The sequence below is a fragment of the Saimiri boliviensis genome, chromosome 11, assembly GCF_048565385.1.
Source record: "Saimiri boliviensis isolate mSaiBol1 chromosome 11, mSaiBol1.pri, whole genome shotgun sequence".
In the NCBI taxonomy this organism is placed as follows: domain Eukaryota; kingdom Metazoa; phylum Chordata; class Mammalia; order Primates; family Cebidae; genus Saimiri; species Saimiri boliviensis.
Window position 1 is genome coordinate 628,644 of NC_133459.1, and position 470,968 is coordinate 1,099,611.

Genomic DNA, 470,968 nt, shown 5'->3' on the forward strand with positions numbered 1-470,968 from the left:
GGCAGGTGGCTTAGCGTGGCGCAGGCTGGGTGGAGGCCAGGCCTCCTGCGCCTTCTCCCGCTGATGGTGAGCCGGAGGGCGGAGGGCCGCAGCTTCCTTGAGGGCCTGAGTCACAGCCAAGAAGACCCGCTCACTTTTTCCAGAAGTGAGGAAACCTTCCCTCTCAGCCCAGCAGGGCAGGCCGAGGTGTGACTGCTGGGCACGGGTGGGGGACAGTGGGCCCCTGGCCGTGTCTACCCAGAGTGGGGGACGGCGGTGGCCAGCTGCTGCCTGACCACCCGGGTGTGCCTCCGCTGGGCCCGCCGCTGGCTCCTGGTCAGACCCCACGTCCTCCCGCTGCCGCAGCCTTGAGTGTCATCTCCAGAGCAGCCCCGTGGACTGGGGGCTGGGGCCTGGCGAGGCCCTTCGGAGTGGCACAACTCGCACTCTGGGAACCCAAAGTCCCCCCTCTGGGCCCAGGCGGAAGCACCAGGCAGTTTCTGGTCCCTGCCAAGGCCTGAGGTCTGTGGAGCTCAGCCAGCACCTCTACTGCCAAGATCCCCGGCAGGGGGGGCGGGGGGCGCCGGCAGGGACACAGCTCTCCCTTGTTCCTGCCGCCAGCTCCTCAGACTCAGCTCCTCAGCCTGCTGCTTCCTTTTTTAGGCAAAGTAGAGCTCTGGCCGGCCGCATGCCCAGGGGTGTCTCACCTGCCTGAAAAGCAGGAAGGAAGGCCGAGGAGCCCCATCCGCTCTCCTGCAGCATCCTCCAGGAGAGGGTGGGGAGGGAGGGGACATCCTGGCAGACACCCCCCATGTCCCCTGCCCCCAGCTCTGAGCCGAGGAGGCCCCGGGAGAGGGCCATGGCTACACTGAGGGAGGGAAGGCTTTGCTTCTTGGGAGGGTCAGGGTGGGGTTCTCCTAGGCCTCAGCTCCTGTGCAAGGGACACCACCAGCCCAGTCCCACCTGAGCAGGGCAAATCTGCCCTGGGGGCCACTGTCCCTCAGTACGCCCCCTGCAGCCAGCCACTTCTAGTCTGGGCCTCGCCAAGACCCCGACACCCAAGAGCTCCTGGCTCACCAGTGGGTCCCTGCAGTCCTGCTGGGATGTGCCCTGGGTCCAGGGTCTGGGCCCCTTGTTGGGTAGGGCATATGGGTCCCAGGCCCAGCCAGGGTGGTCACACTGCACAGGGCCTGAACCAACCATCTCCACCCCCATGCTTCTTCCTCCAAGAAGCCCAGGTGGGGTGAGCTTCTTCTGTCCCCCTCCAAGGCACTGCGTCCTTCTAAGTTCCAGCCCAAGGCCCTTTCCAATCCCTGCTGGTCAGTCCCTGGGACACACGTCCCAGTCCCTGAGATACCTACCCCCCTCCCAACCCTGTGGCCAAGATGAAGCCAGGGCCTGGGCCTTGTAGCGGGAACATGTTTTTTTGGTGCCACTATCAGCTCCTGGGGTTCTCTTGGGCCTGACTGCAGGGACCCCAGCACCCAGAGTCACGGCAGTGGCGGGCATGGGGAGGGCCTAGCTTGGGACCTCCCTGCTAGGCTCCCCTGGCTGGGGGGTCGCAGGGAGTGGAGAGAGCGGGGCCCACAGCCTTGGCCAGGAAGAGGGAGACTGGAGGGTCTGTGCGTGCCCACGCGTGCGTGCCTCGGTCGAATCTCGACTGGTGGTGCGTGTCCCTGCGTGTCGGGATCCGCTCGCGCGCGCTTCTCCGGACTCCGTGCACGTGGCCCTACGCTCGCGCCGGGGGCGTGGGCGTGGCCTCGGCGTGGGCGTGGCCGCTCGGGGCGGGGCCTTCCGGGGGCGGGGCCGGCCTGGTCCGCGCCGCGACGCGCCCTGCAGCCCCGAGCGAGCGAGCTGCCGAGCGCGCCCCGTCCCTCGCGCGCGATGCTCCCCTGGACGGCGCTCGGCCTGGCCCTGAGCTTGCGGCTGGCGCTGGCGCGGAGCGGCGCGGAGCGCGGTGAGTGCGGAGGGCGCGCGGACGGGCCAGGGCGGGGGCTCCTGGTGCCCGCTCCGCGCCGCCGCTGTCCCCGCTGCGGGCGGGCGGGCGGGCAGGCGGGGAGGCTGCGGGAGCCGGGCCGGGGCGCGGGCGGAGCGTCCTGCTCACCTGCGGCGGGCGGCCCAGGTGTTCCGGGCGACACCGCCCGTGAGCGCTGGGGCGTAGGGGCCGGCCTGGCCCGCGTACCTGCGGGATCGCGGGCCTGGCCGGGAAGAGGGAGATGATGTCCGTCCAGGGGGGCTCCCCTGCCTCAGTTTCCCTACCCTTGAGAGGATCCTTAGTGAAGGGATGGTAGGGAGGTTGGAGTCGCCCTATGCACTGGGGAAAACCGCAAAGCCCAGTCTAGAATTGAGGCACGCTGGTGCCCTGGCTCCATGGGGAGGGGGTTGGGAGGGCATCAGCCCCCACACCAGGGGTGCCAGGAAGAAGGGGGAAGCCTGCAAGGGCTTGGTCATGCTTTCGGGCTGCTGGTGGGTGTATCTTGCTGTCTTGAATCCAGATGGGCTGGAGGATGGAGGCCAGGGGAGGGGGCACCATTTGTTAGGTGGGGTCTGGGCTCCAGCCTGGCCATCCCAGGGTGCTCATTGCTCAGCCTCCAATACCCTCCCCTGCTGCCCAGCATGCTTTGCCTGGATGCTGAGCAGTGGCTGAACTCCAGCCTGAGGCCGCTCCTCTGAAAGCCATGCCCAGAGGGAGCAGCGCTGCCACCCAGGCCAGTCCTGAGTCCAGGCCCGGTGTCACCACCTGCTTGCAGGGTGTGAGGAATGGGAAGGTGTGGGGGCTTGGAGCCGGGAGTCACTGTCTCACAGATCAGACACCAGCCCAGAGAGAGCCCTAAGCCCCATGGCCAGTGTGTAGAGTGAAACCCCCAAAAGCACAGGCCTCTTGCTTGGCTCAGAGTTCCTATTTCCCCCAACCTGGGACCTGTGGGTGAGGGCAAGAACTCACTTAAGGAAAGCTGAGGCCCTGGGGGACTCTGCCTTGGCATGGGTCTGTCTGGGGAGCCCACACCTGAGGCTGGGCACTCCTTTTCCCCAGGTCCCCCAGCATCAGCCCCCGGAGGAGACCTGATGTTCCTGCTGGACAGCTCTGCCAGTGTGTCTCACTATGAGTTCTCCCGGGTTCGGGAGTTTGTGGGGCAGCTGGTGGCTCCTCTGCCCCTGGACACCGGGGCCCTGCGTGCCAGCCTGGTGCATGTGGGCAGCCGGCCGTACACTGAGTTCTCCTTCGGCCAGCACAGCTCAGGCAAGGCTGCCCAGGATGCGGTGCTCGCCTCGGCCCAGCGCATGGGCGACACCCACACTGGCCTGGCACTGGCATATGCCAAGGAACAGCTGTTTGCTGAAGCAGCAGGTGCCCGGCCAGGGGTGCCCAAGGTGCTGGTGTGGGTGACCGATGGCGGCTCCAGCGACCTTGTGGGGCCCCCCATGCAGGAGCTCAAGGACCTGGGCGTCACCGTGTTCATAGTCAGCACCGGCCGAGGCAACTTCCTGGAGCTGTCGGCCGCTGCCTCGGCCCCTGCTGAGAAGCATCTCCACTTTGTGGACGTGGATGACCTGCACATCATCCTCCAAGAGCTGAGGGACTCTATTCTCGGTAAGCGGGAGGAGGCAGGGTCCAGGGGGCCCTAGCTGGGAGCCACAGGAGGAGAGGCTGGGTTGAGACTTGGGGAAAATCTCTGGTCTGCAGAGCAGCGGCCAGGGCCTCGGGGCTGTGGTGCCTCTGGGGCGCAGAGCTGAGCGAGCAGCTTCTCTGTGCATGCTCTCCACTGGGTGACCCGGGCGCCCTTCTGAGACGGGGGCAGGCTGGAGTCGCCACCTTGAGGCATAGCTCCCTGCTGACCGGTCCAGCCCCGACCTGGAGGCCCCATGAAGAAGCTCCCAGGCTGGGAACTCTGCAAATGGGGAACACGTGCTCCTGCGCATGTCCAGCGCATCCGGAGCAGGGAGAGCCAGGACGGTTAGACACTGCCCCCAGAGCACAGGGCAGCTCTCCGGGGTGGGGACAGCCACTGAGGGCTTTGAGCTGCTTTGGACTGCAGGCCCACCATGCGGACTTCCTGAGAAGCCACACCAGGGAAGGCCTGAGGCAGGAGCTGAGCAGCTCCATTGGCTTTTTTCTGGACCTCCCTGCCCCAGCGCAGCCCTGAAGGAGGCGGGCTGGAGAGGAAGAACCTGGTGCCCCCCTCGGCCGGCTGTAGCCACCGACAGGCCACTAACCCGGGTTCTCACCAAGTCTCCGCCTGTGGGTTAATCATCCACCCAGAGCCGGAAGGGGTGGGATTGTGGGCTGGAGAGAGGTGGAGGGCCCTCCCCAAGGCTTCCCCAGGGACGTCTGACCCCTAGTGGCCCCCGGGTCACCCAGTGCGGCTGGGCCTGGTGCGAACCAGGACGAAAGGGTGCCTTCAGCAGCAGGGCAGGAAAAGCCAGAGGCTGCAGTGCAGAGGCGCCAGGCAGCAGGTGGGGCTCCTGGAAAAGGGACCTGGTCTGAGGGTGGGTGATGGGAGGAAAGTGGGCCAGGCACTCAGCGCCAAAGAAGGAGGATCCCGATGACTGACCCAGCGCAGACATGGATGAGCCTCGCCACAGCAGGGTCACTCAGGGGTCATGGGGGGCTTAGCGTCCCGCGCCCGGGAGTCTCCCTCCGGAGTACCCCACCCCACACTCTCCTGGAGGCCCCGGGGCAGACAGCGCCTCCAGAACCTCAGGGCCTGCAGCTCAGGGAGCTGGGCTGAGCTCTCACCGGGCCTGGCCGCTTGGGCTGGGGCTGGTCCTCTGCTCTCAGGCACCACCGTTGACCCTGCCATCCGTGAGGACCTTTGTCCTGGGCACTGATCTGGCCACTGCACCTGTCCACAAAGGGCTGGGTTTGGGGCTGAGGGAAGCAGGGGCGCTTCTGACCGGGCCTGAGGGGCCACACCCCTTCCTCCGTCCTCCCCCGGCCAAGGCACATTCTGAGAATCTACAGCACTGGACGAGGGGCCCCACCTTTCGTAGTGGGGCCTCCGGTCTCCAGAACTTCCCCATCAGCCAGGGCCGCCCTCCAGGTGCGGAGGAGGAACTGACTGACCCCTGTCCCCTGACCCCCGGCACCACCCACAGACGCGATGCGGCCGCAGCAGCTCCATGCCACGGAGATCACGTCCAGCGGCTTCCGCCTGGCCTGGCCACCCCTGCTGACCGCAGACGCTGGCTACTACGTGCTGGAGCTGGTGCCCAGTGCCCAGCCGGGGGCCGCGAGACGCCAGCAGCTGCCAGGGAACGCCACGGACTGGACCTGGGCCGGCCTCGACCCGGACACGGACTACGATGCGGCGCTGGTGCCCGAGTCCAACGTGCACCTCCTGAGGCCCCAGCACCTGCGAGTGCGCACGCGGCCCGGTGAGGCGGGGCCGAGGGTCGGGGGTCCGGGGTCGGGGGCGGCGCCGGCCCCCACCCAGCCCGCGGCCCTCCCCGCCCCGGAGGAGGCCGGCCCGGAGCGCATCGTCATCTCCCACGCGCGGCCGCGCAGCCTCCGCGTGAGCTGGGCCCCGGCGCTGGGCGCGGCCGCCGCGCTCGGCTACCACGTGCAGTTCGGGCCGCTGGAGGGCGGCGCGGCGCAGCGCGTGGAGGTGCCCGCGGGCCGCAACTGCACCACGCTGCAGGGCCTGGCGCCGGGCACCGCCTACCTGGTGACCGTGACCGCCGCCTTCCGCTCGGGCCGCGAGAGCGCGCTGTCGGCCAAGGCCTGCACGCCCGACGGCCCGCGCCCGCGCCCACGCCCCGTGCCCCGCGCCCCCACGCTGGGCGCTGCGAGCCGTGAGCCGTGAGCCGGCGTGCCAGCCCCGCCTAGTGCGCCGGCGCCGACCTGAGGGCCCCTGTGTCCCGAACCCAGTGCGGAGGCGCCCAGCGTCGAGGTTTTGCCCGGAGACGACGGGTGCAGGCCCGGCCTTTCCCCACGCGGACTCCGCGCGACCCCGGCCCTCTCTCTCCTCGCCTGGCGCCTGCCCTGCGGGGCTCGGGCCTCGCCTGGAGGGACCCCGCAGCAGCTCCGGCCCATCCCCGCCCAGAGTCCAGCGTGGTGTGGACCCGTGAGTGGTGTTGAGAACATCAGAGATAGGACTGCCCAGGGAGGAGCCCAGTCAGACTCCCACGTGTGATGTAGGCCCGGCCCCAGGTGGCAGGGCTGGCCTGGGGGAAGGCAGCTTGGGCCCTGGGTGTTGGTAAAAGGTGGAGGAGAATCACGGCAGAAGCTGGCCCAGGTCAGGTCCCCAAAGGCTTCTGCAGAGAAGGAAGGGCAGGTAGGAGCACCGGGACGCTGAGGGTGTGGCCAGCATGCTCAGCGGGCCGGAGGGCAGTGCCTGCTGGGGACTGCGGCCCTGCCTTCATTCCCAGGACGCCCGCTGGGTCCAGCTAGCAGCCACTGGGAAGCACAGGAATGGGGCAGAGCCGGGCATTCAGGACCGTGCGGACAGGAGGCGCCGCCCCCACCCCTGCTGGAAGCCTTCCCTGGAGGGGCTGCAGAGAGGATACTGTCCAGGGAGCTGAGGTCTCACCATTCGTGGAGGGCCCAGTGGCCTCTTTTGGCTGTGAGACGTCATACTCACTGCCCTGGGGCCCGAGGGTGAATCGTCCAGGGTGGGGGTGCCTGGCTAGGTGCAGCCCCCCTGCCCCACCCCCAGGACCGCGGCATCATGCAACGCTCACCTCGCCTCTTCCCCACTAACGTCCCAGACTTTACCATCCAGTAAATCAGATGTACACCCAGCCTGCAGTCTCGTTAGGTTGCTTTAATCCTCCACAAACACGCCGGCCATGGGCAGGACAGCGGGTGAAGGTCTCCGCCTCTTGGGGTGTCTGGGGAGAGGAGGTGGAGCCGTCCCCCCCCCCCGCCCCGGGCCAGGCCTCCTTGGTCCCCCTGTGCACCTTCTATTCACAGAGCCTGGGCCCCGTCCTGTGGGGCTTGGCCTGGGGCAGGTGGCGAGAATGCAGAGGACGGGGCTGGGCCCTCTCTGCGGGACGTTGGCGCCGCAGCCCCTGCGGCCACCCACAGCCTGGGCCCAGCCCCACGAGGGCTCCCTCTGCTGGCAAAGCCGCACCCTGCACCGCGTGGCCTCCCCTGCCCCTTTCCCCACGTGGACTCCACCTGACCCCAGGAACTGCAGCATTGAGGTGGTCTCAGTCCCTCTCTCAGGCCTGGTGGGCGTTGTGCCAGGGGCCGCCTTCAGGACATCTGGCCTTGGCACCACATACTCAGAACCCGGCTCTGTGCATCCCCAAACTTTTCACACGGGGCCAGTTCGCTGTCCCTCAGACCGCTGGAGGGCCGCCACATACTGTGCTCCTCTCACTGACCACCAGTGAAAGAGGTGCCCCTTCCTGAAGTGCGGCGGGGGGCTGGATAAATGGCCTCAGGGGGCCGCATGCGGCCCGCGGGCTGTAGTTTGGGGACGCCTGCCGTAGCCCCACCAGACACCCCAGTCTGCGCTGCCCACTGGCTGGGTGTGGTCACCATTCCTGTAGGGCCAGCTGGCATCAGGCTCACCACCCAGGGTTTGCCCTCGTGTGTGATGATGCCCGAGTCATAGGATGCTCCCCTGCCTGTGTGTGCATTGGGTGTGTGTCGGGGAACTCTGGCACATTGGGTTCTCCTGAGCTCCCTCAGCCTCCACGTCAGGCCACGGAGGCCTGAGCGGGACCCGTGGGCTGTGTGTGTTGCTGCTCACAACTGCACTGCTGGTCAGTAGGTGGCCAGGGTTGCAGGCCCGGGACTCGGCCCCACCTCCTCTGGAGGGGTAGAATCTCCTGCATGTTCTCCAGGGTAATGGCAGATCTGAGCCCATGGTTACCCGAGAGGAGATGCCCCCTTGCACTCTGAGCCCAGGCCCAGCTCACAGAGCGCCCTGCGGGTGGCTGGGGAACACTAGGGGCTGGTTCCTGACAGTCAGACTCACGTGACAAGCTCCACCTCCTCAATCCCAAGGGCAGAGCCGGCGGGGGAGGGGGCCGGCCACAACCCTGCTCCCTCATACCCAGCTGGCAGAGGCTCTGGACACCAAGGCCCAGCACAGCACAAGACCTCACGGGGAGGGTGAAAAGGCACTGCCACCTCCACCTCCATGCCAAGGAATGCCCCTTCCAGAAGCCCTTGTCTGAGAAGTGCTGCCCGTTATGTAGCCCCAGGCATTTTACAGTCTTTGAATCTGGGGGTCCAAGTGCGGTGGCTCACGCCTATAATCCCAGCACTTTGGGAGGCTGAGGCAGGAGGATCACCTGAAGTCAGGAGTTCGAGACCAGCTGACCAACATGGAGAAACCCCCTCTCTACTAAAAATACAAAATCAGCTGGGCGTGGTGGCGGCACCTGTAATCCCAGACACTCGGGAGGCTGAGACAGGAGAATCGCTGGAACTCAGGAGGCGGAGGTTGCGGAGAGCCGAGATAGTGCCATTGCACTCCAGCCTGGGCAACAAAAACGAAATTCCGTCTCAAAAAAATACAAACAAACAGGAGACACATAGCTAGTGCACTAGAGCTGGAGCTGATCTTCCTGAACTGTCCCCTCCCCAGCAGAAGGCCGTCATGTGGGCTGTGCTCTGGGAATTGGACTTGGTTTATTATGGTCACTATGGAAACAGGGAGGCAGCATGCTTCCCTGGGTGGGTCCCAGCAGTGTGGCCCACTCTTGGACACCCCAGCTCCCAGAAACCTGCACTCAGACCCCAGGGGTAAGATACCACACCTGGCAAATTTATTTTTAGGGATCGGGGTGTTGCTGTGTTACCCAGGCTGCTCTCGAACTCCTGACCTCAAATGATTCTCTTGCCCTGGCCTCCCGCAGTGCTGGGAGTGCAGACGGGGGCCACAGCACCTGGCCGCCCTGCTGCTTTGGTATGCCTCTCATGAATCAGTGCACTCTGGGGAGCCCTGGCAGGGGTGACGGGTTTCAGGGAGCCCTGCTTTTGGTGGGTGCTGGCGAGAGACCAGCAGCCCAGGGCCCTACGCTGGGCACCGTGGCTCAGGAGGGCCATGCTGGGAGCTTTTCTTGTGGCTGTGCCAGGGCCTGCCCAGTGGGGAAGGAGTCCATGCTGGCTCAGGCTGAGACCAGAACTTGCTGGTCCTTTTGGAAGCTGGAGAGAAAGAATGGGAATGGGACCAGCCCCTCCCTCCTGAAGGCCGGGCCGCCTGGGAAGAATGAGACTGCAGAGTGATGTGGGGGGCTAGCAGTGAGTTCTCAGGTGTAAGAGGGCACGCTTCTGCACGGGCATTGTCCGTGGAAGACACACAGCCGGCTACTACAGCCTGGGTCCTGGGAAGCCCTGGGGCAGGGTCACTGGGGGCCAGAGGCCACACTGGGAGGCCACTGTCCTGGCATACCATGCGGCTCCCTGTCCCCAGAGGTTTGGTCAGATGCAGAGAGCTCAGAAACCCATGCACCGCCTGGATTCTGGGAGCAGAGTGCTTTACCCACTGCCCGGGTGGGGCTGCTCTGGGACTCCAATCCCTGTTCCTGCTGGCCGTGGCTTCCGGCAGCTGCATCGCGGTCTTGGCTCGAGGTCGGGCTGGAGGCCAGGTTTTCCACCTGCATCTTGGATTGCACGGTCAGGCCTCCAGGTCTTCAATGCCGGAAGACTCTCCAGGACAGGAAAACTTTGCTTTCCGGGCAGGGCTGGGTGCTGGGGTGGGTGGGGGAATCCCATCAGCGAGACAGCGCACAGAACCTCATACCTGTGAGGTGAATGTCAAATGCTTTCTTAACTTCCTGTCCTTAGGAAGGGTGTGGGGTGTTGGTTTAAGGAGCAAACAGAAGAGCACCCTTGGCATTCAGCTCCACCGCGAGTCGCCCCCTGGGACCTGCCGCGCCTGGAGGGAGGCACTTCACCTCTCCTCTCTCTGTGTCTCTTTTTCCTTTTAGAGGCAGGTTCTTACTCTGAGCCCAGGCTGACGTGCAGTGGTGTGATAATAGCTCACTGCAGCCTTGGCCTCCCAGGCTCATGTGACCCTTCTGCGTCAGCCTGTCCAGTAGCCGTACCCTACAGGGCCCTAATTAGCCCAGAGGCATGCACCACCATGCCCAACTAATTTAAAAAATTAGTTGTAGACCAGGCGTGGTGGTTCATGCCTGTTATCCCAGCACTTTGGGAGGCTGAGGTGGGCGGATTGCCTGAGCTCAGGAGTTCCTGACCAGCCTGTGCAACACGCAAAAAACCATCTCTACTAAAATACAAAAAACAAATTAGCTGGGCGTGGCGGCGTGCACCTGTAGTCTCAGCTACTCAGGAGACTAAGGCAGGAAAATTGCTTGAACACAGGAGGCGGAGGTTGCAGTGAGCTGAGATCACACCACTACACTTCAGCCGGGGCAATAGAGTGAGACTCTGTCTCAGAAAAAAAAAATTTGTTGGCCGGGCGCGGTGGCTCAAGCCTGTAATCCCAGCACTTTGGGAGGCCGAGGCGGGTGGATCACGAGGTCAAGAGATCGAGACCATCCTGGTCAACATGGTGAAACCCCGTCTCTACTAAAAGTGCAAAAAATTAGCTGGGCATGGTGGCACGTGCCTGTAATCCCAGCTACTCAGGAGGCTGAGGCAGGAGAATTGCCTGAGCCCAGGAGGCGGAGGTTGCGGTGAGCCGAGATCGCGCCATTGCACTCCAGCCTGGGTAACAAGGGCGAAACTCCATCTAAAAAAAAAAAAAAAAAAAAAAAAAAAATTTGTTGTAGAGACTGAACCTTGCTCTGTTGCCCAGGCTGGCCTCAAACTCCTGGCCTCAAGATCCTCCTGTCTCTACAGGCATGAGCTACCAAGCCAGGGCCTCAATTCCTCCTTAAAGGAATTGCATAAATCTTTTTTTTTTTTTTTTTTTTTTTGAGACGGAGTTTCGCCCTTGTTACCCAGGCTGGAGTACAATGGCACGATCCCAGCTCACCGCAACCTCCGCCTCCTGGGTTCAGGCAATTCTCCTGCCTCAGCCTCCTGAGTAGCTGGGATTACAGGCACGCACCACCATGCCCAGCTAATTTTTTTTGTATTTTTAGTAGAGACGGGGTTTCACCATGTTGACCAGGATGGTCTTGATCTCTTGACCTTGTGATCCACCCGCCTCAGCCTCCCAAAGTGCTGGGATTACAGGCTTGAGCCACCGCGCCCGGCGGAATTGCATAAATCTTAAACCAGCAATCAATACTTTGTTTTTAAAATTAAGCCAAGTTAGGCCGGGCATGGCAGTTGACACCTGTAATCGCAGCATTTTAGGAGGCTGAGGCACGCGAATCAGAAGGTCAGGAGATCAAGACCATCCTGGCTAACATGGTGAAACTCTGTCTCTACTAAAAATACAAAGAACGGCCGGGCGCGGTGGCTCACGCCTGTAATCCCAGCGCTTTGGGAGGCCGAGGCGGGCGGATCACGAGGTCGAGAGATCGAGACCATCCTGGTCAACATGGTGAAACCCCGTCTCTACTAAAAATACAAAAAATTAGCTGGGCATGGTGGCGCGTGCCTGTAATCCCAGCTACTCAGGAGGCTGAGGCAGGAGAATTGCCTGAACCCAGGAGGCGGAGGTTGCGGTGAGCCGAGATCGCACCATTGCACTCCAGCCTGGGTAACAAGAGCGGAACTCCGTCTCAAAAAAAAAAAAAAAAGACTGCATCTCAAAATAAATAAATAAAATTAAGCCAAGTTAAATGAAACTGGCTATTAAAACACAGAGATTCAAATGTGGCACATATACACCATGGAATACTATGCAACCATAAAAAATACAGATTCAGAAAAGACACAGGCTTGCTCAATGCCTGCAGGGAAGGAGGCTGGAGGCCGGCCCAGGGCTGTTTATGGAGAAAAAGGATCTCAGTCTCTTACCCCCCGATTTATTATTATTATTTTTTGAGATGGAGTCTCGCACTGTGGCCCAGGCTGGAGTGCAATGGTGCGATCTCAGCTCACTGCAACGTCAGCCTCCCAGATTCAAGCAATTCTCCTGCCTCAACCTCCCACGTAGCTGGGATTGCAGGTGCCCACCGCCATGCCTGGCTAATTTTTTGTATTTTTAGTAGATATTTCACTATGTTGGCCAGGCTGGTCTCGAACTCCTGACCTCATGATTCGCCCACCTTGGTCTCCCAAAGTGCTGGGGTTACAGATGTGAGCCACCGCACCCGGCCACCCCTTTCCTCTTCTTTATCCATCCAGGTCCATCAGGGATGCTTTGCAGCTAGTCCCTAAAAACCTCCATGATGGGGCTGGGTGCAGTGGCTAACAGCTGTAATCCCAGCACTTCGGGAGGCTGAGGCCAGTGGATCACCTGAGGTTGGGAGTTGGAGACACCACCCTGACCAACATGGAGAAAACCGGTCTCTACTAAAAATCCGAAAAGCCGGATGTGGTGGTGCATGTCTGTAGTCCCAGCTACTCGGGGGGCTGAGGCAGGAGAATCGCTTGAACCTAGGAGGCGGAGGTTGTGGTAAGCCAAGATCATGCCATTGCACTCCAGCGTAGGTGACAAGAGTGAAACTTCATCTACTAAAAATATTAGTCAGGTGTGGTGGCCTGAGGCAAAATCCCTTGAATGGGGGAGAGCGGAGGTTGCAGTGAACCAAGATCGAGACACTGCATTCCCACCTGGGCAACAAGAGCAAAACTCTGTCTTAAAAAAAAAAAAAAAAGAAAAAGCCAGGTGCCGTTGCTCACACCTGTAATCCCAGCACTTTGGGAGGCTGGGGCTGGTGGAACCCTTGAGGTCAGGAGTTTGAGACCAGTCTGGCCAACATGGTAAAATCCTGTCTCTACTAAAAATATAAAAATTAGCCCAGTATGGTGGCAGGTGCCTGTAATTTCAGGCACTCAGGAGGCAGAGGCAGGACTTGAACCCGGGAGGCAGAGGTTGCTGTGAGCCGAGACTGTGCCATTGCACTCCAGCCTGGGAAACAAGAGTGAAATTCTGTCTCAAAATAAAGAAAAGAAAGAAAGAAAGAAAATTACCCGGGCCTGGTGGCACGTGCCTGTGGTCCTAGCTTCTTGGCTTGGAGGATGAGGCAGGAGGATCACCTGAGCATGGGAGATGGAGGTTGCAGTGAGCTGAGACTGCACCATTGCACTCCAGCCTCCAGAGCTAGACCCCATCTCTACATAAATAAATGAAATTGGCCAGGCGAGGTGGCTCACACCTGTAATCTCAGCACTCTGGGGGGCCGAGGTGGGTAGATCATCTGACATCAGGAGTTCGAGACCAGCCTGACCAACATGACTCAACATGACTCAAATACCATGACTCACCTTGACTAAAATACAAAAAACAGAGAAGTTAGCTGGGCATGGTGGCAAGCACCTATAATCCCAGCTATTTCGGAGGCTGAGGCAGGAGGATCATTTGCACCTGGGAGGCAGAGGTTGCAGTGAGCCATCGTGCCACTGCACTCCAGCTTGGCAGAGAGTTAGAGATTCCATCTCAAAATAAAATAAAATAAAACCAAAACCTTGATGACGGCTACGTTGGGGGAGGCATCTGGCTTTTGCAGGGGAACTCATTTGGTTTTCTCATTTTTTTTTTCTTGTGGAGATAGGGGTCTCTCTTTGTTGCCTAGGCTGGTCTCCAACTCCTGGGCTCAAGAGATCCTCTTGCCCCGACCTCCCAAAGTGTTGGGATTACAGGTGTGAGCCACCGTGCCCAGCCCCCTTTTTTTTTTTTTTTGGCAACATCTTGCTCCCCCACGCTGGAGTTCAGTGGCATGATCCTGGCTCACTGTAACCTCCACCTCAGGGTTCAGGCAATTCTTGTGCCTCAGCCTCCGGAGTAGCTGGGATTACAGGCGCACGACACCACGCCCAGCTAATTTTTGTATTTTTAGCAGAGACGGGGTTTCACCATGTTGGCCAGGCTGGTCTCAAACTCCTGACCTCAGGTGATCCACCCACCTCGGTCTCTCAAGGTTTTGGGATTACAGACGTGAGCCACTGTGCCAGGCCGGCGTTTTCTGGTTTTCTTTTCTTTTCTTTTTTTTTGTTTGAGAGGAGTTTCGCTCTTGTTACCCAGGCTGGAGTGCAATGGCGCGATCTCGGCTCACCGCAACCTCCGCCTCCTGGGTTCAGGCAATTCTCCTGCCTCAGCCTCCTGAGTAGCTGGGATTACAGGCGCACGCCACCATGCCCAGCTAATTTTTGTATTTTTAGCAGAGACAGGGTTTCACCATGTTGACCAGGATGGTCTCGATCTCTTGACCTCGTGATCCACCCACCTCGGCCTCCCAAAGTGCTGGGATTACAGGCTTGAGCCACCCCGCCCGGCCTTTTTTTTTTTTTTTTCCCAAACATGGAGTTTCACTCTGTTGCTCAGGTTGGAGTGTCGTGGCAATCTCAGGCTCACTGCAACCTCTGCCTCCCGGGTTCAAGTGATTCTCCTGCCTCAGCCCACTGAGGGGCTAGGATTATAAGTGCCTGCCACCATGCCCGGCTAATTTTTTGTATTTTTAGTGGAGACTGGGTTTCACCGTGTTAGCGAGGCTGGTCTCGATCTCCTGACCTCATGATCCGCCCACGTCAGCCTCCAAAAGTGCTGGAATTACAGATTACAGCCGTGAGCCACAGTGCCTGGCCCAGGCCTGGTTTTTTTTTCTCTTCATCTGGTGAAAACAAAATCACAGAATTACTCTAGGATTTTCATTTTTTTTTCCCCCCTATTTTTATTGTTATATGTCAATTTTCGGTGTCGCAAAAGTAGCAGCACTGGAATGTAAATTTGTTTTTGAGAGAGTCTGGCTCTGTCGCCCAGGCTGGAGGGCAACCTCTGCCTCTCAGGTTCAAGCGGTTCTCCCGCCTCCGCCTCCCGAGTAGCTGGGATCGCAGGCGCGCGCCACCGCGCCGGGCTCATTTTTTGTATTTTTAGGAGAGACGCGGTTTCTCCGTGTTGGTCAGGCTGGTCTAGAACTCCCGACCTCAGGTGATGCACCCGCCTCGGCCTCTCAAAGTGCAGGGACTTAAGTGGTTTGGCGGGAAAAACGGACGCGGAACAGGTAACTGGAGGTGACTCGGGTCACACGGGCGGCCGAGCCGGGGCGGAGCGCGTGGGAGCCCCGGGAACCGGCGGGAGGGGCCGCGCCGTGGACCGCGAGGAAACCGACGTTCAAAACGGAGACACGGAGCTGCGCACACCGCCGCACGGTCCTTTGAAAGCCGGTTCAGCGCTCCCTGTATCCGACGTTATTCAGGCTTAAAACCGTTTCCAATCCAGCGGGAAAAGTCCCGCCACCGAACTCTGCGAAGCCAACCGGTCCCGCGGCGGGAAGGGCCGGGCGCCGGGAGCGCGTGGGCCGCGGGCTCCGGGCGGCGCCGCTCGGGCACCCCGTGCCGCCCGCGAGGGTCGGAGCCACCGGGGACGGGAGGCCCAGCTTCTCCTCGGGCGCCTCCCGCGAGCTCCCGGCGCCGAGACCCCGGGGCGCGGCCTCGCCGCGGGAGGGCTCGGCTCCCCGGGCGCCGGCACCCCGCCTCCGGGACCCACCGGGGGCCGCCCGGACCGGAACTCGGGGGCCGCCCGGACCGGAACTCGGGGGCCGCCCGGACCGGAACTCGGGGGCCGCCCGGACCGGAACTCGGGGGCCGCCCGGACCGGAACTCGGGGGCCGCCCGGACCGGAACTCGGGGGCCGCCCGGACCGGAACTCGGGGGCCGCCCGGACCGGAACTCGGGGGCGCCGCCAGCTCCCCACCCGGCGGAACTGACGCTGCCCCTGGTTCGCGCACGCCCCGGGAATTTTGTCCCGGCCTCGCTCCCGTAGCCAGACGCTTCACCTCGCCCCTCACCGGCTCCCGCCCCCCCATTCAGGCCCCCCACGCCCCCAGTTCCCCCCGCCCCCCGGTTCCCCCCGTCCCCCGGTTCCCGCCCTCCAGTTCAGATCCCCCCGGCCCCTCCCCGCCGGTTCTCCCCGGCGCCCGGCTGCCGCCCCCCCCAACTCCCGCCCCTGAGCACGCTCGGCCAGTCCTGGGGTCACGGTCCCCGCGGCCAATCCGAGCGCCGCGCTCTGCGTGTCCCTTACGCGCTTCCGGCGCCGGGCGGAAGGGGTGTGTGCGGCGCCCGCGCAGTTCCGGCCTCCGGCGCCCGGCACGTGGAAGCTGCTCCGCGCCGCGCGCGAGTCCTGCTGGCCTTGGGGTCCCGGCGGCGGGAGCGGCGGCGCGGGTCATGTCTTGGCTCTTCGGCATCAACAAGGGCCCCAAAGGCGAAGGCGCGGGGCCGCCGCTGCCCTTGCCGCCCGCGCAGCCCGGGGCCGAGGGCGGCGGGGACCGCGGCGCGGGAGACCGGCAGGCGCCCAAGGACAAATGGAGCAACTTCGACCCCACCGGCCTGGAGCGCGCCGCCAAGGCAGCGCGCGAGCTGGAGCACTCGCGTGAGTGCGGGGAAGCGGGGGCGCGGGCCGGGCCGGGGACGCGGGAGCCCCTTCGCGGAGCCCCGGCGCCCCCGGGCGTCCGGCCCTTGCTGCGCCTCGCGGCCGTCGGCTGCCGCTTCCCGGGCGGGACCGCGCCCCCGGAGCCCACCCGGCCGCAGCCGTCTCGCGTGCCGGGAGGATCGGACGCTTTCCGTCACCCTTTTGCACCTCTCCGGCCGTCACGAGCGCGTCAGGTGCGGAAAGCGGTGCGGAGGTGGCGCTCGGAGGTTGCCGGGGTCCGGGCTGGGGCCGGCCCTGGTCTTCAGGTGGCGCCGAGTGCGGCGGGTCCTTCTGCCCCTGCTCCCTCCGCGCGGCACAAGCCATGCGTGGCTGGGTTTGCTCGGCGGTGGCTAGCCATTTCCACATAGCAAGGGAAGCATAGTTGGGAGTTCATTGGTTCTTGGCCGGGCGCGGTGGCTCACGCCTGTAGTTCTAGCACTCTGGGGAGGCCGAGGCGGGCGGATCACCTGAGGTCAGGAGTTCGAGACCAGCCTGACCAACACGGTGAAACCCCGTCTTTACTAAAAATAGAACATTAGTCGGGCGTGGTGGCGTGTGCCTGTAATCCTAGCTACTCTGGAGACCGAGGCAGGAGAATCGCTTGAACTTGGAAGGCGGAAGTTGTGGTGAGCTGAGATCACCCCGTTGCACTCCAGCCTTGGGCAACATAAAAAAAGTTTGGTTCCAACGAGAGTGTAGCAGGTTCGCATTTATTGTTGGAAGACGTTAGCGTTTGCACGGCGAGGTCTGTAACGCCACAGGCCAGGCCGCGCTGCCCAGCCTGAGTAAATCCCCGACCCAGGCTCTCAGGTGTGAGTACTGACCACATTCCCAGAGCTCGGGGCTCTTCCCCAGCCTTCCTTTCTCTTGTGGCTTTAACGATTGGAATCACGATGTGGTTTAAACGCCTAGGAGCCTGGAACGTGGAAGGAGTTGAATAAGTATTGATTGAAAGAATACGGGGGTTCCTTTTCAAAAAGAAGATCCTTCAGGGAATACATGATGGGAAGCACTTTGGGTAAAGCAGATAGGAGCAGAGTTCTCCTGTCTATGGAGGGAAGGCCTGGAGGCTTGACACTTGTGGGTCCGTCCAGAGTCCTTCCCCAGGGGGCTATGGGAGCATCCTGAGCAGAGGTCTCTGGGCCCAGCTGGGTTTCATAACCCCAGAGGGACGTTCAGGTTTGGGCCCAGGCCCGGGTCAACATCAATAGCTGTAGCTGGGCACCACTGCCCCTGCGTGTTCTGGTTTTAGGAGGTGGGGGTCTTGCTTTGTTGCCCTGTCTAGTCTTGATCTTGGGTAAAAGTCCTCCAGCTGCCTCAGCCTTCTCAGTAGAGGGGACTGCAGGCTTGCTCTGCCTGGGCCGGAGTGCAGCGGCACCATCTCGGCTCACCGCAGCCTCCGCCTCCTGGGTTCAGGCGATTCTCCTGCCTCAGCCTCCGGAGTAGCTGGAACTACAGGTGCCCGCCACCATGCCCAGCTAATTTTTGTGTTTTTGGTAGAGACGGGGTTTCACCATGTTGGCCAGGCTGGCCTCAAACTCCCAGGCTCAGGTGATTCATCCACCTTGGCTTCCCAAAGTGCTGGGATTACCAACGTGAGCTGCTGCTCCTGGCCTTGCCGGGTAATTTTAATGATCAGGTGAGGAAGAGTCAGTGGCTGCACCTTAGGGCACCTTGGAGGACAGCGGAGTTTGGTGACTGACTTTCTTGTTGCCACCTCATTTGGACGGTTCCTTTCTGTCCTAGTTCTGGGGCTTTTCACCTGCTAACATCACCTAGAGATTGAAACTTCGCCCACTTTCAGAAGCTGTAGCTTGGTTGTCAGCCCCGGCCCCTGCGGTGGCACAGGCCTGTGTGGGCAACCTCGGGCAGCCGTGGGCCTTCCCGTCGTGTGGACCTGTGCGTCTGAGTTGGTCCAGTCCTGGCTGCCCCAGAGCTCCCGACCCGCCATCTCATCTGCCCGGGTTCCCAGGGCCTTGGCCGGCCCTTTCTATGATGGAGTGGGGCCTGTGGCAGGGGCTCCAGGTGCACTGTGGGGAGCCCTGCGTCAGTCTCTGTTTTCTGTGGAATCTTCTAGGAGTGGGTGTTTTCATGTTTACTCTTTTTCTTCTCCTGGCCTCACGCTGGCTGGTGAGAGAGGCTTCTCCATAGTTTGCCTCCCACTCTCCGTCCTGGACCTCTTTTTCCCAGGGCGCTCCCTGCCCTGCCCCTCCGCAGGCCTGTCCCCTCTGGATGCTGCTGGCTTCCTCCGGGCCCCATGCCTGGCAGCAGGGTCGCTGAGATCTGTCCGGAGCCTGTAGCTTTTGCCTTGCTGCTCTCCAGGCGAACGGCGGCTCCTCCGCTTGGACCGGCTGCATCATCTGGCCCTTGAGGCCAGCCCCACGCCGCCTCGTTCCCATGGCCTTCCCCGACCCTCCCTCTGGCCTGTCCTTGGAAGCCAGAGCAGCACGTTGGCCCAGCACTGTCTGTGAGCACCTGCACTCCACAGAGTGGGTGCCTGGAGGAGGCCCTCATGCCCAGTGGGTGCTTAATTCATACGCTGGGGCACCCATACCTGGCACAGGGTAACTCCAAGGTGGTGACTGATTGTTTTTGTTATCATGACTGAGAGGCCACATGGCCCCAGACCTGCTCTTTCTCCTCATCCTCCCCGGAGTCAGTAGGGGTGGGAACTGTCAGCCATTTTTAGGGAGGGAGTGGCCTCATCTTAATCCAGCCAAAGGGAGGAAAGAGGCAGAGCTCCGCACGTGATGCCCACTGCTCAGGGGCAAGACCCCAGGGGCTGTTGCACCCTCCTCACCCTCCGGGTCAGAGAGAGCGGTTGAGGGCCCCGGGTCACTTCAGCCCTTGGCTTCCCGCACTCACCAGCCAAACCCGTTGTTGTCTTGACACCATCTCCCCTGGGAGGCAGGTCCGTGTGTCACCTGTGCTCAGGTCATGGTTGGCTCCCAAGGGCCTTCCCGAAATCGGACGCTGATGCCCGTCAGCCCAGTTCGTGCCTCACAAGCCCAGGCAGACCCACCCCAGACACCAAAGCTTCGCCGCCCATCTCACAACGGTGCCTCACACCTGCGTCAGTTACCACCAGAAACGAACCTGAGCTGCGAACAAACGTTGAGCTCTAATTAATGACGTGTTAGCTGCAGTTTACTCTGAAAGCTGAAAAAAGTAAGATGGGCTGCGGGAGGCAGAGACGGGAACGAAGCCCCAGCCTGGTCGGGGTGTCCCTGCCCCTTCACGGGCCTTTCTGTGTTGGAAGATGTTTGTTTCCACCCTGCCGCCTCACCAGGCTGGAGTGCAGGGGTGCGATCTCTGTAACCTCCATCCGTCTCCCGGGTGCACTTCTGTCCTGGCCTCCCAGGTAGCTGAGATGACAGGCGTGCACTACCATGCTCAGCTGTTTTTCATGTTTTGTTTTTTTTTTTTTAAAAGATGGGGTTTCACCATGTTGCTCAGGCTGGTCTTGAACTCCCGACCTCAGGTGATCCGCCCGCCTTGGCCTCCAGAGTGCTTGGATTACAGGCGTGAGCCACCGCGCCCAGCCTGTGTTTTTAGTGGAAACGGGGTTTCACCATGTCGTCCAGGCTGGAGGCCTTTTTTTTCCTTAAGTCCCACCCTGTCCAGCTGGAGTGCAGTGCTGATCTGGCTTCACTGCAGTCTCTGCCTCTGGGGTTCGAGTGATGCACCCACCTCAGCCTCAGAGCAGCTGGGATTACGGGTGCGCGCCGCCGTATCCAGCTAATTTTTGTATTTTTAGTAGAGGTGGAGTTTCATCTCAAGTGATCGACCCGCTTCAGCCTCCCGAAGTGCTGGGATTACAGGAGTGAGCCACCACGCTGGCCAGAAGTTTGTTTTGTTTTTGTTTTTTGAGATGGAGTCTCGCTCTGTTGCCCAGGCTGGAGTGCAGTGGTGTGATCTCGGCTCACTGCAACCTCCCCTCCTGCGTTCAAGTGATTCTCCTGCTCCAGCCTCCCAAGTAGCTGGGACCACAGGCGCAGGCCGCCATGCCTGTCTGATTTTTGTATTTTTTGGTAGAGACGGGGTTTCACCATATTGGCCAGGCGGGTCTCAAACTCCTGACTTTGTGATCCGTCTGCCTTGGCCTCCCAAAGTGCTGGGATTACAGGCCTGAGCCATCTTGCCTGGCCCAGAAGATTTTTATGGAAAAATTTTGTGATGGGAAGACTGTGTCGTCCTGGGAAGGTTCGAGACCTGCTGCTCAGGCCGCACCAGCTTGGAGAAGGCCGACTTCCGTCTGGAACGCCCGAACGTCGGCCTGCGTCCGTTCCACACTAGAAACGAAATGTAGCTGTGGATGTTCCGGTTTGCTCGCTCTCGTCACCCTGAGCTGGGCTCTGATTCTTACTCATTCCGTGTCTTGCTGCACGTGCTTGGTAGCAGATCAATGACAATAGCTGTTGGAAGCTGAGGAAAAAGTGTGTAACGTGAAAAAGAACACTTCAGCCATCAGCTGACTCTTTGTTGAACGGGGAAATAGCCTCCCCCTGGCCACGTGGGGTGCCTTCCTGATGTGGCTCCCCAAGACCGTCCCTGGGGGGGTAAAGCCCACAAGTGCATCAGGGTGCCTGCTGGGGATGGGACATCACGCATGGTCTGACTGGGAGGGAGGATGGGTGAGGCAGGGCAGGGGGTTTGAGGAGTGGCCGTGGATTCCCGAAAGCCCCTTGGCTCGTGTGCATACCTGCCCGGCGGCACCCACGTATCTTAACACTTGCTCTGTGTGCCCCTGCGCCCGCAGGCCATGCCAAGGACGCCCTCCAGCTGGCGCAGATGCAGGAGCAGACGCTGCAGCTGGAGCAACAGTCCAAACTCAAGGTGAGTGGAGCTGGCATGGACGGGAGGCCGGGGGCACACCTGGGGTTCGGGCGTGGAGGTTGCTGGGGGCCGGTGCTGCTGGGTAGGGCCGGGGTCACGTCCACGGGCAACAGGGGGGCCCAGGGCTGAGCTTGGGCACCTCATTTCACAGAAGGAAACAAGGGAGGTCAGAGACGCCGTGCAGAGCTGCCTGAAGAGGGGCTGGTATTGCGGAGGTTCCCGTCGCCGTGAGGACGGGCGTCTTCCTGACGTTCTCATCTCGTTTCTTTGCACGCAGGAGGATGTGTTTTTTTGTTTTATTGTGTTGCATTGTCTTTATTTTGAAGTGGAGTCTTGCTCTGTTGCCCAGGCTGGAGTGCCATGTTGGGATCTTGGCTCACCGCAGCCTCTGCCTCCCGGGTTCAAGGGGTTCATTTTATTTTTTTTGAGACTGTCACTCTGTTCCCTAGGCTGGTGTGCAGTGGCCTGATCTTGCTCACTGCAGTCTCTACCTCCTGCCTCAGCCTCCTGAGCAGCCAGGAGTGCAGGAGCCCGCCACCACATCTCACTAATTTTTGTTTTTTGGTTTTTTTTTTTTTTTTTTTTTTTGAGACAGAGTTTCACTCTTGTTACCCAGGCTGGAGTGCAATGGCGCGATCTCGGCTCACAGCAACCTCCGCCTCCTGGGTTCAGGCAATTCTCCTTTCTCAGCCTCCTGAGTAGCTGGGATTACAGGCATGCGCCACCATGCCCAGCTAATTTTTTGTATTTTTAGTAGAGACGGGGTTTCACCATGTTGACCAGGATGGTCTCGATCTCTTGACCTCATGATCCACCCGCCTCGGCCTCCCAAAGTGCTGGGATTACAGGCTTGAGCCACCGCGCCCGGCCAATTTTTGTATTTTTAGTGGAGACGGGGTTTCACCATGTTGTCCAGGCTGTTCTGGAACTCCTGACCTCAGGTGATCCACCTGCCTCGGCCTCCCAAAGTGCTGGGATTATAGTGAGAGCCATTGCACGTGGGGCACTCAGCAGAATTCTTACCACAGGCCCGAGCTGTGCTCTCGGCGCAGTCCAGAAGTGGAGCACCTGAACCGAGCTGCCCAGAAACAGTCTTGGGGTTGCGGGTGGCTGGCCTCAATCACCAGGGGCTTTCGAAGGCTTCTGCTGGTGCTTCTCCGACCGTGGGTCTGGATTCCCCCAGGGCCTGTGCCTGGTGCAAATGCAGCCGGGAGCCCCGAGCCCGCTGCACTCAGTACTCTGGGTAGGGAGTCTCTGCTGGGCTGGAGCTGGTGCAGATGCTGGAGGGGCTGTCAGGCATTGCGAGCCCCCAGAATGTGCCAGGCGGTGAGCTCTCTTCTCTGCAGGAGTATGAGGCCGCTGTGGAGCAGCTCAAGAGCGATCAGATCCGGCTGCAGGCCGAGGAGAAGAGGAAGACCCTGAACGAGGAGACGCGACAGCACCAGGCCGTAAGGGAGGCTGCCGGCTCCGGGGCTGGGGCAGGACTGGGAGCTGGGTGGGCCCGGGGCTTTGAGTTCCTGCCCGACCGCTCACTGGAGTCAGCCGTTAGAGCTGCCCCGGAACAGCCTTGCACAGACACCTGAGGCCTGCGAGGTCCCTCCTTGCTGAGCTGGACCGGAGGTCCCCTTGCCTCCGCATGTTTGATGGCGCGTTGGAGGCCCCGGCGCCCGGTCCGGTCAGCCCAGCGGCCGCTCCCGGCTGAGATGTGTCCCCGCTGCCCTTTTCTCTCCAGAGGGCCCAGTATCAGGACAAGCTGGCCCGGCAGCGCTACGAGGACCAGCTGAAGCAGCAGGTGAGCTCAGCCTCCCCTGCGAGGGGCCTGCGTCCCTGAGAACGAAGGTGGCTTTCCGGGACCGGTCAGCGGGTTAGAGACCGTGGGGCAAGAACGCTGGGGTGGCTGATGATGGATGTCAGTGCGGGGGAGACTTCACTCAGACAGACACGCGGCAGCACACGTGGACAGGCACAGGTGCATGGGGACACGCAGGCATTCACGGCGCCCTGCACACGAGCACACACACTCGGGCACACATACACAGACCCCCGCCCATGCTCTGAAAACACACACACACATATCCCTTCACACGTGGGCATGCACACACATACCCCTAAGCACACGGGCACGCACACACCCCCACACATGCATGCAGTCATGCACGCCCTCCTTCCTGCCCCCTGCACACACCTGCGTGGTCTCCACAGCAGAGGCTCTCCAAGTGCGTCTGGCCTCCCTGCCTCCCTCCAGGGGCCCGGCTTGGGACGGCTGGTGAGCAGTGGCGGGTGGGGCCCTGGCCCGTGCGAAAGCTTCGGTGACACCTGCTCCCAGCTTGTTGGGGTTGGTCCCCTTCAGCCCTCAGCTCACATGCAGGGTTCACGTGTTGCCTGCTGCGGGCGTTGTGGGTTTAAACCGCAACCGGCTGAAGACAGAGCTTCCTTCAGCACGGTCTTGAGAGCGCCACGGTGCTGGGTGCCCGCACTGCAGTGGCTTCTGTTAGTGAAGCCACAGTGGATGCTGTTTCTTCAGGGGCCCAAACTAGGGAGTTTGGGCCCCTGAAGCCAGCCCCATAGCATCTGCCGTCTTGGCTGATGTCACCCATGTCTGTGTCAAGGTGTGGCGTCTGCAGGTCCCCAGGTGCCCGGGATGCTCGGAGCCCTCAGGTCCCAGGGAGGCCACAATCTCTGGATTGGTGTTGAGTGTTCCTCTGGTTTTAAAGGCGTTTCTCTTTTTCTGCCGCTTCTTCTCAGCAACTTCTCAATGAGGAGAATTTACGGAAGCAGGAAGAGTCAGTGCAGAAGCAGGAGGCCATGCGGCGAGGTAGGCCGTGCACGCTCCTGGCCAGGGCAGAGGCGGCTGCGCTGTAGACTGCAGTGCCCGGCAGACACTCGCCCAGCGCTCACCGTGAGCCTGAGTTCTGCGCCTGGCCCCTCATAGCTGCGGGTGCCGGGGGCAAGGTGTCCAGGCTCCGTGGGGTGGGGCTTCCTCTTGGAAGACACCTGTGTCTGCAACGGGATGTCAGGGTCTGTGTGGGGAGTACGGGAGCTGCTTCATTTGATGGGAAGAATGTGAGTCTTTTTGTGTTTTGTGGGTTTTCTTGAGATGGGGTCTCTCTGTTGCCCAGGCTGGAGTGCAGTGGCACAATCTTGGCTCACTGCAACCTCTGCCTTCCGGGTTTAGGTGATTCTCCAGCCTCAGCCTCCCAAGTAGCTGGGATTACAGGTGCCGCCACCACACCCAGCTAATTATTTTGCATTTTAAGTAGAAACGGTTCCACTGTGTTGGCCAGGCTGGTCTCGAACTCCTGACCTTGTGATCCGCCTGTCTTGGCCTCCCAAAGTGCTGGGATTACAGGCGTGAGCCACTCGCCCTGCCTGGAATATGGTCTTGGTCCTGGTCTCGGTGGGGATCACGGGTGTTTGGTGATAGACAGCATTTGTTGGTGAGGGCCCCAGGCAGCATTTGTCACTGCCTTTCACCAGGCAGGGGTGGGCTCTTGGCAAGGTGTGCACGTTTCATATGTCATCAGCCGTGGCACGTGGCACGTCACGTGTCCCTGTGGAGTTCTGACCACTGTGTTTCTGCCTAAGAGGGAACTCCACCTTTTGCTCTGTTGCTTTAAACGCATTGCCCTGAGAAGGTGCCTGGGCCTCTGGGTTGGATTTCAGGGGCCCTCGTCCATGGGCAGGGCCAGCCTAGGGTGCTGTCCCTACCCAGGCCTGTGTGTTTCTGTCTGCGGTGTGGGCCCGCTGGCGGGGTGGGCCTGGCTGCGGTGTGGGCCCGTCAGCGTGGTGGGCCTGTCTGGTGTGGGCCCGTCCATGGTGTGGGGAGACGTGGTGCATGCATGGCACTGAGCTTTCTGCCTGTTTCTGGGGCAGCCACCGTGGAGCGGGAGATGGAGCTGCGGCACAAGCAGGACATGCTGCGGGTGGAGGCTGAGGCCCGGGCGCGCGCCAAGGCCGAGCGGGAGAACGCAGACATTGTCCGCGAGCAGATACGCCTGAAGGCGGCCGAGCACCGCCAGACCGTCTTGGAGTCCATCAGGTGAGCGCCTCCCAGGCCCAGGCCGGCTGCAGACACCCCTGCAGGTGGGAGTCACTGGTCCCCGGGTGCTCTCCAGCTCTGCCAGGCCTGGCTGCTATAGGCTGGCTCCTTGGTGGGTGTACTGCTCCTCTGCCCAGCAGGGCTGGGCTGCTTTGTCAGGGCCTCGCCCTCAACGTGCTCTTGCCACGTGGCACAGGTCTTTGTGTCCCTCACGTGGCTGCTTTCCACCGTAGGACGGCTGGCACCTTGTTTGGGGAAGGATTCCGTGCCTTTGTGACAGACTGGGACAAAGTGACAGCCACGGTAAATGCGCGTGTCCTGGGCGGGGCTGGCCTGTGGCGGTGGGTAGCCTTTGAGGCCTCCCGGAGCCAGGTCCCGTCCCCGGCGGCTGTGCGCAGGCCCCGGCGCTCTCCCAGTACAGCGCGTGGCTACCTGGGACCTGCCATGGCTGCTCCTCCCTCCTCTAGCTGGGAGCAGAAAACACAGAAGAAAACCCTCACCCTGGGTCCTTAGTGAGACCCCGTCGCTACAAAAATAACACGTTAGCTGATGTGGTGGTGGCGCCTGTGGTCCTGCTACTCGAGGCTGAGGCAGGAGGATCACCTAAGCCCAGGAGGTTGTGGCTGTGGTGAGCCAAGATTGTACCACTACCCTCCATCCTGGGCAACAGAGAGAGCCTTTGTCTCCAGGAAAAAATGGCTGGGTGTGGTGGCTCATGCCTGTAATCCCAGCACTTTGGGGAGGCCAAGGTGGGCGGATCACAAGGTCTGGAGATGGAGATCATCCTGGCTAACACCGTGAAAGCCCACCTCTACTAAAAAGATAAAATAAATGAGGCGGGCATGGTGGTGCACACCTGTAGTCCCAGGTACTAGGGAGGCTGAGGCAGGAGAATCGCTTAAACCCAGGAGGCAGAGGCTGCAGTGAGCCGAGGTCGCGCCACTGCACTCCAGCCTGGGGAGAGAGGGAAGGTTTGTCCTGGGGCAAAAAAAAAAGGCCATCCTGACTCCGTTTTGCAATTCATAAAACCCAGCGAGTTCCAAGTTGGTAGATTCCTCTCGCGTTTAAAGACGCACTCTCTTCTGTGCGCAGCCTCCGGCCTGCTGTGGCACACCACGTCACTCATGGCCGTGCCGTCTGTCTCCCACTGCCCGGCACACAGTAGGCACCTGGTATGTGTGGGCACTTGCTCTGCCACGCTGCCGTTGCCCAGCGCTGTGACTGCATGGCTTGCTGCTAGCTGCTAGCTAGTCAGTGTGACTGGTAGTGGTGTCAGTGTGGCGTTTGTCAGTGTGGTGGTGAGTATCAGGGTGATGGTGTTAGTGTGACAGTTTCTGTGTGGCAGTGAGTGTCAGTGTGATGGCAGTATCATGGTGAGTGTCACTGACGGTGTCAGTATGACAGAGTCAGTGTGACAGTGAGTGGCTGTCAGTGTCAAGGCAGTGTCAGTGTGACAGCATCAGCGTGACGGTGTCAGCGTGATGAGTGTCAGCGTGATGGTGTCAGCGTGATGAGTGTCTGTGACGGTGTCAGCGTGGCGGTGTCAGTGTGGCATGAGTGTCAGCGTGGTGAGTGTCAGTGTGATGAGTGTCAGCGTGACGGTGTCTTGTCAGTGTGATTAGGTCAGTGTGATGAGTGTCAGCATGACGGTGTCCGCGTGACGGTGTCAGCGTGGTGAGTGTCAGTGTGACGGTGTCAGTGTGATTGTCAGCATGACGGTGTCAGTGTGGCATGAGTGTCGGCATGGCAGTGTCAGCATGATGAGTGTCAGCATGATGGTGTCAGTGTGGCATGAGTCAGCGTGACGGTGTCTATGATGAGGTCAGCGTGATGAGTGTCAGCGTGGCATGAGTGTCAGCGTGACGGTGTCAGTGTGATGAGTGTCAGCATGACGAGTGTCAGTGTGACGATGTCAGCGTGAGGAGTGACAGCGTGATGAGTGTCAGCGTGATGGTGTCAGCGTGAGGAGTGTCAGCGTGACGGTGTCAGCGTGATGAGTGTCAGCGTGACGGTGTCAGTGTGGCATGAGTGTCAGTGTGGCATGAGTGTCAGCGTGGCACAAGTGTCAGCGTGATGAGTGTCAGTGTGACGGCGTCAGTGTGTCATGAGTGTCAGCGTGATGGTGTCAGTGTGGCACGAGTGTCAGCGTGACGGTGTCTTGTCAGTGTGATTAGGTCAGTGTGATGAGTGTCAGCGTGACGGTGTCTGTGATTGTCAGCATGACATGTCAGTGTGGCATGAGTGTCGGCATGGCAGTGTCAGCATGATGAGTGTCAGCATGATGGTGTCAGTGTGGCATGAGTCAGCGTGACGGTGTCAGCATGATGAGTGTCAGCGTGACGGTGTCTATGATGAGGTCAGCGTGATGAGTGTCAGCGTAATGAGTGTCAGCGTGGCATGAGTGTCAGCGTGACGGTGTCAGTGTGATTAGGTTAGTGTGATGAGTGTCAGCATGACAATGTCAGTGTGACGAGTGTTAGTGTGATGATGTCAGCGTGAGGAGTGACAGCGTGATGAGTGTCAGTGTGGCGGTGTCAGCGTGATGAGTGTCAGCGTGACGGTGTCAGTGTGGCATGAGTGTCAGTGTGGCACAAGTGTCAGCGTGATGAGTGTCAGTGTGATGAGGTCAGCGCGCTGAGTGTCAGCATGACATGTCAGTGTGGCATGAGTGTCAGCGTGGCGGTGTCAGTGTGATGAGGTCAGCGTGAGGAGTGTCAGCGTGGTGGTCTCAGCGTGACGGTGTCAGCGTGACGGTGTCAACGTGGCAGTGAGCATCAGCATGATGATGAATGTCACCGGTGGTGTTGCTGCCCGTGTTGGTAGAGGTTGTCACATGAGGACATGAGGGAGCTGCTTAGTGCACCGGGGGCTTTTGTTCGTTGTTAGAAACAGGGTCTTGCTCTGTCACTCATGCTGGAGTGCAGTGGCGCCATCTCAGCTCACTGCAACCTCTGCCTCCCGGGTTCAAGCAATTCTCCTGCCTCAGCATCCTGAGTAGCTGCGAATATATGGTGCCATGCCCGGCTGATTTTTCTATATTTGGTAGCGACGGGTTTTTGCCATGTTGGCCAGGATGGTCTCGAACTCCCGACCTTGGGTTATCCACCTGCCTCACAAAGTGCTAGGATTACAGGCGTGTGCCACCATGGCCGGCCAATTTTTGTATTTTTAGTAGAAACGGGGTTTCTCCATGGTGGTTAGGCCAGTCTTTTTTTTTTTTTTTTTTTTTTTTTTTGAGGCGGAGTTTCGCTCTCGTTACCCAGGCTGGAGTGCAATGGCGCGATCTCGGCTCACCGCAACCTCCGCCTCCTGGGTTCAGGCAATTCTCCTGCCTCAGCCTCCTGAGTAGCTGGGATTACAGGCACACGCCACCATGCCCAGCTGATTTTTTGTATTTTTAGTAGAGACGGGGTTTCACCATGTCGACCAGGATGGTCTCGAACTCTCGACCTCGTGATCCACCCGCCTCGGCCTCCCAAAGTGCTGGGATTACAGGCTTGAGCCACCGCGCCCGGCAGGCCAGTCTTAAACTGTCGACCTCAGGTGATCTGCCCGCCTCAGCCTCCGCAAGTGTTGGGATGACGGGCGTGAGCCACCTCTCCCGGCTGGCCCAATCAATTTCTCAAATGAGTTAGAGATTTCGGGTTAGCCTTGTTTTTCAGGAAGAAAGTACCATTTTTAGCGGCCAAGAAAGTAGCAGAGGGTGTACCCCTGTGACGGATCCAGCTGGGTCTGCCGGGGACGCTGCTCAGCAGCCGCGGCTCTGGAGGATTTGTGCTGCCAGTTGCAGAGAAAATCGCCCTGAGAGAGGGTGCTGTGACAGCCTGCCTGCCTCCTGTAACTGAGTGGCTGTGGGATTCGGGGCCGGGAATTCGGGTTACTGTGGGGCCAGCACACAGCCCGGTGCTTCTCCGGGTGGCAGAGAGGGTGAGGGCAGCTCCATGCGTCTCCCACTCATGAAGGAAGGAGGGCGGGAGGGTGGGGGCAGGCATGTCAGTGCGGTGTCTCTGCTGCAGGTGGCCGGGCTGACGCTGCTGGCCGTCGGGGTCTACTCGGCCAAGAATGCCACGGCTGTCGCCGGCCGCTACATCGAGGCTCGACTGGGGAAGCCGTCCCTGGTGAGAGAGACGTCCCGTGTCACGGTGCTGGAGGCTCTGCGGCACCCCCTCCAGGTAGCGGTACGGGCCTGGCTGCCCCCCAGTGCGGTTCCTGGCTGAGTCCCTTCCGCCCTTAGCACAGCTGTGCACCCCGTCCTGTACTTCCCATTCCCCGACGACGGGCCCCTGCACGCTGCTTTATGTGTGGGTTTTGCTGTCCAGCGCTGGAGCTCAGGGGTCTGCACCTGTGAGACCCTTCCCCTGCCGGCCTGGGTCTCCCCTGCTCTGGGCCCTTGATGGGGCCTGGGTGCCCTTTGGGGCCCTTGCACAGCCCGGGACCTGGGTGTGCCGTCGTCTCTTGGGGAAGCTGCTGCAACCACGGTGTCTGGCGGCCTCCCTGGGGAGCCGAGTCGCTCGCCATCCCCAACGCGCCTGCTCTCCGCACGTGGCGAGGGGTCTCCACAGGTCACTCGGTGGGTGGTGAAGAAAATAAGCCATAAGGAACCGGGCAGTGCCCCTAATTCCAACAGTGGGTGCCTGGTCTGCCGGCAGGCAGGCTTCCAGCTCCTGGCCGGTCCTGGCTGTGCTTTGGGGAGCTCCGTTTCTGCGTGTGAGCGAGAGTTATGTGTCGGGGCTCTGCCGTGGCTGTGGCCGGTGACCCAGTGGTGCTTCCCCTTTCCCGCTGGCAGGTCACCCGGCGGCTCCTCAGTCGGCCCCAGGATGCCCTGGAGGGTGTTGTGCTCAGTGTAAGTCCGCTGGGTGGGGGAGGCGCGGGGAGGGGACCCCGGAGCTGGGCTGGGGTGTGGCCCTTGCTGGCACTTGTGGTGGCACCCAGGAGCTTTTGGTTCTTGAGATGTGACTGCGTGTACCCTGCTGGGAAGAGGCTGCTGCGAGCCGGGCAGGTCCCCGGGAGAGGCTACTGTGAGCTGGGCTGGGTAACTTTCTGGGGAGCACGGTTCGCCGCAGGGCATTTCCGAAGCCCCTGCCCCTGAGGCTTCCATGGGGGCATAGTGTGTCCCTCAAGCCCGTCTTCCCCGGCAGCCCAGCCTGGAAGCACGTGTGCGTGACATCGCCATAGCAACAAGGAACACCAGGAAGAACCAGAGTCTGTACCGGAACGTCCTGATGTACGGGCCGCCAGGCACCGGCAAGACGCTGTTTGCCAAGGTGAGAGGCCTGGCTGCACAGGGCCGGGGCCGCTGGGGTCTCACCTGCCTGCAGGGGTCTGGGGACTCAGCCACCCAGGAGTGGACCCCCCCCTTAGGCCTTTGCCCACCCTTATGGAGGCTCAGGGTGCCCTTGTGGGCATCGGCACCTCCCATCTTCCGGACAGGGGACGTCTCCTGTCTGGCTGGGCGTGGCTTCTGGGCAGGGACGCCGGGTGGAGGGTGCAGGCTTCGCAGAGGCAAAGGGAAGCATCTGTTCGCTCTCCCCCACCCTTCCTGTGCAGAAACTTGCCCTGCACTCAGGGATGGACTACGCCATCATGACAGGCGGGGACGTGGCCCCCATGGGGCGGGAAGGCGTGACCGCTATGCACAAGGTCTTCGACTGGGCCAGTACCAGCCGGCGCGGGTGAGACGTCCCCACAGCACTGACACAGGCCTTCCAGTGCGGCCCGGCAGGATGCCTTCTGGGAACAGGGTCCAGGTGGCTTTCCAGAACCTTGTCTTTCTGAAGCTCTGTCCCTGTGGCCACGCAGGAGGCCCGGTGGAGGGTCCCTCGAAGGGAAAGTCCCCCGAGTGTGGACCCTGGTGGACACAAGGTGGCTGTCAGTGGGATCCTTGGCTCAGGGCTGAAGAGAGGTGGGCGGGGGCGGGGGGAAGGGTCCCTCCCCCAGTGCCGCCCCTCCCTTGAACACACGTGTGGGTGGTGTGGGTACTGGCTCCTTTTCGTAGAACCATCTGAAAGGTAGCTGAAGACAGCATGACATGTGCCCTTCACAAGGTCCCATGGTGACCCCGAGGAGGGCACTGCCTGGCACCCTTATGGCCTCGGCTTTACCCGTTGGCATCATGTGTCTCATGGCTGGCGCCCTCCCCTCTGGCCTTTGACCTTTCACTTTAGAAGGCCCTGCCCTGGCGTGGGCTCTGAGCGGCCACCAGCACTCCATAGGCTGTGAAGTTTGTCAGCCTGTACACGATTGGTTTCCCACGGCCTTCTGAGGCCGGGGCACGGTCAGCTGCCCAGGGGCCGGGTGGATGGAATTCTGTGGGACCCAGGACTGAGGGCTCCTGCTGGGGCAGAGGCTGCACCCCGTGGGGACCTGCCCGCTCGACCTGCTCCTGACGCGGCCGGACACTCCCGTGGGCTGCTCCTGGCGTCACGCGGGCCTCCCTCTCGTTCACAGCCTCCTGCTCTTTGTGGACGAAGCGGATGCCTTTCTTCGGAAGCGAGCCACCGTGAGTGTCCCTAAGCCTCCGTCTGGCCACGGGTGTGCTGGGCGGGCGTCATCCTGGGCCAGGCCACAGCCTGCTCCTCTAGTACTAAATTTTCTCTGTGAGTTTTGTGTGAAAGACCCAGTATTTTTTGGGTCACCTTAAAGTTAAGTTTGGACTTTTGAGGTTTGGTTTTGTTTTCTGAGACAGTCCCACTCTGTTGCTTCAGGCCGGAGTGCAGTGGCACAATCTCGGCTCACTGCAGCCTCCACCTCCTGGGTTCAAGCGATTCTCCTGCCTCGGCCTCCCGGGTAGCCGAGATTATGGGCGCCCGCCACCGCACTCGACTAATTTTTGTATTTTTGGTAGAGATGGGGTTTCACCATGTTGGCCAGGATGGTCTCCATCTTTTGACCTTGTGATCTGCCCACCTCGGCCTCGCAAAGTGCTGAGATTACGGGTGTGAGCCACCATGCTCAGCCTATTTTTGTTTTTATTTTATTTGAGATGAAGTCTTGTTCCATCCTTTAAGCTGGCTTGCAGTGGCATAATCTTGGCTTGCTGCAATTTTTGTCTCCTGGATTCAATTGATTCTCCTGCCTCAGCCTCCTGAATAGCTGGGATTACAGGCACTTGCCACCACACCCAGTTAAGTTTTTTGTATTTTTAGTTGAGACAGGGTTTCACCATGTTGGTTAGGCTGGTCAAGAACTCCTGACCTCAAATGATCCGCCCGCCTCAGCCTCCCAGAATGCTGGAATTACATGGGTGATCCACTATGCCTAGCCATAAAGTTACTATTTTAAGACAGGGTCTCTGTCGTCCAGGCTGGAGTGCGTGGCACGATCTCAGCTCACTACAACCTCCACCTCCCAGGTTTAAGTGATTCTCGTGCCTCGGCTTCCCAAGTGGCTGGGACTACAGGTGCCACCACACCTGGGTAATTTTTGCATTTTTAGTTGAGACAGGGTTTCACCACATTGGCCAGGCTGGTCTCAAACTCCCGGCTTCAGGTGATCTGCCCGCCTCAGCCTCCCAAAATGCTGGGTTACATGGGCGAGCCACCTCGCCTGACCCTGGTCAAGCTTTTGAGTGTAGAGCCATGAAAGTGTCGCTGCATCCCTGCAGTGGAGGCCTGTGGGACTTTCTGCTGTGGCTGTTGATGAGGCTTTGCTCCTGGTGCCTGAGGCTGGAACCTTCTCTCTGCAGGAGAAGATAAGTGAGGACCTCAGAGCCACCCTGAATGCCTTCCTGCACCGCACAGGCCAGCACAGCAGCAAGTGAGGAAGCGCCTCGGGTCCTGGGCCCTTGGGCAGGGCACAGGCCCACCTCAGATGTCCCCTGGGAAGGTCCTAGCTTGGGACAGCACAGGGGTCACTGAGGAACATGGGCCTCCCGGGCAGAGCCCGGGTCCGTCCTGGCCTCGCCTGTGCACCGCCAGCAGGTCTGTCTCCCCTGGGGGTCTGTGGTCCTGCGCCTGCAGGGGAGGTGGTCTGACCGTCTGAGGCCCTGCTGAGTCTCCCTTGGAGGGTGTGGTGCCCTGGGAGATGGTGACATGCTTTCTTCCATGAGAAGATGGGTGGGAGCAGGTCCGGTGTGTTGGGGCGGAGCCTGGGGCCTTGGCCCTGCGCCTGGATGCTGGGCAAGGGTGCACCCTCCAGGCTTGGGGCCTACCCCATCTTTGTGCAGCCTCTGTGGGCTGCTGCCCAGAGGTCACCAGTAGGGTGGTTGCCTACGGCCGGGCTCCCTAGTCCCTCCCAAATCCCCTGATTTTGAGTTTTCTTCGTTTACTGGGCCCCTTGAGCGCCAGCCGCACGTCACACGGAGGATCAGGCCCCACCGCTGGGCCGTGGCTGACTCCGCAGGCATGTTGGGCTCGCTGGCTCAGCTGCTGCCTGGAGTCTGACTCGGGTCCTTCCCAGAGAGGAAGGCTGGGCCCTGCCGAGTCCTGTCTCCCTGTTCCGCTGAGCTGGGCCCCGAGGCCCTGCTCCTGGCTCACGTGGGTGTATTCTCAACACGGACTCTGGGTCCGTCATCCCTGCTCTGAGCGCAGTGGGGCTCAGGCAGCAGGAGGGAGTGGTGTTCCCGGCACCGCCTGTCAGTCTGGGCCAGGGTCAGCGGGGAAGTGAAACATGGGGTGAGAACAGAGCCCCAGAAAGCCAGGCGGCCGGGTGGGTGGGCATTGTGGGGTAGGTGGGCACTCTGGGGTAGGTGGGCAGCTGGGTGCGGTGGGGTGAGCAGGCATCATGTGGGTGGGCATTGGGCAGGCAGGCAGCTGGGTGCTCAGGTGGGTGGGCGCCGTGGGGTGTGCAGGCACCTCGGGGCAGGCAGGTGACCAGGGCTGTGCCCACGTCCTCCTGTGTTGCCCACGCTCACAAGTTACCTCTTCAGCTTCTCCTGGAAAGTCTCCCTGGGGGTGCCGAGGAGCCCCCACCCCCCTCGGGGCGGCCCCAGCGTCCCTGTCTGTGTCCCACAGGTTCATGCTGGTCCTGGCCAGCAACCAGCCTGAGCAGTTCGACTGGGCCATCAACGACCGCATTGATGAGATAGTCAGCTTCGACCTGCCGCGGCAGGAGGAGCGGGAGCGCCTGGTGAGATTGTATTTTGACAAGTATGTTCTTAAGCCAGCCACAGAAGGAAAGCAGTAAGTGTCCTGCCCCCCGGCCCCCCTTGTCCAGGGGCCACCCCACGCCCCACTCTCCAGACGCACCCGCCAGGCCCCTCCCGTGTCCAGGGTGGGCACCACCTCCTTTCCCTGTGGTTTCTCTCAGGCCGAGTCCCCAAGGGTTCTGGGGGCGCCTCCCCCCTTTCCTCATGTCACCTGGAAACAGCCTGGTGGCGTCTTCTCGGGCTTTCGAGGCAGAGTTCACTGTCACTCAGAGACCTTTCCCAGTCTTCTTTTTTGTTTGTTTGTTTTTTTCTGTCTTTATTCTCTGAAGAAACACTGATTGTTGTTTTTTTCAATGGAATCTCGCCATGTCTCCCAAGCTGGAGGACAGTGGTGTGCTCTCAGCTCGCTGCAACCTCCGCCTCCCAGGTTCAGACAATCCTCTTGCCTCAGCCCCCTGAGTAGCTGGGATTCCAGGCAGCCCACAGCATGCCCAGCTGATTTTGTATTTTTAATAGACACAGGGTTTCACCGTGTTGGCCAGGATGGTCTCGATCTCTTGACCTCGTGATCCACCCACCTCGGCCTCCCAAAGTGCTGGGATTACAGGTGTGAGCCACCACGCCCAGCCCTTTTTCGTGTGTTTTTAGTAGAAACGGGGTTTCACTATATTGGCTAGGCTGGTCTCAAATTCCTGACCTCAAGTGATTCACCTGCCTCGACCTCCCAAAGCTCAGGGATCCCAGACATGAGCCACCACACCCAGCCTCGTTTCCACTCCTCTTCGCTAGGCAGAGGGTTTTAAGGAAATCCTGTGCCCAGGCCGCCCCCAGGCCCCGGCAGTGAGGAGAGGTGACGCGGAGTGTTGCTCTGAGAACCCTGCATGGGGACTGGGAGGAGCGGCCCCCTGTGGTTCATTGCTGGGGGCCAGCCTGGCCTCCTTCCAGCCGTACGCCTGGCCCTGGGGCCTCACGGTGTGTGCGAGGCTATGGTGCTGTGCAGGCGCCGTGTGGGCACAGCTCCGGCTGCACATGTGCCTTGAGGCCGTCAGGCTCCCTGTCCCTGGCAGCGAGTGCAGCAGGCACCATGGGCAGAGCCCTCCAGGTGATGAGGGGCCCTGACGCCCGTGCCGGCTGCATCGGGAACTCTCCAGATGAGAAGAGGCTGCTCCACTTCTTGGCGTCTCCAGGGCCCTGGTTTCCGAGTCCTTCTGTGTACCTGACCTATATCCCTGCTGTCCCCAGTGACGACAAAAGCCACTCTGTTCCAAAGAGCCTGGTTCGCCCCTGCCACCCCTCCTGCTCCCTCCACTGCCACCTGCTCTGTGCGAGCTGAGCTGTCCGGGCCTCAGTTTCCCTTTGCCCCTCCCCTGTCCTGTGCTCTCCCACCCCCATGGCTGCTCCTAGCCCTGGCACTATGACCTGGCTTCTGTGGCCCCCAGACAGACACTTTCGCTGGTAGTCAGGGCTCCAGCGCTGCCAGCTTAACAGCCACGTGCCCTGCAGGTGCGGAGTGCACAGGCGTGGGCGGGGCTGGCGCATCTCTAGGCCCTGCAGCCTCCCCCTTCCTGCCCAGTGCCCACCCCCCCCAGGCCTGCAGGGGACGGGGCAGAGCTTGGCTTTCACTGGAAGAGAGCCCCTCCCCAGGGGGCATTTGGCATGGGCCTGCGGCCTGTCTTCCAGCCCCTACCTTGTGTGGGAGCCGCTGCCACGGCGGGCCCACATGGGAACTCCTTCCCCAGGCGCCTGAAGCTGGCCCAGTTTGACTATGGGAGGAAGTGCTCAGAGGTCGCTCGGCTGACAGAGGGCATGTCGGGCCGGGAGATCGCCCAGCTGGCCTTGGCCTGGCAGGTGAGTCAGCTGGGGTGTGCCCACCTGGATGGGAGCCTGGCTGCTGTGGAAAAGCTTGCTTGTGCCAGGCCTGTCCCAGCACCGGTGTCACGCGGGACTTCTCTTGAGGGGATTTCTGTGCACAGACGTGACATGGGCCCCACCTTAATCGGGCCACTCTGTCGGAATGTGTGCCTGCTTCTGCCTTCCGGAGGTTGGTGCCATGTCCACAGCTGAGGGTCACGCAGGGCTCTCTGCTTGGTCCTGCTTGATGGGCTCAGACACGTGGGTGGGAGTGGCCTCTCATTGTCCCCAAGCCAGTTTTTCCTTGGAGGGTCCCCTCCTGCAGCTATGGTGTTCCAGGGCTGATGAGCTGGGACCCACGGGAGTGTGGGTGTGGCCACCCCGAAAGCATTGGTCTTTGGGGGTCGCTGGAAAAGCAAAACCAGGTCTGTGGGGTGGAAGGCACCACAGGCACGCACAGGCATCGCCGCCTCGGGTGTCCGCAGAGGCTGCCCGACAACCTGGTCGCTAAATTGAGTGGTGCTTTCGAAGGAATGTGTGTCAGATTAATGAAGCAGCCAACGACCTCTGTTTGAATGTTGGAGCCCGGGTGTAAGGGGGACTGTATTAGTCAGTCAGGCTGGGTTATGCCACTGTGACAAAGAGCCCAGATCTCAAACCCCATCCTGAGTCAGCCGAGGGCTCTGCTCTAGGCCATCCCCACTCGGGACCAGGTCTGTTTCCACAGCTAAGAAAGCAGAGGCCGGGCGTGGTGGTGGCTGGCGCTTGTATCCCCAGCATTTGGGGAGACCGGATCTGCCAGATGATTTCAAGCCAGGAGTTCAGGACCAGCCTGTAAAACATGCGGAGAACCCATCCATCACTACACAAAATAAAAAAATGAGCTGGACCGGGTGGTGCATGCCTGTAATCCCAGCTGCGTGGGAGGCTGAGGTGGGAGGATCACTTGAGTCCAGGAGGTCGAGGCTGCAGTGAGCTGTGATTGTGCCACTGTACTCCAGCCGGGGCAACAGAGAGAAACCTTGTCTTAAACAATAGTAACAATTTGGGCTGGGCTCAGTGGCTTATGCCTGTAATCCCAGCACAGTGAGATGCCAAGACGAGAGGATCAGATGAGGCCAGGGGTTTGAGACCAGCCTGGCCAACATGGTGAAACCCCATCTCTACTACAACAATTAGCTGGGTGTGGTGGCAGGCACCTGTAGTCCCAGCTGTTCAGGAGGCTGAGGCAGGAGAGTCGCTGGAACCCGGGAGGCAGAGGTTGCGGTGAGCCGAGATTGTGTCACTACATTCCAGTCTGGGCAACAGAGTGAGACTCTGTCTCAAAGAAAATGAATAAAATGATAATTTGGGCCGGGCACAGTGGCTCTCACCTGTAATCCTAGCACTTTGGGAGGCTGGGGTGGGTGGATCACCTGAGGTCAGGAGTTCTGGAGCAGTCTGGCCAACATGATGAAACCCTGTTTCTACTAAAAATACAAAGAATTGGTCAGTCGCAGTGGCTCACACCTGTAATGTCAGCACTTTGTGAGGCCGAGGCGGGCAGATCACCTGAGGTCAGTTGTTTAAGACCAGCCTGACCAACATGGAGAAACCCTGTCTCTATTAAAAATACAAAATTAGGCCGGGCGCGGTGGCTCAAGCCTGTAATCCCAGCACTTTGGGAGGCCGAGGCGGGCGGATCACGAGGTCGAGAGATCGAGACCATCCTGGTCAACATGGTGAAACCCCGTCTCTACTAAAAATACAAAAAATTAGCTGGGCATGGTGGCGCGTGCCTGTAATCCCAGCTACTCAGGAGACTGAGGCAGGAGAATTGTCTGAACCCGGGAGGCGGAGGTTGCGGTGAGCCGAGATCGCACCATTGCACTCCAGCCTGGGTAACAAGAGCGAAACTCCGTCTCAAAAAAAAAAAAAAAACACACACACAAAATTAGCCAGGTGTGGTGGTGCAATCCTGTAGTCCCAACCACTTGGGAGGCTGAGGCACGAGGATTGCTGGAACCCGGGAGGCGGAGGTTGCAGTGAACTGAGATTGTGCCACTGCACTCCAGCCTGGGCGACAGAGTGAGACTCCTCAAAAAAAAAAAAAAAAAAAAAAAAAAAAAGTTTTTGTTTTTGTTTTGGCTATTTGGGATCCCTTGGGATTCCATATCAATTTTAGGAATGGTTTTTCTATTTCTGTAGAAAGTAATTGGTGTTCTTACAGGGATTGCATTCACTGTATTGCCTTGATGTCTCAGCAATGTGTGATTTTATTTTTTTTCTTTATTTTTCTGAGGCGGAGTCTTGCTCTGTTGCCAGGCTGGAGCGCAGTGGCGCAATCTCAGCTCACTGCAGCTGCCGCCTCCTGGGTTCAAGCGATTCTTCCACCTCAGCCTCCCGTGTAGCTGGGACCACAGGCTCATGCCACCACACCTGGCTAATTTTTGTATTTTTAGTAGAGACGGGGTTTCCCCATGGCCAGGATGGTCTCGATCGCTTGACTTCGTGATCTGCCCACCTCAGCCTCCCAAAGTGCTGGGATCACAGGTGTGAGCCACCACACCCGGCCGGTTTTCTTTTTTTTTTTTAATTCTTCTTGAGATGGAGTCTCCCTCTTGCCCAGGTTGGAGTGCAGTAGCGTGATCTCAGCTCACTGCAACCTCCGCCTCCCCAATTCAAGTGATTCTCCTGACAGCCTCCCAAGTAGCTGGGATTACAGGTGCATGCCACCATGCCTAGCTATTTTTTTAAGTAGAGACAGGGTTTGACCATGTTGGCCAGACTGATCTTGAACTCCTGACGTCAGGTGACCCTCCTGCCTCAGGCTCCCAGAGTGTCGGGGTTACAGGCCTGAGCTGCCACACCCGGCCAGTTTTCCTTGTATAAGTCTTTCACTTTTTTTGGTTAAGTGAATTGCCAAGTATTTTATTTATTTATTTTTTATTTTTTTGAGACGGGGTCTTGCTCTGTTGCCCAGGCTGGAGCGCAGTGGCTTAATCTCAGGTCTCTGAAGCCTCTTCCTCCTGGGTTCCAGCAGTTCTCCTGCCTCAGCCTCCTTGGTAGCTTGGATTATAGGCACTCGCCACCACACCCAGCTAATTTTTTTTTTTTTTTGTATTTTTAGTAGAGACGGAGTTTCACCATGTTGGCCAGGCTGGTCTTGAACTCCCAACCTCAGATGATCCACTCGCCTTTGCCTCTCAAAGTGCTGGGATTATGGGCGTGACTCATTGCACCTGGCCATATTTTATTCTTTCGGATGCTATTGTAAATAGATATGGTTTCATAATTTCCTTTTCAGATTCTTCATTGTTCATATATAGAGTTTCTGCTTCTTTTGCTGTTTTGTATCCTGTAACTTTGTTAATGTCATGGTTTTTTTTTTTTTTTTTTTTTAATATGGACTCCAGGATTTTCTACATAAAAGATTATGTCATCTGAGAACAGGTGATTTTACCTCTCCCTTTTCAGTTTGGATGACTTTTCTTCTTGTCTAATTGCTCTGGCCAGAACTTCCAGTGTGTGATACGGACGTGACAAAGGCGTGCTTGCTTGGTTCCTGACTTCAGAGGAAACGCCTTTAGTTTTCACCACTGAGTATATTAGCTGTGGGCTTGATATATGGTGTTCATTGAGTTTAGGGAGTTTACTTCAATTCCTCGTTTGTTTAATTTTTTTTGTTTTTGATGAAGTCTCAATTTTGTTGCCCAGGCTGGAGTGCAGTGGCTCAGTATCGGCTCACTGCAGCCTCAGCCTCCTGGGTTCAAGCGATTCTCCTGCCTCAGCCTCCCAAGTAGCTGGAACTACAGGCACACACCACCACGCCCAAATAATACTTGTATTTTTAGTAGAGACGGGGTTTCACCGTGTTGGACATGCTGGTCTTGAACTCCTTGACCTCAAGTGATCTGTGCACCTTGGCCTCCCAAAGTCCTGGGATTACAGGTGTGAAACACCACACCTGGCCTGTTGAATGTTTTTTATCATAAAAGGGTTTTGTTTTTATTTACTTTTTTTTTTTTTTTGAGACGAAGTTTCATTCTTGTCACCCAGGCTGGAGTGCAATGGCGCGATCTCAGCTCACCGCAACCTCCGCCTCCTGGGTTCAGGCAATTCTCCTGCCTCAGCCTCCTGAGTAGCTGGGATTACAGGCACGCGCCACCATGCCCAGCTAATTTTTTGTATTTTTAGTAGAGACGGGGTTTCACCATGTTGACCAGGATGGTCTCGATCTCTCGACCTCGTGATCCACCCGCCTCGGCCTCCCAAAGTGCTGGGATTACAGGCTTGAGCCACCGCGCCCGGCCCATAAAAGGGTTTTGAATGCTCTTCCTGCATCAGTCGAGAGGGTCATGTAGTTTCCTCCACTCTGCTAATACTGAATTTTCTATGTTGAACATTTTGTATGCTGAACATAGTTTGACTTCTGTATGTTAAACCATCCTTGCATTCCAGGAGTAAATCCTGTTTCGTTAGGGTGTATAATCCTCTTAGTATACTGCTGAATTAAGTTTTGCTGGCATTTTATTGAGGACTTTGCCAACGAAGCTCATCAGGGATGTTGGCCTGTCAGTCATAGCTCGTCAGCCCCTCTCCTCCGTTGGGCACTGCCTGAGGTGCAGCCACTCAGGTGGGCCCTGAGCATTCCTGTACCCGTTTGCTCTCTCTTGGGTTGGCTCAAGACGAAAAATGATGTCAAGCTCTCCTGGGCCCCCGACCGACAGTGGTGGTCCGGCTCCGGTCAGTGTCTGCACCACACAGTGGCTCTTGGCAAGGGCTGGGCACTGCCACAGGGGACAAGCACCATGTGGTCTTGGCCCTGGCAGGTTCTGTTGTGGTGGCGGTGTGGGAGGATGGTGTGCTTCCTCCAGGCATCCTGGTGAATTCCTGAGCACGGCACCCAGTGGGATCCCCACACCCTGGCCCTCAGCCATGGGTGCTTCCCCTTAGGGCTCCATGTCCTTTGCTGGCACTGGGATGGAGAGCGACTAGTCCATGGCAGAAGGGCTGGACCTGAGGCGGCCTGAGGCCACACCGAGGGCCACAGCCCCAGCAGCTCTGGCCTCTGTGTGCTGGATGCCAACCCCTATGCCCAGGTGGACAGGAGGTGGGGTTGGGGGTGGTCTCAGTGCCACCACCCAGTGCCCCGATGTGGGCTGTGGCTGCCTCTGCCCTGCAGGCCTGTGGGGGTCAGGGTCTGAGGGTCTGAGGTGCAGTGTGACCCAGGGGCGCTACCTGGCCACAGCTCAGACTCAGTGGGTCTGTGTTTCCCACCCCACCTCTCGGGAGCTGCCCTGCGTGGCAGTTGGCGGGGCTCGGCCTTGGACTTCCTATTTTTAGAAAGTCATTGGGAAACAGCAGGGCTGTGGGCACTGCGGGGCTGCTCCAGGTGCCCACGCCATGCTGGACTCTGCTGTGGTGCGGGATGCCTGGCTTTCACACTGAGGCCCTGCTGGTGCCCCTGGTTTGGCCCCTCCCCACCTCTGGGCCCTGGTGTGCGTTGGGGTCGGGGGTTCCTGTGGCGGCCTCCCTCAGCTCCCTCTCTCCCTGCAGGCCATGGCATATGCCTCTGAGGATGGGGTCCTCACTGAGGCCATGATGGACGCCCGCGTGCAGGACGCTGTCCAGCAGCACCAGCAGAAGATGTCCTGGCTGAAGGCAGAGGGGCCTGGGCCGGGGGCTGAGCGCCCTCCATCCTGAGGCCACAGTGACCCACACCTCACGGAGCCTGGCAGCGGACCCCTCCCACTCCTGCCTCTCCAGCCCCTGTGCCTTGAGGAAGTGCTCCTGGGGGGGCCAGGGCTGCATGCAGGGCCTCTGTGCACCAGGACATCTTGTGGGGGTCAGCCATTCCGCCAGGACGCCCCTTGTTGTGGGCATTGGCTGGGGAGGGGCAGGTCTCCTTCCTGTCCCCCAAGACACTTTGAGATGCATTTTCTGTCTGGCTCAGATTGGGAGGGGGAGGCTTTGCACCCGAGCCCCTGCAGAGGCCACTGGGAGGGTAGGTGCTGGGCAGAGTCCCAGGGGCCAGCAGGAATGGGTTGAGTGGGGTCTTTGTTCTCAGCTCCCACAGCAGAGCCAGGTGTCAGCCCCGCACCCCAACCCTGCACACACATGTGGCCCTGAAAAACTCCAGGCCATGGCTGGGAGGCAGGGAGACTGGCAGGGGTGTCTGAGGCCACACCCAGCTGGCCGGTGCACACCTGTGGCTGGAGCGGGGGTCTGTTAATCTAATAAAGTCCCACAGGTGCCTCACCACTGTGTCTGTCTGTCTGCTGACACGGGACGGGGTTTTAGGGCCGCCAAGAGTCCCCCTGGGGTCAAAGGTGATAGAAGAGGCGGAGGCTGGAGCTTTCTGGAGAATTTACTGACCACAGAGGGGTGGGCTTCACATGAGGTGCCTGACACAGCGGGGCCAGGGGCCTGTGTCCCACCCTGCAGCCGTGCACACACGGACGCCCCTCGCCTCCCTCCCCTCTGCCGGGCTGGCTTGGTCCAGACAGATGGTGGACGCAGAGCACGGGAAACAGCGGCTTCAAACAGATGCTGCCCCAGGCCGTGCACCTGGCTGTCCCCACCTGCCCCCCAGGACCATCCCTGTCCCCCAGCACCTCTGGGGCCCTCGTGCCCTGCCCAGCCAGGGGCCCAGGGTCCAGCCCCCTGAGGCCCTGCAGTCGCCCTCACCCCAGCCCCCACCCCAACCCCCTTTATAAAAAGAAGAGGAGACAGCACCTTCCACTGGACTCTCCCGGCCGGCCACAGCCCCGGATACCCCGGGCCCAGGGCTGCTGTCCAGTCCCGCCGGCCCGGGTGTCCACGAGGTCCCTTTTACATCTGTACAGCAGCCAGTGGCTCGGTAGCCCCGGCAAGTCCCCTCGCGGCTCACAGGTGCCGCGGGCTGGGGTGCCCGTTGTGGTAGAGTTTCTGCTTCACGTGCACCATGTTCCCCGCGGCCTCCTCGAAGGGCCTGTGCGGCCGCCGGCCCAGCTCCCGCAGGCTGCACAGCTTGGGCAGCCAGGTCCATGAGCCATCTGCAGGGGGACAGGGGCGGTCAGGCTGCCAGGCCGGCCGGGATGGTGGGCGCGGGGTGCCGGGCGCGAGGCACTCACCGTAGCGCCGGCCGGCCCTCCAGGCGCGCACGGCGCAGTGCAGGACGCCGTCCATCCACACCAGGAACCAGCTGATGCAGAAGCCCAGGAGCAGCCCCAGCATCAGGTCGATCTCCTGCTTGGTCACATTGTCCGTCACAAAGTAGTTCTCCGAGGCGTCCACCACCGACTGGTCCCCGTCGTACGGGATCACGTAGTGGATGTGGTTCCTGGGGGCGGCAGGGCGGGCTGGCACCTCTCCCGCCGCCCCCGGCCTGGCCTTACCCCAGGGGCCTACCCCGTCCATGGTGGGGGTGTGACCACTTAGGGCCGCCCAGGGGGTTCTCTGAAGCAGCCTCCTGGGCGGACTGGTCAGGAGGGGGCAACGGACCCAACCAGGCCCAGGCCACAGGCTGTGGCAGTGGGAGTTCTGTGGCCGTGGGCTGTGCAGGCCGAGCGTGGAGTCCAGGCAGACGGTGGGACCAGCAGCCGGCAGGTGTCTGCCCTCACCCGGCACCTCCTCCCTTAGGCCTGGAGGTGGAGGGGAGGTTCTGCGGGTGGAAGAGGCCTCTCGGGAGGGGCTCAGGACGGTGGTCCACGGCCAGGGTCACAGCTCACCCACTCAGCTCGGGGCTGCTGGACTGCGGGTGACCGCTGGCCCCTCCCGTGCACCCTTACCGGCCTGCGGGGCCCCTTTCTCCACGGCGGCCGCCCTGAGGACCGGTGCCCCTGCCTCTCGGATTCCTTCTGCTCCTCTATCCCTGGGAGGTGCGGTCAGAGGCCACGGGGACTCTGCCCCTCTTCCTTTCCTGGGGGATGCCCCCTTGCCTGTGCCTGGCAGAGACCTGCCCCGCTGCTCCCAGGACAGAGGGCGTCCAGGCTCCAGGGCCCTGTAGTCCTCAAGGCCCAGGCACCTCCGTGTCCCTTGACCTCCCCTCCCTGGGCTCCTGGGGGACTGCCCAGGCTCAGGCCACCACAGCCTCAGGCCTCCTCTCACTGCTGGGGCAACACTGAAGTTCCCCATGGGGCTCACTCCGGCGGCCCGCCCCGTCCCAGGAAGGCCTCTGGGCCCCAAGATCTTGGGTGGGTTGGCTCTGCCAACTGACCTGCACCCAAGACAGCTGACTCCGGGATCCCTAGGCCAATGGGAAGAGGCCACAGGCCCCAGGCGCCCAGGACGCCTTGGGATCCACCCTCCTGGCTGCCTCCCACGTCTGCTGAGCTCCAGCTGCTTGTGTCTCCACGTGGGATCCACAGACACCTTCAACTTGGGCATAAAAATAGCTCCTCTCTCCCCAAACCTGCTCCCCCACCTTCCCCTCGGTGAGGTATCAGCGTTGGCCTGCTTTTCAGCCGAGACCCTGAGACCACCCCACGCTCCACACCCACCCAAGGGCACTTCCCACACTGAAAGCCCAGCCTGTATGTCCAACCCAGGCCACCTGCACCCCGCGGGGGCCACACAGGCGGCTTCCCACAGCGGGATGTGGGGTTCTTGGAGCGGGAGCCCAGGCGCAGGGAGGAGGTGGCCCTGCCCCAGGCTCTCCTTGGAGCCCTCCTGCTCTTCTGGGGACCCCGGAGGTCAGACCCCTCAGCATAACGGGAACACAGACCACACCCACCAAGCAGGGCTCCTGGTGAGGAGTGACCGTGGCTGATCGCTGGTGGCCACCAATCACCTGGTGACGAGCCTGTCCACAGCCATCGTCCATCGCCAGCGATGAATGTGCAGCTGCCAGAGGCCCTCAGGGGAGGAAGTGCTTCCTGACCCCTTGGTGAGTCCCCAGCCACCCTAGGGGCTCAGGAACTTCGAGGGTCAGAGGTCACAGCCTGTGCCCCCATGGCTGGCCTGGGTTCCTGCAGCTCCCCTGACCCTGCACCTGGCCCTCCTCCTGGGGGGCTCAGGTCTCCCCAGTGAAAGCAGAATGAGCCAGGCCTCGGCAGAGATGTGCTGTCTGCACACGTATGTCAGTGACATGTACATACATGTGTCCTTCCTGAGCCGCACATGCTGTGTGTCCACCGAGGGCCAATCATGTCGAGTATGCACACCGCCACATGCAGGGACAGGGTGTGATACTGCAGACATGGGCCGGGTGCTCCACAGCCCACGCCGCACAGCGGGCGCCACACATGGGGGCAGTTTGCTTGGCGTTGCGAGCAGACACCCTCTCCAGGGCCGCCACACCACGTGCGTGGACTTAGGCCGCATTTGGACGCTGCCTGGCAACACGCCGAAGTCTACGTACGGGCACATACGAGGCCTGTGCGTGGACACACACTCGCTCTGCACAGCAGCGTGCACACACGGAGCCTCTGACGGCAGAGCACGGACATGGCGTATACGCAGATGCCCATGTGCAAAACTTGTCTGCACACACGGCGCCCCCACACGGAGACGTTCTGACATGTCCCTGAGCACACGGCACTGTATATTGTGACATACATGTATGTTGCATACACATATATGTTGCCAATATACAAGAGCATTTTGTACGCAGAATGTACATACCCTGTATGTGGAGAAGTGAACAGAGCACAGATACACAGACACACGCGGCAATACCATCTACAGCAGGCTGTGGCCGTTTCCCACACACGCCGCCTTCAGCGCACTCTGAGTCCACGCATAGTCTGGGTGCTGCTCCGTGAGATGCACCTACACCCCCTGTGCAACACTCAGCGTGCCCTCCACCTGCCCTGCCACGCCCTCACTGCACTGCCACGGCCCACGCCCACGAGGGCTGCACCCTTCTGATGCTCCGGAGCCAGGGTCTGAGCCCAGCCTCTGGGAAGAGGCCTGGAGCGGACCTCAGGCCTTGGCTTAGCGGTCGGACCTGCCGGACAGGAGCACGCGGCCACCCCGCAAGCTCTTACTCCACACCCTGTGCCCAGCACACACGAGGGTCACAAACGCCTCGATCTCTACCTTCTCTTAACACCCGTGTTCTTCATCCACACGCCGGCTCCACTCACAGGCAGGTAACACGCTTAGCAAGACATGCAGCTGTCCTGAACACACATACCCTGCACCCACACGTATGCACAGAGACCCCAGAGCAGGAGGCGGCAGAGATGAAGAACACGGGTTTGTCCTTCACTAGCTGTGTGACCTTGGGCAGCTGTGTCCTCTACGGCCTCCGTTCACTTCCTGGTCTAGCAGGGTTAACAGCGGCCACTGAGTGAGGGCGTCCTGAGGGAGTGCATGCGTGCGCGGGCGCTGTGTGTACGCACATGTATATGCACAGACGCTACACACATGCGCGTCTCATGAGAAGATGTTTATTTCGTACATGGACATACAGACATGCATGGCCAGGAAGATTCCATCACTACACGTGCACAGGGGTTCACACGGTGGGTGTGGGGGGTCTGGGCGCTCCCCTCAATCTGAGTGACCTTCAGGAAGTCCCGCCTCCCCACTGATCACCCCCAGCCCACCCCTCAGCTCCTCCTGACCAGCCAAGGGCTTCAGCCCAGTGCCCCTCCAGGCAGGCCCCTCCCTCCCGCCGTGACCCCATTCTCCTGCCCTGGGCCTCACTGCAGGGCCCAGCCCTGTGCCAGCAGGCGCCTCCTGCCCCAGCTTTGACGAGGCTGGCTTGGGTCTCCACTGTGGACACCAGACTGGGCTGTGGCTTCCCGGCCTGCAGGCTGGACCAGGAGGCCCCGTGACCCATTCCATCACCACCATGGAGGCCTCTAAAGGCATTCCAGGATAGTGTCCTAAAGCCATGCGCCCCCAGGAGACCCCGGCGAGACAGCTCCTCCCCTTGCGCACCTGGCAGCCCTCAGGGTGGAAGGCGGCTCGCGGCCCGCGTGGGGCTGGCTCCCCTGCGCCCCGAGTGGGCCCCGCCGCACATGTGCGCTCACGCGTATCGAGCCGGCATCGGTTGCGGACTCACCGGCCACAGTTGCAGTGGCAGACGCGGTCCTCGCCCCGCAAGTGCGGGAGGATGTAGTTGTGGAATCGGTCCAGCAGCGCGTTCATGTCCATCAAGCACGCGATGGCCTGGAAGAGCCCATGACCGGTCAGCGCCAGGGAGCGGGCGGGACGAACGCGGGCTGGGGGTGGGGAGCGCAGGGCAGGTGGGGGCAGCGCAGGCCGGAGTTGGGGGAGCGTAGGCCTTAATAGGGGGAGCGCAGGGGTTGTGGGGATCGCAGGCTGGGGAGGAGAGCGCAGGCCGGGGTTGGGGGAGCGCAGGCCGGGGAGCAGGGAACGCAGGCCGGGGATGGGGGAGCGCAGGCCGGGGAGGGGGGAGCGCAGGCCGGGGAGGGAGGGGAGCGCAGGCCGCACGGGCGGTAAACAGGGAGCGGGAGGTGGGGGCAGGCGGCGCGCGCGGGCGGGGAGCAGGGGGCGCGCGCGGGAAGCCCCTCCGCTCACCATCACGACCGACGCCCCCAGAATCATGAAGATCATGGTGTTCGCGCTCATGGACATCGGGCGGGGCCGGGCCGGGCCGGAGCGCCGCCCCCCGGCCCCGGCGCCCCCCCGGCCCCGGCCCGATGCTGAGCCCCCGCCGCCTCCGCAGAGGTCAGCGCTTCCCAGGATCGGCCGCCGCCTGTCGCGGCAACCCCGGCGCCGACCGGGGGGAGGAGGCACGGGGGGGCCGCGGAGGGACGTGGGGCCTCTCGGGGGTCGCTCGGCCCGGCCCGCCGCGCTCCGCTCCGCCCTCGGGTCCTCCCTGCGCTCCGCTGCGCTCGGCTCGGCTCGGCTCCGCTCGGCTCCGGCCCCCTCCCTGCCTCCTCCTCCCTCCTCCCTCCCGCCGCCTTCCTCCGCCTCCCGGGAGGGACCGCGCCGCCCGCGGGCCGCTCCGTGCCAGCGCCGGCGCCGGGAGGGGGGCGCCGCCCCCAGGACGCCGGCCGAGACCCCCCCCCCGGGAACCTCCACTTCTTGTCCCGCCTCAGTCTGGTCAGACCCAGCCCCCGTCGCCTGCCCAGGGTCCCAGGACGCCAGTCCCCACCCGATCTGGCCCGAGGGGCGCCGAGACCCGTTCCGCCCCCCTGCTCCGCCCTCAGCCCTCGTCTCCCCGGGCGGCCAGGTGCGGGGCTGCACGTGCCTCCAGGGTGCATGGAACCATGGGGCGGGGGGCGGCCACAGGGAAGGGAAGGGGTGACCCCTGGAATCCTCGAGGGAGGGAGGTGGCGCAGGTGTGGGCATGGCCGCCCTGCACAGGCTCACTTATGGAGGGGACAGGGGAGTCACCTGCCACTCAGAGGCCCAGGTGGCCACCACTCTGCTGTGGGACCAAACTCTCATCCAGAACGAGTGACCACGTCTCAGATACAGGAGCCCCCGCCACCTTCCAGCAGGAAATTAGGGGGAAGCAGTGCTATCCAGGCTCACTGCAGCTCTGACTCCCGGCTCAGCCTCTCCGGCGGGTGGCCTGGGGGACAGCCGACCGCGGCGGGGGGTTGGGGAGGGCGAGTTTCCACATGGCTCCCCCACAGGCAGCAGTGCTGGTGGGTGCAGCCGGCTTCTGCTCCAGGCAGCACAGGGCGGAGTCGGCCCAGGCTCCAGCAGCACCCCCGGTCTGAGCTACACACCCCAGCGTGGGGAGGGCCAGGGTCGGGCCAGGAATTCACGACCAAGCACAGGTGACAGCAGCATCTATTTATTGGACAATTCCAGGTCATCGAACACCTCGTGGGTGGGAAGGGAGGAGGGAGCAAGCGCACGGGGACACTGGGGCGGGGGAGTGAACACAAAACCAACCGCTGTCTTGTCTTTTCGGTTAAAGGAAAAAACTATAATCAATATCCCGTTTGTAAGTAAAAGTGGGAAGGAAAAAACTTGATTGCTTTAATGTGGCATTTAGACATCTCCTCCCGTGTCATATGCACGGTTTATTTGGGTAATGCTACCGTCACCAGCAGAACACCTGTAAGTAAAAACAAACGTCAGGAAGGAAAAAGTATGAACAAAAGGAAGCTGGAGCGGGCGGCCGGGCCCGGGCTCAGTAGAAGCAGACGGTGTGCAGGAAGGTGCGGCCGCTCTTCTCCTCGAACTCCTGCAGCAGCTCGTCAATCTCGTTCTCCATGTCCTCGGTGTGTTGGATCTGCAAGGACGGGACCGCCGTCAGGGCCTCGCCCGCCCCGCCCCTCTGCTCCCAACAAGGAAACCCCCGCCTGGGTCAGGCCCCCACCTTCACCACTGCTGCTGCCTCACAAGAAAGGCTGGAGGCTGCAAGGGCAGAGGTTCCTGGGAAGCTCCAGACCCCACCTCCCCACTGGCCCCCACGGAGACGGAAGCTGGGAGCGGGGAGCTGGATTCGGAGAGCGGACTGGGAGGCCCGGGGCCCAGGCACACTCATGTACAGCATGGCTGGCCAGCCTCACAGCAGCGCTTCCCAAATGCCAGCAAGCAAGGACCCCGACCCGTGCCCTGCGGTGGGGGCAGCATCCTGCTCTCCACCTGCCAGAGGCCCTGGCGGAGGCCTGCTGCCTGGAGTGAGCAGCTCGGGCTCCTGAGCACACGGGCCTCGGCCCCGGCTTCGTGTCATTCGCCATTGCCAATGTCCCCTGGTCCCCAACCTTGGGCAGCACACAGTGCCTCTAAGCGAGGAGTGGCCTGCCTGTGACTCAGCTCTGGCCAACGTGACCCGAGCGGGAATCAAGCAGCCACTTCTGGGATGAGACTTTCCCAGTGGCCTACCCTCCTACCAGGCGGTCACCAGCCCCATCCTTGGCGCTCCAGCCACACTGGACCGTGAGGATGTGGGGACCAGAAACTGTGCTGGGTGGGCAGGCAGGAGTCTACGGCCATGCAGCAGCCTCTCCCAGCGCAGGTGGCCTGGCTGGGGGCCTCCCCCTGCACCGAGACCTCTCTCGATCAGGCTGTTTGCCTTTTCCGTCTTTGACAGTTGATCCCAATCACAGATCCCAGAGGCAGAGGCGGGTCGGTGCGTGGGGCCCTCCCATCATACCCCAGCACCTCAGCAAGGCAGCAGCAGGGCTGCAGAAGCCCTTGGGGTGCCCCCTGGCCCCTCAGTGCAGGGGGAACACAGGGTGCCTTGGGGAAAACAGGCATGCGAAAGGCTGAGTCCAGGGGTGGACTGCGAACACACAGCCCTTGGCGGCCTCCAGGCTCACGTGGGGCACACCTCCGCCCGAACAACACCCAGGAGCGCCACGTGCCCTGCTGGCTGAGGTGCGGCTGTGTCCCCCCCAGGGAAGAGGCGGTGCCAGGCCCTCCCTGGAGCCCCATATCCCGGGAGAGGGCCCAAGCTTGTGTTGGGCAGGTCACTGCACTGCGTCTGTCAGCTGAGCAGAGGGCAAGGGGGGCGCTCCTACTCCAAAGCCGGGGGCAGCTCTCTCTCAGCCGCCAGCAGGCACCCCAACACAGGTCAGCTGAGCTGGATACCCCGCCCCAATGGCAGGGCCAGCCTCAGGCCTCACTGTCCCAGCACAGCCTCCGCCCAGCGCGGTGCCACGCCCGGTACTCACACACTGGCAGAGCTCACAGATGAGAAATGCTCCCAGGGTGGCCTCCTCATGGTTGTCCTGGATGTCCACGTTGACCACGTGCACTGGCTGGCAGGTCTCCTGTTCTCTGGAATTCAGATCTGATTGAGACAAGGTGACACAGAAGTCAGAGGCTCCAGAACCAGGGAACAGGCAGTCACTGTGTCCCAGTCCCCAGCTCTGCCAGCCCCTGGCCCAGCCCTGGCGGTTTCTGGACTCTGTGGTTTGGGAGCCGGGTGAGGACTGAGCCTCAAACCTCAGCACAAGTTGGCCTGTGCTTCCCCGCCCTCGCTGACCACAGGCCCAGCTCCGCACAGGGTCACTCGTGAATGTGGACCTGGGGCTTGGCTTAGTGGCTCATGCCCATGATCCCAGCACCTTGGGAGGCCAAGGTGGGTGGATCACCTGAGGTCAGGACTTCAAGACCAGCCTGGCCAATACGGTGAAACCCCATCTCTACCAAGACTACAATAAATTAGCAAAGTGTGGTGGCAGGTGTCTATAATCTCAGCTACTCAGGAGGCTGAGGCAGGACAATCGCTTCAACCTCTGAGGCAGAGGTTGGAGTGAGCCGAGACTGTACCACTGCACTCCAGCCTGGGCGACAGAGATAAACTCTGTCTCAAAAAAACAAAAACAAACAAGAACCAGACCCCTGGAGCCCATGAGAGGCTGCAACCAGCACACAATGGTTCCGCTCCGACAGGCCTCACAAGCAGAAAGCCCGCAACCTGCGGCCGGGCCTGCCTTGCGCGTGCCTGCACTCCAGCCTGACCCACACTCCAGACGGGACGTGCCAGCCAGCGTGGGACGTGCAGGCGTCCCGGACCCGTGTGAGCCGCAGGGCTGGCCTCCTCACCTTCCACTACCTGGTCGTACACTCTCTCTTCACAAGTGAGGATCAGATCAAACAGGTCTTTGCAGTTCTGGAACCTTTCCGGCCGGGGCTTGATTCTCTTATTTCTGTCCAGCATGTGCAAAATGCCATTTTGCGTATAGCTACACATGGAAGTTAAGGAACGTCAAGAGAAAAATCACCGTGTATGAAGCCTGGAAGTGCCTGTGTCCTGGGCACCTGGCCCCTTCCCGGTTCCACAGCAGGGGCACTGGGGACGCAGGCCTGGACAGCTGTCAGGGGTGGGCCCTGGTCCGCAGAGTCCCGCAGGTCCCACAGAAAACAAAGTGGGGGATGGGAGGCACCTGCTCCCCACCGAGCCCCAACTCTGCGAGAAGACCCAAGGCCTGCAGGACCCTGCCAGCATGACACCTTCTGCCTGGACCTCTCCGTCTGCCCCGGCCTCAGGCGCGGTCTCCACAGCCGCACCCTCCCTCTGCTCCCGTGCGGTGCCTGCTTGCCGTCAAACCTGAGTCCTTCAGCAGAGACAAAGCCAACCTGAAAGCCAATCCCAAGTCCAGCTCAGCTCCAACAGTCAAGAACACCGGAAGACCCAAAGGCAACGTCAGCGGCACAAGGCTGAAAAACGCTGCCACGAAAGCCAGCAGGGCCAGACCGCTGAGCACAGACAGCCCCATGGACGATCGACAGCGGAGCACAGAGGATGCCTGAATGCGTCCGGCCCACCTGAAAGGAGGCGCTGGGGTGGGCGCTGACTCAGGCCCCAGCGGTTGCAGGAAGGGGCCACTAGGGTCCTGGGCAGGAGGTACCCTCCCCACATTCACAGTGGCCACGCCTGGCCTCAGGGGTTCCCCAGGAAGGGGCTCACGTCCCCAAAGAGAGATAGAGACTGAATCCCCACATGAGCTCCCTGGTCTGCGGGAGCTCATTTGAGTCACTCCAGCTGGTCGGGGACATGTAACTGCTTAATTCTACCTCAGAGAAACAGCCTGGCTGACTCAGGAATTCTGAGTGGCACATTCAACTTTCAGTTCTGTCAATTTATTTAAATAGGCTCAGATTACCTAAAATATACCTTCCTGGGTAGCAAAAATCACTTTCGTAATACATTGAGTGGTTGATCTAAGGTTTAACTTGAAAAGACATCTGACCCTGAGCTGCCAGGCATCCTTGGTTCCTGTGACAGCAGCATCTAAGTCACCTACCCCCTCCGATGTGCCTCTTCCCACACACGCGGGATCCCACTTGTGTCCCTGAGGCCCCTGGAAGTAGCTACGACACCCACGTCATCTTTGAGGAGCTTAGTCCATCAGCTGCTCAGAATCAAAGTCCTGCAGAAAGAAGAGCTCACGGCCGGGCGGTGGCTCACCAGGTGGGCGGGTCACCTGAGGTCAGGAGATCGAGACCAGCCTGGCCAACATGGCTAAACCCCCCGTCTCTACCAAAATGCAAAAATTAGCCAGGCGTGGTGGTGCACCTGTAGTCCCAGATACTCAGGAGGCCAAGGCGGGAGAATCGCTGGAACCCAGGAGGCAGAGATTGCAGTGAGCAAAGACCACACCACTGCACTCCAGCCTGGGTGACAGAGTCAGACTCCATCTCAGAAAATAAATAAGTAAATAATTAGCTAGTGTGGTGCCATAAGCCTGTAACACCAGCTAACAGGGAGGCTGAGATGGGAAAGTCGCTTGTGCCTAAGAGGTTGAGATTACAGAGCAGAGATGGCAGCACTGCATGGCAGCCTGGGCAACAGAGTAAGACCCTAACTCAAAAAGAAGGCTGCAGCTGGGCGCAGTGGCTCACACCTGTAATCCCAGCGCTGTGGGAGGCCGAGGTGAGCGGACCACCTGTGGCTGGGGGTTCAAGACCAGCTTAACCAACATGGGAAAACCCCGTCTCTACTAAAAATGCAAAATTAGCTTGGTGTGGTGGCGCAGGCCTGTAATCTCAGCTACTCAGGAGGCTGAGGTAGGAGAATCTCTTAAACTCGGGGGGCAGAGGTTGCGGTGAGCTGAGATCACACCACAGCACTCCAGCCTGGGAAACAAGAGCAAAACTCGGGCTTAAAAAAACAAAACAAAACAAACAAACAAACAAAAAAAACCCATCGCATCCAAGACAAGTGGACACGCCACCCAACCTGCAGGCAGCCCGGCAGGGGCCACTCTTCAGGACTCTTCACATCACGTTATTCTGAACGTCAGCTCTCTTCTTTAGCGTGGAGGCGCAAGTGTTCGGTTCTAATTCAAGGCCACTTTCAGCTGACATCAGTTTAACCCTAACTGATTTTCTCGGTGAAGCCTAATGCTTTTGATCCCAGAGTGACTCCCAGACACCGGTGGACACCACAGGCCCTTTGCCAGTGCTCAGAGAATCGCTGCCTGGGCCCCGAAATGCTGTCCGTGCCTCTCCCCACACCCCGCAGGGCTCTGGGCCGCAGGCTGCTGGCTCCAGTCGCATGCCTGCCAGGGATGGTCCTGGGCCCAGGGAGTCAGGTCAGCACAAGGCAGAGCCTTAGCACCGTTCCGTCATGGAAGGAAGACGGAGGGAGGGGAGAGGTTTAGCAAAGCATCACACCAGGGAGGACAAGCCTGCCGCGGCCAGGGACGGTGACGGGAGGGCCGGAAGCAGCACCACAGGCCAGCACTGGCCGGAGGCCTCGCGATTCCATCATCGGGAAGGCTGCACACCCGAGTCACTCCACGGAGCCGTCACCCACTACGTGCCCGCCCCTCGCTGGTGGGCCTGGGAGGTATACAGACCCCTGGGAGCATCTCGCTGCCTGGGGCCTTCTCTTAAGCTGAACCGCTCACATCTGCCCCACTACCACCCCCAAGACAGCTCCATCCTGCCAGCACCCCCCACCTGCCTGCACCCTCACCAATCCCTGCGGGGCAGAGCAGGCCTGGCTGCTTCCCTAGGCCAGCGGCACCAGGACCTTCCATGTGGGTCAAATGTCCACACGCCAGGCAAAGCCTAAAGCGCTCACGGATGTGGACACACACCTGCTCACTGCAGTCAGAAACGAGACTGCGTCCGCGCAGAGCAGCCGCATGTGCCTTCCAGACACTGCAGGAAGTATAAACAGCACCATTCGCAGGAATGAAACGCAGCATTGAAAGCTAGAAAGATGAGACCCCCAGGGAAGACACTCCATGCCTGGCCACAGCTCTCCAGTCTGCTGGGCACGGGAGGACCCAGAGGCCGCACAGGGAACGGCAGCGGGGCGAGCCCCTAAGCAGCCGTGCCGGGCAGGTTCTCCCCAGATCACAACTAACACCCAAGGTGCTTCTGTTGGGCTAAAATCAGCAAAAAAACGAATTGAAAAGTACAAAGGAAATTTCACCTGCAATCAAATTCTGTCTAGGTGCCAGCTGCACCAAAACGCTACCTCAGCTTTCCTAGCACCCATCCCCACTAGTCAGGGACAGGGCACCCGACAGCAGCGGAGCTGGGAGCAGCTTCTCCAGCTCCCATCCTCTCACCAGACTGCCCTTCTCAGCCAGGGCACCCGTGGACAGACGCCAACGCCACAGCCTGTCTCAGCCCGACTCCATGTGGGACGCAGCACCCGTGTCCAGGGACATCCTGAAGATTCTGCCCATCCTTATGCAAATGTCCCATTGCCCTGAGGGGGGCGTAGTGGGGCCCTCGGCCTGGGCTCACCCCACACGTGCAGCGGCACCCACCACCTTTCTCAACAATGGCCCCATGTGGGCACAGCCCAGTGACTCAGCTCTTGTCCACCAGGTGGCAAAGCACAGCGGTCAGCCCCAAACTCATCCCCAAGTGGGGACCCCCAGGTGCAGGGCCGAGCAGCATCCTGACCCAGCACTCTGCCACCCCCGTGCAGTAGCAGATGCGCTGGAGGGCGCCGGCTGCGCCTGGACCCGTGATCACTTCAAGCAGCCCTAAAGGAAACAGCTCCCCGAAGACTGTCATTTCCCGAAGCGGGGCTCTGCAGCTTCTGTGATGGTCCCTGCGCTGCCTCCTCCACAGGGACCAAGAGGTGCTGCCAGTGAGGTCAGAGGCCAGGGAGCAGGACCCTGCCTGGGACCCCCTTCGATGCTGGAGTCTCCTGACAAATGGTCCAGGGTGATTCACAGCACCCCCGTGACAGGGTCTTGGTGCCTGAGCTATGCCCCACGCTCCGAGGCCGAGCTGCAGGGCAGGGCCATCCGACGCGTCTCCTTCCTGAGTGCTTTCCGTCAGCCTGAAGAGCAAGCCCAACAAGAAGGCAAGATGGCTTCTGCAAATGGTCCGGCATCACCACATGCTCTCTAATCCGACTGAGGGCTACTATACTTTGAGATAAAAATGGTGGGCTGGTTGGCGTGGTGCTCATGCCTGTAATCCCAGAACGGTGGGAGGCCGAGGCAGGCGGATCACCTGAGGTCAGGAGTTCGGGACCAGCCGGGCCAACACAGTGAAACCCCTTCTCTACTAAAAATACAAGTATTGGCCGGGCGCAGTGGCTCAAGCCTGTAATCTCAGCACTTTGGGAGGCCGAGGCGGGTGGATCACGAGGTCAAGAGATCGAGACCATCCTGGTCAACATGGTGAAACCCCGTCTCTACTAAAAGACAAAAAAAATTAGCTGGGCATGGTGGCACGTGCCTGTAATCCCAGCTACTAGGAGGCTGAGGCAGGAGAATTGCCTGAACCCAGGAGGTGGAGGTTGCGGTGAGCCGAGATCGTGCCATTGGCCACTGCACTCCAGCCTGGGTAACCAAGAGCGAAACTCCGTCTCAAAAAAAAAAAAAAAAAAAAAAAAAAAAAAAAAAAAAAACAAGTATTAGCCGGGTGTGGTGGTGTAATCCCAGCTACTCAGGAGGCTGAGGCAGGAGAATCGCATGAACCCAGGAGGCAGAAGTTGCAGTGAGCCGAGATTGCACCACTGCACTCCAGCCTGGGAGACATTGAGACTCTCCAAAAAAAAAAAAAAAAAATTTACTTAAAAGTTTTCAAGAAAAAGGCCTCAAATTGTGAATTAGTCTGCAACACAAAACCAGACTAAATCCGAAACATTCCACACTTGGAGGAAAGCAGGTGTGGGCATGGTGGCCCGTGGGGTCTGCGGCTCTGCTCTGGGCAGAAACACTGGCACTTGATTCCATGGCTTCACCCTCCACACGGATGCCAGCTGAAAAGGGTCTCCGGCTCAGCCCCTGTGCTCCCACTACAGGAAGAACGTAAGGGATTGCTTCTCTCCCCACCCCATGACATTCCAGTTATTTAGTGATTGGAAAACATAATAATGCTGTAGCAGTTTTACCAGGAAATTGAGGTCTGGAAGACAACCTTAAAAATAAAGTCTTCACAGAACGGAAAGACTGAACAGCACCCAGGCTGATGAGCAAGCTGGAGGGTTCCCCGTGTGTAAATGTCACCAGGGCGACGTTTACTTTACAGTGCAGCTGAACCGTCTACTCAAAGAAGGGAGGATGAAGAACTCATCCAGAGGAGGCCAGTGGTCACTGTATACAGACCGTCCCCTGCAGGGTCCTCCTGAGACTACCAAGCTGTGTCCGTGGTGAGAACTTAACAGGTCTGGGGGACATGAGGTGGCCACGGAAGCCACGTGTCAGCAGCCAGGGCCTTTAAAGAGAAACCAGGAGGACTGCAGCCCCCGGGGAGAGGAACAGCTCTGAGATTGGCCTTCAGCAAAAAGCAAAGCTGAGCAAGAGGCAGGTCGGGACCAGAGGGGTCCCCACAAGCCCTCGCCGCCCACCCACACCCACATGATGTGGTTACTCTTGGGATAAACCACCCAGGGCCCCAAGGTGACAGGACACAGCAGGAAACCCCCCAGAGCAGCTCAGCAGAGCATTCACCTCCCAAGGTTTTCTACACTTGCTCCTCAGGGGCCTCGCTGAGCCCAGGGCATTCCGGGGAGTGAAAATGAGCGTGGCTGCCTCCAGTGGCCCATCACACAGGAGAGCTGAGAACAGACTAGGACCACACTGCCCTGCTGTGAGTGAGGCCCCTCTCGAGTCACGAGGGACTTGAAAGAGCACCCACAGGCACCGCCACGCTGGTGTGGCTGGCACCAGGGAACGCACTGTCCCACCACAGCCTGGGGAAAAGCCATGCCAGGTGCAGGGCACTGGCCACAGGCACCAGGCCATCAGAGCAACATCCGTGGGTGGCCCAGCACCATCTGGGGCCTCCGCTGCCAGTGCCAGCCCCCTGCACCCCAACCACCGCCGCTCCCGGCCCTCGCCTCTCTGCAAACTGTGGCTGGTGGCAGAGCCTTCCTGACGTCAAGTCTGAAGGCGTTCCCTGCTCCGTGGAAGTCTCGGTCCTTCCTGGGAAGGCCACACCATCTCCCCTGCAGATACCGCTCAGCCCAGAGCCTCTGCCCTGACGGACACACCCACGAGGAGGGCCCGCTACCACCTTATTGGCCAGATTGTCCCGGGAACTGAGTGAGTGACGGGACACACACGCCTCAGACACAGGAGACTCCCCACATCAGAGGGGAGGTCACAGGTCTCAAAGGTCAGCTTAGAGCTGGGTCAAGTCGTTGTGACGGGAAAACACAGCAGCGACACAGGATGCTCCGGCATCTGTGCTCCCGGCCGGTGGCGGGATGAGGCGGCCTCGGCGGAGCCTGGCTCCAGCCAGCACAGCGCGGCTCGGCACAGGGACCGCCCGGGGCGCTGACCGGGACCCCGACAGCCTCAGCAGCGACACCGTGGCCGAAAAGGGAAGAGCCAGTGCCGCAGGCGCCAGGCCGCAGCTGTGGGAGGCCCACCTGGTGGGGGCGTTGTGCACGCCGGCGACAAGAACCCGTGTGTGCCTCACAGGCCCGGACGGCAGCTCCACCCTCAGGAGAGGGTGACAGGGAGAGATGACACTAACCACAACTGCACAGCGCCAGGCTCTGGGCTTCTGGGATGGATTGGGACCCACTCACCACGCTACGCCACAAGCCTGACAACCACCACATCAACGCATCCAGAAGCACATTTGGGCCGGCCGCAGTGGCTCACGCCTGTAATCCCAGCACTTTGGGAGGCCACAGCAGGAGGACTGCTCAGATCAGAAGTTCAAGACCAGCCTGGGCAACATGGCCAAACCCCATTTTTATTAAGAATTTAAACAAGGCCGGGTGTGGTGGCTCACTCCTGTAATCCCAGCACTTTGGGAGGCCGTGGCGGGTGGATCACAAGGTCGAGAGATCGAGACCATCCTGGTCAACATGGTGAAATCCCGTCTCTACTAAAAATACAAAAAATTAGCTGGGCATGGTGGCGCGTGCCTGTAATCCCAGCTACTCAGGAGGCGGAGGCAGGAGAATTGCCTGAACCCAGGAGGCGGAGGTTGCGGTGAGCCGAGATCGCGCCACTGCACTCCAGCCTGGGTAACAAGAGCGAAACTTCGTCTCCAAAAAAAAAGAAAAAAGAAAAAAAAATTGTAAACAAAATGAGACCGGGTGTGGTGGCTCACGCCTACTATCCCAGCGAGGGCTGAGGTGAGAGGACTGTCTGAGCCCAGGGGCACGTGGCTACAAGCAGCTGGGATACAGCCGCCACCCTCCAGCCTCAATAAATTAACTCACTTTGAGGCAGGCACGGTGGCTCACACCTGTAATCCCAGCACTTTGGGAGTCCGAGGCAGATGAATCACTTGAGGCCAGGAGTTTGAGTGAGATCAGCCTGGCCAACAAGGCGAAACTCTGTCTCTCCTAAAAATACAAAAAATTACCTGGGCACGGTGACGCACACCTTTAATTCTAGTTTCTCAGGAGGCCAAGACACCAGAATCACTTGAATCTCGGGAGGTGGAGGCTGCAGTGAGTTGAGCTCAAAAAAGAAAAGAATTTGGCCTGGGGCGATGGCTCACACCTGTAATCCCAGCACTTTGGAAGTCGAGTTGGGTGGATCACCTGATATCAGGAGTTGAAGACCACCCTGGCCAACATAGTAAAACCCCATCTCTACTAAAAATACAAAACAATTAAATGGGTGTGGTGGCACATGCCTGTAATTCCAGCTACTCAGAAAGCTGAGGGAAGAGAATTGCTTGAACACAGGAGGCAGAGGTTGCAGTGAGCTGAGATTGCGCCACTGGACTCCAGCCTGGGCAACAAGGGCAAAACTCCATGTCAAAAAAAAAAAAAAAAAATCATTTTTGATAAGGAATGCTTTTTGGCAAAGCACAGAGGCTATACAAACAGAACTCAGGAATCCCCTGGAGGTCTTATGGCCAGCTCTGGAGCTGCTGGGCACCCAACTGTAACCATGGCCTCACCACAGAACTGCACAGGGCTCAGGCCAGCTCTGGGGGGTCCCTTGGCCTCCCGTCACTTGGAAATGCAGGCACCGCAAAACCGATTTGCACACGCCATCTCACCTGCCACAGATCAGGAGAAAACTCAGGCTACAGGCCCTGACCCTGAGCTAGCTCTTGAAGGATCAGTCAGCATAGCTCCATTCCGTCCAGACCCTCAAGTGGCCACCAGCTCTTCAGCCAATCAGCTCCGTTCTACCTGTAGTCTCAGATGAGCAAAGAGCAGGCCACCATCTCTGGCGTTGCATGAAATACCTAAAGGCCGTAATTTACACTGCGGGCATGAATGCTTTTCTAAAACCCAAGATCATGGTTTCCCTGGGAACTGGTGTCTGGTTTAGGAAAATATTCATTCGTTTGAGAAATACCATTAGCAAAAACTAACTGTAAAACACAGATGGCTGGGCACAGTGCCTCATGCCTGTAATCCCAGCACTTTGGGAGGCTGAGGCGGGCGGATCACAAGGTCAAATGATCGAGACCATCCTGGCCAACATGAAGAAACCTCGTCTCTACTAAAAATAGAAAAATTAGCTGGATGTGGTGGCACGCTCCCATAGTCCCAGCTACTTGAGAGGCTGAGGAAGGAGAATCGCTTGAAACCGGGAGGCAGTTTGCAGTGACGAGATGGCACCACTGCACTCCAGCCTGGCAACAGGGTGAGACTCTGTCTCAAACAAACAATAAAAAAAACACAGCCGGGCGCGGTGGCTCAAGCCTGTAATCCCAGCACTTTGGGAGGCTGAGGCGGGTGGATCACGAGGTCAAGAGATCGAGACCATCCTGGTCAACATAGTGAAACGCCGTCTCTACTAAAGATACAAAAAATTAGCTGGGCATGGTGGCACGTGCCTGTTAATTCCAGCTACTCAGGAGGCTGAGGCAGGAGAATTGCTTGAACCCAGGAGGCGGAGGTTGCGGTGAGCCGAGATCGTGCCATTGCACTCCAGCCTGGGTAACGAGCGAAACTTCTGTCTCAAAAGTGCCACTCCCCTTTGCTTTTTTGGTAAAGCAAAAAATAAATAAAAATAAAAAAGTTTCTGGGCCGGAAAGAAAAGTAATTACATAGAAACCACATTCCCCATGTGTTCCAATTAATCTAGCGGGTTTACTTAAAAAATAATAGCCGGGCGCGGTGGCTCAAGCCTGTAATCCCAGCACTTTGGGAGGCCGAGGCGGGTGGATCAGGAGGTCGAGAGATCGAGACCATCCTGGTCAACATGGTGAAACCCCGTCTCTACTAAAAGTGCAAAAAATTAGCTGGGCATGGTGGCACGTGCCTGTAATCCCAGCTACTCAGGAGGCTGAGGCAGGAGAATTGCCTGAGCCCAGGAGGCGGAGGTTGCGGTGAGCCGAGATCGCGCCATTGCACTCCAGCCTGGGTAACAAGAGCGAAACTCCGTCTCAAAAAAAAAAAAAAAAAAAAATTTCACAACATTTCCATTTTGGGAATTATACTATTTATCTGAATTAGCATGGGGCTGGACACAGTGGCTCACGCCTATAATCTCAATACTTTTGGAGGCTGGACCACCTAAGATCAGGAGTTTGAGACCAGCCTGGCCAACATGGTGAAACCCTGTCTCTACTAAAACAACCAAAACTAGCCGGGCGTGGTGGCATGTGCCTGTAGTCCCAGCTACCAGAGAGGCTGACACAGAATGGCTTGAATCTGGAAGGTGGAGGGTACAGGACCACGCTGCTGTAATACAGCACCGGCTTAATTAAAAAGGTCAGGTGTGGTGGCTCCTGTCTTTAATCCCAGCACTTTGGGAGGCCAAGGCGGGCGGATAACAAAGTTAGGAGCTGGAGACCAGCCTGACCAACATGGTGAAACCCAGTCTCTACTAAAAATGCAAAGAATAAGGAGGCTGAGACAGGAGAATTGCCTGAACCCAGGAGGCGGAGGTTGCAGTGAGCCGAGATCGCGCCATTGCACTCCAGCCTGGGTAACGAGCGAAACTCCGTCACAAACAAACAAAAAAAAATGCAAAGAATAGCTGGGTGTAATGGTGCGTGCCTGTAATCCCAGCTACTCAGGAGGCTGAGGCAGGAGAATTGCCTGAACCCAGGAGGCGGAGGTTGCGGTGAGCCGAGATCGCGCCATTGCACTCCAGCCTGGGTAACAAGAGCGAAACTCCGTCTCAAAAAAAAAAAAAAAAAAAAAAAAGGCAAAGAAAACATAGCCAAGTGTGGTGGGACGCACCTGTAATCCCGGCTACTGAGGAGGCTGAGAAAGAGGAATTGCTTTAACCAGGGAGGTAGAGGTTGCAGTAAGCCAAGATCACGCCAGTGTACTCTAGCCTGGGTGACAGAGTGAGACTCTGTCTCTTAAAAAAATTAATTAAAATAAACGAAACAAAAAAAAAGGCTGGGCGCAGTGTTTCACGCCTGTAATCCCAGCACTTTGGGAGGCTGAGCTGGGAGGATCATTCGAGGTCAGGAGTTGGAGACCAGCGTGGCCAACATGGAGAAACCTCATCTCTACTAAAAGTACAAAAATTAGCTGGGCACAGTGGTGCGTGCCCACTCCAGAGACTGAGACAGGAAAATTGCTTGGACAGGGGGTTGTGGGGGCTGGGGCGGGCAGAGGTTGCAGTGAGCTGAGATCACGCCACTGCACTCAGGCCTCGGCAACCAAGTGAGACTGTCTCAAAAAAGAAAAAAAAACAACAAACCTGGGCACGGTATGGGGCGGTGGTCTCAGCTACTGGGGAGGGTGCCGTGGAAGGATCACCCACTTGGGTCTGGGACAACCAGGCTGCAGAGAGCCACGATGGCATCACGGCACTCCAGCCTGGGCGACAGAGACACACCCTGTCTCAAAACCAAGTAACAGTAACAGTGATAACAAAAATCCAAACCCCAAAGGTAATTACAAAAAAAATCCATGAGAAGCACGAACACTATACCAGACAGAGGCTTGGCCTCTGGCTGCAGTCAGACAAGACCCAGGGAAGTGTTAAATGCATTTGTATTTCACGGGAAAACAGTCACATTAATATTCACTTGCTTTTGAAGACGAGTGGTTCTGCAGTTCCTCACACCAGCTAGTAAACCTTCACTAACTTCAATGCATAAAGGATGACCTTGCTGTGGATCCTGTGAGAATCCCAGACACCCTCTGTGGCTGAATGTGCTGTCCTGGAGGGGGTGACACTGTCCAGGCCGTATCAGCCACCCCGGCCCTCCTTTCAGAACGGCCCCTCCCTCCTTCTCCACCCTCTGGGCCAGTGGCTGCCTGGACCCCCTCACTGGGCTGAGTGACACTTCCTTAGGTCAGACTGCCCATGAACTAACTCAGAAACAGAAGTAGCTTGTCTGCTCCCCAAAGGCACTCCAAGCAAGCTTAGGATGGCTTAACCAGACTCCTGTCAATAAAAAGTGAAAAAGTCCTGCAGGAAAGCTCAACTATAGAAAGTATCTCAAGTGTAAAATTAAAAAAACAGAAAAGCCTCTGCATGTGACCCTGGGAGCGAGGCTGCAGCCCAGGCGGCAGGACGCCAGGCGCAAAGCTGCTCCACTCCACGTGCCTCGAAGGCAGAGCGAGGAAAGTCTACGAAAGATACAAAGAGCTCCACACATGCTTGGTGAAGGAACGCAAGGCTGTACATGTGCCGGACGGGGAGGAATGGCTGACTCTGTGCAGCGGCAAGCAGTGGGTGGGGAATGGGCAGCAGCAGCTACAGGCCTTGGGAGACAAAAGTGTTTTTTTGAGAGGGAGCCTAGCTCGGTAGCCCAGGCGGGAGAGCAGGGCAGTCTTGCCTCACTGCAATCTCTGCCTCCCAGATTCTGGTTAAAGCAATTCTCCTGCCTCAACCTCCTGAGTAGCTGGGATTATGGGTGTGCACCACCATGCCCTGCCAGGTTTTATATTTTTAGTAGAGATGGAGTTTCACTACATTTGCCATGCTGGTCTTGAACTCCTGACCTTGTGATCCGCCCACCTCAGCCTCTCAAAAGTGCTGGGATTACAGATGTGAGCCACCACCCCTGGCGAAGAGTCCCAAAACCAATTGTCCTGATGGCTGCCAAACTCTGAGAATGTAAAAGCCAAAGCACTGGACATCCAGCTCGGGCAAATGCTTGATTTGTGAATTTTATCTCAATAGAACAATTGTGGATAAAATGGTCCTCTCACTAAGAGACCCTGCACAGCAGAGTTCCCATCTGTCTACAGAAGTCAGGGAAACTTAGACTTCCGCCCCAGTCCATGGATACTATTATTATTATATTTAATAATATAATACTATTTTTATATTTTTATAAAATATACTATTATTATAATTATTTGAGGCGGAGTCTCGCTCTGTTCCGCTGGCTGGAGTGCAGGGGCGCGATCTCAGCTCACTGCAGACTGTGCCACCTGGGTGGAAGTGATCCTCCTGCCTCGGCTTCCCAAGTAGCTGGAATTACAAGTGCGAGCTATCACACCCAGCTACTTCTGGTATTTATTTTTACCACAGACAGGGTTTCACCTTGTTGGCCAAGCTGGTCTCAAACTCCTGACCTTAAGTGATCCACCTGCCACAGCCTCCCAAAGTGTTGGGATTACAGGCCTAAGCCACTGCATTTGGCCCCACATATAGATATAATATTAATTCCCAAAAGAAAATGCCGATATAAATTTTTTTTTTTTTTTTTGACACAGAGTTTCACTCTTGTTACCCAGGCTGGAGTGCAATGGCACGATCTTGGCTCACTGCAACCTCCGCCTCCTGGGTTCAGGCAATTCTCCTGCCTCAGCCTCCCGAGTAGCTGGGATTACAGGCACGCGCCACCATGCCCAGCTAATTTTTTGTATTTTTAGTAGAGACGGGGTTTCACCATGTTGACCAGGATGGTCTCGATCTCTTGACCTCGTGATCCACCTGCCTCGGCCTCCCAAAGTGCTGGGATTACAGGCTTGAGCCACCGCGCCTGGCCTTAAAATTTTTTTAATAAGAGTCTTGCTCTGTCGCCAGGCTGGAGTGCAGTGGCGTGATCTCAGCTCACTGCAGCCTCCAGCTACCAAGTTCAACTGATTCTTCTGCCTCAGCCCCCGAGTAGCCTATACTATAGGCACGTGCCACCATGCCCAGCTAATTTTTTTGTATTTTTAGTGGAAACTGGGTTTCTCCGATTTGGCCAAGATGGTTTTTATCTCTTGACCTCATCATTTACCTCCTACTCCTCCTTAAGTGCTGGGATTACAGGCATGAGCCATCACGTCTGGCCATTTTTTTTTTTTTTTTGAGACGGAGTATCGCTCTGTTGCCCAGGATGGACTGCAGTGGTGTTACCTTGGCTCACTGCAACCTCCGCCTTCCAGGTTCAAGCAATTCTCCTGCCTTGGCCTCCAAAGTAACTGGGATTACAGGCACCCACAATCACGCCTGGCTAATTTTTATATTTTCAGTACAGGCAGCGTTTCACCATTGGCCATGCTGGTCTTGAACTCCTGACCTGGGGATCCGCATGCCTCAGCCACCCAAACTGCTAGATTACAGATGTGAGACACCATGCCCAGCTGATACAAAAATATTAGCCAGGCATGGTGGTGGACGCCTGTAATCCCATCTACTCGGGAGGCTGAGGCAGGAGAAACGCTTGAACCCAGAAGGCAGAGGTTGCAGTGAGCCAGGACCGCACCTTTGCACTCCAGACTGGGCAACGAGCGAAACTCACTCAGGAGAAAAAAAAAAAAGAAAATGAAAATGAAAAAAGGAGATCAACAACATCATGACAGCCGAGATCGCACCACTGCACTCCAGCCTGGGTGACAGCGAGACTTTGTCTTAAAAAAAAAAAAGACTTGCTCTCTTGCTCAGGCTGGAGTACAACGGTGCAATCACAGCTCAATGAGGCCTCCCGGGCTCAAGTGATCCTCCTGCCTTGGAGGAGTAGCTGAGACCACAGAAGTGCGCCACCACACCCAGCGAATCTACGTTTTGGAGAGGTGGAGCCTCGCTATGTTGCCCAGGCTGGCCTCTGACTCCTGGGCTCAAGTGATCCTCTGGCCTCGGCCTCCCCCTTGGGATTGCAGGCGTGGCCCCCACACCCGGCCTGGTTTAAGCTTTGAAACCCAACACTGCAAACCTACGCAGACTGTCATCAGCAATCCCCAAGGGAGGTTTCACGGGCAGAGAGTTTCTCAATCCCCAAGACTCACTTCTGGCTTCTGGCGAAAAAAATCAAAATCAGCCATCTATAGACTAATATGGACAGTCTCTAACTTATGATGGCTCAATGAGGGACTTTTTTAGAATGGGTTTACCAGCAGATAACCTCATGAAAAGTCAAGGAGAATTTGTATTTTTTTTTTTTAAGATGGGTTTTCACCATGATGGCCAGGCTGGTCTTGAACTCCTGACCTCAGGTGATCCACCCACCTCGGCCTCCCAAAGTGCTAGGATTACAGGCGTGAGCCATCGCGCCCGGCCAGAGAATTTGTATTTAAGAAATTAAAGAGGCCGGGCACGGTGGCTCAAGCCTGTAATCCCAGCACTTTGGGAGGCCGAGGCGGGTGGATCACAAGGTCGAGAGATTGAGACCATCCTGGTCAACATGGTGAAACCCCGTCTCTACTAAAAATACTAAAAATTAGCTGGGCATGGTGGTGCGTGCCTGTAATCCCAGCTACTCAGGAGGCTGAGGCAGGAGAATTGCCTGAACCCAGGAGGCGGAGGTTGCGGTGAGCCGAGATCACGCCATTGCACTCCCGCCTGGGTAACAAGAACGAAACTCCGTCTCAAAAAAAAAAAAAGAAAAAGAAATTAAAGCAGCCAGGCCTGGTGGCTCACGCCTGCAATCTGAGCACGTTGGCAGGCCAAGGCAGGCGATCAAAAGGTCAAGATGGAGACCATCCCGGCCAACAAGGTGAAATGCCATCTCTACCAAAAATACAAAAATTAGCGGGGTGTGGTGATGCATGCCTGTAATCCCAGCTACCTGGGAGGCTGAGGCAGGGGAACTGCTTCAACTCAGGAGTGGAAGTTGCCGTGAGCCGAGATTGCACCACTGCACTCCAGCCTGGGTGACAGAACAAGACTCCCGTCTCAACCAAAAAAAATAAAAATAAAGCTGGGAACAGTGGCTCATGCCTATAATCCAATTACTTTAGAAGGTAAGGTAGGGAGGACCACTTGGGGCCAGGAATTTGAGACAAATTAAAAAATAAAAAAGGTCCGGGTACGGTGGCTCTAGCCTGTAATCCCAGCACTTTGGGAGGCCGAGGCGGGTGGATCACAAGGTCAAGAGATCGAGACCGTCCTGGTCAACACGGTGAAACCCCGTCTCTACTAAAAATACAAAAAATTAGCTGGGCATGGTGGCGTGTGCCTGTAATCCCAGCTACTCGGGAGGCTGAGGCAGAATTGCCTGGACCCAGGAGGCGGAGGTTGCGGTGAGCCAAGATCGCGCCATTGCACTCCAGCCTGGGTAACGAGAGTGAAACTCCGTCTCAAAAAAAAGGAAATTAAATATTTCAATACTAACAGGACAATGGGCCAAAATTTATTGAGGGCTTTAAAAACACTAGGTTTCAGGCTCAGTGTTTGCATGTTCTAATTTATTTATCAGAAATTCTGTGAGGTGGGTACGCATAGAAAAACCTAGGCCCTGGCCACGGATGGCAGAGTAGGTGGGGTCCCCTGAACCCTGGCTCTGCCTCTGAATAAGCAGCATCTTCCTCCCAAGTCACATCGGCCTTTCCCTTGAAATTTTAAATACTTTACCAAATGCTGCATTTTATCTCTGCCTAACATCTTAAAATACCCTTCCTGCTTTCCACTGCAGTGTACAGCCGTCCCTTGTGCAGACACACCGGCTGCCGTGACAGATTCGGTTTCGGGCTCTCATTTGCATGAGTCACCTCACGCAGGCTCCCTGCCCCACCAACCAGGTAACATTATCGGGGTCCCCCGACCTGCACCTCGAACACTTCCGGGAGGGCCGACCCCACCTTCCTCACCTCGATCCCTGCTTAGGGAACATGCCAGCGTCCATAGGGAACTACCAGGGACTTTGCTCCTTTCCAGGCAAGGGCGGCACCTGCAAGAGCCTCGCCAAGTGGCAGGCACACTGTTCTGTCCCTGTGCCCAACGCAGGGGGCAGAGATCCCCCCACATAAAATAAGCAAGGCCATGAAGGCACCCTCCTCCCAGCGCCTCCTGTGGGGCCACCACAGGCGATGCCTTTCCCACACGAGGTCTCCAGGGCAGAGCCTGTGGGTGACACGCAGCACCCATGCTGCCACCCTTCCCCACCATGCCTGAGCGCACGCCAGGCACACAGGGCTCTTCTGGGTGGGACGCTTCCTGGGAGACTACTGACCCCTGTGGTCCCTCTACACAGGCTCACCCTCTCCCTACACCAAGTCCTTCCGGATGAGACCGCGGAAGCTGGACTCAGTCCCACATCAGAGCCTGGGAAGCCACAGTGGGTGATACGAAGGGGCTGCGCCTGCGCTAATCCAGTGTGAGCTTGTGCATTCCGAACTTTTCTTTCTCTTACTGGATACAAGAATTTAAAAAGGAACAGTGCTAACTGAAGAGTAATTTTCAAAAACGGGATCTCAGGATAAGCTTCATGGCACAGTTTAATATGAACAATGAGATGAGACCAAAGCCTTCTCCAGGGCAATGGGAAGCACCCAGCCCCTAAAGGAGACTCTTGGAAGAGGCTCTGTGGTCGGGGTGAAGACACAGCTCGGACAAAGGCCTATCAGAAGGGCCCCCTTTCTGAGGCATGACCCCACCGTCCCGGTCCTTCTCAGCCCATGGCGGAAGCAACCACATCTGAGCCATGTGTAACACGGGCGGACCAGGACATGGCCTACTGAGCCCCTCAGAGATTCTCAGGGAGGTTTTTCCAGACGCAGGTTACCAGGGCTTCTGCGGAGAGGGGCAGCAGGATGTGCTGATGATTCCCCGGGACGCAGAGTAACCCACAGGGAGAGCCCGCCTGCCGTCTGGACGCCCTCCACCCCAGCAGGACCATACCCTCTGCTGCAGCAGGCAGGCGGGCTGGGAGCTGACAGGAGACGCCTGGGACTCTGCCCAGCGTACTCATCTACTCAACCTTTTAACGGTAACTGGCAGAAGAGACAGCGTGGGGGGGGGGACAGAAGGTGGTGTCATGCAGGACCCAATTCTAGGTTTTGCTAGAAAGACCTTCAGGGTCCATTTCCAGCTACCCCAATTAATCTGTGTACAAATTTTTTTTTTTAGCTTATTAAAAATTGCAACAGTAGGGCTGGGCACGGTGGATAACCTGAGGTCAGGAGTTCGAGACCAGCCTGGCCAACATGGTAAAACCCCGTCTCTACTACCAAAAATACAAAAATTAGCCAGGTATGGTGGCGCGCACCTGTAATCCCAGCTACCCGGGAGACTGAGGCAGGAGAATGGCTGCAACCTGGGAGGCGGAGGCTGCGGTGAGCCGAGATCTCACCACTGCACTCCAGCCTGGGCAACAGGGTGAGACTCCATCTCAAAAAAAAAAAAAAAAAAAAAAAAAAATTACAAGAGTTGTCGGGCATGGTGACTTATGCTAATAATCCCTATATCCCCATACTGGGAGGCCGAGGCAGGAGGATCGTTTGAGCCCATAGGAGGCCAGCCTGGGCAACACAGAGAGACTTGCATCTACTTTAAAGAAAAAGAAACACGGTGGCTCACACCTGTAGTCCCAGCACTTTGGGAGGCCGAGGAGGGTGAATCATGAGGTCAAGAGATCGAGACCATCCTGGCCAACATGGTGAAACCCCCGTCTCTACTAAAAATACAAAAAAATTAGCTGGGCCTGGTGGCGCACACCTGTAATCCCAGATATCCAGGAGGCTGAGGTAGGAGAATTGCTTGAACCCGGGAGGCGGAGGTTGCAGTGAGCCGAGATTGCGCCACTGCACTCCAGCCTGGAGCCTGGCAACAGAGCAAGACTGTCTCAAAAAAAAAATAAAGAAAGAAAGAAAAGAAAAGAAAAAGAAAGCCTGGTGTTTGGGTGTGCACCCAGAGTCCCAGCTCCTCGAGAGGCTAAGGCGCAAGGACCATTTGGACCAGGAGGTCGAGGCTGTGATGGAGTGTGTCCCTGCACTCCAGCGTGGGGACAGGGTGAGAGTCTGCTAGGGGGCGAGGGCAGGGATGGCCAGAGGGCCAATATGAAGACAAAAGCATTCCCACTGGATGCCTATCTTCCTTCCCTTTGGAATACGTTTGGCCTCTGTTCTGAGAAGTACAAATCACTCACTGTAACAAAAGATGTAGAAACTACCCTTTAGTGTGGGGTGACCACAAAATGCCTGGTCAAAAACCTGGGCACTGATTATCGTAACCAATGTGCAACTGGTGTTTCATCCGTCAGAATCTACCTTAAGAATATTCTTCTAGGCCAGCACGGTGGCTCACGCCTGTAATCCCAACAGTCTGGATGGCCGAGGCGGGCAGATAACGAGATCAAGAGATCGAGACCATCCTGGCCAACATGATGAAACCCCATCTCTACTAAAAATACAAAAATTAGCGGGCTGTGGTGGCAGGCGCCTTTAGTCCCAGGTACTCGGGAGGCTGAAGCAGGAGAATCACTTGAACCCAGGAGATGGTGATTGTAGTGAGCTGAGATCACACCATTGCACTCCAGCTTGAGCAACAAGAATGAAACTCCGTCTCAAAAAAAAAAAAAGAAAAAAGAATACCGTTCTCCTTATAGGAGCCTTAGCGGTAGACCACTCTGCTCTGTGTCCTCCTGAAAGGAAGGAACAGTCCCTCCCATTATTTGCTTCTAATAGCCTGGATAGAAAAATTGGCCCTCTAAGGACATCAGATGTGTGAAGCAGCCCGGGGCCATGTGTACCACATGGGCATGTACACACACGCACACACGCGCGCACACACATACACGCACGCACGCACCCCTACCTGGCAAAGGAAAGAACAGGGCAGAACTGCAGTGTGAAAAGCAACGGGACTTTGTGGGTTCTGCTTCCTCACCTAAGCACCCCTGGTTTACACCATGTCAGGACCCCTCACACCGTGCGCGCCTCACAACGCCTAAGGCCATGGCTGGCACTGGGACTAACCCGTGGATGATCCGATGTGCGCCAGGACTAGCAACCAAGCTCTCGCAAGACAGAGGAGGAGCCAGTGTGTGCACTGCCCAGGTGACAGCCTCCCGTGCCCGAGCCACACGTTACACCTTCCAGGGAGGACCACCCTGGGGGTTTGAAAGGGCAACCCGCTGGGATACAGTTCTTTGTCTTTCCTAAGAAGGTCATTGTACATCTGGTCATATGTGGTTTTGAAATCATAAACATTGGGCTTGTCCGGAGCTGGTCCTGGAAGCTTCACGTGAGTCCCTGTTCCAAAGGATCGGACACTGAATCCCCGTTTGCTGAAAGACAAAAGCAGACAAAGAATCACAGTCAGACTAAGACACAAAATTCCAAAAGCAAGGAACATGAAATAGCCAAGAAACAAAATGAGTAATTTCATTGGCTGATACTAGAGAACAGGTCTTAATATTTTTAATCTAGGACAGGTGAGGTGGCTCCCGCCTGTAATCACAGGACTTTGGGGGGCTGAGGAGGGCGGATCACAAGGCCAGGAGATGGAGACCAGCCTGGTCAACATGGTGAAATCTGGTCTCTACTAAAAATACAATATTAGGTAGGTGTAGTGGCGGGCACCTATAATCCCAGCTACTCAGCAGGGCTGAGGCAGGAGAATCACTTGAACCCAGGAGGCAGAGGCTGTAGTGAGCCAAGTTCACGCCACTGTGCTCCAGCCTGGGCAACAGAGCGAGACTCTATCTCAAAAATAAAATAATAATAATTCTAATTAAATATTTTAGGCCAGGCATGGTGACTCACACCTGTAATCCCAGTACTTGAGGAGGCTGAGGTGGAACCAGTGCTGGAGCCCAGGTGGGCTGCAGTGGGCTGAGATCACACCAATGCACTGCAGCCTGGAAGACAGAGCAAGACCTTGTCTCAAATACACATAAAAACTCCAGAGTAAGTTACACAAAAGCAAGGTAAAAGCAATCAAAAGGGAACTGACCACTGCCAGGCTACATCTGAATGAACATCGCAACTTGTTTTAAGGCTGTTACTTTAAACAGAAAAGCACTGACTGACATGGACTTGGGGAGGGGTTCATGAGAACATTTCAGTCATTGATCAGTGTCCCTGCTTTGCAGGACCCAAGTCCACAGGATTCCTAAGGGACCTGGAAAGGTCAAACTGCCCGCTCACTGAGCCTGGCCCCTTTCCTGTATCTTATTATTATTATTTTTTTTGAGACAGAGTTTTGCTCTTGTTACCCAGGCTGGAGTGCAATGGCGCGATCTCGGCTCACCGCAACCTCCGCCTCCTGGGTTCAGGCAATTCTCCTGCCTCAGCCTCCTGAGTAGCTGGGATTACAGGCACATGCCACCATGCCCAGCTAATTTTATGTATTTTTAGTAGAGACGGGGTTTCACCATGTTGACCAGGATGGTCTCGATCTCTTGACCTCGTGATCCACCCGCCTCGGCCTCCCAAAGTGCTGGGATTGCAGGCTTGAGCCACCGCGCCCGGCTCCTGTATTTTTTAATTACAACTTGGGATGTGTGGCAATGTCTGGAAACCACTGTGGCTGTGAAACGTGGGGGTGCTACTAATATCTAGAGGCTTGGGACGCCACTAACCATCCTCAGCCACACGGGACAGCCACAAGAACAGCCCCTACAGTGAAGAAATCCCGCCCCACACAGTGCCAAGTACGGAACTTCGACGTGCACAGAGGGCTCCTGTAAGTGGCCAGGCACGCTGGCTCACGCCTGTAATCCCAGCAGTCTGCGAGGCCGATGTGGCAGACCGCTTGAGCTCAGGAGTTTGAGGACAGCCGGGCCAACAGGGTCAAACCCCGTCTCTACTAAAAATACAAAAATTAAACGAGTGTGGTGGTGTGCCGGTAGTCCCAGCTACTTGGGAGGCTGAGCCAGGAGAGCTACTTGACCCTGGGAGGCGGAGGTTGCAGTGAGCAGAGATTGCACCACTGCACTCCAGCCTGGTGACAGAGAGTACGTCTCAAAAAAAAAGAGAAGAAATGTGGCATGACAGCAGCGATTTATGACTACAAACCTATGTCCAGGGCCACCCACACTGTGAAATAGATCTGAAATTGCTAAAATTAAAAATTTGCGACATTCAGTCATAACCACAGAGCTTGACAGAACATGAGGCTAAAGGAATGAAGTCAACTTGCTTGTGACTGAGAGGGTGAAGGGCCCAGACGCGGGCACACGACAGGCAGCACACCTGAGAGGGAGCAAGCACTTTCCACCCTAAGCCTAAAACAACTTCCTTACCAATTCAGATAACATATGATAAAGTACTTTCCATCAAAGCACAAGCAAGGGCCCGACACAGAGGCTCACACCTGCAACCCCAGCACTTAGGGAAGCCGAGGCGGGTGGATCACTTAAGTGAGGAGCTGGAGACCAGCCTGGCCAAAATGGTGAAACCCTGTCTCTACTAAAAACACAAAAATTAGTCAGGCGTGGTGGCATAATCCCAGCTACTCAGAAGGCTGAGGCAGGATAATCTCTTGAACCCTGGAGGCAGAGGTTGCAGAGCTCAGACTGCGCCACTGCACTCCAGCCTGGGTGACAGGGCAAGACTCCGTTTCAGGAAAAAAAAAAAAAAAAAAAAAAAAAAACCCAGAAAAGCTCATACTAATGTGATCACAGCAGCCAAGGGAAACAGCCTGTCCGCAGCACCAACAGGAACCACCACCTGCTGGGCCCCTTTAAGCAAGCCTATTTAAACACAGAATACACTGTTTCCCTGCCACACAATGTTCACGAATGGCAAAAAGTCTATACAGCAACAGAAGCGCTATTTTGCCTAAACTGATAGACAGGGCAGCCAGCTTGGGCTTCAACAGCGTTTCCTGCAGAAAAGCAAGGAGAGCTGGGAAAGCAGCCCTGACGCCAGCAGGCTTCGCTTAAAGGGCCAATGACTTTGCAGACGCATCTTCCAGACAAGTATTTGTCTGGTTTCTCAAACAACTGTCTTTACAGGTATCAAAAGGCCTGTCATCTCAGCACTTTGGGAGGCCAAGCGGGTGGATCACTTCAGGTCAGGCGTTTGAGACCAGCCTGGCCAACATGGTGAAACCTTGTCTCTACTTTATTTACCCAGGCTGGAGTGCAATGGCGCGATCTCAGCTCATTGCAACCTCCGCCTCCTGGGTTCAGGTAATTCTCCTGCCTCAGCCTCCTGAGAAGCTGAGATTACAGGCACGTGCCACCATGCCCAGCTAATGTTTTGTATTTTTAGTAGAGACGGGGTTTCGCCATGTTGACCAGGATGGTCTCGATCTCTTGACCTCGTGATCCGCCCACCTCGGCCTCCCAAAGTGCTGGGATTACAGGCTTGAGCCACCGCGCCCGGCCTGTCTCTACTTTAAAAAGAAAAAAAAAATCCAAGCATGGTGGTGTGCGCCTCTCATCCCAGCTACCTGGGAGGCTGGGCCTGGTGACTCACTTGAACCCAGGAGGCTGAGGTTATGGTGAGCTGAGATCGCGCCATTGCACTCCAGCCTGGGTGTGAAACTGCATCTCAAAAAAAAAAAAAAAAGAAGCTATCAGGCATGGTGGCTCATGCCTATAATAATCCCAGCACTCTGAGAGGCCAAGGTGGGAGGATCACTTGAGGCCAGGAGTTCAATATCAGCCTGGGCAACATGGTGAGACCCTGTCTGTAAAAATAAATAAATAAAATGAAAATAGTAAAAATTAAAAAAAATTAGCAGGGCATGGTGACAAATGCCTGTAGTCCCATCTGCTACTCAGGAGGCTGAGGCAGGAGGATCACTTAAGACTGGAAGTTCGAGGCTGCGGTGAGCTGTGATCGTGCCACTGCACTCCCGCTTGGACAACAGAGCGAGATCCTGTCTCAAAAAAAGAGAAAACAACAAAATCAGCTTCAATGCCAATCAGCCTGACTTTGAGCTACACAATGACCTCGTGTTTACAGAGCCAAAATAAATGGCTCATGGGCTATCACCATTTAAATCTGAGACTTGGAAAGAAAAAACAAAAACTCGTCTGAAATGGTCACATCTCCTGAAAATGTATGCCGTCATTAGTGAGATTTGGGACCTAAACGTATTTCAGTACGTTTCATACATACGCACGCACACACCCCCCCACGTATACATATATATACACGCGTACGCGTGCACACACACACACACACACACACATACACACACGCCTTCTTTTTTTTTTTGAGACAGAGTTTCACTCTTGTTACCCAGGCTGGAGTGCAATGGCACCATCTCGGCTCACCGCAACCTCCGCCTCCTGGGTTCAGGCAATTCTCCTGCCTCAGCCTCCTGAGTAGCTGGGATTACAGGCACGCGCCACCACGCCCAGCTAATTTTTTGTATTTTTAGTAGAGACGGGGTTTCACCATGTTGACCAGGATGGTCTCGATCTCTTGACCTCGTGATCCACCCACCTCGGCCTCCCAAAGTCCTGGGATTACAGGCTTGAGCCACTGTACCCGGCCCACACACATCTTCTATTAGGGTCAAGGAAGAAACCATAAGAAAATCATCTTCAAAGCAAAGACAAATGCTCCCTCCTCCATGGGGACAAATCCCCTTTCCCACTGGCCCCTGTCAGCACCTCTGCCTTCACTGAGCACCCCCCAAAGCGAGGAGCGGTGGGGCCTCAGGTGACTCTACCGTTTCTCCCACACCCTGGGTCCCTCGAGTGCGAGCCTCGCCTCTGTTCGTCTGTCAGTTCCATCATGGCCAGAGACCCTGGGGCCGAGAGCGTCACCATCACTCCTAAGCCCTGGCTCCCAGCTGTAGGTTTTCTCTTCTCAGGTGCCATGAGTAGATATCCTACAAAGGCGGTGAGGACTGCAACAATGCCTCTGAGAGGGGCCTCTACAGCCCTGTGTCGCCCACCCTGGGACCCCTGGGGCCACTATGCTCATCTTTCCAGAAATCACACCGCCCGGGTAAGTTATGACTGAAAACTGACAGAATTCAGTCCAGTACTTTCTGAAAGTCTCTTACAACAACTTGTTTAGAGTTGCTACAATTAAAAACACAGCTTCCAAAATCTAACACATGCCGTAACATCTAGAAGACAGTCCAATATTAAAAAAATAGCCGAGCGCGGCGGCTCATGCCTGCAATCCCAGCACTGTGGAAGGCCAAGGTGGGCGCATCACGAGGTCAGGACTAACCTGACCAACATTAATGAAACCCCATCTCTACTAAAAATACAAAAATTAGCCGGGCGTGGTGGTGGGTGCTTATAATCCCAGCTACTTGGGAGGCTGAGGCAGGCGGATCGCCTTAACCCAGGAGGCGGAGGCTGCAGTGAGCCGAGATCATGCCACTGCACTCCAGCCTGGGAAACAGAGTGAGACTCCGTCTCAAAAAACAAAAAAAAAAACCCCACAAACCTAAGTGGTTCCCAGGGGACACGTGAATCCTCGGAGCACGAAGCACAGGAGGCGCTGTGGAAATGCACAGCAGAGCCTCCTGGCATCCCCCAAAACGTAAGGCATCCCCCAAAACGTAAGGCCTCCCAGGACTGGGATTTGAAATAAGTGAGCCTCAAATATCAAAGATGATCACCCCAGAGGGCGCTATGATGTCAACAGTAATCATCACTTGAATCTGTCAGGAAAATGCAGGCCAAGCTCATTTTGTTTTGTTTTGTATTTTTGTGACGAAGTCTCACTCTCACCCAGGCTGGAGTGCAGTGGTATGATCTTCGCTCACTACAACCTCAGCCTCCCGGGTTCCAGCGATTCTCCTACCTCGGTCTCCCAAGTAGCTGGGACAACGGGCGCCCACCACCATGACAGGCGACTTTTTGTATTTTTAGTAGAGACAGGGTTTGGTCATGTTGACCAGAATGGTCTGAATCTCTTCACCTTTTGATCCGCCTGCCTCGGCCTCTCAAAGTGCTGGGATTACAGGCGTGAGCCACCATGCCCAGCCGCTAATTTTCAATAGGGTAAAATTTTTATTATTTTTCTGTTTTTATAGACAGGGACTTGCTCTGTCGTCCCGGCGGTTCAGTGGTGCAATCACAGCTCACTGCAACCTCAACCTCTTGGGCTCACGTGATCTTGAAGTCCCGTCTCCCAACCTGGAACTATAGGCATATGCAAGCACATGTGGCCAATTTTTTAAGTTTGTAATAATGGTGGGGGTGGGGGTGGCTCCCTGTGTTGCCCAGGGCTAAAACTTGTGGACTCAAAGATTCCTCCTTCCTCAGCCTCCCAAAGTGCTAAGACTATAGATGGAAGAGCCACCTTGCCAGACCCAACATTTTTATTTTTTTATTTTTATTTTTGAGACGGAGTTTCGCTCTTGTCACCCAGGCTGGAGTGCAATGGCGTGATCTCGGCTCACCGCAACCTCCGCCTCCTGGGTTCAGGCAATTCTCCTGCCTCAGCCTCCTGAGTAGCTGGGATTACAGCCACGCGCCACCATGCCCAGCTCATTTTTTTGTATTTTTAGTAGAGACGGGGTTTCACCATGTTGACCAGGATGGTCTCGATCTCTTGACCTCGTGATCCACCCGCCTCGGCCTCCCAAAGTGCTGGGATTACAGGCGTGAGCCACCGCACCCGGCTCAGACCCAACATTTTTAAAAGGGGTGAATCACTGATCAACTAGCTACAGTTCCTTGTGACAATGTCACTGCAGCTTCCTGTAGTTTCATGTAACCATACCCAAATGCATATACACTTTTCCTGCTTTTTTCACTTATCACAAGCATTTTCTATGCTTTTCACAAACATCATTCAGGCCTAAAAGTCTCTAAATCTGACTTTCGCAAGCTTTCCGAGCTTATAAAAGAAAAACACTAATACACAGATTTCTTAAATAAGTTTTAAAACCCTCTAAATAAACCCAAACAAATAGACAAAGCACATACATAGATAATTTTCAAAAGCAAAAGTAGTCTGGGTACCCTGCCTTACGCCTGTAATCCAAATACTTTGGGAGGCTGAGGCAAGAGGATCGTTTCAGCCCAGATATTCAAGAGTGAAGTGATGAGCTATAATCGTGCCTTACCCTGGCCCGAAAACAAACAAAAAGATGTGAAAATAACAACATATACAAATTCCAACATCAATAGGCCAAACTAAAGACAACAGAGACATGAAAGAACACCCAGCTGTCCAGAGACCACTGAGCAGGAGAAGCGGAGTGACGTTTTCTAAGAGGCTGGAGTACTTCCTGCCCCCGTCAGCATCCAGACATGCGTCATGATGTGGAGGAAGAACCACCCACAAGATGGACACCAGCCACAAGCTTCCCCGTGAACCCCAGCACTCTGTGCTGATGCCACAAGCTGTGCTGTGAACCCAGGCAGTATGCACGGATGCCACTGGCCTGTGGGTCTCTGCAGGAACCCTCCAGTCCCCAAACTGGGCTGCTAAAGTCTCCCGTTTGCCCCAGGGTGTTATAGAAAATTATCTGTAAGAATAATGAAAATAAAACACACCTCGTCGCAATAAAAAGACAGCTGATGGGCTGGGCGTGGTGGCTCACGCCTGTAATCCCAGCACTCTGGGAGGCTGAGGTGGGTGGATCACAAGGTCAGGAGTTTGAGACCAGCCTGACCAACATGGAGAAACCCTGTCTCTACGAAAACTAAAAAAATTAGGCACGGTGGTGCCTGTAATCCCAGCTACTCAGGAGGCTGAGGCAGGAGAATTGTTTGAACCTGGGAGGTGGAGGTTGCAGTGAGCCGAAGATCATGCCACTGCACTACAGCCTGGGTGACAGAGCGAGGCTCTGTCTCCAAAAAACAAAAACAAAGACAAAAACAAAAACCTTCATACTAATTTGTTAAGTTCAAAGCATATAGTCTACTAAAATAAATAAATAAATAACGAGGCAAATAATGTGGACAATGTAGACATAAGAATTAAAAACAACATCAGCAGATTATGAACACCTGACAGTTTTTTGTATTTGTGAGACAATCTCACTGTGTCGCCCAGGCTGGAGTGCAATGACATGATCTCGGTTCACTGTAACTTCTGCTTCCAGGGTTCAAGCGATTCTGCGGCCTCAGCCTCCTCAGTAGCTGGGATTACAGGCACGCCTCACCACACCCAGCTAAAATTTGCATTTTCAGTACAGAAGGGGTTAACCCATGTTGGCCACACCCGGCCGGGCTTCACCAAGTTGGCCAGGCTGGTCTCCAACTCCAGATGTCGGGTGATCTGCCCGCCTCGGCCTCCCAAAGTGCTGGGTAACAGGCGTGAACCAAAGAGAGGGATGCTAATTTCCCCACATTACTCAGGAAAGTTAAAGTTGGACTGTGATAAGAGAAGCGAGATGGTGTTTTCCTTTAAAGTTGACGTAGGCAACACTGGGGGGGGGAAGCCGTTTCAATTTTCTCTTACTATCAAAGCTGACACGTATCCCAAATTCTAACTGTAACTCAGGTGGTAAGTTTCTGGTTTTGCTCTGTGACTGAACGAAAAACTCGTATCAAACAGGAATAAGCCTTCATCAGACATAGGCTTCGCAAGCGTCACAGAAGGCCAGTTAGCAGCGAATTTAAACTCGCAGAGCCAAACCGAATCCACGTGGTATTCCAGAAACTACCGGTTGGAGGCCTTCCCGGGAGGAAGAGGATCTTTTGCAAAAGAAAACAAGGAGTAGCAAACACACAAATCCACGGCATTATCAAAGCGGACCGCTTTGTTATTTCCAACACCGTTCTATGCCGAGGTGATGTTGTGCGCATTTCCAGCAAAGGTGACCAACGCCGCACACGAAATCCCACGATCGGCCGCCGACGCGCGGCCCCTCACCTCCGTCGCTACCCTGGCTCCCGGGCCGGCCTCGGGGAGCTCGGAGGACCCCGGCTGCGGGCGCCTCTTCGCGGAACCTGCCTTCCCTGCGCTGCCCGCCCGCGTGTGGGCGCCGCGCGCCGCCGTCCCGCTGCCATCCCCGCCAGCCGACCCCCGAGCGCGGCCAGGCCCAGCTTCCTCCCGGGGCGCCCGGCGCGGGCCAGGGGGAACCGGGGAGGGCGGGCCGGTCGCCGGAGCTGAGCGCGCGAGGCCAGGGCGGGGCCCAACTACCTGAGGATGTTGTGCGCCTCCATGCTCCGGTTCTGGTTGCTCGAGCACACCACCGCCACCCGCAGCGGGGACGACGGCATGGCGGAGGCCGCACAGCCCGCGGGGTCCCGCTCGGGCTCCCACCCCACCGCGGCGCTTCCGCGCGAGCAAAATGGCGGCCGCGGCGGCCGGAAGCCTGCGACGCGGAAGCGGCGGTGCCGGCGGCGTAGCGTGCGGCGTCTGCGCGGCGGCCTCCCCGCCCAGCCCGAGCGCCGGGCCGCGGACTGCGGGCAGGCGCCGGCCTGCGGGCGCGCTACACTCGGCGAGGCCGGGGGCGGCCCAGGGCGCGCCGGCCCCCGGCGTCCGCAGCAGAGACCCGCACTCCGGAGGGCGCGGCCGAGCGTCCCGGCGCCCCGCGCCGGCGCGGAGTGTGACGCAGGCGCAGTGTGACGCAAGTTGCGCGCCGGCGCGTAGTGTGACGCAAGCGCAGTGTGACGCAAGCGGCGCGGCGAACGCCGGGGACGCCGCAGGGCGTCGCCGCCGCAGCCGCTGGGGAAGACGCGGAGCGCTCGGCGTCCGGCCTCCTGGGACGGTGCGGACGAAGCGGCGCGTCCCCTCGGTCCCCTGGCGCCCGTCGTTCTCGCTCCTGCCGCCCCTCGAGTCGTCGCGCTTGAGTAGACCCGCTCCCTCCGCTGTCCCCGAGGTCGCTCCCGCCCCGGCTCACGGCGCTCTTCGGTGAAAGCCGCTCGGCGCTGACCGTCTCCGGGAGAGGCCGGCCTGCGGCAGGCCTGCCTGGGAGTGCGCGCCCACGACGGCCTCCCTCGCCTCGGGCTTCCTGGGAGAGCCCGCCGGCTGGCCGGACGTTTGGGTGAAGTTACCGAAAATCGCGAGTCGACGCGCCGGGTGACTCCCCAGCTGCGCCTGTCGCCCCGGAGGCAGCCTTGCAGCAGCGGGCGGTGGGTTGGCGTGACTGTGGGGGCGCAACAGAGGGCGGAGGAATGATGACTGTCCGCCTAGGGCAGAGGGGCTAACTGAAGACCGTGTTTATTTGGGAATAGGGCGCTGGCGAATATGCGTGCCGTAATAGTCAACGATTTGCGCATTCTGGAAAGTAAAGAAAGACGATGTTTCGTTTTGTTTTTTTCAGAGACGGGGTTTCACAATATTGGTCAGGCTGGTCTCGAACTCCTGACCTCAGGTGATCCACCTGCCTCGGCCTCCCGAAGTGCTGGGATTACAAGCGTGAGCCACCACGCCCAGCCCGAAAGATGATTTTTGAAGGAAAAATGAAGAGGAAGACAATGGTTTGGAAATAACCTTGCAACAAAGACCAGTACCAGGCAGTTCCTGGGCAGACGTCCTTGCCGAAGTGTCTTTTGTGTAAGGTTGCCTTCCTGCGAGGTTGTGGTTTGTGCAGAATCTCGTGACAGTTTTTCTTATTATTTATTCATGAGGACGCTCCCTTCCTGACCTTTTCCCAGCTGTATTTGTCAGAGTACTTTAAATAAGTGAGTCCACTTTTGACAACTTGGATATTTTCCCCTTTTAATTGAGGTCTTTCTCCAAATGCATCACTGGTCAGTCATCCTGTAGTTAGGTTTTGAAAGTCCCGTGCTGGGATGAACTCGTCCCAGGTAGCTGGCCTGGTCCCACGCTGGAGAGAGAGGCTGCTGGCAGTGATTGGCAAAACCCTTTTTACCATATTTGAGCAGCAAAGGAGGTTCGAGACTCTGGCTGTCAGGCTGAGTCTACCAGAGTCCATTTTTTTTTTTTTTTTTTGAGACGGAGTTTCGCTCTTGTTACCCAGGCTGGAGTGCAATGGCGCGATCTCAGCTCACCGCAACCTCTGCCTCCTGGGTTCAGGCAATTCTCCTGCCTCAGCCTCCTGAGTAGCTGGGATTACAGGCACGCGCCACCATGCCCAGCTAATTTCTTGTATTTTTAGTAGAGACGGGTTTCACCATGTTGACCAGGATGGTCTCGATCTTCTGACCTCGTGATCCACCCACCTCGACCTCCCAAAGTGCTGGGATTACAGGCTTGAGCCACCGCGCCTGGCCTGAGTCCATTATTAACTTCAATTTTTGTCACTTCTGTAGTCTTCTATCATCTCAAAGTGCTGTGTCACCATTATTCTGTTAGAAATTGTACTTTTGCAAAACGTTGCAATGAACAAGTTTAAAGGGGAAAATAATTAATAGGAACATGTTATCCCAGTTTGCATATTGGTTTTGACCCATGAACCTAGGCTTAAAGGAAAGCAAAATAATGATGATTAGAAAACAAAAAAAGGTTAAAGGCAGGGCAGGGTGGCTCATTCCTGGAATCTCACACTTTTGGAGGCTGAGGTGGGCAGATCATGCAAGGTTAGGAGTTCAAGACCAGCCTGGCTAACATGGTGAAACCCCGTTCTTACTAAAAATACAAAAAACTAACTGGGCATGGTGGCAGGTGCCTGTAGTCCCATCTACTTGGGAGGCTGAGGCAGGAGAATCACTTGAACCCAGGAGGAGGAGGCTGCAGTGAGCCAAGGTTGCACCACTGTACTCCAGCCTGGGAAATGTGCCAAACTTGGTCTCAAAAATAAATAAATAAAAGATTAAAAAAAATAGAAATGGCCGGGCGCGGTGGCTCAAGCCTGTAATCCCAGCACTTTGGGAGGCCGAGGCGGGTGGATCACGAGGTCAAGAGATCGAGACCATCCTGGTCAACATGGTGAAACCCCGTCTCTACCAAAAATACAAAAAATTAGCTGGGCATGGTAGCGCGTGCCTGTAATCCCAGCTACTCAGGAGGCTGAGGCAGGAGAATTGCCTGAACCCAGGAGGCAGAGGTTGCGGTGAGCCGAGATCGCGCCATTGCACTCCAGCCTGGGTAACAAGAGCGAAACTCCGTCTCATAAAAAAAAAAAAAAAAAAAAAAAAAAAGAGAAATTTGTCAGGGTGCGGTGGCTAACTCCAGTAATTCCAGCACTTTGGGAGGATGAGACGGGTGGATCACAAGGTCAGGAGTTCAAGAGCAGCCTAGCCAAAATGCTGAAACCCCATCTATAGTAAAAGTACAAAAATTGGTTAGGTGTAGTGGCAGGCATCTGTAATCTCAGCTTCTTGGGAGGCTGAACAGGAGAATTGCTTGAATCCGGGAGGTGGAGGTTGCAGTGAGCCAAGATCACACCACTGCACTCCAGCCTGGGTGACAGAGCAAGACTCTGTCTCAAAAAAAAAAAACTACAAAAATAAGCTGGATGTGGTAGCACGCATCTATAGTCCCAGCTACTCAGGAGGCTGAGGCAGGAGCATCGCCTGAACCTCAGAGGCAGAGGTAATCCCAGCATTTTGGGAGAGATCGAGCCACTGCACTTCAGCCTGGTGACAGAGTGAGACTGTCAAAAAAAAAAAAAAAAAATTAGCCGGGCGTGGTGGCACATGCCTGTAGTCCCAGCTACTCGGGAGGTTGAGACAGTAGAATTGCCTGACCCTGGGCAGTGGAGGTTGCCGTGAGCCGAGTTCACACCACTGCCCAGCAACCTGGGTGACAGCAAGACTCCATCTCAGAAAAAGAAGATTGGAAATGAAAGGAAACCAGCTGAATAAATGAAGCGGCCATAGGGAATTAGGCGAGATTTGTAACCACGTGCCCGTTTTCTTTTTTTATTTTGTTTTTGAGACGGAGTCTCACTCCATCACCAGGCTGAGGGGCAGGGGCATGATCTCAGCTCACCGCAACCTACGTCTCCCAGGTTGAAGTGATTCCCCTGCCTCAGCCTCCCAAGTAGCTGGAACTACAGACGTGCGCCACCAAACCCAGCTAACTTTTTTTGTGTGTTTTAGTAGAGATGGGGTTTTACTATGTTGGCCAGGATGGTCCTTAGCTCCTGGCCTCGTGATCCACCCACCTCGGGCTCCCACGGTTCTGGGATTACAGGCATAAGCTACTGCGCCTGGCCCATGTGCCTGTTTTCTTATTCTGTGTAAATGGGTTTCAGTGTTCCCAGAGGAACTTATCCATGTACGGCGTATAGTATCGACAGACTTATTTAGTACCTTATTTAACTAATAGGTACAAGAGCAAAAAACTCCATCTCAAAAAAAAAAAAAACTAAAATGCATGTAGGTGAATTTATATTGTACATGAGCACTAAGCAAATCTGAGCAGACGTTCTGAAGTGCTTTCTGTCCACATGGAGACACAACATACGTGCTCATGTGCATCAACACCTGAACACAAATATGCAGAGATCTCTGCTTCCATTTTATTCTTTTTTTATGCAGAGATCTCTGCTTCCATTTTATTCTTTTATTCTTTTTTTATGCAGAGATCTCTGCTTCCATTTTATTCTTTTTATTTATTTTTTTTTGAGATGGAGTCTGTCACTCAGGCTGGAGTGCAGTGGCGCTATGTCAGTTCACTGCAACCTCCACCTCCCAGGTTCAAGCAATTCTCCTGCCTCAGCCTCCTGAGAAGCTGGGATCACAGGCACATGCCACCATGCCCAGCTAATTCATTTTTTATTTTTAGTAGAGGCGGGGTTGCACCATGTTGGTCAGGCTGGTCTTGAACTCCTGACCTCATGATCCGCCCACTTTGACCTCCCAAAGTGCTGGGATTACAGGCTCGAGCCACCACGCCCGCCAACTGCTTCCATTTTAGAATTTTAGTCATTATAGGCTGGGCGCGGTGGCTCGCACCTGTAATCCCAGTAATTTGGGAGGCCAAGATGGGTGGATCACCTGAGGTCAGGAGCGAGACCAGCCTGACCAACATGGTGACACTCCATCTCTTTTCTTTTTTTCTTTTTTTTTTTTTTTGAGACAGAGTTTCACTCTTGTTACCCAGGCTGGAGTGCAATGGTGCGATCTCAGCTCACCACAACCTCCGCCTCCCGGGTTCAGGCAATTCTCCTGCCTCAGCCTCCTGAGTAGCTGGCATTACAGGCACACACCACCATGCCCAGCTAATTTTTTTGTATTTTTAGTAGAGACGGGGTTTCACCATGTTGGCCAGGATGGTCTCGATCTCTTGACCTTGTGATCCACCCGCCTCGGCCTCCCAAAGTGCTGGGATTACAGGCTTGAGCCACCATGCCTGGCCTCTTCTTTTTTTTTTTTTTTTTTTTTTTTTTTTTTAATAAAGACAGGGTTTCACCATGTTGGTCAGGCTGGTCTCTTGAACTCCCTACTTCAGGTGATCCGCCCGCCTTGGCCTCCAAAGTGCTTGGATTACAGGCGTGAGCCTAACACTCTATCTCTATTTAAAAAAAAAAAAATTTAGTCATTATGTAATAATACAAACCTACTATCTTATAAAGACAGTTGGGGCCAGGTCTGGTGGCTCATACCTGTAATTCCAGCACTTTTGGAGGCTGAGGCAGGAGGATCACTTGAGGTCAGGAGTTTGTGGCAACCTGGCCAACATGGTGAAACCTGTCTTTACTAAAAATACAAAAATTAGGCATGGTAGCATGTGCCTGTGATCCCAGCTACTCAGGAGGCTGAGGCAGGAGAATTGCTTCAACCCGGGAGGTGGAGGTTGCAGTGAGCCAAGATCATACACTGCACTCTAGCCTGGGTGACAGAGCAAGACATCTTAAAGTTCAAAAAAAAAAAAAAAAAAAGATAGTTGGATCCCAATTAAATTCTGAGAAAATGGGACACATTCACATGGCCAAATATTTGCCCAAATAGGTAATCTAATGAAGGACACAGACCAGACCAAAATTTGGGGAAAGCAGTTTGTATAGCAGGTTTATTATTTTTCTTAAAATCCTCCTTTTACCATTTTTCCCATTTCAAATGTGTTTGGGGTTGTGTATACATATGTTTCTTCACCACTCCCTTTCCCCCAGGAGTCCTGGTTTACAGAAGCCCCTCCAGAACGTCCCAGCCACTAAAACCCCATCACCAGTGCAGAAAACGAGGTGCCCCTACTATAGTGGATCCAGCCTTGGAGAGGTCTCTCCCTGCCTCAACACCTCTTCCCCCAGACCCTGAGGGCCAGGACAATGCCTTTTTGCCTTCAGACTATGCAGAGCAAGGCCCCATAAGAGAGAGAGAAATATGACCGGGCATGGTGGCTCACGCCTATGACCCCAGTACTTTAAGAGGCCACAGCGGGCGGATTGCCTGACCTCAGGAGTTCAAGACCAGCCTGGGCATGTGGTTTTAGTTTAGATTGTGAGGTCTGGCTCCAGCCAGCGGAGATCAGACACAGCAGTGAGGACGACCCCAAATGCGTAAAGGATAAATTGGTGTGTTTTCCTTTGTTCATCGTACTCTGACGGCAAGATGGCTAGCGAGAGCACCTTCCTGCAGTCCCGGAAGTAAAAGTTGCATTGCTCAAAGATCCTTTGTCTCGGTGCTGATTTTTCTTTGCAGCATGAGCATGTTTCCAACACAGTAGGTGCCACACGGGGAATGCCACTCCAAGTCTGGTGTGGATGCCCGCCGCCGGGACCCCCTTAGGTCCGAGAGGGTGGACTGGACAAGCTTGGCCAGAATGGCTCTTGCTGGAGCTGCTGGTAGGCTCGTCCAGTGACAGCCCCCAAAGGAGTAGAAGCAGTCCCACCCTGGGCCCCTTTGACCCAGAGGACATGGATGAGGCATGCCGCCTGCGTCTCCAGGACCATGTCCCCACGGCTCTGCACCTTGGCTGGACCCAGCATGGATGGCACCGCCACAGGAGCAGCTCAGTGGCACACTGTGCACCAGAAGTCCAGAATGAGCGGACGCTCCCGCCCTGCCCACCACTGCAGGGCTGGGACTCAGGGTGCCCGGCCCACATTCAGCCCACCCCATGCTCCTGCACACAGCCCCATCGCCACTGCCACTGCCCCAAAGCAAAACTTTTATGATAGAGACACCTGTCTGACATAGAATTACTCTGAGCTCAAGATTGTGACCGGTTTAATCTGAAAGCCTACCCTTTTTTTTTTTTTTTTCTGATAAAGGGTCCCCCACAATCACCCAGGCTGGAGTGCAGTGGCACAGTCACAGCTCCCTGCAACCTCTGCCTCCCAGGTTCAAGCCCCTCCCACCTCAGCCTTGTGAGCCACCACACCTGGCCAACTATTGCATTTTTTGTAGAGACGGTCTTAGCGTGTTGCCCAGGCTGGCCTCAAACTCCCGGGCTTGAGGGATCTGCTTGCCTCAGCCTCTGAGAGTGTTGGGATTACAAGCCTCGGCCACTACACTTGGACAAACTTTTTGTTTTTGTTTTTGTTTTTGTTTTTGAGATACGATCTGGCTTCCTTGCTCAGATTGGAGTGCAGTTCCATGATCATGACTTATAGTGGCCTCCAATTCCTGGGCTCAAGCAGTCCCTACGACATCAGCCTCCTCAGGGGCCAGGACCACTGGCGTAAGCCACCAGGCCCAGCCTGGAGCCTAACTTTATTTATTTAGAGACAGTGATCTCACTCTGCTGCCCAGGCTGGAGTGCAGTGGCATGATCTTGGCCCACTGCAACCTCGCCTCCGCGGGTCAAGAAATTCTCCCGCCTTAGCCTCCCAAGTAGCTGGGACTACAGGCATGTGCCACCATGCCTAGCTAACTTTGGCATTTTTAGTAGAGATGGGGTTTCACCATATTTGCCAGGATGGTCTCAAACTCCTGACTTCAAGTGATCCTCCAGCCTCAAAGCCTCCCAAAGTGCTGGGATTACAGGCGTGAAATCACTGCTCCTGGCAGAGCCTACCTTTAATAAATATTTCTCTAGTTCCTTTTCTTCCGGTATTTCAATTCTTCAGTTAACTGTCCTATCACCACAAGCCATTGACAGCCAAACTTAAATTTACATTTCCAAAATGTGTCTAGGGTTTTGGTTGCCACAGAGCTATTGTAATTTGTAAATCCAGTAATTTGAAAGCTCCTTGAATTTTTTTTTAATCTTGGCTAGAATGCCATAGCAGTGAGCTTTATCTCAACACAAGCAGAAACGGCAGCTCATTCACAGTAGGCAGGAAAAAGCAGGCAAGGACTGGGAAAGCTCTACACGCAAATTCTACAGCTGCAGGTTTTCTTGGAGAGGAGGGACAGTGGCCACAGGAGCTCTGAATTCTCCTTCCTGGGATCTGCCCACCAGTTGTTTCGTTTTGCTTTTTGTTTTTGAGATGGAGTTTTTGCTTGTCTCTCTCCCAGGCTGGAGTGCAGTAGTGTAATCTCGGCTCACTGCAACCTCTGCCTCCCGCGTTCAAACGTCTCCTGCCTCAGCCTCCCAAGTAGCTGGGATTACAGGTGCCCGCCACCACACCCAGCTAATTTTTGTATTTTTAGTAGAGAGGGGTTTCTCCATCTTGGCCAGGCTGGTCTCGAACTCCTGAGCTCAAGCTATCTGCTCACCTTGGCCTCCCAAAGTGCTGGGATTACAGGCGTGAGCCTCTGTGCCCGGACACTTAATTTTTTAAAAAAATTTTGGGCTTTGGGTCTAAAGGACTGAGGGTCCTTTAGAGTTCTCACCTCTACCTGGCCAGTCTGTGAGGCGGGTGCTCCTACTGTTTCCACTCCACACGGGAACAAGGAAACGGGGCGCCGAAAGGCTCGTGCCTTCTGAAGGGCAGGCACAGCTGAGCCAGGATGAAGCAGATCCCTTCTGCTCCACACAGGGAAAGTGTCAGCTCCAATTATACCTCCAGGCACCAGTGAGAAGGTCAGATGGAGCCGTCCACCCTCCAGCTCCATGGCATATGGCGGGTGCGACACTGAGAGCCACAGTCCACCCGCCTCCGCCACCCCAGCCTGAGCCACCAAGTCGGAACAGCAGACGGCCACAGTCCAGAAAGAGCAGAGTGGGGAGAGACAGAGAAACAGACACCCACTCCCAGAAGCGTGGCCAGCTGGGAACGAGCAGTCTGTGGGAGTGACCATGAGCTCAGATGCAGTCACCCCAGCAAGGACACCTGCTCCCAGGCCAAGGCTTGTCCCCTGGGCCCTGCAGGCTGCTCGTCCACCTCTGCAAACCCTCAGCTGGACTCCAGGCCTCTGAGATGCCCTCAGAACTGAGAGGACAGGCCTGTGGCTGTAGCTGGTGTGAGCCCAAGCTCACAAACAAGCCAGAATCCCACCGCAGGCCGGGGAGCCCCAGAACTTCCCCGCCGCTCCTCAAGGAGCCATGTGGCTCCAGCTCCCTGGGCGCTGCCTTTGCTGGGAGAAGACATGGAAACACCCTTGCAGGTGGCCTGGGCCCCCAGGACAAAGTGGCCGGAAGGAGCCCCCACTCCCGCCAGGCTGTCTAGACACAGGGCTGCACCCCCCTCCGGGGATGAGTCATCCTAAGAGCTGGGCTCCTCCTCCCCCTTCCCCGCCTGTTTTTGCGTCCTCAGGGTCACCCCTCTCTGCAGGTGACTCAAGGACAGCCTGGGAGACACTGTGGGGGAGGGAGAGTGGCATTCAGCACAGATACACACGGGAGCCCCAGGCTGTCCTCTGCTCACCAACCCCTGTCCCAGCTCTAGCTCTGCACAGGGAGGCCCAGGCGGGGAGGGGGCCCTCTGGAGAGCCTAATTGCTGCTGTCACAGCTCAAGTGGGTCGCAGTGGGAATGTGTGATTTCTAAACACGGCACGTACCACCTCCCCCACCCCCGCAGACACAGCTGGCCCAGGACAAGAAGGTGCAGAGACAAGCCCGTCCTGCCAGGAGCTGCAGCCACCCAGGCCAGGAGAGGGTTCTGGGCCAGCCACCCACCGGTATCCGAGAGCCCCAGGGGAGCTGGCAGAAGGGGAGTCCATCTTTTTCCTCCGGCCCACTGCCCAAGTAAACACACAGACAGCACTGTTGGTCTGAGGATGATGGACATTTAGACACTGGCACCAGGTTTGTGCCTGACCAGCGCCACGCAGGGGTGGGTGGAGCAACAGAGGTGGGCTGCAGGTGTCACGGGGCACCAGCCAGGGCCAGGGGTGGCTGGGGTGAGAGTGGGTGTTTGGCCACAGTGACCAGGAGGGGCCGGGTCAAGTCCAGGTGGTCAGAGCCAGGAGCTCCAGGAGGGGGGAGGGCAGTGCCATACCCCTCACAGTGTCCAACGTCACCAGGCGGGCGTCACAGAAAGCAACCTCGGCCAGGGACACGGGTCTGCAGCAGGTGGGCAGGGTCAGCTTTGCTTCCATGTGGGCGGCATTGCAGGGGCCAGATCCTGGCTCTCGACCCCTGGGCGTGCAAAGGCTGGGCGTGGTGCTGTAGGTCACACCATGGCCACCGCGCTGCCTGGGTCAGCTGAGGCTTCGGATCCAGGCAGCGCTGGAAGGCCGCGCTGCTCGAGGCTGGTATGTAACCTTCTGCAATGGGACCTGTGCTGAGGGCGGCCATCCATCCCCATTCCCGCAGGAAGCCCTAGTCAGACGCCGCACGCGTAAAAGGAAAGGGGCGCCCGGCCCTGAAGAACCACCAGCCGCCCCCGGTCAGAGGACACTCACCCCGGGGAACGTGGGCCCGGTCTCCCACGCCATGGCTCCCGGCTCGTCGAACACCCTCAACGGGACAGAGCGCTGCAGGCCCTCACCTCATGCTTCCGCAACACTGGAAGCGGGGTGTCTCCGAGGGGACGCTGGCCAGATGCATGGAGGGGCCAGCCAATCTCAGGGCCACAGACCCCCTTGGGCAACAGGAGGTGTTGGCTCCTGCGGTGGGCCCGAGATACTAAGGCACGAAGCTAACCTAAGCCCAGTGGGGTGGGGCGGGGAGCACAGGCTCCGAGGGCTGCGCCCCAGGCCTGCAAAGCACACAGTGACCGAGCAATGGCGACGCTCCGTCTTGGAGAATTTGGCACAGGATGGAGGTGCGGGGTGATCCGGAGTATCCATGGCTCTTGCTGGAAGGGGCGCCATGCCCTGGCCGCCTCTATGAAGGCCTCTGCATGCGGCCGGCACCGCAGCGCAGGCCCACGGGCCAATCCGGAGCCGGAGTCTGGGAGTCCGACGCCCGGCTGGGAGGGGCGTGCGATGATGCCAAGGTGTCGTGGTCGTCGCCGGCAGACCCTCCTCTGCAGGGATCTCAAGGAGGCAGCAGGAACGAGGACGGGAGAGCGGGCGGAGAACCTGGGAGCCCCGGCGCGCTCGGGCAGGCGGCCTCGCGCTTCAGGGGTGTCTGCGCAGGCCGGGGCGCGCGAGGGCCGGACGCATGAGGTTCTCGGTGATGTAGGCCACCAGCAGGCAGATGACCACCAGCATGACGCAGATGGAGCCGCCCACCGCCGTCATGGCCACCACGATGTGCCGCATGCCGGCCGGCTCGGCGGTGAACTCCACGCACTCGGCGGGCTCGGCGGGCTCGGGGGGCTCCGGCGCGGGGGCGGCGGGCCCGGCGCGCAGCGGCAGCGGCTGCAGGCACAGGCGGTAGAGGACGCCGTCGTGCACGTCGGGCAGCAGGTAGTCGCGGCAGGAGGCCCCAAGCAGCACGCGCTCGCACGGGAAGCGCGTGTAGGCGCCGCGCCACGAGCAGTTGAGCGCGAAGGCGCGCACGCGGCGCGCGGCGGCCGGGGCCAGGCGCCACTGCAGGAGGACGCTGTGGTTGCGCAGGACGCTGGCGCGCAGGGAGCGGCCGGCCGGGGCGTGCAGCGCGCAGCCCGGGGCCTGGCAGCGGAAGCCGCGCGCGGGGCTGCGGAAGCACAGGCGCCCGCCGCCCGCCTCGGGGCCCTCGGGCAGCACCTTGTAGGGGCACCAGGGCGCGTCGGCCGCCGGCTCCCAGCCCGGAGGCGTCGGGGCGGCGGCGGAGCAGGGCGGCGGCGCGCAGGCGGCCAGCAGCAGCAGCAGCGGCGGGGCGCGCATCCTGCGGCTGGGCCGGGCGCGGCGGGGCCCGGGGCGCGGCGCTGGGTCACGCGGGCCGCGCCGCCGCCGCCGTCCCCGCTGCCCGCTCCCCGCGCTCGCCGGCGCGCCGCGCCCGCACCGCCGCCGCCTGTTCCGACCCGCCCCCGCGCCCCGTGCGCGCTCGGACCCGGCGCGGCGGCGGAGGCGGGGCCGCCCCTCGCCCCGCCCCCCTTAACCCTCGCCGGGCCGCGGCCTGCGGGTGTCGTGGACGCGGGTTGGGGGCGCGCGGCGAGGCGGCCGGGGGTGCGCTCCCCACGCTTCCCGCCTAGCGAGCGTACCTCGGACCCCCGCCGTTCGCTCGCCTCCGCGGGGCTCCCCCGAGCCTTTCTCCCGGGCCGCGGCCGGCTTCGTTTCGCGTCGTGCAGCTCCGCAACCGCCCGTGGCCGCACCAGTCGGGGCTTCCTGCTTGGCGCGGGGGGCGCGGCGGCCTGGAGCGCGCCGGACCCCGGGCCTTGCTCCCCAACGTCGGCCGCCCCGGACCCGCACAACCAGGGTGCTGCCCGTACCGATGGGGTGGAGACCCGCAGGGAACGTTTCCTTCGCCCCGCGGCTTTTGCTCCTTTCGGGATGGACAGCGCCCGCCGGGGAAAAGCCCAGGCTTCGCGTGGTGACAACTCCCTTCGCTCCGCACGCAGCGCGGGCAGCTCCAGGTGCGGACCTTCGCTGCCTCATCGCTCCCCTCCTGCGGCAGAGGCGCTGCGGGGGGGCCCTCCCGACGGCTGCGGGAAGGTCAGGACTGGACAAATGGAATCCAAAAAGCCCACCGTGTGCAGTGGGCAGCTGGACGCACCCCAAGACCTTGGCCCCCTCAGTCTCACCCCTGTGTAGATCACCCAGCAACTAGGACACCCCTCCAGGGCCAGGGTGACAGCCAGGGACTGTGGATGCGGACTTGGCCCGGCCTGCCCTAACTGGAAACGGAGCCAAGCCACGCACCCAACGGTGACCCGGCACCTCTGCTGAGCCAGCTCTGGGCCTGCAGGGGTGGGGAGGGGTCTCTGGCAACTGGACCCTGAGCTCCTGCGACCCTTCCTGTGCTCGCCTCACCCCTGCGGGGACGGCAAGGAGAGACTGTCTATTCTGCTAATGGTGTCCTTCGTCCTTGACCCTTGGATGGCCATGTCCTTGTCCCCCACGGAGTCCCCAGCCAGCCTCACGAACTCTTGGTCATCGTGAAAAACCCAGGGCAGCACAGGATCTCAGGGGCTCCAGCCAGAGCCCAGACCCAGCGGGCAGGCCCTACCCCTGCAGTCACGGTGTACCTCCATCCCGACATGGAGGGCTCTGACCCCACACCACCTCTCCTGGATGTTGGGCCCCTGCCAGGTGCCGGGTCTGCCTGGCAGGGAGAGGTTGGGGGCAGAGACCTTGAGAGCAGCACTCCCTGCCCCCAGCTCCCACCTCTGCTTAGGCCGGGCAGACCCTGGGCTCTGACACCTGCCCCAGCATCATGAGGTGACTCGGGGGCTGCCCCAGGGAAACCCTTGTCCTTGCCCAGAACTCCCCGGGGTTTCACCTGGCCTGCTGCCACCAGTTTCCAGTGGAAGCCCCTCTGCCCCCAGGTGAGAGGGCATGGGCAGTGGGGCAGGGCAGGGGCCTACATGATGGTGTGTGGGGTAGGGGACACCCAGCTACCTTGCATCTTGGCCTGAGGGCAGCTGGGGCCTTTGCCATGTGCCATGATCTTTCCAGCTTCTTGTAGTAGCACCTCTGTTTCTCTCTGGGCAGCCCCCTTTATCCGTTCTCAGGCCATGGGAAGCTTGAGTGGGGATGACCCTCCCCCGCCTAGGAGTTGGCAGGTGACCTAGGCCTGGCCAGCCGGACTAGACCTCTTTTTTTTTTTTTTTTTTTCCGAGACGGAGTTTCGCTCTTGTTACCCAGGCTGGAGTGCAATGGCGCAATCTCGGCTCACCGCAACCTCTGCCTCCTGGGCTCAGGCAATTCTCCTGCCTCAGCCTCCTGAGTAGCTGGGATTACAGGCATGTGCCACCACGCCCAGCTAGTTTTGTTTTTTTTTTGTATTTTTAGTAGAGACGGGGTTTCACTATGTTGACCAGGATGGTCTCGATCTCTCGACCTCGTGATCCACCCGCCTCGGCCTCCCAAAGTGCTGGGATTACAGGCTTGAGCCACCGCGCCCGGCCTGGACTAGACCTCTTTAGCCTCAAGGCCTTTGCTGACAGGTGTTGGATTCCAGCTGCAGTGACCCTGAAGGTGGGTCGTGGGAAGAGTGGGAGAATGAAGCCAGCCCAGCCCACCTGCTTCCAGCACCTGGATCCTGCACTGCAGAGTGACTGTCAACACGGAAACACGGGGTTTCTGACCATTGCATCTGAGGGTTCTGGGGTGTCGTGGCTGCTGACCCTGCAGACCCTGCCCACCTTGCATTGGGCCTCCAGCCCAGGTCTGCGGAGTCAGTCCTGGGACTGAGCTTCTGGTGAGAGGCCCGAGGCGAGGAAAAGAGGGGACCAGCAAAAAAAGGAGTGGCCCCTCGGGCTTCGAGCAGAGTGGCGAGGCGGAAACCGATTCTGCGAGAGGAAAGCTTTGTTTCCTGGTCTCCGGCTGAGCCATGGGGACTGGGTACCAGGGAGTCCAGCTGGAGCCAGCTCTAAGGAAGGAAGGAGGGAAGCGGACAGGGAGGGGCCGGGAGGAGGGGGAGGGGGTGACCTCTGCTCAGGGCCTGCCCGGTGGCCTTTCACGTGCACTCACTTCCCATGCTGATCGTATGCACACAGCATCCTGACAGTCACTAAACGTTTTCTTTAAATGAGCTCGTTTTTCACCTGGTGTGCTTTCTAAAAGCAGACTTCGTATCATGATCATGAATAGAAGGTGTCAGAAAAATAACTATCAGACGTTCTTGGCTGCTTTTCTTGCTCAGACGGACTCTGAATGAATCCCTCTAATCCCCAGCATGAGCCCCACCCAGCAGGTCCCTGTTTCAGGAAGTGCTGCCCTGTTCTTTCAGGCCCTTCTTCTGTCCGTGGAGGGGTGTCTGTCCAGGGGACCCCTCAGAGGTCACACCCAGCCACTCCCGATCTCCTCACCACACCAGTGACTGTGCTTAGGGCTCAGTCCTCCCGGTAGTAGGGAAGGTGCCGGCCCTCTAGGCAGGCCGACCTCCGGGGACCCCACTTCCCTCCGCTGCCCCAGCTCTAGGACAGGTGTGAAATGCTTTTGCTTGGCAGGGAAGGTGGAAGTCGCCAGCAACGGTGGAGACTTGGAGTCTGGGGAGCTTCCGGATGAAGTGTTCTCCTGGCCACGGCCTCTGGGGGGCCTTGCGGCTGGCACGGGCCTGCTGGGACCTGAGCATGTGGCCCTGGGGGCCTGGGGAACGGCGCCGATGCTTATGAGCCCTAGGGCAGCAGCCACCACTTCTCATGCCCGGCCCCCTCTCCGGCCCGCAGCACCTTCACCCTGGGAGCTGGGTGCCAGTTTCAGCATCCAGGCGCCCTGGCACACGTCTCCTTTAGGGCTCCTGGGAACTGCCCTTTCCTGCTCCTGTGGATCCCCCATTTCTCCAGCAGCAGTGACTGATTTCTCTTCCAGAAACGTGTGGCCCCCAAGAGCCCTTCACGACCTCCGGTCATGCCTCCAAAAGTCCAGGGAGGGGACAGAGCCCCTGCGGAGAGGTGGGCGGCCCCTGCTGGCTCTGCGCTGGTGTCGGGAGGAGTGGTCTTTAGTGGGTGCCCATTCTCACCAGGTCCTGGGCATGCAGCCCAGGCCCCCGCTGACCTCAGTGGGATCAGAACCTGAAAGCCCCTCTCGGGGGCGACTTGTCTCAAGTGCTGTCGTCTCAGCCTCCTGGTCGGGGGGCCGGTCCCCGCGGGTGCCTCAGCCCAACCAATCAACCAAACGGTGTGGCAGCCTCGGCATCTCTGTGGCCCGAGCTGGGGGAGGAGGTGATCTCCTGGGACTCACCCCAAGAGCATCCACAGCCAGTGATGGGGTGAAGCTGAGGGGCCCCACAGGTCCCAAGCCCAGGGCTTGGTGGGCTGGAAGAGCTGGGAGGAGCCCCATCCTCCAGGGCCGTCAGGGAGGGCAGAGAGGTCACCGTTTCTCGCAGTGTGGCTGCTTGTTGCAGTGAGAGTGACAGGTGCCCCAGAGCTGAGCTTGTGCCTTCAGAGCCTTCGTCCAACAAACCCCCATCCTTTGGGCCTTTCTTTTCTATGTTTTTTTTTTTTTTTTTTTTTTTTTGAGGCAGAGTCACTCTGTCACCCAGGCTGGAGTGCAATGATGCAATCTTGGCTCACTGCAACCTCCGTCTCCCGGGCTCAGGCAAGTCTTCTGCCTCAGCTGTGATTACAGGCGTTTGACACCATGCCTGGCTAATTTTTGTATTTTTAATAGAGACAGGGTTTTACCATGTTGGCCAGGCTTGGTCTTGAACTCCTGACCTCAGGTGATCCACCCGCCTCAGCCTCCCAAAGTGCTGTGATCACAGGTGTGAGCCTGGCCTTCAGCACTTTGAAGCATGTCTCTACGGCAGGGGGTCAGCAGGCCAGAAGCCATGGCCCCAGCACCCAGGCCTCTGTTTTCTCCCTGGTGGAACAGCGATGGAGCAGCCCCGGCTTCCAGGGTCCCCTTGAGGAGGCCCAGCCCACCCAGTTCTGAGCAGTGGGGATCGGGCAGTTTCTTCAGGTCCAGTGGTTTCATTAGACCCAAGTGGGCTGGAGCACAGTGGGCCCTCGGGGCTCACGGTGGGCCCTCGGGTGTTCAGATACTTTCCACTTAGGAAAGGAGCTGTGGCTCGTGGTGGCCACACAGGAGGGGAACCCGGCCTGGAACCGCCCCTTGACCACCTGACTCCGAGTGCAGACACCTGCGAGTCAGCCGGTGAAGGGCAGCAGCCAGGCCCAAAGGGCCACTTGCCCACTGCTGCCCCCAGTGCAGAGAGGAAAGCTGAGGCTCAGAGGGTCCATGAGGCCAGGAAGTAGAGCCAGGGCCCACCAGGGGCGTCTGCTGCCCCAAGACCCTGTGGAGGGAACCTGGAAGTGGAGGGAACCTGGAAGTGGAGGGACCTATCACCCCCGTGTCCCCTAGGGGCTCGCCATCTTTCTGCCCGCCAGTGCCCCTGAGGGTGAGCCTTGGCAAGATGGCAGCATTTGCCTAAAATGCATCAAACTGATTAGAAGGAGTGATGAGCAGAGTAGAATCTGCTTTTTTCTGAGGATCAGCGAGATCAGTGAGAAGGCACAGGTGACATTCACCCAGCTATTCTTTGTCTTGTTTCTGCTCCATACAAAGACACCATATGGAGCCAGTGACAACCAGAGCCCATGGGGAAGGCAGGATGAGGACTGGACCAGGCTGCTTCGCACAGGATCAGCGGGCTGGCCTAGGGCGGGCTGGCTAGGTGCGGGGCGGGCTGGTCAGGTGCGGGGTGGGCTGGTCAGGTGAGGGGCGGGCTGGTCAGGTGTGGGGTGGGGTGGTCAGGTCCATCTCTCTAGAAAGTTAACAGAAACTTCCAGCCTCCAGCCTACTTAGTGACCAGCTGCTGGGGACAGTGAGCGGCCCCTGCCTTCTGCACCTCCTCGGGAGTCACTGAGCACACTCACAGGGTCCCCTTCTCCACCTGCAGCTGAGAATTCAGAGGAACCTGTCTGGCTCTCTTTTCTGATGTTGTAAAACTACATTTGGCCAAATAATACACTCCCAGGCACTTTGGGAGGCTGAAGCAGGCAGATCACCTGAGGTCAGCAGTTGAGGCCAGCCTGACAAACATGGTGAAATCCCATCTCTACCAAAAGTACAAAATTAGCTGGGCATGGTGGTGGGTGCCTGTAACCCCAGCTACTTGGGAGGCTAAGGCAGGAGAATCACTTGAACCCAGGATGCAGAGGTTGCAATGAGCCGAGATCGTGCTGTTGCACTCCAGCCTAGGCAATGAGCGAAACTCTGCCTCAAAAAAAAGGAAACATCATGACAGTTAGTGTAACTTTGCACCAAAGGAGAAGGGGACGTTCCAGAACTTTCTTCTGGCTTCACAAAGAAGTCACAACAGCCTTTCAGGAGAGAGGTCGAATTGGACATGTTCAGGACGGGGTGTCGCCAGTGGCAGAGACCGCTCAGAGTGCTGCAGTCAGCGTGTGGCAGGCCCCACCTCAGAAGTCCAGCTGTGTAGAAAGCTCCTTTGAGAAGGGCTGGGCAAGGTGGCTCACGCCTGTAATCACAGCACTTTGGGAGGCCAGGGCGGGCGGAACACGAGGTCAAGAGGTGGAGACCATGCTGGCCAACACGGTGAAACCCCGTCTCTACTAAAATGCGAAAATCAGCTGGGCATGGTGGCACACGCCTGTAGTCCCAGCTACTCGGGAGGCTGAGGCAAGAGAATCGCTTCAACCCTGGAGGCGGAGGTTGCAGCAAGCCGAGATCGCGCCACTGCAGTCCAGCCTGGCATGTGGCGACAGAGCTCGAGACTCTGTCTCAAAAAAAAATAAATAAATAAAAAGGCCAGGCGTGGTGGCTCAAGCCTGTAATCCCAGCACTTTGGGAGGCCGAGGCGGGTGGATCACAAGGTCGAGAGATCGAGAACATCCTGGTCAACGTGGTGAAACCCCGTCTCTACTAAAAATACAAAAAATTAGCTGGGCATGGTGGCGCGTGCCTGTAATCCCAGCTACTCGGGAGGCTGAGGCAGGAGAATTGCCTGAGCCCAGGAGGCGGAGGTTGCTGTGAGCCGAGATCGCGCCATTGCACTCCAGCCTGGGTAACAAGAGCAAAACTCCGTCTCAAAAAAAAAAAAAAAAAAAAAATTTATCTGGGGTCCATCCCCTCGGCCAAGAGAGGATCTGTTCGGTTGGTGGAGGGCTAGCTGGACACAGTGGCTCACACCTACAATCCCAATACTTTGGTTTTTTCTTTTTCTTTCTTTTTTTTTTTTTTTTTGAGACGGAGTTTGAGCCACTGCGCCCGGCCTGGTTTTTTCTTTTTCTTTGTTGAGACGGAGTCTTGTTGTCACCAGGCTGCAGTGCAGCGGCAAGATCTCGGCTCACTGCAACCTCTGCTTCCCAGGTTCAAGCGATTCTCTTGCCTCAGCCTCCTGAGTAGCTGGGACTACAGGTGCATACCACCACACCTGGCTAATTTTTTTTTTTTTTTTTTGGTAGAGACGGGGTTTCGCCATGTTGGCCAGGCTGGTCACGAATTCCTGATCTCAAGAGATCTGCTGCCTCAGCCTCGCAAAGTGCTGAAATTACATGCGTGGGCCACCACGCTCAGCTAATCCCAGCCCTTTGGAAGGTGGAGGTGAGCAGATTGCTTAGCCCAGGAGTTTGAGACCAGCCTGGGCAACATGGGGACACCCCATCTCTACTAAAAATTTAAAAATAACTGGCATGGTGGGGGCATATCTGTGGTCCTACTTACTCAGGCGGCTTATGTGGGAGGATCACTTGAGTTCAAGAAGCAGAGGAGGCTGCAATGAACCGAGATCGTGCCACTGCACTCCTGCCTGGGCAACAGGGCAAGACCCTGTCTCGAATGCAAAACAAAACAAAAAACAGTTGGTAGAGGGCTTAGGATTTTATTTTTTGTTTACATAGGGAACCTAAGAAAGGGGAGAGGTGAGGCGAGTCTCAAGGATGAGGGCAGAGAAAGGCCTGAGATGAGGCCTGGGCCGCAGTCAGGAAGCGATGGGACCGGGTTGGAACAGGAGGGTCGGTTAGACACAACGGATGTGTGTGGCCTTTGGAAAATGTTAGGCATGTGGCAAAAATGTTGGGGCACTTGAAAAAAAAACTGGCCGTGGGTTAGTAAAAAGCTACGTATGTGAAAATACTAGGTAACTGTTAACTCAAAGAAAAAAAGATCAGGCTGGGCACAGTGGCTCAAGCCTGTAATGCCAGCAGTTTGGGAGGCCGAGGAGGGTGGATAACCTGAGGTCAGGAGTTCAAGACCAGCCTGGACAATCTGGTGAAACCCTGTCTCTACTAAAAATACAAAGATTAGCCAGGTGTGGTGGCAGGCACCTGTAATCCCAGCTACTTGGGAGGCTGAGGCAGGAGAATCACTTGAACCTGGGAGGTGGAGGTTGCAGTGGGCTGAGATCATGCCATTGCACTCCAGCCTGGGTGACAGAGTGAGACTCTGCCTCAAAAAAAAAAAAAAAAAAAAAGATTGTACAGGAATGGTGGCCTGGTTTGCACGGCAGCGTCGAACAGCAGGTGCTCAGTCACGAAGAGGTGAGCCTGATTTCATTACAGCTGTGAAAGTTGCAGGTTCCAAAATGGAACGACTTCTGTGAATCCCTAACCAAACAGTCGGGTGGCCACGAAGGGGAGCCCTTGTGAAGGAATGCCCGCAGCAGGCCTCCTCACCAGACGCTCCTGCCCGTCCTGCAGGCTGCCCGCGGCGAGGCCCTCTCCAACAACCAGCTAACGCCCACTCCTGCGCTAAGCGCCCACGGCCAGTGGCTTTGAATCGGGGGCCGGCGAGAAACAAACCTCTCCCACACCGAACTGAGGATGGGTGTGGCCTTGCAGTCCGCCGGGAGCTGTGCCCGCTACAGCCTCATTCGCCGAGCTCCCCAGAAGCAGCTTCTCTCCTCTTTTATCGGCTGACAAGGCTGCAGGGGAAACTGAGGCGAAACTGTCAGTGTCCATTTGCTGGATGTCCCACCTTCCATCTTTTGGCTTCATCGATTCGCTAGTTCATGTAGAGCGTGAGCAGGGACCGCGGGGCGAGGGGGTCACAGAGACAACACCGAGGCAGCGAGCTGTTAGTTGGCAGAGGCGTTTCCAGGAGGGAGCCTGGGCCGTGCAGACTGGGGGGACTCAGGGCCACGCTCCAGCCGCCAGGGACAGCATGCGTGTACAACAGCTTCAAGGCTTACAGGTAGCAGAGCCCTGCCAGCTGAGCACCGAGTCATCTCCCCAGCCCTTTGCTACGTTTTTTGTTTTTCCCTCTCCTTCCCATCTGGAGGGGAGTGAAGGGAGGAGGTGGAGACCCGGAAACGGAAGGAGGGGAGGGGCTCTCCCTCTCAGGTTTTGTTACAAAAAAAACATTTGTAGGCCGGGGGCGCGGTGGCTCAAGCCTGTAATCCGAGCACTTTGGGAGGCTGAGGCGGGTGGATCAAGATCAAGAGATCGAGACCATCCTGGTCAACATGGTGAAACCCCGTCTCTACTAAAAATACAAAAACTTAGCTGGGCATGGTGGCGCGTGCCTGTAATCCCAGCTACTCAGGAGGCTGAGGCAGGAGAATTGCCTGAACCCAGGAGGCGGAGGTTGCGGTGAGCCGAGATCGCGCCATTGCACTCCAGCCTGGGTAACAAGAGCGAAACTCCGTCTCAAAAAAAAAAAATAAATAAATAAAAAAATTTGTGATCTCGTCTGTGTTCCCTCTTGCCCTGGTCCCCCCTCCCCCTCCCCCTCAGGTAGAGTGATGATCAGTCCTTACATGAATAGGCCAGGCTGCAACCCCCTGCCATTCCCAGATGAACCCACTTGTCCTGGAGAGCCTGCCTCTGGGTTTCCTTTCAGGGTGACAGTTTGGGAGCTCAGAGGACCCCTGGGGAGTGCTCCAAGGAAGGACAGCCAGGTTCTCAGGGACCTTCTCTGGAAGTATGCCGTGTCTACAGTTAAGAAATGGGGGCCGGGTGCGGTGGCTCAAGCCTGTAATCCCAGCACTCTGGGAGGCCGAGGCGGGTGGATCACGAGGTCAAGAGATCGAGACCATCCTGGTCAACACAGTGAAACCCCGTCTCTACTAAAAATACAAAAAATTAGCTGGGCATGGTGGCGCGTGCCTGTAATCCCAGCTACTCAGGAGGCTGAGGCAGGAGAATTGCCTGAACCCAGGAGGCAGAGGTTGCAGTGAGCCGAGATCGCGCCATTGCACTCCAGCCTGGGTAACAAGAGCAAAACTCCGTCTCCCCCAAAAAAAAAAAAAAGAAAGAAATGGGGCTGGGCAAGGTGGCTCATGCCTGCAATCCCAGCACTTTGGGAGGCTGAGCGGGGGCGGATCACGAGGTCAGGAGATTGAGAACAGCCTGGCCAACATGGTGAAACCCCGTCTCTACTAAAAATGCAAAAATTAGCCGGGCGTGGTGGTGCATGCCTGTAATCCCAGCTACTCAGAAGGCTGAGGCAGGAGAATCATTTGAACCCGGGAGGTGGAGGTTGCAGTGAGTGGAGATCATGCCCTTACACTCCAGCCTGGGTGACAAGAGTGAGACTGTCTCAAAATAAAAAAAGAAATAAGAAAACAGCAGTGCATTGTTTAGAAATTCAGAGACTTCCCTCAGCACGGGTCTGCATCTGGGTGCAGGACCAGGGCGGGAGGACAGGCCAGGACTGCCGAGTCCCACTGTGTCCAGGTCTGTGCTGGAAACCGGCGTAGACAGAAGAAACCCGCACTTAGACAGGAACTTCCTCAGCAAGGCGCCTTCACTCCCACGGAACGGAGCGGCTTGCGCCTGTTACAGTCACATAAGCACGTGGAACAATGGAGGGGCGGAATTTTGATCCTCACAGGTGGGTTTTGTGTCCTTCCCCTGTTGCGGGGAGTCGCACCACACAATCTAACTGATCCCGATTGGCTAAGACTTAAACTTTTCCAAATGGGGTGAACGCGAGATTTAAGATTTGCGGTAAGGAGAGGGGTCAGGATTGATTTACAACTTTTACTACTGATGGCGGGAAAGCAGAACCTTCCAAGAGGACATTAGGAGTCCCCTCAATTCCCCTCTTCAGTGGGATAGTTCTTCCTCTTCAAATTCCTTCAGTGGGATTTGGCTTTGTGGTTCTTCCTGAGTATCTAGGAAGAGCTTATCTGAGTACAGAGGAGGAGAGTGAGGGAGGTGTTTTGTTGTTTGAGACGCAGTCTCGCTCTGTCACCAGGCTGGAGTGTAATGGCGTGATCTCAGCTCACTGCAACCTCTGCCCCCCTCCACCGGGTTCAAGTGATTCTTCTGCCTCAGCCTCCTGAGTAGCTGGGATTACAGGCGCCCACCACCACGTCTGGCTCATTTTTGTATTTTTAGTAGAGACAGGGTTTCACCATATCGGCCAGGCTGCTCTTGATTTCTTGACCTCGTGATCCGCCCGCCTGGGCCTCCCAAAGTGCTGGGATGACACAGGCTCTGAGGGCTGCATCCACACAGCTTGTGCAGCTGGGACAGCGTTTTCTTCCATCTGTAAGCACCCACTTCCTCTTGGGCGCTCCTTAGCTTGTTTTCTTTAGTTTCTCTTAGTCTAGGCCAGGCAAGGTGGCTCACAACTGTAATCACAGCACTTTGGGAGGCCGAGGCGGGCGGATCACGAGGTCAGGAGTTCAAGACCAGCCTGACCAACATGGTGAAACCCCGTCTGTTAAAAACAGAAAAAGAAAAAAGGAAAGTTTCTCTTGGTCTGCATGGGAGATGAGGATCGCAGCTGGGGGGATGACAGGGGGTTAGCTGGAGAATGGGTGCCCCTCTGGAGGAGGCAGCTTCCCTGGCTCGTGGTCTGTGCGGTGATTTCCCCGGCTTCCAGAAGCCGGGTTCCTTTGGTGTCCTGGGACTTGGACAAGCACCGTCTCTCCTGCAGCTGAAGGTTTTCTAGTACTTGCAAAACTAAGTCCTTGTGGACCACATTTTGGCCCTTACTATTGAGGAGGCCTCATTCTGTCCAGATCTTTCCAAAGATACGGACTACTCTGCAGGCACACTTGGTCAGTGTAAACAGTTCCTTCCTGATTCTGCAGGGACTTTAAGGCTTGGTTTAACGCAGAGTCCACGTTTGGGCAGACCGGCCATTTGGCGGTCTTCCTGACTCTTACCCGTGTGAGGGGTTCCCCGTCCACTATGGAAGGCCCGTTGTGCCTTTTTCTTCGGGGACCTGGGAGGAGCCGTCTAGAAAGCGATGGCGCCGTTTGGAAGACGGCTTTGCTCAGATCCACTCTGACTCTAGTTTGACAAGTGACCAGATCTAAGCATTTATGCTCAGGTTCTTCCTGGTTTGGATTTTCCATCAGAAAGCCGCAGGGCTGAGTGAACTGTCAGTGGTTAGTATTCAGCTGTCCCTCTCTAATAAGAAAGCTTCGAATTTTAAAATTCTGGAGTCAGTGAGCCATCTCTCCGCCTTCTGATTCAGAGTGGCTCTGACCTCATGCAGGGCACTTGCTTCCCCCGAAGCTGATTTTCCTGTTTTCTTCTGTTAGCAAGGCAGTTGCTGCTACAGAATGGACACATTTGGGCCATCCACGGGTTACTGGGTCAAGGACTTTGGACAGAGAGGCGATGGGCTGCTGCTGGCGCCCGTTTTTGGGTGAGCACCCCTAGGCCCACTCCTTTGCTTACGTTAATGAGAAGGCGGAATGGCTCTTCTGAGAGGACAAGGCTCAAGCAGGGCAGTAACAAGTAGGTGTTTTAGGGCTGGGCGCGGTGGCTCACACCTGTAATCCCAGCACTTTGGGAGGCCGAGGCGGGTGGATCACGAGGTCGAGAGATCGAGACCATCCCGGTCAACATGGTAAAACCCCGTCTCTACTGAAAATACAAAAAATTAGCTGGGCATGGTGGCACGTGCCTGTAATCCCAGCTACTAGGAGGCTGAGGCAGGAGAATTGCCTGAACCCAGGAGGCGGAGGTTGCGGTGAGCCGAGATCGCGCCGTTGCACTCCAGCCTGGGTAACAAGAGCGAAACTCCGTCTCAAAACAAAACAAAAAAACCAAAATACAAGTAGGTGTTTTAATTCTTTTGTTTGTTTGTTTTTTGTTTTTGTTTTTGAGACGGAGTTTCGCTCTTGTTACCCAGGCTGGAGTGCAATGGCGCGATCTCGACTCACCGCAACCTCCGCCTCCCGGGTTCAAGCAATTCTCCTGCCTCAGCCTCCTGAGTAGCTGGGATTACAAGCAAGCGCCACCATGCCCAGCTAATTTTTTGTGTTTTTAGTAGAGACGGGGTTTCACCATGTTGACCGGGATGGTCTCGATCTCTCGACCTCGTGATCCACCCACCTCGGCCTCCCAAAGTGCTGGGATGACAGGCTTGAGCCACTGCGCCCGGCTGGGGGAGACTTCTTTGAGGAAGAGCGGAAAGGAGAGTTCTGAACGTCCCTTTGGCATTGTTCTATCTCCCCCTGGTGCGATCCTAAGGAAGGGGTATGTCCAGGGGGCTGTCCAGTGGGAGTGTGGGGTGTTAAGGTCCACGGGGCAGGGTTATATGGGGAAGGGACTGAGTTTTCAGCTTGGGGCAGAGGGGTAGGTGGGGGAAGGGCTGCATGTTCAGTTTGGGGTGGAGGGGTAGGTGGGGGAAGGTGGTCTCCGGGGGTTTTGAGTTTGGCTTTGCTTTTACCCCCTCAGTTCCTTTAGGGGCTAGAGGACAGGCCCCTTGTCCCCACCACGGAGCGCACTCTCTCTCCTCTTGAGAAACTGGACTTTCATTACTGACGTGCTGGGTCAGGAGGGGGCATTTTCTGTCCTCGTCCGACCCCACTTTGGCCAAAAGACCGAAGGTCAGAGGATGGGTTCCTCAGTCCAAATAACACAGCAATACTCCTACCTGCCGAGGGCTCCATACGGTGTTGTTCTGGATTCCCATCATAACTTAAAGGGAAACTTTCACAATGTCCGGAGCCCTTGATGTCCTGCAAATGAAGGAGGAGGATGTCCTTAAGTTCCTGGCAGCAGGAACCCATTTAGGTGGCACCAACCTTGGCTTCCAGATGGAACAGTCTATCTATAAAAGGAAAAGTGGTGGCATCTACGCCACGAATCTGAAGAGGACCTGGGAGAAGCTGCTTTCGGCAGCTCGTGCCATTGTTGCCATTGAAAACCCTGCTGATGTCAGTGTTACATCCCCCAGGAATACTGGCCAGAGGGCTGTGTTGGAGTTTGCTGCTGCCACTGGAGCCACTCCAACTGCTGCCACTTCACTCCTGGAACCTTCACCAACCAGGTCCAGGCAGCCTTCCGGGAGCCACGGCTGCTTGCCACTGACCCCAGGGCTGACCACCAGCCTCTCACAGAGGCACCTTATGTTAACCTCCCTACCATTGCTCTGTGTCACACAGATTCTCCTCTGCAATGTGTGGACATTGCCATCCCACGTAACAAGAAGGGAGCTCACTCGGTGGGTGTGACGTGGTGGATGCTGGCTCGGGAAGTTTTGCGCATGCGTGGCACCATTTCCTGTGAACACCCATGGGAGATTGTGCCTGATCTCTACGTCTACAGAGATCCTGAAGAGACTGAAAAAGAAGAGCAGGCAGCTGCTGAAAAGGCTGCGACCAAGGAGGAATTTCAGGGCGAATGGACCGCTCCGGCTCCTGAGTTCACTGCCACTCAGCCTGAGGCTGCCGACTGCTCTGAAGGCGTGCCGGTGCCCTCTGTGCCCATCCAGCAGTTCCCTACTGAAGACTGGAGCGCCCAGCCTGCCACGGAAGACTGGTCTGCAGCTCCCACTGCTCAGGCCACTGAATAGGTAGGAGCGGCCACTGAATGGTCCTAAGCTGTTCTTGTGTGGGCTCTTAAACAACATATAAGATTCACGGAAAATAAACATCGAGTTTCTGAAAAAAAAAAAAAAAAAAAAAAAAAAAAACAGCAATACTGCAACACTTCATCATTTGAAGTCTGTTCCCGTGTCTGGCCCTTTCATCATCCTTCCAGTATTTTACCATAAGGCCTAGGGAAATCATGTCAGGGAATTTTATTTTCTGCTTGTCCTTTTAGAGTCCCTATCTTACTTGGGGTATTTCCTGTCTTGGAGGCTGGTGAGGCTCTATCCCTCAAGTTAGTGGTTTCTTGGACTCCTGTGTCCTAGAGGCTCAACCTCCCCTTTTCCCACTGCTGGATTCTTGCACTCTCGTGAGCACTCACTTTGTCCTCACTGGCCGCTTCCCTCGCAGGAATTTGAGGCCCCCTTAGCACTGGCGGGCGCATAATCCCCCGAATGGAAAACCACCCTAAGCCATAGGGGGTGACCACGGAACCAAGTCTGGACTCCACACTGGCTTCCTGCCCAACGGTGCATCTCACACACTTTCAACTTCCAGAGACCCTGACCACCAAAGAATACTTTGTCGCCCCAATAGCGACGTTTCTTACCTTGATCTGTGCACAGTTATCTCGTCTCCTCGGAATTTTTTTTTTTTTTTTGTTAAAGATGGGGTTTCACCATGATGGCCAGGCTGGTCTCGAACTCCTGACCTCAGGTGATCCATCCACCTCGGCCTCCCAAAGTGCTAGGATTACAGGCGTGAGCCACCGCGCCCGGCCTCCTCGGAATTTTTTTTTTTTTTTTGAGACGGAGTTTCGCTCTTGTTACCCAGGCTGGAGTGCAATGGCGCGATCTCGGCTCACCGCAACCTCCGCCTCCTGGGTTCAGGCAATTCTCCTGCCTCAGCCTCCCGAGTAGCTGGGATTACAGGCACGCGCCACCATGCCCAGCTAATTTTTTGTATTTTTAGTAGAGATGGGGTTTCGCCATGTTGGCCAGGATGGTCTCGATCTCTTGACCTCGCGATCCACCCGCCTCAGCCTCCCTAAGTGCTGGGGTTACAGGCCTAAGCCACCGCGCCCGGCCCCTTCTCGGAATTCTTAAGGAGCCTCCCTACTGCCCGCGTGGCTGAGTCTGGAGTTATTCCTCACTTCCTCCGCTCCTGGGGCCACCCCAACGAGGCAGTGGGGAGCACCTCCCGAAGGAGAATGGGATTCCAGAGAAACCCCAAGAAACAAATGCTCGGTGTAGACAAAAGCAAGCCGCACTTAGGAAATTCCTCAGCAAGGCGCCTTTTCCTCCGCAGCAGGGAGCGGCTGGCGCCTGCTACAATCCCAGGAGCACATGGACCAAAGGAGGGCCGGGTTTCCATCCGAGCCGGTGCCGTTTCCGCGTCCTTCTCCCGCGGCGGGGAGTCGCACCGCACAACCTAACCGATCCCTCCCAGCTGAGACCAACTTTCCCAAACGGGGGGAACGCGCGACTTGCGGGGAGAAGAGGGAGCGGGATTGATTTACAGCGTTTACGACTTATCACAGGACAGCTGAGTCTTCCAAGAGGAAATCAGGCGTCCGAAATCTGCGGGACCCAAAACCCCGAACCGGCACCGCTCGGGTGGCGTCGGAAAGCGGTGGCGGCGGCGCTGGCAGTCGCTCCCGAGCCCCGTCTCTACGGCAACCCAGGGCGTCTCCGGGACCGCCACTGCGCAGGCGCCCGGGGGCGAAGCCGCTTGGAACCCAGCCGCGCCACGCAGGGCAGGCGACGCCGCGGCGCTCGCGCTAACGCACTTCCGGTGCCTGCCCCGCCCCTTCCCGCGGCGGGGGCGTGGCCGCGGCGCCCGGGGCTGCCGCCGTCGGTGTCTCCACCGTCTCCAGCCGCTGCCCTCTTCAGTACTCGGTGGCCCAGGAAGGCCTGGGAGCCTGAAGCCGTCCCTGAGTCGCTCCCGGGTCACCGGCACCATGCGAGCCATTCTCTCGGCTCACGGTGCGTGCGGGCGACGAGCTGCTCCCCTGCTTCTCTCCACCATCCACGAGTTCTGCTCCACTCTGTCAGAACGCAGCACCGCGCCGGACGGGTGGGGGCTGCGCGCGCAGCGCCGCCGCGGGGCCTCCTGGGAGTTGTGGTCCGGCCGTCCGCGCGGGACTCTAGCTCCCGGCAGACCTCGCGCGGCCTGAAGTCCGCGGCGCTGGGGTCGGCGCCGGGGTCGCCGTCGGGGTCGCGGTCTGGGCCGGGTGGGCTGCGGCGCGCGCGGCGGGCGCTCTGGCCTAGCCTGGCCCGGCCTGGCCGCCGCTGATCAGTCGAGGCTGGTCGGCGGCCTGGCACGCCCGGACAGACCAAGACCGACTGGCCCGCAGCCCCGCGCCCCCGCTTGGAGCGGGCGGGACGGAAACTTCCGGGCAAGTAGGGGTCGGCTGGGACTGCGCGGCCCTGGCAAGGTCTGGCAGCGGACGGGGCTGGGCGGCCTCCGCGAGCCACGGGCACGAATGGCAGGGGGCGGGGCGCGCTCCGGGTGGTGGTGCCCGCCGTGCCCGCCCCCGGCCCGCCCGTTCCCCTGCGCCGCCGCCCGTGCGCCTCCCGGAGCCTCGGCTGGGCCCTGACGTCTGCGAGCCGCGGCCGGTGGACCCCGGGCGCACGCGGTTACGGGCCTGGCGCTGGCGTCGCCCGCGCGCCCCACACCCCAGTGATCCCATCCGCGCAGGCGGCGGCCCTGGCGTCGCGGCCGTGGCCTGAGTGGACGTGGAGCCGGCGGGCAGCCCCGGGGGCAGACAGGCGACCGAGCCGCGGGCGGAGGTGCTAACTACATCTTGGCGTCTCCCCTCGGCCACAGGGTTGGAAGCCCGGCGAGGCTAGAGGCCAGTCCCAAAGTCTCCAGGCATCAGGCCTGCAGCCCAAGAGTCTCAAGGCGGCCGGGCGGGCGACTGGACGGCCGGACAGGTGAGCTCTCGACCGTCCGCGGCCTGATCGTTTGCACGTGGTGCTTCCACCCTGGGGCTCCGCGCAAGCCACGTCAGAGGGGCTGTGTCTGTGTCTGAGCATGCATGTGAGTGGAGGGCAGTGGTGAGTATCCCGCGTCTCCCCTCTGAGTTCGGAACCCACGGAGGAAATGAACAGAGGTGCCAGACAGGCCCCTGATAGGCACTTGCAGGCCTGGGGCAGAGCGGCCGCGGCGATCCTGGCCCTTTCCGAAAGTCCCCCTCTCCCGTTTCCACCCTGGCCTGTTGCTTCACATGCAACAGGTGTCTGAATGTGGCTCTCTGCTGGCCGAGGGCAGCCCTGGGCACTGAGTGGGGATGACACCCCAGCCTGCAAGGATGCCTGCGTGTCTCCACCGCGATGGGCAAGATTGGAGGTGGCCGCAGCGCTCCTGGGCGTTCCCCCAGTAGGTGTCTCCATGCCGGCCTCCGGTCTCAGGGCTGCATCCCGCTCCTCCGTGGCCTGGACTCCCTGGGGCACCCGGGATGTCCACGTGCATTAGCTGGAGCTACTCCATGGCCTGTGAAGTGCCACACGCCGGCATTTTGGGGCCATCAGGCACTGCTGGAGGTGCCAGGAGGGCAGCCTCATGTCCAGTCCCAGCTCCACGTCACTTTTTTCTTCTGAATAAAGGCAATTTGCTAACTTCCTTGCTAAATAGATTTTGGTTTTTATGGCTTTTAAAGCTTTTCCAGTAAAATATCTGCAATAAGGGAATACTCTTCTGCTACACAGACCCCAGACCCTCGGGTTGGGGCCCTGATTGATGGTTCGGAAATCCTCCTGTCCTCTGAGAGCTGGCAGTTTCTTCTGAAAAAGAGAAACCAAAAGCAACAGAACAGACCCGGTGGCCACCTGTGTGGTCAAGATGGTAAACGGGCCGGGCGCGGTGGCTCACGCCTGTAATCCCAGCACTTTGGGAGGCCGAGGGGGGCAAATCATGAGGTCAGGAATTCAAGACCAGCCTGACCAACATGGAGAAACCCCATCTCTACTAAAAATACAAAAACTAGCCGGGCATGGTGGCTCATGCCTGTAATCCCAGTTATTCAGGAGGCTGAGGCAGGAGAATCGCTTGAACCTGGGAGGCAGAGGTTGCAGTGAGCCAAGACCACACCACTGCACTCCAGCCTGGGTGACAAGAGTGAGACTCCATCAAAAAAAAAAAAAAAAAAAGACAGTAAGTGCTAAGTGTTGAAACTGCCTTTGAAAAACCCTTTTTCTGCAGACGGGCTTGCTGGCTGCCTGTGGGTTTGCTGTATTGTGTTGGTGGTAGCTTCTGGTTTCCAGCAGGAGAGCTTGGTAGCTGAGGGAGTCTGTGACCCAGGAAGTAGCAATTAAATGCCTGGGATGCTGGCTTGAGGCTGGGGTGTGCTCTAAGGTAAGTTCTGATTTGCCAAAGCACATCTTTTGCCAGAGTCTTCACGCCCTGACTGCCTCTGTCATTTTAAACATCGGGAGCAGTTGCCGGGGGTGGAGGTTCAGATGCCAGTGGGGGGCATGGCCTACGAACTCTGGGTAGATGGCAGAGTCCAGCATTTTTGGCAGAGGAAAAACATTTGGTAACTCTGGGTCAGTTTCTTACTGAGGTGATGACGTCCCTTGTGAGGCAGCACCCGGGAGCGGAGCCTGGGCTGTGTTTACAAGAGGAAGGGCAGGAGCGTTGCAAGCACGTCCACAGCCACGCACACCCGGGGCCGCACGGCCGCCGCGCTCTGCTCTGTTGGGCAGGGCTGCACTCCCTGGAGCCTGTCCACCAGTGCTGGGCTGTGGCCGGGTGTCTCTGGTTCATCTTTCTGGAGAGCCTGGGCTGGGTCGGCATGAGGGCAGGGCTAGCCTTGGGCATCTGCACTTTCCAGAGCAGCCTCTGGCCCAGAGCTGACCTGCTGTGGGCAAGTCCCCTCCTCTGTGCCTGGAGCCTTGTGAGTTTAGAGCAGAGAAACAGAAGTGGGCAGCCTAGAGGCTGCCTGCTCTCCAGGACGGGATGGATGCTGGGCAAGTCCCAGGTGCAGCAGAGGGAGTGAGGGGCCCTGGGGGAACGTGTCCCAGAGGGCTTGGTCTCCAGGACTGCCCACCCCATTCCTATCCCTAATCTGGCCTTCCTCACGCGTGCACCTCCGGGAAGTCCTCGCCTGGTCTGCAGCGGGCGCGGCAAGGGCTGTCCCTAGATCCAGGCTGCTCCCAGGCTTTCCCAGAGGATGGGGCCTGTGATCAGTGCCCTCTTAGCTGGCTTGACCCAGCCCCATCTCAGATCTGGGAGCGCTGGTCCCATGGCCTGAGGAGCACAGGATGGTCAGGGAAGCCCCGGGGATGAGCCCTGTTGTACACAAGCTTCCTCCTGAGATGGCCAGGCTGCCTGTGCGACCCCAAAGCCCCGTGAACAATGGGCATGGGGCAAACTTCTCGCTGGTGGACAGGATCTTCTAGCCCCTTAGCAGGTTTGCTCTGTCCCCTGTGAGAAGGGACCTCCCAGATGGAGGGGCACAACTGCTGGGTCCTGGCTGGGGTACTCCTCCTCCCTGGCTGTCGGGGGTCTCAACACTGCCTCCTAACCCTGCTGTACACACACCCAGGGAGGTCTTTAGAGGCAGGTACTGAGCCCGGGGGCCTGGGTGCCAGGAGCTGGGAGCCAGATGGCAGGTGGTCTTGGGTGACTGCTGGCACTGGGTGATAGTGAGGAAGGCAGGTGGGCAGCTGCAGGAAGGAGCTGAGGGGAGAAGCTGCTACCCCTGCCCCCCCCCCACCACCGAGGGTCTGGGATGCTGAGCTCCTGAGCCTGGGAGCCGCCTACGTGTGGGCTGCCTCCATAGTGGCACCGCAGAAGGGTTGGCAGGCAGGCACAGCTGGAGGCCCCACTCAGATGAGGCGGCCATGCCAGGGCAGTGCCATGCTGGATGAAGGGGCTGTGTTGGAAGCAGGGGACATACCCCAGACCCTCAGGTTGGGTCCCTGCGGAGTGGGCACTGGGGCTGCAGGCCCTGTGCTCACATCCAGCGCCAGGGGAGAGTGTGGAGTAGGCGGGAACAGCCAGCTCCCTGCAGGCTCCTTCCTGCTCCTCCCCTTGGGGGACAGCCCTTGGCAAGTTGGGGGCTGGTTCCAGGCACAAGAAATGAAGCCAGGGAGGAAGCCCTGCCCGTGTCTGGCCCAATTGTGTCCCAACTCTGGTGGGCTCCCATGAGGGCAGCCTCTGGGAGGGTGGCACTTGGTGAGCTGGGGCTGGAGAGCTGCCTGGCTGTGCTAAAAATACAGGCTGGACTGCGGACAGGTGCTGTCTGGGCACCAGCCACCATCCCAGGCTGATGGCCTTGGCAACCTACCCTGCTACCCCCTGACGCGGGGGCCCACTGAGTCTTGGTCTTGATTCCCAGAGGCCCCACCAGCGACCCACCCCCAGATATCTGTTCCCTGCCCATCCCCCCAAGGGCAAGGCTGGGCACAGGGTACACTGGCTCGTCTTGTTGGAAAGGTCCAGCAGCATACGGCAGCAGTGAATCGGCCAGTGGGTTGCGCAGATGTGGCCACCGGCCTGGGCTGGGCTGGCTGTGGCTGAGAGCCTGGGCTCAGAGACAGAGGGCACCTCCATCACTTCCCGACGCAGAGGGATCACAGTGTCAGAGACAGAGGGCACCTCCACCACCCCCGACGCAGAGGGATCGCAGTGTCAGAGACAGCCCCCACCCCCACAGCAGGAGGATGACAACGTTGGCTTGTGGCATTGGCTTTTCCTGCCCCAAGTCCTTCATCTCAGTTGCCAGGCCCATCTCGGGGCTCGGCAGGTGGGTGGCCCCTGCTAGCAGAGACCTCCAGTCGGTTCTGCGGCTGCCTGTGGTGAGCCCACCTCTGGCTAAAGAGAGGGAGGAGGCTCCAGCCAGCATGACCCCGGCTGTGGCCAAGTGTGGTGGGCTCCTGGCAGGGAGGAGGCTGTGTGTGGATCTGGTGGAGGTGGACAGCTTGGCAGGGGGTGGGGCCTGCACCCCTAAGGAGCAGTGCCACGCCTATCCCCCCGCCTGTGCCATTCTGTGGGAGGGAGGGCCCTGTGCAGAGGAGGCTGGAGTTGGGGAAGCTCAGCCAGGCCAGGCTTCGGCCCTCTTGGGCGTGCCATGGGCAGAAGCTGAGGTCCGTGCATGGATCCTGGGAGCCACAGCCCCACAGAGCCTCCCCTGGCTGGTGGCAGAGCAGGCAGTGGGAAGCTGCTGGGGCAGGAGGGGTGACCTCCCTCCAGGGTAGCCCCCAGTGGGGATGGGAGGGGCTGCAGAGGTCTGGAGAGTCAAGGGTCACGACCAAGGTGGAACTGTGACCACCTGGACATGCTCTGGGTGAGGTGCAGTCGGCGCTGGGCTGGCTTCTGCTGAGTGGGTCCTCTGGACACGGGGCTGCTGCCGTCACGGGAGCCTGGCACAGATTCTCTCGGCTTCCTGCGTTTCATTTACTCACTCAGCCATTCAGTCAAAGCTGAAGCCGGCGGGGGCCGGGCCCAGCACAGGAAGTGGCAGAGCACAGGCTGGGGCTGCCCTCAGAGGCCCCGCTGAGGGGAATGGTGCCACAGGGGCCCATGGGAGGGCCTGGGTCACCCTGGGTGGTGGCTGGGCTCCTGGCTCTTCGGGGCCTCCGAGGGCAGGGTGGGGCTGCTCTCTGCCACCTGTGGCAGCTGATGATGTGGAGGCCCAGCCAGGAGGCTGCAGGGGAGGGCAGAGCCAGCCACTTTCCCTGATGGCATGGAGACGCTCATAGGACCCCTCCCCTTGTCTGGGGCTCACTGGTGACATAGGCAAAAGAAACCCCCACTGCTGGAGCCTGCCCCAGCCCAGGCTTGGTGCACACCTTGAGAAGGTCTCAGAGGCTCCAGGTGAGGGTGGCAGTGTTGCCCAACAGGTGAGGCCTCTGGACACATAAGGCCATGTGGGGTTTCCCTGAAGCAGCAGAGCCCGGCTGCAGGGTGGGCTCCTCTTAGTCACTGACGGGGACAGCTGTGCTTTTATTCCATTTTCTTTTTTTTTTTTTTTGAGACAGAGTTTCACTCTCGTTACCCAGGCTGGAGTGCAATGGCGCGATCTCGGCTCACCGCAACCTCCGCCTCCTGGGTTCAGGCGATTCTCCTGCCTCAGCCTCCTGAGTAGCTGGGATTACAGGCACGCGCCACCATGCCCAGTTAATTTTTTTTTTGTATTTTTAGTAGAGATGGGGTTTCACCATGTTGACCAGGATGGTCTCGATCTCTTGACCTCGTGATCCATCCGCCTCGGCCTCCCAAAGTGCTGGGATTACAGGCGTGAGCCACCGCGCCCGGCCTATTCCCTGTTTTCTGTTTGAGACGGAGTCTCGCTCTGTTTCCCAGGCTGGAGTGCAGTGTCTCAATCTCGGACCACTGCAGCCTCTGCCTCCAAGGTTCAAGTGGTTCTCCTGCCTCAGCCTCCGAGTAGCTGGGACTGCAGGCGTGCACCACCAAAACACAGCTAATTTTTTGTATTTTTACTAGAGATGGAGTTTTGCCATGTTGGCCAGGTTGATCTTGAACTCCTGACCTCAGGTGATCTACTCGCCTCGGCCTCCTAAAGTGCTGGGATTACAGGTGTGAGCCACCATGCGCGGCCGGGGAAAGCTGTGCTTTTAAAACATCACCCACTCCTGTGGAAGCGTTAGCGGTCCTGGGCAGACGCCAAGCTGGCCAGGTTTGTACCCCTGAGAATCAGTAGTCCTGCCTGTGATCCAACTCACAGCTGGGCACGGATGGGAAGCGCAGCCCTGCAGGCAGAGCCCTTGCGCTGGACTCAGTCTCTGGAGTGGGTCTGGGCTCCCCCCGGCCCCACTCGGGGGACCCCCTGGGGGGCTCAGGGCCCTGAACCAGAGCAGCAGTGGGGGCTTTGCTGTGGCCCCTCCTGCAGGCTCCCCTGGGCCAGGGTGCTTCCTGAACTGGCTGGGCCTGAGATGGAAGGTGCTGGACTGCATTTTGGCCCAGGTGGAGGGCTGGCGTGTGGGCCCGGGCAGCGGGGGATGTCAGCCACACCCAGCCAGCCTGAGGTGCCCCTCCAGTCTCCCAGGGCTGTGGTGTCTCCACCTTTGCCTCAGACAGTGCCCTTGGGCTGCCTCCTTTCCTGGCCGTGGGGTCCTAGTGGTTCAATGAGAAATGAGTGATGGTGGCCTTCCCCTCCCCCATCAGACAGGGCCTCACTCTGCTAGCGAGGCTGGAGTGCGGTGGGGTGATCACGGCCAGCCGCAGTCTCCACCTCCTGATTTTCCCTCTTAACTTCACGTCTACTCTTGTTAACGAGACTGTGCTGCAGGCCGGCACGCTGGAGAGCAGCAGCCCATGGTGACTCGTGTCTGCAGCGTAAGCCCTCGGGGTCCGCGCCCAGCCTGGGGATGAGCAGTCCTGGGCCTTGAGCCCCACGGCTTTGCCCCCGACTCCAGCAGCTTGGATTGGCACCTTTTATAACTGGAGCCACCTGGCTGCATTCCTCCCCATCTGTCGGGGCGCTCCGGCCTGCGCTGTGTGGCGGGTGCGTCTGCTTGGTTGGGACTCAGCCCCGGTTCAGGACCCAGTGGCCCCTGAGGACCCAGGAACCTGCCTCTGCTCGAGTGTCTGGCCTGTTGTGAGTGCCTGGCATGGCCGGGCCACTTTTCCAGAGAAGCTCCGTGGTACTTTGTGACTCGCTGTACTGTCCCTGATATTCAGGACCAAAGCGGGTGGCCCCCGGGAGCGTCTGGGAGAGATACGCCTGCTGGTCTTGCATGGCGCCTGCCCTGTTTGCCATTTCTCTGTTGCACCGTCCGATGTTTTCATGTGGGTCAGAAGAGCTCCTCACCCTGTGAGGGACATAAGCCACGGTGCCCGCTCACATGCTGCTGCCCATCTAGCTGTGTGAGTGCCTTGGGGGACAGCAGCTCTTACTTTAGTGAAGTCCAACATGTTAATTGGCTGCAGGAAGAGATGGTGGTTTTCTTCCGAAAGCTTTATTTGTGTATCTGGTGTGTACAATCCAAATCCATAACATTTTACACAAATACCTATTGACGGCCACTGGGTGCCAACCAGAGCAGACATTCAGGGGAGCCCCAGGGTCGGGCTCCCTGATCCCCTGGGGCCAGACTGCCCTGCGGGTCCTGTGCCAGGTTGGCACAGTGCCCACCTTCCCCATGGCCTCCTCGCCGTCTTCCTGGGCCCTAGGGCTTGCAGCAGTCCGCCTGCCCCCTGGGGCCTCTTCTCCACTCTCCTGCGCAGCACGCTGTTACCGGGAGAGTGCCCTGTGGTGGTGGAGGCCTGAGAGTGCCCTCTGCCCACAGGTCTCGAGCAGCCCCGCCCACCATGGACCCAGACCCCCAGGCGGGCGTGCAGGTCGGCATGCGCGTGGTGCGCGGCGTGGACTGGAAGTGGGGCCAGCAGGACGGCGGTGAGGGCGGCGTGGGCACGGTGGTGGAGCTCGGCCGGCACGGCAGCCCCTCCACACCCGACCGCACGGTGGTCGTGCAGTGGGACCAGGGCACGCGTACCAACTACCGCGCCGGCTACCAGGGCGCGCACGACCTGCTGCTGTACGACAACGCCCAGATCGGTGCGTGCCGCGGGAGGTGCGGCGGGCGGGGCCCGGGGGCGGGGCCACCCCTCTGACCCCGTCCCGCCCGCAGGCGTCCGGCACCCCAACATCATCTGTGACTGCTGCAAGAAGCACGGGCTGCGGGGCATGCGCTGGAAGTGCCGCGTCTGCCTGGACTACGACCTCTGCACGCAGTGTTACATGCACAACAAGCACGAGCTCGCCCACGCCTTCGACCGCTACGAGACGGCCCACTCGCGCCCGTGAGTCCCAGGCCCGGCCCCCGCGGCGGGCACCAGGCCTCGGACACCCACCTGGGCCTCAGCCTCCAGGGAGGGTGCCATCTCCTACCCACTCCCAGGCCATGGCCTTAAGCAGTGGTGCCATAGACAGGCCCAGCGAGCCAGGCGCAGGCGGGGCACTGAGGGTGGCCAGCGTGTGGCTCTGCAGGGAGCAGTGGCCATCAGGCAGCCAACGTCCCCCACAGAGGCACGAGACCTCCAGCAGGACAGCAGGACAGCCCATGCTTGGAGCAGCCCCTGGGCTGGCTTGGAGGCTGCTGTGCTGTGGTCCAAGGGCATCGGCCGGGGAGAGCCTGGCCTGGGTGGGGCAAAGGCAGCCAGAGGTGCCTCTCCATCAGCTGCCCTGCCACCCTCTTCTTCGGAGGGAGCTGTGGTCTGGATCCCGGCTGCCTGCAGGGCCTCTGTGGGGAGTGCAGGTGGCCAGACCTTCTTTCCACATGCCTCCCTTCCCATATGCTGAGCCCACTCAAGAGTTCTTGCTGAGGGTGGGCCTGGCCACCTTCCCAGCCTGGCATTAGGGAGTCCCTGGACGAATATGGTCTGCAGGTTCACTCCGGGCTCCTGAGCCCAGGGGCATTCCCTCGAAGCCTGTGGAGGGCGATGACCGGCTGGGGCTGGGAGCTGGGACCCGTCTTATGGAGCCTAGCAGGCTGTGGGCAGGGGCCTGCTTCACTGTGCCATGCTCTCAGGGGGCTCAGGACCTGCTCTCTTGCAGTGTCACACTGAGTCCCCGCCAGGGCCTCCCAAGGATCCCACTCAGGGGCATCTTCCAGGGAGCAAAGGTGGTACGAGGCCCCGACTGGGAATGGGGCTCACAGGATGGTGAGTAGAGGCAGAGGGGACAGGGAGGTAGGGGCTGGGCTGTGGCTGGCTATCGCTCAGCCTCAAGGCACAGCCTTAGCCTGCCAGTGGGGACTCTTTCCCCAGGAGGAGAAGGGAAGCCAGGCCGTGTGGTGGACATCCGTGGCTGGGATGTGGAGACAGGCCGGAGTGTGGCCAGTGTGACGTGGGCTGACGGTACCACCAACGTGTACCGTGTGGGCCACAAGGGCAAGGTGGACCTCAAGTGTGTGGGCGAGGCGGCGGGCGGCTTCTACTACAAGGACCACCTCCCCAGGCTCGGTATGGGGCTACCTCACTGACCCCATCCGCCCTCCTGCCGTGGCTGAAGTCCCGGAGGGGAGGGGCTGTTGCCTGAGGCCCGGCCCACCACCCTCCCCCAGGCAAGCCGGCCGAGCTGCAGCGCAGGGTGAGTGCCGACGGCCAGCCCTTCCAGCACGGGGACAAGGTCAAGTGTCTGCTGGACACTGACGTCCTACGGGAGATGCAGGAAGGCCACGGCGGCTGGAACCCCCGGATGGCAGAGGTGAGCCGCCCCGCCGTGGAGCCCTGTGTGCCCCGCCTGCCCAGCCCTCTAGCCCCCAGCCCCTTCCTCCCCAAGTGTCCAGCCCGACCCAGCCACAGCTCCATGACCCGCCGCAGTTCATCGGACAGACCGGCACCGTGCACCGCATCACAGACCGCGGGGACGTGCGCGTGCAGTTCAACCAGGAGACCCGCTGGACCTTCCACCCTGGGGCGCTCACCAAGGTGCCTGGGGGGCCGGGCTGCGCCCCGTCTGTTCGCTTCTGTAACCCCTTCCACACACCCACTTGGCCTTGGGGGGACAGGAAGGGGTAGGGTGCCAGCCACACCCATGAGTCCTCAGCCCTGAAGGCCGGGGAGGAACTGGTGGGTGGAGTCCAGGAGGAGCCAGAGGAGGGTGTGTCTGGGAGCTGGTGCGGTTGAGTGGGCGGGGCAGGGCCTCCCTCGGTTCCTGGGCACCGGGAAGGCAGCACAGCTTCGTTGGTGGGAGGGAGGCAGCTGGGCTGCCTAAGGTGCCCCGTTTGGTGCCATCAGGGAGCTGATGGGGGTGGCTGGTTAGGACAGGGAGGTGGATGCTTGGCCGAGGGTGGAGATGGTGAGGGCCACTTGGGAAGCAGGATGGCAGGGCGGGGGCTGGAGGTGGCAGTGGTGGCATCTTGGATGGCCCTGGGAGGGCAGGCCTGGGGTCGGAGCTCAGTCTGGGGTCTAGGACATACGGGCACCTTCGAGGAGGAGCCGAGGGGACTCACAAGACAGGCTTGTAGAGTGGGTTCCCCGCAGAGGGGGCTCAGGTGGGGCGGAGCCTGTCCTGCACCCCGAGTCCTGGGGCCCCGGGCCCACGCTGCTCACGGGTCCTGGCCATGCTGCCCACTGTTGGCCAGCGTACAGCTCCCCAGGGCCAGCGCCTCGGCCTCACACCGGCCCGGAGCTTCTGTCTGCCGGGATGCTACTCCCGTGGCTCTGGACCTTGGGCACCTGGGGCTCATCCAGCCGGAGCCTCTGGGGGTGCTTGGGGTCGGACCTGGGGCCGAGTCAGGCCTGCCTGCCTCGTGGAGCTCTGAGGGTTGCCCTCCTGCTCTGAGCCTGGCCAGCCACACACAGCTGGGGGGCCCCTCACGCCCCTCTCTGTCGCTCAGCACCACTCTTTCTGGGTGGGCGACGTGGTCCGGGTCATCGACGACCTTGACACAGTGAAGCAACTGCAGGCTGGCCACGGCGAGTGGACGGACGACATGGCCCCCGTGAGTACCCCGCCGCCCCCGCCGCTAGGCCGCTGCCCCCCACACCTGCAACCTTCTGTGACCCCCCACCTCTGCCCCCAGGCCCTGGGCCGCGTCGGGAAAGTGGTGAAAGTGTTTGGAGACGGGAACCTGCGTGTGGCGGTCGGCGGTCAGCGGTGGACCTTCAGCCCCTCCTGCCTCGTGGCCTACCGGCCGGAGGAAGATGCCAACCTGGACGTGGCCGAGCGTGCCCGGGAGAACAAAAGTGCGGCCCAGCTCGCGGCTGGCGGGAGGTGGGGCCGCCCTGGCCACCACTAACATCAGCCCTGCCCCCAGGCTCACTGAGCGTGGCCCTGGACAAGCTTCGGGCCCAGAAGAGTGACCCGGAGCACCCGGGAAGGCTGGTGGTGGAGGTGGCGCTGGGGAACGCAGCCCGGGCTCTGGACCTGCTGCGGAGGCGCCCAGAGCAGGCAAGCTCCCGCCCCATCCTCCCGCCCCAGCCAGTCCGCGGTCGAGGGCCGAGGGCCAGGGACTCACCTGCTGGCTCTCCTGGCAGGTGGACGCCAAGAACCAAGGCAGGACTGCCCTGCAGGTGGCCGCCTACCTGGGCCAGGTGGACTTGGTGCGGCTGCTGCTACAAGCCAGGGCGGGCGTGGACCTGCCGGACGAGGACGGCAGCACAGCGCTGCACTACGCGGCCCTGGGGTGAGGCCTGGGAGGGGTCTGGGGGGGCTGTGCCTGGGTGTCTGGCCGGGGGGCACAGCGCCCTCCCCCGCTCACTTCCTCTCCCCCAGGAACCAGCCTGAGGCCGCCAGGGTGCTCCTGAACGCTGGGTGCCGGGTGGATGCCATCAACAGCACCCAGAGCACAGCGCTGCACGTGGCTGTGCAGAGGGGCTTCCTGGAGGTGGTGCGGACCCTGTGCGAGCGCGGCTGTGACGTCAACCTGCCTGTGAGTGCCAGCCCCTGCATACCCTGGCCCTTGACCCAAACAGAAGTTGACCGGTGACTCCACCCCGGCAGGACGCCCACTCAGACACGCCCCTGCACTCTGCCATCTCGGCGGGCACTGGCGCCAGTGGCATTGTCGAAGTCCTCACGGAGATGCCCAGCATCGACGTCACCGCCACCAACAGCCAGGGCTTCACCCTGCTGCATCACGCCTCCCTCAAGGGCCACGTACTGTGAGTGTGGGCCGGCACGCAGCTGGCGCCCGCCTCCCGCCGTGCTGCCCCGGGACAGCGCCAGGTCTCAGACCGACCTTCCTGCTCCCACAGAGCCGTCAGGAAGATTCTGGCTCGGGCGCGGCAGCTGGTGGACGCCAAGAAGGAGGATGGCTTCACGGCGCTGCACCTGGCAGCCCTCAACAACCACCGCGAGGTGGCCCAGATCCTCATCCGGGAGGTGCGCGGCGCGGGCCGGCCCAAGGTGGGAGCAGGAGGCCCACAGGTCCCTGGGCTGAGCCGGTGCCCACCCCTCCCCAGGGCCGCTGCGACGTGAATGTGCGCAACCGGAAGCTGCAGTCCCCCCTGCACCTGGCGGTGCAGCAGGCCCACGTGGGGCTGGTGGCGCTGCTGGTGGACGCCGGTTGCAGTGTCAACGCCGAGGACGAGGAGGGGGACACAGCCCTGCACGTGGCGCTGCAGCGTCAGCAGCTGCTACCCCTGGTGGCCGATGGGGCCGGGGGGGACCCAGGGCCCTTGCAGCTGCTGTCCAGGGTGAGGAAGTGCGACGCGGGGCGCTGGAGAGGCTGCCGTGGCGCTGGCTGCAGGCTGGGGGCGGGGCCTGAGCCACTGTCCACCTTCCTCTCCAGCGGTGGCCCAGGGAGCCGGGCGTTCCAGGGGTGGAGCGGACAGCAAGTCCTCTGTGATCCTTCAGCCTGCACCCCGGAGCAGCCTGGGAAGCGGGGTGGTGCTCCTGGGGTGGGGAGAGGACGGGGTTAGGGTCTCAGCTCACCCTGCAGGGCGCCCCTCCTGCCTGTTCCACCCGGGTTCCCTGAACGGGTGCCCCTGCCTTCTATTTGCCGGGGCTGCCGGGTGCGGGAAAACGCCTCCCTCCGGCCTTTTTGGCGCCCGCCCTCACCGGCGTCTGTTCTGCCGCGCAGCTACAGGCCTCGGGCCTCCCGGGCAGCACGGAGCTGACGGTGGGCGCGGCGGTCGCCTGCTTCCTGGCGCTGGAGGGCGCCGACGTGAGCTACACCAACCACCGCGGCCGGAGCCCGCTGGACCTGGCCGCGGAGGGCCGCGTGCTCAAGGCCCTGCAGGGCTGCGCCCAGCGCTTCCGGTGAGCCCGCGGGCGGCGGGAGACGGGGGCCAAACGGGGGCCCCTGCGACCTCCGGGTCCCGCTCGAGCCGCCTCCTCCCCCTGCAGGGAGCGGCAGGCGGGAGGGGGCGCGGCCCCGGGCACCAGGCACGCGCTTGGGACCCCCAACACCGTGACGAACCTGCACGTGGGCGCCGCGCCTGGACCCGAGGCCGCCGAGTGCCTGGTGTGCTCCGAGCTAGCGCTGCTGGTGCTCTTCTCCCCGTGCCAGCACCGCACCGTGTGCGAGGGTGAGTGGAGGGTGGAGAGTGGAGGGTACGGGGTCGGGGGTCGGGGGTCGGGGCAGTGCGGCCCTCGCCCACCCCGCGCTCCCTTCTGCAGAGTGCGCGCGCAGGATGAAGAAGTGCATCCGGTGCCAGGTGGTCGTCAGCAAGAAACTGCGCCCAGGTGGGTGAGGCCCGGTGCCCCAAAGGCGCCTCCTGCTCCTGCTGGCGACCCGGGTCCTCTCCAGCCCCGGCCCCACCCATATTTCCACTTACGGCCCTTCCCCAGGCCACGCCCCACCCTCCGAAGACACCCCCCCCGCCCCCAGCCCCACCCAGGCTGATACCTCACCGGCCCACATCACACCCCGCCCACAGCGCCACCTCCAGGTGACACCCTACTCCCCGGGCCACACCCCAGCCCCGCTGGTTATCAGTCCCTCCCAGGTCACACTCCCACAGCACCGCCTCCGTATCACACCGGCCCCAGGTCACACCCACCTGCAGCCCTGACTCCGCCCCGCCACCTCAAGCCCCAGACCCGGGATTCACATCCAGCCCGCAGCGGCCCCAGCGCTGCCTCCGGGTCACACCCACCTGCAGATCACAACCCGTCCCAGATGACACTCCGCCCCAGGTCCCCGCTGCCCCAGGGCGCCCGGGGCTCCCAGCTCACACCCGCCCCCACCCCGCAGACGGCTCCGAGGTGGTGAGCGCAGCCCCCGCCCCCGGCCCGCCGCGCCAGCTGGTGGAGGAGCTGCAGAGCCGCTACCGGCAGATGGAGGAGCGCATCACCTGCCCCATCTGCATCGACAGCCACATCCGCCTCGTGTTCCAGTGCGGACACGGCGCATGCGCCCCCTGCGGCGCCGCGCTCAGCGCGTGCCCGATCTGCCGCCAGCCCATCCGCGACCGCATCCAGATCTTCGTGTGAGCCGCGCGCCGCGCCCGAGCTGCCTCCGCGAGCCCCCGCCCTGTGTTTTATAAAAAGATTCTCGGACGCTGCCTCGTTGTCTGCCTGGGGGGCCGGGCGCCTCTGGGGTCCTCCCCTGGGGGACACGCGGGCGGGCCTCGGGGTCCGCCCCGCCCGCCCCCGGCTCTCAGATCCAGACTCCTTCGCAGACTGCGGCCTTAAGGCCGGGACTCCCCCGGGCCCCCCCTCTCGCGTCTTGGGGGCGGCTGCGGGGACTCGCCCTGTGGCCCAGGGACCCCAGCGCTCCCCAGGACACCAAATCTCTGTGGGGTCCTGGCCCAGGAGGGATTTGGGGTCGTCCCAGGCAGTCTGGGAGTCGGGAGCCCGGAAGGGCGCCCGCAGGCGGGGGCGTGGGGGGAGGCGTGGGGCGAGCGGGGCGGGGCGTGGGGCGAGCGGGGCGGGGCGCGGGGCGAGCGGGGCGGGGCGCGGGGGCGGAGTCGGAGCGAACACCCGGCCGGGCCCAGCGGCTCGCGCTTTCCAAGAACCGCCCGCGGCCGCCGCCAGCTGCTTGGCGCTGACCCCGCTGGCGCGGCCGCCGCCGTCACCCTGGGCCCGAGGCCGGCGCGGAAAACGGGGAGGGACGGGACCCAGGCCTGTCTGGCTCGGAACCTCCTGCTCCTCTGCCCTGGCCTCTGCCCCCGCCCCGCGGGACGGCGGTGCCAGGCCTGGGTTCCCGGTCCAGAGCCGCTCGCGCCTGGACGCCGGCCGCCCCGTCGAGCCTTCGGGCCGCTGCGCACCCGCTCCCCGCCCGCGCCCCAGTCAGAACGGTCCAGACCTCCACGCCCGGCGCCTGGCTCGGCTTCCTGTCCCCCTCCCGTCTCCCTCTCCCCTTTGCTGGGGCCTAGCGTTGTGGGGGGGGGATTCAGGAGCCGCACACCCTCCACCTCCCGTGCTGCCCCCCACGGGGGTTCCCGAGCCAGGGCCCGCCCCTTCCCGGACCTCCGGGAGACCCCGCAGCCTGGCACCCTCTGCGGCCCTTCCCCACCCACGCACCCCCTCTCCGCCCCCCTCCGCCGCCCCGTACTCACTGCCACGTCCCCATCCTGCCGTCCCCTCCCATCTCCCAGGGACACTGTCAGGCGGGCGGCGCGTCCCCTGCGGCCCCGCTCAGTGGCCTGGGCCGGGATGGAGACTCCGCTCATGGAGGGCTCAGGGGATTGTTGGGGAATCCGTTCGGGAAAAAGCCACCAGGCCATTCAGTGCCCAGCCGGCTTGGGGACCCCCACTGGCTGCCCTTTCGGAAGCGGGAGCTCTGGCGCTGCCCTTCCCTGGCTGTCTGGGGCCCTCTTCGCCCCCCACTCCCAGGACCCCGCCCCGCAGCCCATGCCCAGGCCTCTGCCCCTGGCCATGGGACTCAGGTCCCCATGCCCCCGGCTAGAGGCAGCGGGCGGCTGGGCCAGCGGACGGGCCAGCTGGTTCCCTTCAGGGGCAGCCTTACCCCCTCTCCCGCCCCATCTCCCCCCCCCACGGGGCTGTAACCCGAGCCGCCCAGCCGCCGCTTCCCCTCCGGATCCTCCCCGGCGGCTCTACGGCCCCGGGTCCCCGCGCGGTGCTGCCCCATGCAGCCCTGAGCCCCACAGCAAGTCCACCATGGGCCGCGGGGGCCGTGTCCCCTCGGAGGCCACGGAGGCGGGCGTCGAGAGCCGCCGGCTCGGAGCCGCGCTGGCCGCGCTGTGCCTCTTCCCCGCGCTGGTGCTGCTGGCCCGGCTGGGGGCCCCGGCGGTGCCGGCCGCGAGCGCAGCGCAGGTGAGCGGCCCGGGGAGGCCAGGTTTCGGGTTGGGCTCGCCGTCTAAGTGTCTGGTCTATTCAGGCGCCTGCAGGACGTGTGCGGGGTCTGTGGGGTGTTTGAGGGTCCAGATGTGCGTCCCGAGGTCGGAGGGCCGCTGCGTCCAGTTGTTGGGAGGGGTGGGAGGCCGCGCCCTCCTGTTCAGCCCCTTCCACTCCACTGGGCCGCGTTCCCAGGGACGGGCAACGGGCGCTCGGGATAGGAGACCCCAAAACGCAGGCAGACAGGACCCGCCACGCCCGCTCCTAGCCCTGGGCACCCCCACCCCCGTTTCTTTCCAGTCCGTTTTGCAGGGCAGTTTTTGGCTCTGGGGACCGTCCCCGATGCCTCCCACTCACGCCTTCTTCCCTGAAGGGAGACGCCGCTGCGCTGGGCCTCTCGGGGGTCCCCCCCACCCGCGTCCCGGGCTCACTGCCCCCCCGCAGACGCCGCTACACGCTGACCCCAGCCAGGCTGCGCTGGGACCACTTTAATCTCACGTACAGGTGCGCCGTGGCCTGGCCCTGGGGGAGGGGCGCGGCCGGCCCCCCACTAAGCCCACCTTCCCGGCAGGATCCTCTCCTTCCCGCGGAACCTGCTGAGCCCGCGGGAGACCCGGCGGGCCCTGGCTGCCGCCTTCCGCATGTGGAGCGACGTGTCCCCCTTCAGCTTTCGCGAGGTGGCCCCCGAGCAGCCCAGCGACCTCCGGATAGGTGGGCGCCCGCCCCCAGCCCGGCCCGGCTGTGCGCGCCCGGCCTCTCAGCCCGGTGCTCCCCGCAGGTTTCTACCCGATCAACCACACGGACTGCCTGGTCTCCACGCTGCACCACTGCTTCGACGGCCCCACCGGGGAGCTGGCCCACGCCTTCTTCCCCCCGCACGGCGGCATCCACTTCGACGACAGCGAGTACTGGGTCCTGGGCCCCACGCGCTACAGCTGGAAGAAAGGTGACCCTCCAGGCTGGCCTCCGGGGGCCTCTCCCCCGCAGCACGGGGGGCTGCAGCGGGCGGGCGGGCTTTGGGGCCTACGGCAGGAGGGACTTTCCGGGGTGGTGGCTGCTCCTGGGGTCAAGCAGGCAAGGAGGAGAGCCCGTGGGAGCCCCTAGTCCCGGCAGCCCCGAACTCCCCTTCCCATCCCCCTGCGCTGCTGGAGCGGTAGCTGGAGCTGCATTCCTGGGGGCCGAGCTCACCGCCTGGGCCCAGAACATTCTTATCTTTCCGTGGCTGCGGCCGAGGGTGGCTCCGCGGCTGCGCTCCAGCAGACGTGCCGGGCCTCGGGGAGCCGGCCCACGGGCGGCGGGGCTGGGCTTGGGGCTCCCAGGCGCTGACCGGCGGGGGCCCGCAGGCGTGTGGCTCACTGACCTGGTGCACGTGGCGGCCCACGAGATCGGCCACGCGCTGGGCCTGATGCACTCACAGCACGGCCGGGCGCTCATGCACCTGAACGCCACGCTGCGCGGCTGGAAGGCGCTGTCGCAGGACGAGCTGTGGGGGCTGCACCGGCTCTATGGTGAGTCCCTTTGTCGGGCGGGAGGGGGGGACCGGGCGGTCCTGAGCCAGGCCGAGCTCCCCACGCTCCCGACAGGATGCCTGGACCGGCTGTTCGTGTGCACGTCCTGGGCGCGGAGGGGCTTCTGCGACGCTCGCCGGCGGCTCATGAAGAGGCTCTGCCCCAGCAGCTGCGACTTCTGCTACGGTGATGCCCAAGGCCGGGACAGGGCTGCGTGGTCTTGGCCATGGCCTGGGCTGGGGGGACGCTGACGGGGCTCTTCCCCCAACCCGAGCAGAATTCCCCTTCCCCACGGTGGCCGCCACCCCACCGCCCCCCAGGACCAAAACCAGGTTGGTGCCTGAGGGCAGGAACGTGACCTTCCGCTGTGGCCAGAAGATTCTCCACAAGAAGGGGAAAGTGTAGTGAGTGGGGAGCCTGGTGGTCCTTGGGGTGGGGGCCCAGGCAGCAGCGGGGGCTGAGCCTACAGGGGCACCCCCCTCCCTCAGCTGGTACAAGGACCAGGAGCCACTGGAGTTCTCCTACCCCGGCTACCTGGCCCTGGGCGAGGCGCACCTGAGCATCATTGCCAACGCCGTCAACGAGGGCACCTACACCTGTGTGGTCCGCAGGCAGCAGCGCGTGCTGAGCACCTACTCCTGGCGAGTCCGAGTGCGGGGCTGAGCCCACGTGGAGCACGGCTGATAAAGCACTTTCTCCCTGATGTCTCCTGCTCTTTCTTGGGAGGGTGGTGGCAGCCAGTCTGGGCAGGTGGACACACCCTGGCCCCTGACCCTCCGGAGGTGGGCGTCCTCAGGACCAGAGACCCCCTGCTTCCGCACATAGCAGACAACAGGTACAGCCCAGGATGGCATGGGCTTTGCCGAGGTGGCTCCTGGGAAAGTGGGACGAGCGAAGGCCCCAGTGCCAGGGGCAGCTCATGGGGTAGCCCAGGAAGCCTGGGTCTGTCTAGGACTTGCTCAGAGACGGGGGCGGGAGGCAACGGGGGCTTCCTGAAGGAGGCGAGATGGGCCTCCGGGATCCTCTGCAAGTGGGTATGGCTGGGGTTGGTAGGACTGGCACAGGCTGCCAGGGCAAGTAGGGGCCAGGGGACCACCTTGCTGGAGCAGAGGCCCTGAGAGGTAGGAGCGCCCCTCGTGTCCCGCTAGAGCCCGGGGGGCCTGCGACTCCCCTCCCAGACATGGTCCCAGGCCACTGAAAGGACACAGCAGCTTTCCTCCAAGAATCCTTTTAATACATTTTAACACTTGTAACCACCTCGTATAAAAACCTGCTGAAGCTGCCGGCGCACCTGGGCTGGGGCTGGGGCTGGGGCCAGGGCCTGCGTGGACGGCTGGTCTGGACACCCGAGTCGGGGCAGGAAGACACTGCTCATCCCAACACGGACACGGGTCTCCAGCTCCGAAGATTCCACAACTGACCCTGCCCCCACCAGCACCGTCAAAACCACGGCCCAGAGAGCCCGATGTGTGTCGAGAGTGGGAGACGGTATAGTGGGGGACCCTCAGACGTGCCCCCGCTCCTCCCTGGGTGCAAGTCAAGTAGACCTGAAAACACAGCTCTTTCCTCCACAACAAGGAAAATGATTTAATTCTACAAATTTACAAACCAAAATAAAACACGGAACACACAGTAAGATGAAGTCCTGAGACTCATGGCAGCTCCAGCTGCAGAAGCTGTGCTTGTGGTCCCCGCTGAGTTCTCCCCATGACTTGGGGTCCACTCTGACCCTCAGAACTTGAGGCTGAAGCCAGGGCCCGCGGCCGAGGCCCCCTGGTTCGTGGTGGTAAGGTGGAAGCCTGTCTCCTTCAGGTCATCGTCGCCCTGGACATGAGTCGGCTACCGTGAGGACCGTGCCCAAGCCAGCACCCCCGTGGGCACGCCCCACCCGCCAGACCCCTCACCAGCTGGCTGTAGCCCAGGCCTCCCTCAGGGGGCCTCGGGCTGGTGCCCCGCTTCACACGCTGCTGCTCACTCTTGGCGGGCCACGTGGGGAACATGGAGGGGTCGATGGGGAGGGGGGTCTCTCGGAAATACTCGTGCTTCAGGCCGTCCTCGGCGCTGATCCTCCTCCCCGGGAAGTAGGTCAGGAACCTGTGGGGAGAGGGCCAGAGGCCCGGGAGGTGCTCATGTGCCCCGCTGGGTTCCCCAAAGATGGGCTGTGTGGGATGGGCTCAGGGCATGGGGGGCCAAGCACCAGACAGTTCTGGAAGGCGGCGAGCCAGCAGGTGGGCTTGGGACCGGGAAGCCAGTGCTGTGGCTCGTGGCCTCTGTGGCCACCCGGCTACACAGGGACTCACTTGTTCATGAGGTCAAAGCCCTGGTCAGACAGCAGGGCCCCGAAGCGTTTGCGGAGGTTGTTGTAAGGGTACTCGCTGAAGGTCATCTTCTTCACTGCCGGGAGGTCGTTGTAGCCGGGCCAGATTTTCTCACTGGGGGTTCCCAGGTCCTAAAAGACAGAAGCGTTTCAACGGCCACACCAAGTGACCCACGGTGTTGGCACCCGTGTCCTGGCAGAGAAGACAAGCCACCAGGACACCTCTCGGTGGCCCCCTAGTGGCATTCCCACGGCTCCTCCACAACCCCGCAGGGCGCCTGCAGCAGGGGACCTGTGCCACAGAGACCGTGCCGGCCCCAGGCCCACCTTGAACACTTTGTTGATCTGGTCGATTTCCGACTTCCCAGGGAACAGCGGCTTCTGCGTCAGCAGCTCCCCGAAGATGCAGCCCACCGACCACATGTCCACGGCCGTGGAGTATTCCTACGGGCCGAGGAGAGGCTCAGGAGGGCCAGGGCCTGCCAAGCCAGGAGGCTGTCGGGGGGGAGGGAGACGCTCAGACGCCCCCGACTCACCTTTGCACCCAGCAGCAGCTCCGGCGCACGGTACCACAGGGTCACCACCACCGGGGTGTACGCCTTCAGCGGGGATCCGTACTCCCGTGCCAGCCCGAAGTCCCCTACCTGCGAGGACAGAAGGGTGGCTGTGAGCGGGCCCGGCAGGTGGCCCTGGGCAGCGCCCGGGCGGGGCTCACCTTGAGGATGCCGGCGTGGCTGAGCAGCAGGTTGGACGTCTTGAGGTCGCGGTGCAGGATCCAGTTGTCGTGCAGGTGCTTCACCCCCCGCAGCAGCTGGATCATCAGGGTCTTCACCTCCCCTGGGGGGACAGCCACGCGTGTGGACCTGGCCGCCCCGCCTGGGGCCCTCGGGGTGGCTGGCTCACTTGCCTCAGCAGCAACAGAGGCCTGGCACGCACCGTGCAGCAGCGTCGCCGAGGGGCGACCGGGACCCCGCTCCGCCCGTGCGCCGAGAGCCCCGGCGCGGCCGTACCTGGCAGGAAGGGCTGCTTCATGGTCTCCATCAGGCTCTTGAGGTCGTGCTCCACGTAGTTCATCACGATGTAGATTTTGTCCATGTTGCTGCCCACCACGATCTCCTGCAGGGCACGGCTCTGAGTGTGCTGGGCGCCGCCAGGCCCCACCCACCCCACCGCCACCTGAACCCGGATGCAGATGCTGGGGGACAGTAAGGACCTCCGGTGCCACCGGGAGGCGAATGCCGGCTTCTGTGTGGTCTGTGAAGGACTCTGCTAAGCACAGGGGAGCCCCTCAGAACAGGACGGCCCTGGCCCCTTGGAACAGCCTCCACCCGGGGCCGGCGCGGCGGGGCCCTGCTCACTCTAACGGTGACGATGTTGGGGTGCTGGGCCTTGAGGATGGTGTTGATCTCCCTCAGCGACGTGATAGGGAAACCCTCCTTCTCCTTCTCCATTTTTAGCCGCTTTAGAGCCACAATTTCGTCTGTGAAGAACACACAGATGGCACTGACGGGTGTTCTCAAAATCACAGTACCAACAGCAGCCTCATTCAGCGGGGACTGCAGGCCGTGCCCAAAGCGCTAGCATTACACGGAGGAAGGGCTGGTTCTGGACAGGGGCAGGCAGGCACCAGAATGCCCCAGCCAGGGTCTTGGCAGCACCTATGACACGCTTCCCCACTCTCCACACACCACAGACATCCACAGCCACTTGGGAGCCACGCAGCTTCGCCAACGGAGCCAGCCTCAGGTGCTGGGGAGTCCCCGGCTCACACCCCTGCTCGGGCGGGACACTGGGAACATGAACAGGCACAAGGCAGAGAACCCTTCAGACCCGCGCTGGCACAGACCGCTCCCCGGCCTTGGCTTCGGCCCTGTGGGGCGGGCCACCGGCTATTGCCAAGGAGCAGCAGGGTCCCAGGGCCAGGCTGACCTCTGGCTTCTAGAGGTGCTGAAGGGTCTGACCTCAAGCAGCTGCTCAGATGAGGCGAGACCTGGTGCAGCCTGCAGGTCCTGGGACAGCCAGGCCCTGCCCCACTTCCCCTTGCCCTGGTGGGGTGAGCCGGGACTCTGCCCACCTGTTTTCTTGTCTTTTGCTCTGTAGACCACTCCATAGGTGCCCTCCTCAATCCTGTTCAAGCACTGGAACTCCTCCACGCTCCGGCAGCCCTGGGGAGGAAGCACCTATGTGAGGTCTCAGTGGCCTTGTCAGCTGGAGAGAGGGAGGCCGTGTCCACGGGCACAGCACACCTGGCACAGGGTGGGTGCAAGGCATAGCCTTGGGAAGGGCGGGGGTGGGGCCGGCAGCAGCTCAGTTCTTTCAATGTTTGTTTCAAGACCATGTGGCCTTTTATTATGAAACAAAATCAGTGTGAACAAAAGGCCATCTGGCTGGGTGTGAGGGCTCAGGCCTGTAATCCCAGCACTTTGGGAGGCCCAGGAGTTCAAGACCAGCCTGACCAACATGGTAAGACACTGTTTTCTGCAAAACAAAATAAAATTAGCCAAGCATGGTGGCTTGAGCCTATAGTTCCAGCTACTCAGAAGGCTAAGATGAGAGCACTGTGTGAGCCTGGGAAGTTGAGGCTGCAGTGAGCCACGATCCAGCCACTTCACCTCAGCCGGCGATAGAGCCAGACGCTGTCTCCAAATAAAGCCCGTCCCGAGTCTCTCTGTCAAACTGGGTGTGTACCTGCTTGTCCCAGGAGGACACAGGACGGGCACTACTTGCCACAGCACAGCACGATGCCCCACGTCATGGCATTTCCCCTGGGTGGACTTTGGGGCTGCCGACCAGGGCTGGACCTCGTGGCCTGTGCTCAGGGGCAGTACGGGCGAGGCGCTCACAGGCGTTGGGCAGTAGACGGGCTACACATGCCAGAGGGAACCTCTCCACCCACAGGCGCCAAGGAAGAGACCAAGCCCCCGCACGCCTCCCAGGCCGCCGAGGCCACCGGCACCCTCTCAGGCCTGTCCCTTCCAAATCACTCCCAGCAGTATCTTGCCCTTACCGATACTTGCCCAAACGAAAAGCTTATGGCTACATATATCTACACTGACTCCAGCAGCTGCCACCAATCCCTCATTACGCCAGTAACGAGGCCTTGGTGCCCATGTAACTCACCCACGCAGGGGCCAAGAGGAGAGCACTGGTCTCCACCGCAGAGGCGGCAGCAGCAGTGACAGCAGAGTGGCTCTAGGCCCAGGCTGTCTCCTTCCGCTTCCACACCCCAGAGCAGCCCTGCAGCACCTCGCTGCCCACCCAGTGCCGTCCAGCAAGAGGAGGAGGCAGGACTGGGAGGCATAGGGGTCTGGCAGCCATGCCTGACCCTCTCTCCCCAGGTGGGTCCAGCCACCTTGAGGCAACAGATGCCAATGCGGGGGCCAGGTTTTGCTCAGCCTGTGCTAATAAGCAGCAGACAGAGCCTGCCTGTGCTAACTCCGACTGCCAATGCGGATAGCGGCCCAGTGGCTTTGGGAGGGCCTGACCTGCAGGGGTGGGGGAGGGCCTGATCTGCAGGGGTGAGGGAGGGCCTGATCTGCAGGGGTAGGGGAGGGCCTGATCTGCAGGGGTGAGGGAGGGCCTGACCTGCAGGGTTGAGGGAGTGCCTGACCTACAGGGGTGGGGGAGGGCCTGACCTGCAGGGGTGAGGGAGGGCCTGACCTGCAGGGCCGGCAGGTACTTGGGCAGCTCCTGCTTGAGCTCAATGGGTGACAGGGCGGGGGAGTCCGGCACGTAGTCACCCTCTGTCAGTGCACTGCTTTGCGGCGTCCCCTCGCCCACTTCTTCTTCTGCTTCTTCACTTTCTCCGGAATCTCGGTCAAACCGTGACTCTGGAACTGGAAAAGTTGAACCTAATTACAAAGCTAGTAACAAGCAAGGACCACAAACGTCCTCCTGCCCTGGGGGTACCAAGCTCTTGGCAGGGCTGCCCCGCGGCCTGATGGGAGGTGCTGGTGCTGGGTTGCCCCGCGGCCTGATGGGAGGTGCTGGTGCCGGGCTCTCCCACCATGGACACAGGGCACCGAGTCCTCACAGGCTTGGCTGAGACAGCCCAGATGCTGAGCTGGGAGGAGGTGTATAGTGCCACATGGGGGACATGCCTGGATCCATGTCCCCCAGGCTGAGGACACGGCCCTCACTGCCTGACTGGCCTTCCCTGTGGGCACTGGGCCCAGGGGGTGCGTCCCAGTTCCTTCTCCCTGCTGGGCACTCAGGATGCCGCTGGTCAGCACTGTGCCCCACTGAGGGATGCTGGCCCCACCAGCACAGACTGTAGTGGCCACAAATGAGGTGGCCTCCCAGCTGGTCAGCTCCTGGCATGCCCCACGCCTTGCAGGACAGGCTGACTTAAGAGCGGGCTGTGCGCTTGCAGACAGACAAGGAGGCCTCTTACCAAGCACAAGGTGGTTTTCATTTTCTCGTTCCTCATCCTCACTCATTTCTTCCTCACTCACTTCTTCTGCAAAAGAAAAGAGGCATCTGCTCAGATCGGCTCTGGGTCAAGTGGTGCGAGACTCTGCCATAAGCAGGATGCGGGCTCCGCTTCACCTAAGCTGTGGATAACACCCCCCGGGGCACCGAAGAAGGAGAACTGTGCAGACCCCATGCAGTTACTGCCAGAAGCATAACTCACTGCTTACTATATAGTAGCTTATATATATAATTATATTTAGTCCCACGTAATCTTTCTATATAATCATACAGGTATTGTAGTCGGAGCTGTACCGACACATTTAGTGCTGATTTATAGAATCCTCCTATATAACCATATCGTCGTCTGTAGTAGGAGGAATGCCCAGAGCAGTCCCAGAGCAGAAGCAGTACATGGGAAAACAGCCAGACCAGGACGAGAACCAAAGACCCAGGCGGCAGCGGCCCTGCCTGAAAGGGCACACGCTGTACGGCAGGCTTGGAGCAGGAGCCTCTCCTCCTGAGAAAGGAGCTGTAGCACCTTGCATCCAGTTCCTGTGGAAAGTCGGCCTCAGGCCTGAGATCCTGGAAGTAACGGAGGGAGAAGAACCCTCTGGTGTGACCAGTCACGGCGGCCGGACACCCTGTCAGTCTTTTCTCGCTTCTGTGCTAGCTCAAATCATCCTCCCATAAATATCTTAAGAGAAGAGCGCACGTCTGTCAGCCCCCACTGCACTGGCTTACAGCATCCTTCTATTAGAAACCCTTTGAAGCCTCCAGCCCCCAGGTAAGAAGTGTCGCGCACGACACCTGCTGCACACAGCCCACCTCCTTGCCTCGGTGACCTAATGGGGCTGGACCCCTTTTCTGTACACGACCATCTACTACTGTGCAAGGCACAGCCACCTACTGCGCACAGCCCACCTCTCTGCCCAGGTGACACAATGGGGTGGACCCCTCGCTTGTGACTCGTGATTATGGATGCCCTATTACTGAGCCTACAGATGATGACCTCACTCACGGCCCTGCCCACCGCTTATACCTAATAAATACAGAAAATACAGATGCTTCTGGGCATTTGGGGCTCTTGCTCATCTCCGCTCACAGGTGGCGTGGCCCCCAGAGTCCAGATGCTCTTCTCCAGTTCTTCAGTGTCCTGTCTCTTTACTTCTCGGATCCTGCACCTCGGCACAGCATAAGGGACACCCCACGACCCTGTGGGGCCCAACAGCCTTACATAAGCAACAATTGTTCTTAATAATAAATGTGGGGGCCAGGCGCAGTGGCTCACGCCTGTAATCCCAGTACTTTGGGAGGCCCAGGCAGGTGGATCACCTGAGGTCAGCAGTTCAAGACCAGCCTGGCTAACATGGTGAAACCCTGTTTCTACTAAAAATACAAAAATTATGCAGGTTGTGGTGGCACGTGCCTGTAATCCCAGCCACTTGGGAGGCTGAGGTGGGAGGATCACTTGAACCCAGGAGGCAGAGGTTGCAGTGAGCTGAGATCATGCCTCCATACTCCAGTCTGGGCAACAGAGCAAGATTCCATCTCAAAAAAAAAAAAAAAAAAAAAAGAATCGATGTGGAGGTCTCCTGAGTCCCAGATAGAAGGGAGTTTCAAGGCCTCCCCTGCCAGGCTGCGTCTCTGCAGTTTCTAACACTACGGTCCAGTCACAGCACCTCACACAGTCATCACGCGCCTCACCGGCAGACTGCTCTGAAGCCTCCTCAGAGTTGCTGCCCGTCTCCTCCTCCTCCTCCTCCTCCTCCTCCTCTTCCTCCTCCTCCTCCTCGGATTCTTCACTGGTGCTCCCTTCCTCCTCCTCCTCTTCCTCCTCCTCTTCTTCCTCTTCAGAACCTGACCCTGATTCCGCTGGAGAAAGATGGCGGAGCGGAGGGTGAACCTGGGCCCTCCTGGGTGGCAGCGGTCAAGGCCTAAGCCAGGTGGGTCCAGGTACCTGAGGAGGACTCGGCAGAGCTGGTCTTCCTCTCGCTGTCACTGATGTCCTGTAAGTCGGACAGCAGGTCTCTTTCTTCCATTTTCTCTTCTTTTACTTATGAAATAAACCATTAAAGGTGAACTGGGGCAATGTTTTTAAACAAACAAGCTAACACCACCCCAAAACTAGTGTCTTTTGCATAATGATTAACTTCGCTTGGTATGAAAACCAGCTCATCCGGCTGGGTGCAGTAATCCCAGGACTTTGGGAGGCCAAGGCAGGCGGATCACCTGAGGTTGGGAGTTTGAGACCAGCCTGACCAACATGGATAAATCTCTACTAAAAATACAAAATTAGCCAAGCGTGGTGGCGCATGCCTGTAATCCCAGCCACTTGGGAGGCTGAGGCAGGAGAGCCGCTTCGACCTGGGAGGCACAGAGGCTGCGGTGAGCTGAGATCATGCCATTGCACTCCAGCCTAGCAACAAGAGCAACACTCCGTCTAAACAAAAACAAAAACAAAAAACACAACACAAGAAAAAAATTGAAAGTCTGACTCAAAAAAAAAAAAAAAAAGAAAAGAAAAGAAAAAGCCAGCTCATCCACAGATGCTAGGAGAGCCACTCTTCCAGTGGGGCTGTCACGAGTATCCGGTCGGAAAACCGCACGACCTGGCTGCACACACGCACTCTCCGTCCCTCTCACTACACGAGAGTACTGCAGCCGGCACATCTATCATTTTCTTCAGAAGAAAAAATCACTTAGCTGGGCTTTCCTTAAATGAATCTTACACATTTATGACAAACAACCCCAGAAAAGACTCACACGGTGCTGGCTTCTGCGCAGGCGCCGGCCTGGCCTCACCTGGCTTCCGGCTGTCTCCCAGCTCGAACCGCTCCCGAGGCGGCCGGGGCGGGCTGCGACTCCAGTGGCCGGCTTTCACTTTGTCACTGTAGTCCTCTCTCATCGTTCGGTGATGTGCAGACACTGGCATGCGGGGCAGGGAGGGAGACGGCACTAGCAACACTGCCTACCCCAAAAGGCCCCACCCAGGCACAACTGCCTCATCTTCCACACCCACACCTGGCGGACACACTCGTGATGTGCACACGGCACCAACAGAGTCAGGGTCAGAGTCCAAGAAGCCCAGGGAGAAAAAGCTCCAACCTGGGGGCCGTGAGCCCGAGGACTCAGGTGGACCTTCCAGACTCATCTTCACTGGCCAAAAAGGAAGGGTGGGAGAAGATTCTGGAAAGATGGAGTAGGAAGCACCGGGAATCAGTCTCCCCACCTAGACAACAACTGCATCGGCAGGACCAGTCTCGTGCACTGCTGAGGGGCTCTGGGGTCGACAGAAGGTTTGCAACTTCAGGGGAAATCTTGGAGAGTGAACTGTGGTTAATTTTGGTCAACGTCCCTGCTTAGCACATGAGCAGCTCCCAAGCCCACTGCCCCCAAACCCCTGGCACGAAGCAGCCGGCACGACGCAGCCAGACCCAGGTTGCAGGTGGGTAGATGGAGCCATTATCCACACCCTAGAGGTCTGTTCGAAGCCTGCACGTCCTACCCCAGAGGCACAAAGAGGCAGCAACTGCGGCTGCCCCCAGGGTGAAGGCGTTTCAGGCATGAGTACCAGGCTCCTCTGTCCCCACTTCATTTCTCTCTTTTCCCCCTTTGGGAGGCAGACATTTCAGGACTAGAACATTAAAAAACAACTGTATCTACGGGAAAATTATAATGTGATTGCACATGACCAGGGAAAGGCGCAAGCTGGGAAAAGACCCCTGAAGTCCTCATCTTACACAACAGGCCGATCCCCCCACAGCCCCGACAATCAGAACAACTGCGAAACCTTGGGCATCAGGAAGAATCACAATATGAGAGTCAAATGTCTATTTTGGACTAAGAAAAACACAAGAGAAACAAAGAAACAGGAGAGTATGTCCCATTCAGAGAGGAAAAAAAAACCCAACAGATGCAGTCCCTGAAAATCACTTGATGGTAGATGTCCTAGACAAAGACTTAGATGTGGACAAAGTCTAGAAAGTGATATGTGAACACGATGGGAATATCCATAGAGTCAGAAGCTCTGAAAAGAAACCAGAGAGAAATTCCAGAGCAAAAAGCGCATGTTCACAACGGAAACTCAAAGGCAGAAGTGGGCAGGCGGAAGACATCCTCGGCGAGCCTGAAAACACAGTAAGAAGATGACTTTCCGGCCGGGCGCGGTGGCTCAAGCCTGTAATCCCAGCACTCTGGGAGGCCGAGGCGGGTGGATCACGAGGTCAAGAGATTGAGACCATCCTGGTCAACATGGTGAAACCCCGTCTCTACTAAAAATACGAAAAATTAGCTGGGCATGGTGGCACGTGCCTGTAATCCCAGCTACTCAGGAGGCTGAGGCAGGAGAATTGCCTGAACCCAGGAGGCGGAGGTTGCGGTGAGCCGAGATCGCACCATTGCACTCCAGCCTGGGCAACAAGAGCGAAACTCCGTCTCAAAAAAAAAAAAAAAAAAAGAAGATGATGACTTTCCTTCCAAGGTGAGGGAGAACTGAGGGCGCTCCCAGATGCGCAGAAGTGGAGGCAGCTCCTCACCGCGAGACCTAGACCTGCTCTGGAGAATACGCTCCTGTGAGTTCTGTGGGGTGCAACGGAAGGACACCAAAAAGAAACCTGAAGTTGGATGAAGAAAGATCCATGAAGGGCATCTTTAAGTGTGTTAAGAGTAACACATTTAAAAAGCAGAAATTAGCCGGGCGCGGTGGCTCACGCCTGTAATCTCAGCACTTCGGGAGGCCGAGGCGGGCGGATCATGAGGTCAAGAGACCGAGACCATCCTGGACAACATGGTAAAACCCCATCTCTACTAAAAATACAAAAAATTAGCTGGGCGTGGTGGCTCTTGCCTGTAGTCCCAGCTACTCGGAAGGCTGAGGCAGGAGCACTGCTTGAACTTGGGAGGCAGAGGTTGCGGTGAGCCGAGATTGCACCACCGCACTCCAGCCTGGAGCCTGGCGACGGAGCAAGACTCTTGTCTAAAAAAAAAAAAAAGCGCCGGGCGCGGTGGCTCAAGCCTGTAATCCCAGCACTTTGGGAGGCCGAGGTGGGTGGATCACGAAGTTGAGAGATCGAGACCATCCTGGCCAATGTGGTGAAACCCCATCTCCACTAAAAATACAAAAAATCAGCTGGGCATGGTGGTGCGTGCCTGTAATCCCAGCTACTCAGGAGGCTGAGGCAGGAGAATTGCCTGAACCCAGGAGGCGGAGGTTGCGGTGAGCCGAGATCGCGCCATTGCACTCCAGCCTGGGTAACAAGAGCGAAACTCTGTCTCAAAAAAAAAAAACAAAAAAAGAAACGCAACAATCAGATACAGAAGACTTCTTATGCTCAGCACCAACAAGTCCGCCAAATCCGGAAGAAGATGATGGAAATCATGACCCGAGAGGTGCAGACAAATGACTTGAAAGAAGTGGTCAATAAACTGATTCCAGACAGCATTGGAAAAGACATAGAAAAGGCTTGCCAATCTATCCCCTCCGTGATGTCTTCGTTAGAAAAGTAAAAATGCTGAAGAAGCCCAAGTTTGAACTGGGAAAACTCATGGAGCTTCATGGTGAAGGCAGTAGCTCTGGAAAAGCCGCTGGAGATGAGACGGGGCTAAAGTTGAATGAGCTGATGGATATGAACCACCAGTCCAAGAATCTGTTTAAAGTTCAGCCTTACAATAGTGGCAAATAAAAAGTTATTTGTGAAAAAAAAAAAAACAAAAACAATGACTTTTAATCCTGCCTTTTGTTTTCCACATAGTTTAATAGGCTAACGCATTTAGAAATTGATTCTGTTTAGCCGGGCGCGGTGGCTCAAGCCTGTAATCCCAGCACTTTGGGAGGCCGAGTCGGGTGGATCACAAGGTCAAGAGATCAAGACCAACCTGGTCGACATGGTGAAACCCCGTCTCTATTAAAAATACAAAAAATTAGCTGGGCATGGTGGCGCGTGCCTGTAATCCCAGCTACTCAGGAGGCTGAGGCGGGAGAATTGCCTGAACCCAGGAGGCGGAGGTTGCGGTGAGCCGAGATGCGCCATTGCACTCCAGCCTGGGTAACAAGAGCGAAACTCCGTCTCAAAGAAAAAAAAAAGAAATTGATTCTGTTTATGGACAATTCATAAAGCTGTCGTCATTTATGGACAATAAATGATGTGAGTTAGTGATGTCAGCGGAAAGAAGCGGGGGTGGAACGCTAAAGGAGCAGTTTGCTTTCTGTTTTCTTTGCTGTGTTATTTCAAAGGACTGCAGCCTGAGAGCACAGATTTAAGTTGCCCTGAATATACACTCCCGAGCCAAGTGTCGCAGGTTACTGCGGTTAACCTGGCATAATGCAAACTCACGCTTTGTAACTGCAGGATGTCCAGTGTCATCGCCGCTGGAATCACAAAGTCCAGAGATAGAATATAAATCAAAGGAGAGAGGAATTCAAACATTTCTCTACCAAAAAATCAACTGAACACAAGACAGTAACGTGGAGAATGGGGGAGGCAGTGAGGCCGAGAGGAAGCAGCACGGCGAGCCGGCCGGTGCTCCTCCTCCTCCATCACCCGGACCCCACCACGGCTCGACACCCCCGAGGAATCTGCTGAGTGAGTAAGCCAGTCACAAGAAGACGACGACTGTGTGATTCCACTCACAGGAGGCGCCCCAGCAGCCAAGTCCAGAGACAGAAAGTGGGATGGAGGGTGTGGGGCGGAGGGTAAGCTGCTGCTGCCGGGATAGTGTTGGTTTCATGAGAGGAAGAGGATTCTGTGGCTGGGTGGTCGCACAACAGTGTGAACACGTTCACACCACCCAACGCCAGAAATGCTTAAGATGGGAAATTTTACTATCTCTCTCTCTATAGTCTACCACGGTTTCTAAATATTGGGAAAATGAAAAGGAAAGGCTGACCGGCCACGGTGGCTCATACATGTAATCCCAGCACTTTGGGAGGCCAAGGCGAGTGGATCACCTGAGGTCAGGAGTTCAAGATCAGCCTGGCCAATGTGGCGAAACCCCGTCTCTACTAAAAATACAAAAATTACCCAGGTGTGGTGGAGGGCACCTGTAGTCCCAGCTACTCTGCAGGCTAAGGCAGGAGGATCACTTGGACCCGGGAGGTGGAGGTTGCAGTGAGCCCAAACCTCGCCATTGCACTCCAGCCTCGGTGACAGAGCGAAACTCTGTGTATATATAAAAAACAAACAAACAAACAAACAAACAAAAAACGGCCAGGCACGGTGGCTCAAGCCTGTATCCCAGCACTTTGGGAGGCCGAGGCGGGTGGATCACGAGGTCAAGAGATTGAGACCATCCTGGTCAACATGGTGAAACCCCGTCTCTACTAAAAATACAAAAAAAAAATTAGCTGGACATGGTGGCGCATGCCTGTAATCCCAGCTACTCAGGAGGCTGAGGCAGGAGAATTGCCTGAACCCAGGAGGCAGAGGTTGCGCTGAGCCGAGATCGCGCCATTGCACTCCAGCCTGGGCAACAAGAGCGAAACTCCGTCTCAAAAAATAAAAATATAAAAAGGCAGGGGCTGGGTGTAGTGGCTCACACCTGTAATACCAGCACTTTGGGAGGCCGAGGTGGATGGGTCACAAGGTCAAGAGATCAAGATCATCCTGGCCAACATGGTGAAACCCCATCTCTACTAAAAATACAAAAATTAGCTGGGCATGATGGCGCGCGCCTGTAGTCCCAGCTACCAGGGAGGCTGAGGCAGGAGAATTGCTTGAATCCGAGAGTTGGAGACTGCAGTGGGCAGAGATTTCCTGTCACTGCACTTCAGCCTGGGTGAGAGTGAGACTCCGGCTCAAAAAAAAAAAAAAGCAAAAACCAAGAACCCGCCTGTGAAAGCAAGTGCCCAACACCAGGGGCCGGCAGACACGCGTCCCGCCTGCGCAGCCGCCCGCCCGCCTACCTTCCCTGCGGGCCTCCCGCTCCTTGCGCCGCTCCTCCGCCCGCCGCTCGCGCTCCTTCTGCTCCCGCTGCTCCTTCTGCTGCTCCCGCATCTTGCGCTCGCGCTCCCGCTTCCGTTCCAACTGCTCCAGACGGTCCCTGGAAGAGGTACCTGCCGTCATTCCTCCTAAACAGAAAGCTTGCTTATCGCGTGCTTTTTGCCCAAATTCGTTTTTTTTTTTTTTTTGAGACGGAGTTTCACTCTTGTCGCCCAGGCTGGAGTGCAATGGCATGATCTCGGCTCACCGCAACCTCCGCCTCCTGGGTTCAGGCAATTCTCCTGCCTCAGCCTCCTGAGTAGCTGGGATTACAGGCACCCGCCACCACGCCCAGCTAATTTTTTGTATTTTTAGTAGAGACGGGGTTTCACCATGTTGACCAGGATGGTCTCGATCTCTGGACCTCGTGATCCACCCGCCTCGGCCTCCCAAAGTGCTGGGATTACAGGCGTGAGCCACTGCGCCTGGCCCTGCCCAAATTTGTAAATGCGCTTTCCATGTAATTTAATTCACAAAGAGCTTTTCTTTTCTTTTTTGAGACAAAGTCTCACTCTGTCGCCAGGCTGGAGTGCAGTGGCATGATCTTGGCTCACTGCAACCTCCATCTCCCAGGTTCAAGTTATTCTCCTGCCTCAACCTCCCCAGTAGCTGGGACTACAGGTGTGTGTCACCATGCCGGCTAACTTTTTGTATTTTAGTAGAGATGGGGTTTCACCACGTTGGCCAGGCTGGTCTCGATCTCCTGACCTGGTGATCCACCCGCCTCGGCCTCCAAAAGTGCTGGGATTACAGGTGTGAGCCACCCCGCCTAGCTGCTTTTTCTTTCTTTTTTTTTTTTTTTGGAAACAGATTCTCCCTCTGTCGTTCAGGCTGGAGTGTGGTAGCACAATCTTGGCTCACTGCAGCCTCCACCTCCTGGGTTCAAATTCTCATGTCTTGGCGGGGCGTGGTGGCTCAAGCCTGTAATCTCAGCACTTTGGGAGGCCGAGGCAGGTGGATCACGAGGTCAAGAGATCGAGACCATCCTGGTCAACATGGTGAAACCCTGTCTCTACTAAAAATACAAAACATTAGCTGGGCATGGTGGTGCGTGCCTGTAATCCCAGCTACTCAGGAGGCTGAGGCAGGAGAATTGCCTGAACTCAGGAGGCGGAGGTTGCGGTGAGCCGAGATCGCGCCATTGCACTCCAGCCTGGGTAACAAGAGCGAAACTCCGTCTCAAAACAAACAAACAAACAAACAAAAAAACCCCCAAATTCTCATGTCTTATCCACCCAAGTTGATGGGATTACAGGTGTAATTTTTAGTAGAGATGGGTTCTTGAACTCCAGGTCTCAAGTGATCCTCCCGCCTCAGCCTCCCAAAGTGCTGGGATTACAGGTGTGAGCCACTATGCCAGCCAAGATATACATTCTGAGAGCCCAGTTATTCATCAGCCACATGACTAGTTTGGGAGACACAGGGAGACCCCATCTCGACAAAAACTTAGAAAATTAGCTGGGCATGGTGGTGAGCACCGTGGTCCAAACTACTCTGTTGGCCGAGGTGAGAAGACTGCTTGGCTAGAGAGAGAGACAGCAGTAGTCAAGCATTTCCCTAAGTAAACATGGCATTTCTATTCAGCAGCTCCACTAAAACATGAGAATTTCCTTAAGTATGTATGAGAACCAACTTTAAACCCAAATTAATTATAAGATAAATCTGTACAGGCTAAAAAGACAGGCGTAAAAGCCTGCTGGGTAATGTTGGGAAAAGGCCGCAGACTCAGGCGGAGCCCCGATGCTGACCGTGACTCAGTGAATTGTCTGGACACACAGACCCCACCATTTCCCACCTATGTGGACACAAATATGATAAGGGAGAGGCAGGGCAAGCTCCCTGAAAAGAAGATGTCATCGGGAATGCAGGAACTATGAGGGACGGAAATACGTGTGCTTGGCTGCCTCATCGAGTGGCCAAATAGCTAACATGGATCCGTGAGAGTTAATCAATTTTTCATGTTCTTCTAAAGTCCAAATACAATGAGAAAAATACGCTTTTAAGCCGGGCTTGGTGGCTCAAGCCTGTAAACCCAGCACTTTGGGAGGCTGAGGCGGGTGGATCACGAGGTCGAGAGATCGAGACCATCCTGGGCAACATGGTGAAACCCCGTCTCTACTAAAAATACAAAAAATTAGCTGGGCATGGTGGTGCGTGCCTGTAATCCCAGCTACTCAGGAGGCTGAGGCAGGAGAATTGCCTGAACCCAGGAGGCGGAGGTTGCGATGAGCCGAGATCGTGCCATTGCACTCCAGCCTGGGTAACAAGAGTGAAACTCCGTCTCAAAAAAAAAAAAAAAAAAAAAAAAAAAAAAAAAAAAAAAGAAAAATACGCTTTTAAAAAAAGTATCAGGCCGGGCGTGGTGGCTGAAGTCTGTAATCCCAGCACTTTGGGAGGATCACGAGGTCAAGAGATCGAGACCATCCTGGTCAACATGGTGAAACCCCGTCTCTACTAAAAATACAAAAAATTAGCTGGGCATGGTGGTGCGTGCCTGTAGTCCCAGCTACTCAGGAGGCTGAGAAAGGAGAATTGCCTGAACCCAGGAGGCGGAGGCTGCGGTGAGCCGAGATCGCGCCATTGCACTCCAGCCTGGGTAACAAGAGCGAAACTCCGTCTCAAAAAAAAAAAAAAAAAAAAAAAAGTATCAAGATACACACAGGGAAATGAACACATGTGAAAAATGGCAAAAGGCCTATGGTCTAGCAGTGACCCGCACTGGACCAATGCTGGTCCACATCAGATCACACCTCGGGAGGAGGCTGAAGCCTCCACAGTTCCAGGTACTACTTTCAAATTCCTGGGAATCCTAACCCACTTCAAAACAAAAGTTGAGGTACAGCTAACTCATAAAGTTCAACCACTGAGTCCAATGATTTCTAGGAAATTGATGAAGTTCGGCAACCATCAATCACCACGAGCCAGTTTTAAGCACCGCCATGACCTGGTGCTGCTCCTTGTGGGCACCTGCCATCCAGGACCCAGCGCTCCAGGTGACTGCCCTGCCGCTTTCCTTCCTTCGGTCTCTTCAGGTGAAGAAAGCCTTGGTTTGTGACCTGACAGCCTCCTTTTCTCATGGAAGTGCCTTCTCTAAGCACTGCTGTAGCTGCATCTCTCAATTTTGACACAATGTTTTCCATTTTTACTTAGTTCAAAACATTTTCTATTTTTCTTATAATAATAATTGTTTTTTTTTTTTTTTTTTTTTTTTTTTTTTTTTTTTTTTTTTGAGACGGAGTTTCGCTCTTGTTGCCCAGGCTGGAGTGCAATGGCATGATCTCGGCTCACCGCAACCTCCGCCTCCTGGGTTCAGGCAATTCTCCTGCCTCAGCCTCCTGAGTAGCTGGGATTACAGGCACACGCCACCATGCCCAGCTAATTTTTAGTATTTTTAGTAGAGACGGGGTTTCACCATGTTGACCAGGATGGTCTCGATCTCTTGACCTCGTGATCCACCCACCTCGGCCTCCCAAAGTGCTGGGATTACAGGCTTGAGCCACCGCGCCCGGCCAATAATAATTGTTTTTTGAGGCAGTTTCGCTCTTGTTGCCCAGGCTGGAGTGCAGTGGCGTGATCTCAGCTCACTGCAACCTCTGCCTCCCAGGTTCAAGTGATTCTCCCTTCTCAGACTCCCAAGTAGCTAGGATTACAGACATGCACTACCACGCCCAACTAATTTTGGTATTTTTAGTAGAGACAGGGTTTCTTCATGTTGCTCAGGCTGGTCTCAAACTCCCAACCTCAGGTGATCCGCCCTCCTCGGCCTCCCAAAGTGCTGGGATTACAGGCTTGAGCTACCGCGCCCGGCAGGGTCCAAGTGCTTCTAACAATACCTCAGCCTCCCGAGTAGCTGGGAGTACAGGCGTGTGCCACCATGCCCAGCTGATTTTTTTATTTTAGTAGACAGGCTTTCACCATGTTGGCCAGGCTGGTTTCTAATATTTCTTTCTTTTTTTTTTTTTTTTGTGAGACAGACTCTTGCTCTGTTGCCAGGGTGGAGTGTGGTGGCGTGATCTCAGCTCACTGCAACCTCCACCTCCTGGGTTCAAGCAGTTCTTTTGCCTCAGCCTCCCTGAGTAGCTGGGATTACAGGCACACGACACCATGCCCAGCTAATTTTTGTATTTTAGTAGAGACGGGGTTTCATCATGTTAGCCAGGATGGTCTCAAATCCCTTGACCTTGTGATCCACCCGCCTCGGCCTCCCAAAGTGCTAGGATTACAGGTGTGAGCCTCTGCCCCCGGCCTCTAATGGTTCTTACATCTGTTTTGTCTGGTCTTCCTGTCACCATTCAGGCTCTCCTATGAGAGCTGGTGTTTGTATGCTGTGTCTTTTCCCGTCCTCTCAAGAGACGGCACACAGCTGGATCTTGTTTTTCTGTCTGATAATCTGTCCCTCCTGTTGGGGCACAGAGACCTTTCGCATCTAATATAATTCCATGTATGGCTGGACTGACTTTTTTGCTTTGCTCTGTGTTTTTTTTTTTTCTTCCCTCTTTTCTTTGGTTTTCAATTACATACGTTTAGCGTACCATTTCAATTCAGTATTTGTACTTTTTAAAAAGCTGTTTTCTTGGTGGTTGCTCTAGGGATCACAACATGCCTCACGATCTTGGCTCAATTCTAGTAAAATATGAAACCTGTAACACAGCCTTCTTCCCTCTCTTCTCTGTGCAGTCCATTTGTGTTCTATATCCCATGACGGCACAGTGTAATTATTTTATACAATCGCAGTTCCTGTAAAACCTAAGATGTGAGAAGAAAGAGATTTCCAGGATGATTTAAGTCAACCTACATTTGCTGTCTGCATGCAAGCTACCGTCTGGCATCACCTCCACTCAGCTTGAAGGTCGTCCTTCAGTATTTCTTTTAAGGCAGGTCTTGCCAACAGCGACTCCCCAGTCTTCGTTTCTCAAGGGATGTCTTCAGTTCCCTTTCCCTTGTGTAGAACAGTTTTGATTCCTGGCTGACGGGTTTTTCTCTGTTAGCAGTTTGAGTATGCCATTCCACTGCCTTCTGGCCTCCACTGTTTCTAAGAAGTCAGCTGGCAGTGGTAGCAAAGCTTCCCTTTCATGGGATGGGTCATTCTTCCCTGAGCCTTTCAACATTTTCTCTTTGGCTTTCCCAGTTTGACTATGATGTGACTTTGTATTTATTCTAGTTCAAATTTCTCACACTTCTTGAATGTCCACTTTTAAAAAAATTAAAATTTGGCAAGTTTTTAACCATTATTGTAAAAAAAATCTTTATCTCTCTCCTCGGACTCCCATTATATGTATTTTGGCACAAAAGATGTTGTACCACGGGTCTCTGAGGCTCTGTTCATTTTTCTTGTTTTTCTCTCTGTTCTTCAGAATAGGTAATTTCTACTGTTCCTGCCACAAGTTCTTTGTTTCCAAGTCTTCACGAAATTCAACATCTGGAACACTCAGAGAGTTTCTACTGATGTTTTTCCTCAATATGGGTCATACTGCCATACTTAAATTTTAGGTCATGAATTTGCAGCAATTCTGGATTCTAGGGTTTCCCCTCACTTATTGCCATATGTTTCATGGCCTGTCTGAAGTCTGCGAAATCCATCCCCTTACAGCTTATCGACACCCTGTTCTTTCCTATATGCCTATTTTAACTTTCAACCTTGGCTTCCTAGGGGATCACCACTGTGTCTGCATGGCTTAGCAATTAGCCAACACTGGAAGAGGCTGGGCTCAAATACCTGAAGCCACAGCAAGGCCTCCTTGGCCCATGGCTGTTGTGTGGACAGGGAGCACACTGAAGTGCAAGTTGTACTGGCATCATTTTCACACAGGCTGGTGTGACATCATTTTCACTCAGGGCTGGTCAGGACAGGTGGTAGCTCAAGCTCTCTCCAGTCTCTGCTGCACATCTCTGGCTAGATCACGGTGGCTCCCAACCACGCTGCACTTCATTCCAGCACTGCTGCACCTCTCTGGCTAGATCACGGCGGCTCCCAACCACGCTGCACTTCATTCTAGCTCTGCTGCACATCTCTGGCTAGATCACGGCGGCTCCCAACCACGCTGCACTTCATTCTAGCAGACCTCTTGGCCTTTCCTTCTTCCCTCCACTGAGGATGCTGGTGGGCGAGGGCACTGCCCACTGCTCTGAACTGAGTAACCCCTCCCAAGACAGCAAGGGCGCTGCAGGTCCTGTGGCCGCGCTTCCAACAGAACCTTTGTGCTCCACAAGCACAGGAGGCGGCAGTAAAGGGAGCAGCTCTCAGGCCAGAAGGTCAGGTTCTTACTGCTTTTACCCACAGCTCAGCAGTTTTTCAAGCATTAGTGCTTTTCGGATTCTCTTTAATCAGTTTTTCTTGTCAGTGACAAGGTCTCCCAATGTTGCCCCGGCGGCCTTGTGTGGTCCTCCGAGTTTAGCCTCACAAGTAGCATATGCCACTGTGGCCATTTCTGGATGGGATGCTCTTCATTGGCCCCAGCCAGAAGTCGGACCCCAACACTTTTTGCTCACTCTCCCATCTTTACCTTCTGGGAAATAAATATGGCAGCCCAAATTTCATCTACCAACCTTCACTTCTATCCCAAGTTCCACTCTCGGGGAGACCAGGCACATTTGGTATCTGGCACACGGCTAGGCATACATGGATGCTTCATACATTAACAAGAATTTGGTCACTAGTGTGGGTAACCCCCGCCATGGGCACCGAGGAAGGAGAGCTGTGCAAACCCCAGGCACAACTGGTGCCTGAAGAATATCTTAGTTTATAGTGTTATTGCTCAGCTATTTCCTTTATATAATCCTTTACATATAATCATGTATTAGTTTACAGTCGGAAAAATTAGTGCCTGAGACATAACTTACTGCTTACATATATCTAGCTTATATAATCTTAATACTTGTATCTACTTAGTTCTATATAATCTTTCTATATAATCATATAGGTATTGTAGTCGGAGCTGTACCGACACATTTAGTGCTGATTTATAGAATCCTCCTATATAACCATATCGTCGTCTGTAGTAGGAGGAATGCCCAGAGCAGTCCCAGAGCAGAAGCAGTACATGGGAAAACAGCCAGACCAGGACGAGAACCAAAGACCCAGGCGGCGGCGGCCCCGCCTGAAAGGGCACACGCTGTACGGCAGGCTTGGAGCAGGAGCCTCTCCTCCTGAGAAAGGAGCTGTAGCACCTTGCATCCAGTTCCTGTGGAAAGTCGGCCTCAGGCCTGAGATCCTGGAAGTAACGGAGGGAGAAGAACCCCTCTGGTTTGACCAGTCACGGCGGCTGGACACCCTGTCAATCTTTTCTCACTTCTGTGCTAGCTCAAATCATCCTCCCATAAATATCTTTTTTTTTTTTTTGAGGAGGAGTTTCGCTCTTGTTACCCAGGCTGGAGTGCAATGGCGCGATCTCCGTTCACCGCAACCTCCGCCTCCCAGGTTCAGGCAATTCTCCTGCCTCAGCCTCCCGAGTAGCTGGGATTACAGGCACGAGCCACCATGCCCAGCTAATTTTTTTTTATTTTTAGTAGAGACGGGGTTTCACCATGTTGACCAGGATGGTCTGGATCTCTTGACCTCATGATCCACCCGCCTCGGCCTCCCGAAGTGCTGGGATTACAGGCGTGAGCCACCGCGCCTGGCCTCGTAAATATCTTAAGAGAAGAGCACTCGTCTATCAGCCCCCACTGCACTGGTTTAGCACATCCTTCTGTAAGAACCCTTTGAAGTCTCCAGCCCCCCCCACCTTGCCTCGGTGACCTAATGGGGGTGGACCCCTTTTCTGCACACGACCCTCTACTACTGCGCATGGCCCACCTCTCTGCCCAGGTGACCCAATGGGGTGGCCCCATCGCTTGCTACTCACGTGATTACGTATGCCCTATTACTCAGCCTATAGATGATGACGTAACTTACGACCCTTCCCCCTGCCTTGTACCTAATAAATACAGACAGCTGTGGACGTTCGGGGTCCCGCCTGTCTCCGCTCATAAGTGGTGTGGCTCCTGAGCCCAGCTGTCTTTTCCAGTCCTTCTGTGTCCTGTCTCTTTACTTCTCAGATCCTGCGCCTCAGCACAGCAATAGGGGATACCCCACGACCCCATAGGGCTGTGGCTCTACAACTTGAAACGCCACTCACCCCCCAGTGGTCTGAGACCATGATCTCTGGGCCTCAGTGTCTCCCACACTCTTAGGCATCAACAAGAACCAGCGCTCCTCTCATAATCTCTCTTTTGTTTTTTCTTTGCAATGGAGTCTCGCTCTATCGCCAGGCTGGAGTGCAGTGGCATGATTCTGGCCCACTGCAATATCCGTTTTCTGGTTTCATGCACTACCACGCCCAGCTAATTTTCTGTATTTTTTTAAAGATGGGATTTCACCACGTTGCCCAGGATGGTCTGGATCTCTTGACCTCGTGGTCCACCCACCCCAGCCTCCCAAAGTGCTGGGATTACAGGTGTGAGCCACCGCCCCGGCCTCCTCTCATAATCTTTACATGCTGTACACCCAACCCTGGCTGCAGCCTGCTGGCAACCATCACTGCCCCACGCCCTTCCACTTCCAACTCCTCCCTTCCCTGCAGCAGGCCGGCTCGCAGGCTTTCTCTGGACTCAGCCTCAATGCAGAGGTGGGCCCACTCGCACCTGGCCTGTAGCCTTTCTCCTGGTACACAGAACAGATCTGGGGCCACAGCAATGTTCTTTTTTGGGAATCTGAGCTTACAAAGGAGAACATATAGACTAATGGCCAGGAGTCCTAAGAGTCCAGTATCTCTATTTCCAGACTGTTTCAAGGTTTTTGGGATCTCCCTTCTCTCTTTTTTCCTTCTCTTTTTCCATCAAGTTACCTGTTTTCTTCTCTAAGAGCTCTCCCTTCTTCTCTTTGAGACAGTCTTACTCTTTTGACCATGCTGGAGTGCACTGGTGCAATCTCAGCTCACTGCAGCCTTGACCTTCCAGGCTCAAGGGATCCTCCCACCTCAGCCTCCTAAAGTGCTGGGATTACAGGTGTGAACCTGTAATCTCCTTTCTTATTGTTCTTTTTGCTGTTGTTTGAAAGGACCAGAGCCTATTTCTGGTGTGACTGAGCGAACCCCTAAGCAGTCCGCTTCCCTCGCCTTCTTGTCCTGGAGACCTCAGAATGGAGCAGATGCTCAGCACCTCCTGAATGAACAGGTGAAGAGTCAGCTGCACCAAAGACAGTTATCGACAGCATTCGCTGTGGGAACTCATGGACATGGCCTGGCTGGTGCTCTCTGAGACGACTCCACTCTGGACTAAACAGCTTAAAAACACTTCTGAACACACGTGCCAAGTGTCACCTTTTTTGCAGAGGAACCCTCTTTCCATCCCATCCTGATGCTCCATACCCAGAATCCCTTACAGCTCCACCCCTCCTTGCCTGGTGCCAGCCGTCAGGTCTGGGCAGCTCCTCCCTGCCCACTGTGCTCTCCTTTCCACCTCCCCCGTTGTGTGCCTGGCCTCAGCCTTCACTGCATCACGCGCAGATTCTAACTCTGAGCTCCAGCTTCCTCCTGCTCGACTGCCACCGGCCTGAGGACTCCAGCAGAGTCAGGCCCTGCTCAGGGCAGCTCCTTATCTCCCTTGCCCAACCTCCCTCGGGAGGAATCAGATGCACAAATTAGTTTTTTTTTTTTTTCCCCCCACACTGAATCTTGCTCTCTCACCTAGGATGGAGTCCAGTGGCTCAATCTGAGCTCATTGCAACCTCTGTCTCCCAGGTTCAAGCAATTCTCATTCTTAGCCTACCGAGTAGCTGGGGTTACAGGTACCCACCACCACGCCTGGCTGATTTTTGTATTTTTAGTAGAGATGGGGTTTCACCATGTTGGTCAGGCTGGGTCTCGAACTCCTGACCTCAGATGATCCACATGCCTCAGCCTCCGGGGTTTGAGCCACCTCGCCCGGCCAGACGTGCCGATTTCTGATCCCTTTATTGTCTTCCCTCAATCAAATCACACACGTTTGTGACTCCAGACGCAGTAACAAGCCCCTCCCGAGGGACGGCTCTCTTGGTCAGCCTCGTCCAGCGTTCACTGTGCTATTTCCACGCCTACCACTTCTACACCAATGTGCCCTCTATTACCAAATTCTTCTTCTTTCATACCGTGACAGGACACAGCATGACAAGCCCTTCATTAGGAGAGTCCTGAGCGGAGCGCCGGCCCCTCACCTCTCTCTCCTGGAATGCTCCCTCGCCATCTCCCTCCTCTTCTGCCTTTCCCATTCCCGGCGAGCTTTATCCTGCTCCTCTCGATGGCGTTTCCGACGTTCGTGCTCTCTCTCTTTTTCTTTCACTCTAGCGTGCTTCCCTAATGAGAAATAAAGTGTCATGCAAAGAAGCCTCACTGCAAAAATTTCGTGAGTCTGGATGCGGTGGCTCACGCCTGTGATTCCAACACTGGGAGGCCAAGGCAGGCAGATTACCTGAGATCAGGAGTTCAAGACCAAGCCTGGTCAACATGGTGAAACCACATCTCTACTAAAAATACAAAAATTAGCTGGGCATGGTGGTGGGTGCCCGTAATCCTAGCTACTCTGGAGGCTGAGGCAGGAGACTCGCTTGAACTGGGGAGACGGAGGTTGCAGTGAGCCAAGATTTTGCCACCGAACTCCAGCCTGGGCGACCAAAGCAAAGCTCTTTCTCAACAAGAAAAAAATAAAAAAGGTCTGGGCATGGTGGCTGGTGCCTGTAATCTCAGCACTTTGGGAGGCAGAGGCAGGTAGATCACCTGAGGTCAAGAGTTCGAGACCAGCCTGGCCAACGTGGTGAAACCTCATCTCTACTAAAAATACAAAAATCAGCCGAGTGTGATGGCGGATGCCTGTAATCCCAGCTACTCAGAGAATGATGCAGGAGAATTGCCTGAACCCGGGAGGTGGATGTTGCAGTGAGCCGAGTTCACACCACTGCACTCCAGCCTCAGCGACAGGAGTGAGACTCCATCTCAAAAAACAAAACAAAAACAAAACAATACAAAAAAACCTACATGAAAATGATATTCAATGAAGTAAAGAACATCATATATTTAAATAATGATGTTAAATAATCCTGATTTTTTTTTTAAATAGACAGGATCTCAGTATATTGGCCAGGTTGGTCTTTAACTCCTGGGCTCAAGTGAGCCTCCATCTTCGTCCTCCCAAAAGCGCTGGGATTACAGGCATGGACCACCGCACCCAGTTGAATCATCATCATTTTATGTTTAATAAAAAACTTTGAAAATAGAAAACTACCTGCAGTGAGCATCTAATCATAAAGAAAGAAGAAAAAAACACAATTCTGCTATCACTAAAGAGCAAAACTGTAATACTTGTCTTTTAAACACTTTCTATTCTGAATAAACTGTAATTAAAATATTAGTTTTATAATTTTAAAAGAACACTATTCATAAAGACTACAGAACAAAGCTTTGCTACGAGTGGGCTTCTACACTGTGTAACGAAGCCATGTTAATCGACTCTATGTATAAAATGAGATTTCAATCAGGATGCAGGTCCAATTGGCCTAACACCCATAAGAACCTCCTGTTACCGGGCACGGTGGCTCAAGCCTGTAATCCCAGCACTTTGGGAGGCCGAGGCAGGCGGATCACAAGGTCGAGAGACCGAGACCAACCTGGTCAACATGGTGAAACCCGTCTCTACTAAAAATACAAAAAACTAGCTGGGCATGGTGGCGCGTGCCTGTAATCCCAGCTACTCAGGAGGCTGAGGCAGGAGAATTGCCTGAACCCAGGAGGCGGAGGTTGCGGTGAGCCGAGATCGTGCCATTGCACTCCAGCCTGGGCAACAAGAGCGAAACTCCGTCTCAAAAAAAAAAAAAAAAAAAAAAAGAACCTCCTGTTGTTGGAATGAGACCAAACTGATGAAGCCAAATCAATATTTGGACTTGACCAAATACCCATTTTGGTGTGTTTTCTCCCGTACTTGTGGAATTAAGGTCATTTTAAATGTAAACAAACTGCTCCAAAACACTGTATTGGGGAGAAAACATTAGAGCGGAAATGGAACAGCCTTCCGAACAGTCTGGAACACATGGACGCTTTTAGCTAGAACTTTCTCTCACTTCTTTTTCAGTGGTGCTCTGGGGAAGGCAGAAGAGTAGGAATAGAAAGAAACCCCACTTGAATACGACGTCAAGGAGAATAAAGGCGTCTGTACCCCCTTCTGCTGAATGGCTACGATGCCTACGTTTCTCTTTTCTCTTTTCATCTTTTCTGTGATGAGCTTTTTCTTTTCGAGACATTTGCTGGGGTGGTTTGATGGCCAAAGAATCATCTTCTTCTCCTCTGAAATAAAACACAACAGCACCACATCATGCTTGAGAAAGTGGTAAGAAGCATCAGGTTTCTCCAACCCAGAAAAATGCAAGATTCAGCTAAGAATGAAGCTGAAACGTCATTTAAAAAGTTACATGAAGCCAGGTGAGATGGCTCACGTCTGTAATCCCTATGCTTCGGAAGGCTGAGGCAGGCGGATCACGAGGTCAGGGATTCGAGACCAGCCTGACCAACACGGTGAAACCCGGTCTCTACCTAAAAATACAAAAATTAGCCAGGCGAGGTGGCGCACACCTGTAATCCCAGCTGCTTGGGAAGCTGAGGCAGGAGAATTCCTTGAACCTGGGAGGCAAAGGTTGCGGTGAGCCAAGAGCACGCCATTGCACTCCAGCCCGGGCAACAGAGCGAAACTCCATCTCAAAAAAAAAAGAAAAGAAAAAAGAAAAAATTACATGAATTCCCAAACTTTAGGTGTTTTAAGATTCAGATAAAAAGTCTAAGAAATCGACATTGTGTGGAGAGAGAAGGAAATGCCTCTTAGATGACCTGTAGGGGATGAGGGCAGGTTCATTCGCTTGACTGTGGTGATAGTTTCATGGGCATGTGTGTACATATATATATAATATTTATTTTTTTGTCACCCTAGGCAACACAATTAATTAAATAATTAATTTATTTATTTTTCTGTCGCCCAGGCTGGAGTGTAATGGTGCAATCTCGGCTCACTGCACTCTCCATCTCCCAGGTTCAAGTGATTCTCCTGCCACAGCCTCCCGAGCATCTAGGACAACAGGCACCCACCACAACACCCAGCTAATTTTTGTATTTTTAGTAGAGATGGGGTTTCACCATGTTAGTCAGGCTGTTCTCGAACTCCTCACCTTGTGATCTGCCTGCCTCGGCCTCCCAAAGGGCTGGGATTAAAGGCATGAGCCACTGTGTCCAACCTTTTTTTTATTTTTTTGAAATGGAGTGTCACTCTGTTGCCCAGGCGGGAATATAGTGGCACAATCTTGGCTCACTGCAACCTCTGCCGCCCAGGTTCAAGCAATTCTCCTGCCTCAGCCTCCCTACAGGTATGTACCACCATGCCAGGCTAATTTATATATATATATATATATATATTTTTTTTTTTTTGAGACGGAGTTTCACTCTTGTTACCCAGGCTGGAGTGCAATGGCACGATCTCGGCTCACCGCAACCTCCGCCTCCTGGGCTCAGGCAATTCTCCTGCCTCAGCCTCCTAAGTAGCTGGGATTACAGGCACGAGCCACCACGCCCAGCTAGTTTTTTGTATTTTTAGTAGAGACGGGGTTTCACCTTGTTGACCAGGATGGTCTCGATCTCTCGACCTCGTGATTCACCCGCCTCGGCCTCCCAAAGTGCTGGGATTACAGGCTTGAGCCACCGCGCCCGGCCGTTAATTTATATATTTATAGTGGAGACGGGGTTTCACCATGTTGGCCAGGCTGATGTTGAACTCCTGACCTCAGGAGATCTGCCTGCCTCGGCATCCCAAAGTGCTGGGATTACAGGCATGAGCCACCGCTCCCAGCCATTCACACCACATTTAAACGTGGTCAGCTCATTTTATGTTATTTATTCCTTAATAAAGCTGTTGAAAGATTCTACACTTTTGGCAGGGTGTGGTGGCTCATGCCAGTAATCCCGGCATTTTGGGAGGGTGAAACGGGCAAAGTACCTGAGGTTAGAAGTTTAAGACTAGCCTGACCACAGCGTCAAACCCGGTGTCTACTAAAAATACAAAAAAAAAAAAATTTAGCTGGGCATGGTGGCACTTGCTTGTAATACCAGCTACTCAGGAGGCTACGCAGGAGAATCGCTTCAATCCCAAAGGCAGAGGCACGTAGTACATTCTAAGTCCTTGTACTTTAACCAAGACACCTGTGCTGAACATGACCCCAGGCATATCACAGCTCGCCACTGCTTTCACCTGTTTAAAAAAGTTTTAAGGCCAGGCATGGTGGCTCCCGCCTGCAATCCTGGTACTTTGGGAGGACGAGGTGGGCGGATCACGAGGTCAAGAGATCGAGACCATCCTAACCAACATGGTGAAACCCCATCTTTACTAAAAATACAAAAATTAGCTGGGCATGGTGGCACATCCCTGTAGTCCCAGCTACTCAGGAGGCTGAGGAAGGAGAATTGCTTAAACCTGGTAGGCGGAGGTTGCGGTGAGCCGAGGTCATGCCACTGCACTCCAGCCTGGTGACAGAGCAAGACTCTATCTCAAAAATAAAATAAAAAAAAGTTTTTTTTTTTTTTTTTTTTCTGAGACGGGGTTTTGCTCTTGTTACCCAGGCTGGAGTGCAATGGCGCGATCTCTGCTCACCGCAACCTCCGCCTCCTGGGTTCAGGTAATTCTCCTGCCTCAGCCTCCTGAGTAGCTGGGATTACAGGCACGCGCCACCATGCCCAGCTAATTTTTTGTATTTTTAGTAGAGACGGGGTTTCACCATGTTGACCAGGATGGTCTTGATCTCTTGACCTCGTGATCCACCCGCCTCGGCCTCCTAAAGTGCTGGGATTACAGGCATGAGCCACTGCGCCCAGCCCAAAAAATCAAGTTTTAAGTTGTTAGCCAATTGGGTTTTAGTTTAAATTGTGAGGTATGGCTCCAGCAAATGGAAATCAGACACAGCAGCAAGGACAACCCAAAATGCATAAGGGATAAATATGTCTGCTTTTCCTTTGTTTGTTGTACTCCCGTGGCAAGACGGTTAGTGAGGGTACCCTTCCCGTAGTCGAGAAAGTAAAAACTGCTTTACTGAGATATCTGCCGTCTCAGTGCTGACTTTTCTTTGTGGCCCCTACCACCTGTTTCCAACAATGACCATGAGTGGCACCTGGCTATGGCAGGGAAACTCATTTGGTTTTTCTCATCTTCCTTTTTTGTTTTGTGTAGAGGCAAGGTCTCCCTATGTTGCTCAGGCTGATCTCAAATTCCTGAGGCTCAAGCGATCTGCCTGCCTTGGCCTCCCAAAGTGCTGGGATTACAGGCATGAGCTACCACACCCGGCTAGTATGAACATTGCTGATTGGCGACCCCCAGGTATCTTTCAGCATTCTACTTTATTTGCGCAAAATCTTTTCCTTGCCGGGCGCGGTGGCTCAAGCCTGTAATCCCAGCACTTTGGGAGGCTGAGGCGGGTGGATCACAAGGTCAAGAGATCGAGACCATCCTGGTCAACATGGTGAAACCCCGTCTCTACTAAAAATACAAAAAATTAGCTGTGCATGGTGGCGTGTGCCTGTAATCCCAGCTACTCAGGAGGCTGAGGCAGGAGAATTGCCTGAACCCAGGAGGCGGAGGTTGCGGTGAGCCGAGATCGCGCCATTGCACTCCAGGCTGGGTAGCAAGAGCGAAACTCCGTCTCAAAAAAAAAAAAAAAAAAAAAAAAAATCTTTTCCTTTTCTTTTAAGATGGGGTTTCACCATGTTGGCCAGACTGGTCTCGAATTCCTGACCTCAGGTGATCCGTCTGCCTTGGCCTCCCAAAGTGCAGGGATTACAGGCGTGAGTCAACGGGCCCAGCCTGTGCAAAATCTTACATAGTAAACTTCATTAAGCATTTTAACACATGGCAAACTTCTTTACAGGCAGAAAGGGCAAGGGCATGAGGTGACAACGCATACTACATGAGAGTCAGTCACAAGGGTGATGTAAACCTCAAGTTACAACAACACACCGTCACAGTAACCCTAGGAAAGATGGGCCAGGCCACGGCTGTGGACAGTGCTCAGTGTCTTCTGCTGCCAGTAGCCCTTGTGCTTCTGCACAGCCGCTCACCTGTCTTCCATAGAGTCTTCTCTTCTGTACGGGGAGTTCCTTATCGTGATCTCCATGCGGTGGTCTCTCAGCTCCCCCTCCTCAAGGGAATCCCGCTTGGAATCCCGGTCATCGGACTAAGAAGCAAAGAGAAAGTTAATCATTTTCTTTATAGGTCAATTCTTTTTTATTTGTAGATACAGGTATTTTTAATGATAATCAAACCTGGCCAATATCCAAAAACAAACCTTCACATATACTCTGAATGTTTTTTTTTTTTTTTTAGACAGAGTTTCGCTCTTGTTACCCAGGCTGGAGTGCAATGGCGCGATCTCGGCTCACCGCAACCTCCGCCTCCTGGGTTCAGGCAATTCTCCTGCCTCAGCCTCCTGAGTAGCTGGGATTACAGGCACGCGCCACCATGCCCAGCTAATTTTTTTTTTGTATTTTTGGTAGAGACGGGGTTTCACTATGTTGACCGGGATGGTCTCGATCTCTTAACCTTATGATCCACCCGTCTCAGCCTCCCAAAGTGCTGGGATTACAGGCTTGAGCCACCGCGCCCGGCCTTACTCTGAATGTTACAACATATAAAAAGCTTTCATTCAAATCCCATGACATAAACGTTACAATCCCCTGTAATTGAAAACCTGAGATCAGAAATCAAAAAACAGCACGTATGACAAAGGACATCAGATTCTATGCCGAGTATGTTAACTGCTTATATGAACCCAAAGTGAGTCCTAAGGAGTACTTTACAAACCAAATACTTGGTGATACCTCAAACGGTACAGGCATACCTTGGAGATATTTTAGGCTTGGCTCCAGTACACCACAATAAAGTGAGTCGCACAAGTGTTTTGGTTTCCCAGTGCATATGAAAGTTGGTTTAGGCTGGGCCTGGTGGCTCATGCCTGCAATCCCAGCACTTTAGGAGTCCGAGGCCGGTGGATCACCAAAAGTCAGAGTTTGAGACCAGCCTGACCCACAGGGTGAAACTCCGTCTCTACTAAAAATACAAAAATTAGCTGGGCATGGTGGCAAGCATCTGTAATCCCAGCTACTTAGGAGGCTGAGACAGGAGAATTGTTTGAACCCGGGAGGCAGAAGTTGCAGTGAGCCGAGATTATGCCAATGCACTGCAGCCTGGGCAACGGAGCAAGACTTAAAAAAAAAAAAAAAAAAAAAAAGCTAACAAAGTGAGCACATGCTATTGGAAAAATGCTCAATGCAGAGTAGCTACAAACTTTTAATTTGGAAAAATTACAGTATCTGTGAAGCGAAGTGCAATAAAACAAGGTATGCCTGTACTCGCAAACATCCCAGAATGACGTTAGGAATCTTACTGAAAGAGGACTTTGCCAACCTCTTACCCAATTATTAAAAAGCTTTTCTGAATACACTTATGCTAACCAAGAAGGGTGTAAAACATTTCCATTAATTTCAAGGCAAGTTCCCACTATATTAAAAATACTTGGAAATAGTATTATGAATACACTAATAACGAAATGATAAAAATTAGCCCAATTTTCCTAATGACTTAACATTCAAAACATTTTATTCTCCACGTATGCCCAATATAGATACAGCTTTAGTGTATTAACAATCTGCCTTGATAACTGAATATCTTGAATATTTTTGGTAATTTTTAGAATAGATTTTGGGCTCACCTGCGACATTTGGAAGTACAAAAGAACTTCACCGAAGAAGCGTTGTTCTAATGGAAAAATGAGGGCAAAGAAATTAAATCTCCTTTAAGAAAACCACTTACTTAAAAAACATGGCTTACATTTTTTAAGCGTTTTATCTCTGCTTTCTCCTCTTGTTCCTTCCTTCGTTTCTTTTCCTGAAGAATTTCATCTAAAGTTTTCACTTTCCAAGAGTCCTTTTCATCACCCATTTGAGTTAAAACACTGCAAAAAGAAAAATAATTCAGCCTGCATCAGGACACAGCAAGCTATGGTTAGATGCCCCGTTGTTTCTGAACACTTGAACTTAGTCACTTTTGGATTCAGAATAAATCCTCGTTAAGAATGAGACGTTTTGGCCAGGCACAGTGGCTCAAGACGGTAATCCTAGCACTTTTAGAGGCCAAAGGATTGCCTGAACAAATGAGTTGAAGAGCAGCCTGGGCAACATGGCAAAACCCCCAATCAGCCAAGTGTGTTGGCGTGCGCCTGTATTCCTGGCTACTTAGGGGGTTGAGGCAAGAGGATCACTTGAATCGGAGAACTCAAAGCTGCAGTGAGCCAAGATTGCCACTGCACTCCAGCCTGGATGACAAAGACTCAGACCATTAAAAAAAAAAAAAAAAAAAGGTTAAGTTGTAGGCTGAAGCAGGTGGACCTCAAGGTCAGGAGCTGAAGACCAGCCTGGCTAACACAGCGGAAGCCTGTCTCTAGTAAAAATACAAGAATTAGCTGGGCGTCTGTGAGCCCAGCTACTCGGGAGGCTGACGCAGGAGAATCGCTTGAACCCAAAAGGCGGAGGTTGCAGTGAGCCGAGATTGTGTCACTGCACCCCCCAGCATGGGCTACAGAGCAGACCTTGTCTCAAAAAAAAAAAAAAAGGACAAGTTGTGAGCCCCGCAAAGTGGCGGGCTGTGTACTTGTAGGGACTCTGCAAGCTGAGACAGGAAGGCCGCTGGAGCCCGGGAGGTCCCGTGTGCTCACAAACAGCCGCAGCGCTGTAGCAGGGCGACAGAAAGCGAGGTGGGTTCCGAAAGACGGCTGCTTGAAATCCAGTCTCTTCTCCGTCATTCCTGAATGCTCTTGGGACACGCAATTCCCTTCATTTTAGTCTTCTGCACAACCAGAGTAACACCACCTACGTGACGGTACCGACCGCGGATGAAAGATCCATTTAAAGGCTCTTAGCTCGGGACCGGCCACTCAGCACACACTGCTTTTACTCAGAATCCGCTAGAAAGGCCACTGGGGCTCCGCGAAGCCACCAGCACACTGGACAGCGCCGAGGCCGCGCTGAAAGGCGCTCCGAGACGTGCTCGCGAACCAGGCCACCTGACCCGGGCGCGGGGCTCCGTCCTGGGGCTCCGCCACGCGCGCCTGAGGTCCAGGCTGGCAGGCGCCGGCTCCAGGGAGCGTTCGGGCCCGCCGCCGCCACCACCCGAAGTTCCGCGCGGGATGAGACTGGCCGGGGAAGCGAGGGTGCCGCTCGCCCCCGGCCCCGCGTCCGCCCAGCTCCGAGTCCTGCCGGGATGGGAGAGCACTGTGCGCAGTTCTCGGCGCGCTCCCACATCTAGTCCGCCCGATCGCCACTCACCCCTACGTCGCCGCCGCTGCCGCCGCCGCCGCTGCCGCCACCGGTCCAGGAGCCTGAGAAGAAACAGCGAACAGCGACCGGGGCGCGCCAGGAGTGTCGTCACTTCCTGCGTTGGCGCCTAATGATGACGTAGGCCGGCCTCCGCCACAAAACTCGAGACCGAGACTGGGGCTCGCCCCGAGCGGCACTTCCTGTATCGGCGCGGATTGATAAGACAGCGCTTGCTCAGGTCCGGGACTCCGGAAGAATGAGCGCCTTGAGCCGCACTTCCGACTTCGGCGCGGGCAGGTGACGCACGAATCCGGGCGCCGAGCCGAGCGACGCCTGCTTTGGGAGCAGTTTGCGCCTGCGCGGAACGCGTGGCCGGTCGCCGGAATCCGACTGCGACCCTTCCGGCAGCCATGCCCGCGCCGGCCGCGAGGCTTGGGACTCCGCGTTAGAACCCCTTGACCCCTGAGGACCCCGGTCTGGCGGGCGGGTGGAGCCCGCCCCGTTTACCTGCTGGTTACGTCGTGAAATGCGTCTTGTAAAGGCCCATCCCGGAGTTTAACTCTGAGCCTTATGCAAAAACAGGGCAGGAAGAGCTTTTACGATGTGATTTTATTTATTTGCGTATTTACAGTCGGAGTCTCGCTCTGTCGCCCAGGCTGCAGTGCAATGCCGCGATCTCGGCTCACCGCAATCTCCGCCTCCTGGGTTCAGGCAATTCTCCTGCCTCAGCCTCCTGAGTAGCTGGGATTACAGGCACGCGCCGCCATGCCCAGCTAATGTTTTGTATTTTTAGTAGAGACGGGGTTTCACCATGTTGACCACGATGGTCTTGATCTCTTGACCTCGTGACCCACCCGCCTCAGCTTCCCAAAGTGCTGGGATTACAGGCGTGAGACACCGCGCCTGGCACCTGGCCTAATTTTTCTATTTTTGGTAGAGACAGGTTTCTCCATGTTGGCCAGGCTGGTCTCGAACTCCTGACCTCAGGTGGTTCGCCCTTGTTGGCCTGCTAAAGTGCTGGGATTACAGGCGTGAGCCACCGCGCTTGGCCTTATACAATGTAATTTTTATTTATTTTTTTGAGAGGGAATCTCACTCTGTCGCCCAGGCTGGAGTGCAGTGGCCCAATCTTGGCTTACCGCAACCTCCGCCTCCCGGGCTCAAGCTATTCTCCTGCCTCAGTCTCTTAAGTAGCTGGGATTACTGGCATGCCCCACCATGCCCAGCTGATATTTGTGTTTTTAGTGGAGACAGGGTTTCCGTATTGGTCAGGCTGGTCTCGAACTCCTGACCTCGTGATCCGCCCACCTTGGCCTCCCAAAGTTTTGGGATTACAGGCGTGAGCCACCATGCCTGGCCTTTTACCATGTGATTTTAAAGCTGACAGTGCTTGTGCAGACAAACTGGGTAAGGTGCCAACCCCTAACTCCCAGGGCCCCACTCCAAACCTATGGAATTAGAACCTTCCAGGAGAGGTGGACAAAACGACTAATTCCCTTTTCATATGTCAGGTTATCTTCTTGACTTGAAAAGTCACATCCTGAATCTCAGGACGGAGACCATGGGAGAGACACATCTGTATTCACTGGGCCTGAAATGGGAAAATGTAAAATGGGAGAAGAAATTGACTAGGGCACAAGAAGGGCGATGGGTATGGGAATTTTTTTCATCCTGGAAGGAAATGCTTGTTTTGTGTATCCAAGCTCTCATGTTGCTTCCTGAGTTCTCAGTAATTGGGGAAATCTATTATTTATTTATTTATTTATTTATTTATTTATTTATTTATTTTTTTTGAGACGGAGTTTCGCTCTTGTTACCCAGGCTGGAGTGCAATGGCGCGGTCTCGGCTCACCGCAACCTCCGCCTCCTGGGTTCAGGCAATTCTCCTGCCTCAGCCTCCTAAGTAGCTGGGATTACAGGCACGCGCCACCACGCCCAGCTAGTTTTTTGTATTTTTAGTAGAGACGGGGTTTCACCATGTTGACCAAGATGGTCTCGATCTCTCGACCTCGTGATCCACCCGCCTCGGCCTCCCAAAGTGCTGGGATTACAGGCTTGAGCCACCGCGCCCGGCCTATTTATTTATTTATTTATTTATTTATTTATTTTTATTTTTTTTTTTTTTGAGACGGAGTTTTGCTCTTGTTACCCAGGCTGGAGTGCAATGGCGCGATCTCGGCTCACCGCAACCTCCGCCTCCTGGGTTCAGGCAATCCTCCTGCCTCAGCCTCCTGAGTAGCTGGGATTACAGGCACGTGCCACCATGCCCAGCTATTTTTTTGTATTTTTAGTAGAGACGGGGTTTCACCATTTTGACCAGGATGGTCTCGATCTCTCGACCTCGTGATCCACCCGCCTCGGCCTCCCAAAGTGCTGGGATTACAGGCTTGAGCCACTGCGCCCGGCCCTATTTATTTATTTTTAAAGAGAAGTCTTGTTCTGTCACCCAGGCTGGAGTACAGTGGCATGATATCAGGTAACTGTAACCTCCGCCTCCCAGGTTCAAGCGAATCTCCTGCCTCAGTCTCCCTAGTAGCTGGGACTACAGGCATGCACCACCACACCTGGCTAATTTTTGTATTTTCAGTAGAGATGGGGTTTCAAGATGTTGGGCACGCTGGTCTTGAACTCCTGACCTCAGGTGATCTTCCTGCCGGTCTCCCAAATTTTTGGAATTACAATCATGAGCCACTGCACCCGGTTGAAACTCTCCATTTTACCCTTCCTTTGTGAAATCTGTGAGCACCCAAATGCAGCCATTTATGTCAAACCCTAAGAAAATCGACGCTGGAGGCCAGGAGGAGGGGGTGGCCTTGCACTTTTAATGGGAGCTGCCACAAAGGCCTTTCCCAACCAGAAGTTTGGGTTAAGCCTTCTGTGAAGACCCTCCGTGAGCAACAGCCAGCCCCACCAGTTAGCAGAGGCCACCACCGCACAGGCTCCTGTTGCCGCTGATGTCTGTGTCAGGACAGCTAACGCAGACTTCCTTCTGCCTGCAGAAGGCTGCCCTTGTCCCAGCCCCTGAGACGAGCCTGTGGATGAACCCTGGATTGCAATCCTTTGCTGTTCGCAAACAGCGTCTTGTTTTTGCGAATTGGTTTCTCTTGCTCATTTTAGGTTGCTAGAAGCTGGTGTAGGCAATAAGAAGCCAGCCTTCATCATTTCAGTAGCATAAACACCAGAGTCACAGAAGGAAGAAAACAAAGCAGTCCGTATTTAACATTTATTTTACTTTGCTGAGGAAAAATCATAGCGGCTACCATGGCTGCTTAGACAAAAATAACGAGGCATCCACAGGATTAGTTACACAGTATCAACCCATCACCACAGCAGAATTAACCAGTGACTCCCTAAGCTAACAGAACCATTTGCTAGAAAGCACTAGTCCAGTAATAGAAATACCGAAATGGGTCACATACAAAACACAATAAACATATGATGTACTTTTAGTTCTCCATAGTTTGGAATAAAGGAAATAGAATTTCGCTCTGACATAGAAGATTGTTAACGAATTTTCAAGTTTTCCCATGTGGGGAACGTTGCCCTGACTGTCCCTTTTCAGGGTGGCGCCTCCCAACACCACGTGGGCAGGTCAAAACTCTCACATCTGCAGTCAGTCTGAAAAAGCAAGTCAGCTGAATGCCACTTTTAGCTGAAACACAAATGAAATGTGACAGAAAAGGGGACTTTGCTAGTTGGAACAGTTTCCAACTGAGTTTCCACGAACAAGGATCCAGCAGTCATCAAACTGACATAGACGGCGCACAGGGAAAATGGAAGAAATACTTCAGCAAAGCTGCAGGTTTCTGGGCTCTGAGAGTAGATGACCCACTCTTGCACCCTTAGCCAGGACACGAAGAACTAGCCAGATTTATCAGGGAGCTGGGACACTCTCCTTCTATGAAGTAAGGCCCCTAGCAGTGTGTGTATGTATGTTGGGAAAGAATAATGCCCCTAGTACAATGTTGGTCAAGGCAAAAGAGAAGTCTATCTGTAATGACGTTCTCCCTGCTTCCAACAGTGAAATACTTTCAGGCCTCAGGACATCATTTCGACAGATGGCAAAAGCTGTCTTGTTCCTGTTACTCCCACTGACCCACCTAAGTGATCCTCTGGGAGCGTGGCAGCAGCAAGCAGAGCTCACTGGTTTTGTGGCAAGGATTTTATTTATTATTATTATTATTTTTTGAGACAGAGTTTCACTTTTGTTGCCCAGGCTGGAGTGCAATGGCGCGATCTCGGCTCACCGCAACCTCCGTCTCCTGGGTTCAGGCGATTCTCCTGCCTCAGCCTCCCGAGTAGCTGGGGTTACAGGCACGCGCCACCATGCCCAGCTAATTTTTTGTATTTTTAGTAGAGATGGGGTTTCACCATGTTGACCAGGATGGTCTGGATCTCTTGACCTCGTGATCCACCCGCCTCGGCCTCCCAAAGTGCTGGGATTACAGGCTTGAGCCACCGCGCCCGGCCTGTGGCAAGGATTTTAAAGGCACACTACAAAGCAAAAAAGAAAAGGAATGTACAAAGCAGAGTTCTATTTGGCTGATACTCTCTGTACAGCTTTCTAAGATGACCACCTCTGACTCAGCATGTTAATTTTTCACAAATTACACATTTTGGGTTGTGCAAGTGTTCTCCTGTTTCCAAGCCGGCAGGTTATTTTAATACTGTTATGCTGGCTGGGCGCGGCAGCTCACGCCTGTAATCCCAGCACTTTGGGAGGCCGAGGCGGGCGGATCACCTGAAGTCAGGAGTTCAAGACCAGCCTAAGTAACATGGTGAAACCCTGTCTCAAAAAACAAACAAACAAACAAACAAACTGTTATACAGGGAATTGTGACTGTCGGATTTTCAAAATCTTTTTATGCCATTCAGTAGGGGAAGTTTCCTTGAAAGCCAGAGAGCTGCACATCTGTAAGTATCGATGCAGGTAAGCAGATGACCCAGTCCAGGAGGTGGTTCAAGAGTTGTGTGTGTTTACAAAGGCACGGACAGTGACCATGGACACACGCAATGGCAGTCACGACATGCAGTGCCAGTGTTTCTGTTAAGCACGTCTGTGACCATTCAACAAGAACTTACTATTCTATAAAAGTATTAGACAAAGTGATTTAAAAACTGTGTCTGTACAGTCATGAATATGGCCCAGCCAGGCCTCGGGTTTTGCCTCTGGTGCTGGGCCGTTCTGGGAATGTCTTGAAGACTGGTGAGTGGAGAGTGACTTGGGCGTGGAGAGGCAGGGGACGGTGCGCCTGGGTAAGGGCGTAGTGCTGGCCACCGCACGGGCTCCAGGCTCCTTCTGCCAGGATGAGGAAGAGGCCCCAGACCAGCGTTACACAGGAAATCACCCTATTTGTTAATCATTTGGAAAAACATTTGGTCCACAAACAGAAAATCAAAACGGGCTGGAAGCTCCCTGTGAGGGTGGAGGGGTGATGTATTTAGTTCTCCATAGTTTGGAATAAAGGAAGATTTATTCCAAAATAGAAGAAAATAGAAGATTGTTAATGAATTTTCAAGTTTTCCCGTGTGGGGAAATGTGTGCCGGAAACTCCAAAGGTGCTCAGAACCAGGTGCCCCTGCACCTCTCCTCACACCAGACCCGCACTCCAAGAGGCCAGTGGGAAACCTAGCAGCCACATTCTCTACCGGGGACAGGGCCACCCTGGGGGTTGCTTTCAATTCTGGTGCTCACAGATCACCAACCCCACCCATGCCACCTCCAGGGCATTTTCTTTCCATTAGCTTTTGAGGAAAGAGAAAAAAGAGAAATGGAATCCCAGGGAAAGTCACATGAGACAATGTCTTCAGGGTGCAGTGGGTACACACCAGCCTGTCCTCCAGACCCAGGTCAGTGGTTTTATAAATGTGGCTGGAGGCAGATGCAGTGGTACATGTCTGTATTCCCAACACTATGGGAGGCTGAGTCGGAAAGAGTGCTTGAGCCCAGTTCAAGACCAGCCTGAGCAGTGAGATCCCCATCTACAAAAAAATTAAAAAATTAGCCAGGCACGGTGGCATGTGCCCGTGGTTCCACCTACATGAGACTGAAGTGGCAGGACCGCTTGGGCCTAGGAGGTCGAGGCTGCATTGAGCCAAGATCATGCCACTATACTCCAGCCTCGGTGACAGAGCACGACTGTCTCAAAAAAATAAAAAGGTTGCTTGTGGGTTAAAAAGACCCATCATCACGGCAGACTTTGAGTAGGTAGAAGTTATGAGTCATCATTATTGCTCTGTTTCTGGACGATTTTATCTTCAAGAGGGGCTCTTTATATTTTCCAGGTGAGAAGCCAAATGGAAAACCAGTGAAGTGACCATGGGTGCCAGAGACCTGAAAAGCAGGGCAGGGAAGTGACCACGGGTGCCAGAGAGCTGAGGAGCAGGGCAGGAAAGTGAGACGTGGGGCCACTGACAAGCCCTGGAGCTGGCTGGCAGCAGACTGCACCAGCTGAGAAACGCGCCGGGCGCGAGATGAGGGTGAAGAGCTCAGGCAAGGTCCGAAGCCTCTGCCTGATACGCGGCTCCTCCTGTGCCCTTGGGGCACGTGACGCTGTGGAGGAAGGAGGAGCCCAGCTGGCTGCTAGCCGGCCTTGCAGGGCCGCGGTCCCTCGGGGAGAGTGGGCTGGGGGGTGGGCACTTGACACACAATGTGCCCAGAAACATTCAGTGAGGACCCAGTCTGTGTAAACGCCACACAGCCCAAACCATCAACACGGCCACGTCCTGGCCAAGTGCTCACGTGGGAACTGAACAGGGACTCGAGGACGAGGCTGGGAGCAGGGGGCTCCCAGAGAGGCCAGGCACACCCCACAGGGACCTCAGAACAGCCTGCCTGATACCGAGTCCAAAAAAGAAAAGGAATGTACACATCTCCTCCCCTAAACACGAGGGGTTTGTCCTCAATCTCAGGGCTGAAAACCACCACAGGTAGGAGAGCACGACGCCCTGGGGCGGGGGGGGGGCTCACACAGCCCAGGGTGTGGAAGGTGATGGGCAGGGCGCCCTGGGGCAGGGGGGGGCTCACACAGCCCAGGGTGTGGAAGGTGATGGGCAGGGCGCCCCAAAGGAGGGGGTCTCATGCAGCCCAGGGTGTGGAAGGTGATGGGCACGACGCCCTGGGGCGGGGGGGTGCTCACACAGCCCAGGGTGTGGAAGGGGTAGAGGACTTTCCTCTTCACAAAGTAACTGAAAGGCCTCCTTGGTCATGGCCCTTGAGTCCCATCATAGCCTGGGGCTGCGACGCCAGAGCCTGGGGCTTGCGATGCCTCTGGGACAGTCTGAGCCAAGTGGGGTGAAGCTCTGAGCACCTGCGGTGGCAGCAGGAGACCCTTCTGTCCGATCCCGTCAGCCCTGCTCTGTGCCCTCGTGCCCAGAGCCAGTCTGCAGCCAGTCCAGGGCCTCAGGGCCTTTGAAGGCTGGTGGGGAAGCTGAGTGCTCTCTCGGCTCTGGCAGAAAGCGGCTCTTGTTGGCACTGGACCCAGCTCTGGTTCCCGGTGGACCCTGGGTGCTGCCCACAGAGGACATGGGCACCGTGCCCAGCATGGGAGCCGCAGAGGCTGTTTCACATTACACGGGTATGGGCTTGGCTGGCGCGGGCTCTGCTTTCCACTCCAGGAAGCTGATACCTGGAAGCTCATTTGCATTTCTGCTGGTCTCCATCGGAAAACCGAGAAAGGAGCAGTAAAGGCCCAACCCAGCTCCCCGTGTCCTGCAGCAGGGCCGTGGAAGAGGGCGTCCCCGCCCGTTGCCAGGGATGCGGCGTCCTGCACTCAGGGGTGCTGCCTGGGGTCCTGCGTAAGCAGCGGCTCCCCGGGGTCCTCGGACGCCCGGCCGGTGGCTGCAGCCAGGCTCTGCAGTGCCTCCTGCTGGTGCTGCCTGGCCTTGTTGTAGAGCAGGACCCCAACCGTCACCAGGGCTGTGCCGACGGCCGACAAGCTGGTGATCTTGTTGCCGAAAACGATCACGCTGAGCCAAATGGACAGGGCATGCTTCACGGTGCTGGCGACGCTGCAGAGACGGGGGGGGGGGCGGCCGGGGAGCTCAAGGTCAGGGCTACCTTGGCTGGCAGCCAGCAGCTTGGCTGAGCCTGGGTCTAGAGGCTGGGGTGCTCTGGGGGCCCTGGGTGGTGGTGAGCTCTGCCCAGGGGGTTTGGGAACTTTGAGGGGGGCTTGCCTGCTCCCTCGTCCCTTTTTTTGCGGGGTACTTTTCATTACTAAAAAAGTCAGAGGAAGAAAAACCTGAGGAATAGCCAAGTCCCATGATCTAGATGCAGGAGTCCATAACATCCGCCTCATCAGCTTCATCCAATTGAGGTGGGTCTCACTATGCTGCCCAGGCTGGTCATGAACTCCTGGGCTCAAGGGAACTTCTCACCTTGGCCACCCACAGTGCTGGGATCACAGGTGTGAGGCACTGCACCCGGATGAAATTTTTTTTTTTTTTTTTTTTTTTGAGACAGAGTTTCGTTCTTGTTACCTAGGCTGGAGTGCAATGGCGCGATCTGGGCTCACCGCAACCTCCACCTCCTGGGTTCAGGCAATTCTCCTGCCTCAGCCTCCCGAGTAGCTGGGATTACAGGCACGTGCCACCATGCCCAGCTAATTTTTTGTATTTTTAGTAGAGACGGGGTTTCACCATTTGACCAGATGGTCTTGATCTCTCGACCTCGTGATCCGCCCGCCTCGGCCTCCCAAAGTGCTGGGATTACAGGCTTGAGCCACCGCGCCCGGCCCCGGATGAAATATTTTTTTTTTTTTTTTTGAGACGGAGTTTCGCTCTTGTTACCCAGGCCGGAGTGCAATGGTGCGATCTCGGCTCACCGCAACCTCCGCCTCCTGGGTTCAGGCAATTCTCCTGCCTCAGCCTCCTGAGTAGCTGGGATTACAGGCATGCACCACCATGCCCAGCTATTTTTTTTGTATTTTTAGTAGAGACGGGGTTTCACCATGTTGACCAGGATGGTCTCGATCTCTTGACCTTGTGATCCACCCGCCTCGGCCTCCCAAAGTGCTGGGATTACAGGCTTGAGCCACCGCGCCCGGCCGGATGAAATATTTTTAAGTAATTTACAGATATTGTGACATTTCACCCCAGTGCTTCAGCCTGCTTGCTAAAGAACAAGAAAAAGATACTGGCTGAGCGCGGTGGCGCACACCTGTAATCCTAGCACTTTGGGAGGTCGAGGTGGGTGGATCACAAGGTCAGGAGTTCAAGATCAGCCTAGCCAACGTGGTGAAACCCCATCTCTACTAAAACTACTAAAAAATTAGTTGGGTGTGGTAGCACGCACCTGTAGTCCCAGCTACTCAGGAGGCTCTGTCAGAGGAACTGCTTGAACCCGGGAGGTAGAGGTTGCAGTAAGCCGAGATCATGCCACTACACTCCAGCCTGAACTACAAAGCGAGACTCTCTCAAAAAAAAAAAAAAGAAAGAAAAGAAAAGAAAAGAAAAAGATATCGTGGCATTTTACCCTGAGTACTGCAGCCAGCTTTCTTAAGAACGAGAACATCTGCCACACACCCGCAGCGCCTTTGCAGCCCCGGGAACATCAATCCCCTGACATCACCAGTTAGGTGAAAAAGGGGACCACATAGAGAATATTAGGGTTGTGCAAAAATAAAGGTGCCGTGAAACACCCTTCGCAGACTTTCCATAATAAGCACTTGTGGCTCTCACAGTGTGAACTTAGATAAAACAAAAAAATACTACTGAAAAATAATTGGGCTGGGTGTGGTGGCTCATACCTGTCGTCCCAGCACTTTGGGAGGCCAAAGGTGGGTGGATCACTAGAGGCCAGGAGTCCAAGACCAGCCTGAACAACATAGCAAGATCCCACCTCTCAAAAAAAAATTTACAAGAATTAGCCTGGTGTGGTGGCAGACATCTGTTATCCCAGCTACTCAGGAGTCTGAGGCGGGAGGATCACTTGGCCAGGAGACAGAGGTTACAGTGAGCCGAGATGGCGCCACCGCATTCCAGCCTGGGTGACAAAGCAAGACCCTATCTCAAAAAAGTTTTCTTATTTTGAACCATCGCTAACAATCACTAATGTTCATTAAAACACTAGGTTTCGGCCGGGCGCAGTGGCTCAAGCCTGTAATCCCAGCGCTTTCGGAGGCTGAGGCGGGTGGATCACGAGGTCAAGAGATCGAGACCATCCTGGTCAACATGGTGAAACCCCGTCTCTACTAAAAATACAAAACATTAGCTGGGCATGGTGGCACGTGCCTGTAATCTCAGCTACTCAGGAGGCTGAGGCAGGAGAATTGCCTGAGCCCAGGAGGTGGAGGTTGCAGTGAGCCGAGATCGCGCCATTGCACTCCAGCCTGGGTAACAAGAGTGAAACTCCGTCTCAAAAACAAAAAAAACACTAGGTTTCAGGAGCATTTGGAAATAATACCTGAGCCCCAGAAGAAACAAGCTGGTGAGAGACAGTGACCAAGCCCAGGAGACCACCACGAGTTCCAGAACAACTCAGAAAGCACAGCCATTCTTCCTATCTCTGAGATGCATCCTGCGGAGGACTCAGGAAGCATGTGGCAAGGCAGTGCCATGGATGAGGTGACCTGGTGTGGGGCCTGCGGGGCCTGCCAGTGAGGAGGGGCACGCTCCTCAGCCATGGAACACCGCATGTGCCGCGCACAGCTACGACCTCGGATGGGTATCTGCGAATTTACCGCATTGACTTGGACCAGATAGAAAGCAGAGAAGAGGGAGAGCCACACCTGAGTGCTCCCACCCCACCAGCCCTGACGTCTGCTTTCCCCTTTACATTTGGGGACAATTCTGCCTCCTCATGACAGATGAGAAGTTTCAGAAAAAAGGTCCACTGACTTCCACAATAGGATATGAGGGGGCAGCTGCTGACTCCAGCTGCTTGGATTTCTACAACTGCTGGTGACATAAGCTCATTCCTTTTTATTTGCTACCAAAGTTTCCCACCTTATTGTTTTTTTGAGACAGAGTCTCACTCTGTAGCCCAGGCTGGAGTGCAGTGGCGTGATCTTGGCTCACTGCAACCTCCGCCTCATGGGTTCAAGCAATTATCTCACCTCAGCCTCCCAAGCAGCTGGGACTATAGGTGCCCGCCACCACGCCGGGCTAATTTTTTGTATTTTAGTGAAGACAGGGTTTCACCATGTTGCCCAGGGTGGTCTTAACTCCAAGTTCAGCCCATCTGCCCGCCTTGGCCTCCCAAAGTACTGGGATTATAGGGGTGAGCCACTGCACCTGGACTCCCAGCTACTTGGGAGGCTGAGGCGGGAGAATCACCTGAACCTGGGAGGCAGAGGTTGCAGTGAGACAAGATCACACTGTTGCACTCCAGCTCTGGGAGACAGAGCAAGACTCCATCTCAGAAAAAAATAAAAAATAAAACAATAAATTAAAGAAAAATGGCACCTTCATTCAACCTGTCCAGTCAGAAGTGGAAAGAAGTCGAAGGCCCCATGCCCTGAGTTTCTACAGCTGCACTCTGTGAAACAGGAGCCAGTGGCCACAGGCGTCTGTTCAAGCTCAAACTAAAACACTCGGCTAGAATTAAGAATTTGGAGGCCAGGCGCGGTGGCTCAAGCCTGTAAATCCCAGCACTTTGGGAGGCCAAGGCGGGTGGATCACGAGGTCAAGAGATCGAGACCATCCTGGTCAACATGGTGAAACCCCGTCTCTACTAAAAACACAAAAAGTTAGCTGGGCATGGTGGCGCGTGCCTGTAATCCCAGCTACTCAGGAGGCTGAGGCAGGAGAATTGCCTGAACCCAGGAGGCGGAGGTTGCGGTGAGCCGAGATCGCGCCATTGCACTCCAGCCTGGGTAACAAGAGTGAAACTCTGTCTCAAAAAAAAAAAAAAAAAAAAAAAAAAAAAAAAAACCTGGACACACTTGAGGGAATGTGCTCTCTTTCCAGGTTCGCCAGAGGACTTTAAGGTCAAGAACTTCTCGGTGCCACGCCCCCTCCCACCTCTCTCCGTCTGGGAGATTTAACAGTTTATATTTGAATTTCGCCAGTGCAGGAGGAAACTAAGAGTCACTCACTCCGGCAGAAGTTCTAAGGAACTCCTTTAATTGGCCCAGGGTCTTAGAGAAGGTGGGGGTTCCTCCCAGGTTAAAAGTCCCCCGATTCCACAGCCCTTCAGACTCCATGTTTGGGTCCCCTTCCACCAACACTCCCTTCGTGAAGCCGTCTTTCCCTCTCCTGGACTTCCCCTCTGGGGTCCCCTTCCACACTCTCTCGTGGAAGCCTGTCTTCCCTCCTAAACTCCATCTCCCTCTGTGGTTTGTTCCACTCAGTGTGGAAGCTGCTTTCCCCTGCCGGATTCCATCCTTCCGGATTCTCTCACTCAGCCTGAGAGGAGCTTTCCCCCTCTGGGAACCCTTCCCACTCAGTGTGAGAGTTAGCTGTCTCTTTCTCCTTCTCCTTTTTCTCTCTCTGCTTTAAAATAAATCACTTTCCATACACACTTTCGAGTCTGGCATTTACTGTGCACTGCGCCGTGGCCCCTCTCTCATTCTTGAGAGGGCAGGAGGCCAGGAACCCGGGGCAACGTCCTCTCAGGGGAGCTGAGGGCACCCTGAACCCCAGTATTACACACCAACCTCCCGGCAAGTTCCTCAGCTCACCTGAAAGTCACAGGGGAGATCTTCCCCATGAGGGCGTAGGCGGTGACACTCTGAAGGTGGAACAGGACTCCGTCTGTCAGAAGCAGTAGCACGACGTCCTGGTTGTAGCTGAAGCTCTTCCCACTCCTCCCGATCGCCGGGACGTCCTGTGTGGGAAACAAAAGGACACTCTATTGGGGTGTGTTCTCCACGTGCCCATCATCCACGAACACCAGCGTTGCTCCCGCGCGGTCACCGTGCAGAGCTGCCGACACCAGGGGCAGCTCTGGAAACGCCTCTGGGGATGGCTGAACTGCGCGCTCACCCGTTGGCTGTTTCTTTCTGTTTTTATTTTTTGCACTGATAAGTTTTCAACATGTGGTTGTAAATGGCCAACAAGCACACGAAAGAGACAGAACGTCACCCGTCACAGGAAAATGCAAACAGAAACCACGGTGAGGGGCCGGGCGCAGGGCTCACACCGGCAATCCCCGCACTGTGGGAAGCAGAGGTGGGCAAATGACAGAGGTCGCAAGGCTTCAACGAGCCGGGCCACGGGAAACCCCGTCTACTAAAAATACACAAGTTGGCCGGGCGTGGTGCGCACACCTGTAATCCCAGCTACTCAGGAGGCTGCGGCAGGAGAATCCCTTGAACTCAGGAGGCAGAGGCTGCAGTGAGCCAAGATGAAATCACTGCACGTGGGCTTGGGCAACAAGAGTGAAATTCCGTCTCAAAAAAGGAAAAAAAACAAAAATCTACATATACTTTCATATCTTGTTAGCAGTTGCTGCCGATACCTTGAAATACCGTTTGCCCTCATCACTACATCAAATTAACATAGATACTAGGCTTACTGCTAGACCTGGTTATTATTATTATTTTTATTTATTATTTATTGATTTATTTATTGTTTCTTTTGAGACGGAGTTTCGCTCTTGTTACCCAGGCTGGAGTGCAATGGCACGATCTCGGCTCACCGCAACCTCCGCCTCCTGGGCTCAGGCAATTCTCCTGCCTCAGCCTCCCTAGTAGCTGGGACTACAGGCACATGCCCAGCTAATGGTTTGTATTTTTAGTAGAGACGGGGTTTCACCATGTTGACCAGGATGGTCTCGATCTCTTGACCTCATGATCCACCCGCCTTGGCCTTCCAAAGTGCTGGGATTACAGGCGTGAGCCACCGCGCCCGGCGACCTGGTTATTATTTTTAAAAATTTTTAATTGTTTAGAGACGGAGTTTCACTCTTGTTGTCCAGGCTGGAGTGCAATGGCGCGATCTTGGCTCACCGTAACCTCTGCCTCTCGGGTTCCAGCATATCTCCTGCCTCAACCTCCCAGGTACCTGGGATTACAGGTGTCCACCACCACGCCCGGCTAATTTTTGTATTTTTAGTAGAGATGCTGTTTCTTCATGTTGGCCAGGCTGGTCTCGAACTCCTGACCTCAGATGATCTGGCTGCCTCGGTCTCCCAAAGTGCTGGGATTACAGGTGCCCGGCCCTAGGTCTGGTTATTTCATGAGTTAATAAAGAGGTACCTATTTTTTTTTTTTTTTGAGACGGAGTTTCGCTCTTGTTACCCAGGCTGGAGTGCAATGGCGCGATATCGGCTCACCGCAACCTCCGCCTCCTGGGTTCAGGCAATTCTCCTGCCTCAGCCTCCTGAGTAGCTGGGATTACAGGCACGCGCCACCATGCCCAGCTAATTTTTTGTATTTTTTAGTAGAGATGGGGTTTCACCATGTTGACCAGGTTGGTCTCGATCTCTCGACCTTGTGATCCACCAGCCTCGGCCTCCCAAAGTGCTGGGATTACAGGCTTGAGCCACCGCACCCGGCCAAGAGGTACCTATTATTAAAAGTTGATACTAAAAAACAGAATTGAAAGCAGGGTCTCAAAGGGTATTTGCATATCCATGTTCACTACAGAATTATTCAAACAGCCAAAGGCAGAAAGAACCCACAATGGATGGATGAAGAAAAGAATGTGGTCTTACCCATACAGTGGAGTATTATTCAGCCTTAAAAAGGAAAGAAGGCTGAACAAAGGGGCTCACACCTGTAATCTGAAGAGTGAGCCACCGTTGAGAAGCCGAAGCCAAAAGACTGCTTGAGCCCAGGAGTTTGAGACCAGCCTGGGCAATACAGTAAGACCCTGCCAATACAGAAAATGAAAAAACTTGGCCAGGCACAGTGGCTCACGCCTGTAATCCCAATACTCTATAAGGCTGACGTGGAAGGATCATGAAGTCAGGAGATTGAGACCACCCTGGCTAACATAGTGAAACTCCACCTCTACTAAAGTACAAAATCATTAGCCGGACGTGGTGGCGGCACCTGCAATCCCAGCTACTCGGGAGGCTGAGGCAGGAGAATCGCTTGAACCCGGGAGGTGGAGGTTGCAGTGAGCTGAGATTGTGCCATTGCACTCCAACCTGGGTGACAGAGCAAGACTCCGTCTCAAAAAAGGAAATGCGCCGGGCGCGGTGGCTCAAGCCTGTAATCCCAGCACTTTGGGAGGCCGAGGTGGGTGGGTCACGAGGTCAAGAGATCGAGACCATCCTGGTCAACATGGTGAAACCCCGTCTCTACTAAAAATACAAAAATTAGCTGGGCATGGTGGCGCGTGCCTGTAATCCCAGCTACTCAGGAGGCTGAGGCAGGAGAATTGCCTGAACCCAGGAGGCGGAGGTTGCGGTGAGCCGAGATCGTGCCATTGCACTCCAGCCTGGGTAACAAGAGCGAAAACTCCGTCTCAAAAGAAAAAAAAAAAAAAAAAAGGAAATGCATATAAGATAAAAAGGAAGGAAACTCTGATACATGCTACAACATGCATAAACCTCGAAAACGCATGCTACGTGAAACAAGCCAGACACGGGACAGACATGATTCCGCTTGTATCATGTCCTTAGAGTCGTCAAATTCAGAGATAGAAAGTGGAATGGTGGTGCCAGGGCTGGGGGACGAGAATCGGGAGTATTTAATGAGTACAGTGGTTCAGTTTTGCAAAATGAAGAGAGTTCTGGACACGAGCGGCCAGTGATGGCCACACACAGTATTAACATGCTTAATGTCACTCAGCTACAGCGAAAAATAGTTAAAATGGTGGCCAGGTGCGGAGGCTCACGCCTATTATCCCAGCATCTTGGGAGGCTGAGGTGGGTGGAACGAGAGGTCAGGAGTTCGAGACCAGTCTGGCCAACATAGTAAAACCCCATCTCTACTAAAAATACAAAAAATTAGCCGAGCATGGTGGCGGCACCTGTAATCCCAGCTACTTGGGAGGCTGAGGCAGTAGAATGGCTTCAATCCAGGAGGCAGAGGATGCAGTGAGCCGAGATCATGCCACTGGACTCCAGCCTGGGTGACAGACTGAGACTCTGTCTCAAAAAAAAAAGCTAAAATGATCCATTATATGTTTCACTGCCTTAAGAATATTTAAACACGCAGAGTCTCTCAGTCAACCATTCCAATCCCAAGAACATACCCCAGAGAAATACCCTCATCTGCAAAAGAGGAGGACACAGGAAGCTCTTCATTTTGTGGCCAGCAGTGAAAAGGGAAATCGAGTCGACGTCTGTCCACAGGGAGGGGACAGCAGCAGCGGGAGCAGAAGTACACTCCACACGTGGTCCTGCAGCCAGGGCCAGGTTCCCTGGTGTGGAGAAAAACGAGGTCTGCGAGACGCACACACATCCCTCAGCGAAAGCTCCACGCCGCGTGTGGACAGACGCGCGTGTTCAGATCCACAGACCAGCCGGACTCGAGGCTTTGCTTCACTGACATCTGCTCTGTCGGCTATTCGACAGTGGGCACAGGATGTTTCCAATCAAGAGAAGCCGGGTGCAGTGGCTCACGCCTGGAATCCCAGCATCTTGGGAGGCCCAGCCGGCGGATCACCTGAGGCCAAGAGTTTGAGACCAGCCTGGCCAACATGGCGAAACCCCGTTTCTACTAAAAACACAAAAAATTAGCCAGGCATGGTGGTGCATGCCTGTAATCCCAGCTACTTGGGAGGCTGAGGCGGGAGAACAGCTTGAGCCTTGGAGGTGGAGGCTGCAGTGAGCAGAGACTGCACCTTTGCACTCCAGCCTAGGAGACAAAAACAGACTCTATTTAAAAACAAAAACGTTTTTCTAAGAAAAACAGAAATTAAGCTAACCTAAAAGTTCTCTCAAGTTGAATCATGAAGACTCAAAACAAACAACACACAAAAATCTGAGGTGCAAACCCTGAGCAGCTCCCTGGCAACTCGCCCGTGGCGGAGCGGGCGCGACCAGCCGGTGCACAGCCTGGGAAGGGAATTCAGTCTACTCCTGAACTGCCAGGTAAGGCAGCCAGGCGTGCAAGGATGAAACCCACCGTGAAGAAGACCCGGGCCGGGACGAGGATGGCCACTGCGGCGGCGCTGGTGTAGAACTGCAGCTCCGGGGCCCTGTGGTGACAGAACACACGGGGTCCTGCCGTGTCCGGACCACAGGCAACAGAACACGCTGGGTCCCCACTGCGTCCAGACCGGTGGCAAGAGAACACGCCCACTGCGTCCGGAGAGGCCGGGTTCCCACACAGCTCCCTCACAGCAGGACCACACCCAGGCAACCCGGCCCACGGCACGTTCACGCTCTCCCGAGCTGACAAGGGCCACTGCAGCTTCCCAGAAATGAAAAGGCAAACGAGCACCAGGCTGGCTGAGGGGCGGCAGGGAGCAGCTGCGAACCAGGTGGGTCCCTCCAGAGCTTAGAGCGGGAGGGAGTCAGGTCTGAGGGGTGTCCTGATTCTTAAAGTGGGCAGGAAGTCCTCTCTATGACTTGAAGATTTCAGCCATGAGTAATACTTACGAGAACCTGTATTTGTCCCCGCTGAGAAGCTTTTTTGAAAAAACATTTTGCAAACTAGAATAAAGAAAAGAAGAAGGTAAGCATCAACACTAGCCCTTGGCACAGAGCACGGGGGACGAGGCGTCTGTGCTCACACGAGCGGTGGGACAGCCAGATCTTAGTGGGCGGCTGCTGAACTGCTGAGCCGGCACCTGGCCGGGGGTGTCTAGGCAGAGCACATAGGGAGGTTTACCCCGTAGAGGTGGGTAAACCGAGGCATTCAGAGAGTGGGTGATTTGCCTGAGGCTACCCATCGCTTAGCTGTCAAAGGACCCCAAAGGCCCTGCCTGCCAGCACTTCACAGAACCCTTTTTTGAATAAAGAGCTCCTGTAAATTAGCCAGGCACTTGGGGATTCCCAAGGTGTGTGCACGACAGAAAAAACGAGGAAGACCCCAGCAGAAAAACACGCAAAAGGCTCAAAATCAGGACACACAAACCACAGGGAAAGCAGATGGCAATGGAGAAGACAAGACACGCAGGTGCACGGGCGGCCAGACCCGAGCCCGGAGGGCAACACGCTGCCTGTGGGTGTGAAACGGAGGTGGGGTGAGCCTTTTCAGAGACATTTTAATTCATTAGCATATTCATTTTAGAGGCGGGGTCTCACTCTGTCCCCAGGCTGGAGTGCACAAGCGTCATCATGGCTCACCGCAGCCTCCTCCTCCTGGGCTGAACTGATCCTCCCACCTCAGCCTCCCAAATAGCTGGGACTACAGGTACGTGCCAACGTGTCCAGCTAATTTTTCAACTGGAAAGGCTCACTTTTTAAATTTATTTTTATTTCTTTTTTTTTTTTCTTTTTTTTTTTTTTGGAGACGGAGTTTCGCTCTTGTTACCCAGTCTCAAAAAAAAAAAAAAAAATAATAATAATAGAGATGGCCGGGCGCGGTGGCTCAAGCCTGTAATCCCAGCACTTTGGGAGGCTGAGGCGGGTGGATCACGAGGTCAACAGATCGAGACCATCCCGGTCAACACGGTGAAACCCCATCTCTACTAAAAATACGAAAAAATCAGCTGGGCATGGTGGCGCGTGCCTGTAATCCCAGCTGCTCAGGAGGCTGAGGCAGGAGAATTGCCTGAACCCAGGAAGCGGAGGTTGCGGTGAGCCGAGATCGTGCCATTGCACTCCAGCCTGGGTAACAAAAGTAAAACTCCGTCTCAAAAAAAATTAAAAAAAAAAATAATAAAAAAAGAATAATAGAGACAAGGTCTTGCTGTGTTGTCCAGGCTGGTCTGAAACTCCTGACCTCAGGTGATCTGCCCGCCTTGGCCTCCCAAGCTGTGGGATTATGGGCATGAACCACCGCGCCGGGCTCTAGTGGAAAACCTGAGCTGAGGACAAGGTCAGCCGGGCAGTGCGGCGTGCAGGACTGTGAACCAGGCCCCATTCCACAATCTGACAAGACAGCAAGGGCTCTGCTGCAGGCCTTCTTGGACTCTGCCCTGCAGGGTACACAGGCATTTACATAGATTCTGGAAAAAGATGTTCCCTGCAGATTTACCTATCAATACAAAGAGGCAGAGGCAGTTTGGCAACATGAGAATCGTGAGGTCATAGCTCAAGTAGGTGAAGCCGTCACAGAAACCAGGCTTGCGGAGAGTGAAGGACACCAGGCCCACGGAATGGCACAGACAGGACCCACGCCGTGCTCCCAAGAACCACCCACACAGAGAGGAGACGCTGGAGGGAAAGGCATTGAGATGTTAAAAGAAAGATTTTTTATAATTTTTACTTTTTTGGAGACGGAGTCTCACTCTGTTGCTCCAGCTGCAGTGCAGTGGCGCGATCTCGGCTCACTGCAACTCCGCCTCCCAGGTTCAGGCAATTCTCCTGTCCCAGCCTCCCAAGTAGCTGGCACTACAGGTGCCCACCACAATGCCCGACTTTTAGTAGAAATGGGGTTTCACCATGTTGACCAGGCTGGTCTTGAACTCCTGACCTCAGGTGATCTGCCTGCCTCAGCCTCCCAAAGTGCTGAGATCATAGGCGTGAGCAACCACGCCCAGCAAATTATTATTTTTACTTAGCTACATTATTCAAAATCTCCCCACGAACCTGCTTTGCTTATTAGTAATAATAATGATAAACTCTCGGACACTGTTGGTGGGGTGTTTCTTTTTTCAAAAGCAGGAGAAGCCCGGGAGCAGGAGAAGCCCGGCAGCCGTCGGTCATTCTGAAAGGGCAGGTTTTGCCAGGGCTGGAGTGTGGCTATTAACAGCACGGCAGAGATGCAGATGCTCAATTCTGGGTGAATCTGAATAGCCCCCAAGTGCAGCATCCAGCCCTCTTCTCTGCTGTGACAAGGACGCAAGTAACAGGCCCTCTCCTCTGGGACCCTGCCACGTGCCGTCCTTACCACAGGAGTCAGCTTCTCATCCTGCCATCGTGACACCAGGACTCAGATGGCCACCAAGGAAGCAGAGGATCCGCCTGACCCGGAGGCCATGCAGCTCCCAAAGCAGGAACAGTTGCCGCAGGGATCGTCCCTGCTGTGGCCGTGAGGCGGCTGCGTGAAGACACAGGTGGCCACACTGTGTGAGACGCACTGCTGAGCGCACGCCGGCCCGTCAGCGTTTACCAGCTGTGTCTCCATGGTCAGCATTTTATGTATCAAGGCTGTGCAGCCTGAAATTTTGGCTTGTTTCTCAGAAACAGTTACCTTACGAGGACACCTAGCATTTTGCTCTGTGGGAAAAGGCAGAATTGAATGGACCAGCTTTGACTGACAGGAGAAATCTCCGCTCATCTGCACTCACACATCTGCATGCCCAGTGCAGGGAAGCGAACTGGCTCTCACCCCCCCCCACCCCCGCCCCCGTGCGCTGTGACTCACCAGTCCACGATGTTGGTGGACATTGCGGCCGAGAACCCCAGGACATTGAAGCTGATCTCGGTGGCCGTGCACAGCGCCAGCCCGCCCATGACCGGGATGAGGGACAGGTTGACCAGCAGCCCTGGAGAGAGGACAGCACCCATGAGCAGCAGAAGCTCCCTCCCCTGAGCCGGGCTGTTCCCATCACCTCTTAGGAAAGGAACGGATGCTCCATTCAAAACCAATACTCGTCAGGTTCTTCACACTGGAAGATAAAGTAGATGAAAGCCCAAGTCTGCAAACAAGCCCCGTCCCCCGCAAAGGTGGTGCCTTCACGCTGCAGGAGATGGTCTCGGAGAGGCTGGGCCCCAGTCACAGGCGGGAGAGCCACGGAATCCTTCCTGGTTCTGTGAATGCTCGTGTGTGAAGTGATGAGTGTGAAGGAGACTCGTATGTCCCCACGGGCAGTGCACAAGAAAGGGGGACCGGGGGGTGAAACCTAAAGCCTCCATACGCACCCAGGATGAGCTCATTCCTGTTTCCTTCCGAAATTTGACAGGACACTTTTACGTGAAGGATCTTTAAAAAATCCAAGGAACGTGGCTCACATGTGTAATCCCAGCACTTTGGAGGCTTAGGCAGGAGATCGCTTGAGCCCAGCGGTTCGAGAACAGGGCTGAGCAACACAATGAGACTCCACCTCTACAAACAATACAGAAATTAGCTGGCGTGGCGGCACATGGCCTGTGCTCCCAGCTCTCGGGGAGGCTGAGGCGGGAGAATCTCCTGCATGGGGGAGGTGGAGGCTGCAGTGAGCTGTGATCACACCACTGCACTCCCGCCTGGGTGACAGAGCAAAACCTTGCCTCAGAAGAAGAAACAGAAACCTCTGAGATGAGAGAAGGTGGGAAGCCTACCGATGTGGCCTGGACGAGACCCTGGCGCAGCAGAGGGACCTGGGCCCACGTGGACGGCTCCAGCCACAGGAACGTCCTCTCGTGTGCCATCACCTGGTCCCGTCCTCTGCCAGAAACTCTCGTTGAATCACGGAAAACGCTCATGACAAAGAGAGAGAACTGGAAACTGTGAATGCCGTTTCGCCCTTCAGGGAGGACTCGGTTCTGCCGCGGATGTGCAGCTGGGGTGTCACAGACGCCTCTATCCAGCACCAGATTCCCATCCCCGCTCAAGGTCTGGAGTCTGGGGGTCCCCTTGGTGGGCGCCCATTCCAGCTTGTGTCCCTCTAGCCCCAGGAGACTGCTCTGCTCAGAAACCATCAGCGAATGCAACGGGGAGGGCGGTGCTCAAGATGGGGTCACTTCCCCGGGCTACCTGAGGCTCCGGAAGCTGTGTGCCTCAGGACCCAGCATCTCCATTGCTCTCTAACGCCCGGTGGATTTCTTTTTGCTAAACGATATCAAGATTTTCTCACGGTTGTCAGCAGGAGCTTGTTTTCTAACATCTCATCCACCATAGCTGGAGGTCGAATTGACAAGTTAAAGTTGCTGGAAATAAACAGCTCCTTTCTGCATGGCTCGAAGGGCAGTAAGGTTCCTCTGTGTCATTCAGTTCATGATTTTTAGGACTGCTTTTTAAAGCCAGGCGCGGTGCTGGCTCACGCCTGTAATCCCAACACTTTAGGAGGCTGAGGCAGGTGGATCACCTGAGGTCAGGAGTTCGAGACCAGCCTGGCCAACATGGTGAAACTCTGTATCTACTAAAAAATATAAAAATTAGCTAGGTGTGGCAGCGGGCACCTGTAATCCCAGCTACTCATGAGGCTGAGGTAGGAGAATCGCTTGAACCCGGGAGGTGGAGGCTGCAGAGAGCTGAGATCAAGCCACTGCACTCCAGCCTGGGCCACAGAGCGAGACTCCATTTCTTTTTTCTTCACATATCCTATGCTTAAAGAAAGACTCCACCTCAAAGAAAAGAAAGCTATGATAATCTTTGTTCTTGTTCCGCCACTGAAATCATTCCAGAAAATCCAAGTTTGGCTAGTGCTTGAATTGGAGGAAAAGGTCGTTGGGAAGCATGTTGTCTTCATTGCTTTGAGGAGGAGCCTGCCTTCGCCAACTCAAAAAAGGTGCACAGAAAATAAGCAAACACTCGCCAGGAGCTGTGCTCAGAGCACGCACAATGCAATTCACGAGGACCTGGTCTTCCCAAGTGAAACTGTGGGCAGGAGAACCCGTGAAATGGACAGTGGCACCCACAAAGGTCCGTCTGGACAAAGCCCAGCAGAGCAGCGTGGAACTCATGTGAGGCTGGAACCTTTTCTGGTGTCGATAAGAAGCTCATAGGCAACACTGCTAATTCTGAATTCCCAGAGTTTCAATTGTTTAAAAAAAAAAAAAAAAAAAAAAAAAAGACTAAAGTATATTCACAGTAAAACACACACACACACACACACACACACACACACACACACACACAAAATACAAAATTAGCTGGGCGTGGTAGCGCACACCTGATGTCCCAGCTACTGAACAGGCTGAGATGGGAGGATCGCCTGAGCCAGGGAGGCACAGGCTGCAGTGAGTCATGATCTCACCACTGCACGGCAGCCTGGACAACACAGCGAGACGCTGTCCCAAAAACACAAACTAAAAGACAAAAACGGAGCTGGTTTTTGGCTTTGATTTTCTTATAATCACCTAAACATTAGTGCGGCTCTCAAGCATACACGGGACCAGCTCCGCCTGCCTTGGACTGTCGGCTCCTCCTGCCCCCGAAGGCAGACGCCTGCCTTGGCCTTAAGATCTTGTTTTCTCAAACAAGTGAACATTTGTGCACACCCACACACCCTCCCCCACCGCCGCCCCTCTGTGCAAGATGCTGGACGCTGTGGGCGCCTCTGCCCCCGGCTTCTTTCATGCACCACGCTAGGTATGCAGCACGCGGATGCTGGAAATCGCCCTCGAGTGACAGAGACATGGGGGAGAGAAGGGGGAGAGGTGGCAGAGAGGAGGGGGACACAAGGGGGAGAGGAGGGCGAGCGGTGGGGGAGGCGAAGGGGAGAGGAGGGGAGAGGTGGGGGAGGGGAGGGGAGATGAGGGGGAGAGGAGGGCGAGCGGTGGGGGAGGCAGGAGCCGAGGTTGTGGTTGAGGTCAAGGGCTGGGCCCATGAGAGGCCGTGGCAGCGGGTGCCGGGGGAGGCTGTGGGGTGCTGGCACAGGTGAGCCCACGGACCCAGGAGCCGCAGCCATCTGTGCGGCATCTTCAGTGATCTTGTTTGCCATGAATCTGCCCAGTCCCCACCTGTCTCCCTGCCCAGTTAGGGTCACAAGGCACAACCCTGCCCTAACCTCCGCATGCCAGCATGAGAGCACCTGTGGGTGGCAAGTTCCATGATACCCCCGAGAATGGGACCAGGCGGAGAACGTTTCAGGAGAGAAGTGAAGGCACCGTCAGTGTAAGCACCGCCCGCTCCAAGTGGCCTCCTGCACAGAGCCCCACGGGAGATGGCAAAGAAGGGCACTGCAGAGTGAGGCCCTGGACGGCGGGGCACAGGTGCAGGCGGGCGGTGGGGTGCAGGCGGGGGCAGGGCCCAGGGGCCCTCACCTGTGTACTCCCCCAGAATCATCCGAGACATGATCACCGTGAAGATGGGGGCCGAGCTCTTCACCGTCTCAGCAAACGAAACCGCCACATTTTTCAGGCTGACCAAGCCCAAAACCACAGTTGCAAACCTAAAAATAAGGAAAAAGCACTATTAGATTAGAGCAAGTCCGTCTACTTCCAACCACAGGACAGGCTCTCCGAGGAGCTCCCTCGGCCGGTGGGCACCTCCAGCCCCTGCCCCGCCCACCTCGTCCCCAGCGTGGTCCCTGGACCCACTTCCGCCTTGCATTAGGTCAAACCCCCAGGAAATCGCACTGCACCTGGTGTGAAGTGACTTCCACCGCCCCTTATAAACGCCCCAGAGACAAGCAGGAGCCCTGCCCTGAGACCAGCCCGGAGAGAAGCTGACAAGCACACGTGGCCGAGAGGTCCACGAAGCCACACTCATCTGGTGTCTCGACAGCCTGACACTTTTACGAAGTCTGCACTGAAAACTCAGCAGCCCACTGCATTCCCCACTCTAGGAACTGGAGAGGGATTTTACACGGAACGAGACACTCAACCACAAAGAAGCCATGCTCTACCTCATCAGACCCACAAACAGCATGGTCATGAGGAAGTTGGGTGGGTAAGAAAGCCGCGCCTTGTGCTGATGTAAACAGCAAGGAACGAGGGTCTTCACACACCCGATGACCGTGGTGGACAGCATCTGCACTGCGCCTGCAGGGAGGGAGGCGGTCGGAGCTGAGGGGGAATCAGCCCTCCCAGTGCCTGCGCGCTCCCCATTCGTGGGCTCACCTGGGAGAGGCTGGGGTCCCATCCCAGCCGGGCTTCCCCGCCCCGCCCCGCCCTGCCCTCCCCCGGGTGGCCACTGGCCGCTCCCCCAGCTGCCCCCGTCCCGTGGGCCGCCACCTACCGAGCATGCTGGGCTCGCCTCCCAGCAGAGACAGGATGTACTTGTTGAGGAAGAGCGTGCAGAAGCTGAAGAAGAACCACAGAGTGAGGTAGAGCAGCGCCCGTGAGCTCCACACGCCCAGGTCGGACTCGATGACTGTGGTCTCCGTGATGGTGACGGTCAGTACATTCTCATCCGCGCCCCCGTCACTCTTGGCAAAAACAATCTTCTCACTTCGGTGACCAAAAAGAGAGCCCCAGCTGAGAGGCCACCTGCCCTTCGGCTTCTCCTCGGAGCCAGGAACGAGCTCTCCCAGCGCCGGGGTCTTCACTGAGGGCGACATGCTGGAACCACCGCCACACAGGACGACTCTGCCTCCGAGCTGGGCCGCATGGGCCACCGAGACTGCCCAGGGACTCCGGGCGGCAGAACAAGGCCACTAGGGCCTCTCCCCGGCAAAGCACAGAAGCAGACGCTACAATGCTAGGAAAAGGAAACACGTTACCCGTTTTGAACATTTAATGTCCTCAAAGGACATTTTAACCACCAACTGAAAATCACTTAAAAATGCAATCGTTTGGCCGGGCGCCATGACTCACGCCTGTAATTCCAGCACTTTGGGAGGCCAAGGCGGGCGGATCACGAGGTCAAGAGATCGAGACCATTCTGGTCAACATGGTGAAACCCTGTCTCTACTAAAAATACAAAAATTGGCCGGGCATGGTGGCGCGCGCCTGTGGTCTCAGCTACTCGGCAGGCTGAGGCAGCAGAATCACTTGAACCAGAGGAGGAGGTTCAAGTGAGATTTCGCCACTGCACTCCAGCCTGGCGACAGAGCAAGACTCCATCTCAAAAAAAAAAAAAAAAAAAAAAAAAAATACAATCATTCACGGCTCAGAGATTTTTAGCAATGGAGTCCCGTTTTCTCCTCGTGCTGGCGGATCCTTGCTCTTGGAAGATGGTCTCCTGGCACATTTGACCGTCTTCCTGGCAGACCTGGGGCTGGAGGTCCTTCAAGCCCTGGCCGGCAGCTGCGCCTTTGCGAGGGGTGTTGTGGCTGCCTCTGCCGTGTGCCCCAGGTCTAACTCCGTGCTACTTTCTGGACAGACCCTGTGGCACAAAACCACACTGACACCCGCCTCACGCTCAGTGACTGTGGCTTCTCAAGCGAGACACCCCTTCCTTTCCCACGAGCTCTGGCCAGGTCAGAACAGCCACTTCCTCCTGAGCACCAGAAGGCATGTTCCCTCCAGCTCAGGGTCTGCGCAGGCGCCACCTCCCTCGGGTCTCAACCCGGCACTCAGGCAGCCCATTTCCTGCTTCTCACACCTGGGTTTCTCTTCCTGCTTTGGGGGGTGGCTGTGTCTCTGAAAGGTTGCCCACTGTGTCTCCCCACCTCGCTCCCAGCATGTGTGGTGTGGGCTGTGCTGCCCGACCCGGGGCCACTCCAGCTCTCGCTTCTTTCGCCCCCAGGAAGCTGGGGTTCCCATCTCACCCACGATCTCCTTCTATGTTTACGTACGTGCGTGCGTGCTACGCCAGATATATTCTGTTTACGCTGAGGGACGCACGCCGCCCCCTCCCTGGCCGAGACCTCTCCCAGGTGCTCATGCCGGCCTTCCCGCCAGCTCCCGGCTCACCTACCCAGCAGTGCCCAGAGGTGCCTGAATCTCGGCCTCCCCACACCTGGGAACTGGTGCTCCCCAGTGGTAGCAAGGCCAGGGCCCCTGCGGCCAACCCCTCCCCTCCCCTCCCTCTACTCTGTGTGTCTATGTACCCAGGGCTCCCTGTCTGCCAATCACACCACCTGCTCAGTGCCACCCAGACGCTCCCAAGCCACCCACGTGTGCCCTGACCCCTCGGTGCACCAGGATAGCTGCCTCCAGGGCACCGCAGACATCAGTGGGGATGAGGCTGTCCCCTCCTCCAGTTCCCATAGTCCCAGAGTGACAAAGGGCTCCTCCACTCCTCTGGCCAATTACGGTACCAGATCTCCACAAAGACACCATTTCCTTTCTCCTTTTCAGCAGCACACGCCCACTGCCTAGCGTGGGGTGACAAGGAGCTGGGAGCAAAGCCTCCCTGGAGCTAGGACAGGCCAGGCCCTGAGCCAGGGAGGTAGGAGACTTTGTGCCCATTTCCCAAGGGGCCCTGGCTGCGGGTGGAACAGCCACCTGGCTTAGGTGAGAATCCAAGAACAAAGGGCTCTGCAGGGCGGCAGAATAAAAGGCCGGAACACCCGGGCCTCAGGCTGCCCTGCAGGAGCTGATCCCGTGGGGCCCAGGGTGCAGGCCTCCATCTCACACCCCCTCACCTCACTAGACCAGCTCGCCCTCTCCCTCCCACCTGGAAGGCTGCCGCTGCACCAGGGCCTCCCTAGCTGGGGTAGCTGCCATAGCACCTGCTACATAGACTCTGCGGCCACCGGTGAGTTTCTCAAAGCAAATTCACTCATGTGGCAAGGAGCTGACGCTCAAGAAACTGCCCCCAGGATCAGTGATCAGCAGCACGTGGGCTCGGGCGTGGGCAGACGAGGCCAGTCATGTCGCACTGATGGGGAGGTGGACCTTGAGTTCAAGCACAAGTGTCTTCCAGCTCACATGTGGCTGGCCAAGCACCGCTCTCTGCCAGAACAGTCTGTCTACTTAGTTTCCATCTGAGAAACTCACAGCATTCCAGGCAAAACTGCTTCCTGCAGTGAGGGCCCCAGTCCCCTCTCTGCCAACGTGCTCCCACCAAGAAGCCCATAGGCCTCGCACAAGCAGCCCAGTCCCCACCCCAATGTTCGCTCACAATTAGTGGAGACACAAAAACATAGAAATCGCGCTTCACCAATGCTGCTGTTCTCTGTGCATCAAGAACTTAAGGGTCTGGCCGGGCGCAGTGGCTCACACCTGGAATCCCAGCACTCTGGGAGGCCGAGGTGGGCACATCACAAGGTCAGGAGTTCAAGACCAGCCTGGCCAACATGGTGAAACACCATCTCTACTAAAGATACAAAAAACGCTAGCCAGGAGTGGCAGCGTGCACTTGTAACCCCAGGTACTCGGGAGGCTAAGGCAGGAGAATCACTTGAACCTGGGAGGCAGAGGTTGCAGTGAGCTGATATTGTGCCACTGCACTCCAGCCTGGGCGACACAACAAGACTCTGTCTCAAAAAAAAAAAAAAAAAAAGAAGAGCTTAAGGGTCTGGCGTGGTAGCTGACGCCTGTAATCCCTGTACTTTGGGAAGCCAAGGCAAGAGGATCACCTGAGGTCAGGAGTTTGAGACCAGACTCACTAACACGGAAAAGCCCTGTCTCTATGAAAAATACAAAATTCGCTAGGCGTGGTGGTGCATGCCTATAATCCCAGCTACTTGGGAGGCTGAGGCAGGAGAATCACTTGAACCTGGGGGCGGAGGTTGCAGTCATCCGAGAAAACACCACTGCACTCCAGCCTGGACAACAGCAAAACTCTGTCTCAAAAAAAAAAAAGAAACAAAAATTTGAAAAGTAGCTGGGCATGGTGGTGCGTGTCTGTAGTCCTAATTACTTAGGAGGCTGGCGTGGAGGCTGCTGAGCAAGGGGGGCCAAGTCTGCAGTGAGCCCTGTTATGTCCCACTGAACTCCAGACTGGGCAACAGAGCAAGAACCTGCCTATAAACATTTTTTAAAAGTTAAAAAAAAAAAAAAAAAGGGCTAAACAGGAATCTGATTGCAAACAAAGGCCCGTCCACGCTGCTACCCGGGGATGCAGGTTCTCTGTTGGCTCACTGCCCAGCACCCCGCCGGACAGATGGACCCATTCTGCCAAGAAGCACGTGGGTTAGGCTACTAGGAGCACCCTCGTTCACGTCTACGTGCAGGAGTGGAACTGCCCAGTCCAGGGACGCGTGCGCTGAGCCCCGGCCGTCACACCAACCCACGTCCCCATGGCCCTGCCTCAACTTGACTCGGTCTGGGTGACTGTCCGGTCCCTCTATTCCCTCCCCTCCCACAGGACTTTACTACCATGGACCGTCCTGGCCGGCAGCATCCCTGTCCCCACAGCTCTAGGGCCGCAGGAGGAGGCAACAGCTCCTCTTCCTCCCACAAAAACACCCATGCCTGCATCAGCGGCTGTGGTTCCTGATGCTAGCCACTTACTCTTCTCTTCTTTGTTGAGAAGGAGTCTCACTCTTGCTGCCCAGGCTGGAGTGCAGTGACGCGATCTCGGCTCACTGTAACTTCTGCCTCCCAGATTCAAGCGATTCTCCTGCCTCAGCCTTCTGAGTAGCTAGGATTATGGGCACCCGCCACCATGCCTGGCTAATGTTTGTACTGTTAGTAGAGACGGGGTTTTGCCGTGTTGGCCAGGCTGGTCTCGAAGTCTTGACCTTGTGATCTGCCCTCCGCAGCCTCTCACAGTGCTGGGATGACAGGCGTCCGCCACCGTGCCTGACTGGGTGCGACCTTTCAAAGGTCATGCAGGTGACAGGGAGCAACAAAAAACAAGAAAATTAATAAAGCACGTCACTGAGGCTGAGCTGGGCCAAGTCTCTTCACAGCTTCTCATAACGTTCTTAGAGGTGGGTGTTCAATGCAGCATTTTTTTGTTAGTAGCAAAACAAGACAAAGCAAACACCGAAAGAATTACGACCTACGTGCCTGTCAACAAGAGAAACAAATATAATTTATTCACAGAGCTGAAGCTACGACAGAAACGAAGGGACAGGGTGGACCCCAAGCCCACCGGAGCAGGGGAAAAGTGCTGGCAGGTGTGCGGGAAGCACGTCATCTCATGTAGAAAAACACATTTGAAAGTGCTTGAGAGTGAAAGGCGGTCATTCGAGCACCCGGATCCCTCATCTCGGGGATGGGCCCCAGGGGAAAAGCCGTATCACCTTCAGGTGCCGGAACCCAGACGAGAAGGCCCAGGGTCCTTCCTAAGTTGTTCTGAGAGCTCAATATTTTACACGGGGTGGGGGAAAAGAATCCCACCTAAGTGCTGTGAATGGCCGGGTGTGATGGTCACGCCTGTAATCCCAGCACTTCGGGAGGCAGAGGCGGAGGCAGGTGGGTTATGAAGTCAAGAGTTCGTGACCATCCTGGCCAACACGGTGACACCCCGTCTCTACTACAAATACAAAAATTACCTGAGTGTGGTGGCGCGCGCCCGTAGTCCCAGCTACTCGAGAGGCTGAGGCAGCAGAATCGCTTGAACCCAGGAGGCAGAGGTTTCAGTGAGCCGAAATCACTCCACTGCACTCCAGCCTGGTGACAGAGCAAGACTCTCGTCTTAAAAAAAAAAAATTTGTATTTGGTCAGGGGCCATGGTCCACACCTAGAATCCCACCACTTTGGGAGGCCGAGGAGGGAGAATTGCTTGCTGTCCACTCACATTCGGAGCAGGGCCCAGGAGACCCACGGGCAGCAGGGTGGGCACTCAGCCGTCGTGAGACGCTTGCCCCAGTGCACCGTGTTTTCAAGGCCACTGATGTCTCCACAGACAGCCCCCCACTGTCCTCTGGCACTTAATGTGCCCTGTCCACCTTCGCGTGCCGACACTCACATCGGTGACACTTGGGCGAAGCCACCTAACGCAGTCTGGCTATAAGCAGGCCAAACGGCTTGTGGAATTCAGACAACCCCACCGGAAGTGAGAGAGAGGACAACTGTGAGCTCAGAGCTCAGGGAGAGAGAGGACGGCTGTGAGCTCAGATCAGAGAGAGAGAGAGAGAGGACGGCTGTGAGCTCAGAGCTCAGGGAGAGAGAGAGGACGGCTGTGAGCTCAGATCAGAGAGAGAGAGAGAGGACGGCTGTGAGCTCAGATCAGAGAGAGAGAGAGAGAGGACGGCTGTGAGCTCAGGGCAGCGTTTTTGCTGAACACATTCAGCTTTCCTACCATGATAAAGTCAGAAAATCACAACTCATCCACAGTAAGTGGGGACCAGCCGCACCCAAGTGGGCCTTGAAAATCACTAACAGGACAGCAGAAGCAAAACCTCACCAGGGCCTCCTGCCTCGCGGAGGGCAGGCAGGCGGCTCCACGGAAGCTCCAATTCAATCCAGCCGGACCCTGGACGGCGCAGCTGTGAGAGACGTAGGGAGGCTCCCAGGACCACCCTCCCAAAAGGAAGAGAGGGGAGCTGGAGGTGGGGCTGGGCCACCCAGCCTGGGGTGGCCAGGCAGATCCAGAGGCCCGTAGGGGACCCAGCTGTGGGCAGACAGGGAAACAAGTCCTCTCTGGGCAGAAACTTCCACAAGTCAGGCCTGAGAACGTTTACAGATGAATATCAATAATGAAGACCGAAGATCAAAGGTCACCAGTCTGGGTGGTGGCAGTGGGGGAGGAGCAGTGACCTGGAAGCTCCCAGGAGGCCGCCAGCCCTGGGCAGAGGCTCTCAGGCAGAAGCAACACATCTAGTAGACAGAAAAGTCATGAAACCAGCAGAACAGCCCCGCAGGTGTGGACAAAACCAGACAGGAACAGCCCCTGCGGCATGCACAAAACCAAACATACGTCCAGAGAGGGTACAGGACCTGCCGTGAAACTTGAGGATGGCTGTGGGTCCTCCCCAGTGACTGCCCCGCAAGATGTTGGCTGATTACGAAGGCGGAAGGTGTAACTTCACTGTGGAGACACCGGCAGACGCTGCCTTCGCCAGGGCCAAAGTCACCAGACAGGAGACACAGCAACTTCCTGCTCTCACTGGCCTGCTGCTGGAGAAGCTCCAGCACCACTGAGCCTTTCTTGCCCCAAGTGTGTAACTGCACATCGAATCGTGAGAAGACGCCAGGCAAATCCAAAAGTATGCGGGCCATGAAAGCCAGGACTAGAGCCCAAGGCGCAGGACAGCTGGATGCCACGTGGGACCCCGGGCGGCTCACACCACAGAGGGGTGGGAGCAGACTGGCCCTGAACGCTGCCTGTGGATCATCGCCAGGGCCGTGTGACGCCAGCGGGTGGAGCCGAGGCTCTGTGAGGTCCTAGCATCAGGGAAAGCAGAGAGAAGGGCCTATGGGTAAGCTTCCGAAGCTCTTCTGTAAGTCTAAAAGGTTTCTCAAAACAAAAAATCCGAACTTTTTTTGGCCGGATGGGGTGGTTCACGCTAGTAGTCCCAACAATTTGGGAGGCCGAGGCAGGAGGACTGCTTGAGCCCAAGAGTTTGATACCAGCCTGAGTAACAAGATAGAACCTCATCTATCCAAAAAAAAAAAAAAAAAGACAAAAATTAGGCCTGGGCGTGGCGCGTGGCGGTGTGCCCAGGACCCCTGGTCCAGCTGAAGGGGGAGGACTGCTCGGGTCTGAGACGATGGGGCTGCAATGAGCCATGAACTCACCACTGCACTCCAGCCTGGGTGACACAGCCAGACCCTGCCTCAGAAAAAAAAAAAAAAAGAAAAGAAACACGGAAGGATACACCTAGGAATAAGGAGACTCTTCAGTGATGGGGGGAGGGGCTCGGCAGGAGTGGACTGAGGCAGTCGGCTGCAGGTCTGATTTCTGGAACCATGAATGCATGTCACTTGCAATAATTAAATCAACTAGGGTCTCTGAAATGGAACACAAACAGGAATGCATGGGCCACACCGCAGGTCAAATGAACAACACACTCACACTGAGGGGAGCAGCAGAACAAGCCTGGAAGACTCAGGTGCATGGACGCTGAACGTGGGTGCACAGGTGACAAGACACAAGTGCTCCAGACACACACGGAGCCCCAGACACAAGGGATCCAGACACACACGGAGCCCCAGACACAAGGGATCCAGACACACACGGAGCCCCAGACACAAGGGACCCAGACACACACGGAGCCCCAGACACACACGGAGCCCCAGACACAAGTGCTCCAGACACACATGGAGCCCCACACACAAGGGATCCAGACACACACAGAGCGCCAGACACACACGGAGCCCCAGACACAAGCGCTCCAGACACACACGGAGCCCCAGACACAAGGGATCCAGACACACACGGAGCCCCAGACACACACGGAGCCCAAGACACACGGAATCCAGACACACACGGAGCCCCAGACACAAGGAATCCAGACACACACGGAGCCCCAGAGACACATGGAGCCCCAGACACAAGGGATCCAGACACACACGAAGCCCCAGACACACACACAGCCCCAGACACACATGGAGCCCCAGACACAAGGGATCCAGACACGCACGAAGCCTCAGACACAAGGGATCCAGACATACACGGAGCCCCAGACACAAGGGATCCAGACACGCACGAAGCCCCAGACACAAGGGATCCAGACACACACGGAGCCCCAGACGCAAGGGATCCAGACACACACGGAGCCCCAGACACAAGGGATCCAGACATACACGGAGCCCCAGAGACACATGGAGCCCCAGACACAAGGGATCCAGACACACACGAAGCCCCAGACACACACACAGCCCCAGACACACATGGAGCCCCAGACACAAGGGATCCAGACACGCACGAAGCCCCAGACACAAGGGATCCAGACATACACGGAGCCCCAGACACAAGGGATCCAGACACGCACGAAGCCCCAGACACAAGGGATCCAGACACACACGGAGCCCCAGACGCAAGGGATCCAGACACACACGGAGCCCCAGACACAAGGGATCCAGACATACACGGAGCCCCAGACACAAGGGATCCAGACACAGACGGAGCCCCAGACACAAGGGATCCAGACACACATGGCGTCCCAGTCACACATGGAGCCCCAGACACACATGGAGCTCCAGACACATACAGAGCTACAGTTACACACGAAGCCCCAGACACACATGGAGCCCCAGACACAAGGGATCCAGATACACACGGAGCCCCAGACACAAGGGATCCAGACACACACGGAGCCCCAGACACACACAGAGCCCCAGACACACACGGAGCCCCAGACACAAGTCCTCCAGACACACACAGAGCTTCAGACTCAAGGGCTCTCTGCAGAGACACCGGGCTCCAGAAACACACACGGAGCCCTAGACACAAGGGATCCACACATACACAGAGCTTCAGGCACAAGGGCTCCAGAGACACACAGAGCTGCAGACACACACACACACACAGCTGCACACACCTGGACCACCAGAACCAAGGGCTCCAGACACACATGGGCTCCATACACACACAAGGAGCTCCAGACGCACTGGGGCTCCACACACAGACACGGAGTTGTAGACACACACGGAGCCCCAGACACAAGGGCTCCAGATACACACTGAACTCTAAGCACGCTTTTCCCTTTTGGTTTTTTTTTTAAAGGGAGTCTCATTCTGTCAGCTAGAGCTACGTGGATTACCTGAGCTCAGGATTGTAGTGGCTTGATCTTAGCTCAATGCAGCCTCCGTCTCCAGGGTTCAAGTGATTCTCCTGCCTCAGCCTCCTGAGTAACTGGAATTACAGGCATGCGCCACTATGTGCAGCTCATTTCGTATTTTTAGTCAGGACGGGGTTTCGTCATGTTGGCTAGGTTGGTCTTAAACTCCCAACCTCCGGTGATGATACACTTACCTTAGCCTCCCAAAGAGCTGGGATTACAGGCGTGAGCCATCACGCCCAGCTAATTTTTGTATTTTTAGTAGAGATGAGGTTTCATCATCTTGGTCAGGCTGGTCTCGAACTCCTGGACTCCCAAAGTTCTGGAGATACAGGTGTGAGCTTCCACGACTGGCCTCCCTTTTATTTTTTTGCTGAGTCATAGGTTAGGAATTCCGGATTGAGCAAATACATACATATTTTGTAGATGACGGGAGCCAGATTTCATATTGCAAGTAAAGACAGATGCAAATAGGGAAGAAACCCTTCAAAGCCACCTTGCAGTGAAAACATAAAAATGAAAAGCAGCAGCTGGATGCGGTGGCTCATGTCTGTCATCCCAGCACTTTGGGAGGCTGAAGTGGGTGGATCACCTGAGGTCAGGAGTTCAAGACCAGCAGGGCCAACATGGAGAACCCCAATCCCTGCTAAAAATACAAAAACTAGCCAGGTGCAATGGTGTGCATCTGTAGTACAGCTACTGGGGAGGCTGAAGCAAAAGCAGCACTTGAACCCAGGAGGCAGAGGTTGCAGTGAGCCAAGATCGTGCCACTACACTTCAGCCTGGGCAATAGAGACTCTCTCTCCTAAAAAAAAAAAAAAAAAAGAGCCGGGCGCGGTGGCTCAAGCCTGTAATCCCAGCACTTTGGGAGGCCGAGGCAGGTGGATCACGAGGTCAAGAGATCGAGACCATCCTGGTCAACATGGTGAAACCCCGTCTCTACTAAAAATACAAAACATTAGCTGGACATGGTGGCGCGTGCCTGTAATCCCAGCTACTCAGGAGGCTGAGGCAGGAGAATTGCCTGAACCCAGGAGGCGGAGGTTGCGGTGAGCCGAGATCGTGCCATTGCACTCCAGCCTGGGTAACAAGAGCGAAACTCCGTCTCAAAAAAAAAAAAAAGAAAGGAGGAGGGATGGGATGGTCCTGTGGTGCTGGCCTGTGACGGTGCTACTGGGCCAGAGCGCACGGGCTTTAACACATCTGCCCCGAGACGGCGACAGCTGGACGGCGCCCACAGTGCCCTCACCTTGGTTTCTAAATGTCATTCTCCACTAAAGGGGCTGGGCGCAGTGACCCACACCTGTAATCCCAGCACTTTGGGAGGATAAGGCAGGTGAATTACCTGAGCTCAGGAGTTCAAGACTAGCCTGGGCAACATGGCGAAACCCCATCTCTACTAAAAACACAAAAATTACCTGGGTGTCGTGAAAAGGTACCTGTAATCCCGGCCACTCAGGACGGTGAGACATGAGAATCGCTTGAACCCAGGAGGCGGAGGTTGCAGTGAGCCGAGACTGTGCCATTGCACTCCAGCCTGGGCAAAGGGCGAGACTCTGTCTAAAAAATAAAACAAAACAAAAAATGACAACAACAAATCTCTTTCTCCACTAAAGTCAACCATGCTCCTTAGAGAAAGGACGATTCTAGGGCTGGGGTGGGAACAATACCAGGTGAGCCCGTCACGTCAGCTGGGCCAGCAAGTCTGCTCCAGGAATGGACTGGGCACCGGCCGAGGGCAGGCTCACGCACTTGGAAAAGCAGAGTAAAAGACACGGTAAACAATCCAAACCCCTACAAAAACAAGAGCCCACAGGGCCACGCTGAGGAACCAATGGCAAAGGAGGGGAAGTTCATCAGAGGAGGGACGGGATTAGAAGCCACCCTCTGGCGACCATCGCAACAATCCTAATAATCACAACCGAGTCACCAATGGACACTACAGCTACTGAGTCAAAGCTAAGAGAGCAGCTATGGGAGTCTCAAGACAGATCCAGCCCTATGAGGCATGTATCAATTACAGAGGGAAAACTATGCGCACACGAAGGATAAAAGACAGACGCGTCCTGAGAGGAGACGGGGACGTGGGGAGGGAGCGGCAGCATCCTCCCAAGACCTGAGGACTTGTACTTCAGTCTGAGAACTTGACGCAGGGATGGGCAAATAAAGAAATGGAAAAGAATAAGGGCCTCTGGCCGGGCGCGGTAGCTCAAGCCTGTAATCCCAGCACTTTGGGAGGCCGAGGCGGGTGGATCACGAGGTCGAGAGATCGCGACCATCCTGGTCAACATGGTGAAACCCCGTCTCTACTAAAAATACTAAAAATTAGCTGGGCATGGTGGCACATGCCTATAATCCCAGCTACTCAGGAGGCTGAGGCAGGAGAATTGCCTGAACCCAGGAGGCGGAGGTTGCGGTGAGCCAAGATCGCGCCATTGCTCTCCAGCCTGGGTAACAAGAGCGAAACTCCATCTCAAAAAAATAAAAAATAAAAAAAAAATAAGGGCCTCTAAGGCCAGGCGCAGTGGCTCACAGCTGTAATCCCAGCACTCTGGGAGGCTGAGGCGGGTAGGTCATGAGGTCAGGAGTTCAAGACCAGCCTAACATGGAGAAACCCCATCTCTACTAAAGATACAAAATTAGCCAGGCGTGATGGCGAATGCCTGTAATCCCAGCTACTCAGGAGGCTGAGGAAGGAGAACTGCTTTAACCCAGGAGGCAGAGGTTGTGGTGAGCTGAGATCACGCCATTGCACTCCATCCTGGGCAATAAGAGCGAAACTCTGTCTCAATAAAAGAAGAAAAGAAAAAAAGAATAAGGGCCTTGAAACAGGTCTACATACATAGGCCGCGCACGGTAGCCTCACGCCTGTAATCCCAGCACTTTTTGGGAGGCTAAGGCGGGAGAATCACCCGAGGTCAAAAGTTTAAGACCAGCCTGGCCAACATGGAAAAACCCTACTAAATACAAAACTCAGCTTCACGTTGTGGCGGGTGCTGGTATGCCAGCAACTTGTGAGGCTAAGGCAGGAGAATCGCTTCAATTTGGGAGACGGAGGCTTCAATGAGCCGAGACTGCACCACTGCACTCCCGCCTGAGTGACAGAGCAAGACTGTCTCAATAAAACAAAAACAGAGCCGGGCGCGGTGGCTCACGCCTGTAATCCCAGCACTTTGGGAGGCCGAGGCGGGTGGATCACGAGGTCGAGAGATCGAGACCATCCTGATCAACATGGTGAAACCCCGTCTCTACTAAAAATACAAAAAATTAGCTGGGCATGGTGGCGCGTGCCTGTAATCCCAGCTACTCAGGAGGCTGAGGCAGGAGAATTGCCTGAGCCCAGGAGGCGGAGGTTGCGGTGAGCCGTGATCGCGCCATTGCACTCCAGCCTGGGTAACAAGAGTGAAACTCCGTTTCAAAAAAAAAACCAACAACAACAAAAAAAACAAAAAACAAAAACAGGACTAGCACACGCACAATTCTGACCCACACAGGCGGTGCCACGAATTGTTGACGAAGGAAGCGTGTTCAGTCGACGATACCATGCCGCAGAAGAGAGAAACTGGATTTTGATTCCGTATCAGTTGACGATGATGATTAGTAACACTGACACAGCCCTCACTGTGGCGCTGGAGGAGGCCTCAGCACTCTGCACAGCAGTGAGTCCCCAAAACAGCCCATTGGGAACGGCGAGGTCATCGCCCATGCGAGACGAACAAAGTAAAGATGCGGCTTCATAGCAGCAGTGCCAAGATTTGAACCCCGGCAGCCTGCTCATATGTGAAACTCGTATGTGTAAAACCCTATGATCAGGAAAATATGTAAGAGAATGTCTTCCCGACCCTTTTTAGGGGAGGACCAGAATATCTCCAACCAGACCCCAAAAGCATGACCCATTAAAAAAAAAAAGGTCAGAATGACTAAATTTGCTAAATGAAGAATTTTGTTTCACCAAAGTATACCACAAAGTCGGCCGGGCGCAGTGGCTCACACCTGTAATCCCAGCACCTTTGGAGGCCAAGGTGGGTGGATCACTTGAGGTCAGGAGTTCAAGACCAGCCTAACCAACATGGAAAAACCTTGTCTCAACTAAAAATATAAAAATTAGCTGAGTGTGGTGGTGTGTACCTGTAATCCCAGCTACTCAGGTGGCTGAGACAGAGAACTGCTTGAATCCTGGAGGCAGAGGTTGCAGTGAGCTGAGATTGTAACACTGCACTCCAGCCTGGGTGACAGAGAAAGACTGCCTCAAAAAAAGAAAAAAAAAAAAGCACGCCTATAATCCCAGCACTTTGGAATTTAGGCAGATCACCTGAGGTTGGGAGTTTGAGACCAGCCTGCCCAACATGGTAAAACCCCTTAAAAATGCAAAAAATTAGCTGGGTGCGGTGGCTCAAGCCTGTAATCCCAGCACTTTGGGAGGCTGAGGTGGGCGGATCACGAGGTCAAGAGATCGAGACCATCCTGGTCAACATGGTGAAACCCCGTCTCTACTAAAAATGCAAAAAATTAGCTGGGCATGGTGGCGCATGCCTGTAATCCCAGCCACTCAGGAGGCTGAGGCAGGAGAATTGCCTGAACCCAGGAGGCGGAGGTTGCGGTGAGCCGAGATCGTGCCATTGCACTCCAGCCTGGGTAACAAGAGCGAAACTCCGTCTCAAAAAAAAAAAAAAAAAAAAATGCAAAAAATTAGCCAGGTGTGGTAGTGGGCTCCTGTAATCCCAGCCACTTGGGAGGCTGAGGCAGGAGAATCTCTTGAACCCAGGATGCAGAGGTTGCAGTGAGCTGAGATCTCGCCACTGCACTCCATCCAGCCTGGGCGACAAGAGGGAGACACTGTTTCAAAAAAAAAAAAAAAAAAGGAGGAAGGTGCATGTTCCTTCTCTACTGACCTGTAACAGTCACCCCAGCTCAAAACAACACTTACCAGGTCAAAACAAGTGCTTTTGATCTTGGCTCCAGTGAGAGGAATCTGGGGGAAGCTTAGCCAAGTAGCTTGGGTTTACGGTCCCTCTTGAAGCTGCAGTCATAGCATGGACCAGGGCTGTGGCCTCATCTGGAGGCTTGGCTGGGGCTGGGCTCTGCCTCTGGGCTCACTCACACGGGCTGGCATGCAAGGCTGAGTTCCGTGCTGGCTGTAGGTGGAAATCCCCCCAGTTTCCGGCCAGGTGAGCTTCTCCACAGAATGGCCACAGCCTGGCAGGGGCTTTCATCACAGCAAGCTCGCCAGGGAGTAGGAGAGAGCACCCAGGACAGGTGCCCCAGCCTTTCTCAACCTCGTCTCAGACGTGACATCTTTCCCTTCCACTGTCTGGGTGCCGGTCTCCAGGTGGAGCTCTGGGACTAAAAGGAAAAGAAAACCTCAATTTAACATGAGATAAAGCCGCGGGAGCTGCCAGTCCCACCACGGCAATTTCAGCGCTAGGTTACTGACCAAGCTCACTTTCCACCCCGTCCAACTGTGCAGATCTCCCCTGCCCAGGCCCCTGTACCAGAGGTTAAGAATCCGAGCCCCAGTCAGGAAGTCCAGGTGGCTTCAAACAGCCAGAAGGGCATTTCAGGCAAAATGTGTCCCAAATCTCCAAACCATGCCCAGAACTCAAACCTCCCCGGGGGAGGTCATCCCGAGGAAACCACCTGGCAGCAGCTCAGGCTGCGGGGCAGATGCCACTTCCAAAACCCAGAAGCTGGAGACCACACAAGCACCTAGCACCAAAGGCGCCAGCGGAGGGATGCCCTGCGCCCCAGCCAGGTACCCCGCTGCACCCTACACATTTCACCAGGAAACATCTGTGATAGATGTAGACTAAGCCAGCCTGGACTCCCAAATCCGCTCATTTTATTTCCCCTCCATGTTCTGACTTGCTACACTGAAAACACGTGAGTGGAGTGGAAAGCCTTCCTATTCCTCTCTCAGCAACCCCTTTTCTTTTTTTTCTGAGATGGAGTCTTGCTCTGTCTCCCCGGTTGGAGGGCACTAGTACAATCTCCGCCTCCCAGGATCAAGCAATTCTCCTGCCTCAGCCTCCTGAGTAGCCGAGATGACAGGCGCGCGCCACCACGCCTGGCTAAGTTTTGTATTTTTGGTAGAGACTGGGTTTCACCATGTTGGTCAGGCTGGTCTCGAACTCCTGACCTTGTGATCGTCTGCCTCGGCCTCCCAAAGTGCGGGGACTATAGGCGTGAGCCACCGCGCCCGGCCGACACTTATTAAAACAGTCTCGTTTGGCCTTAAAGTGGGATTTGTAGGCTTCCTGGGTTAAGTAGGTTGCACTCCACTAAAAAAATAAAAATAAAAAAAACTAAAAAAATAAGAAGCCACCAAGCGGGGCCTCGGCTCTCAGGAGTTTTGGTGTCTTTTTCTTTCTTTTCTGTGGACGGGCCGCACAGCGTTCCCGGGCTTCAGGGCGTGAGGGTCGCCGCGGACCCTCGGACGGGAAAATGTGCAAACGCGTTTGCGAAACGCCACCGGCTCCCGGGCGGAAGCTGAGGGGTACGAATCCAGGGACACCCGCGTTTCCGCAGCGTTTTCCGCGCAAACCGCCGGCCACAGGAGAGGACCCCCAGGAGCGAATCTGGGCCGGGGAACCCCGGGCGCCCGCGCACTCTGCACCGAGCACCCGGCACGCAGCACCGAGCTCGCAGCACGCAGCACCCACCGACAGCCGGACGCGGTCTCCGCTGCGGGCATGGCGCTCGGCCTCCGCGCCTTCGCAACAAAGAGACGCCGGCGGGCGGGGCCCGAGAGGCGCGCGGCGGAGGCAGCTCCGAGCACAGGCCTGGCGGACCCAGGTGGGCTTCACGGGGCGCCCGCGGGGCCGGAAGTGACGCGTACAACCCGTCACCCGGCTCCTCGCCGCCCCCCGGGCGTGGCCGCGGAAAAGCGCCCCAGCCCACAACGTCCCCGCGGCTGCGCGTTGGTTCCGCGCGGGCCGTTCCACTGAAGGTAAATGAGGGGGAGAACACGGCGAGATTTTTAGTGTTCCCCCGCGGCCGCCCGTTGGTACCGCCCGGGCCTTTCCATTGCAGACGGACGGGGGGGCACCCCCGCGGCCCGTCCTTTGGTTCCGTCCGGGCCGTTCCACTGAAGGCAAATGAGAGGGAGAACACGGCGAGATTTTTAGTGTTCCCCCGCGGCCCCCGTTGGCACCGCCCGGGCCTTTCCATTGCTGAGGGACGGGGGGGGGCATGACGCGCTCAGCCCACCCCCGCGGCCCGTCCGTTGGTTCCGCCCGGGCCGTTCCACCGCTGGCACTTCAGGGCGGGATGGGACACTCTATGGAGACAGCGGCCTCGGAGGGTTTGCCGCCCAGGTCTGGGTTCCAGGAATAGGAAACCCATCGGGTAGGCTTAACTTGGAAGACTCAAGGGCGTCTCCTGGCGGAAGTGGCCACGCTCCACCCAGCCCGAGGGGAAGCGTCGGGAGCAAGCTGCGCTCGGAGCTGCAGGGGGCGGCGCCGCCGCGCCGCCGAGGACCCGCCCCAGGGCGCTGATTGGCTTGTGGCGCGCTCCGGGGCGGGGCCTCCGCTGCCAGGCGGGCGCGGGGGCTGCTGGGGGGACGTCCGGGGCAGACACACCTGCGGCCCCGGGGAGCCGCGGCCGTCCGTCGAACGTTTTCCTCGCCTTACTTTCCCGCATTATTTTCAGGAACGAACTTTCGGCCGAAGGGATCTTTAGAGATGATTTTTGACGCGGTGCAGCGGCTCCCACCTGTAATCCCAGCACTCTGGGAGGCCGAGGTGGGCGGATCGCCTGAGGTCAGGAGTTCGAGACCAGCCTGGCCAACATGGCGAAATCCCGTCTCTACTAAAAATACAAAAATTAGCCGGGCGTGATGTTTTTGAGACGGAGTCTAGCTCTGTTGCCCAGGCTGGAGTGCAGTGGCACGATCTCGGCTCACTGCAACCTCTGCCTTCCGGGTTCAAGCAATTCTGCCTCAGCCTCCTGAGTAGCTGGGATTACAGGTGCCCGCAGCCATGCCCCGCTATTTTTTTTTTTCGTACTTTTTAGTAGAGTTGGGGTTTCACCATATTGGATTGGCCAGGCTGGTCTCAAACTTCTGACCTTATGCCCCGCTCGCCTCGGCCTCCCAAAGTGGCGTGAGCACCGCGCCTGGCGACAGTTTTTCTCTAATGTTTGTGTGAATGACGTGAGCTGTATCTGTACGAAGAACACGGACCTGTTGTATCGCTGCAGATGTCTTCCTAGCTTGCGTGTCCTCTTCTGTTTATGATGCATATTGATGAATTTCTGTTCACAGGACGTGGAATCAATTAGGAATCGGGAGGCTCTGGCTGTGAGTGAGACTGATAGGTCCAGGCACGGTTCAAACCCCGCCCCCGAAGCGTGTCCCTGGCCCCCCGGGATCCTCCAGAATCTGCTGCTGCTTCGACACAGCCTGTGCAGAGCCCTCCACAGCCTTCCTCGGCCTGGCGGCTGTCTGCTGACCTCAGGAAAGGCTCTTCCCAGGGTGAGGGGCCCTTGGGATTCCTTTCCTCTGCCTTCAGGGCCTGGGTGATCTTCTAGAAGGCGGGAAGGAAAGCAGTCATGGCTAGTTCTGCGCCACCCCCGTGGGGTCCCCCCGGCCCACGGACTCCTGTGTCCCCCAGCCAGGCTCGGTCTAGTTCTGGGCTCCCTCTGGGTAGGGAGCGTGAGTCCTGCCCTCCTAGAGGAGCTGAAGCTCCCCAAGTGATGTTGAGGACGGCAGGGAGGCGTGGACAGACGCCCCAGAGAGTGGGGTCCGTGTTAGGGTCTGGCAGGCGTGGGGGAAGAGCAGAGGGTCCCTGCCTGGAGACCCAGCCTGCAGGCCACTCGGCCACCTGCCGGTGGGTGGGGAGCAGCAGCCACTCACGCCTCTGCAATGTGTCCTCATCAGCAGGTGGGGAAACTGAGGCCGGGGAGTTTTGCAAGCCAGGGTCACTCGTGGGCAGGTTCCCTTGGCCTGCAGACCTTCCAGGCTCGGGCCGGTCGTGCTTTCCTGTGCCATCCTGTTTCCCAGAGCACACCGCTGTGTGTCTCTGAGGGTGTGTGTCCACGGCATCCATGTGTATTTTTCTGTGTCTGAGTCTGTGTGGTGTGTGTGTTATCTGTGTGTCTCTGAGTGTGTGGTGCCTGTGTGTGTGTCTTAGTCGCATCCATGCGTATTTGTGTGTGTGTGTGTATGTGTGTGTGAGTCTGTGTGGTGTCTGTGTGTCTCAGTGGTGTCCATGTGTATTTTTCAGTGTGTTTGTGTCTGTGAGTCTGTGTCTCTGTGTGTGTGAATCTTTGTGTCTGTGTCTCTGTATGTGTATCTCTGTGTATGTGAATCTGTGTTTGTGTATGTGTGTGGAATCTGTGTCTGTGAATCTGTGTCTGTGTCTCTGTATGTGAATGTATGTTTGTATGTTTGTGTCTCTGTGTGTGTGTCTTTGTGAATCTGTGTGTCTGTATGTGAATCTGTGTGTGTGTCTTTGTATGTGAGTCTCTGTTTGTATGTCTGTGTCTCTGTATGTGGGTTTGTGTGTCTTTGTGTGGAATCTGTGTGTGCCTGTAGGTTTGTGTGTGTCTGTTAATCTGAGTCTGTGTCTCCGTGTATGTGAATCTGTGTGTGTGTCTGTGTACATCTGTGACTCAGTGTGTCTCTGTGTGTGTGAATCTGTATGTGTATTTGTCCATCTTTCTGTCTGGCTTCCTGTCCCTCTGCACAGAGCAGCGGAGTGGGGATCTTGGTCCTGGGGGCTTCTCAGCAGGATGTGGGCCTGGGCAGCCATGGGTGAGGCCTGAGCACAGGCCCACATGCCTACTGCGTGGGGGTGGCCGAGCCAGCTCCTCTGTGGCTCTCGGGTCCCCACACCACCCCTCCCTGGGCGCTGCCTGTCCTGGCCACCCCTCCTGTCCACCCTGCTTCCTCAGGGACCACCTTCCTCTCTCAGGTGCATGCCCTGGTGGTGGGGCCTCCTGGGGAGGCTGTGGCCTCTGTTTACCCGGTCTTGGCTTTTTGGTGTTGCCAGACCCTGCAGGCAGCCCAGGCCCTGGCCAAGGTCCTTCTGGGGTGGGATGTGCTGGAAGCGGCTGATCCACAGGGACCAACTAGCCCCTGCCTTCCCCTACGTCCCAGCACTGCCAACCTTCCCGGGCACCCTGTACCCATCCACCCGGCTCTCTCAGATCCTGCCACTCACCTCCAGCCAGACTTCCAGTTCCAGGGTCCAGGCTGCCTGGGCTCCCAGCGGGACAGGCCTTGCCCAGACCCCGCAGGTGCCATGGGACTTGGGCTGGGTCTTTGAGCCTGGCTGCCGCCCCTTTGGGCCTGGCCTGAGGAGACTCCATGGCTGAGGGAGGCAGGGTGGGGGTGCCCGGCCCAGCATAGAGGTACCCAGGGTGCAGGTAGGGACCCTGATGCCACCGCTTCAGGCTGGAAAAGGTTTCCAAGGCCCTGAGCCTGCGGCCGGCAGCCTTGTGCAGCCACACCCATGGAGTGGGGCCCGAGGATGTCTTGGGGCCTCTGTGCTCCTTAAAGCCAGGAAGGTAAGGCATGATTGACAGCCTCTTCCAGGCGGAGGGAGGCAGGGAGGCTCCAGGGCTGATCCTCAAGAGCCAGTAGGGAGGGGCCCACAGCCCAGGCTTTCACGTCCCCAAAACGGGCAGGGTGCCAGGGGCACAGGTGCCCACAGGGTGGTCGTTTTGCGTTTTGGTCTCTCTTGGCCTTGCACGTGTGTAGCGCAGACTGGCGCCTGGCAAAGCCTTGTGCCACATTCATTTGGGGTCTTGTTAGGAGAACAGGGATGGGGGGCTGGGGGATGGCACAAGGACCTGGTCATGGCACATGACGTCTCCGGAGGGAAGAGGGAAGCCGACGTCAGTGCCTACGCTGGGCCGCAGGGCCAGGGGTCCTCACCTGGCTTGTGGCTGCGCCTGACATAGGCAGCCTGGATGGAGGGGCCCTTCCAACTCTGCTGGCCCCGGGGACGCAGGGACTCAAGTCCCCTCTGGTCTGTGGCCCTTCTGGGAGCAACACAGCCTGCCCAAGTCGACTGGCCCCTCAGCTTCGCCCCTTCTGTCGAGGGCTGGGCTCCGCGGACCCCCCAGGGCAGCACTCCCCCTCCCGCCCAAAAGAGGCGGCAGCACCCCCAGCCCTGGGGACACCACACAGCCCCTTGGGAAGGTCACCCCGCCGGCCATGTGTCGTTAAGGGATGGGCATTTCTGGGCTGGGATTTAATGGGGTGACCCTGCGCAACCCCTCTACGTTGGTTACAAGGTGTCAGAAGAAAGCTGTTATTAACGCAACTTCTTTTTTACAAGTCTTGTTTATTGAAAGGATCTGAAAATTGTAGTAAGGCTTTCAATGACATTTAATAAATTTTCAAGAAATTAATATGAAACATTAAAATGTACTTAAAAAACAAAGTTTTCTAGATCATTCCCGTCTCAGGCTGCTTCAGAGCTCAGTTCACGCCCTTTTTGTTCAATGAGTGACTGGAATTCCGAACGTGGCTGTCTTCTGGCCCTAACGCCAGGCACTGGTCCCTCTCTCCTCCTGTGCCCGTGGCTGGGTGGGCGGGGGCTTCACCTGTGCTCAGGGTCGTGGCTGACGTACAGCCAGGCCCACTGCCCAGAATCACACTCGGGGATTTTGGACGCTCAAGTTCGCAGATGTTGAGGTGCCCAGATGGGGGTGAGCAGGGCAGGCACGTGCGTTGGAGAAGGAGCCTGGGCTGGGCCAGGTGGCTGCGGGCAGCACCTCTCCAAACTTCCTGTTCTTACAATCCAGCAGATGAGCAGGTACTCAAAAATAGACGCCTGGGCAGCAGCGACCAGGACCCCAGGCCCTGACCACGACCTCCACACACCTGTGTCTGCTGTGCCTGTGGAAGACATGGGCACCAGGGCACGCAGCAGCCACATGCAGGCCGGAGGCTCATGGGAGAGGCAGGAGGAAAATCAGTGTGTTGAGTCCTTCGCTTGGGTTAGTCTCAAGATTCTCATGACAGTTGCAAAACAAAAGGGATCACCATCAGTAGCCCGGAAACCCCCCTCTCCCGGACTCTGGACCCTCAGGATCGCACTGAACAGAATGGTCCCCGAATGGTCCCTGAGGACGGTGTCTTGCAAAGCAGGAACGTAAACATTTAACGGCAGGACGACTCGCTTCCCCTTGAAATCTTCACAAAAGTGTGTACAAGAAAATATGTACATAAGCACTTCAGAATGTTTCAAACAGCCTCTAAAAAGCATGTACACGATTTAAACCCCCTGCCTGGGAGCAGAAGCTACTTGAGGAAGGCGTGGGTGGTGGAGATGCCAGCCCCTCCTGCTGTGGGTCCCACACTCAGGGCCGGCCTCGAGCGGGAGGGGTGAAGGAAGCACCCAGCCCTCTCCAGAAACTGAGCAGGACAAAACCACCTTGCAGCCACCAGCAAGCCCATGCTTTCAATGGCGCCTTGCTTGGGGATTTCCCTGCAGAGGTTTTAGGGAGGAGGCTCAGGCCAAGAGCAAAAGCTTTGCCGCCGAGGAAGGCTTCTGGGTGAGACATCTACTGTCAACATGGAAGGACAGGTCGAGTCACTCTGACCCCTCTGAATTTCAGTTGACTGATCTGGTGTGGAAGTCCGGCAGCTGGAGGCCGGCTCCGGGGACCCACAGGGGTGCGGGGAGGGGTCTGGAGTCAGCAGGACAAAAGAGCTCCCAGCCCATTTCTCACCTTGCTTCTTTAGAAATGCAAAAAAAAGTCAGATTTAAAACGTTAAAAAAACAGCTGATCTGGACACAAGGCAGGCCCAGGTTCTAACCCGGCTACAGAAAGGAAGTGGTCGTGCCATTTAGAAAGGGGTGTTCACAGACACACACAGGTTGGTCTGTCCCCAGAGGGTTCGTGGAGGGCAGAAAAACAGACAGCGGAAGGATTCGGGCCTGCGAGGCCTCGACCTAGCCCTCCTCCTCCTCCTCCTCCTCCTCCTCCTCCTCAAAGTGGGCTTGCTTCTTCCGGACGTTCCAGTGCAGGCACTGGGCGAGGCTCTCAAACCAGTCGCTCACGGGGTCCCGCACGCAGATGGAGGGCAGTGGGTAGCATGAGGTAGTGATGCTGATGCTGAGGCGGAGACCAGCGGAGGCTGAGCTGGGGCTTCCAGGAGGGCTCCCCAGACCCTCCCTCCCCAGGGGCTCCCCCCAGACCCTCCCTCCCCAGCAGCTCCCCAGACCCTCCTCCCCAGGGGCTCTCCGGACCTCGCTCCCCAGGGCTCCCCCTAGACCGACCCTCTCCAGGGCTCCCCACAGACCCTCCCTCCCCAGGGCTCCCCACAGACCCTCCTTCCCCAGGGGTCCTCCAGACCTCCCTCCCCAGGGCTCCCCAGACACTCCTCCCCAGGGGCTCCCGCCCAGACTCTCCCTCCCTAGGGGCTCCCGCCCAGACTCTCCCTCCCTAGGGGCTCCCTGCCAACACCCTCCCTCCCCAGGAATGGCTGGCTCTGTCCCTTCCCAAGGCAGGCTCTAGGGGTGCCCCATGGGTGCTGGGAATAACCACCCCAGGTCCTGGAGGGGGATGGCGCAGGAAGCTGACAGACTGCCCTGGGACCCTCAGGGGTGAGGTCCCAGGAGGAGGGGGCAGGCAGCTGTGCCAGAGGAGACACCCTAGGGCCTCTGCTGGGACCAGGCCTGCATGTGCCACTGTAGGTGTGAACCCGGGTCGCCCAACTGTAATGCTCCGAGGCACGGGACTCGAGCCCTATGGCGCTCTAGGGGGACAAGCTGTGCCCCCAGGCCAACCCCAAGAGGGTGGGCACTGCCTGGCCCGGGGAGGTCGGCCCCAGTGCCCAGCCGGCCTGTAGCCCACACCTGTCTCCGTGGCGGATCTCTTGTCTCTTTCGTCCGTCAAAGGACACCCATGCCGTGTTCCTTGCTTCAGGTGACAGCATGATCTGAGGGTCAAGCAGGGAGAGGCGTGGGCACCCAGCTGTGGGGAGGATGCTTCTTGGCGCCCACCCCTGGGTGCTTGGCCGAGGCCAAAGTTTGGGCAGTGGCGACCTTGCCTTGCGGATGGCGGCCTGAACGTCCGATAGGTGCCGGCCCAGCTCTGTACTGCCAGAGGCCAGCGATGGCAGGAAGCCCTTTCAGACCCAGGCCCCGGGCACCTCGGTGGACAGAGCTTGGGCCCCAAGCAAGGCAGGGCTTGCATCTGAGGGGGCAAGGGACGGCTGCAGGATGCCGAGGCCACGTCTGAGGCTGGAGCCAGCGCGGCAGGGCTGGGGGCTAGGTCCCGGCTTTGCGTTGCACGGGATCAAATGACTCACAAACCGGAAAAGGAGGAGCGTCGCTGGCTCTGACCTTCAGCTCGACCCCTGCGGGGACCACGATGGGCCGGAAGGACAGCGAGTGGGGACAGATGGGCGTGATCATGATGGCCGGCACGTTGGGGTGGATCATGGAGGCCCCGGCCGCGGCCGCATACGCTGTGCTGCCCGTCGGGGTGGACACGATCACTCCTGACAGGGACAGGCGCAGGCGTCACTCCCGCCCCAGGACGCTCGGGGCCCCAGGACAGCGCCGCGGGCCTTACCGTCGCCCTGCACCGTGGTGATGAGGTGTCCGTCCAGGTAGACGTCCACGTTAGACAGGTAGGAGGAGGGGCCTCTGTCGATCACCACCTCGTTCAGGACCTGGAGGGCAGCAGCGCGCATGCTCAGGGTGGGGGCGCCGTGCACCTCACAGACACCCCCGTCTCGCCCAGGCTCTCCGCAAGGTCCCCCCACCCGGGGCCCTCGTGGAGGCCAGGACCACCCACCCACCTGGTACTGCATGGCCTGCTTCTCAACATCCATGTCCAGACCCACAGGCTGCGAGCCGTTCTCACCCAGCCCGTTGTGCACGGCCGTCTTCTTTTCCCGGAGCTCCTTCAGCACCCTGACCTTCAGCCGGCTCCGCAGGACAACAGCTGCGTTCCCTGAAGTCCGGCGGGGTCAGAGGGCATGGATCCATCAGGGAGGCTGGCGGGGTCAGGGGGCCCAGCCCAGGGAGACCAGCACCAGCAGGGTGAGGGGCTGTTTCTTCTCCTAAGTTGACACTTCTGTGCTGTGCCTTTTTTTTTTTTTTTTTTTGGAGACAGTCTCACGCTGTTACCAAGCTGGAGTGCAGTGGTGTCTCACTGCAACCTCCACCTCCCAGGTTCAAGCGATGCCCCTACCTCAGCCTCCCAAGCAGCTGGGACTGCAGGCGTGCACGACCACGCCCGGCTAAGTTCTGCATTTTCAGTAGAGACGGGGTTTCACCATGTTGGCCAGGATAGTCTCAATCTCTTGACCTCGTGATCCACCCGCCTCAGCCTCCCACCGCGCCCGGTCAACACTTGTACGCCTTCATAGAGTGAGGACCTGCTCACTTCTAGCCAACAGACACGGCAGCTTGAACCCGTGATCTGCTGAAACTTCTCAGTGTTACTACCAAAGGTTTGACCCACTCGATTTAGAAATCCCTGAATCTGGAAACCTTTAAGTGTTGCCCTTATGCATCATTAAATAAAAACAACCGCCCCCCAACCAAGCAAGATGGCATGATCAGAGCTGCTTATGGGTTCCAGAACATTCCAACTCACCCTCTATCACCTGAGTAACTTGGGACTGAAAGTTCTCAAAGCTGAACGGGGTCAGGAAGCCCAGGGAGCCCAGGTGGAAGGCCATGACCGGAGGCACACTGCCCTGTGAGTCAGCGGAGAGGCACTCAGCGCCCATACACCCAGCTTGCCACCAGCACCTCAGGAGGAACCCAGCTCTGGGGACAGCACCCTGACCATGACAGCAGGAGAGGCTGGCCATGTGGACAGAGTGGAGGGGGACATCCCAGGCCAGGGTGGGCAGGGCCACCAGGGCCGAGGTCAGTGGGGGGAGCTGGTGAGAAGCAAAGGCAGCAGGTGGAGCAGACCCTGGGGCGTGGAGGGCTGGGGAAGCGGCCTCGGGGTCAGAGCCGCGAGTCCCACAGGTGCGAATGAGGAGAGCCAGGTGGGCCACAGGTACTTCCAGATGGCATAGACAAGCAGTGGGCCAAGGGCAGAGCCAGGGTCCCCCACACGGGGTGGCCCTGCAGCCCCGGGGAAGAGCCGTGCAGCTGAGAAACCAGGAGGCGCTCCAGGGAGGCCCGGGGGGGATGGGCCAGCAGGGCAGGGCTGTTCCCTGGTACCCACTGCCTGCACCCCTCACTCTGTCCCGGGCGGGCTCTGGCCACCCCCAGCTGTAGCTGGCTCTGCCGTCGCGCCCCACTGTCGTGCCCCACCGTGCTAGGCTGCTCTAGGCGACTGCTCTCGTAAAGCTACGGGAGTGAAGGCAGTGAAGCCGTGCGCTGAGCCGCCCTTCACATGGCATGACCAGAACCTGGTGCACGCAAGGAACGCCAACGCCTCACCTGGAAGAGTGAGGAAGCGTACAGCAGCGTCCCGTCTCCCCCAAGGCAGATGATGAAGTCTATCCGATTGGAGATGTCATCATAATCTAGGAAACACAAAACCCAGGTGTCACACAGGAGCCCCTCCCTGTGCAGTGCCGGCAGCTCCCCTCAGGGTGGGGAGCCGTGCCGGAGAAGCCGAGGGCAGAGCGGCCGGCAGCGCACCTTCTCGGAAGGTGCAGAACTTCTTCTTCACCGCCCCAAAGCTTTCGTCGCTGGCGATGGCAGGGTCTTCTAGCACTTTCTTTTCCACATACACGATCATGTTGTTCTCCTGGAAGCAAAGTGCCCACCTGCTCATTCCACGTGCAGACCCTGCCCTCCGCCGGGAGGAACCAGAGACCTGGCACCATGGCCTGCATGCCTGCTCCTCCCAAGCTCACACTGAAACGTAAGCGCCAACGTGCCGGGATTAAGATGTGAGACCTTTACGGGACAGTTGGGTGGCGGAGGCTCCCCTCTCAGGAATCTACTAACGCTGTGATTTCAGGAGTGGGCTTCCCAGCTCTGACCCCTGACCCCCAAAGCCTGCTCCTCTGCAGAGAAGACACGGCAGGAAGGCCTCGGAGGAACTCACGCTGTTATACACCATGGTTCCAGGAGCGGGCTTCCCGGCTCTGGTCTCCCTCCCCATGCCTGCTCTTCTGCCCTCTCCAGATGCGGCCCCTTGATCTTGGACTTCCCGGCCTCCAGGGCTGTGAGCGCCCTGGGTCAGTTGGCCTCCCAGTCTGGCGCTTGTCACGGCAGCCCACACAAACCCAGATACCTGGGCAGACCCCGCTCGGTCCCAGTTCCACACAAGCAGCTGTTTCCCAGCAGCTGAGACGGTTCCCATGGTCTCATGGGTGGTGATGTGGACGGAGGCCCCCCCAGCTCCGTGTGCACCCCAGGAACCCTCTCCCGCCAGGGCCCCACCACCAGCCCGCGTGCCTCCATGAGGTATGTGCAGAGCTCCTTGAATGGCTGTAGCAGGCTGGCATCTCTCATCTTCTTGATGACAAGGACGCTCTTCGGAGCCTTGTTCCACGTCAGCCGCTGGCTTGCGGGGTCCTGAATGTGCCTTGGGGAGAAAGAGTTCACACGGGCAGTGATTTCCCCCTTGCAGAGAAGGTGCAGGGCTTAGAAAAGAAAAAAAATCCGCCGGGCGCGGTGGCTCAAGCCTGTAATCCCAGCACTTTGGGAGGCCGAGGCGGGTGGATCACGAGGTCAAGAGATCGAGACCATCCTGGTCAACATGGTGAAACCCCGTCTCTACTAAAAATACTAAAAATTAGCTGGGCATGGTGGCGTGTGCCTGTAATCTCAGCTACTCAGGAGGCTGAGGCAGGAGAATTGCCTGAACCCAGGAGGCGGAGGTTGCGGTGAGCAGAGATCGCGCCATTGCACTCCAGCCTGGGCAACAAGAGCAAAACTCCTTCTCAAAAAAAAAAAAAAAAAAAAAAAAAAAAAAAGAAAAGAAAAAAAATCCTTAAAAAGGTGTTTTCGACTCCCGAGGAAATGCACTCAATGGTGGCCACGGCCAGGGCTAAGGGTCACACCGGCACCCCCGGCCACCTGGTGCTGGAGCCTGGCCACAGAGACAGGTTGAGGGCAGCAGGGTGCAGAGTGACCGTCTCTCCACTGCCCGGCCCATCGCACGCAGGCTCAGGCCCACACGCCCTGCCTGGGCACTATGCTGACCCACCTGCACGCACCGCTGCCCTTCACAACCCCCAGCCGCCTGCCGGCCTGGCTGCGCAGTGACAGTCTCAGGGTGGAAATGACCACAGAAGCCCACGGCAGGGCCACTCTTTGCTTGGTGCCCTCCTCAGGCCCCCCGAGAAAGCCCAAACCAGCTGATGTGGAGCCTCTGCCCCTAGGATCCCCTGCACACAACCCCAGGTGAGTCCCAGGACCCTCAAGGGCGGGCTTCCCGCCCTGCAGGCAGCTCACTACACCCCTGCATGAACGGACTTCAACCTCACTCACTCTCCCTCACGTGGCTGCCTGTGCTGTGCCAGCTCCGACCTGACCACTGCTTGGTGTTTCTCCACAGGCAGGGCCTGCCCCGGTGGATTCCCATTACCGCATTAGTCACAGAAAACACCCCAGCCCAGCCCAGAACTGGGCACACACACCAAGGAGCCCACTCCTGCTCCAGAAGCCAAGGGAGGGTGCGGCGCGGACAGCCATCAGTCAGCGCTCACTGCCCATCCTCGGTCCCACAGGGCAAGTTCTTACAGCAGAGCCCCGGCCAGCTGGTTCAAGTTCCCCAATTGAGAAAGCCGGTGCCTGCCCTGCCGCTTCCCAGCAGTGACTTCTCCAAGAGCCTGACTGTCCCCCTAACAACCCCCAGAACCCCAACACCAACGCCGACAGGGCCGCAGACCACAGCCCATTGCTTCTGACCTTTGGAAGACAGTCAGCACTCACCCTGTGCAGGCACTGCTGGGGGGTGCAAGGTCACTCATGCCATCTCCTATGAGCTCGGCGCCTGCCCCGGGTCACACACGTGGCACAAAAGGTGGTTCCTGCCTGCTGGGAGCCGGCCGGCGCGTCCACAGCATCTGGGCCACGCTTGGCGAACATGCGGCCTCTCCGGTGGCATGTCCCTGACTGCGCTCACACTAGAATCCTATGTTCTGCATACTCAAAGCTGAGCAAAACACAACTGTGATGTGACTTGGTAAAGCTGCTGTAAAAACAACTAAGTCAAAAGAGCTTCCCAAACTTTAAAAAAATCAAACAAAACAAAACATAGTTTCCTCATTGGTCACGTGTCCTCTTGCCTAATCCCTACTGAAAAAAAGTCCTCAGAATCACGTTTAGCAGCAGAGGCCACACTTCGGCTCCCTGGTCCTCACTGAGCCGGGCGGGACCGAGCCCTCTGTTCCTGTGTCCTTAGACCTCCTGGCCCAGACTCCAGCCTCTTCCCAGCCCTGGGCCAGCCCCGCTCAGCCCTGTGGAACCGGCTCTGCCCCAGGGAAGGCGTCCTCAGGCCACGGTCAGGTGGAAGGGCGTTCACGCCCAGCCCAGCCCAGCCCTTGCGACACTCTGCTTGGCTCGGCCCGGCCCGAGGGTGTGCAGGTGGTTCACAGTCCTCTGGCCGGGTCAGCCAGCACAGCCCCGCCCTGCACACGGCTCACCCTGCTCTCTTGCCCTCTGTCACCACTGACCCGGCGGCCCAGCCTGCACCCATTCCAGCCTGAGGCTCAGCCAAACCCAGAGAGCGCCACCGGCAGCAGCGTCCCGCACAGGCCTAGGCACGCACCGTGTGTGACCACAAATCAGCACGACTTTCTCCTGGGTCACCTGCAAAGCGGGATGCCAACCCTTGCAGGCACACATGGCTGTGGATACTGGATGGGGAGGGCAGAAGGTGGCGTGAAGCCAGCACGGCCACAGCCGGGCCAGCTCTGACTCCGACTGCATCACCCGTGGCTGGCCCACAAACACAGGCACTCAGGCACCTCCACGACACACGCCCCCCTCCATGCCACACGCCCTCTGCCACACGCGCCCCTCCACGCAACAAGCCCTCCATGCGACAGGCCCTCCACCATAAGCTCCCCCAACCACATGCGCCCCGGCCACACGTCCCCTCCACAACACGCGCCCCTCCACAAGCCCTCTGCCATACGCGCCCCCCGCCACACGTGCCTGCCGGTTCCCTGGACAGTAGGACAGGAAGCAGGCCTTCTCACCAGCCCCATAGGGTCCTACTTTGGACTATCAGGAAATGCCACAGGCTGAAATGCGTGCAAGGCCCTGCCCTCCATAGCAGCCTTGGGACAACAACGTGAATGCGTCCCCAGTTTACGATCCCAGACACACAGAGCCCAAGGGGGCCATGTCCCCGCAGGAGCCGAGGAAGTGGCATGCTCTCAGCACTGCTGGGCTGTCTGGCCTTGAGCAGCTAGGGACCACCCAGTGCGTCCCGGTCTCAGGGCTGAGGCAGAATGTGCCCCTTTGGCGGCCCTGGCCCGGCCCGAGTGACTGACGGCTGATGAAGGCAGTGGTCGAGATGCCAGTGATGAAGGAGCAGGTCTGCCAGGACCAGTAAGTGCAGGGAGGGCCCCGGGCAACGGGGGAGAGGCCCGGTGGCCGCCAGGGACAGAGTGAGCGCAGGACAGCAGGACAGGCCCACAGCAGGGCCGGGGGGACAGTGGAGCGCTCTGGGTCACCCACGTGGCTGCTGAGTAGGGGAGGGCTAGGCCACAGCAGGTGGTCCTGACCATCTGCCGTGGTCGTTTCCTCCTGCCGCCGTCACTGTCACTGAGGAGCCAGGCAGGTCAGTGGCTGGGGGCCATGAAGGGCAGCGGCGTGTGCAGGTGGGGTGACAGTCAGGACCCACACAGCAGCAGCAGCCAGGTAACATTGCAGGGGAGCTCCTTGTGTATTTTACTGTCAAAGTACAGATGGACTGGACGGGGGAAGTAAACGGGACAGGCCTCGCCTGGGGCATTCGGCAGCAGTGACGGGTCAGAGACACCCCTCGCCAGAGTGACTTCCGCCCCAAGGCGCTGCCCTGAGCATCTGGAGGCGGCAAGGCCGGTCACCTTCGTGACTAGGACTCACGCACCGCCCTGCTCACAGTGTAAACAGCAGCTCCTCGATGACGCAGAGGCAGCTGTGCAGGCGCTGTGGCCTCCCCGGACCTGACTCAGTGACGGCCCAGGAGGCTACAGAACAGGCTCCACCAGACCTGACCTTCAGTGGCAGCCCAGGGCTGGGGACTTGTTCCCCGGTGCATCACCAGCCTTCACGGTGCGGGCGCCTGCCTGTCAGCAAATGGCCGAGCGGCGGCTGCCCCACTTCACAGGGCCACGTTGCACTTTCTGGCAAGTCGCCCAGCAGCCCTCACACAGCAGCACCGGGCCCTTCCGCACGGGCCTCCCATGCAGAGAGTGGTGTCCACGACTCCCTGAGGGAGGAGGCACAGAGGCCTCAACCCCTCCAGTGCTGGGATTACAGGCATGAGCCACCGCACCCAGCCAATGTTCCTATTTTTCGTAGAGATAGGCTTTCACCATGCTGCCCAGGCTGGTCTCAAACTCATGGGCCCAAGTGATCTGCTGCCTCGGCCTCCCACAGTACTGGAAATATAGGTGCGAGCCACTGTGCCCTGCCAGGATTCTAATTCATCACACAAAATCCACAGATGTCAGGCTGATCACTGTTGTGTTTTTCCTGTAAGACACTATGCTGGGCCTTTACGCAGAACGTGTTGACAAACAAAACTGTCAAACAAGGGCCGGGCGCGGTGGCTCAAGCCTGTAATCCCAGCACTTTGGGAGGCCGAGGCGGGTGGATCACGAGGTCGAGAGATTGAGACCATCCTGGTCAACATGGTGAAACCCCTTCTCTACTAAAAATACAAAAAATCAGCTGGGCATGGTGGTGCTTGCCTGTAGTCCCAGCTACTCAGGAGGCTGAGGCAGGAGAATTGCTTGAACCCAGGAGGCGGAGGTTGCGGTGAGCCGAGATCGCGCCATTGCACTCCAGCCTGGGTAACAAGAGCGAAACCCCGTCTCAAAAAAAAAAAAAAAGAAAAAAAAGAATTACGCCGGGCGCAGTGGCTCAAGCCTGTAATCCCAGCACTTTGGGAGGCCGAGGCGGGTGGATCACGAGGTCAAGAGATCGAGACCATCCTGGTCAACATGGTGAAACCCCGTCTCTACTAAAAATACAAAAAATTAGCTGGGCATGGTGGCGCGTGCCTGTAATCCCAGCTACTCAGGAGGCTGAGGCAGGAGAATTGCCTGAACCCAGGAGGCGGAGGTTGCGGTGAGCCGAGATCGCGCCATTGCACTCCAGCCTGGGTAACAAGAGAGAAACTCCGTCTCCAAAAAAAAAAAAAAAAAGAATTACAAAACTGTCAAACAGCAACACAGCCCACCCTAGAGCTCTTACTCTTAGAAACTAAAAAGCAGCCGCGAGTGTCTTATGTTGATGGCCACTGATGCCACCATGCCCATGGGCTGTGACCCGGTCTCCAGGCTGCCTGGTGTCCACTGCTCAAGATCCTGGCTTGCCTGCCGTCCATGCTCTCAAAGCCATCAGAGAAGCCATGGCTGGGGAGCTTTCACTCAGATTCCTGCACTCAGGGGGTTCAGGACAATGTCCATGTGGCTTTTTGTTCAAATGACCTAAAACACGTACTTCTCATGTGAAGGGTGAGAATCTGCCTCAACACAGCGATCCTACAACTCTGCACACATCCCAATGACTCCCACCATCCATGGCCCCGGCACTCACACAATGGTCTGCGGGTCTCCCCTCCCAAGGACCCCCCTCCTGGGACCCAGCACTCACATGATGGTCTGTGGGTTCTGCAGCACGCAGGCCTTTGGTCCAAAAGTGGTCACCGGGCATGGCCCATGGAGAGAGCGTGTCCTCCTATAGCAAGAGGACAGTATCAGAGCCACCAGGGCCTGAAACCAGACACACAGGGACAGCCACAGATACAGAGGACGGTACATGCTAAGGCATACATGCAACTCTAATGACACCAACTCCATCTGCCCAGTAGCCACACAGCAGCCCTGGAAGATTCTGCCCCGGTCTGTGGCTGCCTGGAGCGGCCGTGAGGAGCACGCATACTGCCACGCCCCTCAGATCATGAGCCAAGCTGGGGAGAGAGACACCCCGAGCATGGGAAACGCCACCGCCAGGGCCAGCCTGGGGCTCAGAACTCCTGTGGTGTCTCCCCGGGACCACTCTCTAGGCCTGCATCTGGGACTCAAAACCTTAGATGACACCTCTGAAGAGTCTAGACTACAATCCTAACAAGGTGCTGAGGTTGCAGACGTGAGCCGCTGCGCCTGCCCAGGAAACGTGCCCTACAGAAGTCGCTGGGGTGTGAGGGGACCGCCCTCTGGGCTCTGCTCCTCTTGGGAGGCGAACAGACGGAGGCTGGGGTGTCTGCACGGTGACGCGGGGCTGGTCACGAGGGAGGCCCAGTCACGAGCGTGGCCGTGGGTGGCCCAGCCCTCTCGGCCCCACGTGTTGGGCAAGCGGGTCCCTCCTGTGCCCAGTTTCCACAGCTGACACAGGCGTGGCCATTGGTAGCTCATGCCTGTAATCCCAGCACTCTGGGAGGCTGAGGCGGGCGTATCAGGAGGTCAGGAGCTGGAGACCAGCCTGGCTAACACGGTGAAACCCCATCTCTACTAAAATTACAAAAATTAGCCAGGTGCGGTAGTGGGCGCCTGTAGTCCCCGCTTCTTGTGAGGCTGAGGTAGGAGACTCGCTTGAACCCAGGAGGGGGGACATTGCAGTGAGCTGAGATCGCACCACTGCACTCCAGCCTGAGCAACAGAGAAAAACTCCGTCTCAAAAAAAACCAAGTACAGTACGTTACCAAGTAAGAACGTGACCTGCTTAGGAACTTAAAAGAGGACTGGGGAAAACAGTGTTTTTCTAAGTGGGTGTCGGGATTTAGTGTTTGCTTCCCAAGGACAGGCTGTGCTTGCCGATCAGCCACCTCCTCTCCCATCTCACCCTGAAGGCGCCTGTCACTCATGACGGAGGCGGCCTCTGACCCACTGCTGCTGTTATCAGGTTCAGAGTGAAACAGAAGTGGTGCGTTATGCCAAAGAACCCGCAGGAAAAAAAGCAAAAGCGAGTCTGTCAAGAGCGTGCAGTCTCTGCACCGGCGTGGCCTGGAGGTGGAGACGGTGAACCACGCAGACAGCGACGCCTCTGGGGAGAGCTGAGTGATGCAGCACTGCAGGGTGCAGTTGGCCACCAGCCCTCACAGTGACTCCGCAGACAGAAAACGTGGTAGCAGCCTGTTTCCCATTGCTGCCGCCAAGCGGACGCCCTGCAGCCTCCCCCATCTCATGGGGAAACACCACGCACTTTCTGAGGCTCCTTTCACCAAAACGTGCTGCGTGCATTTGATAGTCATGATCCTTGTGGTGGACGCAGCGCTGGCTCTGGCCAGCTTCTCGCTGAAACTCACATTTACTGTCACCAAAACCCAGAGCAACATCCCCAGGCACTGTCACGCTGCGCCCGTCCTGCGAGGCCTGGGGCGTTGTTGCTCAAGCAGCACGGTGTGACAGCAGGCGCTGTGGGCGCTCCAGGTGCAGGAGGGACCCGCCTGCCCAACACATGGGGCCGAGAGGGCTGGGCCGCCCACGGCCACGCTCACGACTGGGCCTCCCTCATGACCAGCCCGGCGGCACCATGCAGACACCCCAGCCTTTGCCTATTCACCTCCCAAGACAAGCAGAGCCCGGATGGAGGTCCCCTCACACCCCAGTGACTTCTGTAGCGCAAAGGTTTCCTGGCTGGGCACGGTGGCTCACGCCGGTAATCCCAGTGCTTTGGGAGGCTGAGTCAAGTGGATCACCTGAGGTCAGGAGTTGAAGATCAGCCCGGCCAACATGGTGAAACCCTGTCGCTACAAAAAATACAAAAATTAGCCGGGCATGAGGGTGGGTGCCTGTAGTCCCAGTTACTAAGGAGGCTGAGGCAGGAGAATCGCTTGAACCCGGGAGATGGAGGCTGCAGTGAGCTAGAATTGCGCCACTGCACTCCAGCCTGGGTGAGAGAGCAAGACCGTCTCAAAAAAGAAAACAAGTTTCCTCTCCGAGTTTGCTTCAGTCTACCACCCAGGGTCAGCGTGGGCTCCAGCTAGATGGTTCCGTGCTGAATCAGACAGATAAAGCAGCACGCTGACAGACAAAGCCCGGAGCCTGCGCTGACGTCCCCGGGCCACACGCCTTCCTCACCGGGCATGGCTTCACCTGGGCAAGGACCAGCCCCACCACCGGATGCCTTGACACAGACTGCTCAGGAGAAGTCTATGAAATCAGAGAGACTGGAAGAGGAAGCAGCCCTCCTGGCTGTACCTGAACTCCCTGGTGCTCCCCAGGGCGGGCGAGGCGGACAGGCTCCGAGACTTGGCGCGGCCCCGGATGGGGTGGCTGTAACTCCAGGTCTCGTCGCCGTGGCAGGCCGAGCAGCCGTACGCCGCCGCGCCGGAACTCAGCGCCTTATTCATGGTCATGTTTTCCTGTTCCATTTCCACAGGAACTTCGGCCAGAGAAACACCGATGCCTTAATTCAATAAAATAAGTAACATAAGCAAAGTAAATGTATGTAAAACAATAGTGATTTACACATACATATGTTCCATTTCATCAAGGGGAAAAAATGGCTGAGGTCCAATTTACCACAGTACTTTGAAAATAGAGTCTCCACCACAGAGATATTTAAAATCTATTTCTGGTCCTGGCTGGGCGTGGTGGCTGATGCCTGTAATCCCAGCACTTTGGGAGGCAGAGGTGACAGACAACCTAAGGCCAGGAGTACAAGACCAGCCTAAACTGACCAATACGGTGAAACCCCCTCTCTAATAAAAATACAAAAATGAACTGGGCGTGGTGGCGGGCGCCTGTAGTCTCAGCTACTCGGGAGACTGAGGCAGGAGAATCACTTGAACCTGAGAGACTGAGGCTGCAGTGAGCTGAGATCACACCACTGCACTCTAGCCTGGGCAAGGAGCAAAACTTCATCTCAATAAAAAAAATTTTTTTGCCGGGCGCGGTGGCTCAAGCCTGTAATCCCAGCACTTTGGGAGGCCGAGGTGGGTGGATCACAAGGTCAAGAGATCGAGACCAACCTGGTCAACATGGTGAAACCCCATCTCTACTAAAAATACAAAAAATTAGCTGGGCATGGTGGCGCGTGCCTGTAATCCCAGCTACTCAGGAGGCTGAGGCAGGAGAATTGCCTGAACCCAGGAGGCGGAGGTTGCGGTGAGCCGAGATCGCGCCATTGCACTCCAGCCTGGGTAACAAGAGCAAAACTCCGTCTCAAAAAAAAAAAAAAAAAAAAAAAAATTTTTTAAAAAACATTATAAAAAAAAAGTGTTTGGCTGAGTGTGGTGGCTTACGCCTGTAATCCCAGCACTTTGGGAGGCCAAGGAGGGCGGATCACATGAGGTCAGGAGATCAAGACTAGCCTGCCCAACATGGGAAACCACGTCTCTGCTAAAAAATATATATATACAAAACTTAGCTGGGCATGTTGACAGGAGGCTGAGGCAGGAGAAGTGCTTGAACCCAGGAGGCGGAGGTTGCAGTGAGCTGAGATCGTGCCACTGCATTCCAGCCTGGGCGACAGAGTGAGACTCCATCTCAGAAAAAAAAAAAATTGTTTAAAAAAAGAACAAAATAGAAAGTCACACTGTGCGGCAAGGTGTGGCGGCTCATGTCTGCAATGTCAGCACTTCGGCAGGCTGGGGAGAGACGATCACTTGAGGCCAGGAGTTCAAGACCAGTCTGGGCAACACAGAACTCTTCTCTATCAAAAACCATTAGCCAGGCATGGTGGCCCATGAGGAAGACCCTGTCTCTAGAAACGAAAGACAGACTCTTTCTTGTAAACAATATGGCACATTAATGAGAGAAAAAGTGTGCAATTTCAAGTACCTTAGTCCAGAAAAGCTGACAAATCAGTCAAATGGAACTGGCAGATACGCTGTGAACGCCATGCCCTGCAAACCGTCTGCATCATAAATTCAGTGCCAACAAAGCATTTACCAAATTGACCAATATTAACCCTCAAAGAAAACTAGCAAGGATAGAAAACCTCTTTTTTTTTTTTTAAAAGACAGGATCCCACCTCAGCCTCCCAAGTAGCTGAGACTACAGGCGTGCAGTGCCACGTCCAGCTGCTGTTTTCTTCCTCGGTAGAGACAGGGTCTTGCGATGTGGCCCAGGCTGGTCTCCACTGCTGGCCTCCAGTGGTCCTCTCCCTTCAGCCTCCCAGCACGGTGGGAGGACTACAGGCGTCAGATACTGTGCCTGGCCTAGAACCTCATCTTTTTTTTTTTTTTTTGAGATGGAGTATGCTCTTGTTACTCAGGCTAGAGTGCAATGGCACAGTCTCGGCTCACGGCAACCTCTGCCTTCCAGGTTCAGGCGATTGTCCTGCCTCAGCCTCCCTAGAAGCTGGGACTACAAGCGTGTGCCACTATGCCCAGCTAATTTTTTTTGTATTTTTAGTAGATAAGGGGTTTCACCATGTTGGCCAGGCTGGTCTCGAACTCCTGACCTCAAATGATCCTCCCGCCTGGGTCTCCAAAGGGCTGGGATTACAGGCCTGAGCCACCACGCCCAGCCTAGAACCTCATCTTCTTATCACAATACAATAAAAGCAGGAAAAGATAAAAGTTGAAACAAAGAAAAGCCCTGAGCCACTCGGAAGTTTTCCAACTTTCTCTTTACCAACTCAGGGATCAAAATGAAGGTCAGACCCACACCTGGAACACCCAGAAGGTGAGAGTGACATAAACATGGAGCCAGGGGCCGTTCAGTCCCATCAAAGCTGGGCCACAACCCCTGAGAAGTATCAACTAAGCATTCATCTGAATAAAGCCAGAAATAGAATAAAACAAGCTTCAGAAGATCAGAAGAGGGGCCGTGCTTGGAAACGATAGAAATCACTCAGTAGAGCCAAACCCATGTAACAAAGCCAAACACGCCATCTCATTCAAGACGATGACTCTCAGTAAACTCAGGACAAGGCGGATCCTGGCATTAAAAATGATCAATGTGGCACTTACGGACTGAGTGTGCCCTGCCCAAATTTATCTATTTTTTCTTTTGAGACGGAGTCTCGCTTTGCGACCCAGGCAGGAGTGCAGTGACGCAACATCAGCTCGCTGCAACCTGTGCCTCCTGGGGTTCAAGCGATGCTCCTGCCCCAGCCTCCCAAGTCGCTGGGATTACAGGTGCCGGCCACCATGCCCGACTAATGTTTGTGTTTTTAGTAGAGACGGGGTTTCACCACCTTGGGCAGGATGGTCTTGAAGTCCTGACCTTGTGATCCACCTGCCTCAGCCTCCCAAAGTGTTGGGATTACAGGCGTGAGCCATCAAGCCCGGCCGTGCAAATTTATTTTTTTATTTTTATTTTGTAGAGATAGGGTCTCTGTGTTGCCTAGGCCTCACAAAGTGCTTGGTATGAGCCACTGCACCAAGCAATTCCCCCAAATTCCTACGTTGAAGCCCTAACTTCCAGTGTGGCTGAATATGGAGGTGGGCCTCTAAGAAAGCAGTTAAATGAGGTCAGCCGGGTGTGGTGGCTCACACCTGCAATCCCAACACTTTGGGAGGCTGAGGCGGGTAGATCATCTGAGGTCAGGAGATTTGAGATCAGCCTGGCCAACATGGTGAAACCCCATCTCTACTAAAAATACAACAATTAGCCAGGCATGGGGGCAGGTGCCTGTAATCCCAGCTACTCAGGAGGCTGAGGCAGGAGAAATGCTTGAACCTGGGAGGTTGCAGTGAGCTGAGATTGCACTATTGCACTCCAGCCTGGGTGACAAGAGTGAAACTCCGTCTCAAAAAAAAAAAAAAAAAAAAAGGCCGGGCGCGGTGGCTCAAGCCTGTAATCCCAGCACTTTGGGAGGCCGAGGCGGGTGGATCACGAGGTCAAGAGATCGAGACCATCCTGGTCAACATGGTGAAACCCCGTCTCTACTAAAAATACAAAAAATTAGCTGGGCATGGTGGCGCGTGCCTGTAATCCCAGCTACTCAGGAGGCTGAGGCAGGAGAATTGCCTGAACCCAGGAGGCAGAGGTTGCGGTGAGCCGAGATCGCGCCATTGCACTCCAGCCTGGGTAACAAGAGCGAAACTCCGTCTCAAAAAAAAAAAAAAAAAAAAAAAAAAATTGAGGTTCTAAGTGTGGGGTCTGATCAGATCAAATTAGCATTGTGGCCGGGCGCAGTGGCTCATGCCTATAATCCCAGCACTTTGGGAGGCTGAGGCGGATGGATCAACTCAGGTCAGGAGTTCATGATCAGCCTGACTAACATCGTGAAACCCCGTATGTACTAGAAATACAAAAATTAGCCAGCCATAGTGGCAAGCACCTGTAATCCCAGCTACTCAGGAGGCCGAAGCAGGAGAATCACTTGAACCTGGGAAGCAGAGGTTGCAGTGAGCTGAAATCACACCACTACACTCTGGCCTGGGCAACACAGCAAGACCCTGTTTCAAAAATAAATAAAACTAATTAATTAAATATTTTAAAAATTAGCATCCTTCTAAGAAGAGATACCAGACTAAGCATCATGTCTCATTCCTGTAATCCCACGGCTTTGGGAGGCTGAAGAAAGAGGATCACTTGAGGCCAAGGGTTCAGAAACAGGCTGTGCAATATAACAAGATTCTGCCTCTAAAAAATAAAAAAAAAAAAGTTGGACGCAGTGGTACATGCCTATAGTCCCAGGTACTTGGAGGCTGCGGCCAGAGGATCACTTGAGCCCAGGAGTTTGAGGCTGCAGTGAACTGTGATTGGTCGCTGCACTCCAGCCTAGGCAACAGAAAAAAAAAAAGACACCAGAGAGCTTTCTCCGAACCCGTTCGCAACCCCCTGAGCACAACAGTGAAGCCCTGCGAGGACACAGACGGCGGCCTCTGCAGCGAGGAGGGCCTCAGGAAGAACCAAATCAGCTGGTCCCTGACCTTGACCTTGGACTCAGCCTCCAGAAGGGAGAGAACACACATTTCTGTTGTCTGTCCCGCCGCCCCATGCCTGTGGTACTTGGTTACAGCAGCTCAAATGTGACGAGGAGGATGTGCGAGAGGATGGCCAGGTGGGCGGGAGGAAGGTTCAGGAACTACGGACCAGAGTGTGGGCGGACGCCAAGGTCAAAGTCAAGGAGCTCTCTGAATACCCAAAAAGCCGTGGTTCTCACTCTGGCTGCTTTCCACAATCACCTCGGGATCCACAATCACCTCAGGAGCTTCAAAAAACACTAACTCCTACGTGCGCCCTCCAGACTGAACGAATCGGAACCTGAAGGTACAAGCCAGGCACTGATACTTTAAAGAGCTCCTGGATATTCTCATGTTTAGCCAGAACTGACAGCACTGCCCCAGTGGGTCAGTATCTTCCTAGCTTAAGACAAACCAGGCTGGACACACTGGGATCACACCTGTAATCCCAGCACTTTAGGAGGCTGAGGTGGACAGGTCACTTGAAGTCAAGAATTTGAGACCAGCCTGGCCAACATGATGAAACCCTGTGTCTACTAAAAATACAAAAAAGCTGGGCATGGTGGCACATGCCTGTAATTCCAGCTGCTGGAGAGGCTGAGGCATGAGAATTGCTGCAACCTGGGAGGCAGAGGTTGCAGTGAGCCGAGATCACGCCACTGCACTCTAGCCTCAGTAACAAAGCAAGATTCCAACAAAAAGAAAAAAAAAAAAAAACACACATCAATGTTTTAACCAAATACACGAAAAATTCAGCCAGGCATGGCAGTGCACACCCGTAATCCCAGCACTTTGGGAGGACGAGGTGGGTGGATCATTTGAGGTCAGGAGTTCGAGACCAGCATGACCAACATGGTGAGACTCCGTCTCTATTTAAACCACAAAAAAAATCAGCCCAGTGTGGTGGTGGGCACCTGTAGTCCCAGCTACTCGGGAGGCTGAGGGAGAAATGCTTGAACCCAGGAGGCAGACACTGCAGTGAGCCAAGATGGCACCACTGCACTCCAGCCTGGGTGACAGAGTCAGACTCCGTTTAAAAAAAAAAAAAACAACAACAAAACACAGGCTGGGCGAGGTGGCACACGCCTGTAATCCCAGCACTTTGGGAGGCCGAGACAGGCCGATCACAAGGTCAAGAGATCGAGAACATCCTGGCCAACACAGCAAAACTCTATCTATACTAAAAATACGAAAAAATTAGCTGGGTGTGGTGGCACGCGTCTGTGGTCCCAGCTACTCGGGAGGCTTAGGCGGAAGAATCACTTGAACCCAGGAGGTGGAGGTTGCAGTGAGCTGAGATTGCACCACTGCACTCCAGCCTGGAAACAGAGCAAGACTCCGCCTCAAAAAAAAAAAAAAAAAATCAAATACGTGAAAAATTCTATGAAAACCAGAACCGACAAAAACATGTCTGGTATAATTACTCCTACTTAAAACTCTACTAGAGGCCACAGCCAGTGCAATAATGTAAGAGAAAAATAAAAAGTACAATGACAGAAAAGGCTTGGCATGGAATGTGGGTCTGTTAAAATAAGAAAATGAGCAGGTGAGGCTGTATTTGTAGATGGCATTTCTGTGCAGAAAATCATAAAGAAGTAACTACCAAGTGAGTGAGTTTTTAGCAAGGTTTCAGGAGGGAAATTCAATACACAAAAATAATCTATATTTCTATATCCTAGCAATGGACAATAGGAAATTGAGATTTAAAAATATAATTTGGCCAGGTGCAGTGGCTCATGCCTGTTAATCCCAGCACTTTGGGAGGCAGAGGTGGGTGGATCACCTGAGGTCAGGAGTTCGAGACCAGCCTGGCCAATATGGCGAAACTCCGTCTCTACTAAAAATATAAACATTAGCCAGGCATGGTGGCATGTGCCTGTAATCTCAGCTACTCAGGAGGCTGAGGGAGAAGGATCACTTGAACCTGAGAGATGGAGGTTGCAGTGAGCCAAGATTGTACCACTATATTCCAGCGTTGGTAACAATAGCAAAACTTCATCTCCAAAAAAAAAAAAAAAAAAAAAAAAAAAAAAAAGCCGGGCGCGGTGGCTCAAGCCTGTAATCCCAGCACTTTGGGAGGCCGAGGTGGGTGGATCACAAGGTCAAGAGATCGAGACCATCCTGGTCAACATGGTGAAACCCCGTCTCTACTAAAAATACAAAAAATTAGCTGGGCATGGTGGCGTGTGCCTGTAATCCCAGCTACTCAGGAGGCTGAGGCAGGAGAATTGCCTGAACCCAGGAGGCGGAGGTTGCGGTGAGCCGAGATCGCGCCATTGCACTCCAGCCTGGGCAACAAGAGCGAAACTCCGTCTCAAAAAAAAAAAAAAAAAAAAAAAAATATATATATATATATATATATATACACACACACACACACACACAATTCATATTAGCATTACAAATGTAAAATATATAGGGATATATTTGGCAAAAGACATAAGAACTACATACTGAAAACTATAATCTATTGCTGATAGAGATGAAAGGAAATCTAAATAAATGGAGAGACATACCATGTTCGTGGATTGGAGGACTCAATATTAGAATTTTAGTTCTCATCAAACTGATCTGCAAATGTTACCCAAACCCAACCATCAAAATCCAAGCAGCCTTTTCTTTTTTTTTCTTTTTTTTTTTTTTTGAGACGGAGTTTCGCTCGTTACCCAGGCTGGAGTGCAATGGCGCGATCTCGGCTCACCGCAACCTCCGCCTCCTGGGTTCAGGCAATTCTCCTGCCTCAGCCTCCTGAGTAGCTGGGATTACAGGCACATGCCACCATGCCCAGCTAATTTTTTGTATTTTTTTAGTAGAGACGGGGTTTCACCATGTTGGCCAGGATGGTCTCGATCTCTTGACCTCGTGATCCACCCGCCTCGGCCTCCCAAAGTGCTGGGATTACAGGCTTGAGCCACCGCGCCCAGCCCCAAGCAGCCTTTTCTAAAGGAATGAACAAGCTGATAAAATTCACATGAATATTTTATCTAGACTAGCTAAAAATACTTTCAAAAAGAACAAACATGGAGGGCTAACACTACTGAGTTAATAACCTGTTGTAAAACTATGGGAACTGGACAGTGTGTTACATCAAGGCTGACATACAGATCAAGGAAACAGAACAGGCAGCCCAGAGTAGATGCCACAGACCCCCCCACACACAGTCCATGAATTTCTGACAGAGGTTCTGAGGTGATTCAACAGGGAGAGGATAATCTTTTCACCCAATCGTTCTAGAACAACTGGACAGCCATGTCTAAAAGAATGAAGCCCAATCACATCCTCATACTAAATGCAAACATTAACTCAAAATGGATTATAGACCTAAATGTAAGAACCAAAGCTATAAAACTCTTTAGAAGAAAGCATTCGACATTTTTTCCTTTTCTTTTCTCATCTCCTTTTGTAAGACAGGGTCTCCCCCATTGCCCAGGCTGGAGTACAGTGGCTCACCTGAACCTCGGCTCACTTGAACCTCTCGGGTTCAAGCCATTCTCCTGCCTCAGCCTCCTGAGTAGCTGAGATTACAGGCACTGCCTGGCTAATGTTTGTATTTTTATTAGAGATGGGGTTTTGCCATGTTGGCCAGGCTGTTGTCAAACTCCTGACCTCAGGTGATCTGCCCTCCCAAAGTGCTGGGATTATAAGCATGAGCCACTGCACCCAGCCTAGAAGCTCTGTTCATATTTACTTGCAAAGATTAGTTTGATTACTAAGCAGTAAACTAATTTATAAAACAATATTAAATATTAAAACCAACTTTAAAAAATTATCTTCCTAGCCACTCAGGAGGCTGATGCAGGAGAACTGCTTGAACCCAAGAGGCAGAAGTTGCAGTGAGATGAGATCGTGCCACTGCACTCCAGCATGAGCAACAGAGGGAGACTCCATCAAAAAACAAACAACCAAACAAAACCCTCTATATTAGGAAGCTTTTTTTTTTTTTTTTTTTTGAGACGGAGTTTTGCTCGTTACCCAGGCTGGAGTGCAATGGCGCAATCTTGGCTCACCGCAACCTCCGCCTCCTGGGTTCAAGCAATTCTCCTGCCTCAGCCTCCCGAGTAGCTGGGATTACAGGCACGCGCCACCATGCCCAGCTAATGTTTTGCATTTTTAGTAGAGATGGAGTTTCACCATGTTGACCAGGATGGTCTCGATCTCTTGACCTTGTGATCCACCCACCTCGGCCTCCCAAAGTGCTGGGATTACAGGCTTGAGCCACCACGCCCGGCCTATATTAGGAAGTTTTATTTGAAAAAAGTACTAGGGGCCAGGTGCAGTGGCTCACTCCTGTAATCCCAGCACTTTGGGATGCCAAGGCAGGCGGATCACAAGGTCAAGAGATCCAGACAATCCTGGCCAACATGATGCAACTCCATCCCTACTAAAAATATAAAAATTAGCTGGGTGTGGTGGCCCGCCCCTGTAGTCCCAGCTGCTTGGGAGGCTGAGGCAGGAGCATCGCTTGAACCTGGGAGTTGGAGGTTGCAGTGAGCCGAGATCATGCCACTGCACTCCAGCCTGGCAACAGAGGGAAACTCTGTCTCTTTTTCTTTTCTTTTTTTTTTTTTTTGAGACGGAGTTTCGCTCTTGTTACCCAGGCTGGAGTGCAATGGCGCAATCTCGGCTCACCGCAACCTCTGCCTCCTGGGTTCAGGCAATTCTCCTGCCTCAGCCTCCTGAGTAGCTGGGATTACAGGCACGCGCCACCATGCCCAGCTAATCTTTTGTATTTTTAGTAGAGACGGGGTTTCACCATGTTGACCAGGATGGTCTCGATCTCTTGACCTCGTGATCCGCCCGCCTCAGCCTCCCAAAGTGCTGGGATTACAGGCGTGAGCCACCATGCCCGGCTGAAACTCTGTCTCAAAAAAAAAAAAAAAAAAGAAAAGAAAGAAAGAAAAAGGGGCAAGGAAAACATTAAGATGACAATAAATACACGTACAAAGGGCATGAACAAAACTCATATGCATAAATGCAAACATAAAACACAGGAGCTCCCATGTGAGACCTCGATCAGTATTTGCTGAAACACTGAATGCAAAATTTATTTCATGACAGAAACGGGGACACATTCAGCCTCAGTTAACCCTGAGTTGGAAAAAACTTACTCCCCATTCAGTTACCCACCTCGTCTCCTCCCAGTAAATAATGCCTAGGGCTGGCACGCACACTGGCAGTACATACACTGAGAAAGACTTTCTAGAAAATGCTATGGCCATGTGACCACAGGGCTTGACCCTGTGACCTCGTTAAACCCAAGCAGATGGCACGTCTGAAGGAGGCTTTCTTCAGAGGTCGCTCCACCTTCTCGGGCAGAGGAGGGAAAGGAAGGTCTGTGCAGCTCCGAAGGGTGAGGCAGGAGTCACCCCACTTTTCAGGTGCACAAAGTGTGCGTGGCATCCCCACATACCACCTGGCTCACTGCTGCTTTTTCTCTGAACACTTTTCACCACCTGTCTGAAGAACACGAACGCTTCTTTTTAACTTAGCTATTCCCATGTATCAACGTTAGGACTTTGGCAACTGTGGGCCAGGAGAGACTGCAAAGGATGAGCCACCAGCAGAGAGTGGACATGAAATCTGGGGTGACGAGCTAAAGCCTTACTAAGACACCCACCTGTCCAGAAGGGCTGAAGCCGATGGCGACTATCAGCAGGTACAGACTGACTCTAAGGGGAGCTGCCGAGATACAAACCACCACCTGCCTCTCAATTCTCCAAGTCAGACCTACGTTTTCTCAAGTGTGAGGCTCAGTAAAATCAAACGGATTGTTTTCTGTCTCCATCACAAGCGCCACTTCCCTGTTTGTTCACCACCTCCGCTCCACAGGCACTGCTCTTGACTGTCTGGGCCAGCTGTCTGGGAGATCCTCACTCTGAGAATCTATGACTCAAACAGGATTTTGTGCTAGCCTGCAAACCTGACTTCTTACAGTAGTTGTTTCAAGGGGAAAATGCTGTTTTGGAACCAAACAGCAGGCTGCCAACTGACTTAAACAACGTAAACCCACCTCTGAGTTCAAAGGAAAAAAGAAAGACTGGTCGCACTTTGGGAAGCAGAAGCAGAAGGATCTCTTGAGGCCAGGAGTTTGAGACCAGCCTGGACAGCACAGTGAGACTCTATCTCTACAAAATATTGTACCGATCAGCTAGGTGTGGTGGCACAGGGCTGTAATTCCAGCAACTCAGGGAGCTGAGGTGGGAAGCTCAGCTGAGCCCAGTAATTTAAGGTTACAGGGAGCTATCTATAATCATGTCACTATACACACACCTGGGGACAGAGTGAGGCCCTGTTCTAACACACACACGGAAACCTCGGGAGAGGACACCTCCAAATGATGACGCTGTTGTCCCGAGTACTGCAGTGGCACCTGTGATCCCTCACGTTGCTTAGAATCAACGTGCTAACACCATGAAGTGGCTGCAAAGTCACAGTGAAGCCCCTGCAGAGAACAGGCCATACATAGACGTTCCAAGGGGGTGGAAGACCTCCAGAGACTTGAGGGGACAATGTTCAGGAATAAGCTCTTGAAGGGAGTTATCTAACAAGATGTGAAAGTAACTTACTTCTTAGACAAGGCAGCAGATGGGAAAAAAAAAAAAAAAAAAAAAAAAAAAACCTTACGGCCGGGCGTGGTGACTCACGTCTGTAATCGCAGCACTCTGGGAGGCCGAGGCGGGCAGATCACAAGGTTAAGGGATCAAGACCAGCCTGGCCAACATGGTGAAACCCCGTTTCTACTAAAAATGCAAGAATTTACTGGGCGTTGTGGTGCGCGCCTGTAGTCCCAGCTGCTTGGGAGGCTGAGGCAGGAGAATCGTTTGAACCCGGGAGGTGGAGCTTGCAGTGAGCCGAGATTTCGCCACTGCACTCCAGCCTGGGAGACAGAGAAGATTCGATCTCAAAAAAGTAAAAAAGAAAAACAAAAAACAAAAAAAAAACTCCTTACTTATCAAGGCAAACATGTTAGTTTCAGGCCAACTAAGGTCAGAGAGACATGGAACAAATGAAGAGTTCTGAAATGTATTCCCACCAAGAGCCAAGAAAAATGAAGTTTTGAATGTACGACTTAAGCGTGTTCCAAAACAAGAAAGGAAAAATAACTTGTTACTCGGAATCGAAGCCAAAAGGAATCCCATGGCCTGGGGAGGAGGAACGGGAGGATGGGGGTGGTCCTTGGCCTGGGAAGGAAAACTCCACCGGGCCTTCGGAGCTGGGCGCGCCCTGTTCCCACAATTAGGAAAGAAAACGACCTAGCGCTCAAGGCCGGCACTGACATCTGGGCTATAGAAACATCAGCACAGACTACTGGAATTTTCTGGCAACTACTGCGCGCTGAATCAAAGAAGTGTTTTTAGAGAATTCCACGCCGATCCTGCTGTGCGGAATCCTTTATTCACTGCTTCCCCACGAGGTGTGGGCCCGTCTCAGCTTTCACCAGTCAGAAGACCCCTCCTGCTCACTGAACCCACCCGCGGAAGCCCGGACACCGCGGGCCCGGCCGCCCACGCAGAGGTGCCCGAGCCAGCGCAGGCCGGGCCGGGCCGGGCCGCCCCACCCTCCCCGCCCCGGAGCGCCACCGGACCGCGGCCTCCCTCAGACCCGTCCCCCAGGCCGTGCAGGCGCCCAGTTCCGGGCGGAGCGGCGTCCCCCGCAGGGCAGGCGGCCAGGGCCGGCCCGCTGTCTCCCCGCCTGGCCGCGCGCTCCCGGGCAGCGAGGACCCCAGGCGGCGGGCGACCGCGGGCGGGCGGCGGGCCGGGGCCGCTCACTCACCGTTCGCTGCCGCGGGCGCCTGCGCGGGCGTCTACATGCCGGGCCGAGCCCGCAGGCCCCGCCGCCGCCAGCCGTCGCTACCTGACCCTCGGCGCCCCGGCCGCCCGCCGCCCCATGGCCGCCCGGACCCCGGCGCCGGCGCCGCCGAGCAGCAATGCGCCGCGGCCGCCCAGTGCGCACGCGCACTCGCCACGCATGCGCCCCGCCGCGCCGCCGCGCACGTGGGCCGCCCAGCGGAGCTGCCGGGTCCGACGGGCGCCGGGAGGTCCCGCGCGGGGCGGGGACGACGGCCGCGGCGGGAAAGAGGCGGGCGGTGCGGAGGAGGGGCGGCCCGGGAGTGGAGGCGGGCGGCGGGAGAGGGGCGCGCGTCCCTGACGCGGGTAGCCAGCGGTCGGCGCCCCGAGGCGGGCTCCGGTCCCCACTCACCTGCCGCGTCCGGAGCGCGCCTCCTGGTCCGCCCGCCACGTCTACGCCTCGGCGCACCCGGCCTTTTGACCCCAGCTTCTGCCCGGCGTCCCGCCCCAACTCACCGCCACCGCAGGCGGGACCTCCCGGACCACGTGGGCCGGCTCGGGGGAGCGCTGGTGCCCGGCGAGAGGTGGCCCCTCCCGCCGCTGATTCCCTAATTACCGGGTTGTGACACGGGGTGGACCGTGCCGGATTTGGGAACCGAAACCTGGCGGAGCAGCTGCGGCGGCGCTGCGCTCCCTCGGGGCTGTCCGGCTGGGAGGGCGGCCCTGCGCCTTGGGGAACCGCGCTTGGCCTCACGCCCACCTCCAGCGTCCCAGTGCGCCTTGCACGCTCACCGCGGCCTCAGGGTTCTGCGCCTGGGATCCCAAGGCTGGGAGTAGAGGGAGGACCTGGTGGTCCGGGCCTCCTCGAGGGGGACAGGGAGCGGTGTTTTGCGCACCCCACAGGCTGGAGGACCCGGGAAGTTGGAGGCGGCGGCCAAAGCCACAGGAGCGGTCTTCGGAGTGTTTGTTGGAACTGCGGGCCCCACCCAGCCCGCACTCGCTAAACTGGTGGCTGCTCACCACTAGCGCCTTCAGGCCTCAGATGTCCCAACAATGTGCCCTGTGCGCAGTTCTCAGCTCTTGGGTAACTGTCGAGTAAACTGGCAGTGCACGAGCAGCTGCTGTAACCTGCTGCCCCCCCCCCCCGTGCCAGCCACTGTTTTGTTTTTCTGAGATAGGCTCTCATTCCGTGGCCCAGGCCGGAGTCCAGTGGCAGGATCACGGCTCACTGCAGCCTTGACCTCCCAAATGGAAGCCATCCTCCCCCTCCTCAGCTTTGGAGTAGCTGGGACTACAGGTGGGTGCCGCCACACTCGGCAGATATATATATATGTGTGTGTGCGTGTGTGTGTGTGTGTGTGTGTATATATACATATATATATATATATATATATATATATATATATATATATATTTTTTTTTTTTTTTTTTAGTAGAGATGAGGTTTTGCCATTTTGCCCTGGCCGGGTCTCAAACGCCACCCGCCTCAGCCTCCCAAAATATTAGGATTACAGGCGTAAGCCACTGCACCTGGCCCAGCCATTGTTTTCTGAGGTTCCTTTTCTGTCTATACTTCCTGTGTGGATCACCTGGCCAGGGCTTGGTATGGACCTGAGTCCTCTGCAGGCCTTCCCCAAATCCACATACCTGCTATGGTCGGGCTGCCGTCCAGTCAGGACTCCTGGGGCCCAGTACCCAGAGTCCAGGAACACGGACCAGCCGAGTCTTCCTGGAACACACAGGTCTCCAGTCCAGGACCTCAGTGTAAGTGCAGGGCAGCAAGGGCTACTGGAAAAGGAAGCAATGACTGTGGGAACTTGAGGGGATTTCTTAAGCTCTGTAATTCCTCCTGGGCTTATTTTGCATACCCAACTGTTTTGAAGTGACCACCAGCCACACCCACAGAAGCGGCTGTGAGCTGCCCAGTGTTTTTCCTGGTGGGGAAGTAAGATTATTAGCATAATAACGCTTGAGCTGAGTTTTTGGATATGAGTATTAGCATAATAATGCTTGATCTAGATGGAGCACAAATGAGCCAGGCACTGAGCCAGGCCTCTGTAGAATCTTCTAGAGTGGAGGCAGTCGCCCGCTTCTGCAAGGCCTCCAGTGACTGTTGAAGGCCCCAGGTCACACAGCAGGGGCCTTCGTGTGTCCCACTGTGTAGGGACCTCCAGCAGCTGCCCCAGTCTGTGCCGTGGAAGCCCTTTGTCTACCCTGGGCCTGGGGACTGCCTCCAGGAGAGAAAACAAAACCAGGGCTGTGGCTTCCTTCAGCTGACAGGGTTGTGCAATTTCTCAGGGCAGGCCCCAGATATGACCTTGAAGATTCAGGGGCCAAGATCTCATACCCACACCTCACCTCAGGTCTGACTGGCAGTAACTAAGGCCAGAGCTGGGAAGGGCACCTGGAATGGGCTTAGAGGCGGTTTTGCTTGGGCTGAGACCAAAGGGAAGGGACTCCCAGCAGCAGGAACAGAAGGGTCCAAGGCTGTCATGAGGACTGGGGCGGAAGTAGAGGGTCCCTGCCTATCGTGCACCGGAGGAAGGTCTGCCTTCAAGGGACTTGGGGTCAGGAAAAGCTCCTTCCTACCTGACCAGGTCCTGGGAAGGGCACCCCTTGCCGAGACCTTCATCAGCCCCAGGGCTGCCATTGCTCAAGGCGGCAGTGGACTCTTCGCATAATTGAGCATTGTTTTTTGTATTCTTTAAGGATGGCTACCTTGTTGACTTCAGAACCCCAACAACCTGGACCCACCCTCTTCTGGGGGCCAGCAGGGATGGGGTGGGTGGAGGGAGAAGGGGGAGCTGAGGCCATGATGGGTGGAGCAGGATGGGGTGGGCTGGAGTATGGGTTGCTCCTGGGGAGGCTGAGAGGGAAGGGAAGTTGACTTCAGGTGGCCTGGCTTCAGTGAACCTGGTGAACAAAGTCTACCCAGAACCCACAAGGGGGAAGTGGCTGTGAGCCTGGGGGAAGGGTGGCTGGGAGGGACTGAGGCTCCCAGCGAAGGACGTCAGTGTGGCAGGCTATCTGGTAGCTCATCCAGCCTCCAACCAGCACCTGGCACAGGTCCTGCCCAGGCTGACAGCCAGGACGGGGGTATCTGCAGGAGCCAGTGTCTGGAACTGCCCACATGATAGCCTCCTGTTTGGACTGGTTTGGGGCGAGGGACAACCTCCCTCCCAGGACGACAGCCATGTGCCAGGCACCCTGAGGATTCAACAGTGGAAACCAAAGTCCATTAGGTGTTCACCTTCCAGTGGGGCAGACGGACAAGAAACAGAATTGGTGGGGCAGGCAAGGGTTGGGGTACAGTTTTGACCAGAGGTACTCAGGGACAAGTGTTTCTCTCCCAGAGGGAGTAGCAGGCCCAGGGTCCTGAGGCCGTGTTAGCCTAGGGTGGGCGGGGAGCATCAACAGTAACCACCTGGCACGATTGGGACTCCCTCTGTCCTCACAAGATCCTTACCAAGCAGCTTGGTACTTGTATTGTCCACATTTTTCACTCTGGAGTCAGAGGAACAGAAAGGCCAACGAAGTTGTTCAAGATCACCCAGCGAGGAAAGAAAGGGAGCTGGGGGGGCGAGGGGTAGGGGGACAGGGAGGGGCCGGAGTAGTGGGAGGGGCCGGGGCGGCCTTTCCTGGGAGCGCTCGGCCCTGGGCCAGCCCTTTTATTGGCCCCTGTTGCTTGGGCAGGTTGGGGGCGGGGCGCCGCGCCCGGCCGCGTGTCTCCGATTCCCGTGGGCAGAGCGCACTTCCTCGCATCCTGCTGAGGGTCAGGCTCTGCTAGGTGCGTGACACGCAGGGGACAGAACGGAAACCCTGCCCTCCCCTGCTCAAGTGTGGACGTGCGTGCCACGTGCTGGAGGCAAATTGAGGTGGGGACCTTCATCTCCGGACACGGAGCAGAGTGGGGCGGCCCCGAGCCGCTTGGTGAGAGGGCCTAGGCCCCGCAGTTAGCAGTCAACAGCCGGGGCGAGCCGCAGGTCACTCCACTGCCTGTTTGCACCTGCGACAGGTGTGCCCGCGCAGGGGCCGAGTCAGGCGACACGGACACGGGGAGGCGCGCCTTGGGCCCCCAGACGGCGGGGCCGCTGGCGGCAAAGGGCTCTGCTCCTGCCGTGGCCGGGCGAATGCGATCTACGAACTAGTTTTGTGCTTAAAGTTTGAAAATAATTGCAGTTCACTCAAACAGTGTGGAATCACCATCCTCTTTCCACACTGCCTCAGCCAGTGCTGTCCAAACGCACGTTGTTGGCACCCATTTTCATTTCCTGTTTTGCTAAAAAATCGGGGCAGTGGCCCCCATGCCCGCCAAGGGACAGGCAGGCTACCCTAGAGAGGGGCCCTCCTCAGCTCTGGCTCTTGCAGGCCAAGGGGAAGGGGCGTCAGGCCAGCGGGTCCCAGTTCCGTCACTATGCTGGGTGCCAGGCTAGGATACAGAAGCCAGCAGGAATTCCCAAAGGCAGGAAGTGGGGTGGGAGGCGCGGCGGCCCTGCTAGGATGCTCAGCCTTTAAGAACTCTGTGCAGGGACCATGCCTCCGGGCTGCTGGAGCCCCTCCGTTCCAGGAACTGCCAGCTGGAGAAGCACCTCAGGTACTCTCTAGCATTTAATTAAAAAAAATTTTTTTTTCTTTTGACGCCTCCAAGACAAGTTCAACTCTCTAGCATTTAAAGTGGTGCTTTTGTAAGACAGCTGGCAGGGTTAGGGCTTGCGAAGAACTTGCATGTCTATGAAAAAGAACCATTTATTTCAGGGAGAAGTGGGGGATGAGGATGAAGCCAGGCAAACCCACCCCGTTCAGCCTGCCAGTCACACCCACTTCAGCAGCCTAAAACAGCACCAGGGTGCCCCACCAGGGAGATGGCGCCATATTGTCGCTGCAGCGGTTGCAGATGGGCACCCATGGTTGCGTCAGACATACCAAGCACCCTGCCTGGAGCAACAGAGAGTGAATTGAAACCCCGTCTCTACTAAGAATACAAAAATTAGCCAGGCGTCGTGGCATGCGCCTGTAGTCCCAGCTACTCCAGAGGCTGAGGCAGGCGAATTGCTTGAACCCATAAGGCAGAGGCTGCAGTGAGCCAGGATCATGCCACTGCACTCCAGCCTGGGCTACAGAGCCAGACCACCTCAAAACACAGAAAACAAAACAAAACAGTTCCAGCCTCTGGAGCTGCAGGAATTACAAAGTTACTTTTGATAACCTTACAAAATTTAAGACTGTATCTTTTCTATTGAGACAGAGTTTTACTCGTTGCCCAGGCTGGAGTGCAAAGGCCTGATCTTGGCTCACCTCAGCCTCCTGAGTAGCTGGAATTACAGGAGAGCAAATTTTGTTTTTGTTTTTTTTTTTTTTGTTTTTTGAGACGGAGTTTCGCTCTTGTTACCCAGGCTGGAGTGCAATGGCGCGATCTCGGCTCACCGCAACCTCCGCCTCCTGGGTTCAGGCAATTCTCCTGCCTCAGCCTCCTGAGTAGCTGGGATTACAGGCACGTGCCACCATGCCCAGCTGATTTTTTGGTATTTTTAGTAGAGACGGGGTTTCACCACGTTGACCAGGATGGTCTCGATCTCTTGACCTCATGATCCACCCGCCTCGGCCTCCCAGAGTGCTGGGATTACGGGCTTGAGCCACCGCGCCCGGCCCCAAATTTTGTATTTTTAGTAGAGATGAGAGTGTCTCCATATTGGTCAGACTGGTCTCAATCTCCTGTCCTCAGGTAATCCACCCACTCTGGCTTCCCAAAGTGCTGGGGTTACAGGTATGAGCCACTGTGCTCAGTGTTTTTTTTTTGTTTGTTTGTTTGTTTTGTTTTTTCTCACTTTCATCCAGGCTAGAATGCAATCTCTGCTTACCGCAAACGCCACCTCCCTGGTGCAAGTGATTCTCCTGCCTCAGCCTCCCAAGTAGCTGGGATTACAGGCACCCACCATCATGCCCAGCTAATTTTTTGTCATTCTAGTAGAGACGGGCTTTCACTATGCTGGTCAGGCTGGTCTCAAACTCCTGACCTCGTGATCCACCCGCCTTGGCCCCCTGAAGTGCTGGGATTACAGGCATGAGCCACCACGCCTGCCCCCCCCCAACCTTTTTTTAAAATTTAAGTAAAATAGTGATGATGTTTTACCACATTGCCCAGGCTGGTCCTGAACTGCTGAGCTCAAGCCATCTGCCTGCCTCAGCCTCCCAAAGTGCTGTGATTACAGGAAAGAACCACTACACGCGCCTATTTAAGATTTTAAAAATTTATTTTTGAGATGGGAGTTTTGCTCTTACTGCCCAGGCTAGAGTGCAATAGCGCAATCTTGGCTCACCACAGCCTGTGTACCTCCCAGGTTCAAGTGATTCTCCTGCCTCAGCCTCCCAAATAGCTGAGATTACAGGCATGCGCCACCATGCCCAGCTAATTTTGTATTGCCTGTTGAAGATTTTAAAACATCACCAGCTTGGCAGGGCATGGTGGCTCACACCTATAATCCCAGCACTTTGGGGGGGCCAAGGTGGGTGGATCATTGAGGTCAGGAGTTTGAGACCAGCCTGACCAAAATGGTAAAACCCTGTCTCTACTAAAAATACAAAAATTAGCCATGCTTGGTGTCAGGCGCCTGTAATCCCAGCTATTCGAGAGGCTGAGGCAGGAGAATCTCTTGAAGCTGGGAGGGGGAGGCTGCAGTGAGCTGACATCGTGCCATTGTACTCTAGCCTAAGCAACAGAGCAAGACTGTCTCCAAAAAAATCACCAGCTTGGAAAGCAGGGAAGTGGATGGTTCCCGGGCCTGGAGTGGCTATATTTGGGACACACACAGCACAAAGCCGTGGTTTTCCACACTCCCATGACCAGTGCTCATTTTCTTCTTACTAGACATAGTTCTTTTTATTCAGACTAAGAGGAACGCTCTTTAGTCCCAAAGAAAGCTAGTCTCTGGAGAAACACCACCTCAGATATTCTAGGGGAGGGAAATGGCAGAAGAGAAAGGCAGGGCAGCTGCCTGTGGAGACTCCCATGGTGCTGTGGGCAAGGCCTGTGCCTGGGGAGGGGGTCTGGCGGGTAGCAGGTGGGCCTCACTGCTCTGCAGGACTGCAGGGTGCAGCCTCTCAGGAACCCCTCCAAGGAGCCAATGTGCCACTCATGGGTTCTGTGATGTGGGCGGGCAAGGCACTGGCATGACCACATCCGTCAGACCTCACGGCTGCAGGGGCAGCCTAGGGAGGGGGAGTGCGTCCATCAACTGAAAGTGGACCCATAAATAATCACCACACCAAAGTCCCTCATGTCAAACTGCTTTATTACATCTTAAATAACAGTACAGTTTAATATAGTATCTATCTTGCATCCAGCTTCCTTGCAGTACACTGACTTTAAAATTAAATACAAAAGGTGGAAAGGGGAAGGGTGCAGAGAGCTCTACAGAGTTGTTTGATGGAGAGAGAAAGAAGGGGTTTCATTTGTATTCTCTTTGCCAAATCCAGGCCTACCGCAAAGTCACAGCACAGTTTTGTATAGAATGTTGCAGAAAACAGGATGGAGAAGCCACTACTGCTGCTATGAAGGAGTGCAGGGGGCAGGGCGGGGGTCCCACAGAACCTGCTTTCCAAACGCTGCTGCTGAACACTGGCCTTGAAACGAACACCAAGACAATCTGTGCGTGATGGGAACGAGCCGCCTTGGACGCTTAGGGCCCTTTAGAATCCATAAAGGAGGGCAGGCTCTTCACTCCCCTCCCTCCTTCCCTCCCTCCCTCCCTCCCTCCCTCCCCACCCTCAGAATCCAACAGCAGCCGTTTGCAACAGAATTTTGTTTTTTAAAAGAAAGAAAGAAAACAGTGACTTATCCCGCTACCCAAGCGTGTAGAGCCGCGCGCTGTACTGCTTCCGACGTGTGCCACAGAGCAGCAACGAGAAGGGAACAGAGCCGCAGTGGTTACAACTGTTAAGAGGTTACTTCTCAAAAGAAAAAGAACACCTAAGGACTGAGTCCTATATGCACTTTTGAGCATTTCTACAGCATGCGATTCTAAGAGTAAACCCACCCAATATGGCAAACAATCAAAATTTTTAAAATTTAACTTAGAAAGTCTGAGATCATTATTTTCAAAACATTGATTTGTACATTGTTTCATACACAAATAACTGACTGACTATCCAAGCACAGGACAGGCATCGCTCTTGAAAACAGAGGTTCCTCCTTGTTGGGGGTGGGGTAGTGTTAGGCTATTATAAACTTCCCTCCAACTTCACAAGGAAACCCAAAGTGAGATTAAAAACTCAACTCGGAAGACAGACAGGATGGGTCAGGAGGAAAGTGATGCTGGATCTGAGCTCATTTTTCAGCCAAGGCGAAGGACTCTCTGATCACGCACTGGAGACCATCCCCGCATGGGCTTGGTCCCACGGCTTCTGAACATGTTCTTTCCTATGCCATGTTTGTGTGCAACAATCATCTGTGACACTAAACAGAAAATTAAAAACCAGGGACTGAATTCACATCATTGACAATGCCAGAGAGGCTGCCCTAGACTCTCTGGTTTTGAGTAACTGCTGAACACAAAGGAATATATTTTAAAAAGGAAATATGAATGCTTCCAAAATCTTCCCACGAACATGACTCAAGTTTGGACACGAATGACCAGATGAACAAAGCCCTCAGCTTGTTTTGTGTGAATGTCACAAAACAGGGTCACTGGTCTAAAATTCAAATAAACTCGTGGAAAGGTGTGTCTGTCTCACAATCACACTCAAGTTTTTACCTTCTGGTTAACATTTTTATTATATATTTCCTTTTAAAATTCATTCAAGACAAAAAAGAAAACAAAGACGACGGCCCCGGAAGGAATGCGCGATTCGTTTCACTTTACAGCACAGAGATCCTTCTCTTAATGGGAGTTGTGCTCTTGGTTTCAGCAATAAGTGAAGGAAAAAAGATCTTGCCCTTTTGAAGTTCTGAGGGGAGGCGTAGGGTGTCCACGTTAGTACGGTTGGATAGGATATGCTCTCATGGTAACGCGTCAAAGTTGGAATGGTCTTCCAGTCTCCATGGCATCCACATGCTGTTTTAAACAGAGGTGAAAGAAAAGTGAAAAGAGGCCGAGTATCTAAGTGCAGACGCAAGTCAGGTCACTGCTCTTCCCACCGCTGCATGAGTGTCTGCAGCTGAGGGCACATGACTTCAGATTTCTGTGTTTCCCAACACAATTGCAAATCAATCCTACATCAACATTTGTCTAGAAACCATTAATCACAACTTCGTACGTTCTATGAAAAACACGCACAGTTCTCCTCAGACAAGGGCATTTGGGTGCTGCATTACCTACTGGCATTAGTTCCAGATCTTCAGGAAGCTATCCCAGGATCCCGTGGCCACAGCCATGCCATCGTCAGTCACCCCCAGGCAGCTGACGCGGTTGTCGTGCCCAGCCAAGACACCTGGGAGCAAACAACAGCAGAATCACGCCAAAGCCCAGAGGCATCAACCTCACCTGTGTGCCATGTTGTGATGAGGGCGGATGGCACGTCTCTTATGGGACAAGTCCCAGAGTCCCCAACGGCCAGAAAGGGAGAGAAAGTTGCATCAACGTGGGAATTAAACTGAAGCATATGGCCAACCTTGTTAAAATTCAAAGGCACATGCACACACATAGTAATAAACCCAGAGCCCTCTGCACTGACTTCTTGGCACTCACTCACAAAGCTAAAAAAAGAAGCAAAGACCACAATCAAAAAAATCAAAACCACCCAATCTCAAAGCAATCTGTAACATGGGAGCTCAGGGCATGAGCTGCTTTTCCTTTGTCTGTGATCCCTAGAGCCTTGCACAAGACCCAGAACACAGGCGCAGTGATGGTGGCTGAGACAACTGGCACTGTCACATGGTCAGGGAGCCTCCTGTCGACACTCCCAACGGCCTGGGCTTGGATCATCACCGGCAAGGAACCCCACTTCCTCCCAGGAGGATCGGACGGCCCATTTCAGCCACCCTCCTCCAGTTCCTGCAGCCAGCACGCGGCTGAGCACAGGGGTCAGCGTATGCTCTGCCAAGGCCTGGGCTGGCCTCTACCACCCCTCCACAGCACTGGGACTATGGGACTCGGTCGGAAGGGCTCCACTCTGGTCCCCCCAGGCCGAGGAGAAAAAAGACGGGTGTTTAACCAGGAGGTGGGAGTGGCACCCATCCAGAAGAAGCAGGAATCCCTAGTATCAGCCATGACCTGTAGCCATGCTCCCTCCTTCCATCTTCCCAGGTAATGAGACAAATGAGGCTCAAAGATTCTGTCAGTCTCAACAATTCTCAAACTCAAACACCTGAATGTTCATTGTTAGTAAGGAAGCCTCATTTTGTATACATCTACTGTTTTATTTTTTTTTTGATTTTTTACCATTTTTTTTTTTCAAAGCTACTGAAAATCAAACATGTAGTGTTTTAATACACCTGGCAATAACATGCCTGCTTTTGATATGGCTGACCCTCTCCTGCACCCTCCCCAGCTCGTGTGGGAAGATCTGCTGATGCTCCTTGGAGTCCACTTGCTTTGGAGGCCAAAGCTGGGACGTCAGCTTGCGACTACCACTCCTGCTATGCCACACGACAGTCCCACTGACACTAAAACGCTGCAGTTTATGCAACCACCCTGTGTCCACCCTAAAGATACCATGTGAACATCCAGGAGACACAGAAAGGCCCCATGGCCACCTACCTGCCCGGTCAGCTTTGAGTGCGTCCCAGACGTTGCAGTTGAAGTCATCGTACCCAGCAAGGAGGAGGCGCCCGCTCTTGGAGAAGGAGACAGAGGTGATCCCACAGATGATGTTGTCGTGGGAGTAAGTCATGAGCTCCTGGTCGGCACGAAGGTCAAACAGCCTGCAGGTGGCATCGTCTGAGCCAGTGGCAAATGCATTGCCATTTGGAAAGAACTGGAAAGAAAAAGCAAATCAAGACATCATGTAAGCACTTAGAAAGAAATACTGAGAATATGGACTGCTCAATGGTAGGGCTGCAGAGTACATAGCAGGCAAAGACCAGAAGACTGTGTTCTGGTAAGAACAGAGGGATGGTACCACAGGGGCCCAGAGCTACAGGGGACTGGGGCTGGGAGGGGACCTGCACTGGGGAAACACACACACACTGTGATCAGCTTTGCGCAGTGGCAGTATCGTAGCCAATGAGGTGTATCCGACGTGTGATTATTGCTAATTGAAAACTTTTCCCAGCTACTCAGGAGGCTGAAGCAGGAGAATTGCCTGAACCCAGGAGGCGGAGGTTGCAGTGAGCCGAGATCGTGCCATTGCACTCCAGCCTGGGTAACAAGAGCGAAATTCCATCTCAAAAAAAAAAAAGAAAGAAAGAAAACTTTTCCCAATACCCCGGTGTGACGACTTGAAATATAGTTGGCATCAGTTATTTTTGACAGTCACTCTACAGACACTGAATTTAAAAAAACGAATACAAAACACTATGATCTTGGACACTGTGATTATGGTCCCCAAAGAGTACAATTTATTCCAAAGGAATAGTGACAAAGTAGTCATCACTGACAAACATGCATGTTACTACAGCTGCCAGACATCAGGGCTTATCTCAGGCAAGAAGGAGAGGAGACGGGCTAACCAGGACAGTGGTTGGGACTGCAGCAGAGCTCTGTCCAACCAACAGATACATCCATCCAAGTCTCTTCACAAGGCCAGGGGCTGGAAACTGCCCAGCTATCTGGGTGCTAAAGAGGAGGGCAGGTTCCCCGGTCAGCTATGCCCCTGACCAGTAAGGATCTATATAACCAGTGACTGGTGGCCTGAGGTATCTCACTGTCACTCCCCTCCAGGATCCCAACCACTGCTCAGCTGTAGAGGTGGGAACAGGAACTGGCACACAACAGACACACTGTGAATATCTGTGAGACAAACGGTCAACACAGACAAGATTTCCAAAGGGAGCTTTCTATATACCCATCTGTAAATAAGGTTGTGTAAGAATCAGATAGGAGGCCAGGAACAGTGGCTCATGCCTGTAACCCCAGCATTTGGGAGGCCAAGGCGGGCAGATCACCTGAGGTCAGGAGTTGGAAACCAGATTGGCCAACATGGTAAAACCCCATCTACACTAAAAACACAAAATCAGCCAGGCATGGGGGTGGGCGCCTGTAATCCCAGCTACTTGGGAGGCTAAGGCAGGAGAATCGCTTGAACCCGGGGGGTAGAAGTTGCAGTGAGCCGAGATCATGCCGCTGTACTCCAGCCTGGGTGACAGAGCCAAGACTCCATCTCAAAAACAAAAACAAAATTAAAAAAAAAAAAAAAAGGAGAGCGTCTAGTCCAGAAAAGTTGAACACTTAGCAATCCGAACAGCTAGCAGAGCTGGCAGAGGCCCCAGCCTCACATCTTCACCCAGACTCACGCAAATGGCGTTGATGTCAGACTCGTGGCCGGTGAAGGTCTGTCGGCACATGCCTTCTCGCACATCCCAGAGTTTGGCTGAAGCGTCGCAAGCACCAGAGACGAACAGTCTGGTGTCAGGAGCAAGAGACAGGCTCATGACGTCCCCAGTGTGTCCGGTAAATGTGGTCGTCTGCTGGCCGGTCTCGATGTCCCACAGGGCACTGGAGCAGGAGCAAATGACAAGTGGACATCAGCCTCACCTTCCTGGGTGGCTAGTCATGTGACAAACTGTGCTTCAAACCACCCAGGACCACAGCAAGCCTCTGCACTGTTATTTAAAAAATGTAAATTGTTTCAAGACAAATTCAAATGCAATACAAGTTTGGAAGGGAAACAAAGCAGAGCAAGCAAAATTATCCGGAGCGCAGCACAGGGCCTGGGCTTCAGGACAGGGTCGCCGCCTCACCTCCAACACCAGCAAGCAAGGAGCCGGGGCATTTTTCAAACAGAAACGCCGAGGCTGTGCCACACTCTTAGGTCATGGATGGGCATGGCGGGGGCAGCAGGAAGCTATGGGGAACCCGTGCATGGTGGAGGGACACTCCTCCACCTGTGGTTGCTCGCTCTGTGCCTGCCCCCTGCCCCCCTTCACAAGGTCTTAGAAAGACAGGCAGGACGGCCGGGCGCGGTGGCTCAAGCCTGTAATCCCAGCACTTTGGGAGGCCGAGGCGGGTGGATCACGAGGTCGAGAGATCGAGACCATCCTGGTCAACATGGTGAAACTCCGTCTCTACTAAAAATACAAAAAACTAGCTGGGCATGGTGGCGCGTGCCTGTAATCCCAGCTACTCAGGAGGCTGAGGCAGGAGAATTGCCTGAGCCCAGGAGGCGGAGGTTGCGGTGAGCCGAGATCACGCCATTGCACTCCAGCCTGGGTAGCGAAACTCCGTCTCAAAAAAAAAAAAAAAAAAAAAGAAAGACAGGCAGGAGAAGGCAACGCCAGGTAAACAGAATTGCTTGGAGCCCTTTCCTGGAATCACTAACAGGAGAGCAGCTGAGTTCTCAGTGGTCATAGTATTCTACTGTTTCTACTTAACGGCTGTCAAAAGGTGGGATGCTGACAGTGCCCTGCACAGAGCAGAAGCCTGGTGGCGTCAGGACAGCTCTGAGGACCACATGCCGGCCCACGTGTTGTTCCTGCGCCTTGACCCCATGGAAAGCAACACCAGTGAGCACTGTCCGTTCCTGTCAGCCTCAGAAGAAAGCCTAGCTGGGCCTGGCAATGCAAATCCAATCAGCCAATCTTGACAGAAACCGCACAGGGAGTCTCCTCTCTCAGGCTTGAGGGACTGCAGAAAAGGAAGATACTAAGAGTCTGAAAAAAAATGATTAATGAACAGAAGTGCTTTAAAAATATTTTCCAATAAATAATAAATCTTCCCAAGATTTGACAATCTAGATGACAAATCTTTTGTAAATCTATGAAATGTATACAACAAGGACACCTTGTAATACCACGTGGAAATGCTTTGCTGACAAATTGGTTAAGGGCCCATGTCTCAGTGAACCCCACCGACTGTGTGACTAGGGGTCTGGTGCCCTGGCCTGGGCACAGCTCCTGCCACCAAATCAAGCCTCAGAAAACCAGAAAAACCCGAAAGGCCACCTGAAATCCAAAATGACTCATAATTCTCTGGTCATTTAATTTATGTACTTTGATGCCACAAATGAAAATACTCTAGGGTTTATTTAAGTGGGCTTCCGTTTACCTGTTTAAGGTGAAAACTCTATACAGTAAGTCTGATACAATTCACCTGAATTATGGTATCTTATTTTTAGGCTGCGCTCACTGTTTACAGTAACATGGTGCTATCAGAAAGGGACAATCGAACCTTACCCTCCTCTCACCTAACGTCACCCAAGGAAGTACAAATATACACAGAAAAAAACAAGAAGAGCAGGCACTTAGAGCCTGACTGTACTTAAAATACCTCTATTTCAGTTCTTAGCTGCTGAAAACCGAACTTTGAAATCTATTAAAAGTATAATGAGGCTGAGTGCGGTGGCTCACGCCTGTAATCCCATCACTTTGGGAGGCCAGGGTGGGCAGATCACCTGAGGTCAAGAGTCCGAGACCAGCCTTGCCAACATGGTGAAACCCCATCTCTACTAAAAATTCAAAAATTAGCCAGGCACGGTAGCTGGTGCCTATAATCCCAGCTGCTCAGGAGGCTGAGGCAGGAGAATCATTTGAACCCAGGAGGCAGAGGTTGCAGTGAGCCAAGATTGAACCATTGCACTCCAGCCTGGCTGGCAAGAGCAAAACTCCATCTCAAAAAATAAAATGAAAATGATATAATGAATTCACACGTTGCTACTGTGTGTTTTCAATCTTTTTTTTTTTTTTTTTTGAGACGGAGTTTCGCTCTTGTTACCCAGGCTGGAGTGCAATGGTGCGATCTCAGCTCACCGCAACCTCCGCCTCCTGGGCTCAGGCAATTCTCCTGCCTCAGCCTCCTGAGTAGCTGGGATTACAGGCACGTGCTACCGTGCCAAGCTAACTTTTTTTGTATTTTTAGTAGAGAAGGGGTTTCACCATGTTGACCAGGATGGTTTCGATCTCTTGAGCTCGTGATCCACCCTCCTCGGCCTCCCAAAGTGCTGGGATTACAGGCGTGAGCCACCGCGCCCGGCCCCTGTTTTAAAGCTTAAGGTCACTTAAATTAAAGATGGCCTAATGATTCATGTCAAGAGCCTTATTTCCTACACGTTCACAGAGGAATGTGCCAGGGGCTGCGGGGTTCTCAAGGCACTGCCTGCCCCAGGTCAGGTACTTACCATGTGGTGTCTCCAGAGCTGGTGACGATCTGATTGTCATCCAGGAATCGGCAGCAGGACAGGTAACCTGGCAAAGAACAGGTCTGAATGATGACCTGAATCCAGCAGGCCCTGCATCCAGTCTCATACACAGAGAAACCCGCTGGCCAGGTGAAAGCTCTATGTCTAAGGTAAGACCAGAACTCTTACCTTACCTAAAAAGTGACCTTTTGTTCCCGTCTGCACAGAGCAGAAGGTCCACACACACTGCAGGTGAGGGCAAGACCCTGGCCGGGCAGGACAGAGCATCCCACAGAAACACACAGCTCCATGACGGGGGCAGGAGCAGAAACCATACCCATGAAACACACATCTTTCATCTGCTTTACTGTTTGACAGACACATTAAAGGCTGGGGATCCCTCGTCTATTTACTCATTTTGGGGAGCTGACCCCAGTGCCCAGGAGGGCGACCCTCTAGACACCTGGAACACAGCCTTAACAAAACAGACACCTCCTGCTCCCCAACAGCCCATGCTCCAGCGGGGACAGAGAATGAGAATCACTGAAAGAACACATCAGAAAATGAGTGCTAAGGGAAGGAAGAGGGCAAGGTGGGGCCTCACAAGACGGGAGCCAGGAGAGGAGGGCGGACGAGAGTGGACGAGGGAAGAAGGATGCAAACGGAGGGCCCGGCCAGGGCAGGAGGCGGCAAGGCCACAGGGTCAGGGTGGTAAGGGCCCGTGGGTTACAGAAGGGACAATGAGGGCAGCAGGAAAGGGGCATGGCAGCACCACCTCAGACATGGGGGTGCTCGAGTATGTGTGAATTTTTCTTGGGGACAGCGGCTGTAACACCCCCCATCAGCGTGGGCACAATGCTGTGTCTCTGAGTATTCCCACCCACTCCCACTAGGAAAGGAAGGGTCAGAGGCTAGAGAGCGCGGATATGGTGGGGACACACCGAGACGTCCCCTCCTAAACAACTTCCGAAATAATCTAATATTTCTAGTATCTGCAATATCCACACATGATGGTTGCATATTCATAACCTCTGGTTACCATTATTTCTTCTGTGCACTGATCACAGTTCTAGTATTTACTGTGGAACTAAAAGTATAGTGTGTGTGCCCAGGGCTGGTGACAGCCTGGCCCTAATCTGAAGATTCAGAGGTCCCAGTGGCTCTGAGGATTCTCAAGATACCCGTTTCAATCTGGGTGTTAACTGAAATGCTTTCCTCCTGACTACACCCCAGGGAGTCACGAGACACTGCGTGAATCAGCAAACAAAAATAAAAAGCACACAAAGAAGAAACCCATTGAGGGTTTTAATGTGGAAAGTATAAGATTACAGATAAAACAAAGCATTTATTTAACAAACATTATTTACTTATTTTTTGAGATGGAGTCTCACTCTGTCACCCAGGCTGGAGTGCAGTGGCATGATCTTGGCTCACTACAACCTCCACCTCCTGGGTTCAAGCAAGTCTCCTGCCTCAGCCTCCCGAGTAGCTAGGACGGGGTTTCACCATGTTGACCAGGATGGTCTCGATCTCTTGACCTCGTGATCCACCCGCCTCGGCCTCCCAAAGTGCTGGGATTACAGGCTTGAGCCACTGCACCGGGCCTAATTTTTGTATTTTTAGTAGAGATGGGGTTTCACCATGTTGGCCAAGACGGCCTCAATCTCTTGACCTCGTGATCTGCCTGCTTTGGCCTCCCAAAGTGCTGGATTACAGGGGTAAGCCACCGTGCCCAGCCAACAAACATTATTAAACTGGTTCTGACAGAAAAAAATACACACAGATGACAGAGTTCAAAATATCAACGACATGCCTAAAAAGGCAACTACATATCAGCTACATGGTCAGATACTTCCTGGAGGTCACAGCACAGGGACACAAGGGACCACAAAAGTGAACCCAAGCCCAGCTCAGGACAGCCCTGCGCACCCCGGCGCTCCAGGTAGTGTCCTGCAGCTTGTCCTCAGGCTCCAGGGTCTCCACCCGAGCCGCCCTCCACTGGCTCCCTAGTTCACACTCACTCTTGCTTCAAGTAAGCACCCCACCCCATCAGGTGCTTCAGGGAGAGGTCCGGACTGTGCCCGGAGCCTTGTAGCACTTAGTCTGTTGAATGTGAGCACAGAGGACAGGAAAGAAGAGTCATGGAGACCTAAGCACAGCCTGCATCTTACACAGGGTACCAGGCGGAGGCACTCTCGGGTTTACTGCATCAAAAAAATCATGACCTTGGCTGGGCGTGGAGGCTCATGCCTATAATCCCAGTACACTGGGAGACCAAGGCGGACAGATCACCTGAGGTCAGGAGTTCGAGACCAGCCTGATCAACATGGTGAAACCCCATCTATACTAAAAATACAAAAATTATCCAGGTATGGTGGTGGGTGCCTGTAATCCCAGCTACTAGGGAGGCTAAGGCAGGAGAATTGCTTGAATCCGGGCGGCAGAGGTTGCAGTGAGCAGAGATCACACCAGTGCACTCCAGCTTGGGTGACAGAACAAAACTCCACCACAAAATAAAAATAAAAATAAAAATAAATCAATGATCTCAAAGGTGACCTCACCATCCCACCCTGTGCAGGCTGTAGTGAAGCTACACAGAACCCATCGGCTTGAACCCTAAAGTCACACCTCTCAGGCGCTGATTAAATGATCTGGACAAGCATCAGCTTACAGGAACTATGAAGGACGGGGGGAATCAGCACATGCAAAGCCACACATGGTCCCGACTTACAGTTTTGTGACTTTATGATGGTTTGAAAGACCATGCATTTAGTAGGAACCGTGCTCCAAGTACTCATTAAAACTGTTGCATGTTTTCATTTTCAGGAGTGTCCAATAATTTACACGAGATGTTTGACTTTTTATAAGATATGCACTGTGTTAGATGATTCTGCCCAACCAGAGGCTACTCTAAGTAAGTGTCTGAGCATGTTTAGGCTGGTGAGCTAAAGCCATGATGCTCAGGGGGTGAAGTGTGCCCAAGGCAGCCTGGAGAGTGGGATGGGTGGTGTAGTGCCCAGGGTGCCAAGCACACTCTGTGAGGTGCAGTGTGCACAGAGACCAGGCCTAACCCCTTCTTCCAGGCAAACCTCACAGGGCCTTCTGGCCAAGAGGCCATGAGTGGTGAAAACTGCAGACTCTGAAATCAGAAAGACCTGGGCTCCACTGTCAGCATGGCAGCTAAGTAGCCGTGGAAAGTTCATGTAAGTTCTTTTAGGGTCCCAGCCTCCCCATGGAACTGGGAACTGATGGGAGGAGCAGAGCTGTCTGTGCACCTAAGAAGTTCTCAGTAAACGGAGGCAGTTACTATTTCTGTTATTGAATTTGAACTAATTCCCTGGGTATGTGTGGGGGGACACTTGAGGTGAAAACATGCCCCTCCTCCCCTGGTGCGGGGGCCTGTGCTGCCACCCTCTGGAAGCCTGCAGTGGGGCAGGAAAACAGATCCTCAACAAAAGTGTGCACCCAGTGCAGAGGTGCAAGGGTATGAAGGTTGCACCAAGTGCCTCAGGGAGAGGCTGAAACGCAGCCTGGGGACCTCGCAGTGGTCTGGTCCTACGGGCAGTGTGAAGGGCTGCCCTGCGTCTCACAGGGACCACTGACTGTAGGGATGAGGTTGTGAAGGTCCAGGAGAGAGGGGGTGGCTTGGTGTGAGGCAGGGCAGATAGTGGAAGTATAGGAGAAAGACGGGCTCCTGGGCGTGGGTTGTTAGCAGAGGTGCCTCAAGGACAGAGCAAGTCTAGAGTCTAGAAAGGAGCAGGTCACCAGGCTCCGGGAAGAGCATGGCGTGGGTACACATACTGCTCTACCCTGCATGTCTGCCGACCCCAAGACAGCAAAACCTTAGAAGGACACAACAAGCATGGTCAGACGCAGCCCTGGGAGGAAACGAACCCGGGACAGGGTGATGGGCTTGAGAAATCATCCATCTATAAGGGTGCTGTTTACTGCAGCAATGTTTATAACAAATTGTGGGAAACTGGGCACTGCCTGAATGTCTGACAGTGCACCACACCATGAAACTCTCTACAGCTCCCAGGTTATAGAACGACAGTATAAGACTATAGTTGTATAATACGACTGCATAACTAGTGTATCATCTGTAATTCTGGGTGGAATTATAGGTCCAGCCAACATAAAAGAAGATTATTCAAAGTTGTTTTCCAAATTTCTTTTTTTTGAGATGCAGTGTAGCTCTGCACCCAGGCTGGAGTGCAAAGGTGTGATCTCTGCTGACTGTAACCTCAGCCTACCTGGTTCAGAAATTCTCCTGCCACAGCCTCCTAAGTAGCTCGGATTACAGGCATCCACCACCACACCTGGCTAATTTTTGTATTTTTAGCAGACATGGGGTTTCGCCATGTTGGCCAGGCTGGTCTTGAACTCTCAATCTCAGATGATCTACCGCCACAGCCTCCCAAAGTGCTAGGACTACAGGCATGAGCCACCATGCCCAGCCCTCTTTTCAAATTTCTACAATGAACACACACTCTGAAAGTTTCAGTTCTCCTGCCTGTACCCGGGACAATAACCCTGTTGGGGAGCAGGGGAGAAGGAGACTGCACCCAAGGGAGAGGCATAGGACATGTCAAAGGCAGGCAGGCAAATGCCAAGAAGTTGGCCATGGCCCTGCCCAGTCCCTCACTGACACGTGGTTTCAGGAGCAGCTGTGCCACTCCAGGATCGACTTCAAGGAGCAAAAACAACACAGTGACAGGGAGGGACAGGCTCAGCCTTAGACCTGGAGGGAAAGGTGCCCAGCCCTGCACCAAGGTGTGCACAGGAGCTGGAGAGCAGAGGCCTTTCTTCAGTAAAAAGGAAAATGAAAGGGATGAGGAAGTAACTGGAAGATGTCAAAGTGAGGCTCAGAGGAGCGCACAGAAGAGTGCACGGGCACCACAAGCACCTCCATAGTGGTGTGTGGCTGTGAGGCCAACCAGTGCAGCTGAGATGCCAGGGCTGATGACAGGGTGCCTCAAATGGGCATCCCAGTCACCAGATGCCCTGCTGTGGCTCCTGAAGCTAATGCCAAGAAGTCAGCCATGACCATGCCCATGCCAGTCCCTCACTAGTCCCTCACTGACAGGTGGTTTCAGGAACACCTGTGCCACCTGAACTGCCAGACAACATATAACCCCTTCTGTGTCCAAGGTCCTGAGGCCTGTCAGAAAAAAGTCCACTATTTTCATCAATATAGAAAATGTTCTGCTTCTCACTATATAAACATACTGTGCCTAAAAATCCCAAGTTTTAACCACCACAGTGGGTTCTGTCACCAACAGCTGTGCACGCTGTATCATGAAGGCCTTGGGCTGGACTTCTGATGAATGCTTGTGTATCTGTAGCCATCTCAATCAGAATGATCCAGGCAAGGGGCCACCGGGTCTCTACCCCTCGAGAGGTTTGCAAAGAACAAAGCTCTAAGAGCAAGCGTTGAAGTCTCCCTGCATTGTCCCTTAGGGATCTGCTTTGATAAAAATCTGAGACTGGGTCAGAGAGCTGGAAATAAGCTTTTTTTTTTTTTTTTTTTTTTTTTTTGAGATGAGTTTCGTTCTTGTTGCCCAGGCTGGAGTGCAGTGGTACGATCTCAGCTCACTGCAACCTCCCCCTCCTGGGTTCAAGCGATTCTCCTGCCTCAGCCTCCAGATTAGGTGGGATTACAGGCATGTACCACCACGCCCAGCTAATTTTTGTATTTTTAGTAGAGATGGGGTTTCACCATCTTGGCCAGGCTGGTCTCAAATTCCTGACCTCTAGTGATCTACCTGCCTAGGCCTCCCAAAGTGCTGGGATTATAGGCGTGAGCCACCGTTCCTGGCCTGGAAATGAGATTTTAAGGAATTAATAGTTTTTCAAATGTCATCTAATGCATTTGTAATTACTGTCACCAAAACAGAATGCAGAACATTTATTCTATCTATAATTTTTTAAAAATACAATACACATTCCATCCCAATCACTGCGAATTCATTCTATCAGCTATTTCCAGATGACATCCTTTGTTAAGGAAGAATCTTAAAACGCAAAATACCAAGACAGAAAGCCACCGAATGTTTCCCTCTGAGATATTGCTCAAGAGCTTCCAAAGCATGGGTGGCAGGACTGGGGGCTAAAAGATCCTGTCTGTCCCATGCAGTCCCTCATCTTTTATGGAAACAATTGCGACACACCACTGATTAACAAGAGCCTTATTCAGAAAGCTGCAAATGATTCCTGCCCTCACACTGTTCAATGATTAGTAAGGACTGGGAAGAGCCTGCAAGTGTTTTCTGTGCAACTGAGTTCAAATTTTTTTTTTTTTTTTTTTTTTTTTTTTTTTTTTTTTGCAGGGGCGGGTGGGGAGTTGGATCGAGTTCTAAGATTCTTTAAGAAAATTCCTCACAACTATGGCTTAACAAAGAAATCTAATCATAGAGGTCAAATGTACAGGTTCAGGAGAAGACGGCACAAGTGATGAACACTGAAGTAATCAAAGGTATCCTTCAAAGGATTGAAACAAGACAACAGTGGCAAATTCTCAGAGACGTCCCTACTGATGGCCGTGCCTGTGCCTCTGACTACAGGGAGACACTACTGAAAGAATATAAAAAAAATTTTTTTGAGACAGTTTTGTTCTTGTCACCCAGGCTGGAGTGCAGTGGCACGATCTCAGCTCACTGCAACCTCTGCCTCCCAGGTTCAAGCAATTCTCCTGTGTCACCCTCCTGAGTAGCTGGGATCACAGGCACACACCACCATGCCTGGCTAATTTTTGATTTTTGGTAGAGACGGCGTTTCACCACGTTGGCCAGTCTGGCCTTCAACACCTGACCTCAGGTGATCCGCCCACCTTGGCCTCCCAAAGTGCTGGGATTACAGGTGTGAGCCACCAAGCATGGCCTCAAATTTTAACCTTCACTGATTTGAATCTGAATCAAGACTGAAGAAAGTTACAAATACTCTTTTTTTGGGGGGTGGGGGGTGGTAGTCAGGCTCTCAATCTGTCTCCCAGGCTGGAATGCAGTGGCACAACCATGGCTCACTGCAGCCCTGATCTCCCAGGCTCAAAGGAACCTGCCGCCACAGCCTCTTGAGTATCTGGGACCGCAAGCTTGAGTCGCACCTGGCTAATTTTTGTATTTTTTGTAGAGATGGGATGTCCCTATGTTACCCAGACTCACCAACACTCTTAAGAGGCCAAAATTTTTTTTTTTAAATAACACACTCCTTAGAAGTAAAATTTCATGAAATAGGAAGGAAATAAAATTTCTAAAATACTCCTACTAATACCAGGTTACTGTTTTCTTGGGTATTATTGGCTTTTCTTTTTTGGTTTCAAACACACATACACAGTCAGTGTTAACAAATCCAGGAATCTCTGATGATCAATGGAAGCAGATGCACTGACTTTGAGGGTCATGGGAAGGGACTGCTGAACATAAGAACACCTTTCCAAAAAGGGCACTGCATCGACAGGGCTATGTGGTTGGCAGGGTCGCTGAGCAGCCCGGCTGGACTCCCAGCAACGGCCAGTGGCTCCTATCCACCAGCATTACCTTCTCACAGGAACAAGTACGAGCCCTGGATGAAATACAAAACCAAAGACCTGAAGGCACTGAAAACAAGAGCAGGCAGGAACTGGAGGAGCTCATCCCAGAGAAAAGAAAGGCAGTGTGTGGTTTGTTTTTAAGGAGCTTTCCCTGAGGTAAGGCTTGTCTGTGACAACTCTGGGGCTAAGGCCTCATACACAAGACCTGTGGCCAAGGTCTTCAGGTGCCAGTAGACAGACTCATGGGCAACCACAGCCAGAAAGTGAGAGGATAAAAACTAGAAAGAAGAAAGCCACAGAAAGGGAGCCCCAAACCACACACATGGCTGACCAGATACCCGACACCTGAAGCGCACAGGCGTGCAGCCCAACTAGGGCAGAAAAGCTGAACCCGGTTTCTGCTGCTGCCACACAAGAATGAGATACAGACTGCCTGAAACACAAAACTCAACAGCAGTTATTTGTGGAGAATTGTAATCAGATCCAAAGTCTCTATGACACAACGTTTACAATGTCCAGAATACAATTTGAAATTATTACATGTACTAAATAATAGCAAAATGTCACTGAGACTCCAGAGAAGAGATCCACAAGGACCAGCCTCAGGAAGATGAGATGAGAGGCTGGGATCAGAGACAAGAACTCTAAAGGCAGTGATAGGACTCTACTTTTGGAAACAAAATAAAACATGCTATTATACAAGGACAGGGAATCTCAGCAGGAAAATAAAAAGAATTCTTAAATAAAAGCAATAGAATAAAGGCAATATAAATTCTAGAACTGCAGAAGGAAGGCCTGACAAAAAAAATTCTCCTGGACAGCCTTATTTAATCAGAGATAACAAGTACATGAGCCTGAGTGGAAATAAAAAGGTTAAAGCAAGTAAGCAGGGCTAACAACAAAAGGAACAAATCTGAAGAAGTGGAAAGTGATGAACAAGCCCAGCCCCTGGACTGCAGGCTCAGCACAGATGTGTGTGCATTGCAGTGCAGAGCGAGGGGGACTAAAGACAGAGGATGCATTTGAAGACATCGTCTAAAACTTCCCAAATTTGGTGAAAGACAAATTGACAGATTCAAGATGCCAAAACACAATAAATGCAAAGAAAAATCACACCAAGGCACGTCATGTGTAAACTGCTAAAAACCAAATCTTTAGATTGCTAAAAAAATAAATTTTAAAAAGTTCAACCTAAAAAAAAAAAAAAAAGAAAAAAGTTCAACCCATAATTCTTTTTTTAAAAAAAACTCGTACTTCTATATATCCAGAAAAAATATCCTTCAAGAATAAAGGTCAGGCCAGGCGTGGTGGCTCAAACCTATAATCCCAGCACTTTGGGAGGCCAAGGCAGGTGGATCACTTGAGGTCAAGAGTTCAAGACCAGCCTGACCAACATGGCAAAACCCAGTCTCTACTAAAAATACAAAAATTGGCCGGATGTGGTGGCGCAAGCCTGTAATCTCAGCTACTCGGGAGGCTGAGGCAGGAGAATCACTTGAACCCAGTGGGCAAATGTTTCAGTGAGCTGAGATCATACCACTCCAGCCTGGATAACAGAGACAGACTCCATTTTATTTAAAAAAAAGGCCGGGCACGGTGGCTCAAGCCTGTAATCCCAGCACTTTGGGAGGCCGAGGTGGGTGGATCACGAGGTCAAGAGATTGAGACCATCCTGGTCAACATGGTGAAACCCTGTCTCTACTAAAAATACTAAAAAAAATTAGCTGGGCATGGTAGTGTGTGCCTGTAATCCCAGCTACTCAGGAGGCTGAGGCAGGAGAATTGCTTGAACCCAGGAGGCGGTGAGCTGAGATCGCGCCATTGCACTCCAGCCTGGGTAACAAGAGCGAAACCCCGTCTCAAAAAAAAAAAAAGAAAAAAAAAAGACATTAAAAAAATGTGTGTGATGCAGCTAAAGCCATGCTTAGAGGGAAATTTAAAACTTTTTAAGTTATTATATTTGAAAAGGAAAAAGGGTCTAAAACCAGTGGCCTACAGATCTACTTTAAGCAGCTGGAAAATTAAGAAAGCAACTCCAAAGTAAGCAGAAGGCAGGAAAGAACACAGAACAGAAATCAACAAAAACAGGCAGCATATCTTCCAAAGGACAAGGATAACTGTAATCTGGCCAATGTTAACTTATTTAACAGACTGCTTAATGGGTGTCAAAAGCAGTACTAGTGACTCCATGAATGGATTTCTTTGGTTGCAAGTGAAGTGAGTGAGCCTGGTGAAGCGTTACTAAAAGGTACCGGGGCATAAAATTTCTTGGAACAGATAATACAGCCAGAGAGGTAAAATATTAGGATAGGATGTCCTCTTTCAGCAACTGTATTTTTTTCGTGATGAATTAGTGTCACAAGCAAACAAAATCTTGGTGAGATAACAGACTACCCAGCACTTACAGCCACAGAGCTCTCATCTGCCTCATTTGCAGAAACAGGGTCTCACTCTGGCCCAGACTGGAGTGCAGTTGCACAATCACAGTTCCCTGCAGCCTCAACCACCCAGGTTCAAGGGATCCTCCAGAGGAGCTGGGGACCATAGGCGTGCACCACTGCGCCTGGCTAAGTTTTTCATTTTTTGTAGAGACAGGGTCTAGCTTTGTTGCCCCAGCTGGTCTCAAACTTCTGGCTCCAACCTATCCTCCTGCCCTGGCCTCCCAGGATGTTGTAATTACAGGCATGAGCTACCATGACCAGCACAAAGCCACAGGTTTCTTACTGGTAAGGGCGTATCAGGCCTGTTTTCAGTTTCATTTTCAGAAAACTTCTGGCCATTACTCTAACTTTTATTTGAACCAGTCTCATTACTAATGATTAATAAGGCTGGGCGTCATGGCTCACTCCCGTAATTCCAGCACTTTGGGAAGCCGAGGCGAGCAGACCACAAGGTCAGGAGTTCAAGACCAGCCTAGCCAACATAGTGAAATCCCATCTCTACTAAAACTATAAAAATTAGCCAGGCATGGTGGTGGGTGCCTGTAGTCCCAGCTACTTGGGAGGCTGAGGCAGGAGAATTGCTTGAACCTGAGAGTCGGAGATTGCAGTGAGCCGAGATCATGCCACTCCACTCCAGCCTGATGACACGCCTGATGACACACCAAGACTCTGTCCCCTCCCAAAAAATTTAAAAATCTGTAATTGATAAAAGCTGAGTATCCAAAGCATATAATGTACACCAGGTAAACAGCGTATGTCACTTGAAGGTTACGAATAAGGATGGGTACCTGTGTGTCCTGCCAGCTCACGACTCACGCGCACGTTCCCTTCACGAGTTTTCAGATTGTAAATGGAGCAAATGTTATCCAGGCCACCGCAGGCCACATAGTTCCCAGAAGGGGCATATGCACAGGTCATGACCCAGGAGGAGCGCAGAGGGATGGCGTGGACCTAATGACAGAAACACAGGTGATGTAAAAACCTCTATGTTCAAAAACAGTAACACTGAGTCTCTTCTTCGACTTTCATTTAGGTAACACGACAAAATAAAAGCCAAAATTATCTAGAGAGTAATTCCCATGTGTGGTCACCCAGGTGAAGCAATACTTAATGAGAAGTCCAGTGCTGCACATGGGAATGCAAATTCAATCCACACAATCCACAATTCTACTAAAGTCACAACTTATGATTAGGTGGGGACTTAACAATAGTACTGCCAACTCATCATAACTGCATTATTAGGCTGGGCGCAGTCACTCACGCCTGTAATCCCAGCACCTTGGGAGGCTGAGGCAGGCAGATCACCTGAGGTCAGGTGTTTGAGACCAGCCTGGCCAACATAGCAAAACCCCATTATCTACTAAATATACCAAAATCAGGAGGCGTGGTGGCACATATGCCTACAGTCCTGGCTACTCGAGAGGCTGAGGCAGGAGAATCACAGAGGCTGCAGTGAGCTGAGATCATGCCACTGTACTCTAGCCTGGGCAACAGAGCGAGACTCCGTCTCAAAAGAAAATAAAACAGTTCAGGCGCGGTGGCTCCACCTATAATCCCAGCACACTGGGAGGCTGAGGCAGGCAGATCACCTGAGGTCAGAAGTCCGAGACCAGCCTGGCCAACATGGTGAAACCCCATCTGCAATAAAATACAAGAATTAGCCAGGTGTGGTGGTGGGCGCCTGTAATCCCAGCTACTGGGGAGGCTGAGGCAAGAGAACCACTGGAACCCAGGAGGCAGAGGTTGCAGTGAGACGATATCACACCATGGCACTCGAGCCAGGGCACAAGAGCAAAACTCCATCTCAACAAAACTGAACCAAAAAACTCCTATAATATTGGAAGAAAACACTGCATTACCCTGTCAAACGGCTATAAACTGATTTGAAAACAAATTTTCTTTTTTTTTGAGACAGAGTCTTGCTCTGTCACTCACCCAGGCTGGAGTGCGATAATGTGATTTCGACTCACTGCAACCTCCACCTCCCAGGTTCAAGTGATTCTCCTCCTTCAGCCTCCTGAGTAGCTGAGATTACAGGCGCCTGCCACCATGCCTGGCTCATTTTTTGTATTTTTAGTACAGACAACAGGGTTTCGCCATGTTGGCCAGGCTGGTCCTGAACTCCTGACCCCAGGTGATCCACCCGCTTCTGCCTCCCAAAGTGCTAGGATTACAGGCATGAGCCACCATGCCCAGCCAAAACCAAAATATTTCTATGGAATAACCAAAATGGACATTCCTGCATCCACCTTGCCACTTCTCCAGTGTTTTAGATCTGCTGTAATTAGTGCGACCATTTATACACATTTAGTATCCTTTAGTAAAATATAACTGAATTACATTTTTTACATATGTTTGAACCAGTGACAATACTTTTTATTCAGAACAGTACAATTTGGATTAAGTCTTGAAAATAACAGAAGTTACACTTCCAAATAAGATGCCTTTCAGATGATGTCTTCTAAAAACTTGTAATAGAATGAAAAGCAGTATTTCTGCACTCTACAAACAAAACATGAATCTTCCCAGACTCTGCTAAAACTGGCACAGAGTTCTCCTGGACACACAGAAGGTCCTTAGCTCCCACCGACTTGGTAAGGAGACGACGGCACGACTGTGCCTGGTCTGCAGGAAGAGACCACCGCAGGTGCCAGCACGATTCAGTGTCTATCTCACCTGCACAACTTCACCACTAACAAACAGAGCTTGCTGCTACTGCCTTCACTATTCTGTCTTACGTGATTTCACAAAAATGAATCCAGAGTTTAAAACCCTGTTTCCTGGGTCAGTTTTCAAAGGAAGGGAATTTTGCGGTCCGTACCTTGTTGGTGGTATAGCTGTCCCAGATGATAAGTTTACCATCCTGCGAGGCACTGACGAGAAGCCTGGAGGACAGACAAAAGCAAACCTATCAGTACCACACAACAAAGAAAGTGTTCAAGGGCAACAGACTAAAACCCAGTTTGGTGACTTACATGTTCCCATGCTATATCTGCTTCAAACAAAGTCACTTATTTATAAGCAAAAAAAAAAAAAAAAAGCTCTGGCCGGGCATGGTGGCTCATGTCTGTAATCCCAGTACTCCAGTACTTTGGGAGGCTGAGGCAGGCATATCATGTGAGAACAGGAATGTGAGATCAGCCTGGCCAACATCTTGAAACTCTGTCTCTACTAAAAATATAAAAATTAGCCAGGTGTGGTGGTACACGCATGTAATCCCAGCTACTCAGGAGGCTGAAGCAAAAGAATTGCTTGAACCCAAAAGGCAGAGGTTACAGTGAGCGGAGATCACGTCACTGGGCTCAGTCTGGGCAACAGAGCCTCTGTCGGTCTCAGACCAAATTTAAAAGCATGAACAAAAACACTATTATGCACCACAGTTGAGACTGGAGAGTACATGGCCCTGACAGAATGCAGGCCATATCACTCCTGGCATTCATTCTCTCTGTCAGATGAGATAGGTTCATGTCATCTAATAAGTGCTTCTGCTTGATTTCCTTATAAATCAAATTAGAGGCTCATGTCTTTAATCCCAACACTTTGGGAGGCCAAAGTGGGTGGATCACAGGAGTTCAAGAGCAGCATGGCCAGCATGGCAAAACCCTGTCTCAACTAGAAAAATTAAAAAAAAAAAAAAAAAAAAAAAAAAAAAAAAAAAAAAAAATAGCTGGGTGTGGTGGCACATGCCTGTAATCCCAGCTATTAAGGACGCTGAGGTGAGAGAAATGCTTGAACCCAGGAGGTGGAGGTTGCAGTGAGCCAAGACTGAGCCACTGCACTCCAGCCTGGGTAACAGAGCAAGACTCTGTATAAAAAAGATAAAAAAAACCCCACCACTTTTAGACATTCTGAATTCATGAAACATTTCTCACCCAAAATACCCCATGAAATTTCCCAGACTGAGCTAAACTGGAAATCAAGGTCTCCTAGAAACCAAAGGAAGCGCTCACCCCTCACCTGCTTGGTAAACAACAGCACTACTGTGCTTGGCCCAGGAGCAGAGACCAGTAACTGTCATGAATTTTTTCATAACTACTTCCTTGCTCTGGCAACTGTGCTGAGCTTGGAATCGTGAGTTAAAAAGAAGTTCCATACTACAAAGGAAAATATGAATAAGGAGCAAAAGAATTTCACCTTAGCAGGCAAGTAAGGTAGGTGAAAGTAACTTAAATCCTGGGAAACACAGTTGCTCATAAAAGGTCCTAAGAACTCTGTAGCATAGAATGTGCTGTTTTCAAGGAAAAGTAAGAGGTCTACTGTTTGATGCAGAGATAGCTGTCAGTAGGGTAAATGATACGAGAATTTTTAATTTTAAGGATTTTATCCAACGCAGGGTTTTGGTTTTTTTTTTGTTGTTGTTTTTTAGACATAGTCTTGCTCTGTCACCAGGCTGGAGTGCAGTGGTGTGACCTCAGTTTACTGCAACCTCCACCTCCCGGGTTCAAGTGATTCTTATGCCTCAGCCTCACGAGTAGCTGGGATTACAGACACGCGCCACCACACCTGCCTAATTTTTGTACTTTTAGTAGAGACAGGGTTTTACCAGGTAACCCAGGCTGGTCTCCAACTCCTGGCGTCAAGTGATCTGCTCACCTTAGCCTCACAAAGTGTTAGGATTACAGGTGTAAGCCACAATTTCTCAAAAATACAAGTTTTAACTATTTCAGCTGTGAGCATATGTGGATTCTTAAAGCTGACTCAGATGAGCACAGTGGCTAACGCCTGTAATCTTAGCACTTTGTGAGGCCAAAGTGGGTGGATTACGAGGTCAGGAGTTCGAGACCAGCCTGGCCAACATAGTGAAACCCCATCTCTACTAAAAATTATGGTAAGCCGAGATCGGTTATGGTGAGCTGAGATCCTGCCATTGCACTCCAACCTGGGTAACACAGCAAGACTCTGCCTCAAAGCTGGAGTAATGCTCTCTAAAGTTTTGTTAATAACTTTGACACTTTTAATATCAAACTAGATGTTTCGATACACTAAGCACAAACTTCCTTTACAAAGGTGTCAACGAGTTTAACAACAAATAGAAATCTTTTCATCGGCACTTTAATACAAAATTTATCGCAGAACTAAAAAATCTAAGTGCATGCTCCAATCCTATTATTTTTCAGATGCATTTTTTTCTTTGAGTCTCCCTTTGTCACTCAGGCTAGAGAGAAATGACACAATCTCAGCTCACACCAACCTCTGTCTCCCAGGTTTAAGCAATTCTTGTACCTCAGCCTCTCCAGTAGCTGGGATTATGTGCACCACCATGCCGCGGGGCTCCTTTTTTTATTTTTAGTACAGACAAGGTTTTGCCATGTTGCTCATGCTAGTCTCGAACTCCTAAGCTCAGACAAACTGCCCTCCTGCACTGGGATTAGAGGTGTGAGCCACCGCACCCAGCCTTCAGGTACAATTCTTAAAGCAAACCTCTCAACTAGGTTCAGTCATCAACACTTAAAACTATTTGTAGCGGCCGGGCGCAGTGGCTCAAGCCTGTAATCCCAGCACTTTGGGAGGCCGAGGCGGGTGGATCACGAGGTCAAGAGATCGAGACCATCCTGGTCAACATGGTGAAACCCCGTCTCTACTAAAAATACAAAAAAAATTAGCTGGGCGTGGTGGCACGTGCCTGTAATCCCAGCTACTCAGGAGGCTGAGGCAGGAGAATTGCCTGAACCCAGGAGGCGGAGGTTGCGGTGAGCCGAGATTGCGCCATTGCACTCCAGCCTGGGTAACAAGAGCAAAACTCCGTCTAAAAAAAAAAAAAAACTATTTCTACATAATGGTACAAGGTTCCCTCTCAAGCTCTATTTCTGCCCAGCCATCCTGAGATTTTCTGTTGAGTATCAGAGCTGATCTAAAGCAGCTCATCCTCCTGGATTAGAAGGATCACCTTTACACAGGTCTCCCGGTCAGAGAGCTTAATAACTGCTGACTTGCAGAGGGATTAGGGACACGTAAGCTATGCACTGATCCTCCAGAAGGTGAGAGAAGACATGCCTCCTAGTCCTGGGTCAAGGCGCTGTTGGAGAGCTGGGTTCTCACTGCCTGCTAGTGCCTTTACCTACTCAAAAATCAATTATCTGAGGTGCCACCCACCCAGAACATAGAGGCAAGAGCCAGGAAGCAAGATAACGGGCCCCAGGACCCTAAAAGCAGCTGTCAAATAATCAAAACACCTAACTCCCTTCATTTTACTCAAAGGAGGGAGGGTAGTGGCGCATGCGTGCAATCCCAGCACTTCAGAAGGCTGAGGTGAGAGGATGGGTTAAATCCAGGAGTTGGAGCCCAACATGGGACAACAAGGAGACCCTGTCTCTACAAAAACCATCTAAAAAATTAACTGGGCACGGTGATGTGCACCGGTGGTACCAGCTACTCAGGAGGCTAAGGCAGGAAGATGGCTTGACCACAGAAATTCAAGGCTGCAGAGAGCTAGGGTCTCACCCATCGCATTTCAGCCTAGGTGACAGAGACCTAGATTCAAAAAAAGATCGCTGTTCAGTACAAACAAATACATTGATAAATATATTATGAATGTATAAATTTGCTACTTAGGCCGGGCGCGGTGGCTCAAGCCTGTAATCCCAGCACTTTGGGAGGCCGAGGCGGGTGGAACACGAGGTCGAGAAATCGAGACCATCCTGGTCAACATGGTGAAACCCCGTCTCTACTAAAAATACGAAAAATTAGCTGGGCATGGTGGCACGTGCCTGTAATCCCAGCTACTCAGGAGGCTGAGGCAGGAGAATTGCCTGAACTCAGGAGGCGGAGGTTGCGGTGAGCCGAGATCGCGCCATTGCACTCCAGCCTGGGTAACAAGAGTGAAACTCCGTCTCAGAAAAAAAAAAAAAAAAAAAAAAAAATTGCTACTTAATGATACATAACAAACATATATATCTGTTACATTAATGCATACGTAACAAGTACTCATTGTGGGCCTCTCATCTTGGCTCACGGCAACCTCTGCCTTCAGGGGTTCAAAGTGATTCTCCTGCCTCAGCCTCCAGAGTAGCTGGAACTACAGGCATGTACACCATGCCCAGATAGTATTTGTATTTTTTAGTAGAGACAGGGTTTCACCACGTTGGCTAGCCTAGTCCTGAACTCCTGACCTCAAGCAATCCACCTGCCTTGGCCTCCCAAAGTGCTGAATTACAGGTGTGAGCCGTCACGCCTTTGAAAGCTTCGTGTAGCTTTCAAAGACAAACTGGTAGTCATTTCTACAGTTTGAGAGTGTCCATAAATCAAACGAACACAGTGAAAAAACAGGTATTCACAAATTACGGCTTTCAGTCAGAAAAAATCTTAAGTAGTAACATTTGTTTATAAAGGAAATATGGAGAATAAATAAAATATATACCTTCTCTCCAAAAAACCTCTTTTGGACCTCAAAGAGCCAACCATTGGCCTATCCTGAAAAAATGGCTATTAGAACAAGCAGTCTCTAGAAGCCTCTGGAAAGCAGAGGTTCTCCTTAACATCATTTTGGTTTCCTCATGACTGTGAAATTATACAACAAAGGCCATGCACCTGCCACCCTGTCCAAGAATGAGGACAAACGTGGCACCACAGTCTCTCACAGACCTCACTGAAGACAGCATTGCTCACAGGGTGGCCACGACTCTCAACTTGGTTCTGCTTTGTCAGCCCTTGCTTTTCTTCCTTCTGATCCTGGGGCTTTCAAGGCACTCAGTATATTTGAGACAGATGGAACATAAAGCCTCCCATCCAGTAATTTGGCACCCACCCCACCAGCCCTGAGCCCCCAGCCGCACCTCCACTGCTCAGGCCACATACCCATCTCGTAGGTCCCCGAACACACCTGCATGCAGATCACTCTCCTCTCTTCTAGACTACCCAGTGCAGAGCCCAGCTGGTGAAGGAGACACGTTACTCAGCAGTGCAGTGCTGTGAGTACCCCAACACTTCTCAGCAACAGCACCGTCTACTCTCTTGACATGCCTAACCTGGACATCAACACACCCACACACGGAGGAAAGGCCCCCAAGGTAACATACTGTTTTGTTTCTCATCTACTTTTGACAATAAATTCTAGAAAAGACTACTAACAACATTTTCTTTTTTTTTTTTTTGAGACAGAGTCTTGCTCTGTCGCCCAGGCTGGAGTTCAGTGGAGCAATTTTGGCTCACCGCAACCTCCGCGTGCCTCAGCCTCCCAAGTAGCTGGGACTAGTGCCACCATGCCCGGCTGATTTTTATATTTTTAGTAGAGACGGGGTTTCCCCACGTTGGCCAGGCTATCTCAAACTCCTGACCTCAGGTGATCCGCCCGCCTCAGCCTCCCAAAGTGTTGGGATTATAGGTGTGAGCCACTTCGCCTGGCCAGAACATTTTCTTTTTTTATTCTTCTTTACCTTTTTAAAGACAACTTTGAATTCACAAAGTACATACTTACTTATTTACTTATTTATATAGAGACAGGGTCTCACTGTCACACAGGCTGAAACACAGTGCCATGATCTCAGCTCACTGCAAGTTCTGCTTCTTGCCTCCTGGGTTCAAGTGATCCTCCCACCTCAGCCTCCTGAGTAGCTGGGACTATAGGTGCGCACTACCACACCTAACTAATTTTTGTATTTTTTGTAGCGAAGGGGTCTCGCCAGGTGGCCCGGGCTGGTCTTCAACTCCTGGTCTCAAGCCATTGCCCTGCTTCAGCCTCCCAAAGTGCTGGAATGACAGGTCATGAGCCAACGTACCTGGTTACTTATTTATTTTGAATATTTAAAAGAATTTTTGACAAATAATTATTTACAGAGTACAATGTGGTGTTTTAATATATATCCACATTGTGAAATGAAAGAAGCTTATCAGCCGGGTGCAGTGGCTCACGCCAGTAATCCCAGCACTTTGGGAGGCTGAGGTGGGTAGATCACGAGGTCAAGAGATCGAGACCATCCTGGTCAACATGGTGAAATCCCATCTCTACTAAAAACACAAAAAATTAGCTGGGCATGGTGGCGCGTGCCTGTAATCCCAGCTACTCAGGAGGCTGAGGCAGGAGAATTGCCTGAACCCAGGAGGTGGAGGTTGTGGTGAGCCGAGATCACGCCATTGCACTCCAGCCTGGGTAACAAGAGCGAAACTCCGTCTCAAAAAAAAAAAAAAAAAAAGCTAATCAACATACCATCACTAACCATTGTGTGTGTGTGTGTGTGTGTGTGTGTGTGTGTGTGTGTGTGTGTGTGTTAAGAACATTTAAAATTGACTTTACTAACAATTTTGAAATATACGTTATTATTAACTAGAGTCTCTGTGCTAGGCTACAGATTTCTAGAATTTATTCCGAACTAAAACTCTGTACCCACAGAACATCACCTTCCCCGCCCCCACTCCCCTTCCCATTTTTATTCTGACTCCTCCCGCATTGGAAAAGCACTCATTTGCATATGGAATTGTATGGGATACAATATAGAACAAACTAAAGATAGAATCTTTTGTTCTCTAGCTGTTTGTGCTCTAAAGCAGACAATTTCACAAACAAAGAAAAAGCCAAGCAGAAAATTCCATGCTAACAACTGAATACAAAGAAATACTACTCAACGAAGGGAATGTTAAAAACCGATTTGTCAGGTGCTTGGAAGAGCATGTCATGGTTACACAAATCAAATAGTACTTTATTAAATTACTTGGATAGAACAGGCAGCAAGTAAGACTTTGTAATAGCCTCTAAATGAGAGGAACACACAGAGTGTGGGATGGCAGAGGTAAGGCGCCTGGCGGAAAAGAAAGGAGTATAATTTAAAGTGTAAAAAACAGGCTAGAAATGGTGGTGGCTCACACCTGTAATCTTAGCCCTTTGGGAGGCTGAGATGGAAGGATCACTTGGGGGCCAGGGGTTTAAGACTGGCCTCAGCAACAAAGAGGGATCCTGTCTCTACAAAAAAAAAAAAAAATATATATATATATATATATATATATATTAGCAAAGTGTGGTGGCACGTGCCTATGGTCTCAGCCACTTGGGAGGCTGAGTAGGAAGGGTTGCTGGAGCCTAGGAGGTAGAAGCTGCAGTGAGACATGATCCTACCACTGCACTCCAGCATGACTGACAGAGTGAGACTCCCGTCTCAGAAAAAAAAAAAAAAAAAAAGGACAAGACAAGACAAGAAAAAATTGGAACCCATGAAGGGAATTATCTTTTGAGATGGTAAACAAAAGGAAGGCAGGGCAGACAGGCGAGGTGAGAGAAGAGTGAGGGCGGCTCACAGTGCATTTCCGAGTGTCTGCTGCTGAAAGCCAAAAGCAAACCACATACAACACGATGCTGTTCTAAGGCTCAGTACGCTTCATCCCTCAGGATTCTCGGGTCAGGTTCTGTGATTTCTGGAGCCTGGGCACTGAAATCACAGAAGGATGAGGGCCGACCAACCCTGAGAAACAGGCACAGAGAGGTCACTTTCTCAAGTTCCCGTAAGTAGGATGCAGTAGAACCAGGAGGACAGAGTTCAAGAAACTCAAAGAGTCGTGAGAAGGGAGAAAGAAAAATCACAACTTGTATTGATGTGACTCAGACAGTGAAGAAATGGCAGTGTCCTCTTCTTATTTTTTTAAATAGAGACAGGGCTCACTTCACCATCTTGCCCAGGCTGTTGTCAATGTTCTGACCTCAGGTATCTTATTATTTAAAAAAAAAAGTAAGATAAAAATAAGTAACTAACCACTAAATATATAAATAAATAAATGCAAGCCGGACTGCCTGCCTCTAAGTAAATAATTAAGTAAATAAATAAAGTCCAGGCGCCATGACTCACGCCTGTACTCCCAGCACTTTGGGAGGCCAAGACAGGCCAATCACAAGGTCAAGAGATCGAGATCATCCTGGCCAACGTGGTGAAACCCCATCTCTAATAAAAATACAGAAATATCAGCCAGGTGTGGTGGCACACGCCTGTGGTCCCAGCTACTCAGGAGCCTCAGGTGGAAGAATCACTTGAACCCAGGAGGCAGAGGTTGCGGTAAGCCAAGATTGGGCCACTGCACTCCAGCCTGGTGACAGAGCAAGACATTGTCTAAAATAAACAAACAATTAATTAATTAATTAAACACTAGCCTACATCTAAGTAAATAAGTGCAAGCCTGCCTCTAACTCCGTGTACAGATAGTTAAGAAAATGAGTAAATTCAAGCCTGCACACAAATACATAAGAATATAAATAAATGTTGCAAGCTGGGTCTGATGAAATAACTAAATGTGAGCCTGCCTCCAAATAACTAGATAGCTAGATAGATAAATATATAAATCCAAGCCTGCCTCCAAAAAAAAAACCACAAGGAATGGCAGCGTCCTTTCAGTGCGGGTGAAGTGGAAAACAGGACAGGGAGCAAGCCTCTGTGAATGCTGCGTGTGGTGTGCCCAGGCTTCTGATTCAACTTCCTCATTTTTTCGCTGTAAAACACAGCAAATGGGTTCGGGTTGTTTTCCCCTAGGAAAACAGAGCTGCCTGGAACATGGCAAGCAGTGTCCTGCTCACGCCCACACCTACCTGGAGTCTGTGCCCCAGTGCATGGCGTAGATCTTGGCCAGGTGCCCCCGTAGTGTCCTCCTCGTGCGCATTTGGATTCTTCCCACCGGGTCGATGTTGTTTGTGATCTTGAAAATAAAAATGTTTCTATGAATTAACATCTGTGATTAAACGACTCTCCTCCTCTCCCTTCCCGGTCACGGCTGCTAGCTCGCCCACTGTGCCCGCCTCTTCCCAGCCCTCCCCACAGTTCTCCAGTGGCGCCCACTGTGCCATTGTGCACTGAACCCCTTCCACACTTCTCGTCAAGTCTGTCTGTCGGTCATCAGGAACGAGTTTGGCCTCCCCTCCAAGCACAAGAACGCGGCCAGCCTTGAAGCACTCGCTGCTCCTTTCCTGCCTCCTGCCTCCTCTTCCTGTCCATCCAGGACCAGCTCCTCCTAGGTCTCTCAGTCCTTTGAGATCTCGCTACTTTTCCTCCTCACACCTGACAGATGTCCAACGCCACATGTGTGAGCCTGGATGACACCTGCTTCTGCACAACTATCACTCGTAGCACAAGCTGTACACACACCTGCCAAGACAATCCTACATACAGATACCTGTTGGCCAGGATGGTCTCGAACTCCTGACCTCCAGTGATCCACCCATCTTGGCCTCCCAAAGTGCTAGGATGGACTTGCAACCACTGCCAGCATCTTGTTCCAAAACATCTTCATCATCCCAAAAGGAGAGCTGACATTCATTTGCGGTCAGTCCCTGTCCCTCAACTTCTCCCCTCTCTCCCCTAATACCCCTGCTGGACACTAGTTCACTCTGTCTCAACACATTTTTCTATTCTAGGTATTTCACAGAAACAATCACAAAACATAGCCACTTCTGTTTCGCTTCTTTCACGTATTGTAATATTTATGGAGCTTATTCCTAGCGTAGCCTCTGACTGTACTGAGGTCCATTCAAAGGCTGGTAATACTCCAGGGGAATTTAAGAGACACCACATTTGTTGATCCACTCACTTACTTATGCGTATTTTGGTTGTTTCTACATTTTGCCTATTGTAAATGGTGCTGCTACAAACATCCACGTACATGTGTTTGTTAGAAAACCCGTGTTCAGTTTTGTTGGGCATATATGTAACGGTAGAACTGCTGAGTCACACAGTAATTCTAGGTCCAACTTTTTGAAGTATTGCCAAATTGGGTATTAGAAATCGAAGTTCTGAGGCAGATTCTGTTAAGGAGAGGAACTTCAAACTACCTTAAGAGAGTAGCAATATTTTACAACTATTACCTGTGTAACAAGAAGATAATTATTTAATAATTATCTTGATATATCTCGTTTTCATCTCAAAAAGCCCTTCTACTTCCTATGCCTATCATCAGAACGACTTCTTTTTTTTTTTTTGAGACGGAGTTTCGCTCTTGTTACCCAGGCTGGAGTGCAATGGCGCGATCTCGGCTCACCACAACCTCCGCCTCCTGGGTTCAGGCAATTCTCCTGCCTCAGCCTCCTGAGCAGCTGGGATTACAGGCAAGTGCCACCATGCCCAGCTAATTTTTTGTGTTTTTAGCAGAGACGGGGTTTCACGATGTTGACCAGGATGGTCTCGATCTCTTGACCTCGTGATCCACCCACCTCGGCCTCCCAAAGTGCTGGGATTATAGGCAGAACGACTTCTTAATAAAAACACTCCACGCAGTGGCTTGGCATCCTCACTGTGGAGGAAAGAACGCGAGCAGAGCCCTCCCGAGGCTCCAGGTGTGGGCACCCATGCCAGCCTCCTCACAGGTAGATGGTTCTGCATGACTCGGTAGGCTCTTACCTGAGAGAGAGTTGCATCTGCACATGCTTTCCTGGCATCCTGGGAAACAAAGACAGTGAGAAATTAGCAACGTTTCAGATATATTCAATCTTAGGTGCACACACACCCAAGTTTCACAAAGAGTTTTCATACGCTGTGAGGAGCGCAAGTGGAACGTGAAGAATGGCGCACTCACTTCTTGCCTCTCAACACCCCATGATCTACTGCAACCTGTGGACTGTCCAGGCCACGCTGAACAGAGAACCGGTAACATCAAAATCTGTCTGAGACCTGCACACAATATTTTTGAAGCCCACAGCTGTGGCCAGCACTGAGGAGACCACACTGCAAGCTGGGGCAGCACCCAAGCACTCCGGGACCTGATGCTGCCTGTACCCTCACTTCTGCACGGGCTGGCACATAGACGTCTTGCTCTTTTTACAAAGCCCATGTAGGGTCAGGAAAACTGTGGCCCAAAGAAAGAGTCTAAAAAAGACCAGATATCCAGCCCAAAAAACTTTTCTTGAGCTTGCATTAACTAAGTACTTTGTTTTCAAGAGAAACAGTAACTAATTCTAAATTCTACAGAGGGCGCAGTCGCTCACATCTATAATCCTACCACTTTCAGAAGCTGAAGCAGGAGGATCTCCAGAGCCCAGGAGTTCAAGACCAGTCTGTGCAACAAAGTGAAACCTCATCTCTACTAAAAATAAAATTTTAAAATTTAAGGAAAATAGGTCAGGCGCAGTGGCTCTTGCCTGTAATCCCAGCACTTTGGGAGGCCAAGGTTGATGGGTCACCTGAGGTTAGGAGTCTGAGACCAGCCCGGTCAACATGGCAAAACCCCATCTCTACTAAAATTATAAAAATTAGCCGGGTGTGGTGGGGTGTGCCTGTAATCCCAGCTACTCAGGAGGCTGAGGCAGGAGAATCACTTGAACCTGGGATGCAGAGGTTGCAGTGAGCCAAGACCACACCACTGCACTCCTGCCTCAACCTGAGTGACAGACCAACACTCCGTTTAAAAAAAAAAAAAAAAGGAAAATAAAGAAAAATAAATAATTTCTATGGAAAAAGAGCAAGGGACCTGGAGTCAGACAATCAGACTCACATGAGCCCCTCTGGCTGCTGTTCTCATTTCTCATCTATAAATGACCTTCGGAAGCAGGTAAGCACTGTGAAGGGATCTACCAGTACTAACTCAAATGTCTTCATTACTAAGAGATCAAAGTTACTAGAAAATAGACCTGGACATCTCAAAAGAGAATGTATGTTTATAAACAGAAAGGTAGATATCATAAAGGAAAATAAAACAATGGCTTTAATTAAAAGGTTAAAAATTTGAGTGTAGCTATAATTTTAAAGAAAAATCACAATTTTTTTCTTTTTCTTTTTTGAGACAGAGTCTCGCTCTGTCTTACCCAGAATGGAGTGCAGTGGCACGATCTAGACTCACTGCAGCCTCCGCCTCCCGGGTTCAAGTGATTCTCTGTCTCAGCCTCTCAAGTAGCTGCGACTACAGATGTGTGCCACCGCACCTGGCTAATTTTGTATATTTTGTAGAAAAGAGGTTTCACCATGTTGGCCAGGCTGGTCTTGAACTCCTGACCTCAGGTGATCCGCCCACCTCAGCCTCCCAGAGTGATGGGATACAGACATCAGCCACTGAGCCCGATCTCTCTCTCTCTCTCTTTTTTTTTTTTGAGACAAGTTTCGCTCTAGTTGCCCAGGTGGGGGTACAGTGATTATCATCACATCTCACTGTGGCCTCGACCTCCTGGGCTCAGGTGACCCTCCCATCTCAGCCTCCTGAATAGCTAGGCTACAATCATGCACCACCGTGCGCAGCTAGAGTGAGTGAGTGTGTGTGTGTGTGTGTGTGTCTGTGTGTCTGTGTGTTTTGGTAGAGATGGGGGATTTCAACACATTGCCTGTGGCTGATCTTGAATTTCAGGGCTCAAATGATCCTTCCACCTTGGCCTCCCAAAGTGCTGGGATTATAGGCGAGAGCTACCTTGCCTGGCTGACAATTTCTAGTAAGAAAAATGTGTTTATATGCTGTCATCTGACCACCTACTTTCAAAATGGCAAATGGCAGGTGCAGCCCTTACAGTCCTGTATCCAAAGGCCCCCACGTTGGGGAGGTGGAAGAGGAATTCCTGGTGGCTCAGGCTTTCAGGGCAAACTGCTCACTGCAAATGATTTCTATTTTAGGAAGCTTGTGGGAGTATTTATAAACTGATAATATGGGAATATATTGGCCACGCACGGTAGTTCATGCCTGTAATCCCAACACTTTGAGGGGCCAAGGTGAGTGGATCACCTGAGGTCAGGAGTACAAGACCAGCCTGGCCAATATAGTGAAACTCCATCTCTACTAAAAATACAAAAAATAACCAGGTATGGTGGCTGGCACCTGTAACCCCAGCTACTCAGGAAGGTTGGGGCAGGAGAATGGCTTGAACCCAGAAGGCAGAGGTTGCAGTGAGCAGAGATGTGACTGCATTCCAGCTTGGGCAACACAGCGAGACTCTATCTCAAAAAAATAGAGAGAGAGAGAGAGAGAGAGAGAGAGAGATAGGTAGATAACTAAAAATACACCAAATTTATAGATTCCAAATTTATCGTTAGTTAAACTATTATTGGTCATTCTGCTTTATAATTAAAACACAAAAAAACTACGTAACTGAGTATGTATATGCAAGCAGTAACATATGGAGAAAGAGAGATGAAGAATACTTGGAGTAGCAAAGGCCTTTTTGTCAATGAATTTTTACCTGGCAAGTACTGAGTTTAATATTTATTTCTGAATACTATGCTTGTTGACATTATAGCCTTTGATTTTAAAATGGTCATAAGGAAACTTAAAATGGAAAAAATAAAACATGAGATGTAAGCAACTTCACCCTGGTTAGTATCCGAAGACTAAAATTAATTTCTTAAGGTGTAGTGTTAAGAGACTGTGGTGACACTACTGATAAACAGAGGGAAAAGCTACTGCAAGAACGAAACACACAACTTCAATTCAGTCTTCATTTTAGCAAACAAGCAGCTTATGTAACAGAGTGCAGCACGCTGCAGAACAGACACCTTCAACTTTCAAGACTGCAGGAGGAAGTCCTTTCATGGAAACAAGCTCTGTAACTGCTTAACGAAGAATAAAAGCTTCAAGTTCAGATTAACTTCCAGTTTAATGGACTCCTGCAGATACTCGACCTAAATCAGAGATGAACATGTCCAAGCCATTAATCGGCTGATTCCTCATCCTTTTTGGATCTGTGTCAAATGACACAGCAACACACTTGCTTTAGGCTTCATCCTAAATTAAAGCCTGGGCCCTGCTCAGCGTGCAGCCGCCGACTGTAATGGACCAGGCATGCAGTACTGCTGCCTCTCACACGAATGGACCCTGGCTCCCTTGCACTGGTGGCACGCCGCTCCAGAACACACCTACACCTACGGGTCCCGTGGAACTTTCTTACTCCATCAGCTACTTTGTATTTTAAGGCACACCATGTTTTAATCAGCATCTCTTTGAGAGCCTGTTTCCTCAATAATAATGAAAAGGAAGATGCAAGATCCTTTAAGGGTCTTTTGGCTGAAAAACAAATCTAAGAAAGAAAAAACACCTTTCAGAATCATCTACAATTTCTTGTTTGATTCACCAAGCTCTGCATTCTTTAACAAGTGTGTATTCCTTAGGCAATCAGGAAAAAATGTTCTACATTTTAAAAATAAACCTTCTTAGGCCAGGCGCGGTGGCTCAAGCCTGTAATCCCAGCACTTTGGGAGGCCGAGGCGGGTGGATCACGAGGTCAAGAGATCGAGACCATCCTGGTCAACATGGTGAAACCCCGTCTCTACTAAAAACACAAAAAATTAGCTGGGCATGGTGGCACTTGCCTGTAATCCCAGCTGCTCAGGAGGCTGAGGCAGGAGAATTGCCTGAACCCAGGAGGCGGAGGCTGCGGTGAGCCGAGATCCCGCCATTGCACTCTAGCCTGGGTGAAAAAAGCGAAACTCCGTCTCAAAAAAAATAAAATAAAATAAAATAAAATAAACCTTCCTTTCCCATTTGGGGTAAAAGGACTTAAACAGCTTTTGCTGTCCCTGTCTCATGCAGAGGAGCTAACACGGCAGAGTCCCTGTGACTTTGGAGATAAAGCAGCTGGGCGCCTCACCTAGTGAACGTCCCTCTATGGGGCCACAAGCTACACGTCGCTCCTGCGCACAGGAAAGGGAGCCAGGAGACTTGGGACAAAAACAGTGTCAAGTATCTCAATTAAAACCTATTAATTACTTGCCTACAGTCACCATGTTTTGTGGTAAAGTAAAAAAATAAATAAAATGTATTAATTACATATTGAATAATAATATTTTAGCTATATTGCCTTAGATAAAATTTGTAGGGCCAGGTGTAGTGGTTCACACCTGTAAAACCCAGCACTTTGGGAGGCTGAGGCAGGAAGATCGCTTGAGCCCAGGAGTTTAAGACCTGCCTGGGCAACATGCTGAACTGTGTCTCTACAAAACTGAAAAAAATCAGCAGGTATGGCAGTGCGCTCCTGTAGGTCTAACTACTCAGGAGGCTGCAGTGGGCTGCGATGCTGTGATCGCACCACTCTCCAGCTTGGGCGACTGAGCGAGACCTTGTCTCAAAACACGCAAACTAAAAACTGAAAAAACCTTACCAGGATTAATTTTATCTGTTTCGTTCTTTTTATTCTTTTTAAAGAGAGGGGGTCTTCCTTCATTACACAGGCTGGTATCAAACTTTTGGGTTCAAGCAATCCTCCCGCCTTGGTCTCCTGAAGTGTTGGGTTTACAGGCAGGAGCCATGGTACCCGGCCCTATCTCTTTTTACAATTTTTATGTGGCAACAAGAGCATGTTTGGAAGTGTCATGTGCTACTGGTATCAGCCCAAGAGGGAGCCCCCTGTGCAAGAAGGCCCTGGGGAATTTACAACATGACAGGGCTCAAACCTCGGGAGGAGGTGCAACAGCTCCTTTGGGCCTTAATTTTTTAAATTTGCGTCTCTTTTACCTATGTTGTACAAGCTCTTTTCATCTGCTATGAATACATCCAGGTCCACTATTTGTGAGCAACATATAGCTCACAAATAGAAAAACAAAATGTTGGCCGGGCGCGGTGGCTCACGCCTGTAATCCCAGCATTTTGGGAGGCCGAGGCGGGTGGATCACAAGGTCAAGAGATCGAGACCATCCTGGTCAACAAGGTGAAACCCCGTCTCTACTAAAAATACAAAAAATTAGCTGGACATGGTGGCGTGTGCCTGTAATCCCAGCTACTCAGGAGGCTGAGGCAGGAGAATTGCCTGAACCCAGGAGGCGGAGGTTGTGGTGAGCCGAGATCACGCCATTGCACTCCAGCCTGGGTATTAAGAGCGAAACTCCGTCTCAAAAAAAAAAAGAAAGAAAAACAAAATGTCTTAAAATAGGCCAAATCACACTACTGTCTAAGACATTTTCAGGGTAAACTTAATACAGGATATTTGATTTTCTCTGACTGTAAATCTCAGGTAATTCCATTATTTTTCTGCAAGTTGAGGAACTAGCTGCCTAAAATGATGCTGGTGTTTCTTTCTCCAATTCCTGGTGGGCTTTCTAAACACATAATGGGCCATTTAAAAGGAAATAATTAGGCTTCATCCTTGCACTGAGTCAGAAAAATAAACTGTTTTTATTTCATTTTGAGGAGTCTCATGTTGTCACCTAGGCTGCAGTGCAGTGGTGTGAACACAGCTCACTAAACAGCCTCGACCCCCTGAGCTCAAGTGATCCTGCTGAGTAGCTGGGACTACAGGTGCGTACCACCAAGCCCAGCTTATAAACTGTCACTCAGACATGTATTAAATGTTGCCAGCTTTCTGTACAGTGATACTCTGAAGGACAACTAAAGCTTGACAGAGCAAACAAGAGTAAGCTCTTAAATCAGATAGATAAAACCTAAAATCATAGTGAAGACTTAGTTTTTCCTGAGAAGTCTGCCTCTTTTTCTCTTCCTCTTCATATCAGCAGTTTCAGAACAGAAACATCCACTGGCATGAAGTATTTCTCTATGAAATACTTACTAGAAGTGCTAGTTCACAAAAGCGGAAGGAGCAGAACAAACTCCGTCTAGACCTACTGATCCTTCCTTTTCAAAAAGTTTATGGGGATGGAAGCAGTGGCTCACACCTGTAATCTCAGCACTTTGGGAGGCCAAGGGGGGTGGATCACTTGAGGCCAGGAGTTCGAGACCAGCCTGGCCAACATGGTGAAACCCCATCTCTACTAAAAATAGAAAAATTAGCCAGGCATGGTAGCAGGAGCCTATAATCCCAACTACTCGGGAGGCTGCCCCACGAGAATTGCTTGAACCCCGGAGGCAGAGGTTGCAGTGAGACAAGACCTCACTACTGCACTCAAGCCTAGGAGAGCGAGACTCTCTCTCTCAAAACAAAACAAAAAAAGCTGGGCACAGTGGCTCACGCCTGTAATTCCAGCACTTTGGGAGGCTGAGGCAGGCAGATAATGAGGTCAGGAGATCGAGACCATCCGGGTCATGGTGAAACCCTGTCTCTACTAAAATACAAAAAATTAGCCAGGCGTGGTGGCACACCCCTGAGTCCCAGCTACTCAGGAGGTTGAGGCAGGGTAATCGCTTGAATCTGGGAGATGGAAGTTGCAGTCAGCCAAGATCATGCCAGTGCACTCCAGCCTGGTGAAAGAGCAAGACTCCGTATCAAAAAAAAAAAAAAAAGTTTATGAACTGTGGAATCTAACATCGTGTATCAGTCACAGACTGGAACTGAATGTTTTAGAATTCTGTGAAAGGTATTCTTTCTACAATGCAGTTTATTTTCATACGGTTGTTTTTATTTTTATTTTTCAGGGTCTCACTCTGATGCCCAGTTGCACTATCTCAACACACTGGAACCTCCGCCTCCTGGGTTCAAGTGATCCTCTGACCTCAGCCTCCTGAGTAGCTGGGACTACAGAGACACACAACAATATCCAGCTAATTTTTACATTTTTTATAGAAATGGGGTTTCACTATGTTGGCTTGGCTGGTCTTGAACTCCTGACCTCAAGTCATCTGCTCACCATGGCCTCCCAAACTGCTAGGATTCCAGGAGTGAGCCCAGTGCGACTGGCCACTATCTTGGATTTTGATATATCTGCTCCATCTAGCAGTCTATCAAAAGCTGTAGATTCCAATCATCACCACTAGGGAAGATCCCCTTTCAAAATTAGGAAAAAATACATCAGGTACACCTGAAATACTTTTTTGTTTTTATTTATTTATTTTTTGAGACGAAGTTTCGCTCTTGTTACCCAGGCTAGACTGCAATGGTGCAATTGCACAGCTCACCACAACCTCCGCCTCCTGGGTTCAGGCAATTCTCCTGCCTCAGCCTCCTGAGTAGCTGGGATTACAGGCACGCGCCACCATGCCCAGCTAATTTTTGTATTTTTAGTAGAGACGGGGTTTCACCATGTTGACCAGGATGGTCTTGATGTCTTGACCTCGTGATCCACCCGTCTCGGCCTCCCAAAGTGCTGGGATTACAGGTGTGAGCCACCGCGCCTGGCCTAATACTTTTTTATTTTTGAGCCAGAGTCCTGCTCTGTTATCAGGCTGGAGTGCAGTGGTGTGATCTTGACTCACTGCAACGTGCGCCTCCCAGGTTCAAGTGATTCTCCTGCCTCAGCCTCCCGAGTAGCTGGGACTACAGACATGCACCACCATACCCGGCTGATTTTTGTATTTTTAGTAGAGACAGGGTTTCACCATACTGGCCAGCATGGTCTCGATCTCTTGACCTCGTGATCCACTCACCTCGGCCTCCCAAAGTGCTGGGATTACAGGTGTGAGCAACCACCCAGCCCTGAAAACTTTTTTGTGTTGTTAATACTCTTGTTATTAAGCAAGTTTTTTGCTGTCAATTTAATAGTCCCAAAATTGAGGGGAGGAAGGCAGATATCACAGTCTAATAAGTGGCCCAGAATATCACAAGCAAACTTTCAAGGTTATGATAAAGACTGCAAAAGACACTTGAAAATTCTATGGAGACATCTCGTGTATAGTCAAATAACAAATTATATGTAGTAAACAAAATCCCGAAAACAATCTACTAGGCCAAGTATCTAGATCTATATTTAGGACATCCTAGGCCAACTAAGATTCCATTTCAATATAAAACACAGAAGTCATTCCGTAACTCATTTTTCCTAAAACAAATAACATCTAACTTGAAATTCAAATGATTAACAAAACCAAGCGCACACAACTACGTACTCGAATCTGGTTCTTAAGCTGCTCGGCCTCCTGCCGTAACTGGTCAAGCTCACTCATCTTCCGAGTTCAGTGCTCTTCAATGCCACTTCAGAGATGTAAGATCTGAAACAGAAAGATAAGCATAACAATCAACAACTGTGGAATAATGTGATGAAGCGGGTGAGAAAAGTAAATTGAAAATCTGAGAACTACGGTCTCTTAGAAATCAGAGAACTCTTCTTCAGCATTCATCAGAACTTATAAAAGTCTATGCAGGGCGAGGTAAATAAAAGATCATTATGATTATTTACTGGCTTTACATAATATTACAATGTCTAAAATACTACTCAACATATGGTGGTGGGTTATAAAAAGAAAAATCTGTTAAGAAGCACTTTTCATGAAAATATCTGGGTCTCCCTACCAATCCAAGAACATAAGACGGACATTTAGGCCAGGCATGGTGGCTCACACCTGTAATTCCAGCACTTTCAGAGACTAAGGCAGGTGGATCACTTGAGGTCAGGAGTTGAGACCAGCCTGGCCAACATGGTGAAACCCTGTCTCTATTAAAAACACAAAAATTAGCTAGCTGAGTGTGGTGGCAAGCACCTGTAATCCCAGCTACTCGGGAGGCTGAGATAGCAGAATTGTTTGAACCCAAGAGGCAGAGGTTGCAGTGAGCTGAGATGGGGCCACTGCATTTCAGCCTGGGTGACAGACCAAGACTCCGTCTCAAAAAAAAAAAAAAAAAAAAAAAAAGGACCCTAACCAGAAATTTAAGATCGCGATCACAAGAAGACCTAGGGGGAAGCTACTTCAGCGAATAAGGGTCAGTGGCAACCTGGCAACCAGAATTATCAAACACATCTCAGTAACCATGAACCGCTACTGGTGAAAAAGCTGTCAGGATGCTCACACGACAATCCTAAGAGCACACAGGGTGGTGTCTAGTAGTTTTTTTTTTTTTTTGGATCAGGGACAACCCACTCTCCCTCCCAAGTGAGCCCTGGGATCCCAGCAGGCTCAGAAACGACACCTTAATCCTTACAGGCACAGGCTCAATTAGGCTCAGCACCAGCCACCCTGCACACTCACCCTAGCCACATTAGACAATATTCCTGAAATACGAGTAAAAACGAAATCACCTTGTGAAACAAAAGACTTATTTTCCCAAGAGAAAGTCATAAATGGAGGCTGCATTTCTGACCAAGATCGTGGCTGTTAATTTCAAGTATGACTGAAGTATAAAAAAGCTGAGGATACAGTTGCTGACGTCTTTAATCACTCAAGAATATAATCAGCTTCAATATGCAAGCACAGCTTAGGCAAGGACTTCAATTTCCTACATAAATTACAGAGGATCAATTTTACCATTAAAACTTGTGTAAAAGTCAAATGGTTAATATAATATACATCAAAATCTAATCCATAGCAGTTATCTTCTTGAGGTTAAAACCCATCTGTGGGAAATTACCTCATGACCCAAGAAGCTCAGTTGTTACAGTTTCTAGCCCAAACCTTCCTAGTCTGTATAAAGGAATTCAAATGATCTATAGATTGATGTAAACGGTCCACAGAACAACAAAGACCTGCAAGGCACAGACCATGACATGAGTGCGCAGACCCAGCAACCTGCTGCCGCTGCTCTCTGGGGAGGCAGGGTGCATGGCAACACCGTCAGAAAGATTTCTGACCAAATAGTGGTTGCTAAAAGCATTACCTGAAAGCAACGTTTTAATCACGAGGAAAGCCTCCTGCACACACAGAGCATCACTGCAAGTAGGTATGGACAAGGCCACACCTCAAGGGCAGTGTACTCTTAAGAGGTAAGACTGGTTAGTCTTTTCTCTGGTTTTCACATGTAAATTTTAAGGACTGCAGTTGACGAATGTTAATGTGTGAAACAGTAAGAATGCCAGTACAATAGGAAGTAATGACTCACATGGAAGCTGTTTCGATGCCTTCTATCCTGCATTCTTTCTGTATGCCCTGACACTACTCACTTGTATTTCACATGTGATCAAATTATGTACACAATTGTGCAGAGTTGGGGACAGTTGTATTTCACTAGCACCCCCACGCCTAAGAGAATTGTTCTTAGTCTGTAAAGCTACCTTAATCCTTCCAAAATCAACATGAAGAAAACAAGTTAATGTTATGAGATACCATGAATTAAATTGTTTTAGTTAACAAACACAGTTTCTGATCCTAACTTAAACACTAAAAAGTTAAGCTAGTTTTATGGGACTAAAATCAACAAATTCCTGGGATCTGGGTGAAGAGAAAGCGTGTTCTGGGATGCCTCAAATGTGATGCTCTGGCCAGATGTGGTGGCGCACACCTATAAACCCAGCACTGTGGGAGGCTGAGGAGGGCAGATCACCTGAGGTCAAGAGTTTGAGACCAGCATGGCAAAACCTCGTCTCTACTAAAAATACGGAAATTAGCTAGGTGTGGTAGCGCATGCCTGTAATCCCAGCTACTCAGGAGGCTGAGGCAGGAGAATCGACTGAACCCAGGAGGTGGAGGTTGCAGTGAGCCGAGATCGCACCTTTGCACTTCGGCCTGGGCAACAACATCAAAACTCTGTCTCAAAACAAACAAACAAAAAAGATCCTTGTGGCTAGAAGGCAGTGGGTGTGGGTATAAAGGCACAAATTCCATTATTAGGTGCAATAACTTCCAAAATCTTAAATATCGCTTTTAATTAGATATTCTTTTCACATATTACACAAGAACATGTACACGACAATCACCCAGCTGTACTGCTTGAGACTAAAGAAACATATTTACCAAAAATCTAAGTATCTTTAAAATGAGCCCAACATAACTTAGTGACCTCACAAAATTTCAGAAGTAGTAACACCAAAACTTGCTAACTTTAATCTTTAACCATATGCAAAGAGAACAAAACCAGATAGACTTCTTTTTCATTAGTTAGAAGCAGAAATTATGGTAGCTGTCTACTGTGCCAACATTTGGGTCTCAATTAAGAGACTCAAAACCTATGTTTGTCAATTTCTTTAAAAAAGAGTATTCCTGGCCGAGAGTGGTGGACTGTGATCCCAACACTTCAGGAGGTTATGTCAGGAGCATTGCTTGAAAACCAGGAGTTTGCAACTGGCCTGGGCAATATGGCAAAATGCTGTGTGTACACACACACACACACACACACACACTCTCTCTCTCTCTCTCTCTCTCTCTCTTTCTCTCTCCCCCCCCCACCCCATTTTTATTAGCAATGACAATAAATTTCCTGGTAAGACCCTCTTTGATCCATACATAGAAGTGATAAGAGAAATCTGTCAGGCATTTCAGTGTTTTAAAATTACATTCCCTAGTCTCCAGGTTAAAGATGGTTTTTTTTCCTTTTCTTTTTTTGAGACGGAGTTTTGCTGTTGTCCTCTAGGCTGGGGTGCAATGGCGCGATCTCTGCTCACTGCAATCTCTTCTGCCTCCCAGGTTCAAGGGATTCTCCTGCCTCAGCCTCCCAAGCAGCTGGGATTACAGGTGTGCGCCACCACACCCAGCTAATTTTTGTATTTTTAGTAGAGACGAGGTTTTACCACATTGGCCAGGCTGGTAAGGAACTCCTGACCTCAGGTGATTCACCTGCCCTGGCCTCTGAAATGCTAGGATTACAGGCGTGAGCTACCATGCCCAGACTAAAAATGTATTTTCTAAAATCAAATTAAAAAAATTTTTGGAGATAAACTCTTAATGATCAGTACCATCTTTGTGTAATGTGGACATACATCACAGACACCCTGTGCAACAGTTCAGACAGAGTGAACTGGCTGACGGGATGAGGCAGGACAGACGAGACAATGTGGCCACCACATTCCCCATAAACTACGAGGGCACCAGGTGCCAGGAAGGGCTGAACTTAAAGGAAGCAAACAACCTTCTGAGTCAAGTGATTCTCCTGCCTCAGCTTCCCGAGTACCTGGGTTTACAGGCACCACTACCATGCCCAGCTAATTTTTTTATTTTTATAGAGACAGGCTTTTGCCACGTTGGTCAGGCTGGTCTTGAACTCCTGCCCGCAAGTGCTCTGCCTGCCTTGGCCTCCCAACGTGTTGGGTTTACAGGTGTGAACCACCGCGCCCGGCCACATGTAGTAATTTTAGTTGCTTTATTAGAATTAAAATAGGTCTGGGCATGGTGGTTCATGCCTATAGTTCCAGCACTTTGGAAGGCTGAGGCTGGCAGACAGCTTGAGCCCAGGAGTTCAAGACCAGACTGGGAAACAACATGGCAAAAACCCAGTCCCTATTAAAAATGCAAAATATTAGCTGGCATAGTGGTACCCGCCTGTAGTCCCAGCTACTTGGGAGGCTGAGGTGAGAGAATCCACCTGAGCCTGGAAAATCAAGACCCTGTCTTAAAAGAAAAAAAAAAGAAAAATATACTTCAATTTTTTTTTTGTGACAACAATCAGTATTTTCCATCCAGTAACAAGAAATATACTTACTTTAAAGAAAGACAGTTAAAAAGCCTATTAATAGCATTATTATTATATGTTTTTCTACTCTACTTCCAAATATTGAAGCAGCTTCCTTTGGAAAATTAAAAAATAAACATAAATTTTGAAAGTCTTACTTACATGTAATCAATCACCTTTGCTTTTCTCTTCACTATACTTGGTCCCCCCAGACCTTCCACAACATGCACCATCAGGTTTACCTGGCCTGGGCCCCTCTCCTCCAGTGCCAATGTCATGGCTAAGCTCTGGCTGTGCTGACTGCAGGAACTTGCCTGCCTAATCCACTAAGACAGGGTCTGCTGAGGTCTCATGTCTATTCTTCCTGATGACCCACATCTGCCATTGGCTTTTATTTAGAATTTCAGTTTTTGAAATAATTTTGGGACAGAGATTTAAATAACTTAAAACCAAGCAGGTAAAGGGATCTGCCCCTACTTTAGAACCAACATCTTTGTGAGTCAAGCGTTAGCGTAATTTTTAAAGTCAGAATATTTCATATTTGCAATGTGACGTGCTCCGTGTTGCGCCTCTGCCCTTCATGGCAATGCAGCAGCCCAGGCCTCTCATCCAGACCCTGAGAGTCTAAGGGGGCACTTTGGAGGTACACTCAGGACCCCACAGTTATTACAGTCACCAACAACGACATTCAGGTTGCAAGTTTGCCAATGACAAAATACGGTACAGGTACTGAAAAATAAATTCCAGTTCTGGTTCTGCAACACAGAAAGAAGAATGCTTTCACTAAATCGTTTTTTACTCTGGTCTAGTTAATGCAAAATGGGAATGGTGTTACCTACATGACAGAGATAAAATGAAAATTAAATCAGACAAGCAATCTGAAAGTGCTCTGTCAGCCTTATAGAGATTCAATTATGATGTGTACCTTTGACTAGAACAACCTCAAAAACACGAGGCACCATGGTCGCCAAACTGCACACATGGAGTCCCACCACCAAGCATCTGCAGGTCAGTCCTGAGTCACCTGCTCACCAGCCAGCCAGCACACCTTTGAGCCTCCTGGGCAGCACTGCACGGACAGGTGGTGCATCTCTGAAACTTCTTAAGTCCAAGCCGGCTCCACTGAGGCCCCGGTGTCTTACACAGGGGCAGAAATTTGCTAACTTCATCCGCGACACAAGGATCACAGCTCACCCCCAAGATGAAGCAGCATTTTGAAAGAGAGGAGTCTGCATGAGGAATTTAAACCAGTTTCCTCCACTTTTCCATTTTCCTTTCATTCCCAAGTCCAGGTCAATCCCCAAAATTAATACTGTGCGAATTCAAAGGGCAACAAAGTCCTCAGGCCCTGCTTCCTTTATGCACCGTTCCTATAAGGGGAGCAGGGCACCAGTGCAACTGAAAAGGACAAGACCACTAACACCATTGCAGAGCGACGCACGCGCAGACCCTCCCTCCAAAACGACAGGCAGGTAGAGCCTCCACACGTGCTGAGCAGCATGAACCAGGCTGGATTCTAGTTTGAGAGAGACAGATAATAAACAGGTAAACCACGTGGAGTCACAGAGGCTGGGAGCGTACACAGGTACTGAACGGGTGAAGTGTGCCAAAGAGGGCAAGGAGGATGCTGCTTTGCATGGCTGTTGGACATGACCTTGCTAGGGGGCCAACACATTCCAGCGGCAGGCAGATGGGTAAAAATAACATGACTGTCCTTGTTTGAGATGCTATTTTTTCCGGTGGTAACAATAATTAAAATCATAACTTTAGGATTTTGCCTGTGCCTATAATCTTACCAAATCTTACCAAAAAAGTGAATCTGACCAAAGCTCTACAACTAGAAGACACATGTTCAATGACCCCCCATCCCCCCCCATCCCCCCCCCCCCCCCGCCCTCCGCCCAGAGGCAGTGGCAGTACACAAAGCCTGGGAAACATTCCAGGACAGACGACCAGGCAGGTCGGTTAGTCTGTCTTTAACAAATAAACTTCAAGGGAAAAAAACAGAAAGCTATCAATGGAGGGAGGATTTCTGGACTAAGTTAAGTGACTCCCTAGGATCATCTCCTTTGTGTCCCCGTCACAAGTCAGCTCACTCACCCACCAGACGCTGGCAACTGCGGGAATAGCAGGAATTACAGTGTGTGGTCACAAAACCCTCAGAAAGCGATTCTCCAGAGAGTGGGTCTAATAGCCAGGGATGAGCCAGTGAGACAAAGCTGCTAAGAGCTTACCTCTGACCCCTGGAACTCTGAAATCCCAGCAAGTGCTACTGACTCTCCCAAAGCCTTATTACATCTCATGGATCAAAAACACTCTGGCCTCCCGTTTTCCTCTCCCTTTTCTAACCTTGTTAGCCTAGGGCCTCTTTTGCTTTTAGAGTAGAGCACAAAATCTAGCACATACTAGGTCAATTGAAAATCATTGAATAGATACATATCTTCAAACATGTTGAGGCCAAACAGGAAGTCCTACTTGGATGATTTCAAAGCCAAACTTTATGCATAACTTTAATCGTAAGACATATAATGGAGTCTTATGAAATGAATGGCATCCATCCAGAAGGCAGATCTACCAGGGGAAGGTGGTGGGAAAGTGAAAATCATGTAGCACACACAACAGAAGAGGCTAAACTCCAAGCACCTTTTGTAATGGGCCTGGAAATCCTCAGGTTTGGGGAAAGACTCTGCTGTGTGCCATGCCATTTGCACTCCAATATATAAAAATAATTTTTGTTTTTACATTTACCACTGCCAAGTACAACGAGTACTATTTGCCCTCCCAACAGCAAAGCAGGGGTAGGGGTTAGAATTCTGTTACTAGAAAAACTTTAGTGTTTTTATTGCCATTTGCATGTCCAGCCCACTGAAGCAGGACCAGTGACGTCTGACAGCCCTGACAGCTGGAGGCGGTATAAGGCTTTCTGGTGGGAAAGCTGGAAGCCCCAGGCTCTAACCCAGACTCTATCTCTTATCACCAGGTGGCCTCCAGTACGTTTCCTAACTCCTCTCTGCCTACGTTTTTTTGTCTGAAAGTGGGGACAGTAATAGTACCCACAGCTCATGCTATGACAATTCCAATAGAATCCAGGCAAGTCCCTTAGAACCATGACGAACACAGTAAATGCTTACTAAGCATGACTTGCTGTGAAAGCAGGTATAACATTGTCCTGAAAAATATTTAAGTAATGGCCAGAAAACTACCTCTTGCCTCATCTGCCACACTTTCTATCCAGTCAGTGAAGTAGGCCCTTTTATAGAGATCAAAAATATGGGGCGCAGTGGCAACCAGCGTAATGGAGGAGTTAATCAGACAGATGTGATATTCTGAAATCCGTGCATCTTGCTGCATGTGCCAAGTCTTTATGAGAACATCTGCTTTCATTTCTCTTGGGCGGACTCCTAGGAGTAGAATAAATGGCTGGATCACACTACAGGTGTGTGTTGAACATTTCAAGAAAATGCCAGGCCAGGTGCAGTGGTACATGACTATAATCTGGGCACTTTGGGAGGCCAAGGCAGGAGGATCACTTGGGCCCAGGAATTGAAGACCAGCCTGGACAACATAGTGAGACCCCATCGCTACAGAAACAAACAAACAAATTAGCCAGGCGTGGTGCTGCATGCCTGTAGTCCCAACTGCTTAGGAGGCTGAGGCCAGAGGATCACTGGAGCCCAGGAGGTCAAGGAGGCAGTGAGCTATGATCATCACACCACTGTACTCTAGCCTAAGCAACAGAGTGAGACCCTATTTGAAGAAAAAAAAAACTGTTTTCAAAATGATTATGCTGGGTCACATTCCCGACATCCTACCAGCAATGTGGAGAGTCCCAGCTCCTTACACCCCACAACGCTGGGTATCACAGCCAATCAAATGTGGGCTTTGGCTGCGGTTCTGCATTTCCCAGATGGCTTAATTATGTTGACCAACTTTTCAGGTAGTTGATTGCTGTCTATACATTCTCTGGTAAAGTGTCTGTTCAAGTCACTTGCCTGTTTTTTATTGGATTCCCTGTTTTCTTAATTTTTTTTTTTTTTTTTTTTTTTTTTTTTTTTGGAGACAGGGTCTTGCTCTGTTGTCCAGGCTAGAGCACAGTGGCCAGTGGCGTGATCATGACTCATTGCAGCCTCAACCACCCAGGCTCAAGTGATCCTCCCACCTCAGCCTCCCAAGTAGCTGGTACTACAGACACGCACCACCATGCCTGATATATTTTTTTTTTGAGATAGTCTCACTCTGTTACCCATGCTGCAGTGCAGTGGCATAATCTCACTCCAACCTTCAATTCCAGGGTTCAAGCAATTCTCATGCCTCAGCCTCCTTAATGGCTGGAATTACAGGCATGAGCCAGTATGCCTGGCTAATTTTTGTATTTTTAGTAGAGATGGGATTTTGCCATGTTGGCCAGGTTGGTCTTTAACTCCTAACCTCAGTTGATCCACCTGCCTCAGCCTCCCAAAGTGCTGAGATTACCTCGTGAGCCACCACACCTGGTCGCTAATTTTTTTTTTTTTTTTTTAAGGAGACAGTGTCTCGATTTATTGCCCAGGATAGTATTGAAGGCATAGCTTCAAACAATCCTCTTCCCAAAGTGCTGAGATTACAGGTATGAGCCATGGTACCCAGCCAAAATTGAGTTTTGAGAGTTCTTTACATATTCTAAATAAAAGTCAGCTAAAAGACATTTGCTAATATTTTATACCAGTCTATGGTTTGTCTTTCATTCTCTGTGTTTTCCAGGAAACAAGTTTTAAATTTCGATAAAGTTCAATTTACAAATGTTTTCTTTTATGGATTGTATCTTTGATGTCATATCTAAAAAAGGTTTGCTTAATTCAAAATCTCAACTTTTCTAATTTTATGTTTAGGTATATGATCCATTTTGAGTTAATTTTTTTTTTTCTTGAGATAGAGTTTCATTCTGTCATCAGGCTGGAGTGCAGTGGTATGATCTCCACTCACCACAACCTCTGCCTCCCAGGTTGAAGTGACTCCCCTGCCTCAGCCTCCCGAGTAGCTGGGACTACAAGCGTCTGCCACCACACCTGGCTAATTTTTTTGTATTTTAGTGGAGACAGGATTTTACCATGTTGGCCAGGATGGTCTTGACCTCCTGACCCTAGGTGATCTACTTGCCTCAGCCTCTGAACTGCTAGGATTATAGGCGTGAGCCACCGCACCTGGTCTGTGTTATATGGTGTCAAGTTTTCCTTTTGCTTAGGAATATCCAATTGTGGCCTGGCACAGTGGCTCACGCCTATAATCCCAGCACTTTCAGAGGCTGGGGTGGGTGGATCACCAGAGGTCAGAAGTTAAAGGCCAGCCTGACCAACACGGAGAAACCTCGTCTCTATTAAAAATACAAAAATTAGCCAGGTGTGGTGGTGGGTGCCTGAAATCCCAGCTATTCAGGAGGCTGAGATAGAACTGCTTGAACCCGGGAGGAGGAAGTTGCAGTGAGCTGAGACTGCGCCACCGCACTCCAACCTGGACAACAGAGCAAAACGCCATCTCAAATAAATAAATAAATCCTATTGTTCTCAACTCTAATTGTTACTCAATTTAATTTTGCTTTTTAATTTAAAATTATTTCAAACTTCAAAGAGTTGCAAGAATAATACAAAAAAACTGTACCCTCACCCAGACTCACTAACTACAAACATGGTTTCATTGCTCCCACTTTATACAAACAAAAAGAGATTTTTTTTTTCTGAATAATGTTCCCCTTACTTTTTTTCTGTATCGTATATTGTTATTTCAACTAAGATTTTATTTGAAAAAAGGGCTCTCCTGTCTTCTAATGAAAAAAGCTGGAGAAGTACTACCCTTGTTCAGAAGGTAAATCCTCATCACTGGGACCCTAAGCCTTCTTGTTTAACGATAAATGGAAGCTTTTTTTGAGGATCAATTTGTTTTGAAAACCAACTTTGGATTAAAAGAGATAGAAAAAACTAACAAAACCCAGGGTATTGGCCAGGCATGACAGTATGTATCTATAGCCTCAGCTACTCAAAAGGCTGAAGTGAGAGAACCCCTTCTGTGGAGACAGCCCAAATATCCACTGCGCATAACCCCAGGAGTCAAAATCCAGCCTGTGCAACATGGCAAAACCATATCTCTTTAAAACAAACAAACCCACCAGGGTATTTAAAAAACAAACTCTGAAGAAATTTATAAAGCTGGTTAAGAATCAAAATATCAAAATTACCTTAATTCAGAAGAGCTTCTGGTCTGGTCTCCAAAACATGTAAACCTGTCTGAAACAAACAGAAAAGGCTCTATTTGTATTGCACTCAGGTTGTGAATATTACATTTTCCTAGTAGTTGTATTTTACACAAGAAAATGTAACTACTAGCAACGCATAAATCTACCCCTTCTCTATTACTATTTCTCCCCTACAACTGCTTTATTTATTTACTTTTTTTTGAGACGGGAGTTTCACTCTTGTTACCCAGGCTGGAGTGCAATGGGGTGATCTCGGCTCACTGCAACCTCCGCCTCCAGGGGTTCAGGCAATTCTCCTGCCACAGCCTCCTAAGTAGCTGGGATTACAGGCATGCGCCGCCATGCCCAGCTAATTTTTTGTATTTTTAGTAGAGATGGGGTTTCACCATGTTGACCAGGATGGTCTCGATCTCTTGACCTCGTGATCCATCCGACTTGGCCTGCTAAAGTACTGGGATTACAGGTGTGAGCCACCACGCCCGGCCCCTACATTGCTTTATTTAGTACTACTGTCATATTTTGTTTCTTGGTGTGGGAACAAAATAAGAAATCTGATTTCAATTTCATTTTTTTTTTGAAACAGGGATGGGGGGTGGGGGAAGGGACTGATTTCAATTTCTTTAAGAATCATTAGAAATACCCCAGGGAAAATATACTGAATTAAACTGAAAAGTATGGGGATAGAGATTAGAATCCTGTTACTAGAAAAATTAAAGTAACAATTTAAAAACTAATGCAGGCCGGGCCCAGTGGCTCACCCTGTAATCCCAGCACTTTGGTAAGCTAAGGTAGGCAAATCACCTGAGGTCAGGAGTTCAAGACCAGCATGGCAAACATGGTGAAACCCCATCGCCATTAAAAATCCAAAAAAATTAGCCAGGTGTTGTATCACATGCCTATAATCCCAGCTACCTGGGAAGCTGAGACAGAACTGCTTGAAGCCAGGAGGGGGAGGTTGCAATGAGTCGAGATCAATGCCACTACACTCCAACCTGGGCAACAGAGCAAGACTCTGTCTCAAAAACACAAAACAAGCTGAGTGTGGTGGCTCACAGCTGTAATTCCAGCCTTTGGGAAGCCAAGGCAGGCACATCACCTGAGGTCAAGAGTTCGAGACCTGCCTGGCCAAGATGGTGAAACCCTGTCTCTACTTAAAATTTAAAAAATTAGCCAGGGTGATGGCAGGCACCTAAAATATTAGCCAGGGTGATAGCAGGCACCTGTAATCCCAGCTACCCCAGGGGCTGAGGCAGGAGAATCACTTGAACTCAGGAGGCAGAGGTTACAGTAAGCAGAGATCATGTCACTGCACTCCAGTCTAGGTGACAGAGCAAGACTCTGTCTCAATAAACAAGTAAAATACACAAACACATACACACTCACACTCACACACACACACACACACACACACACACTCTCTCTCTCTCTCACTCATGCAATTCAACAAACATCGAAGATTAATGTTTGGCATGACAGTGGAGAGCATTTCATGGGAATCTCAAAGAAGCCACTAGATAACTACTTTCTGAGTCCTGGCAAGTCTATGTCGGAACACTGCCAGTCCCTACCTGTCCCTCTCCTGCTGACATGGTCCTATCCAGTGCCTGGCCCTGGTACCCAGGAAGGGGGCTACAATGGTGGCAGAGATCAGAAAGATTTCTGACTCCTCTTGACACACTTCAGGTGGAATGAAAATATGTCCAATTCTAGATTTCTTCTGATTTCAGAACATTTATTTGTTTTGAGACAGAGTCTCACTCTGTCACCCAGGCTGGAATGCAGTAGCATGATCTCAGCTCAATGCAACCTCTGCCTCCCAGGTTCCAGAAATTCTCCTGCTTCAGCCTCCAAGTAGCTGTGATTACAGGTGGTCACCACCACGCCCAGCTAATTTTTTTTTTAATTTTTAGTAGAGATGGGGGTTTCACCATCTCGGCCAGACTGGTCTCAAACTCTCGACCTCAGGTGATCTGCCCGCCTTGGCCTCTCAAAGTGCTGAGATTACAGGCGTGAGCCACTATGCCTGGCCTGACTTCAGAACATTTAAAGATGTTCTTGTAATCACTCCCTCAAATTAAGCTATGTGAAAAGACCACTTGTGGAGGTTTCACAGGTCACCACTGCCCATTTATTAATTCAGTGTCTTGCGAGTCTGCAAACTCACATGCACACCTCTAGTCTGGTGTCAGGAGATGAATCAACAAGCTGAAACATGTCCCCGTTGAACTGTGAATTCTAATGCATTTACTTCAAGTAGTTTCATTTTGCAATTATGTTGCCTATGTACAAGCAAGCACAAGCCTTTCTCGCAGTAAAAGTGGGTGTTGAAGGAAACAGTTTGGCAGTTCCTCAAAAATTTACACAAAGAACTACTTCATAACCCAGCAATTCTACTCCTAGTATATTCCCAAAAGAACTGAAAGCAGGGACTCAATGCATGTACACATTATGTTCTTAGGAGCAGTACTCAGTAGCCAGAAGAAGGTGGAGACAGCCGAAATAGCCACGGTACATGAATGGATAAGCAAAATGTGGTCTATCCAAACAATGGACTATTATTCAGCTGTAAAGATAAAGGAGGCCAGGCATGGTGGGTCACGCCTGTAATCCCAGCACTTTGGGAGACTGAGGTGGGTAGATCACCTGAGGTCAGAAGTTTGAGACCAACCTGGTCAACATGACAACACCCCGTCTCTCTTAAAAATACAAAAACTAGCTGGGCATGGTGGTATGTACCTGTAATCACAGCTACTGGGGAGGCTGAACCAGGAGAACTGCCTGAAAAGGGAGGCAGAAGTTGCAGTGAGCCTAGATTGTGCCACTGCACTCCAGCCTGAACAACAAAGACTGTCTGGAAAAAAAAAAAAAAAAAAAAAAGAAAGAAAGAAAGAAAGGAAGCCCTGGTCCTATCTCTGTTGTGACATGGACAAACCTGACCAACTATGATATGTGACCGATGCCATACACAAAAGGCCACATAGATACAACCTTATTTATGTGAAATATTCACAACACACAAATCCAAAGAGACAGAATACAGGGGTTACTGGGGCTCCATGTGTGTGCATATGTGCACATGTGTGTGCAGTGGACAGTTATTTAATGGGTACAGGGTTTACTTCTGGGATGATGAAAATGTGGAATTAGGTAGAGACAGTGGTTGCAAAACATTGTAAATGTACTAAATGGCACTGAACTGTTCACTTTAAAAAGGTTTAATTTTATGGTATGTGAATTTCACCTCAGGAAAAAAGTTGGGTGTGAAAGCTGGTGAACAAAGGAGTTAAACAGTGAATGCAAACTACCCAGATTTCATGAAGCATCACTCCAGGTCAGGGTCCTATAAGCACACCCAAAAGATGCCATTGAATCATCATGTTTCAAAGCATGGGTCTCAACTTCAGTACAACAAACATTTTAGGCAGCGGTGTGTTTGTATGTCCCCAAAGTTGTGTGTGTGTGTCCCCAGGGGTGTGTCCCACCAGAGGTATGTGTGTCTTCAGTGGTGTGTCCCTAGGGATGTGTGTCCCCAGGGGTGTGTGTGTCCTCAATGATGTGTGTCCCCAGGGGTATGTGTGTATGTGTGTCTGTGTGTGTATGTGTGTGTGTGTGTGTGTCCCCAGGGGTGTGTATGTGTCCTCAGCGGTGTGTCCCCAGGGATATGTGTGTGTCCTCAGCGATGTGTGTCCCTAGGGGTATGTGTGTGTCCTCAGGCATGTGTGTGTCCCCAGGGGTGTGTGTGTGTGTCCTCAGCGATGTGTGTCGCCAGTGGTGTGTGTCCCCACGGGTGTGTGTCCTCAGCAATGTGTGTCCCCCCAGGGGTGTGTGTCCTCAGTGGTGTGTGTGTCCCCAGGGGTATGTGTGTGTCCTCAGCGATGTGTGTGTCCCCAGGGGGGTGTGTGTGTCCTCAGCGATGTGTGTGTCCCCAGGGGTATGTGTGTGTCCCCAGGCATGTGTGTGTCCTCAGCGATGTGTGTCACCAGGGGTGTGTGTCCCCAGGCATGTGTGTGTGTCCTCAGCAATGTGTGTGTCCCCAGGGGTGTGTGTCCTCAGTGGTGTGTGTGTCCCCAGGAGTGTGTGTGTGTCCTCAGCGATGTGTGTCTCCCCAGGGGTGTGTGTCCCCAGGCATGTGTGTGTGTCCTCAGCAATGTGTGTCCCCCCAGGGGTGTGTGTCCTCAGTGGTGTGTGTGTCCCCAGGGGTGTGTGTGTGTCCTCAGCGATGTGTGTCCCCAGGGGGGTGTGTGTGTGTCCTCAGCAATGTGTGTCCCCTGTAGGATATATGGCATGCCAGTAGCGCTCCTTTCCCCAGCTTTACCAGTCACCAGGCGTCCCCTGAGAGGCAATACTGACCCCGGTAGAGAACTGCTTAACTGTCAAAATTATCTCAATCACTAAATATAAATCTTTCCAAGTATTTTCCATATCAAGGGACAGGTAAGAAAAGAAATACTACTCAGAAAAAAATATACATAGTCTGCTCTATTCTGTCATTATTAATTATTTTTTTGAGACAGGGTCACCCTCTGTCAGTCAGGCTGGAGTGCAGTGGCGCAATCATGGCTCACTGTGGCTTCGATTTCCGGGGCTTGAGTGATCCTCCTGCCTCAGCCTCCTGAGTAGCTGGGACCACAGGCATGCACCACCATGCCCAGCTGACTAAAACAAACAAACAATTATTTGTAGACATGGGGTCTTGCCATGTTGCACAGGCTGGTCTTGAACTCCTGGGCTCAAACGATCCTTGCGGCTCGGCCTTCCAAGGTGCTGGGATTGCAGGCATGAGCCATCGAACCCAGCTGCTCTATTTCAGTGCCTAGATTGCCCTGTGGCTCAAATCACGACTCATGCTTGGAGTAAGGATGATAAAAGTGCTATCAAACCACCTTAGCCCAGACTCACATGGAGAGCTGTCTGGACCCATTTCTGACTAAAAACAAGATGACCCAAATGTGTGCTCTTTTTCTGACTATCCAGCTCATAGAACCCCACACTAAGGACAAGACTACTGGTCCCATAATAATGTAAACCTAAACCAGTACCACCACCCTTAAAGAAAATCAGGAGCTGGGCTCACACCTGTAATCCCAATGCTTTAGGGGGCTGAGGCAGGAATTCTGATGAGGCCAGGAGTCCAGGACCTACCCAGGCCACATAGTGAGATCCAGTCTCTATTTAAAAGCTTAAGGCAAGGGCTGGGTGCGGTGGCTAATGCCTGTAAATCCAGCACTTTGGGAGGCCGAGGCGGGTGGATCATGAGGTCAAGAGATCGAGACCATCCTGGCCAACATGGTGAAACCCTGTCTCTAATAAAAATACAAAAAAAATTAGGTGGATGTGGTGGCGTGTGCCTATAATCCCAGCTAGCTACTTGGGAGGCTGAGGCAGGAGAATCACTTGAAGCCAGGAGGCGGAGGTTGCAGTGAGCCGAGATCGCGCCACTGCACTCCAGCCTGGTGCCTGGTGACAAAGTGAGACTCTGTCTCAAAAAAAAAAAAAAAAAAAAGAGGCCGGGCGCGGTGGCTCAAGCCTGTAATCCCAGCACTTTGGGAGGCCGAGGCGGGTGGATCACGAGGTCAGGAGATCAAGACCATCCTGGTCAATATGGTGAAACCCCGTCTCTACTGAAAATACAAAAAATTAGCTGGGCATGGTGGCACATGCCTGTAATCCGAGCTACTCAGGAGGCTGAGGCAGGAGAATTGCCTGAACCCAGGAGGCGGAGGTTGCGGTGAGCCGAGATCGCGCCATTGCACTCCAGCCTGGGCAACAAGAGCGAAACTCCGTCTCAAAAAAAAAAAAAAAAGAAAGAAAAGAAAAAAACCTTAAGAAAAAAAACCCCATCTTTACTAAAAATACAGAAATTAGCCATGCGTGATGGCACTCGCCTGTAATTCCAGCTACTTGGGAAGCTCAGGCAGGAGAACTGCGTGAACCTGGGCAGCAGAGGTTGCAGTAAGCCGAGACTGCACCACTGTAACTCCAGCCTGGGTGAAAGAGCAAGACTCCATTTAAACAAACAAACAAACAAAACACCTTAAAAACCAGCCCGGCATGTTAGTCCCAGCTACTTGGGAGGCTGAGGCAGGAGGATGACTTGAGCCCAGAAGTTAGAGACTACAATAAACCATGACTGCACCACTGCATTCCAGCCTGGGCAACAGAGCTAATCCTGCCTCTAAAAACAAAATCAACAAAAAACAAAAAGTTTAACAGGAGAAATAAATTCTTGTGTTCTATTATAAACAGTAGGGTAACTATAATTAGTAATAATGTATTGTGTATTTTAAGATAGTGAAAAGGGAGAACTTGGAATGTGATCAGCAAAAAGAAATGATAAATGTTTAAGTGAATAGATACACTAATTACCCTGACTGATTGGATCATTATGTAATATATACATGCAGTGAAATATTACACTGTACTTCATAAATGTATAAATTATTATGTGTCAATTTTAAATAAAATACATCTTAAAAGGAAAAAATAGACTGGGCGCAGTGGCTCACACCCATAATCCCAGCACTTTGGGAGGCCAAGGCGGGCAGATCACAAGGTCAGGCGATCAAGATCATCCCGGCTAACATGGTGAAACCCCATCTCTACTAAAAATACAAAAATTAGCTGGGCATGGTGGCTTGCACCTATAGTTCCAGCTACTTGGGAGGCTGGGTCAGGAGAATCGCTTGACCCCAGGAAGCAGAGGTCGCAGTGAGCGGAGATCACACCAATGCACTCCAGCCTGGGCGTCAGAGCAAGACTCCACCTCCCAAAAAATAAAAATAAAAAAAGGAAAAAATAAAATAATTCAGATCACTGGTTTACAAGAGTAAATACAAATATATCATCAATTTAACAAGCAAACTAAGTTACATATAGAATTTTTTAAATGCTGAAATAAACCCACCCCACAACATAGCTTTTAGGCCCTCTGGCCCAGCAGTGGCCTGGTCTGGTGTGAGCCCTGCTGTCCTGTCTTCTGTGGGCAAATCAGCCTATACACACCAGACCATTCCTTCCTGTGAAGGGGAAGGACCCGCACCACAGGCCACCAAACCATTTCAGGTGCCTCCAGGCTACATCTCGAACTCTAGTCTTTAAAGTCTAATACCTTAGCTTTATTTGAAAGCCGTTTATGGGTCAAAGCCCCTCAATACCCATGCAGTCAACCTATACTTTTGAGTGCCTATATCTTAAGATCATATGCCAGATGCTGAAGACACAAGTCTACAAAACAGACTCTGTTAGCTACCCACCTGAATCTTACATTCAGCGTAGACAGTGTGAAAATTTCTATAATGTGAAGAGGGGAACAAAGAGATACTCCACCAATGCAAATTAAACTAATAAAAAACAAGGAGGACTATTCTCATGTGGTTCTATGTGATTCGTGCAAAACCCTGGAACTACATCAGAATGGCTCTCAGACTCAGACCTGGGAAGAGAGCTGAAGCGCAGTGTACAGGCTGGGTCCGATGAGACCACGTTCTCTGAAGATCAGAGCAAAGTGAAGAGGCAGTGTGGGTTCCATCAGGTCCTGCCTCCCAGTCCAGAGCAGCAAAGCCACTTACCCAAGGAAGGATCAGTGTGCAGATGGATAAAATTTTTTTTAGGTGATGCTGCGGTGGATACGGAGCCATTCTCAGTGACTGTGAGCGCCCTGGCTCACTTAGCCAAGCACCCAGCAGTAGGTGGCCTATTTTCATGGTTGCATTAGGTTAAAATCCTCAGGGGATTTCCGAAGATGGAATTACTGTGTTAAAGATTCGGTACTCTTGTCCAGGCACGGTGGCTCATGCCTGTAAGCCCAGAACTTTTAGAGGCCAAGGCGAGCCGACCTTGGGAAGCGGAGGCAGGGGGTCAGGAGTTTGAGACCAGCCTGGCCAGTATGGTAAAACCCTATTTCTGCTAAAAATGCAAAAATTAGCCAGGCGGGTGGCTGGTACCTGTAATCTCAGTTACTCGGGAAGCTGAGACAGGAGAATTACTTGAACCCAGGAGACATAGGTTGCAGAGAGCCTGAGCCGAGATCACGCCACTGCACTCCAGCCTGGGCGACAGAACGAGACTCCATCTCTAAATAAATCAGAGTCTGTCAACCAAGTGGGTGACAGCCTTGAACAGCTCACTGCAGCTTCAAACTCCTGGGCATAAGCCACCCTCTTGCCTCAGCCCCCTAAATAGCAAGGATTAAGACACATGCCATACCTGTACCTGACTAAATTTTTTTGTTTCTTTGTTTATGGAGAAACAAAAAAACAGTATGTCTCAAGCTATCCTCCTGCCTTGGCTTCCCAAAGTGCTCAGATTCTAGGCATGAGCCACCAGTTCCAGCTGAAAGTGAAGGACTTAAAAGCTAGAGAATTTAATGACAGCAAAGGGTGGCTTACCAGTTTAGAAAGAGGGTTGGCTTAAAAAAACGCTAAGATTATAGAGAAGCTGTTTCTGCCAACCAAGAGGCACCAGAGTTCCCAGATGCCATGAAGAAGATCATTGAGGAAAAGAAAATCTGCCTGAATAGGTTTTTAATGCAGACAAAAGTGCCCTATTCTGGAAAAACTGCCACAAAAGATACTTATTAGTAAGGAAGAGAAGCGAGCCCCAGCATTGAAGACAGGTAGGGAGAGGCCAACTCTACTGTTTTGTGCAAATGCAGTCAGGTTTATGATCAGGAGTGCTCTTATCGATAAAGCTGCTAACCCCTGAACCTTGAAGGGTAAAAGATAAACACCAGCTGCCAGTCTCTTGGTTGTGCAATGAGACTGGGACAACAAAATCCCTTTTTCTGGATTGGTTCGATCAATGTTCTTCATCTGTGCTCAGCAAGTACCTTGCCAGTAACGGACTGCCTTTTAAAGTTCTTCTGATATTGGACAATGCCCCTGGCCACTCAGAACCCCATGAGTTCAATACCGAAGGCACTGAAGTGGTCTGCTTACCCCCAAACACAGCACTTCTCCCTCGGCCTCTACATTAGGGGGTCACAGGACCTTTAAGGCTCATGACACACAGTACTCTATGGAAAGAATTGTCAGTGATATGAAAGAGAATCCCAATAGACAGAACATACTCTAAGAACAACGGAAAGATTATAGCACTGAAGATGCCAAGGTTGTTACAGAAAAGGCTGTGAAGGCCACGAAGCCTGAAACAATCATTTCCTGCTGGAGAGGAGGACTATGTCCAGATGCTGCGCCTGACCTCCCAGGATTTCTGAGAGTCAATCAAGGAAATCATGAAAAGATTATGGATATGCTTTTAAAAGGTTAGGGGTAAGGACTGTGACATACGGACCTTGGAGAAATTCAAGAGCTGTTATACACCACACCAGAGGAATTAACAGAGGACAACTTGACAGATGTCCATGCTTCCAAAGCGGTGCCAGATGAGGAGGAAGCAGCAGTGCCAAAAACACGTAGACACACGGCAATCTGGCAGCGGGTCCCCATTACCCAAGACTCCCCATTACCTTGACTTCTTTAGGACACAGACCTTTCACAATACAGGAACTAAAACTAAAGCGTACATTAGAAAGGTGGTACCATACGGAAACTTTTTAGATAAATGAAAAAGCAGAAAAGTCAGAAATTATGTACTTCAGTAAAGTTCCACCAAGTATGCCTGCCTCGCCTACCTCCCCTCCCACCTCCTCCACCCAAGACAGCAAGACCAACCCCATCTCTTCCTCCTCCTCAGCCTCTACCTTGATGACGAGGAACATCTTCACAAGGGGTCCACTTCTATTAAATAAATAGCAAATATATTTTCTGTTCCTTAGGATTTTCTTAATGTTTTCTCTGGCTTGCTTTATCACAATATATAATATACAAAACAAAACCTATCTGTTGACTGCTATAGTAAGGCGTCCAGTCAACAGCAGGCCATCAGTAGTTAAGGTTTTGGGAGGCAAGTGATACAAGAATTCTGACTGCACACCCGATGGGCACCCTAATCCCTGTGTGGTTTAAGGCTCATGATATTTCTTCCCTTCCACCCTTTGTAACACAATTATCTAGCATTTTATTTCTACATGGTTTCTGAAGACTCCATCTGGTCTTTGTGCCTACTTCTAAGAAGGAACTTCAAAAACTATGGGATGTTCCAGAGTGAGAGGCATCTCTTTGTTATTCATGAGCTTCCATGTTTTGACTAAGAGATGAACTGACTCAAGCTAGAGGCTAGTTACCAGAAAGACCAACCATGAGATTAGACAGTTGGGGTTTGAAACCATTCTGATTGGGGTGGAAGACGGGCTAGAGACTATGTTCAATCAACTGTGCCCAAGTAACAAAGCCCCATTAAAAAGGCTCAACACCGGCCAGGCGCGGTGGCTCAAGCCTGTAATCCCAGCACTTTGGGAGGCCGAGGCGGGTGGATCACAAGGTCAAGATATCGAGACCATCCTGGTCAACATGGTGAAACCCCGTCTCTACTGAAAATACAAAAATGAGCTGGGCATGGTGGCGCATGCCTGTAATCCCAGCTACTCGGGAGGCTGAGGCAGGAGAATTGCCTGAACCCAGGAGGCGGAGGTTGCGGTGAGCCGAGATTGCACCATTGCACTCCAGCCTGGGTAACAAGAGCGAAACTCCGTCTCAAAAATAAAAAATAAAAATAAAAATAAAAATAAAAAAAGGCTCAACACCAAGGCTCAGGGGAGCTTCCTGGTTAGCGGCTCACTGAGCATGATTTGTCAGGAGAGTGACTCCATGGGGAGGAGGCTTGGAGGATCTGTGTTTTCCTAGTCCTTGCTATATGCTTCTCTTCGTTTGGCTGGTCTGATTTATATGAAACTAGATAGCACCAGAAGAGAACTGCAGTGTGATGGGATCCATTTCTGCTTGAAGAACTTCCTCCATCTCACAGGGCAGATCTACTGGCAATGAACTCCACAGCTTTGGTCTAAAAAAAGTTATTTGTGGGCCAGGCATGGTGGCTAGCACTTGTAATCCAAGCACTTTGGAGGCCAAGGCAGGTGGATCATCTGAGGTCGGGAGTTCAAGACCAGCCTGCCCAACATGGTGAAACCTCATCTTTAAAAAAAAAAAAGAGCCGGGCGCGGTGGCTCAAGCCTGTAATCCCAGCACTTTGGGAGGCCGAGGCGGGTGGATCACAAGGTCGAGAGATCGAGACCATCCTGGTCAACATAGTGAAACCCCGTCTCTACTAAAAATACAAAAAACTAGCTGGGCGTGGTGGCGCGTGCCTGTAATCCCAGCTACTCAGGAGGCTGAGGCAGGAGAATTGCCTGAACCCAGGAGGTGGAGGTTGCGGTAAGCCGAGATGGCGCCATTGCACTCCAGCCTGGGTAACAAGAGCAAAACTCCGTCTCAAAAAAAAAAAGAAAGTCTTTTGTGGCACTAGATCTCGCTCTGTCACCCAGGCCACATACAGTGGCACAATCTTGGTTCACTGCAGCTTCAACCTCCCATGCTCAAGCGATCCTCGCACTTCAGTCTCCTGAGTAGCTCAGACCATAGGCACGGGCAGAACACCTAGGGCTGATTGTTTTTTTTTTTCTTTTTTTTTTGTAGAGATGAAGTCTCGCTATGTTGCCCAAGCTGCTCTCAAATTCCTGGGCTCAAGTGAGTCTCCCACCTCAGTCTCCCAAAGTGCTGGGATCACAGGTGTGAACCACAATGTTGGCCAGGAAGGTCTCAAACTCTTGACCTCGGGTGATCCACCTGCCTCAGCCTCCCAAAGTGTTGGGATTACAGGTGTGAGCCACTGTGCATGGTCTAAACACTGTCTTTGCTTTGGTTTATTTATTTCTGCTTGTTTTATTTTGGATTTCTATTGACCTGTTTCACTGATTTCTTTATTCAGCTGTGCTAAGCCAATCTGCTGATAAAACTCACTGAACAAATTATTCATCTATGAGGTTTTAAAAAATCTTTAACATTTCTATTTAACTTTTTCTAGAGTTTCTGCCTCTTGAAATTCTCAATCTTTCCATGAATGATGCATGCTGTACACCTTTCTCACTCAATCTTTTACCCCATCAATCGCAGTCATTTAAAGTCTCTGGCAGTTCCAACATCTGGGTCATCTCTGAGTTGGCTTCCCTTTATCTCTCTCTTAAGAAGAAATCATTTTTGTGCATCTCACAATTTTTTTATTGAATATTAGAGGATAGCAACAGAAAACTAAATTAAGCAGTACCTGTACCCAGAATTGTGTATACCTCTTTTTCTGCTGAGCCACTAGTGTGTGGGGATAAGTGGTTAATTAAATGTAGTCTTCAGTTGGGTTTGGATTTGGTTATCCTCAGGGGAAGGCTGCCTTAAATTTCATGGCACCATAGTATTTTTCTCAAAAAATACTGCCCAAAGAGGAAAAATCACTAACTCACACCTAGTGGAGGACAGGACAAAGCCATACAACTTCTTAAAGCAGAGATTCGTATGAAGATACAACAGTCTTGCAGCCTGCCATAAGGACAAGCCTTCACTTTATTTTGGCAGTAGGGTGAAAGTCTGTTAAAGAGACATTCACTTTACTGGGAAAAAAAAATAAACATACTGTGATTGAATATATAAAAAGAGATGCCAAATGTCTCACGCTCATAATCCCAGGGCTTTGGGAGGCCAAAGCGGGCAGATCATGAGGTCAAGACATTGAGACTATCCTGTCCAACATGGTAAAACCCCGTCTCTACTAAAACTACAAAAATTAGCTGGGTGTGGTAGCGAGTACCTGTAGTCCCAGTTAACTTGAGACACTGAGGCAGGAAAATTGCTTGAACCCTGGAGGCGGAGGTTGCACTGGGCCGAGATGGCACCACTGCACTCCAGCCTGGTGACAGAGCAAGACGCCACCTCTAAGAAAAAAACAGATGCCAAACATTAGGAGCCAGGCGTGGTAGCTCATGCCAATAATCCCAGGGGAGGATCACTTGAGGTCAGGAGTTTGAGACTAGCGTGGGAAACAGAGAAAGATTCCGTCTCAAAATTTTTTTTAAAAAAATTAGGCATGCTGGTGCATACCTGTAGTCCTAGCTACTCCAGAGACTAAGACAGGAGGACTGGCTGAACTCAGGAATTCACAGCAGCAGCAAGCCACTGCATGTCAGCCTAGGCAACAGAGTAAGACTCTTTTTTTTTTTTTTTTTTTTTTTTTTGAGATGGAGTCTTGCCCTGTCACCAGGCTGGAGTGCAGTGTCATGATCTCAGCTCACTGCAACCTCCACCTCCCGGATTCAAGCAATTCTCCTGCCTCAGCCTCCCTAGCAGCTGGGATTACAGGCGCCTGCCACCACACCCAGTTCATTTTTGTATGTCTTTATTTTTTTTTTCAGTACAGGCAGGGTTTCACCACGTTGGTCAGGCTGGTCTTGAACTCCTGACATTGTGATCTGCACGCCTCAGCCTCCCAAAGTGCTGGGATTACAGAGGTGAGCCACCGCACCCAGCCGACACATCTCTTAAAAAAAAAAAAGTGACCGTCTTGTGTGCCTTGCTATGTACTCAGGCTCTCAGTCCATTGCAAGTGGAGTGCTACTGACAGGCCTACCACCCACTCAGGGGCCAGCAACAGCAGCCCCTCATCCTGCTCTCACCAACCCGGCTCCACACCCAGCTTCACATCTGCCACACCCAGTCACACCCCCTTCTGAACCCTCCACTGGTTCTTTTGTGGTCCTTCTACCAACTCGAGGATCTACTCTTTACTCTCTTTCCCTGAATGCACTCCAGTTCCTAGAAAGCTCTACATGCTGCAGTGCTCTGAGGGTTCAATCCTTTCAGATTCCACCAGTGTAAAGTGAGCCTCAGTAGCCCTCTCCTTTCCAAACCCACCGCAGCCCCTCCCAGCTCTCCTGCAGCAGACTCAAGCCCCGCTTCCATCCCTTTCCCTCCGGCCCCGGGCTCCACCCCCACTGCTGCAGTCTCCTGCCGGCTCACCATCTTTGCTTGGCCCATTACTAATCTGCTTCTCTATCCCACCTCTTTTCCACTTCAATCCATCTTAAACAGCACTGCCTGATTTATCCTTCTGAAGGACAGCTCTGACATGTGACTCCTCCGCTCAGAAGTCTTCAAATATTCCTCCTACGGAAAAAAATCAAACTTTTTAGCCTGGCCTAATTTAAAGCTCTTACCAACTGTATTCCCAGGTACTCATCCCCAGGGAGTCAAGTAAGCCTAGAGAGAGCAAACACATGGGCACGAACAGCCCAGGGGACTGTGGTAGTCTCTGCCAAACTCTGACCGCTAGTCTCTTAAAGAGAAATCCTAGAAACACGAACATATTTTTGCATTACAGAATGAGAGCCAATCTTTAAAGGGAAAATATCTCCCCACCAGGCAAGAAAAGAGACATGCTTCTAGGCTGGGCACAATGGCTCACACCTGTAATCCCAACACGTTGGGAGGCCAAGGTGGGCTGACCACTGGAAGTGGTCAGGAGTTCAAGACCAGTCTGACGAGCATGTTGAAACCCTGTCTCTACTGAAAATACAAAAGTTAGTTGGGTGTGGTGGCTCTTGCCTGTAATCCCAGCTACTTCGGAGGCTGAGGCAGGAGGACTGCTTGAACCTGGAAAGTGGAGGGTGCAGTGAGTTGAGATCATGCCACTGTACTACAGCCTGGGTGGCAGAGTAAACTCCATCTTAAAAATAAAACTAACAGGAGGCTGAGGCAGGAGAATTGCCTGAGCCCGGGAGGCGGAGGTTGCGGTGAGCCAAGATCGCGCCATTGCACTCCAGCCTGGGTAACGAGAGCGAAACTCCGTCTCAAAAAAAAAAATAAATAAAACTAAAAAGACCTGCTTCCAAAACTTAGCTTATTTCCTGTAAAAAAAAAAAAAAAAAAAAAAAAAAAAAAAAAAAAACTGCAAAACACAGAAAGTACTCTGAGTTGGAAATACTTTTATAACCCATATTCTAAATCATCTATGATTCAGAAAGAGAACTGGAAGGAAACAGGAGTAAGAGAAACTATGTCTTCAGGCCATTTAGAATAACACAGTGCTCTGTAAAGCTCAGCTAACATCTTGGTTTGTTAATGTGGTCACTGTGAGAAAAGTATTCTGTGAGACTACTCTGGTGCCAGGCGCCAGTTTAAGCCAGAGTAAAGTAAGCACAAATATTTACTTGGAGTCTAAGTACATATATAGCCATATTATATAACAACATGAAAATAGGATGAAAGTTTCAATTGTTGATAAAACATTTAACAATAAAGTGGCCTCAAGATCTGGGTTTGTATTTGTATGGTTGCATTCATTCACTCAACAACGACCTGCCCATCTCCAATCATGTGCCAGGCACCACAGCTCAGGGGAGTCCGTAGGAAACAAGACACAGCACTTGCTGTTCCGGAGCTGGCTTGTGGGTCGAGGAAGACATTAAGCCAACAGTGCATGTCTCTATTTTGATACATGGACTGCTATCCATTGCTAAGGAAACATGAAACTGGGTAAGAAGGGGAGACAGGTGAGATGGGGAGGTCTTTCTTAGAAGGTGGCCAGAGAAGGCCACTCTGATGTGGAGAAATCTGAACAGAGTCCCAAGGAGAGGATGAGCAGGTGTAAAGTCCCTGAGATTCTGACTTATTCCTACTAGTCAAGACTTCTTACCTGCGGAAACACTGACAAAGCTTCCACTTCTATCTCTGGACGTGAGAAGCAAATTAACTTTATTGTCTCCATCCTGGAATGTTTAGTCCAACTGCTATCCCTTTTTTTTTTTTTTTTTTCTGAGACGGAGTTTCACTCTTGTTACCCAGGCTGGAGTGCAATGGCGCGATCTCGGCTCACCGCAACCTCCGCCTCCTGGGTTCAGGCAATTCTCCTGCCTCAGCCTCCTGAGTAGCTGGGATTACAGGCACGCGCCACCATGCCCAGCTAATTTTTTTTGTATTTTTAGTAGAGACGGGGTTTCACCATGTTGACCAGGATGGTCTCAATCTCTTAACCTTGTGATCCACCCGCCTCGGCCTCCCAAAGTGCTGGGATTACAGGCTTGAGCCACCGTGCCCGGCTATCCCTCTCTTAAACTGACAATACAAACAAGCTCAGTCATAAGAAAAGGCAGAGGAAGGGGACCTTACTGAATCAGCAGAAACACAGCAAGAGGCACTCACTACAAAACCTGTTTTAAGGACGACAGATACATCTCCTGTTGGTCCCAGACTTTCCCTCCTAAGTAAGCTTTTAAGCTGGGCACATTGGCTCCGACCTATAATCCCAACTACTTGGGAGGGCTGAGGCAGGAAGATTGCTTAAGCTCATGAGTTGGAGGCCAGCCTGGACAATATAGTAAGATGTCATGTGTTTAAAAAAAAAAAAATTTGTTTTAAAGTGCAGTGGTTCACACCTATCATCCCAGCACTTTGGAAGGCTGAGTCAGCGGATCACCTGAAGCCAAGGGTTCCAGACCAGCCTGGCCAACATGGTGAAACCCCATCTCTACTAAAAATTAAAAAAGTGCAGGCCGGGCGCGGTGGCTCAAGCCTGTAATCCCAGCACTTTGGGAGGCCGAGGCGGGTGGATCACGAGATCAAGAGATCGAGATCATCCTGGTCAACATGGTGAAACTCCGTCTCTACTGAAAATACAAAAAAGGAGCTGGGCATGGTGGCGCATGCCTGTAATCCCAGCTACTCAGGAGGCTGAGGCAGGAGAATTGCCTGAACCCAGGAGGCGGAGGTTGCGGTGAGCCGAGATCGCGCCATTGCACTCCAGCCTGTGTAACAAGAGCGAAACTCCATCTCAAAAAAAAAAAAAAAAAAGAAAAAAGAAAATTAGCTGGGTGTGGTGGCGAGCGCCTATAATCCCAGTTACTCAGGAGGCTGAGGTGGAAGAATTTCTTGAATCTGGGAGGTGGAAGCTGCAGTGAGCTGAGATAATGCCGACTGCACCCCAGCCCAGGCAACACAGCAAGACTCCATCTCAAAAAAAAACAACCCTTAATTCCATCCAAGTTCATGAGCAATGACTAAAAAGCAAGCAAAACCGTAACCTCCATAACAGGAATAATAAATACTAGGTCAGTTTTCAAGTGAGGAAAGTACATCAGAGTAACCTGGGGAAAGAGAGACACCTGGTGTTTGCTTCCTTGGCAATTTCAAGGAGGCGGCAGCTATACAGGGTCTACAGAACTAGACGCTATGACATTCTTAACCTAAGAATGAAGTGACAGTTCTGATTTGAGGAAGAGGAGAACCAGGAAGCTCAGGGCAGAGCCCTCTCACTTTTCACCACTATGTTTCTCAGGACTTATGGTGTAAAGCAGCTTCCCAAATATTTTTAATCAATGGACTTTCTTCTTCTCCTTTTTATAGTTTTTTTAAGATACAGGGTCTTGCTGTGTCACCCAGGATAGAGTGCAGTGGCACCATCATAGCTCACTGCAGCCTCAAACTCCTGGACACAAGCAGGATCTCATCTAAGCTTCCTGAGTAGCTGGGACTACAGGGCACATGCCATCACGTCTGGCTAATTTTTATATTTCCAGAGATGGGTCTCATTATATGTTGCCCAGGCTGTTTTCAAACTCTCAGCCTCAAGTGATCCTCCTGCCTCAACTTCCTGAGTAGGACTTCCTTTTTTTTTTTTGGAGACGGAGTTTCGCTCTTGTTACCCAGGCTAGAGTGCAATGGCGCGATCTCGGCTCACCGCAACCTCCGCCTCCTGGGTTCAGGCAATTCTCCTGCCTCAGCCTCCTGAGTAGCTGGGATTACAGGCACGCGCCACCATGCCCAGCTAATGTTTTGTATTTTTAGTAGAGACGGGGTTTCACCATGTTGACCAGGATGGTCTCGATCTCCTGACCTCGTGATCCACCCGCCTGGGCCTCCCAAAGTGCTAGGATTACAGGCTTGAGCCACCGCGCCCGGCTGGACTTTCTTTTTTAAAAATTTTTAATTAGAGATGGTATCTTGCTATGTTGCCCAGGCAGATCTCCAACTCGGAGCTCAAGTGATCCTTCCACTTTGGTCTCCCAAAGTGCTGGGATTATAGGCATGAGCTACTGCACTGGGCTGGAATTTTGTGGTGGTTGTTTTTTTTTGACATGAAGTCTCCCTCTGTCCCCAGGCTGGAGTGGTGCAGTGGCGAGATCTTGGCTCACTGCAACCTCCACCTCCTGGGTTCAAGCGATTCTCCTGCCTCAGCCTCCCGAGTAACTAGCTGGGATTATAGGTACACACTATGACATCCAGCTAATTTTTGTCTTTTTAGTAGAGACATGGTTTCACCATGTTGGCCAAGATGGTCTCGATCTCTTGACCTCATGATCTGCCCGCCTCAGCCTCCCAAAGTGCTGGGATTACAGGTGTGAGCCACCACGCCCAGCCAGGAATTTCCTAATTAATGTTTCCCTCTTCCCCTCCACAGTCCCACCTAATGCAGCAATTAACAGTTTGGTAATACACTGGGACAACCGAGAACTGTAATTTCTGACAAGGGTTATTTCATTTAAAACCAAAAATATTAATTCAGAAAGCCCAAGAAAAAGGCTTATGTACTGTTCACTCTTCTGGGGGAAGTACCCTAGAAAACAGTCTAATACAGTAAAGACATTCAGGAGAGCCTGGGTACATGGAGAGCCTATTGATTTTAATCACTTCAGGTATCTTCACCAGGTAATTAAATTCACTATCTCAAAATCCTACTTACTAATGAGAAATCCTTTTTTTTTTTTTTTTAATTAATGAGAAATCTTAATGGGAAAAGAAACTTGGTATTAACTACATTTTTGAGGAATTGTTAATTCTAGAAATAGAATATTAAAACTACTCCTGACTTTCCTTTACCCCCTCCTTCAAAAGTACACCTAGTCTAACCAAGGTTCTCAGTGGAAAGTGGGAGAGGAGGAATGTGAGAGGCCCCAGGGAAAATGAACTAGAAACAAGAAAGCAGAAAGAGGAACCAAGAGCCCAGTCTGGGATGGCTCTTGGTGCTGGCTGGCTCCTCTCTCTCTCCTTCTGGAGCGCTTTCTGTGCCCTTCTGCTAACTGCTCTCTTAACCAACCACTGTCATCTTGCACACGGCCCAACGAAGCCTAGGGTTCTACATCACAGCAATCATCAAATGTCAGCCATGGGTCGTGTCCAGAGAGTCCTCTGCACCAACTCACTCACTCACTGTCTGCAGGCCAGGTGGCTGGTGCACTCTGGAACTGGGGAGGATACATCAAGTCCTGTGGGCAGCTGCCCTTTCCACAAGGACTATGGGAGAGGTGTCTGAGAAGGGAACATGGGTAGGTCAAGCAAAGATGATGTCTTTAACATGGGAACAAACTTCTCTACATGTGCACTTACAGCAGTATCCCCATACCTGATAAAGGACATGCTCCAAGTACCCACACTTTATACAGACCACATTTTTTCCTTTACACTGCATATTTTCCTATACAAATGACAGGAACTTAATCCTATGAAAAAGTTTTATTTATAAATTAGGCACAGTAAGAGATTAACAATAATCATCAAGTAGAACCACCCTAACAACATACTGTAATGAAAGTTAAGGGAATGTGGTCTCTCTCCTACTGTACCGTGGTATCTCGCAGTGCCATACCTCAAAAGACAAGGCCACGGGTATGGAGGCTGATGCAGTTCTTCACTCTGGCACTGCCCTGGTGAGGAGGACATGCCACAAAGCAGCACATGTGGATCCGCAATGTAGAATCCAGAACAATTCTGCTCCCCGAAACACAGAATAAAAACACAAATGCACAGTCTCTGGTGTCTTTTCTTTCCTTTAAAAGCATTCAAAACTATTCCCACTGTCTTATCTGCCTACTGTGTCAAAAACAGGAGAGGCGGCCATGGCCAGAATCACAGTCTAACAAAGACAGTCACTTGTTATTTCAACAAGTCATTTGTTTTCAGTTCACCTGTCACATCTGTCAAGAAAAACACAGGCTGTCTTCTAAAAGTCTGTTTTTAACCATTTTTTTGAATGACAAATTCCACTTGTACCATATAGGCCACATTATGCACGCTGGTGAGGCCCCTTTGTGGTCCCCCATCCATGAGTTCTTCCTGGGCATCCTATGGCCTCCATTAGGGTGACAGGCAGCACCCCAAAGACTTAATTTTGATTCTTAAAAAGGGACAGATCCCTCCTTTCACCCTTGTTCAGGTACTTCCAGAGGGTGGGTCCCTTCTCATGAGAACACACCACCGCACTCATCAGACCACAGTGGCAAATCTAGCCCAGACTGTGAACCATGAAAGCTTCAGCTTCCAAAACAAAGGACAAGATGCCAGGGACACTGCAGCCAGCTCACAGGACATGGAAAGACATTTTAAAGCTGAGGGAAGCAGAGCAAAACAGCAGCTGCTGGAAACCAAAGGAGCCACAGCTCGAAGGGGTTCGTCTCCAACAGCAGATGGCGCTACACCCTTCCTGATGACGTCACATCCTCACAAGGCCGGGCTTGCAGTGGCTGCTTTGACAAAAAAGCAAGCACTGCATGAAATCAACATGGAACAGGAAACAAGGGGTGGGGCAGGGCGGTGTCCAAGCTGATTCTGAAGCTAGAGAAGCTGTACAACCCAATAGTAATTGTGGCTACTTAAGAATAAAATACAGTTGGCCGGGCGCGGTGGCTCAAGCCTGTAATCCCAGCACTTTGGGAGGCCGAGGCGGGTGGATCACGAGGTCGAGAGATCGAGACCATCCTGGTCGACAAGGTGAAACCCCGTCTCTACTAAAAATACAAAAAGTTAGCTGGGCATGGTGGTGCGTGCCTGTAATCCCAGCTACTTAGGAGGCTGAGGCAGGAGAATTGCCTGAACCCAGGAGGCGGAGGTTGCGGTGAGCCGAGATCGCGCCATTACACTCCAGCCTGGGTAACAAGAGCGAAACTCCATCTCAAAAAAAAAAAAAAAAAAAAGAATAAAATACAGTTTCCTTCAATTTACAGGTATTAGTTTCCTTTTTTTTTTTTTTTTCTTTTGGAGGCAGAGTTTTGCTCCTTGCCCAGGCTGGAGTGCAATGGCGCCATCTCAACTCACTGCAACCTCCAACTCCAGGTTCAAGCAATTCTTCCTCTGCCTCCCGAGTAGCCAGGATTAGAGGTGTGTACCACCACATCTGGCTAATTTTTGCATTATTATTAGAGATGGGGTTTCACCATGTTGGCCAGGCTGGTCTCGAACTCCTGACCTCAGGGGATCCACATGCCTTGGCCTCCCAAACTGCAGGGATTCCAGGAGTGAGCCACCGTGCCCAGCTGAGTTTTGGTTTTCAAATAGCTACCAAAGGGCTAACCTAACATTCCTAGGACATAGTTATGCTGTTTAGATCCAAAGATTCAATAAATGGCTCCAGCATGGTGGTTCACACCCACAATCCCAGCACTTTGAGACCAGCCTGGCCAACACAGGGAGACCTTGCCTCTTAAAAAAGATTCAATAAAGGGAGTTTTAGATACGCATCATGGCCTAAGGGTACTGTGGACACCCTGAGACATAAAGGTGGCATGAATTTGGGAGCCTCTGCATTAAAACTCCAATCTTGGCCTCAGGGATGAGACGTCAACAGCGACTGACTGGCAGAGGTTGGGGAGGGAAGAAAATGGAAAGGAAGAGGGAGCAGGGCAAACTGAGGGAGAGAAAAGGAGGGAAGAGGAAGGAAGGAGAAGTGGTGTAGGGCAAGAGAGGTGGGAAAGAAGAGGGAGGCAGAGTCCCCACAAACCGACCAGACTGCAGCTCAGCTCTAAATCCACCCAAAAAGCCTCCCTTACTACTCTGACCCTCCGTATTGCTGTAGGCTGTAACATGCTACAATCTCATCAAGAATGGGAACTGATACTTTGGGAGGCCAAGCAGGGTGGATTACTTGAGGTCAGGAGTTCCAGACCCGCCTGACCAACATTGCTAAACCCAGTCTCTACTAAAAATACAAAAAATTAGCTGGGTGTGGTGGCAGGTGCCTGCATACCCAGCTACTCAGGAGGCTGAGGCAGGAAAATCGCTTGATCCCGGGAGGTGGAGTTTGCAGTGAGCTGAGATTCCGTCATTGCACTCCAGCCTGGTCACCAGAACAAGACTCCATCTCACGAGAAAAACAAACAAAAAAAGGGAACTGACTTCCTAATCTTTGTGTCTCAGAACAAAACCCAGCAGGGCCAGGCACAGTGGCTCACAGGCCTATAATCCCAACACAGTGGGAGGCTGAGGCAGGGAGACTGCTGGAAGCCAGGACCTGAAGCCCAGCCTGGGCAACACAGAGACCTCATCACTATCAAAAACAAAATTTTAAAAAATTAACGGGGCATGGCAGTGCGTATCTGTAGCTGAGGTAGGAAGATCACTGAGTCTCGGTGGTCAAGGCTGAAGCATGCTGTGACTCCACCTCTGCACTCCAGCCTGAATAAGAGAGCGAGACCCTGTGTATTGTCTTAAAAAAAAAAAAAAAATCAGCAAGAACTCAGTAATTGCTTATTCAAAGGCATCCCCCAAGGGAAGCAGGATTGGCAAGCAGCCCTGAGGACGGATGCATCTCCCAGACTTTACATACTCAAGAGGGTTGGGGATTGGGGAGGAGGGAGCAAGGGGTAGGAAAGGATATAAGAAAACAGGCCAATCCTGGAAGCAGCCCTGAAGGAGGCTTCAATCTGTGGCTACAGCTGGTGCTAAGGCTCTTGTAAGGCTCAAACTAGATCTTCCAAGCAACACAGACAACACTGGAAACATTCACCAGAGAAGCTCCAGGACATATCGCTGCGGTATGCAGCCCAACATGCAAGACCTGAATCCTCCCAATGAGGCAGCCACCAGACCCAAAGTGAGCACTGTCCTACAGGGTAACTGGCCTGTATTCTTTAAAACCTCAAGGGAGGCGGAGCACAGTGGCTCACACCTGTAATCCCAGCACTTTGGGAAGCCAAGGTGGGCAGATCACCTGAGGCTATTAGGAGTTCCTCACCAGTCTGGCCAACATGGTGAAACCTAATCTCTACTAAAAGTACAATAGCCCAGACACAGTGGCTCACACCTGTAATCACAGCCCTTTGGGAGGCTGAGGAGGGCAGATCACTTGAAGGCAGGAGTTCAAGACCAGCCTGGCCAACATGGGGAAACTGCCTCCACCAAAAACACAAAAATTAGCTGGGCATGGTGGTGCACGCCTGTAATTCCAGCTACTTGGGAGGCTGAAGCAGAAGAATTGCTTGAACCCAGGAGACGGAGGTTGCAGTGAGCCAAGATCACACCACTGCACTCCAGCCTGGGTGACAGAGGGAGACTGTCTCAAAAAAAAAAAAAAAAAAAAAAAAAAAAAAAAAAAAAAAAAACTCAAGGGCAAAAAAGACAGTATCTGTTCCAAATGAAAGGAAAACAGACATGGTATCTAAATGCAACATGTGATCCTGGACTGACTGGACCCTGGACTGGAGGAACAGCTGTAAAACCCATCATAGGATAATTAATAGCATGCAGATAAGAAAACAGCTCAGGGTCAGGCGCAGTGGCTCACACGTGCAATCTCAGTACTTTGGGAGGCCACATAATGCCAGGAGTTTGAGACCAATCTGGTCAACATGGTAAAACCCCGTCTCCCCTAAAAACTTAGCCAGGTGTGGTGGCACATGCCTGTAATCTCAGCTACTTGGGAGGCTGAGGGATGAGAACTGCTTGAGCCTGGGAGGCAGAGACTGCAATGAGCCAAGATCATACCACTGCACTCCAGCCTGGGTGACACAGACTGTCTCAAAAAAAAAAAAAAAAAGAACAACTCAGGTCAGTGTGAAATTTCCTGATTTTGACAACTGAATTATGATTATATAAAAACAGGTCCATGTTCTCAAAAAAATAAACACTGAAAAAATACACATTCAAATTTTTAGTGGTAAAGGGGAAAAATTAATGTGATTTTTTCATCATATTTGATAATATAGTTATATTTGTTTTAAAATAAAAAACCAGGAGTGGTGGCTCATGCCTGTAATCACAGCACTTTGGGAGGCCAAGGAGGGAAGATTGCTTGAGCCCAAGAGTTTGAGACCAGCCTGGGCAATACAGTGAGACTTTGTCCCTACAAAAAATATTTTAGGGCGGGGCGCAGTGCCTCACGCCTGTAACCCCAGCACTTTGGGAGGCCGAGGTGGGTGGATCACGAGGTCAAGAGATCGAGACCATCCTGGTCAACACTGTGAAACCCCATCGCTACTAAAAATACAAAAAATTAGCTGGGCGTGGCCGGGCGTGGTGGCTCAAGCCTGTAATCCCAGCACTTTGGGAGGCTGAGGTGGGTGGATCACGAGGTCAAGAGATGGAGACCAGGAGGCTGGGCGCGGTGGCTCACGCCTGTAATCCCAGCACTTTGGGAGGCCGAGGTGGGTGGATCACAAGGTCGAGAGATCGAGACCATCCTGGTCAACATGGTGAAACCCCATCTCTACTAAAAATACAAAAAATTAGCTGGGCATGGTGGCGCGTGCCTGTAATCCCAGCTACTTAGGAGGCTGAGGCAGGAGAATTGCTTGAACCCAGGAGGCGGAGGTTGCGGTGAGCCAAGATTGCGCCATCGCACTCGAGCCTGGGTAACAAGAGCTAAACTCTGTCTCAAAAAAAAAAAAAAAAAAAAAAAGAGATCGAGACCATCCTGGTCAACATGGTGAAACCCCGTCGCTACTAAAAATACAAAAAATCAGCTGGGCATGGTGGCACGTGCCTGTAATCCCAGCTACTTAGGAGGCTGAGGCAGGAGAATTGCCTGAACCCAGGAGGCGGAGGTTGCGGTGAGCCGAGACTGCGCCATTGCACTCCAGCCTGGGTGACAAAGCAAGACTCCATCTCAAAAAAAAAAAAAACATTAGCTGGGCATGGTGGCAGTTGCCTGTAATCCCAGCTACTCAGGAGGCTGAGGCAGGAGAATTGCCTGAACCCAGGAGGCGGAGGTTGCGGTGAGCCGAGATCGCGCCATTGCACTCCAGCCTAGGCAACAAGAGCGAAACTCCATCTCAAAAAAGAAAAAAAGGCCAGGCGTGGTGGCTCAAGCCTGTAATCCCAGCACTTTGGGAGGCCGAGACGGGTGGATCATGAGGTCAAGAGATCGAGACCATCCTGGTCAACATGGTGAAACCCCGTCTCTACTAAAAATACTAAAAATTAGCTGGGCATGGTGGCGCGTGCCTGTAATCCCAGCTACTCAGGAGGCTGAGGCAGGAGAATTGCCTGAACCCAGGAGGCGGAGGTTGCGGTGAGCCGAGATCGTGCCATTGCACTCCAGCCTGGGCAACAAGAGCGAAACTCCGTCTCAAAAAAAAAAAAAAAAAAAAAAATTAAAAATAAGCTGAGCACAGTGGTGCATGCCTGTAATTCCAGCTACTTGAGAGGCTGAGGCAGGAGAATCACTTGAACCCAGGAGGTTGCGGTGAGCCGAGATCGCGCCATTGCACTCCAGCCTGGGCAACAACAGCGAAACTCCGTCTCAAAAAAAAAAAAAAAAAAAAAACATACATATATATATATATATATATATGTATTTTTAAATCAGTCAGAGGTGGTGGCAAGTCCTTCAAGAGTCTGAAGTGGGAGGATCGCTTGAGCCCAGGAGGTGAAGGCTACAGTCAGTTAGCCACGATTGCACCATTACACTCCAGCCTGGGTAACAGAGCGAAACCTTGTCAAATAAATAAATAAGTAAAGTGTGTGTTAGGAGAGCAACCTGGACGTCTCACGTACAAGAACTGGAGGGCGAAGAGCCACTAAGTAACTCCTGGGAACTCCTCTTCCGAGGCCTGGGAGGGTTGTCAGGTCAATTAGATGACTGTGATCATCCAAGTGAGGAGTAGTTTACCCATTAACTTCTTCCCACAGAGTGAGCCACACAGTTTCCTAAGTTTATTACCCGGTGGTGGAAAGTACTTCTTATTTATTTTGGTGACAGGGTCTTGTTCTAGCCCAGGCTAGAGTAGAGTGACACAATTACGGCTCACTGCAGAGCTGACCTCCAGGGCTCAAGCAATCCTCCCACCTTAGCATCCCAAGTAGCTGGGACTAGAAGCACGCACTCTGACGCCCAGCTAATTTTTGTATTTTTTGTAGAGACAGGGTCTCCCTATGTTGCCTAGGCTGGTCTCCAACTCCTGGGCTCAAGCAATCTGCCTGCCTAGACCTCCCAAAGCCTTGGGACTACAAGCACGATCCACTGCACCTGGCCAGTACTTTATTTTTATAGAAGTGGAACCAATAAACCCAGCAGAAAGGTAAGGAAGCTAAGCAGAGCTCCTTGAGTATAAGGAATTATACGTAGCCATCACCCTTTGAGACTCTTAGAAAACATCACAGAGGGGACGAGGTGGCTGAATTTGAACTGCAGTGGTCCAACACAAATAATTGCCATACACACACACGAGGGAAAACGAACCCTTGTTCAGCTCCCCTGGGGCCACATCCTTCTACCTAAAAGCACAGTACCAAACCCCAGGCTTAATGTGAGTCTGACCCTCAGCACTGTGGACAATGGGGTCATCCTGGATGTTGTAGGGTGCTGAACAGCATCCCTGGCATCTGTCCATCAGATGCCAGTAGCACCCCCATGTTATGATAACCACAAATGTCTCCAGGAAGTGCCAAATGTCCCTGAGAACTTGGTCACTGGCCCTCTTCAGCCATCAGTGTGTGAATGGGTGATAGAAGTTTTCCAACCAATCAAATGAGTAACAGAGGTTCAGATGGGCAAGCTGTGGGGTGGTACGGGCTAGAAATGGAAGCAGTGAGGGCCACAGAGAAACAAAGAAAAGAAAAGGGCCGGGCGCGGTGGCTCAAGCCTGTAATCCCAGCACTTTGGGAGGCCGAGGCGGGTGGATCACGAGGTCGAGAGATCGAGACCATCCTGGTCAACATGGTGAAACCCCGTCTCTACTAAAAATACAAAAAATTAGCTGGGCATGGTGGCGCGTGCCTGTAATCCGAGCTACTCAGGAGGCTGAGGCAGGAGAATTGCCTGAGCCCAGGAGGCGGAGGTTGCGGTGAGCCGAGATCGCGCCATTGCACTCCAGCCTGGGCAACAAGAGCGAAACTCCGTCTCAAAAAAAAAAAAAAAGAAAAGAAAAGAAATGACTATACCCAACCATTTAAGTTATACAATAATTTATAGCCAACCTGAGTAATAGCTGAGGTGATCTGACTGATTTTAGAGCCTCATCTCTCAAGGAAACCAGGCCAATTCAGAAAAGCACACTGTCCCTTGCTCACAGTGGCTGCTGACACTGGAGGGAGTTGGGAGTGGGGCAAACACACCCGAGACATGTTCAAAGCATCTACAAGGCCCTTCTCTGAAATGTCTGCTTAGGAGACCTAACTGCCTTTCTACGGCTAACCCTACGGTGTTCAGGTTCCGCCGCCTTCCATATGCTGTCACTCAGTTAACTATAAGACAACATAAACATAAAAACCCACAGGACTCACTCTTCATCCTCAAAGAGCTCATTTTGAGATCCTCTTCTGCTACTACCAGAGGAATTCTCTTTCCAAAGTTCTTTTAGTAAGCAAACAGTCAAATTCCAGATATCACACATAGTAAGATTCCAAAGAAGATTTAAGTTGGAAAAATTCAGAAAACCTACCTAAGCTTGAGTACAGAATCCCCACTATCAGAGCAGTACATGATAGCACATCATTGATAAGAACTTTTTTTTTTTTAAGACAGAGTTTCACTCTTTTACCCAGGCTGAAGTAAAGTGTCGCGATCTCGGCTCACCGCAACCACCGCCTCCCAGGTTCAAGCGATTTTCCTGCCTCAGCCTCCCGAGCAGCTGGGATTACAGGCCCCCACCATCATGCCAGGCTAATTTTTCGTATTTTTAGTAGAGACAGGGTTTCACCACGTTGGCCAGGCTGGTCTCGAACTCCTGACCTCAGGCAATCCACCCGCCTTGGCCTCTCAAAGTGTTAGGATTACAGGTTTGAGCCACTGCACCCGGCCAGAAATGTTTTTATTTTTTTTTGAGACGGAGTTTCGCTCTTGTTGCCCAGGCTGGAGTGCAAAGGCGTGATCTCGGCTCACCGCAACCTCCGCCTCCTGGGTTCAGGCAATTCTCCTGCCTCAGCCTCCTGAGTAGCTGGGATTACAGGCACGCGCCACCATGCCCAGCTAATTTTTTGTATTTTTAGTAGAGACGGGGTTTCACCATGTTGACCAGGATGGTCTCGATCTCTTGACCTCATGATCTACCCACCTCGGCCTCCCAAAGTTCTGGGATTACAGGCCTCAGCCACTGCGCCCGGCCAGAAGTTTTTAAAGAAAAAATAGGATACAGCAATGTTTCTGTGGGAGGTTGTGTTGCAAGAGGGTCTGGGCCAGGTACAGTAGCTACTGCCTGTAATCCTAGATCTTCGGAAGGTCAAGGTGGGTGGACCCAATTTGGGCAACACAGTGGAACCCTGTCTCTACAAAACAAAACGTTTCAAAAACTAGCCAAGCGGACACGTGGATGGCTCACACCTGTAATCCCAGCACTTTGGAAGGCCGAGGCAGGTGGATCATGAGGGCAGTAGTTCAAGACCAACCTGGCCAAGATGGTGAACTGCTGTCTCTACTAAAAACACAAAAAAATTAGTCGGCTATGGTGGTAGGCACCTGTGCTGACATGGTGAAACCCCATCTCTACTAAAAATACAAAACATTACCTGAGTGCGGTGGCACACACCTGTAAGTCCCAGCTACCCAGGAGGCTGAGGCAGAAGAATCATTTGAATCCGAGAGGTGGAGGTTGCAGTGAGCTGAGACAGCACCACTGCACTCCAGCCTGGAGCAACAGAGTGAGACTCCATCTCAGGGGAAAAAAAAAAAAAAAAAAAGCTACCAGATTACAGTTATGTTGACAGTAACAGCATCCAAAAACCAATAAGAGGATGCAGAAAGAAACAGGACTACAAGGTCTGCGAGGCAGATTACAGTACCAATACACATCTTTTACCTTAAAGGCAGACTTAAAACTACTAAATTCCCGTAATGTGTTCATTCAGTCATGCTAACTTTGAAAAACCTCTTAAAGCTTTTAAATATAAATAATTCACTTTTATACTTCTTCCAAAATGAAAAATGCCTCCTTTTTGCTGTCACTGACTTTGGCAAATTTTCCAACAGATAAAGGAGACAGTTTTTTCTTTTTTTCTTTGGAGACAGAGTTTCACTCTTGTTATCCAGGCTAAACAGCGTGATTTTGGTTCACTGCAACCTCCACCTCCCAGGTTCAAGTGATTATCCTGCCTCAGCCTTCTAAGTAGCTGGGATTACAGGCATGCACCACCACACCCAGCTAATTTTCTGTATTTAGTAGAGACAGGGTTTCACCATCTTGGTGAGGCAGGTCTCAAACTCCTGACCTTAGGTGATCCACCCGCCTCAGCCTCTCAAAGTGCTGGGATTACAGGCGTAGAAAACACCATCTTAATAAAGTATGTTCCTTTCCCCCATTCACCCCCATGAGGTACCACAGGGATGTATATTTCTTCCAGACTTTGAAACATACGTGCATAATTTTTCCACAAATCAATCAAATGATATCATATTTCCCAAACTATGCATATTCGAAATTCCCCTGACCATTTACTGTATTGTGGTCATCTCTTCATGCCAATAAAGACAGGCTAACTTAAATCTTCTTAACCACTCTCCACAGTATGCCATTCCAAATCTGCCTTAATTTAACCAATCCCTACTGATGGGCATTTAGATTCATCCAGGGGTGTCCAATCTTTTGGCTTCCCTGGACCACTTTGGAAGAATTTTCTTGAGCCACACGTAAAACACAGTAACACTAACTAGCAATAGCTGATGAGCTAAAAAAAAAAAAAAAAAAAGAGGCCGGGCACGGTGGCTCATGCCTGTAATTCCAGCACTTTGGGAGGCCAAGGCAGGCAGATCACAAGGTCAGGAGTTAAAGACCAGCCTGACCAACATGGTGAAACCCTGTCTGGGAAAAAAAAAGGGTAGAAACAGTGAATTGAGCCTATGGAATTTACGGAAAATCATCAAGCAAACCAATGTGTGCTTTATGGAAATCTCAGTAGAATAAAGGAGAGAAAGAGACAGAAATAGTATTTAGAGAAACAATGGCTGAAAACTTTTCACATTTAGGGAGAGAAATTAACATCCATATTCATGCAGACAAATATTTAAAACTCAAATAAGTAAACACCTATTTAATTATAATTAAATTGTCAAATGTCACAGACAGAATTTGGGGATTCGGAGGTTTTTTAAATGATTCTCTTTCCTTTAAGCGTTCATATCCCTCTGTGAATGAGTAATAAATATGTATTTGGAAACAAAATTGTATATATTAAAAAAAATAAACAATGAAAATAATGAACACACAAAATGTTGATAATCAGAAGCTATGGAAAACAGCCCATAGAAATGATATTTAAGATTTTTTGAATAAACATAGAAATTGACCCCCCTGGTTCCTAAAAAAAAAGAAAAAAAATCACTAAAAATCTCAATGTTAGTCACGAATGTAATCCGAGCCCTTTGGGATACTAAGGTGGGTGGATTGCCTGAGGTCAGGAGTTTGAGACCAGTCTGGCCAACATGGTGAAACCCCGTCTCTACTAACAATACAAAAATTAGGCCAAGTCCAGTGGTTCACACCTGTAATCCCAGCACTTTGAGAGGCTGAGGTGGGCGGATCACGAGGTCAGGAGATTGAGACCATCCTGGCCAACATGGTGAAATCCCATACTAAAATAGAAAAACTTAGCCGGTCCCAGCTACTCAGGAGGCTAAGGCAGGAGAATCACTTGAAACCAGGAGGCAGAGGTTGCAGTAAGCCAAGATTGCTCCACTGCACTCCAGCCTGGGTGACAGAGTGAGTCTATCTAAAAAAAAAAAAAAAAAGAAAGAAAAAAAAAAAGAAAAAGTAGTTTAAGGCCTAACAAACATGAAACAAATAGCACTGGTCTATTTGCCTAAGAACTCAAAAAATCTTCTAAAGTTAATTTCTAGAATAAGTCATTCACAAAACAGTAAATTTACAAAGACCAGAGGCTCTGGTCAGTCCACTGCTCCTTTATGTTATCTGACCACTCATCATCTCAGATACTCATTACTGACTTCTATAATAATCTTAAAAACAGAATTTCACTAGAAGGTGACAGTGTGATTCAGCTAACCACTGATGCCCAAGAGCTTCATCACAGGATGGACCTCAGCCCCCACCTTAGTGTCTCTACGGTGAGTGGGATGAAGTGAGAGAAAAGGTGCAGCAGCAACAGCAACACAGGTGCAGAGCATTTCCTATCGTCCCTGCCTCCTCCGACGGGAACCCTAACAATCACAGCCACAGAAACAATAAGCAGGGAAAAAACGAGGCAGTGGCAGTGCACAAGCCTATTTGTCTTATCACAGTTGCTCATCATGTAGCTGGTTCCTCTTTTCTGCCTCTTCCTTCCAGATGACCCAATTACCTTCAAACTCCCCTCCCAACCCCGAAAGAATGTCTCTGATTTTGCAATAGGTCAATATGTACAAAAACTTCAGAGCTATTTGTATTCAGTTCATCAAGGACTATCTGTGCTAACACGCAATTTGTAATGCTGCTTCGTTGTATCTTCAGATTCAAAGACAAAGACTTTCTTTTGGAAACAGTGTCTCACTCTGTTGCCCAGGCTGGAGTGCAGTGGTGCATTCTAGGCTCACTGCAAACTCCAATTCATGGGTTCAAGTGATTTTCCTGCCTCAGCCTCCCAAGTAGCTGGGATTACAGGCACCCACCACCATGCTCAGCTAATTTTTATATTTTTAGTAGAGACGGGGGTTTCGCCTTGTTGGCCGGGCTGGTCTTAAACCCTTGACCTCAAGTGATCTGCCTGCCTTGGCCTCCCAAAGTGCTGGGATTACAGGTGAGGCATCAGAACTGGCCCAAAGAGAATCTTTTTTGTTTGTAGGGTTTTGTTTTTGCTCTTTTGAGACAAGGTCTCACTCTGGCACCCAGACTGGAGTACAGTGGCGTGATCATAGCTCACTGTAACCTCAAACACCTTCTACCTCAGCCTTCCCAGTAGCTAGGACCACAGGCACTATGCCCAGCTATTTTTTTTTTTTTTTTAACTTTTTGAAGAGACAGGGTCTTGCTACATTGTCCAGGCTGGTCTCAAATTCCTGGCTTCAAGGGATCCTCCCAACTCAGCCTCCTGAAATGCTGAGATTACAGGGATTATAGGTACAAACCACTGCAACCAGCCTGTCCTGTTTAAAATCAAATCCCTCCCCATTAAACTCAGCTTTATTTTTTGCCCTTTTTTTTTTTTTTTGAGATGGAGTCTCCCTCTATCCCCCAGGCTGGAGTACAGTGGCTTGATCTCGGCTCACTGCAACCTCCGCCTCCGCCTCCGCCTCCGCCTCCGCCTCCGCCTCCGCCTCCGCCTCCGCCTCCGCCTCCGCCTCCTGGGTTCAAGATTCATCTGCCTCAGCCTCCTGAGCAGCTGGGATTACAGGCCAGAGCCACCACACCTAGCTAATTTTTGTATTTTTAATAGAGACAGGGTTTCACCTTATTGGTCAGGATGGTCTCAAAATCCTAACCCCGTGATCCACCCACCTCAGCCTCCGAAACAGCTGGGATTACAGGCGTGACCCACTGCACCCGGCCAAATTCAGCTTTCTTAATCATACCCTGACTCTTCTAAAACCTAATATTCTTAGCTTAGCAAACACTTTTTTATGCACAGTTATGCATGTTAGTGTCACTGGAATTAGAGTAAGATATAATCATCTGCTAAAAGCCACTTCAACCCATTTCTGATATAAAAAGCAATTTTAGACCAGGTGGTGGCTCATGCCTGTAATCCCAGCACTTTGGGAGGCCAAGGCAGGTGGATCGCCTGAGGTCAGGAGTTCGAGACCAGCCTGAACAACGTAGAGAAACCCCATCTCTACTAAAAATACAAAAATTAGCCAGACATGGTGGCACATGCCTGTAGTCTCAGCTACTCGGGAGGCTGAGGCAGGAGAATCACTTGAACCCAGGAGGCGGAGGTTGCAGTGAGCCAAGATAGCATAGCACCACTGCACTTCAGCCTGGGTGATGCAGCAAGACTCCGTCTCAATTAGTAATTTAAGAAAAGCAATTTTATGCTAATTCAAACTGTAGTTTAACCTCACAAGAGTTAACAAAGATAGGCCGCAAGAAAAAAAAAAGGAAAAAATGTTTTCTCATAGAACCAAGAAAGAATAAAAAGAAAAAAGAAAAGAAAAAAAAAAGGTCTATCATGTGTTTCATGTCACAGCTAAATTGCTAACTGGACAGAGCTGCGAACTGAGGAGAACACATGTTTAAGCCATGAATATTGGCTAACAGAAAAGGTCACGTGACCATTTTAATTTAATCCTAATAACTGGAACCAATGATGAGCCAGGCCCATAAGCAGAAAGATATATTAGAGAGAACTCCCAAGCCATCCACTTCCTCCACCAGCTGATTCCCACCCACATCAACCACTCTTGGTCTCACCCTGCGGCCATGGAACAGCAACAAGCAGCAGCACCTGCGAATTCCTTAGAAAAAAGGCTGGCCCCACTCCACTGACTGAGTCAGAAGCTCATCTAACAGGATCCTTGGGGGATTTTTATGCAGTCAAGTTTTGAGACACACCCAAATAAACATATGGTTTACAATCTCCATATTTAAAAAACAGAACTCGCCCGGGCACAGTGGCTCACACCAGTAATCCCAACACATTGGGACGCTGAGGCAGGCAGATCAGAAAGTCAGGAGTTTGAAACCAGCCTGGCCAACATGGTGAAAACGTCTCTACCTAAAATACAAAAATTAGCTGGGCGTGGTGGCAGCTGCCGGTAATCCCAGCTACTCAGGAAGCTGAAGCAGGAGAATCGCTTGAACCTGGGAGGCGGAGGTTGCACTGAGCAGAGATTGTGCCACTGCACTCCAGCCCGAGTGACAGAGCAAGACTCCATCTAAAAGAAAAAAAAAAAAAAAAAAAAGATAGCCGGGCATGGTGGTGCACGCCTGTAATCCCAGCTATTCAGGAGGCTAAGGCAGGAGAATCACTTGAACTCAGGAGGTGGAGGTTGCAGTGAGCCAAGACTGTACCACTGCACTTCAGTCTGGGCTACAGAGCAAGACTCCGTCTCAAAAAAAAAAAAAAAAAAAAAAAAAAAACAGAACTCTTCACTGTTCTCCACATCACCCTCCAACTATTGGAGCCCGTTTTCTGTGCCCTCTAGGCAACCTTCTTGAAGTCATATCTATATGGGTGGTCTCCCCTTCCATCTCCTATGCTTCAATTGACTCCAATCTGGCTTTCACTCCCTACCGTGACACCAAAAGGGCTGACCACCTAGTACCTGTGGTCCTTAAATTTAAGGAAACCTTGGCCGGGTTCGGTGGCTCACACCTGTAATCCCAGCAATATGGCTAACAGTAAGGCCGAGGCAGGTGGATCACTTAAGGCCAGGAGTTCGAGACCAGCCTGAACCTATCTCTATTAATAATACAAAATTAGCTGGGTGTGGTGGGACACACCTGTAATCTTAGCCACTGAGGAGGCTAAGGCAGGAGAATCACTTGAACCCAGGAGACGGAGGTTGCAGTGAGCCCAATTGCACTACTACACTCCAGCCAAGGTGAGAATCTCAAAAAAAAAAAAAAAAAAGGGCCGGGCGCGGTGGCTCACGCCTGTAATCCCAGCACTTTGGGAGGCTGAGGCGGGTGGATCACGAGGTCGAGAGATCGAGACCAACCTGGTCAACATGGTGAAACCCCGTCTCTACTAAAAATACAAAAAATTAGCTGGGCATGGTGGCGCGTGCCTATAATCCCAGCTACTCGGGAGGCTGAGGCAGGAGAATTGCCTGAACCCAGGAGGCGGAGGTTGCGGTGAGCCGAGATCGCGCCATTGCACTCCAGCCTGGGTAACATGAGCGAAACTCCGTCTCAAAAAAAAAAAAAAAAAAAATTAAGGAACTCTTTCCCCATCCCCTGTTCACCTGACTTCTCAGCTGGACCCTAGACTGTAACATCCCACCTCTCCGTGCCTACTCGATCTAACCTCTAATAGCTGGGCATCCCGCCTCCCCCCTTAATAAACCCTCCAGGCCAGGCACGGTGGCTCACACCTGTAATCCCAGCACTCTGGGAGGCCATGGCAGGCGAACCACAAGGTCAACATGATGAAACCTGGTTTCTACTAAAAATACAAAAATTAGCTGAGTGTGGTGGCGGCACACGTCTATAATCTCACCAACTCGGGAGACTGAGGCAAGAGAACTGCTTGAACCAGGGAGTTGGAGGTTGCAGTGAGCCAAGATCACACCACTGCACTCCAGCCTGGAGAACAAAGCGAGACTTTGTCTCAAAAATAAAAAAAATTTTAGGCCGGGCATGATGGCTCAAGCCTGTAATCCCAGCACTTTGGGAGGCCGAGGCGGGTGGATCACGTGGTCAAGAGATCGAGACCATCCTGGTCAACATGGTGAAACCCCGTCTCTACTAAAAATACAAAAAAATTAGCTGGGCATGGTGGCGCGTGCCTGTAATCCCAGCTACTCAGGAGGCTGAGGCAGGAGAATTGCCTGAACCCAGGAGGCGGAGGTTGCGGTGAGCCGAGATCGCGCCATTGCACTCCAGCCTGGGTAACAAGAGTAAAACTCCGTCTCCAAAAAAAAAAAAAAAAATTTAAAAGCCCTCCACCCAGCTGAGCACAGTCACTCACGCCTGTAATCCAAGCACGTTGGGAGGCCAAGGCAGGTGGATCAGGTCAAGAGATCAAGACCAACCTGGCTAACATGGTGAAACCCCATTTCTACTAAAATACAAAAAACTAGCCGTGTGTGGTCACTTGCCTGCAGTCTCAGCTGCTCAGGAGGCTGAGGCAGGAGAATCGCTTGAACCCAGTAGGCAGAAGTTGCAACGAGGCGAGATCATGCCACCGAACTCCAGCCTGGTAACACAGTGAAACCCCGTCTTAAAATAAAATTAAATACAGTAAAATAACCCCTCCACCCCATGCACAGATGACAGCGACCATCACAAGAACAGAAAGACTAGGACTTCCAGACTGGACTCCAGGCCAACCAGCTGTTAGGCAGCACTTGGCACTTAGTTGCCCTATGCCCACTTTGACCTTCAGATGTTCAAGGCGTGGCTCTGCACAGCCAACAGACTCGCATCCTTAGTGCTCAACGTCCTCACCTTTAAATGTGCAAAGCAAACACAGGAACCATCCTGGCTTCCTTCCTTTCCCTTCTCCCCGACATCCAGGTCCATCAGCAACCTGGCTGACTCTACCACCCATTTCTTCTCATTTCCTCAGTCACCATCCTCAGCCAAATCACGTCACTTCTCATCAACAGTCTCCTTAAAATGACCTCTGTCAGCCGGGCGCGGTGGCTCATGCCTGTAAAACCAGCACTTTGGGAGGCTGAGACGGATCACCTGAAGGGTCAGGCGTTCGAGATCAGCCTGGCCAACATGGTGAAACCCCATCTCTACTAAAAATTAAAAATTAGGCCGGGCGCGGTGGCTCAAGCCTGTAATCCCAGCACTTTGGGAGGCCGAGGCGGGTGGATCACGAGATCAAGAGATCGAGACCATCCTGGTCAACATGGTGAAACCCCATCTCTACTAAAAATACAAAAAATTAGCTGGGCATGGTGGCGCGTGCCTGTAATCCCAGCTACTCAGGAGGCTGAGGCAGGAGAATTGCCTGAACCCAGGAGGCGGAGGTTGCGGTGAGCCGAGATCGCGCCATTGCACTCCAGCCTGGGTAACAAGAGCGAAACTCCGTCTCAAAAAAAAAAAAAAAAAAAAAAAAAAATTAAAAATAAGGAGGCTGAGGCAGGAGAATTGCCTGAACCCAGGAGGCGGAGGTTGCGGTGAGCCGAGATCGCGCCATTGCACTCCAGCCTGGGTAACAAGAGCGAAACTCCGTCTCAAAAAAAAAAAAAAAAAAAAAAAAAAAAAAAAAAAAAATAAGCTGAGCACAGTGGTGCATGCCTGTAATTCCAGCTACTTGAGAGGCTGAGGCAGGAGAATCACTTGAACCCAGGAGGTTGCTGTGAGCCGAGATAGTGCTACTGCACTCCAGCCTGTGCAACAAGAGCGAGACTCCATCTCCAAAAAAATTTAAAAATACAAAAATTAGCCAGGCGTGGTGGCAGGTGCCTGTAATCCCAGCTACTCAGGAGGCTTAGATAGGAAAATCACTTGAACCCAGGAGGTGGCAATTGCATTGAGTGCAGTGACTCACGCCTGTAATCCCAGCACTTTGGGATTAGATCCAAAGTATAATCCCACTTTGGGATCACACCACTGCACTCCAGCCTGAACAACAAAGAGCAAAACTCCTTCTCAAAAAAAAAAAAAAGACCTCTGGTTCAATTTGTGCCTCGAACAATACATTCTTCATTTGGCAACCTGAACAATCTTTTTTCTTCCTTTTTTAAAATAGGTCTCCCTTTGTTGCCCAGGCTGGAGTTCATTTGTGTTATTATAGCTCACTGCAAACTCCAACTCCTGGGTTCAAGCAATGCTCCCTCAGCCTCTCCAGCAGCTGGAACTACAGGTGCATGTCACCATACCCAGCTAATTTATTTATTTATTTTTTTTTTTTAAGGAGAGACAGGGTCTTGAACTTCTGGGCTCAAGCCGTCTTCCTGCCTCAACCTCCCTAAGTGTTAGGATTATAGGCATGAGCCACCACACCCAGCCTTAACAATCTTTTAAAATTCACCTTTTGTCACTCCATGCTTAAAATCTTTCAACAGCTTCCCACTGCATCAAGGAAAACATCCAAACTCTTTTTCCAGTGTGGAAACCGTAGAGAATGCATCACCCACACCAGGACACTGACCTGGTATAAATCAAGACTGTCCTGGGCAAACTGGCCCTCCAGCACCTGCCTATGAGGCTGTGTGGCCGAGGCCTGGCTTCTGCCCTTACCTCTGCCCTACAGCTTTGCTCCTGTGTGCTGAGCTTCAGCCTCCTATCCCTCCCGCGGGGCCGCTGCAATCACTGTGCTCCCCACCTGAAGCAGACGCTCCGTGCCCACCTGGCTCCTTCTCACCTTCCAGGCCTCCCCTAACCACTCTGAACCAAGTCTCGTCTCCACCCAACAGCTCACAGGACCTACCATAAGCCTGAACTTCGCTTCTTTAAGTTCGCCATCTCCCCAGAGAATGAACCACCAGTTCCAATTTCTCAGTACTCAGTCATCACCAAGCACAGTGTCTTGTAAGTACCTGCTCAATATTTGCTAAAGAGTTCCCTCCATCCCACAGATATCATATTATTAACTGGGCATCCTAAAGCAGGCAGTTCTCCAGGTCACACAGTACAGAAAAGGCTGTGATGGATGAAAAATGGCCACGGTCTCTGCAGGTCCCACCATCAAGGACCAGAGCCTATCTCCTACTCTCCAAGTCTGTGCTGAGCCTTTTCTTTTCTTTTTTTTTTTTTTTTGTAGAGGTGGAGCCTCATAATGTTGCCCAGGATGGTTACAAACGCCTGGCCTCAAGCCATCCTCCTACCTCGGCCTCCCTAAGTGCTGGGATTACAGGAATGAGCCAGCACCACTGGCCTGCGCCTGGCCTTTAACTTGCATTAAGCAACAGAATGCGGCACAGGTGACACTGGGACTTCTACGCATGTACTCAAGTAGCCTGTCAAACTCTGCTCCTGCCCTCTTGGGATTCGGCCACTATGGGAAGAAACCTGAGCTAGACTGCTGGAGGGGCAGGCCGAGGCGATCAGAGAAACGGTGGCTGAAGTCCACATGGGTGAGGCCAATGGGAAGCACAGCCCAGCCTACCTGCCAACCAACTAAATGCCCATGTGAGCACGGCCAGCACAGCCGAACAGAGAGGAGCCCTGCCCACACCCATACCCCTAAATGACAACAAAGAATTACTGCTTTAAGTCACTTCATTTTGGGGTAGTTTGTCACCCAGCAATACATAACTGATATAAAGCCATGGCAATACGATCTTTTTAAACTTGGCACCGAGACTCGACACAGTGGCTCATGCCTATAATCCTAGCACTTTGGGAGGCTGAGGTGGGTGGATCATCTGAGGTAGGAGTTTGAGACCAGCCTAGCCAACATGGTGAAACCCTATCTTTACTAAAAACACAAAAATTACCGGGGTGTGGTGGTGCATGCCTGTAATCCCAGCTACTAGGGAAGCTGAGGCAGGAGAATCGCTTGAACCCAGGAGGCGGACATTAAGATGAGCTGGGATGGTGCCACTGCATTCCAGCCAGGGTAACAGAGCAAGACTCCATTTTAAATAAACTTGGCACCAAGAGTACTAGACTGGATAATCCTCCATGGCAGAGCAACATCCCTATGGCACACCCCAGCTGTGACAACCACCAATATATCCAGGCAGGCAGCACAGGGACTAAATGCTAGAGGGACGCATACCTGCCTCTAGAGGACTCAGCACTTCACAGGGGAAGGAAAGATTCCCTGCTTTGGAGGCATTATGTCTTCTTACTGACTTCTGATCTAAGTTGCTGGTCCCCAAAGGACAGTCAGTGGGACAAACACTGGCAGCAGCCTCTATCCATCCCTGTGGAAGCTATCAATAAGGACAACACTCTTCAGTTCCCACCAAAGAAAGATGACTTGCAAAGCATGAACACAAAGTGCCTCCTGGCCAGGCTTGGGGGCTCACACCTGTAATCCCAGCACTCTGGGGGAGAGGCAGGCGGATCACATGAGGCCAGGAATCTGAGAGTAGCCTGGCCAACACGGCAAAATGCTGTCTCTACTAAAAATAGAAAAATTAGGCCAGGTGCAGTGGCTCACACCTATAATCCTATCATTTTGGGAGCCTGAGGCAGGCAGATTGCCTGAGCTCAGGAGTTCGAGATCAGCCTGGGCAAAATGGTGAAACTTCATCTCTACTAAAATACAAAAATATTAGGCAGGCATGGTGGTGTGTGTCTGTAGTCTCAGCTACTCAGGAGGCTGGGACAGGAGAACTGCTTGAACCCAGGAGGCAGAGGTTGCAGTGAGCAGAGATCGTACCACTGCACTCCAGTCTGGGCAACGGAGTTAAGACTCCATCTCCTAAAAAAAAAAAACAAAAATTAGACTGGGCATGTTGGCGCATGCCTAGGTGACAGAATGAGATCCTGTGTCTAAAAAAAAAAGTACCTCCTGAGCTTCATTCTGTAAAGCCTCAGGAATCCTTATAGCTGCAGTCCCAACCTTTTTGACACCAGGGGCTGGTTTTGTGAAAGACTTTTTTTGAGATGGAGTTTCGCTCTTGTTGCCCAGGCTGAAGCAATGGTGCAATCTGGGTTCCCTGCAACCTCCACCTTGCAGGTTCAAGCAATCCGCCAGCCTCAGCCTCCGAGTAGCTAGGATTACAGGCATGCGCTACCACGCCCAGCTAATTTTGTATTTTTCTTAGAGATGGGGTTTCTCCATGTTGGTTAGGCTGGTCTGAATTCCCAACCTCAGGTGATCTGCCCACTTCAACCTCCCAAAGTGCTGGGATTACAGGCGTGAGCCATCGCACCTGGCCATGAAAGACATTTTTTCGGCAGACGACGGGGGGGATGGTTTCTGGATGAAACTGTTCCATCTCAGTCTTTAGATTCTCCTAAGGAGGGCACAGCCTACATCTCTCACTTGTGCAGTTCATAACGGCGTTCACACTCCTAAGACAATCTAATGCCACTGCCAATCTGACAGGAGGTGGGGCTCAGGCGGAATGCTCGCTCGCCCACCTCTCCCCTGCTGTGCAGCCCAGTTCCTAACAGACCACGGACTGTTACCAGTCCACAGCCCAGGAGTTGGGGACCCATGCTTTTAAGACACTTTACCTTTTTCTTTGTGTTTGTTTGTAGACAGAGTTTTGCGCTGTCTCCCAGGCTGGAGTGCAGTGGTGTGACCTCAACTCACTGTAACCTCCACCTCTCCGGTTCAAGTGATTCTCATGCCTCAGCCTCCTGAGTAGCTAGGTCTATAGGTGAGCGCCACCACATCTTGCTTTTTTTTTTTTTTTTTTTTTTTTTTTTTTTTTTGAGACAGAATCTCACTCTATTGCCCAGGCTGGAGTGCAGTGGAATGATCTCAGCTCACTGCAACCTCTGCCACCCGGGTTCAAGCAATTCTCCTGCCTCAGCCTCTCCAGTAGCTGGGATTACAGGCGTCTGCCACCATGCCTGGCTAATTTTTGGTTTTTTGTTTTTTTTTTGAGACGGAGTTTCGCTCTTGTTGCCCAGGCTGGAGTGCAATGGCGCGATCTCGGCTCACCGCCACCTCCGCCTCCTGGGTTCAGGCAATTCTCCTGCCTCAGCCTCCCAAGTAGCTGGGATTACAGGCACGCACCACCATGCCCAGCTAATTTTTTGTATTTTTAGGAGAGACGGGGTTTCACCATGTTGACCAGGATGGTCTCGATCTCTTGACCTCGTGATCCACCCACCTCGACCTCCCAAAGTGCTGGGATTACAGGCTTGAGCCACCGCGCCCGGCTAATTTTTGTATTTTTAGTAGAAACAGGGTTTCACCGTCTTGGCCAGGCTTGTCTTGAACTTCTGACCTCATGATCCACCCACCTCGGCCTCCCAAAGTGCTGGGATTACAGGCGTGAGCCACTGTGCCCGGCCATCTTTTCTATTTTTAGCAGAGATGGGGTTTTGGTATGTTGTCCAGGCTGGTCTCAATCTTTTGACCTTGTGCTCCACCTGCCTTGGCCTCCCAAAGTGCTGGAATTACAGGCATGAGCCATCACACCTGGCCAAGACATTTTACCTTTCTCTATTTTGTTTTTAGAGGCAGGCTCTTGCTCTCTTGCCCAGGCTGGAGAGCAGTGGCGTAATCATAACTCATTGCAGCCTTGAACTCCTGGGCTCAAGTGATCTTCTCATCTCAACCTCGCAAAGTGCTGAGATTACAGGTGTGAGCCACCACATTCAGCCCTTTTTCTATTTAAAGTCTTTTACTAGTTTCTTCAACCTGCAACAGAGACTTCATTTCACAAGCCTGGCAACAGGGGAAGCTGAAGACAAGGGAGACAGGGAGCTAGGGAGCTAAAAACGCAAGGGGCTAAGGATGAAGCTCTAGGTTAACTGTAGCGGGTTCAATAGTGTCCTCCCCAAAATTCATGTCTACTTGGAACCTGTGAATTTGATTTATTTGGAACGTCTCTGCAGGTATGATCAGTTAAGTTAAAATGAGGTCATGCTGAGTTAGGGTGGCCCTAATCCAATGAAGATGTCCTTATAAGGAGAGGAGAGACACAGAGAAAAGCCCACGTGAAACAGAGGTAGAGTGTGACTCCTCTAAAGCCACACTGCTGGCACCACCAGAAGCCAGAAGAGGTAAGGAAAGGTCTTCCCCTGGAGCCTTTGGAACCAGGAGGCCCTGCCAACACCTTGCTTTCAGACTTCTGTCCTCCACAACTCAAGAGAATCAATTCATTTTGAGCCATCCAACTTGTGATGATTTACTAAAGCAGCCACAGGACACTAACACTGTCATTTCTGAAGACCTTTACTAAACCAGAACCACAGGAGTAGAAATTAAGTGCACAGATCAGCTGAGAGGAGGATTTTTTTCTTTTTCTTTTAATAGAGACAGGGCTGGAGTGCAGTGGTACAATCAGTTCACTTCAGTCTTGAACTCCTGGGTTCAAGCAATCCTCCCACCTTAGCCTTCTGGATATAGCTGGGACTACAGGTGTGTATCATCAGGCCCAGCTAAGAAAGAGTGCAGGGAATCACTATGCTGCCTAGGCTGGTCTCAATCTTCCCACCTCGGCCTCCCAAAGTGTTAGGGTCATCGGCATGAGCCGCCACACCCAGTCAATGGAGAAGCACTTCAAGAATGAAGGCAAGGAGTCAAACACCATCAGTAGTAGTGGTACTGAAAGCTAACACTTTGAGGTCTTGCTAGACATGAAGCTGAGAATTTTATTTATACCATGTCATTCAGTCCTCACAACAATCCTGTAAGACAAGAAAAATGAGGTAGAGACAGATGTTCAATAACTTGCTCCAGACCTCAAATCTGAATTGGCAGAACCAGGATGTCCAGCATATGGATACAGGTACAAGAAATACCATTGATACCTACAGAATTACTAATCATGTTTCCCAAAATGAATGACATTTGGAAACAATTACAAAGTAGAAAAATCAGAATTTTAAAAATTTATATATACAGGTGGGGCATGGTGGCTCACGCCTGTAATCCAGCACTTTGGGAGGCCATGGTGGGTGGATTATGAGGTCAGGAGTTGAGACCAGCCTGGCCAACATGGTGAAACCATTTCTACTAAAATACAAAATAAGCTGGATGTGGTGGCATATGCCTGTAATCCCAGCCTCAGGAGGCTGAGGCAGGAGATCTCCTGGGCAACAAAGACTGTGACTCAAAAGTAAGTGTGTGTGTGTGTGTGTGTGTGTGTGCGCGCGCGCGCGTGCGCATGCATGTTTGTGTCTGTGTGGTGCAACCCCCCGAATCTGAGGAAAAACATCTCTACATACACATGCATGAGAAATATAAAACGCTAGAAAAAATATAATAATCTTATGTGGTTATTTCCTGATTGAGAGATCATGGATTTTTGCTGCATGTTCCTAATTTCCGTTTTTTATAAATTTTTATTTATTTTTTAAAAAAGTACAGACAGGTCAATCTTAACCATCACCACCAAAAAAAAAAAAAAAAAATAGAAACAGGGTAGGCCGGGCACAGTGGCTCATGCCTGCAATTCCAGCACTTTAGGAGGCCAAGGCAGGTCGATGACCTTAAGTCGGGAGTTCTAGACCAGCCTGACCAACACAGAGAAACCCTGTCTCTACTGAAATTACAAAATTAGCCAGGCATGGTGGCGTATGCCTGTAATCCCAGCTACTTGGGAGGCTGAGGCAAGGAGAACTGCTTGAATCGCTTCAACCTGGGAGGCAGAGGTTGTGGTGAGCCAGTATCATACCATTGCACTCCAGCCTGGGCAACAAGAGCAAAACATCATCTCACGGGGAAAAAAAAAAATAGAGACAGGGTCTAGCTGTGTTGCCCAGGCTGGTCTCAAACTTCTGGCCTCAAGTGATTCTCCTGCCTCAGCCTCCCAAAGTACTAAAATTACAGGCACATGCCACCATGCCCAGACCCTAATTTCCTACAATAAACATTTTAGATTTTTTTAATGCAAAAGTTGAAAATAAATATGAGACAACAGGAACAAGATCTCCAGAGAATGAAGATAGGATAGATGGTGGCGGCAATGGAAACAAATCACCTATTGAAGAGTTTAAAAAGAGAAAAACAAGAGTGGCTGGAACAGATACCAAGATGAACTGGTTGCTGAGTTATATAAGATTTAGGCATGTTAGAAGGTGTAACAGAAGGAGCCCCTGACAAGATAAAACTGTTGGTAACTGTTTTCTAGCGGGAGAATGTTTCTTTAACTAACAGAGGAAGAGGCAATTGCAGAGACAACAGTCTTCTCAGATCAATGAGGAGAAAAACGATCTTCCACCTCATGCCAGCAGGTCTATAATGCACAGGATCCAGAGGCAATGACTCAAGAACCGAGTTCAAGCATGGGTTCCACTGTCACCATGGCCAACTGCCTAATCTCCCCATAGATCCAGTCGTCTCTAAGACAGAGCTATTAACAGTACATCTTAGAGCTGATATAAGACCATGCAGTAATAGCATAGTTCTCAGCATGGTGCCTCGAACAAGGAAGGTATCCAACAAACACGAGCTAATGGCAGTGGCATCTTCAACAGGGCAAAACGCAAGTGCACCAACTACCATGGGAGTGTGAGGCACAGGGACTGGAGGGCCAAGGTTGCAAGAAATTTATTTGAACAAGAAAACTTTCAAGTGCCTCTCCCAACGCACTTTACATAATATGTATGCCAAGCGGGGATTAACCAATTTTCCAGGGCTTGTTTCAATTCCAAGTCCAAGCATAGCCGTGACTTGGGGCTTCTCCTGCCTAGAACCCCGTTTCCCAGATGTCTGTCTGGTTTGCCCTCTCACTTCCTCCTACTCTCTCCTCAAATGTTTTGACCATCCTCTTCAACGTGCAAGCACCAGCAATGCCTAGAGCCCTACGGCAGACTCGGCTGCCATCTTTTTCAGCATACGGCCTTTTCCATCGTCTCACAGGTCAGACGTTCCTCTCACCAAGGCAAGTTGGCATCTCTTATTCACTGCCCATCCCTTGCCCCTCCTTGGCACAGCTTCAGCCCTGAATATGCATTTTACCAAAGATCTCTGACTTCTTCCCCTTTATGGGCTCCGCCTGTCAGTACTCCCATCTAAAATCAGTGCAGAGCATTCCCCCAGTCCCAAACCTGTCTCTCCTTACCCCACTGGAACTCACTGGCCCTCAGCAATTTCTACCACTGACGGGTCCATCAGCCACTATGGACCGTTCCCTCTGCTCTCAGACTTTCTGTGAGCTATGCAACACTAGTGCTGAGAGCCTCCCAACTTCTGGTCATTCCCTTGAGTTTCTCTTCCTCTGCACATTCTTAACACAAGGGCCTCTTCTGAAGCTACACCAACAGACCTTTACCTCTGAAAAATCACTGAGTTCTCCTCCCCATGAAAAGGCACAATCCTACAGTGCTGCAAACGTGGGCAGGGAAAGGGTGCCTGTCTCCAGCTGAGGCCTTCTTTTCTGGTCCCACAGGCGCTCTGGGCCTGGCCCACTCTCTAAAACAGCACTACTCAGACATTTCAGCTCAGGCCCTCCCCTCTACATCCTCAACTATTAAGGACCCCAGGGGCTTTTGTTTGAGGGTTCCATCTATAAATGTTTACTATGCTATAAATCAAAACTGAGATGATCTAAAAATGTTTATTAAATCATTTAAAAACAGTAAGTCCATTACATGTTACCATACATAACATTTTCATAAAGCATAACTATTTTCTAAGAAAAATAATCTGGTGAAAAGTTGTATTTTACATTTCCGTATTGTCTGCCTCAATGGGAGCAATTCCTCACATCTGTGCCTGCTCTCAGCCTGCTGGATTACACAGTTTTAGCTGAAATCTATCAGGAAAATCCGGTCTCACATACATATGCAGTTGGAAAAAGAGCTTTTTTTCTTTTTTAGAAACAGTGTTTCACTGTGTCATCCAGGCTAAAGCGCCATGGTGCAATCACAGCTCACTGCAACCTCAACCTCCCAGGCTCAATAAATCCTCCTGCCTCAGCCTCCCTAGTAGATGGGACCAAAGGCATGCACCACCATCCCTGGCTAGTTTTGAAATTTTGTGTAGAGATGGGGTCTCACTACGTATCCAGGCTGGTTTCAGACTCTTGGCCTCAAGCAATCCTCCTGCCTCAGCTGTGTGCTACCACACCCAGCCAAGAACAGTATTTCTTTTTTTTTTTTTTTTTTGAGACAGAGTCTCGCTCTGTTGCCTAGGCTGGAGTGCAATGGCGTGATCTTGGCACACCGCAACTTCCACCTTCCAGGTCCAAGTGATTCTCCCACCTCAGCCTCCCAAGCAGCTGGGATTGTAGACATGTGCCACCATGCCCAGTTAATTTCTGTATTTTTGTAGAGACAGAGTTTCACTATGTTGACCAGGCTGGTCCTGAGCTCCTGACCTCACATGATCTGCCCACCTCGGCCTCCCAGGGTGCTGGGATTACAGGTGTGAGCCACCGCACCTGGCCAGAAACACTATTTCTACAGCCTTTGCTTTGTGTGTGTGTGTGTGTGTGTGTGTGTGTGTGTGTGTGTGTGAGAGAGAGAGAGAGAGAGAGAGAGAGAGAGAGAGACACAGACTCACTCTGTCACCCAGGCTGGAGTGGAATGTCACAATCTTGGCTCACTGCAACCTCTGCCTTCCCAGTTCAAGTGACTCTCCTGCCTCGGCCTCCTTAGTAGCTGGGATTACAGGTACTCACCACCTCGGCCAGCTAGTTTTTTTTGTATTTCTAGTATAGACAAGGTTTCACCATGTTGGCCAGGCTGGTTTTGAACTCCTGACCTCCAGTGATCCACCAGCCTCGGTCTCCCAAAGTGCTGAAATTACAGACAGGCACTGAGCCACTGCACCCAGCCTTCTACAGCCTTTTCAAATAAATGTGGATAGTCTTCTTTCATACTACAGCAAAACTCAATAAGCAGTAATTTTCCTGAAGAGTCTTTCTGCCGGGCACAGTGGCTCAGGCCTGTAATCCTAGCACTTTGGGAGGCTGAGGTGGGTGGATCACCTGAGGTCAGGAACTCAAGACCAGCCTGGCCATCATGGTGAAACCCCATCTCAAAAAAAAAAAAAAGTCTTTCTGATGTGCAATCTGAAACTTTTTTCACAGTTACATTAAACTTTATTGGTTTTAATCAGTTCTTATGCTTTGAAGGAATCTTGTCCCCATCTGTGAACTTGTAGCATCACGCACAGGCCAATTGGAAAATGCAGATTCACTGAATAACGCAGATCTTCCAAATGCCGATACATTTTATTACATATTTTAAAAATTTCATTAGCATCATCACCTAGATTATAAGAAAAGTCTATATAAATACTGGGAAGCACATGGTCGAAGAACAAAGTTTTCAAAAATGTTCCTTTGAAAGCTCAAATTTTATTACTGCCAACAATAGTGTCAGTTATTTTCCTTGAAATATCTCATTCACTTCATTCATTTTCAAGATAGTATCTGCCAAATACATCCAATCTAAACAGCCAGTGTTTTCAGTCTACCATTCCTTCAACTCAATTACAAAACTCCTTGTCCTGGAGACAGCTATTACATTTCAGTGTGCTTTATGCCTAATTTCCCATTTTACCACACAAAATATTAAAAAGATGGGTTTTCAAAGGGTAAGGTTTAATAAAGTCAATTTTCATTGTTTCACCAAGGACATTAGATTAATTGGGCTTTCTTTCACTGCAGGTTCTTGGCGGTGAACAGCACTGTGAGTGCCATGACAGTGGCTGCTGAGACTAGTTTTGTACCACAGCCTTGAGTTGTGCTAAGGAGCCAGCCGCTTTACCCTCCACTGCTTCTGTAGCATCAATGAAATGTCAACACAATGAAAAGTCAAATAACATCTTTTTTTTTTTTTTTTTTTTTTGAGACTGAGTTTCACTCTCGTTACCCAGACTGGAGTGCAATGGCGCGATCTCGGCTCACAGCAACCTCCGCCTCCTGGGTTCAGGCAATTCTCCTGCCTCAGCCTCCTGAGTAGCTGGGATTACAGGCACGCGCCACCATGCCCAGCTAATTTTTTGTATTTTTAGTAGAGACGGGGTTTCACCATGTTGACCAGGATGGTCTCGATCTCTTGACCTTGTGATCCACCCGTCTCGGCCTCCCAAAGTGCTGGGATTACAGGCTTGAGCCACCGCGCCCGGCCCAAATAACATCTTAATATGAGTATGAAAATAGTTCTGACCAAATGAATTCCTGAAACGGTCTCAGGAGCCCCCAGGGGCCCACAATCACACTTTGACAACCACTGCTCTAAGTGACCACAGCTCCCAAGACTTCTATCATCAACCAAATGTTGATAACTCCCAAAGGTCTACCTCCATTCAGACCCATTCTCCAGTGCTCTCCATTCACAGGCACAGGAGTCACTAAGTCAACAAACATTTACTGTGTACCGTTTTAGGGGTTGGTCTGCAGTGAACCAAAGTGCCTGTGTCCACGGAGCTTAGAACAAGTGGGAAGTGCAGTATCAGGCTATGAAGACAGAGTGGGGTAAAGCAACAGAGATCAATGAGATCAGAGCATACCCTCTGAGGAAGGGATGTATCAACAAGGCCTGAATTGGAGGGAGGGAGTAAACTGTGCAAACACACAGCCAGGAGGTGAGTTTTCTGAGGAGGAGGAGGAGGAGGACTGCTGTACCTTTGATGCAAAACATGGGAATGCCTCAGAGATTCCCAAACCCGACACACACAAACTAAACTCACTGTACTCCACAGCCACCTAGAAGGCAGACAGAAACGTGTAGTCACTGACATCTTTCTCACCACTCTTGCCTTCCCTTTGGTCACCAGGTCTTCTCAATCATCACCCTGGCCCAGACCCCTTTCCTTTCTGTACTAGCTTCCCATCTGATTTCCCTGATGAGAGGCTCCCCGAGCACTCTAGGCTCGACTACCAAGTAATGATCCCCATCAGATCAATCTCCTTAAAACTTTTCCAAGGCCTGTTGGAGCTCTTGAGACAAAAGTTTTTTTTTTTTCTTTTTTGAGTCTCACTCTGTTACCCAGACTGGGGGTGATCTTAGCTCACTGCTACCTCCACCTCCCAAATTCAAGCGATCCTTGTGCCTCAACTTCCTGAGTAGCTGAGATTACAGGCGTGCACCACCATGCCTGGCCAATCTTTTCTCTTTTTTTTTTTTGAGATGGAGTCACTCCTGTCGCACAGGCTGGAATGCAGTGGCGCGACCTCCACTCACTGCAACCCAAATTCCCTGAGCTCAGGAGTTTGAGACTGGCCTGGGCAACAGGTCTCTACTAAAACTAAAAAAAACAAATTAGCAGGGTATGGCGCTGTGTGCCTGTAATCCCAGCTACTTGGGAGGCTGAGGCAGGAGAATCGTTTGACCCCAGGAGGTGGAGGTTGCAGTGAGCCGAGACTGTGGCATTGTACTCCAGCCTGGAAGACAGAGCAAAACTCCATCTCAAAAACAAACAAAAAAAGAGAAAGTGCTAAGTCAACACCTGTTAAACAAATCACCATGTGTTTATAAATAAGTGGAAAATATTTAATTATTGTCCCTAGTCAGCAAATCAAAGAAGGTCAACAAATTTTGGTGAAACTCAAAAGAATCCAGCTTCATAAATGTGGAAAGGAGAACTCTCTAAGAAATGAACATAAACTTTATCAGTTTTCAAAATGAAGCATAGTTCAAAATTATTCTATAAAGGTAAAGGAAAGCCTTTAAGACCAGGGTGTTGTGGCTCACACCTATAATCCCAACACTTTGGGAGGCTAAGGCAGGAGGATCATGTTGAGCCAGGAGTTGGAGACCAGCCTGGGTAAAACAGTGAGACCCTGTCTCTACAAACAATAAAAAAAATTAGCTGGGCATGGTGACGTGTGCCTGTAGTCCCAGCTATTTGTGAGGCTGAGGCAGGAAGAGCATATAAGCCCAGGAGGTCAAGGCTGCAGTGAGCCATGATCATACCACCACACTCCACACTCCAGCCTGGGTGGAAGAGCAGAACCCTGTCTCAAAAGAATTAAAAGAAGAAAAGAAAAAGAAAACCTTTCAAGAAAAAACAAGAACGTGAGAGAAGATTCAGCAGAAACTGAGGCAGTAAGTGGTAGGATTTGCAAAGATAGCTAATACATATGTCTCACACCCTGAATTAATGTTCTTCCAGAACCATGGAGAAAGAAAAATCTTAACTGGTCATCTTACAACATTATTTAACATTGTCATAAAAGAAATTTTTACAAAGCAAGGGCATCAGCAGCAGAAATGGCTAACCCCTGCCCAGAGCTCTGTTCTAAGTGCCTGTATCGGGACTCATTTAATCCTCACAATGACCCCTCGAAGGAGGCTCTAGGATGCCTGTCTCACAGACAGGGATAGACACGTAAGTCCTAACACTGCAGGTGCCCTAAATTAAGGCAGGCTCAGAGAGGACAGAAAGCTCCTGTGGAGTGGAAGGGCAGAAGCTGGCTTGATCTTGATTTTCAGTGTGAATAAAAGTCCTAACACTGCCAAATCAGCCAGTGAGGCAACAAAGCTGAGCTGGGTTCTAACTCAGACAGTGCCAATCCTTTTGGCAACTATTGAATTTCTCTCCCTCCCTAGAATTTAGAAATTATTTTAAAATTTCTATAACAAATTTTCTGAAACCTATTGTAGACTCTTTTGACATGTTCATCTCATTAAAAAGTGTCCAGAATATTTTTAAGCTTCATTAACTACAACTCTCAACAGGAAGTTGGGTATCTATAATCCACATAGGTAATACAGTTTATAAGTGCCACAGGACTTCACACAGACATGCATGGAGACATGATTACCCCCACTAAACAGGAATACATTCCACTTATACCCTTAGTATTCCAATTCTAACAGGTGAATAAGTCCCCTCTTGATAAAACGCATTAGTAAGCTTTGAGCAACTAATTATTAAGTCATAAAAATATTTTATCAATGGCAAAACAGGTTCAACAGAATAAACTTAAGAATTACCTCAAAAAAAAAAAAAAAAAAAAAAAAAGAAGCAGCAGAAAGTTTTCTACCACTGAAAGCCAGGAGGAATTTCCACTGATTACCATGGCACCCAATGCACTGCAACAAGAACAAGAAGCTAAAAGCTTTCAGCATTCCGGCAGGGCAAAGTGGCTCACACCTGTAATCCTAGCACTTTGGGAGGTTGAGGCAGGTGGATCATCTGAGGTCAGGAGTTCAAGATTAGCCCAGCCAACATGGTGAAACCCATCTCTGCTAAAATGCAAAACAAATTAGCCAGGCATGATGGCGAGTGCCTATAATCCCAGCTACTCAGAAGCCTGAGACGGGACAATAGCTTGAACCCAGGAGATGGTGGCTGCAGTGAGCCGAGAATGCGCCACTACACTCTAGTCTGGGCGACTGAGCGAGGCTCTGGCTCTAAAAAAAAAAAAAAAAAACTTTCGGCATTCCACTAATCCACTGGCCAACTCAAACATCAAACATCTATAGATTGTCTACATTTCTTCAAAGTTCTGGAACAAAATGCATAGCTTTGAAAGAGGTGGTGTTCCATTCCTCTTCCAGAACAGCTGATGATTGTTGCATTTCTCTCTCTCTCTATACACACACTCCTACATACCTTTGAATTGCTTTTTCTTTCAATAATGTTGAACACTGAAGTTTCAAAAATTATTTTTGATCATTTCCATTTTAAATTCATTTTATCTCCTCATTCTATGTTCACTAAACCACTTAACTGAATTGTCTACTTCATAATCTTTCCAACCAGTTTTAACAAATGCAAACCTGAAATCAGAATTTAAACCAGTTCAAAATTTTCTAGAAATTTTTATTCCATGTCTTATGAGACTTAAACTAAATAGGGGTTTCAAAATAACATGGCCTGCCATATGGTCAAGCCAGATTTAAAAATTGAGAATATCTATTACCAATCCACTAATGCTAAAGCCAAAGTCACAGACAGTAAGAATTTAATCCAATTTAGAGACCAACATGAGCCAAATCTTTTGGGCAGAGAAAAACAATCCAACGACAAAACTATAATAAATGCCAACACTGCACTTCTAAAATAAAATCAATGTTATTCATTAAAATATAAGCTACAAAAAGTCAACTGATGGTAGATGAGTCTAAAGATACCCTGAAGACCGTTTCTATGCTTTTATCAAAGCTGTTTTTAGCTACAAAGCTACAACTTTTCTAATGGTCCAACACACACAAAAAATAAACCAAAAAACACGGGAATTTTTAGCAAAGCAAAAGGGAAAGAACAAAGCTCTGTTACTTTTGCAGGATGGTACACCACTTCCTTTGAGAAATAAATTAACTCCTCAAAATTCTATTTCTCAAGTGGTCAATATAAATCTACATAGATGATACAAGCTTTGAAATCAAAATCATTACACATCAAAAGGGTTTAAAGAGGTTTCACTCTTTGTTTTTTTTTTTTTTTTGAGATGGAGTTTCGCTCTTGTTACCCAGGCTGGAGTGCAATGGCGCGATCTCGGCTCACCGCAACCTCCGCCTCCTGGGTTCAGGCAATTCTCCTGCCTCAGCCTCCAGAGTAGCTGGGATTATAGGCACGTGCCACCATGCCCAGCTAATTTTTTGTATTTTTTTTAGTAGAGACGGTGTTTCACCATGTTGACCAGGATGGTCTCGATCTCTTGACCTCGTGATCCACCCGCCTCGGCCTCCCAAAGTGCTGGGATTACAGGCTTGAGCCACCGCGCCCGGCCGAGGTTTCACTCTTTTGAGACAGAGTCTTGCTCTGTCACCCAGGCTGGACAGGAGTGCAGTGGTGCAATCTCTGCTCACCACAACCTCCGCCTCCCGGGTTCAAGAGATTCCCGTGCCTAACCTTCCAAGTAGCTGGGATTACATGTGCCTGCCACCACACCCGGCAGATTTTTATATTTTTAGTAGAGAAAGGGTTTCTCCATGTTGGCCAGACTGGTCTCAAACTCCTGTCCTCATGTGATCCTCCCGCCTCTGCCTCCCAAAGTGCTGGGATTACAGGCGTGAGCCACCAAAGCCAGTGGGTTTCACTCTTAAAAACAAAAGCCGGGCACAGTGGCTCACACCTGTAGTAATCCCAGCACTTTGGGAGGCCAAGGCGGCAGGATCACAAGGTCAAGCGACTGAAACCATCCTGGCCAACATGGTGAAACCCATCTCTATTTAAACAAACAAACAAACAACAACAAAAAAAAAAAAAACCAAGAAAATAAACACACTATTCAGCAGTCTCTTGAATATTCTGAGATTAAACTTAAATCCGAGAAAATTTACTTCAACTCTCCCACCTCCTCCACAAAAAACAGAATTAACTGGATATGGAAGAAAAGTATTTTAAAGGTATCACTAAAGAGCACTGTCAGAACATATGTCTGATGAGAACTACGGCTATGTCATAAATTCAGATTATACAAGAGAAACAGCTTTTGTCCAGTAATGTGCTCTTTTCAGAAAGTCAATTCTGAGCTGAAATTTCATGTTGGAACAGTTTCCTCTATAAGATTTATCTTGAAAGGTTCCAGCAGAAGATGAAATGTCATCTTCACACTGGGCCTGGGCAGTGGGCACTTAACTGGGAGGGGGCACAGGCACCTCAGAGCCCAACTGGGTTTCCAAACTCTCAAATTCTAAAAAAAAAAAAAAAAAAGAAAAAGAAAAGAAAAACGTGTAGCACTTTCAGTGTCGATGAAATCAAAAGCTCGTAATGTGGGACCACCGCACAACACCTGCAGCCCAGCCTGCCCCCGGACCGACAGGATCAGCCTCTGCACCCTGCAGCTGCAGTTCTTTTCAGCACAGCTCAGCTTGTTAGAAAGTTCTGCCTTACCAGAAACCAGGCCAAAATCCACCACTCAGTCCTACCCTGGGAAGGCTCTCAGACCGGTCTCCATGTCTGTGGTGCCAGCTCCATCCCCAGGAACGTACCCAGCACCCAGCGTTAGCAAAGAAGGAACCGCCTAGTCATTTTCTTTCTGCAATATATACCTTCCCAAAGAATCTAGAATATATCTCTCAATGGCATAAAAATTAAAACCTTACTTTCAATAAAGAGCTCCTCCCTCTCCCAAGACAGTACAGGTTCAGATTAGAAAATGTATGCAGAAACCTTACCGATAATAATGCTTGCTCCAATGGCATTATTTAGTATGCACAGTTCACTGTAACTTTTCACAAAATGTCAATTAATCATGAAAAATAATCTTCATATTTTCTTAATCTCACCTGCAACTGCTTAATCACCTATTATTTGAGATTACTGCTATCAGATAGATAGCAACATGAAAATACAAATGAACCAATACTCCCCAAAGGGAAACCATAGGTTAAGGTTTCTACACTATTTACCTTCAGTCCAGTACTGTACACCCTAACTGTAAATGTATACACCAACTCCCTTTTCAAAATACAAATTTTAACATAGGCATTTTCCTTCAGTAAATGCATTTCACAATCATAACTAAAAAGCTTCCATGAAGACAGGCTGGGCGCGGTGGCTCACACCTCTAATCCCAGCACTTTGGGAGGCCGAGGCTGGAGGATCGCTTGAGCCCGAGTTCAAGACCAGCCTGGGTAACACAATGAGACCCCATCTCTATAAGAAAGCCTTCCATGAAGATGAATTAAGCAAACAAAACTGATACTGCTTCTGCATGCTAACCATGTAATTTAAAGGACACGAGAAATGTTAAACCATTTGAACCAAGTATGTATTCACAGAGAAAATACAGGAGGTTCTTAAAAACTCAAAGCCTCAGCCGGCAGCCCTGTGGAATTCTCAGCGGCGCTCCCCACCCCCACCCCCACCCCGCTTCCAGCCGAGAGGCCGATCCCGGCAGGAGGAAGACACCCAGCCTCTGTGCTATTTCCTGTCCTCTCCCCCACCTTCGGGCCTTCGGAATATCGCAAACCGGGCACCGACACTCGGCGCGGCGGCGGCCGCCCCACAAAGGCAGCGCCGGGAGCGCCATCTTGGCGCGGCCACCGGGCCCATTCATTCTCGGGGCCGGGCCGGGGTCCGCGCCGCCCGGGGGCCGACACCCGCGGGGCGCCGGCGCAGGACAGACCCGGGCCCGGGCAGGAGAAGCGCGAGGCCGCAGCGCGGCCGCCTCCGCCGCCCCGCACGGCCCCAGGGCCCGAACCGTTATTTTCCCGTTTCCCGACGCCGCGCCCGGCTTCCGCTTTAAATCCCCACTCCGCCCGCGGCGCGCGGCCCGGCTTCCCCATTTCATTGTTCCCCGTCCCCGCGCTCGCCCCCCGCGGCCGCCCGGCCCTCAAAGTCACCCCGACAGGCCGCCCGCGCGGGGCCCCGGCCGCCGACACCGCCCCGTCCGCAGGCCCGCCCGGCCTTTGTTCTCGCGCCGCGGGCCCGAGCGCCACGTCCCGCTCCCCACGCAGGGCCCGGCCCCGCCCGACCCGCGTCCCCGGGCCCCGGCCGCCGCCGAGGGAAGCGCGCACGGCGCCGCACGCCGCGGCCGCACCTGGGTGCCCGCGCCCCGGGCCTCGGATCCCGGCTCCCCTCCGCAGCGCCCGCCCCCGGCCCCGACCCCGCACCCCGAACCTCGGACCCCAGCTCCCGGCCCCCGCCTCCGGACGCCGCCCGCCGCACCCGGGCGGGGCAGGAAGACGCGGCCCCGGCCGGCGGGGGGGTGGGGGCGGGGCGGGCGGCCCCCCGGGCGGGCGGACGGGTGGAGGCGGGGGCCGGGGCCGGGGCCGGGGCCGGGGGCGGCCGCGCTCACCTCGGCGCCCTCGTCGCGGCCTGACGCGCCCACACCGCCGCCTCGGCCGCCGCTCGGGAGGTCGTCGCGCTCGGGCCGCGCTGCGCGCTCCGCGGCCGCTGCGGGCAGGTGCGCGCCGGCGAGGCTCGGTCCAGTTCCGCCGCGGCGGCTGCTCCACTCCCGGCCCCGCTCCCCACTCGCCGCCCGCGCCCGCTCCCGCTCCCGCCGCCGCCGCCGCCGCCGCCGCCTCCGTCCGCCCCTCAGACGCCTCCAGCCATCGGGATGGGCGCGGCGGGCCCCTGCCCGCAGCCTCGAGAAACCCCACGCTCCCGCGTCACCACGCACGCCGCGCGTTGCGCGCGCACGCCGGGTCCGACGGGCACGCGCACGCCGGCGCGCTTCCAGGCCGCCTCGGGCCCGTGCGCGTGTCCGAGCGGCTTAAAGGGGCCGTGCTGCTGCCCTGGGGACCGCTTCTCCGGGCGGTCCGGAGACCCCCGGCGGCCCGGCCCTCCGGGGACCGGGCGGGATGGGGACCGGGACGGTGGGCCCTCGGAGACGGGGCGGGACGCGGGCGTGGAGCCCTCCGGGGACAGGATAACGTCGGGTGACCGCGGGCGGGGGCGGGGGGCGGCACCGCGGGAAGCGCCGGGCCCCGCGAGCGCATCGGGGTCCCTGGCGGGCGTAGGCGCCCCGGCCTCCCGGGCAGAGCCCCGCGCGTGGCTCGGTGCGTGCGAGGCGGGCCCGGGCTGCGGAGAAGGCCCGCGCCCCGTGGCACCTCGCGCTGCCGCAGGGAGGGCGGCCTGGCGGGGGTGTCGGGAGGGCCGCGGACGGGGACGGCGGGGACTGGAGACCCCAGGGTGAGGAGGGGAACCGAGGCACGAGGGCGCGGGCTCCCGGGCGTGGTGTCCTCGGCCCCGGCGCCCACCGCCCCCTGTGTCCTCAGCCGAGCTGGCCGCCCGCGGCCCGGGCCCCTCACTCCGCTGTCCCCGCGCGCCCTGCCCCGGGCCCCGCACCACCTCCCAGCCGCCCGGGCCTTCCTCCCCTCCGAGCTGCCCCTCCACGGTGAGCCTGGCGTCCCTCTTCCTCCAGCCCTGCACCAGCAAAGCTGAAGACGGCTGGGGAAAGACCCAGCCTCATCCGTGGGCCCCTCAGCCAGGGCCGCGGCTGCCAGGGGCCGGGCCACCCCCAACGCCTGCCTCCCACCACCTTCTCTGACACCCTGGGACGGCCCTGCCTCTCTCACTGACGTTTTTCTTCTCGTTTTGTGTGCCTGGTGCTTGTGTGAGAAACGGGACACACAGCAAGTGTGGCTTCCAGATGCAGCTGCCACCTGCCTCCCTGCCACCCGCTTCCCCTTCATGGGGCAGCCTCCACGAGACAGGGAACCCAGGCCTTCTCACCTCATGCGTGAGCGTCATTCCTGGAGCCCTTTCTTTCTGGCACGAGATGCTCCAGGGCCCTCCTGTACTCTCCCTACCCAGGGAGAACCCAGCTATTTCTGCTGGCAGCCTGGGTCACTGTGGTGGCAAATGGCGGGCAGAGCCCGGGAGCGGGCTCCAGGTGTGCTCCTTGCTACGGGGGTATCATTCCAGCTGGCGGAGCGAGGGAACACGTCTGTGTCCGTGCCCACGTGCATGTGCATGCATACACACAGTTTCACGGCGTTTCTATGTTTTTGTTGGGTACATGAGTTACTCTGATACCACACCAACGCTGCAGGGTTCATCCTGTTCCGAGTGAGGTGCCTCTTGCTTCAGGAGTGAGGAACCGGCTCTGCGTCCCATCTCACTTTTCATTCCACCATATGCCACCCCTCCTCACCCTGCACTCTGTGTGGCCTCTGACTTCCCCGGGGCCACCAAGGCCCCACCCAACAGGGGCACCTGCCTGCCTAGCACAGTTAAGCAAGCACTGAATTGCCAATGAATTTTTTTTTGGGGGGGGGAGGGACCAGAGTCTCACTCTGTCACCAGGCTGGAGTGCAGTGACTCGGTCTCAGCTCACTGCAACCTCCACCTCCCGGGTTCTCCTGCCTCAGCCTCCCAAGTAACTGGGACTACAGGCATGTGCCACCATGCCCAGCTAATTTTTGTGTTTTTTATTAGAGATGGTGTTTCACCAGGTTGGCCAGGATGGTCTCAATCTCTTGACCTCGTGATCCGCCCGCCTCAACCTCCCAAAGTGCTGGGAATACAGGTGTGAGCCACCGAGTCCGGCCTGAATTTTTTTTTTTAATTTTCATTTTATTTATTTCGGGGTGCTTTTTTTGTTTTTTTGTTTTTGTTTTTTTGAGATGGGGTCTCCCTGTGTTGCCCAGGCTGGTCTCAAACTCCTGGGTTCAAGCGATCCTCCCACCTGAGCCTGCCAAAGTGCTGGGATTACAGGTGTGAGCCACTGCGTGCACAACCTGAATTGTTAATCATGTCACTCCTATGCCTGAAACCCTTGACAGTTCCCATCACCCGCCTTCTCCCCAGCGTCCAAGCCCCTCTTCCCCTCTTCCCTGTCCAGACACTGGCTCCTCTCTGCTCCCTGATGCCACTGAATTCCGTGCTCCAGCCTTTGACCCAGTGGCTCCATCTGCCTGGGAGTATCTCCTCATAACCCCGTGTAGTTCAGGCCTTTGCGGGTGTCACCTCCATGGAGATGTCCTGCTGACCCTGACTATCCCTCCCACAAGCCTTGCTGGTTTCTTTTCTGCTGTGGTTTCTTCCCGGCTGCCTGTTCCGGGCCCTCCCGCTATTGCAGTGTGAGGCCCACCCTCACCCACTGCTCCACCAGCCAAGCCACACCGGGCCATGGAGGAGCAGCTGCTGTGGCTGATGCCCTGTGTTCTGAGCGAGGAAGACGCAACCCAGTACGGGGACCAGTGCCCAGAGTAGGCGTCAGGAGGGGCAAAACCGTCACCTGGGCCGGGACAAGGGCAGCAGCCCAAAGCGCTCGAGTGGCCAGACGTCCGGGAGCGCCATGGGTACCGGGCTCCCGCAGGAAGGCTTTTCTGTTCGGATACTCGAGGGTCGGGGTGGAGTGTGGGGGCACATCCAGAGCCAAGGCATGATGCAAGTCGGGGGACGGGTGTTCTGTGCATTGGCAGTGAGGGGTCAGAGGCAGCCCTCAGAATCCAGCAGGCCTAATGCCAGCCTTCAGTGCCCACCTAAGTCCAGGATGTAAAAGTGGAAATGAGAAGGAGCTGGGAGAGGAGGCTGAGGCAGCAGCAGGGAAGCCCAAAGTGACAGTGGGCCATTTATCACCAGAGACTCTCCAGCAGCTGTGGGATGGGAGGCGCCCCGGAAGGTCCCTGCAAGCCTGGCCCAGGGCCACGGAGGAGCCTCAGGAGGGATGGGGACTATACTGTGGGCCAGCCTGGGCAGTGACAGGGCTGTGCTCGGAGGCTCCCTTGTCCCACAGGCCACCATCAGCCTGCTGGCCCTCCCATGACAGCCGGGGCCATGGAGAAAGGCCACACATAAGGATAGCAGGCCACTGCCTGCCCTGGCCATATCCAAGGGGCAGGGCGTGGCCCCAGCGCCTGCAGCTAATCTGTAGGTCATCGAGGTGAAGCAGGGCTGTTCCTGGAACTCGCCCTGTGGCCCAGGCAGAAATCCTCTTTTATGGGTTTATGGAGGGCAAAGTTGCGGGAAGGAGGGAGGGAAGGAGCAGGGTCCCGGGTCCTTGCTCCCAGGTCCCCACTGCAGCCTTGGGCTGCCCTCCGAAATACACAGTCCCCGGGAGGCAGGGGCCTGTACCCTGAGGATGACGGTGCGAACCCACAGGCGCTTCTTGCCTCCAGCCAGAGACAGACTAGCCCTTCGTGGCCCAGGGGGTCTCAGGCCTCAGACCCGCCCTCCCTGCCCCGCCTCCATTCCTGGCAGCCCAGGCCTCTGGTATCTTTTGGCCCTCACCTACTGCCCTGCCCTCTCCCTGGTGGAGCAGGCGCTTCCCAGCAACACTCCCTAACACTCCCTTCTCTGAGATCCTTCTCTGCAAGTATCTCAGAGATCAGCCTGGGTCCCCAAGTCCAGAGCCACACCCCGTCAGCTTGGGGTCCCCGAGCCCAGAGCCACACCCCGTCAGTGGTGCCCAGCCCAAGGCAGGACTGAGCTGGGCCCCGGGGTGGAGGCGGCTGCCTCCATACTGGCTCCACACCAGGCCTTCTTTAAAACCCCTGGGAGAGGGAGGTACTATTCAGATGCCCCGTCTCTACCTGCTCCGCAGCAGGTGAAAGTAGGTCTTTAAAACCTGAATTATTCAATCTCTGCACGTGACAGAACCCGCAGCTCCATCTCCACACGCCCCGGGCGCCGCGCCCCAGCCGGGCTTTGAAGAGGCTTGGAGCTGCAGGGGACGTTTCTAGAGTTCCAGCTCTGGCCGTTTCTAGAGTTCCAGCTCTGGCCGGAAAGGTCCCTTTGTGTTGCCCTGGGCTTGGGGCTCCCGAAGGGTGACTGTCCTCCTCCTGTCAGCACTGCGAGGTTCCCCAGCACACAGTCCACCTTGTCTTCACTTCCAGTGAGATCCAGACCCCAAATGACAGAGAATAGGGAGGGAGGGAGAGACAAGGGCATCGTGAAGGTGCCCAGGGGGTGCAGAATGTAGGTGAACAAGAAGAAAGCCCTAATTAGGTCCTGCAGCTTCCAAAGGCAGGGCTGGTGGAGGGATGGGGCCGCGGCACCTCTCCAGTGCACACCTGCTGAGGCCCACTGGGTGCCAACCCAGGTTGGCATCAGGCCCTGGCCCTGAGGCCAAAGAAGGGCAGCTCTGCTGGAGGGGTTGAGTAGGGATCTGGTGCCCGGATTCATGGGGAGCAGCCGGTAAGGAGGTGGGCGGGAAGCGAGGGCAGACTGCTGTAGCTGGTTGAATGAGTGGCTGGCAGAGCTGGGAGGGTCACTACCCAGCAAGGTCACAGACATCATGGCCCAGGAGGCCAGTGTGGCAGGCAGAGCAAATGTGGGGCCTTGGGGGCCTCTGGTAGGAAGCTGCTGTGGCCCCTGGACCCCCTCTTGCAGTGGAGGGAATTGGCCTCTGTCCCTGACTGGGGTTCACCCCTTGTCCTGAAGCTCCTCAACATGCTTCTCACCCCCAACCCTCCTGGTCACCCACTGTGGTCACAAATTACACATCCTTCTTGGGCACACATGTGCATGCACACCCAAGCTGAGTATACATGCATGTGCAGAAACACAGGAGCTGCACATAGACACATGTACACATGGACTCAGTGGGGAATCAGTGCCTGGTGGGTGGAGGAGGTGATGGTGAGCAGCTCCCCTGTAAGTGAGCAGATGCATTTGGGGGGTGAGGCATGATTCCCCTCCCTGCTAGAGTTGGAACAGAATTTCCAGGGAAAGCTCAGGTGGCCTCCTGTCACTCTGGCGAGCTGTGTCTGGCACCCAGGTGCGCTGACACCTGCAGTGGTAGGTGCATAGCTTAGATCAACAGCTCCAGTAAATGCTGGGCAAGACCCAGCCCCTGCCTCCCCTGCAGGCAATGGAAGAATCCACCTTCCTCCTCAGGGTCCCTTATCATGGGACCATCTGGCCTCACTGCAGAGTCCTGGAACTGCGTACACAGACATAGAAGTCCTGGTTCTGTCTGGTAGCCCTGAGTGCCACAGATGAACCTAAACGAGGGTTTTTGTTTGTTTTGAGACAGAGTCTCGCTCTGTCACCCAGGCTGGAGTGCAGTGGCATGATCCCCTCGGCTCACTGCAACCTCCACCTCCCGGGTTCAAGCGATTCTCCTGCCTCAGCCTCCCGAGTAGATGGGACTACAGGCACCTGCCACCATGCCCGGCTAATTTTGGTATTTTTACTAGCAATAGGTTTCACCATGCTGGCCAGGCTGGTCTCGAACTTCTGACCTCATGATCCGCCCTCCTCTTCCTCCCAAAGTGCTGGGATTACAGGCATGAGCCACCTTGCCAGGCCAACAAGGGTCTTTTCAATGTCATCCCCATTCAAGAAGTGACAGACCTTTGGTTTGAAATACAAACCTCTTGGCCGGGTGCAGAGGCTCACGCCTGTAATCCCAGCTGTTTAGGAGGCTGAGGCCAGAGGGTCACTTCAGCCCAGGAGTTTGAGACCAACATAGTGAGACCTTCAGCTCTGCTAAAAATAAAAATAAAAAAATTAGCCAGGCCTGTGGTACCAGATACTCAGGAGGCTGAGGTGGGAGGATCACTTGGGCCCAGCAGCTTGGGGCCACAATGAGCCATCATTGCACCAGTGCACTCAAGCCTGGGTGACAGAGTGAGACCTTGTCTCAAAAACAAACCAACGTCCCTAACCGTGAAAGACACAACCAGGAATGGAAAGAGCATTGTCCCCCACCGGTAGACCCAGAAGCTGTGCACAGATGGGTATGCGTGCATGTGCACATACATTCACAATCTGGGCATCTATGCACATGCGTGCCCATGGGAGCTGGGTATGTGTGCATGTGTGCACACCCAGGCTGGGTATACATGCATGTGCTCAAACACACGAGCTGGGTATACATATGTACATACACGAGCTGGCTGTATACACACACTCAAGCTGTATATACCTGCGTGTGTGTGCACACCCAAGGTGGGTATATACACACGTGCACGCACATGTGAGCTGGGCATACGTGCATGTGCATGCTCATCAGCAAGTGTACACGCATGTGCACACGCAAGAGCTGGGTATGCCCACGTGTACACGCACGCACCCAAACTGGGTATGCATGCATGTACCTTCACAGCAGATGGTATACATGCTTGTGTGCAAACACACTGTAGCTGGTCAGTGTGCATGTGCACACACATGAGCTGGATATACACACGTACATGCACACGTGAGCTGGGTGTACATGCACACAGATGTCATACATGCATGTGCACAGACACAGCTGGGTATACATGCATTTATATACATACATGAGCTGGGTATGCATGTACGCCCAAGCTGGGTATACACACACATGCACGCACTCAAACTGGGTATACACGCATATGTGTATGTACACATACACACGTATGTGTATACCAAGCTCATGTGTGTGCTCATGCATGCATACTAGCTGGTGTGTTCGCATGCACACCAGCTTGCAAGAAAAGAGGCAATTGACTGGCTTAGTGAATAGGAGTCATGAACAGGTAACTGAGTGTCAGGCCTGGCTGGATCCAGGTGAGGCCACCCACCCACGGCTCTGTGTCCCCATGTGTGGCGCCTTCTCCTCTCCCTGCTGTGTGGGCCCCTGCTGCCCAGTCACCCCCAGCTCAGCAGTCGGAGCGCTCAGAAGACCTGGCTATCTCCCTGCTGTGTCAGGCTCCCGCTGTCCCATTACCCCCAGCTCAGCTCAGAAGACTTGGCTATCTGGGTGCTGACCCCAGGAAGACTCAAAGGCTTCACTCAGATTCTGTGTGGCTCCAACTGTAGTTAGTGGCTCTCAACACAAAGGCAGGGCTGTCACCAGGGGGAGTGGAGGCTGCTGGGCATGGGGAGAACACACGGGTGTCCCCCTCTGCCTCCTGGCTAAAAACCAGCAGCTGAGCAACGGCTGGGCTTATACCCAAAGCCTCTGTTGGTTGGTGAGGTTGAGGACATTGGATGGTTGGTTGGGCCCATGGTGAGGTCAAGGACATCAGATGGTTGGATGGACCTGTGGTGAGGTCAAGCGTAGTGGATGGATGGTTGGGCCCGTGGTGAGGTCAAGGACATGAGATGGCGGGCTGGGCCCCATGCTGCAGCTCTGGCTGTAGTTCAGGGAGCCCTGGGCCTGACCCCATGGGTGAGGGTGTGATGTGGGCAGGGCCAGCCTGGGCAGCTCTAGGAGAGTGGCTCCTCAAAGTCCCCAGTCTACCCTGGGGAGGGACAGGTGACCCCTCGATGAGTCAGGCGGCCCCACCCTTCACCTGACCTAGCCTGAAACCAAAGGCTGAGGGCAGAGCCCCGAGGTGGAGCAGGCTCAGGCCCCCCTCTCCCCCTGCCCCCATGGCATGCTCCAGGGCATCTTTTGGGGCGAGGGCATCACAGGAGCCTCACGCCGCCATCTGCAAGTCCTTGGCGACTCGGAGGGATAGTAAGTGCTCCCAACCACCCAGCCCCCAGCCCCATTTCCTGTAGGGGCCTGGGTGGCACCCTCAGCAGGAAGGCTACAGCTGTTCTCTGGGGCCTCTTCGGCCTCCCACTGGCCACCAGCATCCTGGCTGAGAGTGTGGCTGGTATGATGTCCTGCACACATCCTAGTGAGACGTGGGGTGGGAGAAGCTGGTGCAGTGACCCAGAGTGGCCCACACCCAGCCCCGACACCTGCACACAGATGCGAGAGCAAGGTGCCTAGATGGGCACTGGTGGCATGAGTGGACAGAAACGGGGGGGCAAGACCCTCAGTGCCCAGAGAGCGGGGACCTAAGAGAGGGAGCCCAGCGAGCGGGGTGTGGGGTGAGGAGGGCTGGCTCAGCGGCAGCCACCCCAGCAGGGCCTTGGGGTTCTGAACCCTCGAGACCCCTTCTGCGTGGCTCATTCTGTAATCCCAGTGCCTTGGGAGGCAGAGGTGGGCAGATGTCTTGAGTCCAGGAGTTTGAAACCAGCCTGGGCAATACAGTGAAACTCTGTCTCTACAAAAAACACATTTTTTTTTCTTTCAAGACCGAGTTTTACTCTTGTTGCCCAGGCTGGAGAGCAGCGGCACGATCTCTGCTCACTGCAATCTTTGCCTCCCAGGTTCAAGTGATTCTCCTGCCTCAGCCTCCCAAGCAGCTGGGACTGTCACCACCACGCCCGGCTAATTTTTGTATCTTTAGTAGAGACGGGGTTTCATCATGTTGGCCAGACTGGTCCTGAACTCCTGACCTTAGGTGACCTGCCCACCTCAGCCTTCCAAAGTGTTGGGATTACAGGCATGAGCCAGCATGCCCAGCAAAACATATAAAAATTAGCTGGGCATGGTGGCATGTGCCTGTAGTCCCAGCTACTCAGGAGGCTGAGGTGGGAGGATTGCATGAGCCCAGGAAGTTGCGGAGGCTGCCGTGAGCCGTGACTGAGCTGCATTCCAGCCTGGGTGACAGAGCCAGACCTTGTCTCAAAGAAGAAAGGAAGGAAGAGTGGGAGGGAGGAAGAGAAGGAGGGAGGGAGGAAGGAGGAAGGGAGGGAAGAAGGAAGGGAAGGGGGAGGGAGGGAGGAGGGAAGGGAAGGGGGAGGGAGGGAGGAGGGAAGGGAAGGGGGAGGGAGGGAGGAGGGAGGGAGGGGGGAGGGAAGGCAGGCTCATTCTTGGTCCCTCCGTGTCCTCCTCCCTGGCCTGGCCAAGCCTCCTGGCCTGAGGTGTCGCCCACCTGCCTAGATGTGCTTGGGATGGGATCCCTGGGGCTGGGGAGTGGGAAGACATGCAACACCGGTGGCCACACTGGCTTGGCGGGCCACAGGCCAGTGCAGGGTGACGGAGGCTCTCACCCCATTCCAGTGCCCGGCGTGGGAGCAGAGGTGAGCGGGTGGGGACCCAGGGGTTCAGGGGAATTCGGGGCTGCTGGACCAGTGCTGGCCTCCAGCTCCCTTTGCCTCCCTTGCAAGGGCCCTGCTCTGGGAGTCATCTTCCCAGGGGCGGCACCGGGCTGGGCTCCTCCTACAGGGGCCAGGGGAAGAGTTCGCACCTGAGGCCTCAGCCGGAGGGTGGCCGGTCCAGCCACCAAGGTTTCTGTGAAAGCGAGGACCCTAGACGTGCCCCCTAAGTGGCTGCAGGGGGGCTGTGGAGGGCAGAGCCTTCCTGATCCCCCTGCCCGCTGCCCTCTTGGGCCCTGCCATGTAACGGGCAGCCCAGAGGTGGACCCAGAGTCCAGCCTGCATGTCCTGGAGCTGCTCTTCTGTCCCAAGGAAGCAGCTAGAGGTCACCGACAGGCAGGCACCAGCAGGGCCCTTTCCAGCAGTGGGCGGCCATGAAGCCAGGGGCCTGGTCACACAGAGGGGAAGGGACATGGGTCTTCCCAGGCCGGCGTGGCCCTCCCACTGTGTGGCCACTCACTCTGCACCACGCCACACCGGGCTGCACCAGGTCACCGCAGTGCCTCGGGGTCCGTCCTCTCTCACAGGAGACCCCACCGCACTGACCCTCCCTGTGAAGAGGTCAGGGACTCCCGCTTTCCCTCTGGGTGCCAGGGTCCCACCGGCCGTCCCCACCCCCACGCAGCTCAGGTCCCAGAGGTCTGCACAGGGACACCCTCCACGAGCCCCACGCCCTTGGTGGGGATGGGGTGGGGACTCCTGATGGCTTCCCCACTGACCCTGGCAAGGTCTCCTCCTCCTGACGACTTCCTGGCTCCCCGACGTCGGGTTCTGCCTCATGAGCTACTGTAAAAGAAGCACGTGGTGAAAAACACACAAAATGTATCATTTTAACTATTTTTCTCTTTTCTTTTCTTTGATATGGGGTCTCACTGGGTTGCCCACACTGGACTCAAACTCCTGGGCTGGAGGGATCCTTCCGCTTTGGCCTCCCAAGTAGCTTTGACTACAGGTGTGTGACCAGGCCCGGGTCCTGTAACCACGTTCACGTGTACAGTGTGTGGCATTTCGCGCACTCACAGAGCTGTGCGGCCATCACCACCACGTGCTTCGGAACACGTTCGCTGCCCCGTGCCCCTCACGGTCACGCCACACTCCTCCCCACCCTGCCCCGATAACCACGGCTCCACCTTCTGCTGTGAATCTGGCTGTTCTAGGTGCCCCCTGCCAGGGGAACACACAGCCTGTGACCTTTCGTGTCTGGCTTCTTTCACCTAGCACAGTTCTCCACGTTCATCTGTATTACAGCACGTATCAGTATTTCCTTCCTTTTTATGGTAGAATAATATTCCGTTTTATGGATACACCGTATTTTCCTCATATATTCGTGAATGGATATTTGGGTTGTTTCCTACTTTTGGCTTTTTTTTTTTTTTTTTTTTTTTTTGTGAGATGGAGTCTTGCTCTGTCACCTAGGCTGGAGTGCAGTGGTGTGATCTCAGCTCATTGCAATCTCCGCCTCCCAGGCTCAAGAAGTTCTCTGCCTCCGCCTCCTGAGTAGCTGGGATTACAGGCGGGAGCCACCACACTTGGCTAATTTTTGTATTTTTAGTAGAGACAAGGTTTCACCATATTGGCCAGGCTGGTCTTGAACTCCTGACCTCAGGTGATCCACCCATCTCAGCCTACCGGAGTGCTGGGGTTACACATGTGAGCTGCCATGCCTGGCCTTTTTTTTTTTTTTTTTTTTTTTTAATAGAGACAGAGGCCAGGCATAGTGGCTCAGTGCCTATAATCCCAGTACTTTGGGAGGCTGAGGCGGGTAGATCACCTGAGGTCAGAAGTTTGAGACCAGCCTGGTCAACATGGTGAAACCCTGCCTCTGCTAAAAATACAAAAATTAGCCAGATGTGGTGGCACACACCTGTAATCCCAGCTACTCGGGAGGCTGAGGTAGGAGAATTGCTTGAACCTGGGAGGCGGAGGTTGAAGTGAGCTGAGATCACACCACTGCACTCCAGCCTAGGTAACAGAGCAAGACTCCATCTCAAAAAAAAAAAAAAAAAATTATCCAAGTGTGGTGGCAGGTGCCTATAATCCCAGCTACTTAGGAGGCTGACATAGGAGAATTGCTTGAACCTGGAGGTAGAGGTTGCAGTGAGCTAAGACCACACCATTACACTCCAGCCTGGGCGAGAAGAGAAACTCCATCTCAAAAAAATAAAATAAATAGCCGGGCATGATGGCTTACGCCTGTAATCTCAGCTCTTTGAAAGGCTGTGGCAGGTGGATCACGAGGTCAGGAGTTCGAGACCAGCCTGACCAACATGGTGAAACCCTGTCTCTACTAAAAATAAAAAAATTATCTGGGTGTAGTGGTACACACCTGTAATTCCAGCTACTCAGGAGGGTGAGGCAGGAGAATCACTTGAACCCAGGAGGTGGAGGTTGCAGCAAGCTGAGATAGCACCACTGCACTCCAGCCTGGGTGACAGAGCGAGACTCTGTCTCAAAGTAAAATAAAATAAAATAAAACAAAATAAAAATATAAAATAAGTAAATAAATAGAGGCAGGGTCTTGCTCTGTTGTCCCGGTTGGAGTGCAGTGATGCAATCATGGCTTGCTGCAGCCTCCACCTCCTTGACTTAAGTGATCCTCCTGCCTCAGCCTCCCAAGTAGCTGGGAATAGAGCTGCCTGCCACCATGCCTGGCTAATTAAAACAATTTCTTTTTTCTTTTTTTTTTTGTAGAGATGGGGTCTCACCCTATTGCCCAGGCTGGCCTTTGAATTATTATAAACAATGCTGTTATCCACACGCCTTGTTTTCCAGTCTCACTCTGCTGCCCAGGCTGGAGTGCAGTGGTGCCATCTCCGCTCGCTGCAACCTCCGCCTCCCAGGTACAAGTGATTCTCCTGCCTCAGCCTCCTGAGGTGTTGGTATTACAGGTGTCCACCACCCCGCCTGGCTGGTTTTTGTATTTTTAGTAGAGATAGGGGTTTCACCATGTTGGTCAGGCTGGTCTCGAACTCCTGGGCTCAAGAGATCCTCCCACTTCGACCTCCCACCATGGTGAAATGACAGGAGCAAGCCACCGTGCCTGGTCTTGTTCTTCATTTTCAGGATTGTCCTGGTTATTCAGGACTCTTGCAATTAATTCCATGTTAATTTGAGGATCAATTTTTCCATTCCCACCAAAAAGCCCACTGGCCTTCATCTGTTGTTTGAAGGTTGGGCGCAGTGGCTCAAGCCTGTAATCCCAGCACTTTGGGAGGCCGAGGCGGGTGGATCACGAGGTCAAGAGATCGAGACCATCCTGGTCAACAAGGTGAAACCCGTCTCTACTAAAAATACAAAAAATTAGCTGGGCATGGTGGCGTGTGCCTGTAATCCCAGCTACTCAGGAGGCTGAGGCAGGAGAATTGCCTGAACCCAGGAGGCGGAGGTTGCGGTGAGCCGAGATCGCGCCATTGCACTCCAGCCTGGGTAACAAGAGCGAAACTCCGGTGGCGCGTGCCTGTAATCCCAGCTACTCAGGAGGCTGAGGCAGGAGAATTGCCTGAACCCAGGAGGCGGAGGTTGCGGTGAGCCGAGATCGCGCCATTGCACTCCAGCCTGGGTAACAAGAGTGAAACTCCATCTCAAAAAAAAAAAAAAAATCTGTTGTTTGAAAACATGAATTCAGAGGGGGGGCCACCGTGTGGCGCCTAGATGTTGGGGTGCTGTCCCAGTCCTTCCAGCCTAACTCGCTGACCAGTGGGGGTCCACTCACCTACGGCATGCGACAGGCGTGCTCTGAGCAGGGACATGACAGCCTCTGGCGGCTGAGAGAACGTCCTGGAGGGCCAGGGTGACCAGAGGGCATACAGATGGGCTGTGGAGGCTGGGCAGGGCTGGGCACTCCTGATTTGCTGGTGGTACAGGGACCAGACAGTGAGGAGTTGAGGCTGACCCAGGTGTTTGTCTAAGCAACCAGGCAGCAGAGCTGGGGTTGGCTGTTATGGTCAGAGCGGGTGGAGAACGTGCTGCTTCTGGACCTTTCTAGCCTGAGATGCTTCTAAATGTCTGGGTGGAGAAACAGACATGGGGAGGGTGTCCATAGGCTGGCAGGGCACATGGTGGGGGCATGTGTAGCTGACAACCGTCCTGGGGCTCCCAATGTCCCTGCAGGAGGGGCTCCTGGGAGTGCTGGCCTGGGCGTGGGGAGATGGCAGTGTGTACCCAGGCCAGCTGGGCCAGGCCCTGGGAGCAACTGCAGCTCTCTGGGGGTGGGCGTGAGGCTGCATGTTGCCTCCAGGCCTGGCTCTACTCGTCCCCACCTCCAAGGCCTTGGCCTCGTGGAGTCCAGAGTGTACAATGTCGGCCCAGCCCACCAGGGTGGAGGCATACCCCTGGGACTCATGACTAGGACCCAAGTGCTGCCCTAGCACCTTCTGAGGGGAGGCGGCACCACAGCACGTGTCCTGGGGCAGGAGGGGCAGCTGCGGTCCTTCAGCACGGCCATCCAGGTCCAGTGCCCCAGTCACAACCCCCCGGTCTCGGCCCCTTGACTCCTAGGCAGAACTCATCCCGAAGGCCCGGCCCTCTCCTGGGCCTGCCCCTGGGGCCTGAGGCTGTTTGTCTAGAATGCTGTCCCGAGGCTCTAGCGTGTGTGCCCTGGGAGCTGATGCAAGGTTTGCTTGGAGGAGGCAATGAGGGGTGGGGTGTGGCATGGGGACAGGGAGGTCCTGGAGGGGAGAGGGTGGTGGTCTTCCCGGCCTGAGGGCCTGGGGGCTGCCCAGGGTTAGAAGAGGGCCCCAAGTAGCAGGGATTTGGGTGGAACCAAGCGTCCTCCAGCAGGGGTGCTGCCCTTGGAGAGGCTGGGCCTGCAAGTGCTGGGTGTTTGGGAAACCAGCGGGTGTGGCCAGGCTCGTGGCCTCTGGAGCCTGTGGCTGACGTAGGTCTGAGACTGGCTGGGCACCGATGTACACCTCCCCCAGAGCTCTGCCCAGGCCTGCCCTGGGGCCCCTGAGGTAGGCCCAGCCTGTCCGTCACACGTTCGTTCTTTCTTTTTTTCCTCTTCAGAAGCCAGGCTCTGACTGGCGTAGCCCCGAGAGAGTCCAGACTTTCTTTCTCTCCTCTCCCTCCCTCCCTCCCTCCCTCCCTCCTTCCCTCCCTTCTTTCTTTCTTTTTTTTTTTTTTTTGAGACGGAGTTTCGCTCTTGTTGCCCAGGCTGGAGTGCAATGGCGCGATCTCGGCTCACCGCAACCTCCGCCTCCTGGGCTCAGGCGATTCTCCTGCCTCAGCCTCCTGAGTAGCTGGGATTACAGGCACGCGCCACCACGCCCAGCTAATTTTTAGTATTTTTAGTAGAGACGGGGTTTCACCATGTTGACCAGGATGGTCTCGATCTCTTGACCTCGTGATCCACCCGCCTCGGCCTCCCAAAGTGCTGGGATTACAGGCGTGAGCCACCGCGCCCGGCGTGTTTTTTTTTTTTTTTTTTTTTTTTTTTTGAGAAGAAGTCTCCCTGTGTCCCTCAGGCTAAAGTGCAGTGTCCGCAACAGGCTGCAACCTCGCCTCCCAGTCGCCTCAAGCAATTCTCCTTCCTCAGCCTCCTAAATTACTGGGATTACAGGCGTGAGCCACCATGGCCGGCTAATTTTTGTATTTTTTTTGTAGAGCTAGGGGTTCACCATGTTGGCCAGGCCGGTCTCTATCTCCTCAAGTGATACCCCTGCCTCTGACTTCTAAGGGTGTGTCTGCCTTGCCCTGTGGCCCTCCAGCAGCCCCTGGGGACCAGGGATTCGGGCCTTGGTTGGGCACCGAGCTGGGACCTCTGGGGGTGACCGTGGGGAGAAAGCCGCCATCCCTGCAGAGGGTGGCAGCAGCGAGGGGTGAGTCGGCCCTGACTCCTGGGGCCCTGCGGAGGCCAGGTCCATGCCGCCCGCCGAGTGCTGCCCCAGGCCCGGGCTCCGCCAGTAGCCCCAGCTGTGGTCCCCTCTGGGAGCTGGAAGAAGGCGGGACAGGGCGGCTGGGGGCTTCGAGGGCTCCTGGGCTACGGGGCGAGCGGGGGCCCGGGCTGCAGGGAGGATCTGGGGCTCCTGGAACGTTTGGACACGACCCAGCTGTTGTCACACTCGAACGAGACTGAAGAGGCCGCGGACGGAGGAGTCCCCGGAAACCGGCTGCCGCTGCGGCCCCAGATGGAGCAGGGAGCCCGGCCGGGCACCCCGCGGGGCCGCAGCGGCGCCTCCGTTCGTCCCCGGCGACCGCGGGAGCCCGGAAGGGAAACTCACAGGGCCGGGTGTGGACGAGGACGGAGGGCGGAGGGCGCGGGCGGCGCCGGGTTCGCAGCGCCCGAAATCCCCACGCCCAGGCCAGCCCCGCTGCCAGTCCCGGCGGGGACCGCCCGACTCCACGCGGCCTCCGAGCGCCCTCTAGTGGGAAAGCGCCGCGCTAACGCTGGGGGGCGGGGCTTCCGGGTGGGGCGGGGCAGAGACAGGGCGGGGCGGGCGCCGAGGCGGGCCTTGGGGGGCGTGGTCGGATGATGGGGCGTGGCCGGATGACGGGGCTGGGCCAGGTGATGGGGAGGGGCCAGGTGATGGGCAGGGGCTGGGTGACGGGGCGGAGCCGGGTGATGGGCAGGGGCCGGGTGACGGGGCGGGGCCGAATGACGGGGCGGGGCCGCGTGCCGGGGCTCCGCCCGCTTTTCCCCACAGCAGCCCCGCGTGGTGCTGGCGAGCTCAGGCTCCCACAGGCTGTTTGTGAAGCAAGAAGCGAGTAGCAGCCGCGCTCGGTGGCTCACGCCTGTAATCTCAGAACTTTGGGAGGCCATGGCTGGCGGATCGCCTGAGGTCAGGAGTTCGAGACCAGCCTGGCCAACATGGCGACACCCTGTCTCTGCTAAAAATACAGTAATTAGCCGGGCGCGGTGGCTCAAGCCTGTAATCCCAGCACTTTGGGAGGCCGAGGCGGGTGGATCACGAGGTCGAGAGATCGAGACCATCCTGGTCAACATGGTGAAACCCCATCTCTACTAAAAATACAAAAAATTAGCTGGGCGTGGTGGCACGTGCCTGTAATCCCAGCTACTCAGGAGGCTGAGGCAGGAAAATTGCCTGAACCCAGGAGGCGGAGGTTGCGGTGAGCCGAGACCGCGCCATTGCACTCCAGCCTGGGTAACAAGAGCGAAACTCTGTCTCAAAAAACAAACAAACAAACAAACAAAAAACCAATAATTAGCCGGGTGTGGTGGCGGGCACTTGTAATCCCTTCTGCTGGAGAGGCTGAGCCAGGAGAATGGCTTGAAGTTGGGAGGTTGCAGAGAGCTGAGACTGCACCATTGTACTCCAGTCTGGGTGACAGACTGAGACTACGTCTCAAAAAAACAAAAACAAACAAACAAACAAAAAACTGTAGGGTCGCAGCCCTACAGGGATGTGGGTATCCCCTATTGCTGTGCTGAGGCGCAGGATCCGAGAAATAAAGGGACAAGACACAGAAGGACAAAGAAAGCGCAGCTGGGCTGGGGGGGGCATGCCACCCATGAGCCGAGACAGGTGAGGCCCCTAACGTCCAGAAGCGTCTGTATTTATTGGGCATAGGTTAGGGGGCAGGGTGGTGAGTGAGGTCATCTTAAGGATAGTGAGAAGGTCAAGACAATCACATGAGCAATAAACAACGGGTCCACCCCCATTAGGTCACTGGGGCTAGGAGGTGGGCCGTGTTCAGTGAAGAGGATGTGGTGTTCAATATCTCTTATCTAGGGGCAGGCTAATTCTTTAAATAAATAAATAAATATGTGTATATATATATATATATATATATATATATATATATTTTACTGCACTTTAGGTTCTGGGGTACATGTGCAGAACACGCAGCATTTTTGCATAGGTGCACACATGGCAGTGTGGTTTGCTGCCTCCATCCCCATTTCTCCGTCACCTGTATCTGGCATTTCTCCCCATGTTGTCCCTCCCCAATCTCCCTACCTCCCGCTGTCCCTCCCCTATTCCCCCCAAACAGGTCCCAGTGTGTGCTGCTCCCCTCCCTGTGTCCATGTGTTCTCATTGTTCAACACTCGCCTATGAGTGAGAACATGTGGTGCTTGAATTTCTGTTCTTGTGTCAGTTTGCTGAGAATGATGGTTTCCAGATTCATCCATGTTCCTACAAAGGACACAAACTCATCATTTTTTATGGCTGCATAGTATTCCATGGTGTATATGTGCCACATTTTCGTTGTCCAGTCTATCAGTGACGGGCAGGGTACTTCTATAGGAGGATGCTTTGAGCAGCCACAGAGCTGACAAGGTCCACAGCCACCTGCTGCCGGCTTCCAAGATTTCTATAGGAGGATGCTCTGAGCAGCACAGTAGCTATAGAATTGACAAGTTATACAGTCACCAAGGCGTAATTATACCGGAGGGGTTTTAAGCCCTCGGATGCTTGCGGGATTGCGGGTCTGAGGGCAGCCTTCCACAAGAACTGGTCACAAGGCACTACAACTCCTTTATCAGGAGGAGTGGCTCTTGCTCCAAGCCTGCCATACAGCGGGTGCCTTTGCGATACCGAACGCTGCCACCTGGGCCATGGATTCTTGTCCTGGTATAATTGCTGCAAGATATGTTTATATATGTGTAGCTGTTGATCCCTTAGTTCATGCTCTGTACGTGGTCTGCTCTAGGCATTCCCTTGACTATGAACTAAGACATGAATATATATATATGGAAATAACTGAGTAGTAAGATATTCTTCAGGCACTAATTCAGTAAACTAATATATGATGATATATAAGGGATAAAAGGAAAGAGCTGGGTAGTAACACTGTAAACTAAGATATTCTTCAGGCACTAATGGTGCCGGGAATCTGCTTTGCTCTCCTTCCTCTGGGCCCAGGTGGGGGGTTACCCACAAAAACAAAACAAAACAAAATAGAGAACCCTCGAGTGCAGCGTGAGGCCCCACCTCGGTGTGGGCTGGACTTCGTGCCTCCTCCCCACCTCGCAGAGGGAAACTGAGGCACAGCCTGGCTCTACTGAACCCGGCTAGTGTGCAGGAGCGGCCGTGGGAAACAGATCTCTCGGACACTGAATATTGGAGGAAGCAGTTTATTCGGCCGGGAGCCAGGTGGCATATTTGCCTAATATCCAAGCTCCCCTAACAAAAGAAGGTTCCTTCTTTATATAGGCTTATACTTTAGATGTTACTCCTGGAAGAATCTTAGGTTCATAGCTTAACATATGAAAAGGGTTTCAGTTTACAATCTTAGGAATTACATATGAAAAGGGTCTCAGTTTGCCGGGCGCGGTGGCTGAAGTCTGTAATCCCAGCACTTTGGGAGGCCGAGGCGGGTGGATCACGAGGTCGAGAGATCGAGACCATCCTGGTCAACATGGTGAAACCCCGTCTCTACTAAAAATACAGAAAATTAGCTGGGCATGGTGGCGCGTGCCTGTAATCCCAGCTACTCAGGAGGCTGAGGCAGGAGAATTGCCTGAACCCAGGAGGCGGAGGTTGCGGTGAGCCGAGATCGCGCCATTGCACTCCAGCCTGGGTAACAAGAGCGAAACTCCGTCTCAAAAAAAAAAAAAAAAAGAAAAGGGTCTCAGTTTACAGTGTGAGGAATTACATATGAAAAGGTTTCTGTTTACAGTCCTAGGAATTACATATGAAAAGGTTTCTGTTTACAGTCCTAGGAATTACATATGAAAAGGCTTCTGTTGGCCGGGCGCGGTGGCTCAAGCCTGTAATCCCAGCACTTTGGGAGGCCGAGGCGGGTGGATCACAAGGTCGAGAGATCGAGACCATCCTGGTCAACATGGTGAAACCCCGTCTCTACTAAAAATACAAAAAATTAGCTGGGCATGGTGGCGCGTGCCTGTAATCCCAGCTACTCAGGAGGCTGAGGCAGGAGAATTGCCTGAACCCAGGAGGCGGAGGTTGCGGTGAGCCGAGATCGCGCCATTGCACTCCAGCCTGGGTAACAAGAGCAAAACTCCGTCTCAAAAAAAAAAAAAAAAAAAAAAGGCTTCTGTTTACAGTCCTAGGAATTACATATGAAAAGGGCTTCGGTTTACAGTCTTAGGAATGAAAAGGGGAAGTTTACAGTCTTAGGAAAAGGGAAGTTGATCTGAGATGCCTGGGTCTCCCTCTTCACTAGGACCGCAGATTCTCCCATCTGCCCTCACTCCTGGTCCTGCTGCTGGCTGCTTTGTGTGGCCTTTGTTTCAAGACAGCTTGCATTTATTTTCCAAAACAATCCCTGGTTTTCAGGGCTGGTAACCTGCAGCCTCTCCACTGCTGGCCCTTCCCCAGCAACAACCACTTTCAACTCTTTGAGCTGTTTCCTTTGTTGTTTTTTTTGTTGTTGTTGTTTTGACAGAGTTTCGCTCTTGTCGCCCAGGCTGGAGTGCAGTGGCACCGCCTCGGCTCACTGCAACCTTCGCCTCCCAGGTTCAAGCAATTCTCCTGCCTCAGCCTCCCGAGTAGCTGGGACTACAGGCGCCCGCCACCATGCCTGGCTAATTTTGTATTTTTAGTAGAGACAGGGCTTCTCCATGGTGGTCAGGGTGGTCTCGAACTCCCGACCTCAGGTGATCTGCCGCCCTTGGTCTCTCAAAGTGCTGGGAATACAGGCGTGAGCCACCGCACCAGGACTTGGCTGCTGTTTGTCTTTGAGACAGGGTCTGGCTCTGTCACAGAGGCCGGACTCCAGTGACAAAATCATCGTTCATTGCAGCCTCAACCTCCCTAGCTCAAGCGATCTTCCCACCTCAGCCTCCTGAGTAGCTGGGACCGCTGACCTCATGCCACCATGCCCAGTTGATTTTTTTTGTATTTTCTTAGAGACAGGGTTTTGCTATGTTGCCCAGGCTGGTCTCGAACTCCTGGGCTCAAGCTGTCCTCCCACCTCGGCCTCCCGGGGTGCTGGGATTACAGGTGTGAGCCACCGGGCGTGACCCTGAGAGTACTTTTATAATGTGACTTCTTTCTCTGTGTGCTGCCTTCTCCCGTCCTGTGTTCTGTTAGATTTATTACATTTTCCTCTGCAGGTGTGGAGGTTACACGAGCGGCTTTGGTCCTATCAATGGCTAACTTAGAGGTTTCGCATTGTGTTTTTAAGCCCAAGGCATCGTCTCTAGCCATCTCCTGCGCAGTGCTGGGAGTTCGGGGCCCCTCGCCTCCCCTCCCCTCCTCCTTGCGTGGTCCGCAGGTCCAGAGTTTGTGTTTCACTTTGTTTTTTCACCCTTGTCTCTGCTGGGGGCCCGCAAGCAGATCCTGAGACGAGGACTTGGAGGGACGGCATTTCTTGGGGAATTCCAGGAAGCTGGAGGCGAGGAGGGTGGGCAGGGGCCGGCCCGGGGCTGCGGCTCAGGTGTTCGCCCCGACACCGACACCGTGGCCTGCCCTGTGCGCTGCCGAGGTCTCAGGCAGAAGCTGCAGAGGGAAGGGAAAGGCGGGAGAAGCCGGCGCTCCAGGCCAGGGGAGCCCCCAGCTGCTGTGGCAGCACCTCGCCCACTTGTTGCAGGGCCCAGCCCTACAGGGTCGTGGGGTGTCCCCTATCACTGTGCTGAGGCACTAGATCCGAGAAACAAAGAGACAAGACACCAAAGGACTAGAAAAGACAGCTGAGGCCGGGCTCGGTGGCTCAAGCCTGTAATCCCAGCACTTTGGGAGGCCGAGGCGGGTGGATCACGAGGTCAAGAGATCGAGACCATCCTGGTCAACATGGTGAAACCCCGTCTCTACTAAAAATACAAAAAAAAAATTAACTGGGCATGGTGGCGCGTGCCTGTAATCCCAGCTACTCAGGAGGCTGAGGCAGGAGAATTGCCTGAACCCGGGAGGCGGAGGTTGCGGTGAGCCGAGATCGCGCCATTGCACTCCAGCCTGGGTAACAGGAGTGAAACTCCGTCTCAAAAAACAAAACAAAACAAAACAAAACAAAAACAAAAAAAAAACTCTTGTCCTGGTCTAACTGTTTTTCCCTTAAATCATACTCTGCACTGTGTCTGCTCGAGACATTCCTCCGACTATACAATCACATGTATATCTGTATATGGAAATGACTGAGTAGTAAGAATATTCTTCAGGCACTGATTGTTCCGACTACAGATAATATGTGATTATACATAAAGGATGATATAAAGGAAACGGCTGAGGAGTAGCACTATAAACTAAGGTATTCTTCAGGCACTGACTGTGTGGGGGGTCTGCTTAGCTCTCCCTCCTCCCTGCCCAGAAAGGGGGTTACCCACACTCGTCTGCAGCTGGGTCCTGCTGCCAACCTCAGCCCTCAGTGCCAACCTCATGCCAGTGGGGCATGTGGGGCTCGGGGAGCCGATGTTCCCTCCGGTTTGGATCTTCCAGCCTGGGGTGGAGGTATCAGCCCCTCCTCAGGAGCGGTGAGCAAACGTGCAGACGCGGAAACTTCAGAGCAATGGAGATCAAACTTCAGGGGCCGCCTGCCTGGATGTCCCCACCAGGGCTCTGCCTGCTCTGATGTAAGTCCTGGGCTTGGGCCTCCGAGTCACTGCCCTCCCGCTGCAGAGTGGAGAGCAGAGATGCTGCCTGGAACCGCAGAGGGCCCTGATGCCACGCCGGGTTCAGCTCTGCCTTCCAACTGCCCCCTTCTCTCCTCCGCCACTTGTAGCCTCGATCGGTGGCAGCTACCTGGTTCGCCCCTCTTCTCTTCCAACTCACCACCATGAGTGTAACAGGTGACACGCAGGGACGGGTGTCTTCACCTCCCGCTGGTGCCTTGTTGCAGCTTGGCAGCGGGGGGCCACCGCCCACATGTCATCATGTCACAGGTTGTGCCCCCCAGAAGGAGTTTGTGATAGGAGCTCCCTGTTAGGGGTCAGCCCCTGCCACAGGAAAGGGTCAGCAGAACTGGGCAAAAGGGGCCCCAGCCCCCACAGGGGCCATCTGAGTCCTGCCCGTGGTCACAGGGACCACGCTGTGCCCGTGTGCCTCAGCCGACATGGGCTTGCAGTGAAGGCTGCTGCCCCAGAGTGTGGGGGTCTCCGTCTTCTCACTGCAGAGCCCCAGTGGCAGTGGTGATATCTGCGGTGGCCCTCGGTGGTCTTTGGGTTCTCCAGAGAAGCAAGAGGGTATGTGTGTGTGTCTGTATACATAACGGCACAAGAGAGATTCTGAGGAACTGGCCCGTGTGGGCAGGTTCGACAGGGAAGCTGCAGGGAAGAGCTGATGTCGCAGCTCCAGGCTGAGGCCGTCTCGGGGCAGAATTCTTTCTTCCTTGGAGGATGGGTCTTTTCTCTGAAGGCCCTCAACTAACTGGATGAGGCCCCCCTACATTCTGGAGGGTCATGTGCTTTTCCCCAAGTCTACTGATTTAAATACTAATCACATCTATGAAACACCTTCGTCCAGACAATAAAATAGTACTCAGCCTGTTTTTTTTTTGAGGCGGAGTTTCGCTCTTGTTACCCAGGCTGGAGTGCAATGGCGCGATCTCGGCTCACCGCAACCTCCGCCTCCTGGGTTCAGGCAATTCTCCTGCCTCAGCCTCCTGAGTAGCTGGGATTACAGGCACGTGCCACCATGCCCAGCTAATTTTTAGTATTTTTAGTAGAGACGGGGTTTCACCATGTTGACCAGGATGGTCTCGATCTCTTGACCTTGTGATCCACCTGCCTCGGCCTCCCAAAGTGCTGGGATTACAGGCTTGAGCCACCACGCCCGGCCTAGTACTCAGCCTTTAAAAAGAAGCCTACCCTGGGCCAGGCGCAGTGGCTCACGCCTGTAATCCCAGCACTTTGGGAAGCTGAGGCAGGAGAATTGCTTGAGCCTGGGAGGTGGAGGTTGCAGTGAGCCAAGATCTAACCACTGCACTCTAGCTTGGGCGACAGAGCAAGACTCGGTCTCAAAAAAAAAAAAAAAAAAAAAAAGGGAAAAAAAGCTGCGTATTTCTATCACACGCTCCACTGTGGATGAAGCTCAAGGACATTAATCCAGCCACAGAAAGACAGTGTATGATTCCACTCCCAGGAGGTCTACGTAGTTGAATTCTTAGGAACAGAAAATAGAATAGTGATTGCCACAGGCGGGGGCAGGTAGAAGGGGGACCTGCTGTTTAAGGGGTGCAGAGAGTGAGTTTCAAAGGCTCTGGAGCTCTGCTGCGTGGCCAGGTGTGGCCGTGAACACCACTGCACCTGCACCCGAATGAGGCTGAGGCGTGTTCTGATTGTTCCAGGGTTTTAGATGTTTTCTTGTGGAGAATACCCCTTCAGTGATCAGTAGACACAGAAGAAGGAAAATAAAGACTGGATGCCTCTCAGGTCCCAGTGGCACAGGGCGTGTCCAAAGGCCACACAGAGGCCAGTCAGCACAAGGAGAGGGGGATACAGGGCAAGGGCCCCGACTGCTGCTTTCACTGCCTCGTGGGTCAGGGCAGAAGGCAGGTGGAGAGCAGAGGGGTTGACGGTGGCCGTGGCCGGTGTTGCCTTCGCCAGGCCCCGGGAGAGGGTGGGGGGTGTCGCCGCCGCTTTAAATTGGGCTCTAGGGGGGTCACAGCTTTGAGTTTAAGTCGTCAGGCCACCGGGATGTCTGGAACCTTCAGGGCTTAGCCCAGGAATGCCGGAAGCTAGAGGTCTGGAACAGGGGAGGCAGAGCCTGCTGTCTACCGGCTGTGGGAGTCGTTGGGGTTGGCGCTGGCCCAGGGCCACGAGGTCCGTGCAGGCCCCTGTGTCTCTGGACCTGGCTGGCCTGCACCTGGAGACCCGGAGCCAGGAACGCAGGGTGGGCTCTGGCCGGGGTCTGCTGCTCCTTCCATCCTGTGCCCCTGGTGGAAGGTGCTCAGTGCGTGAATTGTCCCCTGCCCCAGCCAGGGGGAATCTGAGGCCAGGGAGCAACCAGGATGAAGGGCAGGGCCTCCCTGGGTGCCACCGGACCCCAGGCCGCCTGTCCTCCAGCCCCGGCCCGTTTGGCTGGAGGTGCCCTGGGCTGCTGGCCTGCCCTCCTTAGCATCAGTCTTGCAGTCTCAGCAGCTGGCCTGCGTCTCGGTGGGAGGCATCCTGTGGCTTCAGGTTTTCTGGCAGGCAGAGGCTGGGCTGGCGGGGGACACTGGCCGTCAAGGGGCCAGCTGGGGGCAGGTGTGAGTGTGACCCCGAGTGCGGCCTGCACCTGCAAACCTCACACCCCTGCCTGGGTGGGGTGGGGTGGAGCTGGACCCTGGCTTTGGGAGCCTGGTGGGAATTAGACCCAGGGTGGGCCTGAGGAGGAAACACATGTGCAGGCGTGAGTGCCACCGTGGCATGGCCTTACTGACCAGCCCGGGCACCAGGCCCCCTCGGGAGCCAGCTTTGCTGTTCCGAGTGGAAGGGAGGTCAGGTTTCCCTGAGAAACCCCAAAATAGCCCCCAACTGTGCCTGGCCTCCGGCGGGCAGCCCAGCCCCCAGGCCACGTCTCAGTTGCCGCCTCCCCCCAACAGCCCCAGCCCAGGGCCTGCTGTATCCTGGGGGAATGGTGGTCCCCCAGCCCCTCCTGTATAGGGAGGCCAAGGGGTGCCTGATGTTCGTTCAGCCTGTCCTTAGAGTTTGTGACGTGCTGGCCCGTCCTGTGCTCCCACCAGGATGGTAGGAGGGTGGTCGGCTCTGAGCCACTGGGCACCATCTGGCCAGGTGGGCCTTCAGCAAGAAATCTCACTGGCAAGGGATGACAGCCCGGGAGCAGGGTCCCGTGAAGACTTGCCGGAGGGCCCAACCTCTGGGGAGGTGACTCAGAGGTTGGTCCGGCGAAGAGGGAACAGCGAGGGGAACAGCGTGTGTGAGGCCCCCACGGCTCAGCCCTTTCCTGCCTTTCAGGGTCAGGTAAGCCAGGCCAAAGCGGGCTGGGAAGGGGCCCTGTGGATGAGGCCAAGAGCCTGTCCCCAAATAGGGCCAGCAGGATTTCCCACCATAAAAGGCTCTTGGAATCTGGACCCCAGGGACCCCAGGCAGCTAGGCCCAGCTAAAACTCAGCTGCCATCACTGGCCCAGCGCTCTGCTCATAGCAGCTGTGGGGCCACCACCCTGCAGGGTCCGGTCACACAGCCACCGCCATGGTAAGGTTGCTCCCTGTGCTCCACAGAGCCTCTGGTGGGCGGGCTGGGTGGGTTGAGCTGGAGCCTGGAGGTGTGAGGATCTGCCCGGGAGTCTGGGCAGGAAGGGGCTGAGGGGGAAGAGGGGGCCACACCCTGCTGCCACCAACACAGCCTTGTTCTGGGGCCAGGGCGGAGCAGCCGTCTCTGGAAGCTGGGTCCCAGGCGGGAGGCAGCAGTGGTGGCAGGCAGGTGTGGCTGGTGCTGGACTCTCCTTCCAGAATGTCACACAGCTGAGCCGGGGGCTCCGATTCCTGGGCTGTATTAGTTCGGGGCTGGAAGCCTTTCCCAGGCGGGGGCTGGGCTCCTCCCCACACTGCTCTCAGCTTCCTACACCTGCCTCACCTGGTGTCCACTGCCAGGCTCCAGGGCTGCAGACTTGCCTGCCTGGCCCTGCAGCTCCCACTGTTCCCTCACATGCTGGCCCCTGCCTGGCTGGCCCTTGCCCCTTTGAGCTGCCTGGCGGAGCCCTGCTGGCCTGAAAACCCCTGGCATGCGGCCCCTTGTCTGGGAAGCCTGCGCTGAGCTGGGGCCTCGTCTCCACCACTCCCCTGGCAAGGCTGTCTATGGAGGAATGCGGGCAGGGGGCACCTTCAACCCTTCCCTGGACACGGGCAGAAGGGGCTCCGGGTGAGGCCGGCGTGGGTGTCCCCTGCAGGCGGAGCGCCTGTCGGCTGAGCAGATCAAGGAGTACAAGGGCGTCTTTGAGATGTTTGACGAGGAGGGCAACGGGCAGGTGAAGACCGGGGAGCTGGAGCGGCTCATGAGCCTGCTGGGCATCAACCCCACCAAGAGCGAGCTGGCCTCCATGGCCAAGGACGTGGACAAAGACAGTGAGCCTGCACTGGCGGGGGGCGGGCAGCCTCGGGGTGCGGTCCTGAGTCAGGTCTCAGTGCCCATGAGGGGAAGAGGCAGAGCCCATGGGCAGTGCTGCGCCCCACCACCCCTTGAGCCCCAGCTGTGCTCCCTGCAGACAAAGGGTTCTTCAACTGTGATGGCTTCCTGGCACTAATGGGAGTTTACCACGAGAAGGCCCAGAACCAGGAGAGTGAGCTGAGGGCGGCGTTCCGCGTCTTTGACAAGGAGGGCAAGGGATACATCGACTGGAACACACTCAAGTAGGGCCCGGGTGGGCGGTGGGCGGCAGGCGGACACGGGCAGGGCCAAGGCAGTGGCTGAGCGCCAGGTCCCGCAGGTATGTGCTCATGAACGCAGGGGAGCCCCTCAACGAGGTGGAGGCGGAGCAGATGATGAAGGAGGCCGACAAGGATGGGGACGGGACCATTGACTACGAGGGTGAGTGGGCTCCAGCTCCGGGGGCTGCTGGCTGGGCCGGGGCAAGCTGCTGACCTGCCCCTCTGACCCCAGAGTTCGTGGCCATGATGACCGGAGAGTCCTTCAAGCTGGTCCAGTAGGTGCAGCTGCTGCAGCCGTGGGAGGCCTGCCCGGGAAGGCCACCGCCCCTGCCGCCTGTCCACCGGCTCCCCCAGCTCTGTGTAAAATAAATGTTCCAGCCCGACCTGTGTGCCTCACTGTCTCAGCCTGGGGTGGGGGGGCAACGGGCAAAGGCATGAGGAGAAGTTTTCCTGGCCCGGCCACGGGAACACAGCCCCAGTCACTTCTGCCACGACACCTGACACCACTCATTGCCCAGCTCAGGGCTAGGAATGGCAGGCTGAAGGCTGGACGGGGTACAGGTCAGAAACCACACGCTCGCCCTGCCTGCTGGCACTGGGGGTTGGCTGCCCAAGGGTTCCTCCCAGAGCTCTGGAGTCCCAGAGTCTTTCCCACATAGGCAGAGCCCACTTAAATACAAACTTTATTCTCTCTCCATTCTTGGAGAGATGCAGATGTCACAGCTGGCCCTGAGCTCCCACCCCAGGCTCAGGCCCAGGGGGCTTCCTCCAGGCTGAGAGCCTGCCGGGGCTGGGCCAGGGGCCGAGGCTGAAAGCGGCAGCCTGCCTCGGGGGTGATGCCACAGGCCGGCTGGGCTGGCTGGCGGTGTAACACGGTACCAAGGCTGGGCCACAGCAACGATCTGGATGGTGGCGTGAGCTCCAAGTGCCAGTCCTCCGAGCTCTGGTCTGTTCTACTACCTCCTTCAAGGGGCACCAGGGCTACAGGGTGGGTGTTGGGTATTGGGGCCTGATTCCTGGGGCATTGGAGTGGTCTCTAAGCCTGAGGCCCCAAGGGGAGGCCTGGGTTTCCGGGAGGGTGCCGGCCCTTCCTCTCTGAGCTTGGCCATCTTGACAGCTTCATCGTAGGAGGGTGGAGGCTCCGGGGCGTACAGGCTGTAGGCAGGAGGAGCCATGGAGTCGGGGTCCAGCTCCCCGAAGGGCGGGGGCAGCTGCGTGCCCAGTGGGTACTGCATGGAGCTGTAGGCTGCAGGGAACCAGAGTGGGTTTGTGGAGGCGGGCTTGGCATTTACCCTGATATCTCTACCCCCACCAGGCGGGCCCCCAGGCACTCACAGGTCACAGTGCTGTGTACAGGGCTGTCACTGTCCATAGGGATGACCGCCAGGTCACAGGGCTGTCGTGCTGCTGGCAGATGTGGCCGGGCCTGCACCTGCTTCCGGAGGCAGCAGAAGCGGACACAGCCAGCTGTGACCCCGCACAGCAGCAGCAGGAGGACTGTCAGCAGGACCAGCCTAGGACAGCAAGTCCCCACCACTGGACTGACCCTCGGCCACCGGGCACCTGCATCCTGGGGAATGTCATGGCACAACCACCCAAGACAGGTTAACAGGATAAAAAGCAGAGAAGGTCTCTCCACATCGGAGGCCGCTGTGGCCAGAGCCTGGCCTCTGGCTGCTGGGCCTGCCCTGGCTGTCTCTCCCAGGCTGGGCAGGGATGGCCTTGGGCTCACTCCCAGGGCGTGCTGCCCTCAGCGGCTGCCCCACTGCTGACCGGGATCGCGGGGGCTTCCCGTGGAAGCCAGGCGGGAGGCGTGGGAGGTAAGTCCTGCTTGCTCGAGGCCAGTTCCCGCCAGTGGCCGGGAATGGGTGACAGCGGAGGGAGGTGGCCTCTTGAGGTAAGGGCTTGGCGGGCGTGGCCTCGGTGACCCCCGCCCCAGAACCGTCGGACGCACGGCTCAGCCGCGGCCTCCACTTACCCCACGTGCCACAGGCTGCTCCAGCGGGCTTGGGGCGGGCACCTGCGGAGACGGCGGCACCTGGAGCAGGCGGGCACGGGCTTGCCGACCACGCCGCCCGCGCCTCCCCAAGGGTGGGGCCTGGCCCCGGCTCCCTCCCGCCCTGACTTACTGGTCCGAGGGGTCGCAGCTGCCGTTCGCGAAGCCCAGAGCCACCTGTGGGGACAAGGGTGAGCCCGGGAGGGGCGTGGTCCGAGTACGGACCCGCCCCACGGTGGCCGAACCGAGAGAGGGCGCGGCCCGACCCACCTGCGGCAGCGGCAGGAGCAGCAGCAGCAGCCGGAGCCCGCGGGCAGCCAGCGGCCCTCCAGCCATGCTCTGCGGAGGTTGGAGCAGAGCCCGGCGGCGAGGCTTTATGGGGCCCCGCCCACCACAGGCCACACCCACCACAGAACACGCCCACAGGACGCCCCCTCAGCGCAAACCCCGCCCACCGGGCCTCGCTCGCTGCAGGCCCCGCCCACAGGAGAGCACGCCTACTGGACGCCCCACGCGGCGTAAACCCCGCCCACCAGACCTCGCTCAGTGTGAGCCCCTTCGCCGCAGGCCCCGCCCACAGGAGGCGTCGCCCGCAAGACGCCTCCACTCGCTGGGCCTCCTCTCAACGCAAACCCCGCCCACTGGCTCGCGCCCACCACGCCCCGCCCAATGCAAGCCCCTCCCACTGGGCCACGCCCAGCGTGTTGCGAGGGCTCCTAGGTCGCAAGCCCAACTCCGCAGCTCCACCCGCGAGGCCATGGTGGGCGGGGTTCGCCCTCAGCCCGGGCACGGCGCCCGCACCCCGGCCGAGCTCGGCCTGCTTTGCCGCTGGTCTGGGCGTGGCCCGGGGGCCCGCAGGAGTTGGCCTAGAAAGTCGTGGCTCCCTTGGGTGTGGTTCCTGGGGTCCAGTCTCGCAGGCAGGCTCCAGGTGAACCGGAGGGTCTCGCCACCAGGACGCTGGGCGTCCCGAACGCGGTGATTGGACACTGATTGTGCACCTGCGCTGCAGGCACTGCCTGGGGGCTGACCCTCGAGGCTGGAGCCTGGCCCTGGCGGCGCTGGGTGCAGACCACTTTCCCACAGCACTTGGCCTTGGGGACCATGCCCCACCTGGGGAATGTGGCCTCCATTCCCATTCCCTCAGCCTGCAATGCCTGCTGCTCACTGTGCCAGGGGCCATTTCTTTCAGGGGACCCTTATCCCTCTGCTGCCAGGCCAGGGCCCCTGTTAGGCTCTTGCTGCTCTCTGCTCCCTTTGGGACTAGCAGCACACCATCTGTCTGGTAGTCAGGCTAAGGGAGATGGTCAGCACAGTAAGGGGTAGGGTCCATCTTACTGCAGGAGGAGCACCCACCCCTTACTCAGAACACGTTCCATGTGTGGGCGCTGCTCAGTGTCCCCACCCCGACAAGGGCAGTGACCCTGGAGGGCAGGGCCTCCTCCGAGTGGATCTTCTGCCCACACCTGCCCTTCACCGCCTCGCTCCCTCCACTGCTGGGCTCTGCCCGAAGCTGCCTTGCACCTCCCAGGGCCTGTGCCACGGCCCCCAAGGGCCCTTCCTGCCTGCCCAGTGTGGGTAACCTCCCATATAGACACCAAGGAATGAGAGCTAAGCAGAACCCTGGCACAGTTAGGGCTTGAAGAATATCTCACTTTATAGTGTTACTACTCAGCTATTTCCTTTTATATAATCCTTTATATAATCATAGTTTATACATTTAGGGCTTGGGTGCCGGTTGTGGTGGCTCATGCCTGTAATCCAAGCACTTTGGAGGCCAAGGCAGGTGGATCACCTGAGGTTGGGAGTTCAAGACCAGCCTGACCAATATGGTGAAACCACATCTTAAAAAAAGAAAAAAGTAAAAAAAAAAAAAAAAAAAAAAAGGAATTAGGGCTTGAAGAATCCCTTTATATAATCCTCTCTATATAATCATATAATAGTTGATAGTATGAGTGCCTAAAGAATATTTCCCTACATATGTATAATTATATCTTAGTTCATAATCGGAGGAATGCCTAGAGTGGACACAGTACAGAGCATGAATTAAGGAATAAGCAGCTTATAATCGGAGGAATGCCCAGAGCAGACACAGTGCAGAGCATGATTTAAGGGAAAACAGTTACACCAGGACAAGATTCCATGACCCAGGCGGCAGCATTCAGTATCGTAAAGATACCCGCTGTGTGGCAGGCTTGGGGCGAGAGCCACTCCTCCTGATAAAGGAGTTGTAGGACCCTGCTCCAGTTCTCGTGGAAGGCTGCCCTCAGACCCGCAATCCACCTTGGTGACTGTGAACTTTATCAGCTCTTGCTACTGTGCTGCTCGAAAAGCATCTTCCCATAGAAGCCACTGGAAGCTGCCAGAAGGTGGCGGTAACCCTGATAGCTCTGTCACTGCTGTGTGACTTAAAGCATCCTCCTATGAATCTTCTTAGAAGTAGTTTTCCCGGGCCGGGTGCGGTGGCTCAAGCCTGTAATCCCAGCACTTTGGGAGGCCGAGGCGGGTGGATCACGAGGTCAAGAGATCGAGACCATCCTGGTCAACATGGTGAAACCCCGTCTCTACTAAAAATACAAAACATTAGCTGGGCATGGTGGCATGTGCCTGTAATCCCAGCTACTTAGGAGACTGAGGCAGGAGAATTGCCTGAGCCCAGGAGGCGGAGGTTGCGGTGAGCCGAGATCGCAGCGTTGCACTCCAGCCTGGGTAACAAGAGCGAAACTCCGTCTCAAAAAAAAAAAAAAGTAGTTTTTCCACAGACAGAAGTATCGCACACTGCACCCTCTTCACTGCGCACGGCCCACCTTCTAGCCTTGGTGACCTAATGGGTGTGGATCCCTTACTGCACACGGCCCTTGCCTTCATGGGAACGGGCTCCTGGCCTAGGTGACCTAATGGGGGTGGACCCCAAGTTTTATTGCTCACGATCCTATCACTATCCTTAAAGATGATTTCACTCACTGCCCTGCTCCCAACCTATACACAATAAATACTCAGGCTTCTGGACATTCGGGGCCTCGCCTGACTCTGCTTATAGGTGGCGTGGCCCCCACCGAGCCCAGCTGCGTTTTCCTTGTACTTCTGCGTCCTGTCTCTTTATATCTCGGATCCTGCGCCTCAGCACAGCATAAGCCTCACCCCACGACCCTGTGGGCCCTCAGCCCTGCAGCCCAGCTCCCCACGATCCTGGCTGAGTGCGTGCGGCCCCTGGCCATTCTTCCTGCTGGTTGTGGAGGCCCAGCTCGGGAGGGGTCAGGGGAGAGCATGTGCACAGGCGCATACTGAGGCCACAGCCCGGAGTTCTGGAAGGTGAATACTTGGCTCCCACGAGGGACCCTACAGAGGTCCCCCACGCAGGATCCCCATGCGGGACCTCATCACTCAGTACTGGGGCCTGGCAGCAGGAGAGTCGGGTCAGGGTTTAGAAGAGAGGGGTCTGGCCGGGCGCGGTGGCTCAAGCCTGTAATCCCAGCACTTTGGGAGGCCGAGGCGGGTGGATCACGAGGTCGAGAGATCGAGACCATCCTGGTCAACATGGTGAAACCCCGTCTCTACTAAAAATACAAAAAATTAGCTGGGCATGGTGGTGCGTGCCTGTAATCCCAGCTACTCAGGAGGCTGAGGCAGGAGAATTGCCTGAACCCAGGAGGCGGAGGTTGCGGTGAGCCGAGATCGCGCCATTGCACTCCAGCCTGGGTAACAAGAGCGAAACTCTGTCTCAAAAAAAAAAAAAAAGAAGAGAGGGGTCTGCCCAGGAAACAGTATCCCCCAGGTAGCACGTCCTCCTGAGGCCTGGGCCTGGCCTGGACCTGGCAGAGCCGGCCTTCCCCTCCCATCTGGTGTGGCACAAGCTTGAGCCATGGCGGGTCAGCCCCAGGAAGGGCAGTGAAGGACCCATTGGACAGAAATCCTGCAAAATGCCACCAAAGGGTCGATGTCGCAGGCTTGAAGTTTGGGGCAGAGGTAGATTCCTAGGCACCATGGGCCCTGGGGGGCTGGGGTGAGGGCAGGCAGCTTGAGTCCGGTGCCCCTGAGGACTGTGCCCAGTGAAGCTCCCAGAAGCACCACCTGCTCTCCCCTGCCAGTCCAGGGAAGGCTTCGTATGCTCTCCTGGTGGCTGCCAGTTGGGTAGCAAAGTGTGTGTGCTGCACTGTGACAGGAGGGCCAGGCTGGGGGGGCTCTCTGGGTCGGTACCCGGCAAGCCATGCTCCAGAGGCAGGGTTGGGGTGCAGGTGCCACCCTGAGCTGCAGGAGCATCTCCCGGGCTGGGAGGGGTCTTCTCTGTTGAAGGGTGGGTCAGAGCCCAGAAAGCTGAGCCCAGACTTAAGACAAGTGGGAACATAAAGGCAGGAGCTGGGCCTCACCTGACCCCTGCTGGGCTGCGGTCAGGGCATGGCTGGGCCGGGTCTCCGCTGTCTGCTCACCCTTGCTTGGGGTCATCATCTGGGGTCCTGCAACTTGGGAGGAGTCTGGCGGTTCCCGGGCCTGCCCTCCCCACCACCCGGGGCCTCCTGGCTCTGGGTCAGTCTCAGCTCCGGCTGCACCCTGGTCCCCTGGGCTGCCTGCTGCTGCTCAGGGTGCCAGGCTTGGGGGCTCTCCTTGAATTTGTGCCAGGGTGGCCTCCCCACAGGTGTCCTGCAGGATGGCCCTGCTCCAGGAGGCCCTAGCCAGGCAGAGCGGGTTTCATGGCTGTGAGGGGAGGGGCTGCTTCCCCAGGGCGCTGTCCCCACCTCCCCAGGTGCACTCACCCCAGGGAATAACCCACCGTCACCCACACCGCAGGCTGCATGTGTGACCTACAGAAAGTTTATTGACAGGCTGTTGGGGGGGGGCTCTCCTTGGGGGCAGGGGGCAGGGGGCTCTGAGGGGCTCTGGCTAGGACGGCTGTGGGCTGGCCTGGCCTTATCGCTGGTTCTGAGTGTGGGGTCTCGGGAGGGGGTGCTCCTGGATGTCCCTGGGCTTGTTGGGTCTAGGGCAGCAGGAAGTGGCCATGGCGGCGCCAGGTGGAGGGCAGCCCATGGGCATGTGCCCGGCGGGGGATGTCCAGGTCCAGGCTCCAGGGTAGTATGGCCTGGCCCTCAGCCTGGGGAGGGCTTTGAGGGTGGGCGGGGGGCCCGAGGGTGCTCCGTGCAGAGGCTTAGGTCACCACCTGGGCTACAAAGATGACCTTGTAGACCTCCTTCACATCCCCCCTTAGCTGCAGCAGGGCTGACACCATGAGCGGGTGGTCGGGCTGGAACAGGAGGGGCCGGGAGAAGGGGCCCTCAGCCATGGGCACCCAGGGAGGATCTGCTGTCTTCCCACTGTCTGGCCCACCTCACTCCCCTGGGCCCTCCACGGCCACCTCTTCCCCTGGGAGGGTGTCAGCCCACCCAGCCTCGGGTGTTCCCAGGGCTCCCTGGCCTGCAGCCCGAAGGCACCTACGTCAAAGTCCGCAGGCGGCACCCAGGAGATGCTGATGGTCTTGGTCTGGCCACGCTCCACGGAGCCCCTGGAAGGCTCAATGGAGAAGCCCTTGTGCTGCAGGGACGCGGCGCTGTCCAGGCTGAACTCCACGGTCTGTGGGGCATGGGGTCCTGTGGGCTGGCGAGCACCATGGCTGCCAGCAGCAGTGGGAGGAGCAGCGAGAGTGCCCAGCTCCACGCCCCCTCCCAGCTCCCAGCAGCAGGCTGCCCAGCCCACAGCTGACACCGGAAGCCCCGGACAAGCCAGCTGTGGGGACAAGCCCCGTGAGCTTGTCAGCTTCCTGTGGTCAGTGCCTGCTTCCTGTGGCAGGGCCAGGAGGGTCAGGGCTGCCCAGGGCAGGGGAGGCCAAGGAGGCTGCCTGGTATCCCCAGGGCCAGTGCTGTGGTCACCTTCTTGGGAGACAGCTGGCTGGTCCGGATACAGCCCACCTGCAGCTCTCGGGTGGCTGGGGGGGGCGGCGTATCCGTGTCAAACTGCATGTAGTCCAGAGTCACCAGGATGGGCCTCAGCTCCTCGGCTTCTGGAGAGGGGCCTGGCCGGGAGCTGGCTGGAGGGGTGTGGCCAGGGGAGCGCTTCAGGGTCAGGCTGAGGCCCGGAGGAGGTTGCAGCTGGACTCCTGAACTCTGGTTAGCAGGGGCTGTCCTGCCTGGCTCTGGGCTAGAAGGCTGGAATCCCTGCCCTGCTCCCCCTTCTACCAGTGATGGGCCCTGGGAGGCCCTCTGTCTGTTCCCTCCCTGGAGAGGCACTCACCCTCTCTGTGCTTGGGGTCAAGTATGGGGATCGCTGTCAGAGACTCCACAGGCACGTCCAGGGGGTCTCCGCCCTCCACGAACATCATGTGCTCACGGGCAGCACCCTTCAGCAGGATCTGGTGGGAGATTTTCTGGGGACAAGAAGTGAGGTGGCCTTGTCCCCGAAGGTCCGAGGCAGGGGCCCTGCTGGTAAGAGCTGGGCTGGCTCAGGGGAAGGAGGCAGGGATGGGCTGGGGACTCCGTGGGTCCCTGGACTCTGGTGTCTCCACCGACGACCTTTGACGTGGCCCTGGGTCCCCCAGGCATGGTGCCCTTGGACCTCCACAGTGGGCAGTGCAGGGAAAGGTCAGGCCCTGGGTGGGGCAGGGGCTGGGCTTGCAGCCAGAGCCGCACCTTTTCAAAGAGTACCACCTGGAGCCGGTCGGAGAAGTAGAGGCTCTCGTGGTCCGGGCTGAAGGTGACAGTGAAGTCCTGCGTCTTCCCGGGGTCCATGACGCCCTTGACTGGGGCCACACTGAACACGCTCTGGCCACTGAGGTTCTGCGTCCCTGTGGGTGGGGGGTGCAGTTCGGCCTTTCCCACCTGCAGTCCCTGTCTGTCCCCAGGCCCTGCTCCACGGAGCTCTGTGCCCTGCCCGTCCCCCACAGTGCCCCAGCCCGCCCGGTGCCCCCAACAGCCCTGCGCCCCCTCCTCCTCCCATAGACCCAATCTCTCCTGCCCACCCCCAGCTCACCGATCACCTCCGTCCTCTGGGAGGAAGAGCTGAGGAACTGTGGCAGCTGCTGCTGGTCCTCGGCCCGGGTCCTGGAGAGGCTGTCCAGTTGCATGGAGAAGGTGACGGGGAGCACGGAGTTGTTCTGCAGCTGCAGAGAGCAGGATGTGGTCACCGCCCGCCAGCCTGGCCCAGCAGCAGGGCTACGCCCCCTTCCTGTGGTCAGTGCCCAGGACTTGGCTGCTGCCCACCCACGTGGGGACCCAGGTGACCGACGCCGCCAGCACACACGGTGGTTACTGAGCTGTGTGCCGATGGCCGGTCGTCCAGCCTCTCATCAGCCTTCAGCAGGCCAGGACTCGGCGTCCCTGCCCGGGACGCGCGGGCGGCTCTGCGGTGCCACGTGCCCTCCAGTGCACCCGAATCTCACGTAGGTGGGATGAGTCCCCGCCGCTGTGCCCCCTGCCCGCACCCCCTCGCCCCCTCTCTGGAGGGCACCCTTCCTCCTTGCAAACCCCTGTCGCGCTGTGCCTCCAGGACCCTCACTGAGCCAGGCAGAGAAGCAGGCGTCCCTCGGATGGGATGAAGGTATGAGAGCCCGTGGGGCAGTGTGGCTTGCTGCAGAGGTCGCCAAACCCTCGCCCCTGGGTGGCCGAGTTGATCTCCAAAGGAGTGAGAGTTCAAGCAGCAGGGCAAGGGGTCGGGGGAGGCTCTGTGCAGGGGCCAAGGAGGAGGGCCAAGGAGCACCAAGGAGGACAGGGAGGTGGGGGCGACGAGGGACATCTACAGCTTTCCGAGAAATAGGCCCGTGTTCCCCGCATGAGAGGGCGGCAGAGGCAGCAGCCGTGGGTTGGGGGGGGCGGAGAGGGCAGCCAGTGTCCCTACGGGCTCCTCGACCCACTGGTCGCTCTGACAGGTGGCCTGAGACCTGCCTGGTGGAAGCCCCTACTGGGAGGCCGCAGGCGGCACCAGGGCCCTCACGTGCCTCACCTTGAAGCTGGAGGACACAGACTCTCGGGCAATCACGTAGCCCATGTTGAGGACATCGCCTTCGATGGAGCACGTGACCATGGACGCCACCCCAGTGCCCAGGAGGGTGAGGGTGAGCGTGCCTCTCTTGGTGATGATGTCCAGTGTTTCTTGAGCCTAAAGAGACCACCTCCATCAGCCAGGAGCAGACGTCTGCTGGAGGCACGAGGGGAGCTCTGCCTCGGTGGCAGTGGGTTCTCGGTGCTGGAGCTGAGACAGCGTGGGGCGGGGGCGGGGGCGGGGGGAGGCTCCGTCAGCTCCGCTCACTCGATGGCTCTTGCCGGGGCCTGAGGGCCAGGCTGCTTGCAGACCTAGACTCGGTCAGTGCCTTTGTCCTGCAGCGTGGGGAGCCATGGGCCGCAGCGTGGCCGGGGTGGGCCGCGGACTCACCAGGATGCTCTCGTGGGGAGAGAAGGACAGCACCAGGGTCTGGGTCTCGCCCGCGCGCAGCCGGCTGGAAGGGTTCAGCAGGACGAAGGGGCCGCTGGGGTTCAGCAGTGAGAAGTCCAGCTGAGGGTCCCCGTCAAGGAAGGGACACGGGTCTGCGGGCTCCGCCACGCCCTCCCCAGCCCCCGCTCCCACCCCGCAGGCCGCCTGAGCCACGTCGACAAGGACACAGCCAGGTCCTCGGGAGAGACGTTCTGGATGGAGACCTTCTGGACGCTGCGGTGCCCTGAAATGGGGCGGGGAGCATCACGCCACAGCCCCAGGCCCCCGGGAGCACCCGTGTCCGGGGGCAGGGCGTGGGGCCGGGGAAGGCGTGGGCGTGTTTGGCCCTGGGGAGGAGGTGTGCGTGGGGCCCGGTGTCTCACCCACGGCGACGTCGCCGAAGTTAAAGATGGTTTTGCCCTTGTGGGATGTCACGGCGACCGACGGCGCCACGCTCGGGCACCACAGCTCCAGGTAGAGGGTGTTGTGGGGGCTGGGGCGGGAAGGGCACGCTGAGGGCAGGGTGGTCGGCCCCCTGCCTGCCCAGGCCCCAGCGCTGGGCAGTGGCAGAGAGCGGCTGCAGCAGCACATTTGTGGCCGACCACACCCCCTTCCGGGCAGAGCACCCCGCACCTGAAGCTCAGGGGCTCCGACCCCTTTTTGTCGTTGATGTAGCCACTGGCAACAACACAGGGAACCACAAATGTGTCAAACTTCGCCTGGAACGCTCTGGCCAGGGTGGCTCGGGCGGCCTGGTACTCGTCGGAACTGGAAGGAAGCCAGCAGTGTGCACTCCGGCCCTGCCCCCACCCTGCCCACAAGCGGCCTCCGTCCGACCCCTGAGGCTCTGCCTCAGCCTCCCAGGCTGTGGCTGTCCCACTCGTGTCTGACAAGCTGGCTTTTCCACGCTTCCCTGGCTCCTGTGGGGGACTTGTCACTCACTCCAGGTCCTTGTCAGCTGGGTGCTTGGGGACTGGGGTTTGGGGCAGTTCCTTTGGCCTGTGGCTACAGAGCCATGTTCCCTCCTGGGGCCACGGGCACCCATCAGAGCTTTCCCAGGGCTCATTCTGCACCCAGGAAGGCTGAGTGGGGGGCGCTGGCTTTGCTCCCCACCCGTGGAGTGAGACAGTGTGCATGGGTGCCAGGCCTGGGGGCATGGGGTAGGCAGATCCCAGGAGGGCAGCGCCTGGATCCAGCTGTGTCTGAAGCCATCAGTCCTTCCAGCCACATGGGTCATTCCGAGCAGTCTTGGGGGGGAACTGTCCACAGGGGCCGCACTGGGTCCCACCAGAGGGGCCTGGAGGGAAGGAGATGGGCAGCCCCTCCTAGACACACCTGGGCTTCAGCTCCCGCTTCTGCAGCTCCAGGACGTGGGGGACGGAGACCCTGAACAGCTTGTCGCGATTCTGCACTCGCAGAAGGGAGAGTGACAGTCTCTGCAGGCCCTTCCTCTGGGCAGCCAGGTCCTTTCGGAACTGTTGGGGAGCGGCTGGCTGTGGGGCTGTGCAGGGCCCTGAAGGCACCCCAGCCGTGCCCTGTGGCTCCTCCACAGCCTGTGCAGGAACCGTGGGAGCCGTAGTTTGGATTGAACGGGTACCCAAAAACCGACTGGGTGCCCAGGAAGACAGTAGCCAGTGCGGAGGGGCTCATGGGGACTGGCACACAGACCCCCACAGAGGGGCTCACAGACAGCAGAGCCCGCCTTCTCCAGAGGATAAACCGAGGCACAAAGGAGTGAAGAGGCGGCCAGAACCGGGGTCCCTGCCCTGGTGCCTTCCCCCGTCTTCACCGCAGAAGGCCAAAGGGAACCCTGCCCGTCACGTGCACACTGGGAGGAACCTGGGATGGGAGGGGCCTCTGGAGAGAGGCAGGAGCCCCCTCGGCCACCTCTGGGGCTGGTGCTGGCGGCACTGTGGGGCGGACCCTGCAGAATACTCCCCTGCAGCCTCCTGGGGCTCCAGGTTGTGGGAGAGGCCCCTGGGTCGAAGACCCTGCTGACCCCACCTCCTGAGCCCACCCTTTCCTGCTCCCGCCAGGCGGTGACTTCCAGAGAGGAGAAAAGGTCTTGGTGAACAAGCTTTTTAACCTCTCGGATACAGCCTGACACACGTAGCGCTTGGACAAAGTCTCCCCTGCGCGCCTGGCACGCAGCCTGGGCCCCCAGGGACTTGGAGACGGTGGCGTTTGCTCCTGCAACAGGCGGCAAAGTCCCCCCCATGCTGCCCACAAGGCCTTCCCTTCCCCGACCCACACCCCTCCTCTCCCAGGCCCCACGCACGAATTTGGGCTCCATTTCTTTGTTCAGGAGCGGGAGAGCTTCCTGGCGGATCAGCTTCTCGGGCAGCACGGGCCGAAAGGCCACCTGGACCAGGCACCTCTGAGGAGAGAAGAGCATGGCACGGGGCTGCTACCTCCCTCCGCCCCGGGAGCCCCTGCTGGCACGCTGCCTTCCTCAGCCCCGGGATCCCCGCAAGGTCACAGCCTCCTTGAGATTTCAGGCTGCATGCCTTTGGGAAGGCCTTCCCTGACGTCTGTCCCCCAGGAAGGTGGGCGGGCTGCAGGCCTGAGCGCCAAGCCTTTTGGCCATGCCGGGCGTGGGTCCCATGGGCGGCAGTGACGGCTGAGCCTGCCTTTTCCTCACTGATTTTCTGGGGCGAGTCCCGCACCCTAACTTGGCCCCTGTGCACACCAGCCTTTGCAGCGCGCCTCCGTTTTGGAAATGGCTCCCCACGGAAGGATCCCACTATGACACAGCCCACAGACGGTGTGCAGTGGGGGGTGGGGGAGAGGAAGGGAGGGAGGGAAGAGGATGGGGGAGGGGGAGAGTGGGGGGAGAACAGTGGGGAGGGGAAGGGGTTGGGGGGAGGGAGAACTGCATGTGGGGTGAGAGCCACGTGCCCTTCCTCACTAGACCCCTGGCAGCCCTCAGGGTCACCCGAAGGCCCTGCCAGGCCCAGGGCTTTGTGCTCTGCAGGAAGGTGGAGTGTGGCTGGGAGTGGCTGACCCCTCTGCTCCTCATCTGCCTGTGAGGTCCCCTGGTCCAAGGGGCTGCACAGCCTTTCCCAGTCTCAACCTGGGAGCCCCGCATGGGTGCCGGCCAGGCCAGCAGCCTGGGGAGCTCCTGCCTCTTGGGGTCAGGCTGGCCAAGGGCACTGTGGCCTCCTCCCACGTGGGCAGCCCGGACCCCATGCATGGAGGCCACAGAGGCTCCCTGGGCCCTGCTTGGGTCTGATGAGGGTCAGAACTCCCACCGCTGCTCGCCAGGTTGAAACCCTGTGGTTAAGGGTGGGCAGAGCCAGACACCGTGGGGGCAAATGCAGGTGTTGTGGAGCCCCCGGCTCCCAGCCTTTGTGTGGGGCCCACACCCACCTTTCCTGGCCACACGGTCCCCACTGAGGGTGAGATGGTGATGGGCGAGTCTGGGGGCAGCAGGAACTCGAAAGACGTGGGCCCCACGGGAGAGGCGTCCTCCGAGCCAATGCGGGGCTTGGAGTGGGTCACCGAACTCATGCTGACGTGGGAGTTGATGACGTACAGCTTGGCCACAGAGGTGTCATACAGGGCCGTGGCCGCAAACTTGATCTGGTAGTGGGACAGCTCCAGGGGTGGGTGGACACCCACAGCCCGGCAAGACAGCTTGAAGCACCTGCAAACACCAGTGAGGGAAGCCCTCAGCCTCGTGGCGGGGGCGGGGTGGGTCCTTCTGCATCGGGAGCAGGGGCTGCCAGGTGGAGGACAGGCCCTGAGTGAGGCTCACAGGGACGGGCACGTTCCCACTGCCCGTGGGGTCACTGCCCTGTTAACACATTTTGAAAATACAGCATGTCCCTGTGCACATTTTAGGTGGGTAGCTAAACATTTTTAAATGTATTCATTCATTTATAAAGAGAGATGGGGGTCTCGCTCTGTTGCCCAGGCTGGAGTGCAGTGGTGCCATCACAGTTCACTGCAGCCTCCAACTCCTGGGCTCAAGGGGTCCTCCTGCCTCAGCCTCCCGAGTAGCTGGGACTACCGATGCGTGCCACTGTGTCCTGGGTAGCTAAAAACTTAATCATAAGTTTAGATAGTTGCAAAGGAAGTTGAAAAAGAAATTTCAAGTTTTTTTTTTTTTTTTTGAGATGAAATCTCACTCTGTCGCCCAGGCTGGAGTGCAGTGGCGTGATCTTGGCTCACCGCAACCTCCACCTCCCAGGTTCAGGTATTTCTCCTGCCTCAGCCTCCTGAGTAGCTGGGATTACCGGTGTGTGCCACCACGCCCAGCTAATTTTTGTATTCTTAGTGGAGATGAGGTTTTATCATGTTGGTCAGGCTGGTCTCAAACTCCTGACTTTGTGATCCATCCGCCTCGGCCTCCCAAAGTGCTGGGATTACAGGTGTGAGCCACCATGCCTGGCCTCTAGCTTATTTTGTTAAATATTTAAAAATAGGTATCTCTAAATGTGAGCACAGGTGTCTCTGATGCCTCTTTTGAGCAAGTTGATCCCTGCCACTATCCATTAAAAAAAGACCAGGTAGGCCGGGCGCGGTGGCTCAAGCCTGTAATCCCAGCACTTTGGGAGGCCGAGGCGGGTGAATCACGAGGTCAAGAGATCGAGACCATCCTGGTCAACATGGTGAAACCCCGTCTCTGCTAAAAATACAAAAAATTAGCTGGGCGTGGTGGTGCGTGCCTGTAATCCCAGCTACTCAGGAGGCTGAGGCAGGAGAATTGCCTGAACCCAGGAGGCGGAGGTTGCGGTGAGCCGAGATCGCGCCATTGCACTCCAGCCTGGGTAACAAGAGCAAAACTCCGTCTCATTAAAAAAAAAAAAAAAAAAAGGAAAAAGAAAAAAATGTAGTTGATGGGGTGTTGCCCAGGTGGATCTCAAATTCCTGGATTCAGCTGATCCTCCCGCTTCAGCCTCTCAAAGTGCTGGGATTGCGGGTGTGAGCTATGGCGCCTGTTGGTCACTAAAATTATTTTTGAGTGGAGATACCGTTGGTTATTATTGGTACTCAATTTTTTTTTTTTTTTTTTTTTTTGAGACAGAACCTCGCTCTGTCGCCCAGGCTGGAGTGCAGTGGCTCAATCTCAGCTCACTACAACCTCTGCCTCCAGGTTCAAGCAATTCTCCTGCTTCAGCTTCCCAAGTAGCTGGGATTACAGGTGCCCTCCACCATATCTGGCTAATTTTTTGTATTTTTAGTAGAGATGGGTTTTTGCCACATTGGCCAGGATGGTCTTAAACTCCTGACCTCAGGTGAGCCACCCACCTTGGCCTCCCCAGGTGCTGGGATGACAGGCGTGAGCCACTGTGCCCGGACCCTGTGGAAGATTTGTGTAAGAGCACCATTATTTTTTTCTTTAAATGTTTGGAATAACTCATCGGTGAAACCAGCTATTTTCTTTGTGGGAAGGTTTTAGATTTTAGATTCTATTTCCTGAATAGTTTGAATATTCAGATTTTTCTCTTTTCTTTTTCTTTTTTTTTTTTTTTTTGAGATGGTGTCTTGCTCTGGTGCCCAGGCTGGAGTACAGTGGCGCAATCTCGGCTCACTGCAAACTTTGCCTCCTGGGTTCAAGCAATGCTCCTGCCTCAGCCTCCCGAGTAGCTGGGATTACAGGTGTGTGCCACGATGCCCAGCTAATTTTTGTATTTTTAGTAGAGACGGGGTTTTGCCATGTTGGCCAGGCAGGTCTCAAACTCCTGACCTCAGGTGACCCACCCACCTTGGCCTCCCCAAGTGCTGGGATGACAGCGTGAGCCACCGCGCCCGACCTGACTACTCAGATTTTTCTATATTTTTCTTGTGTGCATTACGTATTTTGAGGAATTTGTCCATTTCCTTGAATTGTCCACTCGTCATGTTCTTTTCTGACCGTTTTGATATTTCTAGGACCTGCAGGGATGTTCCCTTTTGCTCCTGATACTGATGGTTTATGGTTTCTCTCTTTTTACCCTGATTGGTCTTGCTGGGGTAATGGGTTGTATCAATTGCACAAGGAAGACGTCTAGTTTGCTGTTTTTCTCTGTGAACTCCATTTCACTGACTTCTTACCCTTATTATGTCTTCCCTTCTACTTTCTTTGGGTTTAATTTCCCGCGTTCTTTTCCTAGTTCTTGAAAAGGAGGCTCAGCTGGATTTTCCAAAACTCTTTTCTAATATCTGCATTTAGCGCTAGAATGAGGTGCTGCTCTGATGGCCACAGGCCTCAAACCTAATGGGTCCTACGTGGAACCCACTGTGGTGGCCACAAGGGTCAGTCACAGAAGCACCCAGGCTGAGGGGAAACAGGCAAAATCCAGACCAGCAGCTGGGGTCCGATGCCACTGACGTGGGTTCCCCGTCTGCGTGGGGCTCTCCTGGTCTCGGCACTCAAAGTCCGCCGGCCTGGGAGACCCTTCGGTGCTAGGCACACTGCATGGTGGTCACCCGACATCTGTGCAAGTGCAGAAGTGTGCACACTTGCACACGTGTGTGCCAGGGTATAGTACACAGATACGTAGTGCGACCCTTGGCATTCCTGACAGTGATGGACTCCGGAGAGGGAGGGAGAAGAAACCCAGCTCCAACCCAAGGGAGAACGTTTCTGTAACACAGACATCGCAGGCAAGTGTGAGAGAGGTCTAAGGTCTGCATTCCGGGTGGAGGGTACATGATGCTGGCTTTCTGAGTGTGTAGATTCTCTGAAAATGGAGGGAGGAAGAGAGCAGAGGACGCAGAGCTGAGAAAGTTGGGGCCTTATTTTCTTATTGGCACTTCACGCACACACAGGACCTGCAGAGGGGGCTCTGGAGCCAACGAGCTAGAGAAACTCTCTAAACTGGGCTCCTTTCTGAGTGTGCAGAGGAGAGCTGAGCGCCGTGGTTCACGCCTGTCATCCCAGCACGCTGGGAGGCTGAAGCGGGAGGTTTGCTTGAGGCTGTGAGTTCAAGACCAGCTTGGGCAACATAGTGAGACCCCCGTCTCTATCAAAAATATAAGAATTAGCCAGGCAGTGAGGCGTGTTCCTGTGGCCCTAGCAATACTCGAGGCTGCAGTGGGAGGATCGCTTGAACCCAGGAGACTGAGGCTGCAGTAAGCCACGATGGCACCACCGCACTCCAGCCCGGTGACAGAGCAAGACCCTCTCTCAAAAAATTACACTAAATTGTAAAAGTTCAGAAAAAGTAATTACATGTGAAAATGAGCAGTAGGAAAAGGTCAAATCACAGGTGACGCTGTTATGGGATGAGAGAGAATAAGGAATTTGTGCAAACAGTGAAGCAAAGCGGAAGCCGTGCTGCGAGGGAATGAAACGCTGGAGCGTGACGACGCGGCACGCACAGAGTTCAGAGGGTGGCACAGGCCTGGAGACTGTGGCAGAGGCGGGAGGAGTCACAGGGCTGTGATCGCAGATGGAACGTATGGATCGCAGAGCGCCGAAGGCGGCCGAGGAGAGATGCTGGGCGTGAAAGCGCCGGGGAAGGAGTCAGCATGGCTTTGGAAGCCGTCTTGCTGCCAATGGATGCACGGCACGGAACAGAGGAACATGTTAACTGACGCCACGGGGCAAGATCTGGCCTGTGGGTAACTCCACAGAGCAAATCCACCTGGTTTCTGCAATAAGTACATTTCCAGGACCCAGAGAGATGGAGGGAGGCCCAGATGGCCCAGGCCAGGGGGACCCAAATGTGGGCAATTGTTTGATAAAGGCACAAAGGAATTCAGGGGAGAATGGAATCTTCCCAACAACGAGGCTGGAGTGATTGGAAACCTCTGTGCAAAGAAACGATCTTCAGCTCGGCTCACATCTTTTTTTTTTTGAGACAGAGTTTCGCTCTTGTTACCCAGGCTGGAGTGCAATGGCGTGACCTTGGCTCACCGCAACCTCCGCCTCCTGGGTTCACGCAATTCTCCTGCCTCAGCCTCCTGAGCAGCTGGGATTACAGGCACGCGCCACCATGCCCAGCTAATTTTTGTATTTTTAGTAGAGACGGGGTTTCACCATGTTGGCCAGGATCGTCTCGATTTCTTGATCTCGTGATCCACCCGCCTCGGCCTCCCAAAGTGCTGGGATTATAGGTGTGAGCCACCGCGCCCGGCCTTCGGCTCACATCTTAAACAAAAGTGATCCAAACGGACTGCAGACCCAGCTGTGACTGCCCCAAGTGTCGGCCTTGGTCCCAGAACACATCCCTGGAGGCTGATGGTCCCAGCAGCAAGAACCCACCCAGGACCACCAGCCACCGGCCACCACTTCAGGTCCAGCTTCACCTCTTCCTCTCCAGCTCCTCCTTATCCCACTCACAGGCTCAGGGAGGTGCAGAGACTGGCTCGTCACACAGCACCTCAGAGCACACAGGGCTCACACCAGCTCTACCTGTGTCTAGACGGGTGCCCTGCACAGCACACATGTACACACACAATCTCATGTAAAACCAGTCACGCACGCACGCACGCTCACATGCACTCACACACAGGCACACAGTCTCATATACAACCACTCACACACACACGCTCACATGCACTCACACACAGGCACACAGTCTCACGTAAGAGCATCACATGCACGCTCACATGCACTCACACAGGCACACAGTCTCACGTAAGAGCACTCACATGCACGCTCACATGCACTCACACACAGGCACACAGTCTCACGTAAGAGCACTCACATGCACGCTCACATGCACTCACACACAGGCGCACAGTCTCACGTAAGAGCACTCACATGCACACTCACATGCACTCACAGGCACACAGTCTCACGTAAGAGCACTCACATGCACGCTCACATGCACTCACACACAGGCACACACAGTCTCACGTAAGAGCACTCACACGCACACTCATGCACTCACACACAGACACACAGTCTCACGTAAGAGCACTCACATGCACGCTCACATGCACTCACACACAGGCACACAGTCTCACGTAAGAGCACTCACATGCACACTCATGCACTCACACACAGGCACAGTCTCATGTAAGAGCACTCACATGCACACTCATGCACTCACACGCACATAGTCTCACGTAAGAGCACTCACATGCATGCTCACATGCACTCACACACAGGCACACAGTCTCACGTAAGAGCACTCACATGCACACTCATGCACTCACACACAGGCACACAGTCTCACATAAGAGCACTCACACACGCACGTTCACATGCACTCACACACAGGCACATGTGGGCACTCAGTCATGTAAAAGCACTCACATGCACATTCACACGCATGCTCACACAGGCAGTCTCACACAAAAGCACACATGCACGCTCACGTGCACTCACACACACGCATGGGCACTCACACAGTCTCATGTAAAAGCACTCCTGCACATTCATATACACTCACACATGCTCACACACAGGCACTCACACAGCACAGTCTCATGTAAGAGCACTAACACACATGCACGCTCACATGCCCTCACACATGCTCACACACAGGCACTCACACAGTCTCATGTGAGAGCACTAACACACATGCACGCTCACATGCCCTCACACATGCTCACACACAGGCACTCACACAGTCTCACGTGAGAGCACTAACACACATGCACGCGCACATGCCCTCACACATGCTCACACAGGCACACAGTCTCACGTAAAAGCACTCATGCACATTCATATACACACACATGCTCACACACAGGCACTCACACACAGTCTCATGTAAGAGCACTAACACACATGCACGCTCACATGCCTTCACACATGCTCACACACAGGCACTCACACAGTCTCACGTGAGAGCACTCACATGCACGCTCACATGCCCTCACACATGCTCACACACAGGCACTCACACAGTCTCACGTGAGAGCACTAACATGCACGCTCACATGCCCTCACACATGCTCACACACAGGCACTCACCCCCCATACACTCACATGCCTGTGTGTGTGAATGAGCTCACATGCATGCCCACACTCACATACATGCACTCACACATTCACACAAGCACATATGTCCACACACGCACACTCCCACAGGCTCACACACACATGCACTTACACTGACCCACCCATATGCACTCACACCTACTCTTAGTGATACACCTGTATGCACACACACGTTCATAAGCTTACACACACAGGCACACTCACCTGCTCTCACGCACATGCTTATAGAGAGGCATACTCATGACACATACATGCATGCTGTCACACTCAGATAAACACACACACACACACAAGGCTGAGCTGGCCCAGAATGCAAGCTACATGTCTGCACCCTGGTTTGAGCTTCATGCTGGCCCACAGTGCTGCCCAGTCCAGCCCTGTGGTCAGCCAGACAGGTGGGGTCCGGAGGCTGGGATGCGGTGGTGCTGGGAAACATGGTCCCTTCTGCACAGGCTCTCCGGGCCCGCTACACCCCGCTCCCTGGCAGGCTCACCGGTTGATCTCAGACTTGCAGATGAGCTCGAAGCTGTATTCCTTGGCCTTGGTGGGCTGGAAGATCACATCAAACTGCAGCGTTTCCAGGGGCAGGATCGCCCCAAACCCGTCGTTAGGCTGGATGTCCACAAACTGAAAAGGGAAGAGTGGTCTGAGGGGAGTGTCACGGGGAGATCACGTGGACACACATGTGGCAGGGCTGTGAGATTAGTATAATCATGTGTGGGTAAATGTGAGGAGTGTGAGGAGTGTGCAAATGAGTGTGAATGTGAGCGCATGTGTGTGAATGCATGATTGTGAGCATATGCACATGTGTGAGCGTGAGTACGTGATTGAGTGCATCTGTGAGTGCGTGAGCGATTGTGAGCATGTGCGTGTGAATGTGAGCATGTGTGTGATTGCATGTGTATGAATGTGAATGTGTGAGCAATTGTGAGCATGTGCACGTGAGAATGAGTGTGTGCACACATGTGTAGATGTGTGAGCACATGTGAGTGCATGAGCAGTTGTGAGCATGTGCATGTGTGTGAATGTGTAAGAGCATGTGTCTGTGAGCATGTGCACCTATGTGTGAATGTGTGAATGCATGTATGAATGCATAAGCAATTGTGAGCATGTACAAGTGTGAGCATGTGTGTGAGCACGTGTACGAATGCATGATTGTGAGCATGTTCATGTGTGTGTATGTGTGAATGCATGTATGAATGCATGAGCAATTGTGAGCATGTGCACGTGTGTGTGTGCATGTGTATCAGTGTGATTGTGAGCATGTGCATGTGTTTAAGTGTGAGTGCATGTTAGCATGTGCACGTAACATGAGTGTGAATGTGAGCATGAGTGTGTGACTGTCAGCATGTGCACTTGTGTGGGCACGTGTTTGTGAGCAATTGTGAGCACGTGCACATGCAAATGTGTAAGCACATGTATGAGTGCGATTGTGAGCATGTTCACGTGTGAGCACATGTGAGTGCATGAACTATTCTGAGCATGTTCACGTGTGAATGTGTGAGCACGTGATTGTGAGCATTGCACATGTGAGTGTGACTATGTGAGCACCTGTGTATGAGTGCATGATTGTGAGCATGTGCACATGTGTGAGCACTGGTGTGGATATGAACGCATATGTGAGTACATGAGCAATTATGAGCAGGTGCACGTGTGTGTGAATGTATAAGTGTATGTATATGATTGTGAGCAACTGTCAGCATGTGCACATGTGTGTGAGTGCTTGTGTATGAGTGTGTGAGCAATCGTGAACATGTGCACGTGTGTGAGCGTGTGTGCATTGTGTGTGATACAAGGAGCGAGAGAGGATGACGGTGTTGAGGTGTCAGCCGTGGGGCGGCCCAGGGAAGGGTGAGGGGTGCTCAGGCTTGGGCCTCATCCTGGCTGCCTTGTATGGCTGTCCTACCGTGACAGGGGAAAGTTCTGGAAGGAAGAACAGGGATCTGGAGCACAGCGGGTGCAAGGGACTGAGGGTGGGGGTGCAGGTGACAGGCTGAGGTTGGGCCGCAGTGCCCAGGGCTGGGTTGCAGGGTGGGGCGGCCTGGGCATGGGGGCCTTGGAGCAGCGGCCGTTGTATCCTGTCCCTAGGGCTTCCCAGCCTTGCCCCTCTGGCTCCGGGCCTGGCTGCAAGAGGTACCTTGGGAAGCCTGACGAACCCGAACTCCTGGGGCAGGAGTGAGTGGTTGTGGAGGCGGATTTCCGTCCTGATGGCCTCGTAGATGGTGCAGTAGCCAAAATCCACCTCCGCAGGGTCGAGCTCCAGGTCCGAGGTGGTGACGATGGCGTGCACGGTGAACTCCACGGGCTTGTTCTGAGGCACAAAGGGCACAGAGGCCCTCGCAGTGGCTCAGAGACCAGGTGCTCCCTGAACTCCGAGGCATGACCACTGCTGCTCGTGGTCACAGGCCACGGTTTCCAGAACGTGACGAGTCCGTCTTGATAAAACCCGCTTCCCTGTGACTGCTCCCTGACATGGGTGGGGAGGCACTGTGGGTGGGTGGCCGCTGAGGGCTAGCTAGGCATGGCAGTGGGGAGCGTGTGTCTCCATGTATGGCACACGTGGGCATGTAGATGTGTGCACCTGAGTGTCTGGGGCACCCCTCGTGTGCACACGTGGAAGCTGGCGGCTGGGACAGACCTTGGAGACTTCTTTCTGGCCCACGAGCACCCTCCTAGGGGGCAAGCCCCACCCCTCTGGCTGCTAGACACCCGTGGGAAAGCATGTGAGTCTGGGCTCTGACACCGGGGCCCTGGCCTTTCGGGGCCCTCGGTCGGGTGCCGAGCCTACCTCCCAGGAAAGCCCCTGCTCCCCAGGCGCTCCCGGCATCCCTGGGAGATGCCCAACACAGACCTGGTCCGCCACCCATATGGTCATCGGGGCCTCCAGGACTCGGGTCTCCTTGTCAAAATACTTCCCCGCGTCCTCTGGGAGGGAGTGTCTGAAAGAGGCAGACAACGCTCTTTCCACTTTGTGAAATGACATTAAGACCCTCTCAGTGGTGCTTCTGGATCTGCGAGAGCCACATCTCTGAACATGAGCGCTGAGGCACGTGGCGCCGCCCTCCTGCTCTCACACAGAGCCCACAGGCGCGTGGCCCAGTGGCCCTGGGGAGGGCTCTGGCGAGTCTGAGTCTGAGCAGCCGGTCACCCTCGGGAACACCACCTGTGCCTGTGACTCAAAAGCTGTGTTTAAATAAACAGAAATAAATTCCATAGTCATGTTTCAAATTAATAAGGAGTTTGCAGGGCGCGGTGGCTCACGCCTGTAATCCCAGCACTTTGGGAGGCCGAGGCGGGTGGATCACAAGGTCGAGAGATCGAGACCAACCTGGTCAACATGGTGAAACCCCATCTCTACTAAAAATACAAAAAATTAGCTGGGCATGGTGGCGCGTGCCTGTAATCCCAGCTACTCAGGAGGCTGAGGAAGGAGAATTGCCTGAACCCAGGAGGCGGAGGTTGCGGTGAGCCGAGATTGCGCCATTGCACTCCAGCCTGGGTAACAAGAGCGAAACTCCGTCTCAAAAAAAAAAAAAAAAAAAAAAAAAGGAGTTTGTATCATAAAGGAATCCTAAAAAGCCCTTTGAAAATGCATTTTCATTTTAATCAGAGTTTGATCTCTGATTACAGAAGGAAGTTGATGTTGTTACAGAAATATCAGGAAAAGCACAAATAAGAAGGAAAAAAATCAGCCTCCCCATGAGGGAGGCCGGCCAGGAAGTTCCGTCCTGTTCCCCTCCCAGCCCCACGGGGTCCGTGCCTGCTGCGCCCACCTCGCCCACCTCCCCTGCCAAGCTCCATCGAGCATCCTCTGTTTGGACCCAGGTCCTAGCCCAGATGCCGAGGGCGGCTCTGGCAGCCAGGATCAGACACAGGACGTCCAGCCTCCAAAGCACAATGAATGCTGAAGTGCAGAAACCAAAATCTGCCTGGCAAAAGCAGAGATCAGGGGATACACCCAGGAGGCCTGGGAAGAGCCCTGGGTTGGAGAGGGCGAGGGACGGCCAGGTGACAGGGACACCCTAAAACACAGGTCAAGGGGCAAACACTGGTGTGCACCGAGCCTGAAACAGAACCCCAGGAGTTACGGGGAAAGGAATGAAGACGGTGTGGAGGGCAGCAGGGTGCCCGCCGCCAGCCACAGCCTTATCCAGGGCCACCTTATCCCAGCAGGTAGCAGACCCACAGTGGCGGTGAGAGCCGCAGGCCATGCGTGGGGGACGCACAGCCTCCCGATCTTTTCAACAACGAGGCTGCAATAATTGGAAACATTTGTGCAAAAAACCGAACTTCATCTTGGCTCACAAAACAAAAGCAATCCAAATGGATTGCAGACCCTGCTGTGACTGCCCCCCCGCCCTGGTGTTTAGCCCCTGTCCCCCCCCCCCGCCCTGGTGTTTGGCCCCTGTCCCCCCCCCGCCCTGGTGTTTGGCCCCTGTCCCCCCCCCCGCCCTGGTGTTTGGCCCCTGTCCCACCCCCGCCCTGGTGTTTGGCCTCTGTCCACCCCAACTGCTCTTGTGTTTGGCCTCTGTCCCCTCCCTCTGCCCTGGTGTTTGGCCTCTGTCCCAAAACACATCCCCAGAGGCTGATGACCCCGGCAGCAATAAGAATAGAGTGGCCAGTGGCGAGGGGCGCTGGAGCCCATACCCTCCCATGCCCGCCCACGCCCGCCCACACCCGCCCACGCCCTCCTGCCCTGGCCCCAGGGTCCCAGCACCTACCGGGGCAGGAACTTGAGCTGCACGGAGTAGGAGGACCGCGCCTGGATGTAGCCCGTCTCAGGGAGGAGCTCCAGGTGGGCCCTCAGCTCCCTGCACACCTCGAACCTCAGGCGCAGAGCCGCTTTCGATCTGTGGACGTACCACAGGGCACTGGGTCAGGTGCCACAGCCGGGACTGTGCCTGCTCAATGCTTGGAGTTATGAAAACATTCCTAATACCCAAGCCCCGACAGGTGCCCAGAGCCCCCCCACAAGCCACACACGTGCTCCTCGACAATCAGTCTTCAAAGCCCTGCTTTGTAAGGGCTATTTTTTCTGAAATGAAATCTGATGAGGAATTCTTAAAAATAACCACAGTGAAACGGAAGCGTGGCCCTAATCGGCTCTCAGGAGCTGGAGTGCTTTCCGGGGAGAGCACCTGCCAGGCAGCCCCTGGGGGCAGGGCCCTGGAGGGCACATGAGGGTTGCCACCGCCTCCCTCAGGGCTCTGCCCGCCTCCTGCCAGGGCATCCCCACAGCCTGCAGCTCAAGCGTGGGGCACGTGGGGGCCTGCGACGGCCACAGGCCTCAGTCATGATGGCGGCCTCCGAGTCAAGAGCAGCCCATGAGAGCGGAGGTGCCCTCCAGTCACCAGCAGGCCCTGCATCTGGTCTCCGCCTCTGGCTCTCTCAAGCCAACAGCCTCTTCAGGACCACCTGGACCTCCCTGTTCCCACAGTGAAGGCCCACCCCTCCCTGTCTTTGAGCCTTTGCTAGACACAGTGGTGTGGCCACCCCACCACAGCCACCCCAGGCAATCCACGAGGGAGGATGTGGAGGGTGCGGCAGCGGAAATCTCTCTTCTCTCTTATGCTTCAACGTGACAGCCACCCATGCTGCGGTAGCCCTGTATCCATCTACCTCAGACCTGCCTCTGACCTCGGGCCACTAACCAGAGGCACTCACAGTGTGTCCCAGCACACAGACCACTGCACCCTTACTGCTGGGGTCCCATGCGAGGCGGGTGCCCAGGTGCTCAGAGACCCTGCCCTCCCTGTTCAGCATATACTGCTCTGCCTTCCAGTTCCCTTGCAGGGCTAGTCTGTGTAAACCAGCACGTGGCTAAGCTGAGGTCATGAAACCACAGCCGGAGACCACTCACAGAGCCACAACCACAGCACCAGAGGCCACCCACAGAGCCACAGCCCCAGCCCCAGAGGCCACCCACAGAGCTGTAACCACAGCCCCAGAGGCCACCCACAGAACCACAACCACAACCCCGGAGTCCACCCACAGAGCCATAACCACAGCCCCAGAGGCCACCCACAGAGCCGCAGCCACAGTTCCAGAGGCAACCCACAGAGCCACAACCACAGCCCCGCAGAGCACCCACAGAGCCACAACCACAGCCCCAGAGAGCCCCCACAGAGCCACAACCACAGCCCTGGAGAGCCCCCACAGAGCCACAACCACAGCCCCAGAGGCCACACCCCCAGAGGCCACCACAGAGCTGCAACCACAGCCCCAGAGGCCACCCACAGAGCCAAAGCCCCAACCCCGGAGGCCACCCACAGAGCCACAGTCACAGCCCCAGAGGCCACCCACAGAGCCACAGCCACAACCCTGGAAGGCACCCACAGAGCCACAACCACAGCCCCAGAGGACACAGCCCCAGAGGTCACCACAGAGCCACAACCACAGCCCCAGAGGTCACCCACAGAGCCATAGCCCCAATCCCAGAGGCCACCCACAGAGCCACAGTCACAGCACCAGAGGCCACAGCCCCAGAGGCTGCCCACAGAGCCACAACCACAGCCCTAGAGGCCACCCACAGAGCTGCAGCCACAGCCCCAGAGGCCACCCACAGAACCACAACCACAGCCCGGAGGCCACCCATAGAGCCACAATCATAGCCCCAGAGGCCACAGCCCTGGAGGCCTGCCACAGAGCTGCAACCACAGACCCAGAGGCCAACCAGAGACCCAGAGGCCACCCACAGAGCCACAGCCCCAACCCCAGAGGCCACCCACAGAGCCACAGCCACAGCCCCAGAGGCCACCCACAGAGCCACAACCACAGCCCTGGAGACCACCCACAGAGCCACAGCCACAGCCAGAGACCACCCACAGAGCTGGACCCCACCCAGCGCCCAGTGCCCGACAGATACACCAGGGCCCTTTCTGTCATATTTCCAAGGCCGAGAGGCTGTGGCAGGACAGATGCCAGAGGTGATCAGACTTCACAGCAGCCATGACGCTGACACCTGTGCTGGCTCCCGGGCCACCTGCAGTCTGCACATTCCCGGCCTGTGGGGGGGCCCACGGGAGTCAGACGGCAGGAGGGAGGAGCTGCGGGAGCCGTTCCTACCCAGGTCACCCTCAGCAGTGGCTGCGCCTGGGGCCGGGGCCGGGCCGGGGGCCTCCGCATCTGTGCCCTGCTCCTGGTGCTAGCACTCAGGGGCTCCGTCTTGGAGACCCCGCAAGCCCAGCCTCGCCTCCGTCTGCCTTTCCCGCCGGCGTGGCTCCTCAGGGCAGGCTGCTTGCTCTGGTGTCTGGAGCCCTCGCCATACTCTGCACGTGGAAGCTTCCTCCTCTGGCTCTGGGTCTCCTGCGGCCGCTCGCCCTGCCTGTGTGCACCAGGGGCCGAGGACGCTGGCCGGGCTGCTGAGAGGACTTGCCCCGGTGGAGGACCCCACACCAAAGAGGCGCATTCCTTCTCTCTGCATCCTGGAGGTCAGAGGCCAAGATGGAGCCCGAAGAGCTAAGGCCCAGCTGTGGGCAGCGCTGTGCCTTCTGTGGCTCTGGGGAGAGGCTGTTTCTGTCCTTTCACAGCCTCTAGAAGCTGCAGTGTCCTGGCCTTGGGGCCCTTCCGCTGTCTTGGAAGCGAGCCATGTGGTGTCTCCACATCTGCCTGACTCTGACCCTCCTGCCCACCCCCATGACGGCCCCCATGATGACACTGGCACCTCCTGGGTGATCCTGGGTCACCCCCACCAAGGTCACTCTGCCCAACCACGTCCGCTGAGCACCGCCTTGCTACAGAGGGTGACATTCAGGGCCTGGGCAGCAGCCGTGGCCGCCCCGGGCGCTGTGTCCCTGCTGGCTGCTGGGGGGCTCAGGGCTTGTACACGGTGGGCAGGAGGCTCACCCTCTGTGCACAGGTGGGCAGTGGCTCACCGCGTGTGCGGGGGCGGGCGGGGGCTCACCGTGTGTGCACGAGCACGGAGTCCTGGTAGAGCCGGTCATACATGCAGATCTTTAGGTCCACGCTGGGCCTTGGCACCCAAACTGGCACATCGATGGCCATGCCCATGACCCTAAAATGCAGCTGAATGTGGACACATGAGCTCAGCAACAGGTAGTTCCTTGGGCAAAGCAGGCAGCGTCGGTGAGCCCTGATGCAGCTCCCGGCAGGAAGCTTTCATGGGCTTGAGCTTCTCTGACTCCTTGGGCTGCCGTGGCACTTTTCATACCATTTAAAATGTTCTTTTTTTTTTGAGACAGTCTTGCTCTGTCGCCCAGCTGGAGTGCAGTGGCGTGATCTTGGCTCACTGCACCTCCACTTCCCAGGTTCAAGTGATTCCCCTGCCTCAGCCTCCCGAGTAGCTGGGACTACAGGTTCGCGCCACCACACCCAGTTAATTTTTTGGTATTTTAGTAGAGACAGGATTTCACCATGTTGGCCAGGATGGTCTCCATCTCCTGACCTCGTGATGTGCCTTCCTCGGCCTCTCAAAGTGCTGGGATTACAGATGTGAGCCACCGTTCCTGGCCTCTTTTTATTTTCAAAATATTCAAATATTACTAGAACAGAATACTGGATCACCAAGTACCTACCACTCAGCTTCATACTCATTAGCATGTTTAGGTGTTTAGAAAAAACCTTTTTCTGACTGAGCACGGTGGCTCACACTTGTAATTCCGCACTTTGGGAGGCCAAGGTGGGAGGACTGCTTGAGCCCAGGAGTTCAAGACCAGCCTGGGCAGCATGGCAAGACCCCCATCTCTAAAAACAATACAAAAAGTAGCCAGGCATGGTGGCGTGTGCTTGTGGTCCCAACTACATGGAACGCTGAGGCCCGAGAACCGCGTGAACCCAGGAGGCAGAGGTCGCAGTCAGCCGAGATCGTGAGCTCTGCTTCTCCCCAAGCACTGACCCCTGGGGCCTCGGGAGGTTGGAGAGGATGAGTGAGGCTCCGGGAGGGCCGCCAAGCCCGGGCCGGGGAAGCGCGGGGGCCCAGCAGGAAGCCGCCTACACAGCAGTGCTGTCCTGGTGCTGTGGGGTGAGCCGAGGACTCTGAACACTTTCAAGGATGCCAGAAGCCTCCGCCTGGGACAGGCGACCACCGCAGCCCAGGGGCAGAGGGGATACGTAGGGGGTGCAGAAGAATTTTTAAACATAGAAAGTTGTCGCTATGGCTAGGCACAGTGGCTCATGCCTGTAATCCTAACACTTTGGGAGGCCAAGGCAGGTGGATCACTTGAGGTCGGGAGTTCGAGACCAGCCTGGTCAACATGGCAAAATCCAGTCTCTACTAAAAACACAAAAGTTAGCCAGGCACGGTGGCATACATCTGTAATCTCAGCTACTTGGGAGGCTGAGGCAGGAGGATCACTTGAGCTCTGGAGTTAGAGGTGAAGTGAGCTGTCATCCTGCCACTGCACTCCAGGCTGGGTGACAGAATGAGACCCTGACTCAGAAATGTGTGTGTAAGGTCTCCGTGTGTGTGCATGTGCACATGTGTGTGTAAGGGCTCTGTGTACATGTGAGTATGTAAGGGCTCTGTGTGTGCGTGTGTGTGTAAGGACTCTGTGAGTGCCCGTGTCTAACATGCATGTTTTTGGATGGACATGTGTGTCTGTGTCCCCGTGCCTACATGTGTATGCCAGCGTGCATGTGTGCACACTGTGTGTGTGTTGTGAACTGTGGTGCCAGCCATCCGTGCCACCAACTGGCCATCCAAGCATGGGCAAATGGTGATCTTGCAGCCAAGGGCAGCCACTGCACCAGGCTGTGGAGGGAGGGGCCCCCTGGCATGCTGGGGTGAGGCGTGTGGCGTGGCATACTCACCGTTGGGCACTGGTGGTTCTTAAACGTGACCTTGAAACTGGCTTGGACGCCTCCTGGGACCATTGGGGTGAAGATGATGGGCACCCTGATGGAGCCGAAGGGGCCGATTTCCCCCTGTGTTATCTGCATGGGAGATGCCAAGGGGTCAGCCAGGCTTCATGGCTTTCAGGACCCCCTCCCAGCCTTCACAATGGCGCGCAGCTGTAAGGCTGGAAGGTGGTGGGACCCGGGTCCCTGAGGGCCACTTGGCCACACAGGTCTTGGCCCTGGCCCAGCCCTTGGAGGACTTACTGTTGTGGGGTCTCAGCCAGGGGAGCTGGAGGCAGTCTGAACTTCCCCCACACCCTCCCCTGCTTAGGAGCTCATGTGCCCCAGCCGGGGAGGCCACTGCCAGTGTCTACCCCATTTCACCCAGTGCCCCACACCCGGGAAACACTCTGTGGCTCTGTTACTGCACTGCCCGGCTCGGGGAGGGGGTGGCCCCATGCCAGCTGACAGTACAAGACGCCTGGGGTCTGCAAGTCCCCAGTGGGCGGAGCCCGGCCTGTCTCTGGTCAGATGGAAAGGCCACCCGGGGGTGAGGGCCAGTGGGTTGGGGTGCCGCTGGGGCTGGGGGAAGGCGGGCGGTGTCTCGGCTTGCGGCAGGTATATTAAGGCCTGAGCACGCTGGGCCGGCTGACCTCCCCCAGTGTGATCTCCGTCTGTTCTTCGCTGGGAGGCATCGTCGTGGTTACTCTCTCTGGTTCTGGAAGAGAAGGGGCATCCAGAGGCAGGGGTTGGCGGGGGAGGCAGCGCAGCCCAGGCCCCTTTGGGATGTGGTCACCACCCCCAGACCCATATCCTGGGCTCTGTCCTTCCTGAACACGGTGGAACCGTCCATGTGGTCCCTTGGGGGACCAAGGCCCAGACAGGGTGCAGCCAGCCCCCAGCGTGCCAGGAGGGCTCAGGAAGCCCTCTCCCAAAGAGCTCCATTTCCTCACGACCCGGCAGCCCCAAGGCGAGGGTACTAGAGGCTGGAGTGGGAAGGACAGCTAAGTCCAAATAATTCTAACGATATCCTCTTTCGGGGATTTTTATTCTCTCATGATCGTATCTGGTCACCTAAGTTCCCACAGCTGCAGGTGTGTGTTCACTACAGGCACGAGCTGCTGGCATGTCCGATCAGCGCTTCCCCATGGCGGGCTCCTGGTCACCACGTGCCACTGGGTTCTGGGGGCACCAGCCTGGTTTCTGCTGCTGGGTTCTGGGGGCACCAGCCTGGTTTCTGCTGCTGGGTTCTGGGGGCACCAGCCTGGTTTCTGCTGCTGGGTTCTGGGGGCACCAGCCTGGTTTCTGCCACTGGGTTCTGGGGGCACCCGCCTGGTTTCTGCCGCTGGGTTCTGGGGGCACCCGCCTGGTTTCTGCCGCTGGGTTCTGGGGGCACCAGCATGGTTTCTGCCGCTGGGTTCTGGGGGCACCAGCATGGTTTCTGCCGCTGGGTTCTGGGGGCACCCGCCTGGTTTCTGCCGCTGGGTTTTGGGGGCACCAGCCTGGTTTCTGCCACTGGGTTCTGGGGGCACCAGCCTGGTTTCTGCCGCTGGGTTCTGGGGGCACCCGCCTGGTTTCTGCCGCTGGGTTCTGGGGGCACCGGCTGGCAGTTGGTCAGCAAGGCCCCGGGTAGCAGAGCAGCTCCCTTGCAAGTCTGAATAGCACTTTTTGCTGACTTTGCTCCTGAACAGACGCCATTCGAGAGGCCACGTGCAGGTGGGCGTTCTCCTTTGCCGTCTGTTGTGCTGCCAGGTGGGGTCAGAGCAGCTGGGCTGCTGGCCAGGCCAGGTCACCTTGGAGAGCCCCGGTGGGCATGCCAGAGCAGGTCCTGGGCTTATGGTACGGATGGCAGGGCTCTTCAGGCGCAGACGATGACTCTGAAGCAGGCATCACTGCTGGGATCTGGAGCTGTAAAGGCCGCAGGGCCCCCAGCTCTTTCTTTCTTTATTTTGAGACGGAGTCTCGTCCTGTCCCCCAGGCTGGAGTGCAATGTGCGATCTTGGCGCACCGCAACCTCCGCCTCCCGGGTTCAAGTGATTCTGCCTCGGCCTCCAGAGTGTCCAGGATCACAGGCACCCACCACCATGCCCAGCTAATTTTTGTACTTTTAGTAGAGATGGGGTTTCACTATGTTGGCCAGGCTGGTCTCAAACTCCTGACCTCAAGTGATCTGCCTGCCTTGGCCTCCCGAAGCGCTGTGATTACAGGTGTGAGCCACCGCGCCCGGCCAACGGCCCCCTGTTCTGACTGTGGAAGGGGCGTGGCTGCCTCAGGAGCCACCATGGCCCAGGTGATCAGACTCTGGGGCCAGCAGCTTTTTTGTTTTTAGAGACGAGGCCTCACGCTGTTGCCCAGGCTGAAGGGCAGCGGTGCAATCACTGCTCCCTGTAGTTTCGACCGCCTGGTTTCAAGTGACTAGAGGTGCATACCAGCATGCTTGGCTAATTAATTTTTTTTGTTTCTGTTTTTGCAGAGACAGGGTCTTACTACGTTGCTTAGGCTGATCCCAAACATCTGGCTCAAGCAATGCTCCTGCCTTGGCCTTCCAAAGTGTTGGGATTACAGGCGTGGGCTGCCACAGCCTGGCCTCCTTTTCTAGTGTTTTCTTTTCTTTCTTCCTTTTTTCTTTTGGCAGGATCTCACTGTTACCAAGGCTACCACGCAGTGGCGTGATCATAGCTCAGTGCAGCCTCAACTTCCCAGGCTCAACTGATCCTCCCAGCTCAGCCTCCTGAGCAGCTGGGACTACGCATGCACATCACCATGACTGGCTAGTTTTTTTTTGTAGAGATGGGGTCTCACCATGTAGTCTTTTTCAATGTATTAAGCACGCTTGTTTGATTTTTGATGTCTGATAATACCTGTATCTGAATCACGCAAGACTGCAATACTTTGTTTTTTGTTTTTTTTTGAGACAGAGTCTTCCTCCCTCGCCAAGGCTGGAGCACAGTGGCATGATCTTGGCTCGCCACAACCTCCGCCTCCCAGGTTCAAGCGATTCAAGTGCCTCAGCCTTCCAAGTAGCTGGGATTACAGGTGCATGCCATCACGTCTGGCAAATTTTCTGTATTTTTAGTAGAGATGGGGTTTTGCCATGTTGGCCAGGCTGATCTCCAACTCCTGACCCCAAGGGATCCGTGTGACCTCCCACAGTGGCATGAGCCACTGTGCCTGGCCAACTGTAGTACTTTCTGTTTTTTCTGTGTGAGTGTTTTCTTTTTCTTTTTCTTTTTAAGGAATAAGTTGCATATAGTAAAACGGACTCTTCTGAGTGTAACTTTCTGCAAGTTTCGACAAATGCACGTGCTTGTACAGGCATCACAGCAATCAAGACACTGAGCAGTCCCCTCCCCCCGCGTCTCCCGGGCCCCCTTCTAGTCAGCCTCTCCCCCTGCCCCAGCAACCAGTCATCTTTGTTTTTCTTTTTTTTTAGACGGAGTTTCGCTCTTGTTGCCCAGGCTGGAGTGCAATGGCGCGATCTCGGCTCACTGCAACCTCCGCCTCCTGGGTTCAGGCAATTCTCCTGCCTCAGCCTCCTGAGTAGCTGGGATTACAGGCAAGTGCCACCATGCCCAGCTAATGTTTTGTATTTTTAGTAGAGACGGGGTTTCACCATGTTGACCAGGATGGTCTCGATCTCTTGACCTCGTGATCCACCCGCCTCGGCCTCCCAAAGTGCTGGGATTACAGGCGTGAGCCACCGCGCCCGGCCTATTTTTTTTTTTAAAGACAGGGTTTCACCATGTTGGTCGGGCTGGTCCTGAACTCCCAACCTCAGGTGATCTGCCCGCCTTGGCCTCCAATGTGCTTGCATTACAGGCGTGAGCCACCACTCCCGGCCCGGTCATCTATTTTCTGTCTCTATAGTGTTCCCTTTTTTAGGCAAAATATTTATTTTCCCGAATGTCACAAAGATGGAGTCACAGAGCTTGCAGTCTTTTGCGTCTGAGTTCCTTCCCTTCGCAGGACGCGCTGGAGACTGGGGCACACCACCGCCGCCCTCAGAGGTCCACGCCTGTTTGCTGCTCAGCGGCTCTGCGTGGCAGGGACCCCACAGTGTCTCTGTCCAGGTGTGGGATATTACGGTCTTCGGTTTTCGCCGATTGCAGATAAGCCCGCTGCAAACATTCACATTCAGGTTTTCATGTGAATCTAAGTTTTTGCTTCTCTTGCTGGATACCGAGGAGCGGGCTTGCTGGGTGTCCGGCTCTGCTGCTGAATGTTTCCCGTTCTGCGTTCCAGGGGGTGGCATTAGGGTTCCAGCTGCTCCTCACCAGCGCTTGCTAGCGTCAGGCTTTTCGCTTTATAAAATCCTCAGCTCTCATGAGAATCCACTCACTAGCACGAGACCAGCATGGTGGAAGCAGCTCCCACAATTCAACCACTTTCCTCCCTCGACACCTGAGCATTACAGAGCCCTCACTCCACGCGTGGGGTTACAGTTTGAGATGGAATCTGGGTGGCGACACAGAGCCAGGCTGCATCAGGGGACTTATGCTTCTCCAACTGCCATGGTCTCACTTGTTGAAGACTGTTCTTTCTCCAAGCAATTACCTTTGCCCCTCTGTCCAAAACCAGGCAGCTAACTCTGTGTGTCTATTTTTGGGCTCTCTTGTTCCATTGGGTCTCTCTGTCTAGCACCACATTGCTCGTCACTGTACTTTATAGTAACCTCGAAATCAGGTAGTGCAAGTCCTTGACATGTTTTTCTTTTAAGCCAGAGTCTCGCTTGGTGCCAGGCTGGAGGGCAGTGGCGCGATCTCGGCTCACTGCAGCCTCCGACTTCCTGGTTCAAGTGATTCTCCTGCCTCTGTCTCCTGAGCAGCTAAATTTTGTATTTTTAGTAGCGATGGGGTTTCACTATGTTGGCCAGGATGGTCTTGATCTCTTGACCTCGTGATCCACCCACCTCGGCCTCCCTAAGTGCTGGGATTACAGGTGTGGAAATTTTTTTTTTCCTCAAAGTTGTTTTGGTCACTTTAGGTCCGTTGGATTTCCGTATAAATGTTACAATAAGCTTGTCAATTTCTGTTAAAAAATCTTCCTGGAATTTTGGTTGGAATTGCATTGATCCATAGTTAGTTTTGGGAGACTCCACATTTTAATGAAGTCTTCCAATGGTTAGTTCCCACAGTTCAGAAAATCTGCTTGATGGCCAGGTGCGGTGGCTCATGCCTGTAATCCTAGCACTTTGGGAGGCCGAGGCAGGGGTATCGTCTGAGGTCAGGAGTTTGAGACCAGCCTGGTCAACAAAGAACTTGGTGGGCTGGATGAGGTGGCTCACGCCTGTAATCCAGCACTTTGGGAGGCTGAGGTGGGCAGACAGCATGAGTTCAGGAGTTCAAGACCAGTCTGGAAGACATGGTGAAACCCTGTCTCTACAAAAAATATAAAAACTAGCTAGGTATGGTGGCGTTGCCTGTCGTCTCAGGCACTCAGGAGCTGAGGCAGGAGGATTGCTTGAGCCCGTCAGGTCAAGGCTGCAGTGAGCTGTGACTGCACCACTGCACTCCAGCCTGGGTGGCACAGTGAGACCCTGTCTCAATAAAACAGATAGAAAAAGAACTCGCTTTGATATTAGTTAGTGCCAGCGAGGCTGGCTACGCCCTGTGATGCAGGTGGGAAACCCCAGCACATGTCCCGTGGGAACTCACACACTTCGGGGACTCACACTGTGAACTCACACACCACGGGAACTCACACACCACGGGAACTCACACACCATGGGAATTCACACACCGTGGGAACTCACACACCACAGGAACTCACACTGTGAACTCACACCACGGGAACTCACACACCGTGGGAACTCACACCACGGGAACTCACACTGTGAACTCACACACCGTGGGAACTCACACACTGTGGGAACTCACACACCATGGGAACTCACACACCATGGGAACTCACACTGTGAACTCACACACCATGGGAACTCACACACCACGGGAACTCACACTGTGAACTCACACACCATGGGAACTCACACACCACAGGAACTCACACACCATGGGAATTCACACACCGTGGGAACTCACACACCACAGAAACTCACACTGTGAACTCACACACCATGGGAACTCACACACTGTGGGAACTCACACACCACGGGAACTCACACACCGTGGGAACTCACATACCATGGGAACTCACACACCACGGGAACTCACACTGTGAACTCACACACCATGGGAACTCACACACCGTGGGAACTCACACACCACGGGAATTCACACACCATGAGAACTCACACACCACGGGAACTCACACACCATGAAAACTCACACACCACGGGAACTCACACTGTGAACTCACACACTGTGGGAACTCACACACTGTGGGAACTCATACACCGTGGGAACTCACACACCATGGGAACTCACACTGTGAACTCACACACCGTGGGAACTCACACACTGTGGGAACTCACACACCACGGGAACTCACACACTACGGGAACTCACACACCGTGGGAATTCACACACCACGGGAACTCACACACCACAGGAACCCACACTGTGAACTCACACCATGGGAACTCACACACCGTGGGAACTCACACACCACGGGAACTCACACACCGTGGGAACTCACCACGGGAACTCACACTGTGAACTCACACACCATGGAACTCACACACCGTGGGAACTCACATACCACAGGAATTCACACACCATGAGAACTCGCACACCACGGGAACTCACACACCGTTAAAACACACACACCACAGGAACTCACACACCACGGGAACTCACACTGTGAACTCACACACTGTGGGAACTCACACACTGTGGGAACTCACACACCATGGGAACTCACACACCATGGGAACTCACACACCCCGGGAACTCACACTGTGAACTCACACACCGTGGGAACTCACACACTGTGGGAACTCACACACCATGGGAACTCACACACCACGGGAACTCACACTGTGAACTCACACACCATGGGAACTCACACACCACGGGAACTCACACTGTGAACTCACACACCATGGGAACTCACACACCGTGAAAACTCACACACCACGGGAACTCACACTGTGACCTCACACACCACGGGAACTCACACACTGTGGGAACTCACACACCACGGGAACTCACACACCATGGGAACTCACACACCACGGGAACTCACACTGTGAACTCACACACCATGGGAACTCACACACCACGGGAACTCACACTGTGAACTCACACACCATGGGAACTCACACTGTGAACTCACACACCATGGGAACTCACACACCACGGGAACTCACACACGGGTTGGAGCGGGGTGCAGTGTGGCCACGTACGCAGCAGTGTGCACCACAAATGCTCCCAAGTGTGCGCTGGAGGGAGGAGGATCTTGAACCTGAGGCTTGCTCAGGAAAGGAAACACCGCATGCATGGGGTGAGGACAGGAAGGGCGGCTGGCACACGCCGCAGTGAACCAGCCAGCTCCAGGGCGTGGAACACTCAGGCCACGAATACACACAGGAGGAGCCGGCGGTTCCCAGATCTCCACTTATGTGGGAAATCTTTCCAGAGAATCGAGGAGGAGATGCGAGTGCTTCCCGGTGGTGGAGGGGTGGAGGGGTGGAGGGTGGGAGGCACAGGGAGGGCAGGGTCCTCCTGTATCTGGGCGCCCCTTCCCGCTGGTGCGAATCTAACACAGCTGCAGAGGTGGACAGAGGCCCCCGAAGTGCAGCCCGTCCAGAGAGCACCAAGGAGCCTCTTCCCACCCGCGGGCCGCCTGCGGGGCCAGTGCTGGAGGCTGCCTTCGAGCCTTCTGTTAGCGTCAACGCGAGTGCACATTTCAATCTGCTCCAAAACAACACTTAGTGGCACATACGAGTGTTTTCTTGCTTGACTGTCACTTATCATTGAAGGCCTGGGAAGGTTCTCTGCTTTCCAGCCCTCCCCTGGCCCCTCGGGGCCCTGGAATGCTGACCCGGGGCCCCCACTGCCGGCTCACCTTCGGGCTCTGCCTCCTCCTGCAACTGGTCCAGCTTCTCCGCCCCCCTCCGGCTCTGCAGGTCCACCTGGGAGAACTCGTTGCCCTCCAGAGGCTGCTCAGAGATGCTGGTGGCGGCTTTGTCGTACACACTTTTATCTTCGTAGGTCAGGAGGCTGCTCTAGAGAGGAAAATGCAGCATCCAGCTTCGATGTTTCCCACCTCCTTTTCCTGTTCAGCGGCCAGGACTCCTGGGACAGGCATGGGGGGCTGGGGTCTGGCTCCAGCGTGGCCCCTCAGCTGCCTCCTTGCTGCCCCCACCCCGTCTCACCCTTCCTGGTTGTGGGTCACAGTAGCAGCTCGCTCAGGGTCACCCCTCAGCCTCCCTCCCTCTAGGCCAGGTGGGCAGGGTTGTGCTGCCCCAGCCTGGAGTGTGGAGCCATGTCTTCCTCTGGGTCCGACCCGCCTTCCTCCTTGGCTGGCTGGAGGCTGAGCCTTCCCTCTGCCTGAGCCCTGGGCCACCCTGCTTGTGACAGGACAAGACACACTCACATTTGGAACAGGTGCACTGTGGCCATGGAGTGCACCTGTCCAGCCCTCCCAGCCCCACACCTGGGGCTTCAGAGACCTATCAGGGGGAGGCTGGGTCTCCTAGGGCCCTTGGGCCTGGAGCTGCTGGCCAGCACCCCTGCCGCCGCATGCCTGAGAAAGGGGGTGTCCTGCTGCCACCGCCCCTGAGGCCAGGTGATGGCAGGTGTCCTACGGAAGCTTGCCTCTCCTACTTAGGCCGATTTGAGGAGGCCTGGCACTTCCCTTGTCCTCCCAGGCCCACTGCAGACACCCTCATATTGTCATCCCCGTTCACCCACATGGGACTACATTTGGGGGATGGTGCCCCACACTCCCCCTTGGCCGAGTGCACACTTACTAATTTCAGGATGGACTGGGAGTCGTCCGCCTCGCATGGCTCTGAAGCTGGCAGGATCTTGAAACTCGTGCCCAAGCCCCCAACGTTGGTCAGCGTGATGGTCCGAGACGTGGTCTCTCCCACCACGTAGCTGCCAAAGTCGATAAGCTCCTTGTCGAGGGACAGCTGCCAGAGGACACAGAGTGAGCCCAGGGCCACATGCCAGGCCACAGGGTGCCCTGCATGAGGCCAGCATGTGGCTCCAGGCAGGGCTGCAGCCAGCGTTTGCGGGCACTGGGCACTGCACAGCCCGGTGCGCGGTTCAGTCCGTGAACCTCGGAGAAGTTCAGACGTGTCGCTCGTGACCAGGTGCACACGCAAGCCTGGTTTTAAGAACATCAAGCCGGAACCCCCTTCCGAGAGTGACCGGGTTCACTGGGAGGACGCAGGGCCCGGACAAGGAGATTGGGCATAGGGCTTTGGAGGTCCTGAGCAACGGTGTCACTCCTGGGCGAGATCAGCCACGCTCGGGATGCATGTACCCAGGGCACGTCCTTCCAGAACGGGAGCACGCCCTTCGTGGCGGTGCCTCACTACGCCCGCCGTGGGCCACGGGCCACAGAAGCGTGGGCCGCTGGCTAAGGACGCAGGCCAGGGCTGAACCTTGGCTCTGCCCAAGGGCCCCTCCTTGGGAGGCTTTTCTGGGCTCTGAGTTTGGGGGTCTGGGGACTCCCCACTCCGTGTTCCTGCTCCAGAAGCAGGACTGGGGGCCACTGATGCAAATGGACGTGGTTGGCAGAGAGTGGCCAGGATCCAGCCAAAGGAGGCTGCCTCCTTCCCTCGCCCGCCGCCTGGGTCCTGTTTGCTCCTTGCTCAGACGGGGGTTTTACTGTTTTGTTTTTGTTTTGTTTGTTTGTTTGTTTGAGACAGGGTCTCGCTCTGTGGCCCAGGCTGGAGTGCAGTGGTGTGATCTTAGCTCACTGCAACCTCCGCCTCCTGGGTTCAAGTGATTCTCCTGCCTCAGCCCCCGAGTAGCTGGGACTACAGGTGCCCGCCACTATGCCCGATTAATTTTTTTTCCCCTATTTTTAGTAGAGTTGGGGTTTCACCATGTTGACCGGGATGGTCTCAATTTCGTAACCTCTTGGTCCACCTGCCCCGGCCTTCCAAAGTGCTGGGATTCCAGGCGTGAGCCACCTCGCCTGGCGGGTTTTTACAGCCCCTGGCCAGGATACTCCCCTGGAGAAGCAAGGCCTTGCACAGGGGAGCCGAAGGGTCAGGAGAGGCCGGGCTGCTCGGCCGGACACCTGGGGCCATGCCACACACATGCTCCTTGACGCGGATCCGGAGCGGAACTGGCCAGCACCAGGCTCCTGCCGTGCTCCCAGGCCGAGCGGGAGGGAGCCGAGGCCCGGTTGTCCGCGGGGCAGGACTCCTTGGTGCCTCTGGCCCTGGTGCTCCACATCCTGGGCCTGAGTCTTGACTCACCACCAGCCTGCACAGCGGAGTGCCGCCCCTCGCCGACCGCCACGGCTCGGAGGAGAAGGCGGAGGCCACGGGGCAAGGGGCTGCTCAGGCGCCCCAGGACGGTGGCAGTCCCTGCAGGAGCCCAGGCGGGGCCGCAGCTGCCAGGGCCATGGCGAGCCCACTTGAATGTGAAGAGGAAGGAACACGGAAGCGACTGGAACACACCAAACACGTAAGCATCAGCGGATCCACGAAGAAACAGAGAGAAAAAGGCCACCGACAGTGACTCTCATCCCCGCCCCGCCCCACAGCAACACGCAGTCAAGAGGGAAGATGGAGACAGTGACTCGGGTGCTCATCAAAGGCGGCTCGGGGGCAGCGTGGCCGGATCTCGGGTGACCGTGACGGCGTCCGCTGAGCTTTCGGGGCGGACACAGAGCTCGGCCTCTGCCCTTCCCCTGCCCTGCTTGTTCCTCTTTCCCTGCTCCCCCGTGTTGCAGGCCCTGGCTGTAGGACCTGCCTTAGCCCATGAATTCTTAGGCTCTGTGATGTCCCCACCGGCCTCGGGGAGATGCTTGTGCTGCCGAAGCCGCCGCCCTGGAGTCTAGCCTGGATGGGGTCGGCCGCAGGGCCTCACGCTCACAGCTGAGCCAGGAGCCGCTGGCCGTGTGGCAGTTCCGGTGCGAGCTCATTACTCGGGAGGGACAATGATGAGTGGGTCCCTGGTTTACTGGAGATGCATGCTGACGTTTCTAAGGGTGGAGCGTTGAATACTAAGATTTTTTTTTTTTTTTTTTTTTTTTTTTTAGACGGAATTTCGCTCTTGTTACCCAGTCTGGAGTGCAATGGCGCGATCTCGGCTCATTGCAACCTCTGCCTCCTGGGTTCAAGCAATTCTCCTGCCTCAGCCTCCTGAGTAGCTGGGATTACAGGCACGTGCCACCATGCCCAGCTAATTTTTTGTATTTTTAGTAGAGACGGGGTTTCACCTTGTTGACCAGGATGGTCTTGATCTCTTGACCTCGTGATCCACCCGCCTCGGCCTCCCAAAGTGCTGGGATTACAGTCTTGAGCCACCGCGCCCGGCCGATTTTTTTTTTTTTTTGAGATGGAGTCTCACTCTGTCACCAGGCCAGAGTGCAGTGGCACAATCTTGGCTCACTGCAACCTCCGCCTCCTGGGTTCAAGCAATTCTCCTGCCTCAGCCTCCTGAGTAGCTGGGACTACAGGCACCCGCCGCCATACCCAGCTAACTTTTGTATTTTTAGTAGAGATGGGGTTTCACCATGTTGGCCAGGCTGGTCTCGATCTTCTGACCTCATGATCTGCCCACCTCGGCCTCCCAAAGTGCTGGATTCCAGGTGTGAAGTCACCGTGCTCGGCTGAGTGTTACGATTTTACTAACGTACTTTGAAGTGGATCAGCCACAACAGATAGAGCAGTGGGTGGACAAAGCCGACGATGGGGGTCCGCGTGGCAGGTGTGTGGAGCCTCAGTGTGCTGTTCTGTCTGTTTCCCACTAGGCTTCAAAGTTTCCTTAATTCAAAAGAATGAATGGGGGCCCCCAAGAGCTGCAGGCAGGGCCTGCGCCTTCTCATGTTGTGGAAAATAGACAGGTTCCTTTTAAAAGTTTCTTTTCTTGTTAAAGAATAAATGTGCTAATAACTCTTTGTTAAGCCCTGTCCTTTGTGGCCGTTAGACACGCCATGCTTACAGGCACATGGTACATTCTGTGTCCTTGTACTTTAACCAAGATATCTGTGCTCACAGGCATGTCCCAGCCCTCCATTGCTTTTACCTACTTAGAAAAGTTTTGGCTGGGCACAGTGGCTCATGCCTGTAATTCAAGCACTTTGGGAGGCAGGGGTGGGTGGATCACAAGGTCAGGTGATTGAGGTCAACTGACTGACATAAAGAAAAATAAATTTAAAAATTAAAATAAATAAATAAATAAATGAAATAAAAAGTTTTAAGTTGTTAGCCAGTCGGGTTTTAGTTTAGATTGTGAGGTCTGGCTCCAGCCAGCGGAGATCAGACACAGCAGTGAGGACGACCCCAAATGCATGAGGGATAAACGTGTGTGTTTTCCTTTGTTCTTTGTGCTCTCGTGGGGCTAATGTGGGTCCCCTTCCTGCAGTCCAGGAAGTAAAAACTGTGCAGCTGAAAGATCCTTTGTCTTTGCGGCATGGAGCATCTGTTTCCAACACGCACGAACGTGGCGGCTCCCTCCGAGCCACGGGCCTGCAGGCGGGGCTCCTCGCCGAGCAGGGTTTGTCTGGCTTTCCCAGTGCTGGTCCGAGCGCCCCACATTCGAGACCCCCACCCAAGGCCCAGCTCAGGCCCACCTGCGCTGCTGCTGGACGGAGGGGCTCCAGCCCCTGGTGGAGATGGGAGCCCCCCGCTAGCCCCTGCCTCCCAGGAGATGCCGTCCCCCACTGGGGCTCCCAGCCAGGAAGCCCCGGGCAGTGCCGGCTCCGAGATCCTCGAACTCACCGAACACTTCTTTGTTGAACATTTCAGTGGAACTGAAAACTCGCCTGTCTGAGCCAAAAATGAGACGTTTCCTTCTAGGTCTTTGTTTATCTAAGAAAATAAAACCACCCCAACTACCATAAACTTCTGTAACTTTTTTTTTTTTTTTTTGGACAGGGTCTGGCTCTGTTGGCCAGGCCGGGGTGCAGCGGCACCTTCCCGGCTCACTGCAACCTCCCTCCACCCACCCCCACCTGGGGTCCAGCGATCCCCCCACTTTAGCCTCTCCAGTAGCTGGGATTACAGACATGTGCTACCACACCTGGCTAATTGTATTTTTTTGTAGAGACGGGGTGTTATTATGTTGCCCAGGCTGGTCTTGAACTCCTGGGCTCAAGCAACCCTCCTGCCTTGGCCTCCCAAAGTGCCAGGATGACAGGTATGAGCCACCACGCCCAGCCTTTCTGTAACCTTAGCCCGTTACACAGGCCATGGCTGCCTCAACGCTGCCTGGGCCGAGGCCGCCTGCCACCAGCCAGGCTTGGGAGATCCCTGGGGAGGGAGTTGGCCCAGGGTGCCCAGGAGGGCCACACATCCGCAGCTTCCTGGAACATCCCAGCCTCCCGACTCAGACCCGAGAGTGCGCACCCTCAGCCACTAACTCAGGGGAGCTGCGCTGTGGTTCTGCCGGACTGAAGGAATATGTTGGCTGTCTTTTTGGAAATAAAACAGCAAAACCGGGACCCGAGTGACGCTCACGGAGAGGCCAAGAGCATCGTCCCTCCACCACGGAGCAGCAGGCTCCACCCATCACCACCTCTCCTTCGAGGGAACTGACGGCCCCTTTGACTCACTCACCATGGGCTTGAAGGTGACAAGCACTTCGCAGGACATTCCGGCTGACAGGGGGCCAGGGGGGTCAAAGCTGCAGGACATGACCCATAGCACACGGGGTCAGAGCTGCAGAGGGCGAACGCCTGCCTCCCCACCCGCCCAGAGCACAGTCAGGACGAGACCCATAGCACATGGGGTCAGAGTGGCAGAGGACCCGGAGTGCAGTCAGGCTGGAGCTCCCGGGCTCCTCCCCTTCCTGGCTCTGCACCCCTGCCCAGCTGCCGTCCCCCTGGGGAGCGCTGGGTCTGCTTTGTCCCCTGCTGACCCCAGTACCCGGCAGGTGGGGGACACTCCAGGACCCTCTCAGCCCCTTCCAGGGAAAGAACCAGAAAAATGGCCCCTACTGCTCAGGGCACTGGAGGGAGCTGGTCTGTCTTGGCCTGGGGCTGGGTAAGGGAGCTCTCCCCAGGAACTCCTGACGCCAGGCCTATCTCACAAGGCTGGATTTTACCCAACATGCTTGCTTTAGAAATGCCCAAGGTAAAATTTCAAACAAGAGTGTGTCCTTGGCTGGCAATGTTCCCATGGCACCAGCAGGAGGAAACCCAAAGCTCCTCCAGTCGATCGGGAGGGAAGGGCGTTGGGGCGGAGCCCGCAAGTCAACCCGCACAGTAGAGTGCGGGGCGAGCTCCAAACCCTTCAGATGACGGACGTGTGGAGCAGAGATGTGAGAGGAGAGCAGGATGGGGAGAGATGGAAGGAGAGAATTCCAGACGTGAGGACAGAACGAGACACTCGAGAAATGGCTGACTCATCTGAAACAGACATTTTCAGAAACGGGAGCCAGGGCAGCGAGGAGGAAGCTCAGCGAGCAATTCCAGCCGTTGATTAGAAACAGTGAAGGAGGCAAGTGGCCGCCCAACGTGGAAGAGAGACGAGAGAGTCCCAGTCGCACGGGGAGCTTTCAGAGGAGGCACAGGAGGACAGAGCAGGAGACTGTGCCGGGGAGGGGCCGCGCCTGGAGAGCTGCGGCTGGGGAGGTCCCAGAACTGTTCAAAGAGCTGAATATTCAGATTCACGAGCACAGTGAAGTCTAAGAAAAATCAGCCACACCAGGCCGGGCATGGTGGCTCATACCTGTAATCCCAGCACTTTGGGAGGCCGAGGCGGGCGGATCATGAGGTCAAGAGATCGAAACCAACCTGGCCAACATGGTGAAGCCCGGCCTCTACTAAAAATATAAAAATTAGCTGGGTATGGTAGCAAGCGCCTGTAATCCCACCTACTTGGGAGGCTGAGGCAGGGGAATCGCTTGAGCCCGGGAGGTGGAGGTTGCAGTGAGCTGAGATCATGCCGCTGCACTCCAGCCTCTCAAAAGAGTGAGACTCTGTCTAAAAAAAAAAAAGAAAGAAAGAAAAAGCCACACCAGACGCACTGTGGAACTGTGGGATGTCAAGGAAGAGAGAATGTTGGAGCGAGCAGGCGGGAAGCTACGAATCCTCCAAAAAACCAATCCCTGGACTGAGGCCACCTCCCACTACAGCAATAGAGACGGAAGGCAGGAGAGTGGTGGCCTCAGCCTGTGGAGAGAAGGTAACTGTCCGCAAGAAATGCTCCTCCCAGTGTGGGGAGGGGTGCCTCAGCAGCCGAGAGCGCCGTGGCCGCCTAAACGCACGTCTGCACACGCCCTCTGGAAACCACATGGATCCATAAGAGACACAGGCGAGCCGCAGAAATCCATGCTGTCAGCCCGACTCGAAGACAGAGAACCCCCCAGACTTAAAATTAACCACAAGGCGAAAAATAAACACCAATCTCCAGCATGCTTTCTCCACACCCGCCTTCACAGGGAGCTACGAGGGTCTGAAAAGCTGCAGGGAAGAGAGGAAGGAGAGGGGCACAGAGAGCTTAGCCAGACCTGAAACCGCTCCCCAAAGAAACGTCACGCAGCCTCCATGGGAAAATACCAAGTCCCAGTTGGTTCAGGTCTCAGGGAGAGGCCATCAGAGCCCACGCGCCCATGGGGGCAGCCTCAGGAAGACAGCTGGCGGGAGAAGGGGAGGCCCCTCTGGAGCCTGGGCAGCAAGGGGGCGGGGACTTAGGGTCCTGCCCTTCCTGAGCCTCATTTCGGAAGCTGCATTTCACAGTGCTGGTGGAAGTGGAAACCCCTAAACTGGGAATCTGAAACCCATCCTGGACCTATAAACCCATCCACGCACAGAAAACTGGCAGGGAGCAGGAAGTAGAGGAGAAAGAACTTTCTTAAAAATAAAGTAAGTTCACGCCTGTAATCCCAGCACTTTGGGAGGTCGAGGCAAGTGGATCACCTGAGGTCAGGAGTTCGAGACCAGCCTGGCAAACATGGTGTAATCTCCTCTGTACTAAAAATACAAAAAATTAGCTGGACGTGGTGGCAGGCACCTGTAGTCCCAGCTACTCAGGAGGGTGAGGCAAGAGAATCACTTGAACCCGGGGGGTGGAGGTTGCAGTGAGCTGAGAGGGCACCACTGCACTCCAGCCTGGGTGACAGAGTGAGACTCCATTTCAAAAAATAAAACAAACAAAACCAAAAAAAAAAAAAAAAAAAAAAAAAAAAAGGAAAGAAAGCAAAAGCAAGCAGAAAGCATTGAAGGCAATCAGAAGGAAAACAGCAGACAAGAAAGACCAGCAAAGAGGATCCGACATACACATAAGTGGAGTCTGCAGGGGAAAAACGGGGTTGTTGTTACAGAGTAAAAGCAGACACCCATAATTCAAGGAAGAGTAACGACGTGAAGACAGCTTTAACCCCGACACCGAATAGACTAGCTAATTTCCAGGGAAAGTTATCAGAATGGTCGACCTCAAAACATAACAATACAAAAGGAAGCTGGCCGGTGCTGTGGCTCATGCCTGTAATCCCAGCACTTTCTGGGAGGCCAAGACAGGTGGATCACCTTAGGTTAGGAGTTTGAGACCCGCCTGGGCAACATGGCAAAACCCTGTGTCTACTAAAAATACAAAATTGGCTGGGAGTAGTGGTGTGTGCCAATAACCCCAGCAACTGGGGAGGCTGAGGCAGGAGGATCTTTTGAACCCGGGAGGTAGAGGTTGCAATGAGCTGAGGTCACACCATTGCACTCCAGCCTGGTGACAGAGCCAGACTCCGTCTCAGACAACAACAAAACAAACAAAGACAAAAGGAAACTCGGGCAGCCGGGCAAAAAGCGTCAGCCATTCGTAAGGGAAATGGGGCTGGTATGGATGACTCTGACACAAGAAGACAGAGGAGCCCCCTCTACAAAATCCTGGTGAAAGTCAGTCCTGAGGGCTTGTGCCCAGACAGAGCCTGTTCTGACCGTTCTGAACCTGAAGGGAGCTCAGGACCCACCCCCGCCCCGCGCCCGCTATCCCCGCCCCGCGGGCCTCCCTGTCGGAGCCGGCCTCTCACTCGACGTGGATGAAGTCCTGGAGGTGATCCTCCACGCCCACCAGCTTGCAGTAGTTGATTGTGTAGGTGGTGTTCACCAGCGTGATCTTTTTCTTGTACACTTTGCCAACATCGAAGTCCTGGGGAAAGGCCAAGGCAGCAGCTTCAGAGCGGGTCAGAGGGGCCCGTGTGGTGAGCACCGGGAGGCTTTGTCTCAGGGTAACCACTGGTGAGGGTTTGCCAGCCCAGGAGAGGCTCCCAGGAGACAGTTCCTGAAGATTTTCCCCAGAATCGGGGAGGCCCCTGGGATGCATGAAGAACTGGGTGTGGGAACCTGTCTCGGGAGAGCCTTTGCCACTTGAGGCAGGATGGTCCTTGCTGGGGCCGTGTGGGTGACAGTGAGAGGCAAGGCTCCAACATGGTGGCTCCAGGGTGGGCCCCTGACTCCATGGATGGGCCTGAGCTGGGGTAAAACACCGGAGCTCATGGGCCACTCTGTCTTGCAGAGTTTGTCGGAGGCATCGAGGCACCAACCTCAGCCTCACGTGTCCCCACCCTGCCCCACTACATGCTGTCCCAAGTGGCACAGGCCTTTCGGGGCCACAGCACCCCCATTGCCCAGGATTTACCCTCGGACTGGCATCCAGGCCTCCACAGAGACGGGACCCTCTCCCTCCGCCTCCTCGGAGAGAAGGGCCAGGATTGGCCTGCACCTTCTGAGGAAGCCCCTGGGTTTTCCAGGGTGAAAAAGCAGAAGATGCCAGGGGCGAGGCCGGGGCTCCCTTGCTGACGTGCCCTGCTGCCTGGCCCTGTCGCGGGCTCACCTTGAAGTGGAGGAGCTCTGGCTTGCTGTTGAAGGGGCGTCCTTGGAACTCATGCCCCAATACCACCTGCTTCTGGACCACCCTGCCCCGCAGCCGCGCCACTGTGCGCGCCAAGATGTCCTTGTCCATCTTCGTCCCCCCCACGGGCTTTCGGTCCACGTCCTCCTTGGGCACCTGGGGTCACAGAGACGGAGGCTGGGCTGTCAGCGGCTCCACCTGGGCAGTGCTGGCGGCAGTCCGCAGAGCAGACAGCCCAGCCGCGCCAGCTGCCGGCAGCTGGGAGCTGGGAACAGCCCACGGCCCGGGGAGTTGCTCAGGCAGGCCCCGAGGGACCAACTGACTTTCTGCTCCATTGACAAGGCGGGGAGCCCTCACTTCAACAGGGAAACCAAGCAAAGCAGACCCCTCCGGGTTCAGGCGGGTATCTGGGAAATGACATGGAGCGGGAGCTTTCCAGATGGCTTTTTTTTTTTTTTTTTTTGAGACGGGTCTCGCTCTGCTGCAAGGCTGGAGTGTAGCAGCGTCATCTCGGCTCACTATACTCTCCGCCTCCCAGGTTCAAGTGATTCTCCTGCCTCAGCCTCCTGAGTAGCTGGGACTACAGGCACACGCCACCACCACAGCCGGCTAATTTTTTGTATTTTTAGTACAGACGATGTTTCACCATGTTGGCCAGGATGGTCTCGATCTCTTGACCTCATGATCCGCCCACCTCGGCCTCCCAAAGTGCTGGGATCACAGGTGTGAGCCACCGCGCCAGCCTCCAGGTCGTTAAATCAGGACAACGAAGCAGTTTTCTACAGCGGGCGGTGTCTGCACAAACTTGTCTTTCTCAGGATGAAAAGCCACTTCCCTGGCCAACACCGGCAACCAGGAGAAGCAGAACCGGATCAGAGCCGGAAGCCTCGTGGGCTCTGCCCGGGCCCTGGCTCCGGGCCGCCCCTGCTGGGGACAGCCTCCTCCCTGGCTTCCTGGGGGAGCAGCCAGGGACCTTCCTCTTGTTTGTCTCCCCTGGGGTCCTGAGTGTGCAGGTGGTGGCTCTGGCCGGCCTGTTGTTCACCACCCTGGTGAGCCAGCTTCCCAGAACCAGCAGAACCAGGTGGCTTTGCCCAGACAGCAGAGGTGGCCAGTGCTTGGAGGAACTGGGGGGCGGGCATTGCCCTCCGACATGGGACAGGGCCACAGCCTCGGCCACGCTGCCGCGGGGACTGAGTCTCGCTCTTTCAGAGGCCGCAGGACCCTGGCACCAGATGGGGCATGTTTCTTACACGGGCCGTCACAGTTTGCTCGATTTTCTAGAAAGCTGCTTCTCCAGTAGTGCACAGGGTAGCTCAGAGATTCCCTCAGCCCGGGAGCCCCACGTCCCTCCCCTCACACCGCGGTGGCCCTGCTGCTGTCTGGGAGTTTGGGGTCCCTCCCAGGCTCCGCAAAGGGGGAGAGGCCTGAGTGTGGAGAGGGAGGTGGGGGTGTCGAGCGCTGGAGGGGCAGAGGGAGACGCAGGCACAGCCAGGAGAGGCCTCCAGCAGCTGGTGTGGGTGGGGCGGGCGTGGCGGAGGGGAGCTGCCAACAGAGGCCGGGGGTCCCGCCACTGCAGGTGTCTAAAGGAGCAGGAGCTGGTACCTGGTACGGCTTGTGGTCTTCGTTCCAAAGCCCAGAGATCTCGGGCTCAGCTAACGTTTCCTCCTCAGCGTCCGGGGGGTCTGTCTGCATGAAGTCGCTGGAGACGACGTCCACCAACCGGGAGGCCCCGGGGCCTGCAGCCGCCTCGCAGTCCTGCGGTCGGGAGGGGAATGCCGCGAAGACCCGCTCAGGTCAGAGAACAGGGAAGAGAAGCCCGCGCCGCCCCCGCCCGTGCTGCAGCCCACCCTGCTCTCCCGAGTCGTGTACTCTGCACGGAGACAGTGGTGCACGTGGGTTGGTGACTTTTTCTACTTGAAATGTAAGTATTTTAATACATTATGAAATAGTTTTCCACGATGCTCAGAAGAGTCTGCAGAATATTTCCTTTGGTAGGAAAACGTTCTGATTGATGGGCTGGAACCCTTGGCGTCGACCTCAGGCACTCATCGTTCTCATTTTTGCTGATATAAACCATGCCCAGGACAAGCCCCCAAGCTTGTCGGGGTGGTCTCCTGGGAATGAGTTTGGGGACTGGGCCTAGCCTGTCTGCCAGAGAAAGGAGCACTGAGCCGGGGGACAGGGCTCTTCCTCCTGGGGGACCATCCTATGGAGCCACAGACAGGAGGTTTGGACGGGGCCAGTGTGTTGCTGTCGACTGACCAGGACCTGTGCAGCGGGACTTATGGTGTTGCAGAGAATCCCCTGGGAGCAGCTCACAGGTGGGGGCGGGCAGGAGAGCCTTCCCTGGAGTGAGGAGGGGCCTCTACTCCCAGCAGAGGACTCGGCAGGTGCAAAGGCCACAGTGTGAGACAGGCAGTGAGGGGTGGATGGGGCAGAGGCTCAGCCTGGGTCCTGGGAAGTTGGGGAGCAGGAAAGGATCTTCTCTGGTGCTGGGAGGGGCACCACAGAGACCCTGCAGAGGCCAAAGCTGAGGGGGGCCGAGGCTGCTGTTTCCCAGCAGGGAGTCTGTCAGGGCAGTGACCTTGACCTTCGGGGTTTGGGGTACACAAGGGCAAAGTGGCAGCACTTGGCCAGGCTCAGGAAAGGGCCATCGTCCATCCCCACCCCACACCTTGAGGAAAACGTAAATGAATGTACATTCCCCCAACTGAAGGCAGTTGCCTGCAGCAGTGTACAGGAAGCAGGCCCTGCAAGTGAGTGAAGGAATGAGTCAGGGAATGAGTGAGTGAGTGACAGAGGGAGTGAGTGAGTGAGTGAGGGAATGAGTGAGTGAGTGAGGGAGTGAGTGAGAGAGGGAGTGAGGGAGGGAGTGAGTGAGTGAGGGAGTGAGTGAGTGAGGGAGCGAGTGAATGAGTGAGGGAATGAGTGAGTGAGTGAGGGAGGGAGTGAGTGAGGGAGGGAGTGAGGGAATGAGTGAGGGAGTGAGGGAGGGAATGAGAGAGTGAGGGAATGAGCGAGGGAATGAGTGAGTGAGGGAATGAGTGAGGGAGTGAGTGAGTGAGTGAGGGAGTGAATGAGTGAGTGAGGGAGGGAGTGAGTAAGAGAAGGAGTGAGGGAATGAGTGAGGGAGTAAGTGAGGGAGGGAATGAGAGAGTGAGGGAATGAGCGAGGGAATGAGCGAGTGAGGGAATGAGTGAGGGAGGGAGGGAGGGAATGAGTGAGTGAGGGAGGGAGGGAGTGAGAGAGGGAGTGAGGGAATGAGTGAGGGAGTAAGTGAGGGAGGGAATGAGAGAGTGAGGGAATGAGCGAGGGAATGAGTGAGTGAGGGAATGAGTGAGTGAGGGAGTGAGTGAGTGAGTGAGGGAGTGAGGGAGGGAGTGAGTGAGGGAATGAGTGAGTGAGTGAGGGAGTGAGAGAGTGAGTGAGGGAGTGAGAGAGGGAGTGAGTGAGTGAGGGAATGAGTGAGGTGAGGGAGGGAGTGAGTGAGTGAGGGAGTGAGGGAGTGAGTGAGGGAGTGAGTGAGTGAGGGAGTGAGTGAGGGAGGGAGTGAGGGAGGGAGTGAGGGAATGAGTGAGGGAGTGAGTGAGGGAGGGAATGAGAGAGTGAGGGAATGAGCGAGTGAGGGAATGAGTGAGTGAGGGAATGAGTGAGTGAGGGAGTGAGTGAGGGAGTGAGTGAGTGAGTAAGGGAGTGAGGGAATGAGTGAGGGAGTGAGTGAGTGAGGGAGGGAGTGAGTGAAGGAATGAGTGAGGGAGTGAGTGAGGGAATGAGTGAGTGAGTGAGGGAGTGAGGGAATGAGTGAGGGAGTGAGTGAGTGAGGGAGGGAGTGAGTGAGTGAAGGAATGAGTGAGGGAGTGAGTGAGGGAATGAGTGAGTGAGTGAGGGAGTGAGTGAGTGAGGGAGTGAGGGAATGAGTGAGTGAGGGAGTGAGTGAGTGAGGGAGTGAGTGGGAGTGAGTGAGTGAGGGAGTGAGTGAGTGAGTAAGGGAGTGAGGGAATGAGTAAGGGAATGAGGGAGTGAGGGAGTGAGGGAGGGAGTGAGTGAGGGAATGAGTGAGGGAGTGAGTGAGTGAGGGAATGAGTGAGTGAGTGAGTGAGGGAGTGAGTGAGGAGTGAGGGAGTGAGGGAGTGAAGGTGAGGAGAGGGGAGTGAGTGAGGGAGTGAGGGAATGAGTGAGTGAGGGAATGAGTAAGTGAGGGAATGAGTGAGTGAAATGAGTGAGTGAATGAATGAGAAAATGTGTGAGTGAGTGAGGGAATGAGGGAGGGAGTGAGCGAATGAGTGAGTGAGTGAGGGAATGAGTGAGTGAGTGAGGGAGTGAGGGAATGAGTGAGGGATTGAGTGAGAGAGGGAGTGAGTGAGGAAACTGAGGTGAGGGAATGAGTGAGTGAGTGAGGGAGGGAGGGAATGAGAGAGTGAGGGAATGAATGAGTGAGGGAATGAGTGAGTGAGGGATGAGTGAGTGAGGGAATGAGTGAGTGAATGAGTGAGTGAATGAATGAGAAAAATGTGTGAGTGAGTGATGGAATGCGTGAGGGAGTGAGTGAGGGAATGAGTGAGTGAGTGAGGGAGGGAGTGAGTGAGGGAATGAGTGAGTGAGTGAGGGAGTGAGAGAGTGAGTGAGGGAGTGAGTGAGGGAGGGAGTGAGTGAGGGAGGGAGGGAGTGAGGGAGTGAGTGAGTGAGTGAGAGAGTGAGTGAGGGAGGAGTGAGGGAGGGAGGGAGTGAGGGAGTGAGGGAGTGAGGGAGGGAGTGAGGGAGGGAGGGAGGGAATGAGTGAGGGAGTGAGTGAGGGAGGGAATGAGAGAGTGAGGGAATGAGTGAGTGAATGAGTGAGTGAATGAATGAGAAAATGTGTGAGTGAGTGATGGAATGCGTGAGGGAGTGAGTGAGGGAATGAGTGAGTGGTGAGGGAGGGAGTGAGTGAGGGAATGAGTGAGTGAGTGAGGGAGTGAGAGAGTGAGTGAGGGAGTGAGAGAGTGAGTGAGTGAGTGAGGGAAGAGTGAGTGAGGGAGTGAGTGAGTGAGAGAGTGAGTGAGGGAGGGAGTGAGTGAGGGGAGGGAGGGAGTGAGGGAGTGAGGGAGTGAGGGAGGGAGTGAGGGAGGGAGGGAGGGAATGAGTGAGAGAGTGAGTGAGGGAGGGAGTGAGTGAGGGAGGGAGGGAGTGAGGGAGTGAGGGAGTGAGGGAGGGAGTGAGGGAGGGAGGGAGGGAATGAGTGAGGGAGTGAGTGAGGGAGGGAATGAGAGAGTGAGGGAATGAGTGAGGGAGTGAGTGAGTGAGTGAGGGAGTGAGTGAGTAAGGGAGTGAGGGAATGAGTGAGGGAGTGAGTGAGTGAGGGAGTGAGTGAGTGAGTGAAGGAATGAGTGAGGGAGTGAGGGAATGAGTGAGTGAGTGAGGGAGTGAGTGAGTGAGGGAATGAGTGAGCAAGGGAATGAGTGAGTGAGGGAATGAGTGAGGGAGTGAGGGAATGAGTGAGTGAGTGAGGGAGGGAATTAGTGAGTGAATGAGTGAGTGAGGAAATGAGTGAGGGAATGAGGGAGTGAGGGAATGAGTGAGTGAGTGAGGGAATGAGTGAGAGAGGGACTGAGTGAATGAATTAATGAGTCAGTGAATGAGGGAGTGAGTGAGGGAATGAGTGAGTCAATGAGTGATCGAGTGAGGGAATGAGTGAGTTAGTGAGGGAGTGAGGGAGGGAGGGAATGAGTGAGTGAGGGAGGGAATGAGTGAGTGAGGGACTGAGTGAATGAATTAATGAGTCAGTGAATGAGGGAGTGAGTGACGGAACGAGTGACTGAGTGACGGGAAAGCTGTCCCCGGGTGCTATCAGGAGTCTTTGCAGCGGGGTGATCCCAGGCGTGCGTTCTGAACGCCGCGCCCCTCTCCCTGGCAGGTGGCTCTCTACAGGGCCAGGCAGGGTGCCCCCCGCCTGGTCAGCAGCAGCACTGCCGAGGTGACGCGGGGCCTGGTGGGGGCACTGAGACTCGGAGGACACCGGGCCCCTGCTGGGGATGCTGCGGCCGTGGGTCTCCCTCGTGCAGTGGGTCTGTGGTGGGTCTTGCCCCCTTTCCCCTGAGCTGAGTGGCCGCCACTCCGGGGCTGGCTGTGGTGCTGAGGTCCTGAGAGGACGCCTCCCACACCCGCGCCCTGAGGCCGCACCTCCCTCCGCAGGTGCGCGGCTGCAGCCCACGGCAGGCGTCGTGCTCACCAGTGTGTCCGTGTTGGCTGGGGCTGTGGTCTTCTCGCACAAGTCAGAGACGTATTTCCAGGTCTTGTCCCTCAGGGTCGGCTGGCGCGTGGCACTGGAGTGGGGACGCCGTTTCTTCCTCTTCTCCTCCTCGGCCTCTTCTTTCAGAATTTGACTGATGATCTCCTGCTTCCTGAGCTTCTGCTCCTCCTCGAAGGCCCTACGCGGAGTCACTTCTCAGACGCGTGTGAGAGGCCCCCCGCCTGCATCTTGCCCAGGTGAGATGGCACTCGGCAGCCCCTCCCTAGCACCTTCCTGGGGTCTCCGGTCCTCCCCAGCAGGGCTAGTGGGGTGGGAACTTCCTGGTCCTGGGGTGAACGCAAGTTCCAGTGGGGAGCAGATGGGCAGAGGCCAGAGCAGAGGATCCAGGCTTAAACCCCAGCTCAGCCCAGCCCTGCCCCGCCCTGCCCGCCTTAGCAGCCCAGTCCCCAAGCAGCCTTGGCTGCCCCCAGGGATTCTCCCCAGCCCTTGTTTCTAGGCTGGCATGGGGCTGCCACCGAGGGTGGCACCAGGCTGAGGACACTCATCCACTCCCTGCAGCCGCACCTCCTGGGTGCCTCCTACATGCCAGGCCTGCACCAGGCTAAGGGACGTGTAGGTGGTGGAGCCGCTGCCAGGACCCCCTCCCAGGTGGGCAGGCTGATGGGTGGTGAAAACCCCAATCATGACTGGGGGGTGGAGAGGATGCCCTCAGGGCTCTGTGGCACCCAGAGGAGGACGCCTCGCCCAGAGAAAGGGCCAGGAGCCCTGCCCAGGCAGATCTGAAGCAGTGATTGGCCAGAGCCGTGCATGGGGGGCTGGGATGGGAAGAAGGGGCCAGGTTCCTGGGATGAGAGCAGCTTCTGGCAAAGCCTGGGACAGGGTGTGTCTGCATGGGGGTCACCAGGGAGCGTTATGGGCAGGGCTGGGAAAGGCGACACTGAGTGGGAGGGAGGGGACTTGCAGGAACCCAGCCGGAGGGTCTGGATCTCAGGGAGCCCTTCCCACAGTGGGGCCTGACAGTGGGGGTCCGAGAGGGCAGCACGGGCCCTGGTTTGGGGGAGACCAGAGAGTGAAGCCAGAAGCAGTGTCATGGCGGGAGGGTGGCCAGAGGGGCCGGAGGGGGCCCAAGGCAGTGGCACCAGGAAAGCAGGTGGACGGCCCCAGACAGTGAGTGAGGAAGGCTCAGCAGCTCCAGGTTCCCTGGAGGGGCCTGGAAATGTCCCCAAGCTGGGGCCCTGGTGCTCCCTGGAGACTTCTGGGTGGGCTGGGAAAGGGCCTGCCAGTCCCTTCTCCTGAGAAGTCGGGACAGGAGGTACGAACTCTCAAGAGGGGCCAGGGTTTCAGAGTCCAGGAGGGGAGAAGCGTGGACTAGGGTAGGGGCAGGCCTGGCCAGGCAGGGCAAGGGTGGCAGCCTGGGGCCCCGTTCCCATTCCCCACAGCTGCCTGAGTGGGGGCCCTGGGAGAAGGCACAGCTTTGCTCATTGTGAGGCCCCTTGGCCCTCCCTGCTCCCACTGACTGGGTGGGCACCTCCCAGCGGCACCTCTCCACCACCCTCACCGCTTCTGGGCCTCCAGCTCCTGGTGACGGCGCTGGTGGACAAGGTGCCTGAACGCATCACCGCCCTGAGCCAGAATTGCCCTCTTCTCAGCCTGGGCCCTCTGCTCTGCCAGCTCTGCCTTGGCACGGCCCCATGCGTGGAACTTCCGCAGCGTGTCCTTGGAAATAGAAAGTATGGAGGTGACAGCGCCTGCACACGCGGACACATGCCCATGCTCACCTGCACACCTGCACACTGTGCACACACACATGCTAACACTTGCACATCTGCACACACACGCACGTGCGCCCATGCACAGCTGCTCACACATGCACACGCTAAATCCTGCACACCTGCATACACACGCACACACTGACAGGCACACACGTGCACATGCACATGCTCACAGATGCACACCGGCATACACACGCACACACACGTGCACCCGCACATATGCACATGTGCGCGCGCGCACACACACACACACACACGTTGGGCCTTTCCTTTGAACAGGTGTCCTTAATCAAATGTCAATGCCTGTAGATGCCATGGGAGACAGCTGGCAAACTGCACATCCCGAGCATGGGGCTGTGGCTGTCGCTGCACGTCACCTGCTTGCCTTTGCTCACCTCTGAGCCTTTGCAGGTGCTGTTCCCATTCTTCCCTCCATTTTCCTGGCCTGGACCCCCAGCCTTGGCCCCAGGGTATGGCCTCGAGGTGCCCAGGCCCTCCATGTGCCTTGTGGGAATGTCATTCTGCACCCACAAGACCAGGCCCCATGAGAGCAGGGCTGGGCTGCCCGCTGCTGCCTGACGCTGGCACCTGGCCCTGAGCCACATCGAACTCGAGGGCAAATCTGTGGCACAGGCTCAGGAAACCTCCAGGGGCCCCCAAGAGTGCAGGTCAGCCCTGGATGCCCAGGGTCATGGGCCTGGCTCCCAACGAGCAGGACCCCAGGGACGGACACGTCAGGGAGCCTCGGGAGAGGCTGGGGGGGGCCGCGGGGCCTACCCGGCTGGCGGAGATGCTGCCCTTCAGCGCCACCACCGCGTCCATGCGTCGCCTCAGGTGCTCCTGGCACTCCAGCTCCTCCTGCTTCTCTTGCTCCCGGATTCTGAAGAAGGACATTGAACATTTTTTGAGGCGGTCTAGCTCTGTCATTCAGGCTGGAGTGCAGTGATGTGATCACAGTTCTCTGCAGCCTCCGCCTCCCAGGCTCAAGCGATCCTTCCGTCTCAGCCTCCCAAAGCGCTGGGATCACAGGCGTGGGCCACCACAGCTGGCCACGTTTTTAACGGAGGAAGTGACATAGTGATGCTGTGTGGGGTGTGATGATAGGAGCCTTGGTGCTGCCATTTCCATCACGAACATAATCAACGGTGATAACACAAGAGCTGGGACGGGCAGAGGTGCCGCTGCGGAAGGCCAGGCCGCCAGGACCCGGCGGGAACACGCCCAGGCGTCTCACTGTCCTCTTCGGCAAAGAAACCGCAACTCCGCACTAAAAATACAGATTTCCTGGTTTTGGATGATAAGGTGGTGATTTAGTAATAAAATCAGGGGGCCAGGCGTGGTAGCTCACACCTGCAATCCCAGCACTTTGGGAGGCTGAGGCAGGTGGATCAGCTGAGGTCAGGAGTTCAAGACCAGCATGGCCCACATGGTGAAACCCCATCTCTACTAAAAATACAAAAATTAGCTGGATGTGGTGGTGCGCGCCTGTCATCCTAGCTGTGGGTAACACCCCCCCTCCATGGGCATGGAGGAAGGAGAGCTGGCAGACCCCAGGCACAGTTAGTGCCGGAGGCATAACTCACTGTTTACTTATGTCTAGCTTATATATATAATCATACTTAGTCCCATGTAACCTTTCTATATAATCATATAACTCACTACTTCCTATATAGTAGCTTATATATATAATTTTACTTAGTCCCATATAATCTTTCTATATAATCATATGGGTATTGTAGTCAGAGCTGTACTGACACATTTAGTGCCGATTTATAGAATCCTCCTATATAACCATATCGTCGTCTGTAGTAGGAGGAATGCCCAGAGCAGTCCCAGAGCAGAAGCAGTACATGGGAAAACAGCCAGACCAGGACGAGGACCAAAGACCCAGGCGGCGGCGGCCCCGCCTGAAAGGGCACACGCTGTACGGCAGGCTTGGAGCAGGAGCCTCTCCTCCTGAGAAAGGAGCTGTAGCACCTTGCATCCAGTTCCTGTGGAAAGTCGGCCTCAGGCCTGAGATCCTGGAAGTAACGGAGGGAGAAGAACCCTCTGGTGTGACCAGTCACGGCGGCCGGACACCCTGTCAGTCTTTTCTCGCTTCTGTGCTAGCTCAAATCATCCTCCCATAAATACCTTAGAGAAGAGCGCACGTCTGTCAGCCCCCACTGCACTGGCTTACAGCATCCTTCTATTGGAAACCCTCTGAAGCCTCCAGCCCCCAGGTAAGAAGTGTCGCGCACGACACCTGCTGCACACAGCCCACCTCCTTGCCTCGGTGACCTAATGGGGGTGGATCCCTTTTCTGTACACGACCCTCTACTACTGCACACAGCACGGCCCCCTACTGCGCACGGCCCACCTCTCTGCCCAGGTGACATAATGGGGTGGCCCCCTCGCTTGTGACTCACGTGATTATGTATGCCCTGTTACTGAGCTTGTAGATGACGACCTTGCTTACGACCCTTATCCCTGCTTGTACCTAATAAATACAGATGCTTCTGGGCATTCGGGGCCTCGCCTGTCTCTGCTCACAGGTGGCCTGGCCCCCGAGTCCAGATGCTCTTCCCCAGTTCTTCAGTGTCTTGTCTCTTTACTTCTTCGATCCTGCACCTCAGCACAGCATAAGGGACACCCCACGACCCCGTGGGGCCAGCAGCCCTACGCTAGCTACTGGGGAGGCTGAGGCAGGAGAGCCTGGGAGGCGGAGCAGTGAGCTGAGATCGCGCCACTGCGTTCCAGTCTGGGCGACAGAGCAAAACTCCGTCTCAAAATAAGAATAATGAAATCAGGGAATTTCAAGACAAGAGCAAGTGCCTCGAATTCCTGGGTTTCTCCCTCCGGGCACTGAAGGGAGGGACGATGCCGGGAGAGGAAGCCCTACCTTCCCAGGGAGGCCTTCAGGAACCGCACGGCCACGCTGTGGTTCTTCCGGGCGCCCTCCAGCAGCTTCTGGTGCCGGAGCCCGTGCTCCTTCTGGGTGTGCAGGGACTTTCTGTGGGGCCGCGGGGCAGTCAGAGGGAAAGTCAGCATCGCACAGGCCGCCCGCCCCCAGGCCCGGCGCAGCCGGAGCACATGTCCGAGACGCTGCGGGCCCTGCTCAGCCACGCCGCGCAGCCTCCCTTGGGAGGAGCGAGGGTCCCTGGAGAGCTGGTGCTGTGGGCCACACAGATGTCAGACTCTCCACACCACTGGGGTTCCAGCGCCAGGGAGCCACCAAAGGCAAGATTTGGTCTGGGCTGGGCGGGGGTCTGGGAGGAGGACGGGGCAGGGGCAGCCGGCTGTGGGGAGGGAGGAGCAGGGGCTGCGGACCTTGTGAATGTCTGCAGCCCGGGCCTGGATTCCACAGGGGTTTGTGGCCTGGGCAGCTGAAGGGACGGAATGAGATGAGGGACGGGATGGAGGCCGGAGGGGTCCCGAGGAGAGAGGCTCAGGGCAGGCTGGGACAGCTGGCTTGATGGCCTGTGGACTGGCCTGGTAGGCGGCTGGGTCCTGGCTGCACAGGGGATGTGTGGGGAACGGGCCTGAGTGCTCCACGGCCGGGGTGGGGCTGGGGGAGGGGTGCAAAGGAGCAGCCAGAGGTGGGACGGAGCCCAGAGAATGGCCTGGCTGGGAAGAGGGTGGGGCTGCAGGAGGGAAAGGAGAGGGGCAGTCTCACTGGAGCACGGCTTTTGTGGCCAGCTTTAGTGGCTGGCTTTGGTGGCCAGCTTTGGTGACTGTATGGTGGCCGTGGCATCTCAGGAGGGCTGGGGCTCTGGGCAGGTACACGGGGGTGCCTAACACCTGGGAGGGACTCAAGGGCCTGGCAGAGGAGCAAGCTGGGAGGAGGCAGGGAGGGGTAGAGGTGGAGCCAGGCAGATGTGGAGGGCGAGGCTGGTTCTGGAGACCCCTGGGGAGAAGGCGGAGCGGCTGGCAGGAGCTGGGGGGCACGGGCAGGCCTGGGTGCCACTTACCGGACCCTCAGCAGATGGTTCCGCTCTACCTTCCCCAGGGCCTCCTGCTCCCTGCAGAGCCGCTCAGCCGCGTGGACCTGGAGCCGCCGCCCCGCAGCCTCTGCCTCCTCGTGGTTGGCCGTCCGGAAAGCCTCCAGCCGCCCCTCCTGGATCTCGATGTGCCACATGGTGTTCCTTTGGACAAGAGGTAAAGGGGCTGGAGTCGGGCCTGGGGCCATCTGGGGGGTCCCGGCACCAAGTGCTGACAAATCCTCCAGGCGGACGTTGGACACCACGGACAGGTCAGCTCCCTCCTCCAGGGGTCCTCTCCACCCCGAGTCATCCAGACGCCGAGGCCCGCCTTGCCCACCTTCAACCTCAGGACAATCACCACGGGTTCATTCCAACCCGGCTGGAGCTGGGCCTGCCCTCCCGCGTGCTGCCGCCAGCCTGAGGCCTCGTCTGTTGGCTGCAGTGGGCCTGGGGTGGGCCCTGCCCAGCCTGAGAAAGCCTTAGGGAAGGGACAGCCGTGACTCTGTGGCTGGGCTGGACGATCCCCGGTACGAACTGACCAGCACCCAAGCCCACGCCTCAGTCTTCAAACGTGCCCGGGGTGGGGGCCGTGGAGTGTGGAGTCAGCCAGCTGTGCCCAGGGACACGTGTGCTGGGCTGTGAGTGTGGCGTCTGTGGTGGCTGCAGATGACACAGCGCCCCTTGGTTCCTGGCACAACTCAGGGAAATTTCTGGTGAATCTTTAGTTGGAGGAGGGCCTGCACAGAGCGGGCTCAGGCCGGGAAGTTTCCTTCTTAGGGTGTGGACGGTGTCCTTCTATGAGTGGCCAGGTGGGAGCACGCAGCCGCTGGGGAGGCGGCCTGGACAGAGCCGCCTGGCGGGCAGATGTGAGGAACCGCTCCTGGAGACGTGCCAAACATTCCCCCACGAGATGCTCAGGCCGGGGCTGGCCACGCGAGGACCAGAACCCCTGGACAAGGTCAGACGCAGGAGTGTGGCCGGCACCCTCCCGGATTCTGAGAGTCCATACGACGTGGGCTGCAGGCCTTTCCCAGACACCCCGACCATGCTATAGGGACATGTCCACTTCCTCTTTCGTGAGAAGCTTTTTGTGGGGGGCTGAGCCCAGTCCCTCTCCTGCTGCAAGGCCGCGGCACGGGCTGCAGCGCCTTGGCCCTGCTTGAATTAAAGTCTGCTTTACATCTGTTTAAAAAGATGATGACTATACGTTGAATTGAGAACGCCACGGTTTTCTCTTTCAACGCGTTCATGTTAAGAATTTCTAACGTTGAGCCTTTTTTGGGGCTCCTGGGATATAAACTCCAACTTGGCAAGCGAGGTGTGTGTGCGTGCCTCGCGCATGGCTGGATTTCAGTTTTAATGTTTTCTTCAGGGTTTTCTTAATGATTTCCTGAGACCAGCCCTACTTCCGCTGCTCACACCGCCCTCTGGGTCTCAGCATCCAGGTTGCATCACTGTTTTTTAGAATCCGGGCGCACTGTGTTCTTTGTTGGGGTCATTTTAAGTAATTAGCTTGTTTCGAGTGGTCACGGGTCACTTGCGTGCCGCCATGTGGCGCGTTCACCTCGCCCGAGGCAGGGGGACTGCATGGCGCCTCCGCGTGCGGGGATATTTCTATTCCTCTTGCTCGTGATTCATGAAATTCTCTAACCTGAGGATGCGTGCTTCCCTGAGTGCTGGAAAGTGCTCAGTCACTGTTCTACTGAACGTCGCGTCCCCGGCCAGCGGGCTCTCCAGCGCTCGAGGGGCCACGTGAGCTCACAGCTCGTGCTCTCTTAGGTAAGACGCGGGCCCCGTCCCCAGCGCTGTCAACGCCCGTTCCTGCTACTATAACAAAATGCCTGGGACTGAGTCTTGGCCATCAACAGAAAGTCATTCCTCACAGGTATGCAGGCCAGGAAGTCCAAGATCAAGGTGCCAGTAGGTTCCATGTCCTGTGAAAGCCCGGTCCTCAAAGGCGGCTCCTCATCTGTGTCCTCACGTGCCAGGAGGACAGAAGGCTCCCTCAGGCCCTTTCACCAGGCACTTGACCCCTCCACAAGGGCGGCGCCCCCATGGCCACGTCTCCCAGAGCGCCCACCTCCTCAGGCCGTCGCCTCCAGGGCAGATTAGGTCTGGACGAGCGTCCCCTGCATTGCGTGTTGGACTGCAGCCCCAGTGTTGGAAGTGGGCCTGGTGGGAGGTGTTGGGGTTGTGGGGGCAGCTCCCTCATAAAGGGCGTGGGCCATCTCCTTGGTGATGAGCGAGTTCACGAAAGATCTGGTTGTTTGAGAGTGTGTGGCACCTCCGCCCTCTTGCTTCCCCTCCTGCCGTGGGAGACACGGCTCCTCCTTCGCCTTCTGCCATGACTGGAGGCTTCTCGAGGCCTCCCCAGAAGCAGATGCCACCGCGTTCCCTGCACTGCCTGCAGAGCCCTGGCCGATCAAATCTCTTCTTCTTTTTTGAGATGAGTCTCGTGCTGTCTGCCAGGCTGGAGTGCAGTGGCACGATCTCAGCTCACTGCAACCTCCGCCTCCCGGGTTCAAGCAATTCTCCTGCCTTGGCCTCCCAGGTAGCTGGGTGGTGTCCACCACCATGCCCAGGTAATTTTTGTATTTTTAGTAGAGATGGGGTTTCACTATGTTGGCCAGGCTGGTCTGGAACTCTTTTTTTTTTTTTGAGACGGAGTTTCACTCTTGTTACCCAGGCTGGAGTGCAATGGCGCGATCTCGGCTCACCGCAACCTCCGCCTCCTGGGTTCAGGCGATTCTCCTGCCTCAGCCTCCTGAGTAGCTGGGATCACAGGCACGCGCCACCATGCCCAGCTAATTTTTTGTGTTTTTAGTAGAGACGGGGTTTCACCATGTTGACCAGGATGGTCTCGATCTCTTGACCTCGTGATCCACCCGCCTCAGCCTCCCAAAGTGCTGGGATTACAGGCGTGAGCCGCCGCGCCCGGCTTGGTCTAAACTCTTGACCTCAGGTGATCTGCCCGCCTCGACCTCCCAAAGTGCTGGGATTCCAGGCGTGAGCCGCCGCGCCCGGCCCAAACCTCTTTTCTTTACATGACCCAGGTTCAGGCATCTCTTTACTGTGACACCAAGACTGATGAGCAATGGGGCTGAGTTCCAGGAGCACATGAGTTTCAGGGGCGCCGGCATTCAGAGCAGGGGAGAGGTGGATTGGGGAAGATTGGGATTTTGAGGATGGGAGCGAGGAGATTTGAGGGTCTCCTCAGATGGGCACCCATCTGAGCCCCAAACCGCCAAGCCCCTCTGCCCATCCGTCCGCAGGGAAGCAAGCCCTCCCCGCCCTCAAAGGCGGGCTCTGCTGCCTGGAGGCCCCGAAGCACCTCCCTGCAGGGCCGCCAGTTCTCATGCCCCCCTTGCCATCCCCTCTGGCCCAGATGCTCCCAGGGGCAGGAACAAAGTGTGACCTGAGAAGAGAAGGATCCCAGAGGGGAAGAAAGTAGCTAATCTACACGGCGGGACCTGGGGAAGGTGTGTGGGAACGAAGTCCAACCTTGCCAGGCCACAGAGGGAAGGGCCTGCCCAGGCCCGGCGCGGGCATCTGAGGTGGGCGTGCTGCCAGCTCACCCACCCACCATGGGCGGCTCCTGTCATCTGCTCAGCTGGTCAAGGAAACCTGGACCCAGGACACACCTGCACTGCAGAAAGTTGAGACGCCAGAAAATCACGCAGAAGGAGGAGTCCGAATGTTTGTAGAGAGAACCTGCTGGAAGGTTTACTGCTGAGCTGGAGTCTCAGTCTGTGGCCCAGGCTGGAGCGCAGTGGCGCAGTTGCAGCTCACCGCAGCCTCAACCTCCTGGGCTGCACTGACCCTCCCACCTCAGCCTCTTGAGTAGCTGGGACTATAGATGCATGCCACCATGCCCAGCTAAGTTTGGTATTTTTTGTAGAGATGGGGTTTCACCATGCTCCCAGGCTAATCTCAAACTCCTGGGCTCAAGCAGTCTGTCCACCTTGGCTTCCCAAAGTGTTGGGATTACAGGCGTGAGCCACTGCATCCAGTCTGACCACACAGAGAAGACATACTTTTCACTGTGGCTCCGGTGAGGAAAGTCCCACACGCTTGGAAAGCACCGAGGTGAGCTCTGAAGTGCGTGGGGACCCGGGCAGGGATGCTGCCTTTGAGGGGCTCCCAGTTGTGCCGGGAAGGTGGAGCCCTGGGGTGCTGCTGGACCTGGGAGGGAGCTGGGCTGGTTCCAGGGCAGGCAGCAGGGCAGAGTATCTCAGCGTGGATGGGTGGCAGGGTTTTTGGCAGTAGTAATTGATTTTGGGGTTCTGTGGGCTGAAGTAGATGGGCACCCCACTAAAGTCCCCCTTTATCAGAAGAGCCAGTGCGGTCAGTCGGAAAGGGAGTGATGAAGGTTGGAGAGATGGGACTGGCTGGTTGTGGAGATGGAGGAACGCAGGCTGCTTTGGAGTTGGAAAGGGAGGACACGGATTTCCGTGGGGGCTTCCGCGGGGAACCAACGCTGTGCACACCTTGACTTTAGCCCAGTGGGACCCGCGTCGGGCCAACGACCTCTAGACCTGCAAGCTCATAAATCCACGCCCTGCTGAGCTGTGACGTTTGTGGGATTTGTCACTGCAGTGACGGGACACGGATGCAGTCAGAGAAGCCTCACAGCAGTCCTGGCCACCGTGCCTGCTGGGGGTCCCACGTGGCTGAGTGGGGTGCGCCGGGAGCCTCCTCTTTGAGCTGGGCTGGGCGTGGGAAGGCGGCGGTCATGTGACGAGGCTGCGCAGAACACACACGACCGCTCAGAGCCCGCCTCCCCCCACCGAAGCAGGTTTCACCAGGCAGGACTCTGCTGCTTCATTCATGGGCTTAGGATGGCATCTGGCAAGCGGTGGGCGCCCTCTTACCATGTGTGGGAGGATGAGTGAATGAGAGACTGTGTCTAAGCCAGGCGTCCCCAAACTGCGGCCCCCTGAGGCCATTTATCCGGCCCCCGCCGCACTTCAGGAAGGGGCACCTCTTTCGTTGGTGGTCAGTGAGAGGAGCACAGTATGTGGCGACCCTCCAACGGTCTGAGGGACAGTGAACTGGCCCCCTGTGTAAAAGTTTGGGGACGCCTGGTCTAAGCCACCAGCACAGATTCAGGCGCCCGCAGCAGCCCCCTGGGCGCAGGGATGGGACGCAGGCAAGCCGGGCACAGGCGCTTCGGACCCGGAGGTGGTATGCCTGGGCAGGGTCGTCTCTAGGGCCTCCTTGGTGGGTTCCTGGGGCCTCCTGGCCAGGAAATGCCCGTGAGGCGAGTCCACAGATGCTTCCGCCAGCCTGTGCCCCCCATAGAAGCAGATCCCAGCTCAGGAGGCCCTGGGAACCACAGGAACGCATCCCTTCCCTTGCCGGGAAGCAGGTCTCAAGAGCGGGCGGGTGCCGGCCAGGCCTCAGGAGGGGACAGCTCCGCAGCTCTCACTTGGGGTGGCTCGGGGAAGGGCGGGCATGGCAATTCTCAGAGTGTACCCAAAGTGTGAGGATGCTGGGGTCCCATGAGGCTGCTCCCAAAAGAGTCCTCCATAGGGAAGTGGACAGGAGACCTGTGTGTGGCTTAGCCGGCCTCATTCCCGGCCACCCCGCGGCTGCTTGGATCAGGATGGCATGTGCTAGTCTGTTCTCATGCTGCTAATAAAGACACAGCCGAGACTGGGTGATTTATAAAGGAAAGAGGTTTGGTGGACTCAGTTCCACGTTGCTGGGGAGGCCTCACAACCACAGGGGAAGGCGAATGAGGAGCAAAGCCACGTCTCACATGGCAGCAGGCAAGAGAGCCTGTGCAGGGGAACCACCCTGTATAAAACCATCCATCTCGGCCGGGTGCAGTGGCTCATGCCCGTAATCCAGCACTTTGGGAGGCTGAGGTGGACGGATCACAAAGTCAGCAGTTTGAGACCAGCCTGGCTAACATGGTGAAACCCTGTCTCTACTAAAAACACAAACATTAGTCAGGCATGGTGGCAGGTGCCTGTAATCCCAGCTACTTGGGAGGCTGAGGCAGGAGAATGGCTTGAATCTGGGAGGTGGAAGTTGCGGTGAGCGGAGATTGCACCACTGTACTCCAGCCCGAGCAACAAGAGCGAAACTCCGTCTCAAAAAAAAAAAAAAAAAAAATCACCCATCTCGTGAGACTTACCCGCTACCATAAGAACAGTATGGGGGAAACTGCCCTCATAATTGAATTATCTCCACCCAGCCTCGCCTTGGCACATGGAGATGATTACAATTCAAGGTGAGATTTGGGTGGGGACAGGGCCGCACGTCATGGTATGAGGCTCAGCAGGGCTCAGCCACCGGAACGCTGCCCTCCAAGGCTGGCTGGTGGCTGCTGCCATGCGATGCCACGGCTGCCAGCAGCGGAGGCACCTCTGAGCCCCATTGGGTGCCATTTCCTTTCGAGACTCTGGGGTCTTCCATCACGGCGAAGCAGCGACACGCACCCTTGAAAGTCACCACTCCCTGGACGTGGCGTCCGCGCTCTGTCCTCTGAGTGAGGTCCCACCTCACGCGGCTCTCCGAGCTGCTCACACGCCGTGTTTCACCCAACGCGACTTCCAGAAAGGCGATGGTTTTGCAGGCGTGATGGGCAGGCCGCACTGGCTCCCCGGGCGTGCTCCAGCTCCTTGAGTGCTCAGCAGCTGGTCCTGGTGGTGCTGCGTGTGAGACGTAGCCATGCGGAATCCAGTCTCCAAGATGACAACACGGACCCTGGGTGTGCAAACCGGAGCCCCTCCGCAGGGTCTCGGGCCAGCCTGGACACAGCAGCGGTGACAGCGTCGCCTCCAGACGACATGCAGCTTCTCTGTCTCTCAGACTACATGGGGGCCGCTTGGGGGACTTGGTGGCCACTTGGGGTGCAGCCCCGTGAGGAGGTCCCCGTCGCACACACCCAGAGCTGCAGCCAGCGGCTGGGTGAGTGAGCACGGGAATAGGTCTCCCCACTCAGTGGGCGCTCGGCGGCACCCATGTGGCTGGCACCTCGTGAGCCACCCTAACCCCGACCCTCAGAAACCAAGGCCATCACGCCTGCTGCCTTAGGTGGCTAAGGGCTGGGTGGCTTGCTCTGTGGCTGCAGATGACACACACAGTGTGGCAGCAGGGATACGAGCTGGGCAAGGTTCAGGCGCCATGCCCAGAACGCAGCTTGTGTCCCGAAGCAGCAGCCAGCCTTGTGCCGGCCACTTGTCCCAGAGCCACAAGCGAGGACTCCTGGAAGCAGGGACTGTGCTCCCCAAGCTGCCCGTCCCGCACGCCCGTGGCTATTTTGTTTCTGTGCCCTCTGCACTGGGCTCTACTGCTTAGGAAGCCCCCGTTCCAGAGGGAGGAGGCCTTGAAGAGAGACCCTGAAACAATTCCATTGACTGGAAGCTGAAACTGCGCCTCGCCATCTGGGGCTCCTTACACCCCGGACCCAGAGACAGCAAAAGGAGTTTCCACACTGGCCACGGAGACCTTGACTGTGAGTGGGAGGGGGTGCTACCTCCAATGGGACCCAATGGGAATATGCCTGGAACCCGGGGACCCTCGGGGGCTAGCACAGTCATTCCCAGCAGGTAAGTGGACGAATAGTGGGCAGCTCCCCAAGCAGGACACCCAGCCATGGACAGACACGGGGCCACACATGACACCCAGCTGTGGACAGACACGGGGCCACACATGACACCCAGCTGTGTACAGACACAGGGCCACGTAAGACACCCAGCCGTGGATACACACAGGGACACATGCAGGGACATGCAGGACACCCAGTTGTGGACAGACACGGGGCCACACATGACACCCAGCCGTCTACAGACACGGGGCCATGAGAGACAGCCATCCGTGGACACACACAGGGACACACGCAGGGCCATGTGGGTCACCTAGCTGTGGACACATGCAGGGACATGCAGGACACCCAGCCGTGGACAGACACGGGAACATACAGGAAGCCCAGCTGTTGACATGTGCATGGCCACACAGGATGCCCAGCCGTGGACACACACAGGGACGCACGCAGGGGCACACAGGATGCCCAGCCGTGGACACATGGGGCCATCCATGAGCTCCTGTGTCAGGTTGCACCCGGGAGCCGGGCACTGGGGAGCTCACTTCAAGTGTCAGCTAGCCAAGTCGTAGAAGACCTAACCCTGCAGGTGGAGAGCAGACCAGAGGTGGCCTGGCGGGGTGGGGCTGCCCACTTAGGCTGTGCGGGGAATGTTCCGGATGCTTTGTACTGCATGCAAATTAGATCCAGATAAAGCTGAGTCAAAGTCCACGGGCAGCCAGCAGCCCACAGGAGGAGGGCAGCGGGTGAGTTCCAGGGGCTCGGGGCTGCGCAGAGTCCGGAGTCCGGGGCCGGCTGCGGGGAGGGATGGGCCGGCTACCCGCCTGAGATAGGACGGTGGGAGGCAGCGTTCTCGCCATCAGAGAAGGTGGGTGGAAACAGACCTGTGGCTTTGGTTGCAATTGGAATTATAGATGCGAATGGGAGGTTTTCAACACAGGCAGGCAGGCAGGTAGGCAGAGCTGCGCCGGTGTTTCCCGCCTCTGTCTACCGCCGGTCAACAGGCTGGGTCCCGGAAGGGGCAGGGAAGATTAAGGGGACCCTGAGCCTCTCACTGCGCCCAAAAATGCCCACAGAGCGACAGGGACACGAACGCAGGATGTGGAAGGAAGCCACTGCCAGGCGTGGGGCGGCTGGGGCACCCAGATAAATCACAACGGGCTGGGTCATGGCCTCGGGGACACAGCAACCCGAGCCTGCAAGGCAAGCAGACACGAGGAGAGAACGCTGTCCTAACGGTGGAAAGCCAAGTAACGGAAAGGAATGGTGGCACTGGGAAACCACCCCTTAGAAGCCATGACAGCCGGAATCGATGCTGGCAGGAGACACAGACGGAGGCCAGCGCCGTGGGATTTCCTGGCCTCAGAGCTTCTCCCCTCAGGCTGCATGTCAGTTTCCAGGGAAACGGAATCACGGCACTGAAGAAGCCGGCGGCCCCACGGCGGAGCTGGCAGCCATCATGCGTCCCACGAGGGGACACCGAGGGGAACAGCTCACCACCCCCAGACGCATTGAGCACGGGCGCCACGTGGGACAGCCCGGCCTGTGATCTCAGAACCACGAGCTCTGCCTGTCCCAGAAGGACCAAGGCTCTTCTTGACTGTGGGAGGTGAGGGAGCCACCCTCATACAATGCCCACGTGGGCTCTGGGGACGGTTCACGGACGGGGGTCTGGGTGCCATTTTGCAGCTCTTCTGTAAGTTCGGAATTGTTTCAAAATAAGACTTTGTTTTTGAGACAGGGTTTCACTCTCGTTGCCCTGCTTGGAGTGCAGTGGTACGATCTTGGCTCATCGTAACCTTTGCCTTCCAGGTTCAAGCAATTCTCCTGCCTCAGCCTCCCAAGTAACTGGGATTACAGGCATGTGCCACTATGCCCAGCTAATTTTGTATTTTTAGTGGAGACGAGGTTTCTCCATGTTGCCCAGGCTGGTCTTGAACTCCTGACCTCAGATGATCCACCTGCCTTGGCCTTCCAAAGTGCTGGGATTATAGGCGTCAGCCACCCCACCCGGTCCCCCGCTCCTTTTTTTTAAAGACAGAGTCTTCCTGCCTCTGTCACTCATCATAAAGTGCGGTGGCACAATCTCGGTTCACTGCAACCTCTGCCTTGGCTCCAGAGATTCTCCTGCCTCAGCCTCCCGAGTAGCTGGGATTACAGACATGCACCACCACACCCAGCTAAATTTTGTATTAGTAGAGATGGGGTTTCTCCACGTTGTCCAGGCTGGTCTTAAACTCCTCACCTCAGGTGATCCGCCTGCCTTGGCCTCCTGAAGTGCTGGGATTACAGGTGTGAGCCACTGGGCACAGCCGAAAACTTGTTTTTTCTTTTAAAGAAGTAGACAATCACAGCAACCTTGTAAAGTGAGGCCTTCCAGCGTTCATCAGCCCCACGAACTGTCCATGGTTCATTAGCATGAGAACCGTACAGGGGTCCTTAGTCCTGTGGAGCCCCCAGCCCTGGCGCACGTGCTGCTGAGCAGTGAGAGGCGGGCACAACACAGCCAGTTGTCAAAGAAGGACCACGGGGACGGTGCTCTCCTCCACACTCAGCTGCAGTGGGGTTCAGTGGCCTCCCTTGCACCCCTCCTGCTGCTACACAGGCAGGCCACGGCGCAGGGCACTGGACGCCAGCTTGAGTCGCAACCACATCACAGCCTAGCTCGGGTCAGAGATTGGCTCAGGGCCCAGTGCTGTCGTCGGTGGGGTGGGGCTGAGATGTTAGGTCGCAGGAGGCCGGCGGTACGGGATGGGCACTCTTCTGGGCAGGGTGGCCTGAGGCCAGCACTCGGCCCTCTCTGTTTCCCCTGCCCTGCCCAGGCTGGGAGGCTCAGGTCATCCCAGGCACCTGCAGGGTCAGTGCCGTGGACGTCACGGACCTGGCCGCAGCTCCGGGGGCTGAGGAGCTGTGTGGTTTGGGAGTCCTTCTTGAGGTCAGCTCAGGGTCCTTTCGGTCACTCTGAGCAATTTGTGCACCTTCCCAAACCCCTTCTTGCCAAACTCATCAGAGGCCACTCGATGCTCCAACCCCAGCTCCACAGGGAAGTATTTAGGGAGAGGAGGCAGCTGTCTCTCCGGCCTCTGCAGACCCAGCTCGCCGTTCTGTGGAAGCGCAGAGCACGAGAAACAGGAAGGAGAAAAAGGAACCTGACCGTGGAGTTGCCAGGAGCACAAACCAACCCGGGGAAACTGAAGAATGCAGCGTGAGGGCAGGGCGCGGTGGCTCAGCCTGTCATCCCAGCACTTTGGGAGGCCCAGGCGGGTGGATCACGAGGTCAAGAGATCAAGACCATCCTGGCCAACATGGTGAAACCCCGTCTCTACTAAAAATACAAAACATTAGCTGGGCATGGTGGCGCGTGCCTGGAATCCCAGCTACTCAGGAGGCTGAGGCAGGAGAATTGCCTGAACCCAGGAGGCGGAGGTTGCGGTGAGCCGAGATCGCGCCATTGCACTCCAGCCTGGGTAACAAGAGCGAAACTCCGTCTCAAAAAAAAAAAAAAAAAAAAGAATGCAGCGTGAAGGGTACTCCTTCCGACCACTCCTCCTTCCTGTAAGGCTGGTTGCCTCGCTGCGAGTTCGCACACGCCTGTCTCCCGCCCCGCTTGGAAATTAGAATATGTCAATTATCTAGCTCCGCCTTGGCAATCCCCTCTGCACTCAGCACTTAGCCCGCTCACAGGAAGTCCCACCTCCTGCTCATAGGAAGTCCCGCCTCCCTACCAATAGCAGCTCCCGCTGTCCACATCCTGTCTCCCCAGATCCAATCAAATGCCTTTACTCTCTATAAAACCCCACTCCGGAGAGGAAGCTGCACGACTTCTCTGGCCCGTCTCCCCAGGACCTCCGAACCTCGCCCGAGAGCTGAGTAAATTGGAATTGGCATCTAATTTTCTTGTGCTGGCCTCAGTTTCCTCGTTTTTAACTTGGCGATAAGCCTTCAAAGAATAAACTTTACACTTCCGACCACGGCTTTCGCCGAAACTGAAAACCACCCTTTCCGACCACGGCTTTCACGTGGTCGGCCTCCCAGCTCCACGTGTTTGCCCGTCGAGTGCAGAACAGAACCCCCAGTTCTGGTCCATCTGCCCGCCCCGGGGAAGGACCCGCCCGCTGCCAGCCCGGCGCTGCCCGGACTCACTCGCTCTCCTTCAGCGCGGCCTCAGTTCTCAGCTGCAGGTCTCTCTCGTTCTCCAGCTCCGCAAACAGGCGTCTGGACACGGCCTGCAGATGGCCCACGGCGGCCCTGCAGAGGTGAAGGGACAGGCCGGGTGTGCGTCAGGCCTGGGTCACCCCGGGGCCACCCAGGTTCGCCTGGCACCCCTCGGCCTCCTCTCCCTCAGGAGGGAAGTCTTGAGCTGGGCCACAGAGCAGGTGAGGAGTGTGGGGCCGGCGGGAGGTTCTCCCCATGCCCACTTCCCACTGGGCAGGTGGGCACACATGGCGAGCCCCAGGCCCTCGCGTCAGGGCCGCCGTGGGTCCCTCCCTCCGTCCTGCTCCACCTGGTGTCATCCACCCCAGTGCACATCCAGCGCCAGCCCAGCCAGGCTCCTAGAGACCACTTCCGGGGCAGTGGACAGTGCGCCTATGAGAGCCACACAGCGCGGTGCCAGCCGGAGGTCCCAGCCGTGTGTGCGCAGGAGGTGGGCTTTGAGCAGCTGCCTGGGTATGGCGGTCACCCCTACATGCCAAGTTAAACGGTCCAGGAATGAAGCAGGTCAAAACCCCCAGAGGCCTGGGCAGCCCCATCTGCTCCTCGACCCTCAGGCCGCCAGCCCACAGTGGCCAGGAGCCCTCATCCTCCAGGCAGGGAGGAGCTGCCGGATCCCTCGCTCCTGGCCGCTGGGCCTCCGCTCCTCACGACTGCACCAGCCACTCCAGGACGGGCACCCTGCTGTGGCCTTCCCAGCCCTCGGCAGGCCCTGCAGGCGCCCTGTGTCCCCGGAGTCGGAGGCGAGGCCGGAGCGGAGGCAGCGGAGCTACACTCAGGGACGCAGGGACTGTCAGTTCCCCCAGGCCCTCCCGCCTGTGAGCGAGCATGGGACCCATGTGTCCTCTCACCCCGCCCTGGGCAGCCCTGCTCTGCTGCTCCAGGCAAGGGCGGTTCCAGGGGCCTTCCCCGACCGGGGACCCACGCGCCCTGCCTCCCAGTGACCGGCTCTGCCGACTGCACGTGCTTCTGTGTGTTTGTGTGTCGTGGCCTCACCCTGGGGCTCCTCACTGGGCTGAACACAGCAGGTGACTTGTGCTCTCCTTGCGGTGAAGGAATGAGCCTCTGGCCCTGATCTCACACCCTGTTCCCTGCCCTCTGGCGAGGGCCACCTACGTGTTGCTGGCCTGTCCCTCTGCGGCGATCTCGGCTGCCGTGGCCTCCTGCTGCCTGCGGGTCAGGTCCTGCCTCTGCCGACAGGCGCGCAGCTCCCCTCTGGAACGAGGAAGCGAGGGTCAGATGATGCTTCCCTGAAACTCCGGCCTCCGAAGTGGCAGTGGGGTCGGGGAAGCAGGGCCCCAGAAGCCTCCTCATCCAGGCCAGGGGTCTCTCTAACACCTTCAAGCCACACAAGAAGGGTCTTGCCTGTTTTTGGAAAACCCTGCCCAGGGGCAGCAGTGTGGCCCCGGCCCGAAAGTGAGGTGGTCTCGGGGCCGAGGACGGTGCAGGAGCGGGAGGGGACCCGTGTCTGCGTAAACGAGTGTGCTCCTGCATGTGACGGGTGTGTGGCGGGAGGTCTGGGGGCCACGGGAGGAGACGCAACTGCAGCTCCTCCACAGCCTTCCAGGGTGCACACCAGGCAGGCCCGGATCGCCAGTGGGACGTGGGCCGGAAGGAACCCTGGTTCACACGAGCTCCTGGGGTGACCCTGGCCTCAGTTACCAACAATGGAGCCAAGCCCAGAGCATGAGCTCTGGGGGTCACTTTGTTTTTTTGCTTTTTTTTCCGACACAGAGCCTCACTTGTCATCCAGTCTGGAGTACAGTGGCGTGATCTCAGCTCACTGCAATCTCCGCCTCCCGGGTTCAAGCAATTCTCCTGCCTCAGCCTCCCGAGTAGCTGGGATTACAGGCGCCCGCCACCACACCCGGCTAATTTTTGTATTTTTAGTGTGGATGGGGTTTCACCACGTTGGCCAGGCTGGTCTCGAACGTCTGACCTCAGGTGATCCACCCGCCTTGGCCTCCCAAAGTATTGAGATGACAGGCGTGACCCCCTGCGGCTAGCCGTGATGGTCACTTGGAAGACGCAGGGCTGCTCCAGGAGCGTCTGAGGGAAATCGTCGTTTCCGTAGGTGAAGAACCCATGTTAGGGGCCCAAGTTATGCAGAAGAACGTGTCTTTTAATTTTTTATTTTTAAAGACAGGGCCGTCCTCTGCCACCCAGGCTCCCTGCAGCCCTGACCTCCTGGGCTCAAGCCTCCCGAGTAGCTGGGACCACAGGTGCACCACCCTCCCAGCTGAATGTTCTGATTTTTGAGGAGACACTGAAATATTTATGAGTGAAGCAGCGTGTCTGTAATTTGCTTTGAAATAATTTAGCAAAAAACCCCATAGATATAAAATACAGACACACACATACTACAGCAAAAGCTTGACAGCCGGTGGCTCTGGGGAATGCTGGGGGGGAGGCAGGGCACTTGTTTCCGCCTTCTCTGTGCGAAGAGGGCTGGGAGCGCCGGGCACCAGCTCCTGGTGGGTCTTGTAGAGCTTCTCCACCGAGACCCTGGGAGACCCTCCCAGGCAGGCTCCCAGGGTGGTGACGGGCACAGGGCCACCTCTGCAGCACCGTGTCACGGCCTGGGGGGGGGGGCAGCACGAGATGCCAGGTGCAGTGGCCTCAGCCCTGCTCACCTCGTCTTCTCAATGAAGAGGCCCTGCTGCTCACGCATCTTATCCAGGGCGCTCAGGCTCTGTCGCAGGTGAGACGCTTGCATTCTGTCCTCAGCTGTTTTCCGCTTCATTTTATCAGCACCAGTATCTTGTTCTTTCACTGAGCTTAGGATGAAAAGGATGCCAGCTGCCACCACACCGGCCGCAGCCTCAGAACGCTTTCGTCGGTGTGGCCTGCGGGGCTCCGGCCTGTGAGAGGGAGGGAGGGCGCAGCCCCCACCCGCATCCACCCCAGGAGTCACCTGCTGTGTTCTGGGTCCTCGTCATCCTCCGCTTCCTGCAGAAGAGATCTGATGTCAAACCCCGGATCCTCTAATTCATGTCCTTCTAGAAATCAAGGCAAGAGTTAAAAAAACAAAAACAAAAACAAAAAGCAGATCAAGCATTTGTGTCTGAAGTTTGAGGATGAATCTTTTTCTTTTTTGAGACAGGGTGTAAGGAACCTAGTGCAGCAGGCACAGGCAGAGGCGAGCAGCCTGGGGGGCTCCGTGGGACTGGGGCACTGGCACCCAGAGAGAGAGAGAAAGAGCGAGCCAGGGCTGGTCATCTGTGCAGACGAACGGGGGCAGGGGGCGCCAGGGCACAGCACAGCTCAGCTTGTTCCCAGAGAAAGAGTGAAGCTGCAGGCGTGGGAGCCGCTGGACCTAGCAGCCGGGACAGGCAGACAGCCTGAGAAAGCCGGGCTGAGAGCTGCTGCTGGAGGAAATCCCTGCTCACCTGCCCATGGCCCCAAGTGCTCCTGCTGCTCACCCGCCCACTCCCTTTGGACCTCGACATGACATTTAGTGTAGTCGTGAATCTGACACAGAGTCTCGCTCTGCTGCTCAGGCTGGAGTGCGGTGGCGCCATCTTGGATCTCTGCAGCCTTCGCCTCCCGGGTTCAAGGCATCCTTCCACCTCAGCCTCCTGAGTAACTGAGACTAGACGCGTCTTCCACCACGCCTGACTAATTTTTATGTTTTTAGTAGAGGGTTTCCCCATGATGGCCAGGCTGGTCTTGAACTCCTGACTTCAAGTGATCCACCCACCTTGGCCTTCCAAAGTGCTGGGATTACAGGTGTGAGCCAGCACACCCGGCCAGTTTTTTGTTTGTTTGTTTTGAGACGAAGTCTTGCTCTGTCACCCAGGCTGGAGTGCAGTGGTGCAATCTCGGCTCACTGCAACCTCCACCTCCCAGGTTCAAGCAATTCTCTTGCCTCAGCCTCCTGAGTAGCTGGGACCACAGGCACCTACCACCATGCCCAGCTAATTTTTGTATTTTTAGTAGAGATAGGGTTTTACTATGTTAGCCAGGCTGGTCTGGAACTCTTTTTTGTTGTCTTTGTTTTTGTTTTTGAGATGGAGTTTCGCTCTTGTTACCCAGGCTGGAGTGCAATGGCGCGATCTCGGCTCACCGCAACCTCCGCCTCCTGGGTTCAGGCAATTCTCCTGCCTCAGCCTCCTGAGTAGCTGGGATTCCAGGCACGCGCCACCATGCCCAGCTAATGTTTTGTATTTTTAGTAGAGACAGAGTTTCACCATGTTGACCAGGATGGTCTTGATCTCTTGACCTCGTGATCCACCTGCCTCGGCCTCCCAAAGTGCTGGGATTACAGGCTTGAGCCACCGTGCCCGGCCTGGTCCGGAACTCTTGACCTCAGGTGATCCACCTGCCTCGGCCTCCCAAAATATTGGGATTACAGGCACGAGCCACCGCGCCCAGCCTACCCACCAGTTTTAGGATAAATCCTGACAATCTCTAACTTGGTGGTTCTCAAAGCAAAATCCAGGGAAGCCTGACAGTTCCTTAGTGTCTTTGAGAGCCTGTAGGTGAAACTGTCTTCATCACACTTGCTCGCCATCTGTCTTCTCACTCTCTTTCCATGAGTGTACAGTGGAGTCTTCCAGAGGCCACAGGACGTGCGACGTCACAGCAGAGAGCTGTGAGATTCCAGCTGCCTTCTGGGAAACCCGATTCTTGTCGTTACTGCTAATAGATTTGTTATTGCTATTTTAAATGACTAAGTATTGAAATGTTTTCAGCTTTAATTTTTGGCACAGCGAGTATTGAAAGATACAGGCAACATAAACAAATGTTCTCTGGGTCTTCGGTAATTTTTAAGAATGTAAAGTGGTTCTCAGGCAAAAGAGGCTGAAGGTCACTGTCTCAGAAGATCACTGTCTCAGAAGATCACAGTGGACTTCCAGCAAAACACGGCAGATTCAACACGGGTCTTCCCTTCATTGAATCTCAGTAAAAATGATGGAAAAGGCAGAAAGCCACAGTCACAAGGGGAGCAGGAGAGGGAGACGGTGGGTGGGAGGAGGCCACACAGCCCGGGAGACGGGCGCTGACTCAGCACACAACAGGACCCAAAACAAGGTGGGGAGGGGAGGGGGTGGGAGGGAAACGCGCTTCCAGATCGGGATGGCCTGCCTGCCTGTGCCCAGAACTAGAACCAAATCAAGGCACGTCTCAGAAAAATTTCAGATCATCAGAGATTTTTTTAAAAAAGCTTCCAGGAAAAGAAAATAAAAATAGGTCACATTCAAAGGACTGGGATAAAAATGGCATCGGATTTCTCAATACTGATGTTGCAAACTAGAAAACTGTGGTCGGCTGCTTTCGAAACCTCAGCCACAATTTGTCTTTCTTTCAAATAAGGACAATAATATAAGCTCCTTCTCTGAGAGAAAAATGAGTGTAAAAGCTATCCTCTCCCACAATAAAGGGAATTAAAGGGGACTGTGAAGCATGTCATTTTTCTTTCTTGTTGCTGAGACTTGTGTTACTGTGAACGAAGCTTTATTGGCCGGGCATGGTGGTTCACGTCTGTAATCCCAGCACTTTGGGAGGCTGAGGCCGGCGGATCACAAGGTCAAGAGATCAAGGTCATCCTGGCTAACGTGGTTGTGGGAAGTAGAAAATTTCCTCTTTAAAGTTTCCTTTCTTGTTAAAGAATAAGTGTGCTAATAACTTTGTGAAGCCCTGTCCTATGTAGCTGTTAGATGTGCCGTGCTTACAGGCACATAGTACATTCTATGTCCTTGTACTTTAACCAAGATATCTGTGCTGGACGCGCTCACAGGCATGTCCCAGCTCTCCATGGCTTTTACCCGTTTAGAAAAGTTTTAAGATGTTAGCCAATCGGGTTTTAGTTTAGATTGTGAGGTCTGGCTCCAGCCAGCGGAGATCAGACACAGCAGTGAGGACGACCCCAAATGCATAAAGGATAAGTTGGTGTGTTTTCCTTTGTTCATCGTACTCTGACGGCAAGATGGCTAGCGAGGGCACCTTCCTGCAGTCCCGGAAGTAAAAGTTGCGTTGCTGAAAGCTCCTTTGTCTCAGTGCTGATTTTCCTTTGTGGTACTGAACATCTGTTTCCAACAACGGTGAAACCCGTCTCTACTAAAATACAAAATTACCTGGGTGTGGTGGCGGACACCTGTAATCCCACTTACTCAGGAGGCTGAGGCAGGAGAATCACTTGAACCCAGGAGGCAGAGGTTGCAGTGAGCCGAGATTGCTCCACTGTACTCTTGCCTGGCAACAGCGCAAGACTCAGTCTCCAAAAAAAAAAAAAAAGCATTATTACCATCTTCCAAAAGGGGGGAATCTTCCAAAAGGGGGAAATCATCCAAAAGCTCGTCTTCAGGAAACAGGCTGCTGTCATCTTCCATGCTGGGAGATAGAAATTAGCTACAAAAGATGATCACAAAATACAGATCAATAAAATAATAGATTAAAAGAAACTACAAATGAATAATTTCTCTTAAAGAAGACATTAAGAAAATAAACCACAGACTGGGAAGAATTTGCAGCACACACATACCCGATGGAGGCCTTGTGTCCAGAACACACGAAGAGCTCCCATCAACCACATAAAGTGCACACGCCAGTTTGAAAGGTCAAGAGGCCAGGTGTGGTGGTGCACACCTGTAATCCCAGCACTGTGAGAGGCTGAGGCAGGCGGATCACCTGAGGTCAGGAGTTCCAAACCAGCCTGGCCAACAAGGTGAGGCTGCAGTGAGCTGCGATGGTGCCACTACACTCCAGCCTGGGCAACAGAGTGAGACCCTGCCACAAAAGAAAAAGAAATTGCCCGGCTGGGCGTGGTGGCTCACGCCTGTCGTCCAAGCACTTTGGAGGCCAAGGCTGGCAGATCGCCTGAGGTCGGGAGTTCAAGACCAGCCTGACCAACATGGTGAAACCTTGTCTTTAAAAAAAAGAAAAAGAAAAAAGAATTGCCCAAGAGCATTCCAGAGTATCACTTTACACTGCCATTGCAAATACAAAATTGAAATAATTAAATACAAAATTAGCCGTGCGTGGTGGTGCGCACCTGTAATCCTAGCTGCTCGGGAGGCTGAGGCAGGAGAATGGCTTGAACCCGGGAGGCGGAGGTAAGCAGAGATTGTGCCACTGCACTCCAGCCTGGGGACAGGAGCGAAACTCCATCTCAAAAATGAAACAAAGAAAACAAAAATCAAAAGATGTGGAATACTGGGAGGCTGAGGCGGGCGGATCATGACGTCGAGAGGTCGAGACCATCCTGGCCAACATGGTGAAACCCCGTCTCTACTAAAAATACAAAAAAATTAGCTGGGCATGGTGGCGCACGCCTGTAGTCCTGGCTACTCGGGAGGCTGAGGCAGGAGAATTGCCTGAACCCAGGAGGCAGAGGTTGCGGTGAGCCGAGGTCGCGCCACTGCACTCCAGCCTGGCGCCTGGTGATGGAGTGAGACTCTTTCTTTAAAAAAAAAAAAAAAAAAAAAAAAAAAAAAAAAAAAAAGTGGAATAGCTATGAAAAAAGAGATATACAAATGGGCCGACATGGCTCTGAACCTCTGAGTGACATCAGCATCTTCAGGGAAATGCAGATGAAGCCACAGTGAGAAACCGCTAGACCGACTGGAACGCCTGAGACCGAAGCGCTGCTGGCCGCCAGCACTGGCGAGGCTCTGGAAGGCTGGCATCGGCGCACGTTGCCGGTGGGAGCGTAACGTGATGTTCTGGAACACAGTGGGGCAACGTCTTTTTTCTTTTGTGAGGGGCTCACTCTGTTGCAATCACAGCTCACTGCAGCCTCAAACTCCTGGGCTCCAGCAATCTTCCTGCCTTAGCTTTGCTAGTAGCTAAGACCACACGCATACACCAACACGCCCTGCTAATGTTTACATTATTGGTGGAGACAGAGGGTCCCTCTGTGCTCCCTAGGCTGGTCTTGAACTCCTGGTCTCAGCCAGGATTCGCCCACCTCAGCCTCCCAAAGTGCTGGGATTATAAACTTGACCCACTACATCTGGTGCCAAAAATAATTCGTAAATAATTTCAACATTATCGTTACACTTTGGTTATTATTTTGGGAATGTTAGGAGGTTGCTCGTGTGGAACTCCAGGTGCTGAATCTTATGTGTCCACATGTTGGAATTAAATGATTTCACTTAGGAAACAGGCCAGGCACGGTGGCTCATGCCTGTAATCCCAGCACGTTGGGAGGCTGAGGCAGGCAGATCACTTGAGGTCAGGAGTCAGAGACCAGCCTGGCCAACATGGTGAAACCCCATCTCTAGTAAAAATACAAAAACTAGCCAGGCATGGTGGCAGCACCTGTAGTCCCAGCTACTTGGGAGGCTGAGGCAGGAGAATTGCTTGAGCCAAGGAGGCAGAGATTGCATTGAGCCGAGATCATGCCATGGCACTCCAGCCTGGGTGACAGAGGGACACTCTGTCTCAAAAAAAGAAAAAAGAATGTTAAAATGATAAACTCTTTAGTTCCTTAATTTTTCTGGTGAAAGTTAAATTTGATGTCTAACTTCCTTTTATTTTTTTGAGACAGGGTTTGACTCTGTCGCCCAGCCTGTAGTCCAGTGGTGCGATTATAGCTCATGGCAGCCTTGAACTTCTGGGCTCAACTGATCCTTCTGCCTCAGTCTCCCAAGTAGCTGGGACTACAGGCACGCACCACCACATGCAGCTAATTTTTGTATTTTCTATAGAGACGAGGTTTCACCATGTTGCCCAAGCTAGTCTCAAACTTTTGAGATCAAGTGATCCGCCTACCTTGGCCTTCCAAAGTGTTGGAATTACAGGAACGAACCACCACACTCACCCAAGAAACCCTATTTTCTATTACACCTTAAGTATGTGATTGGTTTTAATGCCTATTAATCACACGGTGCTTGTACCATGATTAATATACAAAAGAGCTGATGTCAAATGCGTATAAATCAGCAGGGCACAGTGGCTTATCCCTGTAATCCCAGCAACATGGGAGCCTGAGGTGGGAGGATCTCCTGAGGCTAGGAGTTTTCGACCAGTCTGAGCAACACAGTGAGACCACATCTCTAGGAAAAAAAAAAAAAAAGTAAAAGAATGTAGCCAGGCGAGGTGGTGCATACCTATAGTTCTGCCTGTTCCAGGAGGCTGAGGTGGGAGGATCACTTGAACCTAGGAGGTCGAGGCTGCAGTGAGCCATGATTGCACCACTGCAGTCCAGCCTGGGTGACCGAGCAGGACCCTGACTCTAGAAGTGTTAAAAAAGAAAAAAAAAAAAAATCGCACCACTGCACTCCGGCCTGGGCGACAAAGCAATGCTCCATCTCAAGAAAACAAAAAAGAAAAGAAAGCTTATAAGTCAATGTACCTATTACGAAGACACAATGGGAAGGTTAGCACTACTATTTCACATTGAAATAATGTGTAATTCCAGGTGAAGTGTACATATATGTTGACATTATGTACAAGATGCTAAAACTAAAATTGTGGAGGACTTTTTCATTGCTCAACTTAGCAATTGCTTCAGAATAATTCACTAAAAATGTTTTCAATGCCTAGCAATGTTTCTTCAATAAATTATTAATATATCAATGCCAGTAATTTTTTAAACTTACAAGGAAACAATTGCATTTTAAAGTCCTGAGAGGCAGAATTTAAAGGCATCTTGTAAAATTCCAACCATATTTTTCCCACTTGAAAGAACTGATTAACCTGCTAGTCTTTGAATGGCAGCATTTTCAGAAAATATTTAGAAGATGGTCAGACCTGTTCTGCTCTGTGCTTGTGAATTCCCTGTGGCTCCCATGACCTCATTTTGCTGGACACCCAGCAGGATGACAGTCATATAAAAGGTGTCATTGCACACACGCAGTTCCAGTCAAGGTGATCACACTAAACCACAGACACTTGGAGCCTCGGTTAAAGACAGCACTTCCAACAGGCGTTCAGCTCTGATCTCTCAGAGTCCTCACTAACAGCAGGGGCAGATTCACTGTTTTCAACACGTGAATCTACAAGGGCAAGGCCAGTGGGAGAAGCAGGAGGTGGAGGGATGAGGGTGGCTGTTCCTGCAGGCGGAGGCGCTGCCTGACCCTCTGCAGCGAAGCTGTTAAAGGTCCAGGAACGGGCAGCTTCAGGGGCTTCTCAGGTGGGAGCAGTGGGATGTGAGAGCCCAGAGGCCCATGAAGGGGCACTAAGAAGCAGTGGGACTCCGCTGTGAACATGGCTGCCCAGTGTGCTGGCATCACACCGAAAATCATCCAGAAATGCTGGGTAAAACTGTACTTTAATTCTCGTAAATATGTTGAAGAATGAGCCAGGCCTGGTGGCTCAGGCCTGTAATCCCAGCACTTTGGGAGGTCAAGGCGAGCGGATCACTTAAAGTCAGGAGTTTGAGACCAGCCTGGCCACACAGCAATACCCTGTCTCTACTAAAAAAAAACCCCAAAATATGAGAATTAGCCAGGCGCAGTGGCTCACGCCTGTAATCTCAGCATTTTGGGAGGCGGAGGCAGGCAGATCACTTGAGCAGGAGTTTGAGAACAGCCTGGCCAACATGGTGAAACACCATCTCTACTAAAAATACAACAATGCAGATTTGAAGTTGTTGAGTCTTCCTGGTGAATTGAACATGTGGTTATAAGGTGACCCCACTGCTGGGCGTGGTGGCACGCACCTGTAATCCCAGCTACTCAGGAGGCTGAAGCAGGAGAATCGTTTGAACCCAGGAGGCGGAGGTTGCGGTGAGCCAAGATGGTGCCACTGCACTCCAGCCTGGGCGACAGAATAAGATTCAGTCTCAAAAAAAAAAAAGTTGAAGAACAGATAAAATAAGGAACTTTCAAGTAAAGGTAAAAGTACAGATGAAATAACTAAAGGGATGTACATTATCGAATTACATTAAAAACTGAAAACAAGAGGAAAATAAAACTAACTTTTTTTGCTATTTTGCAGGGACAGAGTCTCGCTCTGTTACCCAGGCTGGAGAGCAGTGGCGTGATCTTGGCTCACCGCAAACTCCGCCTCCCGGGTCCAAGCAATTCTTGTGCCTCAGCCTCCTGGATAGCTGGGATTACAGATGCCCGCCACCATGCCTGGTTACGTTTTGTATTTTTGGTAGAGATGGGGTTTCACTATGTTGGCCAGGCTGGTCTTGAACTTCTGACCTCAAGTGATCCGCCCGCCTCAGCCTCCCAAAGTGCTGGAATTACAGGCGTGAACCACTGCGCTCGGCCAAACTCTCCACTATTTAAAAGAGACATCTAAAATACAAGCTTAAGGAGCATTACATTCTAAAAGTCAGAAAGAAATGCAGAAACCATAAATAGGAAGGTAGTGGAGTTGTCTGGAAATAGGCAACAGCGGGAACCCCAGTGGGACCACGTTGTAACCACATGCTCAATTCACCAGGAACACTTGACAACTTCAGACCTGTGTTTAAGGTTAACTGATCAGATTATTCATTGGTCGAAGTATTCATTACAGGTGCTACTTCAGACATATGGAGAAACAGAGAAAAAAATCAAATGACGTGTATGTCCTCCTGTGGGCTTCTGAGTGGACTAGCAATAACAGAAAGAAGGTCTCCTGAAATATCGGCCGGGTGCCGTGGCTCATGTCTGTAATCCCAGCACTTTGGGAGGCTGAGGCGGGCGGTTCACTTGAGGTCAGGAGTTTGAGACCAGCCTGGCCAACATGGTGAAACCCATCTCACTAAAAACACAAAAATTAGCCAGGCTTGGTGGTGCACGCCTGTGATCGCAGCTACTCGGGAGGGCAAGGCAGGAGAATCGCTTGAACCGGGAGGTGGAGGTTGTAGTGAGCTGAGATAGTGCCACTGCACTCCAGCCTGGGGAACAGAGCAAGGCTCTGTCTCGAAAGAAAGAAAAAGAAAAGAAATATGAGTTTGGGCCAATGTTAGCTGAATGGGAAAAGCCTGTGAAATGGCAGTGAGGCCCTCAGCTGTGTTGACGGTCATTTAAACCATCACTGTTTTGTAACCTTTTAAATGTCTCACGTTAGCGCGGTGCATGACCCCTAATGAATAAATAAAAGAAACAAAACAAAACGTAGAGGTGCCAATACTCCAGTTCCACAGACTCTCGGGAAAGAGGAGCAGAGACCCCGTCCCTGGCTGACTTCATGCGGCTCCCTTAACTTTGGACACCACAGCCTGACGATAAAAACTAGAGTCCAGGCCAGGCGTGGTGGCTCAAGCCTGTAATCCCAGCACTTTGGGAGGCCGAGGCGGGTGGATCACGAGGTCGAGAGATCGAGACCATCCTGGTCAACGTGGTGAAACCCCGTCTCTACTAAAAATACAAAACATTAGCTGGGCATGGTGGCGCGTAGCTGTAATCCCAGCTACTCAGGAGGCTGAGGCAGGAGAATTGCCTGAACCCAGGAGGCGGAGGTTGCGGTGAGCCGAGATCGCACCATTGCACTCCAGCCTGGGTAACAAGAGCGAAACTCCGTCTCCCAAAAAAAAAAAAAAACAAAAAACAAAACTAGAGTCCAGTCTCACTCATAGACACAGACTCGAGAATCCAAACCAAAGTCTTACTGCCCCGAATCCAGCAACACACAGGCAACATATCATGACCAGGGTGGGCTCATGTAACACAGAAATCAATTTACTCACCACATCAACAGATCGAAGGAGGAAGATTATATGATCAACTCTATAAATGAAGGGAAAACAGTACTGATAAAATTAAACATCCCATTTATGCCTTTTTGAAAAAAACTTAGAAAAATTGTTTTAGAAATCAACATCTTTAGGCTAGGCATGGTTGCTCACCCCTGACATCACAGCACTTTGGGAGGCCGAGGTGGGTGGATCACTCGAGATGTGGAGTTCAAGACAGGCCTGGCCAACATGGCAAAAACCCGTCTCTACTAAAAATACAAAAATTAGCTGGGCATGACGGCAGGCCCCTGTAATCCCAGCTACTCGGGAGGCTGAGGCAAGAGAATCACTTAAACTCGGGGGGTAGAGGCTGCAGTGAGCCGAGATCACGCCACTGCATTGCAGCCTGGGTGACAGAGCAAGAGTCTGTCTCAAAAAAAAGAAAAAAAAGAAAAAAAAAAAAAAGAAAAAAAGAAATGAACGTCTTTAATGTGATAAGAGTATACACACCAAAAATCACCACAGCAAACATCACACTTAAACATTAAAAACGTTCCCTTAAGCTTGAGAACAAAACAAGGGTGCTCACTAAAACCTCTTCTCAATATTCATCACATCTCCAGCCAGAACGAACCATCAGACGTAAAAGAAGTAAGAGGCGGCCGGGCGCGGTGGCTCACGCCTGTAATCACAGCACTTTGGGAGGCGAGGCGGGTGGATCACCTGAGGTCAGGAGTTCAAGGCCAGACTGGCCAACATGGTGACACTCTGTTTCTACTGAAAATACAAAAATTAGCCAGGGGTGGTGGCCGGCGCCTGTGATCCCAGCTACTTGGGAGGTTGAGGCAGAAGAATCACTTGAACTCGGGAGGTGGAGGTTGTGGTGAGCCGAGATCACGCTCAAGCCTGGGTGACAAGAGGGAAACTCTGTCTCAAAAAAAAAAAAGAAAAGAAATAAAAGGCATACATATGGAACGGAAGGGGAAAATGGTCATTATTTCCGATAAAATGGCTATACACAGAAGATCCAAACAAATGTAAAGATAAGTCACTTAACTAAATCAACGTAGTAATGTTGCTAGGTACAACTTCAGTAATAAAAATCAAGTGTATTTCTATTTATCAGAAGCAATAACGAGGAAATAAGATTTGGAAAATCTACCATTTACAATTACATCAAAAACCATGAAGTACTCAAGAACAAACACAACAAAAGACACAGACCTCTGCAGAGACCGTGATGAACCCCTCGGGCAACAGCACAGGAAACGGACGGAAAAATAAATGGAAGAAATGACCCACTTCCTTCAACAAATAAAAGGCGTGGGGAAAATGGAGGGGGGGGGCCTTTAACTGGAAAGAGCCTTGAGAAACAAGTCAGCCACAAGCCACCTGGGGACGTTGCCTGCGTCTCGATTCAAGCTGCAAAGGACATTTTTGTTATCTCCTTCCTCCTGAAAGTGAGCATAAACTGGCATTAGTTTCCATTAAGAAATTATTACTTTGGGCCGGGCACGGTGGCTCATGCCTGTAATCCCAGCACTTTGGGAGGCCAAGGCGGGTGGATCACGAGGTCAAGAGATCGAGACCATCCTGGTCAACATGGTGAAACCCCGTCTCTACTAAAAACACCAAAAAATTAGCTGGGCATTGTGGCATGTGCCTGTAATCCCAGCTACTTGGGAGGCTGAGGCAGGAGAATTGCCTGAACCCAGGAGGCGGAGGTTGCGGTGAGCCGAGATCGCGCCATTGCACTCCAGCCTGGGTAACAAGAGCGAAACTCCGCCTCAAAAAAAAGAAAAAAAACTTTGATCATGAACAATTCACAACAGTAGGGAGAATGACACTAAGAAGCCAGGGCGCCCGCCCTGCTCAGCGGTGCTCGGCCTCGCAGCTGCCTTCTGCCTGTATCCCCCTCTGCTTGTGGTCCGGGACTAGCATGTTTCCAAGAAGGTCCCAGGCATAATACCCTTTCACCTGTAAAAACTTCGTGTATGCCTCTAACAGATACAAACTTATTTTTAGCATAACCACAAAATCATCATCAACCCCAATACAATAAATAATTTCTTTTTTCTTTTTGAGATGGAGTTTTGCTCTGTCACAGGCTGCAGTGCAGTGGTGCAATCTCAGCTCACTGCAGCCTCTGCCCCCCTGGGTTCAAGCAGTTCTCCTGCCTCAGCCTCCCGAGTAGCTGGGATTACAGGTGTGCAACACCACGCCTGGCTAATTTTTGTATTTTTAGTAGAGACGGGGTTTCACCACGTTAGCCAGGCTGGTCTCGAACCCCCGACCTCGAGTGATCCACCCACCTCAGCCTCCCAAAGTGCTGGGATTACAGGCGTGAGCCACCGCGCCCGGCCCAAAGTTTTTTTTTCTATAAGAAAGTCTCTAAACAAATAAATAGCTGCGAGTTCAAGTGCCAGAGACTCAATGTTGTCAGGATGCCGATTCCTTCCAAACCGCTCCGTAGACTCCCTCAAAGCCCATCCAATCCCAGCAGAAATGTGTGTTGTCCACATGCGAGAGCCAGAGAAGGAGAAATTTCTATTCTGGTGAATTCTAAAGTTTATCTGGAAGGACAATGGACCAGGAGTTCGGAAGGGGGAAGGGGTGCCCTGCCAGGTATCAAGATTTATTCTAAAGCTGTAAAATTAAGACAGTAGAGTGTTTTGGCCGAGACAGACAGACCAACGGAACAGATCAGAAGGCCAGAAACAGGCCCCCAGGACTGGCGCTATGCAGGACAGAGGCGGGACGGCGGGGCAGCGGGCACGGAACGGGGTCTTCCTCCACATCCACCCCAAGATCAGTCCCATGTGGGTGAAAGACTCCGATGGGAAAAATCAAAATTCGACTACAGTGTTAGTGGGGAGTAAATGGGGGTTCGGAATGGAGCCTTGTTACCTCTGAATTTCTTAAATAAGACACTAAGAACATTAGGCACAAAAGGAAAAGTTGGCGGAGCCATCCACATTTACATTAGAAACTTAAGTTCAGGCCAGGAGCAGGGGCACACACCCGTAATCCCAGCACTTTGGGAGGCTGAGGTAGGGGGATCACTTGAGGTCAGGAGTTCGAGACCAGCCTGGCCAATGTGGTGAAACCCCATCTCTACAAAAAAATACAAAAATGAGCTGGGTGTGGTGTCGGGCGCTTGTCATCGCAGTGACTCGGGAGGCTGAGGCAGGAGACTCGCTTGAACCTGGGAGGTGGAGGCTGCGGTGAGCTGAGATCGCACCACTGCACTCCAGTCTCGTCTCAAAAAAAGAAAAAAAAAAAAAGAAAGAAAAAAGAAAACCCACAAAGACGACAATCACAGCACGTCACTGAGAGGTTCACCGTCAAGGTCGTGTAAGGACTGTCCGTGGATCGGTAAGGAAGACGAGCAGCCCCGCGTGGGAGGAGGCTGCAGCAGGCAGGCCTCGCCACCCGACACGCCCACGGTTCCGAGGCGCAGGACACGGATTGTCGCGGGAATGGGGAGCTTGTGCCGCCTACTTCACCTTCCGGCTCGGCGATTCTCCTCCGAGGAGCAGACCCTACAGAAACTCCCACCTGCGACCTTAGCTTCCTGGGCACCACGACCCAGGACGCTTCAACGACAGGAGCTGTCCGCCGCGGTGCTGGAGGCCGGCATCCAAAGCCCAGGGGCTGGCGGGGCCACGCTGTCTCCGAAGGGCGAGGGAAGGGCCTGGCGGAGGGGGCTGGACACACCCATCCTTCTCCGCCCCTGAAATTACGTCACCGGAATCTGCGCTGGGCACCTAGCTTCGCCACAGCCAGCTCTGCACGCCACACTAAACTCTGCACCCGGCACCGAGCCCGCCCCGGAAATCCCCTCTGCACTCGGCACCAGGATCTGCACTCGGCACTAAACTCTGCACCCGGCACCGAGCCCGCCCCGGAAATCCCCTCTGCACTCGGCCGGAGGATCTGCACTCGGCACTAAACTCTGCACCCGGCACCGAGCCCGCCCCGGAAATCCCCTCTGCACTCGGCACTAAACTCTGCACCCGGCACCGAGCCCGCCCCGGAAATCCCCTCTGCACCCGGCACCAGGATCTGCACTCGGCACTAAAGTCTGCACCCGGCACCTAGCCTGCCCCGGAAATGCCCTCTGCACTCGGCACTAAACTCTGCACCCGGCACCTAGCCCGCCCTGGAAATCCCCTCTGCACCCGGCACCAGGATCTGCACTCGGCACTAAAGTCTGCACCTGGCACCTAGCCTGCCCCGGAAATGCCCTCTGCACCCGGCACCAGGATCTGCACTCGGCACTAAACTCTGCACCCGGCGCCTAGCCTGCCCCGGAAATCCCCTCTGCACTCGGCACTAAACTCTGCACCCGGCACCTAGCCCGCCCTGGAAATCCCCTCTGCACCCGGCACCAGGATCTGCACTCGGCACTAAAGTCTGCACCTGGCACCTAGCCTGCCCCGGAAATGCCCTCTGCACCCGGCACCAGGATCTGCACTCGGCACTAAACTCTGCACCCGGCGCCTAGCCCGCCCCGGAAATGCCCTCTGCACCCGGCACCAGGATCTGCACTCCACACTAAACTCTGCACCCGGCACGTAGCCAGCCGTTGGAAAACCCCGCCAAAATGTAAAAGCGGCCCCGCCAGCGCCTGCCCAATAGTGTGCGCCCCGTCCGGCCCACTCACCGGAAATCCCGCCCCCCTACCTGGAGCAGCGTGCCAGTCCGCACCTGCTTCCCCAGGGCCGGTCAGCGCGCCTTCCCTGCCTGATAACCCCGGCCTGGCAGGAGTCGGGCATCCCGTCCCCGGCCTCTTTCCCCGGGACCCCGGAACCCGGGAGCCGAATGAATCGGCGTCTAATTGTGCTCATGCAGGCCTCAGTTTCCTCATTTTAAACTCGGCAGTGAACCTCACAGAGAATAGACCTTGCACCGGTCTCGGGCCTCCCCTCTGGCTTTCGGCAGTTCTGTGGCCCGTGGCAGCAACACTCCGATCCTCGTGTGACATTCTCTGCGTCCACGGGTCTGTCCACGTTTCTCCTTTTCGGAAGGACGCGGATCACTGGGTGAGGTGCCCCCCCGGTGCCGGGATGACCTCATCTTCGCTGCTTCGGGCGTCACCGAAGTTCCGAGTAAGGTCATATTCTCAGGGCCGGAGGCCCAGCAACAGCCCCGACGGCGCGGACGGCCGGACGCCGCGATTCCCACCGAGGAATACCGCGTGGGAACGACGTCTCCTCGGGGTTGTGTGGATGAACCTCACAGCCCCGAGGGGAAGACGACACCGGCGCGCCTGGCGCGCTTCCCGTCACTGTCAACGTGGGTTCCCGGCGGGGGGCAGGTGCAGCAGGGTCCGCAGTGGCGCGGGCTGGGCGAGGAGGGGGTGTGTGTGTGGCCGGGGTCAGAGCGGGGTGTCGGAGCCTGCGAGGGAACGGGGGTCCCCAGGTGTGGTCCAGCAGCGGGAGTCCGGGCCCGGGTGGGGCGGACGGTGTCCACTGGGACAGCCTCCCAGGCCAAGCCTGGGACCGATGACACGTTGGCATCGCTTCCGAGCGCCTCCAGCAAAACGCTTGTTGATTACAAAGGAAAAGAGACTTTCATACCACGTCAATCAAGAGCGCACAGTGCACCTCATCAGCGATGTGACTGCACAGGGAAAGTGTGGCACATGCACACCATGGAATACTACGCAGCCATTAAAAATGACGAGTTCGTGTCCTTTGTAGGGACATGGATGAATCTGGAAACCGTCATTCTCAGCAAACTGACACAAGAACAGAACATCAAACACCGCATGTTCTCACTCATAGGCGGGTGTTGAACAATGAGAACACATGGGCACAGGGAGGGGAGCAGCACACACTGGGGTCTGTTTGGGGGGAGTAAGGGAGGGACAGTAGCGGGTAGGGAGGTTGGGGAGGGACAACATGGGAGAAATGCCAGATATAGGTGACGGAGGAGGGGGCTGGAGGCAGCAAACCGCTCTGCCATGTGTGCACCTTGCAACAATCCTGCGTGTTCTGCACGTGTACCCCAGAACCTAAAGTGCAATAATATATATGTATATTTTTTTAAAACAAGAATACATGTGGTATTAGAGAAAGTTTAATATATAGTATTAAACTTATATAAAATTAAATTATACATGTGGTATTACAGAATACCACATGCTTTAAAATTTTATATAAAGTTTACATAAAGTTTAAAATAAGTGAAAGTTAACTCTACTGTTTAGGGATGCATGCAGTGGTAACAAAACTAAAGAAAACGTCAGCCATGATCAAGAAGAAGGGGTCTGTGGGTGGCAGGGGTGGGGCTTTGGGTTTCTGGACTTGGGTACTGGTTACTGACGTTTGCTTCAGAACCCGTCTCTAAGGTCACAGGCGAATTTACGCACCGTTTTTACGCAGAGAATCTATCATCAATTTCTAGTGGGCCCTAGAACAGGCCTGCTCTTTACCACCTCGACCTGGCTTATGCAGATAAAAGGAGTGCTCCTTTAGGAAAAACCAAATACTAGAGGCATACCAGCTTCCAGAAGCAGGTTATACACACTAAAACCAAATGACTCTGGGGTTATGAATCATGCTCCCCTTTCCAGCTAGGCAGACACTCGAGTCCCAACTTTTTTTTTTTTTTTTCCCCTGAGACGGAATGTCGCTCTGCCACCAGGCTAGAGTGCAGTGGCGCCATCTGGGCTCACAGCAGCCTCCACCTCCCGGGTTCAAGCGATTCTCCTGCCTCAGCCTCCCGGGTATCTGGGACTACAGGCGCGCGCCACCACGCCTGGCTTAGTTTTTGTATTTTTAGTAGAGACGGGGTTTTGCCACGTTGGCCAGGCTGGTCTCGAACTCCTGACCTCGTGATTCGCCGCCTCAGCCTCCCAAAGTGCTGGGATGACAAGCGGGAGCCGCCGCGCCCGGCCAAGAGTCCCAACTTTTTACCAGCCAGGCTGGCCCTTGGTTTTTGTTTAACGTTTTTGTAAACGTGTTATAATAATACCTTTTTACGGCGTCTGCTGCAGGGTCAGGCGCGGGCCCCTCCACCGAGGCCGAGCCGGCGCCCGCGTTCCCCGCGACGGGCCGGGGACCAGAACCAAGAACAAAGTCAGTTCTCAGGCACCGCTTTCCGGGAAAAGCGTTGACCATGAAACCGGGTTCTGCCCGGGGCGCGGGGGTCAAACCCTCCCAGCTCAGCCCCAGGGTCAAACGCCTCCGCCCCCACACCCACCTCCGGCGGGCCCGGGTCCCAGGTTCGCGGCGGCGGGAGGCGGCGGACCCCGGCGAGGGCGCTCGGCGGCGGCGTGGTTTGGAGCCGGCAGCTCCATGGCAACGGAAGGCTCCATCGTGGCCGGCGGGGGGGGCTCGCGCGCGCTGCTCCCGGCTGGAGCGAGTGGTTCGGTCCGGTCCGCCCCGCGCCGCGCAGGGCGGGGCGGGCCCTCGGGGCAAGAGCGAGGCGGGCTCGGGCCGGGCCGCAGGGCGCGGGGCGGGGACGGCGCCGGGGGCCCCCACACGGCCAGGCCTGGCCCGGGGCTGAACCTCGGATGGGACGGACAGACTTGGGCGGCCTGGGGGACCGGGGAGGTGCGTGACGGTTTGGAGTCGTTGTCAACCTAAAAAACTAGGTTTCCTGGGAAAATGGGGATTTTCCTCTTCTTTTGAAAATGGAAGGGCCGGGCGCGGTGGCTCAGCCTGTCATCCCAGCACTTTGGGAGGCGAGGCGGGTGGATCACGAGGTCGAGAGATCGAGACCATCCTGGTCAACATGGTGAAACCCCGTCTCTACTAAAAATACGAAAAATTAGCTGGGCATGGTGGCGCATGCCTGTAATCCCAGCTACTCAGGAGGCTGAGGCAGGAGAATTGCCTGAACCCAGGAGGCGGAGGTTGCGGTGAGCCGAGATCGCGCCATTGCACTCCAGCCTGGGTAACAAGAGCGAAACTCTGTCTCAAAAAAAAAAAGAAAAAAGAAAATGGAAGACAGGGCCGGGCACGGTGGCTCACGCCTGTGATCCCAGCACTTTGGGAGGCCGAGGCGGGTGAATCACTTGAGGTCAAGAGTTCGACACCAGCCTGGCCAAAATGGTGAAACCCCATCTCTTCTAACATACGAAAATCAGCCAGGCGTGGTGGCGCATGCCTGTAGTCCCAGCTACTCAGGGGGCTGAGGCAGGAGAATCACTTGAACCCAGCAGGTGGAGGTTTCGGTGAGCTGAGATCACGCCACTGCACTCCAGCCTGGGCCACAGGGCGAGACTCCAAGACCCCGTCTTAGACACAAACCAACCAACCAAAAGAAAGTGGAAGATGGGCCGGGCGCAGTGGCTCAAGCCTGTAATCCCAGCACTTTGGGAGGCCGAGGCGGGTGGATCACGAGGTCGAGAGATCGAGACCATCCTGGTCAACATGGTGAAACCCCGTCTCTACTAAAAATACAAAAAATTAGCTGGGCATGGCGGTGTGTGCCTGTAATCCCAGCTACTCAGGAGGCTGAGGCAGGAGAATCACCTGAACCCAGGAGGCGGAGGTTGCGGTGAGCCAAGATCGAGCCATTGCACTCCAGCCTGGGTAACAAGAGCGAAACTCCATCTCAAAAAAAAAAAAAAAAAATAGAAAATGGAAGACAGGGCCGGGCGCGGTGGCTCAGGCCTGTAATCCCAGCACTTTGGGAGGCCGAGGCGGGTAGATCACGAGGTCAAGAGATCGAGACCATCCTGGTCAACATGGTGAAACCCTGTCTCTAATAAAAATACAAAACATTAGCTGGGCATGGTGGCGCGTGCCTGTAATCCCAGCTACTCGGGAGGCTGAGGCAGGAGAATTGCCTGAACCCAGGAGACGGAGGTTGCGGTGAGCCGAGTTTGTGCCATTGCACTCCAGCCTGGGTAACAGGAGCGAAACTCCGTCTCAAAAAAAAAAAAAAAAAAAAAAATGTGGAAGATGGGCCAGCTTGCCAAGCCAGTTCCGACCTTCCCAGCTGCATTCCCCACAGTCCCCACCCCCCTGCTGCCCAGCCAGCCCCTCTGCTCATCCTGTTACCAGGGCCTCTTCCGTGGCAGGGCACTGCTGGCCCACGGGGCCGTTGGCAGTGGAGATGTGGGGCAGTGAGGAAAGGGAGTGGCCTCTTTCACTGTGGCCACTCTGTTGCAAAAACGGGGCTCCGCAGTGAATGGCATGCGCCCCGCATCCCGGGAGAGCCTTTCAGCCTGGGCGGTCCTTTGTTCGTCCTGGCCGTAACCGGGTCCATCCGAGGCCGGCACCTGGCGGAATGCCCAGCACCCGTGAAGATGTCTGTGGAAAGTCGCCGGGTGACGCCACGCCACCTCTGCACTCACGCGCCTTCCACAGCGCCAGAGTTCTCTCCTCATCAGTCCTGGGCTCGAGCACGGGAACCAAGTCACCATTGCAAGCCCAGCTTCGTTTTCGTCGGCAAGATCATCCTTCCGGACTCTGCTGAGCTCACACGGCTTCCCCCTTATCCAATTTGCCTCTCTGGACCTTTCCCAATGAACTGTTAACATGGTTTCTAGGAAGGGACGGGCGCAGTGGCTCACACCTGTAATCCCAGCACTTTGGGAGGCTGGGGCGGGCAGATCACCTGAGTTCGAGACCAGCCTGGCCAACATGGTGAAACCCCTGCCTACTAAAATACGAAAATTAACTGGGAGTGGTGGTGCGTGCCTGTAATCCCAGCTACTTGGGGGGCTGAGGCAGGCGAATCACTTGGACCCAGGAAGCAGAGGTTGCAGTGAGCTGAGATCGTGCCACTGCACTCCAGCCTGAGTGACAGAGCGAGACTTCATCCCCCCCACCCCCAAAAAACATGTATGCTCTCTAGGAAAGAAGGGAAGAACAGTGACAGACTGAAAACAGCCCCGTATCCGTGGAACAGCTACAGGACGGACAGCTGTCAAAGAAGGAATAAGGGCTATTCTATGTTCTGCTGTGGAGTGACTCCAGAACCTTTTGTTAAGTAAAAAATACCAAGCCAGGCATAGTGGCTTGAGCCTGTGGTCCCAGCTACTCAGGAAGCTGAGGCAGGACGGATCGCTTGAGCCCAGGAGTTTGAGGCTGCAGTGAGCTATGATTGCACCACTGCACTCGAGCCCCAGCAACATAATGAAACCCCATCTCAAAACAAAACAAAAAAATCAGTCTAGGCGCAGCAGCTCACGCTTCTAATTCCAACACTTTGAGAGGCGAGGTGGGAGGATGGCTGGAGTCCAGGAGGTTGAGACCGGCCTGGGCAACATGGTGAAACCCTGGCTCTAAAAATAAACAAGAAATTAGCCGGCCATGGTGGCACACACCTGTAGTCCCAGCTACTCAAGAGGCTGACGTGGGAGGACTTCCTGAGCCTGGGAGGTGGATGCCGCAGTGAGCTGTGATGGTGCCACTGCACTCCAGCTTGAGTGACAGAGTGAGAGCCTGTCTCAAAAAAACTTTAAAAATCAAGATGCAGAAAAGTGTGTATAGCAATTATCTAAGCAGGTGCAGGGGCAGTAAGAACATACGTGTGTATTTTTTTTTACGTTAAAAAGCCACATAAAAATGGTGACGATCTGGGGCAGGAGGGCACAGGAATAGAAAGCAGATCTCTTGAAATGTGCTTACATTTAGCTATAGAACTGTGTAATTAGAAAACCAAAAATAAATCAAAATAGAAAAAGCATCTAAACGTTGGAGACAGAATGAAACAAATGAAGCTAATTGTGTGGCATGTTGGGGGTTGAGCCATCCAAAAAGGGTAATTTTGAGTGACTTTTTATTTTTATTTTTAGACAGTCTCGCTGTGTCACCCAGGCTGGAGTGCAGTGGCGTGATCTTGGCTCACTGCAACCTCCACCTCCCGGGTTCAAGCGATTCTCCTGCCTCAGCCTCTCAAGTAGCTGAGATTACAGACATGCGCCTCAACGCCTGGCTAGTGTTCGGTATTTTTAGTAGAGATGGATTTTGCCATGTTGGCCAGGCTGGTCTCAAGCTCTTGAGCTCAAGTGACCTGCCTGCCTCAGCCTCACAAGTGACTTTTTTTGTTTTTTCTAAAGAGTCAATGTCTTGCTCTGTTCCCCAGGCTGGAGTGTGGTGGCTCCATCACGGCTCACTGCAGCCTCGACCTCCTGGGCTCTCGTGATCCTCCCACCTCAGCCTCCGAAGTAGCTGGGACTACATGTGTGCACCACCATGACCAGCTAATTCATTTTTATTTTTATTTTTGCAGAGATGAGGTCTCACTATCTTTTCCAAGCTGGTGTCAAACTCCTGGCCTCAAGTGATCCTCCTGCCTCTGCCTCCCTAGATGCTGGGGTTACATACAGGTGTGAGCCACAGCACCCAGCTTTCAAGTGGCTTTAAAACCCAACCTTTGTGTAGACCTGGTAGACTATATCCCAATGACGGAAGAATTGTGAAGAAGTCTTAGGTTGTTTGCAGTGATCCTGATTATAGTCATATTATTGATATTGCTACTCTGAAATAATTCTATAAAGGAGATAAAACGAATAAGTTGGCCGGGTGCAGTGGCTGACGCCTGTAATCCCAGCACTTTGGGAGGCTGGGGCGGACAGATTATCTGAGGTCAGGAGATCAAGACCAGCCTGGCCAACACGGTGAAACCCCATCTCTACTAAAAATACAAAAAATAGCCGGGTGTGCTGGCAGGCACCTGTGATCCCAGCTACTCGGGAGGCTAAGGCAGGAGAATCACTTGAACCTGGGAGTTGGAGGTTGCAGTGAGCCGCGATCATGCCATTGCACTCCAGCCTGGGCGACAGAGCAAGATTCCGTCTCAAAAAAAAAAAAAAAGAAAGAAAGAAAAAGAAAAAGAAAAAACAAACAAGTAATAACAAATAACTTAAGCTGGTTAAGTTTTGTGTATATTTTGCCACATTAAAAAATTTTAATCAGATCGGCACAGTGGCTCACACATATAATCCCAGCACTTTGCGGGGCTGAGGTGTGCACATCACTTGAGGTCAGAAGTTCGAGACCATCCTGGCCAACATGGTGAAACCTTGTCTCTACTAAAAGCACAAAAATTAGCCGGGCTTGCTGGCGGGCACCAATAATCCCAGTTACTTGGGAGACTGAGGCAGGAGAATCACTTGACCCCAGGAGGTGGAGGTTGCAGTGAGCTGAGATCGCGCCATTGCACTCCAGCCTGGGCAACAGAGCAGAAACTCCATCTCAAAAAAAAAAAAAAAAAAAAAATTAAAACAAATACAATATAAAATTACCTTCCTCAGTCACAGCAGCCACATTTCAGGTGTTGAGTGGGAGGCAGCTACCCCAGTGGACGGCACAGACGTGAAACGAGGCCCTTCATTCCTGGGACCGCGCTGGAACGTTTCCTAGAAACGAGCAGTCCAGGGGCCAGGACCCTTTTTCCCCCCCAGCCTTTCCCTCAGAAAGAAACTGTGTCTTCCTGGACACATGATGGAATTCACACATGAGGCAGAAAACGCACGAGATGCCCCCAGAACGTCTTATCACAACGGCAGGCAGCAAAATTAACAAAGGTGCTACTTTGTCTCGGAGGTCCGCTCCCCAGTGTGAAGGGGCTCTCGCTGGCCAAAGTAAGCACAAACTCGATATGAAAAGGAAAAGTAAACTGCAGTGGATCGAAGCACTTCATGAGTCATTTATAATAGACCAGCCGGGCAGCACAGTGAGATCCCGTCTCTACAAAAAATAATTTATAAAAATTAGCTGGGGCCGGGCATGGTGGCTCACGCTTCCAGCACTTTGGGAGGCTGAGGCGGGCAGATCACCTGAGGTCAGGAGTTCCAGACCAGCCTGGCCAACATGGTGAAAACCCATCTCTACTAAAAATATAGAAATTAGCCGGTCATGGTGGCAGGCACTTGTAGTGCCAGCTACCCAGGAGGCTGAGGTAGGATAATCACTTGAACCCAGGAGGTGGAGGCTACAGTCAGCTGAGATTGTGCGGTTATACCCCAGCCTGGGCAACAGTGCAAGACTCCATCTAAAATAATAATAATAATAATAATAAACTAAAAAAAGCAAACTAGCTGGGTGTGGTGGCACATGCCTGTAGTCCCAGCTAGTCCAGAGGCAGAGGCAGGGGGGTCGCTTAGACACAGGAGGTTGAGGCTGCAGTGAGCTTGATCACGCCACAGCACTCCAGTCTGGGCGACAGAGCGAGACTCTGCCTCTAAAAATAAAATAAAATAAAACAAACGTGTCATTGGCCACCTTTGGAGGGTGCTAGGATTCTAAGCAACCATCTGAAAATGTTGTGGCAGCCACGTTGGGGCGTCACTTCTGTCTCCTCTGGAGAAAGGATTTGCATTTAGCTGTGAGGTGTGCAGGCAGCCTCCAGCCTCCAGCAGTGCCGTGGGGACCCGGGCAGTGTTTGATCAGAGCGCAGTCTCCAGGCAGCCCCTGCCCCTGACTGAGCGTGGCAAGGGCACTGCGCAGCCCCAGCCCCCGACACCGGACACTGTCTGCTCCAGAGCCCCGTCGCGCCCCTCCACTGGGTTGGCCAAAATGTTGAGAGATTTGCCTTACAGTCAGGCTCTCCCAGCCCGGGTCTGCTTCCTCCCAGGTTTCTTTCACAGACATCGGACGGGTATTGCGGCCCGAAGGCTTTCTCAGTCCAGGTCGCCGGCTCTGCCCTGATCTTTCATAGGAGTGAGCTCCCAGCAAATCTTTTGCAATCCTGATTTCACCTCGTGGTCTGCTTACTGGAGGGCACAAAGGGGCACGGTAGTGTCAGGAACGGTCTGAGAAAGATGGCACCGTGGGGTTTGGAGCTGGATCACTCACTGCCCAGCTGGCTGTGGGACCCCATCCTGGGTGCTGCACAGACGCCCTTCAGAGGTAAAGCTCCCACTGCAGTGCCCTGGGAGGACGGTGGCTGGGGCGGGTTCAGGCATTTGAGAAAGACGTGTGTCCAGGGGGGTGCAGGGGGTGCGTACGGGAGCAGCACGGCAGTCCAGCGGATATTAGCAACAGCCCGGGGTCCGGCCTATATTAAAAATAGCCTGGAGTCCCGCCGATATTAACAACAGTCCCGGGGTCCCGCCGATGTTAACGACAGACAGTCCCGGGGTCCCGCCGATGTTAACGACAGTCCGGGGTCCCGCCGATGTTAACGACAGTCCCGGGGTCCCGCCGATGTTAACGACAGTCCCGGGGTCCCGCCGATGTTAACGACAGTCCCGGGGTCCCGCCGATGTTAACGACAGTCCCGGGGTCCCGCCGATGTTAACGACAGTCCTGGGGTCCCGCCGATGTTAACGACAGACAGTCCCGGGGTCCGGCCGATATTAACGACAGCCCGGGGTCCCGCGGATATTAACAACAGCCCGGGGTCCCACTGATATTAACAACAGTCCTGGGGTCCGGCTGATATTAAGTTGCATTAACTCTAGAGAGGCATCATGAAAAGTTTCAGACGGTCAAACAGCCATTGAAACTAAGCGTGAAAGCCGGAGTCCCTTGTCCCCTGCACCGCACAGAAGGAAATGCTGGCAGCCACAATGACGACTGGGAGTTCCAGGGTCTGAATTTCGAAGGTGACTGACTCTCCGTCAGGGCCCATTTGCTGTGTCTAGGCCGGGTCTGCGTTGTGATGAGCTGCTGCCTTGGCATGTGGCCGGGGATATCTGGGTGGATGCCCCTGAGTGTTTTGGCTGCCCAGATTCTCCTGAAACCTCAGAGCCTGCACAGGTGACTCATGCCTCCCGAGGAAAAGCTGGCACCCTCTGCTCCCCA

The 470,968-nt window shown here is 54.5% G+C and overlaps 14 protein-coding genes and 2 pseudogenes across 43 annotated transcripts; 7 read left to right on the forward strand and 9 right to left on the reverse strand.

Annotated features, from left to right (window-relative positions):
• The first annotated feature begins 1,774 nt into the window (after positions 1-1,774).
• On the forward strand, positions 1,775-6,721 carry VWA1 (von Willebrand factor A domain containing 1). The gene is made up of 3 exons (XM_039474299.2): positions 1,775-1,936; positions 3,014-3,571; positions 5,077-6,721. Exons 1-3 carry the CDS (start codon positions 1,864-1,866, stop codon positions 5,781-5,783), a joined length of 1,338 nt encoding a protein of 445 aa, XP_039330233.1. The 5' UTR covers positions 1,775-1,863; the 3' UTR covers positions 5,784-6,721.
• A 9,281-nt stretch (positions 6,722-16,002) lies between these two features.
• Positions 16,003-42,049, forward strand: ATAD3A (ATPase family AAA domain containing 3A). Of its 2 annotated transcripts, XM_039474025.2 has the most exons (16): positions 16,003-16,328; positions 21,127-21,203; positions 22,550-22,651; positions 22,936-22,995; positions 23,949-24,018; positions 25,077-25,242; positions 25,476-25,545; positions 29,259-29,414; positions 30,029-30,085; positions 30,381-30,506; positions 30,790-30,914; positions 31,690-31,741; positions 32,927-32,997; positions 34,194-34,361; positions 36,067-36,175; positions 41,717-42,049. In XM_039474025.2, the coding sequence occupies exons 1-16, from the start codon at positions 16,124-16,126 to the stop codon at positions 41,861-41,863; spliced, it is 1,761 nt and encodes a 586-aa protein (XP_039329959.2). In that variant the 5' UTR covers positions 16,003-16,123; the 3' UTR covers positions 41,864-42,049. The 2 variants fall into 2 exon arrangements, with proteins under 2 accessions (XP_039329959.2, XP_074236028.1); XM_074379927.1 differs by lacking the exon at positions 41,717-42,049 and having other exon boundaries at positions 34,194-34,308.
• A 460-nt stretch (positions 42,050-42,509) lies between these two features.
• On the reverse strand, positions 42,510-47,985 carry TMEM240 (transmembrane protein 240). Its single transcript, XM_039474181.2, has 4 exons — positions 47,633-47,985; positions 47,154-47,260; positions 43,273-43,481; positions 42,510-43,194 (listed from the first exon to the last, which is right to left on the reverse strand). Exons 1-4 carry the CDS (start codon positions 47,687-47,689, stop codon positions 43,046-43,048), a joined length of 522 nt encoding a protein of 173 aa, XP_039330115.1. The 5' UTR covers positions 47,690-47,985; the 3' UTR covers positions 42,510-43,045.
• A 1,052-nt stretch (positions 47,986-49,037) lies between these two features.
• SSU72 (SSU72 homolog, RNA polymerase II CTD phosphatase) lies at positions 49,038-80,387 on the reverse strand. 4 transcript variants are annotated; one of them, XM_074379929.1, is made up of 6 exons: positions 79,968-80,383; positions 71,711-71,803; positions 71,087-71,230; positions 51,572-51,711; positions 50,695-50,813; positions 49,038-49,307 (listed from the first exon to the last, which is right to left on the reverse strand). In XM_074379929.1, exons 1-6 carry the CDS (start codon positions 80,045-80,047, stop codon positions 49,206-49,208), a joined length of 678 nt encoding a protein of 225 aa, XP_074236030.1. In that variant the 5' UTR covers positions 80,048-80,383; the 3' UTR covers positions 49,038-49,205. The 4 variants fall into 4 exon arrangements, with proteins under 4 accessions (XP_074236030.1, XP_074236029.1, XP_039330114.1 ...); XM_074379928.1 differs by lacking the exon at positions 51,572-51,711 and having other exon boundaries at positions 70,920-71,230; positions 79,968-80,387; XM_039474180.2 differs by lacking the exon at positions 71,711-71,803 and having other exon boundaries at positions 79,968-80,381.
• Positions 80,388-85,663: 5,276 nt separating this feature from the next.
• On the reverse strand, positions 85,664-91,843 carry FNDC10 (fibronectin type III domain containing 10). Its single transcript, XM_039473973.2, has one exon. It carries the CDS (start codon positions 91,701-91,703, stop codon positions 91,014-91,016), a length of 690 nt encoding a protein of 229 aa, XP_039329907.1. The 5' UTR covers positions 91,704-91,843; the 3' UTR covers positions 85,664-91,013.
• Positions 91,844-105,229: 13,386 nt separating this feature from the next.
• LOC101043498 (small ribosomal subunit protein uS2-like) lies at positions 105,230-106,175 on the forward strand (annotated as a pseudogene).
• A 1,798-nt stretch (positions 106,176-107,973) lies between these two features.
• MIB2 (MIB E3 ubiquitin protein ligase 2) lies at positions 107,974-123,082 on the forward strand. 7 transcript variants are annotated; one of them, XM_074379931.1, is made up of 20 exons: positions 107,974-108,149; positions 108,994-109,100; positions 116,421-116,689; positions 116,763-116,934; positions 117,689-117,795; positions 117,883-118,095; positions 118,197-118,339; positions 118,456-118,563; positions 119,475-119,579; positions 119,661-119,823; positions 119,895-120,028; positions 120,115-120,263; positions 120,353-120,509; positions 120,581-120,741; positions 120,835-120,961; positions 121,042-121,275; positions 121,662-121,840; positions 121,928-122,109; positions 122,201-122,266; positions 122,778-123,082. In XM_074379931.1, the coding sequence occupies exons 3-20, from the start codon at positions 116,443-116,445 to the stop codon at positions 123,014-123,016; spliced, it is 2,886 nt and encodes a 961-aa protein (XP_074236032.1). In that variant the 5' UTR covers positions 107,974-108,149; positions 108,994-109,100; positions 116,421-116,442; the 3' UTR covers positions 123,017-123,082. The 7 variants fall into 7 exon arrangements, with proteins under 7 accessions (XP_074236032.1, XP_074236033.1, XP_039330480.1 ...); XM_074379932.1 differs by having other exon boundaries at positions 118,468-118,563; XM_039474546.2 differs by having other exon boundaries at positions 117,901-118,095.
• A 402-nt stretch (positions 123,083-123,484) lies between these two features.
• Positions 123,485-131,165, forward strand: MMP23B (matrix metallopeptidase 23B). Of its 2 annotated transcripts, none has more exons than XM_010350349.3 (8): positions 123,485-124,801; positions 125,196-125,326; positions 125,394-125,533; positions 125,601-125,768; positions 126,166-126,330; positions 126,406-126,516; positions 126,608-126,731; positions 126,819-131,165. In XM_010350349.3, the coding sequence occupies exons 1-8, from the start codon at positions 124,181-124,183 to the stop codon at positions 126,991-126,993; spliced, it is 1,635 nt and encodes a 544-aa protein (XP_010348651.1). In that variant the 5' UTR covers positions 123,485-124,180; the 3' UTR covers positions 126,994-131,165. The 2 variants fall into 2 exon arrangements, with proteins under 2 accessions (XP_010348651.1, XP_003939704.1); XM_003939655.3 differs by having other exon boundaries at positions 123,486-124,801; positions 126,608-126,734.
• On the reverse strand, positions 127,543-160,496 carry LOC101042438 (cyclin-dependent kinase 11B). 6 transcript variants are annotated; one of them, XM_039474545.2, is made up of 21 exons: positions 160,389-160,495; positions 158,896-159,019; positions 158,777-158,823; positions 157,128-157,243; positions 153,199-153,326; positions 151,208-151,346; positions 140,961-141,097; positions 135,863-135,985; positions 135,018-135,113; positions 134,765-134,932; positions 133,041-133,106; positions 132,308-132,483; positions 130,722-130,812; positions 130,006-130,127; positions 129,658-129,763; positions 129,363-129,484; positions 129,184-129,291; positions 128,975-129,091; positions 128,631-128,779; positions 128,235-128,424; positions 127,543-128,154 (listed from the first exon to the last, which is right to left on the reverse strand). In XM_039474545.2, the coding sequence occupies exons 3-21, from the start codon at positions 158,783-158,785 to the stop codon at positions 128,062-128,064; spliced, it is 2,256 nt and encodes a 751-aa protein (XP_039330479.1). In that variant the 5' UTR covers positions 158,786-158,823; positions 158,896-159,019; positions 160,389-160,495; the 3' UTR covers positions 127,543-128,061. The 6 variants fall into 6 exon arrangements, with proteins under 6 accessions (XP_039330479.1, XP_039330474.1, XP_039330476.1 ...); XM_039474540.2 differs by lacking the exon at positions 158,777-158,823 and having other exon boundaries at positions 135,824-135,985; positions 153,229-153,326; positions 160,389-160,496; XM_039474542.2 differs by lacking the exon at positions 158,777-158,823 and having other exon boundaries at positions 153,229-153,326.
• A 7,576-nt stretch (positions 160,497-168,072) lies between these two features.
• SLC35E2B (solute carrier family 35 member E2B) lies at positions 168,073-201,341 on the reverse strand. 3 transcript variants are annotated; one of them, XM_074379934.1, is made up of 12 exons: positions 201,077-201,341; positions 199,345-199,760; positions 190,245-190,386; positions 189,256-189,561; positions 185,150-185,611; positions 184,818-184,953; positions 184,234-184,361; positions 180,692-180,812; positions 177,817-177,870; positions 177,341-177,413; positions 173,000-173,145; positions 168,073-168,389 (listed from the first exon to the last, which is right to left on the reverse strand). In XM_074379934.1, the coding sequence occupies exons 5-12, from the start codon at positions 185,469-185,471 to the stop codon at positions 168,152-168,154; spliced, it is 1,218 nt and encodes a 405-aa protein (XP_074236035.1). In that variant the 5' UTR covers positions 185,472-185,611; positions 189,256-189,561; positions 190,245-190,386; positions 199,345-199,760; positions 201,077-201,341; the 3' UTR covers positions 168,073-168,151. The 3 variants fall into 3 exon arrangements, with proteins under 3 accessions (XP_074236035.1, XP_010348649.1, XP_010348648.1); XM_010350347.3 differs by lacking the exons at positions 189,256-189,561; positions 190,245-190,386; XM_010350346.3 differs by lacking the exons at positions 190,245-190,386; positions 199,345-199,760; positions 201,077-201,341 and having other exon boundaries at positions 189,256-190,238.
• Positions 201,342-205,685: 4,344 nt separating this feature from the next.
• On the reverse strand, positions 205,686-233,918 carry NADK (NAD kinase). Of its 5 annotated transcripts, XM_074379935.1 has the most exons (13): positions 232,101-232,277; positions 223,700-223,817; positions 219,664-219,871; positions 217,118-217,201; positions 211,754-211,883; positions 210,989-211,097; positions 210,785-210,870; positions 209,982-210,084; positions 209,179-209,333; positions 208,950-209,049; positions 208,718-208,875; positions 208,229-208,311; positions 205,686-207,485 (listed from the first exon to the last, which is right to left on the reverse strand). In XM_074379935.1, exons 3-13 carry the CDS (start codon positions 219,834-219,836, stop codon positions 207,323-207,325), a joined length of 1,344 nt encoding a protein of 447 aa, XP_074236036.1. In that variant the 5' UTR covers positions 219,837-219,871; positions 223,700-223,817; positions 232,101-232,277; the 3' UTR covers positions 205,686-207,322. The 5 variants fall into 5 exon arrangements, with proteins under 5 accessions (XP_074236036.1, XP_010348646.1, XP_039330337.1 ...); XM_010350344.3 differs by lacking the exons at positions 223,700-223,817; positions 232,101-232,277 and adding an exon at positions 233,762-233,918; XM_039474403.2 differs by lacking the exons at positions 223,700-223,817; positions 232,101-232,277 and adding an exon at positions 232,527-232,594.
• Positions 233,919-239,386: 5,468 nt separating this feature from the next.
• GNB1 (G protein subunit beta 1) lies at positions 239,387-345,588 on the reverse strand. 7 transcript variants are annotated; one of them, XM_039474393.2, is made up of 12 exons: positions 345,376-345,588; positions 289,507-289,551; positions 278,873-278,974; positions 270,592-270,630; positions 268,791-268,897; positions 260,112-260,175; positions 258,079-258,241; positions 247,322-247,388; positions 244,503-244,704; positions 242,809-243,025; positions 241,425-241,540; positions 239,387-241,164 (listed from the first exon to the last, which is right to left on the reverse strand). In XM_039474393.2, the coding sequence occupies exons 3-11, from the start codon at positions 278,927-278,929 to the stop codon at positions 241,434-241,436; spliced, it is 1,023 nt and encodes a 340-aa protein (XP_039330327.1). In that variant the 5' UTR covers positions 278,930-278,974; positions 289,507-289,551; positions 345,376-345,588; the 3' UTR covers positions 239,387-241,164; positions 241,425-241,433. The 7 variants fall into 7 exon arrangements, with proteins under 7 accessions (XP_039330327.1, XP_039330335.1, XP_039330326.1 ...); XM_039474401.2 differs by having other exon boundaries at positions 241,429-241,540; positions 289,507-289,555; XM_039474392.2 differs by having other exon boundaries at positions 289,507-289,555.
• On the forward strand, positions 243,245-243,363 carry LOC120366292 (U4 spliceosomal RNA; annotated as a pseudogene).
• A 24,605-nt stretch (positions 345,589-370,193) lies between the features above and the next one.
• Positions 370,194-372,415, forward strand: CALML6 (calmodulin like 6). The gene is made up of 5 exons (XM_010350341.3): positions 370,194-370,629; positions 371,557-371,731; positions 371,872-372,016; positions 372,094-372,194; positions 372,267-372,415. The coding sequence occupies exons 1-5, from the start codon at positions 370,393-370,395 to the stop codon at positions 372,311-372,313; spliced, it is 705 nt and encodes a 234-aa protein (XP_010348643.1). The 5' UTR covers positions 370,194-370,392; the 3' UTR covers positions 372,314-372,415.
• Positions 372,416-372,687: 272 nt separating this feature from the next.
• TMEM52 (transmembrane protein 52) lies at positions 372,688-374,378 on the reverse strand. Of its 2 annotated transcripts, XM_074381468.1 has the most exons (5): positions 374,301-374,378; positions 374,164-374,207; positions 374,013-374,054; positions 373,370-373,548; positions 372,688-373,280 (listed from the first exon to the last, which is right to left on the reverse strand). In XM_074381468.1, the coding sequence occupies exons 1-5, from the start codon at positions 374,364-374,366 to the stop codon at positions 373,000-373,002; spliced, it is 612 nt and encodes a 203-aa protein (XP_074237569.1). In that variant the 5' UTR covers positions 374,367-374,378; the 3' UTR covers positions 372,688-372,999. The 2 variants fall into 2 exon arrangements, with proteins under 2 accessions (XP_074237569.1, XP_010348702.2); XM_010350400.3 differs by having other exon boundaries at positions 374,164-374,378.
• A 4,482-nt stretch (positions 374,379-378,860) lies between these two features.
• Positions 378,861-463,538, reverse strand: CFAP74 (cilia and flagella associated protein 74). Its single transcript, XM_010350338.3, has 39 exons — positions 463,464-463,538; positions 449,943-450,046; positions 446,610-446,694; positions 446,329-446,472; positions 444,812-444,910; positions 443,627-443,731; positions 431,920-432,093; positions 430,851-430,961; positions 428,747-428,849; positions 427,756-427,913; positions 426,177-426,375; positions 421,574-421,726; positions 419,954-420,127; positions 419,151-419,269; positions 415,745-415,811; positions 414,908-414,997; positions 410,969-411,133; positions 410,062-410,221; positions 402,750-402,814; positions 402,070-402,192; positions 400,205-400,326; positions 397,023-397,151; positions 395,153-395,240; positions 394,439-394,612; positions 392,795-392,928; positions 385,788-386,064; positions 384,697-384,795; positions 383,754-383,893; positions 383,052-383,186; positions 382,802-382,911; positions 382,607-382,662; positions 382,380-382,499; positions 381,951-382,106; positions 380,982-381,111; positions 380,642-380,796; positions 380,247-380,379; positions 379,886-380,043; positions 379,455-379,589; positions 378,861-379,263 (listed from the first exon to the last, which is right to left on the reverse strand). Exons 2-39 carry the CDS (start codon positions 450,025-450,027, stop codon positions 379,168-379,170), a joined length of 4,926 nt encoding a protein of 1,641 aa, XP_010348640.3. The 5' UTR covers positions 450,028-450,046; positions 463,464-463,538; the 3' UTR covers positions 378,861-379,167.
• Positions 463,539-470,968: the final 7,430 nt, after the last annotated feature.

Bases quoted from the DNA above. Each gene is read 5' to 3' on its own strand.
- VWA1 (XM_039474299.2), top strand. From the start codon at position 1,864: ATGCTCCCCTGGACGGCGCTCGGCCTGGCCCTGAGCTTGCGGCTGGCG. The intron at 1,937-3,013 runs GTGAGTGCGGAG...CCTTTTCCCCAG, and splicing joins GCGGAGCGGCGCGGAGCGCG to GTCCCCCAGCATCAGCCCCC. The intron at 3,572-5,076 runs GTAAGCGGGAGG...CACCACCCACAG, and splicing joins GCTGAGGGACTCTATTCTCG to ACGCGATGCGGCCGCAGCAG.
- ATAD3A (XM_039474025.2), top strand. From the start codon at position 16,124: ATGTCTTGGCTCTTCGGCATCAACAAGGGCCCCAAAGGCGAAGGCGCG. The intron at 22,652-22,935 runs GTAAGGGAGGCT...TTTTCTCTCCAG, and splicing joins AGACGCGACAGCACCAGGCC to AGGGCCCAGTATCAGGACAA. The intron at 25,243-25,475 runs GTGAGCGCCTCC...TTTCCACCGTAG, and splicing joins ACCGTCTTGGAGTCCATCAG to GACGGCTGGCACCTTGTTTG.
- TMEM240 (XM_039474181.2), bottom strand. From the start codon at position 47,689: ATGTCCATGAGCGCGAACACCATGATCTTCATGATTCTGGGGGCGTCG. The intron at 47,261-47,632 runs GTGAGCGGAGGG...GGGCTCTTCCAG, and splicing joins TGGGGGCGTCGGTCGTGATG to GCCATCGCGTGCTTGATGGA. The intron at 43,195-43,272 runs GTGAGTGCCTCG...GTCCCCCTGCAG, and splicing joins GAGGGCCGGCCGGCGCTACG to ATGGCTCATGGACCTGGCTG.
- SSU72 (XM_074379928.1), bottom strand. From the start codon at position 80,047: ATGCCGTCGTCCCCGCTGCGGGTGGCGGTGGTGTGCTCGAGCAACCAG. The intron at 71,231-71,710 runs GTGTGAGTCACC...TTTGTCTTTCAG, and splicing joins CTCAAGTACTGGGATTACAG to CAAACGGGGATTCAGTGTCC. The intron at 50,814-70,919 runs GTTAGTCCCAGT...TGTCTCAATCAG, and splicing joins GCACATCGGATCATCCACGG to ATCTGAATTCCAGAGAACAG.
- FNDC10 (XM_039473973.2), bottom strand. From the start codon at position 91,703: ATGCGCGCCCCGCCGCTGCTGCTGCTGCTGGCCGCCTGCGCGCCGCCG.
- MIB2 (XM_074379931.1), top strand. From the start codon at position 116,443: ATGGACCCAGACCCCCAGGCGGGCGTGCAGGTCGGCATGCGCGTGGTG. The intron at 120,510-120,580 runs GTGAGTGCCAGC...CCACCCCGGCAG, and splicing joins GCTGTGACGTCAACCTGCCT to GACGCCCACTCAGACACGCC. The intron at 122,267-122,777 runs GTGGGTGAGGCC...CCCACCCCGCAG, and splicing joins CAGCAAGAAACTGCGCCCAG to ACGGCTCCGAGGTGGTGAGC.
- MMP23B (XM_003939655.3), top strand. From the start codon at position 124,181: ATGGAGACTCCGCTCATGGAGGGCTCAGGGGATTGTTGGGGAATCCGT. The intron at 125,534-125,600 runs GTGGGCGCCCGC...TGCTCCCCGCAG, and splicing joins GCCCAGCGACCTCCGGATAG to GTTTCTACCCGATCAACCAC. The intron at 126,517-126,607 runs GTGATGCCCAAG...CAACCCGAGCAG, and splicing joins CAGCTGCGACTTCTGCTACG to AATTCCCCTTCCCCACGGTG.
- LOC101042438 (XM_039474539.2), bottom strand. From the start codon at position 159,006: ATGGGTGATGAAAAGGACTCTTGGAAAGTGAAAACTTTAGATGAAATT. The intron at 141,098-151,207 runs GTGAGGGGCCGG...TACCTCTTCCAG, and splicing joins GAGCATTCCAGGAGAGAGAG to GGACCGTCTGGAGCAGTTGG. The intron at 135,986-140,960 runs GTAGGCGGGCGG...CCCGCATGCCAG, and splicing joins GCGGGAGGCCCGCAGGGAAG to TGTCTGCACATCACCGAACG.
- SLC35E2B (XM_010350347.3), bottom strand. From the start codon at position 185,471: ATGTCGCCCTCAGTGAAGACCCCGGCGCTGGGAGAGCTCGTTCCTGGC. The intron at 184,954-185,149 runs GTAGGTGGCGGC...CCCTCCCTGCAG, and splicing joins AGGCGAGCCCAGCATGCTCG to GCGCAGTGCAGATGCTGTCC. The intron at 177,871-180,691 runs GTGAGTCACAGC...TCTTTATTCTAG, and splicing joins TCCACCAACATCGTGGACTG to TTTGCAAAATGTTTTTTCAA.
- NADK (XM_010350344.3), bottom strand. From the start codon at position 219,836: ATGGAACAGGAAAACATGACCATGAATAAGGCGCTGAGTTCCGGCGCG. The intron at 210,871-210,988 runs GTGCGCTGCCGG...TGTGTTTCCTAG, and splicing joins GTTCTGCACCTTCCGAGAAG to ATTATGATGACATCTCCAAT. The intron at 209,050-209,178 runs GTGGGTGGGTGG...GCTGCCCTCCAG, and splicing joins AGCAGGCCATGCAGTACCAG to GTCCTGAACGAGGTGGTGAT.
- GNB1 (XM_039474400.2), bottom strand. From the start codon at position 278,929: ATGAGTGAGCTTGACCAGTTACGGCAGGAGGCCGAGCAGCTTAAGAAC. The intron at 258,242-260,111 runs GTACGGACCGCA...TTCTGTCATTAG, and splicing joins ACAGCTATACCACCAACAAG to GTCCACGCCATCCCTCTGCG. The intron at 244,705-247,321 runs GTAAGTACCTGA...CTCCTGCTCCAG, and splicing joins AGCTCTGGAGACACCACATG to TGCCCTGTGGGACATCGAGA.
- CALML6 (XM_010350341.3), top strand. From the start codon at position 370,393: ATGGTAGGAGGGTGGTCGGCTCTGAGCCACTGGGCACCATCTGGCCAG. The intron at 371,732-371,871 runs GTGAGCCTGCAC...TGCTCCCTGCAG, and splicing joins CAAGGACGTGGACAAAGACA to ACAAAGGGTTCTTCAACTGT. The intron at 372,195-372,266 runs GTGAGTGGGCTC...CTCTGACCCCAG, and splicing joins CGGGACCATTGACTACGAGG to AGTTCGTGGCCATGATGACC.
- TMEM52 (XM_010350400.3), bottom strand. From the start codon at position 374,366: ATGGCTGGAGGGCCGCTGGCTGCCCGCGGGCTCCGGCTGCTGCTGCTG. The intron at 373,549-374,012 runs GTAAGTGGAGGC...TTGCTGTCCTAG, and splicing joins AGCAGCCTGTGGCACGTGGG to GCTGGTCCTGCTGACAGTCC. The intron at 373,281-373,369 runs GTGAGTGCCTGG...GGTTCCCTGCAG, and splicing joins TGTACACAGCACTGTGACCT to CCTACAGCTCCATGCAGTAC.
- CFAP74 (XM_010350338.3), bottom strand. From the start codon at position 450,027: ATGGAAGATGACAGCAGCCTGTTTCCTGAAGACGAGCTTTTGGATGAT. The intron at 415,812-419,150 runs GTGAGAGGCCGG...CATGTCCTGCAG, and splicing joins CAGGACTTCATCCACGTCGA to CTTTGACCCCCCTGGCCCCC. The intron at 383,187-383,753 runs GTGTGTCTAGGA...GCTTCCTTCCAG, and splicing joins AAGCGGGAGCTGAAGCCCAG to TTCCGACGAGTACCAGGCCG.